This window comes from Poecile atricapillus, chromosome 10, assembly GCF_030490865.1.
Source record: "Poecile atricapillus isolate bPoeAtr1 chromosome 10, bPoeAtr1.hap1, whole genome shotgun sequence".
Taxonomy (NCBI): domain Eukaryota; kingdom Metazoa; phylum Chordata; class Aves; order Passeriformes; family Paridae; genus Poecile; species Poecile atricapillus.
In genome coordinates this window covers 10,932,117-11,483,371 of record NC_081258.1, presented here as the reverse complement: position 1 = coordinate 11,483,371, position 551,255 = coordinate 10,932,117, and the positions used below count along the sequence as shown (strand labels likewise).

Genomic DNA, 551,255 nt, shown 5'->3' with positions numbered 1-551,255 from the left:
AAGCAGAGGAAAGCCTCAACATGAAGAGCTGGTGGATTGAACAAGGTTTTCAAGGATACTGAGGCAGGAATTGAATGACAGCAGAAAAGGAGGTTAATCTTTAACACTCCTGTTCTAAATGGAAATATTTCCAATACTGGTGAACTCTTGCAATTTCCACATGTACATCTAAAACATTCCTTTGTGTGGACATGTTCTACGTGATGTCTTGGCAGAAACCAAGAGACACAGACTCTGATCTTAGCTCTGCCACTGACCCGCCCCGTGACCCCGGATAAATCATTCCACTGTTCTGTTTCTCTTCTTACTTTCGCCTGTCTTGCTTCTTTAGAGCACAAGTTCTTCGTACAAGAAGCCAACCCCTAGTTACCTTTTTGTCTGACACATTGAGGCCCTGATCTCAGATGAAGCCTCTAGGAACTTTTGAAAATAATAAAACTAGTGGTGAGGAGCGGATGGTGCTGACCTTCCCAGCCCTCATTCCATCCCAGGAGATGCATCAGCATCAGCACAACCACACCTAAAATACAGCTATAAGTTAGGGGTTAGAGAAACAGTCATGCCTTAGTGGAGCTGAAGGTGAGAAAATAGACCTCTGTAGTCTTTTCTACTCACTGCTGGAAATTTAACTTACATTGAATAATAGTTATTTTTCCATACTGCAAGATGAAGACCACAAACTCAGTTGGCCTAGAGAGACAAAACAAATTGTATCAACAATTCAGGCTAAATTAAGGTGAGCCATTCTTTGTCTTTCACTCCTTTCCCTGAAGACAAAGAAGAAAGTATGCTCACACTAGGATAAGACACAGCTGCTACTTAAGGCAGTCTCAAGATGTGGCATTTGCTTGGCTGGGAGGGTTCAACTTCACACCTCACCCACCTCAGAAAAGCACTCGAATGATCAGTGTATCTTATCCAAGACTGGACATATTTCTGTCTCCTCAAGGTTGTTTGTCTTGAAAGATTGACCCTGCTTTGCTGCTTTGGGCCCCAAGCTTGGGAGATACAAATCCTGCTCTGGTTCAGCATCTCTATTAGGCACACAGTCACTCAAGAGGGGCACAGCTCCAGCAGGGCTCCCTTTAGCACCCCTTAAATTCTCAGCATGCTGGCCTCTGTGACTGCTTCTCCCGATTGCCTCAGACGGCTGACTTGGCTGAATCCCTCTTCCACCCTTGTCTTACCAGGAGGACATGCTCAGGCATGGCCTTAGCAGAGGTGTTACACAGGGAACGAGGTGAGAAAGCCAATCCCATCCTCCATGGGAATGGCCACCTATGACACATGAGCTTCATGACATTGACAAGGAGATTATGCACAGCTCCTCGGCTAAAACACATCATGTCTGGCACCAGGACTGTGCTGCTGGAAAACCCTCCAGCTGATTCAGATCTTCAGCTGTGGGGTGCTCTAAGTCTGAAGGAACTGCTAAAAATGTTATTCCAGGAAGGACTACACTGGGATGCAGTTGTGTGATTATTCCAGCCCCAGTACAGAACTGAGCTCCCAGGTACCACCTCACGTCTCCAAGGTTCTGCCTCTGTCTCCAAGGCTGCCCAGTGCCTCTCAGGTGCTGGAAAACTTCGGTGTACAGCCTGTAAATTGGAGGAGGATTGGCCACATCCTCACTATCACCTCTGTCTCCACCAGCACTACCATGTGCCTCCATCAGCACAAGAGTTTTGGTGTCCTGGGAACTTTGGCAGATCTGTGAAAGGTACCAAAATGAATCCAGATAAAGGATACATACCCCAAATCCCTAGGATAAACATTCTGGGTAACTTTTGAGCCACATAAAATAGCAAAGAAAACTTGTAACAGTTTTAATAAACAGGCTTTGCTACTGCGGCCCCCAAAAAAACCCACTCAGAAATACAGAATAAAGGCAAGACTGCAGGATATAAGAAATTCATAGTTTTTATCCTTTCCGGCTTCTACCCTTCCTCCTTTTTTTAAAGTAAACTTGACCTACTGTGACTCCTAGAAGTTACCTGCTGGGCACATCAGATATATTTCAGTAACTAGAGAATGAGAAATATATATTAGGCTATGGAATAGAAACCAAAATAAAAGCTTTACCATTAGGAATATTAATGTTGGTACTGTCTGAGTTAAGACAGTTACAGACTGGAAAACTCAGTTGCTGCCTTTAGTTTGTGTAAGAAGGAATATCAGCAATTCATCCTGTGAAAAACAGTACTTCAGCTGGTAGAGTTGGAAGGGAAGAGTGAGAGAAATTGAGGCCTTTTGTCTTGGGTTACATGTCTAAGGGCTAGAAAAACCCTACTACCTTTTTTTTACCTCTGTAAAAAACAAATAAAATGAAACAGAAGGAAAGAAAAAAGCTCCACCAACAACACAGCAACATGACAGTGATGTGTATAATGATCTTTGGCAGCCTAAGATAAGATCACAGCCCGTGGGACTGTTGGAGCCTGGAGCTAACGGACCCCTGCTTTGGGGAAACACTAGAAGTGTACAGAAAAAAAAAAGTTCCATTCCCATATTAAAAAGAAAGGAGAGCTATGTTGCTAAATCTATTCCTTCTGAAGAAACCTTTGAAAATATAAATGTATGAAAACATCTGAGTCACTTCTGCATCCATGAGTGAGTGATCCCTTCTGCTCTCACCCATAATACCAGGAAGGGCTGCTCTGCTCCCTAGTTTGTCCCAGGAACTATGCTCTGCTTATTTAGTTCCATCAGTTTTTTCAATAAAAATCACCATGCAGGTGTCTTATTAAAGACCATTAAAGTCACTACAGGGGTTTTTAAAGTCACTATAAGGTTTGTTTGGTTTTTTTTTTTCCCCTAATGCAAACTTGTGCATAAATTTTAAATCCAGAATATAATGAATGGTGCTCATCTAAAAGACTGCTGTCACTATCCTATCTCCCTCTGATCTTGGGAACAAGCCTGTCCTTTCTGGAAGATTGTTTGAAATGTCTGTAATTGAATTAAAAAAATAAAAATCTGTTCTGTTCCAAGAAAAGATCCAGAGACTTCTCAAAGTCCACAAGCAACTTTGCTGTTTCTATTGATTTTAGATGGAAGGTGTGAAATACAACAACTAAATGGCAGTACTAGTGAAAAATCAAGTTATTTATGGTCCTCTTCAGTTGGATTAGTTTCTCTAAATAATTCCTTGTTTATCTGTGTTAGTGTTTGGACTAGTGCAGTGAGAGGAAACAGCAGGATGGGAAAAAGTTTCTTTTTTTGGATGCTATTTACGTGAATGTCAAACTGTGCCCTGGCTGCTGCTGAATACTGAGCTCTTATGAAAATCCAGCCCTTTCCTTGGGTGCTGAACAAAGGGAAGCCATGCTGCTGGTTAGCTTAAAGGACTGGTACCGGAAAAATCAGAGGGTTGGCAGACCTGTGCGTGTTTGAACAGAGGAAAATACACTATAAAGAAATGTTGAGTGGGTGGAAAGTGCAGGGAGCAGCAGCTCTGTGAATCACTTCCTCCCCCAAGGCCTTGCTGTCATTAGGAGTACAGGTGTGTGGTTTTAAAAACACATGTTGTCCATACTGATATTTTAACAAGCGTTAGTCAAAGCAGTAGCAGTTCTAACAGGCATTTACTGGTCAAGATAAACCCTAAGCTCCCCCCTCTGGGTTGTCACAGTCAGCTAACATGTTAAAACTGTTGCTGCCTAGTCCAAGAAAGGATTTTAACATGAGTTAAAAATAAAGTCCTTTTTGTACATGCATGGCTTAAGAGAGAAGAGTCCAAATCCCCTCTTCCAGCAAGAAGAATAGAAAGAAGCAGCAGAAAAATAGGATTAGAAGCAGCATATGTGCTCTGTCTTGCCTGTTTACTTCCCAAGATTTTGTTTTGCTTTGCTCCACTTACTGAGTGTGCCGCTGGATGCCGACCCAGTTAATTTCTGTATGACCTTTCAAATCAGGCCCACATACAGAACATGGTCAAGGCATGGATTTCTGGAGCCAAGTGCCCCCTGGTACATGAACAGGTAAATGTTTTGCAAAACAAACTCTTCTGAATATGGTAGTTTTCACCAACTCAAAATCTTTCATCTCCTTAAAAGCATTAGAAACAGGGGATGAGGCAGATGCTCTCACATCCAGCCAGCTCTGCCACTGGGAAACATCAGAAAAGCTCTCTGACATTTTCTGAGGTGTAAGACAAGGCAGAATTTGCCCCAATAGCATGAAAGCAAAGTTTATGTCCATTGCCATGCAACTGTATTACACTAATACTGAATTTGGAGCTCAGTGCCTGGTACTAATCACTCATTCTGAGTCAATTTGAACACACACTCTCTAGAGGCAGAAGTCTAAACTGAAACACTGTAGGAAATAAAATGTCATTTAACTGGAGAAAAGAAAGAGCCTAGTAAAAGTAAGAGAATTCAAGGGGCACTCCTTTCTGCTGTCATTTGTCATGTATGACACAGGAATGTTGACATCATCCTCTGATAAATGACACTGGCACCTGCATCAGAGAGATATTCTTCAGCAAAATGGAAGTCTGAAAATCCAGCAGCAGGGCACTACTAGTAGGTTCCAGGAGCTTGCAAGAAAGGAAAGATAGATGATGGTAATTTTCTTCCAAAGAGAAACATAAGACTTTTTAAGAACCATTCCCTTTTGCTTCCCCTTCTGCTCCCTCTGGGCTTTGGGAAATGATTCTGTTTTCTAAATCTAATAGTGTCTTAGACACAAGCTATATGTTATCCAAGAGCTAACTTGTGGCATTCATGCCACCACCCAGTTTAGGAGGATAAGTGTCAAGCAGAGAGTTCCAGAAGGCATTCCCATGACAGAGAGCTTCAAAGGGACCTTCTCTTGTCCTAGGCCAGTTACAGATGTCAATGAACAGACTATTTTAGCATCAATCCTTCCAAATCTCACCTTTGCATTCACAAGCTGTAATGCAGAGAATTTTTCCTTTCAGAAAGAGCAGGAGTACACATCTCCATCCCACCTGCATGCCATACAGCTGCAGGGCGGGTGTGTGGCAGAGGAATTCTCTTGGGAAACTTCTGCACAGCCACACAAAGCCTGCTGTGGTGTGGCTTGACATTAGCAGGCAAAGGTAACTAAAAAAATTTTTCTCATCTTAAGACAGGTACATCATCAGTTTTCTGTGTTGAAAAGACAAAGACCAGTGGATTAATTGTAATTGTGAGGGGAAACTCCTGCTACTCTTAAAAATTAAAAGCAAATAGATGTGTTTTCACTGTGAGATTTTTTTACTTGGTTGGCTCAGGGAATATATATGCAGCTTGATTTTTCTTCTAATTGTATAATTTATTTATGCCAGAAAAGAAGGGGAAAAATCTATTTAATTTGGAACAGCAGGTTGTGAAGGCAAGAACACAGACTCTGGGACCAAGGTAGCCTGGTTCATCATCAGGAAGTCTGCATCCCATGCCAAGGACCTGCCTAGCTACTGGCCAGTCCCAGTTTGTTCTAACTTGCTAACTACTGTCCAGTTCATTTTCCCTTGCCATCTCCAGGGAGCACCATGCAGTGATATGGACTAATAGCCTGATAGTTCTGGGCCAAGAAATATCCTTTTCATCCTGCACAGCCAGCACTGTCTTCCAGACCTCTGAGTGTATGAGGGGGGCTGGAATCTGGATGAAGAACAGCTGGCTTAAAACACACCCTAACAAGCCATTACTGGCTGAAAGGAGAAAACACTGGAAGAAAGCAGCAGTACATGGGCTAACCTTCATATACAGGGCTCCTTCTCCAGGGCTGTTAAAATATTATGCTGCTCTTGGCTCTTACTGAATCCATCTTTGGTACTGAGCACTGGAGCAGAAGCAATCGCTGTACTCCTGATTCTCCTGCTGGGATAACAACTCCACATTCATGTCTTCAATATTGTCAGGTTGGATTGTCATAAACTGAGCTATGTAACACATTCTCCAGGAAAATACACTTTCATCTTCTAGCTCAGAGAAGCAAAAGAGAGCATATCGAACTGATCTGCTCTTCAGACTGCTTTGGACTAGAAACTTGCTAATTAAGCTGCAGGCTTGTGACTGGTGAGTCCCAGCCAGCTGGGCTGGGTGCCTTCCCCTCAGGAAGCCCAAGACTTTTTGCAGCACAGTGAAAGGCAAACAGTAACTGCAGACACTGACCCCTTGGCTTGATGGGGTTTGCTCAGCCCCATTTGAAAAGGCTGCTTTGGCAAAAGGCAATTAATTTTATCTCATCATGTCACACATATATATCTATGGTCATCACAAAAGATAGTGATGCTGTTTTCATACTCAAGTAAATACAAATATTTAAGTGCTTAGGCTTGGCAAACAACTATCTTCAGCTTATTCTTCAGAAGAAAACGTAATTTCAGGGACTGATGGAAACTGAATTCTAGCAAAAGTGGGTGAGACAAGAGATTTGTTTCCTACTGTATGCATTTTTTTCAAAAAAAATATGGGCATTATTAGTCTTATAGTCTTGATACTTCTAACAGCTTTCCTGTAGCAAACTACTACTTCATCAGCTTCTAATGTTTCGAGCACAGCAATGATGATATAATTTTGTTGTAATGAAGATAAATACTGTCTCAGAATGTCAGAAAGCACCACATCACCCATTAAACATTATGATTTCGAAATACCCTAAAGAAAAGTCTTCTGGGCTGGTTGCAGGAAGATACACACACACACACGTCTGATTTTGATTAAAATACAAGTTATTGAAAGGTTCAGTTCAGTCCAAATCCAGAATCAACTTTTCAGCCCCATAGATTTAAATACAGGATAAGGGAAAAAAGCCCTCCTAGGACTCTCCATATTCTCCATGCATTGGCCAGACAATGATCTAATAACAGCAGTGACTTTGGGGATATTTGTTTATCTGCTCTGAGTCCAGTTCAGTGACTCAGAGGTAACGTGGCTTTGCATCGATGTTCTGTTGGACCATGTTGTGCTTGTAACTTTATCCTGAAGGAGGCAATTCATAGCAGGCATTCAGGAATGCTGCAGAAGGGGTAATTTGAAGATGGTTGCAAACACATTTGTGGATACAAATGAGGCAGCCGCAAGTCTTCATACCTTATCTCTGTAAAAGCAAGTATAAAATGGCAGGGCAGGAGAATTTCTCCCAGGGTTTCTCCCAGAGCAGTAATACCAGACTGATTCTTCATCCAGGCAACAGCAGGGGCCTCTTGATAGTTTTGATTATTGCACTCCTGACATCAATCAGGAGTGCAGAATCAGGCCCTTAGCACTGACAAAACTGTGCTCAATCTTCTCTGACCTCTCATTTGAAAGTATTCTTAGACACAAATGTAAGACACAGAAGATTAAAGAGATGGGGGCTAGGAGGAGGAAAGCTGAAGGAAAATATGCTATAAATATGAACTGAGTCATATAAAAAGGATTAAGCATAAAAGACAGCTTTCTTGTAATGCCCAGCTGTTTCTCCTAAATATTTCTAGCAAACCTACATATGAATAGTTTCAGAAATGTACCGAGAGGGAATACTAGCACTTCACTTAAAAAAACATTCTGTAGGATTGCTAGTGGTTCTGAAGCTGTAGTGCTGAGATCTGTCAGGATAGGACAGGAGTTATTTCAACAGAACTAAGTAGCTCTCCCACTGCTTTACTGTAGATTGATCAATTTTCACCCTTTCTTGCCTTTCTGCAGTCACATACAGATGTAAAACAGATTAAGTCTCTGTGGAAATAAAATAAAATAAATAAAAAAAAAGACACCTAGGACTTTTTTGACTTTTGCTGCAATAAAGTGCAGGGAGAGGTGAATAAAGCCACAAGACAGACAGTAACAAAATGACAAAGGTCTTGACTGACAGTTTGTTGAGATGACAACCCAGTGAGATTTTAGACATCTCTGGCATGAAGACTATTTTTGTCTTTTCACAAGTTAAAACCTATGTACAATCAGGACAACTGCCTGCCTATCAGTTGAAGCTTGTTTCTCCCTGTTACCTCTCTCTAACAGAGTCATACCTGACTGCAAAATAATCCTTCTTCTTTTTAATGTACTTTGGAACCAAAGTTTGACAATGCTTGAAAGGAAACCAAAGCAAAATAACAAACCATTATCAATATATTATTTATGCAGGATCCAAAAGCCGAGAAACATCACTAACAAGTCACTAAAATTTTCAGCCACAGATCTCAAGCATGGAAAACATCATTATAAATACCTGGCTGCTGGGAAAACAGTGCAATGGAACGACTGCCTGGTCTCAACGAGAAGAGTTTGATTGCTGCCTGTGCAGCACTTCTTACCAGTGCAAAAGGAAAGCAAGAGGCTTTCGTTTGCCTTGGCAGCATTTTGTTCTCCATTTCTTTTGGTGCAGAGCTCTGCACAAGCTCCAGACCGCAGAGCACTGATCTCTGGGCTCCAGCTCCCCGTTCAGTCCCTGACCTCTGGCACCAGGACTTTTGCCTCCCAGCTCAGAGTGCTGCTGACTGGACCTTGCTGCACGCGGCATCGAGGCTCTGGAATGCCTCAGATTTAGCTTCAGACACAATAAGGATTACAAATTATAGAGCACAGTGGGAATAAAAGAGATGGGTTTCCCACTCTGACTATCCATCACTGTTTCCCATGTCTCTGGGCAAAAGCAAAGCAAAGCTTTCTCAACAGCCCAAAGACAAAAATAGCTTGTACATATTTTTAAATGTTTTACTTTCCCACTCTTAGGCTAATAAACATCAGAAATAGAGAAGGCACTGATTTTATACTTTCTAAAGTTACTAGTGTAAGAGGGCCCCTATAATTTGTGTTTTCAAATGATAAAATTTTGAAGCAAAATAGTTGAGACATTTTTCAGTGCAGAGTGCCTTTTATGCAAATTTCACTCTTTTATCTACAGTATTTATATACAACAATATAAATACAACAATAAAGAAATTAAACAGGCTTCACATGACAAGGGAGAATCAGTGAGGTTATGTATTTGTTTTGAGGTTTAAAATGTGAAACTGAGTGAAAGTTGGATGGTTTTGGAATTAAGAGAATACTCACACCGAACCTGATCTTGTCAGATGATCTTAAGGTCTCAGAGTTGCTAAACAGAATTTAAAAAGAACAATTTCTGTGATGATAATGCCATAAGTCAGATGAATATTAGATATTTCTAGTTCTGGTTTGTGTCTTGTTGGCCGGCTCCAGGATTTTGTCAGGGACTGTTGAGTGCTGAAGGCACAACTGTCATTAGCTTGAGATAAAAGATCCTAAGGTGATGGCTGTAGATGGGGCAGAGAGAGAGCTGAGTTACAGATACATATGTCTGGTAGTTTATTATTATTAAATATGAGAAAAGCCCTGAATACATACACAGATTCCCACAGACACTAATGCACAAACCCATGTGTTTTAGAGCAAGGCTTCCCTGACAGCATTTGTTGTACTTTGATGTCAGTCTCAGGAAATATGTTGGCAGCTCCTCCACACAAAAATCTATTTTCCACAAACAGCATATTCTGCCAGTATAAAATTCATCATCCAGACATACAAAGGACACAGGGCCAAGGGCCTTGAGTGACACACCAAAAACCTCAAAACACATGTCTGAGCTGCCACATGACTTGTATAACACTATTCACATACAGCATGAAACTGGAGCGCTGTAAACCACATCTTCATATTTTGCAACATCCTGTAAACTCATTGCAGGGAAACAATAACAGATACTAAAATGGTTTGGTGATGACAGAGCCCAGATAATTAATTTTTTTTTTTTTCTCTAAACACGGGTGGAGGGTGAATGGATGGGAAGCCAGCCCTGCTGTTCAGTCAATGCTAAATACCCAAGCTGTGTATCCTGCTAAGGGATAAAGGTACATCGTATCTCAGCTGCTGTTCAGTTGAAATAAGGTATTGCTGAAGTCATTAATTGGTGACTTGAGGCCACAGGTCATCTCTGGAACTGAGATAATTCCAAAGGAAGCATTTTAATGATATAAGGAAAAAGGGCCACTGTGGGGCAATATCTTAATAAAGTGGGAGGAAAAGAGGCTTTCATGGAATATTGATTTAGTTAATTCTCCAAGATTCAAATGGAAAGATACATCTCATACCCGAGGCCAAATGGATTTGTGAACTAGATAAGAATCATCAACATAATCTATTCTCAGTTTCTTTTATTTTTGTCCCATTTTTCAACACTGGGAGAACAATTTAGACAGTGTTCATTAAATTAATGTTAATAAGCACTGAGATGCTTTGCTTTATCATTTGTCTTGATGGGTAATTGCTGAGAAGGAAGCAATTCCTGCAGGCTTTTTGTCCTGCAAATAAACCAGCAACAACCCAAAACCCAGGATCTAAAAACTACAGAAAAGGAGAACTCAGCTCTATTTTCAAGTCTCAGTTTAATAAATCTTTTTGGTGGTTTTATGACTAATGTAAGACTGAAAGTAGGCAAATTCCATCTGTGGTTCATCTGAGCAGGAGCAAACACACAGTAACAGTAATATATCATGAAAAAAGTGCTCGGCAATTTAACTCGAGTTCTATGATATTTTAAAGGCAGGCAGTATATTTGTGAAAATGCCCTTTTTCTTTAATCAGAAAAATCAATATATGTGGAACAAGGAGAATATTTATCTTTGAAATAAGAGCATGAGAGAGTTGCACAGAGCACTTGTGGCTCTCAAACACAGAGCTGCCTCACCTCCCAGCACAAAGGGATGTATTTATGCATGGCATGAGCAGCCTCCTTGCACAGCAGTTGTTTCTCCTTGTCCCAGGCCGAGTTATCTCAGCACACGTGTGCAGGAGGGTTTTGCAGGCTGAAACCATCAGTGCCCAGCCCAGCTCTTACTCCTCCCTGTGCTCCTGTTGGTCAGCCTCATACCTGAGCTACAGCCACACAACGAGCAACTTGCAGCATCCTGATTATATGAATTTGTCTCAGAAATTATTATTTGACTCCTGGGGACTGTGGGCAGTACTTTGCTCAAGGGGGGTTTATTCTCCTTACAGCATCCAACTCCAGGGCTCCTTCTTGAGGGAGTCTGTTATTGAGAGTTGCAGCAATTCCTGTGACAATATATCCGGGTGAATTCTCTTTTGATACTGTTGGAAAATCCTTGCCAAGCTGACACCACATATTAAAGGGTTCACAATAACAAAAGGTAGAAATCAAATTGAACAGGATATTAATACCTTGTAGTTGAGGAAATGATATTTCCTTTTGATTTAACTTTTTGCTTTGTGAATTAGCCAAAATCTGCAGCCCCGCACAAACTGATCCAGCTTTCCAGATTCTCCACAAAGCACCAGCAGTGGCCTTCCTCTCCCCTGGTATGTGGTGACAACAACCACCTCCAGTGACCCCCCCACTAAAAACTCTTCAGAAACCTGTCAAGTTTAAAATGAAGCAGGTCTGCTTCATCCTGCATCCCCTCCACACGTTCTGTTCATCCTATTATTTTCCAAAGCAGCAATTATTAGTTTGTGATTAGCGCATCTCAACAGCTTACAGATATGAAGAAAAGGTTTAAAACATGAAAAAGGTTTTCCACAGTGTAATTTCCTTCTGTTTCTGCTGCACACCCAGATATTTAATTTTCCTACTTTCTTTCATTGCTACAGAAAATATTTAAGTGCATAGATTCAAAAAACATGAACACTGCCTGGACTAAGACAACTGGATGGAGCCACACCTCTTCTGTCTGCTGTGTTTTGAAGGAAGCCAGACTGAAACAGCTTGGACTGTTAAACACCACAAATTTACTGACAACATTACTTCTGAAATGACTGAAAGTGTTTCTGTTGCATGAGATACTCTGGTGGGCTGAGGACACTTGGCTTACACAAGAAATCCTTGCTGAGCCACTGTGACTTGTTAGTGCTTCACACTCTGGGGTTTGGACTGGCATGTGGCTGCTGAGACTTGTACACAGAGGTTCACGTAGGGTAAAACATGTGGCTGTCTTCAAGAAAGGTTCCATCACTTTATTATGAGAGATATTGAGAAACCACCTATGTCAAGGTAGGAAGTAACTCTGTAAGAAATTTTCACAAATTGAAATGGTCTCTCTGTCTTCAAAGATAAGCGAAATTGATTACTGCAGCCAAAAGGTGCATGTTTGCAAACCTGCATTTGTAGAGCACTGTTCTGTACATGGCCCCTGGCTCCCCCAGCCTGCTCTGACTCCTGGGCTCCAGCAAGGCATCTTTCCATGGCTCCATCTTTCAGTGGCTCCGTGGGTGGGACATGGGTCCACTGCACACACCAGGCCATTCTTTTGTCTCTCTGCAGCACCTCCAGCAGAGGGTAAGGGCTGGCTGTGATCCCTTTGTCCAACAAGCCTGAGGAGGGCTGTTTTGGTTATGTCTAGGCAGCCCCATTACATAATGGAAGAACCACTTCAGGAATAATGTGCCAACATACGTCTGTTAACTGGATCCTCACTAAAATCCATATATTGGCATGCGAGGTGTGTGCACAGACACACGTATTGAACAGAAACCCATCTGTATGTATGATCTTCAGGGACTGACTTTTAAAAAGCATTAGGTTGCAGTATTTGTACATTATCCAGGCTCAATTTAATTCAGATTTCGGAGTGCTGGCATGGCACAAATTAGCTGGTCTCCATGCCAGCAGCCATCACTAGTGTAACAGCAGAGCCAAATTGGGGAAACATTAAGAAGCACTCTTTTTGTACATAATTGTGTGTTTACAAATGAGCCATTTGAATATTATATAGTTAGTCCTGTGCAACATGGAGATGGGAGTCATAAGAGTAAGAAAATTTGGCATCCTGGTTTGAAACTCTAGCCAAAACCATCATTTAATCCAGACAAAGAAAAAGATCGACCAATTATGCCAGTAAGTTTGAAACAGCACTATAAAAAGAAAAAGTGACATGGCATAAGTTTGTGGTTCCCAGCTAATGGAGCTAAAACCTAGCATCAGATGGTTAGTATTTTACATTATTGTCCAACAAAAATAAATCATCAAAAACATGGCATATTCAAGCCTAACTGGCAAGACATACCATTAAAAAAAACAGCTAGTGGTTGAAGTGAAAATTAAGAAGTGTTGTTCCTTCTCCCAGAAATGCTAGGGCTAACCAGAAGAACTAGTTCACCCTTACAGACTCTGCAGCTGACTCTCTTTTTTTACTGTAAGCAAAAGGCTGCAATGCCATAGTTGAGTTCTGCTCCAGAAAGATTTTGTTTCCTGATATTCAGAGATTAGCATATTAAGTGCATTATGTACTGTGTATACATAACTATTGTATTATGGCACAGTTAAAATTTTGTTGACATTTCTGTTGCAACCCCCAGTTTCACAGCCTGTAGTTGTGATTAGGCATTATGTCCAGATGACCATCTTTACAAGGGTCAGGGAAAGGGGAGGTTTTGTGTTTATTTTTAAAACATATTTCAGATTTCCAAAAGAAATAAAAGGCTGCCAAAGACACAGCAGTTTAATCAATATGTCAATACTGGCAGAGAACAAGTATTCTTCCAAGAGCAGCTGATCTTTCAAATATGAGAATTGACAGATGCTCAAATGTCTTTATTATTCTCCTTACATTGGCATCGACCCCAAACATTCACATAACATCACCTGGGCCCCAAAATTAGAAGCTTTCCTTAAAAATCACAGGACCTAAAAATTACAAATTTAGAGATCATTTTATATTCCTTTCTTTTTTTGAAGCTATCAACTTCAATATTATCTATCTTCTCTTGGCATTGTATGGGCTATACATTTCATAACCAAAGAATTCTCCATCCTTTGAATGCAGGAGATAGACCTACATAAGAATGAGTCATGATAAGGGCAAGAAAGTTTCCAGCCCTGTATTGCACTACATTCTAGTTTTCTATTCTATGGGGTTTTTTTATACCCATCAGAAGAATTAAAGTAGCCATTTCAAACATTTTCTAGTCTGTATTTCCAAACACTATGAATTTCTTTCCAGAAGCACTCCTGCCTGGCTGTGCTTTCCTTTGGGCCAGCATGACTTGTGAGGCAGCACTTGCAGTGCAGCCCTGGAGCTCTGGAAGCTTCTTGTCCCCCTGGCCCTGCAACAGCTGCTCCACTTTATCAGAATAAAACAATCCTTGGGTCATAGACTATGGATTTTCATCAGTTGGATGCATTTAGTTTCTACCACAGAAGGATCAGGAAACCAAGAAAACCTTCCAGGCAGGGTTTGCCCAGCCAAATTCTGTGCTAGCTTCTTTCATGGTCCTGGCATCACAAGCATCTCCCAGCCCTGAGCATCCCTGGTCCCTGCTCTCCTGGCCACTGCAGGATCACACAATGACTCCATGATTTCATCCCTTGCAGTGCATTTCCCTGCCTGCACTGAGGGCCCACTGTCACAGCAGCTCTACTGCTGAGTCTCCACCAGCAATTTCCTTGCAGCAACTGAAGCAGAGCATTGGCTTGAAGGGTTTGCATTAGATCTCCTCCCATCCTTGCTAGAGTCCTGATGGGGATTTAATGTAAATTTAAATAGCCACATCAAAAACTCCAACAAGCTTTACTTTAAATTGCTAGCACAGACAATGCCTTGCTCCAGCTGACTTGGCAGCTCACATTTTGAGCACAGGGCAACCAGACGTGACTCAGGGGCAGATTCCCAAATGTGGTCAGCTGTCTGGAAGAGCAGGGAAATGTCTGCATGCATTTGAAAAACAAATTAATCGACTATTTTAATCTTCAATTGTAGTGTATAGGATTCTAAATCGCAGTGACTCTCAGTGAGACTCAAGCTTTTCAGTGCCTTTGTTGCTTTATTGAGAATGATACTAACGACCAGGTTTTAAATGACATTTAGAGTCTTAATTCTCATCTGGCCCTAAGCCATGGAGGACCTTTGACATTTTTACCCACCTCCTTTTCTAACTAGAATGGAAAAATTAAGAGGTGACATATTTTATAATGAAAAATATGATTCTGCATAAATGGAAAAAGATTGTAAAGGAACATCGTGGTTGTCCTGCACCACAATCCTCTTCACATAGATCTCAGATTCCTACACACTCTCACTCAAAAAAATTACTAAATGAAGGCCTTATTCATAATTTTTCTATAAAAAGTTATTTCTTCAGAATACAAAGAATATCTTTCTACTCATAAACCTTGTGTCAAAACAGGTTTGGTTCAAAAAAAGAAAGAAAAAAGTTTTTTGGCTTATGTCACATCCTAGATCTTTGTCGCGAGGAAGTGTTTATGCATAAATTTTAAAGTTCTGAAAATAAGTGGTTATAGTAGGAATGAAAGCAATCCAGACCATACCTGTAATGGCAGACTGGGGCAGTGTCAACACATACACACACATTTCACATTTATTGACAGGTTGCAGCGTTTACCAATTTCTAATTTTCTGAAGTTGGAAAGTCTGCACCACATGTGGAGCCAAAGGCTAAGGACAATATTTCACCACTGAGGTAACTATCCTAACCCATGAATTTACCTGGCAGTAGATCATCTTAAGATATATCATGTGGTCAGACTGCATCAATGAGCAGTTCTTCCAATCCCCAAGATTACCATAAATTATACACGTTGCACTGTGCAGGCAGAGGCAGAAATCTGTAATATGCTGAAGCATCTCACCTTGCTAAAGTAAACACATGCCTTGTTTGGATTAACAAGAAAGTGATCCAACCAATTTAGAGAAAACTTGGCCATTCTCCACTCAACCAAACACTTATGAACCTTCAGTTAGTTTATCCTTCCAACAAATTATGGAAATATTAGTATTTGCCGCTCTGAAAAATACTTTTTTTGGCATCTTCATATCCCATCCGTATTCTAAGATAAACACTGACAGCTGATGGTATTCAGGAACATTGCCATATGTTCCCCTAGAAATAGAATTCTGAAATATGGCTGTTGTCCACCAATTGGCATATTTACTAATTAGTACAAAATTGCTCAAATACACTAATTTCTCCCCCAAGGGAGAATCCCTCTGAAGAATTCTCATCTGATGCATCAGAATCTCCTACTCACGACTTATGCACTCTCACAGTTTCTGATTTAATGGTTAACACAAAGAATCAAAAAGCTCTTCTAGGGAGCAAAGTCAAACTATGTATCTTCAATTCCTATTTTTTCCAGATGAGTAAGGCAAATGGCACTCACAGAGTTAATATTTGAATGCCTTTTCTAAAAAAGACCAGCTTCCATCTTTTTGGTCTTTTGTGCAAGTTTAATAAAATAAATTTTGAATATCAATGGAGTACATTCTATTTTTCTTGGCATTTCTCTGCCTTGCTATGTCCTTCTATTGCAGGAGTCATGCCATAGGGAGAGCACTTTTCCACAGTCCATTGAAGTTGTGCCATAAGGGCTGGAGATGATTTGCTAAAATGCTCCAAAGGTATTCAAATTTCTTTAAAGAAGAAATTCAATTTATGTGCATTTATATTGCAGTGTCTGTCAGGAAGAAAGGTTATAATCACCAGCATATTTTAGATTTACATTTTCTTCTATACATGAGGTAATGGTATTAGAGGTAAACTATGAAGTTTAAAGTTGAATTCGATGTATGGTACTATTTTCAGTGCTGCTAAAAGCATGTTTTTGAAGTTTTTGAGGAAAGCATATGTTAGCATATGTTACTGAAATATCAAGAACAGGATGCTGGGTGGCTTAGAGGATAAACCATTTGTCTTTCTTCTCTGCATTCTTATATAAAGTACGGCTGGATTTCATGAGCAAAACAGAGAGAGGATGCTCAGCTCACAGATTAGTTCCCATCACAAAGTTGCAGAGCAGTTTTGTTAAGTAGAGCTATCAGGCACATTTCTGAATTAACACACAAGCTAAATGTGCCTTTAGTTGTTGTACCACGGGAGGAAGGGAAAAAGAGGGCTTAGAATTCGTGATATCGCTTATGTAACCCTCAGAAGAACAAATACTCATCAAAAATTAAAAGGAAACCCTGTCTCAACCATATTGCTGTAGGAAGCATTTCGCCTCGTTTTTCTCTGAAAATTTACTGCATTTAAATTTCCTGTGACTCTATTAAATATTTAGATGTTGATATTTTCCCTGAGTAGAAAACATTATCACAATTCCTATCAAGTTGGAATCCTTTTAAGCATATCTTAAAGTTATTTGATAATTAAATTGCCATGCTTATCTCATTTAGGACCTCACTAATTATAGCTCAAGCACTTCAGTGGTGTATACTGCAACTGATTTTGGAATTGTAGCTCAATGTCCTCTTTTAAATAAACACTCAAAGTTGGCCTGTAGATTTATTTTATAATTTCACTGCTTCCCCTGAAATCTCTGTCAATAAGGAGGCATCAAAGGTATTATGATAGCTTTTGCACAGCAAGGTAATTGTATTTTAAGCCTACTTCCAAATGAATTCCCGATAGCTATCCAACTTTGCAAACAGTCATTTAAGCAGCGCTCTTTGGCGAAGCAGGCACACCCACACATTTGCTGTTTGCTTCATAAATTTCAACAGATAAAAATCCTGTTTCATTTCTCAGGGAGTGTTTATTTTTAATATGTTCTAACCAGATACTGGGCCAGATATGGTAACAAGAGATTTTTGCTGAGTACCTGACTGGCCCTGGCCAAGGCTGGGTGTTAGTCCTGCAGCCAGGTCCTTGAGCTCAGATGCTTCCCCATGACATTGTTGTGCAGAGTATCAAGATGCAGAAATACTTGAGGAAAAGAAAAAAAATCTCAAGAGAAGGGCTCTCTTATTTGTGCAATAGTTCATGGTCTATTTATGTCTAAGCCTAATTCACTGTATAATCTTATCCTTGCTCTTCCCTCACAGACTTTTCCTGATTATCAAATCTGACGCAAAACATTGCTGTAACACTGGATACTTTGGGATGCCCTTTTTGAGATCTCTTTGTGGACAGTTTTGCACAATATTTAATAGGACTTTGCATGAAACATGAATACACACTCAAAGACTTTCCCTTCGCAAAGTATTGGAACTTGTCTTGGATGCACAAAGGTCCAGGTCCAGTGCAGAAGCAAGCACCTTCTGAGCAGAGACAGCCCCTTATGTCCTCCCCAGAAAATGACTAATCAATTACTGGGGAGTTCTTCACTGGCATGGAGGGACCTGTCAGAGCCCATCCTTATACTTCCATACAGGAATGTACACACTTTATTTTATTAAACAGGCACAGTATTTCTAGAATTACCTCCTCCCTTAACACTGGCAGTGATATCTACAAGAAATATGATGTCTGAGAACTTTAGTTTATGTTTAAATTGGATCCCTTCCCATCTTATTGCAACATCTTGTATTAAAATTCCTCACAGGCTCCTCAGATGTGCTTTCTGATGCCCAGTTCCACCACTCTGAGCAGCAGTTTCTCTTATCCAGGGATAACCTCCTGCCCATGTGCTCAGACCTGCACTTGGCCAGGTCTCCAGACACAACACCAACCCACTTAGAGCAGCAGTGGAGAAACTCCTGCTTCTGAAAAGGCAATTTTGAGTGGGGAGGGGTTGCTCTTCCTCACATTTGCATTTTCAGCTGTGGTCCCCAGGACAGAATGCAGTTCCTTTGCAGTTTCAAAGCAAATGAGGACTTGAATTCATGGCAAAGCTGTATGCATAAGGATGTAGCCCTGTACTTCCACAAGGCTTTATGACACTTGAAGAGTCTTCCCACCCTAAACCTCTTGCAGGACACAGTCTGTAATCTCCTCTCAGACTGAGAGGAAACTGAAAAATAGGTAATAATAATGAACCTGTATTTTCTCTGCCATCCTAGAGGAAAAGACATACATCCCAATTACTGGCAAGTCTGCATGAAGTCAAAAACACAAGAAAAAATTTTAGGACCACCTGAGAATTTTCCAAAGTGAAGTCAGTTAAAAGAAAGGCACATCTGAAATTCAAAACAGTCCTATATGTCTGGGACTGCTGAAAGATATTACAAGAGAAATCACAACCCAGTCAGTTCAGTGAGTAGCACAGACACTTGTCTACACAGTTTTTCATTACATCTCTGCACATGGTACTTCAAAAAGTGTGGTAATTTGCAAAAGTAATTCTGTAAAAGTTTCCATACATCTCCTGTTAAGAGCAATTTGGCTAGTATCTGTTGCTAGCTGTGAGCATGCTTTTAGATATTAGATGGATGAGTGCAGACAAGCAGGAGGAAAAAAAATCTGAGAGGATAAATACTTGGCAGATCTCTAACAACTTTCACTTGAGGATCGCAAAGTGATTTACAAACATCAATTAATTAAGCCTCAAAAAGCCCCAATGAGATAGGTAAGCATCATTACTCTCATTTCACTAATGTGTAAACCGAGACACCGAGAGAATAAGTCTTTCACCCAAGGTCACACAGCAAGCAGCTGGCAGAGCCAGGGATAGAAACCAAGAATACTGACTTACCTTGCTTCTTACTTACTAGACCATTGTATTGCTCCTAAAACAGTTTAAAGTTTCTCTTGTGCTTGATATTGGCAAATGCAACATTCTGCAAACCCACTGAAGCTTCCTTCAACGTCTGAGATGACAAGACCTCCCTGGTACCAGGCCACACATAACTCCTGCTGAGTAATGTGTGAAGGTTCCTCAGTTTGTGTTCCCAGTATCTGTTTCCCAGTCCCAGACTGGTCATAGGGTTAAAAACTGGAGATAGAATGAGAAAAAACAACCAAACAACAACAGAAAAAAACAAAAAAAACCCCAAAACAACTCCAAAACAACCAAATGCCACAAAATCCCCAGCCTTCAATGCTGGAAGCAAGACTGGTACCAAAGATTTCTGTGCTCTGGCCCTGGAATGTGCTGCACTGGCTGTGGCAACACTCAGCCATGACCACAGATATCGCTTGTGTTTCACTGGAGCTCAGCTGAAGAAGAAATCAGAGCCACAGCACATTTCAGGCTAGGCAGGATAGACACACAGAATAAAAGTCAGAGTGGTTGTGTCAGGGGCACTAGGTAACACCATAGACTTGGAAAGCCACACATGTTTTTACTTTAAACCAGAGATATTTTAAAAAAAATAATTTGATGCCTAGGATTACTACTGAATATGTTATCAGAGATCAGTTTACAAGGATCTAGGGCATTACTTAAAAAATTGGAATAGTGTCTAGAAATAGATATTTGCAATATATATGCTCAACATGGCTGCACCAGGACAGAGGCACTATGTATAAAGTATTTTAGAAAACACCTGACCCCTGGTTTCAGCAGAAATAAGCTCCCAGCAAACAGCTCTGAATAGATTTTCTTCAGCTCTGAATGCATTTGCTTATATACATGCATATATTTATTGTACGTAGACAGTCAGCAATGACCCCTCACAGACAGACAAAGATAGAAAACCTTTGCACTATTGCCCAATAATCCTCATTTTGGATGGACTAATAGAAGAGACAAGTGACAAAGTCTGTGAACTATCCATAGCCATGTAAAAGTGTTCTGCTAAGTAATAAACTAAACCAGCTGACTGCTGAGATTTGGGAGCTGACGACAAAAAGAACAACAAAACAAAAAAAAATACAAACCCTGCACAACAGTTATGCAACTACCTGCAGGACAGTCATATGGTCAGGAAGTAATTTATTGTTCACAGAATGGATAGATAGATAGATAGATAGATAGATAGATAGATAGATAGATAGATGATAGATAGATAGATAGATAGATAGATAGATAGATAGATAGATAGATAGATGTAGAAAATGCCCTACATTGTCTACTTAGCTATTTAAAATGGAAACCCCACAATGGAAGAAAGAAAAATACTTGCACTTTGCCTACTCTGCCCTCCTACAGACAGAACTGCAAGGACTGTCAGAGGTGAAGTGTCCCTTTTACATGGATCCATCATTGCAACCAATTCCTCACCACAAAGTGCAATAATCTTTCCAGTGAGGGAAAGCAGATAACAGACCCTGTGATTTTGCAGCTGAAGGAGGGCCCCTCATGCAGCTGCTTTGGCATCTTTAGGTAATGCCTCTGAGAGCAGAAGCAAAAAGGTTGCAGGAGTTCAGTTCTCCCAAATCTTCTGCCCTGTGAGACCCTACAGAGGAATGGGACACGGTGCCCTTCTGTGCCGCTCCCTCATCCTGCAAGCTTTGCATTGGCCTAATGATTCAGTCTCACTGTATTGGTACAGTGAAAAACTAACCAAAATCTAGTCTTGGATACTCGTGGCTGAACTGTCAGGCTGTGGGTTGTAGCCAAGTGTTCTGCCAGGTCTGGGAGCCTACACTGCTCACTCCACTTGCTGCACACAAAATTTGTCCTCAGAGGCTAATTTACATAGGGTTTATAGTACAGGAGGCTTTACTTTGCATTTGCAAAGCCCTGCCCTGGCTCACAGATGACTAACAGAAGACAGATAGAAGGAAGCCAACATTTCCACTCTTCCCTCCATGCACTCATTTCTATTCCTTTCAGCCAACACCACATTCTAGCTGCAAACCCAGTCTGCTAGGCTAGCACATCTATAATGAGAGAAACATAAGAAACAACTAAAATTCAGGCAGACTACACATAAGACCATTTTTTACATTTATCCAGCTGTGTGCAAAGTAATATTAGCAAAACTGGTGCTTTTTTTAGAGCAAATGGCTAATATATTTATGTGCAAAGAAGGATATATGTGGTATGATCAGCTATTGCAAATAATTCTGGTGTGCCCCTAAAGAAAGAATTTCAATTTAAATTATTTATTCAACATTCCATACTAAATCATATAATAAAATACGATTTCTACACAGAAAATAGATTTATTGCATACAGATGTGCTAAAATCAAAACATCTGCACATGAAAAATCATCAATACCACAATATTTTATCTACTTTGTGCAGATAAAGCAACCAACTAATTGCTTTCTGAAAAATTCAGGGCAGAAATTTAGTGCACCAAATATTTATGGGTTAAAAAGAAATGCAGTAATTACAGAATCCTGTATCACTTCCATTTGTACATAGTATATTGGGTGTAGGCACATGCCATCAGACCTCAAGTAATGCTTTGTAGATTGATGAAGTCTGACTCAAACAATATGTCACAACAGGAGTCTGACAACTGAAAGGATGCTTAATGCAAACTTGCAAAGCCTTCCAAAAGAATGCTAGATTTTTAGCCACTTAATGATTTGAGCAGTAGGCTCTTTTTACTGCTACTGAAATGAAATACTTCAGTAAAGCTCTCGTCATTTACAGATGTCCTTCTATATCAAAATCATGCACCATTCTTGGTTCATTTACAAAATCAGATGAAACAGAGCTGGATCTTTTACTTTTTCCTGACTGGCTGCAATTAGTAGATAGATGTTATTGAACAGGACTACTGAATACGTTTCCCCCAGTCTAATCTCTTTTGCAGTATTCTGTGTCAAACTGTAACTCAACAACCTTTGCTAATATTTCCATTTATTATTTTTGATAGAAAGGTTCATAACATCTTGCAATGTGTGTGCTTTTTGTTTCTGCCTGGCTACTAGACACTGAAGTAATTTGGAACATTGCTTAAAATGTCTTCAGCTACTCTTCAGTGTGATGCTAATTCTGAATTTATGTTTCCATAGAACACTATGTGTAACACTAGAATAGCACTTTAGTGTTTTGTACTTTACCCACATATAAAATTTTTGGCTGTAAAAAATTCAAGCAATATAGAGTGGTTGAGTTGTGTTGAAAAAAACATCTTATAAAGGTAAAATATTGATTGAAGTTTGGGGAAAAGTATTCTTGCTTATTTTAAAATATAGATTTAAAGAGCAAGGATAGAGGTGGATAAATTTGATTATCCAATATCATTTTAAGTTTTCTTTCCTTTAGAAACTAAGCATCTAAAGGTTAGTTTGTAGATGTAGGATGGCTTTTGTATGGTGGGAAGAGATTTTAAAATTAAAGGATTGTGCTACATTTTATCCTAAGATGTTTTCTTAAATATTTGATGGATGCAGGTGCCTGACTCTACAGCTTACATGACACATCTGATCTTCTCAGATAACAATACTACCATCCTCATTTTTATTTAATAAATCTTCTGTCAAAAAAAAAAAAAAAAAAGAAAAAGGGTTTCTAAGTAGAGTGTGTATGATTTGCAAATCATGACACTTGGGCAGCTGTTGCTTTTCCTAAACAAGACACCACACCAAAGCTGCAGCTGTCTGAAAGAGGGATGGACACAAAGGGACTTACATTTGGTTTATGATCAATGTAGAAAAGACAATGGAAAAGAAGTGAATATACCAGGCATATCTGTTGTGCTGGAAATGAGTCTTACTGGACAAACTTCCCTAAGGAATATTTCACCTGGGCAAAGGAAGAGGTGAGGAGAGCTTTTTCTTTTCCACTGTATTTATGAAATGTATTTCAAGGCATTTAAAGGGGAGGTGGCCTTTCACATGAGGTATTGGAACTGTTATTGCAACAACCCAAATTATCAGCTCTTTAACTGTACTTTCTCCACATATGTTAATAAAAAAAAAAAAAAAAAAAGCCTTTTGAAAGAGCCTCATACCCGAAACTGTTAATTTGTCAGCTGTGTATTATCTGAGGCAGCTTCCACATGCCTCTCCAAGCCTTTGAAACTTCATGGCACATCTGGCCCCCCGTAACAGCATTTACAGATGTTCTTTTTCAGGCATGTGTAAGGTGTCTGGACTTACACTATTAGCATAGCAAACTCTTTAAAATCTTGCCTGGCCTCTAGAGAAGAGCTCATATGAAAGAAAAATTAATATTTTTTATCTTCCTTATTAAGAATCAAATGAACATATAAATACATTAGTATGAAAAATATATGTCAAATGCTCCTAAATTAGAAAATTGAGTAAAAAACAACATTAGTGCTTTTTTGTACTTAATTTAATAAAACCAATAGCTTAATAAACTCATTATTTTATTTTGTTGCATGGAACCATTAATGTCTTGATATTTTCAAGTGAGACAGTCTGTCAGTATTGCTGCCAATTAATAGTATTTGTTTAGTTTTGGAACCAGCTTTTATCACAGCTGAAATCAGCTGAGACCTTGAAAGAGAGAAAAAAGATAAAGGTGTAGTTTCCAGGTCTGCATGGGGATGCAATGCTCACTTGAGGACAGTGGAACAAGTGCAGCACCACAGGCCAGCTGGAGAAGGTTAACAGAAAATGGCTATAAACTGGTTATCAGGGGCTTGTTCAAGCTTTAAAAGCACCGACCCAGAGAAACATCTTGATTTGGGGATATAAATTGCCAGTTAGGATTAAGGATGGCAAAAGAGCGAAAAAATCTTTTCCAGGTTGTCTCCTGGAGCCTTGCTGTGTTCCAGCTTTTTTCTTCTTGGGAACCCAATGCCTTTCCTCCCTGGCAGTTTCCCACTTTGAGGAAAGGTTTTTGCTCTGCAGAGCTGCCCATACATACAATCCACACCTGTGTTTGCAGAGCTTTTGTGGATTCATAGGCTGTATTGTTGAAAACAGCTGAGTTACCTTTTCCTTTCCTCTTGCCCTTAGTTGTGGTTGTAACTGGTGGGAAGGGTTTGATGACAGGACGCAGATCCTTGGATAGCTGGGCAGTGGGTTTGAACAAACCTTGAGGAAGCTCTGGGAGAACTTCTTTATCACACTTCTTTGGAAAACCATTCTCAATGCTGACACATGCTCAATCAACTCCTATAACCCAAACTTACAGGATATAGGACTGGGGAATGCAAATAGCCCTATTCTTTAATATGAATTTTAAAAGAAACATTAACAATATTTGTTACCATGAGATTGTAAGAACCCCAGCCATATCTCCTGGCAGTAAAGCTGTTTTGTTGCAAACTGTGAACAAATATGAAGTCTTTTCATTTATCATTATTAATGGAACTGAAAAACATCATCTTTCAGTCACAGCCTGTGTTATCTGTTTTACATGTGTAGAGCTACACACACACATACATGTGAAGAAAACCAGCAAAAATAGGTGTAAGCATATAAATATTTTGTAATAAAGACAGATAAATTTCAGCAAGTCCTATCTTAACTGAAATAAACTTCCAGATCAAAAAATTCAATATGGGACTGCAGATCAGCCTCCTTTTTTTTTTTTTTTTTTGCTGTGTTCCAGGAATCTTTCCCTAGCAGCACAGTACCTGCTTTCCTGGTTTCCTTTTTTTGTCCATGTTCTCAAACTGGGCTAAGGCTTGTCAGTGGAAAGAGAATGATTTTATTTAATGTTGTTGATTAACATTCAAAAATATTTTTCTTTAAAACTCCTCTAGCTTCTATTTCAAGGTTATTACATTTCAATCATTTTAGGAAAATGGATGGAGGGAAAATAAGAAAAACATAAGAAATTGCTAAGTTCAGCAATGCAATTAATGCAGCCATCATTGGCAGTCTGAAAGAAGACAATCAATGGCTGGAAGGTGACCTGGCTTCAGAGTTTTCTGCCATAGCAATCAATATTATCCTTACTGCAGACAGACTACTCTAGATATGTGAGGTTTCATCTCAATGGTTTTTATTCTTGTATAAATACCTTAAATAAATAGCACAAGAAGAACACCTAGGGCTACTTTCAATTACATCCCTATCATGCAAAGGTGAAAGCAGTTCCACTTGGTAGAATTTGCCCTTCTGTTCAAGACAAGATACTTTCAAAAGGAAAAAGGAACTTAATGAAGTGTTATTTACACACTGTGCAAGTGATAATGTTTATATGATGCTATTCTCACATTAGCAGAAACCATTTCTAGTTGGAAAGAATTTAGCTTTTGTAAACAGGCAAATTTTTATGATTTCCTTTGTTTCCAACTGACACTTCATGGATCATTGATTTTTACTATTTACTATTTTAATAACAGTGACAACAGTCCCAAAGCAAGTACCATTTGTCCAGGACACGTTTGGGTTTTTTTCCTTCAGAAAATACTTTATCATTACATCAGAGATGATCTGAAAAACATAAAGAAAAAGCATAAAGAAAGCTTTATCCTCCATCACTTTTTAAAAAAAATCTGATATGCAAATACATTACAAAATTAGTGTGCAGTTGTTCTAAATTACAAAATAATACAGAACTATTGACAAACAATTGGTTTTAGTTGTTGTTGACCAGTAGTGTTATTCATGTTTGGACTAATTTATTCAGGACTGCACTGGGCAGATCATTTACAAAGAGAGTTCTCCAATGTTTTCCATGTATGCAAGGTTTCATCAGCATTAAGAATCTCTTTTTCATCTCTACACCCAGACTAGCTTCTACAGAAGCCTGTGGGAGCCTTTCCATCTCCAGACAAAGAACTGCAAGTTTCTTTCAAGTACACTTTGTCAATTTGAGACAGGCTAAGAAAATCCCTTACAACTCTGAAAAAAAGTTCCAGTGAGCTAGTAACTAATTTCTATCCCAGACACAATATTCTCCAGATAAGGCCCAACTAAAAGCAATAAGATGAAATTATTAAGATAGAATGTATTTGTAAGGAACAGTAACACACTGTTCAATTATATGGAATCAAATATTTGAATGGCAGTGGATGACCTCAGAATCAGAGCTTGAAAACGTACTTCTAGTTATCTGAACCAATGCATCTTAGTAGCTCCTTATGGTACACAGATTGTGAGAGAGTTGGGCACCTTCTCCAGAGCCCTGAGCATGGGGTGACCCTGACCACCACAAGGTTTGTCCCAAGGCAGAGCCCCACCCTGCTCACAGGTCTGAGAGGAGCAGCTCCTTGATTCCCCGTGAGCAGAGAACAAGTGGAAACACTAACAAGTGGCATGAGTTGTGATTTTCAGATTAGTTTTGTGTGACTGTGTTTGCAGCAAATACTGGAAATATTATACTAACTACAAAAAGCATGCCCATGGCCTGCAGGGACAGACAAGTACATTTTATACTGAAATTATTGCCTTAATTGTGCAAGCTATACACACTCACATCCTTACACAAGGGTATATGTAACACATGCTCAAGGATAAGTGCATCAGTAAGATTTTTTGTGTCTAGGATAAGAGGAGCAAAATAAGTAATTTGGATACACGGTATCTTTAGAAGGACAGCAAATCTCATCCAAAATAAAAAAAACCCTAGATAATAAGCTTCCAATTCTAACCAAATGCCTGTTTCAAATTATGACCCAACCCTGCATCAACACTTTCAATCTCAAAGAGCTTCAGTAACAAAAGAAAGATAGAAAAAAGTTAAAAGCCAAACTGAATGGAAGGATATACTCAGTAACAAAATTTGTGCTGTGCTAGTTAATGCTGTATTCCTTGGGTAAAGGAAAAAAAACAGTGGTCAAATTGCTTTGTTAATGAAAGATTATAAAGTATGTATTGAAAACACAGAACTATTTTGCCTCTGATAAATAGGATTTTTTAATTTTAATTTTCAAGGAGCTTGATCACCAAGTTTTCTTGCTGCTAGAGTCTATTAAAGAACCTCAAATCTTCTGAGCAAAGCACTTTTAACTGCCAATAAACACATACAAGAGTAATGTGGTTTTAAATGTACAGATGTAAGTTATCAAAAGTAAACTCATTTTGATGTCAGTGGTAATCTTTTCAACTTGATGCACATTTGATGTTTAACTTCTTGACTTAGGAAAAAGTTCTTCACTCAGAGGGCAGCTGGGTGCTGGAACAGGCTCCCCAGGTCACAGCCCCAAGCCTGGCAGAGTTCAAGAAATGTTTGGGCAAGGCTTTCAGGCACAGGGTGTGAGTCTTGGGGTGTCCTGACCAGGGCCAGGAGCTGGGCTTGATCCTTGTGGATCCCTTCCAGCTCAGCATATTCTGTGATTCTGTGACTTGTATTCCTAAGAGTGATAGCCTTTGACTCATGACGCTCAAAATTAAGAATGGCAACTATAGTTTCAGTTCATTTAAGCATGTCAGTAGTCTTACCAACTTTGATTAAACTACTTGCATGTTGAAAGTTGGGCAGACGCTTTAGCAATTATCTGGATTGGGCACAAAACCCAGTAAATGTAGTTAAATTTCTTCATGTTCCATTATATAGAAATCAAGGCATAAAAATTTTTTAATGAACATCAGAGAACTGTGTCAGCATTGTTCTAGGAGAACTACAGATTTGTACAGTTTAGATATATTCTAATTTAAAGATTTCCACAACAGGGAATTAAAAAGACCTGAATTATAATTCCTTTAATGGCAGATCACTTGATAATGCTGCCATCTCTAGCAGTTCTATTTTAAAATTCATGGTAGTGCAGACAAATACTTCTTGAAGGAAAAAGAACTTAACATTATCTTTTTACTTTGTCTAATTAGCTGAATAGTGTGTTTTTTCACCCTGCAGCTCTTAAAAAGCTGATCTAATTTCACAATGAACACTTAATGCCATTATATTTGGAAATAGTTGCATTTGCCAACTCTTGTGCAATCACCATTCATCCCACTGCACTCATCCCTTGCTTCTCTTTCCTATTTTCTGCCTAGATAAGCTCCTTTCATTAAAACAACTGTTTTGCTGATTCAAAAAAAAAAAAAGTTGGAAAAGTTTCTCTGTGGATGTATGCAGATACCCTCATGCCAACACATATTAGCTCCTTTCCAAAGTTTGCCCTCTTCATGTACATTCCATCCCTTCCATCCTTGGAAGCTCTTCAGCAGCGCTGAAATTCACATTCAGAGGAGGTTCCATGCTCACTGTAGGGCACTGAACCACAGAATCACCCAGGATAGATGGTGTGGGAAGAGACCTCTGTAAACCATCTCATCCCACCCCTGCTTCAGGGTGAGCTGAAGAGGGGTGTGCAGGACTGTGTCAAGTGGGCTTCTGAACATTTCTGAGGGTGAAGACTCCCCAGCCTCCCTGGGAAACTTGTCCCAGTGTTCAATCATCCTTACAGGAAAAGAGACCTTACTTTTAAACTGAACTTCTTTCAGTCCATGTCCCTTGTCTCCAGTCTTTTCACTGGGCACTTATGGGAAGATCCTGGCTGCCCATCTTCAGTCCCCTGCCATCAAGTATTTGTCCACAAGTATGAGGCCTCCCTGAGTCTTCTCTTCTCAAGACTGGAAAATCCCAGCCCTCTCAGCCTCTCCTCACACCACAAATGTTCCAAGCCTTTCATCATCTTTTCAGCCTTTTTCTGGGCTCACTCACACCCATCTCTCCTGTACTACTATTTCTGTACCCACATCAGGCCACATCACACAGTTGTTGTCTCACCACTGCTGAGCAGAGAGGGAACACGTCCTCACCACCATTTGTCAAATGAGTTTATCATCACAAAAGTCAGCAACCAGCCAGGTCCTGGACTGTGAGCACACATTTCCTCCCAAGGGCAGCTCCACTAGCAGGCAGATGACAAACCTTAAATGCCTGTGACCACTTCCCTTGTAGAGGAGACAGACACTTTATAGAGCTCAGGCAAAATAAAGAGGACTTATTTACACCATTTACATGAGTGGTGTATGCCCATCCAGCCATGCTCGCCTGACATGAACTAAGCTCCCTGGCAGACCAGCAAAGGAAGTAAAGCCTGACAGTGGACAGGGAATGGAAATCCATAGCAGTAGCTTCTCTCAGTGAAGCAGATAGATTTTGAAGGGGAGGTCTCTCCACAGCTTAATTCATTCACAGTTTTGAGTAGACTTTCTCAATAATGACAACTTTCATCTGATGATATGTTCTCGCAGCTCCAAAACTCGGAAAGCTGATTTTGGCAGCACTGGCAATGCTGCTGCACATCTCAGAAAATACATCTCTAGTGATACGCATGACTGGGACTGGCTGAGATGAAATACTAATACAATTGATTAATCATGACAGCTATTGAGCATTTCACCAGTTGGGAGGATAAATACATAATACAGTTAAAGGAGACATTGCCTCAACCTTTCTTTGACTCTATTACTGCAGAGGGAGAGCAGCTCTCCGCCAGGGGAAGGGGCCCTCAGCACCTATAAACTGCCCAAGACATGTCTGCATCCATTTTAGACAAACATTTCTTCGAAGACAGGCAGTTGTTTTTTCTTCCATTTTCATTTTCCATTTGCTTGCTCAACCTCTGCAGCCCCTTTGTTTCCTGGTAATAGGTGAGATAGGCAAATACAGGCTCTGGGCACTGGAACGAAAGGGCCTTTCATGTTGTCGGCACCTCAGAATGAGCAAGCAGTGTAAGCCCTCTCTGCAGTTTACATACTGTAGTGGCCTGCTATAGAAACTATGTAATTTGGTTTGCTTTGTTATTTGATAAATGGCAAGGAAAGCTTTGTAGCATGTTGACTGACCCTACTTGTAAGGTCATAGGCCAGCACTGGAGTGAGAGGACACAGCCGTCTGCATGGTCCCAGCATGCCTCAAGATTGCCTGGGAGAAAGCAGGCTTTATTAGAGGTACAAAGAGCTTGTGATGAAGAGCATCAGCTCTTAATCAGGAAAAAATATGGGGGGGTTTTCATCTAAAAGATACTGAGAAGACTTAACGTGTAACATAGCACATGACGCACAGTATAGAGCAGCAAGGCATATAAATAACACCACCTCTAAAAACCTTCACTTCAGCCCATCATGGGTTGCTCCCTTTTTGATCCAAACCTACACACTTTTTCACCCTGGAGAGGTCTGTTCCGAACATGAGATATAAAACAGTGTAAAACTATATTTGAGAAAAAGATATTTGAGTGAAAGTTGTGTTCACTTCACTAGACTGTTACATGTAGCAACATCTATGGAAGCATGAAAAACAAAGCATGGAGAAGATGTCAGTCAGCCTGTTCATATCAACTTTTACCTCCAAGAGCCACTTGTGACATTAATTTTTTAAAGAGGAGACTATGCCCAATACGGGCTCTGAACATGAGGCACTGCTGGACCCCAGCTGATTGAAACATATGGAGCCAGAAGAAAAAAGGAATTTAGTCAACAATTTCCATCACTTCTGTGATGGAAACCCCCACCCCCCCACTCCCCCCACTCTCCAGCACCTGTGAAATCACAAGCTGGATATTCCTTTAACAGGTCTGAATTGGCTGATATATATTAAATAAGTTTGTAAGACAGCAAGAAGGCTGTGCAGCACCTGTGTGCTGCAGCACAGCGAGCAGACTGGGTACAAGCAACATGAAACAGGACTGCCCACCTAGGACTACAGAAAGGCTTTCAATGGAGTACAATTAAAATACAGTGCAAAATCCTGTATTTCTGTGTATAGCAATTTTTCCCTGTGGAAGTGTCTGTCTTGCTGTAGTTCAAAGCCCTGTGTTTCATACATGCAGTTACATCTGTCCTGCCTCTGAGAACACACTGACACCATTGAGGACCTGACCCTGAAGACACTCCATGGAGATAGCACATGAATGGGAGTAGCTACTAAATTAGAAACATTTGACTCTCCAGTGCAGAATATACAGGGCAGAAATTCAGTTGTCATTTTATTAATGACTTCTAATAGATAATTAAATTAATATCCTGAGATGAGTACAGATTATTGATTTGGATCATCATTCAAAACATTGCAAGTCCAAAGTCCCTCCACAAAGAATGGAAATTTTCCAGAGAGACCAAAGCATCTGGAGGGACCCTGGGCCACAACAGCACCAACCAGCTGAGGAGACACTGAGCATATGCAGCTCCAGCTCAAGGAGTGGGCTCAGCACTTGAGATGAATCTGTTGCCAAATGACAGATGTGTGCAGAGAAATAACATCCAGTGTGCACATTAAAGCTGGAATTCAGACCTACCATTTTCATAGCAGATATGAGGCAGATGACACTTAAGACAAACTGAGATCCCTCTTCTGAATTATTTGGCTTGCTTCTTATTTATTTTGCTTTATTCTGTACCAGCTCAATTTTGTGAGTCAGGGAGAAGCACAAATTGGAAATTCCTTGCAAATCACTCGGTCAGAGCTGGGCTACAGAGAGAGTCTTACCATGAATCTCTGAAAACACAGAACAAGGGCTGAATTAGCCCAGGAAAGCTCACCTGGAAGCAAGCTGTTGCAAGGGGGGCATCAAGGTTTGACAGGCAAGGGATGAGACTTAATTAAAGCTAGAGGCGGGAAGAAAGGAAGAAATTAAATGCTATTTGGGAACACATGAAACAGAAATTACTCAAAATATGAAATATTTATAATTTTTAGCTGTGAGGGTTTTTTTGGAAATATTTTATTGCTCTTTTTCTGTCCCCTGTGTTTTTTCTAGGAAGGGAGGAAAAGTAGAATACTTCAAAGGATGTGAACCAGGAACTAGAGGAAAACTTGGTTTGTGTGCATGTGTGTTACTCATGTACTTCTGGTCTTCTTTCATTCTTGAACTTGTTCCATCTGAGACTTGGATCTTACTCAATTTAAAAAGCCAAAACACACATTTAAAAGTGATGGGCTTATTTTCACTTCAAGTGCTGTAAACTCATTATAGGGACACTGGATTTGGAGTAAAGCACTTTTCTCCTCTCGCTTTGAAAGCCCTCCCATTCTGGCCTGCAGAAGGGATGTGTTACCATCCCTCCTGTAGGAGGTGTGGATGCATCCTTATTCCCTCTTCAGGGGTCAGCCTGCTCACATCATAGTTGAGCTGTGATATCCTCTGAAAAGATGCAGTATATGTGCAGGTCAGCCCTCCTTTAGTTACTATGGAAAATGGATTCAGCCCATCCCTAGGCTCTCCAAGGTGTCAGGCTTACTGAATTATTGAACTTACTGGCTCCTTTGAGGATGCTTTCAAAATAGGTACTAGCTAGTCTTTAAGTGTATGGACATATGGATTCCCTATATTAAGCAATACTCATTGTAGTATCTGGGTTCTGTTGTTGTCAACGTTACTATCCTTCCTTTAATCATTGCCATAGGAAATTCTGAAAAAATAAAACCATCCTGGATCTTGTTCCCTGTTCTCCAATGTTAACTTTGTTAAACTTAAATTATTTTGTCATTTTCTCCATAACCAGGTAGGCTACAAATTTTTGTGTGTACTTCAAATGAAATCTCAAAGCTGGGGTCCAACAAACTTCATCTATCATAAGACATAGAGAAACTCATAGAAGTTGACAAAGCTGGAATCTTCATCCTAGAAACGCGTCGTAAAGGTTAAGTAATCACTGCAATATCCACTTCAGTAAATAGCATTATCTTCACATAGTGGGAAGGGCTCAATCCAGAAAGAGATGTGAGTACTACTGAGCCAAGTATGCAGTCTTCAATTCCTGCTGACTGCAGCCAGCCTGGAATTTCACTCCCTTGCAATGTTCTGCAGAGCAGAGTCCAACATAAATTCAGACCTGAACAAGTCATCAAACTGCTGTATAACTTCACACAGTGACACATTTGCTAAGGTGTTTAAAGTTTCTCTTCTATTAAATACCATAATTATTCATGCCAACCTGATTATTCACATAAATCAACCCTCCGTTTAAGCTTTCCTTCCCCTGAGAACACTAAACACTCTTATGTGACCGTATCTTTAAGTTAAATAAAGAATTGCAAATGCCTGTCTTCCAAAGGAAATGCTGTACCGATCCAGCACAGCCAGGGAACTACATTAACAGGATCCTGATAAAAGAGAGCAGCTTAAAGCAATACAGATAGGACAAAATGAGAAGGTAGTAAAAAGTCCCCTCTCCCTTCTCAAAAATCTTAAAAATTCTAAAGTGCATTTAAAAAGAAAATTCCCTTCGTCACCCTCAAGGTGAACAAACACTTTGAGAGTTTTGTTATGGGAACACCATACAAGTAAGGCCTCCAGCCAGTGATTTGAGGAATAAGGTAGTGCTGTAGCATTGTTCCAAACCACTCACAACTTCAGACAGCAGAAAAAAGAAAGCTAAAGGACAATGAAAAGATGAACATAGCCTACAATTTTTCTGTGATGGATGGTTTAACTACCGTGCTGCAGAGAGCTGAATCTCTTTAAATCCATCAAAATATGTGCATAAGCATCTCCACTGGAGGTAAAAGCAATGCTGGGTGTGCAAAGCTAGAACACACATCTGGGTGGATGCAGGTGGCTGGACTCAACACTGCTGAGCACAGGTGATGCACCCTCTGCACCCCAAACCAGACCAGCACAGAGGTGCTCCAGCCTGAAAGAAAGAAAATTCCTGCTTACTCCCCCCATGCTACTTCCAGATAATCTCAAAGAAGCCTGGGGGTTCCCTTCCACTGCTCACCTCCACCAAGCTCACCAGCTGCTTCCCTCATCTGCCCTGTCAGAGTCATTGACTTAGGAAAACAAAGTTAAAAGTTATAAAAATTAAATAAAAGTGGATAATCCTGACAAAGTACAACAGAGAAATGTGTACCCTTGTGCTGGGATATATGACAGAGAGTGACCTTTAGCAAGGCAAGAGTATGTGTGTGTGAAGTTCCTGATCTCCTAACCCCACTGAGCTCGCCCTGGGTGGCACAGCTGGCTCAGCCCAACTGTACCCCCAGTTTCACAACTTGGCTGAGTCCATCTTCCTATGCCAAGTGTGTCTGGTCAGTTATATCCCCACTGGAATACCTCACTGACTGGAACAGGTTATGTACCTCCTCATAAATAATCCCTTGAAATACAGGTAGATAATCTTTACAGGAACTAAAAGAAGTAATATAATCTGTAACATGAGTTCTGGTTTTGTCATTTCCCATATAAAACACTAGGCCAGCACTGAACAATTTTACAAACTTTCCAAGAGAACTGTCCATAAGCCAGTTCTTTTACCAGGTGTCAATACCAGAGCCAAATAAAATCTTTACACATTATATTGATCTGCATCTATCACATCTTGATCAAAGTTTCCTGCCTTCTGTTAAGGTGCTAATGATTTCCTAAGCAAAATCAAACACAGTTACTCAACTGTCTCAACAAGTTAGATGAAGTCACTTTAATTGCTGACTTTGATGCATCTTTTCTCGCATACTAATTTCAGCTAAGTAAGATGGTGCACGCACATTAAATGATGAAGCAAGGCAAAAGCAGAGCTAGCTACAGGTAAGTTGGTAAAAGTCTTGCTCATTTCTAAGTCTCAGTTTTGGGGACTGACTTTCTGTCTCTGCTAAGACAGACCTGCTGCTTCAGAACTCATTTTTCAAAGCCCAAATAATTAAGAAGATCCCAATGACAGTCACAATACTTCTAACAAATAAAATCACTCTTTTTAAATTTTTTTTCATACAATCACAAAATTATTGTTTTTCGCTCCTGCCTACTCACCTTTTGCTCAGATCAGAAGGGGAAATCTGAGGAATAAGATCAAAACTTAAAATTTATAGGTTAAAGTGTCTTTTTAAAACAGCTGTGGCACGTGCTTGCCCTGAGATTTCCCAATGCCTCAGTCCTCAGCAACATCTCCATTTGACATGGCTCCATCTTTGCCTCTTTAAAATTTCATATGGAGAAGTTCATGTTTTCTCTCTGTGCTTGCAACATGATGAAAAGGGAAAAAGTAAAGGGAATGGGATCCTTATAGTAACATATTTGTATTGTTATAGTTAAACATATGTCAAGAGCTCAGAACTTTTCATAGAAAAATTTGTACTTGGAGAAAATCTGGAAAGAAAGAGCTTAGCCTTAGAGGGAATTTCATAAAATACCAAATTAAGACATGTCAATTGGGTTCTTAAATTACACAAACCAAAGCAAATAACATACATCAGTGGCTTGAAGTGCTCTTTTGTAATCAAATGATTTGTGTTTCAAACCTGAAATTTGACAAGAAATTAATTTCTTCAGCAGATTTATTTTGTATGATTTTTTTTTTCATTTTTAGAAAAAGATAGATTGCATCATAATGTAGTAGGATATAAATTATTATGACCCAAGTTTTTTAGTCTGTCTGAATTCCTTTTTTCTTTTCCACATTGTACAATATATTTCTCCAATTTTACAATTAGCGTCTTACAAATTTTATCTCTGACATGTTTGCTTAATATTTGGATGACTGCCAGTGTGTGCACAAATTAGGCTGCCTCTTTTGATGTGCCAAGCCCCTTATCCATTACATTTCCCACTGCTTTCAACAACCATTCAAGCTGGAGCAGAAGGGTCCTTCCTTGCCCTGTGCAGGACGAGGCCATTGGGTGACATGTGCACCTCGAGGGGTTGGTGCAGCCTGCCCCTGTTCTCACCAATACTGCTCGTGGGCTTGCATGCCAGCCTTTGCACACAAGGATCATTTAAAGAATGGTTTTCAACTGCAGTATGAGGAGTTTAGTGCTCAGTACAAATCTGTCCCAGAAACACTTAGCATGGATTTTAAGCAGAGTGGATCAGCAGCTGGTGGCTTTCGAAAACACAGGGAAGCCTTTTCCAACAGGCACGTACGAGCAGTTATCATCTGGCAGGTACTCTTAATTCACTTTCCTCCTTTTCAACTCCATGCTTGAGTCACAATGTTTTGTACCTGCATTGCACAACCTAAAAGTACACACAGCACCTTTGTCCCAGTGCAGGTGAGTAAGAGATTGGTCATCTGCAAGCTACAGCTTCCATTGCGCAAATGGTGCCGCAGAGGATGCGTGTGGGATATTGTTCCAATGCACACAGCTACCTTTGGGAAAGCTCAAATGCACACTGTGTTACAACACCCATTTCTGCTGTGCTGTCATTTGATACTTCCAACTGACTCATGCTGATTGCCTCTGTTCTGCAGGTCCCCATCTCCCAGGCTGTGGAACAGCCCCGGCTGTTTCTGCAGTCTAAGGCAGGCAGGGAGCACTTCCCAGGGCAAGAGCAGCTTTGCCCAGATGTCCCTCAGTAGCAGAGATGGAGAAGACCGGGATGGAGGACTTTACCAGCTGCAGACAACACACAGGCACACCTTGGCAGCAAGGTGGACAATTACTGAAATTGTGCCTGTGAAAAGCCTGCTGCAGAGCCCCCTTTCTGGTCTCAGGCTCCTCCTTTCCAGGTACAAGTATCTGATGCTGAGGACAGAGAGACCATTGCCAAAACAGATCCTTGATCAGAGATCACTGAGAACTCCCCAAAGTTCTCATACATGCAGTGACGTACATGGTGCAAGAAAAGGGAAAACAAAACCATTTTCCAAGACCTAGGACTCTAAAATCTCATTTTCTTCAGCCGTATTGTTATTCTTATTAAGACAAGTATGTAAAACTATTACCATGAGTTTAACCTCGTCAAACTTACTATCAATGCATAATATTTATTTTCAGTGGAAGGAGCACATCCTTGCCTCAACAATGAGCATAAGAACTCTTTCAAGGAGAACAGAACAAGACATATTTTTATATACTACAGGCCAAATTACTTCCCTCACTGAAGGGTGTAAAAATTTCCTACAGAGGAATGAATATGTAATGTTTTATTTAAAAATGATTTGCTATTCTGACATATAATCTCAAAATCCTGAACCTTCATCATCAGAGTGAGACAAGCTGCATCCTTTTCCCTCCCTTTTTGTATATACTGTAGCCAGTGTTGTTACCATGCAAAAGGTAAATGTTTGTATTTCCCTCTATTCCATAACACTATTCATTGAGCTGTAACAACACAAGAGTCTACATAATCCAGGTTTGACTGAATGCATCGATTGTTCTTCATGCTCATGAGAGGCTTCACTTTTGAGGTTGAGAAATATTTCTACTGTAAACATCAGATCAAGGAGCACAAATTCAGCTTTCATTTCTCTCCATAGTGATTTTTGCATACATCTTATGACACAAAGGTGAGTCAATATGTAATACAGCAGCAACAAAATCTCTCAATAGAAAGAAATTCCATTTTGTTAATATTTCAGCTGCTTCTTTAAACAAAAGATATGCTGCTGTGCCTGTGAATGGCCAGTTCAGTTGTAAGGCTCACAATGTAACTGAACTGTCCTGAAGAGACACAGTCATGAAATTTCCTCTTGATAAACTTCTCTGAATAAGGTGACCAAGAAGACTTCAGTTTCAAAGCTGTAAACCCTTACATGCATGTGGATGTAAGTATTATGAAGCAGAAAGTGCAGCTCTGAGACAAAACCTAATATGCCTTGTTTACTTAATGTGCTTGGGTTTTTTTCCCCTGTGAAAAGGGGCTTGGTCATTCATTAGGACATTCATTCAATTAAGTGCTACTGAACAATCCTATGTATACGTCACTTGTAAAAATTACATATGTACACACTGGTTTTGTTGTTTTTTTTTTGTATAGATATTGTGCCTATCAAAGCCTTCTTAACAACCACATTGCAAGTTCTTACTATCTGCTTAAGATACTTGTTTTCAAAGTCTGATTTCCACTCTGATAAAGATACATACAATTCCCAGTTCTACCCACTCCTACCAGCATACCCATCTCAGTGCTGTGCATAACCAAAAGCCACTGAAATTTCACCTGAAATCCTTAATGAACCTCTTCACCTGACAGATGCTAGGATGCTCTCTTAAAGTAAGTGATCATTAGCTTAAAATAATGTAGGAGACTCAACAATCCATTTTTCTTCTTGCATGTTAAATCATTGCATTACATAGGTATAACAATAAAAAGTCTGATTTCCCTTCATCAGCCATAGGTCTAAATCACTAAGTTTTTCTATTAAAGAGTCTCCCTAGGTACACCTCTCTGTCACAGATCTGAACTCAAAATCATTTATTTAACATCTGTTTCACAATAATTTCTTAAAGATTTACTTCTTTCAAACACAACTGGGACACTTGATCCTCCATTGTTTCAATCTGCAATAGCCTTCAAAATAACAGTAAAAGATGTTATGAATACAAAACCAAAGCTGACACCAATAAATTTCAGTGACTCGTTTCTCTTGCATTATTCCTGCTTGGCTGCTCCTAAAAGGAGATGAACTGTAGAGACACTCAGAGGCAATTTAGCGGTATTACAGAAGGACCCATTCAGTCTGGACTGAAAAGATCCTCTCAAAATCACGGGAAAACTTGGGTTTTTTTTTTGGAGGGGGTGTGTAGTAAGTACAATTTCTCAAGTAAGAAACCCCAGATCACTGGTGGAGCTATGCTTAGAGTGGAACATGCACCAGTGTCTGGCCCACTGTGCCTTCAGAGCAGGTTATGCATTAATACAATCACTCTACGTGGTTACTTCAGGCTAAAAACCTGCTTTTCTTTCACACAGGAGGTCATCTTTGCAAAATTCATAGAGGGGAGTGGGCTGCCTCCATAAAACCAATAATAAATCAAGAGTATGAAGGTTTTCCAGGTGACAGACTTTTCTATGTCAAGCTACAATGGCATTGCTGTGGACTTGTCCTCTTTTTTCCCCCTGGAAATTTTGCCTGGACTGAATGTAAAATGTAAATGTAAATGAATGTAAAAACTCTGGACTCTTGTTCTAGGATTTCTGGCAACCCAGACATGACTAATTACTTCCAGACAGATGGACATGCAGAAATGCCAAACCAGTGGCTCCTGAACAAATATGGACCAAGTGTCCAGCAGGAGCACCCAGCAAAGGGCAGGTGCTGGAGGTACCGTGGATTTGCTGCAAATGCACAGAGCATCTGCATTTCACATCAGCACAGATTTCACTCCAGGAAATCCTCAACAGAAACAGGACTGCCTGAGCTTGCTGCTGCCCTCCCTCTCCACCAGCAGGCCTGCTCCAGGTTAAGCTGCCATCCCATCCCATCCCAGGCCTGGCTGTGTCAGTCCTTGCTGAGCCTGGAGGGCTGGGCTGCTCTGCCATCACCTTCACCCAAGCTCAGCATCCAGAGCAGGCCCTGCCCTGAACACACCGGGCTACATTTGCAAACAAAGAAATTAAGCTGGTGTTGCAAATGTTAACATTTTATCAAGGGTCTTGTAATGTTTATTGTTCTTGTACTTGAACTTCTAGAACCAGAGAATTGTGTGAGAATTGTAGCTTTTCATTTTTGATATAACATTTTCAGATTAGAACTCTGCAGCTGAAAAAGTGTAAGTTATCTGACAATCTGACTGGAGACTATTGCTTGTCCTAACACACAGAATAAAACAGCTTTTAAATGTGACCTTAGAGACTAGAAAAGCATAGATATATAAAAAGAATTTATATTTTCTTCCTTGTTAATAATTTTTAAGCCACTCCTAAAACCATCAATAACTTTGAAAGTCCTCATCTTGCTGATTTATGACAATTTTGTGTAGATGAAAGTTTGATTAATTTTTTGGGGGGGGGGGGGCTGGTGAGGTGGTGGTGTCTTTGAAGTGTTAATAGTAATTGATGCACAAAACATTTTCCTAGATGGAGGCATTGGGAAATCATCACAAGTTCTTGTGCTGAGATGTTTGCCACTGTGAGTGCCTGAGGTCCACTCCCTAAAGCTTGGAGTGTCCCTTCCAGCTGGCTGTTGGGTTGCCTCTGTGCCAGCCTGCTACAGTGCTTCAGCTGGGAGTGCTTTGGACTGAATCAGCATTCTCAGAGACCATGGACCCTCATAATTTGTGTCAAGAAACAAGGAGAGAGAATGGAGGAAGAAAGAAAAAAAATGGTAGTTTTCTTAGTCCTATAGTTTCATGCAAGTCTTTGTCAGAGATGAAAATTATATGTTTATTTTTGTCCTTAATAGCAGTGTTTGTGAGAAGAGTTGGATTTTTAAAAGATTAGATTTTTAAAAGATTAGATTTTTAAATGTGAAATAACTAGAAGTCTAAAAATGTTAAATATATTTATTTAAATTATTATATAAATTTAAGAACACAGTTTTTCAGGATTTATACAGACAATCTTTATAGGTGTTCCTTAAAATTATTCCAGATGTATCAGTTTACAGATTTCTCTTTTTCCAGTAGTAGAATTCAAAAGTAACTAACTGAAGTCGGTGGTGACACATCAGCATAAGAATGGAATGAGTAAATGGAAAATCCATCACAACTGGAGTAAGGAATTAAATCTGGTCTTTCCTCCCTCAACCACAGCACAGTCATAGAGCTCCAGCCAAGTTAAGGTACTTAAGCAGGGAAGTGAGACTCACTGTATAATGAAAGAGGTCTCGGGGATGCTGCACATGTCACTGGAATCCTGTTTCATTGATGACAGGCAGTGCTGGTGCTGCAGGAGGGCTCTGCCTCACCCAGCAGCTCTGCCCCTTGCAATGCCTCCACAAAGCTGCAGTGCTGCATCCCAACAGGAGCTCCATATCTCTCTTTATGCTCGGTGTCTGTACACAGGAACAGGCAACTGAAACGCTTTCAGCCATCTCAAATGCCATCATGACTTTATGAATCCTGTTTTCAGGGTGACTCACAGCTTCCCAAGATGTCTAACTTCAAAGAAGCTGGGCAGAGCCAGTAACCCTCTCTCTGTGTTATATATTTCTCTGGAGTTACTGTGCCATGATGCTTCACACAAAAACCTGATGAAAAGCTCTAAGGGCTCAAGCAGCTAGTGAGCAGTCAGACTGGTCCTGTGCACAGCTGTAACCCCCTGGGTAGAGCCCCAATTACCTGTGCCAGGAAGAATTGCAGGATTGAAACCTCTGAGTGTACTTAAATTACCATCAGTTATCATAGTTGCGTTGGTGTTTAAAGAGCCATCACTTCCCTAGAGTCAGCTCCTTACACCTGCAGAGCCAAAACTGAACTTGGCAGAGAAGCTGGGGCAGGGGCTGTAGGTGGCATTCCTCCTGCCCTATGTTTGCCAGCTGTCCTGCAGCTTGTCCTTCCTTTCCTGTCCCTTTGTCACCAAACCCTGGTGTGTAAGTCCCCACACCCCCAAACAAACTCATCAACCATGCAGCACTAAGCACTTCCCAAAAATTCCTCACCTACGGAACACAGCTGACCTTCAGAAGAACAAGATAACAGAGGTCTCCATGAAATTCCTTCTCAAACTTCTTTGCTGTTGCACCCATACAGAGTGTGACAACTCCTGGGTAGCTTAGATGTGCTAAAACCTCTATTTGCCACTCTGACCCTCAGTGGTGTTTGTGTGTTTCTGTTTTCCTGGCTCACAGGACTGATCTGCCTCTCAGCTCTGCTTGTACAGCACCAAGCACAATGATGTTCTCGAGCCCAGTGAAGCATTTGAGTCTGTAACTACAGCTCCTCAACACCAGAATGCTGTAAATAAGACATGATGACTTATCTCTACCTCTTTTACCAAAGAATCACTAAATATAATTCCTTTATTTTAAGAGAAGAAAGTGATCTTCATTTGAGTATATTTTTATCTTACGAGCATCCAAATTTGGTATGTTTCTGAGAGACATTCGATAGTGGATTCCCCCACAAATGTGAACGTACACACATTTTTGACTTCATGTACTCATCCTTTTTTTGCTGGCAATGGATGGTTTTAAATACTGTCAGCACAGGCAGCAATAGCTCCTGTGTGCTGCAAGAGGAGCTACATATTCCACTAACTGTCCTTAGCAAGTGGGTCACTAACTTCTCACTCCAATGGGAATCTGGAGCACAAGACCCCTACCATGCTGCCCCACTGCCTTTTTCTTGCTCCTCACTACCAGGATTATTACCCCAAGGTCCTGAAGGTGTTGGTAGCAGCAACGCTGTGCTTTCCCACAGCTTTTCTCAGCAGCCCTGGCCCTCCAAGGCTGACAGGGGGGCTGGGGGCTGGCTGGAGAGCTACTGGAGCTGCAGAACACCTCATCTGAATGTACCGAGGTTGCTGCTTGTATTTCAGACCTGAAAATTGAGCTTGCATGTCCATTTTTTATCTATTTCTCCATAAGTATGTCTAATATAACTCTAATGTCTATAACGCCTATAACTAATAAGAGATACTGAATCTTCCCTAAATATCTTGCCTCACTTTTATTCTAAGACTATCATGACTACACCACCACTACTAATACGAGCCCTTTACAATCACTAATGGATTAATCTTCACAGCACTGTTGTAGAGATAGAAGACAAAAGCAGTGATAAAGCAAATCGCTATTTAGGTCAGAGACACAGCACAAAATGGAAAAAACACCCCAGAATTTCCATTTCCTTGATGTTCATATGTCTGCATTGCAGCTCAGGCATTTTGCTATGACTTCTGGTTTAAATTTCTTAATAGATTTTTAATGTACCAGAACTGAAACTTTTCAATATTATTAAAAAAATAATTTTTAAATTACACAAAATGCTAAATTTCCACAGATAATCATAATACAATCTAAAATAAACTGGTTTAGTCAGCATTTTTCATATAACAATTTTGGTAACAGAGCTACCAAAGCAAAATATGCTTTTGCTGAAGGTTTCATTGAAGGAAATAATGACCTCTTCAGTAGAATCAACTTTACAACAAGCCTATTTATAGGCAAGAAATTATTTGTTATTTTACTGGCATAAAGATACTAAATAACTTGTGAGATTAGGATCAGATAGGAATCCAGGGCATGGTCATTGAATTCACACTAAACCCTCAACCTTCCCTAGGAGTGAGCTTTTGTGTGGTTGTTTTCATTTGTGAACAGGAAAAGGAGTCTGAATTTTCAGAATAATATTTTATTGCTAAATGGTTTAAACTGACTGGGATACATATACTTGAATACCAATGAGAAATATGTCCAAACATGTATACTTGTGGAGACACAATGAAGTTAATGTGACTACTCAGTATTTTTTTGTTCCCAGTCAAGCATATGAAAAAAAGAAATTTATTTATCTTAAAGCTATTGAAGCCCCCCAACTAGATCTGCTCTAGATTTCCAATTCCTTCACTTTTCTGTTTCAGCTATCCTATACAGATGCTTCATTCTTCAATGGGAAAGGCAGAAAATTAAAATCAATAACTTCATTATGTTTACAGTGGGGTTTTTTTTCACCTGAGTTTTCCCAGTCTTAATGTCCTACTATAACTTAAAAATAACTGCTTGTTTTTATTGAAATATTCCTTCCCTGTTCCTTTCATGCAAAAGGTTAGGAATATGACAGTGTATATCTTAATTTTTTATAATGTATATTCTGAAAGAACTAAAGTATAAATCTCTGTCTGCTTTCAAAAAATGTCCAACAGAATATAGTATAAACAAACATTTTTACAGCATCTTCTCCTGTATTGCAAAAATAATATTTTTTACTTTAAAATGGAACAATTACCATTGATCTTTTAAATTCATATTCTTTTTCTGACAAAAAAAATCCTCCTGCACAGTTCTTTTTGGTTTTTGCATATACAAAAAATAAATAATTGACATTTTGTACTATGTGAACTTCATGTATTATTAATTTGATGGAAATGAACACATGATGGAGCACCTTCTTTATCTTTGTGATTGTTTTCACAGATATGTCAGTAACACTGCTATTGAATTGTATGATGTGTCCTAGGGACTGCAACATTTCAACAAAATATCTCCAGAAATATATGTGCACCCACAATGTCATCTAACAAACTCACCTTTCATTAAAGTCATCTCCAGTAAACGTGAGCTTGAATTTGCAAGGCAAATCTAAAATGCTATGAAAGGCAAGCTGAAGATAAAAAATTATTAATATAGAAATAGAGCCTTAGAGATTATTTCTCCTATAATTCTAATGAAAAAATAAAAATAAAAATCCAGAGATTCAGCCTTGATGGTAACACAGAACTTTCTTCTCAGGAATATTTGGGTTCTTCATTAAATGATATACCATATGCTATTTCTATCTCATCTAAAATTCTGGCATCTCCTGACAATGTATTCTCCCAGTGATATGCACACGTGTAATCACTCATTTACATTAATGGGATTATGGGTTTTTTGTATCTAGGAAAGAATACATTTAAATTTTTTTTTCTCTAAGAGTGGTTGCTTACGATGCACTTGGCAACTGAGATGTATTACGGTTTCTCCCTAAACAGGAATTAAGTCTCTACTGTACTGTATGTGTCATACTTGCCTGAAAGCAAAAATGCTGCCTACTAAGCAATAGACACCCTAATTAAAGTTGCCCAGCATAATATCAGCCCATTAGTTTAAACTAAAGAGAATAATGGAGGTGGTATTAGGATACCACAAAACATAACCTAGGGTCAAACAAAGATTACTTGGCTTTGGGTAATTTTATTATTATTTTTTTTAATGTATACATTTTCAATGAATTTTCAGGAGCTTTCCAAAGCCAAATATAGATAATAAAATGCTTGTCAGATTTTAAGGCTCTGCCAAAACAAAAATGATACAAAACAGCAATAAACTAATTGTCAATCAGATGCTTTCACAGGAACATTTTGCAATAATGAGATATAATAAATATTCATCAAGACATAGTCTATAAAGGCACATAGGAGCATATTTTATGCCTGTGTGTAACATATTATGCTGGACAGTTACAGCTGATGGTGGAATGGTAGCAGACTTGTAAAGCTTTCTGGCATATTTACAGTCTCTTTATCACTTATACATAGTCTAGAAAATCTGAATGCTTGTAAATGGTGGGGAAAGGAGGAAGAAAATATTGTTCATTTTCAGCCCAGTCCTTCTCACAAGGCATTCTTTAAGGAGGATGGGAAAAGGTCCAGAAAATAAGCATTCCTATTTACAAACTTTGTTTCATCTGTAATCACATTTTTAATGTTACAATTTCAGACATTCCCTGATTAACTGTTTCAGATTTAAAATACCTGACAAACAGAAAAATTATGTATTAAGTATGAACAATCATAGTTGTTGTTGAACAATAATAATGCAGTTATAATGCTGAATTTTAACCTGCTAAAATAATTTTTATTTTTTTTTATAATTTTGATCCCAACAATTAACCAGGTAAACCAGTAAATAATCCAGGTTCATTCAAAATGCTTGTTTGGCACTTTAAGAAACAGCCATGTGTTTCAAAACACAGGAAAATCTTCCCAGAAGAGCTGATAAAGGAAGCAGCTGGCAGAGAATCTGGTTTTGTTTCATGACAGTATAAGCAGCACTTAAATTGTTTCTGCTGCATGTCTATCATACAGTCCTTTGAGATATTTATCACTGGACTCAGGAAAATAAGCATTAGGTGGAGTCACAGACACTCCTCAAATTAAGACAAAGAGCCAAATCCTGCCCACACAGACCACAGCCCTTTCTGGAGCCCAGGTTTTCCAGCAGATACCTCAATGAGGTCATTCCCAGCAATATTCTCTTGGGTTCCACAAAGTTAGCTCGAAATAAAAGTTTCAGCTGTTCCTTCTCTCTCCATCCTTGCCCAGGAGGACAGTCATTATGTCCCACATAGCAAAGGTGAATGTGCAAGGGTTTCTACAGCCTCAGGCTTCTCCCTCTTTCCCCTATAGCCCACAGGGCCTATGGAGAATATACCTTCATATGGGGGCTATCACAGAGGGGTGGAAGAAGGAAAAAATGACTTAGCAAACCAGACTCCCCCCTGTCTGCTCCAAGGGCAACACAGAGCTGCCAGCTCCTGGCACAGTCCAGCCCTTGATCAGTTCCCCTCACTCCTATAAAAAATCCAAGCACTTTGTTTTATAATTTAGATTTGACTGCAGGAATTTATAAAAACAGCTTATATTGTGACAAGGATTTCATCTCAGGCACATGAAATTATTTCGCATGTATATGAATATTTAGCTGTTCTCTAAGCAAACAATCACCATCAATGCTTCTACATCCAGCTCTTCCCCAGGCTTTTATTTATCTCCATTTAGAGAATGTGATTGGGTATGTTCACATTATAGGCTCATGGTCCAGATTTATTCTGAATTTCTTCTAGGAGATTCACTCCCAATGACCAAGTGTAAAGGGATGACATCAGTAAGGATATACTCAGAACCAGCCTGCATCTGGAACGCAGAGCTCTGACACTGTACTGGCTTTGAAAGAGCACCTGGAATTTAGACATGGCATGTCTGTCTATTAGCCAGTTATCTGCAAGTATTTGATAGTTACAAAATTGTCACTAGTAGGTTGTTTGGCTAGAAAAAAAAACAATAGCTGCAAGAAACATTTGAAATCTTTTGCCTGAGTGCCAGCTTTAGTGAAGGTCTGAGCTGTTCTCATTAAAAGTCAGCAGAGAGGATCCTACTGCTTTCAATGCTACAAGCTCAAATCCTGCAAGCATCATTGTGCAACTGAAAGTAGGTCTGTGTAAGAACAATTACATAGCACTGATCCCAGATACTTGAGCTCTCTTCAGCAGTGCAAGACTCCTGTTATCACATTTGGCAGTGGCACTCAAAATAAGGCTTTCACAGGTTTAAAATGGAGATGACAGAATATCTTGTAATGGGACCCTTTAGGTGAATGAATTCCTTTGCTCCTTGAGCAGTGTGATTAGATGGGCCTGACTGCAAAGCACAGAAAGAATGACCTATCTGTACCACAGATGGGAACAGGTTTTTGGAAAAGATGGGTTAGACCTCTTTTTGTGGATTATGATCCTACTAATCTTGCATGATTCCATAACAAGCTGGGCAGGAGCTGCTAAAATAACTACACATCAGGCAACAACTGTAACACTCCAGGTTTTCTCTAAGGAGAAATTAGAAAACTAAAGACTAAAACTCCCAAAGGTGACAAGTATGATGAGAAGCTTCCTGGCTCTATCTTTGCTATCACTTCTACCCAGGACTCTTCCACTGGTCCTGCAGGGTTCCAAGCCCTGACTGTGCCCTGATGCTCTGGTGAGTGTCCTTGGGAACAGCTGTAGCATGACCAAGGTGACACTGGCACACCTGATCCTCAGCCATAGTCCCACTGGCTCCCAGTGGGCTGGGTGCTTTAGCTGGGCCAGACCCACAGTCTGTTGGGTTTGATCATTGCTATATTTTATCAAGGCAGCCTTGGGCCAAAGTCCAGTAATTGCCAGGGTTTTCCAAATGCCAGGTTGAAAACAAACTCCCATCAAAACTGAGTGGCTCTGTCAAGTTCAAAAGGTGAAATAAATGAATCTTTACACATTATAAGAACAAAATCAACATTCTTCTGTGGCATAAAGTGCCTGAAAAACTAGCAAGTAAAAGCAGGTGTGATGTGCTCCCTGTCAGCTAACGACACTGATAAGCTTGCCATGCCTGGTTCTGCTTCATTTCAAACAGACTGCTGAAAAAAAGGGGGAAAAGCCAGAGCAGAAATAATTGCTGGAGCTTAGAGTTAGCTGAGAGAGCCTGCAGGCTAAGATCAACGCGACTGATTTCATCCTCTTCCTTTTATTTCTATAACCTTAAACGTTCTGCTATTATAAAAGTCATCATGTCAGCTTTCCCCCAAGCCTTAGCAGCGGCCTATTTTAAAATTGTATCAATTGGTAAAGCTCCTGGCTGGAGTATTTTCATCTTGATTTATGGTTTCTGAGCTTTAAAGATGAAGAAAACTGCACTGACCTGATCCGAGCGTGCATGTGCATTGTCCCACACATATGTTTATAATCAGACCCTACAGAAACAACACATATTAGGGAAGCTTTAAAATTCCAGTGAAAGCAGCAAATTGCAAGTGAACACTGTTTAGCCTGCATTTGTCTCCAAGAAAAAAAAAAAAACCAACAAAAAAAGCGCCCCACCTATTTTGATGCTAAATGTTTTCTTTCTCTGCTTAATATCAGGGATTTAGCACTTCCTGAGGCCATTGATAAGGTAAGGGTCTTCGAATTAAGAAACTCGTAAATCAGTGTAACAAATGTGGACATATAATACTGTGGCCTTGTTCTTGCTTCTAGATCAATGTAACTGATAAAAGAACTCTGGGCTGGTAAGGAAGGGGGCAAAGGGACTTCTGGTTTTTTTTCTTTTTGTTTTTTTTTTTTAAGCAGGGACTGATCAAAAGCAACCCCACAACTTCGACTATTCCGGCAGAGCAGCAGCCATCCAACGCTAACGCATATTGCTTCCTTTTAAACACTTGCAGCACGGACCCCAGAGAATGCATTATTAAAATGTTCAAGAGGATCATATTAGGGTTTCAGAATAAATACTAACTTCCCACAATAATCTTCACACATTTGTCCATAGGGAATGATGGAATAATGACCCTTTGAATTTGTAATACAAAGGAGAGGCTTTTCTTCTCCCCCTCTCCTTGCCAGCAGAGTGGTGGCATTGCACACTGAAGAGCCTGCTGCTAGAGGAGAGGTTAACCCAGGAGAGGAGGCACTTAGAGAAAGGAACTTAATAGAAAAAAAATGGTGGCTAAAACAGGCAGCTGAAGGTAAGGTTTCCTCACTGAACGGGGAAATACACATTGCAAAAAAACACACCAGTGCTGTGGGGTTCTGGAGGAGGGCTGAGCACTGGGATGCCCAGGAATTACCTGTTCACATCAGCCCAACACACGTGAAAAACACACCCCAACACAAAAAGGTTTGAGCATAAGTAGTACTTCTGAAGTTCTCTACCCACATGATTCGAATTTTTGGTATGAGAAATAACACAAATAATACCTTCAATAATCCCAGATAAATTAACTATCAAAAGCACTGTTTCTTGTAATGTGGGTAGAACATAAGCTCAATCCAAATCTGAGAAAATTCTCTCGGGACTAGGTTTGATGGTCCCCTAAAAATGATCTATACCTACTCTTCAGACAGATAGTAAGTCAGGAAATGCTGTTTTTCTTTCGAGGCGAGTTCGTCACCGTGCTTCTGAAACAATTCTTTTTCCCCTGTCTTTTTTCTCCTCTTTTGAGAAATGGCTCGACAGAGCTCACCTTACCGAGGGAGATGCTTGATAGATTGCACATGAAAAATCTGATCTATCCCTTTTCCCAGGACAGAATTGTTCCCCACAATATACTTCGTATCCATTATCAAAGGAATTAAAACATGCAAATAGGAGAAAGGTCTGCTAAGTTATCCTGTTGCTTTGAAAGAACCTAAAGGCACAATTTATGGCAAGTGGGAGTGTTTTAAAAAACAGCAACTGCTTTAGCTGAGCTGGGGGGAATAGAGGTTGTGCATGCAGTCAAAGCCATAAACGCTAGCCTTGGTCTGAAAAAAGGTAATTGTGCTGCGAATGCTGACAGGTCTGACAGAAGGTGTCTTCATTGAGAAATTGCATTTTGAAGTCCTTCCCGTTCCTTCAGAAATAAATGGACCAAAGCAACAGGGCTGGCTCTGACAGGAAGCGGGGATTCAGGACTTCAAATACAAACATTATGAAAAACAAGCAACATCTGCAAACAGTAAGTACTTATTTATATTTTATGGAGTGTGTGCTTGGGATTTTGACAGGTTTTTAAACAGAGCCTATATTAGGCCCATACAAAGGCGAGAATGTCCCTTTTTAAAAATACATTATGCTGCTGAAAAGCAGTCTAAATCTGCAGTCCAAGCCTCAGGTGAGCTCTGACCCCTCCTAACCTGGTCTAACAAAACACACATGTGGTGTTTGCAATAGAACAGTTTACTGCTACTTTCTCAAGGTCAGGACAAGACAGACACTTGAGGGTTAGCATTCAGCAAGCTTTTCCCTCAGCTGCCAGAGTGGCTTTGAACTTTTCCCTTTTGAACAAATAGGAAGTGAAACTGTGAGGAAACAAGTGCTTGAAATCAGAGGCACACATACCAAAAAGAGAAGGGAACCTCCCCAGAAACTATACAGATCTTTCTCAAGCAAACATAAAAAATCTGAACCAAAAAACAAACCCAGCCTGACATCCAATTTAAGGGTTTGAAATTATTCTGTGTGTAGTTTTGAAATTTTAACGCACACTCCTTTTCAGATGCTACCCCCGCTTTTTTTCATATAACAAATAATAACCAGTTGGCAGGTATGGTGCACTGTGCACTATAAAATATTTAGTAAGGCAATAACGACTCCCTGGGCAGCATAAGAAAACCGCGATTATATTCAGAGAGAAAGCCATGAACAAACAGAGGGGGAAAGAAATACAAAGAAAGATAAAGGAAGGCCTTTCATCAGGTCTTCCTGTCCAATAACACACTCAGGCTTGATCCATATGTTTTGAGAAAAATCAAAGTGTCACGACCAAAAATGTCAATAGCTCCAGTAAGGAATATTGTCTAACATTTTCTATTACACTGTTGAAGAATTTGCCTCCCAGCGCAATTTGGAAGAAAAGTCTTTTATTTCTAAAACACTAAAAAAAATGAACAAGGCACGCTTCTGTGCAATGTGTAATACAATAATGCTGTGGGCTTCCAAACTATCCTGGAAACTGATACTTTGATGAAAGTGAGTCCTTCTCCACACCTCTCATATTTTCTGTCCTCTGCACATAGACAGGGCTGCGAGGCACATCCTGGTCAGTGGGATCTAATAGCGCAATACACCGCTCACTGGGAAACTGGAGAAGGCAAACTTTCATCAGCCTTAATATTTTTATAATCCTGCATAATGACCCACAGGATTGGCTAACCCCTCAAAATGGAGGGGGTTGGAGCTGTCCAGGAAGGGAGCATTAATTGCACTTTGCTCCAAGCTGTGCCTCTGTGTGCTGTTTGCATCCCCGTGCATACCTTGCCTTTAAGGACATCCCATTTCTCCCTGTCATCTGTAAACAAACAATTTTATTGCTGTCTTGGCAAAATGTAAACAAAACTTAGCACCTTGCCCTGGGGAGAGCTGCAGCTAACATATGGTTTGTCTGTACCTTGGTGCACAATTTCTTTTGTATTTGTCTTTTCCAGTACCCTTCAAGTTCCAGAGGGAAAAAACACATCAGTGCTGCTGCGTCTTTATCCTGTGGAATCTAAACTAGAATTGAGCGTGTTGCAGGCAATCAATATTACTGTGAAAATTAGCCTTTATGACTGAGCCACTGTTTGCTCACGGGGGGAAAAGAAAACCTGGCATGAGTACAGTGCAGCTAGCGAACCATTGCTGTGAGCACACTGCAGCTCAGCTCGTGTCCCAGGGCTCTCTTCCAGAGGGTTTAGCACCCATCTGAGGGAGAAGTGGCACCAGAGGCAGAGAGCTACTCAGCACTGTGAAGGGCTTTGAATTAACCACTTGTGATTTGCCCTGGAGGCCATAGCCAGCCCCTTGGCTAGAGGGGTGAGCTCAGTGCCGAACAGGCAGGGGCAGAGGTGCTGCTGGGGGGCTCAGCAGGTGCTTGTGGCGCTTGACACACCCCGGAGCAGCAGGCACAGCGGCTCTCTGCTCTGCCCATCCACTGCCCAGCCCTGCCAGGCCAGAGGGCAGGAGCAGCAGACAGCTGGGGATGGAATGCTTGCCCTGCAAGGGCTGGCTTGGGGAGGGCACTCACCTGGCCTGAGGAAGAGAAGACCTTGGGGGACCAGCCAGTGGCACCCAGAACCTGTGAGGGATTAGCAAGGAGATGGAGCCAGAGCCAGGCCATGGTGGCACACGGTGGGAAAATGAGGCACTGCAGGCAAGAGGTGATATAAGGACTGGAAATGAGGAGAAACAAGCAAGGGCACAGCTTGCCCAGGGAGATTATACAATCTCCAGCCTTAAAGGTTTTCAAGAGTCAGCAAGGAAAAGGCCTGAATAACTACTTCAAAGCCCTCAACTGACCGCTTTCAGCAGGAGGTTGGACAAGAGACCTCCTGAGACCCTTTCCTACCCAAATTACAAACCCCTCATGAGTTACTCACAGGAAACCCTTTTACTTCAGTGAGACAGATTTTTGGAAAAAGATTCATGCTAAAGCATTTCAGAATCTGGCCTTTGGCATAGTCATTAAACTTCTGTACTCACTTAACATATTCCAGTACAGTATTTGCACACTCTTACAAGAACACACCTACTTACATCCAGAAGTAGATGGATTTGCTTTTTACAAAATCCAGCAAGGCTGCCCTGCCAATATTTGGTTTTATCGTACAATGCAAAGTTGTTTGTTTTCTACCTGTATATTATTAAAAGGGAGGCCTAACGCAGCAATTGACATTTTTAGTCAATAAACTAAGAATTGACACTCATCACATTAATTAGAAGACATTCAAAAGTGAAAATAAATCCTACCTGCATAACCAAATCATGCAGTTGGCAGAAGAAATGTCATAGAATTTATTTTGTAGGGAATAAACAGTAGAAAATAACTATTAATGAGATAAGTGCAATGAGCTAGTTACTAAAAAAATGTGACTCCATGTTTGCAAATTATCTTCAAATAGAGTGGGAGCTCTTGTATCTACTTGTTGTTTAGAATTACTCAGCAAATGGATCATGTCAGCAAACTGCTGCCAGGGCTTCGCTGTCAGGTTTCTTACCACAACTATTACTTTGAATATATGTCCTTTGGGCAATCAGCTACTTGTGCTCAGCACTTCCTCACCTGAGTCAGGCAGCATTTTCCCTCTCTCCCTGCTGTATGGGGTTAGCAGATTCCCATGACAGCAAGGAATGCACTAGACAACTACACACTATTTGACATCACTAATTTACAATAATAAGTTCTGTCTGCAAATTATTTTCATCCACAGAAAAGAGCTCATAATGTTCCCATGAAGTGAACAAAGATGGAGCAAATACTGCCAAAGTCACTTGCAGCTTTCACTTGAAATATTACAAAAATTTTTTTCAAGTATTCACACATGGCTAAAAATAACCCCTCTGAACTTCCTGATCTATTCATAAGCTATACTCTAAATAATAAATTTTAAAAGGATCATAGTATCCACAAAGGCTTCCTTCCTTTATAAATTTGATTTAGGGTTTTTTTGGCTATCATACAACCCAGACATTGCATATGAGTCTGGCATACAAAGGAAAAATAGCCAGAAAGGATAAGATTTGACCAACAATCCTAGCTTCATATTCCTCAATCCCTCATCCAAACACATACCAGGACAGGAGCCCTGTTCCTCCCAAGACCAGCTGCATTTCCAATGGTACGAGCAGGAATCTCTACTTTGTCACCAGCATTTTTATTCTCAGTTCCCTGCCACACAGCCTGGCTTTCCTGTGGGTCCATTAGCTGTGCTTGCAGTGCACATCCTGCAGCTGGAACACACAAAGACACAACGACACAATAAGCATTTCAACCACTTTTGCTGCCTACATTGTTTTTTGAAAAGAAGTCCAGCAAGAGATACCACAGCTAAGATATCAAGTATAATATAAAACCAGAGACATGACACTGTCTTATTCCTTCAGAGAAAAAATGGTCCCCAGATGACTGAAATTTCCCTCTAGTCAGTGTCAGTAAACAGCAACAGAAATAAAAAGTCACAAGGGTACAATTGTCATTAGTATGTAAATTTTAAAAGCTCAGTCAAAAATATCAATACTTTCCACTTAATTTATTACTATATAAAGATGGATGATAGTAAAATGAAACATTGATTTTCAGTGCCCTTTAAAAAATGGTGATGAAGACAATACTCAAGGACAACTACTTCAAAATACACAGACTTAAAATTAATTATTGTATTTTTTTACAAATGGTTGTTCAGTTCAATCCTATTTGATTGCTTCTGATTTGTTGTTTGTTTTTTTTTTTTTTAATGAAGTAAAGGAATAGACCATTTATGTAAAGAGCCATTTCAAAATTGATTAGATGTAAAGACAGGTTAGCATTTTTACAGTATTGACAGAAAACCATTAACCAAGCAGCCTATAGACACGGTCACTGAAAGTTAATCGAAGTGAATAGTAATTTGGTAGGGCTTTGCGTGACAGTCATACAAGCTCACTCCTTCTGTTCACAGATTTTGGTTGAAACTGATCTCTGAGATGCATTGAACTGTCTCATTTCAACGCCATGTATAATTACTTTTTGATTATAATCATTGAATTAAAGCATTTTTGGGAGTGTGTAACTGCTGTCACATGCTTGTTTCTAAAATTACCTGCAGCATCTCTACCCTTGCATAGACACTTGATTTAAAGAACTGTAAGCAGTCTTGGGTAATGGCTTTTCTTTGATTATTTACCTTTCAGATTGCTTGAGTCTACACTGTAAGATAAGGCTAATACTTTAAAGGAAACAATACTTGTGGGCATTTTAGGTCAATGGTTCTGAACAAATTCTGTACCACCTGACAAATATCACATGCTTGCAGCAAATGCATTCTTAATAGTGATAAGTTGCAATTAACCCCTTTTTCAAGTGGTAGAAGCAAAACACAGAGAGCAAACTAGATAAAGGGCCTGAATATAGGGACACTAAATTTAGTAACAGAGATAGCAAATAAGCACATTTCCTTATACATGTATGATCACACTGCAGATTATTAAAATCAGGACAATAAAATATTTTTTTTCCCTACTGCACACATATTACCTTAATGTTATCTTTGTTTCTGTTTAGCATTCTTAGTGCATTATTAAAAGAAAATAAACCCCAGACACTTTTTTTGTTTTCATTTTATTGAAAATATAGGCATCAGCTTCCATCTGAGTATATCAAAGGTCTGTCCTACCTTGTTGTCTTGGACCTTAAAGTTTCTTATCCAACTTGAAACATTTAATAAATTAGAAACCTTGTTTATATCTTTCTGGAATAGTTAGTTCTAAGTAATTGACATTCTGATAGTTTTATTTGATAGTATTTTAATGTCATTATCTTAAAACAGACAAGATGAAATCAGGTTTGAATTTTATTTGTATTTCCTACCCCTTGGCTTACATGCCCACTTGCAAGGTTTCAGCAGAAACACCACTGAGCTGGAGAACAGCATCCTTGTGAAACTTACTTGTTTCATCATCTTTTTCTCATTTCAGAACAACAAAGCCCCAAAGGGTGGAGCAGGCCCTCCAGGAGCCAACCCCTGTGCCTGTGTTGGGTTCAGATGGGAACCAACCACAGCAAAACCATCCAGAAGGATCGGCACAGAAAAGGTTTTATCTTGAGATAAAAACCTTTTTCACCTTGCACCTTTATCTGGAGGCAGCTTTTAATACAGCAGGAGGAGGCCAGTCAGCCTCTGTTCCCTCCTACGCTGACATTACCCAGTTGGTGGGGATATGCAAAGCCACCCTACGAAGAACCCTGGCAGCAGCTGTGGCTGAGGGGCTGCTGTGTTAATCCTCCACAGGAAAAGGCAGAGGCCATTTGCCATCACTGGTGCAAAGTGCTCCCAAAACATGCCTGGAATTTTTTGTTGAAAGTCACAGTTTGGCCCCGGGCAGTACAATTTTACAACCTGGTCCTTGGGCAGAACAGTAATAGGGAATTTATAACGACATCCAGTGGGAGAGACAAATGGTTAATTAGGACAAACATTAAACAAAAATCCATCCCAAAGCTTTGGGAGACACAGCTGACTCTGCTGACCAAAACAGCAGCAGGATTAATTTCTCGTGATTGGCTCTATCACACAAATGTTATGCAGAGCAACTGCTCAAGTGCTGTGGTCTGTAGCACACACCTGGCTGATGGGACCCTCCCAGCTCTCTGCTCTCAATGCATCTCAGCTGTAAGGGCATTTTGAAGAGAACAAAATGAGAAGTTGGATGATATTCCTTGTCAAACTGAGAAGTGGTTCAACCTGAGGTTTGAATATGTGGACTGTGCTAAAAGGCTTGGTGTGAAAAGACTGAAATTGTTTCCTTATTTGTCTTGAAAGGAAAACAGGAGATAAAAAAATAAAAAAGCAAAGATGCCAAAAGCTTGGAGGCATACAAACTCAGAAACACAAACCAAAGGCTGTCTCAACCTGCAGCTGTTACACAAAATATATTCAAAGCCCTCCCCAAGTAAATATCTTCCTTGCCTGCGTCTTTATTAGCAAATTCTATGAACCCTGACCCAGCTTAGAAAAATTTAATATTTTCCTCCTAAATACTTTTTAAAAAACATATTCAAGGGGCCTGGTGGAGTCAGAAAGTCTGGAGAGAGGTAATTTGACATCTGAATTATTTCAAGACCAATATGGAAAAGTATTCAAAGGCTTATTTGGACATACATCACTCAAAAGACCGCTTCTACCACAGAGATGGTGTTGGAAATGTAGATAGCTTTCAGAAAGCTATGAGATAGAGAGCAAGGGAATTATGGCAAATGTCACATCTCAATCTAAGATGTCTATGATTAAGAAAATTATCTTGGTAATAGGCCTATTTTCACACCTGTAAAAGCATTTAGAATTTATTAAGAATGATAAGCGTAAACAAGGAACATGGTGTAAAAGCTTCCCTCTGCTAATTTGGTTGCACTGATTAAGATTTTAAGTGATGCTTCTAAATTGGAATGTCAGCCCCACACTTTGTGGAGAAGCATCGCCAGTCAGGGCCTGCAGTGCTTTGGTTAAACGTGTGGCCTTCCAGGACTCTGCTCACTCTGAGACAAGGAACAGTAACCCATCATTTCTTTCATTTAGATAAAGCCTGGATGACTTAGCTATTCTTCATTCTCCATAACATGTGGCATAAAATAAAATGCTTCTGATTTTCCTTCTCTTAATGTATTTCTCTCCACAAAAAAAAACATCTAAACATCACTTATCCACTATTAAAATTTGAAAATGAATCATGGTTGTAATTATGCAAATTTGCAGCACCATTTTGCTAAGAGACACTCAGGTTGTGTCTGAAACATAATCAGCAGTGGAAAAGGAAAAATAAATTATTAATGTTCTTCTCTGAAAATTATTAGCAGTAGCACATGACTAACAGCTACTTATCAGGGAGAAAGGAGGTGCACAAATCCTGTACTTGCCTGTCTGAAGTGTCTTTTTGTGAACAACACAGACCAGTTACTCAGCCTTTTGGCTTGGTTATTTTTACAGGAATCCTGTCACAGGCACCTCTACCAGGCACCCACAGCAGCAGCAATGGGGTTTGTCAGCCCATACCCCAGTGCTGGGGCAGCGTGGGCAGCTGTGCCTGCCCAGGGAACAGCTCTGGCATGAGGTGCTTGGAAGCAGCTCGTTGTCATGACTCACTGCCACACATTACAGACATTTCAGACTTCTGCATGATGCACACACACATTTGATACGGGGCTGAGTCAGCAGAGCCAACCTCTGACTGAGCAAGGTTCTCAACACAGAGTACCCAGAAGCCCCCATGCATACACACACTTTAATTGCCCAGCAGCATGTACATGTTTAAAATGACATTTCTTATCTACTGATGTGGCTGCATTTGTGGCATTCATCACCTAATATTAATGAGAATATTAGACATTACTTAGCCTAAGGCCCTGCGCTGGCAGTCCCTCCCACAGGCAAGGAGCATTGCCTGGATCGGGTCTCCAGGTCTTAAACTCAGTTCTGTAGCTGCAATTTTTAAAACTTTATTTGAAATGAAGTTATTTTTATTGTTTTTTACCTTTTTTTTTTCCTCCCTGGATTTACACACACAAACCTACTACTTACTGATTTGTTCTTTAAATAAAAAAAGCAAACTCCATATTTTTTCTGCCATTGGCTTTTTCTTAGTACAAGCAGCTCTTTTTACCTTCTGCAGAATTTTCTATTTTATGGCTCCCTGGCTCAGATTCCAGCACACAATTTTACAGATATCAGAAATATCCCTTGTCCCAATACAGAGGTGAACTTTGAGGGTAAGAGCTAATCACACTCTGGCTAGTGGTGTCTCGATCCACCTCCTTGCCTGGATATTCCCCTACATGTCAGGTGAGGGATCCTGGGACAAAACCGAGCCATGGCAATACTGCCTGCCTCCTCCCAAGGAAAGAGAGCCTGGTATTAGAAATCTGCACTGTCAGCTGTAGAAACAGATTGGCTCCCTGCTGCAGCACCATTTATCATCAGAGGGGTGAAAAAGTTCCCACAGGTTGTGCCCTCTGTCCTCCAGTGCAGCCATCAGAAACTGTCTCTCTTTCCCAAGGCCTGCCACCATTTACATCTCAGCACAGCAAGAAGAGGCAGTCCCAGGCCTTTTCCCAGTGGTCAGCTTGGCTTTAGCCTCCTCTCTGTTGCCTGGGCTCAGTCCTACTATTATGCTTCACAAATATGTTATCCACCAGCAAATCTCTTGCTAAAGGCTCACTAATGCGGGGCTGATGGGAGATGGCTAATGCCTTGTTGCCAAGTGATTTCCACTTTAATTGCATTTTAAGTCTCTTTTAATTGGTCCTCTAAAAGTCTTCCATACTGTAAGCAGAATAAAGTTATACAGTGTGTGTCTTATTAGTGCTCTCACAAAGTGTGTTCTGTAGGGGATTTTGCTCTGGCATTCTGGCCCTTCTATTCATTAATTTGAAGGAAAAGATTAGCCAATGATTTGGATATTACTGCTTAACTGGTGGCTCTGAAATTAACAAATCTTTTCCTCCCATTAGAATTTTTTTAAATTCCACATATGAAATACAGTGCATGACACCATCCTAATCCTCACTAATAGTTTCTGACCTTTAGCTGCAGGCATATATTTTCCTGGGTTTTCAGGAATGAACCCCAACATTATGCTGCATTGCAAGCTATTTCATCTCTCTGTACACTCCCAAGTTTAAACTTTCTGCTCTCTCTCAGCATTCACAAAGCCCATCTATATTAAGACCATACTTCCATTGACTTCACTTTTAGTATTAAAACAGGCAGTACATGATACCTTCAGTATTGACTCTACCAAGTCCATTAATGACCCTTTTGGGGCTTCACTTTAATTTACGCTTTGAAGGAAAACTGCTGTATTATGAGTCAGGGGTGAAAGAGAATATTGCTATATTAAAGATCTGTATAAAAAGAATATCATCTTTGACCTACTGAGTCAAAGTTGAGCACTCAAAATAATTCCCACTGTAAGCACATGAAAAATATTATTATGGAATGCCCAGGCTTTCATCTGACAAGGAAGCTTTAAGGATTTCATTGTTTATGTACATAAGAGGAAAGGTCTTTAGATTTTTTGTTGCAGCCAAGCTACAATAGAGCCAGAGTTGCCCAAAGTCAGAATATATAACTCTTTTTCAAAATCCATGTAATTATACAAATCTGAAGTGCCACACAGGGTGTATTAAAAACATCAACTGTTCAGAGAGACCTCAAGAACTTCAACCTTACAGGTCACATTAAAGACAGAATTTCAAAACTTCCCCAGTCTTGCTGGTTTAAGTGAAACCCTTAATAATTCAGTACAGCTCTGGATGCGTGGATCAGACTCTGTGGTAGAGCTGTGCACATTGTAATGAGATAGGAGCAGATCTGCATTACAGTGAAGGATGACATGGGCTAATGGCTTTGGCTACAGCATAAAGTGTGAGATTTAAATTGACTAAAGCGAAATGTAAGGGTGAGATTTGCTTGAACACGGTCATCTGAGGCATATTCCTCCAGACTGCCCGAGGGAAGAAACAATTCAGAAAGGACACACAGGAGTCTGTCAAGGAGACTGAGCTCTGCAACCTGCTCTAAAGGGGAGCTGCTGGGGATGAACAGAGGAGCTCTGCCTGCCAGGGCTCCAGGTCCCAGGCTTTGCTGTTAAACCTTCCTTTAGCCGCTTGTCTGTAAGAAGCTTGAAGGCTCCTACTACATGCCAAAAAGGTGCTTGAGACATGGGGCAGACACAATAAAAAGGTAAAAGACTCATATGTCAATGGCACATCAGGAGATGCTAAAGGAATTTAAAGGCAGAGGACAGATTCAGAATGTGGTTCAAATCAATAAACTTCTAAGTGAGCAGGCACAGAAGGTGCCCTGCAAAAAGCTGATGAGCTGTACAGCTACTGCAGAAGCAATTTCTAATGTCGGTTTTAAAATAATAAAGACTTGTTATTTGGAATATTGCACTGAACTATAAAAAAAGACATTGCAAAAGGCTAAGGAACACTTGGAAAATTGTATTTTTAAAAACTTCTCCAAGTAGTGATTGGAAAGAATTGAAATAATAACAGTTTCTGGTCCAGTGAAACAGAACTGCATTGGATGACAGCTATAAAAGGTGCAATTATCACACTTTTCTCTTGAGCCTGACCAATTTCAGTACCATCTCTGCCAGTCTAACTTCAGTTGTGGACTACAACCTTGAATTAGAAAAAGACAAGAAAACTCATCTGAAAATGAATCTACTGGAAGGACAATATTTTTCTATAAAGATCAAAGGCACATATACATGTCTGTGTGTGTATAAACTGCATCTGGTGCACTGTTTCTTTTCATCTGGCTAACACTCAGTAACAAAATTATATTTAGATAAAAATGTGAAACATACCTTAGCATTTTCCAACAGAGTCCATGCTGTAAATTCTCAAGCAGCAATCCTCTCCCCATCCAGCCACTCACCTTCAAACCAACTCTTAACTTCCATTAACTGAGTCCTACCTCAGTCAGGAAATCAAAGCAAGGCTTTTTTTTAAGGTGAGCTAAGTCTGGACTCTTTCAGTCAAACAGCAATAACCAAGAAGTCTGCTACAGTTCTACTGACCCATTTCTAGCCAGCAGCTTCAATAACCAACATAAAACCTGTCAAGATGCAGCTGGAAAAATTTTCACTTAACATACTATTCTTTTTTCACATTTGTGAATGCCTTGTAAAAAGTCTTCAGTTAAAAACCAGTTGTGGATGAAATGGCTCAGTAGCCTGGAAGGAACAAGGCTACTTGTTAAGGGAGCAATGGAAGTTGTCTCGGTCTTCTCTGTAATTGCTCTACTGACTTGGACTGGTTTAGAGGAGAAACAGACTGGGATCAATTGGAGAGCAAACAACTCACCTTCCTAAGCCTGAGCTCAGTGATTCTTACAGTGAATAACATCAGTGAATTGCAGGGAACCAGTGCTTTGCCCTATAAATACTTAAACAGAGAATTGCACCCTTCTAACACCTCACAAAAGAAACTGTTAACTGAATCCCTTCCTATACGTCTGTGTTCTGTAGCCACGTCCCTGTGTGAGAATACTGAAGGCTGAGAAAGAGCAAAGCTGCTGAACTGAGCTCATGCTCAAACACTTTGTGTCACTCTGATAAACACTCCTGTCCTCTCAGCAGCTACTCTGCTCCCCTCTCCTGTGTGCTGGGAGACACAGCAGCCTGGCAGCAATGGCCCTACCAGTCTTCCTTCTGTGCAGGGCACAGACATCACATCTGAAGAGATTTCCCAGCACTGGTGAGGCAGCAGAGCCTGGGATCCCGTTACTCTCACTCCTCTCTTCAGTAGGTGATGCTGCCAATTCCTGTGGAGTGGGGGCACCCCAATTCCTGCAGGGCAGCCACAGCAGCCAGCATGAGTGGGATCCCCTGCAGGTACCTTTAATGCACCAGGATACGCCTGCCCTGGTGTGTGAGTACCTGTGGGGAGCTCACTGCTGGAGCAGAAAGCCACAGAACAAACTGGGATCCTCTCAGGTGAAACTAAACCTGATGTTCTCCACCTACCAGCACACACTTGGTGTATGGGCACAGCCCTGAGCTGACTTACAGTACTTACAGCTTCCCTGAAACACCCACAGTGTGGCCTTTGGGCCTTTAGCACCACATGCTTTGCTTTACAGGCCTGCTCTGACTTTCATCTGTGCAGGCTTTGTCCTGTGGAGCCAGGGACAGCAAAGGACAAGCACAGCAACTGGTGAGGAGAGCAAATCTGCTCAGTGGAAATGGTGCCAGGCAGAGTCTCTGCTGGGGACTGGGGTAGGGCTCTGCTATCACAGGCAGATAACATCAAGTGATGCTAGAAGTTAAATGGCCCATGTTCCTCCCTTTCTCATTGTGTAACCAGAAATCACATACCTTCCCTGACCCCCCCAGTATTTGGAATATATTCGGTCAAGATGTCATTGTTTTAAAACAGAGGGCTGAGTTGTGTTGCTCTTCCACAATAAATGCACAATTGCAGTAGGAATTTTTGCTGAATGAAAGACTGCAGACTACAGCCTATTAATTTTACAAATGTCTTGTCTTCAAATGCTACAGTAATTAGCTTAACTCCTTCACACTTTAAGATGCTTTAAAGTGTGCTGCAGGAATGTCTTAGATTTTAGGGCAAAGCTAATTTAAACTTCACTAGCAGTATGATCTCCTGGGATACTGCAGGCAATGTTGATTTTTATCCGCAAACTCTCCTCTTAACTGTTGCCAAGGTTTTAGATTTTATCATAATGTATTCACAAATATTTATGGAAACTATAACTCAAATATGCATTGGCTAAAATTAAACGTATTTTACACAAGGTAACATCAGTGCCGGTTTATATAAATAAGTGTTCTTAGCTGCTTCAGCAGGCTTATTTGTCATGTTTAGGAAAAAACACCTTTAAATCCTGACAAAGCTGTCTCATAAAAGAAATCTTAAATCTGTGGTTGTGGCTTACTTGCCAGCACACCTTTTCAGTGTGTGGTAGCTACAGCAGCAGTGGCCACGATGCTCAGAGCAGGGGTTGCCTGGCCTGGGGCAGCGCTGGGATGCAGGGGCTGCTCCATGGGAGAGCCAACAGCTCATGTGCTGCACAGAGCACAGCAGGGCAGGGATCAAACCCCCTGCCTCTGGATCCCATACGTTTCTAAGGAATGAAAATTTTCCCATGATTGATCTGACTATGGGAATACTTTGGACACCAAAATGATGCAGGTAAAATAATACTCATTGAAACTTGTTCAGAGAAAATAAGGAAATGCAATATGAGAATACGTCAACTTCTGTATGTTACAGATATGGAACTTGTTCAGTGTAATAAAAGAGTCATGGGAAAAGCAGAGGCAGAGGAAACAAAGCAAAGAAGGTACTCAACATTTCCATGGCATATAAACCTAAATTCAATATTTTAAGTGTGAATATTTACTGTTAGCCCTGCAACCTCAAAAATGCCTACAACATATGCATGTCATTCATGATTTTCTACAGTTATAATTCAGCATGCTGCTCAAGTTGTTGGGAGAAAATTTGCGGAGACAAAAGGCAACACTGAACAATGGCAAAATTAACTTTGCAGTAACCAAAGCTGGAATCCAACTCGGCTTCAGATAAACACAGATAAATGAATTTATATATTCTTTGCGCTTGAGTTCATATTTAATCCAAATTACACGAGTTAAGGGTTTCCCCCTACAAGGACAGTTACAATGTAAGAAATATTTGATCTCATTCTGCTTCTACTTTAGCTTAGCCTGATTAATCGTACCTGGCAAACATTCTCATTAATCCCATAGCACCTTCATTCCTATGTCATCAACTGGTTTTCTGCTCACTCTACATTTCTTGACAGGGAAAATGAGCTTATACAGAGGTTTGTGCTGCCACAGCTTGGATTTTAGGCCATGGTATCACTGAATGGCTGGGGCTGGAATCACCTAGTCCAAACCCTGGCCACCTGGAGCCAGTCACCCAGGAACAAATCCCAGTGCATGTACTGGACCTTCTAAAGTTCTTCAGCCAAAAGGAAGGTGAACTCATCTGAGCCTATTGGAAAGGGAATGGTTATCAGGCAGAGCAGATAAGCAGAATACATGAGTTACAAAAAGAACATATCTGATATGCACTTAAAATAAACATTTCCTCATCGATACAAGACAGTGACCACCTCACACTGCAGTCACCTTGATGTGTGAACAAACACAAGCCCTCAGCGATCAACAGAGCCCACTAAGCTTCAACAAAGCTTCAGACTTGTGGCTGCAGACATCTATGGGTGCTGAAAATGGTTTGTACTATGCTTTTCCTACTGCTTTGGACTAGGTTGTTACTCAGGGGAGGCCTTGTGCCATCACAAGTAATAGATAGGTGTGTCTGTCGCCTTTAAAGCTCTCAACTCATTTTAAAATCACTTCTTCTCCAGTTATTTTCTTGAATGGATTTTTGACTTTGACTCCAACAGAAATGAACAACTGTATGAGCTCAGTCATCAGCTTGGATTCTGCCTCCCCCATATACAGTGCAGGACTAAGCTGACTGATCTGTTATGCTGGTCAAATGAAAAACAGGAAAGGAAGAAAACCCATCTGTATTTGAAACACTTATTCCTTTCACGTGTTGTTTTCAGTTACATGTTGTGTTGCATGACCCTCTCTTTCCAGGCTTCTGGGATGTTTTCTGTTTCCACTCTGTATGCGATATAGCCACTGCTGGAACTAGGCTGCAGCCCACCAGGATTGAGAGCCAGGTACTGCTCATAATAGGAGGTCAAACTAAATGAAAGTCGGAGCCCCACCAGTTCTCACAGCTGAATTCCAACATTGGATATGACATGGCCAAGGGGAAAATATTGGATTTATTTTTATGAGTTAGTCATAACCCTAATGCCCTTAAGAGGTACTGTGAGAAGTGAATCCATTCATAAGGCCAACAAGGTCACTTTTAACTTGTAAAAATAAATCCAATATTTTTCACTATGTCTTATTAGGTTTGTACAATGCAGCAATCGCTGTGGTTTGTTTTTAAAACGTCACTTCCCCCAACGGCTCATATTGCTTTTTAGCATGATTCCCCTTTCCCATGCTCCTCAGCTCCCAAGGTCTGCATTGTCTCTTTCACTGCCTTTGTTTGTGCATCAAAACACATCCTGTTACTAAAAGTACTCCTGAGTTTTATGTTCAGCCCCTGCTCTGACACAACTCCACTGCCACAGTCTCTCTTTTCTGCCTGATGTGTTTAACACATCCCTGGCATTTCCCTCAGCTGATCCCACACAGCCTCAGCCCTCCCTGACCTCAGTCCCTCCTGCCAACTGAACTGCAACCATCCGAAATCCAGAGCAACACTTGGAATTTGTTTGTTAAACTGGTCTGGCAAATAGCCTAATAATAGCCTAAATTTGATAACTTCTTTTTCTTCCCTCCTTAAGGCTTCAATAGCTTAGAAGAGTTTAGAATAGCCGAGATGTGACCTGGAATACTTGTCTCAGCCCATGAAATTTGCCATTTCAGGCCATGAGAAGTCCTTCAGACCACAGAGCTGTCTCAATTTGAGCAGCTTTTCTCCCCACAGACAACAAGAGCCCATTACACATTTGCTTTTTCTCTGTGGTAACCATGCTGCAGTTCACAAACAGCAAGAAAGGGCAGGGGCTGTGGAAAGATAAAACCTTATAACCAAAGAAGGGAAGTTTCAAGTGACTATTGACACACACAGCAGTGGGAAGATTTGAGATGGCACAAGTCACACCTTCTTGTCTGCAGGAGAAAGGAGGGCAGCACATTTTGCCCAGTGCAGTTTGAAGAGCTGAGCCTCAGAAAGTCAAGAGGAGATTGAAAGAGTAGGACAGGAAGTGTCTCAGAGGTGGTGAAAGGAAGAATGAGACACTCATCCTTTCCAAACACAGGGGAAAAATATTATTTCAGGGATGATGCTAATACACCCAGAAACCAAAGGAAAGCAGTGGATCAAATAATATGGATAGAGCAGAACAGTTCGCTCTCAATATAATTCAAACTTTTGGCCAGCTTCCACTTCTGGGCAGAAGCTTTAGGGGCATTCATAAAAATCTAATTAGAAAATAACATCTCTCATGAATTATTAGCTCTCCTCATATCTGGTTGTAATAGATTAAATTAAAGTCACAAAACCAGCAAAATATACTAAATCAATTAAAAAGAAAATTCTTATGTCAATCACAGTCTATTGCTTCCTTTTAAAACACTGAAAAATAAACGGTTTATGCCACAAAGCCTCTCTAGAAAATATATGCTTTTTCCCTACAGGAGTGTTTTGAAGTTTCCAAAAGCTATGAAACTTGTATTTTCTCTTCCCCTTAGCACTGAGCAAAACAAACCAAGCAGTAACAGTTAAAGGAACTAAAAACCTGTCTCTTTCTTTGGTTTTGCCCATGAACCCATCTGTATGTTCCCATCCACATAAATATGATGAGCCCGTATTTTTACTGGTGAAGACAGAGCTGAGTTTGGCTTTTGTTGATCCAAATCTATACAACAATAATTTCCTCACCCTTTATCCAAATTCTGAACAATATTCCTTCCCAGTAACAATTTTCAGTCCCTTTGTGCTAATGTAAATGACTTCACCAGTGACTGCACAAGGTGCAAAGGAAAGGCAGACCTTGAGCTTGGTGAGGAAAGGCTCTGCAGGAGCACAGCAGCTCTCACTGCTCCCACACAGCTCCAAAAAAATGCCACGGCCATGTCTTTATCATTTCTAAGCTCCAGCTCCCTGCTCGAGTTGCAGTCCACATCATACAGTGCAATTTGAAATCTTGGCACTTGGCTTTCAATAATTCCCTGTTAGATTACTGTCTGTGGAAGAGCATATAACACAACTGCTACAAATGCTGGGAGCAAAATCTTCAATAACAACTTAGCGCATATGATAACTTTCCCAATTTCCTGCATCTACACCACCTATCTCTTTACTCTGGTCTGTAGCAGCTTGTTTCTTTATTGAACATCTGCCTTGGGATCCCCTGTCATAAAAAGTAATAAACACATCAATCCAAAAGAAAGAGTATTGCATGGCCCAAAACTACTTAACCAATCAAATTGGCAGCTGGTAGCATGAAACGAAAGGAATAAAACTCCAAGGTGCTTTTAATACAGTATATTTCTAATGATATTACACACCTGCTGCCATTTTGCACACCTAGCTGTCTGAGCGCTTCTAATAAGTTAATTATAGATTTCAACCTTTGTGGAAATACAAAGCAATGGGATTAATTTGTAAATCTGCTATCTCACTGATATTTGACAGCTATTGCTTTGATTCTTCTTCCTACAAAATACAGATGGATTGTCTTGGGAAAAAAAAGCATTCTTTAACCAAATAATAATAAAAGAGCACAATAAAAATGCCGTGTAGCTTATTATCTACAGACCCCACAACTTGTAACTGTGACTGTAATTATAGCTGTTCGAGTTTCCCCTGCAGGTTTTGCTAAACAAACAAATGAAAAAGATACCCAAAAGGAAAAACCAAATCAATTTGTGCTCTCCAGTTATCATAATATAAATATCCATAGATTACTTGCATAGAGAGAAGATCAGATCTAATCTTTCACCAGTTTCTTGTAAATTGCAAATTACATTTACTTCAGGTGTATACTGTTTGCCCAGTTAATATCCAGCTGTAAATTAGAGCAGTTTTGCCTTTTGGGAGAAAAACCTCACTTTTGAAATGTGTCTTATTGACTGTGTATAGATTACCAGCAGCTGATCCATGGAGTAGATTTGAAGGTAGAACTGCCTATAGGCAACTTTTTTTATTGATTGTAGATTGATATTCAGTTGATTTTTAAGAAGAGCAAAATAAAATAAAGCTGCAATGTAATTGCAAACTTTTTGTAGGAATAAGAGAAATAGGCTTTCCCAGAGAAGCAATGGAGTCATCATTCCTGTAGGTATTTAAAAGCTGTGTGGCTGTGGAACTTAATGACATGGGTTAGTGGTGGGCTTGATAGTACTGGGGATATTGGTAGGCTCAATCCTAAAAGTCTTTCCCACCCTAAGTAAGTCCATGATTCTTTGATTAGCTCAGACGATATTGCTGTTTGACAAGCTGTGTGTTCTTCATCCTAACACTCACATTAGCATGCCTGGGTCAACTTTCTCTCCAATGCTCCCCTTCATTCATTCATGAAGAAGGGAGGAAGGCTGTGGTCAGCTGGTACATGAGCCTTCAGTAACTGCAGAGCCACAGAGGTTCTTGGGATTCTTCTGGATAAAACTAAGGTCTGCATTAATGTGCAGCCTACCACACACATCCCTTAGCAAGGAAAAGATCCTCATTCTGGGTGAAACATTCTGAACAGTTGTTTTGAATACAGTGCTTGCTTTCAAAGCTTTGTCACAGTAAAAGCCACAATACCCACTTGCTATGGAGTTCAGGCTCATAATTTCACACCTGGGTAGGTGAGCTGATTTCTAGTAGGACTGAGTTCTCAAAACAGCCTTTTCCTTATAGGCATTAATAACACCTCTCTTCCATTCTCATAAAACCAGAAGAAACTTATTCTGTTATTCAATTCATTTTGGTTTAAATCAGTCCTTGTCTGAGCACATGGCACAATTGCAAGCACACTTCTTTAGGAAACCATGTGAAATGATTTATTCTTATGAAAAACCTCTGCTCAAAAAGTTACAAGACTGGGATACCAAGCACCAGCTTGGATCCAGCAAAGCCACATTTTCCCAACTGAAACTCATGCTATTTAAATCTAAGTATAAGTGCACTTGGTGGTTTGGGACTGAAAAGCTCAGTGCCCAATCCAATTCTACTCAGTGTCACACTGACTATTAAAATCAAACATGAGTTAAGAATGTGCATCCATTGTGGATAATTGCTGGAAGCTTATGGGAAACTTGTACAGCCAAAGCATTTTAAATAACATTAACCTAGTTTTATTAGTGTAAAACAGAGAAACCCCTGGTTTTCTCAGGCTTACCAGAAAGAGGTTGTGTTAACAGCAGAACTAATGAAGACTAATTTCCCATAAATTCAAATTCTTTGTCACCAAAATCCCACTCTTATGTCCTCACCACAAGAGTTCTGCTCTCTCCCTGTTGTTTAGTGTTTCCTCTACACAGGACAGAGCCCTTGCTGTGACTGACTGACCAGCTGGCTGCTCCAAAGGGACAGTGATGGGCACATCCTGCTGCTTCCTCCTCAGAAGGGACACTGCTGTCTGCCGCTCTTGTTTTGCCACATTCCAAACTTCAAAAAACAATTTCAGAACTTTGATCACTGAGACTTGCATTTTTATTTCATATTTGATTAAAGTTGCCATGAATTCAACAGCCTTTAAGACAAAGAATTAAAAAGCACTGGAGTAAACAGAGCTCCCTAGCCAAACCTGGTCCAAAGGGGTACAAAGCCTCGCTCCTACAGCTGGAGGAGTCCTGAGGCAAAGTGTGCTTGCCTGAATTTGATCCCTCTATTAACCACAGAACATATTCAAATATTTACTCTACCAAATGCAAGACTTTGTGCAAAACACCATCGTAAATTCAGGAGCATGGGAAAACACTCCCACTTACCTTTCTGCTTTCAGGCATGTCCACCAACTTCTTCTTCCAGGCTCCTTGAGTTCCTCCCCATCACAGTTCTAGCTCCCTTTCACGGACTCAAGCCATTCTCCTGGGCAGCTGGGAAACCAATGGAGTTTTTGCTCCCAGTTCCTGTCATCTCAGAGTAGCTCCAGCTGTGGATACATTCCACATCCATTGTGGCTTGGGCCCACAGAGGGGTGGCCTCTTGTGCATCAATGAATTGTAATTTTTCCTAACAAAGAAATCTGTTCCTGTGCATTTGATGCCATTATTTTGATTCCTAACTAAGCCAAACATATGATAACCACCTTCATGGCTTAGAAAACACAAACTGAGGACACAAGGAGACTACTAAAGGAAAAAAAGAAAAACCCAAAATACATTTATTACAGATATTTCCCAGATATCACTTAATTTTATCTGTAGAAGAAACTAATAAAGCCTGCTCACCACTTGTAGAGTGCATAATGTGATTAACTACTTCTCCCTACCTGGCACATCTCAGGTTTCCTGTAACAGCAATATTCAAATGAAAGTATTTAAGAGGAGAAATTGCTGTAGCAGCAAAAGATTATACACTGGCACACAGTTTGTGAGATGTCTATGTATTTTTCACTGCTGATTTTCACTTTTATCCCAAATTTTCAATTTTCACCTGTAAAAAAAGACCTTCTTATTCCTTGATACTGGTACTTCTTATACAGCTCTATAACATACACCCCAGTAAATACACAGCATTTGAAATATATATGAAGTATTTTATATCTCATGCCTCATGAAAATCCACTGGTAGATAACTGATAATTACAGCTGCTTCTGATTTGGGGCAGTTACTTTTATGTATGTACCCCTTCATTAGTGTTTGAGGGTTTTTTTCTCTCTGTGTTCTCTCTAAAACTGCTGGCAAAGCCACTTGCTTGAGGAGGGTGGAACTGAAGTGCAGCACTTCCTTTCAGAGTACATTATTTGGTGATGGGCAGGCAAAATTACTTCACTGGGTGTTTATCTGCCCTCCTAATGGATGTGAGGTCTAAACCCTTTTCCCTGTATGACTTTCCTATGTTTAAGTACCTGAGTTCCCTGAGCTAGAGTTTGTCTGCTTTTTAGCACTGGGCATGGCACAAAGATTTATGTTTTTCTGTGTGACCATACCAGTCATCCATCACTCTTAATTACAAAAAAATCTTTCTCCTTGTTTTTAAAAGCCCTTTGAATTAGCTTCCATTATGAAGCTCTATCACAAATGGTCAAATGCCGGTGAACAAAGAGAAGGTAAACAGGCTTGAAAACACTTTTGTGATCTGTCTAGCCTGCTATGTCAGGAAGAAAGTCAAGGGATTTAGGTGACTAAAGATGACTTTCCTGAGCCAAATTTAGCTGAAAGTTACACAAGCAAGTTACCTCATCTCTCTCCAGAGTCAATGGGAAGAGATAGACTTCTTCAGCGACAGTTCACGCTAACATGAAATAAATACCAAATCCAGGTGGAATGATTAACCCTCTGGAGATGCTTCTTGCAATTCATTCATTGTGGAAACCATCTCAGAATATGGAGCTAATCATTAAAAGATCTTTGCTTATGTAAGATGAATGCTCATTTTCCCAGTGGTTCTAAAATTGTGGCAAACTTGTATGTAAAAAAGGAATAGATAAAAATATCTGAGGAGAATTTATAAATATCTGAATGCAGTCATTCCACTTTAAAAACAAAAGTATTATTTTCTTCTACTGAAGATGAGGAAATCATACTAAGAGTGAACATGACAGATAGTTTTGTCTGCCAAAAAAGAAATAGCATGGGCTGCTTCTTCATCTAGAGAATTTCCTTTAAAGTAGTTACACCAAGGTAAAAAGATGTTACTTAATTTCTTTTCATAATAAGAACAAAAAAGTATATTTAAACGGTGCCAAGTTTCCTAATGAGGCATCTGTTTGTACATATTCTACATCTTTCTAACTACCAAACCCACCACCCATTCACCTTGTATTACTTTTATTTTTGTTCCAGCTGCCATGCCAAAGCTACATGCATACCACTACTGACATCACTAAATGCTATTAACAGGGCAGGCTGCAAAAATTGAGATACTAGGCTACTAACATTAGGTTTTAACTGATGTCAGTGTATTTGCCACTTAGTGTTTGAGTTTGCAGAGCTCACTTCTATTCCATTCAGCTGTAAACATGGAGTCCAAACACTTGCTTCTTACATGAAAATTAAAACAATGTTCTTACAGAATCCCTCATTTCCAGGGCTTGAGACTTTTAGTAAAACCCCAATATTGCATGCCTTCCAGCTGACCATTGGACATTAATATGATTTGATCACAGTGTTACTGCTAATCAAACCCCTATCATTTGACATGTTCCCTCTTCCTGGACTTGGAAAATCTACAAAGAATGGCCTTAACTCAGTCTTCTCATGGTACAGATTTATCAGAGCCCAGACTCTGCCTGGCCCCCAAGGGCAACTGGGATGCACATCATGGATCGAATCCCTTCTTTCACCCATGAGAGCAGACCTGTACCTCCTCCCCTGGCTGTAAAGCAGCTTCACTTGCTGGCAGATAAGCAAGGACAGCGAGGGGCAGGGCAGAGCTTGGGAAGGGGAGGCCCCAGGAGCCAGTTCTTGTGCAAAGGCTACAAGTCCTGAACAGGTGAGGGATCAGCTCCACTGGACAGACACAGACTGCCCTGGATGACAGAAAATTGCACACAATCAGCAGCATCTTGGCCACCTCTTTGGTAACAAGAACAGGCCAACACAGAAGTCTAAAAGGAATTTTTTTCAATTTTAAAGGAGTGAGGGCCCCCTCCCAGGTCCTGCAGAGTCCAGACACCACTCCCTGTGAGCAGGGCAAGAGCATTAGCACAGGTGTACTGGGATATGGCTGCAGTGTCAGACTGCTAGACTGACTCAGTTTTACACTCAGGTTCTGAACAAGGCTGCTCACCAGTCCTATGAACACATGGCTCTTGAAGGGGGGAAAAGCCCTCTCTTGACTTTGGCAGTGGCATACCCATAATGCCTCCACTTGAATTTCCCCGGTTTGATCTCGTTTATATTTCAAGGAAATTATCCTAAATGGCTATTTATTTATTGTTAAACCAAACATATTAGGTGTTTTAATGTTTCATCATGTGCTTTCAATGCCCCATTCCAGGAAGCCCCACTGTGGCAACAGCAGGATAATATGCCATATGCCAACATCAGCCCTCTGCATGGCTCTTGCTACTGTCTGACAGGGAAGGAGTTAAAATCCTAATTTTCCTATTGCACTTCACTTTAAAGATAACCCTCTTTTACTACAGCATGGCTCAAACCCTTGGCTTGCACTGACATTGCTCAGCAGAGCATTTGGTTTTCTCTTTACATCGCATTTTAGCGAATGTTGCGTTTTATAAGATAAAATGATAAATGGCCTGACTTAAATGACCGGAGGGTATCTACTTTCCTGCTACTCTATTTAAAAGGTTTCTGTGAACATTTTACACACCTTATTGTGTGACTGTGGCTGTCTAATAGCAAAGGAAACAATAGCCTCTGATGTCCACAGAGGCAGGGCATACCACACAGGTGCCATGTTTTACAACACCACTATATCTTGTCATTCAGAAGTGCTCCCTGAACAAATTGCCTGTCATATTTAAAGATAAAATCTGACAGTGCCAGAGCTGACAAGTAGTCCTCAACCCTGACATACAACACAGAGCTGAATTTTGCTAGATTCACTGTAGATGGATTTGTCTTTGGAGATTCACAGCAAAGCTAACTGCTGGCAGAGCAGCAGAAATTATTTCAAAACATTGCTAAGTGTCAGACTTTATTAAACGGTTGCTTTAAAAAGGGGGAATAGCTTCTGTGTTAGATTTAGAAAAGAACTATACAGAAATGTTTTTACATATTTTACTTCACCATAAAATAATGATTTACAATGTTTCTAAATAATAGAAAATCCTGCCGTACATTTCAGGGTTGCTCCTTAGCACTGGGATTTTTATTTACACTACAGGAACTTGTATTCTTTTATCTTTTGCCCTGTGAGGCTCTGAAAGATACATACAATAAATGAGAATTAGGAAGGAGTGACAGAGTGCTCACCACTGCTCAGGTGGTGATGGGGAGCAGTCAGAGGGCTGCCTTGGGAAGCAAACGCTGATGCTGCAGTGCTCTTTACCTCTGACAACACCAAAGAGAGCAGAGCAGGGAGGCTACAGAGCTACAACACAAGTGGCACTGGCAGATGGGCAGAGGTGGGGCAGGTACTCCACAGGTATGTTGAAACCCCAGACTGCAACTACTTTCAGATCAGCCCCTTTTTGTTCTCTTTTGGAGTTCTGAGGGGTAAAGAGCCACATAGACATTTGTTTGCTTGTGCAGCTCTTTGTAACCATTCTATGGCTCCATTAGATACCTGTACATTTAACTCCCTCCTTGGCCACAGAATACAAACTTTTGAATGTATAGCTGGAGAGATTTTTCTGTTCCTGTTTATTAGCCACTAACAAGGAGCAACATGGTTGTTCTCAAAGAGGAAAAAAAGGCATAAAATATTATGGCACATGACAAAACGTGCCACATTGTGTCAAACCATTTCACAAAGACAGCCTTGATGTTGAGATGTCTTTTCACACCTACTGCCAGCTGAGTGCTGAAGTGATGCAAAGGGGATGTGCTCTGGGTAACCTATTCCAGCGTCTCATCACTACCACTGAGTCATGTTTCTTCAAGGAAAGGGACCCCCATCACAGGGTCAAGGCCAGCAGCGAGTGCAAGTACCTATGAAAAACCTGGGAAAGAGACAAGGAGGGTAAGAGGGAGAGCTGTGCCGTCTCCCACACCGGGTGACAGCAAGAAGGTGGGAGCAGAGGGGCTGCAGCCACGATTCTGAAGGGGTTGAGGTGCTGCCATGCAGCTTGAACTTCTGACAAGCCAGTGCTGATGTAGGAGTCAGAAGTATTATGCAAGTGTCCAAAATGGATGATTGACACCAGTTAAATCAGGATCAATGACTGGAGAGCCTACTGCTGCATCTTGCATGTAAAACTGACATGTGCAGAAAGCTGTGGAATTACAAAATAGGAAATTAAGTGGTCAGAGACAGACAGAATCTCAGCTACTGCCCCCACCTCCAATTTATATTTCAGTCCCAGGCCTGCCATGAAAATCAGGATTTGAATTTAAGAATAATGGTTGAAAAATGCCTTTCTGTGAATCAGTAATATGGAATCAGAGGCGTAAACAAACTCACTCTGCTTTTGTTCAGATACACATGAGCTCAGTGGTGGCTCTAAAGCCTTCTAACTGCTGGGATCTCCCTTCCCTGTCACAGGATTACTGCACACCCATGGTGTCCTCCCTGTGCTGGTGACTCTGGGGCAGGTTTGCTGCTAGAGTGTGCACAGTCCTGCACAATGTGGAGAAATAATGTCTGAGTATGAGAGGGAGAAAGCTCAGACGTAGACACAGCTCACTGTCTCCAATGAGATCACCCCTGCCCAGCCCTACCCCAGACCCTCCATGGCTGAGACTTAAGCCATGGACACAGTGAAGGTATGAATTCATCCAGGTATGAATTCTAATTGCAGCTCTAACTTGATTTTGGCAGCCCCTTCTGAATGCCTCTTTTATTGTACATCTCAGCTGAGTCCCTGGACTTCAACCCCAGGAGTGGTTCTTGTGTTTTTCATCTGTTGGCTAAAAGTATCTGCTGGTGTCACCAGCTGCACTTAGTCCAAGAAGAAAATAACCCAGACTTTACTGAGGTGACCCATACAGGGACACTTCTCACTGTCTGCAACAGAGGAGCCACTTACATGAGTTTCATTTTCTCTCTCACAGAACTCTTCTATAACATGGACCTATCTACTAGTCACTACACTACAAAAATCTCCCCAAGTACCCCATCATCCTGTTTCCTTCAAAGCATGACTTTGCCATAGAAATAGTGTTAGCAAAAGATGTAATTGTCATTCTCCTGGGCTGCATCAAATCTTATTTAAGGATGGATCTCCTCTCAATTTCTCTTAGAGGCACTTTACCCTAGAGAGAACCAATCCATTATTGGAAGGAGAAGTTCTGACCCCATTAGCTGGGCAGATGTATTTTTGAACTACAGACCCCTGAGCATCCTCAATCCAAGATGAGCTGGCTCAGGCAATGATGTGGGGAAGGGATGCATCCTCAGAGATCCCTTTGCATCCTGCTCTGCACCAGGCAAGTGCTGAATGTGCACTGCAATAGGCACCTGAGAGATCACCCTGTCCAGCAGTTCATTGAAATGAGTCAATGGAAGGGTATGCAGACAAATACAAAATGCTGGGAAGTGTAACTTTGGATGTATGCTATTTAAAAAAAAACAAAACAAAAAACAACAAAACATTGAAGAGAAATTCCTTGTGATTTATAATTCTCATATTGGCATGTACAAAAAATCAGTGTGTTATATTGAACTTTTTAAAAAGACTGCTCTGTTCCAAGCCTGCTTCATGCATGTTTAACTCTGCCCCCCTGAGAATACCAGAAAATGCATAATACAAGAATTTGCAACCTTTAAAAGTGGAAATGTCATAAATTAGTCTTAGTTAGTCAGTTGTGGCCCTGACACTAATGAAAGTGCTGTTGTCCAATATGCTTTGCTCTACATTGATTTTTCTTATATCTGCTGGGAGTTCTAGTAAAAGAACAATAGATCTAATAATATCAGTAAAGCAAAAAAAGTAAGGAACAGCGAGCTCTTCAGTATATACAGGTCAAGCCACAATCAATTTCCAGATTTGAAATTATATTTTTAAAATGTATGTTTAATACAAGATCTTGTTCTAAGTCTATCAAGTCAAAGCTTGTATAGTTTCAAGTTCCTGAATGACTGCTTTATCAAGTAGCCCACACTTAGGCCCCAGAGGTTAAGCAATAAAGGAGAAACAAAAATAACTTAAAAGTTTCTGCAGCTAGTTGAATCCAGCAACAGCTTCTTAAAGCGCTTTTACATTCCTACAGTTTGACATACCATAAAGCCACAAGATACATTGAAAAGTTATGAATTTGTTAAGTAGGATTTCACTTCCTCGTGTTGTTAGAGGCCATTAAGTTTATTAGATGTTAGCAGAATACTTGTAAACAGAAAATATGAAGGCTTATGAAAAGTGTCCTTTATTTTCACCTTAATAATTAACATGCAACTAGGAACAGGATAGCAGAAACCTAATTAATGAAGTGCTGCTATTTTCAAATTCTTAGTGATAATTATGCAGCAAGTTTTATACAGACCAGATGAGAGGAAATATAATTGTGCAAAGACAGAATCATATAGATTAGATGACAACTTGCATGTATGTCTTTAGAAGATAAACTGATTCAGTTACAAACTCTAAAAGCATTCTCTGGACCCCCTGAAAAAGCAAGAATCCATAGTGATACAAACTTTTACAAACCTTGTGCCTGTGTCCCTCCAGCAAAGATTATTGCATCTTTTTCATTTATTTATTTTTTTGGAAGGTCACCACTGCCATGTGTTTAACCCATTTTTAGGAAAAGTTAAGGAAAAGTATGCTCTGAGAGTAAAAAAAAGGAACAGCTCAAGGCATTCTAGATCCCAGGGACATTCATCTTGGTCTTTCTAAGCACATGTATCACAATGCATTGTAAGAAATGTTTCAGACTAAAATTGGTTTTGCAAATGGGTCTCCATCCAGTTGCCTGGCTTTTATTTAAATCAATTAAACGTTTTCTAAAGCCAAGGAAACAATGTTCTAGGCTAAGAAATCAAATTTCTCACCTCTTGGATGCCTTGCTGACTCTGAGCTGGAGTGTGTGTTAATAATGATCTCTGTCAACTTTTTTACTTGGAGACTCTGTTCCATCCTGGCCAATATTAGTCACATTTCCATCATCTCTTGGCTGGAATTTACTAATGCAGAATAATTTGGGCACACAGCCTTTGGCCTTAAGGGAACCCCAGGAATTACAGAGCACTGCAGTGCACCTCAGCCACATGCCCATGTGCACATCTAATCACTCTCCTGATCTCTACAAGGGCTCTTGTCAGAGCATCACAGGAAATCTGCAGTTTCAGTCCTTGCCTTGCTCTCCCACTCGAATCTGGGATAGCATGGACACAGCTTTCCACAAGGAAAGAGACAGCTAAGGACGACTACTCCTCTGACATAGCAGAATCGTACACAAAATCTGATATGGGTGTGTATAAACCTGTGAAATCAAACTCTTTATGAATGGACATCACAAACCTCACTACCTCAGTCTATGTACAAGACACATTTCTTTGACATTGCCTCGTTTAACATGACTACACAAGTTTTAAATTGCAAGCTCTTACTGCAACAAACATGGAACAGTTTATACACTCAGGCTGATGCACTTTTGGTGGGCACTGAGTTCCTACTACTCCCATAACGTAACAGTTTGTGTCAGACATGGGAAGTGTAAGGTTGCACTCCAGAAGAACGTGTTCTAAACCTAGCAGAGACATCATTTTTTGCTGAAGGAAACACTCTTACAGGGAATAGAAGTCAGTCTTTCTCATTTATGATATGAGTCTTACCAGAGGCACAGAAATTATTCTTATTTCCTCACTAGAAGGTTTACAATATAATCAGTACTTAATTCTATCAATTCAAGAATCAAAACAAACCCTCCACCATCTATTTTTTCTGTTTACCATTATTAAATTGCCAGCATAGGCAGATGAGGGTGCTTGGATTTGACACACAGTTCAGGTTGTGAGCAATGTGCCACTGAAGAATAGACTCAGCATCTTTGAGTTTGGTGCTTTGACAAAGTTTCTCTCTCACTATTTGGCATATAGAGAGCTTACAGAAACCAATTTTGTCACCTATGCACCTGAACTTCCATGCACTGCAACACTGAGATATTGAAGACAAGAACTAACAGCCTCTGAAGGACAAATGACAGATAAACAGATTCTTGAAGCAGTTTATTTGATAAATGTCACCAAATTAGTAAATACATAATACAAACTTACATATCACTGTATATCTTGCAGAGTTCTATAAATAGATCTTAAGAAAAAGTAGCAGTACCAAATAAAAAAGGAATCAACCTAATAAATTGGTTTGAAAAGAAAAGTACTTCAGGTAATATCTGACACATAATTCTAAAGTTTTCTCACTTTAAGGTCACATCAGCCTAACAAAGAACAAAACTTGTTAATAACATTACTGTTAATATTGAGACAAAAGGGAAAGAAGGGGCATCAGTCAATAGAAAAGAAAAGCAATAGAAGAATTATGGAATTCTTTGACGTTGGATAATAATTTATTAGGATGTTCATCAAAATAGCTAGTAAAAGAGTGCTCTCAGTAAAGTACTACCAGACTACCAAATAAGTACCAGACCAAAGTGCTAACAGGTGCATAACCCGCATTCCAGTTTGCTTCAACAACTCACCTTCACCTTGGTAAAAATAGCACAAATACCAACAGGGTATTATTAGGTATGTCTTAGGAGTTTCCTAATACAGCAGTTGTACCACCTTCTGGGGCATACAGTGGAAATACTTAAAATAGATCTAGAAGAGTGGGGATAGTATTATTTTATATTGTATTATATACTGCATATTCTCCACAGAATCATTTCAACCCAATAAAATCTCTTTCCCATTGAGAGCTCAGGGACTTGGAATGTAACAAAAAGATTCATTGGAAAGTTTTAATCAAATCTTAGGAGGTCTGAAAGATCTCTATTATATGAGATATATTATTGTATGTTATGCAATTAAATATTGTGCTAAATATGACATGAGCAGGACAGACTCCAGCTCAACTTTCAGCTATAATTTTGGAGGACAACAAGTTCTGTGAGAGCATCTTTAATCTGTAAATTGAGCTGATTACTGGAAGTAACAGAGATATGCCAGCAACAGGGGGTTACATAACACTCCTTCCAGCGTTGGTACTCAGATCCCAGCTGCACTTTTCACCTCTGCCTCAGTTTCTCTGTGTAAAGCATCCTGATATCTTAAGATAAAGTGCCACTTTTAAAATATCAGTACAATTAGATACATTTTTCAGTGAAGCTGTTGAGGAAAGAGACCCTGGAAAATTTCTTCCTATTTCATATGTAACATCTTCAGGGTTACAATGAACTAGGAAAAGTTAAAAATTTATGACATTAAAGAGGTAATTTCACTGCATTTTCTATTTTCCTTTTTCATGCAGACATTCATCTTCCACAAGAAACAAAGCTTCTCAAGATATACTGGAGAGCAAAATGCTCAAGTCATACACACTTAGTTTCAAAGTTATGTTGCTACTCTGAGAGAGAAATCAATGTATACTATATTAAAAACAATCATCACAGCCCTTCAGATGATTGGAAAGCTTAACTTTGAATGCAATTCAACCTAATAGAGGCTTTAATGGCTTTTGACAGATTGTTCCACTGATCAAGGGACATGTATGAAAATAACTGCCTACCAAGCCCTGATTTGATTTTAAGAAAAGAAAACTGAAGGTTAATGGTAAACAGAAGTTGATTGTTCACATTTTCACTGAAATAACTCTATCTGACCTGTTCTTAGAAGCAGTGGAATAAAGGATAATGGGAATCTTATACACCTGACTTTTTACTTTAGCCTGTAATCAAGGGGACTAATCAGACCAAGATGTGTTGGCATGAAAGCAAGTATTTGACCATAGGGAGGGGGAGGAGAACAACTTTTGTAACCAAATTCTTGATCATCATGGACAAGCCCTGTAAAACCACTGGAGATTTAGAGGATGTAAACCATAGCATAATACATCCTTTAGGATTATGAATGTTATCTCTTAACCAACAAGAGAAATGATAGTTCCCATGACATGTGAAGTGTTCATGCCTAAATATCAACATTTTAATGTGCTAATTTTATCAGTTATTTCTTGGCTTTTATTTTACATGTTATTCAGCCAGTTCTGTAGCCTTTCTATGTACAGTCTTTTTGTAATTGTATATATTATCTTCTTTTGTTCAGTGAATGCCCTCAGGCTAAGATGAAGAGGACAGATGAATGTAAATGAAGGTGCAAGCCCAGCCATGTTGAAGAGTTAGTTTGGACAGGAAAGAGAGCAGTGGTTCTATTCAGGATTGCCTCTGCCTGTACAGGTGGTGTAGCCACAGCTCCTCATCACTCCCTAGCAGCTCCCACCCTCTAAAGGCAGGTTATTGTAGTCCTGAACTTTCTCCTCTTATGGGGAGTGCAATGGGTGTCTGCTTTTGATGAGGAACCTCATGAATTCTTGTCTGACCCTTCCCTGTGTCATATCACTGTCCTGGTGGGACAGGCCAGAAGATGAGCTGCAGCAACTTGAATCCCAAATGAGAAGCAGAATGTTTGTAAGTACTCAGTCCATGGAGCTGGGGATGAGAGTTTCTCATCCCCGTTGCTACAGTGGAACAACCACTCTTCCCAACTCTGTAACCTTGGTGTGAGCTGACAGTGTTCAGCTCCCAGCAGAAAGCTGAGGACTGGCTGTCAGGGGCAGGAAGGCATTTAGGGAGCCAACATTAACTTTGCACCAGGTGGTAACCATTAAGGGAGAGATCCTGACCTGCACTGTACGAGTTGGAGCTCAATGACTCCCATATGAGCCCAGTTAATGAAGTTGTGGCCTTGAGAAAGCACATCCTTGGGTCTTGTGTGCATCTCACCTTGTGTCTCTTGCCCTGCTCTCAGCCCAGCTTAGATGGAAGCCTAAGCCTGGCCTGGTTTAATAGCCAACAGCCCAAACTCCACTGCACTGGACTGATGGAACAGCACTGCTATAGCTGAGAAAGGAGCAATGCCAACTCTTAACACACTACAATATTTTTGTCACCTTTCATGAGGGATTTTAATTATCTTTTGATTTCTGTGCTGTTACATGAATGGAATCCCTAAATCTGCCCCACTGTATTAAGTAGACCAGCATGATTTTATAGTGTATGTTGTACCACTACAAGTGAACCTAAAACCATATTCAGATGATAATAGATAATAAGACAACAGATCAGGATATTTATTATGGTGCATGTTACCCATCCTGCACAGTTTTCAGTTTCTGATTACTCACTGCATTCTTATTTACCCTTAAAATAATCAGAACCTGCTGTAAAGCTTAGAACATAAATATTAGGCCTTTAAAATCTACTGTATTGAGATTAATTTTATTTATTTACATAACCTTTTCAGCAGAAGAAAGGACCTATGGGATAAAATATTTTCATATACAGGGATATGAACAAAGCATTATGAAAACATTTCTAATTACATTGCATAACACAGCAGTTTTCTATCAAATACTTAAAAATAGTCTGTATCTTTCATCCTCCAAATTACAGAAACAATAGAAGTTTTTCATTTTCTGCCAACATTTTCTTTCTATCAGTGTGAAACCAACTCTGTATCAGATTTATAAAAGAAAGCCCTTGCCTTGAGCATTTAATTTGTACTGGTTCCATGTTTAGTCAGTAGCTTTTGTAAAATTGATGAATATTGTCTAAAGGCAAGTGCAGACAGGCAAACAGATCTGTATCTTCTGCAATCCATTTAGCCTGACACACACGTGCAAGGAAACTATTTTACCTCAATTCAGTCCTGGCTGATGAAAAGTAAATGTAAGCAAAGCCGTGAACTTCACCATTTTAAAAGAACCACTGAATTTAATGTCAGAAGTTAATTTATGATTTCACCTCTTCCTTGAAAAAACCTGACCTTGGTCCTCATGCTTCTAAAGCATCCAGGCTTGACAAACAATTGCTATACACAGAACATTAATAAGAGGCTGTGTCCTCCAGCTCATCCAGAAAGGAAATGGGTTATCTAATGCTGGAATATAAATGGATTGCTAAAGAATCATTGAAACAAGCTAAATTATAACTACTTGAATAAAATAAGGAAATCTTCAACGTATTTGTCAGCTTCTAACACATAATCTAAACACAGCACTAATTTACACTTGATCTCTCAGGGTTTTTATATATATTTACCTTCGTGTTCTCCTTTTGGGGTATCCTTTGGCATTACTATGTGCTTCAAACAATTCCACCATCTTGCTCATGTTATTGCTATCAACTCCTGTGGGCTTTGGAGATATGAAATCTTCTCATACTTCTGCATTTCAACTGAACTCAATCAGGTTATACTGATTTAGATGATGCAAGACTGGAATGCAACACAGAGCCCTAAACCACTTGATTATTGGTATTTTTTCAGTGTTATTCATTCCAAAGGTGTTAATTTGTCCATGTCATTGCTATCCATGGCTTAGATAAGGGCTATCTGACTTCACTGAGACTAGTACTAGTTCAGCTAATTCACTACCTTAAATCTTCAAGCATAGGCAAGACCTGGGAACATGTATTCTAAAAAACCTATTATTACTGCCAGCAGTCTCCTAATAGGTTGTTTTGGTTTGGCTTTATTTTCACTGCTGCTGGAAATAATTATTTGCCAATCATTTTTTTAATAGCTTTGCATCCACTTCAGCTACAAACTACATCATTGATGTGCCTTCTCCACCCTTTGTGGTGGTCAGATTCCTTTCAATACTGTGATCCCCGTGGATTTTAGCAGCGCTTAATTAAACACAAAGTAATCATAAAGTAACAGCATAAATAAACAGTCCCCCTAAACACTGTGTTAACACTGTTATATCATCAGCTTGTCTAATTCATATTGCTCATTTCCAAAGCAATATCTGTTTCTGAGAATTGCCTTTTCAAAAGCAGAATTCCCACATCTTCAGCTAGCTTTTCTCAAAGGGATCTCCAAAGTAAACAGTGTTTAGTGTGGCACTAATCCAAATATGTGCTATTTGCCCACTGGTAAAACCAGCTTTAGCTACTGCAGGGAAGAGAAAGCTATGCCCATAGCAGTATTTCCAAATGTTATGAAATCTACGGCACAAGAGACAACAGATAAATGTGTGGATCAAGGTAATATTATCAAACCCAGTTTAAGTAATAACATTCTTCAGAGAGTCTTTATATTCTACATATAAAAAACTAAAAGTTTTTGCAGAAGGCTAGGACTACAATGGAAACACTTGATTCAGGTATTTATACTTTTTCTGGCACAGCTTTATTAAAAGTCTTATGAGGTATAATCTCTACTTGATATAATTGTCCTGGCAAAAGCTGGTAGGTGTGGACACAGTTTTATACCACTAAAACTGAATTTTTACTGGCACAGTTTCCTTAGCTCCAGGGAGGTCTGGCATATGTTATACTGTCAAAAGTACAATTTTTGGGAGCATAAGCCTTATCCACACACACAGCACTTTGCCAGTACAGAAAGCTGGTGTGCTCTGGGTGAGCCCTGCCTCAGCAGAGACTTTAAACACCACTTAACACACGAGGCAAATTCATTTCTTGGTTGCAACATCAAACTCTGAATCTCACTATCTTCTTTTGTAGTGGTAATACAGCCTGGGTACATTTTCACCATAATGATTTTCTGCTTTTTGTGGCAAAGCTGGACGCCAGTCCAACCAGTTCAGTTAAAATAGCAATTTACCAAATCAAAATTCTCTCATTCAGGTGCGCCCTGTATCATCCCACACAGAATTGCTCTTTTTATAGCATGTTACTACAAAACATCATAAACAGCTATATTTCTTACGGTTTTCTGGGTTTGTGCTCGTAGATCTCACTTGATGCTGCAATACCCAATATCACACAATCTAAATCTAGTTTCTCAGGGAAGCAAACAACCCAAATGGAAGATCTTACTTACTTAGGACCATCAGCTCTTTAGGCAATGCACTGGGACACCTGATCTCAGAATAGAATTCACAACATGCAGAAACAAAGCAATGATTAGGAACTGAATTCCAGGGAGCCCAGGAGGTATAGATTCACATCAGAAATCTCTCTTAGCAGTATTCACTTGCCATGAGGCAAAATGGTAAGAAAGTCTTGGCATCTATGTTAGAATGCTCCTACAGAATTCCTCATCTGGAAAAAATGATCAAAAAATGAGTCACTGCACAAAGGAATCTCCAGCATCTCCTGCCCCTCTGTGTTACTGGACAGAGAATTTCCAGCTCTGTTTTGAAGATGTCCAGCAGGCTCACCCCAAGCTGGCCTCTCATTAGGATACCCAGATAATGCAGTCTGCCTTGTCACAGGTGTGAGCTACACCTTGGGTTGCCCAAACCTGCCAGGCCAGAGACAGTTCGAGGCACTCATGGCAGCTGAAATTCAGATACCAAGGGAATGTGTCCAAACACTGGCAGAGTTGGGCCTGCTCAGCCTCAAGAAGAGATGGCTCAGAGGGGACATTACTGATGTCTGTCAGCATCTGCAGGAGGTGTCAGAGGATGGACCAGGCTCTGCTCCTGGTTCCCAGCAATGGGACAAGAGGAAGGGGCAGGAAGGATGCCCAGGAAGTTCCACCTGGACATGAGCAAGGACTTTGTGTGAGCACTGAACAGACTGGGCAGAGGATGTGGAGTCTCCCTCACTGGGGATATTCCAGAGCTGTCTGGACACAACCCAGTGCCCTGTGCTCTGGGTAATTCTGTTTGAGCAGGGAGGTTGGACCAGATGAACCAGAGGGACAACTAGTCCCTTCAAACCTGACCCATTCTGTCATTCTGTGAAACACAGATATCCCTGGGCTGTAGGGTCAATGGGAATTGGAGTGGAGGAGAAGCTGGTGTTCTGGACTTCAGGCCTTAAAAAACTCATGCTTCTGTAAATCTGGGGGCTGGTCTTTTTTATTATGAGACAGTAATGAAACTACTGTGTAAAGACTGGTAAAATCTGCATTGACACATAAAATAACACATTAAGGAATCATAATGCTGAAAAGATTTATGATAATGACAAATCTTCTCCCAAGATGACCAGCATCAATAATTCTGGGCTGGAAGGTCACTTGTTATTCTATCCATTGAACAAGATTTTGTAGATAAGCAATTACTTCTTCTAGATCATATGGCAGAGGCATATTACATTCATCATCATCTGTCCAGAAGGGATGGCATTCTGGTTTCTGGTCTTCTGGCAAGCTCTCTGCTGCATCTGACTGGCATCTGAAAAGAAAGGTAAGCAGATAAACCACTTAAGTAAAACTGTATCAAGAAACTGAATACTCAGCAAGGATACATTTGAGCATTAATTTAAAGAGAAAGATGATAATAAAAAAGAAATACGACATCTTCTGACACCAAATGGATTGCACATTTCCAGTGAAGTTGATTTCTGTTGTAGGCTTTGTATTTTCTATAGGGATTTCTCAAAAAGCCAATCACAGAGAAAACTCAGTTAGTGTTTCTTTATATGGTGAATTATTTTTTCATTATCTCAGCTGTTATTTAAAGTATGTGATTAAATCATTATCAGATTTAAATGTTTGCTGGTTTCCAATGTATTACTAGATTATTGAGAAAGATTAAACTGAATTTACTGCATTAAGGTCAGGGGGGATAGATTAAACAACATTAAAGAAGCCAGACTAGCTTTGTAGATGCTGGAGATTTACAAGTGTATCAACCTGCTTAGCACTGAAAAAGGCAATATAAAAAGAGAAAATTCTATAAAGAAAAATGGAAATGGAGGTTAATAACAACTTCCAATGATGAATGGGTGGGCAAAACTTCAATAAAATTAAATTAAGACGTTAGTGTATGTTAGTCCCCAGAGAAAATGTTTAAATTACAATGTTTTTTATTAAATGGATTATTCATCAATACTAGTGAAGTCTAATTATAATATTCAACTAAACTGCAGTCTGCAGAGGAAAGTTTTTATAAGTGTCAACCATCGCATCTCTAAAGATTAGACTGTAATACATGCTGCATCAAAAACATTATCACAGTTCAAGGAGGATTCCCCCCTGCTTTCCCTTCCCTCAAACAATTTGCACATTGCTGAATAATTAGTTAATATTTGCAGAGGGGAAAAACAAAGAAAAATGCTGAGAATTATCTTAATTTTGGTATATACTGCAGGTCTATATTGCTCTTTAAAATGGTAGCAACCAAATTGCAGAAATGAACTTTTATCTCTTGTATGACATTTTTTAAAATTTGTGGTCTATAAAGCACATAATTTTTGTAGGAACTTTAAAGTTGTTTAAAACATGTATGTGTCTTTCACCTCAGCAGAGTGAACTCTAAAAATACTGACACACAAAACTTCCTTGTCCACACCATTGACCTTCTGGAAGAGACTGTTGCCAAATTAAAGATGTCTTCTTCTCCTGGGAATTATTAATAGCAGTGTAATCCCCATGAGAAAACATACTTCAGCTTTACACCCATGTTGGTGGGTGGTTAATTGCTGCACCAGCATCCTGGGCACTCAATCCATCGTACATTACACTACAAGGACAGTATTAACACATAGCATTCCAATATATCTTCAGCTCTCCACATCAGCCCCTGATAATAGCATCTGTTAACATGCACTAAGTACTATTATGTAGCACATCACTTCATAAATAATAAGATTAGCCGACCTCAGGGCCCTGGGAAGAGTAATGTGTTTAAATGTTCTCATTATTTATTTAAAACAAGAATTAAAGGAACAGAAGCTACTTGTGACAATCCTCTTAGCATAAATATTAAACTGTTTGCATTGATAAGCTGCACTGTACAGAATAACAGAGGATTTGTTTTGCTGGCTGCTTTATAATAGTTGTTATAGCAAATGCAGTTTAGTGTGTGAGTTCTGAGAGGTACTTAACTGATTGTGCCATCATGTTCTGAAGACATCTTCCAAATTATATAAAGGAACAGGAGAAAATTAATATGCAGGGGAAGCTGAAACTAATTACAGCGTAACTATATAAGGCTTTTAAAAGCTTGCTTTATTTTCTGTCTTGGCACAAAATAATAGTCAGTTTGGTGTGTAGTATAAGACATTCCAGTTTAAGCATTTCCATCTAAAAGTGGACAAATTAACCATGTAGAGGTTATTGCAGATGACAAATCACAAAGCTCAGCCAGTAAAGACTACAGGCATGTTATGTGATCTGCAAAATTCAGATAATAATAATAATAATAATAATAATAATAATAATAATAATAATAATAATAATAATAATAATAATAATAATAATAATAATAATTCTCTCTCTCTCCCACATCTACTAACAGTATTCACTGACATAAAAGATATATCAATCTTTAGCTTCCTCAGCATTCCAGATCCCTTTTTTTACCTTTCATGTCTTTTTTTTCCCTCTCTCTCTCACACGAACAGATTGACCAGCTTTTCCGCCACGTGGGTGTCTGTGTTGCTGTAAATGTGGTAGCAGTCATGGTGACGCAGTGCCTGGGCAGCCCAAGAACCACTCCTTGCTACTTTCCCTTTTCTCTCTTTGCTGCCAGCAGAGCATCGCTGAGAGCTCTCCCCACAACCAGGCACGTGCCTGAACTTCCAGGCAATCACGCAATTGGGGAAGTTTTAGCCATTGCATATTCCATGGGTGTGATTAGAGGAATGCAAGTGCTGGGTCCTGAGACTTGCTGTAAGTCTGAGGACAGAAATGCATCATTGTGCTGGAAAAATATAAAAAAGGGAAAGCAGTGCCATAGGGCTCCAAGGTCAGTGATTCCATGGTGCTTTTGTCCTTCTGTTGGATTTCTACAGCTTTGCTCCATGCTTTGCTGCAAGAACAGCAGGGAATGATACATTTTTATAATTTGTCAATCATCTATTTTGATCAAAATTACAACCCCTGTGCTGGATCTGCTGACATCAAAGACAGCTTAAGCTTTTCCTATTCAAGGTATGGGGCTGGTTCTAGGCAGTCACCGCTGCACCTGGCAGTTCAATAAACAATTCACCTGAAAAGCTCCCACAATCTGGAACACTGTCAAAAAAGTGCTTTCTCACTCAGAATTAGGGTGCAAAAAACAGACCTTTCCAGATGAGTACATTTCTGATTAAAAAAAAAAAATTCTACAGGAGAAATTGTTCCTAAAATGATCTTTAATTTTTAGCAGTGGAACAGAAGATCTTGCCAAAAGCATAGCAACATTTTAAACCAAAGCAGAATAATCAAAGGCATCTAAATGATTGCAAAGAATTATTTAAAATTCTTTGTATCTGACAGTTAACATGAGTTAGCAACAACTCCTGATAAATAAAAATAAACAAAAAAAAGGCTGCAAACATCAAGCTGTGGTGGTAGTGGGAAAGTATGACGATTTACAATAATGTAAATTAATGAAAATATTCTGTGTCAATTACAAACTGTTATATGAGTTACTAGAGTCAAAACTCCAAAAGAAAATAGAACTAACCTGTGCATATTATATGTAAAAGTGTGTAAAGAGTGGAAATCACAAAAACTCTGAAATACAGAATAGATTTCAATACTCTATCTGCAGTAGGAGAACAGGAAAACTGCTGTGATATATTTCAGAGCAATTTAGCTGAACACCTTGACAGTAAGTGTTTAACAACATATTATGGAAAGAACTGTTTGTTTATAGAACACACAAAACTTCGTGGTCCCTTCTTTCTTACTAAAACAATCAAGACTTGTGACAGTTTCAATTAAAAAAGCCCATTTTTAGTTACTGTTGAAGAGCACACTGTCACTACCTCTACCCTCTAAAGCTCCCATACTTTTCATCACCTTTTTGTCTGTTTTTGACAAATGGACTTTGCTCATTAATATTTACCAATGTTCAGCTAAGTGATGACAAACATTTGTATGACTGTTTGACTATTTGCATAACAGCACATGATGCTTTCCTGGAAGGTGGCTGATATCCCCATGGGCAGGTGTGCATTCACTGAGAGACACTTGCCTGGTCACGGTTCCCTGGACTGCACTGAGTTTTGGTGATCAGGGTGTCACCTACATTAGAGGACACTGATCATGATGCTAAAATTAACCAAGCTAGCTAAAGTGTGTGTTAATTATGAGTATGCAAGCAGTCAATAAAAGGTTAATGCAAAAGTCAAAGGATAAATTTATTTCAGTATTGCATCACTCTACTGACTAAATGACTAACATTATGCTTTGTTTTTAATCAATATATTTTACAGTAATGCGTGAGTCATTGATTTGAAAAAACATCTTTTTTCTAATAGTTAAGTTTTGCAACTATTAAGTATCAAGTGTCAATATACTTCAAACACTTTCTTCAGAGTAAATACCTTCTTGTTCTGTTGTCAGGAACAGGAATGCATAGAAGGCAAGAGGGGGCCTCGGGTTCTGCTAATGAATGTGATTAATGCAAATAAGAATTATTACCTAGGAACCTAAATAAGGTACTGTGAATTAGAGCCCCTGGATTCTCTTGCACTGTTTGTCTACTCCACAGAAGCGTAGTCAAATCAGATCAATAGGGGTCAATCTGTGGCTCAGACTGCACAGGCATATTAAGAGTGAGGATACAGTCTTTATAAACCTGAGATGGTTCTAATTTAGTTGCCTATTCCCAGCAGTTCAAAGACCAATGGAGATGCCTTGGAAATTCATAGGGTAAGATAAAGAAAATGGGTCTGGCTGACTTCCCCATGCACTGGTATGGTCAGAAGGGAAGGATGGGGCATTTGCCCTTCAGGTACAAAAGCTCACACCTATACACGCTTACTCCAGCATTCCTGAAATTTTATGTTTTATATGGGGAGCTATTTTCTCCCTCCATTTATGCTGGAATAAAGGTGTTACTGTACTGTTACTAAAAATTTCAGGGTAACTCTTATAACAATGGCCCAGGCAAAAAAGCACATTTGGATCACTTTACTAAGACAAATGCATCCCAGAAACCCAGACTGACATCGCTTAAAATGGCACAGCTCTGCTGACATGGGGATGTGCTGTTCTGAGTAAGAGCAAGAGCAGCAACTTCTTTAGACACCATCTTTCACTCTGAAAACTCACAATGACTTTACACCTATGGGTCACATATTACACAAATATGGGTTATTAATGTTACAACACAGAGCTCTGCTGTGGAACACAAATCCTGCTGGTATAGGTAGCTGGGACATGGAGATTTGCTTGTAGGTTTGGATTTTTTCATATTCAAACTCAGCATGGAAATTATTATGTAAACTACGCATAGTTACTCTAATCTTAGTATTAGGATAACCTCATGTCATTTCAAGATGACACTCTAAGTTGCCAGAGCCTATACAGGAGGATCCAGTGGATTCTCAGCTATCTGAATCATGCAAAGCACAGAGAAAGTATGAGATTATATACATGAGGACAAATACCTTTACCTTGACTTTTCATTTTTATAAAGTGTATGTCACTGACAGGTATGAAAAATTTATTTCTGCTGCTGAAAGCAACACAGTTAAAACCTGAGACCACTTAAGTCACTGTTGAAACTCTCTGATGTCAACAAGGCCAAGATTTCAGTATAAACACATTTCCAGAAACTATTCACAATACACATGAGCTAAGAAGCATAATAATAAACACCATCCAAAAGAAACTATGGAAGGAATGAAAAAGGCTGGGTATAGTTTCTCAGAGTGAAATTTTGCAAGGGATACTCAATTATATAATTCAATTACAATGGTGGCTGCATTACTGGCATTGTAAGTCAGCTAATACAACATGGACTAACAAGATGTGATGTTCTGTAACTTTGAAGTTGCCACACAAAGGAAAAAATATTGTTTTATCAAACTGACTTGCTCAGTAAAGAATAGGAACACATTAAAGTAAAAACTCAAATTGACCAACAGTGCATGGTTCCAAGGAGGTATATGACAGCTCTCCATGTCCTTTGGGAGAATGGACACACTGTTCCCAAAGAACAGCAGGAACAAACACAGCTGAAGAAATGGCAACTCTTCCATTGGGAGCAAAATCCTCATCAGCCATCGTGTCCCTGGTGCCCTCATCCTGCACAGACACTACTCCAGCCTGATCACCTGCATCCAAGGGAAACCAGTCCTGTGCTCTCCCAGAGCTTTTTCTGGAGAACTAATTCAGGATATGAGATCTACATAGGGAGCTGGAGCTTAACTTGCTTATAGTAAAAAAATATTGAAAGCTTGACTTCTAATTTAGCTTATTTTAGAAGAAATAGCATATATAGAATCCGTTTTTCAGCTGGAACATCACCAAAGGTCTTTTGAAAGGTGTTTGGAAAATGGGTTGACTTATGCCTCATCATGACACAGGTTAGGGTGGAATACTTTCTGATGTCTTTGTTTAAACTCTGTAAAACATAAGGAAGCTAATAATTAAAAACCCTTCACTTGATATAAACTTTTTTAGTTTGCATCCTAAAGACTATTTATTGAAAAAACAGAAGATGGGGAAAATATGAATATACTGAAATACCATTTTTTAAATGGTTATATCACAAACAAAATTCTAATTTTTCACACCAAAACTGACATTTTGAAAGTTATTGAGTTAAATCTAGACTAAAGATTTTATTAGCCTTTTTATTTAACCAATCAGAAAATTGCCAACTTTGGATAAAGCATTTCTTTCAGTTGTTCCCTGCTTGTCCCTGCTGTGACACTGCACAAGTAAAACCTTCCCAGGTTTACTCTACCTTTTAAGGACAAAACAAATTAAATCAATATTTGATTTTGCAAACTAGATTTTAGAAGTACTGGTCCCAAATAAGCAGTGAAATGAAGTGGCCAGATGGAAAGAGAGCAGTGCTTCATTCTTTTGGACATCTAATCCCCAGTGCATTCCCAAGAAGTCTGTCCCATTTAAAATAAGTCATTGCTGATGTTCTTTCATGTGCTGTAACTACAGTGTGCCCAGCCATAAATAATGGCTGAGACCAGGACTGCATTTATAGAAGGGACAAAATGAGTTTGTTTCCAGATAAGAAACTTGAAAAGAGAGTGCCAGTTTTAAGAAACGGATAGAGGCAATATCAGTTAAATATTAATCGAAGGAAAAAAACATATCAGCTGCACAAAGACACAAGAACAAATACATTTGCTGGCATGTCAGATGATCTCTCTGTCTGCTCCTTTCAAAAGCTGATAATGGTTCATGTCACTGGTGCTTTTGGCCCTTACCACAGAAGCAAAGTTTACAGTCACTGACTCAAGAGCTTTATGCCTTCAAAATAAACCATTCCATTGGAAATGAGGACGCTGGCTGCAATATCCTGAGGCATCACTGGACAAAACAGGATAGCCTGAAAACAGCCAGCTTTGTGTGTACATTGACAAAGTGAATCTATAGCAGAATCCATCTTTAACACTGGCCTGCAGAGTGCATTTTGCTGTTCCACAGAGAGGCAGGGAAGAGATCAATGAACCTAACACTAAACAGGGTGAAACAACAGTTGCATCAGCTTGAGAATGTCAGAGTTTCTATTATTACTCAAATTGTAAACCAGGTAAATATGAGAAAAACCCTCCACATGTTGAAATAACAGCAACTGAAACACTGGTGGAGTCCAACCAAAGGAGTTTTCAAGTGGTGCACCAATGTGCTTCATATGCATTTGTAAAAATATATAAAACTCAAAATCATTTAAGAAAAAAAATGTTGCTTTGTCTTAATTGTAAATAACTTAAAATACTTTCCTCCTACAATATTAATTAAAATCTGTCAAAATGTATTTCAGTCTTTCTAAACTATTTAGCTCAGTAACTAAGGAAAAAGATAAAGGTTTGTTTAAGCTACAGAGTGGGGATTGTAAAGCCCTGAAACCTCAGAAACATTCCATCTCTGGGTGGAATGAAAGAAAAGAGGAAACAAGAATCTCCTTTCTTCGAGACAGTAATCTCTACTGAGAATTAATTAATAAACAAAAATCTACCTGACTTCTGATGAGTTTATCAGTGACCTTCCTCACCAGCTCTCCCCTAAAAAGGGCAATATCTAGGAGGTGGCTCTGCAGCAGTGAGAACAGTCCTGGCATCAGATGCACGAGGAGAATTTGGCTTCCCCAGACACAGTGTTCCCCCACCTTTGTGTCCAACACACCCAGAAACTGTCCATGAGAAAATCAGTGCACCTCCTATTCCCACAGGAGAACGTCTGTGTGGGGCAGCCTCAATTCCATGTTTGTTTGATTTTTTAATTAAGAAACATCACTACTCGCTATAAAGTGTAGGGGGTAGGGAAATCCCCCAGAGAAACACTGAATAAATAACATGGCATTTGCTGAAGGATGTAGTTTAATCCAATTTAACTTATAGGTCTAAATATTGTTCCCTTTCAGTCCTGTTTTCAGATGCTTTTGTTTCCTGTTTTTAGAATAATATGTGTTCAAGGAATGTATCCTGACTGTATGAGAAGCACGTTTATACATATTTATATGCACACCCCTTCACACCAATACTTGCAAAAAAATCCCATTAGTCCAAAAGAGACAGCATTTAGGAGGAAATTTTCAGCACCACAGACACAGATTTAGTTACATACTTTTCATGATCAGCAATGGGGAGTTATTCCCACCGTGTTAAGAATATTTGGCTTTGACTTCAAACAACGTACAAATATATCAACCTCAATATAATTTATATTCTCTCAAAAGGAACCTAAAATTCTCTAAGCCTTTGCTGAGACATCTGATGTTCCAGTCCCCTCTGTTGCACTGTATGATCGGCTGTTTTATTTCACTTGCAATCCTTGCTTTTCTATGATTTTTTCAGACAAAGAAACAAAATGTCTGCTATATGCTGAGTATAAACACAGCTGACTTGTTTTCCCCAAAGTATCGATTTTATGCACTTTTAAAATAACTATTTTCATTCTGTTTGCATAATCAGCTGGGGCATTGTTCCTCTACATTTGCAGAAACACAGATGGAATTGCTGATTTGGAGCCTTTGGAGAGATTTTATAGTATTCTCTAGAATCTAAGCTTCTATTAAAATAAGGTTTCAAGCACTTCTGGTTGTGAAGATAGCCTGGACAATGTAATTTGATGCATGGTTATCTTGTTGAGTCCACAACCAGACAGACAGACGCAATAGCACCAAGGGAGCTGTGAACTTCCCCCACTTATTTTATTGGGTGTTTACTTGGGGCCAGATGCTCCCCTCTGCTGTGCAGAACAGCGTTAAATGACTGAAAAAAAGAGAGGAAAAGGAAATGGAAATAAAAACCAACAAAGAGGAGAAAAGGAAATCCCCACAGCCCACTTCCCAGGGGGCTACAGATGCCCTCCCTTGCCAGTATTAGACTGTTGGAAGACCTGGGGCTGAGCCATGAATATTTTCAATTTTTTTGAAAGACACTCTATTTTCCAGAAGAATGTCATCTGAAAAGTTAATGATGCTTCCAGCATCATTTACTCTTTCGCTTTGTCTTTTCTACTCTTGTTTATGTGAAACTCATATAGGTAAGCAAAAATGTAAACATAGGATCATTTGAAATGACACAGCAAGAGGATGGCCCTCCCATTTAATGCCACCTCATTTAAAATTAGCAATCCCATTTTCCAAAGAACTTAGGGTCTGCCCTTCTGCAAGAAAGCTAAAACATTTTCCTTGTTGAGTGTATGTTTTTCCAGAAGGCACCTTTTCATGTTAATAAAAATCAACTGCTGTATGACAAATCCCTGTTACATAAGGAAAGTAAAATCAAAGGAAACATGACTGAATGCAACTAACAGCAACTGCATTACTTGATCCTTAAATCAGTCTGGAGAGAAAGGGTCTGTATCTTCCCAGCATCAAAGCAGTGTAATCCCTCCTGCACCACTCCTGCTGGCTGCAAACACAAACCACCCCCAAAATCCCCCAAATTCCATCAGGACCAAAGCAAGGGTGACCCAGAAGGGGCAGCACTTGGGAGTTGAATGGAACTGCAGACCTTAGACGTTTGTAGTAACCACTGTGCAAGGACCCCACGTGTGATTTTACACAGAACAGTCCCTTGTACATGCATGGCTCACAAGGGAGAGTGACACCAAATGGAGATCCTGCCCCAGAAACCATCTGGATCCTCTCAGATTCTTACTAAGATGCACCTCTTGCCTGCTTTGCTCCATTTCAGTGAATTTGCACGTTTCAATAGCCAAAAGGAGGCTATGATAGACAGATAGCAAGCACCACATGTGAGACGCTAACAACTCCAAGATTCTTTCAAGATTGAAATTAAAATCTTGTTTATCATTATAACTTGAGGCATAAATACATGTGTATACATACAGACATCTCTCTGTTTATACATATATACATATATGTACTCCCACATATAAGAGGAGCTTATACCACATCTTCTATCAAGAGCTATGGCCTTGAATGCCTAAGAGGCTTAGGAAACAAAGAAGCAAACAAAACTAAAGGTTTATTGTGCTGCAGAACGACATTGTCTTCCCTGTGTTGTGCACCTTGGCTGTAGCCTGCAACCAGAATGTTTATAACATATATTGGAACTCCTACTGTAAGAGCAATGCAATCCTGTGGGCTAAAACACAGTTTCTTTAAGGTCAACATGAGGTGAAACGAACACAGGAAGGAACAAATAATAGGGAAATGAGAAAACAGATACAAGAGAGGCCCAAGAAGAGGAAGCAGGAGTTAAGGAATAAAAAAAGAAAAGCCTCATGTAACTAATCACATTTCAAACACTGCAGAATTTCTCCATGGCTGCTGCTTTATTCAGTGATATGTTATGGATAAATCACTATAAAAATATACCACCAAAAAAAATTCCAGTGCTGGCAGAGAAATGGACTTGATATCCCAGGAAAAGCTAGAGTACATCCAGCCACAAAAAAAAAAAAAAATAATATGGCAACAATATGCTCAACAAGCTGCTTCTCTACAAGCGGAGTAAATCTTTCTGACTACCAAGCAAGACCTCAGATTTTTTTCTACTGCCCTTTGCATTTCAAATAACTGCAAACACTATATAGAGATTTGAAATGTCCTTTTCTACTTTCACTTGTAAATAATTTCCACTGCCCAAATACAATGTGAAGAAATATTTCTCACTTTCAAGTTCAGCATCACTATACTTAAAAATTTTTGAATTAAGGTAATTCTGCAACATATTTTAAAACCAATGAAAATTCCAGTACAGACTGGATGATGACTTAAAGTTACTAGACTAGAATATGTTTTAGTTTATGGAATATGATTGCATTCAATCCATTCAAACACAAGATGAAGTACATACACCTGATCCTGGCCTACAATCACAGCCATTGTTTTCAGAAGTACTTACAAAAAGTGCAAGATTCTGATCTATAGCATCCTATCAGTGGACTTGAATTCTCTCAGCACTGTGAACACTTATTCACCCTAATGAGCACCAAAATGCTACTAGCAGGCAAAACCTAAAACGTCTATTGCAACAAATGCACACAGCTCTTCATCATACTTCAGTGGTTAAAAGATCTTTCTGACTGCAATAGCAATGACTTTAAACCACAGACTAAGACTTTAGACCTTTTGGTGGTGCCAACTCACTTGTTTTATATGCTATGATATATAGTCCTGGCTTTGAGCTCCCTCTCTCACTACTGATGCTTTTGATGCTTTGTTCTCTTTTTACTTTAGGATGGAAAACAAAAAATAATGCTGAGTTCTCTTCTTACTCTTGAATTCTTCTGATGTCTATCTTCAGAACTCTTCTAACATCCAATTTATGTCATTCCTTTTCTTTCTTATGCTGTGAATTTGAAACGAAAGAAGGTAACATAATATCGTAAGATCTACGGACGACGAAATGGCCTTCAGAGTAAACTTCAGAGTTATTCGTAAAACTACCTTGCCTCCACAGAAAGTAAAAAATTGCTTTGCAATAGATAATGCAACTACTCCTGAAATTCTTCTGGAAGTTATTGCCACAGGGAACAGCCCAAACATAATAAAGTATATGGTGCTAATGCCTTACAAGTAGTTCAGCTGTGTTATTTTGTTAGCATTTGCAAGGCACAATTCAAATTCATTTACGTGCTTACTCTTGACTTATTCTTTACCATGAAATGGTGACAAAACCCGAAGATTTCTAACAAGAGAGGCTAACATCTGCTGTGCTGAGTGACCTGCAAGGCTACTGATGTTTATCATACAGTTCCTCCTAAAACACCACATCAGAATTCCAAAGACCTCCTATATTAGTTAATTAAGGACATGATTCAATCTTCTCTCAGTTCTGAGTGAAATGCATAGTCACACATTTAAATCTCACTTAGCTCAGTGGAACTTTCAAATATATTTTGGGTTCAGCACAGGTTGAAAAGCCCCACTGTGTAGGGCGCAGGAGGTGATCTTTGCATTGCTGCTAAAGCACAGCCACACACATATACATGATTATCTGAAACATCTCTTAAGGACCCGAGGCAGCCATCCTATCCCTACCCCAAACCCTCTCTCTGCATTTAGTCCCTAGTCCTTGTGCTGCACTGAACATTCTAACTCATGGGCAAAAATCTGCTGCAAGTTACCTGAAGAAATGCAGGTAAAATCAGTAACCTACCGGAGGAACTTCTCAGGGGTTTCTGTCAAGTAACCTACATTAATTACACTGTCACATTCAAACTCTCTGCATAATGGTGTAATTTTTTGATGTCAAGGAAACAAATATTTTGTTGTTGGGTGCCATTTACTGTCCATCCCTCCATATTTTGTGCAAATTCATGGAAAATCAAGATATACATCATGGAAAGTATCCATTTCGCTACACTCACAAGAGACCTACTGTTTTGTCATCCTTTGTTCTCTGTCTGCTAAAGAACAGTTATTTAAACTTTATAAAAAGTGGGTGATTTTAACCTTCTACATGTTTTATTTTGTCTAGGAATGTTTTATTTCAGACTCCATTTTTCCTAGTTTATAGGTTGCCAGCTGAGCTTCCTTACAATGAACTGCTGATGAAATTTTTTTTCTCTTCCTGTTAAAAGAAACACTGCTTCCCTGAGTATGCAACTGACCTAATATCCCTCCTACGTTGTTTGCTTTTTCAAATAATATTGTGATCATATCAATCTACAATGCAATGTGGTCACCTTTTTCTCTGCTGAATGCTATTACTCCAGCCTGTCATAATGCCAAGAAGTGAATGTAAACTTTAAGGGTTTTGGCAGTAGCTACATAATCCTCCTCTATTCAGTCCAAACAGCAGGTGTCCCTTTTTCTTTTTTCAATTCTAAAGTGCTCCTGAGGAGTTATTAATCTGTAGTTTGTATTTTCCAGATATGTGCAGCTCTACATGGAAATTTTACCCTCTATCCTGCTCACTGAAGTGCCAGTAGGAGTATCTAGGGGAGTTAATGACACTCCTCAGGAAGACGAGTTCTCTCAGACCTTCTCCTACAGAGTTTGTCCTTTGCACTTTCCCTTGAGCTTTTCCAGCATTTCACGACTGAGCAGAGAGGACACTGCTGCCTGCCCGAACACTGACAGGCCTGGAGTAGCTATTTCTGATAACAGCTATCGACTTCACCTCCCTTCTCCACAACATCATGACTTCCTCAGGTCCAGTTTACCTGATATTGGCTTGTCTGCATAGCCAGGGTGAAACACTGGTGAAATCACACTATAACCACCTGTTCTTCTCAGGCCCCTGAGGAATGCTCCATGCACTTCCTCCTCTTTTTCCAAGTTCCTCCTGACAAGACATTAGAAAAATATTGTTCATTTTTATTTGTCTCATGATTTAAACTAGGCACCAAGCTTCCTGATATATTTATAACCCTTCTAACTAGAAGGCTTTAAATACCTTCAAGAGAACACCTTTGCATTACGACAACTTCAGGCTCTAAATGGCAACAAAGTGTGTTCTTCTCCATTCCTGAATTTTAGGAATTAAATACTTTACTATCAATGTAAAAACCTCACTTGGCAGAAGTCAGCTAGGGCTGTGCCACCAAGCTTTTAGCAGTGTTCAAACCTGTTTTTTCTCAGCTTGTTCCAGAGTACATACACACAGACAACATCCACCTTTGCACACAGCCTCGTAGAGATATTGATGTCTGGCACTATGTTGGGAAATTAACTCAGAACAGACTGAAGAACTCGGTGGCCCAATAATGCTGATCTGAATTCTGGAAATTATAGACTGCTAGAGCATTGCTATCATGCCAAGGGAGATGGAGTGCTCCTGGGGTCTATAGGCTCTGTAGCAGATTACCAGGCAATAGAAAATCTGGTACAGGACTCATTTGACAGATAATGTGAATATATAAAGCATGACAATCAGTGCACTTTTTCTGGAAAACAAATATTGATGGACAAACAAAATGAGAATAAAATGGAATAGACTTGTTTCCAGCCTTTTAGAAGTAGGTTGAAGAAAACAGAGAAAAGAGACTGTGGAGACAGGTGAAAAACACAGGATAATGGTTTATTCAATTTGCCTCACTTATCAGATTTATAAATGATAAATTGAAGGGAACTATCTTGTATGGAAGAGCTCTCTTGTCTAGCAGTGGGGGCTGAAATTTGAAAAAGAATCCAGAGAAATTACAATATATGTGTTTTTTACAATCACATACTGCGAAAAACTGTTAAAGGAATAGAACATTTCTCATTTCTGACATCTTCAAATCAAGAAAAGATTCCTGCCTGGAAACTATGCAGTTACACAGCTAGCACAGGCATAAAGCAACAAAATTTAGTAGCTTGTGATAGAAGTCAAAACAACTGACATAAAAATCCAAAATACAGTGATGCTCAAACTTTTATATATCCATTCTTTAATGAGCTTACTTTGAATAAGACTTTCAAAGCTCCTTGTAATAGATCTTGCTGTAAAATTATACATTCTAAGTGGAAAAGATACTCCAGGAGAAGAAAAGAAGACAGAAGAGTTCTCTTTTCAAAGTCCCTAAAGAATCAGTTTAGCCTTTGAACTCAGCACCACGATGGAGAGAAAAACCCTTATGCGGGGAAAAAAAAAACTTTTAGGAAGATTCATATTCCCCATTCCCTTGCTGTTTTTATAGACAGGTATAAGTCTAATGTTTAATATACATAGGTTTAGCTGAAAAGAGAATTGGCCAGAAGGTATGTACACACACATAAATTTATTCAATATTACATTTTGTGATGTAATTTATGAATATATAACCAAAGAACATGTTTATACCTTCATTTACTTATTTCCTCTAAAGCCATCATGGAATCACCAAAAATACAAGGTCACATTGAATCAAAGGACATCATCTTGCTTGTTCAGAATATCATTATGGAAGAAACAGGAAAAGCAGCTGTATTACATGTTGCCTTTCCAGCTCTCAGAAACAAACTATTAATGGAGAAAGCAAGTCCTTTACGGTACATTACAGGACCAAGGTCACCTGGGAAGCCATAAAGCATCACTGGCTACCCACAAGACCAGCTTGATTAGTCCCAGTAACCTTCTGCCCTTGATGAGGGACTGATGGAAAAACCAGTTTTTCAGGAGGCTGCTGACTTGGTGGTCTCACTCTTTGGGTGCAGTTGCACAGATGAAGGGCCTGAGATTCACCTGGAGCACCAAGCCACACTCACTACTGCCTGCTGGAATTACCATGAGCATTATCATTACACTGATAATCACAAATTCTCTTAACATGAAGACAGTGTAAACTCAGAGTCCATGTCAAGACTTCTGCCAGCTAAAGAGGAGCATAACTTTGGCACAGTAACCAGGAAGGAAATGTTCTTGGAAATAACCTGTAAACACATGCCAGCCACTTGAAAGCACTGTCTTCACAATACAGACTAAACCCATGCTTTCAATTTGAGCCTATATTACAAACTCTGTGTGTTTTCCCTGCACTGAATCCTCCCTCATATTCCCACGAGAGTAAGCAGTTTGACTTATTAAAACATAATTAACTCACTACAAAACAAATTACATATATAATATGAACTGTATTAGAACCCAGTGCAGTTTCCCTCTATATTATGACTGAATAATCAACTGCATTAGAACGCTGGTGACCACTTCACTGCATCACAACTGGTTATTGTAAACTTGCAGACTGCCAGAACCTCATAAAATACGGTGATATGGAAAAGAGGGGGGGAATCTCTAGGTTGTAACTACTTCCACACCAATATTTGGTTTCAGATTCCCTTTATCACATCCCACGTACAAGTGAATAACAAAGTTCCTTCTGTATTTTCCATAAGCCCTTTGAAGATATTTTGTTTGTCATGAATCTATTAAAAGCCCTGTAAAGTTCTTCCTATGTTGGTCATGGTAAAAATATGGTATTTTCACCATAATTTTCCCAGTAGAATTCTACAAATTTAGGCACAAACAGTGAATAAATGGGTGTGGTTTATTCTATGATTTTTGGGGGCTTGTTTGTTTGTGAGAAAGAAGCAAATATTGAATAATGGTGAGAGATCATACAACTTTTACAGACTTTCTGTACAACTTCTGACTCTGTCCCCAAATTTGATCTGGGGAGCTCATTTAACTTTATGGTGCTGCAGTGTTCTGAGCCATAAAGAATAAACCATAGAAACCATAGTTCCATATCAATAACTGATTAAAGGATGTTAGTTATGTTTAATTGTTTGGCTTTCTGTTCTTTAAAGCAGTCTGCACTTTAAGGTGTTCACTGGATGTACCTCTAAAGATAAATCAGCTGTGAGTTCAGGCAATCAGAACCTATATGAGACAGACCTGAAATTGCCATTAATGTTACTTATGGAGTTTATAAATGTTTTATCAGCAATAGTTAAAGCTGTCACCTGAAAGGAAATGCAGTTTTGCACAGTCCTATAAAATTCTTTTATTTAAAGAGCTATACAATTAATTTAAAGTTCTAACTATATACAAACAGGGATACTTATTTCAGTTTTATTCTAAAACAGTGGAAAATTAGGACAGCTTTTAATTTTGGTAATTAAAAATGTTTATTTCTGAAAAGTAGTAATTTTGAGCATTTAAGTAAGCACATATGTCATTTATGAAATAATTCCTCATTTCATAATTACTATGGATATAAAAAGAGCTTTTCTTTGATAAAGGCTAGAATAACTGATGTAATACATATGATTTGCTCTAATTTTCTGCAAAGTTGAAGAGAAGCAATAGCTTTATAAATGTCTCTATGCCTTTTGAAAAAACTTTTTCTATTTCCAAAACAGCTTTTTTGCATTTTTCTCCAAAGTATTTAATTTAGTTTCAGTTGTAATAAGGGCGTATCAACTGCTCCAGTAGAGAGTATTTACCTGTAACCTCATCTCCTTCTAGGGCCTATTTAACTACTTTTTATGGCCTCATCACTGCTCTATCCAAACACCAAACCTCCTTCTGGTGTCACAGGAACATGTTCTCAATGCATGGGAAATCAGCACCTGAACTAGTCAAGAAAAAAAATAAACTCTAAAATCCTATGCACTCTATGCTTACTGAAAAAGCACTTATTTAGCTTATTTTAAATAATTTATAATGTTTCCACTTATCCACAATCTCTTCTGGTGAGAATGAGCACAGTGACACCACATTGTCTATCACAGCTACTCACAGGCACAGTTTCAGTTCATAGCATGATGCAAAGGATATTTACAGCAATTGCTCAATCACCTTAAATTCAAATTCACCAGTCTAAAGTATTAGAATTTATCACATAATATTTTATGTATATTAATCTCTGTTTAACATTTTCCATCATACTTTGTATTTGCATTGAAATTGTCTAATTTCTTCATTAGAAACAAAAACTACTGTGGTGTGATCATATTACAGGTAATATATAATCATATTTCATATTTAAATTTCCTAGAAGAGATGCACGGTCCAGATTTCATACTAGTTCTAGCCTGCCTCAATCAAACTGATTTATCTTCAAACTTTACATCAGTTTTACACTAGCACAATTGAACAGAGTTTAATGGTCAGTCTTATTTACAACTTAAGCAAGAATTGAGCTCACAGCATTCCTTTTCATGAGGCAAATACCTTGTCCAAAGATTCAGTACAAGTTCATGCTTCCAACTCCACGTGTGTTTATGCAGATGAATGACACACATATTTTAAAGAGTTATGCAAATTACAAGAACAGATGCCATTTAATCTGGGTTGAGTTTTTAACCCCTCAAAAGACAGGACATGTGGATTGTTTAATGCAGTCCCATCAGAGTACAGCATGAGCTCGACTTATAAGAAATTTCAATTAGTTATTCTTTGCTTTCAGGTACTGTAGCCACTATAGCAATTCCACTTTAATTCCATCTGACTTCAATTGTGTTCAAATTATAGTAAAAAGGAAGAAGACAACAAGCTGTAAATATGAAAAGAGACAGAAAATCATTGAGAATCATGCCTTTATGAATATTTGATGAAGAAAGGTTAGATCTACTGCTGGTAAATTACTAGAAATTATGTCCATCATGTGACTCTGTCAGCAAAGGTTAATACAAATAGGTTTGGATTTAGTTGAGATGACAAGGAGGATTAAAAAAGATTTGTCCTGTCCTTGCTGCAATTAGTTTTTCTCCCATTATTATTGTAACGGAGTTTATTGTTAGGATTACGGTAACAGAACCCCCGCTCAATGAAATCATTTTGTTTTTCATAATTCTGTGCCACTTTTGCAATAAATTTTTCATCTCTCCTAATCTACCTCTTTATTGCGCATTTGCTGAAGTGGAGATACAATCATTAACCCATTTCTTGCCGTATTAAGTCTCACTTTGACTAAAGGGGAATTGTGGATGCCTTCCCATGGGTTGCAGAAGGCTCCTGGGCTGCACTCCTGCCCTTCTCCACTGCAGAGCAAGGGAGGAGGTGGTGACAAGGTGGGACATCACACAAAACCCTCCGGACAAAACTGGTGACATCTGATCTTGTCTGCACTAACTGCTCTTCTGAGCTCGTGGTGACAGAGAATGGCAAACCTGGAAGCTGTTACTGTACATGACTGCACAAAAACAAGAAGGAAGAGGTCCTGAAAATCACATCCTTCCTCTTACATTGTAACTGCTCCAAAGCACAAGTTAAGTAGGTTGAAAATTTGATATTTTCTATAGAAAGAGTTGTTCATAAAACTATCAAGGAACTATGCAAAAGAAATCAGAAGCTTAAGCAAAAGTAAGTTTCCTTCCAAGATGCATTGCAAATTCTAGCATACATTCAAATATTACATTTGTTCCCGTCAGTTGTATTTATATTGCGTTAAATACAAAATTTTGCTCCTCTGGAGTTGAAAGCTTCTTTGTCCACTTTTCAGTTTGAATATACACTTTCTTATCCATGGGTAGCATAAATTTAATTCAGCATTTTCTATGTCTGATGAAAATAAAACTGTGTAATTGTTTTGATAAAAACAAACTAAAAGTCCTGAAGTACAAAGTATATTTGAAGGGGTACACAGAATTGCTAGGAAGTGTTAAAAGTGGCTAGTAAATGACTAATTGGAATTGGCATGTGCAGCACAATTGATGGCAAGCAGTCATCCTCTGGTGGTGTCCACTGAGAGTTACATATACTTCTTCCACACTTAACACCACGTGAAAGGAGGGAATTTAACACATCAGAAAGCTTGTTGGATTATCAGAACATCTGATCAATACCATTGACAACAATTCTGTCTAAAAGCATTGGGGCAACCCTAAGTCAGCTATGGGAAGAGGCATTCAGGGTCTCTGCCAATACATTCCCTTTGACCCAGCATTCCCACTTCATCCCCGAGAGGCAGCGTGGCTCCCCTTCCCCAGCTCTCCCACGTAACCACTTTCCAGCTGCCTGGTTTCATAAAACGCACCCTTCGCAGGAGCTTTGACCCAGCCACAACCAAAACAAATAAAAACCCAAAAACCCCACCAGTGCCACTCTGAAGCACGAGAAACAGGGATTGAGGTCACACGGATGCCGCCCTGCTGCAGCCACCCTTCTTATCAGCTGCAGAGATTGGAGCCACGTAAATCTCAGCAACGTTCTCAACATTATGGGACTCAGTGGGATACAAATGGCTTCTTCATGTACCAGGCTTGCTCAGAGAGATTTGAGTTACCTGTGGAGCAACTTTCCCACTCCCTGACATACACCTGGTGGTCCTGAAAGACATCATGACAAATATCCACTCGCCAGATTTAATGCTCTAAAAAGCACCCAGATTTTATTGCTCCAGTTGAAGTTAACTCTCAAAGACAGAAGACAGGGATGCATGTGTCTCGAAGTACCTCAGGTAGCATTAGGGAAATGAAGTGCAATGGAAAAAAAAACATTAAACTCATAGTATATGCAATATATCAAGTCAGACTGCTGTTCTCATGTACTGGTAATGGCCACCTATAAGAAAAAGAAAAAAGAAAAAAAAGAAAAAAGAAAAAAAAGAAAAAAGAAAAAGAAAAAGTGATCAGCCTGTTAGAAAAGAAAAAAGAAACATCTCAAAGAAGAAATGTACTATATAGGAGTCCTGGATCCCATATGTCTTAAAAACTTTGAGACATATTGACTGCTATTGAAAAATTCAGAAAGAAGTACAATAAAGAGAGTCACAGCTATAAGCTAAAATATGCACATAACCCCTAGAAAAAGAATTGTATGTCACTGGGCAGGAAAAATTTTTTTTTCATGTTATCACTGACTTAATTATGTGTTTAGCTCTGACACCAGGCAGCCTGTGAGAATAATTCTGTGTACCTTTGCAAGGCAGTCCAAAGACTGTGGGTTATTTTAAGGATATGATCCACATTCCAGAAATGCATCAGCCACTGAATTTTGTAACATTTAACTAAAGATGTGAATATTGCTTCATGATTGTCCAATTTGTCACTTTTTCAAAGACTACCAAATGATTCCTCAGAGACACAGTTCTTTAACTTTAGTCTATCTTTTTACAGTGGTATCAAAGTAAAAATAAAACATCCTGAGGTCCTTGGCTTTAAAGACAACATAATGAGATCAGAGATTCTGCCTGCAAAGAAATTAACTTATGGCTGATTAATGAAAGTAGCCTTAAATGGTAGGCATCCTGCCAAGAACAGGATACTATAACAAATGGGTAGGGAATAACAGGCACCTTCCAAGGGGCTAGGGCACAGCAGACTAGAAATTTGAGCAAGCTGCTTTCAAATTTGATCTCAGCAACCTGGAATGACCAAGTAAGTAATCTATTTTATAATGTCCTTCATAAATTTCCCCCTTCCATGTATTCTATAATGATGTAGATAATGGATTCAAATAGTTGTTGATGAAAAAAATATTACTATATGATAAAAATTTTGCATGTTGTTAGAGGAAAAAAAACAGAAATAATATTTAATAATAAAAAAAATCTGCTCAGCCCTATGAACCCTAAAGGTTTTCTGCTACACTCATGATTGCTCCATTTTACATCAGCAGTACATTTTGTCTATTGTTGTAATTCATGTTAAGTACCTTCAACTCAATTACCATTGCTCCTTGTTCTTTTTGTCTAGCATAAGATCAAGGTCCAAAAATATGAGCTTCCAAAAGACACTTCACTGGTCCTTCTGACCTTTTTTTGCTACTTCTTCTAGCCTCAAATGTGGTTGGTTCCATGTCCCTACAGTTGGTTCTTTACACATCTCCCTCAGGTGGTAATTACATTTTAGTACATCAGCCACTCCCTGGTCCAGCTAAAAAATGGGGTTAATATCTCATTCCACGGGACTGGTGAACTTCCTTTGCTACAAGTGTTGAGTCCTCAAACAGATGAAAAATTGTTTGTTTGTTTTCTATTTAATTAGCTTTGCCTATGTTCAGCTTGTTTTACCTTGGTAATTGAAACTAAACCTTCTCAGAAAATAAAAGTGAGAGGCAAACACTGTTCCTTGGTGCTGCACTTTCTTCTCCTTAAGCTGTTAGTAATTAATGTTTCTAGGTGCATAAACTATACAGCATGATTAGCTTGGTCATGCCACCTTTTAAAAGCTGACATTTTTTTCCCTTCAAAAAGAGTGAAAAACAATTGCAGAAATATTTTTTGATGGAAAATCCAAGATTAATATAAAATCTAGACATTTAGGATCTTGTCAACCTCAAACTGTTAACAATCCCACAATGTTTTGCATATCTGGTTCTGGAGTCATTTCACCACGCACTCACCGTCAGGCACGGGTCTCAACAGAACTCCTGATTCTTTTACACACAGCCAGGAATGTTTAGCAATTTGTGGAATGAAACATACATAATATAGCCATGAGCTTATACATAGAACTATTCAGCACTTCTACAGGAGGACAGAAGTTCTAGCTGCTGTCTGAAATCTGTAAAACTATCCATCACAACAGAAACTGCTAAAAGGTTATAGGTGACTAGAAATGGATTTTCCCAAAATAATTTAAATCATTTCAATATGGCCAGGTGAGGACAGTAATTTCACTTGTCTGAAGTGTTATTCTACAAATCAGCTGGCTTCACCAGTGGCTGTCAGAAGAACTCAAGAGTTTGATATTGTCAGAGGGGTTATATTCAGCTCTCAAAATTGCTCATGTGTGGCTTTGTGTTTTATAGTTGAAGAAGAAAGCAGGCAACCATACATGGCTTTTAATGTGCTTTCTTTAAACCTAATGCTGGGCACACAAATCCAATACAGCTTGTAATACTACAAACTTTACAATACATGCTGACAGTGAGCTTTTTCTCATCAATCTTATATTAGCTTCACTGTTTAATTTCCTGTATAAATGTATACTGTTCACTTTTGTAAGTGCATTCATTACATGCCTCATCCTATGAAAATTAGTGACTTAGTTGCATTTCACCTGTAAAGAACCTAAGACACTAAACAACCAAATGTTTTGTGCTTTTGACCAAAGGTAGGATTTATCTGACAGACACCTACAACTGCAGGAAAAAAACAAGGTCATCCCAAGTTGAATGGACACCTAGAATGGCAAAACAAAAATTACTCTGACAACTCAGGGCTCAGAGCCAAGATTAATGGTTTGCATTCCACCTGCATGACAAAAACCAACGAAGTACCATAGAGATTCATGCAAGGAAACATTGAAGAGCCAGGCTCTTCAGAGAAGACAAGGGGTAACATCAAAACTGAAACGAGATATTTTAACCAGATATAAAAAAAAAATAAAAATCATTCTTCCCATGAAGACAGCCAAGTAGCAGAACAGGTTACCCAAAGAAGTTGCACCATCTCCATCTCTGAAGTTTTCAAGCTCTGACTGGCTAAAGCCCTGAGCAATCTGATCTGATCTCATTGATAATAATGCTTGAGCAAGAGGTTAGTCTATACAATTCCTGAAATCCCTTTTAATTTCACTTATTCTATAAATCTGTGAACTAGTTTTTGACCGTTTTTCATTAAAGATATTTTAAATGCAGATTGTCTATTCCCAGAGATGCAATCTGTTTCCATAATAATATGCAACTGAAACATTCTTACGTTGAAGGTAAAAATGTTGACTTATTTCCAACTTCCCAAAAAAGAATGGGCAAGAAAGAAAGAAAATACCCAAACCTTTAGTGCCATAAACCAACACAGAGTGGCTTAAGTTTTCCCAAGTATTAACATTATAATTAGGGAACAAGAGGTTTTGTTCCAGCTTTGGGTTTCTCACAACAGCCTGCCTCAACAGGAACTCTTGGAATTTGTGACTACTTTAAGCACAAATTGTTCTTCCAAAGAGATGTTGACTTTTGTGGTCTATTAAACAAGCAATACAGAACTGTACAGTGACGCAAGTGCTTCAGGCTAAGCTGTACATAAAACAGCTCCTTTCCCCTAGGGACTCTCTAGAAGTATAGACAAGATTAAAACTAAACTTCAGTGTTTTAGCAATAAGTGGTCAGAAAGCAAAAGCAATTCATACAAGTTTGCTCATTGTTTCATTTCCAGGTGAGAAATTATCTGCCTACCTACAGAGAGATGAGTAATTGCCAAGGGGAAAATAGAAACAGTCCAGGCTTTTGGGGTGCATGAGAACCAACATGCAGTTATACACCTTTAGATCCTTCTTCCAAAGTATTTCCCATTTACAGGAGGTTGCTAGGGTAGCCCTGGCCAAAGGTACTGAAAAATCTACATTTCTGTCTGCAGGGGAAAAGGAACAGAACCACACGAGTGCACCAGCAATCACAGCAAGGATTGTTTTCGCTTGCTACAGCCTCCAAGAAATCCTAATGGACTTATATCTGGGCTCAGATGGGGGAAAAGAAGGGAAGTTAGAAAGAAATCTTCCCAACAGAGTTTTACGGAGCAGAAATTCCACTGAGGCTTTTGTTTATTTACTTTTAGATTGTGCTGTTGTGCCCTTTTTTCCTCATTGGTGTGGAATGACCTACCAAGCTCTCTGCTGGAAGGGCAAGTTCACCAATAGTATAAGCAAATACAAGCAAGTAACAAGAACCTATCCACACCAGTGAAAATTCTGTCTTACCTGTGGAAAAGTTTTCTATGTCATGTTTTGGCAAACATGCTAGGTACAAGGATAGTCACAGTCTGCATTTGAACTGTACAGGTTCTACAGGAAATCAAAGAATAGCTGAATAAGAAGTACTTATTTCTATTCTGTAGTATTCTATGTGAAAATTAATCTGGAAGTTGTTAATATACTGACAGCAACAAAGGGCTCAGAATAGGATGATGTCCCAAGTTCTTAGACATGCTTTGCACAATTATGTTTACTATCAGTCATCCCCATACATTGAGAAAGCTGTCTTGTATGTGTAGAGTGGATATAGTTAATACAAAAGATTTTTGAAGGTTTAATTTACTTTTTTCAAACATACAGTTTTCAGTTTGTAATGCCTCCTATTAATGTATATGATCTTATTCTGCTGTTCTCATTCAGACAAGAAACCCATTCACTTTGACAGAGTGTTCTGTTTTATATAGGAAGCGTGTTCAGAATTAATTTATCTTAAACGGTGAACAGTAATTTTGGGGAGAAATCCAGCAAGATTAATCCTATACATTTTCTTTCTCAAAAATGCTGGATTATCTTTGTGTTTTAATGTAGACCTCACCTCAAACTGTTCTTTTCTTTCTATTCAGATTTCAAAGTACTGCAGTCACTTGTGCCAGTTTCAGCAATTAAAAGTCAGCAAAGCTGTAAACTGGTAAAGACATTATACACCAAAATTTCAACTTTAAAATAAGTCCTTTCCACTGGAAGCTCACACTCAGTTTGACAATTCCTGAAATGCCATTTGGAGGTTATAATTGTTTAGTTGATCTCCACCTACGTTTCAGTAATCAAAACAGAAGCACTGAGTTTTTGACAACTACAATATAACATTAGATGTCTGTTGAAGTTAACTCTTGTAGGATTCAAAAGGGGAAAAATTACTTTTTTTTTAAGTCTTTGACAATTAAAAGTTTTTCTACAGAACAAAAATAACTCTGCTTATAATGTAACTTCCATGTTTCAGCCTCTATTTCTCCCAGCTCAAAGCACTTTATAACATTGGTCCAAATAGTTCATGCTTTATGCTTGGAAGCACTTTCATTAACTATTTATGTAGGTACAGAAAGCAAGATTTGGTCCATGATAAATAATAAATCTTCAATAGATTTAGCTGGGATCTTTACAATGAAACGTGTTTTTGCCAGAAAATCCTAATTTCTTGAAATCATAAAAGTTGATGGAACAGGTTAGTTCCAATTTATTAAATGTTTCAAAGATATTTTGGAAAGAGATTTCCAGTTGTAAAAATCTCATTTTAACATATTCAAAACAAATAACTTACATTTAGCTAAATATATCTAAAAGAACTCTCAAAAGCCATACATAATTTTGGAACACAAAAAACTTTCACTAACCTGCGCTAAAGCATCTTCTAAATTGAAGGTTACAGTAAATTTTTAAGAATTTGACTTTTTGTCCTTATAGAAACAGTCTCAAATGCTGACATTTTCCCCAGGACTCACAACTGCCCTTTGTATCAGTATTCCTTACTACTATTTACATTTTCCTGCAGAGATATAAATTAATTACTTAAGATTACAAAGTAGTTGGATTTTAGAAACAAAACCATTCTTTTTTCTGCAAAAATGCTGAACTTTTACTTCTATGAACATAAATGAATACAGCTTAATTCACAATCCAAACTGATCCATTTCCCTAAGAATCCCTGAGCCAGCCAGGATACCCCTACCAGTTTATCCAACATCGCCCAGTATGAAGAGTGTGTCTCTGATTTGGCAAAATAAATTGGACCCTCAACAAGGTGATGGGCATGGGGTAGTTGTGCTTCACCAAAACCTCCTGCAGCTCATTTAAAGGCATCAAGGGTACAAATATCTAAGATGAATTCTCTGATCAGCCCACCCACAGGTGAAACAAGAAGGGACACGTGGAGCTCCTCTCCCCTCATTTCAATCATTGGTAAGAGCTGGCCAGAGCCCGTTCTGGCTGAGCCTTCTCTAATCACAGTAAGTGCTCAGAACCTAAGAAAAGGAGCAGACTGCAGCTCAGCAAAACATCCAAGCCAAACATGGCACAGAAAGAGTATCATGGTGATGCCAAGCCCGTGCAGTTGAGAAAGGCCTGTCAGAGAAAGGAACAAGTCCCACCCTGTCCTATGTCCCCTGGATGCTGCCTCAGTCCTTCCACCTCCTGTGGGCCTGCCCAGCAAGTATTTGTGTTCCTTTCGATTCCCCACCAAATACAAGCTTCAGTTCTAGACCTGCTCTGAGACAGAGCCTCCTAGGACAGTACCAGCCACTACCAGAGATTGCCAGGATCTCCCACAGCTGCAACCCCAAAGTGATGCAGTCATTTGGGTTAAATAAATAGAAAAAGTTAATGATTCTGGACCAGAAGGGAAACAAAGATGATTTGTAACAAGGTAGTCCTTTCTACCCTGTCTTGCACAATTCCAGAACCTGACTAGCAATGTCTCATATGTGATACATATTACATATCTAAATCATAAATATTACAGTTATTTATGACAGCAAACAGAAGAACCTATTATTTGCACATAAATGGATTCTGAAAAAAAAGGGAAGAAAAAAGCCTGTACGACATTTTCTCAGAGATGGCTTAAAGAACGAGAACTTGAAGAACTTGTACTTTGTGATTTAATTTTAGCATTTATGCAGTTACAAATAACCTGAGGCACTAAAATATGCCATGGTAAGGTACCAAAAAAGCTGAGTCAGGACCAACTGCTGCCATCAAAGACCCTGAAAAGTAATCAGAACAGAGTAATCTGTCCACTGGATGTTGTTTCGGTTCTAGCTCATTTAATAGGGTGCAGGGAACCCAACAAAATCATTGACTCTGCCAAGGTAAAGTTGAGGGTTTGGCTTAAATTAACAAAGCATGCCAGCAGATATATAAACTTAACTAAACACAAAAGTCTCAATTGAGTTAGAATTTTAAAAGAGCTCAAGTAGAGAAGTTTTCATTTTATATAAAAAAGGGAGAAAAAAGTAGTGATTTTGTCATGGTGGGAGTCTCTGAGCCCCTCCTTCACAAGGGCAGCAAAGAACCTGCTGGCATTCGCTAGGAGACCACCCACAGTACCTATAGTATATTGGAAATGTCAAGAGTGAGCTGCATGTGAAAATAAAGAATATATGCCCTATTTCCTATGGAACACCTCAATATGGCATGCATAATGTCTTAAAATTTTCCACTGAAATATTGGCTGTTACCCTAGTCCAATCTGGATTGTCACTCAAATGTCAGGACAGAAAGAGAAAATGCTGGGCTGGGTTTTTTTCCCTTGCTTTTGACTTACCAATAATTTTACTGTCAGTCACCACCTTTTTCTTGCCACTAATGGTATTCCCTAAAAATCTGAGAGGTGGCATGAGCAATTCTGAGAGCATCACTCAGCCCACCCCAGGGTGGGCAAGCAGCTGAGGTCATTACACTCATGTGACCTTGTGGCAGCTGGTCCCCAGGTCGGAGTTGTCGGACTCTCAACACAGAAACTCATTTCTGGACTAGGAAAATAAGGTACTACATGCCACACTGCAATCACAATGGGATAAGGAAAGGATTCTTTAAAAAAAAAACCCAAACAAAGACAAAGAGCTGACAAGGGCACATGTGGCTGCACAAATGTAGCCAGACAGTACAATTCTTGGGCAGTCAGAATATTGCTGCTAAATAACTTCCCTCAGAAAAATCTTTGGAGAGGCAGTGGTGAGATGCTTTTATCACACATATGCACATATTAATAGTAGGTTATGCAGGACACTCCAAGAGGTGAAGCTGCAAGGCACAAATATGACATTGTTGTATAAGAAGACCTGGTTTACGTTATTTTCCAGTACAGAAAAAAACCAAACTACAAACCAAGAAAATGTGATATGCAGGTCATCTGTGTTAATTTGCTGCTCTGACTCAAACCTCTAGATTTTAACATAGAAATGCAAAGCACAACTTTCCAGCATTCCCCAGTAAGCAGCTGCTTTATGAATAACTGGAAGAAAACCTTTATGCTTGGTCACACCACCAGCAGGAGACAACTGGCTTTTCTCATGTAATACAGGGAACTGCAGCCAGTACTTCATTAAAACACAAGACACTTTGGCAGACATGGATGCTGAACATTGCTTACTGTTCACATCTGTGGGTAAATGACAGCAGGCTGAAACTGTTGCCTTCCACTAAAGAGCAAGTACATGATCCAGTGCAGTTAATCAATAAGATAATGGAATGAATCAATAGCAAAGATTTTTAGGAGGTCTTAATTAAACAAACACTTGCAGATACAAATGATGTCTTCAATCTATTGATGGTGCCAGGGTGAGGGGTTAAACATGAACAAAACCATCAACTTTATTTTACCAGCATCTATTTCTCTAAACTACCACACAGCATTTTGGCCTCTGCATTGGCCCATCACTGCAACCCTATTCATTTTTACCACCACATTACACAGGCAAATTAGCACATAAAAAAGAAAAATAAACAAACGGAAAAACTCCCTGAACAATTCAAGATGTGATGACAAAGTAGATAATTCACTGCTATTTCTTCTCTTTGAAACATGTGACTACCTAGCCAAAAGTCCTAATAAAGCCACTTTCCAGCTGCAAGGTGTACAATTAGAATAATTAAAGAATACCTAAATTGATAGACCCATTAATGCAGGAGATCTCCATGGGCCTCCTGCACAAACATGATAAGTCGATATTTTTGATTCTCCCAATGGTTCTGTGCCAGGCACTGTTTTAAAGAGACATCAATCTATGATGTCAGCATTTATCTAATGAACCTTCAAAAATCAATGTCAAGATGGCCTGCTACATGTCTGCACCCAATTTGTCCATTCCCCAAGGGACAATAGGTAAAACAAAAACATTGTGTTGCATTCTGCTATAAGGGGGGGTATTCTTTTTAACATTCTGCTGTATTGTGGGGGGGATTCTTTTTAACAGATTTCTTGGACGAAATCAAGCACAAACGAGGCAAACATTGTGTCTGAGAACCATTCATTGATAATGAAGGATATGTGTCTCTACTAGAGAGGAAGAGAAAACTAAGGGGAGAGGGGGAAAGAGGGACCGAGAGAGAATAAGAAAGACAGGGACAGAATCACCAGAATCCTGGGGTGCACTGTTGGCTCCCAACCTGCAGGTCAAGGATGCACTACAAGCTGTGGCAGCACAGTTTCTTCCCTGCCCCAGTCACTGAAAGGGTGTGTGCTCATGTTCATACTATGCTTCTCTGAGCTCGGTTTCTCACACATTTTGTCTGACATTCTAATACCACCTTCTCTCCATGGGGACACCATCCATTAGTTTTTTTGGGACTCCCTTCTGCCAGCCTTGTGAGCAAATCGACTGTCTTGTGAGTGGGTGGTCCCATCAACCCTGGCTGGAATGGGGGGAATCCTGGGTGACATCCTCAGACTAAACTGGGTGGTGAAGATCAGCAAGATGTAGGAGCAGCAATGCTGAGGTGCTGATGGGATTGCCATGGCATGTCTCTTCCAGCCTCAGTGTTCCAGGACTTGCAGGCTCTTTGGCTCTCTCAATCCTAACCCTAAACCTGAAGGCAGTTTGGCACTGGGATAGAGATCCTCACGGCCCCAGGTGGCACGGATTGAAGAGTTTTTCAGGGAAGCAGCAGGCTGCTGTGGGCAGTGGCAGGCAGGCTTGTGGAGCAGTGAAGCAGGGTACACAGAGCAGGTGCAGACAGGGAAGGCAAACAGGGACTAAGCAGGGGCTGCAGGAAGACAGAATGCAGGCAGGCAAGGACAGGAGCAAAAAGGGGATGAGCAAATAGACAAGTGAATCAAAAACTGGACTGGACCCAGTTATGACTCATTTGCCATGCCAAGGCTCCTCCCATAGTCCTATCCCTTGAGGATGACCATTGGTTAGTCAGGGGAATCGTCCCCTAGCAGCAGGAGTTTCCCCACCTCTCAGGGGAGTCACCTGCAGCTCAGTGGTGCAAGTTTTTTCTCCCCTGATGGCTGTCAGGTGAATTCTCCACAGAGTCAAGAGGAGAGCTTGCCTCCATTTTCCAAAGGGGTCCTGCTTAGAGACCATAATTTTGGCGGTCTCCACCCCCACCACACGTGCTAGCTGACCTCTACATGTGCCGTGCGTTAGGGCTCTCAGCACATGGTGTGCAGCTCCTCTGGCAAATTTCCATCTGCTGTCAGAAAATGGATTCTTAGCCCACAGTTTGAGAAATAAAATTGGACAGTGTTGAAGCATAAATAAAAATTAAATTGGCTCTTCACACATTGTAAGAGCAGTGAAAACTGCCTGTGACCACCCTACCTGGTCTTGACTGTGGTAATGGAAGGAGGGAAACTTCACCTGGCTGCAGACAAGAATAGGTTTCCAAAGACAATAGGTATTCCAATCCCTGCTATATTATATATTGAAAAACAATCGGTATTCCAAAGAGAAAAGGAAATTATGTGGCTTAAGACCCACTAAAATTGCCTTTGTCAGGCTTGCAGTACAACGACAACCAGGTGATTGTTTTTTAAATTACGATAATCAGGATTCTTAAGGATAAGATTGCCTTAGCTATTAATATAATTCTTATCCTTGTTTCCAGTAGTATATTCCTTGGCAGAATTCTTGTTTACACCTGAGAGCCAGGGTGTTCAGTCCCCTGCATTGCTATTAGCTAGGAGAGCCATTTAGCTCTGCCGAAGCAGTTCTTTTAGCTATTTTCTTGTTAGTGTTTAGACTCAACTTATCCTCACTATTCTGTCCACAAAATTCCCTGAAATGGATATTTTGACACTGTATCAGACAGAAAGTGGAAGTCTAAGTTAGCTTCTCCCTCTCTCCTGTTTGAATAATAAACTGGTCTCTCTAGTTGCTCCGAGGTAGGGCTGCCTCCAGCTTGTAACTGGAGGTGACAGGTACTCTCTAGCAGATGGGCTGTCTTGTAATCTTTTTCTTTATTCACAGCAACTCTGTCTCTTCCTTCTGTTCAGAGAATTTACTCTTGTTGGTAGCATGTAAACAGTTAGCTATGCCTTAGACAGTTCAAAGATGTTCTGTGTGGGTGAATTAGTTGTTGCAGGATGCCTGTCTGCCTTCATACACACACTTCTTTCAAACACTGCATTTTTCAGATTTCTGCCCAATTAACTGACGATGATGGAGCCCAGTCCTGAGCTCCTTGCCCAGAGGAAACCTCTCCTGAATTAAGGAAAAGCTCTCAGGAAGCAGAAAGCTGACAATCCCTCTGAAGATGCCACAGTTTCTCCACCCTAAAATGCTGCATTCCAATTATTTAGTACACTTGCAAGACATTTACATTCTTATCCAAAAACAAAGCTTGCAATTTAATTCCTTTCATAACACTTGTGTTTCTCAATGAGTTGGAATGAATTCAGGTTTTTTCACATATAAAAATTACACAGAAACCTCTCTTAAATACATGTATTCTAAACAACTAGGACAGCACTGACAAATGGGACAGCTTCTGCAAACTACTGATGTTTCATGACATGTTCACTAATATTTCATAATGGCTTTTTTCCTTGCCTGTCTGCTGTAGAAGAGCTGTTGATTTGTCTTTACTCACAAATAACACAGTGGGGCCAAGTTTTCTATTTGGTGCAATCACATGCATTTGATTTCTGATATCCTGGCACATGGGTTTTGTATTTTAATACCCCATGTAATGAAACTTCCCTCCACATAAATGCACAGTCTTGCATGTTTATGAAATGCTCCTTCTTAAATTTTTTTTTATTGCAAGTGAAGTTTTTGAATCTGCCAAATTGTACCAATCTTTACTTTTGGTACAAACCCTCATGAATCTTCCTAGGGATTCTGTTTTTAAGTGTATTTAATGTAACATGCTTCTTTTATTAAAATGAAACTCAGTTTTCAAAAACAAATATGCAAATTAATTTTAAAAGCTACTATTCAGCTCTTCAAAGTGATGTTCTATAGACATGTGAAGTTATATCAGCATGGGAACAGAGAATGTGCCATGCAATATGCACCACCAGTTAAATGTGTAATAAATCAGGAGCCATCTCAGACATTAGGGTCACAAGAGAAGAAATTTTCCTATGCTTTACAGCACCTACATTTACTCTGATTTTTTAGAAGGTTATGTCAAATTTCCAAATATTATCTAAACTTGCCATTCTGGTCTACTGTTGTTTGTTAATAAATAAATAAAAATTTAATAGATAAAAGCCACTAGACACATTATGCATGTTTGACTGGTTAACATTCTTAGGTGATATTTTAAGCTTCTCCTTCATCCTTGGGTATTTTCTAATAAAGTTCTTTTAATTTATATTTGGGATTTTCATTTCCTGGGGGATGCCACTAAAGGCCTGGGCCTCCATGGCAGTTTGGCAGGTCAACCTATTAATAAAGACTTACTTCTGTGGAAAGACTGAGTGGGACTTGGGCATAAGTCAAGTGAAATCACACATTCTTTAAAGAAACTCTTGCAGAAGGCATGTTGCACTCAACACTCATCCAGAGTAATTGCTGAATATATGATTTGCACAAAATTTCATTTTACAAATGGTAGGACATGCAGGCAACAAAATAACTCACTCTTAAATGTCTTTGTGAACCTATGCCTGAGCAATGACATATTTGTGCAAAACCAGATCAGCATTGACAGTACATCATCCCTAGTATTATGCCAGAATATCCATTAATAGCTCAGAATCCTTTAGGAAGCAGTAAGATACTCCTTCACAACCTATCAAGAACTGACTGGTCTCCATCTTTCTTGAGAGATCTTTGAAAAGCAAATCAAGACTTAAAGCCTTCTGGTGTTGCAATTTTAATAGGCTTGATTTACATTCTTGTTGAAAAGGTTGAACTAAAGCTATAGCCAGACTCAGCATGTGCACCATGGTCTCTGGAAGCATGTTATAAATGCAATCTAAAATCAATAGCAAGAAACAATTACAGCATCTGAATACCATTTGGGTGAAATAAGCTGATGCTGGTGAAGCAACCAGCAAATGTCTGTCAATACCTGTAACAAAGTGTTCCACAGCATTTGCACAAAGAGGGGTTGAGTAAATATCAATAAAGCAACTCTCACTACAAACAGTAAAAATGATAAAATCAATATTATAAAATAAAATAGTTAGCACACAGATGAACACTGTGATGTAGACAGTGCTGTGTTAGGAGTGCTGCTAAGTTCCTGCATCTCACTAAAGGAGCAGACAGTGACTGCATTTTTCCAGTGCTCTGATTAATCAAGAAATCAAAGTATACAACAAATGGTGTGCAAACATTAGGCCACAGGCATTCACATGAAAATGTATTTATGTCCTACAGCAGGACATATCAAGTGCACCTGCTAGTCCTGTGCACTGTGAAGAATCCATCTAACTAGTCCTCAACATGCTGCTGCTCTGCTACTTTGTCTGCTTAATGGGAAGACCCTCAAGGACTTCACATTTGTCCATAGAAAAGGCTTGAGTAAGAAAAAATAACCCATTATTGCAAAATATTTACATTAGAGCATCAAATCCCAGTAAATTCTTTAAAAACCCAGAAACCAAAAGGGTAAAACTGCAAGTGACAGCCCATGTGCAAGATGCTGTCTGTAGCTCTGACCTGCATTTAAAACAGGGCTGCCTAGCCTTTAGAGCACCTAAAGTTGGCTCTGTTGTTTGCATTTCATAGAAACTACTTTTGAAAGTAAACAAGAACCTTTAGTGAATTATTTAGCATACAAATAAACCAGCAAAGAAGCCTAAGTAGGCCAATATGAACTAACTCGATTGAAATATTCATCTGTAAATAACTTTTCAATCTGCTGCTTTCACGTACAAATACTACATGGAACATTAGACACAACTAGCTTCTAGGGATATTTAGGCTCACTGGAGAGCAATTTTTATGTCTACTGGCATCTGTGGGTAGTGATATGGACTGACTGTTAATATAACCAACATAAAATTTATGTGAACACTCACTGCAATAGCAACACACTGTCAGACAGCTGGTGGTTGATGCGTAGCACATGCGGATTTTATATGCACTGTGTAAACTAACCTTTGCAGAAAAGATTTAGCAGGTTTATTAGTTTAGGAAATCGCTATAATTAAGGATAATTCATAATGGCCGCTTATCCATTCTACAGCAATAGCTGCTTTAATTTAGACTCTGTTTCTTTGAGCCATAAATAAGTGTGCTGATATCTTCTGCACAGATGTGGCATTCAACCTGTTCAAGTTGGTTGAGTTCTGTTTGTGTTTTAATGTAAAAAACAGTAGATAAGCTCATAAAAGGCACTTTCATTGAAATAAATTAGCAAAAAATGCAGCTTGAAAGTTTTGAAACTCTACTAGTCGCTCCTTTTAGGGAGCAGAGGGTAAAACTCAGAAATTTTTCACAAGAAAAAGCAAACTAGATGGTCAGAGATCTGACCTGAGACAGAATACCAGATTTGCATAATTAATCATTGGAAAAAGAGATATGTCTGTGACCTACGTGTATTATTTACAATCTATTCAGTTTGTAATGGAGGGTTTGACCTCTGTGAGCCCTTCTCATAATACTGTGACTTTCCTGCTTCTGTGCACAACTCCAGCCTTCTCTGCAGTAGGACACGTGTGGTGTTTCCTAACTTCAGTTCCCACTAAAAAGTCCTGCAAAACTATTCCTTGTGTCCACATTGCTTATTTAGTGGAGAGCACTTTTCCTGAATTGTCAGCCATCCCACGTCCTACTGGCTTGGAAGCACCATGGGTCTCTCTGACCAAATCCCCACAAATCCAGCTTTCCTTTCATTCCCTGCCTTTGGACACAGGCATTCTTAGTAGAAACACTTTACAGATAACTCCTTTACTAATCAGGAACTATTGTAAGGCCCACAGTAACCACAAAGGCCTATAGTAGACAACTTATCAAATTTGTTGATTTTACAAAAAAAAAATAAAAAATCTGCTACACTTGTCACTTGTGACCCCCATTGGTATCATCTTTAGACAATGACTATAGACCCACCCAAATAAAAATTATGATCTGAGGTGTTTCTCAGAAAATACTTAAGATGTTTGGTAAAGGAGTTTCAAGTATCAAATGATTGTCAAGTTTAGAAACACACAATCCAGATTCTCCTGATTCCAATTTATGTTTCCTCCTTTCTGGAAGAACCCTAGATTGGCATGGACAGTAAAGAATTTGGATACTGAGCTTTGCAGCACATGACTAAACACAGTGGCTCAAGGTATCATTTCCTTGTGTATGAAAGGCAAAAATGTGGAGTGCTGTTGATATTAGCAGAGTGCTATGAAAACTATCTAGCCTTCTAAGTCTCCTGCCACAAAATTACTAACACATTGCCTTTCCAGGGAGAGTGCAACCTACAATTTTTTCCATTTAGATTTCATAGTAACCTTGAAAATGACATTAAATGACATAAATTCACATAGTGTCATGGCAGTCAGCAGAGCACAGTAAGCATGCCCTACATGGGATCAAGTCAGTCAAAGATGAGATGCTTATTCTGGGTTGTACTGCTTTCCCATCAGCTCAGTTTACACTGTGCCTGAAGAATGTGTACCAGCCAAAGCACTGGACCTAGGAGTTTAGCATGGATCTTTGCTAAAAAGAAGATATACCTTTTTTTAAAAGAAGAAAATACAAAAGTGTATGTAGTCTGCTTGCAATCACCAAGAAAATACAGAATAATCAGAGTTAACAAAGGGAGAGGTAGCAATCACCACACATACTGAATTTCAGGTTATCTAAGCCTACCATTTTCAATCTCTTGATGACAAATGACCACACCATTCTACTCATTTCCAATCCAGCCTGAAGAGGTATTCATTGTGAGATTCAGACTTGGCTAAGCAATATGTTTCCCATCCATTGAATTATTACATTAAATTTTTTCATGAGTGTATGAAATACAGTATAATAAAAAGTCTTCCAATACCTTCTGCAAATCCATGAGGCAGTAAAGCACAACTACTGCTTTAACACCATTCAAAACATAAACACTGCTGTGATTATGTACCTTCTGGGTAGAGGCACTACAAAAAGAAAACATAAAACAAACTTTTTTTTTAAGGAATTCTTAGGCAGGAACAGGAAACAACTGTATTTTCCTCACCCAAATCAGAGCTAAGATTAGAATGGAAACGGGAGAGATGATCTCCAAAGTTAGAAGTTTTGCTGTCAATGCAAGACACCTTTTGGCAGTATTCTCTTGCTCTCTGGGTTCTGACTAACATGTTTCAAATGAGATAAAAGCTCCTGCATTAGCATTCAGCTCAACCAACAAGAGCAATTGACTATAGAATGGAATTGCTTTGCCAATGGCATATTGCACATAAGCTGAGTGAAATGGCAAATCTCTGTGCCAGAGGAAATTTTGAAATTTCCATTGCCTCTTTATATACTGCATTTATTTTATCAAATAATGGCCAAATAATTCCAAATTACAAAACTCAATCTGATTCCTAGAACGGAGCTGAAACACTTGGTTTTTAGTCAGCAGAAGACTGGGCTGTTCTCTTTGTGGTGATGTTCAGCTCGATGGGACTTGTGGCAGGTGAGCCTGACGCTCACGTTCACGCTATAGCTGACATCCCTTGTGGGATGAGTTGACATCTCCCATCATTTATTCAGCAGTCATTTAACTCCTACAGGCCATTACACAGCTTCATCTTACAAAGTCCAAAAACCATCAAAGATATAATATTTTTGCCAAGAAGCTGAACAAACTGAACAAAGTTCAGGAGAGTTTGATCTACCCTTCTATAAGGCAATTGAAGTGCCACAAAAATAATTTTTTTTTTGAACAATCAAAAATTTGAACTTTAGAGCAAACTCAAAAATTAAACAGATTTTGTTTTAATGAAACAGATACATTTACCATGGGAAGCTTTAGCTTTGGAAAAAATTGCACTTTTCAGTGAAGAAGTATTTGACCTAAATTTTGATTAGCTCAAATGATTGTGACTCAGCAAAAATTTGGTAAAATGGGAAGTTAGATACTGCTGTGCTAATTTTTATCACAAAAATTTCAGAGTATTATTGCTGCATCTTTATTAAATAATTCCTATTCTTGAATAATATATGAATCTTGATTTCTTTAAAAAGGATTTACTGTTCAAGATTGCAATGGAAATATAAACCTTACCTTCTCAAAAACAGAAGCTGAAAATGTATTAGAAATGGTGTTAAAGAAGCTGAAAATACATATCTGGAGGTCAGGCTGGGCCTGAACAGGGAGGATGACACCATATCAGCAACAGCTGTGAGATAGACTAACGTCTGTTTAACCCAAATTTATAAATTCCTTTTTCTCCTGAGACATTCCTTACAGTAAAACTCTTTTCTAGGTACTCAAAGTTGCTTAACAACTAGAAAAAAAGTCTTACACTAGGCTAAAGTGGCTACACATGATTCTTAACAAAGGCAACACTTGTTATAGCCTTGGACAAGAAGGAAGCATGCAAAGAAAAAGAACCACTTGTCCAGGCTGGTAGTGCCCAGGAGAAGACCTGCAAGCCATGGAAGGCTTGTCTGAACAGGTACTCTACCACAGGGGGTGGGCAAGAGGAAAGAAAAGAACAACAGAAACATAAAAGGATAAAACAGTGCAGGAATGTAAAGGATAAGATCCAGTGGGGTAGAGATATTTTGACTTAAGCCTAAAAAGCATTCTGTGATGAGGAACTCCAGATGGGGCAGGGGGCAAGGGAGAAAATAGGTTTTTCCATTTTGGTTTATTAGGTTTATTTTATCTGTGCTTCAAATAAAATATAGCAATGAAGAAGCCAAGTAAGTGTTTGCTAAATTGTTTGAAAGTGCTGATAATGATGGCCAGTGTATCTTACTGCATGAAAGCTCATTATGTGACTTACACTACTGGGCCTGATTCCCGAGCTAACCCAAACCCTTATTCTGCAGGGTCTCCAAAGGAGGGCATTATCAAGAGAACAAAACACTCAAGCCAGAGCTACTCAAGAAAAGGGTGACTGGAGGAAAGTCAGCACTGATCATGTGCTGAGGAGGCCAGATGCACCAAACCCACCCCATCTAGCTCAAACCATCCAGGCAGCCTGTGCCCAACACTATGCCAAAGAGGCAAAGAATAAGAAAGAAACTGATAATGCATGAATGAAATGGTTCAGTGGAAGATGTGCATGTGATGTGTGGAAGTGCTCAGCAAGGAGGTGAGGGCTGGCACTCGGGACTGAGCGTCAGAGCCATCGCAGCCTGCTGAGCTCTGCACAGGACTGAAGGCAGCAGGCACCACCCCAGAGCTCTGCAGACTCTGCTCAAAGCTGCCAGCTCGGAAGGAACTGAGGACACAACGAGGAACTTGCAGATCGGAAGGAAAAAAGAAAACACATGGAAAAAGAAATAATCCTGAGCATGTGGGGTGTAAGGAAATGTATGGTTGACAGGTTTTTTTAGTCCCTCTTCCAGGGATCAAAATTACTTCAGAGACTGCGTACGAAGGGAAGTTCCTTAAACGTGGAAACCAGTGGCCAGACTGAGAAGAAAAGGAGAAAAGCAGAGATTATAAAGTAAACAAAATAGAAACTCAAGCACATAATCTGTCTCTGGTTGTAACTCACTTCTTTCCTGAGAAATAAACTTCAAATTATCAAAGATGAATAATGAAAGAAATCACAAAAGAATGACTGAATTCAGAAGTGGTCTTCAAGGTTAGATTACATCCCTTTGTTTTAAACAAACAAACCAAAAAAACAATAAAACTACCATTAGCTTTTTATAATTTATTTTTTAAACTGCAAATCACTTGTTTTTTTGGTTTTTTTACAAAAAGAAATGTATTTGAAGTAGGAGTTAGCATGGTTTTGAACATAACAAACAGCAAATAGTCTGGCAGTGATATTTAGCACTTATGGTTGACTGCAAAAGCTAAAGTACAGTATTTTTAAAAGCAGAATGTATTTCTTAAGTCACAAGTTTCTTCATTGGATTTGCAGATGGGGACCTCTATTGGTATAAAATAATTACTAAAAAAATGACACGTGGAAACAGACCCATTGGCACCCCCAAAAATCACACTGGCCAAAGTCTCATTTTTCATTACGCCAACGTTAACATATACCCATTTCAATTAAAATCGCAGGAATTAGCCCAATCAAACGCAGTTAATGTAAGAATTTGATCCAATTGTGAAAGACATCAAGTATTCTTAGGAAAAAAAAGCTACAAAGAAGAACTAATATGCTTTGAAGTTAACCTTCTCATACTTACGCCTGGGGGCCCTTCTGTGCATGTGCCTTATGTGTATTTTTACTACAAGCTCCGTGTAACCACGCAGCGTTCCGGCTTTGGACTGACATATCTCTGTGTTGGGCAGGATTTTCAATCCTTCATGACTATCTATTTGTCACTGCAGGTGAGTGGTAGCACTCAGGCTGATCCCCAGCCACTTTCACAGTTACTTATCTGTCTTTATGGATTCTTCCTGTGTGTCAAGTTGGTGCATAACAGCATTACTGTCAGGGTGACAAAATTGTCCCCAGAGTGTCACAAATGACTCCCCGGCCTTATGGCTGCAAGCAGGCAGTAACACATCGACACTGCCTTCCTCAGCTCATCTTTCTCCAGCCCTGCCACTCGCCTCTTATTCTGCACACACATTCCCCTCCCCAGATGTAAACCTGAGCTAAAAATCAAGACAATTCTAATTTTGGTACTTAAAAATTACCACCAAAAAAAAAAAAAAAAAAAAAAGAGAGCAGAGTTTGCTTTCAGGGTGTAATATGTTTCTCTGAAAAGTCTGTTCATTTGCCTTATTAAATAATAGACTTTTGGGGGAAGAATACGATGCAGAATTCCTGTTTTCTAAATGCGGAAATCATGATTACAAATTCAAAATAGTGGCTAAAAATCTGTACACACTGATTTTTGCTGAATTCTATATGCCATCCATGCTATTAATTTTTTCATGTGTTTTTGTATCAATGAAAGCCTGGGGTTTTTTTCCTATAATTCTGTTGCATTTTTTACTTAAATGCATTCTGCATGCAATAACAGCTATTTTAAAATGTGTTTTCCAGTTTAACATTGGGTGCTTATCTGTGATGAATTTAAAATCTCATTTGACAAGTGCTGGTTTAAAAACTTGTCCCCCCACCCCATAATGTAAAATCATTCGAAGGAGAAAAAAAAAAAAAAATCCATCAAGTTAAAACAGTTTATATATGATTTGAAGAAGGCTGAGAATCTTGATAAATACAGATTAAAAAAAAAAAAAAAGCTACAGCAGCAAAGCTTGTTCAAAAATCTAAAAATGATTTTATGGTCACATAGTCCAATCTAAGATTTTGGTGATTCTTACATGAACTGTGTTTTATGTAAATAAGCTGTGCTTTAAGTCCACTGCACTTCAGTTCTTCAAAACACTCTCAAGGTAACTGTTTACAGGCACTGACAGTGGACAGGACTCTGTCCTCTGTGAAGGAGAGTCCTCGTGTTTTTGTCCCTTCATCACTTTGCTGTATCAGCTCATCTCTCTGTGCCTCAGTTTCCCCAGCTGTCAACTGAATGTGACACTAAATTTTCCTATAAAAATGCCAAAAAAACTGCGGAGTAGTGAAACTAGTCAACATTAGAAGTACACTGAGATAAAACAAAAGCCTTTTTTTAGGAAGATAAACATTTAAAGAACGACTCAGGGTGTGTGTGTGTGTGTGTGAAACGCATGGCCAGGCACTGCTGCCTTGAGAAATGCAGCTGGACCAAGGGCAGCTGACCCTCGCTGACACTGGCACAGCCGAGGACAGCAGAGCTCCCACTAACACGTGTTTGGCTGTCCGTGCACACCCTCCCCACCCCTCGGACCACTTGTCCTTCACCTGACAAACACTCATTGTCTGAGTTCTCAGATAGGTTCAATATGATTTCTGACACTGGAAAAACAAAGCTAAAAGCAATTTAGAAATACCTGCCCATGAAGTCAAAAGGCAAAATATCTAAAGCTTCTCCTGGAATCTCTGACCTCAGAGGCTGACATGGTTTGATGGGAAATTTAATGTAATAGTCTGAGAAAGCCAAAAGGCCTATTGTCAGCAATGAAGTCTGAAAGTTAGCAGAATTAATATAACTGTACAATGGAAGTGCCCTCGAGGGACAAGGCTGCAGAACCAGGGCAGAGGGAAAAATGACTTTTGAAGTCATTTCACTATGACATTCTGTCATCACCGCTAAACGGAAATAAAAAATCATCTGAATCACCACATGCCTCAGTGTGTGTCCCTTCCTTATCTAATATAAAGTAATAACACTGACGTCCTGTGCCCCACCTAAGCTGGGAAGGGGGTCTGCAGGGACTCCGGCAGCTCCATTTTGAATTGCTAAATGCAATAAGAATAAATGCAAGTGGGAGTCTGTTTAGCAGAGAATGATGTCTGGTCTGTAGCCCATCAAAGCCCAATAAATCTCAATGCTTCAACAAGAGATGAAAATGGTTATCTCATCATTTCAGTGCCAGGGTGAAATTTTCTCTAAGCCAGAGTATTTTTAAAGATGATTTATGTCTGGGAAGGGTAGTTGTTTAACAAAATGGCAGATAATGATAAATAGAAAGCAAATAGAAACAGCAGCAAGGGAGTGGTTCTTAGTTGCAGCAGCGGAATAAACAATATACTTACATAAAGTATATGTCACATATAAGTGCCATTATTCTAAATCCTATGAGTTATATGTTACTTGGAACATCACATAAAAGAGCTGGTAATATGATTTACAGGATAGGAACTTTAACACGTATGCAAGGCAAATAAGTATCAAAATTCTTCTTTCTGTTACATTTCTGATAATCCCACTTCACTGAAATTATGGTGGATTTACAACTGTATAATAAACAAGAAGTGTCTATGTGTTCACTGGGTTTAATACATTATTATATTAAAAGGAGAAGGATCAGAAGATGGGCTAATTTTGATATTAAAAATTTATTTTTAACCACAATACCATATTGTGTGTGGGCTAAAATACAAATACTTTTACAGAAAAAGGAATGGCTGGTACATACGCTGTCTGGACATGTTTTTAATAAAGTCATCTGGAAACAAAACTTTTTTTTCCCTTAAGATTTGGATGACATGATAAAACAAATATTCATGGAGTTAATGATGAGAAGAAAATGCAGCACAAAGCAAACTGCCTGTTTGAGTTTTTTGAATTAGAGATACTGCAAACAATGTCAAATTGGAGATGGAGATTTGAGGTCAGGGTGCTCGGTTTCAGTTTCTTTTTCTGCATTTTTCCTGTGGCTGTACACAAAGAAAAAAAAAATCTAATTACAGTTTTAAATGCCCAAAATGCCATGTCCACCAAAAGCCCGATGCTCATTAGTACTAGTAATTAACTTTACAACTGTCAACACAAACACCACACAGGCTGACAGATAGATAGTAGCTCTGAGGGTGCTAATAAATCCGGAAATAACAACTTGACACGCAGATGCACAAAAGGATGCAGGTGATAAAGAAATGTTGACATCAAATCTAATTATCTTCGAAACGGCCAAGTACTGCACAATCCCCAGTAATGCACTGTTATTGCTGGTGATGAGCCCCACTGGAACGGCTCTTAACCACAGCCTACAACGCAGCTTTTACAGCCCCTTGTCATATCTAGTGAGGACAATATCAAAAAGGAAATTATGAGTGTCATGACCCCTCCAAGTCAAAAATCTAGTGATGAATATAGGCTCAGCAAGGCATAGCAGATTACCCCCTTACGAGTTTTAAAGCCGGGATGATATATGACATTTTTATCAGGCACTTTCTCAGGAATGTCACCAAGAGGGAAAATAAAGGCCCTGAAAAGAGACGACTAGGTGAATTATGCAACTGTAATTGCCGATCATAACCTGATATGAGCTGAAATTGCTCTGTTTTCATATTGAGATAGCATAAAATTGTCGGGAAATGCAATGGCTCCTTAATGTGGCCTAGATGAGTCTAATATTCTGATCATTTTTCACTCAGCTGCTAGGTAAATAGTGCTTCTTTAACACAACCACCGTGGCCCAGGGCAATCTGGGGGCCCAATTTTACACTTGAATTGAGAAAATATGTGTAAACTACAATTTTTCATATTTTCTGCATACATAAGAAGATGAAACATCTTTATCATGTGTATTGTCTGGCTGAGCTTATACAAAATATTAGTTTATCTCTCCTACTTTGGTTTATTCCATAAGCAAAACACATAGATCTAAAGGACAGGCAATATTCTATATACAAAATAGGTCCATCTTTTATGCAGCCTCGTATGAAGAATTCTACCATTTTTGTTTTTTAAAAGCTGGCAATTAGCAAGTGTAGATTTTGTCAAATAAATTAAAATATTCTAAAATGCTCACACTTTTCTGCAAATTGGCGTTTAAAAAAAAATGAATATAAAAGGCCACAGAAATATTTATCTGTACAACATGAGATACTAGTTTAAACAATAACCTCTAGGAGAAAAGGAAGGTGAAGGGCATTTCTTTATTACCATGCTATAAGATAAATTTATTTTATCATAAATCTGCTGCATTAAGTGGTTCATAAAACAGATTTGCTTAAAAATCAAATCTGAGTTAAAATAAAAAACCCTCAAATCAACCACAAAACCCAATGAAACAAAAAGCATGCTACTACCCATTCTCAGATAATAATCAGCAATAATACCTGGGGCAGAAAGGTCATAAACCATACTTCCAAGACAGGAATAATTCATTGTACTACTATGTGTTTAAGAATTAGTTTGATAGAGTCACTATCTAGACCGTGAGATATTGTCTATCAATCTGACCTTCTAAAAATGAGCCCAAAGACTCCCACTTAGATCAAAACCTCTGCTTTTATGATAAGCACTGTCTTTCCTACGATGAATTTTAGGACCAGGCTTATGATGAGTGCAGCACCATTTGCAAAATACAAAAGTGAAGCAATATAAGAAAAAAGGTCTTTCTAAATTTCTGGTCATATTTTTTCTGCAAAGGAACTGAAAAAAAGCGACCCCGTTTTGCCCGCTTGCTTAAGAGTCAGTTCAGAAATAAACAAGTACAAAGGAGGTTAAAAGATTGAAATTTCTTTATTTGCATTTATGTTATCTGTTCTTAGTTCCTATATATCCACCTTATCGAGGTGCTCCAACACTAATTGCAAAGCAGCACTGACTAGCAGCAATAACCAGCACTTGGAAAAATCCTGAGTGATGCTGGTGACTGCAGATAAGAGCCTCTTAACAAACTTGGGTGTATCTGCATCAACTTCCTTCCTACTCCCTTCTACATTTTATGCCTCCTAAAGGCTGATATTTTGTACCAAATATCCCAGCAAAGTGATACCTCACTCTACAGAGAGGCTTCAAGCACTGATGATTTCCAAAGGCTTCAGGGTGTGGGATATACGGAACTGGAAATAACGCTGAACACTGTGATACTTCAGTAATCACACAAGTCTTTGTAAAATATTTGACTGGAAACCAGAAGAGGATTGAAATATAGTTCCTAGCAATTAATACTGTGTGATCCTAAATGTAGAGTTGTTCAGATCTCAAAAGAATTTAAAACTGTAGACCCATCCATATTTATTACATTACCACTAACCCTATTATGAACAGTCTTTATGTAATTAACATACCAGCAGGGAATTTAAGAGGTACTTGGCATTAATTTTCAATCCCTATTCTCCATGAATTTGGTACTCAATTGTAGTGATAAATAGAAGACACATGGTTATGATTACGCATTTTCTGTAATGATTATGCACCACAGTAGAAAAGACCTCATAATGCAGCACAGGCTCACAGTTAGCAAGAAAACCCATTTACTGCTGGATTTTTATTCTCTTCCAGCAATTCAGAAAGTCAAGCGACCACTCTCCATTTTTTTCCTTTTTCACAGGACCTGTTTAGAGAAGACTTTTCCCACAGTCACTGGCACTTGGCAGAAAAATAACTTCCAACCTTCATCATTCCCTGCTGAAGGCAGCCCCGCTGAAGGTGTATTTATTCCATCTCCCTGTCTCTGTATCCCCCTTCCGGAGAGCGGGCGCAGGGGCTGCAGCCACTGTTGCTAAGCAACTCAGCCATAGCACTGCATCACCAAGTACAGATTGCTCCCATCATTTTCAGCCTCACAAATTTGGGAGCTGGTGTAATAATAGGAAGTAGTATGGATAACAAAACCATTATCCATAGACCGGTAAGTTAGCAGATGGATCATAAAAGCTAAAAAAAAAAAAAAAAAAAAAGCAAGCTACTGTTACAAGAACACTGAACAATTATTGGCAGTATTATTTATTATTTTCAACCTTTTATTTTAATCAGTACAGCCTCCACAAAGAAGTTTACATACTCACTATGTGTGAATGCAAAAGACTTTTGAATTGTGATGATTTTTTTGTGGGTCTTTCTGTGCAAGAGAACACCACAATACCGGTGCTGCTGAAAGCTAGCACAAGATCTATTAGTAATCAAATTTCAGCCCAGATTTTATGGTTAGTCTAACCGAGTTAATTTCTCTAATGTTAGCAATTCATGGAAGAGGTCTCTTGTGGCAGCACAAACCTGGGATCCACAGCAGCTGTCAGAAGAGACTCTGAGGAATTCCTTATTAGCCAGAATGCAACCAGGCAGAAAACTCATTACACAGTGCTAAATATACTTAATCACATCTATTAGAGAAAAATGAACTTGATAATTACAACAAATAACTAAAGAGCAAAAAGTGTTCACGGAAAAACCTACACCAGGATATGTAATAAGAGGGGCTGCATACTGACTGTGTGGGAGAAAGCCTCGCTGGAAACTTCTTATTCTGATGGAAAATGATTACATCACAATGTACAAATGATTTAGGTTTCCCTTGAAAGTGAAGCATTTACATTTAACAGCTTATATAAATGTAACATAAAAAGTAAATTAATTGCTTAGATTTTAAAAATTAATTTGGAAAGCTCTTCTGAGAGTTGAGACAACAATATCTTCTCAAAATGCTTTTTTGGGAAGAGGAAGTCTGCTACAGACATTCACCACAATAAAGGTGATTTCTCAGTAGCTGGTACTTCACTGCAGTACATAATACAAGTGCTCAAAGTCTTTCCTTGTTCTGTAGCCTTTATTTTGCTTCAAATGGGATTGGACTGTGGGGTGATTGGTGCACAATTTTGCCATCAAGCATCTGTAATCTGTATTTTAAAACTGATGGTTTTAAACTAAAGGTATCAGATAACGACCTCACGACATAATTATAGGCTGAAGTCAAATGAAGTAAGCATCTTTGTGGATCCACTCTTCGTAGATTCATCACATACCATACACAGGCACTCCAAATAGACCTGGATACCATCTGCCAAAACCTCCCTTGCTCTGTCATGCAGAAGTATCCAAAGTCAGTCTTACTTCTATCTGCACTTTGCCCAGTCAGTGCACATGAAGTGTGGGCACTGTAACTTTGCAGCAATTCCTGATGCACAGACACTTGGAGAACACAACAGAGCAGCAACTGAAGCTTCATATCTTTAGAACAAGCCTAATACCCAGAACTTCTCTCACTTCATACCAAACTCCTCTCACATCTTATGAAAAGCAGTTAACCTTTAAGCAGATCCATGAACTTGGTTTCCAGTCTTCTTGAGCCCAAACTTTGTTTAAATTTTTTTTCCCAACTATATATATATATATCCTTAATTCAACATCATTGAAATAAAGAAATCAGGCATCTTGAAATCATCAAATAAAATCTGAGAAGGGATACCCCAAGGTTTTCATGTAATTTTGCCTTTATTAGAAGAGGACAGTTAAATAATGCATGAAGCAAGCCATCTGGGTTTTCTTTTTCTATTCAGCCATAGAACATTTTCACCTTTATTTCTATTAAATACCATTAAAACACTGGATACCATCTAGCAAAAATAAGACAAATTCTTCAGAGTTGCATCCAAGTAAAAAGAGAATGCAATGGCCACAGAAAGTCCTTACCTAAAGGCTGTCAAAGACATACAAAACCTCAACACTTTGCAAGCCAAAGTGAGGGACTCAGGTAAGTGCCAAGTGAAAGGTCTACACTGCCAGCTTCCTCTCTTCACCTCATTCCTTTCCTCCAGCTGTCATGAAGAGAGGCAAGAAACTGAAGAATTCCATTTCCTAGGAACATAACTTAAAATGGTGGAAATTAGGAAACAGGATTTGATTCATTGTGTGGCCCAACAGCAGTGAAAGATCCAATGTCTGCATGACAGTAAATTAAGAGCAGATGGATGTGGCTTTGAACTGATAGAAAAAAAAATTTTTACTGCTCCTTTGCACTTGTTCTTCTTTGTTTTAGCTGATTCCTACTTTCTCTTGGTCATTTCTGCTGTCTCTGTATCATGTCAGAACCAGTATTTTAGAACTAAAACAAGGCACTAGCCACTTCTCAGAAGTTAAGAACCTCACATCCACCATTTTTAAATATGCTCCTTCCAAGTGAGTTACACTTAGGGGCTGATGTTATTTAAAGGAAAAATGTAAAAGGTATTCTAAAAGTTGAACATTTTATTTCTTCCAGTGAAAACATATCATCCCACATGGGTTCAGTACTTTGCTTAGCTGGGCTTTAGGATAACACAATGTAATCTTGGGGGGTTGGCAGTGATTCTGAAATTTTTTTGGTTCTAAAGTTTACAGATCAGGCAATACTTTTATGGAAAGAAGGAACGGAGCAAAAATTACTGATTTCATAAAGTCTATTTTTAACCTATAAATCTAAAGAGTGAATCTTACTACAGAGAATGTGTAGTATTCCTCTGTGTGAACAAAGGTATCACAGAACTTATATAATTGCTTCCTTGGTTCTGTACATCTATTAAATAATTTGGTTTTCTTTGTACAAACTGAAATTCTAATTTTAGGTTGTCAGTCATAACTTAGCATATACATCACACCATGCTGAAATCAGAATTAATACACATGCATCTGAATTAATTAATGGGTACAGAATGGTACATGAAATTTTAAGTTCCTTTTAGAAATTTCTACTGAATTTCAACATATTTTACTCCTACTTAGTTATACCAATACAATAAATGTCCAGTAAATTTGAGATGTGGAAAAACAGTTTTTGCCTTCAAGCATCCTCTCTCCATTCTTTGTCTACACTTTCATAAGGAGGCACAGTTCACACTGGATTGCTGAATTAGGTGAACCTTTCACCTGAATTTTCACAGCAGTTTCAATAATCTTATGACTAAGATACTCTTTAGCCTAGAAGGTTAAGTTGGCAAAACAAATAGGACGTTAACTGATATGAACAGAAAGAGAGCAGCGGTAAGACAGAAAAATGAAACAAGCAAATTTTAAAGGGCATAAAAGACCATGTTCTTTATGTGTACAGAAAATGGCTACAACTGCATCAGAATTTTGTTCAAAAAATAAAAATTACTGATTGCTCCTTTTAGAATATCAGCCTTCCTGTCCATGGTTAGGAGTTTGGACAATAAAAGCTGGTTCTGTAACATTTCTCATTTACAGAGTGCAAGCTCTGAGCATAGACAATCCACAAGTATAATTGTGGATTGCAGTGACAAAAAAAAGAGGTGTAATATCCTTATATAACAATCATGTTCAGGAAGGCTGAACACTATGAGAACATTATCAGACTGTCAGAATTCTGCTTTTAGTGTTTTGGGGATAAAGGTACATTGCAATCTTTTCTGTCCTGCCATTAAATAAATAACAATAAGCCTTCCTCACTTAAAACAGAAAATGTATCCAATTTAATATAGAAGTTCATTTGCATTTACTGAGAATTGAATAAATAGAAATGGAAAGCTTGCTTTAGAATTAGTGTGTTAATAGTATATGAACTGCAGATATTTCCTTTTAAATACAGGTAATTCTTTCAGGGATATAAATTCCCATTATTATTTAATTATCCGTTGGGGGCCTTATAGATTTTTTTTCCCCCAGGGAAGTTTTTTCCATTCTGAATATAAAAAAAAAGAAATCTGTGGAGATGCTGCTTGCAGATCAAGTTTATGTTGAGACTGAAGAGCAGTCTGCAAGGCAATGGAGAGTGATGAGCAGTGACAAACACAAGAACAGAGGAATCATTCCTTTTGCAGTCCTCATGGACAGTCCAACGATGCCACAGGCACAAACTTTTCTTAACCAAAGAATGTTGTGATAGCATCAAAGGCAGAAAATCTGATTAAAATGGCTAAAACAGAGCTTTGTTTTTACAAAGTGTGGAAAATCTCATAGCTCCAGATGTTTCCAACTTGGTTACGAAGCTTTCCTTTGTTTTTTCCTATTTTCCAACACAGGGTTGCACCAAACACCCTTGAAAAATACGGAAGAGTTAGGAACAACACTGACAAGCAGAGCAAGCAGAAGCAGCACAGTGTGGTGGCAGCTGCAGCAGCACGGGGCTGGCAGGGGATGGAGCACGTGGCTGGCACTTCTCAAACAACGGAGACAACCACCACAGACCACGGATGGGATCTCTCCGTGGGGTTCCACCACAAGAAGTGACAAGAAGAACTGTATCTATGACTTTCTCTAATGTTCATAACTCAAAACCTACGACCTTGATCACTTTAGCAGATGGTTTTGCTCTGCTGTAGTTGCAATTAAACAGAGTGTGCCAAAGTGAAGAGCAAATTACCCATGCTATCTATCCCAGTTTAAAAAACCTGCAGTCTTCCAGTATCTAGTGGGACAATATCCAAAATTTTCCAGCCCCAGCCCATGCTGGATTGCCATTATATTTTATGTCAGTCAGTACTTCAGAGAGTCCAAGACCCTTGGCATATGTTCTTAGTTAACAAAATGGAAAATTAAACTTTGTAGCAACCCCCTGCCACTCCCAAAATAAAAGAAAAATTCTATTTACATCAATGAGCAGGAAGTCTGATCTTCCTGTGCCAGCCAAAAAGCCTGCAATATAAGGATATTTGGCTGAAGAAAGGAATTTAAAGTAAGCAAACTAGCCTAAACTCACAATCCTGCATTTCAGGTGCTGAGGAGTATTAACAAGAACTACGAATTTTAAAATAACCTCTGATATTGACAGGCAAAAGTTTATTAATTTGACAGAGCTTTTATGCCAGCTCAAAAATGAACTGACTTTTTGAACACATTATCCTCATGGAAAAATTGCTCCTGAATTTCTTCAATACACAAAAAATACCACAATCATAAACCCAGTATATGAAGAAAGAATTAAAAACTTGTATTGCAAGGAAACAGGATGAGGTACCTAAAGACTGTGCCATTTTCACTAATTAATGACTGTGTATAAGACCCCATGAAGTCTAAAGGACTGAAAAAGACGACATCTGAATATGAGACCTAGTCTTTGGTTCCCAACTACCTGAACAAACTTTTCTCTGGGCTACACTGAAAAGGAAACATGAGCAGCATCTCCTCCTTGATTCTCCAGCACTGATGGATTTGGAATACCAATGCACAGTAGTTTTTACAAATTAAATGCAGGAAAACTGCAATGAGTAGACTGAAAAAAATGGTATTTGAGAGTAGATCTGAATATGAAGAAGATATGTAAATAAATTACCTCACTGGCAAACTCATGTTAGGTTTTTTACAGTCCAGATGGTATGGGGCAAACCAAAAGGGGGCATTCATGTCAGAGCCTGTACAACAGGAACAAGGATGCTGATATGGTTTCTTTTTTATATAGAGCTGGGTAAAGAGATCAGAGAACACTGGAACGTTAGCCAAAACAAGTTATCCAGCTGCACTGTGTTTCATCACATATCAATTTTTACTGAAAGAAAACCATACAAATTTAATCAGTTCTTCATATGGTAATATTTAACATTTTTTCCCAAGTTGTTTGATATTATTGTTTTAAAAGTTCTTTTTCCCCCGTCCTCAAAACGTGATGTGTGATAGTGGTGAACACAGGAAAAATATCTATCCCTGGCAAGGCTGAAAGCCTCATTTCCAGTAGACTCAGTAATAAATGCACTGGCGTCTGTGTCAATTGACTGTCTCAATGAAGAACAGGTCACCATAGGGAACAGCGCAGGCAGTGTCTACATTTGAACTCCCACATCCTCATCCCATGCATGTTTGTAGCATCAGTAGAAATTAAATTACCCTAATAAACCTTTCTGCCTTCCCCCTCCCCAAGAAACAGGATTATTTTCCTGATATCTTAAACCACAAGGGTTTTTCCTCTTTTTGGTTTTGGTTTTTTTTTTATTTTTCTGGAAGGTTATCATATAGCATTTGTGTAGCACTTTTAATTATTTGAAAATATATAATAGAGTGGAGACATGGATCCCACTTATATAAATGCCTATTAAAAGGCCATTTATTCTCTCAGTAACCATAAAACATAAAACACCTCTTAAAAGAATATAATTCCTTTGTTTCTAAGCCAAACACATATAATAAGACAGCTTGCTCCTTTTAAGTAAATAAAAATGATTTGTATTAAATAAAACGAAATATTGTATGCACTATATAATTTAACAATAAGACACATCAAAGTATGCATTACTGTGAGCTAACCCATGCCTCAGAGGTGTTGCAAGCCAAATACTTTAAATGATCCAAGAAACATGTTGTTACAGAAAAGCAAAAACCACAGCACGTCATAAACTATTGGTCAGATGAGATGTAAAACCAAGCTCCTAACCATTTGTGGTCACTAAAATCCCCTGGCAATTACTGTGCCCTTAGAATGTTGATTTTGCCCAAACTGGAATGTTTTTAATGCATGAGTTTTATGCTCTATTCCTGATTTCTGCAGGAAGAAGCTCCTGCTCAATCTGCTCTGCACTCTGGGTACTCTGTCTGGTCCTCAAATGCTTGCAAGGACTGTCCTGCATGTGAACACATTCATCTGGATCTCTACTGCTCTCAGTTACAGCCCACAAATACGGGTGAAACTAATGGGATTCCTTGGAGGTGCTTGATAGTGAAATTAGATCCATAGTTTGTAACACAGTTTCAAATACCTCAACTGTAATGCAAGTATAAATAGCATAATTATGCTGTATATAACTCTAAATAAGATGATTCAAAAATGTTTATTATTGAGAATATACTAAACTCGAGAGAACACAAAGTATTTTTAAAAACACAGCAAAAATAACCAGTACAGAAAAGCTTATTGTTTGTATCAGTTTCACATGGATTTACACCATCACACTGCATCCATATTCCCCATTTAGGAACTGCTCTGTAGTTTTGATTGCCCTATTTTAAAAACCTTTTCAGTGGAAGCACTGTAAGCTTCAGAAAGCTGATGAGTCTGTACAGTTTGCTAAAAAGGAATTTCCTCTCTAAGAGCAACATTAACAAGTAGTGCATCTAAGGTTCTAGCTGTGCCAACCGCCTTGTAGCAAAAAACCTCCCCTGACTCCAGCAATAGCAGTAATTTCTTCTAAAAAACACATCACAGGGCAAGGAAATGGACTGCAATCCTATTGATTTATATTACCTGTGAGGAGTGAGTGAATGGTGGCATAAAGTGAAATGTGAATCTGAAGCTGAGTTGTGAGTTAAGAGAACAGTTTACAAACACCGACACGATTCCATGAAGAGAAACCTCCCCAAAACACCACAGAACTAAACACCTGCTGCTGCACCCGAAGCCTTCAGTACTGCAGAATCAGCTGAGATAGTGGGGTCACACAGCTCCATGGGTCTGGAGCTGCAGATCCTGAGGAGATCAGTTGCTGGCACATCTGCTCTACCACTGGTCCCATGCACAAAGAACGAGCCGTGGGCGCAGGGCAGAGGTGCTGGTGATGGGAGACTCCCTGCTCATCCCAACAGCTGCACGTTCCACCCACAAAAGGTCCCACTAACAACCACAAGGATTTATTTTGTGATGCTTGACAAACTCTTTTTAATAATAAAACAACCCTAACTGAAAAGTAATGAGGCATAGTGGAGTTTTCCTGAACAACTGTGACCCCGAAATATTTTACTTTGTTCATCTAAATACACCTGCCGGGTGGGTAGGAAAACCAGACACCAGCACATCATCCCTTTCATTCTATGGCTACAGAAACAGCAGAACATTCATGCATTTCAAAAATTTCTATCAAAAAAAGCCATGTTAAATAATAAATTTGGGGTGATTTTGTCATACCATACTATCAACAAAAAAATGACTGTGCTTATGAAACTCTTTCTTGTAATGTTAATTAATAGTTCTGAACTTTTGCTGCTATCTTGCAAATTAATCGACACTTGCAGTTTCCTGTGGCTATAGACTTCACCACCAAAAATCATATGGTGCTACAAATAATATTTAATAAACACTTTTTATTAACCTGTCTTCCATCCACAGTATTATTACAGTCAATAAATGTTAAAACATCATTATTATGTGGCCTAAAAATTGTTATTAATTTGCATTTGATCGTCTCCATGTGTCCATAAGCCTTACAGGACTGCTCAGTGCTTCTAGCACAGAGCTGAAGCTCCTCTGAAGCAGATTCACACCCATTCGAAAACAAAAGGCTATGCCCATTGAACAAACAGCAGCCAAATCCTCCTTAATTTCATTGCTCTAGGCGTGCTGGTGAACTATTCACACTGATTGGCATCGTTCAGTTTTCAATAAAGGATTTGCTGAAGTGACAGATACTTGTGGAAATAAACTGCCAACAGATTTGCTATGTCAGTAATTAAGTATGTAAAGCTACAGATGTTGAACAATAGTGCCTTCCACCAAGATGTACACCATAATATCAAAAAGTAACCTGGCATCTGGTTTCTTTATTTAAGTACTTTTCTTAGGGTTTGGATCTTAATTTTTTACAGTTGACAGCAACGTTATTTGAGCCAGTCAGCGGCATCTGGTTGCTGGGGGGGTGGAAAATAAGGAAAAAAAAAAGGGGGGGAAAAAAAAGCAGCTCTGTGCACTTTAATTAATTGTGGAGAGATTACATGGTCTTCCAACCGTGTAGTTTGTCATCAGAGCACATTACAGATTTATATTAGATGTTTCTCCACAGTGTCAGGAATAATTAAAAAGGGATAGGAAATGATGCCAGCTAGCAATGCTTTACATCAGCAGTGAAAGTTTTATATTTATTACAGCCAAACAATTTTAAAAGAAGATGTCAATTTTGTAGTTATACTGTGCAAGGAATAAATATTAGGTGGGTAAAGCAGCCAATACATTTCAGCTGCTTGAATAATGAGAGGTTCATGTTTAATCTATCAGACCTACCAGAATTGGTGTGACATGTCAGTTATTAATGAAGCTGCATCCCCTTTTCTCATAAAAACATCCTCTCAATACAATAACTAACATATGTTTTTCTTTTCTTCCTAAAAGGAGCTCTGTCCAATTCCTCCTTTTGATTCATGTAAGAACAGACATGCCAACTGTACACAAATTCTTTTGCTCAATTAATTTACAATACCTTTGGTCTTGGGCTGTGCTAATAGAACGGTGCTTATGTGTACTCAAGCTCATCATAAAGATCCACATTTCTCTCCTCCCCTGTGCACAGACTCCTTTGTACTTGCAGATGAGAGAAGCATGGACCTAAAGGCAGTTTGCAGCCTAAGGAACAATCTCTATCCAAATACTACAGGTATCATTTCTGCCCTCGTATAGACTCATTCACAAACTGCATTTCCCAAATCCCATCAATGTATTTGTATTTATTTGATGCAGTTTTACTAATGTGGCTTCAGCTGCTTTAAGCATTCTGTTTTGAGAAACCAGTGCAAACAAGTCGCTTCCCTTTGCTATGAAATAGCTTTCAACCTCTGAGCTCAAATGGAGATTTTCTGTCACATGTCAATGCTGAAATGAATTATTAAAAACAGCTGCAAATTGTCCCCTTCACCCCTATTCTGCTGTTTTTTTCCCAAAGCACAATGAGAAAATAATTTCAGACAAATTACTACACGTAATGGTGATCAAATGACTTGGCCCTTACTGTTGTTTTTGTTGAGCCCAAAAGAGGAAACAAGCATTCATGAGTACAATGGCAGCTTTCCCATTTGGTTCATGTCTTTCATTGAGTAACACTTTACAGAGGTAAAAATGAAAGAATTCACATCATACATCTACAGCACCACTCAGTTATGGTCAGAGCTCATGAAGCAAAGAGGTGACCAGGAGGAAGCTGAAGTATCTCCCTATACAAGGTAGGCAGACAGAACCCTGGACAGAAATTCCAAAGAGTGATGGTTCTCCTTGGCATGCCCAAGAACTCACTAGATGGCCTTGAGTTAGTCTCTGTTTCAGACACTTGGGCATCTGTTCATCACCACACATTGTTACCCCAATTAGAGATTAAGTTCTATGTTATTATAATGTGCATAGATTTTGAAAAAATACAGTTAAACCCAGTTTTTCATTCTTTAATTGTTCTGACTTCATTTGGGATGTCTAACGGTGGAATACAGCATTAGTGGGTTAAGATACAACTTTTCTGCTTATTTAAGCTGCTGTGCCATGATTCAGAATTGCTCCCTAGAAATGGACACCACACCACCTGCTTTTGCTTGGTTTTGTTTTCTGCTGAATGATTACTTTATTTACACTAGAAAACATGGCAGTGACAATTCCATAATGTTTTGTATCTAGAATGAGTCCATTTGAAAAATGTAACCAATGTGCAATTTGCCTAAGTGTTGGTTCCCTAAACATTGCAAATCTTTGCAATGGAAATTTCTATTTACTGCTGTCTTTTAAACACCTTTTTAAATGTGTTTTTTCCTGGGTATTACCTAAACTTTTGGGAATTTACCTGTCTAGATGCCCTTCACCTATTTTTAATTTCCCCACAGTCACAACTGCTACAACCGCTCACAGAAGCCCCCAGGAGAACCAACACCAGTCAGTGAGTGAGATCTCTTTCTTTGAAGCTAGATTTTGGCTTTTTTTTTGGTGCTCCTCTCTCCCTAAGAGATGAGGAAATATTCTGGGCAAAGTCAGGTAATGGCTGTGGAGAATTCTCAAGGGAATTGCTCTGATTATTTTTAGGCTGATAAGGAATTTGATTGGATTGGAAGAGAGAAGATGGGAAGAAACTGTTGGTCTTATCAAATAGGATCAGATTTATTTTAAGATTATTTTGAGCACAGAGAGCAAGCTACAGTAAATAAAATATGAAGACAAAAAAAAGGAGGAGGAAATTGTTCACAGTGACCTACTGCATCACATACTGCATTTCACTTAGCTGATGTCTCGCAAGTGCCACTCAAAACAAAGTTCCAGCTTCTCTCAGATTTCTGTGCGTGACTACACGTGCCACTGACAATTCAAAGCCTTTTCAGTTTTCAGAGAACTAATAAACATATTCCAATGGATTTGAGAAGTGCTAAAGAGGCAACGAGTAGACATTTTTCCTTGTGCCTAGACTCAAATGTCCTTTTATTTTGAAATAAAGAATAAGTTCTCCAATTTCAGTACAACACCTTTGTCATGAGAGACCACCTGATGAAAACCCACCTCTAAGAGGAAAAGATTACATGTTTACAACTAACAAAGCTTCTGGTTCTTAATCAGTGTATGGCTAATTTCCATATAAATATCCAAACAGTACTTCCTGGAGAACTGAACCTGGACCTCGGCAGTTCTCCTGAACTAAAACTTCCATCTCAGTAACAGTAATACATCTAAAATTACTGCTTTATACTCCGACTTACCATTTCAGATTCAGGGACTCAAATATCATGAATGTGGCTGGGAAAATAATCTCCCCACCATGTTACATTGTCCTCTGAACTACTTTTCCCCTCCCTCTCTCTACAGCTCAGTGACAGGCAGACAGCAAGGGCCATTAGTAGGGATATGACAGGTACAGTAGCTCCTGCACACTTTGATGATCTGCTTTGATCATCTTGCATCATATTCATTAGAGAACTTTTACCCTTTCCATTCTGTAGAGGGTGGATATCTCCATTAAAAGTCCTCTTCTCTGATTACCATCAATACTGAGGAATTCATGGTGTGGCTTTCAGATCTCACACACAGATGACAATGTTCAAATTTAATGCTTCGACTGTATCAATATACAACTGCTTTAAATCAAATCAATCCACTGATTAACAATATTTTATCACTGACTTGAAATTTTGCCCATGCAGAGCACAAGGAAGTTATATTAATATATTTGCTCTGATTTATCCTACCATAATCAACACTCAGCTGTCACCTATTTTAACTATAGAATATTTAATAACTAGTATTAAAATAAAAGGGCATTATCAAAGTTTTGACATCTTCCAAAGCATATTAATTTCTTATGATACCCAACCAGCTTCTCTAAAAACATGAAGAAGCCATTAGTTTGCATGAAGCAAATGAGACAGATACAGCATAATCATGGACATTTCTTCAATTATTTCCCACAACAATGGCTGTCTTATGCCCACCTGCCCTTTGCCTTTGTAAGGAGAGTAATTCAGAAAAAAAAAGAATCACATCTTTAGGTTTCTAGTTGGGTTTATATTATATATAATGACATTAAAAAATTATTCCACTTCCTCTCTGCTAAACACTAGTCTTGGATAAAGGCTAATCATGATTTAAAACTACTTCTCTTTGGAGGGGATTTTGAGGAAGACACATTGGGTGTGGAAACACTCCCAAGCCACAAACATATTTAAAAGGGCCCTGTAAGAATGCCAACATAGTTTTGAGACTTAAGGTATAAAACATTTTGTAACTTGTGCTACAAAGGGATGGTGAATATTAGCAAGATGGTCAATGGGGTAAGAAACAAATTAACTCTGCTTTCTTTTACACTTCTGTGTTCTCTAAACAACAGATGAGTTCATTTATAAAAATATTCAACACTTAATTTAGACTGAAAAATATCTAAATGTAATCAATGTTGTTGACATTTTCACTGAAATGAAACAAATTAATCAGAGTATTTTAATTATAAAAAATTAAATTCATTCATGCAACTGCCAGAAAAATGAGGTTTCTTAACTAAAACCATTACATCAGAAATTAAAAGCCACTTTCACACAGATGTTTCTCAGGAGTTAAAAACATGCCTGGGCTGGCTACTGTTACTGGGTACCAAGTTTCTCAAAGCTAAGCTAAATCCACTGGACCTTCAGAAAGAGTATTTTTTACCTCTCTTCCAAGAAGTGGTTATTACAACAAATCAAGCCAAATAAATTTTTAATAATAACAATGCACTACATATTATCAGAGGTCTTCACCAAGACCATTTGTTCTTGATAAAGGATACTTTTTTCTAGAAAATAGTCTACACCACTGGTGTTACCATGGAGTGATCATGCCATCCCTACCTGCTCCCCATCTCCAGGTGCCAGCTGCACCTCTGTCCCAAACCCTGACCCTTCCCCAGATGCAGGAGCTAGACAGTGCAAATTTAGGTACACACAACTCAAACTGAGGTGATTTTAAAGTCTCCCTATGATCTGAAATCATAAGCACTATACTAATGATCCTGTAAAACTACAGATTTTGGGGGGAGGGGGAGAAAAGTGGAAAATGCTTTTCTTTTTGCCATATAAAATGGTAACATATCCTCAATTTTTTCTTGTGTACTCTCATCAAAATGAATAGGAAGACTTTAGTGGCATTTGACCTGGATGATTGTATCTTTTGCATCTATATTTTTAAAAATTATTTTCCTTCTTTTAAAGGCCATTGTGCTCTGTACCACAGTTGCCAATATTCTAGTGGTATGCTAGGTGATCCAACATATGTTAAGAATTTTCTAAAATACTTTGGGATCTTTGGGAATAAAAGGTGCTACATAAATTTATTTATTTGTATTTTTAAACAATAAAATTGTGTGTCCCCTATAACACATGTAAATCTAGACTTTTGCAGACAGCATTTTGTTGTTGCACATACCTTATCACTTTGTCTCCTCAAGGAAGGCACACTAAAAAGCCAATATTTCAGTAAAAAACCCTAAATGAAAAGTAAAAACATAATGCCACAACTCGCACATTTAGATTTCAGTCTGAAAACCTGATGGACCCATACTGCATTCCCAGTAAATCCTGCTCCTGACACTTATGAAGAAATGCATAGTACAAAGGTAAATGTTTATTATGCATTTTAATGTTTAAAGAGGATTTATGGTGGATTTCAAAATATGCACAAGCATTTCAGAAGTAAACAACTTTATACTGTATTCCTTGATTTCAAATAGTCTAAACATTTAAGCATTGATGTGCCTTTCCACTCACAGCCTTTGCAGTGCACCTCTTGACCTTTCAGCACTCAAGAGTGGGGCTGAGATAACTAAAATCTGGGAAAGGTAGTAAAACACCAAGCACATAATAAATTAAAGACTTGGAAAATTGTGGTAATAAGCCCTTTGGGGTAAGTCTCTTTTAAAGCAGTAGCACTGTTCAACACTACTGGAACAATTCTTGTTTTATTTAAAACTTGTGTTAAGGAGCTTCACCTACTGCTTAGATACAAAATGTGTTTCTGTTGCAGTGATGTAATTCTGTTCCAATGAGTTTCTGGCTTATTTCATGATGTCTTCAGATCTTTGTCTAAATAAAAAGACAACAGTTTGGTGAAACTTTTAGTCCCACATACACAAAAAAGACAAATTACTCCTTGCACTGAACACTTCCATTTTCAAGGCATGAGATTTAAGGAAGAAAACCATATGAATCAGTTGACTAAAATGAAAATTAACTTTGGCAAGGAGTCTTTTGGGATATCTTGTTTGTACAAAGCTATATATGAATGGGAACCACAGTTTTGGTCTAGATCTCACCTACAATAATTTTTAAAAGTGAATACTAGAGAGAAAACTGCTCTCAGAGAAAGGAAGAACAACCAGCACCTGGAATTGGATGATGGAACTGAGAATACTTACTCATGGTAATGAGAAAAACCCAGAAATTACAAGGAGTACCTGACTCTATTGAGAATATTTGCACGAAGCCCTTAGGGAATCTCAGTAAGTCATGAAAAAGACTGGTCTTTCCTGGAAATTTAGGAGTGCAGAAATGCTAGTCATATGCATGCACAAACTCTGGGGAATTCTGCTTTAAACTATGGAATTTGAGAAAAACTGAGGCACTGGAAACCTGAGACTATTCTTTAGGTCTTTGACATCTATTTGAGGGGAGGCAGGAGATGCACAGCTGAGTAAAAGACCCAGCCAAAAGCTCCAATACTGAAGCCATTGTTTACATGCATTTAACAGAAAAGTTGCAGCTACTGCAACAAACCTGCAGTGAGAGACACGGATAAGCAACCAGCAATTTCGCAACACACAAAAATCAGAAATTAATAATTGTTAAATAACGTATGAAAAACCAGTCCCAGGTGACTGTCTAGTCTATACTTCTGCAATGGGGCAGCACTGATGTAATTATCAGCATTCATGTTCTCAAAACAACTGATGTGAAAACATGCTAAAGGTGTCAGTTGACAAATGATAGCAAACATAGATCAAAATGAAGCAAGAAAATTGGCAGGAAAAATGAGTGACTGAATTGCCTGAGGGATCACACAGGTGTTAGATATATGACCATGTGAACAGAAATGCATACAAGTATTCACACAGAGCATCTTTTTACCAAGAACATTTTTTATCTCTTCACCATTATAAAACTGTCAGCTCATATACATTTATTAGCACTCTAAAGGAAAAATAGAGCAGAATGACTCATTGCTATTTATTAGTTTGATATGTTAACTAGCAAAAGAGAAAAAAAAATCCAGATATATTAACTATGTGGAGAGTGCCTACTCTTAATAACTCTAGCAAATCTTTGATCTATGTTAATCTCATGTTATTGTAGTAAGCATGAAGGACCATCATTCATCTCACATGAGCAAGGCACTCTTGCATATCATGATAGATTTTATCAAGAAGAAAATTAAGTCAAAGGTGGCTGCCAAAGCACTAGGGTTTTGAGTGAGTGGAGAACCTCAGAATGGGACTTTTAACTTGCAGAATTTGATGGAGGAAGGAAGGAAATTTAATTAACCACTTTATATAGATGGTACTTCATTGATCATCAAAAAGCTTTCTTAATCTAAATTTGCACAGAAAAAATCCTCACCCAGGTACTTTACCAGGTAGAGCGAACTTGCAAAGTAATCAATAGCAGTTCAGTGCACAAATGAAACAATGGGGTAGCTTGGTATTGGCAAAGACGTTCTTTCACTGTTCCTTTTAAATGTTATGGAGATGGGATTTGAGCACAGCAGTAAATGCAGGGCACGAGAATGTTGACAGGATATTAGAAGGAATCCTGTGGTGGCAAAGTCAATGTAATTCTCATCACTCCACAGAAACAGGCCTATGGTATTTTATGAGCAGTGAGTACAAATAATATTCACTTTGGCTTTTAGCACAGCAGTGACTGGCAAAAATACAAAAATTCTTTTTAAAATAAAAGTCATAAAATTGTATTTTTTTTATATTTTAATTTGGCAGGCTATGCTAAAAAGCACCCAAAATGTTAAAATTAGAGGTTCATTTTTCCTTGCACGTGAGTATCACTTTGGGTTTTTTTACTAGTCAGTGTTGCTATACAAGATGACACAGGAACGTTCTCTCTGACAAGCAGCAGATACTGAAGGCATTCCACTTGTGCTGAAGTTAACCAGAAAAGTATCTCATTGATCATTACAGAGAGGAGGTATTGTCCTCACTGTCTACCACAGATTCAATAAAGGCCAGGTGAGCATTAGACAGTGACTCAGTTCACTTGCCAGTACTCTTTAGTGCTGCTGGCAGCCTTTTCCCAGGACAGTTTCCAAGAAGTATTTGCACCAGGATTTCAGAAAGCAGCTGTGCAGGTATTCTGGAAGTTAGTGAACCTTTGGAGCTCACAGATTGCTCCAGGAAAGCAACTAAAGCAGGGCTGCAAAGATCTAGCATTCTGACTGCTTATTTAGCATCAAGAGAACACAAATATTTATACCAGTCCTCTGAACTCATCACTACACGACACTGATACCAAAATACCAGCAATGCAGTTACCCTGACACTGTACTAAACTCCTCCAACTGGAACAGTAAAGGCATTTGGACACTCATTTCTTCTATATAAAATGTTAAGACTGCACATTTCTGTGCAGAACTAGTACTTTTTAGCTTCTTTTACCTAATGTATCTCAAGATTTCAAATTATTAAAAGAGAAACATAGAAGAGCTGACATCCCATTGGTAAGGGACTGCTTTTAGCTCTGTGTCAAGCTTCAGGAGAATGTAATGGGCAGACAGTTCTCTGTACCTGCTGCACAAGAACAAGCTTCATCTCCAGCCACTGTCTCTATAGAGGACAGTGCACAGTGGGCTTCCACCACACCACCATGTACATGCTCTCCCCAAAGTCACAAGTACCAGAAGATTAGCATTAGAGAAAGAATGTGGGTTGAAATGATGATGAAACTAGAGGTCCACACATATATTGTGTTCACACTACTAACACATATCCCAGAACTACATTAGCTAGGAAAATAGGCCTATATTTAGCTGTGGATGCCCCAAGACTTTTTTTCCCTTCTTCTCCAGCCATGTTAAAAAAAAACCCAAACACATCAATTCTCCTCTTCATTTTCCCACACTAATGCATTATTGACTACAATGTACCAAACTTGCACTTGAAGTCTAACCCACTATTACAGCACCTTGTATCAGTGCTTTAAACATTGCTTAACAAGAAAAATATGTCAATATACAATGAAAGCCTTCATTTATGCTTTCAAACTGAGGAAAGCGCTCCAAGCTATGTTGTAAATTACCCCCAAGAATGTTTAACTGGGCAAAATAAAGAACAAATTTTAGTGACATCAGACGTGACTTGATTCATAATTAGCAACATTTAACAATATATTAACTTTATCTCTTTTCTATTCCAGTGACCCTTTCAGTCCTGAGCAATGTTTGCATATGCTACTATAAATCATGTCTCAGATTTGTCAACGAGCTTGGAGTAGTTTTGTTATTTGTGAAAATTACAAAGTGAACTCCTAGTTCAAAAATGTTTTGATAATGTGGAACAGGGTAGGTTTGAGCTGCCTGATCTCAGCTTCACTCCAGTCCCTCTCAAAACTGAAAAAGAACTATAATTAGTATCTATGCAGAAGCCCATCACTTCAGTAACTGATGCCACTGACTGGTGGGGCCACACCAAACTGATCCAAACCAGGTCCTAATGCCAAGTTAGCACTGTGCCTAAAGCAACTGTCAAGTAATGATAGATTGGACAAATCTGATTGTTCTATCAAAACATTCATCTTAAATCTTGATTAGCAAACCTATTGAATTATGATTAATTCACAAGAGTGCTGCTGACAGATAAGGTACTTTATCTGACAATGTGTAGTAGTTGCTTTGCCTGAAGCCAAAAAAGCTCTGAAGCTGCTGGTAAAATAAACAGTATCAACTACAACACCCTGCAAAGGATAATGAGGCTACATGCACCTTTTAATTTAATAAAGGCTGATCTATGAGAATTTCGCTTCAGCCACAAAAACAGAGGGAAGGGAGGATAAGGGTCAGGAAATGACCAAAGTGGCAGCAGAGGAGATAAAACTGCCAGTTTGAAAGTGTAGAGATGCATGGGATGGGCTACAGGGACTTTTGCAGCAGCTAAGGTGAGTCCCAAAATTCCTGGCTTTGAGAAAAATCTGATTCCAAAATTATGGGATATGGCCTTGGTTTTACTGTCTCCTAGGAGAGTGAGACACTTACATGAGATGTGACATCGCCTACTCTGCAGTTCCAATGAATAAAGCAAGTGGTTAAAAACTGAGAAGTGCATTAAGTACATTAAAGTAGGAGAGACTTGCTTCAGTGTTACTAAAACTATAATAAAATAATGTCTTGCATTATTTTTGATGTTTCATAAAATTAAATAAAAAAAGGAAACAAATATATTGTGTTTTTGCAACTTTTAAAGACCATCTACAACAGCATTTTTACAGTTAATGAAAATGAAATGTCATGGATTCATCAAGCTTCTTTCAATGCCACCTCTGCACACTCACTATGAATTTGTCCCAGGCTCAGTATATCACAACAGACGTTCCATTACAGGATAAAGTGAAAACCTACCAGTTTCAACTCAATTTCACCATCCTGATACCTGCATGTGCACAGGGGCAGATCATTAGAAAGCTCCACATTATCTGAATTTGTAGCACAGTCAGTGAAAAATAGGTATTGAAATATTTGGCTCTGACTTAATGAAGAATCCACCTTCTCCAAGTCACTTCCTAGCTTATCCTGACCTAATAATTTTACAAAAACCTTAATGCACTATAATTATGTTTCTCCCCAGCCAGTATTAACCTTTCTGTGACTCTTTCTTCTTTATTCTCTCTCACACATATTTATTTATTTTACCTAGCCTCTGTTAATCAATGTGAACTGCAGATGGGGTCAAGGAAAGCTACTTCCTCCTTTGATAGCCTCCAATGCTTTCACTCCTGGGGATAAAAATGCTTTAAATGGAGTTATATTCTAGGAAAATCAATATATGATTACTGCAAAGATTTGTATCGATTGCCCTGTTGCATTGCAAAAAGGCTAAAGAAAAATTGCATGGCACATTCCCTTCATTTTCTACTCCAGAGAACTTGCTGCAAATATCTTGAGAGAGTAAGAAGTATTGGAACTTTATTTAATAACCTAAACTTTTCTTTGTTTAACCCTGCTATTTGTGTGTTTACTTTGAAAAAAATATCCCCGATGACATCTCTTTTATAATGCCTAAAACCAGAGAGCTACTTGAGATCCTGAAACACAAATGCACTGCAGCAAACATCCAGCTTGCAATAACTTCACCCATTTTGCATATTTCATAATAACAAAAAAACCCCCTCCAAACCCCAAATTCCTATTTTCACTACTTTACCAGAATTGTTCATGCTTCTTCCTAGCACAGACACCACACCAAATATTCAGGCTGGATCATGTTTTCACAGATCATAGTGGTGGAGGAGCTGGGTTTCCTGACCTGGTTTCATTTGTCTTGATGTAACCAGAGTTATACTTGTTTTCCCCCACAGAAGTCCTAAGAACTGGAACTAGGTCCAAGTTCGAAGAAGATCTTATTAAAATTCCTTACAGGAATATAAAAATTTCTTTAACACATTTTAAATTTTTTTCAAATTGTTTTCAGACAACGGTCTCTGTAATCTTGTTTCTTTTAGTGTGTATTTTTCATTTCCATTATGTGGCACACTATCCAAATAGGATACTGGTTTGACTGTTTGAATGGATAATTAAAAGTTGTTAAATAAAGTAAAACAACAGAATATTTTAACGTCATTTTGAATGAGTTCTTTGTTCATCAGTTTCCTGAAATGTAACATTATTTACCTCTTAGTAAGATGTTCAGAGACCTACTGCCAGAGAGTAATATGGAAGGAGTAACATAATGATGTTTGCATCAGTGAACACAATGCAAATATAAAACTATAATTGAAGGTACTGAATTTTTACCAAAATGTGCAAGAATTTCCCTATGTGCATGCAATTTCTTAGAATCCTGCAAAGAAATACTAGGAACTTAAAAGTTATAACTATCAAATTTATTGCTTTTATTTCCCCATCTCCACTGGCAAATCAGTCTAGTTCTAGTACCCTAATATTTAAAAAGGAGTTTATAGTCTGAGTCTTCTGTTTTCTGTTCCTTGCCTTAACTCTAATATATTTCAGGTTTGAAGAAAGAAGAATATCATAGCAGATCCTTCTGTTACTTACATTTTTCTGTTTCAGAAATACTGTAAATTATTTCAAGTTCAATTACATTAAAAGGTATTTCATGGCATGCTCCATTACTTGTCTTGTAGAATCCTTCAGGCTTTTCCCATGTTGCTCATTTTCATTATTAATAAATTCCTGACGCTAAGTTTCTTTTTTTAACACTCTGCAACTTTTTCTCCTAAGTAGGTGCTAAACATGCTACAAATTAATGCTAAACATTCTCATTAATGGACAAAGTGACATCATTTACATAAAGAAAGGTCAATACTAAGCCACATCTGACTCACCAGACTAATTTTCAGGAATTTTCCTTCTATGGATATGCATGTGCAAAAACCAAATAAATTCTGTTCTGGGTGAAGAGTTTCTAACAGCTCAGTAATTTTGATGTCTGGCCATTTAACTGTTCTGGTGGGAGACAATAAAACCTAGGAATAAAGTTGGTTCCCAGATTATGATTTATGTTAATTTCTAGGTGAATGAAGGGTCCCTAGTAGTCTATTTCTATAATTGGACTTTTGACATTTCTCAAAGAGCGCCTGGGGAAGAAGACAGGCACACCTTTTTATGGAATGTACATATAAGGAGAGTAAATACATACATGGAAAGTGAACACCTGTGAAAACCTGTCTCCTTTAACCAGATTGTTAAATAGGTCTTAACTGCTGAGCTTTTCAGAAATTTGATTCCCTATTATTTCCAATTCTTTTTTCCTGCAAGGCAATCTTAGTCCAGTCCAGCCTGTGCTGCCCAGCCTCATGCACTGCTGCTATATCCCAGGGCTACCTTGCAGAGAGGGAAAGTCGCTGCTGCAGGACTCCACCACTGCCCCAGTGCAAGAGTTGGTCACTCCAAGGCTACTGCAGCACACACCTGGAACAGCTGCCCAGACACAGCACTGGGGACTTGGAATCAGGGATAAGAATCCCCTTCATTCATTCCTAGAGACTGAAAAAAATACCATTTGTACCTGCCCCATTCTTATTCCCTACTTATCTGCATGTGGCCACTCGTGGAGTTTGATGGATCCTTGCTCTGAACTTACAGCACTATTCCTGTGCTCATGCACCTGCCCATGCTGGCAGACAGATGTTCCAGTGCCAGGAGCAGTGATGTTACACATTGCCCTGTCCAACTTCCCTCTGCTCTTCAGTATAAAACAGGTTACAGACTAGACATACATTTTAGGATTAATTTGTTTGATTTTTTTTGGATAGGTGTTCTGCTAGAAGAATAATACATGGAAATGTGTACTTACAGTCACAAAGCTAAGGGGAAGAACTTAATTCCTATTGTGACATATAAAATGTATGTGTATATGCATGTGTATATATATACACACACATACAGGCAGCACCACATGACCTTTTCTGTGAAATGAATTACTATATAGTGTAATTTACACGTGCAGAAACTTGCTCCTGATAAAATGAAGTAAAATATAATTTTCTGTATTTCTGTATTTTTAATAATTCTATTCTATTACTATAAAAAAGTAAACAAAAATATTTTGAACTGGATAATGTACATCCAGAATGACTGGCTGTCAAAACATCCCTCAGACCTAGACATGACTTTTGCTAAAAGAAATAGAAAATTACATGTAACATTTTAAGCTTTGTTTCTCAAATTGCCTTTCCTGCCAATTTATGTCACTTTCAGTATGCTGTTATACAGGAGAAAATTAATTACCAGCAAAAAACCAGAGATTTTCTTATTTTCTATATAATTCTAAAAATTCCGGACAACTACTTAAAATCAAATTTAAAAGTGTGCTACTACATACCACTAGTTAACCTCCACATTAAAACTATAATGATCAAATAATTTAAGATTGCCTTTTAATAGGATATTAAATCTTTACTGAAATCAAACCCCTGCCTAATGCACACGTGTATGTTGTATAAGAGAGACAATATAAGGTACACATAAGACATTTAGTGAAGTCCTAGATTTCCTTGAGCAGAGACAAGCAAAGCTCCAAACTATCCATCTAAACAAGATTGTTAGTTCTGAATTACACACCTACCTACCTAACAAAAATAATGCCATACAGAAGAAAAAAAGCTTCAGTCCAGCTTTTCAGCTACTCCCCAAACTCCTGTTAGAATCAATCATCAGCTAGTGTTAAATGTCTTAGTTCCACTGAATTCAGTAAAACTAAAGCAGTTGACACTGGGTGAAACCCCAGACAAGAATTATATATGAACTAACTCTGCTTCCTCATAAGGACAAGATGGTTATGAAAAAGCAAGGTGGATGAACCCTCGGAATGAGGTGGGGATCTGTAAGGTGACAGCAAGTAAAAGGTCCCCCCCTCAACTCCCCTCCCTCTCAGTGTTTTTCCACATTCTAAAAAAGGTAGCAATTATTCAGTCAGGCAAATATAACTATGTCTTAATTTGGAGATTTTCAAACTTTGCCAACTATTGAAAATAGCAGCACTTTTACCCTGAGTTTTCAAACTGTATCGATGGTCACCCACCAGCACACAGCCAGTCCCGGAGAACAGCAGTCACTACGTGTTTGGAACATGACTCTGCAGATCAGGGAACTCTCTGTCATTTGATGACCACCAAGGACTGACCACAACACTCAGAGAATGGTAATGCTTGTTAAAGTAAATGTGAAATGCTGTAGCCCACAAAACAAAGTCAGCGGGTACACAGAAGCTCTCCCAGACAGGAGGGCACCACTGGATGGTCAGTAAATGCCAGATTATCATCTCCATCAGAAGGGGTGTTAGGCTCTCCCAAAATAAAGTTTCACTTTAATTAAAACCAATTAAAGATATCTCTCAAAATCTGGGGTAATTATGACCAGGCAACCTAGCAAAATACTCAGGGCACTACTAAACAATTCCAGAATAAAGGCCTAGATTTAAAAATTGCAGTAATATGTATGTATAAACACACACACACACACACACACACACTCCTTTTAGGACTGCCTCATAAAAGGATTAATTTAAAATTGAATATAGAATCAAATACATGAAAATCTAGACCCCCATTTGCTATATACATATGTAATTGCTATTCTTGTGTAATCTACGAGTAAAAATCTGGTTTTGTTACATTCAAAAACAGAATTTCTTCAATGTACAAAACTGCATAGTTTATTAAATAAACACAAACTGGGATATAATGGCATACATTTGTTTTCATTACAAGTAGTAATGCAATATTTCTCTGAGGCTTACTACATTAGCATTTCTCTCCATGTTCCAAATGCCTTTGAACTTTCTTAAAAGCTACATCTGTTAGCTCCCTTGTATACAGCCGAAACTTACCAAGTGAATTAACTTTAAATATAAATTGCTTTGTTCACTATTAAGATTGATGTTGGACACACTGTACTGTAAGTTGCAACTGCAATTACAATTCACTGCAATTATCTCTGGTTGTTAATAGCACAAGATAGCATGTCACTTTCTACCAAGTGTATAATTTATCATCTGGTTGGGGTTTTTTTTGGTTTTTCCCTTCATGAACTCTTGTGGTATTCCAAATGTATAATCTTGTTGTATTTATTTCCCAGTGGTCCAACAAAATGCACAGCAAGTGCTGACTAGAACAAACTAAAAGGCAGTGCTATTGACAAGCCGTCACTTGAGCAGTAATGAACACTCTGCCTTTACTTTCACCTCACCAAACTAACAGCTTTAATTTATGATAAAGCAAACGAGAGACAACCTCCAGTTTTATTATACCCTCAGTGCTGTTTCAAATCAAGTAATTAGAAGGTCAAGAGGCAGGTCTAGAAAGCCAAACACAAATGCAAGCCCTCTGCACTGACATTTTAAAAAAATCTTGACTGTTCAAAGAGCATTTTATCCATCCCTCTTCTGCAGAGCAGTGCGAGGCAGCTTTTACCACCGTAACCAATCTGAAACAGTGTAGTTCAATTCTTTGCTGAGTAATTCAGCCCATATGTTCAGAGAGATACCAAGCAGACAATATCCCTTCTCTGGGCTTCTCTTTAAAAGAAAGGTACAGGTGAGTTTTATAAACATGCTCTTCCAACAGAAACTTTCACTTCAAAGTGGCTTACTTTTCAAAATCTTTTTAGAAGTATTAGAAATTTCACAGGATACCATAAAAAAAAAGTAATGCATTTGAAGAAAATAAATAAGAAAAAATAAGTCTGTGTTAGAAAGGTGAACTTAAATTTTCTAGAAGTTTATTTATAACTTGACAAGTAAACTACTCCTAGAACTGCTGAAGAACTAGCTTTTCTTGAATGCTTAGAGCAACTGGAATAAAAGCACATAACTATATTTGGTCTTTGCAGTATTGTGATATAAATATTTACAACTAGAGAGATATAATTATGCTAATGCAGCATGTCTCCATTTTCATTATACGATATAATCTTGAATTTAAATTTCAATCAAAAGTAACTCATAATAACTTAGAAGCTATTGAAAATTGTTCCTCAGCTGTGTACAATGAAACCTACACAATTAGGCATTCTTATTAGGCAACTGTATGCCGTATGCTACATCAAAGGATACTCCAATGTATTATTATGGCTCTGTTATATGGTGATTGGAAAATTACTTCCCATTAAGGAACTGTTTTTGCTGAGCCTTTGATAAGTTGTCGTAGACTACCTTCACAACTTCAGATAAATCGCTGAACTCCAGCCAGGTCTGAATAAAAGGCAACAGCTGTTTAACACAAATCAACAGTTTTGGGAAAAGATAAATTGGGGTCCAAATAAAAAAGTGTGGGGAATGAGTCGAGCACCTATCTACATGGCCATTGGGACCAAGGTTCTTCTCTTCCGAGAGTGTTTGTGGAATATATGCTAGGAATCTTCACAATACCTCAAAGACAGAATTTTTTGTCTCAATCAAAATATTGTTCTTCCACCAGCACTGGAACAACAGCTCCCACTGACAATACCACAGCAGGGACAGAACGGAGAGCAGCACTTGCAGACCTGTGCCACACTAACTCTTGCACCGTGTTTTTCTTTAACTCAAGTCTTATAAAAGTATCAAGTTATTCAGATCATATTTCCTTAGCTAAATAGGATGATAAAATCCATACACAAAGGTTTAACTTCCTACATCCACAATTAGCGCTCTCAACAACCAGCATTATTTCTATGTAGCACAGACATCAGATGAGTTTAAGAACAAAAACTGAACCCAAATTAAGGCAAATGTTTCACAAGTGCTTCCATAAGAAAACAGTGAGATTTTGCAAATACTTATGCATCATAGGAGTTTTTAAGCCCCTAGTATATACTGTATTTTGGCAAGTATGTCTTACATATTTAATGTTTTTTCTACGATTCTGTCGTATTATTTTTCTAAAAGTAATTTTTGCTCTATCATTGCACATTCACATGGCAAGTGCAACTATACATAATGACATAAGTGGTGTAAATGTGTTATTATATAATTAGAACATGCAGTTATGCTGTGAAGGTCCTTGTGGAACTGAAGAATCCCCAGAAGATGCTGTACACAGACCTGAGACAATTAACAAAACTCACTGAATTGCACTTTAGTTTTTACAGACAACAGAAAAGGAATAATTTTAGAAGTTCTTTTTCTCTCGAAAGAGCTGCTCAAACAAGAATCCTTTACATGAACCATCATAAGTAACTTCCACCCTCCTTCTTCTACAGTTGTCAATATTTAAATTTAAATGTTTCTCGTACTGTCAGGAATGGAAAAGTCTTGAATGACTACAGTGAAAGCAGACATGGAGTTATATGGACATTCTGGTGAATAAGGACTTCCTTCTCTTTCCACATCTTAATTACCAGTCCTTCATAGCTGGTGCAGTCACGTGTAATTCGCTCTGAGTTCAATTTGGTCTAACTGTCCAAATGTATGTAGCCTGTATATTCAATTACATACAGCCAAGCAACATCATAGCAATACCTCTACAGTATTGCTGTGCAGCACTCAGAACTGTGAAGTTTTATGCTGGCTTGTATGAAAGCTCTGAAGCTATTTTACCTCAGTGAATCCCTTGTGACTGTGCTGTTTTGCCCTGACAATGGTTTTCAGAGTCTACTTCCTCAAGCTGGTGTTTAGAGCATAGAAGAAAGTTATTTCTTTCTATTCTGTGCACTCCCATCATACATTTTCCACCACACAGATAGTGAAAAGCCTTCTTCCTATTTTACTGGTCAATAGCACCTGCAAAGATCACTTTGTTTCTCATCTTTTCCGACAGGAAACTCCAACTCCAAAGCTTTCACTTTCCATTGCCCTCAGGGCAAGCATTTTATTTCCTAAGATGCAATTAAAACTGATGGCATACCTTTTGCTGTGTGCTCCCATCTAACATTTACTACCTCCCTTATTCAAGCAGAGTACGTACCAAATGGTACAAAAAAACTGTAAACCTTGCAGGGAAGCCTAAAAACTATGTGATATATGCACCCTAAAATTCAGAATGCAATGAAAGAACATCAGATGTCTCTGCTGCTCAGTGTATTTTTAGATTGACATAGTCTATGTGTAGCAGGCAAAATCTGATTCAAATTGAGAACTTTGACAGGTGGCAGTAGGTAAGTGTGCATATGTGTGTGTGAGAAAATAAGAGACTGAACACTTGACTTAAACATGTTAGGAACTTCCTTGTAGCATTACCTGCTGAAAATACCATCCAAACTCACAGGAGTCAAACCAGATAATATTCAGTGTTGAGCATCTCTCTAGCAAATCTTTGATGGATTCTCAAATGTATGACCTTTTGACAAATGGAGCTTATGAGGATCATTATGAGATTATGATTTAAAAAAAATAAAAATAAAAAATTCATTGCAGCCATTGCAAGGCAAAGCAGCATTTATCTTCAAACTACTGTTCAAAGATTGTTAAGCAGTAGAGGAAGTACTGAGGATATAAGGAAATCTGTGAATCAGTGAAAGATGTTGGTATGCAAGAGTGAAGATATACCAGCTGGGCCCTGCTTCAGCTGGTTACCAGAGGGCCAGGAAGAAATTAGTCTCAGCCATCAGTTGAAAGAACACCTGGACATTAACCTGGGGCACCAATTCCCTTATGAACAAGGTAATCTTTGTTTCCTCACCAATACCTCCAGAAACCAAATAATGACTATTTAAAAAAAATAAAAATTCTTAGTCCCAAGTGTCCTTAAATCACTTCAATAAAAAAAAAGTATTTATGAAAAGGGCAGGGGAAAAAACAGCAGGCTTTGCTCTCATTTTAAGATGCAAGTGAAACACTGCAGTAGCTTCTCTCACCTTCTCGACAAAGGCATGCAAACATGGGGCTGTACCTAATTTATTCTTTAATTATTCTTATTTAATTCTCTAATTAAGAGTTGATTCTTTCCTCAATGACTTGGCTCATTGGATGAAAATTAAGCTCAAGGTAATTAATTTATTTTTGGATAGACAGAACTTCTACACTGAAGATGACACAAGCCCTCAAAATAAAAGCTATGCTATAATTTGTACTTTGTCTTATTTGGAGATCTTAACTTAGGATGCAGAATGAAGACATAGTTTGTGTTTGCCTGTATAGATCCCCTCAAAAACATGAGTATTGCACATTTTCCATAGACATTTACAAAATCGCACATATGGCTAAGTAGAAAGTACTAGTGGTGTTTGAATCATATTATATTTGGCAGCACTGATATTCAGACTGCCAAATACCACCCAATTCCAAATACACCACTAAACCTCTGTTTTAATACTACAGCAGAATCTGCCCTTCAGAAACCTTCACAAGGAAAAACCAAAGATTGAAACAAAATCATTACCTCCCCCCAAAAGAAAGAGCTTTTGAAAAAAAGCTCCATGTATTTTACAGAAGAAAAATATTCTTGTAACAAGATATTTGACTGCTTTCTAATAAAAATGAAGAACATGTTATATTATTTATTTTATAAAAGAATTATATTTGTCTTTTGGTTTCTATTATCCTGTGTTGGAAGGAAAAAAACCAGAATTATTTCTACCGCCAAACTGGTACATACAGAGAAAAATGTATTTGCTACTCACACTGAAAACAAAGATGAGAAAAATTACTGTCTTTAATGATAAAATTCCTTACTTAAATTATTTTTTTTAAACTGTCAATACGTTTTGGAAGCAAATCCACACTCGACCACAAAGTTGGCATGAATCTGCTCACCACTAATTTTTTCTCTAGTATTTTTACCAGGAGCATGCATCACTTTTTCAATGTTTCAATCCTTCTCTCAGCAGCCAGCAGCATCCTGGTGGAGCATTTGATGATGGACGTTCTGTCTGCTCGGTTTTCATCAACAAATTATTGCAGCAAAACTTTACATCTCTGGTGACAGTAGCTTTGTACTAGAGAAGTAGGAAACCTAGAAAATGTTCACCAAGAAAAACTGGGGAAGGGAAGGCAGGAAGGAGACAAATCCCCTGCAAGCTGAAGAAGCTAGAAAAGCTCAGAGACATGAGCTGGCAGCTAGAAATGAGCTAAATGCTTCTTACTCGTTCTGTTAGACAGTGGTGCTTCTCCCTGGCCATGGAGCTTCCTGAATGAAATCTGGGTTACTAAAGTTGTAAAAATCTTTAGAATACTATCTTCTTCAGTAGCAATTCAAAATGCAGAATTACTTTTGCATAGTCACATTTTCAGTTAAATGATTTTTTCCTTCTACCACTGATGCATACAATAAAATGCACAGAGTATTTATTTACCAAGAAGAGACACTCGTCTCCTTGTTAATGTGAATACTAAGCTCAGTCTTTTTCATAATTCAAAACTACATAACAGAGAGTGCCAAAAGTTCATGGGGATCTCATAGATATATTGGGATGATATAAAATTTCATTACTATCCATACAATTACATGTCAATTACAGAAACATAATCAATTGATAACTGATTTCCACAGGTAGCCAGTGTCTTCTTAACGTGTGCTTGCACGCCAGTTTTCTTTGATGTTTTGCATCAGTGATAACCACTGTCCTTCAGATGACAAGGAACTGAACAGAAATATTGGCTTCTCCCACAACGGGGTTTTCTTACTCCAAATCCTACTCCAGCCAGATATCGGTGCCTTCCATTTTTGGGTCAGCCTTCATCTGCATTTTATAAACACACTAAAGATGTATATTTTATCTCTCAATCAGTTCATATAAGTACATGAAAGGCACATCCTAGAAATTCTTTGCTACAGCTTCTGATTCATGATGTATCTTACGGAAGACGTATTTTAGGTTGTCTGTCCTTTGATTTCCCACAGAAACTAATAAATAATCAACAAAAATATGATTAAAGATGTTGCTTGAACTCTCAGCCAAAATGAATACTAGCTAGTTGAAAATCTTTCTGATCCAAATCTGTTTATCTTAGAAACAGAATTCTAACTCAGATTTTAAAAAGCCTGATGAAGGGTAGAGCTAAGTTTTGACATGATCTTTTCATATACAAAATATCTCTTGAAATAAGAGGGAAAGGTTATGAAACTTGAAATTATAGAGGGATGAAATAGAGCTTAATAAGCAACAAAAATATTTATCTACAATTACAATCCTCTCTTTAGAAAACCAACTACAAAATCCTTTGAAATCCTAATCAACCAATAGTTGATGCATTCCTGTGAACACGGCTCTAAGTCTTTGTTTAGGTGACTAAAAATCACAGCCAAAAGTAGATATTAGATTTAATGTATCCTAAGTTATGCCTAACTTCCCGAATCAAAGAGGGAGGAATAACTAAAATTGAAACTGCAAACTGAGTATTCCCTGTAATTCAATTCTCTGTAAGTCCATCTGTTTATCCAAAAGTCTATCCCAAATTTCTCAAACATATTCAGCAAATTCAGCAGTGGGCTTAAACTGAATTTGAGAACATACATGAGACTTCTTCTCTGCCTCTACAAGTATAGGCAGAATAAAAAAGATCTGGCTAAAAACCATAATTTATCAAAACAAGTATGACCTCTAGCTTTTTTAAAGAAATATTTATTTTCAAATAGGCAAATCTGAGAAGCATTCATAAATCAATCACTGCTACCTGTAAATGCTCAAGATTTAATACACAAAGCTTATATTTTGCCATGAAAGAATAGTTTTAGAGGAACAACAAAGTAAATAGAAATGAAGGCACCAAAAGAAGGAATTTTTGGAAGAAGCCAAGGAGTGCTAAGGAGTGCTAGGAGTCTTTCATTTATTTTTTTACAAAAATACTGCTAATTGACAAGTAACTATTTGAAAAAAATTGTTTTACAACTCAATATGATTTAACTACTGTACTTGATAGAAATGCATTTTGCCAATTCTACATAATATATACTTATTTAGCCAATTTTATATATTTTACTACTTTGGAAATAATTACTAACTATTTAAACATTTAGTAAAAGTGGCAAGAAAATATCATTTAGGTCTACCTTTAAGAAAAAATAAAAATGTACAAGATGATAATTTCTTGAATATTTACTTTTTAATTAAAATAAAGCTTAGTGCATTGGATATATTATGAAAAAAGAAACCAAAACCAAATTATTTTATTTTTGTCTTTGAGCAAGCAAAGCATTTAAAACCTGCAGCTCAAGTCCTCTTATATATCAATATATATAAAGGTTAGAATAGGAAAAGAAGCTTTCCTGCATTTCCAACTCTCAATTGGTTTCTCAGCTTTGAATGCATTAGTCAGTGAACCATAATGAAGGGAAAACTCTCGCTGCACGCTGCCACTGCTGCCAAAAGCCAGCTTAGCAGTTTGGCAGCCTTGCTCCAGGTGTTTAACTCCTTCAGCCATCTGACTTTAACACTTGAGCTGTAAGTAAGTGTGCTGCTTCATTATTGGGTTTCATCAATCTTAAGATATCTGTACAGCCTCATGTTGGTTTTCACATATTTATTTTAAAGTAGAATGATGCAAATACAAATGTCAGTGTTTATTCATTTCCTTACACTGATTTTACTTACTCTAACTTCTACGTAACATATTTAAACTTGCCTTTATATTTATTAAGAACACCACAGACCCTTACTTCTCTACATAATTGTTTTTCTAGTACATTTTCAACAGGATCTGAAGAGGACAAACAAAAACAATACTTTCTTGTAGCTTTCTCAGCCAGTACTGCTCAGCCCTTTTAGCAGGTAGCTCTCACAATAAATTTTACAATCAAGGCGAAGAAGTCTCTTTAACTTCACAATTTCAATCACAAGCAAATTTCATTTCTTCAAAGCATCTGCAGTAATTATATAAGCACGAGCCCAAGCAGATCAACAAAATGCCTCTTTCTTCAAAGGCATGTAGATGCAGCATGGGAACACTTGTCCAAAGCATAGGAAACCCATGTGCAGCTACTTAGTTCTCCAGCAAGACAACTTTGTTCATGGTAATGAGCGTTAGCAGTTTAAGAATCTTGGTGATAAAAAGCAGATGCCCAGAAAAAGCTTAATTTGATTTAGAAGAGATGTATCTCTAGGAGATGACCTAACACAGGGACTGGGTCTGTTTTAACAGGAGCTGCCAAAGACTGACTCGCAGTCAGCGTTCTGTGGTAGCAAACCGGGAAGAGCTCGCAGTTTAGAGAACGTCCCCTGCGGTCCAGCTGTCCACACAAGACTTCAGATGGTAATAGCTGAGTGATACAGTTTGCACATAATCAGTAGGACCTACTCATCTTTCAACTCTTGTTTATTCTGATAGAAAATCAAACTACTAAAAGTTCACAAGCAAGGATAATGCAGTGCTCCCAAGAACTCCATTTTACCAACATTATTGCATTATTACCACCCTTTTCATCTGACTCAAAGCAACAATATTCTCAAAAAAACAGCTTTCAGAGCCAGTGTAGGCAGTGTCCAACACAACACAAAGATTAAATTGACCCTCGTGCAGGAAACCTCTCAATGTGCCACTCTAGTAGTATACTCTGAAATACACAGAGCAGATTTTTTTACAGAAAGGACATAAACATTTCTATTTATCACATAACTGAAATGCCCTTTTATCCCCCCACTTCTGTGTACCTTTTCTCTTTATAGTCTACAGACAATACACAAAATTATTTTACAGACTTTCAAAGAAATTTTGCAAGGGAAATAGGAGGATTCAAGTAAGCAGAGCAAATATACCTTTACAGTAAACAGTTGATACTCTCGACCTCTAGACACATTTTCCTTCATATGTAATTTCTGGGAATAACAGCACTGAAATACTGTCACAACATTATCTGCCCTAGCAAAGAATAAATAAAAAAAAAAATAAAAAAAACTATCATTACTGAAAGATGATCTGACATTTGGCCTTAACTGAAGGAACACAAAGAAGTTTAATATCTCCTGCTGAAAGAACGCTCATATTTGAGTATCTTATCCTAGACTCAATACACTAACACATCTCACTAAAAATCCTTTGGTTATCGGTGGTGTTTCCAGCATCCATTAAACATAATAAGTTAGTGTAGTGCAAACATACCATTTAGCTTGTAAGTAAATGTGATTTTAAATATACCTTATGCATGGAGGCTGGAGACATCCACTCTCCTGTCTGTACAAGCTGCTCTGCCCAGTTAGCTAACTAGTGCTTTCTCACATTTCATGAAGAGACTCCTACAAACTCACTGAGGGAATTCCTGAAAGGACTATGAAATTTCAGCCAGAGCCCCCAAACCAGAGCATGAACCACAGAAAGACTCAGCCCTTTTCAAGACATCAAACAGCTTCTAGTCTATAATTTAAAAAGCAATTAAAAATTACAGAAAACATAATGTCTGTGTATGCGATCTCAGCAACTGCTCTGTGGGTTGTTTCATCCCAAACCTGTGTAAACTAAATTTTAAGGAAGTATTTCTCTCTCTATGCAAGTCCTTAGTGCATATTTCATATCACTTATGGTATTTAAGAAGACAACATAAACAACATTAGGTGTCTCAGTAGAAGCAGTGCAGAACTGAGTGTCACACACACTAGCACATACAAGCACAAGGTAACTTCTGTCAATTACAAAGCAGCAAAACTATTTCCTAGCAGGGAACACAAAGACCTGAAATAAACTGATTAAAAAACATTTTTGTGCTTCTTCTATTCAACAATTAAATGGATAGGAAAATGTGTATTTTCAGTTTTCTATATAAAAGTATAGGTCTTTTATGAACCATTATTTTAATAACTAAGCTTTACCCCAAGTACTCTATACTTGCAAATATTGAAAATAGCATCCCACCACAGGTAACACTTGTAGGTAGAGATTTGAGTGGAAACACAGTAGGCTGAAAATAAAGCTGCTGCATATGTGCTGCACAGAGCTAATTGGAGATCTGTTGTACATAGAGGGAACTGAAGTCATGTCTTACTGTGCATCAGTGATGAATATCAATGATCAGTCCAATAAATCAAAATCAAACTAAGCTTCACTTACCTATTATCTGTTCATAAGGAGTAAAAAATATGTTTTCAGTACAGAATACCTCAGAGCAACAGAATTTAAAATACAGCTGAACTCAATGAATACACAAATATGTTTACTGATTCTACATAGTAACATCATGTCTGCTTATACTCTTCTATCTTCTTCTGTTATCCTGAAAAAATAATTCTGGGATACTATAATACTTACACATCAGAATATATAAAATATATTAAATGCCAAGAATGCAAAGTAGTGATGACAGATTTTGTTGACTAGCTTGTGAACAGCCACCTCATCAAATGTGCCATGAACACAATAATTAGCTGGTGTTGGCTAGGTATGTACATGAAGGGAAAACAATGAAACCAAGTATCTAGAACATGAATTCTGAACTTGAACAGTCCCAACACCCATTTCTATATAACTGATCTTTAGCATACATCTAATTTTCCCAAAGATTATTAGCCACTTACTCTGAGATGTGATACACACGCTCTCTATGATTCTGGATTGCATTTGAAGCTCTGCACCTGCTACAAGCAAAATCTCTGTAAAACTCTTGAATGAAATCCTGGCTCCTGCTGTTGTTAATAGCAATGTTCTCACAGACATCTATAGCCCTGAATTTCTTCATGTTAGAAAACTCAACTATCATGGAAATATTAATAAAATGTCAAATTCCAATGAAAACTAAAAAACAAGGCTAATCCCTGAATCCTACTGCCTGCTTTGAAGGTAAAAGGCTGAGCAGCAGATAATGAGAGTGAAAAAAAACACGGGAACTGCATCAACACAGATTCTCAAGCAAAGGCCCTGAATGGATTTATACATCTTAAATCTCATTATTATTCACTCTCAAGTCAATACTACTACTAAGACAACAAAGTATCCATTTTGTTTAATGCAATCCATGGTATTTCCACTGTACACTGTCCTTCAAAAATGTCTGAAGTGTTTTAAAACACTAAAGGTTAAAAAAAGACCAACTATTGCATTTATATAAACTATTTAATAACTATTTAGCAAAGAGGAAAAGACAGAAAAAGAAAAAAAGTGGTCGTCTGTGATGAGCAGTAACCATACAGTAATCACATACTCCCTTCAGCCACAGCCATCCCTGTCTCCAAATATGAACTATTTGTCTTCAAGAATTCTTAGCCTGTATGAGCACATTTGACTGTTTGACTTGCTCTGCAAGTTGTTTTTAATTGCTTTAATGTGAAAAAAACAGTGATAATTAAATTATCCTCCAGATCTCCCAACTGTGTTGACAGTTGCAATAAGAGAAAGATCACATGAACTTACATTTTCACCAACCACAGAAAAACTCTTGGAAACTGGCCACATTGACACTAGAAGTGAAAGCTGACTAGAACTATTACATTAATGCTTATAAATGGCTATAGAAAAATTACAATTATTATTCATTTCAATTCAGAGCCATGAAGAGAAACAAAAATATCTAGCATATAACCTTTGTAAACCAGTAACGTAATACATTCATGCTCCTGTGGTATGATGCCAAAGTAAATATTTTTCCTCAAATTTTACATCCCTGTGTGAATTGATGGGGATCATCCCATCACCTACATTAATGCCATTATACTCAGATTTGCTAGAGACAGAACTGAGTTCTTCATTGCCAAGTTACCTCAGATGGTGCAGCAGTGTAACAACCCCTGTGTTCCTACACAGCCCAGTGTTCCCTTGCCTCTTCTGGAGGTGGGTTTGGGGCAAATGGATTTGCACAGGTGGATTGCTGAGTCCCAGTGCAGTCTTTTTTCCCAGGATACTCCACCCTTTAGCTCCATTTGACTTTCTGTGGCACCTTTCAGAGCTGTCCTAGATGAGTTCAGAGCACAATCACTTTTAAAGAGATTACACATCAGATTCCTTGAATCTTCCTGATTTAGTCTAACATTTCTTTGCTACCTTTCTGAAGCAGGCTAAGCTAAGGAAATGCACATCCTCATTCTCTAGACTGAATCTCTGGATAACCCCACATCACGTTTTCTGAAAGACACAGACAGTGACTCTGATGTGCTGATTTTAAATGAAGGCTGCATTCCTATGGCTATGGCAACCACACAAGTTTTCAAAAGGCACATTTATTTCAGATCTTATCTTGAAGAATGAACAGAATTTTGACTGACTCAAGGCCTGTGCCAACAGCAGCTAGCACTGAGCATGGAGCTGAGGCCCTGGGGAGTGAAAGTCAAGCGGGTGGAACTCAAGGTGACTAACTGCCCACTTTGTACTGCCAGCCAGCACATTCCAAAAATAGGGCACTGCACTGGCTGGGGAAGGATCTTGTTACAGCAGACAGAGGATATCACTAGCACAGTGTATGTCAGCTACTATTTGTCCCTACCAAATAATACTTTGGGCCAAGCATTCAAATACAGTTAAGGCCACCCTTGGTTTTGGGCCAGAAGGTTTAACCCCAGAAGTCACTGCTACCCCACAATTTGTGGTGTAAACTAGAAGGCTGTCAAAACATTTGTGAATATGCTTACAAATCAAATAAATTGCTTCATTTGCAACTACACTTTAAGTGCAGAAGTGTAAGGCTACTGATTCTTATCTACTTCCACAGTTGTGGAAGCAGAATTTCCTGTAGAAGAAACTTCATTTAAAACCTGCCCTTCCTTAAGGCAGATGAAACAAAGAGCACAATAAGGCCAGTGATCATATCCTTACTACCCTTCAGAAGAATAAAGAGCCTCTTGTACACAAAAATACCCACTCCCCCCAAGTATATATGTATAAATTACACATGCAAATGCACACACATATGTACATAAACACTGTATACATATTTACTTGAAGACAAATTTAACATTAATGTGATTTTGATTGTTTTTTCAAATGTTGATATCAGCTATGAAATTTATCAGTTAGAATTTAGACTTAGCTAGTCTGAAGGAGCATATACTCCATTCTTTACAAGGCACATTTTATTTTGATCCAGCCTGTGCTAAATGCCAGCAGTCACCCTACGAGGAATATTGCTGTGGCCCTTCTCTCTTATACAGATGCCTTTTAAAGCTACACACAGGTCTGCTGTGGAAAAAGAGGTTTCACAGACCAAATGAGCTGCCTTTATTCAAACACTAACACATAATAATCAATTTCTTATTTGAGATACTTATATACTACTACAAAGTCTAGAATGTCTTGATGGCAAATTTACACTTCTTGCTTGCAAACACCATATTTAGTAACATGTAAATCCAAATTGAAGTTTTCTAAATGTGCCAAATGTAAGAACATCTCCACGTTTAACAGTGCTGATTCTATTTCCAGCCATATTAAACTCTGATCTTGAAGACTTCAAGTAATTAGAAGCTTAATGTAATAATCACAAAGAAACAATTATTATAGAATTAGAAAGACATGTGTCAACTGTGTTTATACCTTTTAAGAAACTATTTGTTAATTAAATGCTCTGCTTTGTGTTCAAACAATGCCCAGTAGATTATGTCTGTGTCCTTCAAATCCTGCATTTATAAGTACAATGCACAGCTTTTACATTTTATCACTCTTATAAAACATTCAACAAGATTTTCTTTCAAAGACAACACTTTTTGGAATGGAGTAACAGTAAAAAAAGGACACCTTTTTAGCTGACATCTTAGCACTACCTAAATAAAATGGATACCAAGGTTCACATTAACATGATAAACATTAGAAACACAGATTTTGATTATTTCAGGAGTCTTAAAAGGTTTTCTGAGGAGTGAGACATAAAATAAAAGAAATAGAAATGTAAAATAACCCTTTTCTGTTCTATAAATCACTGAGCTGCTTTTCCCAAATCCATTAATAAAAACAGTGATTGTATTTCATGTTAGAGTTATCTACAAAAGACCATTCTTAATTGCTCTTAAAGCATCATGTTTTATTTTAGCTAGGTTCACATTTTATTATAGAAGCCTAATGGGGCATAGACTCCTAGCAGAACTTATTTGGACCAGTCAACTATAAAGAGGGTATAAAAATAGTTATGGAGGCAAAATAAAAATTAAAAACTACAGCTAAGCTTTCAGATTTACAGGTCTAATAAAATGTGTCATAAACTTGTGCTTTCATTCCAAAGCTTTGTTGTAAGAACATGCAAAATTTTTCCCCATTTCAAAAGTGTATGTTCAAAAGTTAAATCTTTCTATTTCCATTTTTAGTTTATAGTCTTGCCTTGGTACATGTAATTTCTTAAAATTTATTGCTATTTCATTAAATATCCCTGCTGATCAGAATGCAAGAGTGATAAGGAGGAGAACCATTACAGGATAATAATAATAACTTAATGGCATTTCTTGTTAATGAGGTAATAACAAGAGGCCTTCAGGCTTTCTGCTTCAAAGTTTATTTAACCAAACTACTTTATTTTTATCTTATTAACCAGAACCCTCAAGTTGTCATTGCCTAATAACAATTCTAATACCTACTGGGTTCATTTATTAAATTAGTTTAAGGAATAAAATAATAAGCTAGACTTCATGATATTAGACTGAGATGAACTTGTCTGTATGTAACACTGATTTGAGACCATAGGTGTTGCTCTTCTGTTTGCAGAAAGATCTCCCAGGAAAGACTGAAATCCTAATCCTCTACCCTATGTAATTATTTTCTAGATTGAAGAAATTAGCACTTGTGTCCTTATGAATTCTAGCTCATTTATGTCATCCTGCCTACTTGCTTTTGCTTATTAGTTGCAGCTAGATACCATTCCATTCTTTTTCCAGACTTAACTGTAATGATGCAGCTGAGCTGCAACTCAATTACAAATCTCTTGATATGTGGGATATGATTAGAAAAAACCCCAGTATTCTTCAAAGAAAAAATCAAGTTGAACTTTACTGTCACAATGGAAAGCAATCTGAACAGACAGAAGTACCCCAGACTCGTGGGGCTGGCTTTCTTTACATGTTTCCTAATTTTTAATCTAATCTTGTCGTGTTTAAGGCCTACACTTAATTCCAGTGGTGGTTTGTTGTCATGGGAAAACCTCATCTTCAAATGGCTCACACATCTGACCTGCCAAAGAGCTGCAGGAATAACTCTACTGCCTGCCATGACAACAACTAATAAGGGAGGCAGTACAAGAATTTAACTTTTTTTTTTACCTACAAGTGTAAATGACTGCATATGAATATTTTGCAACAATCTGGTGGCAGAGGCAAAAGGATCTGACTGAAAGCCTAAGACTAGCAAGGTGCACAGTCACCAAAGGGGTTTTGCTTAACTATAAATGCCTTATAGCCATGGAAGCCCCAGCTCTTGTTTACAGAGTGGGCAGTTCTTTAGGACAGTGCCACAATACCCAGTTTCATGTATTATTTTGGCAGGTTGCATTCTTCTAAATATAACAAATTTTCAGGATGAAGGCACTATGAAAATCCATATCACACAAACTGAGTGTAGTTTCTCTAATTGTTCTGCTCCATTTCTGGCTGTATTAGAATTAACCAAAGCAAATTATTCATGTGGAAATATTCTCATTTCCTAGGTGAACAGCAAGTCCTCCACAGAGAAAACTGCTTCATTATGCACATAGGCAAACTGACGTGTGCAAAACTGCATGTGCAATAGATAGCTCTATTCCCCCAGATATCAGCAGCTAACAGGTTTAGTTCTAATTCCCCGTCATACTCGTCTGCCACAAACACTTTTAAATAGAAGAATCTTGAACTGGCTCAGGTTTGTTCCCAGCAGGCATACTTGTAAAGATAAAAAGACTAAGGATTTTTTTTTCTCCTGCTTATTCCCTATTTTGGTAGTTTCTGACAAGAAGGGCCAAGGAAGGAATGGAATGTTTAGCCCAGCATCATAGTCTGATCTTGCAGAAAAAAAACCCACAAGAGCAGTCAAGCAAAGTAACTGTTCCTATTTCTGGGTTTAAATTTCCATGCCAGGTTGTCTTTAATGTTTGGTTCTCAAAGTTTGCCTACTCTTAATCCTTCTTGCTAAAAAATTTGGGGTTGTTTTTTTTTTTTTTCATCCTACAGCTTCTGGCAGCAAGTGGTATGTAAATGTTCAGTAGCCCATCTGAACCCTGCTTCAGAACAAAACAATTTCAGTTTCTAAGTGTCTGAATTACTTTAACTAAATCTGAGGATTTACCTATTGAAGCTTGAGCAGCTTCCTTTCAACTCTGAATGAAGGAAGAATTACGAGACTGAAGTTATTCAATGAGAGCTATCTGTCCTGGCACTTAATCAAAGGGATTAGGATTTGGAAAGAAAAGCCTACAGGTGATCCTCCAGGAAGCATACCAAGCAGTTATCAAAAACATACAAGTTCAAAGCAGCTCAATTTTCATATGTTAAAAGTATTTGGATGAAGCCTCAGGCTTGTTTCTAGGTAAAGAATTGTGTTAAAGCTGTTTGTACTTGCATACTTAGTAGACAAGGGAATGAAATAGCATGTGGTGAAGCAGTGCTAGGTCCATCTAACCCTGATGTAACACAATAAATCAATCTTGTTCTGTTAGTGAAACATGATCTGATACTGAGTCCAAGTTTCAGTGCTCTTTTCCCACCCTGGCAGTTGTAACAGACACTCATGTACCTCTTCAGCACAGGAAGTTGTCACAGCATAAAGGAAAAGATGTCACATGCCACGTCAGGTGCTTTAATAATTATTATTAATCATGTAACTATGTTCTCACCCTCCACTCAATACATTTTACTTAAAATACATTCAGTATCTTTGTAAGACTATCTTTAAAATTTTAATAATCGGAGATCTGTCTTAGTCGACTTGAGGTGTCAGTAATCAAAGTTAACATTAACTCCCAACTACAGTGATTTTTATTTACCACAAGCATTACATCAGACTGGCATAAAAGGGCAGGTTAGGGACATGTTCTGTCTCACTGCCAAAAGAGGGAATGCTTGGGTAGCATGGCTGGACCAGCTGTGGATCCAGGAGAAAGTACTTAGCGTTTCTAAGCCTCCCCACCACATCTCTGAGATGGTTTTCCTTGCCAAGCACAGGCAGCTACTTCTTATATGGAATAAATGGAGGTACGGCTGTCCAGAAGGAGACAGAAACAGAAAGAATCCACTGTACATACCAAGTTCCTACTGAAAATCTCCATAAATCACACAGGCAGTCACCATGTGAGTTAACACTGAATCATTCTCTGTAGAGTTTACCCAGTCTGCAAATACCGTGAGAGGTGCAGAGGGCAGAGTTATCCCCAGCAGCAGCAGCTGACGGCCCTTGGCACCAGCAGTCTGCAAACCGAGACAGTTGCTACACTACTGAGAGCATGGCTTTGGGCCACATGAAATTCTTAAAACTCAAGAGGTTTTAAAATTGTGTATATATCTCCCTAGACAGATATTTATACATCTGTATATATACATCTCTCTATGTATATTCATACATCTATATACATATATTTCTATAAATCATTATCTCAACTCGAGGGCAAGTGCTTCACAGCCCAGTCCACAGGGAAGGAGAATGGCACTGAAAGGAAAAAAAAAATAAAATATTTCCATGCAGAAAGAAAGAGGAAGAGGAAATATGTGGACCATCTCAGCTTCCAGCCTTGACCTGACAAAACTTATAAAACTTCTTTGTGTTTCTTTTCTGTTCATATTACCATCCTCTGTACACACCATATGTATAATCACAGAATATTCTAAGTAGGAAGGCACCCACAAAGATCTTCGAGTCCAAATCTTAACTGCATAACAGACAAACAATTAACTGAAGTCTGCACATAGGAATTAAAGATTTCTGCATCCATCAATTTCTATGGCAGACTCATGAAGAAAATTGAGTAACTTATATATCAAAGTTAACTGGGCCAGCTCAGTTAATACAAAAGCAAAAGATAAATTCCATGAAATGATAAAACTTAGGAGTTACAGTGCGTACGTGGGAAAAGCATTTTAAAAGTAGATGTTTACTCTGTATGCTCACAAAAATCTGATCAATATTTACAAAACTACTTTGTAATAATTTTTAACCAAGACTTGGATTGTGGACATCTCATGAAGTCCCAGGCTTAGCTAATTAAAACAAATAAGGGAAAACAAATGAAGTGTTTGGAGAACATAATTTTGAGTGGATCATTACAGATTGTTTAGAATAAATGCATTACTCTCTCCTGAAATACCAACCTTGTAGTAAACAAACTGTAGCAGAGCTACAGGGCACAACTGAGAAACAATACCTTAATACTGACTCTGTGGCTTCCTATCAGCTTTTCATAGGCAATTTGTAAATTACCTGCTTAAATACTCTTCAGAGACAATCTTGAAGTCCTTACTTGGGCCAAATTCACACTTCAGAACAACAAGATTTAGTCTAAAAGCACTTAATAATGAGGAACTGGAATAAATCTAAATTTCTATTCTGATTCTGTATCCATAGTCTCACATGTTTATGCTCATGGCTGTAGAATCAGGGCCTTAAATGTTCATAGATAAAGAGTAAGAAGAAAAAGTGTGCAGCAGTTTTCTTATGTGTCCTTCACCAATTACCTTTTAAAAAGGCAGAGTTATCGAACAGGAACATCTATTGAAATAATAAAAGTCTGCTAAATACATCCTTGCTCCAAGTAAAATATACATGATTTATTTTGAACTTATGCTACATAAATGAAACTAAAGGAGTAAGAAGTCTTCCCTTGCTAACACAAGCTTCAAGTCTTTGCATCATGAAAAAGCTGTGTACTGTACTATGGAGCTAGCATAGTACTTATTATTTTTAGCCTGCTGATAGACAAAACAGCTATTCTAAATAAATTCCAAAGTCTTTAAAGATCCCAGTTATTTTAGAGAATTGTCAGGTACCCCAATTCATTCCTATATTTCACTTGGGACTCACACCTGTACCAATAGATACTACTCACAATCCCGACAATGTGCAAGACACCACAAAAACAAAGAATAGTAATCAGCTATGAAAAATCAAGAATCAAAAGAAAAAAAAAAAAGAGAGGACAAATAGGGCAGGAGGAAATCTGTGTTATGATTACAGCAGTATGGAGACATTGAGTACCTTCCCTAAGTACCTGTACAAAAGCAGAGAGAAAGCTGGAATTGAATCCATATCTTTTATCTCTCTTTCTATAGCATAGAAAACAACCCTATCAAAATCAACAACAGCTGAGGGCACTCAGCACTTTGTAAGATCAGCCAGCAAGAAGTTCATCTTTAAAATAAAACTACTGGAAGCTAAATATCAGTGTCATTCATAACTGTGTAGTCTCAGAAAGATTTCTTATTTCAGTGGGGATCCTTGGTGTGGAATTTGACTCTGGAAGGAGTCAGTTATTGAAACTGATAAGTTTGGTAAGGAATTTTAACTAACTTCAATGGAGTTCCTTTGGATTTACACCAGCATAACACTGTACTTGTCCTTGTACAGCTATACCAGTTAGCTCTCATAAAAATAGAAAGGGCTGTTACCATCACAACATAAACACTGGAATACATCTTGTGTACACTACTTTAAAAAAAAAAAAAAAAAAGATGTATTGCAAGATTGCTACAATTCTATTTTTATGTCTTTTTGCCAAAAAGAAAATATGGTTTTAATATAAGTTTACATCTGCGTGGTATTACATGCATGTAAAACAGATGTAACCCAATTACATTTTCATTTAAATTGCTAAATAGCTACTTAAGTAAAAAGCTAAAATAACATACAAACAACAGTTACTATAATAACAAGTGTTCTTAGAATTAAATGAAAGGGATCAAAGCTACAGCACACAAAATTTGAGCTGCTCTTTGAAAAAGATACAGTGACATAACAGCACTGTATTGATTTACTCAGTAATTTAATGTCTCTACAACTCAGCCAGAAGACACATCTCAGTTTAGCAGAGACACATGGAGGAAAATTCAGGGAGTTTATACAGAGACTTTCAGTCTCATAAAGATTAGCCATACTCTACTAGAGTTTATGCAGCAAAATCCCAAATTGGATATTAGAATACCAGTGCAATACATTCAACTTGATTATAGTTTTAGACAGACCTGTCTCAACTGGCTGGAAGCAGAAATCACATCCTAACATTTAACCTGAGTGTGCTTTTTTTTTTTTACTTTTAGCAGAGAATTGCAGTCCTCAGAATAGATACCATATTTACTTCTATTTCTATGTATGCAAACATAAATTTACTAGACATAAATCTGAGTGACTAATAATAATAATATGGTGAGTACAGTGGAAAGACTGGAATCAACTCTCCTTGATTATTTAATCAGGGGAAAATAGATCTAATTTTAATTCAAACTTATTTGCCAGAAAGGGCTAAAATCTCAAAGCCTGGACACAAAAGGGTGACTTGCATTGGTAAGGTACCTCTAAGCATATGAGACAGTCTGGGAAAGGAAACACAAATACAGCATTCTGTATTCCTACCATCACTCAGGAACTTCAGCTAGTGGTAATGTTTTGTATTAAAATATTTGCATTGCATGCAAATAGCTGTGACTTCTATTGGAGTACCACTTGAGGGGAAAAGCAATCATATATTTTTATCTGCAATAAAACCTATCTTTTAATTACCTTATTTGTTCACACTTTTATAGAGTTTGCCATCTGCATGCTTTTCCATCCGAGGTACTTGTACAAGCTTGTGTAGGTGGATAATAAGATTATGAAATTTATATCTACTGCCAAGATCCAACTCTTTTGTAGGTTTTGTGTGTACATCTACACCTTGCTAGAGACTATTCTTTGTATCTTATTACATTTCTATGTACTTGTTAGGCTGCATATGACTAATTAAAGTTCAACAAGCTGATGAGAAGAGCTTGGTAGGAACATGCAAAAGCAGGCCTTTTTTGTCCTAACAAATTATTTTTCTATTAAAGAAACAGTTAACAATAGTAATAAAATTATAGAATTACAGAGTGCTTTGGGTTAGAAGTGACCTTGAGGATCATCTTGTTCCAACCTGGAGCACCTCCAGGCACTGGGCAGCCACAGCTTCTCTGGGAATCTATTCCAGAGGCTCATCCCCCTCCCAGGGAAGAATCTCATTCCTAACATCTAATCTAAACACCCAAATGTCACCTGGGAAGTGCTTTTGTCTGTGAGCTGGCTCTGCTGACACTGCAAGCAGCAGCAATCTAACCAGACTGACTTGAGGTGGCCATTCCCTGCTAAACCACCCTCTCCTCCTCTTTGTTATTTTAGTCTTGAACTCCAGCAAACTCTAAGGAGTAACACAGCTGAACATGTGTTTCATCTGCCAGCAGTTTGAGTGCAGGACAAGGTAAGTAAAAGCACAAGGTATTCAACCTTCCAACTTACCCAAAACCATATGTAATTTGCAAGAGAAACTTGAGGGCTGTTAAAATGATAAGAGACATATTTGAAACAACTTCAGTTCCAAGGTCAACAGAAGTTCAGATTGCTCAGCATTTAATTACAGGTACTCAGTATGTGTTGAGCTCAGGACCCAAGTGAAATGCCCATTTAGGGTGCTCAAAATCTGTATTCTTTCATTCTATTTTATTAATACTCTTTTGCTTTTATGCAGCCAGACATGACACATACCAGAAGTTTAATATTTACATACAATTACTTAATGAATAATAAACATTTTGATTCTGTAAAAAAATGTGACCTTGAAACCAAAAGTTAAAACTAAAACATGTGCTTCAAGGCACAAACCAATTTTGGGGGAAAATCCAAAGCCAGGAAGCAGCTCAGAGGACTCCACATTGCTGTTGTTCATCAGAAGGAAATAGGACTACTGGAAAATCCTATTATTTATTATCAGTCTGTCTTAAAAAGACAGCTCAAATAATATCACCAAGCAGTTTTTTGAAGCAAAGGTTTGGTCTCCTGCATCCTTTGTGCTACCTAGAACAGAGAGGAGTCAGAGCTGATGACAGTGGGCTGAAGGAATTCCTGGCTTCCAAGTACCTCTCCTTTTGTGCACTGAGGCTGAGTACATACAGGCTGAAGTACATTTTTACATGCTTCTTATGAGATCTACATCATCTGGAAAAAGACACATTTATCTTGCAAAAGTACAGCTTATTCCATGCTATTTTAAATAAATTATCTTCATTAAAAGAAATGTGAATTAACTTGCCAGGCAAACGTTATTCTGGTGTTCTCTTCTGTGCGGCCTGGATAGAATAATTCAGCTTTTGAAAAACTTCCATTTTCACATAACATGAGGCCCTGTATTACTATTTATAGAAAACTTGTGATCTGAATGAAAAAAAGAACTGTGTGTTTTTTCCAGTGGAAAAAAATCAACAGTAATTACTTTATCATGAAAGGTTCAGTCTGTGTAGTCACAAGCATTAGAATACTGACACTTCTAAAAGAGGAATCAGCCTCTGACCCTATTTTGAAGTGCCAATACCACTTTAGTGCTTGCATTTTAAAATATTTATTTCCTTCATAGATATTTTATGTGGAGATTTCAGTCCCTCAGCAACAAACATTCTTATTTTCACACTAGCAGAAGCCCAAGACTAACATGATGCTTTAATATGAAAGACTTTCCTTCTTGGAAATCAGATTGTCTTCTGTCTTAAATGCATAAAATCATGTCTGTATTTGGTAATGGACAGATGTAGAATCATAAATATGAAAAAGCAAATTCTTCAGCAAAAAAGCTGAAGAAAAACATTTTTATATTCTTGTTTCTGGGAGGGAAATGTCCTTTGTTTTGAACTGTATTTATGCTGTGAGATAATTTCTATCACTTTCCAACTTTGCTCTATTTCCTCTACAAATATATGATTCTGCAACTTCTTTTTTTGGAGGGTGCCATGTAGAACACTGATTATCACAGTCAAGAAACTGACCCAGTGGAGAATTATTTTAAATTCTTTTTCAGTTTCCAAGTGAGTTTCACACTTTCAAGCGAGTTTCTGCCCCTCACAAACAATAACTGCATTTCTGAATGCTGCCAGAACTGAAGCCAACAGTCCTTCATAGAACTCTGGTAACCTTGCATCAGTAAGTGCCAGCATGGTGGAGCTGTAGGGTTTTTTCTCTAGTACCTCGTATACAACTAAAATCAATTCTGTCTGACAGGATAAATAACGACCAGGACAAACACTCCACCCCCTGACACAAGATGCCTTTCAGAACACAAAACAAGGTACCCTCAAGGTATGTATATGCTTTTGTTCATTAATGGTCAGTATACTCCAATAGTGCATCATTTTGATCATATTTTATGTCAACTAAAAATTATATGAACTTTCCTATCCTCTTCAATTATATAAATAATTATATGAACTTTCCTCTTCAATTGCTTTTTTCTTTCAGTGATCTATTCACTCCTTATCAGCAAAATCCTCCCAAAACACTAAGTTTCATTATCATGAGTAAAATGGTATTTTAGGTCTCAATTTCCTTTTCAGTGTTCACTTCCACTGCTATTCCTCTTATATACACTGAATATCCATTTACTACCTTTGTGTCAAGTTTCTATCAACTTCCTTTCTGGTCACCTCCACTTGGACCACCTTTGGTCCACAGAAATCACTTCCATTAAATGGTGTAATAATTGCCTTGAAAATTTTTAGAGCCTTTACTATTTCCATGTACCTTTATTCTCCTTTATTGCCCTTAATCCTGCTGGGCCCAAAATCCTAAAAATGTGTTTGTGTCTGAGCATTTAAAATTAATTTGATATTAATTTGATATTCTCTTCCACACTTTCATTTTATCATCTAGCAGGTCCTTGTCCCCCCATCCCATTCTTGGTCCACTCATCTGCCCAGGTGACCAGTTCCTTCATATGGAATGCATCAAACTTTTGCTTTCCAACATAATTAACACTTTGCTGTATCTTGATGTGACCCCACTGTCAAACTCATAACATGCCCCTGACAACTCTGCACATTTCTTATCAACTTAAAAACTTCAAATGACTGATCCATCTTCTACAATCCCTTGGGTCCCTGTTTTTCCATGTTGGGTTAGGTAATTCAGAAAATTACTTCAAGACACACAATAACATTTAGAAATATAAAATGTGTCACATGTAATCTTCACTAGTAATTTATTTGAGGGCATACTTATGAGCTGATCTGGCTGTTTCTAAGAAAATTAAGAAATTTGTCTCCCTTCTTGGTGAAATTTAATATTGCAAGAGATACTTGTACTCATGTTCATTAAGACAAAAGATGTTCACCACCTCTGTCTTTCATGTCCTTGCTTCATGTTTTATTTTGATATCCTGCAAGTCAGTTATTTTGATAAAGTAAAACATGTGGCTTTTTACCAAACTGATAAAAACTTACCCTATGCACTTACATCCTGCATAGAAAGTGGCTACCCCCAGGATAAAATGCTTCCAGAGAAATGCCAGACTGAAGCCAAGGAAGATGTAATACCATCTTTCTGAATTTTCCTCTATTTTATGAGATAGAGGACCAAACTAAGTTTATCTATTTTCATTTGGATTTCTTTGGAACTTATGGGGATGGAAGAGGAGTCCCAGGAATTCTTTGGCTGATTTGCATGTTACATCAAAGAAGCAGGTACTTATTTTTCCCCATGTACGACATAATGGAGAAGATAATCAAATACAAAACTTGTAAAATTTAGAATTCACTCATATAGATAAATATCACTTAATTCTTTGTATATAAGTCTATTGAAAAAACCTCCCCCTAAAAGGCTAAAAGAAATGCTATTTTATTAAGTAGCACACAGAAATAAGCCTAGTAATTTCAAAGACAATACAGAGAGACTAGCAGGGATAAAATGAAAAGAATTTAAGTATAAAGAGATCCTTCTGGGACCCTTAAAGTTTTATGAGAATAGCCCTAGTGAAAGATCTCTGAACATGTAAATGTAAATTAATTGAAGAAATTGAATCTTTACCTGCATAAATTTGTTAAATGTAACAATTAAAATCTATTTAAATGTTAATGATCTAAAATTTAAAATGTGCCCCCCATTAACAGCAATGAAACCCTTTACAGTTTAATCAATATTAATGAAAGAAAAATGTTAAGGCAACAAAACCTGGTGCATTAGAAGCTGTTGGGGAACAGGATTTTTTTAAAATTAAGTTTTCAATAATCATATGGATGATAGCATCAGATAGATGCATACTGTCTAAAAGAAAATCTGCAAGGAATGAATTTAAGAAGAGTCAAACAATCCTGTATATGCCCTGGAAGGTCATTCATCAATTAGGCACTGCCACTTCACATACACTAAAGCAAAACTTGATATCAGAAACTGAAAAAGTAACTTTTAAGGAGCTTAAGAACATAGATTAAATAAAGCCATTTATCACTACATGAAAATACATGTCCTGTATGCATATCATCAGCAGGAAGCTCCCTGCACCCAAAATTGCTAAGCAGGAATCCTCTATGGGAATGAAACAAGTAAAAGGTGGAATAGCAGGATCTGTATATAGCACACATTTGCCTAATATTATGCCATTAAGGACCATACAAAATATTTTATGTTCACATGAAGCAAAGTGATTACCCAAACATTTAGTAACTGACTACATATGGCAATCAGAGCAAATAAGAAAGCAATAATAAATGTTAACACATTTCCACGCTTTACAGATGATTAACATTTTGAATATATAATTTTTAAAAATTACTGAAAGAAAATCGTCAGTAACTAAAACTTAACAGTTGCTGTCTTAATAAAAGACTGGTTTGTGGCAGAAATGCACAGAACAGCTGCACAGAAGTTTTTAGGAGTCAGTATAAAATTTCTGATTGCTGATGGTCTGGCACTAAAATGAAATGAAAGTCACTGTATGCAAACAAGCCTCCTGAACTAAATATTAAGATAAAGTTCTACATAATTCTTCACTGGCCTGTTTATAAGTAGGAGTCCTGCTAGCACAGCTCCTGAATTTAACTTCTGCATTTTTTCTATATCCAAGGTATGCCAGACAGAATAACCTCAGTTTAGAACAGGTACTTGTGAACTTCCTTCACATGTACACTGATACATCAACACCAGTATTCTGCTCAGCAGAGAGATCATAAATGTCTTCATTCATTTACCTAAGGCAGGTAAATAAACTCTGACCTGACTTCAGTTCCACCTTGTATACTTAATGACACAATTTTAGATCTGAATAGCAGATACTAGACTTGTACTGTGTTGTGAAAACAATTATTAATCCTGTGTCTGACATTTCACTTCAAAGAAAATACAGAGCCTCTTTTAGACAAATTAGAAATAAAAAACACATTCAAACTAGGAAGAAAAAGGAAACACTTTATATGAATATGGTACAGTTTGGATATGATTAGGTGGCAAAACATGAAGAACTAAATAGGTTTGGTCCCTGCCTCAAAGCAAATACAATACAATTAAGAAAGATAAAAGTCTGATGCATAGAGGACTCTGTATGAAAATTACTTAATTTCATGAATGAACAAAAAAATACAATCCAACCCAAACCCCGAATTTTATCTAGGGAATTTAGTTTTTATTCTTTTCTTATAAAAGCAGCAAGCTATCAAAAGGAGATAGAACTTTTGGTTTGGAGGGATTTTTGGTTTTATGGAATTTTTGGTTTTGTTGGTTTGTGTTGGGTTTTGGGTGGGGGAGGGAGTGGGGTGGGCTGTGGTTATAATCTTTAGCATTTAGAGCCACAGCTCAGAAAAGATTAGCAAGGCTGTTAAAAGCCCACATAAATGAAAAGCTACTGCATAAATTCACTGAGAACAAATATCTATTCAGGCCCATTAAATATATCACCTTTGCATCAGAAATTCTGTTAGCCACAAGTTATTTGGGCTAGGTTAATATCCAGAGAGAAAATCACTTATTCCCATTTTTTTTCTTTCTTTTTCTTTTGCTGTGTGCTATTGTCCCTCACTGTGTGGCACTGAGCTAGAAAGGTTTCTGGTCTGACCTGGCTTGATGTTGCTCACCATGGGGGAAAGAGAGCAGCACAACAGATTATTACAGAAACTTCACAGAATTCTTCTTCCCCCACTCTTATTGACAGACAAATTCTTTACCTTATTGTCTTAAAGGCACAAATGGAGAGAATATTACAACAACAAACAAGGATGCTACGTAAAAATTATTAATTTTGACTTGCATGAGAGTGATATTCAGAAGAGAAGTACTTGGTATTCAGGCCATGTGTGCACCACCATGCTCTGAAAGGAGGGACTACTGGGAGCAACTATGGCCACTAATGAGCTATGGCTGAAGTGTAAAGATGCAGAATTATTCCTGGGCAAATCTGTGCTGGGGAAGGAAGTTCATACAATGAAGAAGATTCCTTTCCTGATGGGGGAAAGGTGGAGTCTCTAACTTGCAATTTATATGGAGGAAACATTCCCCAAATTAGTGTCTGGTTTATGTAAATCTCTCATTCTCAACCCATGGGTTTCCCTGCTCTCTACCACAAGACAGAGTTATCTGTAAAAGTAATTTATCTACAGCTCAACTGTATTCAGCGTTGCTAATGCCTTCCTTAAATCATACATGCACATGCTCAGATTAATAAACTATTTGATTTACTTGCCAATACTTATCAAAACTCTGTAATGAGAAAAAAGGACAGAGTAGAAAAGAGGAGCTTAAAGAACCTAAAAATTGTTCATAAGTTTTGTAACTGTAGGAAAGAATGGTTAATTCAGAATAAAGGACAAATGCTGTTCTTTTAATTATCAACATTTATCTCTGGGACAAGACCATCAGGTATATAATATAGAAGATTCTTTTAATATAGAGGACAGATGGCAACTTCACTCCTGGGACTTCCTTAGACTGACCCAGAAAAAAAGAAAACAACAACCAACAACCCAAAACAAAACCAACACCAAAACCCTCACAATTTTAAAAGGCTTTGAGTATTCCCAAAGGAATGATAGTCTGGATACAGGAAAGCTGAACTGTCTTGTTTGTGAAGCAAATGATAAAACATTTGAGGACTATACAGAGACTCCTAAGGATGCCAATTTACAAAATTCACTTGAAATAATATTCACTTTAAATAATACTTCCTTACCATCCAAGAATAAAAATTTAGAATTCACTCACACACTTTCAAATTTCACTTGGTTATTTATACATAAATATTTTGAATAAAACCTTTTGGAAAAAAGTATTATGTTAGCAGAATTTAAGATAGTATGACATATAAATACAGTCTGGAAGCTAGGAATGCTTAGGAAAGATGTTTCTTGTTTTGTAACATAAACTAACAAAACCAAAGCAGACTGCACTATTCTTTAAAAAAGCACTTCTGTCTGTCTAAAATCATACATGCATCCATATATGCATGTGACATTTCATAGGCATGTTTCATACTTCATTTACGGGGTGTTAATTTCGTAAGCTGCAAATTCACATTTTCTCCTTGAGTGTTAATACTCTTTATGTCCTGCTGTGTAAACAGCCAGAACCAAACTGGTGTTCTGAACTGCCCCCGACAATATTTAGCCTTCCTAGTCTTGGTTTTCAGCATAGTAAAACCATTTACTTCAGTGAATTTAAATTTCTCATTAAACAAACAAACAAACAAAAAAAAGGGAGTCTGAACAAAAGAAGAAATATCCTATTAGCTTAAGGAAACTGGAAACTGTCCTTTTGCAATGATGTTGATTGAATATCCTGCAATTGCAGCATAATGTGATTATTATTGAGGGTTTACACTTCCCTAAAAAAGATTGGAATCTACTTGGCTAAACCAGGCTCATCTCCATTTCTGGTGCTTTGGGCCACAAATGATAATTTCTGCCTCTCTCGTTTTTCTTTACTTTGGTTTAAAAACCACAAAGCAATAAGTTTCTTTTTTTCTTCTTAAGCTTTTATATGTAAAGAATGAAATAATGCAAATATTTTTACACCTTGATTTTAGACCAAAGTTTGAAAACAGCGGTATTTTATACTGCAAGAAGTGTCCTTTAAATAATTAAACCATTCAGCTCCTTCACCAAGTTAAAAAATATATAGAACAAGCACAGCCATCAATACCGGATTTGCCCCTCTCTGAATTAATCCAATTATTCAAATGTCAGTTATAACTGTCAGAGAGCAGTTCCTTGGGCTGGAACAAACTGTTAAAAATTAAAACTGTTTTACCTCGTTTAGTCTCTCTGCCTTTTTAATGTAAAATCCATGGTCTTGACAAAAAGTTGTGGGATTTGACACCCAATGCAACACAACCCTATTTCTGTCATACATGCATAATTCACTTTGGAAATTTGCACTTGCTTTAAAATATTACTAAAATATACATGTAACATATGCTAATTCAGCCACACTGGCTTGCAAGCTCCAGCCACTAGGTTATATGTAAACTTTGCCAAGTGCATACACTGTACATAAAGGGATTATAAATGAAAGAAAAGATCACTGTCCCTAGCTCTCAGTTTCCAGCCTTGGCCAAACTGACAGCCTCAAATCCCAGCAACATCTAACATGCCCTTCCTGTGGAGAAGACAGCCTGTTCTCAGAGTCTTAATTACATCCCAGCTGACTGCCCAGCGTTGCCAAAATCAGGCAACAAACGATGCACCTTCACTTGCAATATGGTCTGCTAAACAGACTCCCAGTCACACAGAAAGAAACTTTCACAACCAGGAGAAATAAAGGGACAAGCGAGAGAGCGAGGGAGAGGGCAAGCAGCAATCAGGAGACAGCAGAAGCCTCCTCCCAGACTCCTGAGGGAGCGGCGAGCAGCAGCAGGTAACAAACACGGCGATCCCTCGCTCACAACAAACCCGCAGCCCGAGCTGCCTCATGCCAAGGACTGCTGTTCTCCAAGATGGGCCACTGTACCTAAGACTCGCTAGATTAATGATTGTTAAGGAAGGCTAACCAACCCCTCACTGCTCAGGCCATTATAATTACAGAAGAACAGCATGCCGCATTCTGCAATCGCAAATGGTATCATATGTTTTCCTGGCCGCCTTGCACGAGGAGCTTTATTTACACAGATGAAGTGCGAGAGGACGCAGATTTAAAGCAGAAGAATTTTAAAATCAACAGAATTGCGTGCATTTGTGGGTACCCACCAAACAAAGTTGCACTGAGATCTGGTTTAGCTTGCAGAGCTACCAAGATCAAAGTCCCAGTGAGGGAAAATGCTCACCCATCCTTCCCAAATCTCATGCTTATGCAGAAAACATAGCACTGAAAATGTCCTATTCTCTTAATGAAATAAATTCAACCTTACAGAAGTGCTAATACAGCAGTTTCACTAAGACCACATGACTGTTTTAGTATCTATGAAAAGAAACTTCACCCTTATTAAATGTGCTATGGGAATTTAGAGATCATTTCCTACTAATACAATGAATATTAATACCAAAACTATGTCAATTAGATTCCAAAAGATTGACTTCATACTATTTTTCACAAAAGTTTACTATATGCAAATATGTAATTACATTCTAGAAATAAGACAGTTGCACTATGATTTTAATTAGTATAGAGCTAAATATACTAAATACTAAAAAATATCTTTTGGGTTACTCCAAGTGCCAAGGTATCTATTCCATTGATAAAGCCTGGTAGTTCTATTGAATACATATACTAATCTTTAAATTTGTACTGCTCTCAAATATGCATTTGAAGAGCCAGCATAATATGACATCTATATAAAAATTACATCCCAGCTGACTGCCCAGCATTGGATGGATCTACTCCATCAGTTTAATACTTCCTCAATCTAATCCTCCGTGTTTGAACGTGTATCTGGTGGACCATCTTTTTCCGATACTTTTGTGAACTGTGTTTTTAAACCTGCAAACCTGATCATGGCAACCTTTCTAAAGGAAGATGAAGTGAAAGAAACCCAAGAGGTATTCTTACACTGAGGTAAATGACCACATACAGGACTGCAAAAAAATTTGGTTTTTCAGTACAATAAATATCCACAAAATTTTTTCACTTAACAATCCTACACACAGAAGAGACAAGTATCCTTAGGTGGCCACACAGGGGATGGCACCTGTAGCCTTTACAGTGACATAGGAAACCCATTGTGCTCCTGAACCTTGCATTAAGCAGAGCTTTCTTTTACAGAGCCTGTGACACAGACTTTAAGAAATAACAGAGGGTGAGGCTTTTTGCTTGTTTTGATTGTTTAGCTTGGTCTTAAATATAGGCCTCTAGGAAATGAGAAAAAACCTGCTCTGTACCTTTTTCATTCTCATAAAATGCATTCCAACTACCTCAAGAAATTATTAAAGTGAAGGCCAACTGCTAAACAAAAACAACATACACACACACCACAATCCCCCCAAAATAGTGAATAAACCACTGTGTGCAAACTAACCTCCCAAAAGTGTACCTGTCATGGAAGGATGATTTTGCAAGCTCACATTTAAATCTTGACAATATACTACTGGACACATGTATCTTTTTTTTTTAAAAAAAAAAAAAAAGACATGGTATCACATACTTTTAACTCCAGACCCACTGCTCTTTACACAACAGAGTAAAATAATTCAACACACACAATCTTATTAAATCTTCTGAATGCCAAAATACCAGTTTTTTTTCCCCAGACTTCTCATGGCATAGAACACGAGCTGGTGAATGAGTCAGCCTCAGAATAAGGTGCTGTGGAAGCTTGGAACTGAATATTATCCATCGATCAACAGCTCCCACTGTTCACTTTGGCCCGCCAGGCTCAGGGGGAGCAGAGCACAAACAGTGCTCCAAGTGGGATGCAATGGCTGGTTTCCTGCAAACTTCCATCCTGACAGCTGTGGAAGGCACTTTTATTGGATAGCTGCACTGGCAAGAACAGCATGGGACTGGAATCCGCTATATATTGATACAGATTTTGTAAATGTGTTGGATGCTATGGAACGTGAGGGTAAAAACGAAAGTACCTCAAACACATAACTAATTTTCACAGAATTTATCTTGTAGATTACAATATATTATAATGGTATGAGTAAAAGGTCAAAATAGGAAAGGGAAGGCAAAGGAAGGATGTCATCATAGAAACATAATCACAACACAGTAATAAAATTAAGGAAATAAATGTAAATGTATAACTGGCAAGCGTTTACAGTATTCCATACTCCAATGCTATTGAAATATTTCTTGTATTCAGAGCAGACTGCTTACTATATAGACATTTGGATAGATACTATACAGAAGTTTGCAGATACATATTTTACTTAGATTTGTAAATGAAGATGCGTGCATTTTAATCCATCTTTGGCTGTTGTCACTGATGTTCAGTATTTTGGTGCTGCAAAAGCTGATTTGTTGAACATCCCTATTTCTCTGAACAGCCCTAAAGGCCTGGCTACCATGTGTGCTTAAAACAGAACAAATTCAAGTCAAAATATGATGGATTTTGCATTAACTAAACAAAAGAAACCAATCATTTATTTATTTGAAAAATAAACAGTAAGACTGGCTGAAGACCACTAAATTTACTGCACTGTCCCTTTGCAGCCAAACATCTCTCACCTGAAAACCACAGCTTAGGGAGGCACAATGGGGACACCAAAGCTGCGATGGGGATGCAAATTTACAGGCAGGAAAAGATGTGGGGAATTAAGAAATTATTATGACCAGGTAAAAGACTGTGAGACTTTCCTAGAGATGCCTGTCTCTTTTTCAGAATGTGTAGATAAGCAAACAGCTTTTTGCTGAGTCACTGTCAAATTCAGCATTAGTATCTACTGCAAAAATGTAACAGAAAATATGAGCTGTATCCAAGCTTTTTCTGGCATGAACAGAATTGACATTGGTCATGACCCATCTATTTCAAGAAATCCAATCCTATATGACCAAATCCTATTCCAAAAAGTAAACACAGTATTTTTGTTGGCTGCTGTTAGTTGTAAAGGACAGAGGGAAGATAACACCTAGCAATTAGCAGAAGATCTCTAGAGCTCTGTTTATATGTGGCAGAAACAGTATTTGTGAATGGAAAAACAATTAATAGTTTTTCAAAGCAAAATAAACTGTACCAGATACACTACCTGTCAAACAAAAAAATGTGGAAAGGTAGTTCATACTTATCCACTACTTCCAGGACTAAAGTAAATTGCAACAATGTTCCAGCCAGCAGATGCAAGAAGCCATTAAAAGTAACCTAAAAAATACTCTTTTCTACAAGAAAGTTTACAGTAAAGCTTTCAGGTATCAAAAGGAATCAAAAGCTTTATAAATTATCACCTGTTATGTATAAGATTTTGAAATGAACCACATAACTAGGTCATCTGAGAGTTCATAAAGACGAGGAAGAGAAAATTATTATTAGGAATAATAATTTTATTTTGCCTTGCTGTGCCCTTTTAGGTGATTAACAGTAAAGACCCCATAGAAAATTCACAGCACTGGAAATACAGGACTAAAAGTATGCAGCAGAAGGTGGGACAGAGCCTTGAGCTAACATGACGCAACCTCATCTACGACAGAAAAAGAACACCAAACAAATAGAGATGGAAAATAAACTACAAGTCTTCCTTTAAAGTGCTTGTTCCTTCAAATAGAACTGATTTTTACCGTGTAATCTGAGTCCTTCTAATTCTACCAATGGCATGCAATTTTTTTTGATGTGCTATTTGAAAATGTATTAAATTTTCAATCAAAGTATTTGCTTAAATTAAGAGTAGATAAAATCACAAAGGCAAAATTTATCTTCATTACTAAAGGTAGAGACTTTAAAATGGCATTCCTTTCAGATGAAGGAAATACATCCTCTCAGTACAGTTTTCTATTAGTGCAAACCTTGAATCCAGCTCTGAACATCCACTGAATGGTGCTTTTGAAGAATGCACAAGATGAATGTCATATTCACTCAGCATCCATAAATCAGCTTGAATAATTTAATACCTGTTGAAATTTTCTTCCAATTTATTACATGAAATAATAACATGAGAAGTAATTACAATAAAGAAAAAGTTCAGGTGCAACAGCGTTAGTTCAACATCTAGGATCAAGTGTCAGTGGAGATTAACAAATTTCATTCATTTTATCTCCAGCACTGGAGACACGCAGCTCCTAGCTTTAATAGTCAGGAATGTCTGTTAGTTAAATGACTTTGTAAAGGCAGTCAAGTGAGGGCAGACAGCGACAGTTTAATTAGGGAGCTTGCTATAACTCTATCTGGGAGCTGTAGGCACTCGACTAGAACAAGTGTAAAGCGGCTCTCAATACTGACTAGCAACCCCTGCCCCCCCAGCCAACAAAAAACCTCCAACACAAAAAAACCCCAAGAAGATACTTTTCATGGCAGGTTCTCTCATTTATTCTGGCGTCAGGTTGGCTACAGGTGAACAGGAGCAACGTAACCGCTGCAGCAGAAGAAAGGTGAGGTTAAGAGAGCAATCATTTATCTTGTATTGATTTCTGGACACTATGTCCTAGATACATTCCAAGATAGAATGACAGCTTTCTGTTTTGTGTCGGTAAGAGAAGAAAATGACTAGCACCAGTATCTATTGTTTTCCTATCATATTTCCTTTTAGAAACATGCCACACTTAGATTTTTATTCAGACAAGGAAATCCAAACAAGTTTATCACAGAAAAGGAGGGTTAGGGGATGGTTAATCAGCCATTTGTCTTTGCCGCTGGATAGTTGGGAGTCACAGGGTCAAAACCAAGCACAATTGGACCATTTGGTTTTATCTCAGGTAACCCTACATCTCTGGTAATTGAACCCATTTCACTCGGTCAGAGTTCCTGTCACTCATATTCAATGTCTGTCATTACTGAGAAATGCTTCATGACATATTACACTGACAGAACCACCACTGCAAGACTAGAAAGAATCCCCAGGCACCAGAAGTAGAAGACAATGGAAGCTTCTTTCAGGCCAGTGATGTTTAACATTTTATGTGCTGACATTGTGACTGTAACCACAAAATAACGAAAGCCTAGCAAATGGAAGATCAAAAAAAATCCATAGTTGATCTGCTTCAGGGACCAGCAGGCAACATCAGAAATAAAATGAACTGGCAGCTCCAAGGTTACTTGCACATAGCACTAAAATCCTTTGAAAAAGTTGTATGTATAAACACACATTTAATACTGGACCTCTATATGACTTTGGTTGTATTTTGGACAGGCTTTACAAATATTACTTAACTATGGGCATCTAAATCCTTCTCTCTCTCCTACAGTTTTTTTTTACTTATAAACTGTAAACAGTAACAGAAGCACACTTGCACACCTTCTGTTTCACTGAAGAAGACTGAAAACATCCAAGCTTTTCTAACCTTTGAAACACACCTGTACACAGAAATTCTAAATGCAAAAATGCCAGTTACTCTCTCTTCTCAGCTTTATAATCCTTACAAGTGATCCCCTAATTTATTTTTTCTGTAGAGGCACTCCTTCGCTTTGCTAGGTCATTGCTGCAGCGTTTGACAGGCACACCACTCACCTCTGCCACACTTGAATTCATCAGATGCATTCAAGCCAGCTTCTTTAGACCATACACATTATTTACAGGATCTTTCTCAGGCTTAAAATGCTACAATTGTATTAACTGAACATCAACATCCTATTAGCTCATTCATTAGAATTCAGGGGATGGAAAGTTGAGAGACTTGAATTGGGTGATTGGAGAACAAAAAAAAAAAAGGCAACAAAAGACATTGAAAATTTCCTTGTCATCTTGATGGGTTTAGCTCAATTTTACCTTCTCATAAGAATGTATATAAGAAACCATTTAACTGCATCTCTTCAAATAAAACTATTGTGAAAATTTAATTCACCATACTTAAAATTTCATTTTTAAAAACCACCTTTAAACTGAAAGTTACTAAATTTCACAGACCCTTTGCTAAGTACCCAGCCCACATGTTAAGACTGTATTAACTGCAATTGAGTATTTGTAGCAGTTTCTTATTCTGCTTAATGAAGTCCTGACCAACAAGCAGGGAGAAATAATTTCTTTCCATCCTGAGTGCCCTGAACAAAAAATAAACAGGATTAAATTCTGCTCCCAAATTTCATAGAAGCCCAGAATTTCAGCTGAGATTATTATATTAAACACTTATTGCTTCAAGGCTGAAGCAAAAACCAAAGGAACATCAATAATGTGAGCAGTTAGATTCCATCCTAAGATTATAATGAATTTCATACAGAATAATGGAAAAATATCCCTAAACTAGATCTTTCATATTTTATTAAATCAATTTTGATTAATTTATAGGATTAAACCAAATTTTTGCACTGCTCTGATGCAATATGTGAGTGAATATTTTAAATAAAGGATTGCTTGGAATTCTGAGATCAATAAGGAACTTTAGCATTATTCACTATCGGCTAAAGAAATTGGAATGGAAAAGATAAAGTAACCTTAAACTATGAAATTTCAATATGAAGAGCTGAGAAGATACTGTCTGAAGTTCATAAAAGTTCTAATATTGAGTGCATTACTACTAAAGCAACCATTATTTTCACTTCAAGAATGAACTGTATTTCATTGTGAAGTACATTCACATGCACAAAAAAAAATCTTAAATAGATTTAGAAACTACAGTTTGCAGCAGTAAAAGCAGTTAAGATGTCCAATAAGAAATATATAACAAACTGCAGCACAATAATTCAGCCATTAATAAATCTGGCACAATAACCATTATCTTGTCATAAAGTAAGATAATACATCACCAATCCCTCCATGCTGGACTTTATACTGTATTTATATGCTAAAAGCCTCCTTACAAGCAGATGCTTCAACTGAAAGCTCCAAAACCCCACTGATATGTACTGGTGCTATTCAGCTATTTCTCAATACTTCTGTACATAAAGCAGGGAGCAGGTTTGGAAGCACTGTGGCCAAAGAATCAAAATGAATGATATTCAGGTTATAGCTTAGCAGGAAAAAAAAGTGTTGCAACAATTTTTCTAATGCTGAAATACCATTTCACCAAATGTTCCTGTCAAGGCATGGTTTAATTACCTTGGCAGCCATGCCACTTATAATCACCTGTCATTAGCAACAACGCTTGCATCTGTTTACACGTCTGTCAGAAATGCCAGCCCAGCTCATGTCTAAGGAAAACACAACTTTTGCTTGACCCCAGATGTGGAAAGCTCACCATAAACTTACCTATGTCCAGGGCAAAACATTTCACAATTTTCAGCTGTAAAGAGTAGAGTACTATAATGTTTTTGCCATCATGCAACATCCCAGCATGGATTTTGTAAACATGAGGCTTCTCTCTTCTTCATTGTCATATGTATTGCCAATTTCATCTAGGAATTTCAAAATGCTATATAAGGTAGAATACATAGTTTAACCTATACTAAAAAGAACTTTTTGGAGGTACAGAGCAATTACACTGTTGCTCTAATTCTTAAGTTATTTATAATTCAGAAGGACAGGGCAAGACAGGACAAATTCTGAATGCTATTCTGGCAAACTCTCCTCACTAGAAGGACTCCTTGTGTATCAATTCCACACACATACCTGGAAGTCAGATGTGCATGCACACACATGTTGGGTGGTAGGTCAGTAACATACGAAAATGAGGGGCAGAGCCGATTTTGATAGCTTTTGTAATTCTAGGATTAAAACTCCTGAGGCAAAATTAATGTAGCTTCCATTTCTGTCACCCAATCAAAGTCATTCTAGCTAGTTGGCAAATACCTTTAAAACAAGTAAATCATAAAAGCAATGTTATGGCTCAGTCCTGCAAATACTCTCTGCTGCAGTACTTGCTCTTTAAAAGCCCAGCAAGTCAGCTGTGAATTCTGAAGTGCTCTGAAGTATCAAAACTCTTTATAGGTGTCTGCACTGCAGAGCAATGCCCCACACAGAAAGGATGCACAGCTGCCCTCTTCTTCCTCTAAGCACATGAACAGTGCCCCTGCTATCACTGCTTTCTCACTCCTGCTTGAAGGATTGCAGACAGCTTTTTATAGACACTATTTCTAGCAAGTTAAAAGACCGTAAATTGAGTTCGTCGGCTGGTGAAGTGAGAAATTTTAGTGTACAATATTTTCACATCTTTATAATGCTGAAAATAAAAGTTTGCAGATACTACAGAAACATGCAGCTATAGTGAATACTACAATTTAAATACACTTTTTATCTTTGTAAGACACATGAAACAAAGCCAAGAACTCTTTGGCTTTACATTCGAGTGAAATCCAAACTGTTCTGAATGATTATAAATGGTTACTGTTTGTCTTGGCTCCTACATATATCAGATTCAGACTGAAGAATCTCAGTGAATTAAAAAGGATAAAGTGGATATTTCTAAATTACAAGACTGCAATTCCAGTGGCTCAGTGTATCAGTTTTCTGTTTCATCTAAGTTTGCTGTGCAGAAAATTGTGGTATCTGACAACAAAGGATCGAAAACATTTACTTTCATGAGCCAAAGGCTTCTTGCCTTGATTATTTTGAAGATTAAACCCCCCCACCCTCTCCAACCAAACAGATGAAGATCAGTTACATTTTGTTAATGACTCAAAGGGACATAGGCTACCAACAGAATAGTTATAACAGAATTTAAAGTGCACCCAATCAGAAAGGAATATGATTTAAATTAATACAACGCTGAGTTTTAATCTTGGAGTCATGTCTGTGCTTTTCATATAACTTTTAGGTTTGTATCATTGAAATTTAAGGGAAAGTGAGCGCTGCCATTTCATCTCATGTTTGATGGGGAGACATAACACTTAGGACTAACAGTCTATCACCACTGAAATACAGCACCCTTTATTTACTTTGGGGTCTTTATGTGACATAAATAACTTCTCGGCCAGATAGCCAGGCCAGGTTAGTGACACGTTAGCACTGCTCACATCCAGAGCAGAAGGAGAATGCAGCATCTCTGAGTGCAGCACAGACCAGTCATGCCAGCTTGTGTTTCACCCAGGGTCAATCACCAGGGTTGGATTAACAAGTAGGAAGGACAATCAGTGCACATCAGAATTAAAATTCCTTCCTCTAGGTTTGTACCAAACTAGTAACTGAATAAGCAACACCATAACCACAACTTCAGTTGAAACGTAAAGGTCACAGTACCATTAAGACTGATTTCTTACAGTCACTACAGTTGGCTGAATGGTGAGAATAATAAAATTCACGTGTTTGACAAGCAGAAACCAGTTAGGGGTGTTTCAGAGACCAGGGTAACCAATGCTGAGGATCCATGCTACACAGAAACCCAAGCAAGTCAATCAAGATTGCTTCCCCTGCTCAGCAATAACCGATTTCCTAGAAAATCTGAGAATCAGAGTTCTTAGTATAGAACAGAACAGACAAGGATCATTTTAATACCTAAACTGCACCATAAATTCTATAGAATAGGGACCATATAGTGTTCTTCCAAATGCTCCCTCAATCAGCACATGATCAAAAAACTTGAACCACATCATTATTAATTTATAATAAATTACTCTTTACATTGTACCCCCTCATAATAAATGATGAATATGACCAGACAAGATTAATTAAAAATCCAAAAATGGAACAGGATGAGGACCAATGATGCATGGATTGCAAGGCAAGGAGGAAGAAGAGAATCAGAACTTCTGGGGGGAAAAGACCCAAGAACTTCCCCTTAGGATCTTTGTTGAAAGCACAGAAATCTATAAGAAAAATATGAAGAAGTTAAGCTGTTGGGTTTATTTTGGACTGAATGCCAAAGAGTTTTTGAGTAGCATGTCAGATATGACTGCTATTGTAACTGGTTAGACAGAGAAGCTCACTGACTACTCATCAAAGACAATGTAAGTTATTCCATTTCTAGAATGTCTTTGCCTGAATGTGCCTTAGTTCCAGGTACATAAACCTAGAGTTTCCTCCTTCCACTCCATGATTCAACAGCAATTACAGTTGGGATGTTATGTAAGAATCACCCAATATTCCCAAGCCCTAATTTATATTATAAGCCCTGATACACAGCTACGTGGAGCTTAAGGGTACTTCCTCCCATGAGATGTATTCAACCATACAGAAGAAAAACCCCTAACCTGTATTACTTGTAAAAGCTCATTATGATTAAGCTCTTCACTGTCTTATAATTAAAATAATTATTACAAATAATTGTCCCCTAAAAGTAAGCTCGTGGATACAGATTTCAATTGTGAACCATCTGGTTGTAGTTTTCCACCTTCCAGCACAGGTGATGAGAGTGGTCATACACTCTAAAATGAAGTTTTGAATAATTTTATCAATACACACAGCATTCGAGTAATGAACCCCAGAAGTCTCAGCTTCCTAAGATATTTCTGCATTAGAAAAGACAGATGACTCCTGAAAGGTAAGCTAGCATTTCTGCAGCAAACATTACCCCAGTCGAGCACAGGACATAAAACTTGCCATTTGCACCATTAGGTTTGCCAGGACAAATGAGAGGCTGGGGGTGATGTATGGCACAGGAAGGCAACCACAGCTGTTTGCTTCTGCAGAGGACGTAGGTGCTCTGCACCTGAGTCTGCAAATATTTATTAAGCCCTTAACAGTGAGGTTGTGATGTTCAGAACAGCCACTGCTGAAAACCATTATCTATGGATAATTAACTATGTCAGGACACTGAGGTCCTAACATGAGGTCCTCATAATTCCCCACTAAGGAAAAGACACTACAACATTATTATAATATATTAGTAATATTTAACAACAGGATCATATTATTTGTGTTTTAATAATGAAGGCTGAATACCATAGCCAGGTTTAAATTAATATTAGTTTCTGATAGTGCAGTTGAAGCCAAGCTTAGTAAATTCTCAGTTTGTGTTACTACTAAACAATGTGATACTGCAATAAACAATGACGACATCTAAATAGAAAATTATTTTACTTATAAATAAAGCATTTGTGTCCTTGCAGGTTTTAATTATTATTAATGGATTTTTCTATCATTTGCCAGAAGTCTAAACCTGTTGGGAGAAAAAGGGGAAAAAAAAAATTTAAAAAAATCCTGTTTTTAACTTGACCAAAATAATTCATGTGAACTTTGGAAGCCCTTGTATTTTTTTCAACTAATTTTTAGAAACAACTAGGAAAAAAATTTCATCACACAATAAAAAGGCTTTTTGACACATGAAGACAAAAGCTTCAGGCCGTTTATTAAGACTACTTCCTACTGTGTTGGGCTTTGTTTTATCTCATAATTAAAATCACACCTGAGCTGGGCCATCTGTGAGAGTGTATTAAGTTTCTTACAAAACATGAAAATCCTTTCATTTTTTCCATACAAATGCCAATAAATCTTGTAGGGTTATTTTTTTGTGTGTGACACAGAAAAATATTATGCTTAAATAAAGGCCAGGCGCTGAGCAAAAAAATGAGCAGGCAAACAAAATTATTTTTCTTTATTCATCTTCAACTGCCCCTCATAATAATTAATACATTTTTAAAAGTTGTATGCCTAATTTTTTCTTTTAAATATTTGACAGCATGTTGTTTTCTTACAGTTTCCTTCGTAGGAAAAAACCCTACGAAGTTACAAGTTACAAACCCTACGAACCCTACAAGAATTAGAAAAAAATCAAGGAAGACTTGTCCATATCAGTTAGTAGTTAAGAGTGTGCAGATAAAGTCAATACTTTTTAAGAACACCATCTATGTTAGCATAATGCATGTGCTAATAGGTTCCAGGGAGAAAAAAATAGAAGTTACATATTTCATAAACATTGGTACATTATAAAATTCAAGGGGGGGTTTGGTTTTATTTTGCTGGATTTTTTTGTTTGTTTTGGCCACTTTGTTTGTTTGTTTTAAAATACTCTGATGAGACACCAAGAGGATTTCCTTGTACAGACAATGTACAAAGTAAGAAATTCTAAGTATAGACCAACTCCATCAATGGAATGTCTTCAACAAAGTACTTCTGTGTGCAGTTACAAGACAACCTGAATTCATGCTAAAAGTCAGAGAAACACTTAGAACAGCTTGCCTTGAACATGTGCAAACTTACATGAATGATTCTATTTATATTATTTCAAGCTGTTTTCCTTCAGAGACTATCAGTGGTCTTTAATTGATCTTGTTTTATACTTCTGCTGAGTCAGGAACCAAATACATACCAACATTTTGTTTTTTAATTATGTAACTTATATTGCACAACTACATTTGCATAGTATTATGGCAGTCAAGCAATCCTACTTAAAGTTTTAGACTTCTCAGCCAAGGCCAATTATAGAATGGCTGTCTTGGAGAAAAAACAAGTCAGAAGGCCTTAAAATATCAGTGAAGAGCAGTGATTCTCCATCTCAGAGTAAAAACAAAGCCAGGTGTGGGAATATTTTGAAATAAAAGATGATAATATGTGTTTCACACCAAAACATCCTATTTGAGAGTACAACAAGAGAGAGGAATATTGATGGCTTGTTTTATGGGCAAACTGAATAAGTAAATGGTCAACACCATTCAGCACTCCAATGGTTTCAGTAGATTTAAACTGTACAAAGGCCTTCCCCACCCCAGGCTACTTGAGCTTAAAATTAACTATTAACAAGTAGAAAATTATAATCCCCATTGTCTATTACAGCAATATTAAAATCACAATTTATTTATATATTTTGAAGCATCAAGCTTCAACATTCAGCTACACAACCTATCACAGATTTAAATCCCTTTTATATTTATATATATTTGAGCTACAATTATTTTTATCCTTGGAAATACATTTGCCAGATAGTGCACTTAGCTGGCAAACATTTGAGTTTGAAGTCTTTTAAATTACTTATTTTACAACAAACAAAAGTCTAAATTCTGTGTCATAAATAAGAAAGTCACAAACCAATCCCTAAAATCCTTGTTTTCCAAGTGTTTTTTGCAATCTAATAACTAATACTGAGGTTATTATATAAGTTCTGTTTTTCTTGGGTTGATAATAGAACATAATGAGTCATGTCAAGCAAGAAATATTTTTTAAATGTGTCTACCTGTGAAAATAAGTGGTGTGGATCCAACTCTTAAGTTGTTATCTTTCCAATTATGTTACAGTTAATTCAATCCATTTTTGCAAAAAATAATTTTTAAATACTTCATAGTTGTCTTTCCAAATGCAGATTTTTCCTATCAAAGTTGGCCAAGAACTAAGAAATAAAGGTACTTTATTCTGGGGGAAAAAAAAAAAAAAAAAGCTTTGCTCATTTAATTGCATAAAAAAATTTCTTTTTTAAAGGGGAATTACTTTGGTAATGGCCATTTTATGTGTCAAATTAAAACCACAAAGATTTCTCAAATCAGATGCATCTCTTTCTGCAACAGGACCACAATCACAGTCTGAGATTCTGTCACCAGAAAATGTGAAGCATATTTACCAGGACCTGTGCTCTTATTCTGTTCTCAGTCCCACAAATTTGAATCAAGAGTAACTCTTAAACTCAGCAGTATTGCAACGGTGCAAAATCAAGCTGGGAAGAGACAATGATGACAGTAATCCAGATATTTTCACATGATTTTAAACAAAAAAAATGTTAAAGTTTTGGATACACAGCAGGCAAATTATCTCCTAAGAAACCATTGTGGACATCTGAATTCTCAGACCTCTCTTCCATCCCAGCCTTCTGTAGTGCACACACTCACCAGAATTACCCTGCAGCACACACCCCCAGGGGATGCAGAATCCTCACTGGGAGTACCCCACAAGAGAGGAGTTGCTTAGTCAGTATTTATGGATAATCTCTGATTACAGGCTTATTATCTCCTACAGTGTAGGAGACAGTAACACACAAAACCAGGTGAAGCAGCCTCACATTAAATGGGATATTCCACCAACACCTAGAACTTTCCCCCTTCTCTTCTGGGGGAGATAAGGAAAGGATGAGGCCAAAAAGAAACTTTGAGAAGCAACACCTCTGAGTCTGCTCTTGAGGAGATCCTCTCTGCACATCTCACTTGGCCCAAGGCTCTGCCTAATGCATACCTTCCCTCTAAACAAACTAAACAAATAGAAATAGGGTTCTGGTCAGTTGAAACATAATGGTTTCTTCTGGGAATAAACCAAAATATGTGCTGTTGACTCTGGGAAAAGGATAGAACTCTAAAAGATATCACAAGGCACATTTACTGTAAATTCCAGGGGAAAAGAAATAAAGAACATACATTACAACAATAACTACACATACAAGTGTTTTGATTTTCAGACTCTAATAAGCCTTTTTTTTCCCTTTTTAAACATATAAAAAGTCTAATTTACAATGTCAGCACTATCTTGAAAATGTTTTCTTCCCTGTGTAATGAATAACCAAAAATAATTAAAATTGAATGAAGACTGTCAAAACAAACAAACAATATATATTTAGATAAATTACCCTTACTGTGTTTCATTATTGTGTTTGTTCATTTTCTCCTCAATTGAATTCATAACATTTACTCATTCACAATGAGTCTGTACATCTACATCTGCACAGTGGTTGCCTATGGAAAAGTATCAGCTTTCAGCACTCCTTCTCATGTGCCCTCCCAGCTGTAAATGAGGTTAGGAAACAACACCATAAACACAGAAGGCCTTTCGAAAGGTAAAGAGTGGAAGAATAAAAAGCCTCTCAGGAAATTTGATTTGCACTTTGGTTTTATTCTTAAAGGAACACCCAAAGTTTAACAGCATTTAAAACTATTGAAATACAAAACATTAAAGGAAGAGACAGCAGAATAAGGCATTATATTCTATGGTAGTCTCGTGTTATTGATACAAAGAATAAGGCATTATAGTAAAAATAAAAGTATATTACTAAAATATAAATAGCACTGAATGCCAGTCTCATTGTTCTGAGCAATGGGCTGTTTTGTTTTTATTATTCCCCCTCACTTTTATTAAGAACAATATTTTGCAATTCCTTCAGCAAAAAAAACAGGACACACACACAGATGTCATAAATAATGCCCATATAAACCCATGCTAATTTATTTAAAGTGAAACTCCAACACAAATTACTTAGCAGTGAAATTACACCTCCTCTTATTGTGTATGTGAAATAAAGGCGAACAGATGTGCTCTTCCAGACCAAGCTATTGCTACAATTAAACCAACAGTCATTTTACAAATCAGCGAGCTATTTCATGTGTCTCTACAGTGCTAATCATCTTTTCTCCACCAGCCCAGCCCAACAGAACAGCGAGTTATTTATAGAGTTATCTATCTTGCACTTTGCAGATGATGCCTAACATTATGACAACAGTGAAAAGGTCTCCGTACCTGCCTACCTAAAACAAGTTTCTGTAAAGTAATGAATAGAGACAGCTTGGGGACTATCCACCTGCACTGCCTGCCTTTTACTGCCTGCAAAGTGAAACCACGAGGGACTGGCAGAAGGTACTTGTCTGACAGGGCCAGGACAGCCTTTCTCCTCAGTGACAGCCTGGGCCTCGCCTCTTAAACCTGACCCACCATAATTCCTTCACAATGCAGCAGCGAGGCAGCTGACAGTAGCAGCTGCACCTCCTAAGCGAGATGGATGGAATTTTCATAACTAGTTCCCCAAGTTACATTTTACCTTCAAGATAATTTATGAGCTGCTGTGGAGCCTTGAAGAGACAATATGCTTGCCATAAAATTAACTGTAACAGTCTTGTAGGTTATAATTAACACTGGGAGGGTAGCACCAACTGGATGAAACACATGGCATAATTGATGGTGAAACTGGAAATTAAGGAAGCTAACAATATCATTACTGTGCACATCACTTTAGTGAAACCTATGCTTTCCAGGGGTTAATTACAATCCCCTTCCAACGTACACACTCTGACGGGGAGTGGATGAGTGTCACAGCTAGGAGGAGGCAGGTTTGCTGGCAAGGCCACCTTGCACCTGGACTGATGTATATATTGTGTTTTTTTTGCCTGGAAGAGATATACATGTCAAAGCAGCAGCAGCAGCAGCACCTGAACATCTGGCAGCAGGCACACCGTAGCTTAGAGATAGATGATTGCTCAAGCCTCGTAGAATATTTCATTTTCACTGCAGCCAGCAGACTTAATGGCAAAGAAGAAAAAATCCTCTCTGAGATTTCACTTAATGACACACATTATTAATTTAAATTACTTGAGCAAAGAAAAACATTTTAACTTTATATTGCTGTAACTTAGCAGCAAATTAGGATTTTTTTTTCATCAGTGTATTATCATCTTGCTTTATTACATTAGTCTTTAGAAACATGCAGAGCAATCTTCTTAGAATCTCACCTTTCAAGGGATTACTGAAGATGCAATGCTAGTGAACTAGTTAATCAGAAAGAGTATTATAAACTGCTGCCATCTTTGGGAAGGTGAACACACAATTCATGTACCTGTTTAAGACTCTACTCTCTAGCCAAGGCTTAAAGAATCATTAGTGGAATGTATTTTTTTGAATCCCTCAAATTATTTCAATGAAACTTTTTTTTGTCCCTGGACAACATATGTGAAAATGTACAGATAAATGATGCAACAGTGTCACCTACAGGCAAGCGAAACAGTCAAAAACCTCCTCCAATATTGCACCCTCTTAACTCTCAAATCCTTCTCCTCCCCTGCTTTCCCCTCCTCCAGCCTCCCCTTCAATCCCTAATAATACACACCTGGATTTGGAGCTTATCCATATCTCCAAGTAGAAAAAGAAGGGCAAATACCTCAAGTGCTTTCAGGACAGTCTAATATAAAATACTTAGATCTTTTATGCAGTGCACTATGCCTTACAATAAACATGCTGTGCAGCCAGCAAGTCACCTACACTGGAGTGGGCACTTGGATTGCTTCACCTCTCCTGAGCACTTGCTCAAATTCATGTTAGCTAAGTGGTCAAAAATAATTCTGGTAAAAATATTTTTATATCTCAGGAAGACCAAATGTTCACATTATTAAATATGTGAAAATAAAAATGAGAAAATGTTGGCTTGCCTAAAAACAACTGGCAAAAATTTTGGATAAGTATTGTCCAAACTTGTACAAAAAAACATCCTTCAGCATAATTTGGCACTAAATCTAACTCCATATCATGCGGATAACTTATGGATCCATTCAGCTTACCCTTGCAGAAAAAGTAGAACACCCTCTTATTGGTAGCTCTGAGAATTCTCAGAACTCTCATTTTCTAACAGAATACTCTTTTCCCCTAGCATTACTGCTCTCACTTTAACACTCAATATACATTTCTTGGCTTCTCCCAGCAAACTGCATTTTGAGACCCTGTTTCTCAATCTTTTTGATACTGTTCAAGATACCTTGTTTCAATTATTTCTTATATACTTGCATAGTTATTATACCTGCATATCTCTGAAAGAGTTCTCAGTTGGCCAAGTTACTCAAGCAAGTTATAATAGGATTTTCTTCTATTATTATTACACATGCTCTAAGCACTGTTCCCATTTGGGGCTGCTGTCATTTACCAAAATAAAACAAATACCATGATAGCAACTTATGCTCTGTAATAGGTCCCTTAAGCTTAAGAAATTCCAACTTCCCTTTTTGGCTATATTAAAACATCAGCATACTTTATAATTTCATAATTCCACAACAATGGAATTAAATTTCAATTAAGTATTGAAAATTAATACAAAATAAATGGAACAAATAATAGAAGCCAAATCAAACTCTTCAAATGCCCAAAAGGTCTCATTAGTAGTGAAAATAAGCAAGTAAATCACATCCTATTTTCTGGTTCGTCTTAGTCTCTCAGATTAGTTGATACATCTCCAAGCCATTCTTTGACCTCCTTGTGGACTGCACTTCCCTCTCACCAATCCTGCTCAGATTTCCCAGGAATTCGCCCTCTCTCCCAGCACATGATTATCTGCATGTGCTGCCATAACTTTAATGCAAGCAAACTGTAGAGGGATGCAACAGACTGATCCTCTTTCTTACCCTCAGTAATCCATGACATTCTTTGGCTTATCACCACCTCACCACCACGGCCTAGACTGCTCAGAGCACTGACAGCACCTTGCTCAGTTTCAACATCCATTTAATTTTTGGCTGCTCCAGAAGTGCCAGCAAGGGTACCAATTAGTGTCAGCTGCAGCAGTTGCTTTATGTGATATACACACCTGCCTACCAGGGCTGGAGAGCCGATGCATTTTACATAGGCCATCAAACACAGATACCCCATGGGAATAATCTTTGGCACTACCTACCTGAACCATATTTAAACTGCTGACCTGAAAACAAAAGGCTTTGTATTTCATTGCCAATCCCTGGAGCCATCAAGTTCTATGTATGTGGAAAAACTTTAATAACACAAGGCTGACTGCCTTTAAGACTTAAGTCATGAACTTATGTAAAAATCTGCTCACTTACACTCATGGTATGACCTGATCAGCACCATTTGGCTGGGTAAACTCTTTAAGTTACCCCTCTGTTTTGTCACCATTGGTAATGTCTAAGGATTATTTAACACACCTCCAAATTAAACATTTAATTCTGCTTTACGATAGATAAAGCTGTGACCATAATGGTACTAAAATCATTATAGTCCTGTTTGGATAAGGCTTCTATTTTTTTACAGAAGAGAGAATTCTGTCTTCAGACACTTAATTTTAAATGTCTAATTTTAGACAAAGTTTGAGCTCACAGTAAGTTTGCCAGTAGTTTAATGGATGTTACATACCATGACATTAGCACATTTTGCTGAAGGCAAAGGAAAGAATGGATTGATACTGCAGAAGAAATAGACTTCAGTGGATAAATAAAATATATCTATGATAATTTTTCATTCACTGGAACACTCACACCTTATTCCCAGTTTGTAACACCACATCTTTATCTAATGTGGGCAGCTACAGGGCACAGTAAAACACACTGAACTCTCCCAGCCTTTCTCCTTTTCCCCTGCCTCTGGTAGACACCATTCTCCTACAGAAAGGATGACAGCAGATGCTAATGCTACTTTGTGGTTCAACTGTCTGATGATGTGGCTAACACTTGGTCTCCACAGATTATAAATTTGTCACCCCTGTGATCTAGTCAATCTCCAGTATCCTGTACCCTGGAAGTGCAATAATCTCCATTTCCAGCATTCAGGTCTCCCAATGGTAGTGAGCAAATCATTGTCAAGCCACTGGAAAAACAACACTATCTATCTTTCTTGTACTGCAATTATGAAAGCTTACATAAATAAGGAAATTTCACCCATGCTGACTTTAAAAGCCTGTCCAAGTAAAACCAAACATGAAGATCATAAATAACAGAATAATCTCTGATAGAGTGCAAAAATTCTTTATCACATTTTTTGGAAGCTTTAATTGCACTATATATAAGGACTACATTTGTATAATTTTCCAGTTTTGGAAGTGCCACTGAATTATTTGAAAAACTCATCTAGCACAAGAAGAATAAATCATGAAATCAAAAAAGAAAAATGTCAAAGAAGTTTCATTTGGTAGTTACTCAGGTATAGGATGATGCATCTGTCTATGGATTTCAGAACTGAACCATTAAAATTAAACCAAAATAATAAAGCAAATACTCAGATTAAACAATCCCTATGAAGCACCTTAATGACAGAGTCTGACACAAACAAAAGCCACACACAGAGACACAGAGCTGAAGTTCTGCAGCTTTTCTTATCCTGCCCTATAATACCTTTTGGTTTAGGTTGCTACACAACTTTTTCTGCACAGTATTTCTGTGTATATAGTGACATCACAAGGTAAGAGGCAGGATTTTCTGTAAGTAGCCACAGCTTGTAAACACATAGTCTTTCCAAGGGTAAAGGGTCAAGACAGTTTCAAAGGAACAGCTAAACAGCAGCATTTAATCAAGCTGCATTTCCATTGTTCTGAAGAGTACTTGTACCTATTGATCCCAAGCTTGGCTGCTTCAAAGACTCCTCCATACAAGGAACACAGGTGAAAGACAGAGGCAGTAAAACAGGAAGGGTCATGAGGAGCAAAAGAAATCTGGCAACAAGCAACTGGAGGAAAGTCAAAGGTCAATCAAGGCAGCTGAAGCCTAAGCATAACTACGGCAGGAGACCTGACAACTTCATCGACATTGCAGTGTTTTCTCCATTCATTTGAAAGCTGCAAGGCTGGTTTTCAGTCTGACTCAAAGCATCTTCTTCATTAACATGAAGTATTCAGGATTACTCAGCCACAATTTACTTTCTGTGCATTGTCTAAATATATTTATGTTCTGAAAACTTGGTTTAGCTTACATGATGGTGCTGAACAGTTTCATTTTCTTCTTTTAAAGACTAGTCACAAACATATATCTAAAGTACAAATGTGAAAGAATTCAAATGTAACTTTCACTTTTTTTCCCTGTGATTTCCAAAACGGTGAATCAAAATATTGGTGTATGCTCATTGCTAACTTACTGAGACCCACTGCTCAGAGAGAACGACTCTTACCAAAAAACACACTAGAGATCACAGACCTGTATGTACTGAGATCCTTAATAATATCAGAAACATGGATACTGGATTCCACAACATGGAAAAAAAAAGTAAAAATCTGTCATTCTCATGTTACACAGAACAACCACATGTTTTAAACAATGCAAATACTTACCATTCCCCCCCACCCCCCTGACAAACTTCGATACCTCTGTAGTTTGTAAAATCTTGGGAACTGCTGTAGCTCCTATTAGAGTATTTTCTGAAGAGTTCACAGTGTTTCATATACTTATCATCTTGCCAGGTCTGTGAGAGTTAAAAAAAATTTCAGTATTTTTCAACCAGTTTTTGAACCGGTATTGTCACACTTCAATTGAAAAACACCATTCATGAGCTCCTGAAACTCAAACACAAAGCTTGTGACAGAAAGGGAAAAAAACCCCTCTGATTTTCCCAAAGCCCATGTTAACTTCTTAACCCATCAACATTCCTCTGCTACAGAGAAACATGGTCCTTCCTTACATTGACACCACTTTCTCCTACCAGAGCTAAAAAGAATAAAATCTACCTCAATTACCTCTTTAACTGTGATCTGAAATTCCAAGGTATAAGGAGGTTAGGTGTAAGAAGAAAAAAATGAACTTTTTCTTCAAAACAGAAAATAAAATATATAAAATGCTCCACTTTGTATCTTATTTAACTCACACACTATTTTAGGCTTCCCCTCTAGGATTCTTCATTTTTTTTATTATTTATTTATTATATTGAAGAGTGTCATCCAGATTAGCACTCAATTTTCTCACTGGGTACTTATAATTTACATTCCTATATAAATACCGACATAAAAATCCAGATTTCACTGTTGAGAGCTAAGACTGCGTCTGTAGTTTAAGTGTTCATTTTAACTAAAAGAAACCCCACATACCTTTAAATTGTTATGTCAAAACTGTGAGATCTAAGAAGGGGTTTGGCAAAGGCAAAAAATGCTGAGGAATTATAGCTCACATCTGACTTGAAAACTGAAACTAACATGATTTGTCATAAGTAAGATGTTCTTTCTTCCATTGCCATGCAAAAATATAAAAAGTCTAGAAATACAGTGACCAAGTCTACAAAATATCTACAATATTATGGGTTATAGAATGACCCCCATAAAAAGAGATTTTATTGTGTTATTTTAATAATGCAAGGTTATAAGTTATTGATTTTTACAGGATATAATCAATTAACACTTTTCTGCTGTTTATCTCATGATCCAGAAGAATTTTGTGTTTACTTTGGTACAAATTACTTACTGAATGTTTATTCTATTTTCACTATGTCAATTTGTCATTAGGTGATGATTTAGAGAGAAGTTAAGATTTCAGAATTCGGATAAGAAGCACACCTGTGAAAATTCAACCATCATAAATAATTTTATCAAACTTTCCACTTCATTATGTTTTTCTCCAAAATTATGTTTTTTCTCCAAAACTTTTCCAGTATCCAGTCAAATTCTCCCTATGAGAAATGATACAATTTCACTGAGGGAAATGGCAAAATGGACATCAGAGTCTGTGTTATAATAAAACCATTTCGGACTAACACAATTTTTCCATTTGAAAACACCATATTTTAGTAATGTTTTAACTAACCATAATTTTTCCTAGCAGTCAAAGCAGTTAAACACTACCCTTTAAATTAATCTTCCTGTTGATTTACTGATGACAAATTAGTTTGGTAGTAAACGTATGTCTATGAAAAACACCACAAAAACTTACTAGCAATTAAGTGCAGTATGTCATGCAAGCATTAAAGACTATTATGTCTTTAGCATGTTATAATGCTATTATAACATGATAGAAGTTCTATTAGGAAAAATAAGAGCTGGAGTTTTATTTAACCATAGCCCAGCTCTCTCAGGCACTTGCTGATCAGGAAAAGTGCAACATTCTCTCTTGAAATTCAAGTACTTTTTCTTTTTCCCCTGTTTCTTTGTGATATAACAACTTTTCTGTTCCAGTTACAAAGCAAAATAAAAAACGTCAATAACATCATCAACAGGGAAAAATATTAAGGCCTTTTAAAAAAATGAATCAGGTGCAGATATTGAACTGTACTTTCTCATCCTTTGTCTCACTTTTCAAATGATAATTTCTTCCACAGTCACCATTAAATCTTGATCTATTCCAGCTCTCTGTATGGGTCATTGATTCTAGATGTACCATGGTTATTTTTAAATGTTTCCCTTTCGTAGAGAAAAAGAGGGCTGTCTAGAGCCAGATGGGTAACTTCACACTTCATTTATCAAACCAAATGCATTAGACTCCACCCTCTCTTTCCCACTATTGCTGTTAAATTTCCATATAATTTGGTAACAATTTTCATTATCATACAGTGACCCTAAAAAAGTCTATCCAGGTTTGCATGGTTAGTCCAAAAATCACAGCTGTTCCCTTCACCCTCTATTTGTTACAGTAGAGTCTGAGGTTCCCCTCACTTTATAAGCTGAACAGTGACCTTCTGTAAGCAGAGGTCAAGAAGGGGTCAGTTCAAAGGGCTAGAGCAGCTCTTTAACAGCAATAACAACCTGTCCATCAGGCAATATCACGCAGTATAAACAAATCTGGGGCTTTGGAAACTCTGGACCATTTCTGTTAACACTCAGAGGACATTCACTAAGTCCTACATGAAGTATTGTGGATCACTACCACTCAGAGAACTTGAATCCCTGGAAGACCTGCTCAGGTACTTAAGATACTGATGACATCTTTGCATCACAAGTCTATGAAATGACTATGAATGTGAGTGCAACAGTAAGCACACTGCCACGTGTTTTGGGCTGTGGAGCTGAAATACAATCTTAAAGAGTCATTTCAGCTCATTAATATGCAGAAACACTGGTACAACTTAAAGCAACTAACACAAGAATATGCTTTAACTGAGTAAGTACATACCAAAACAGTTCATATACCTTTCTAGGGAAAGGCTAAATTTCCAAAAGTTCAGTCAGTTTGTGTTACTAGTTCCCAACATGGATGTTTTTGGGTTTTTTTTATTTCAGCTGTTAATGACAAAAATCAAATATGAGAAAGAAGAGAAATACTACATAACTCTACAAAGACCAAGCACAGAGTGAAGTTTTCTGCCAGCTGCCCTCCCTTCATTGACCTAAATTTCTTGAAGTTGTACTGTTCATAATCTGCTCTCTAATGCACAATGTAAGGTAATTAGAGTCATCTGTATTTAACTTCCACAGGAAAAAAAATTCTATTATCTAATCTAGCTGATCCCCTGATAGCCTGTTGAAAGTAAAGTACTGTAACCTATTGCCTGCCCTTTGACAAGTGCTAATTATTTCCTGTCCAAGCACATTTTTCTCATGTAATTCCAAAGTACACAATAGACTGATCTCTAAAACATGGGCAGCCCTGCTCGTACCACGGTGGACGTTTTATAACTTTCAGCACCGTGTGCTCCATGGCTGCCACAGGCAGTGTTTCATTCCAGACACCGAGCTGAGGCTTTGATGGAGCCCAGCGAGGTGTACGGTAACAGTCTCTTTATGCAGATCATATGGATGAGACTCCCAGATAGGTCACTGGCATGGGAAACATCAAATGGAAAGAAAAAGGATTATGGATATTTAATACTCAAAGGACACTTTCTTTCAGAACTTTCAAGGCACAATGCTCTTGAAATTTTCTTTCAGGTGTTTGGTTTTAAGAAGGCCTGCACTTCATCTGCCTGTGCCTCTCCCCACCCCCCAGGAGCTGCAGCTTTGCTGTGTCAGAGCCTGGGCTACATCTCCAACTGCAGCCCTGGCTCCAGCCCCGGAGCTCCCCGAGAGCAGCAAGCGAGGCCAGGCACACTGAAACCCACAGGCATTCTAAATCACTCATTAGTGCCATGATCTCTGATGACTTCCTATATTAGGAAATCTTTGTTAGACAAAATGAACTCTAAAAAGGTATCACACTCATTAAAAGCTTTCTATTCTGTTTCACAACAAAGATGCACATATCCCACAGAAAAGCTTTAAGTGTTTTCCTCTGCTTCTGACATAGCTAAAACATTTGCATTATTTTGTAAGCATGGTGATGGAAGGCAACAAACCAAAAAAAAACCAAACCAAAAAAACCCCAACCAATTGAAAAAAATTAAATAAAACAAACAAAAAAAAAAAACACAAACCAAAAAAACTTATAAAAAGCCCTTAAATTGTTCAAGAAGAAAAATGCAAAACCCACATGACAAAATGGAAAATATTTTAGAGCCAGCTTACTTCTGAAATCTTAAACGAGTACCATAAAAAGAAACATTCCATACTCATTGGAACACAAACTTATAAAACACTACCTGTAATTTGTAAAGTAATTATGGGTAATTATGTTAAATTTTTATCTAAAGTTTCTAAAATGTTTCAGCTTCATTTGCTGTAATTATTTGCAGCAGAAAAGATACTCAAGTGTCAGACCCAAAATCTACGGATAACATTTTAAAAGCAATCTCAGAGTCTTCAGGAACTACACCAGTAAAATAAAAGGCATCTCCCTTAACTTTAATTAGCACAGGTAAAACAATCGTGCCAGTTAAATGCTAAATTTCAATAACAAAAATCTGATTTAAAAATACTTTTGACTAAAAACTGTATTTAATTGTAAGTAAGGAACATCTCTTGGTTTTAAATAAAAGTTTTATATTTGGCAGAAAAAATTCACAGACTGCTAGATATTTTATGTCAATATCAAATAAGAAAATAGTAAGAGATTACAAAATTAATATAAACCTATAGCTTTTAGACATAGATGTGAGAAAAGGTGACAACTCCTTTAGGAACCCAAGGACAAGGTGGAACACGGTGGAAATCCTCTTTCATTTGCCTGTTTCTGATCAAACTAAAAGTATGGTGTATCTGGTGCTTCTGAAATGCACTCAGCTGGGCCAGTACCACAAACCTTACCAAGTACAAAACCAATTTTTAAACACTGTTAGTAGCATCTCCTGATCTCTGGCAGTGAGCAGTACCTACACTCATGCCCATCTCAGCCAGCACCAGTTAACACCAGTAGCACAGCCCAGGGAAATGGGAGGAGCACGAGGGAAGCAGCCAAGTGTAGCTCTAGCAGAGCATTCCAGCGAAGAGCAGGGCTCACACTGTCAGCAATCTGTGGAAAACCTGAGGGCACTTTAGGTGGCACCACTCCTCACATCTGAGCACTGCCTACCAAGCTGTTAGCAGTAGCCTGTGTCAGTAATATCTGTAGTGTATGAGTAAGGGAGCAGCCTACCCCACACAAACATGGAATTACTATTTGAGCAGTGAAAATTTAGAATTTTTTTTTTAAAGTCACTTTTCCCCACTCAAGGGGATTTATAGGAGTATTTCTCACCTTGCTGTCCATTCTTTACGCAGCTTTTGTCTCTCCTTAAGAAGGAGCAGGAAGCAGCTGATGGTCTCATTCCTTTGTTCCTCAATTTGCTGCTCTTTTCTAACTTCAGAGAGGACCAGACTTGTCTTAAAGGGAGGAAACACATAAAAATTATAATCTAGAAATAGGAAACAATGTGTAAAATTAATAAAAAGCCCATAAGCAAATAAGGACAGTAAATCAATAGCTTTTTTTATTACAGTTCCACTGCTGACAAATCAATACAGTAAATGATGGCTAGAAATGGCCACCATATATTTGGTATTTAATCAATATACATGGCATATAAGGTAAACCTTAAAATCTCATTGCCTTAAGTATCACACTAAGATACTGAGCATTCTAGTCCACATTTTCTTGAGGCATAGTTATTTTCTAAATATTATCTTGTATCAAATAATATCAGAAGTATTTTCCTCAGTGTAGCATTTGTTTGGGGGATTTCACCCTCCCCTTTGCTTCTTAGTAAAGGCATTAAAGAAAATAATTCTTTGTATTGTATCCATTGAATGGAATTTCTGCTGATGTCCACATGTTCTCTTTATCATTAAATACTTCAAATAAACAAGTAATGAAGTCTTTTCACATATGGAATAAATTAAAAAATGCTAAAAAATATGCATGCACATATATACATGCAATGGATTGAAATAATCTGTGAAGCAGGATGACACTCAGTCTCTGCAGATCAAGAGTTACTGGCCTTCCCAAACGTGCTGACAGTTAATGTTGATGTAAGAGAACTGGGGATGTTTTTAACACCCTTCATCCTCCCACCAAGCTAACCCCAGGCTCCCTCACTCCATCTTTGCTTACTGACTCCCGTACCATTTTCTCCTCTTTTTTCTCTGCACTTCCCCATGTCTGCCAAGCTAGGAAGGAAATGGTTGATGGTGAGCTACCAGTCATTCCTATATCCACCAATGTCCATGTGCTCCATGATGTGCAGCAGTTTCTCCATGGCAGAAACTGAGAGTCTTTTCCTTAAGTGTAGCTATTATATGGCCTTTTTCACCTTACACAGCCTCCACTATACGTGGAATTATTTTTGATATTCCCACTTTCAGTCACATGTTCTGCAAATGTATCAAAGCATCTCAATGCTTTTGGGAAGGATGACAAGAACAGATGGAATTGTTGCACAAACCTATTTTCTTTTCACAGAAAAGGAGACAAAAAAATAAGCTTCTAACCGGGCAAGTTGTGCATGTGAGTTTGAAAACACCATCAAATATAACCAAAAGCTGCCATGCCTATTCCCAGCATTACCTCCCTGACTTGAACAACGTGACAAAACACATGGCATCCTGCCTCCTCCTCAACATCACATATACATTACATTCTGCCCTGCCCAACTAAAACTTCTCTGGGAATTCTGTGAAAGAAATTATCATTATTATCTTCAGTTTGTGAAAACAGAGATATCTATCCTCATTCTGATAGCGTTGGGGTTTTTTTCCACAAGAAACAATAACATGCAGATTATACACTTTTTAAACTATGTAAAGCAGGAGTAGCATTGTTACTGCTATAGTCATGCCAAGAGAGAAGCATGACAGGGTTCACAGAGACAGAAAATAACTTTATTGCACCAACATCACATGAAAAGAACAAAAAGCATCTTTCTCCCCACCTCCCAGCTCTATCAGTTGGCCTACCAAAAGGCATTACCCCATCATATGGGACTTAAACATCAAAAAGAACATTTTCTTGTAAAAACCCCAAACGTTCAAAACTCTGTCTATACAGATCACATTCTTGACCCTGCTTTGACATTACAAAGCAAACAAAAAGCCAGAGAGCATTTTCAGATAAGGATTCCCTGACATGGGTTTCCCTTGCACTGACCTACAACATCTTTTCCACAAGCTCTAATATCCGCCAACTTCAACAGTCCTGACCTTAAAGCCTCACTTTGAGCAGCTGCACAGTTTAAAGCAGGATTTGATAGAGGACTTCAGCAAGTGAAACACACTCACATGAGCTGGTGTGCATTCTTTAATGGTGAAAATTAACACTCCTTGTCATTCACAATAAATATACCTACCAAAGCTTTATCATCTATATTTATCATGTACAAGACTTGACAGCACTACAACCAGAGTTTACCTCTGTATTATAGGATGATCAGACTGCAGCCACACAGCTAGGCCACAGTCCACCAAGATTTCCCTTTTAGAATGTTTGGATGGCCATTTTATTGACAGAGGGACAGGAAAATCCATTGGCTATGGTGAGATGTCTGCTTTTCCCCAAGACTTCAGCAAAGTCCCAAGTTTAATAATGCCATGCCTCATAAAGCCAGAAGTACAGTTATTTGCTGCAACAAACATCAAGATTCCCTAAATAAATGATTCAGAAAGTGCAGAGTGTGGAGAACCAGGAGTTGCTAAAGAATTTTCAGTTAAAATCTGATGAAAAGATAATGTCCATAGTGTATTATCAGTTGGAGATGGGTGATCACTTCTCCAAGTATTCACAATCACATTGCATGTGACATGGTACGAATTCTGTTGACCTGGTCAAATTGCAAGTTTGGTCCCAACTTTCATTCAGTCCCCTCCATCTACAGAAACATCATAATTCCGAAAACTGAACATAATTTATTTTTTACCGAGAGAACAATTGCTCCAGCCTTCTGTTAACACCTTTCATTTATGTGGTGATGCACATGGCTCAAGTCAAATGCATAGTTTGACACTGACATCATAAACGCTTCTTTATTGAGCCCTGTGAGTACAGTCACAGCTACCTGGAGGGTGAAATAGTATTATTAAGCAACATACAACAACAATACATAGCAATTTAACTGATTTACTTGTTTTCTAAGAGTGCTGAAAGGGCAGTAAGGTCACCTGGAATGCCAGTGCAGGGCTTGATGTGTAGCTTTTATAGAGGCATTTCTTAATAACTTGCTATTCTTAAAATCGCAATAAAAATCTCAAATTGAACAAATAAAGCAGCATTCAGGGTAAAGTAATATTATGAAGCATGTTCCTTTGAAAGTTGTCTTTTCCATGTAACTTGTTTTGGGATTTATTTTTAACAAGAGGATTTGATATATACCTTGACTGATAAAGGTCAAAGATTCAAGAAACTCGGTCAAAGATGTTATCAGCTGGGAAAGCCATTTCCTCACATCAACACTGATAAAAATCCATCAGAAACCCGGCTGATACCACCCTTGCTCTAAAGAGGAAGGAATGACCTTCTTTTGAACATCACTATAGTAGCACATCCCATCAAAGAAAATCTGATCTTGTGTCTCAATTCTTTTAATGACAGATAATTGCCTGCAGAGGCCCCCTTTGCCCAATGCTGAGTGAAGCCTTCACAATTCTGAACTGGACTCAGCACTGACTCAGGGCTTTTCAGCACACTTGGGATTTCAGGACAGTAGAATAAATAAACAATGCAACCAGCCCTACAGCCTGCCTTATCTCATCCTTGTGTTCACAGAGATTCTTGAAGGTGGTAATGTTTACAAACTGTTGAAACTTTCTTTCTTCTGCTTCCTGAGCTGGCAAAAACATATCCTGGACAACCTGAGCAACAGATTACACAAATTGCTTATCACTTGTGGGAAGCAACTCCCTGTCTCATTGGCCAGCATACCTCTTTAATAAGCAGTACTCCAGTATTTTCAGTAAATCTTACCCAATTCTCCTTACAGATCTATTAGTGTATTTAGGGCTTTCCTTGTAAAGAAGTGGCACAAGCGTTAAAAACAAACACACAACTCAACTCTCAAAAAGCCCAAATCTGTGTACACACACATACGTGTATATATGTATATGTGTATGTAAACATGTATCAGGAGTAAATCCAACCTTTTATGTTAAATATAGGATTTAGGAAACTGTACTCTTCACCTTCCTCCTGGTACAGCAGCAGAACTAAATTTAGGCATAACAGGCACGAGCCATCATCTTCATCCATTTTCTCTCATTACGTAAGAAAGGGAGGTTCTAAGATTAGATTTCAAGAGACCAACACCCTATTTCTCTCATTATCACCAACAAAATATATCAGTGACACAGGAGTGAATAGAAACTGTTATAACCAAGTCTTTCTATTCAGCCAGGATATACCCACAAAATTAGATACCTAACAAAGCTAATCTAGGTATTGTAACAGGATTACAATAATATTTTTTCCTTTGATACACAGCAGAAGAAACTCTGTTTTAACATCCATAGGCCACTACCCTGCTGAACTGTGTGTCCTGGGTGAATATCACAACATGCCTACAAACAAGCACGAAAAACCAACATCTAAACACTCCAAACCCCACACTGGTACATTTTAAATCTTACCAAGCTGGACTTTTTTCCTTCTTTCAATACAGACCTCTTGAGGAGTCAGACATAAGGTTAGAAACACTGTATAACTGGAGACATGAAGCTTAGTGTTCTGTCAAAAAAATTAGCCTTCAGTCTGAACTAAAGTGGCACTTGGGACAGTTTGCCTCTTGGTCCTACTTTATTGGGTCAACAAATCAGACTTTTCACTCTAAGTTAAGATATAATTTGCTCACCACCAGTTTAAATAGGATAAGCTTCTGAATCTTTACCAACCACTTCTACTTTAACATAGCAATCATCTCTAAAAAATCAATAACTAATACAGAAAGAAAAAGCAAAGTGTAAAATCTGTAACCAATGTTATTCTGTATTTTCCCTGTTATTCTTCTCATTTTACGTGCTTTCAGTGAAAGAAGTACCCTGATGAAATTCTATGAAACTAAAACACGGTCCCTTTTTAGAGGGGAGGAAAAAGAAAGAACCTGAAATCTATTAAGCCATGTTAATTTAACATGCTGTAACTACTCCATGATAAAAAGAGCTAGTAATTGATTACAAAACCCTGCTCATTTCTTCTTTACTTTTAAAATTTCTACTTAAAATATGAGCAAATGCACCCATTTTCATTGATACGATGGAAACAGACAGTATGGTTTAAGTTATCACCCAGTAATTTGGGCACATTAAACCCAATTCTCTGCCTTTTGTTTATTAATCCACTATGCCAGATATCACAGTTTCACTCAGCAACCCTCATGTTCTGGATGATATTGAAAAATGAGTCATGTTTGTCAAAGAAAGTTAAAAAAAAAGGTAAAGAGGAAAAAAGTGTTGTTTATAGAAGCCAGCTGCTCTGGCTTCGGCGCCAGCAGCTCTTCATCCTGCTATTTTACGCTTGCAACCCCCACTGCCCCCACTGGCACAGGTACAACTAAATGTTGACTTCAATGCTTCAGAGAGCACTCAACTGATTCTGTACATGATTAATTGCCAAAGACATGGCTGACCATATGGAACAGAGAAAGCATCAAGTAATTCATACTTCTGTATATGATCATTTGGCCCCTGTTGTTTTAATGTACAGGAAAGAGCTAGTATAGCACAGACCTGGTGTCTTGCCCTTGACAGCCCATTAAGAAATCTCAAAGCACCTAGTTGAAGTTATGCTGTTGGCTTTTCAATAGCAGCCTAATAAAACAGAAGCAAAGCTTTCCAACTAGTCTTAAATCTTTCACATACAGTACATTAACCACTGCTGCTAAAACAACTGGTTTCTTATGATAGGAAATGGGATTTGATTTCTAGCCTCTGCATACTTACTGAAAGCCTTTTTCTGACCTTTGGAGGGTTTACAAAATCATTGTTCGTTTTTCCTGCCATTTTCCCGGTTTCTTGCCATGGTGATCCTAATAGATTTGTTTAAGGTTCAGTACATTCTATTCTTACTAGCTGTTATAGGCAAACTGTGCAATGAAGGTAGGCTCATGGGAACTGAAAGGAAAGAAATTATTATTAACTATTTTCTTTCTCAGATTCAGAGAAGTCACTGCAGCATCCAAAACATAATTTATTTTTAAGGAGCCTATAAAACAAAAAAAAAATTCCTCAAAAGAAGCAATACACTAGCATGTGCTTTCTTTTATCAGAATGGAGACAAACCATCAAATTTCATTTGAGAAGGAAGGACAGTTTATTTTCAAGCTGTAGTATTCTCAAGGATTTCTGACACAGACCTCAAGAAAAGAAAAAGGTGCAGACTTGGAATATATGTCAGTATCATTAACTGCTTTATATTAGTTTTATCTACCGTTAACATCTATTCAGTCATATGCAGTCAAAGAAAAAGCATTTAAATAATGTTTCCCTGTCAAAGCTCCTAAGATGACAGTGCTAAAAAGTTAATCCCCATCATCACAGATCTTCTGGCAGTTTTGACATATGTTGGCAAGGATGCATTTGCTGGCACCTTCCAATAGAAAATATTTACATGGAGTATTCTTGTCAGAGGATTTTCTAGTTGAGTAAATGATCCTCATGGTCTAAAGGGCCTTATATGGGAAATTCTAATCATTGAAAATTCATCAGTGGTAATTTCCCAGGCTGAGAATACAGATAACACTATAAAAACTCAAAAAAACCCACATTAATAATCTGCAAGTCAACATAGAACTCCCTAAGTGTTCTGATTATTGATTAAGACCTTTCAACATAAAATCTGGGGTTTTAAGACAAACATTATATATCATATATTATAATATATATATTTACATATATTTTTATATATATAAAGATATTATATATATTATATTTTTAAACAAAATAAAAATAATAGAGAATTTTATTAAAGAAATGTCATAAAAGCATAAAAGGAATGGAAACTCAAGTTGCTGGTGTGAAACCATCGCTACAAAGATTATACATTCTCCCCTACTAATATATTCAATGGTGCACATCAAAACTAAACATGTACATACCCCAATTATAGAGCAGAATGCTTAAAGTCAGACATATGCTTAAGCTCTAGATACAAGTCTACATGCATTAAAATGTGGGCAGCCCTGAGGTATTCACTGCTGACAACAAAGGATGAATACCTGACTTGATAGATGAGTAGTTTGACCTAGAAAAACCTACAGCGAGTAGATCACTTCGACATTTCCAAAGAAACTGTAGGTCTTGTCTGCACTGCAAAGTTGTTCCATTTATCTATACCTGTGGAGCTAAAGCAGTACATTTTCTAGCTATACGAGTTTAAAAGTCATAAATTAAACCAGGTTGAGCTTATTTGGAAATAAGCATTACCTTTATGCCTATATAAGAATATTTATACCAGGGTCTTGAACCATATATTTAGGAAAAAGGAGTCCAAACATAAGTAATGCCCAAGTAACTTTTGGTTACTCTGGCATGCCACAACTGAATGAATTTCCAATTGAGAAAAAAAACAACTTTTTACTGGATGATTTAAACAGTTATGATGAGTCTCCGTAAGACTTTCAATCTGTAGTTATAAACTAAAAAATGTAAAAAGATCAACACTTTAAAAATACTTCTGCTGTACTAATCGGTTTGGCAGCGTTCTAAAGGTGAAGTATAACCCACCTCATCATGAAAGAGCAACCAAACCACCTAAGATATTTGGAATAAGAGTGGCTTAGCATCTTCAGATGTATGGGTGACTGAAAGGTTACCCTTCAGCCACATTCTCCCAGAGCATGGCCCCTCCACCTCTGAATCATCAATAGCACAAAGACCAAGGCAGGCCTAGCACGCATAGTGGATTATATGAAGTGTAAAACATTGTGGGGAAAAAGCTTTTGAAAGAAGTCAGGAAAAAGAAATCACGCTTGCAAGAAGATCCAGCTGACAGGCCAGTCCCTAACAAGTGAATATGTTTGAAAACACTGTGAATGCAAGAAAAGAACACGCCTTTTGTTTCCAAACCTACAGTGTGTCTTTACCCCAACTGTTGCCTGCATGGCTGAACATATGTTTTCTGAACAAGAACTGAAGCAGAAAGTGTTCTTTGTTATAATTCACTCCTTTGTATACACCTCCCTTTTTCCATTTTGGTCACATGCAAACAGTAGTTACGCTGAACACTTAAGTTCTGAAGGACTGCACAGCAGTGTATGCTTCAGTGATTATCTACTATTGCTGAAATCAGTTGAGCTAAGATGCACTACAAGACTCACTTGGCTAATCTGCACTCTGGACAGCTTAGATGTTGCAGTGCTGAATCACACTGAGTACAACCTGCACATGCTCACCAGCCAGCAGTCTGAATTTTCATCATCAACAACTATGCGCAGTTCTAATAAGCACTGAAGAATTATACAACAAATGACTTCATGCATTCAAAAGAACTTGAAAGAGTACCCTGTAATTTTCTTAGCATCTCAAAATTAACATCATCAACTATTATGAATAATTTAGCAGAGGAGAGAGGAAAGGAAAAAATGATGGGCTTCAAAGCCAGAAGTAGGTAATACTATCTCACAGACATTGAAATGAACTGTAGTTCAAATTAAATATTCATATAATTTTACTGATTCTAATGAAATAATTCAAGATGGGACGCAGTGCTTTGACTCATCTAACTCATACTGAAGCCCTAGTACTCTAAGCTATATACAAGCTTCTCTTAACATATTTAGAGATGCAAACTTGTAACCAAAATCTCTAAACTAAATCACTGCTCTTCGTAGCACTCAAAATGCAAACTGGAATCTCAAAAGGTAATAGTCACCAAAAAATTGCTTAAACCATCCACAAGCTACAAAGAAAAATGGAAAACAGTGAATGATAGATTCTGGATTTATGATTATATTTTTATTTTTTATGATTCTTTAGTGTTTAATTACATGTCACATTACTGGTTTTCTTGAACAGCACATCTCTGCATCTATTTAGGATGGAAAAACCTAGAATATCAGCATTTTCCTCCCATCACCGAAGCCACCACCTGTTGCCATGAAGCTACTTACTGCCTTAGTCACAACACACTGTCTACTAAAATATAGTTGTGCAGAAATTTAAAGTGTACTTTCAGTGTCATTAGTTTTGTTGAAATAATTTAAAACAGAAAGCCAAGTTACAGAATGGGTTAAACACTGCAGAATGAAGAAGCTGCAAGCCACAATCAAATGAAACAGCAAGCCACATGTCCAGAAGTGCCTGTGGGCATGCTTTGTGTAAGACACATGCCATAGCAGAATAGCAATTTAGTACATATGCAAGATAACCACATACAGCTGAATCATATCTTCCAATGACATAAGGGGTTCAATGCCTTTATCATCCTCACAGCACTAAAGGCACCAGGACTATGGATATCCCTGTGAGAATGGGATTCTCACCATGTGTTTTCAAAAATGAAGTTTTGTCACACTTGGCTCAAGGAACAACTTCATTACCCCCAGTGACACCACGGCACACCGTTGTGAAGATTTAAAATTCATAATCATATAAGTGCAGTAGTGATACCAGCTGTCATGGAAAAACAGACAGAGAATTGAGAGCACACTGCTGGGAAGAACATAGGAAATAAAAGCAAAACAGAGCCTGCTACACTACATGTATTTAATATATGGGGAATAGGACATTGTCAAGCAGGAAGGAGAACACCACCAGACACTGCCAGCAGTTGGTGACAACAGCATTAGGAAATGCACGTTTTTGGAAGCTATGATCCTTGTTCCTCAACAGAAAACTAGACTGATTTCAGTGTCTTACACTCCTCCAGTTTTGCTACAGTAAATAACTATATTTTACATTAAACCATGGGCTAGGTACTCCCCATATGGGCATGAAAATGCTGATGATGTGCAGTTTAAAGTGTACAACAAAATGCAATGTACTAGCAAATTTTAAAAATGGGGGAGCTGACAAAGGAGAACAAACAGAAAAGCCTACTGATTTAATTTACTTCAAAGAGTGGCCCAAAATATGTACCATCACTAGTTTGGATTCAATACTTACAGTAAATATGGATTCCTTCTGAAAGAGCAAGGCAAGTACGTACTCTTAGTTCTCTTGCATTCAGAGCATGTTCAGGAATAAAGTTTTGCACATGTCATTCTGACTTATTAGATCATAAAACTACATAAACCTGTAATAAATATATGCCACTTATATATGGACACTAATTTTCTATTACAAGTTAAAAGGGGAATATATCTTACTAGTATAAAAAGATAACACAAATGTTACAAGAAAAAGGATAATTGCAAAATGACAATGCTGAACTATAGTTAATATGTCTGATCAAACTTTACATCCTGTAGGCTCAAAAGAAAACTACACTTTTTTTTTTTCCAGAATAAAAAAAGAAATAAAAATTCCACTTAATTTCAGGGCAGCATCAAGGACCTGGAGCATTAATCCAAAGAACATGCAGGCACACCTCCACCCCTTCCAAGGACACATCCATTCCCACAGTTCTCATCCTCTTGACTCAGTTGCCAACTTCCATTCTGCCAGGAACCCAGTAACATATATTGCTATTTATTTTTCTTCTGAATGCAATGTATCTGTAAAACCTACACTTTATAAGGCTGTTAACACCAATGTAGGCAGCTACTGATTAGTCTGATTGAGCTGTGTCCCAGTAAAACACCTTGCTACAACACTGAAGAAGACTGAATGTCCAACTATTTGAAAATTTCACTATATATAAAAAAAAAAAATATATACAATTTTTATTAATATGACAGCATTGAGTCAGGGAAAATAAACTTTAATCATCTGATTCACATGTCTAAGAAGGAAAACAAAGTGTGATCACCAGATCAAACATACACAAATACGCATACTGATTTCTCTCTGAAACAAAAATCATGTGCTGCAGATTCTGGCAACTCAACAGAGATAACATTTACATGATGTGCTCACAAATTATGACAATACAATTTGGAAAACAGCTCAGCTGCCCCATAACAGTGCATTCTGTTATCCTACACCACATTTCCAGCTCCTGCCTCACCACTCACCAACGCTTCCTTCTAGAGGCACATGAAACAAGATACGGGTTCTCAAGTTCAGCTGCCAAGTCCAACTTAAGAGAGAGGTCAGAGGTGGCTGACTAATCACCTCTGCACTCTTCCAGAAGGAACTGTTAATCCACTGGTAAAACAGCAGTGTCAAGGATGCATTAACACAAACTGGCTGAGCATCCTTAACTGACACGTACTGAGTATGTGACACAAAGGAGATGTTCTCCACTAGCCCAAAAAAGCTTTTGTATCTCCTGGGCTGCTGCAGAAATGAAAAATAGAAGTTTGTGGAGAAGGGTTTGACCTGTGTTCTCTCATACAAAAACCTCTGCCATTAAAGATACATCATGGCAAGCTGTGCCAGAGCTCTAAAAATCTCCATGTACTGTTACTGCCTACCTGCTTCAGCTTCTGCTTCACCATGATACTACAGGGCACATCACACTTCACAGCATTCAGAGCCCACACACAAGAGGTACAGCCTAGTTAAACAATCACCCAAACTACTAATGTTGTTTATAACATTATTTCTCCTTATTTCTCCTCTTGGAGAGGAAAACATGCCATTTGATAAACTGGTGTCTCTCCTCAGCATTTAAATTCTGGAGTCCGTGGTTTGGGGTTTTTTTCCATTTTTAAATATTTTATTTAGGATGCCATTATGCAATCTTTTTATGTGCACAAAATCAATCTTCAGGGATAACTACATTCCTCTAGGGAAAAAAAAAAAAGCAAAAACGTTTTCATTAGGCTACGGACTGCTTTTTAACAATATTTGTCTCTTTTTTCCTATTCAGTAACAAATCTGTCAAGACTGCATGCTGAAAGACTCATATTTAGTGCTGTCTTAAAAGCTATACATTTTTTTTGTTTCACAAAAATTTTTCTTAAATATCAAACTACCACTATGATCTTGAGTAATAAATAATTTTTTAATGTTGGCAGATTTCAACCTGTTTACAACCAGTCAAATCAGTTATGGACATACTAGAGAGATCACTAGATATAGTAAGTTGCTCTTACTAGAGATGAAGTGTAAGAAAATTAAAACCCAAGATAAAATGTTTGCCCATAGCCCAAGAGCATAGCAGTTATTAGGAGGAAAAGAAGTACTTTGAAAAGCATTTATGAAAACTGCTCACAATATTTCCATTTAAAATAGAGCAACCAATTACTATGAACTTAAGTTCATATTGAAGAGTTTGCATCCTGGGAAAGAAGTGAAAGATCCCCTCCAAATGGCTCCATTTTTGACACTGCAGCATTTAAAAGCATGACTTCAACTTTTTTGAAGTTATTTTGACCTATAAAACCAACTAAAAGTGCCAGCCAAAAATTACCATCAGCACTGAGTTTGAAATCATCTAAAATCTTGGGACTCAGGGCAAATTCTAGACAATAAAAACAATCTGTAATATTCCAATATATTCCTTCCTTCATACACCAGTGACAGGCAGAAAAAAGATTTCAAACTCCAGAAGCTATTTCAAAAGGCTACACTTTGTTAATTTTTAACTGATTAAAAGAATACTATTTTAATTTGACATTTTTAGAAAGTCTTAATTTTAAACCTATTCATCAACACAGAAACAGTAGCTGGCAAATTGTTATGTAAAGGGTTTGGGGTGGAAAAGAGCAGTTCCAGCTTTGTTTACTACTTTTTAGGCTATCAGGAACAGAAGGAGAAAAAGGCTTCTTCATTTTGTATTATTTGAGGTGAATCCATTAGCTCGGTTAAAAAAAAAAAGAAAGAAAAAAGTATCACAGGTCAAAAGAACAAAATGACACACAAAAATCCATTGCCAAACCGGCTGTCGGTTGGATGCACAAGAGTAATGCTAAACAACTGTGGTATGGAGACAAAATATGCTTTCTTTAAGACACTTTTACAATAAGTTATTTAAGCCTTGTGAACAGCCCTGCCTTGCACCCACCCCTCACACATTAATGAAAACAAAGGGGGCCCATTTACATTGTAACCCCGCAGTGGGGTTAAGCATGTGACCTTAAAGTATGGTGCTCTTGTGCTCAGTGGAAAGGTTCTTGACAATATAAACAAGAATTACTGCTGTTAGAGAAAGGGAAGACAATTAAAAACAATCTAGGATGCATGTTGTACAGCTGTTCAAGTTACAGCTACGTCTGACCCCTAAAGATGCTACAGGTTTCACTTCAGAAACTTAGGACATTCTAGTTTTATTAAAGTAATCCTTCAACAAAAACTACATTCGTACGACAAACATGAGGTTTTATATGAGTAACACAATGAAAATTATGTATTGCTGGCAAAACATGCCAGCACTGCAGTTAAAAAGACATTGTGGTCTGCACATCTCTTTCCAATACTTAAGCTTGCCAACAGTTGAGCAAAAAGGAAATCTCTGTAATGAACACTAAGAGAACCTGTTGAAAAAAAAAAACACTCCTCTTGAAACAAATGAGACTTTGACAGGAAAAATGACAATCAAATTTGTTTGACAGACCTTTGTACCCAGGTGAAAAAAAAACCCAACTGGGTGATTTCACCAAAACTCTACAGGCACAGTGGCCCAAAATAGATCAAATTGCAGGAGCAAACAGCCACAACGTTTTTTTTTTAACCTTAATTTTGGATACCATTGATTCCAAATGCAATAAAGACAGACTGCAATTATGGTCAGTAGTTTCTTTCAATATGCCTACAAATTTTCTGATAACCAAGAAAATAGTTGAATTTTAAAGAGAAAATGATAGAACAATCTTTTTTTCCATCAGTCGCTAAAACTAATTGTCCTAATATTGTCCTTAAAAAATAGGGTTAGAGAAGAAAAATTTCTGAGAAAAAAACAAAGATCTTGGCTAAGTTTCATAAAACCACAATTTTCCTGCCTGTTTGATCTTTGTACAGTCAGCATAAGCCACTGAAACTCCTCCACAAATGAAAGGCATTCATGGGAAGCCATCAGAAAGCATTGCTTGTCCTCTGGGACCCAGGACAATAAAAGAAAAGTTTGTGTCTGCCACGTGGGCCTACAATTCAGCTTAAATGAACAAACCATTGCAATATCCTTCGGCTTTGTGAAAACGATACTTCCTACTTTTTCTGGAAGAAAGGAAGTCATATATAAACAGAACAAAGGGAAGAGGCAACACAAGTAGAGCCTCTCATAATAAATATTACAGTGAAAGTTTTGCTCATCAAACCAGGATTAAAAACATATTTTAATCTCCTAAGTTTTATGCCTTTGATGTATGTTCAAGAGGAAAGCTTATATATTTTGTAAGATTTACAACATTTCTAGTGGGAATAGCTTCACATTTCAGTTTTTTCCCCTCTTTCTGAAATTGAGAATGTATGGGGTTGATTCTATCCCTTAATGCTGTGTCATATCAAACATTTCTGTAGAGAACACAAGTTAGGATGTTCTTTGGACATTCTTCCCCCACAAACAGGCTAGTGTTCTACTGAACAAAGCACTGGAAAGTCATTATAATGCTGTAACGGTAATCTATGCAACTATTAAATACTTCTTAAAATGCCAGCTTTCCTAGACCACAGGAAAGATCAAACATTTGCACTAAACTCCACAGCATAGAGAACCACTAAACTGCATTTCCTTGTGGTGCTAAAATTAGGAGAAGGTTATATAGATTCAGTAGAAAGAGTAGCAATTTGTTATCTGTAATTTCACCACTACATGCCCACAACAGCCTGACATGACACACGAAGCATTAATTTTCAGAATTGCAACACACAAAGCATAAACCTTATACATCAGGGGCTCCCTTTGTAACATCTTCAGTTCTGCACAATTTTCTTGACCACCCATATGACCTCTCTGGGCAGCTTTTCTTGTTCTTTCTTGATGTGGCACCCACTGCTATGACAAAAAGAGCTGCTCTTAAAATAACATTTTCTTGCTGCAAAACAAATACCTGCTCATTTCCATGGCCTTACATGAAGGCAAAGCCAAATTCATTAATGATCCCCTCAGATGGTATAAGGTGAAAATAGGTGAAGGTTTCAGTGTAAGTAACAATGGAAGAGTGGGTAAGCAAGCTGTCCCTGGTCTTGCAACACTCTTTTGGCTTTGGTTTTATCTACCAGCCATTAACTTTGGGTGACATCATCAAAAATTCTCAAATATAGTTTCACAAACACGAAGTTGGAAGAGCAAAGGTGAAACTTGCCAGAACTGTCATTTTAAACAACTATTACAGTGAAGATAACTGTACTGTAGATCGGTAAGACTTAGTTTAACAATATTTAAGGAAGATCTGTTAACTTCCGAGAAATTGTTACAAATGAAGAAAACACTGGGTGCTACACAAATGTGTACTCAGGAGGTGGAGTGGAGAAAATGGGTGAGGGACAGGTGACAGAACCTTCCCAGAGCTGTGCCAGCCCCCAGAGAGCTGACAGACTCTTCTCCTCCATTTCAAAGGTACATGGAACACATAGCTGTCCTTCCAGAAGTCAAATCCTTTCCACATCTTTCCAAGCACCCCCAATCAGTCCATTTGATTCCAAAGATACATAAAAGGGAGATGCAGAAAGTTACCCAGAAATTACAACTTGCAGATAAAGAAAAAAAGGAGGAGGCAGAGATTTCAAGGACAGCAAGGAGCCACCATAGCATACTGTCTTTCTTAAGGAAAATAACTGAAGTGCTGTAAGAGAAGAAAGGGATATCCTACCAGAAAATTAATATAGATTTTAACTTAGGAACAGTCAATAAGAGATTATTTCAACACTATTAGAAAAACAACAATTAATTTATAATCAGAAGTGCCAAAGCTGGAATTACACCAAAGAAACTTCAAGGAGCCTGACAGAGAAGACAGGTGTCTTGTCAATAAATACTGTGCCAGAAGAAGGTTCAGGCACAACTTCTTAAGTCATTTGCCCAAAGCAAACAGCAAGCAAATGAAAGTGTGAGGAATAATAGGATTTTTGTCTCCTCCTCTCTATTTCCCTTCATGTTGCCATATGGTATCCATATCTGGGAGGATAAGCAGTACTTTGTACCCTGGTGTTTCAGTTTTCATGACACTTTACAAGTCTCATTGCTCATTTCACCGCTTTCCACAAGCTACTCCTTAATGACACCCAGCCATTGCTTCCTTTGCTTTCCCGTAAAAACAACATACTCAGGAAATAATGAATGTATATTTGTCTCTTTCAAGTAACTGCAGCTCCGTTTTAACCATTTGCTTTGTAATAAACTTTTTAAAGAGAGATGCTTTTCTTTCCCCACCTAAAAAAAAAAAAGTGCCTGTATATCTTAAGGGTCACAATACACTAATTTTAAAAGAAATATACAAATAAAGCCCCACAGTCTCATTTCTGAGCTACAACCTACATTAACTCCTCCACCTCAGCAAAGAAAAAAATAAAATCACTGTGCAACAACTGAGCACTCCATAGTTCATTTTGACTTCTCAGCCCAAACAGAAATATCCAGTGACTGGTATAGTTCACAAAAAGGACTATGAAATTGCTTCTAATGGTGAGTTTCTACAAAGCATATTTTGCTAGAGGGAGTTACTTAAGCAGTTGTAGAAACAAGAAAGAATTGGCCCAGAGAAGAGGAGTGTAAGCGTATTAACAACAGCACTCAGGCCCCAGCTGGAAGAAGCACCTGAAAAGGCAGAACTTTTTTATCTCCTGTGAGTGCAAACAGTGGACTCAGACCACTGGTCAAGGCTGAGCAGTTTCCCTGGAAGGGAAAAGAAATCCTCCAGAACTACAGAGGCCAGGACCACCTCAGATAGAAAACAAACCTGTGATGAAAATGACTCCAAGGGTTACTGTTTGGCAGGGAAATCTCTCTTCTCATTCTTTCTCAGTGCCCAACCTGCTGCAGAGCCTATATGAGAAAACTCTGCATTTTTCTGCAGAACAGTAGCCTCTGAAGGAGGTATCAAAACTTACGTTTAAGAAACAGAATTGTAGACTCAAAATTTTAAGATACTTTAAGGCAAGATAAGGCAAAGCTTCTGATAACAAAACATTGGTCATAATGAATTAGGAGAAAGGAAATTCCTGGGAAATTTTGTTTTTCACCTCTTCCCAAACCCCAGACTTTCACAGAATTTTTAAGTCTATTCCATTCACAAACCATTGCAACTCTCTGGAAACTATCCTAAAGGCTAACTTTTCCCTGTGGTTAGAAAAGTGTTTGTAATGTGTGCTACAACACAGTCTAGGAGAGATATTTTAAATTTTTTATCTCAGTATGATAAACTTGAATATGAAAAACACACACAGAAATCCAAGTTAGATTTTTTTTTCCTAATAATACAATAAAATTAATATAGCAAAGGGAAACGATTCATCACTGTTCATAAGAATTCATTCACCCAGGGTATTTTTTCATCTGTCCTCTCCTTTACTTAGCTAGACAGAAAATAGATTTTGCTGGCTATGTTTAATTTCCACAGCTGTCACTGTGATCTAAAACATTTATATTGGAGCAATCACATTTATCCTCAGGAAACCAGGAACTGGAATACCAGTTCAAACTATGGATAGTCTGTCTGCTGTCTTCTGACCCCAGTGGTGTCTTGGATTTAGAAGATGTACAGTGCAAATAAGCAGTAAAATATTTTTTGATTACATTTTAGGTGAAAAACACTAATAGCAAAAATGCAATGAAACAGCAAAAGTTGACATGGTTTATATATGCTTATTGACTGGGTTAGTATAAATATAAGACAAAAGTACATGTAAAATGAAAACAGGATATAAACAACATTTCTGATGTAAATATCTAAGCATATTTTAATGTCTAGTAACGTAACATATATTAACATCTTGAATTTGAATGTCTAATAATGAATTAAATTATATAAATTCTGATTATGGAAGAAGTCACCAAAAAAGAGCATCATAGGCAACAGATTCAGAGCCTTACTTGCAAGTCATGTTATTACTTAAGCCCATTATGCAAATTTTCAAATCATTGTTTTTAAAAAAAGATTACAGTACTTCTACAAGTATTTATGGTTCAGCCCAAGAAAATTAAATGGTTGTTTGTAATAAATGTAAGAAGGAATCCAAAATATTTCATCAGACTTTGAAACAGAACTAGAAAAATTCTAATATACCATATATTATAGAACATAATCTTCAATATGAAAACAGCTAAGTACATTGTTCTAGCTATACCAGCTAAATCAGCAAACAACTTTCCCCATCTTTCATGAAGGAAACCTTATTTAGTAAGCTGGTTATTATTCTCAACTTTAGTTGTATGTTCTTTCAGTCTTTCTTGCTACCCACTAATTTACTTCCCTCCCCCATGCCTCGTTTTCTTTTTTAATATTAAAAATGGATTTACACAAAACCAATAACAATTTTCAGTAAAAACATATTATGGTTTTAATCAGGCAGTTCATCACTTAAAATTTCACACATAGAATATTTGCAGTAGTGTGTATCTGCAGACTTTCAAGCTTAATGTTCTGCTGCTGTGAGGCCACAATGTAACCACTCCTTCAAGAAAGCTGATTTAGAACTATATCAGCAGACAAAAAACTATTTTGACATATAAAGTGAAATTATGCATTCACGCAGAACTCACATTTCTAACTAATTGTATAATTTATATTAGTAGTTTACATATTTATTATCCTCAGAACAAGACCCTATCAAATGCTGCAGCCAAGTTTAAGAGATGAAAATGCAGATGATCATATTAATACCTTCAGTTCTTTTAACCCTAGAATCCTTTGCACTTCCAAGACTCTTTATACTTCCATTATATTTATTACTATTTCTCTCACTTGGTTATTGTTACTCCCTCTTTTCTGCAACTTATTTCCTCCAGTTTCTTGCTCTGCTCACAAAATCACTTTGACCTTTAATTGTCTCCTACCAAACTACTTTCAATTCATTTTGAAGCATTTCAATGCTTTCAAGACATTTTGTGGTGCCAGACTACTCCCAGAAGTAGAAAAAAACCCGTTTCTAAGCGTAAATGAAACTATTAAAATGGAAGTGAAACATTAAAGGCACACAGAAGGAAGGCAGTGTAGTATTTAGTATCTGCACTAACCACAGGCCAGCAGTTGAATGGCAGTCAGCACTTAAGCAATTGTAGGCAGAGAAATCACGGAGGAAGCCACAGTGCAGTGTGCAGCATTCCCCTGGAGCATGTACAGGAAAAAAGTACCCCTACAATTTTAGCATGTCTGCTTTTTATCCCACAACATAGGGACTAATTGCCCTCAGTGTCTGAGCTGGATTCCTTGCATGCTGGAGCAGAACAAATACTACTTTTTCACCTATCCGTCACAGCAAACATGAAAGATTATGACAAAAGCAAGCCAGCACTAATCTTAGCACCTCACTGAGCTCAGAGCAAAACACCAGACAGCAAAGCAGAGAGAAACCCAGCACACAGAGACAGTGGAACACAATCATCAAATGAGTGGCCAGACAGGAGCAACTGGCCTTTGTGCTTCCATTTACTTAACCATCAACCTATCTGCTGTAGAGCAACATTAAAACACCCACAGATTTGGTACACAGATTAAATGTTTAACAATTACTACAATATGCTTCAATTTTCTGGCAGACTGAAGGACTTCATGTAGCAGTTCAGGCATTAAGCCCATTCTGCTAACAGAGCTTTTATACCCCAGTGAACTCATGTCCCAACTCTGCAAAAGAGACACTATTAACATTTCTTCATCTATTCTGATGCTGAATTTTCTTAAAGCAGCAGGTGAGGAGCAGTTATGCCTCTACTGGAAAATGCAGAGAGGGGCTTACCATACCCTGTTACAGCTTCCAAGGTTGGCATCATTTGAGCTGAGGAACAATCTACAAGCTCTAAATCTACTGCCCTCACCAGACAAGCCACTCTCCTTCTGGTTTTGGCTTCCTAACTTTATTTAGTGTTTCCTTTGCTCTTTGACCATCTCCTTTGTTTACATGCAAGTCTGCAGAGGGCTAGGCTGCCTCAACATCATTCCCCTCTAACTGGCTTGTTGCAGTTTCAGGTACTACCAGAGAGGTTCTGGAGTAGAAAAACACCAGTGAAGGAACTCTTGCAGGTCTTCCATCATGCCCACACTCCTCCAGATTCGGAGTAGATGGAATGAAGTATTCATGAAGTAATCTCCAGGTGGAACATGTACCTCAGATTGCAGTCAAGGAACATGTTATGGTCACCTTTACAGAAGGGAGCAAAGCCAGTGTCACAGCATTTCCATGTACTCTGGCCATTGCTGTAGGCCACTGTAAAGGCTTTGCAGGTGGACACAGCAACTCAGCAAACCTGGACACATAACTGAGTTCTCCTGGAGCTGCAGGAATGGTTACACAATCCCAGAAACGTGTGAAAAACAAGACAGCAAAAATCCTCTGGTGCTTCCCACTCAGTCAGCTACAGCACTTTAAAGAACACAGCTGAGAAAAATACAAAAAACCCTACAGTATTTTGAGAAAGGACTGAAATATTAGGGCAAGGGTAACTTCTGCACAGCCATAGCCTTTGAAACACCTGAAAGCTTTCACTACAGCTCCTCAGTTCTGAAACCACAGTGACTGGGATACAGCTGGCAGCTGGACAAGAATCTCTGCAATATTTCCACATCACCTGAGATGACAGCCAAGTATATTTATACCTTATAAAGTGTGTGTTTATATGTATACACACACAAGTATATATATATATACACACACATATTTAATCTTTAATAAATATTTCCAAAAAGTAACGAGACACAGCTAAGTATCTACTTTTCCACAGGCTTAAGTAGGGAATACCTTCTTCCATGTGCTTTCTACTATGATTCTTCTGGTTATGAGAGTTTCATTATTTTTAAATGGAGGATTTCTGGAGATGTTCAGTGCAAAGAGAACTTGCATTCTAATGCCTACTGCTCCAATAGACTTGGGGTCCTGAGGAAGAAGCATGCTCCTCTCCTCACCCTAACTTGTTTCAAAATGATCTTCAGATAAAACAGAGAATGAAACAACCTTTAGAAAAAACAAATCAAAGGAAAAAAAACACTGAAAAAACCCAAACTCCAAATAAAAGAATGTACCTTTGACCTCTGGTAATTCAAATAGAGTGTTAATCACCAAAGGATTAACACCCTCTGTATTATAAATAATATAACCAGTCATCAGGAAATTATAACACCCCATATAATCAAGAAACACTGAAGTCTGTAATAGAACTATGCCCAAGCAGTGGAATAAGAAGTACTAATATGAGAAACTTAACACATTGCATCAGTTCAGACAGATTCTGCAACTTCAAGCATTATGGAGAGTAGCTCACTACTCAAACAGGAAAATCTTTTTTCCCCTCCATGTGTGCACATGGCTGTATACATATATATGCCTCCATGTGCTATATAAACAAAAAAAATTCACAAGACTTAACCATTATATGCATTTTTTAAATTTAAAAAAAATCTATGCATATATAAACTAATTTTTTTCTGAATAATTTTATGTTTGTGGAATCGAAAGCATATATTTTCCAACATACTTTAAATAGTTTTCTGCATTCAACATAATTATTTTTTGCTTAAACAAAGATTATTTCTCCCTTATTTGATTCTGTAAGATAAAGCCAGCAGCATATTAAACATACTATTATTACAGCACAGAGGTATCAATTAAGAGAATTCTATCAAAACACTGAATTTATAAAGGGATGGGAAAAAAAGAAATCAAAGAAGTCGCTACCCACGATATTTGGCTTTGAAGGAGACACGCAGCTACACCCTTATCTTCTGCCATCTTCTCCATAACCACTTCCCACTTATACAGCATCTCCATCCTATTTTCTCTAGAACCACACCACTCCTTTTTGCCTGAGAGCCTTTGCCATCCTTTCCTACTTTTTCTCAACCTCCGAAACTTTTCCTGCCAAGCTTGTTTTCTATTCCCACTGTACCCAAAGGTCCATTCCACCCCCACACCCAGCTTCAAGTTTTCAAGCACTTCTGTGCTGATTCCAGAGCTGCTGTCCCAGGAGTCCTCACTCACCTTGCCTTCAGTCCCATCACTCTGCCAACAGAAGGGCTCCCAAACCTCTCCCTGTGCTTCCACTGGCTCCTGGCACCTGCTGCCACTCTCCCCTTGGCCAGCTGCAGCTGCTGCCCTGACTGCTCCTTCCCCCAGCCCTTACTCCTTCAGAAACCTGTAAGGTAAATAACTAACATTAACAAGCCAGATGAAGCAAATAAGAAGGTAAGCAGAACCCACTCAGCACTTACACCTTCCAGCTGTGCCTTGCTAATCAATCTCCTTTATCCACACAGGAGTGTTCCACTAGGACCAGGATCCCAGCATTTGTCCAAGAGTAAAATCAAACCTTTTCCTCAACATGGAGGACCTCATGAAGAATATAAAGAAGAACTAATCTCAAGAAAGAACAGCTGAGTTCAAATTAATTTGTGATAGTATTTGCTGTTGAGACTCAAAGATCAGTGGGGAAAAGATGCACATTCTCACAATCACACTGCCTTAGTTTACATTCTTTTATTGCTCTTTGGAAAAAGTAGAGTCATGTAGAATCTGGTGACACATCTACAAGCAGGCAAGCCAAGGTTGGGATGAAAATGGACAGCTCTTGCCACATATAAAAATCTTAAACTTAGATGGGGATAAAAAGAAGAGTAGACTGTCTCAGTTTGAGAAGACTTTACAACGTAAACTGCATTAGAATTTCCCCTTTAAATCTTCAGTAAAAAGGACACACTCCTTTAGTTGACTTCCTCCCACTGCAGAACAACTAGCAAATCTTATCTTTATCAAGCCCACTATAAAAATCCCACAGAATTTCTCCAACCTTGTGTCATTCCACAACTATGAAATACAGTTTCTAAATGAGATATACTTTAAAGCTGTACCACAAGAAAAAAGCACAGCTTAATTAAGTTAACTAAGCTGATTAAGCCATGCACTTTCACCTACTACAGGAAGTATTTAGCCCTGGAGCCATCCTAAAGGCACCTCGCACAGCATATGACATGTTTTCCAGAGATACTGTACATATTTAGTCACTGTGGAAGGGGAAAAAGCAAACACCCTATATGTCAGCATGCAAACAAAAGAACAGAGGAAGTATCAGCTGATAAAGCAGCTGTTTACATCTCATTCTTGTCTGGAAGGTAGGTATTACATTACAAGGGAATAGACAAAGTTAAGAGAACAGTACCCCACCACCTCAGATTTGTTATAAAATAATTTAAGTAGGAACACACTCTCCAAAAATCCTGATCACTGATATTATTACTGGGATCTTTGTAAGTTCACAAACAACTCAGACAAACTAAAAATTGAATAGATTACTAAATAATCTAATTACTAGATTATTAAAATAATTAAGAATAATCTTTCTCCTTTGTTGTATTTAAATGCATTTATATCATTAAAAGAATTCTTTAAAATTTTCAATCCTTTTAAAATCTAAAAAAGTAATATCTAAAATAAAGACATAGCAGTATTCTTATCTTAGTTTTTCCTGGTACAAGGCTGCTGCTCTGTGTCTTATAAAGATTTCTGGCAGAGTCAGAAAACCTGGTCAGTATCAGAGTCTTCCCTGGGACCTGTCTGCAGCGTCGACAAGCAGCTAAGCTGAATATTAATACATTCTCCATCATCAAAAGCTGTTGCATACCCAAAGGATGAAAAATATTTTAATCAGCTTTCAGCTTGTCTAGTAGAAGTCAGTTTATTCCTTTGGGATTATACATCTATGTGCTAAATTTTTGTCTTTGCGCTCTCTCTCCTTACATATTACTTTTGAAACTAGCAGCAACGAGCCTAAATCTGCTGTTTTGTTGGGAAAAGCCAGCTAATGCTGTGATTCAATTACAGTATTTTACATTTAAGAAGAAAATGTAGAAGATGAAAAGCAAAGACAAAACTTGAGAAAACAGCCCTGTTACCAAGTTTTTTAACAGTAGGATTTCTTAAAGAAACTAGTGAGACTTTTTTTTGTTTTGTTCAACATCTCCACAAATTCATGACTGGGTCATCTGTTGTCTTACCCATTTTTTCTTCTCCCCAGTAGATTCCTAATTATTGAAAATCCACAATTCCTTTAGCATAAGAACCACCAGTGGAACTGACCCATGAATGTATAAATATTTTATAAATATGTGTATCAAGTATGTCCTACATGAAAACCAACAAAATATCAGTAATGGAAAATGTTTTGAAGAGCCTTGACTGTAGAAGTGCACCAGCATGGCAACCTCTCCTTTCTCTGCTGTCTTTCCTCTGAGGGACAATGTCAGTCCCTGTAAGGTTGCATTAATGAAGATAACACAGGAGAAGACTTTTGAAAGTGAGAAATATTAATAATCTTAATTCTGTTTATTTTTAATCCTTTCAAAAAGCATCACGACATTTTGTACTAGGACCTAGTCAGGACTTGTACTGGTCCTTGCTTTGAGCACCTACATAAATGCAATACAGAACTAATTTCATCTTGCCTCAGCCCTGCTTCCAGGGGATAGATGTATTATCATTGGACATGCAACACCATCGTGCTCTTTCCTCTAGCCCATAAGAGAACACATGAAGAAATGTAAGGCTCTGTTGATTTTCAGATTTTCTATCACCTCACAGAAGCCTGAAAAGTACAATCTCTGTGTGGTACTACACAGCACCAGTGTAAACTGGTTTGTACAAACTAAGCTTAAAATAATTACTATCGTCCATCAGCAATATAACCAATCATTATTTTTGAGTAAAAAAAGTGAATTCTGTGGTCCTACTAGTGCAAATGATTTCAGCACAAAACCTTCTATTTTATGAAATGGAAGCATGATATTGGACAGAAGGATACCAAAAGGATCACAATGAGTTAACTTACTCTGCCATGTAAAAAAGTCTTATAATTCAGTTATCCAAGCTGAGTCCCACCACAACATCACAAAACAATTGACCTTCTAGCTAGCCGGTGAAGCTCTAATCCATTAGCATGTAGCACACAGCTTGAAGATCGAGCTAAAATGTAATTATTAGCAGTGTATATATGCATACATATATACACAGACACATAAAAATAATCACTTCAGTTTATTACACAATGATATTGATCCCTAGGCAGCTAGACACCATGAACTGATGCACTATTCCCAGCTATTAACAGTGCACTTTGTGGATCACTGCATGCTAAGCACAGAGCTGGATTCATCTCGAGCACAGCTCCACTGCTGCCATTCCTGTCCCACAGCAACAATCCAGCCTGTTCTCACCATCCCCTTAATTGTTCTGCTCTATTATGGAAATTCAAAATGAATCCTACCAAAACTAGTCTGATTGTGATAAACAATGACATTATTTTACTGGAATCATTTAAAAGATTTCTACATTTAAACTTTATATTGGTGCCTCTGTTGTGAGAATTATATAGAGTTCAGATTGACTAGCAGTCCAAGGAAAACTGCCAAAATCTGGTGTTCACTTGTAACATTTGAGAAAAGCCAGTAATTATCTTCCTACTGCAGAATTGCAAACATTATAAACATTATTATATCTACAGCTTCAGGATCATTAAGCAGAAGCATGTGTAGTGACAAACAGAAAGTGCAAAAAAAGATTCATGCAAAAGCTCCTGAGAATGAGAGCTGAGAACGGACAGGAGACAATCAGGGTCAGCCAAAACACAGTCAGCTCTTTCTGAAGCAGACAAAATTTGCCCATCTGACAAAAAAAAAAAAAAAAAAAAAAAAAAAAAAAGAGAAAAAGAAAAAAGAGCAAAGCTCCTATGTGTCTCAATCTTATGGGGTGGTAAAAATTTGTTGGTTTCCTTAAAATGCAGGATGTTCTCTCCCTAGTACATAGCCAATAAGTAATTGTCAGATAAAGAAAAAATCATAGCCTCACTTAATTGAGAATTTTAAGTTCAGAAATTGTCTGCAATCTAAAACCAAAGTAAGACCTCAATGTTTTGATTGCCAGACTGATTTTGAAAACCACACCTAAGTTACTTGCAGGAGTTAAACAGAGGGTCAGTAAAAGAATTAGCACTTAATTCATCAGGGCATAATGTTCTCCATAGCAACTTCTGAAGCCAAGTTATATTTCTTTATGTATAAAATGAAAGCTGCAATTTTGGCCAAAGATTAAATAACTGCTAAAGAACACATTACAAAAATGCTATTCACCCATGATCTTGTTAGGAATTAGAAGGATCAGATAGGAAAGAAAGGGTATCAATGAAGCAACAGCAGCTTTCCAAAAGACGTCACCTCCTTCGCCTACCAAAGCCACTTGGAAAGTAAAGCAGCTGTGTTCTATTTCATAGTGGTTACAGAGCCACTAAAATACAATAGCAATAAAACCACATTTAGCAACACTAGCTGTATTAAAAAAAAATACAGCAATGTAGATGGTGACATTTTAGTCATACTGTCATTTGCTTTCATTTTCATTCAAAATCACAACTTACCCTAGTTTATAACAATCACATTACAAATTATTCCTGCCAAACCACTGTAATTCACAGTTTTAACACTAAACCAAATCCTTCTTTTCTGTGTGGCATGTCCATAAACATATATACACAGATACAAATCCATAAGCTCTCTATCTGATCACTTCTAGGACTGAGTAAATAAGAACTAAAAATTATTTTACATATTGGTAATAACTGATCAATGTCTATGTAGCATATAACATAAACTCTGAAGATACTGATTACTTTCTTTTCAAGAAATACTATTCCCAGTCTTCAAATATGGTCTTCTAGTAAGTTTTTGTACAAGGAAATAGATTTCTGAGAACATTAAAGCATATCACAGAATCTTCTGGGTTGGAAGATACCTTAAAGACAATATAGTTCCAACCCCCCCTACCATGGGCAGGGACACCTTCCACAATCCCTGTTTGCTCCAAGCCCTATCCAACTTGGCCCTGAACACTTCCAGGGATGGAACAGCCACAGCTTCTCTGGGCAACCTGTGCCAGGGCCTTGACAGACTCTCAGTCAACAATTTCTTCCTAATACCCAAACTAAACCTGCCCTCCATCCATTTAAAACTGTTCCCCCTCATCCTGTCGCTCCACGCCCTTGTGAAAGACTTTGCAAAGAATAGTGAGGCTGATAAAACAATAGCTCGATGTTACAACATCATTATTTCCACAGCAAATAATAAGCCTCAATAAACACACTTGATAAAATGCTCTTTTGTTATTCTAGTGTATATCCATCCAAGGTTTTGGGAGAACAAATTTGATTTCTGCTGATTGTGGTACATGCATTTATGCCTTAAACACTAGCACAGAACCCATTGCATTTTACGTGCAAGTGCAGGTATTTAGAACACACAATTGCATACATCCAAGAGTATAAAAATAGTGAGGATCACAGAAAGAAGCCCTGTTACAGTAAGAAGAAAGCACAAGACAAGACAACAGAATTCTAGTAAACCAAATCTGCAGCTCCCCAAGGTCCAGCTGTGTGCACAAGAACACCTACAGATGTCAAACCTGTAGCTCAGGTGCACACCCACCTGAGGGAAGGCAGAGGCAGGACCCCACCACGGGCACAGCTCCACAGCCCACCCATGGTGCTCCCACCTGGGCCATCAGAGATGCACCTCACTGTCCCACGGGACACAAACAGCCCTAAAATTCTCCTGGCTTGAGCCAGCGTACATTACAACCCTAACGCTGCCAGTGGGATTTTCCCAGAATGCTGTCGGAGTGGGAAGGCTGCCCTTGGAACAATTCCAGTTCATAACAGAAATGTTATAGGGGTTCATAACAACGCAGCTCAGATCTCAGCCAGCTCACGTAAGGGTTAAAAATAGAAAGTGCTATCCACTGGTTTGCTCTGATGTTCCTGTAGATATTGTCACTGGATGTATCCTCAGAAGAATTCTATTCAACACCTCTGTCTTTAAGTACAAAGCTGTAGGCTGTAGCAGCTTTAGGAAACATAAGTATCCTTTTTTCTGCTGCACAGTATCTGTGTGTGAAATTCTCTAAAGGGGTTTAAGTATTTACCCTGAACACTATCAGACAGTTTCTAAAATTTTCCTTATCCTGTTGCAGAAACACTTCAAAGAGAATCATAAACACAGTCTTTTGTGCTTTCAGCACACATGTTGTTTTGGAAGCTTAAGTCTGAATTCCCTCAGAATTGTAAATATTTTTTTTCCTCAAAGATGTGCAATACAACTTTACTTCTTTTTTTTTCTTTTTGCAGTTTCATTATGATTCTACTACAGACAATGCTAAATCCTTTCTCCCATTTCTGACAGCTAAAAATATTGGGGTCAAAGAAATTATTGCCAGGAGGAAAAAAAAAAAAAAAAAGTGAGAGTCTCCAGGATCAGGTTTTGTTGTTGTTGTTTAAGATAAAAGATACATTTCCAAAATCATCTGACTTCCAGTGTATGTAAAATTCATTTGACAAAAATACATTTAAAGTCTCTGGCCTAAACAGACAAGGAGAGCCCCAAAAGACAATAAATATGGGTAAAATCTGGGTCTTTGAGCTGCCTTGTTGTACCTACATTTCACAGCACATTAGGCAAATCCCATCACCCATTGCCACATGGCCCTCCAATAAAGTGTGACACTGCAATATCTGAGCACAACGGGAAAACCAGAAGAGAAATTAAAATAATGCCTCAGAGTTCCTGGAATTTTGGCTGACAAGGTCAAACCAATTCAAGTGTCAGTTAAGTTGCTATGCAATTTCTGAAAGAAGCTAACCAACCAACCAGCTTGTTTGTGATCCCATTATCTATTTTTTTAAAAAATAATTGGTTAGTTGTTTATAGCGCCAAAGTCTACAAAAGCTAGGAGAATTCCTTGTAAAAGCATATTTTTTTCTTAGAGCTTTTCATGATTATCCAGGAACTGAAATGCTCTTGATTTAAATACATATTTAAACCCCTGCTTTAATTTGGGGAAAAAAATGGCTCTGGGCTGAGATTTTGTAGCTCAAGTTTCAGCGTAGACTCAATTCTAACTGTCAGGCTGTAAGCCCCTGACAATAGTGGCTTATAGCTGAAACTATGACATACTTCATATATAGCAATAGGAGCAAACAATGAAACAGACCTCAAAAAGGAAAGAAAAATAATTTTAGAATAAAATAGGCTTGCTCTCTGATTTCAATTCAGTTGAGTAAACTGATAAAAAGCCTGTTATTGAGAATAACAGTAATAACAAGACTCAAGATAGTTTTAAAAAAGTTTTACAAATCAAGACAGAAGTTGTGCAGGAAGATACCAGTCTGCATGAAATGCCACTTTGATCCTTCCACTTAACCGAGTGTGCACGCTTCTGCTCCTGCACTACTACAAATTAAAAGGTATGCTGCATTTCATTATCATCAGCTCTCTTTTAAGACACCAAAAAAATGAAACAAATGGTGTAACAACTACTTGTGTTTCAGTTATCCCATTAAGAAATTACTTCTTCAAGATCTATGTTTCATTTCTTTAAGTAGTGCCTTCACTGCAGGCAAACAGTTGTGCTGTTAAATGTAACTCCAAGTCACTCACACTTTTCTCTACATTTCAGTTCCACGCTTTCTCTCGTCTTGCCAAATTCCTGCATAAATAGGTGGGATTAAATGGAGCCTAGCCTACCTAACATAATTATATATGTTGTGATTTTATACTGCAATGAAATTGATACATTTTAATAATGCCAGTCTTGGCTCTTTCCCACTAAAGTCAATAAAGGTTATTAAGGCCAACTGCCATATAAATACATTGCTACATTGCTAAATGGACTGTCAAAGCAGGAAATACAATTCACACCATATAGCACTGTAAAGGTGGTTTTTTGGTTTTTTTTAAGGAACACTAGATATGTTTTTAAAAGCCTTCTAAAATTCAACATGTAAGTGTAGCCATATATGTTTACTTTTCACTCCACATACAAAAATAATTTTATTGATTTATATTTTACTTTTCTCATGTGAATCAATCTAAAACAAAATAACCAAAAGAAGACTGTTGGACTTCTGCAGTTCTTACAGATTTGGTGTGGTGGTTACAGATTTTCATAGCTAAAATAAATGTCAGATTGCAAGGTTTGCATGATATCAGACCCTGAGAGACAAATTGTCTCTGTGCTGAATCTCAGAACAGCTACAGCAAGACTTGCTCACATCACATGAGATTTCAGCTTTTCAGACTTCTCTTTACCCAGAAAGCAAAGCCTGTATGGTCTTTTTTCAAATGGTAACTCTCCCTTTGAATTCTGCAAGCATTTATCCTGATGTTGCAGGCGATAATGTGTTAATCTTGGATGACTTTTAAAAAAAACCCTCCAACATATGAATAGCCTTCATATTTTCAAGGGAGGGGGAGAAAAAAAGGAAGATTGGTTAAACTGCTTCGGATTTAATGGCTCATGAATTCATGAGGTAATATTGTGGGAAATGTGATGTTTTATCAGAATGTCATTCAAATGAAAGGTTTAACATTTACATCACAAGAGTGAGCTCTAAGTAAAACTATCCTCAGGGAAAGAAATGCCAGGAATAAACATTATGATAAAATTGTGTGCTTGCTATAATGTACAAAAATATTAAATAAAGCCCACAGGTTTGAAGACACTGGGCTAAACTTCCTGCAATATCATACTCTGCCGTGACAGAAGAGTAACTGCAATTAGTAGAATCAGAGATCGTTTTTGAAACTTTCTTTTCTTCTTTATAGCTGCTTTATTAAACAAGGGGAAAACCTAAAAAAACCACACAGAAGGTCCCCGAGACTGACTTTTGTATCACTCTAGATACATGTACAAAAACACTACATCAACAGTCGTTCAGCTCACACACAAAGGAAAAATACATTGCTTAAATATTTTCTTTTAAGATCTTCCAAAACAAGACTAACAATTCTAAGACATTTTTACTTTTAGCATTTTACATTACTTTCTCTCTTCCTTTTTTTTAAAAAAAAGAATCACCCAGCTAAAATTATAAATTTGGAGGGAAAAAAACCCATCAACTGCAAACTACTGGGTACCTTCAAAAACACCCTTTTGATTTAACTTAGCTGTGGAAGCTAAGCATGACCAAAACACCGAACTTTTTATGTTAAATGCTGCTGGATTTGTCAACCCGCAATAGATTTCCTGTGTTTTGGAATCTCAGAGACCAGGGCTAGCTGGGAAGGATGGCGGGATGATTCCCCTGGCCAGGCATGGCTCCCGACGGTCACATCGGGTTTCCAGGGATGAATCCCAATGGTAACACCGCGTTCCCAGGGATAAATCCCGACGGTAACACCGAGTTCCCAGGGATAAATCCCAGCGGTAACACCGCATTCCCAGGGATGAATCCCAATGGTAACGCTGCATTTCCAGGGATGAATCCCAATGGTAACACCGCGTTCCCAGGGATGAATCCCGACAGTAACACCGCGCTCCCAGGGATGAATCCCAATGGTAACACCGCGTTCCCAGGGATGAATCCCAATGGTAACACCGCGTTCCCAGGGATGAATCCCGACGGTAACACCGCGCTCCCAGGGACGTCTCCCGATGGTAACACCACATTTCCAGGGATGAATCCCAATGGTAACACCACATTTCCAGGGATGAATCCCAACGGTAACACCACGTTCCCAGGGATGAATCCCGATGGTAACACCACGTTCCCAGGGATGAATCCTGACGGTAACGCCGCGTTCCCAGGGATGTCTCCCGATGGTAACGCTGCATTTCCAGGGATGAATCCCGATGGTAACGCTGCATTTCCAGGGATGTCTCCCGATGGTAACGCTGCATTTCCAGGGATGAATCCCGATGGTAACGCTGCATTTCCAGGGATGTCTCCCGATGGTAACGCTGCATTTCCAGGGATGAATCCCGATGGTAACGCTGCATTTCCACGGCCACATCAGCCGGGCCACATTACAGCCGCAGCTCAACATTGCCCCCCAGCGGCCCCTGCGAGCGCCGCAGCTCAAAACGCGGGGTCTGTCCCCAAAACCAGCGCCAGGGCTGAACACAGCGAGCACCAAATTTACCTAGAGACTCAGCAAAACAGGCATTCTCAATTAACATTCTCTTCTGTCTCCTCCAATAGCTGAAATTAATTGTGATTAATATGTTATAAGTCATAAAACATTAAAGCGATTCTTAAAATATAAATTAGAAGCAGCTTCTGTCTTGGCCCAAGCTTCGGTTTGCTGATAAATATCATCCCCAGGCCTGTTGAAAGGAGATACACTGACGCCACCATGTTTCTAATTAGAGACACATGGCAATGTCACACCGATTGCAGAAAACCTAACCCTTGAGAGTTCCAGTTTGCTGTTTTTCCATGTTTTCAACACACAATGGATATGAAATATCAAACATTCTTGTCTCTACCTCATCTAAGCCTGTGTTACAAGAGAGTAAGTTGTCATTTGAAAGAAAAACAAACTGAAAGATTTTTTTTAAATTATAAGGGTCATTCAAGAATGTGAGCACACAAGAACACAAAAATGAGGGGAAAAAACCCCAAACACATAAGTAAGTTATATTTTCTCTCCTTTCGTAGGAAAATTCCATATTCGCTGATTTCTTGTGGCAACTAATTCCACAATTGAAATGCGCACTTTTCCAGGAGTGTTTTCCAAGTCTGAAACCAGCCACTGCTGGGGAAGCTCACAAATCGTTTGAGCAGCTGAGTCCCAATATTTCCTCTGAGACCCAAGAGCACGTTCTCGTTGCACCACATCTCCAGAGCCTCAAACACACCCCTGGTACAAACCGTACTCAGCACCCTCAGCTACAGCACCAACTCTTCCAAGCCAGCACAGGCAAACTGAGGCTCATTTATGCTGTGGCCAGCAGGAACGACCAAGAAGCAGCTTCTGATGCAGATGGATGGAGAGGAGAGCAATGGGTTTGCCAGCACAGCCCCTTCAGAGTGCAAATCCAGAAACAGGCACCCTAGCAACTGCTCTGAAACTCTGACAGCACAGGCTCTCACCTGAGACTCTACATATCCAGCAACAGGATAACAGTGTTTGGCACCGGATCCCTTTTCAAGGAATGCACAATGTACTTTGAAGTACCCAGAAATCATTATTACATTTACCCTTGAGATAATCCCCTCTTGCAGGTTCTGGCTATGGTTTAAGTGTGCAGGTGGACCACAGACAGTTGTACTTCCAGATGACCAATTTTGTTCTCGACTTTCCTCAGACACGTGCACCACTGCTGTCATTAGCAGAACTGTCTGTCTGGGTGTTGTACAAAAAAGCTGACAACACATAGCATTTGTGTGGTGTAATATATGGCTGTCATCTTGTGAGGCTTGAAAAGGCTCATATGAGGCTTTTATGAGGCTTTCAAACTTTAAAAACAAGCAAAGTCAAGAACTAACTAAAATCCTGGGGTTTTGGATCTGATTGTCCTCACATTTTTTCTGGCTACTGGGGGATAAAAGTAAGAGGAGACAGTGAAAGGCTGACATTGATTCTGCTTCTCATATGTTCTGAATAAAGTCTAAAACCCATTACTACAGTACAATTAAAAACATAATTGTGACTGCTCTCAGAATTAAGCCCTAGAGGCTTTAGACTTTAAAACTAGTACTTACCATAATCTCCAGTTTTCTCCAAAATTCTTCCAGTTTAGCCATAGGCTTAAGCCACCAATCAGTGCACTTCAAATACCTCTTGCCTTGGAACCAAAACTGCCTAAGCCACTCAAATTCAACCTGCAAGATAAAAGTATATGGCACCATAAACATCCACAGTCCTTATCTGGGGCAGGAATGGGGTAATGCAAGAATCCAGCTACACCTGAACAGTCCCTGAACAATAGAAAAGGAGACAGTTACTAAAGCAGGTCATTTCAAAACACACCCTTACACCCAGCTGTTTATTTATATTCCACATCCATCTGTGACCTGAGATACTCTATTCAAACATAGAGAGGTGCAAAACTCTCTTTTTCCCCCATTTTTTACATAGTGTACATGTACAACAAACATTAAAAATTCCAGTCAAATATGTGCCAACTCTGCTTATTGCGATTAACACTGTGGATTTCAAATAGTTTCAGTCACAGAAGATTGAAAAAAGCTTGCAGTAGTAATATAGCCCAGTTGCTATGGAATGAGAGGGTGGCACACAAGGAATCACAGCCTCTCATCCTTCACCAGACAGCCCTGTTACCAGAGATGTGCTTTTCTTTAAGATTAATCCATAGTTCTGGTCTTTAGAACTCTGTATCTAACTTTGTTGTGGAAGTTATGTTTCACACTGAGTTCAAAGCTGCTTTAATCATTATTTGTACCACAAAGAAGATTTGTTTAGCCCTGCTCAACTCTGAAGATGCAAACAAAGACAACCTACCAAGGTGAAAGAATAAAGAGAACTGCCCAAAGCTGTCAACTAACACTCCCTTTCCTGCAAGAGAAAACTGAACAGTACAGACATCTGAACGTGGTCCAGTTAATATTAACTAAATGTTTGGTCAATACATTTAAGATTACAATAAAAAAAATATAGTATAAAAAGAATGTTAAAGCAAATTTGTTAGTAAAATATGACATTAGTTGGCAGATACAGATCTTAAAATGCTTAAAAAATCCTGACTGCTAGCCAGTGACTTTTTAGCAGAGAAGTTTGATGACATCCTTCCTAAAAAAAAAAAAAGCTGAAGGAAACTTTGCTTCCTCTATAATATTAACGAGCATGAAAGACCCAGTTATGGTTTGGTAAAAAAAAAAAATCAGTATATGCAGCTTTCGGATAGCTGAGCATATCATTCAATTCATATCATTTAATTAGAATTCTAAGAACTTTTTTTTTCCTTCACTACTTTTTCAGCTTTTTGGCCTCTACCCTGTGATGTCTGACAAACTGCTTCCATGACATTAATCATGGGGCCATTAATCAATGAAAAAAAATTATTTTTATTAAAATCAATGTTAAAATATGACTCATCATAGATCTATTTCAGTCAATCTGACTTTTACCTAATCATATTGATTTGTTGCAATAATCTATGTAATTTCACTCTAATTGCAGTCTGGCATATTGGCCAAGATTAAAATCCCATATAAAATATATATAATTTGACATAAAAGAGTTGCTTTTTAGGTCTAAGACAAAGTTTCACAACAAGCTAATTCATTTTCTGCAGGATTAGCTGGTCTTTTCAGAGGTCAGTGTGCACCTAATTGCAACAAGAGGCTGTTTAATGATGTGGATTGGTGTCTCACACAGCTATCAAACTCTGCTCTGCATTCATTTCACAGCATCTCTGTTTAGCTCTAACCTGGGTAAATAAATTGGTCTTGGGGACAAAAACAATGTTTCACCCTCCAAGGTGGCCACCAAGCTGCTTGACAAGTGTCTGCTCTGAACTATGACCTCTGAACAGATAACTGAGATTCTGATTCTGAGAAAAAAATACCTTGATGAAGCAAGGGTGACATGATTTCTCTTCTGTAGTAACTTTTTTCTGTAGCAGGAACTTGGTCCTCCTGGCTTGTCTCCTTCCATGCACAGGAGAAGCTGTGCCAGTAAAAAACCTCAACACTAAATACTGGAGAGACACAAAAAGCTCATTTCTACCCTTATTGGAATGGAAGTTAGAGAACATTCATCTTCTCTGACAAAAATCTCAAGTTAGCAGCTCTTGCTTATAATTTTGTCAGTTTTAATTTGGAGACTCTCATACATGAGAACTAACTTTAGTTAGCATTGGAAAATATTTTACATGACTGAAGAGGACACAGCTTAAACATATTTACATATAAAAATATATAGGCTGAGTGTCTGAGGAAAAATTTTCATCTTATAATTGATTTTCACTTATGACTTACATCTGTGCAAGTAAGTTCAGAATCAGGTCTCATATGTTTAATCTCAACATGTTTTCAAGTTGTCTTTTAAGCAATGATTAAAGGCCATTTTTAGGTTACTGCCAATACTGGGTAGTAAAAGGCCAACAGTAGCATTTGACATTTTGTGAGGCAATGCTCCTCAGCCAATTATTTAAAAGTACTGGTTACTGAATGCCACACATGAAGGTGATCTATATTTTCTCTCTGCCATACTAGCCAGCCACCAACCATGCTGTCAGCTCACTGTAATGTGCTAAAACATATTAACCTTCCTTTGGCTGCCTACACCTCTCCCTTTCCCATCCGTGACCTCAGTGCCTAACACCACATCCCTTCAACTCAGCTAGCCCAGCCTTTCTACCTCCCCAGGCATTCTCCAAGCTCAATTTATCTACTGCTGCCATAAAGACATTTGCTGTAGGCAAAAGTGACTGTACCTCACAAGCAACAGGGCACCTGATTCAGTCTCTAGCTTTAATTATGGTAATCAGGATCTGATTATCACAGCTGAGCAAATACCCTGATGTGAACAAACCCCTACCTTTCAAACTTCAGGACTTAGTTTGAAACCTGCCATATTTTCAACACAATCCCATGACTTCCTCTGGTGTTTTACTACACTGAGAACATCTGAATATTAGTTGGGTACTGGCAAATACAGAAGCCTTGAAAGGACCTCACACAACATGAACTATTAGCAGATTTTGCATATAGTCAGAGTAAGAAAATTTTTTTTGAAATGTGAGGAACTGGCTGGTGAAGATCTTTTCTGCCGATTTATTTTTATATGCATGAGTATTTACATGATCTGTCCAGCAGTATTTAGTTTCTTTAAAAAGAATTCAGTTGCCAGTGATTTTCCCCAGGTGCCCTGTAGCTCTGTTCGGGATGTACTCAGCAGCTGTGTATGTTTAGGAAAGCCAAGCAGGAGAAAAGTAGTAGTAGGAGCAAGACATTTCCATTCAGAGAACTGTGCAAGATAATTTCTTTTGGGATAAATTATTCCTGACCAAACAACAATCTGATTGTGACTGTGTGCGAGTATAGTCGATTGTACTTGCACAGGATATTGTACAGGCTATTGTACTCCAGAGCTGCCAGGTAACTACATCTGTTCACCATTCTACACCTCTGCCACCGAAGGATTTGTTCAGACTGCAAGACCATCAGCTACACAGACCAACTGCCTGTGAACACCCTTAATTAAGGTTATCTTTACTTACAACTACAAAGTACACACTGGTAGTGAAGTGACTCACACATCTAACACACAGCACACACCTTGCAATTACTCAGATATTCCTTTGAAGGCTGTTTTAGTGAGGGAGACCATGACAACAAAGCTAGGTTTAAAGAAATATTAAACTTCCACCTGGCTGCCCACTAAAGATGCTTAAATCCTCCTCAGGTTAGCATCTTACTTTTTAAACAGGAATATCTCTGTATAGACATCCAATTCAGGGTCCTGACAAATGAACTCTGGGAAATCTAGTAAAGACACCCCCCCAGATACTCTTTTAGAGATTTCTCTGCTCACCACAAAACTGGAAAAAAATGAAGTCTCCACCTATGCTTCAGATCCTCAGTTCAAACACACTTTATCAGCAAAGCAAGTCAATTTTCCTGCCCAGGAGTACAAAAGTGAAGGCACAGAATCATTCCTCATTCTTTCAGACCCGCTCTTAGGCTTTTTCCCTTGAGCAGACACAGATAATTCATCCAGGCCTCATTTGGCAGAGCAGTTAATTCCAGCACAGACTGCAATCTGCGAAACTAGTATATTTTAGCTTGGTACTGTGATGGTTCTGTTCTGGTTAATGTTCTCTGATGATCACTTTGGAGGTAGCAGTAAGGGGGTAAAAAGAATGAACCTGTAGCATTTCAGGAAGGTGAAGAACCAAGAAGAATGGCTGCATCTAGTTCTAAGAGTTAAAACTGAAGAACTTCAGTTATGACAATATTTAAAAATAAAATACAACATCATCACCTCTAGATACTATATCATTTCAAGCTCATGATCTCTGGTTGAGAAGAAGAGGAAAAAAATTGCAAGGAGCTTTATGAATAGCACAGAAAGCTGTTTATCAGAAATACACAGGCAAAACTGGGAAACTGGGTGACAGCTCTCCATCAATCCTATAGAGATTTGTATTTTAGTTACTATTTTGATTTTGCATTAAAAATTGCTACTAAACTAAGAGTGAAATGAAAGGCTCATTTTCATCAATAAGCAGTTTGATTCTTTAAAGAAACAAAACAGTCTCTTGCTCTTCCACCTGCTTGATAAAGTTTGAACCTAAAACCTGTATTAGTGCCTGAAAGGACAAAGATTTCTCATACAGTAAGGTAGGAAGCTTTTATATGCAAGAAAAGCTGCATTAGCTTCACAGGTCTTTATATTTTCAGCTCAGTGATGTTTGAAAAAGAAATAGGCATTTACCATGGGAATAAGCCTCTAGAAATATGTCTACTTGTGCAGCAATAAATGAAAGTTAAGTAGCACTCTAATAGCAAGCTAAGATTTGACCTTGGGATAAAAAAAATTAAGAAAAAAAAATAAAAGAATAGTAAAATAGGTGGATGGGTAGTCTCTTTTCAAAGTAAATATAGATCAGTGTGTCTACTAAGTGCACAATATGTACAAGTTAAACAAGGGCTGCTGTTACAGTATATCCCATATGTGTAACAGGAAACATCCCTGTATGTCACATTGCAAAATTATTCAGGTGACTGCAAACACCAGGGGCTACTCTCTCACCTGATGTAAACAGCACATGGCTTTGATGTTAAAGGACCCGTGCAAATTTACACCAGCTGTGCCTGTGGCCCTTGCTGTGCAAACCACATATGCGTGTAGTTTTATGGACTGAGCCTGATTAATGTTTTGTAAACCCCTGCATGCATCAGACTTCTTTAAATTGCCCTAGGAGCTGTTTTGGTAAAAGTCAAGGGCACAAATCTTTCACCAACACTATGCTCCATTTTACCAGCTGTAAACATAATACAGATAAAAATGCATTCTACAAAGTTTTAGTAGCACTACACAATATTATACTGCTCAGCAGATAGCAATTTAAACATTTTACATGAATTCTAATTTGAAGGCAAATGACCTATGTACTTCTAATTTATCTTAGTAGAAATACAGCACAGCTCCAAGCAAGAAAGCACTGCCAGGATTCAGTGGAATCCTGTCAAAGTGCATTTATACACTTGCATCTTTTGTAGCACTAAACGACCTGCTTAAATATGTTCTTCACAATTATTTCCACTGTATTTTCTTCAGAACATACTTTAGAGCCCACAATCACAATTGTGCCACCCATGGCGTTATGTAAAACCTGGTTCAACAAAAAACAGGGATTAATGACTGAAAAAATTTACCTGCTCCTTTCCCCCTAATCCTCTAATCCCTTCTCTCTCTTCCTTTTTGTTAGAGAAGTGCTAGAGTAGTCTGTTTGACCACCACACTGTCAGTTCTGGTGTAGTATTTTGTGAAACCTCTCCTACTTTACCAGCAGAGGGATCTTAAGAAGGAAAAATGAAAACTTGCACAATAATCCCAATTCCTGTACCCAAGTAAAAAAGTCATAAAAGCCACATTGCAAACTCGTACAAAGCAATGCCTCATAAGCAGCTGAACACAATTGCCATTAACTCCAAGAGGAGACTGCACTGCTCAGACCTGGCTGAAGTACTGCCAGTGCAGATCATCTCACCTCATTATGTATTTCTTCTACTTGCTTCACCACTGCAGCTTCCAGTGATTTCAAAGACCAAGCCACTGAATCAGAATCAGTCTGTAAATTCTGGAGTGCCAGTTCACACTGTCCAAGTATGTATTCCAATGTTCCTCTTGAAGACTACAAAGATACAATAAAAACTTAAATATAGCCACTTCAGAAAATCTGTGTTTCTCAACTACATTTCATCAGCAATCCACGAGGTGTGACACAGCACATTCTCAATTCACATCTGATAAGCCTACCTGGGAGTTAAGGCCAACTACCAATACAGAACCAAGTGCACCTCCATCAAAAATAAACAGCAGTTGTTAATGAAAAGAGTTTGATCACAATCATAACATGAACCACAATTCTGGTAAGACACCATGGTGCTGCATATATGGCACCAGGATATTGGTTTTACCAGAGACCAAACAGTGAAACGTTTTCGATACTTACATCTGCCACCCTGTGAGTTGAGCTGAACCGAGGTGATAAACCAGCCAGAACACAGTGCTGATGTGTCATATTGAGATCATCTAGGGACAGATTAGAAAACCTTAAGTACAGGGAAAAATTATACTTAATAAAAGTTAATCTGGTTGAATATTAATTGAGTACACTACTGTTCTTGCTTTAATGCTTAGAGAATCCATTCACATAGTTTCAATGTTTTGCAGGAGCAAAACACTATCCTGGAGTCAGGAATATTTCTACTTACACTAGTTTTCTCCTATACAGTTAGAAGTGCCATTTTCCCACCTCTTATAGGGAAAGTTCAACAAAACAAATTAATTCCTCCAAAGCTTGAGGAGACTACTGAGTCTAGACTACTGGGGAGACTAAACAGACAACTTGGAGGTTACAATCTCTTTCCTTAAAATCACTAAAAAATACTGGAAGTTCTCAAAAAAATGCTACAAAACAAACAAACAAAAAAAGAATTTAAGAAAAAACTATTTCCCATTGACATATATGAGGTAAATTCCACCCCAGTCTTGCAAGGGCCATAGAATACTATCATCTCTGGACATCACAATATTTAAATACCACAATCACTTTCAAGAATTGTGTCAGAAAACAAACATAAACATTTCCACTACCCCTTTCAGTGTCCATTCTTTGTGGTTGTATGTAGCAAACATAGAGTTAGATTTAGTACATTTTGATTTGCACCTTTATTCAAACCCTTGGCAAATCTTTCATTGTAGAGCTCCACCTTGGATTTGCTTCCAACTGTCTCTAATCTTTCATGAATCCCAGAAAGAAGCCTGTAATTTTAAGAGTTTACAATTAATCTAAAACTCTAATTGCACAAAAATAACTGAAGCTTCATTGACTGCATGCCCCAAAGCATATTAAAAAATACATTTTTGGTCTTAAAAGATTGTGGCAAAGATATGCTTTCTTTTTCACCTAAATATATATTAACTGAAAAGAAAAATCACTCTTTGTTAAATTGGCTGTTGTCCATCTGGCATTAAAAGCTTTTATTCGGATACAGAACATTACACCCAGAATACTATTTTGGTTTTAGAGCCAAACCAAAGGTGTTTCATTCCTTGGTCACCCATGTTGGAAGTACCATAATGCTCTTGTGGGGTTCAGTAAAAAACAACTCTTAAGGAGTCAGCCTCAGTTTTACATGACTAAGCACTGACCCGTGAGGTTTGCAAAACCAAAACAGAGACTCTTCAGTATAGAACATAGGCTACTATCCACTATATGGGACACTCCCATCAGTAAAACTTCTCAGTGATTTTCCTGTTACTTACAGATAGCAAATACATTTTGGAATCTGCATGTTGCATATTCATTTTTAATTGTGGAAACAAGTTCACATGAGAGCTCTGTCTCTCCCTGCACTGTACTGATATCTGGGGTTTATATGTCTCTTATTTTCCAAAAAGACATCCCTCCAGCACAGAACTTCAGCACAGTCCTCTCATCTCCTTCAAATTACTGACAGTTCCTCCCTTCTCTCTGATCCTGTTCTCAGTCCCTGCCCCTGCTCTGTCCACTCTGGGCTTTCTTCTGACAGCTGAATTGCCTGGGATCCACCAGCAGCACTGATAGCCCTGTGCTTATACAGCCTTTATCAAAAAAACAGACTAAGGGACATGTCTATGTACAAACGCTGAAATAAAATACATACAGTATTCTCATACTACTGAATTGTACTACTGAATTGTATGTGAATGAAATGTACATACTATACAATTCTCATTCTACTACTGAACTAATTATCAGTGAGCTGAGGAGCCAAGCTCTTTGAGAACAATGACTCTACATCCATGTCCCTGCAGAATATTGCAACATAACAAATAAAAGGTAGAAAGATGAGAAATTCTTAGCCAATCCTTAAAAGAGTGGGGGCTAAAGGCCCTAAACTTACTATTTGGAGGTAAAGTATTTCCCAGGAAAACACAAACCACAACAAAAAATGGCTCCCAGAATTATCAAGAAATTTATATAGTCTGTTCTATCTTCTCTAAAGTGTTCCTCCTGAACTTTTTAGACAGTTGTCTTTTATCTATTTCAAGAGGCAAATAAAAGGAACAGTGGTGTTTAAAGCACGGGCAAAATCTTCCATATTCTAACCACCACAAGAATCTGTAAACTGAAGTGAAATGGACTTTTGCTATTAATTTTCTTAACTACCATAAACAAGAAAACCATGCACAAATAGAACAGAATTAATTAAAAGTCCAAAAACTAAAAATAATGAATTTAGAAGAAATATGTCAGAGTTATCAAACTTCATGATCAAAGTTTGGTAATGACTAATACATTTCTGGACTTCTAAGTCTTAATAGTAGGGAATATACCATTTGGATTAAATGTGGACTCAAAAAAAAGGAGGGGTTAAAAAGCTCCAACACATTCAAGATGCTAAAGAGCAAAGAGGGTTCAAGTTAGTTTGTGAAAATAGAAGCAGATTAAATATTTAGAAAGAGTTTAATGAGTCACTATATACATGTGGAAGTGTTTCCATTAAGTACTTATCTTTTACCACAAGCCAACCTCTGCAATGTGTGCAACCTACTTCTGGTTGGTTATGAAAATAATTTTTTGATGCTTCTCAAATTGTAATTTGCTGGGGGTGGGGAGTGGTGTAAGATCCAAAGTTCATCCTCATGCTGTTTTAAAACCCTAACCTTCAAGCAAGAGCTTGATCTATGGGAAACAGCTGCAGAAAAGTAAATCTGCCTTTGAAAGAGTCCAGAATGTATTTTTGTTAAGTATGTTTTGAAGTCATGGTAGGAAAATTAGTGAAAATTGTAAATCTGCTTGCAAATCTGGTCATGTCTAACTCAAAGATTAGGGGAAAAATTCCAATTTAATAGTAGGACCATGACAAGCCTAGTTAAGCATGCTCTAGGACAGAGCAGATGGGGCCCTTTGCTCACCTCCACGCGCTTTGGATTTATTGCATGCACCCAACACGTTTCATATTAGACACCCCTTGACTGTGTACTTGAGGCAGCAGAGTTCAGTGTGCACTTCCTCTGCAGACCAATATATTATTCTAAATTGAGCTAAAGTGTTTCCGTTTCATGAGTGATATAAAGTTTAGATTTGAATTTTCAGGCTGCAGACTTGCAGCCATTCACCAGACTTTTTTCTTCATATTAAGAAAAGCCAAAAAAATTATTTAAAAAAATCTGTCTTACTGAAAGTAATTTTGAGTTTTTGTTGGTTTTTCTTAAAAAAATACATTCATATTATTGTAATAGCTTAAAAGAAGAATGGATGTGATCACCTTATGTTTAGTATTAACATATATCTAAATTATGGCTCATGATTTCATCTGAAGAGGGCCGCTGAGAAGGAAGATGTAAATTTAAACAATAAGACATTTTACTAAATTCCTCCCCAGAATAACCAAAAACATTTATAAAGCCAATGAAGAGAGGAACAGAAACATTACTTATTCTTGTTACTTTGCTATACCCATTGATCTTGATTTACAAGTTACTGTAATTGCACATTACTGTACGAAATATCCAGTTACCACACTTTCTTATATAGATTTGTGTGTACCACAGGAAATACTAGTGGTATTACAGGTACAGGAATTGATAGGACCTGACTTTTATAAATTATAAGCAACATATTGAATGTGATGTTTCAGCATTTTCAACATTCTGTAAAGCAGTAACACTACACCATTCCAAAAAACTGGAAGAGCAGAGCTACAGAGACGCTGACTTTTGTGCTAGAGTGGATGAGTCAGCGGTGGTCACAACCAATCCTCCCAGTACAGTGAACCAGCTGCAGGACTCTTCCATGCTCCATTTTCTAGATGTCTTGCATTCTGCCACTGCTTCTAACATAATCCCAGTAAGAGAACTCTGCTTACTGAAATGAGTTTCTGAAATACAGCATGTACAAAAGCATACAAGAAATTAATTTATTTTTTTTATTATTATTATTGCCAAGTTTCTTTTTTCGCAGTGTTTTCATACTTTGTCTTTTAGATGGCAAACTCAAGACGCCCCCTCTTAAAAGTTAGTGCAAAAAATCTGAGCAGTAAAAAATACACTAAAACTATGTATATTTCCTTATATTGTCTTTTACCCTAACTCAAAATTATAAAGGCAGTTCTGCTACACAAAGAAACCTAATAAAAGGGCCATTTTGAGAATGCCGTCTAAGACTATTTAGAAAAGTCTTTTTTTTTTTCCAAGTAATTGAAAAGAAATACAAAGACTATGAAAATGCAGAAGAGATTAAAAAAACACCTGGCCTACAGAGCTCAAATCTGTAGCTCTTCAAAAGTATTAATAAGAAAATGATTTACACATCATCTTCAAAAGAATGTTTAATATATCCTTTGTTTCCATCTAAACATGCTCATGATGTTACTCATTAAATAAACTAACTTTCTGATCTACCCTTCATATAGAATCTCTGAAAATACTTTAGTTACTATATAAATTCCACTAGGGAATAAAAAACACCCTTATGATCTGGTAACTCAATCAACTACAACCTACAGTATTTTGCAATAAAAATACTAAAGTTAGTCCCCTTCTTTTATTAAATACCTTCTGAATCTGTTGGCCAGTATTGCTTTATATGCTTAAAATTTCCAGTCAGGAAGGATTAGATAAGAAGTTTACTTGATGCCCTAACTGCTATTGCACAAAAACAGATTATAACAGGAATTTCTAGGAATGTTTAGCTGTCACTTAAACTTTATTTTCACCATCCCTCTTTCCCTCTAGGCTTCTACTTTATACCCTAACAAAAAAGGGAGGCACATCCAGACCACGATGCCAAGGGATCTCACATCCTAACACCTGATCTTTCCATGTCTGAACATACTTCAGAGCAGTTAGTCCAGTACATTTACATGACACTTCCCTGATGACAGTGCAGAAGATCTGATGAGATAACTAAGAACAGGGAATGGTACATGGTTTTTATGATGGCTTATAAAGGTATTGTTTTTAGTTTATAAACTGTAAAAGGTAAAGTTCAAGACTGCCCATAAAGTTGGGAGTGTGACAAGTCATTCTAAGGACATTCCACAGAACATGCCTTCCACACCATAAACACATAAGGAGGGAGCTCTGCAAGCGCTCTCAGTCTTCAGAGATGATGTCTGTCAAGCCAAGACACTAAACATGATGCTGTCAGAAGCTTAGTTCTTATTTTTGTGAGATTTAATACTAAATTTATTTTAACAAAAAATGATAACCAAGAGAAACAGAAGCCAAAAAAGAAAGAAACAGATTTTGTGCCAACAAACCTTAGCAACAGTTCTCGCTTCGTTTCTTTCACTGGATAAACCTTAGCACATGAGCTCAGCTGCTCAAGCAAATTAACTCAATTTAATTTTCTTTTTTTAATCCTCTACGCTTGAGACATTGAGACTCATTCTTGGAGTAAGACAGCTGTGTTCATTATGATCTTAGTATAATCCCACTACTAGAAAACAGCATGTTTGAATATACACATAGTAGCAGAAGGAGAGAAGTGTCATGTGTAAAACTGGTGACTAATGAAATATCTGCAGATTGGCACAACGATTGAAACCTCAAGAACCATGGTACCAGAAAACTTTATGACATTCATTCACATCTTACATACAATAATAAGTACACTTAGTAAGTCAAGCTGAAGAACACAAATTTACTTGTTGAACATAAGAGATGCTCAGAAAAACTGCATTAAGAATACAAAAAGAATCTGGAAACAATAGGATGGGACAGATAACAGCATAACTTCTGGCAAGATCTGGGGAAAATCTAGTTATGGCCTGAAGCCTAACTTGGACTAGTAATTCTGACTGCACAACAGACAGGAAAGCTGAAAAAAGACTATTTCTTTCTTAGCTGTAAGGTAAAAGAAATATTAAGAAAAAAAAGTTTCCCAGAACACTCTGGAATTAGGCAGAGTATGAGGAATTTACTATATACTCCAAACAGATTTCATGCTTTCCTAACTAAGAAAAGTCCCAGCTATAGCTAGAACTATAGGAAAGTATGGCAAGTTATTTTAACGTAAGCGTAATTTTCTCTCTTTTCAACAGAAAGTCCAACTTCTTAGTCCTTGAAACTTACCAAGCATCAAGTAGATGTCTCCTTGGTGAAGTGGTACTGCCAATCCAGGTGTCTCTATGTCCCACGCTACCTTCAAGCCTACGTGCCAAACAGCTGGGTCTCTTCCCTTCAGTCCTTGCTCATTGCTTTCTTGTACAGCTGAATCTTGAGAGAGAGAAAGAGACCACAAAAATGAGAGAACAGTGAAGAATCATAAACACAAAGTCCAGTTTAGACTAAAAGATACCCCATATTGGTACAATCTTAATAGGCTTAAAGAGTCCATAGTCTCCATCTGCTACAATCATCACCTCCAAATTCAAAAGTATGCGATAGGTAAAAGGGGAAAAAAAGCCATATGAGATCAAGAATTTTTTTGCAACCAATTTTACCAAGATGAAAACTTTAACTTAACTACCAAATGAAGGCTGATCAAGTCAAGGCTGGTAATGAACTCAAGGTTTTCTGAAATTCTTAAGCACATGTAAGGGGAGTTTTAGTTAAACATCACTAATTTTTTTTCATTACTAAAACTACAAGCATGGAAATAAAAAATAAAAAAATGCAGCAACACTGATATGATAGATAACTTCAGAAAGAATTTCAAGTCATAAAATGCCAAAGCATTTTATGAACAATTTCACTTGTTTATATACTTGTAATTTCACCAAATCATAAACTGAGACAAAGTAAGGTGAAATAATGGCTACAAAACACAGTCTAGACCAACAAAACAAATCTCTCTGTCATTCTTTTCTCAAAATTACTAGTCAAACATGCTAGATAACATGTGCAAGAGCCAATGAAGCTTCAATACATTTGTCACAACACTTTTCTTATCATTATGCAACATGAACATGTTGGGCTTGGGGAAAAATAATCCACTGCATAGAAATAGTATTTAGAGCTTAATCCCTCAGAACTATTTTCATAAGCTTACTTCACTGCAGTATAAATTGAAAGATACAGTCAGCATTTATAACAAGGTATTTGGGAGCTATGGTGTAACAGTTTTACAGCTAAAGTAACAGTGCATTTTGACAAAGGAGGGATGAAGTTTTAATAAGTAGTTGGCATAGAACAGCAGTGAACAGTTTGAAACTATGCACCATGCCCAATTCTTGCTTACAACTTAGTAATTGTGTCCATTTCACTGTCCACTTGAAATGTCCTTTCATGTAGTAATTTTAAAACTTTTGTCTTAATTCTAGAAGAAAAATATTAAAGTTGTATAGCTCTTATTATAAGAGGCACACACAAAGTGTGACTACAAACTCATACTTTTAAAATATTCATGTAATTTATCTCACCTGGTTACTGCAGGCTGTTTAGCTGGGGGCAGCCTTTAGAAAATTAAGACAATTTATTAACTATTATGTCAATGAAATGTTGTCAAAATTCAGGAAGCAGAGAGACAAAGCCTATTAAAGAGCCAATCTAAAGGTTCTTAAGTGAAAATTCTTACAGTCCCCAAGTTCCCACCCTTCACTGCTGCAGTTCTCATCCAACTGAAGCTCTGGCTCAGCAGCAGCTCTAGGCCCTTCCATCAAGGAGCACAAAAATGAGAAAACAAGAGCTAGCAAACACTCAGAAAAATCAATACTAAACTCTTCAAGGGGCTTTCATATTTTCTACCCTGCTCAGATAAATCGTAACTTAATTTAAGAAAAATGTTTTCTGAAAACTGCAAATAGGATGGCTTTCAAGGCATTTTTAATGCAATACATCATGGATATTATAAAAAGAAGTAACCTTTTGGGTTAACTCTCTCTGTTATGCTGCCTTCCCATTCACTTTGGCAGCAGCACTGTTCACAATATGGCACCAATAAAATATAGAACTACAATCAGAGACAGCAATTTCAATCAAAGTTTCCTGGGGTCTCCTCATAAATCCAGCACCTTTGGAATGTGCTCGTTAAAATGACTTATTTTTTGCAGTTTGATAAATTTTTTATTGCTTAAGTACTGAGTTCAAATACAGCTCACAGTCTCCTTTTCTCTATATTCTCAATTATTTCACCTTATAATTATCAGCAGCAATTGAAACTGATTGCTCCTACCATGTTATTTTGGTAACAAATGGAAGCAAGCTGCTACTTGCTTTTAAATGCAAGCTACCCTGAAACTGAGAACAAGGGAAAAATAGACACCTTAACATTTGTGGTATATCCACAAGTAGCACAGACAAACTTTTACATAAAAAGAAGTCATTATTAAATTCTCTATGACACCTCAAGAATGACTGGATGCTGTATATTTATTGATATAATTACAGTTGCCACTTAAGTGAAAACATTTGGATGCATCTAAATCATAAGTATTGGAGAATAAATCATGTGAATAAGTCATGGAACACATACCCATCACCTTAAGAACACAAACTTATTTTGTAGTAAGCCATATAGAAATAGTCAAACATAAAAGTATTTCATGCAAGTATAACAAAACTATGTGCAGATTTGAATTCTGGTCAGCAGAGGTTTACAGACTTGGGCCTGAAAGAAACCTTGATGCTGGAATCCCAAATAAAATGCTGCAATGAAGTAAAAAGCTTCCCACAACATAACAATACCTCATCAAACCTGTAATTATGGTAGAACCATGAAAGAGAGAATGTAGCTGCAGAAAATTGGCCACAGCCTTATGCTCTTAACTAGACAGCTCAAATTTCCAGAGATGTTCCAGCACTTAGATCTGATCTTATCAGCTTTGGGTCAGAGTTAGGTTCAGAACAATATGAAACTCGTTTTCCTGGAACTACTTTGGTTATTGCTCCAGAGCACAGAAAGTAAAAGTAGCTTTGAAAGGTTTCTTTGCTATTTGGCTCCAAAATCTTCCAGAGTTTGAGGCTTTTTTTGATACACTGAAACCTAAATGACTTGTATTGAATTCAAACTGCAATGCCAAATTATATCCTAAATGTAACCTTACACACCATTTCTTAAGACAACAGAATCACTGCCAACACATTGCTAAGAACAAGGACTGTAAGCATTTACTTCAACATTAAATCCAACTGATCACTGTTATATTATTTTTTTACAGATTGATGTTTTTCCCAGAACGTAAAATAATTTGGCACATGTTCCTCAATTAAACAAACACACAAATTATCAGTGTCTTTCAATAGCAATTTATATGTTACACACAAGAAGTGCAAGAAGCAGAGCATGCTTTGCTTCTCAGCACCTGATGGGAAAGAAGAAGCATTTACCCAAAGTTATTTCCTCTACTTCACTGCTGAAAAGCCATAGTGTCAGAGGTTAAATTCTATTACCATTTAAATTTTTCTTGCAACTGACATTCACAAAACCCAAAAATCATAACATTTTGCCAACAATGCTCTTATCGATTCATGATTGGCATGCTGTATCCAGACATATCAGGAAGAAAAGCACTAAAATAAGAACAAACAATATTCTGTTATCCCTTCATTTCTGAAGGAGAGGCTGTATTTGATCAGTGAGAACATGTCTAAAAGAAACACCATAACCCACAAAGGTTTATTCAAGCGATGATTTCTTTTTAGACAACAGGGATTCTAATCTATTACTGTGAAAGCTGGTGGATCACTAAAAATTTGTGACTCTTAGAACATAAATCTAACTGGTTAGACCCTACAAGTTAGAGCTGTGGCCATTTCATGAACTTATTTCTTTAAAAGTAATATAACATTTTCTACATACCATTTCTGTTATTTCAACAACTAATAATTCTGTTATATTATTGACATTAGAAATTATTCAAATCCTGCAAAAAACATCTACTCCATGACTTTTATCCATTAAGCAGTACATAAAGAAGGATAGTGGTCAGCTACAAAGTTAGACTGACTTCAGTGCTGAACAACTTTTGTAGTTTCAGGATTTGTTTAATATGGTGGGGAAACATACATCTGTAGTCCATCTCAATTATTTTTATTCCAAATTAAATGAAACAGCCATCATTAGGCTACGTGCCAGGATTTTGCTTCTAACTTCACAGAGTAAAAACATATACACAGCATTTTACAAAAGAAACAAGCACAAAAGGCCCTTGAAGATAACTTATCAGTGCAACTAACAGTAAGTTTCTTAAACTTTTTTACATCATCTTGTCAGCAGACATCCAGCTGTGTAGAAGTTCAAGAGTTAAACAGCGAGTATGCCTTACAGCAAGAGAACAAACTAGATAAAGAACAAACCAGGTAAAGAATCTAGAGAAAACTACTTATTTATCTCTTTCTCTGTGGGAAATCCAGGTAAGAGAAAGATGGACACACTTCAAGTGTTTACATTTTTTTCCAACTCCTTTAAGTTCATAACTGAAACAAGTCTCGATTTCAAAGAACATCTTTTGATTTAGAACCAACTTGTGCTCTGCTAACTAATGAAACTTCCTACAAAACACACTGACCTGACGGAAAACTAGTCATTAGGAACTTTTCATGAATAAAATGCAATTTTTGAAAATGTTCTTATTCTACTGAATTGCAATTCACTTTTATTACTGCAGAAGGAAATAAATATGGGTTATTAGCTTACTGTATTAAAATCCTGAACAATTTTTTTACCTTCATGCTCTCAGGTGATAGGATACTTGTAAGATAATGTGTTATTAAAATGTTGAATTGGTCAAACTTTGAAATTCCTGTTCGTTGATAAATTCTGAAAAGTAAATTAATTCCAAATACTGTTAATGGCAGTATAACTGAACACACATTCTGTAACCTCAGTTCTGCACATGCACCCTGATTACCACTCATGCACTTCCATGCAGAATACACACTAAAAGAAAACCTCTCCAATTTTTGAGGCCCCATTTTCATCACTTGACAGCCTACTCTTAACCTAATGTAACGTAAGTAAAAGCATCAAGCAAAATGTTTACCTTCATTTGAAGTTCCTTTGAAAGAGTTTTACACTGGAAACAAGAAAATAAACACTGATACCAATTAGAATATCAGCTTGTTCCAATATCTTTATGTTGATGTTTAAATTTATTTTCTGGCATATTGAAAACTGCTTCTACTCCAATTAATACTGATCAAAGTTTCAAACATGAAATTTTCATTATGGCATCAAACAATGAACAAATGAACAAGAAAAGAAGTTGTTACAATTACAGTAGTATCTGTTTTAATGCAATTTAATCCAGTAAGCAGGTACAAAATAAATACTGATATAAAGATGCAAATGAAAGTAAAAACAAAACCATATAAAATGAGTTGTGCATGCCTAAACCGTCTGACAGAGCTCAGTTAGACTGCTTGACTCCAAGGGCTCCTGCTGCTCAAACTCTCCCAACCTGGGGATTCTGCATTTGCAGCAGGGTAGATCAGGACCAGCCATGCAGCCCTGGACGCCTGAGCTTCCACATGCAAAGACCCCCAGTGGCTGGAGAACCTCAGAGACCAGTGAGGATCTGAGGAATTGAGAGCTGGCAAAATAAACGGGCAAGACCTGGCAGAAAAGGCAATCAAGCCAGTCCCAACAAAAATCAACATGCTTAATTTGTGTTTGCATTTCCCACAGAATCAGTGTTTTCTCCGAGAAAATTACTAATCCAGCTCATCTACATCTTCTAAGGAAAAAAACCTCCAACAAAAAAATTCTGACCACATCTACTCTTTTTATTCTGTATTCTGTAATGATTTTGTGACAGTCTTTTTACACCACACTGAGAATTCAATGCTAATTCAGTACTAAATGAATTAATAGAGTAATTAATAATATAAAATGTCGGCATAAAAACTAAACACTTATGGAAAATAAGAAGAGAAGTCAAGACATGATTCTACAATGATATAACAATATTCTTCAAAAAGATATTGAGATCCTCATATTGAGATCTTTCACAGTTATGGAGACCTGGTAATATAGGATATATTGAAAGTCTTTGTAATCTGCAGAAACCATCAAAACAATGACATTATATAGAACTGGAAAGAATAATATTATAAACATTGATGAGCTTATAATCACCAGCATTGAAAGGCTGTAAACAGAAAATCAGAAAAGCAAAAAGACAATCTACTTCTCTAAAATCAAATCCTCTTGGATGCACTGGGTACAAAACTTTAATACAAACAAATATTTACTGACACTTCAGGTACAAAACCATAATCCTAAACTATAAATAGGATCCATTTCCTCCAATTTATGAATAAGCTTTAGGGATATACAAGGTCATTGCTTTAGGAATATACAATGATAAGCACACCCTGAACACAGATGGGAGTGAACTGCTGGCACAGAGAGCTGGACTACAGGACATCTCCCCAGGATGCTCCACAGCCATGGTAGGCACCTGAAACTCCCTCTAAAGCTCAATAACCTGACCTGAGCAATGCAAAACCTGAAAAATTTCAAGTAGTGACTTTTAGGTTTTTTTCCTTTAAATGATAGAACAATCAATTTATTTACTAGAAAGAGCCTGCATTTTTTGTTTTCATGTCTATTTCCAAACTTTTCAGAAAGAAAAATACAAACTTTTAATTGTAAGTGTGTTTATGCAAAAACCCTTGTATTTGGCAAAAACATTAATTGTACATAGATATCAAAATAGTTTTTAGCCTAAATATATAAAATATTTCTTTCTACCCACATCAATCAAATCTTCTAGACAACTTACAGTGTTTTTAAAGCACCATAATTTTTACTTACTTAATTTGCTGAATAAAAGAAACAAAATCAACTGACAAGTTATGAATAAACATAGCAGCTTTCATTTTTGTTAATTTATAGCTTTCTGAACTTAAAGAAACTCCCTTTTTTCCCCTTTCATAAGCAAACTTTATATTAAAGTAAAAAAATTTTAGCATACTACAATAAATCTTCATACACAGTATTATTACTTCTAGTTCATGTTTAGGTTTCTTTAACTTAAAATCCTACTGAAAAAATATTTCTCTACAGTACTAATGGAAAAAAAAAACTCTACACGTCTTACTTGACCTTGACACCATTGACAAAGAGGACAGAAAGAAGTTCATGAAGAAAATTACACTTTTACCAGTCAGGAAATCTCTTCTATTCAACTTGCTAAGCCAGTTGATGTTTTATATCCAGGAAAATGTAGATAATATGACTTCAGTTGTACTTAAGTAACAGTGACACAGAGTTTCAAAACTAATAACAAAACCAGCAAGAGAATGCATTTGGGAGTATAAACTATTACTTTTAGATCACAGTCTTTAGCTGAAGCCTACTGAAATCAATGTAAATTCTTCCCCTGTTTTAAGCAAACATCACAGGATTTTTGGAAGAATCAAAAATTAATTGTGAATGATGAAACAGAACATTTGCAAATTCAAATAAAGTGTCTAAATTCTAATCTTACGTTTACAAAACTAAGTCATTAAAAAAATAGCCAAGCCTTTGTTCAAGCATTGTTAAGAAAGAAAACAAACAAAAAATCCTCATGTCTGCTCTTAAATAAAGATAAAAAATGAGACAGGCACTTTAAACTAAAAATGAAATATTTAATGATGCTTCAACTGCACTTTTACCACCACCACCCCAAAGATACAGTATGAAATTGGTTTTAAAATAGGCAAGAGCCTACAAAGCCTGTCAGACAACAGTTGTGTTAATGCAAAGTGTCCCTCCTTCCCAGCTAGAGAAATGTTGGCAAGTCCTCCATAAGACACACATTAACTCTACAGCATGCCCAGACAAAATTAATATATTTCTAAGTAAATACAGTAATACTTCTATCCAAAACCAACTGAAAATGATCTTTCCAAAGAAAGAGTAGTAAAATCAGCACAAAGCAAAGCAAGTCTGTGTATGATAAATAACACTATAAAAATGGTGATCCCAACCACACTGAAACATTTTACAAGATAGAAAACATGCACATGCAATAACCCAAGAAAGGTATTTGACAGATTTTGATATCCTGGCTCTTAGGGAGTTAATTACACCGATTTTTAAATCTAGTTAGAGAACAACTGCTAAGCCAGCTGCAATAAACACAGGTATTTTGTACACGTTTTAGTGGAAATAAAGATAAGGCTTAAATACAAAAGGCACCCCAATGCATTCAGAAGCACAAGACAAGTCTAGACCAGAATTAGGTGTGCTTGTGTACATACACACAATGGAACACAGGAGAGCTTCAGGAATCTCAGATATTTTTGTGACTGGTCAAGTCCCATCACTCACCTTCACAGCTGTAACTGTACACAGCCACCGTTGACCTTTCCACCAGATTCTCATCATGGTGCCAGCTCACTGCCATGTTCCCCATTCCAAAGTAAGGTTCTTGTTTCAAGTACATCATTTGTAGTGGATCCATATAATTCAATAAAGTCAAGTTATAAGATGTTCTGTTCTTTAGACTTCTGTCATCCTCTGGTACACAAACACTTCTCTGATCTTTAGAAACAGACCCTTGCTCCGTAAGAGAAGTAGCAAAACTTTGCTCCCTATCTATTACAGTAGCATCTTTAATTTCTTTGGTCTCAAACAAATTCTGTCCTTGTAATGCCTTGACTGCTTCAATATGCAAGTAGTCATTAAGTCTCATTAATGCTTTACAAGCATCATGCATTTGAGGACTGCAATATTTTATATCATAACCTTCTGCAGGCCAAGGAACTGTAAATAATCTTGTGTTCAAGTACTTATAAGTGCATCCTGGGTTTCCAATTAATATTCGAGACACTGGAGTAAGAAAGTCTTTTCCTTTGATCCTTACAAGATCTTGAAAGAAGCAGTTGTGTTCTCGCAAGGTCAGAAAACTTTCTTGTACCATTTGATGGAGTTCTGCAGGTACTGTATCAGATTTCCTGAAAATCAGCTTGGAATACTTCATCTTCCACTAAAGGAGAAAAAACACAAAAAGAAGAAAATAATTATTCTTTTTACACGCAGCAAGTTATTTCAAGACAAGGCAAAGCAGTCAAGTTCACAAGAATGAGTCTAGAATGTGGTGAAGATATAGATGCCAGCACTTGTTACTGTATTTTCACATTTCAGTATATTGCACAAAGTGGATATGTACCAGCAGCTTCAACCAGGAAAAATCTTCAAATAAATAAATAAGAAGACTCTAGAAAAGTTCAGTAGAACATACAGCTCATCTGATGTATCTGCAGATAATGCCACCTTTAAGTATATAAACAACAGAATATCAAGCAGTCATAAATTGATTCCTCTTTTTGCAAAGACCTTCTGTTTCATTCTGATGCACAGAAATCTAGAGGGCAACATGATAAACACAAATAGTTTTATATAATAACACTTTTCAGTGGAAAAATAACAAAATCAAAACATACATTTTTTTAAAAAAAAATGCACTGCTAATATTCTGGTGCTTTTTATTTTCAGATTCCACAGTGCATGCCAGTTATCTCTCATTTTATATAAAAGCTCTCTTTTGATAACAGAAAATGTCCAAACTTATTTTCCTCCCCAGCTCCCTACCTGTAGTGCTCTTTTTCCTCATATCCTCTTATGACCACACCAGTTCTGGTATCAGCTGGAGTTCAGAGTCCAGCAGTGTGTGGAGGCAGCAACTCCCAGCAAGGTATAACACTGCTAATCAGCAGATTCTTGCTTTGTATGCACAATACTGCTTCCCACTCCAGGAAGGCTTGGATAATTTTATTTTGTTAATCTGGTTTTCTAAGGAAGTGAGTATCACATAATCACACCTTTTATTGGTTGCCTGTAAATCTGCTTTAACTACTGCTGAGACTGTTTGGCAAACTAGACAAAGGCTAGAGAATAAGTTCTTTAAAAGAGTGAGTTCTTATGTATTTTATTAAAATTAATAGATAAATAAAAGAAACAGATGCACCCTAGTGCTCTCCTAAGGGAAGGGCTGTAATGTGAGTGTAGCAGGCATCAATTAGCACTTGTGAAGCTCCTAAGGACTCACCACACCTATTTCCTTTTGTCCAGAAATTAATTGGTAGTTTGGAGAAAAGGCAGGTACTGATGGTGGTGTGGAGAGACATATTAAGGTAAACTGAAATTTGAAGGCATTAGGCAATGGGGAAACAGCACATGGATGTACAAAATCGATCTGCCAAAACTTTTGTTAGTCTAATAGCTTATGTTCAAAGTGCTTTTAAAAGGACAAATAAAAGTCACTGGCACAAAACACCACACTGACCTACAATCCATCTGTAAGCTCCTTCTGGTACAACTCAAACCCACTTTACTAGTACTATCTACTTCCAAGTCTCATTTGAACCTGCCTTTCAGGAAATTAATTTTAAAATCCAAAGAACGTGCCCTTAAAAAACACAAACCAGGCAGTAAGTATGCACATTTTCCACTGCATGAAAACAGACTTTTGCAATGTAATGCACTGTTATCCTACAACACTGAAGAGCTGGCTTTACAAGATCATTTGTTTCTACTAAAAAAGAGAACATAAAAGGAAGCCTATTATAAAAACAATGATTACATATAATAAATCTTGGTTTATCTATAAACCTCAACACTATTCCTTGTGAAATTTTTACATTGAAGCTAACTCCTTTTCTTTATACATTCTTATGGTTCCAAACATTAGCTTCCTAGAGAGAGAAAAAAAAACAACCCTATAACAGCACCTACAGATAATAATTTCTGACAATTGTTTTTACATGCTTAGTTTCAAACACCAAAGCTTGAAAACAGTCCCAGATCTGTGTGAAGGTCCCTCTACAACTCCAGAACACAGGATCACAGCTTTCATTCAAAGAAGTGAATCCAAACTTGATCAGCTACATTCATCTGAGCTTGTCAGAAGCCTGAAATGATTCCTTCAGAGATCCTGAACTGCTTCTTTTGTTTCCATCAGTGCTGTGTATCTCCAGCCTTTGAATAGTACAGTGAAAAAAAATCCTTAAAAACAACTAGTGAAATCAGTAACTGTAAATTTAAGACTTGGAGCTGTAGGCTGCAGTCAGATGTGAAGGTACAGGCTGATGGGAATCATAAATATTCTTTCATAATCTTCAGAATGCCAGAATATTTTATGTTGTGACATATAAAGATGATTATGTCATTATTTCTTTTACTATGCAAATGCCCTGTATGAAAGAAAGAGCTCTAACAGTTCTAAAGCAGTACTCCAGTATTTCTTTAAATAATTCTGTATACTGGACATACCACATTACATATTCTATTATGGTATATTTAAACAGTCACTAATACCATATATTTTTAAACCATTTATATGAAAATATAGAAACACTGAATTTCTGACATTATTCACACACACAAAATTCCAAACAGTTGTTAGAAACAGGAGGGAAATAACAATATGACGTAAAGCAATTAAATCCCTGAAAACATGCTCTAGAAGGGAAGAACACAGATTTTACAAAGGTAACAACACTGTATTCCCCTCCTGAACTGCACAGGTAATGCCTTGCACATTTTGCTGCCAGCCAAGTCAGAGGCCTGTTACCTTTGGGTTGTGCTTTAAGATCACATGCTTAAGAACTATTTTATCATTAAGGTATCCCAAAAGAAATCAGGAAGTGGAAACACATTTCCGACACATCACATGAAAACTGCCTGGTCTTCTTTAAATCCCCAAGCAGTGCCTGTGCTGTGCCCTCCATAAGGAAAGAATTACAGGATCAGAACATGGGGTGACTGCTGGGTTCACACTGGACACCCTGTTGTTTTGGGGGATGGGGAAGGGCAGTAATCATGTACTCTGTGTTGTAACTCTGACAGCCAGTATTAAAGGTCAACTCACTGCTCACTCTGAAAGAAGTGGCAGCATTACAGGCAACTACAGCACAGAAAAAACCCCAACACATTCGATGCTCAAATCTTCTTATGAATGTTTCACACAAGATTTTAAATATGCTTTCACTTCTTATGATGATACTCAACACAGAGAATCACCCTATGGACTTGAGTGACAGAATAAAGTTAGGAATCAGCAATAAGGACCCTTGATTAGCAAACTGTCATGTGCATCATGAAATGATAGTCTGTACTTCAAATATTTGTGAACTACCTCGTTACAGCCTCTTTCTTTTTCCCTACTGGCTTTAAACATTACATTGTTTCAGCTTATGGCTTAGCGCCCATTTCCAAAATCCTTTATCAGGAAAAACACATTGAAAGAGGATGTCAGTGGAAGTCTTGCTTGTGATGGAATTTCTCACTTCTGTGCAGGCTGTACATACCCAACAGGATAAGACAGTTTTTTTAGCTGCATCCTACCTAACTTTTCCAACATGTTCCAAGAATACTATTTTGTAAGAGGTAGATCCTTCAAGGAGTAGGGCAAGTCTGTCCAGGAAAGACAGACTATAAAACTAAACTGGATGTGATATTTTACTTTGCTGATTTGTTGTCTTCAAGCTCTCACCCTTCTTTTTCTCTCCAGCTGTACTGCATTTAAGCATCATGGAACTTGCAATTTCTACAGCTGTGATTCCAGTAACATTTCATAACCACCACAGACTTCAAAAGGTGTTTGTGATGTTTATGATTAACATATATACTTTAAAATATCTATCATGCACACACACACTACATGAAAAGTATAATTCTATATTTGCAAAAAGAATGCATCAAAACTTTATTAAGGATTGAACAGGTGTGATTTTACTTCTTATCTTATTCCGATTGCCTTCTGTATTTATGACTTACTGACCCTGAGCAAATGAGATGCCACTTGGGCAACTTTGCTTCCACCTTCTCTTTTCACATCAGCTGCATGAGAAGCTGAATTTACAAAGATGTGAAAAAGAAAAAAGATGCTGGGCACGGCAGCTCCTGGCAGCATCAGAGGTGGAAGAGAACAGGAGGGGATGTAACAGGACTTGGAAGGAGAAAATCCAGCTTCCCAACTCTTCAGAGGGGGAAGAGTTTCTTCATGAGCATTAAGTTTAAGACTGAAAAGAACATGTTTGTGTAAAGAAATAATAAAATCCATCTGTATCGCTCTAATGAATTCTCCCAGCTCTTCTACACTTGCCCATCTTAGAGCCATAAATCAGCACAAGGCAGGCACCACTCCTGTGTCCTGTAATGTGAGCATGGTCACTGGAGCTGTTCAAACAACCAGGTTATTCCTTATGCTTCTTCTCTTACCATGATCCAATTTGAACTAATTGAACCTACCCTGAGTTATGCAGTTGGTCTAGAAAGATCCAACCAAGATAGATACAGAAAATTCTTTTTATTCATTACGTTCTTGCATACACTCACTCTGTTTACTACTCACATGGCTACTGGGACTGACATTACTTCTGCTTGGTTTCATTTGAAACATTCCAGTTTCCACAGTTTGTTTTGTGAGGTATTAACAATTACTTATTGTTGGAAAGTAGAATTAAGCCTCCCAAACTTTAAATTTCTATGCTAATATTGCCCCTATTTTGCCAAGCGTGAGCTATAAAGGTCTCTTCACCACTCAGAAAGAATAAATTAAAATAATGGTGACGTATATTTTGCTTCAACAAAGCATAAAAAACTGTGATTAACTGTTATACATTACTTGTAGTGAGGGCACACATATAAAAATAAAGTTCACCAAGTTCTCATTTGTGAATATCCCAGTTCTAAAGATCTTATTTCATACCACCTGGAAGTGCATTATCAGCTATCAGGACACCTTTTTCATATCAGATTTCACAGTGTCTCTTTGAAGGAAGATTTATTTGTTGTTCAGTGCAAACAGCCATTTTAGTTTAAAAAGATTTAAAAAAAGTACGTTACCAGCTGGTGGAAATCAGCATCGGCTGGTGTCAGGTATGGAAGTCTATTCTCCCCAAGTTCTTCAAGAAGTTTTTTCTTCTGTTTTGGAGGGGTAAAATTGAAACAGAAAATTTGATTAAAAACCAAGATATAAACAGAGAAGTATAAAACTAGCTGCATTTAAATGACAAAACCAGGTCCAATTACTTCTCTTACTACCTTCATTTCTGGAAAACTAAATGAGGAAAAACAAATATAAAAAATAATCAGGGGAACTTCTCTGCTTATGAAGCAGTAATTCAGTTTAGTTAGTTTTAGAGCTCCTAAGTACTTTTACTCCCAAGTTCTTTTTTAGATAACCAGTCCTTGTTACACTGATCAAAATTCATCTCAGCCTATGCCTACTTTATAACTACACATTAATTTCTTGTTTCCTTTCCATTTTCTTTTTTAGTTCAATTTGTGCAGCCAATGGGTACAAAGCTCATATTTTATCAAATGGCCCAATAACACACTCCATTAAAACAATGGGCCCTGATGTTGGGGGCACTCTAAAATATTTCCTGAAATAGTTGCTGAAAGAAAAGCACAATCTACTGTACCCCAAAGCCCCCACAGCCTGACAATATTTCAAATGTCATCCTCAAGACCTGCCATCCCTGAGACAGCCATAAATCCAGTTTGATGTTGGGAGTGCACAACCAACCAGCTGCCTGTAGAAACAGCTTTTCTCTGTCCCCTTGTTCTCTTAACTCCATTTTTACTCCTGGTTTAGACTGAGAGCATCTTTACCAATAGTCAATGTGATCACTAATAAATTGCTAAGATGAAAGCCTGCTGTGTCTCCAAAATGTATTTTTCAGGTTTTTATTAATCAAAACAGATTTTTTGTGGTACTATACAATTAATTGTGTTAATGATTTGCCAAGTGACAAGAAATGTGTGAAACATGACATCAGAATTTTTGGAATTAAATACTCCTGATCCATGACAGGTTCATTCACACCTATCACAGACTAACTCAACACTAACCCAGTATAAGTACAGATTAACCACAGTGTAAAAATTATTACAGTGGAAGTTCTGGCCTAGAAAATTAATAAACTCCTATTTCTTTCTTTCAGCTTGCAAGAATTGCTTTTTACAAACTTTTCTCATTAACAAATTTCAACTTACTTGCAACTCAAAGATAATAAAACTGTATCTGCCATAATGCTAAAATATATAACAGGATTCACATTCTTATTTTTATTGCAATATTTTCAACTACATAAATACTAGCACAATAAACAATATTTTTATGTTCTAAGAGAAAGACCAGATGGAAATGGAATAATGTTTTTAAAAGAATATTTAGGGTCACAAAACCAGGTTCAAAACAAGGTCAAACAGATCTTTGTTATTTTGGTACTATTATTGAAAAAAGGAAGAGAAAACATCCCATGTATTAACTAACTCCTGGCTTATAGCAAACACATGAACAAGGAAAGCTGAACTATGGAGTATAAATGTGCATTCTGTGACAATGAATTCCATCTATTCAAACTTAAGCATCGAGAAAGACGACAGGTCTTAAAGTCAGGTGGAAGTGTGGAGGATTTTAAGGTTCATGGATCAGTCAAGCTACAGTAAGAGCAGGTGGCTCTCATTTCCACACTCACAATGTGCTGAGCACCAATTCTGAAGCAGCCTGAGAAGAGCAGCACTGACATTTCTGAACCAGTAGTATAATTTCTTTGTCCTCAGTTTTCTTTGGGGACAGGTTGTTGGTATGTTGACATGAAGTCACTGGTGAAACTCAGCAGATTGTAATTTTACACTGATTTCCTGCATTGTCTAAAACTCCTCTATTAATACACTCCTCTATTACCAAAAGCTTGCCAGAAGTTTATTACATGAAACTGCTGAAAACATTAGACTGGCTTTGTTATCTTTCAGATAAACCATATTAAACTGCAAGGAAAAAAAAAAAAATTTAACATGAACTCACATCTCTGGAAAGAAAAAAAAAAATTGGGAAGAAGAGAGATTCTGACAATTTCTTTGTCAAGTATCAGGCTCCTGGCAAAAAGCACACAACATTAAAATGCACTCTTGTGTATAGGTAGTAGTAGTTCACATTTGATTGTCAGATCTGGCTAAGTGCTGCTCTTCAGCTTGATGTGCAGACTAATACACACAGCTGGGTGGTAGTACATGCTGCTCATCTCTTATGCAAGAAGCTGTCACACAGATGTCAAAAACATCAAGCTACTCACAAATACCTCAAAAAAGTAAAAAAAAAAACAACAAAAAAAAAACCAAAACCCTGAGTATCTGGCTTTACCAGCTGGCTGATGTGTAAGTCTAAGCAGTGTTACATAAGCATTGTTTATTGGCTCTTCAAACACATAACCCCCTAAGTAAAAACTAAATAAAATCCCTTCACTTGAAGGTATCATGCTTCTTAGAAAGCATTTTTTTAACTCTGACTCTTTAAATTTTAAGAATTATCAACAGTGTAACAGTTTGTTCAGATACCGAGATTATGTTTCTTATTATTTAAAAAACAATGTGATTTTTACAGATACTAGTGATGCCAATACATAAAAAACAATCTAATGTGCACCATCCCCATTACTACGCACTGCACTTCCTTTGAAACTGTTAAGTGTTCATCTTGGGCCTTCAGAAAGACAAAAAACCTCTGCAAATACTTATTATGTGGGCTGCTATGAATGTTACTGGAGATATTTTAAGTGACTCTGCAACGAAGATCAGAAACAAAAAATGCCAATGAACATTCTGCAGACACTAATCTCTGCTCATTTATTAATAATAAATGGGATTATTAATGAGACGGTTGTAAAATTCAGCAAGTGGAGTATTAAAAATTGGAATCTCTCAATCACTATAAATGTAATTATTTATTTTTCCTGCAAACAGAAGTGGTGCCTTGTACGTCACAGAGCAAGAGAAGTAACATAAACACTGCTAAGAGGTGAGGGTGCAGAGAGGATGGTGTAGCAACTTTGGAACATCATCTCCATTCCTACATTCCTCCATTCCAGCCTACAACAGCCCCTCTGCCTCAACTCCTTTCATCAGAAGTTCTTAAAATATTCCCCCTTTTTTTTCGTCTTAAAAAGTTTCCTAACTGCCTGCTGCATCTTTTACACTTCTGAGACTACTTGGGACCAGAACTAATAAAACACTTGATTTTTTTTGGTTTTAATGCAATCTACTCTTTTTGCAGAAATTTCAGAGATAAACCTTAAAAAAAGAGCCATTATTCAACGCATAATAAAGTATCATCTCCTCCAACAGTTTTTCCCAATAGCCTTTTGTTTGCCAAAAGGTTACCAGGTTTAGAATGCCTGAGAAAGCCCACTGTCATGAAAGAAAGATCTGAATCACAGTTCAGATGCAAACCTTTGGTTTCTCTTTGGTTTACCTTTTTTACCCACATAACAATGTCCATTAGGGCCTGTGTTTCCCTTACATTCTTTTTTTTAAATCAACTCTAATAAAACATGGATTTCTTTCAAATCCTGCATGAAGCAAAGGGCGAGTGCACTTAAATGCTTAATAAACAATTTTATAAAGGAGGAAGATTAAACATATAGCAAAAACTTTGTGACAGAGTACTAAGACCCCATCAAGAAAAAAGCCACCATTTTACATGAACTTCCAAAACATTACCTCCTAACAGCCTGTCACGTGTTAGGGTTTTTTATAAAAAATAAAATTGGGATAGTTTCTTAAGGAAGGAATGTGATTTTGAAGTTGATATTTGCTTAAACTACAAGGCTTTCCAAGTGTTAGCTATTAAAACTTCATAGCTACCGAGATCATTCAAGTGTTCACTAAAACAAGTAATGTCAGAAATGAACCTAGAGTAATAAAAAGTACATCCTAAATGTACCATTACAGCTTTTATTTCTCCATTATCACATATATTAGATTTCAGAATTTTTTTTTTCTTTAAATTATTTCTGTAAATTCTACTCATCAAAAGATCTTAAGGGACCAGCCAATTTTACAGCACCATTTACTGACATGAAAATGTTACATTGCCAGTCGACTCTTCATTACACTCATGACTTACCAAAACCTTTTGTGCCACATACTAGAATGCAGCCTCCCAAAAATACCAGTAGACATATGACGATACTGTACCACATTTTTCCCCCTAATATAAGTAAAAATATTTTTCTATTCAGGGCAAAAATATGCATTATTATTACTATTATTCTATGAAATCTCATACTAAAAATATCTACGATGGTCTAGCAATATTTCATGCCTCCTTCATATCCACTTGCTAATTATACTACAGTGAATTATACTTGCTATTTAATATAACCACAGTGAATCCTGTTATTCTACTGAACAAATGGGCCCAGCTACAGAACCAACAAAATGCAGTTCAAGTGACCTGGGCATGAAAAAAATTACGTAATGAACAACCCACTGCCATGCAAAGACCTCAGGTCTTACATCAGCATCTGTGAGTAGCTGTCTCAAAGACTGTTTGATGTTCTCTGCTGCTAAGGTACTGTTTGGCTTTGCTTACTAATTTCAACCTCTCTTACCCTTTCTCATAAATCAACAGGCGCAGGTTTTGGTTCACACACTCACAGACCAGTCATGCATATGCACAACACACTCAACTGATGTAACTGAACTAAGAGTTAATTCATGCACTGAAGCAACTTAGCAATGTGTGAAAAATGTCTGTTTCTAGTATCCCCTCCTTACCCACCTTGAAGTGTTAAGGGCCCCTTAATTGCTGTTTTAACCTACAGGAACATTGTTCCTTTGGCCAGCGGCCTTTAATGGAACAGAACTGGCAATTTCCTTACCCAGCTGAGTGCAGATTTGCTACAGATGGATTAGCACTGTAAGTAATCATAATAAAAATATGAAGCAATGAATAGTTGAAACACAGACATTTTGAGCAGACAAAATACCCCTAAGGTCCCTCTGTATAATTCTGAATAAACTTCTTCTACCATCACCGCAAGCACCTTGGTAACATCATCCACGTCTTGTTCCCTCCTAGCATGTGTGCATCCTCTTGCAGCAGGTTTATTTTATTTACTAACTTAACCAGTTAGTAAATGGGTCAGCTTTATATATTAGGGGAGGAGTAAGAACCTTCAAACTTTGAAATTATCAAATTTTAATCAGACCTCCAGTTTTTAGTTTCTTCTTATGCATATGGACACATGATCACACATGTATTTAAGAAAACACTTAAGACAGTGTTCAGTTCAACATGGCTGTGAATCCTCATGAATAGATAAGGACACTGAGGCATGTCTGCATGTCATTCTTTGCATAGTTTCTAAAAAATAGCCAATAGATTCTGAGACCAGATTTCTTAACCAAGCAAGTCTTAACCAGCTCACCTCCAAAGAATCAGCAGCCAGAAACCTTCCTGACCGTTACTAATAACTGATTCTGCAAAAACACCCTACACACCCAGTCCCAAGAAACCAACGGGACTTGACTAGTACCTAAAATACTAAGCAACTCTATTTGACAGACAAAAAGTTCATTAAAGATTAAAGACAGATAAAATGACAACTTTAACAAGGGTTAATGTTGAAACAATGATACATTTGGTGTTGCTGTTCATCTCACACTCTAATGACACAAAGATATTGATGGTTCCTAACTTCCATGGAAATCTATTACCAGGACATATAGCACCAGATCTCTGTAGCCTTAGGAGCTGCATATTAGGGTCAAGAATGGAAAATAATGCTGACATGGCGCTTCTCCCTTCCCTCAAGGGAAGGATGCTTCTTCCCTTCCCTTCTCTCCTTCTCCCTGAAGGCCTCAAGGAAACAAAAAGAAACGTTAGGAATCTCCACATTATTTTGGGAAATATTGCATATCTGCACTGTGAAGTTGTACAAACATCACTGGGATTCAGTATCTAATTAATGTAGCAAAGTAAAAGCAAACACACTGTCCAACAACCATGGCACAGACCAAGGATCTCCAGACAGAAACCCGAGGGCTGACAGCTTGAAATGCAGATTCAGAACCTTTGCAACAGGCTCACAACTTCTGTAGATATAGACAAAGACCTTTCCAACACAAACACTGGCAGGTCACACTAATACAGTTTTTCAAAACTACCAGCAAAATAAAAAATAAAATAAATTTTCTTCCAGCTTTTCATCATTTCCAGAAAACAACAAGCCTGGCAGGATTGCTCGTCTCTATATGTAAGTAATGGTAGAAACAACCAATGTCTAATAAGAACACTTGAAAAAAGGGAAAAAACTCAAAGTGTTAAAATATCACCCAGAAGATAAAGTAGTCAAAAGTGACGTAAAAAGGATATGAAAAAAATATAGATATTTACTTAAATACTTCAGCTTAGCATCAAATGCAGCTTCTAACGTGCCCTTGGTGAGGCTGCAGAAGATAGTGTTAATGTAGAAAGAGCAGGTGTTAAGTGCAAATGCATGTGCCATGCAAACAGCTACAAGGAAGATCAATAAGGAGCTAGAGCATTAAATTTCACATACTGTAACTGTCATGCCCATTACACAGTATTTGAACATCTTTGCAGGCCATTACAAAATTGTTGATTCTTGGTATTTTTTACAGAACCAAATTATTTTCCAGAGATTTTATTAGTGCTATGAAAGTCTAGAAGCACTTACAAACTCAGTGAAATCTGAAGACCTTTACAGTCTTCCAAGACATCGTATGTAGATATTTGCAGAATGCATAACTGTATTCTTCACTGCAGAATGAAAAGACAGGAAGATGGTTTAAAGCCTTACAGATAAAAGGAAATGTATTCCAGGAATACTTTTCTTTTGTTAGTCACATTTCACCAGGCACATAGCTGATGTATTTTAAAGGAGGCATTTACAAGATAATTCTTGAGAGTATGTGCCACAATTAACAAAATCACTGCCAAAAGAATGCACCAAAGGAAGGGATGTGCCAGCTCCCTGGGCTTCAGCTGTAGAAGCAGCACTGGACTTCTTGCCTCGTGCTTCTTGCCTCTGCTCCTTCATCTTTGTTCTTTGCCCTTTTCAAGGACATGATAAACTCAATTTTTTTTTCCAACATTTCTCCCTAGAGGAGGCCCTGAGCAGAAGCTTTGTGGAATTCTCCCTCCTCCCCCCAAAACAATTTAAAAGTAACCATCACTGATGTGTAATGATGAATGATTACACAATGAATTCACTCTCAACATCTTTCCAAAGCAACACAACCGAGATGTCATTTTTGAAGATACACAGGAGAACGGTGTTAATACAGTTGCATCACTTAACAATGTATTTTAAGGGACATAAAAATTAGAGATCACATTGTGCACATAAATTTAACAAAACAAAATTTGTACGAGTGTATTCAGTGAGGTGAAGTGCAATTTGTAACATTTTACACAACTGGACCAGACAATTTTGAAATCCCCTTCCAACCTGGGATTTTATGATTCTACAATTTATAAGAGTGACCTGTGTAATAAATGCAGACACTGGTTTGTATTTATTACATACTAATTTCCTAACTTCACATTCACTACACCATCAGTCAAATCATGGAAACACTCACTCAGAAAACCTAAATACTACAGCTGTTAACTCAACTTTATAATAAGACAACTATTAATGAAATACCGTTGGATTGAATTTTGGCATATGAATTAAAGAAATATAGTGCCATATGGTTTGCTGAAAAAAGGCAGTTTTTTTCAACAAAAGTCATTTAAAGAAACACCTGATAATGAATAATTCAGACTTGGTTAATTTTGAAGCTTGAAGGTTTTGTTTTGTTCACAGTCTCTGAAATAAGCTACACAGGCAACAGAAAGCTCACATCTAAATGTTAAGTTGGCAGGCAACAATTAACAAAATTCAGGGTCTGAAATGTTGGACAAGTTCAGACCAGAAACAGGGAGCACAATTGAAAAGAAAGGATAATTAGGCATTGGAGGAGACACCTCTGTGAAACCTGAATCCTCCATCGTGGGAATTTTTTCTTATATCAAGTTTGGAAGTTTTTCTAAATGAGTGGTTCCCAAACTGTTTAGACCATCAGACTTCAAAGAATCATTCACATTTCTTTAAGGGGTTCTGCACATACAGCCTAAGCAAACAAACTGGAAGCAGCAAAGCCACGCTCACTGAAAGTTTGATGTATCTTGTTCCTCAGTTTGGTTTTGATTAACCACTTTTCCAGTCACCAGCGGCCAGTGAACCAGGACACCTTGGTGTTAGAAATTCTCTTCTGCCTCACAATCCAAAACCACAGGAGTTAGCTGGGATCTGTATTTCACAGTACTATCATAAGGTTAAAGAACCACAGCTAAAAGAAAGGTTACTCACATTTTATTCTTCAGCCGTCTTTGCACAATATAAATAATGTTAAGGTATACCAAAAGGTAAAATACAAGAGAACAGTGGTGTGCTGTGAAAAACTAAATCTCTGTTAAGCCATTTTCTTTGCGCCAAACCCAGGCAAATTTCATAATGCAAATCAACGTTTTGCTTAAGAATACATTGTTGAGCAAACTTAAGAACTCCCACATTTTCAAATAATGCTGTTTTAATAAAACTACTCTGACTTATGAAAAGGCCAATACTTAATTTCCAGTTTTCATTTCTATTATTTGCATATGCAGACCTTATTTCTCGTTAACTTTTCTTCTCATTTGCAATGTTCTCCTATAATTTTGCAGAGCAGCACTACTCAACTAAAATGGAAATGCATGAAAATTATTTCTTAAGTCATCCTTGTACATTTGTTCAGGGGAAACTCTTGTCTGTCCTTTCTTCCTATACATTTACACTCCTAGCTGATCTAAGATTCTAAATAGTCCTGCTGCTACCTCTTCCTGTGTCCTCAGAATATGTAGTACAGAAATAACAAATCTTTTCAAAATGATCTCTTCCCTTCTCCATGCTATTTTTAAATACAGGCTGGATTTCTGGAGGTATAAAAGAGAGAGGCTGGCACACAGAAGGCCATTCGAGATTTCAGCCACTTCAACTTTCCTTTGCCCTACTTGCTCCCTTCTGTTGACAAAATATAGACTAGACTCACACTACTGCATGCTTTTTCTGCCAAACTTAATACACAGTTCCTACCAAGAGTACTAACTCACTCTGGAATGGCTTGGATTGGTTGTCTACACAAAAGAAGAGGGGCAGCCATAGTGATCCACAACATACTAAAGCTGTAGCAGGGTGATAGGATAGTACAGACATGTTTAATGAAATGTGTGATGACAATCAAAATTGGATCCATGAAATAACCCATAAAGAAAAAGCACTAAATAACTTCTGATTGTATTTTTAAGTAAATATCTGTATATGATGTATAAGAACATTATCAAAAAGCCACAGTAAATTAATACAAGTGAAGGAACAGGTGGAAAACATAAAACCCCTTTATATAAAGAGATACAAGCACACAAACAATAATCCTAATGTGGAAGTACAACTTGACAAAGACAAGGATTGTTCTGAACTATCATAAATTTAAAGGTGCACAGGAAAGTCTCCATCAACTGAAAGTACTGCAGACACTTTAAAATCTAAACTCTCCTGCTTCCTTAGAGGATATGTCAAAGACAATAAATAAATTTCACTTCCTTCAGAATGTCTACAAGGACTGTAAATAGAGTCAACCATTTTATAATTTGATACAGTGGTTTTGTATGTTGGGGTATTCTTAACCTGAAAATTCAAAAATCTAGGCCACTCTTTCAGGCACATAGCCTGCACGTCTGTGTTAAAACCATCTGAGTGACAGCAGCTCAGCTGCGTTAATAAGGGAGGCTGAGGGCAAGAAACTGACATTAAGAGAAAGCTGCCAGACCCACCTTTGTTCTTATTTGCTGGCTTAACATGCTGTATTACTCCCCCTCCTACAATGGAATTGCTTTAGCAGTACCTAGAATTGAAGAAGGCTGAATGAAAAAAAAAAAAAAAAAAAAAGAGCAACGTAGGATTTAAAAAAAAATATTCAAAGGAAGGATTTTAAAATTAAAAAACAGACAACTGCAAGAGCTTTTGACCCACATTTGGCACTACATATGCTGCAATTCCCAACTAAACTAGTGACAAAGGCTTGATAGTCTCCATGCAGAGTTGAACTTCCATATGAAATATGCCTCAAACAACTGTCAGTTGAGCTAGTTCATTATATAATAATTCCATTAAATTTTTACTTAAGAGTTTAAGTGACAAAAGAGTCAGTTAAAACTTAACAGTTACAACCTTACAGTTACTTAATAATTTTTGGAACCCTTAACTTTATCAGCCCTTGCATTTGGAAAGAACCATTATGAGGATAACTACCCGCAGCATTTATTCAGGAACCTTTTGTTTTTATTTCCATCACAAGAATTTTAATTCAAATAATTGCCAACTAGGAAAGTGAAAAAAAACCCAAGTACTGTTTAACTCAGAATTCCTACCTCTATTTTCATACCAAGCAGACCAACTTTGAACATCAGGACAGCAGAGAGATCACCTTTAACATGCATATGAGAATTGTTCCTCTAGAACAAAGTACAGTGATCTGCACCAAACCTCATGAAGCACTAGAACAGGCTCCTAAAGCCTGCCATTGGTAAAAGATACTGTACTCTGATTTCTGTAGTTCCTCATTCCATTTCTCTTTTTATGTTCTTTAAGCTGACAAGTGTTCTGTGCTTACAAGTTTTCAATAGCTTATTACAAAACTACTGGAATTGGTTTGCATTACACACCACGGGGATTAAAAAGGAGTTAATATATATCTATTCAGAACTATTGTGCAGAAAATAGCAGTGTTGTACAGGGCTTAGGCTGTGACCCGCTTAACTTTATTCACAGAATGCACAATCCATCACGTACAAAAACAGAGGAAAATGCGAGGTGTTGGTAAGTACCGCTGTTAGCGAGAAATTCAGCTAATTATTACACCAAATAAGCATAGTCAACAGGCCAGAGCTGTGAGAGGGCATGTTTCAGGGCATTAAATGGCTGCCTGGAATGGAGATGAATATATTACACCGTGCCCTTTGGCAATAAAACAATTTCCCCGACGCGGGGCAGCGCGGGAGCGGCGGGACCGCAGCGCCCCCCGGTGGCAGGCCCGGTGCGGCAGGCGCGGCTCGCCCGGAACCGAGCCCAGCGCTCGGTTTATTTATTAATTTATTATTTATTTATTTATTTATTAAAAATAAAATATTTTTATTTTTTCCCTTAGGGCCCGGACACGCTCGGGGCTGCCCCACAGCCACCCCCAACCAACAGCGGGCAACGCCCCACACACGGCTGACTGCAGCCTGCTCACAGCCAAGCCACCGGGCCCTAAGGGAAAAAATAAAAATATATATGTATGTGTATATATATGTGTGTGTGTGTGTTTATATATGTGTATATATATGTATATAGATGTGTATATATGTGTGTATATATACGTGTATACTTATATTTATATATATTTATATAATACATATATATTCATATTGATATATACATATATTTTATATACATATATTTATATATACATATATTTATATATATACATATATTTTCTATATACTTATATATTTTATATACATATATTTGTATTTATATATACATATAATGTATACATTTTATATATACAAATATATATATTTCTTATCTATATCTCTAGTTATATAATAATTATATATCGATATATATAATTATATATGTAACATATATTATACATTATATTAAATAGGTATTATATAGATATTATAGATTATATTTATAATATCTATATAATACATCTATATATATTTATATATTACATATATTTTAATATGTAATATATATTACATCTATGTAATATATATATTTATATTATAAAAATGTACATTAAATCTATATTGTTTATTTTAACATAGATACATTATATAATTAATTATATTAATTCTTATAATTATATAATTAACAGCAAAAAACAAGTGTAACCCCGTTTACCACAGAAATGAACAAAAGAGTCCCAAATCTGACGATCACTGAAGTATTACTGTTCAAGCTTTTAAGAAACTGCTGTTTTATTGTTTTTACAAGAATACTTCCTTATTTCTAACAGAGAGGCTGTGTTAGAGAGAAAACTGATTTAAACTAGAGTAACTCCTGACCAGCACGTTAGAAGTTTTAATCCAAAAAGATCCCAAACTAGTCATTGCCTAGAAAAACACACTTAGATCCTCTACTCCAAAACAGGTACCGTTTCTTAAAGATCCTGAGATGTGCTGCCCTCTGAAAGCCAGGGGCATGATCCAGTACAAGATTCCACATTCAGTCTGAAATTTAAATGCTGTTTAATTTCCAATTCTTGATATTCAAGAAACACGCAAGGAATATGGTTCAAGTTTTAGACAGTGAAATGAACCCACTTGGGTTTATCTTCAGTGCAGTCCCCACTCAGCTCACATCCACTGGCATCAAGTTATCAACATTCTAGCTCTGTAGCCCACATCAATTTTACAGCCACAGAGGAATCCTCCTCAGAACAGCTATCACCTGCAAAAGTTTTTCCCTCAAAGAAAAACTCCTCCAAGAAGAGAACACATCACATTAAATTTCTGTCACATTCCTGTTGCAAAGCATATCGTTCACATGTTTGTAGGAACATAATGGTTTTTTCCCTCTTACAATGTACCAGCCCTTTCCTCCACAGGATTAAGAGTCTTTCCTTAAAAGCTGTGAAAATGCATTTGCCCTTATAGCTCAAGAAACACTTGACTGACCAAAGCTCAACTGGTCATGTGCCTTAGATATTCATAGTTATTCACATTCTCAAATGATGCAGGTTACTCATGGACACTGATTGCATACCCACACCAAAGTCACTGCTAAGAAATTGCCAAGCATCTTTTCAACAAGAAGTTTCCCTTATCCACTTCCAAAGAACTATCTTTGTCATAAAATACTGAAACAAAACAAAAAAAAACAACCTTACTGATGATTTAAAGCAACAAATCCAAGAATTGTGGTCCATGTTCTCCATTGCTGTGCCAAGAATATATGAAAAAGTGGCTTGATAGCACTCAATTTTAGTTAATTTTCAATATTTATTTGTTTTAATGATGTGACAGGACTGATCATTAAATGCAAGCAGGCTCACCATAGTAATACAAGCTTCATACAGTATTTAAAAAAATTAAGTTTACTGTCACCATTGTTTTCTTCCTTTCTTTCCTATAAGTGAAAGGTTTTTGAAATGCATTCAGAAGGATAAAATTCTCTAACAAAATTCATATGTTCCTCAGTATAAAAATTGTTATCCTGTGCTTCTGATAAAGTCATTTCCCTTTAAAATTATGTGTGAATCAAGCATTACCTATTTTAACAAGTCCAGGGCAAGGAATACCAACTATTCTACAATCATAATTTGCAGGTTCCTTCAAAGAACAAAACAAGGGACATAAACACCTAGCACTTCAAGAATTCCAGAATCAGTAAAATGGATTTACTCCTATGAAACTGCTCAGCAGTGGAGAGGGCAGGAGGACTTCTTGCTTTCATCAACTCTTTCAGGCACAGCCACAGTACAGGTAAGGCAAAGCAGAGTGAATCTCGGCTTTTGGTAACAGTTTAAAATTTACTTTGGTTAATAATAAGCAATTATTGATTATCCAATTATTAATTCTTATTTCTGAACTCATAAATAGTTTTTGCATTATGATAGGTATGGAGTGATATTGGTACCTGGAGATTACACCAATAGAGTCTTGAAAATTGTCTTGTGTGACAGTAGATATCTGTCTTACAGAGAAACACTGCTAGTTATTAATAAAAAAGCTGTCCTATAGAAAGGTGTACTATATCACACTGGGGTTTACCCACCTTACTGCAGAGACAGTCAGTCTCTTTTTTGCTGTCAAAATGCTTTTGCTATATGTAAATATTTAATGTTATTACCATCATTCACTCGGTGCTCGTATTGTCAGTTCAAGCATCTATTACTGTCTGCTGGATATACTCGAGGATAGCACTTATTCATGTCTGCTGCTCAGTCACATGCAGGGCCCACTTCTCCAAGATTCTTCTAAGTTCCATCATTTATTAAACACTGCACAAAGGCCTGTAGTGTTTGCAGGATTTTACTTGTGCAAGTATAAGCACTGAATCTATCCAAAAGGCTAAAGCAGTTTATACTACACCAAGACTGAACTCTTATGCAGGGTTCTGTAAACAATTAAATTATACAAATAAATTCTACATTTCCTGAACTCTCATGTAAGAACCACAGATCTTAACAGTGCATTTTCGTTAATTTAATTTTCTGAAAGGAAATAAACATCAGTGGTCAGTTTCACACCTAGTTGTAGCTACATGCAGCACAATTTTTTTTTGTATTTACCTAAATTCATAGCACTGCATGCAATGTGTATATATATCACACATGTAATACAAGATTTCACCACCAATATTACCCCTTGATATACCTTCCAGCAAAATACCACAGAAATCAGTTTTTTAAATCACAGAAGTCCTGTTAAGACAGACAAAAAGAACCACCAGAGTCCTCAAGCAGGACAGCCTTTCTAGTGGTTTGAAAAAAGGATTTGTTTCAAATCTCACTTTTAGTTTAGACAAAATATTTTTTTCATTTTACTTTTGTTTGTTGTATTTTGTTAGGAAACAGGAAGCATCGCAAACAGACCATCCTGAAAAGTACAAGAGTGCACAATTATTCCTTTTATCCCAGTGGACCCTGACACTTTATAGGAGAAGATCTAACTGTTCATCAATGAAAGTAAAAGGAAACGAAAATGTTGAATTCAAAAGATCTGCCTTTCAGTTAACATTCTTAATGTAAATTAGGGTTAAATGTGAATAAAATTAATATTTAATCACTTCAAAAACTTCTATTCCTTTCTTCTCTTTAAACACTAAAACTTAATTATAAAATAATGTAAAACAAGTGTAAATTTAAAAGAATCATTTTGAAGATTTGCATTAATAGTTCAAAACCTATTGACACAGATGAAAAGAAGGGGAATCCCAACATTATGTTGCAGTGTGATTCTATTCCTTGCCAAGAGACAGCAGAAGGCCAGGCACAGGAGAGTGCTGTGGGAGGAAGGGAGAGAGCGGGATGGAGAGGCATCGCAGGAGCAGCACAGCAAGGCTGACCTCTGCTAAAAAGCCAAGTGCAGCTGCACAAGCTACAGGGATGTGCTGGGCAGAAGGAAAGGAAACCCAGTGTTCAAACTGCTACAGCAGGGCCTCAGTAGATTGCTTCACATATCACCATGGAATAAAAAGTTCCTATCATACAGGGACACAATCCAATATTTAGTTAAGATGCAGCATGATCCAATCCAAACCAATCTAAAATTGGGGGAAAAAACCTTCTGACATCAGCACAATACCTCTTCAAAGTATTGCAGCTCTTATGCAATCTAACCTGCAGCCTTCCTAAACTTTCATTCACAAGGTGAATGGGCCTTACAGTTTTTCACAGTGGTTACTGTCACACAAAAAGATATAAAAGCTCAGACTTTGATAATCTGTATCTTCATGAAAGATAATCTGGCTGTAAAGAACAAAGGAGGCTCATTCCACCACTCTTCTCTACGCAAACTTTGAACTAAACTCAGGTTAGAAGTTGTTTCCACAAAAAGTAATGAAATTCAAAATTCCTGATGTGTTTCCCATTCCTTTCTTGAACATAACCAAAGCACTTTGTCACTTGCAAACAACATACATAAATGAAAGACAAGAGTGAGGTTCATGGCAAGCACAAGTCACACAGGGTAAGAATTTTAATGCTGAAAACCCAAAACCAAGAACTTCTTTCAAATCAGCTTTGGACTACTCCAAGTTGACAACTTTACCTTTGTCAGACTCTAAAACCTCCCCAGGTACCTCCTAAACTTCTTTTGACTCAAATTCTCTTTAAGTTTTAACCTATCTCAAAAAAAAATTGGCTTCTATGAGAAAGTGCATAAAATTTTTCATAAAATTGGTTATGTAAGTCATGTAATGAATTCCAGTATTAACAACATTCAACAAAAATCCAGTAGGATCATTTTTAAAGCATACCACTAATGGACACCACTGCTCAATCTCATGAACATAAGGCAACTTTGCCTTCTAAAGGGAAAAATTAAACCCAGTTGGATATTATGGTTAACTGTTCCAAATACAGACAAGTTCTCCCTGGAACAAGCACAGGTGGTCATTTCATTTCTGTCCTCCTCAAGTCAATGAGAGAGAGAGAGCTGTTTATAGCAAACAACATCAAAATAAGAGGAAATTAATCATCTGCAAAGTATTTTACTCAGTACAAAGAACTCACCACTCTGCCAAAATTATAAAGGCTTATTAAACTTGAGAATCACATTGCTTGTACTTTGTTAAATTCCCTTTTCTAGCTATTTAACTTCTAGTTGAACTTTAAATGAAAAAAAATGGTCTTATTTTCCCCTCAAATAATGTTTTCTCATCCCTTTCTGCAATCGTATTCTTTACATGGACTTTGTTGACTCTACTCTACCACACAACATTTTAAAACCTGAATCCCAATCAGGGCTACCCTCATTAAAAATGTGACCTTTCACCTTCAATGAAGCACTGCTAACATAAATTACATTTTGTTGTAGCCCAAAGGTGATAGAGATGAGAGAAGGATAAACAAGGTATAATACAGAAGCCAGTTGGGTCAGCCTTTCATTACAGCCCTTTCAAAAGCTATTAATCTTGCTTGTAGTCAGTAGGCTGAAAATAACTTCTTCTACCCTACACTATACTCAAAAGTAGCCATAAGGACAGGTCATCCAAGATGCAAATAATTGCTGGTCCTCAGAAAACCCCTTCAGTTGGTATTGGGTGAACATCCTGATATGTTACTTCAAATCTCACTGATCAGAGGAAATTCAACAATATCAATATGGCCAAAATATACCACAAAAAAAACAGATATTAATTAATCATGTTGAATTCAAAGAAGCTATAAAATAGTTCTTTAGATTTTAAAATGTGAATAGAAAATACTATTCATGTTCAGCTTAATTTGTGTTTCAAGTCCACATTAAAAAATAACAGAAAAAAAAAGAAAATTAGGCATTACTATATTTCAAAGAACATGGCACAAGCCAAGTACAAGCCAGTCCCTAAGAAATACCATGACAGATTTTAGTAGTAAGCAACAATGATTTTGTCTACCTGGATCCTTCTTTTGGTACTTCATGGCCAATTACAGTAAAAGTTGCTCAACAGGATACACACATAAGAAAATTCCTGTCACTGAGCAGATGCAAATTTAATTACTTTAAGTTAAACCTTCCATCTTGTCTAGAGGTCCTTCAAAAATGCAACTGTAAACAAGCACTACATTGCAATCAGGTGTCAAGGGCTTATTTGATCTCTTACAAAATATGTCACAAATCACTGGCAGAAAGTGGGTCGAGAGGGAGAACAAAGGAAAAAACTGTCAATGGACTAGGTAGCTCATGTGAGCGTGCCTATTAGTGCACTGGATCTTTCTGCTCCTGTCTAATGCTGTCCATATAAAACCTTCTTAGTTTGACAGTGTTCTGTTATCCTGCATTTGATGTAATTTTTCAGTAGTAAGCAAAACAGAAAAAAAATCTGTGAAAAGAACTGATGGAGTAACCAGAGAAAACATTGAAGGTACCAAAACTATTTATTCTGCTAAAATATCAATTTTGTGCTATTTTTCCTGTGTGATATGTTACAGAACTTCTAGAAAGCTCTGCATTTTTGAGAAAATAATCACATACAAGATGGAAGCAAATTACTTTACATTGCAATAGAATTATAGATGGCCTCAAAAAAGTAACACATAACACATTCTTGTAAGGAAGAAAATCACAACACTGTACAACTGGTCAGAAGAAAATCGTGTGTATGCAAGGCACACATTTTACCTTCTCTGAAACACCAAGTATTTTTTGGGAACTAGTGTTAAAATACCAGACAGCTCTCTGCAGTCCTCTGGTGCTCCTGCATTGGACAAGGCCTCACTTTGCTTACTATAGAGGCTGCTATTTTTGCTATTTAATCAGTTGCATGCCATATCTACCACATAGGTAAATTCAGTTAATTCTGTTCAATACACGTCTCATATACATTTCCTTGCTACTGAGCAAAGAAACCAAATTGTTAGTTTTCCAGCCCAGTTCTCCTTATTAGCAGAATAACCCCCATTAAGAACAAAGTTGAGCAGCTGACACACTTATTATAAAAAGAAAAATTTCCTCTTGGTTCAAATCCCACCCCCCCAAAAAAGAGCTTTAAGTCTAAACTATTTTATTTATATATTAGATAACAGACTAGTTGCAATCACTTTACTTAGAATTGACTTTTTTTAATCCCCCAGATGACTCTAACATCGCATTTACGAACAAAAATGCACTGGATCTATTTATCTCATTCCAATAAAATTTAAATAGTGCAACACATTATTCATCTATCCATATTATAAACTGTTGTGTACATTAAGTGGATAATATTATTAACACTAATGTTTCTGTAGGCTATTCATTAAATAAATGGTAGACATAGTAATTCCATCTATTACACATGGAGCTCAATAACAGCTGTAAATGAGAAAATTGCAATAGACATACTGAGTAATAATCAGAACTAAAACGACAACTGTAACAATATATCCATTGTGTAAATGTTCTGATTATAGAGACACAGACTAATCTGTAATTTTTCATCATTGATAAACATTGGTAACCAGCCAGGATTTAAATTATATTTTTTCCAGTTACTAAAACACAGCTACAAAATCTACTTGATTTATTAATTTAATGAGATACAAGTATTTTGTTTCCTATGATACAGAAATATGTGCAGCATGACATCAAATCACCATACCTGCCTAAAAACTACAGCTAGCAAAATGCACTATACCTTTCCAGCTATGTAGATACAAACATGACATACAGAGTTTTGCCAGCATAATGTCATAAAGCTACACTGCTTGTCAGTAGAAGTTCTCTAAGGCTTCTTGTTAACATTTACAGGCACCACGTAATCCCAGCTTAGAGCCTGCAAGAGCAACTGCTCATGTCAAAAAAGATAGTGAGGTAACTTTCTAGTCTGAGAGCTTTGGTGATCCTAGTTAAAAATCTTAACATTTTTGCTACTACTGTTTATGGAATAATCCCAGAAATTATCTGTAGAAACATAAAAAAAAAAGTGTGGCATGCTACAAACACAATTGACTAACACTGTAAGGTTACCCAAGAGAAGTCTGGATCACTCCTAAGAATAAATGAAACCAAAGGCCTAATATTCGGGATATGAGGCGCTACATCACCTGACACAAAATTGCTTCGGTCAAACACCTAGCATGATTTTCTGCAAACAGTGCAATTCATTAATAGGAAAAGACTCAATAACCCAGGGGTTATTAGATAAAAGCTCCTTAAGAAAACGCCAGCTTTCTTCTATTTTCTGCCACTCTACCAAGAGTCACAAACTTGCCAGCACGTGATGGAAGAGGTTGAGGTGTGGTCCACCTTCCTGATACTGACCAGATGGGGAAGATGGTGCCTTGGCATAAAGCCAAAGGAGAAAGAAATCTGTGGGGACCTGGAGGGAGACAAACATATTTGACAAGAGCAAGACAAGAGCTCTCCCCCAGACATCATCCATAGGGATCCTTCATTCTCCTTTGCTTATATTGTCACTGCATATGCATAGATGACTGAATATATTATGCACGGGAATTAATCACACCACTGGCACTGTCAAGAAGTCACTGAGCTTTTATTACACATGTGAACCTCTGCAATTTTGCACACACAGATGAAATTTGGAATTCTCAAAGAACTTCAAAACTAAATTAGAAACGAGAGATTAGGCCCAGGACCACAACAGGAGAGAAGACTCCATATGCAAAGGAGATTTTCGACGAATAGTAAAACCATTCTAAGCAGTTCAGACTATTTCAGCAAGGTACCTCTCTAAAGGACCCAATGGCCAAGGTCCAGCAGGTACTTATGCATGAGCAGGTCACATATTCTGCACAACTATTTGTTTGGCCTTTTTTTCATTTTTATTACTTGTAGCAATGCTAACATTCCATGCTTTGAAAAAACCCTCCATTTTTTTCTTCACTATCAATTAATTACTCTCCCCCACTACTCCTCACAAAACAAGAATTAGCCCTAAAGATGCCCAAGTGAAAAATACCTTGGCTTGAAAAAAATTACATTGCTAAACAGCCTCTCTTAAACAGCACCAACCATACATGTAAGTTCACTTATATATACAGTATGTAACAGTCACTCATTACATTTCAAATAAACGCTAGAATATTACACAGGAATTCACTAGATGTCTGGCTTTGTAACTCACTTTTTATTGATTTTCATTCAATTCTGTGTTAATTTTCTCCTTATCTAATCTTTCTCCCAAAATATCACATTGCCTTAATATTTTATCATCTTTCAGCATGTCTCTCCTCCTTCAGTTATTTTGTTCCTTCACTGGTCATTGCCCAGCTTCACTACTGACTTAACTCCATAATTTTTCTGTAGGAACTTTATTATATCCTTGGAATAAAAATATTTACAAGAAAACAACAGCAAATCCCCCACTAATTATGAAACAAACAAAAAAGATGAAAAATAAATGGGCTTGTTAATGCAAATTTCTAAACACTTTTTAATCACAAACACAGGTAAAATCATGGGCAGTTAAGTATGAGCCAATATAATACTGAATTCTTTAAACACTTAAAAATTGAAAGAGGGAAGTTCTGTAAAGCAATAAGCTTTTACTTTATAAGTAGCTACTAGACTTATAAAAATTTCTAAACAATTAGGAAATACAATGTTAATTATTTACGCTTCAGAAGAATATAATGTCAGAATTTTCAGGATCTAACAAGACACACTTCACTGACCTGATTTAAATAACTTAATATTGATTTTCTAAATTTCATCTTCTATTGACATTAAACCCAATACCAACAACATATTTATACGTTTTTCATGTATACTTAGAGCTTTAGGCCAAAAATAACTTTTTGAGCTTGACCTGCAAAGAGCCAAACCTAGACCAAAGTTATGGGGTTTACACTTGTTTAGAAAGGCTCCCATGCCTTTTAAAGAAACCTTTTCAGTGTCTCTCATGAATGTTCACTTATGATTTCACTCATTTTGGGTACATTTTGGGCATAGATTTCAGTTTTTAAACAGTGTAAAAACCAGTATCTGTCTGGCAACAGGAAGTCAAACAGAACTCCCTTGGAGTCTCATACCTGTAACATCAAAACTTGTAAAATTTATTTCTGCAAATGGGAGACAAGATTATTATACAAGGAAATCACATATGAGACATCTAAATTTCATTGTCATTGTGCAAAACATGATGAAATGCTGAAGTCAAATCTACTCAAATATTGATGAAGAGTGCAACAGAAATCTTTTCTTCATCCTTAAGTCCAGTTTCTGATTAGTAGGAAGCGCACCCTCCTTTACAGAATTGCAAAGAAGTATTAATTAAAGCTTAAAGTACATTTAACTGTTTGAGATGTTCCAGCTCTACAATTTAAATCAACTCTCTTAAGTTATATATATCTCATTACAGCAATAGGCAATGGCTAACAACAACTTCCAAATTAACTGTTATGAATCATAAATGCTCTGGAATGCTACCGACTAAAGGTCTTGAATGTGACACCAATTATTTCTAGAATACAATAAATATTGTTATTTGTATCAACTAAGTCCATAATTAAATTCTCTAAGTACCACAGTCCACTGGTACATCAGAATTTCAAGATGTGACTCAAGACATGTCAGCCTTTTGTGTACCAAAAGGCCCTGGACAAGTGGAGAGAGCAGGGTTAAATGCACAACTTGAACCGTGAGTGTCTGAAGTGGTCAGAAGGAATCTCTTGATACGTATCATATGTCCTGTGATACCAAGGGTTCACACAATAAACAATCTCTGCCTTTCTTCATAACCTTGTTTAGTATTGTAAACCAGCTTCTTCTTTCTACCCCTGAGTGTATTTTATCAGTAGCTAGAAATGTCAAATATTTCTGTGGTAAACAGAACTATCCTGGCCTTTTTTATTTTCTTACACACCAGTACTAAAGAAGGTGACACTGTAATCTGCCCCAGGCAACTCTATCACCATCCACAGCAGACAGGTCATTTTCCTTTTTATCAAAGAGGACAGTAGGTCATCACATTTTAGTACATGTTGACACCCCTGCTAGTAAAAAGAGATAAGAATTCAGTGCCCTTAAGGTGCCTTAACCTCTATTTTACCTAATACAGATATTTCACAGCTCTTACCTTAAAGCCAGAAGACAGATTTGTTCCCTGAAAGAATGCACTACAAAGGTCTCAACCTTTGTGACAAGCTGATATTTGTATTGCAGAGGGTATAGGTGACAACAAAGCACTTCCCTTAAGGTATCTACCTCTTTTATTTTGGGTAATAGGATTTATTTTGTTCCTGTAACACCACAGAGCATCATGGATGTTTAACCTCTCAAATACGTTTATGCAGCTTTTGAACACTTTTGGAAGTTGAAATAAAAAATACATGGACACCCCCTCCTGCCATCCTGAGAATCCTTTCAGAAGTTTCTTTGCTTGATTAAAACATTTTGCTTTCAGCCAGGATATTCTTAATTCAGAACACAAAATAAAATAATGACACTTAATGGCTGTCATCTTTATTCACTGTGCTTTTACTTTCAAATTCTAATGTCTAAAGAAAGTTAGAAAACACTTTCATAGTGCTTCTTTTATCTTTTAAGGCAATGGGAGAAGACACCAGCTCCTAATAGTTAACAAGAGCTTACTTTTTATTGCATTTTATGTTAATAAACAGGTTTCTCCATATCCTTTTTAAAACAGTGATAAGATAAAAAAGATCTGCAGGGCAAGAGCAAAAACATTGCACACTCTTATTTATGACACAGACTGGACAGAATTCACAGGAGTACTTCCGTTTGGAAAAATATAAAGATATGAACACACTTGCAATAAACTGCATAATGATACCTAGTTTATTCTATACAAGTGCAAAACGTTACTTCAAAAGAGGAAAAAAAAACCAGCCTCTGGTAAGAGGAGGAACACGTATTCCATACTTCAAGTGAAAAAATAAATTTGTGCTTGAAGAAGACTAAATTTGTGCTTTCTCCCTCAGTAACACAACTAAAAAGAGTATTATTACCTCCCAATAGCAATTAAACCTTCATTTGTACAGTGAAAGAAAGAGCAACATTTTTCTGAAATGAAAAATAACATTCCTTCATTTGAAAATGATCAGGTCAGTTTTTCTGTAATTTTGGTAGCATTTTTTTAAACTGTGGAGGCTGAAAAGGAATTCTGAATTCAGAGACCATATAAACCAACAAAATGGCTCATTATTTAAATGCTCATTATTTGTCTACTTAAATGTACTTAAATGATTGCATGTTTGCATACTTACACACTTCAAAAATTTAGTCCTTCTTCACAAAAGCATCTTTCATATATATACATTGCTCCAGAGAGGGGAAACTTAAACCAAAACTTACAGCAACTTCATGGGCAGGATAAAGAGTTTACAAGATGAAAGTTTTAACATCTTAATAACAGACCACTTCATTCACCAAAGAATTTTGCACATATATGACACCCATGTACACATATGCACACAAACACCTGCATGCATGCACTTTGTACTCTATTTCAGAGTAGCCACATGTCAACACACTGGCAAAGACTAAAAGAGTTGGGCTATTAAACAGCAACAGCATTTATCATTAAGAGCAAGAGGACCAAAAATATCTCCATGACACAATCTAGTATTTTAGATCATTGCTACTGAACTGATGTCTCTTGCAAATGATACTGTGAGCAGAAAAAATAAAATCTGGGTCAGAAAAAACATTGAGGGCAAAATGATTATGAAAATAATACGTTTTTGTTTCTAAACAATCTAACCAATAACCACTACTATGATTCTACTGTTTTTACTTTATTAGCATGAAGATATTTTGAAACTAAGGGAAAAAAAAAAGTAATTTTATAGCGAGTTTGCAAGATAATGCTACTTTTCTAGTTTGGAAAGAAGTCATTATGAGCAAGCTCTAGTGAATCTCTGGTTTTCTTGAGATTATATTTTGTGATGTCATTTTAATATACCATTTCAATTACAAAGGAACTGATATATTTTGAGAGAAAACAGACAAGTTTTAAATCCAATAAAATAAACTTCAGTTACAGGTAGATGTTGCCCAAGTGAATAGCAAATATTCCGCTAAAGTGGGATATGACATTTCCAAGCAGAAAGCAATTCAAAGAATTTGCTGATATATGATAGATTGCATAAGTGATTTACCTATACACCAAGTTTATATTCACAATTAACCCACAGGTACAATTCCCGTTCATTAAATTAAGCACGAGGTTCATCCCAAATCTCTTTGGAATTCACACAGGTACCTGCCTGTTAAATATTTTCAACTTCAAGCATTTATTACTTAGTGAATATCAGCGTGGCTCCTCATGTTGCATTTTGATGCTCTTTTATGCACTGTATTCCGTACTTGAGAGAAAAAAATGACCATTTCATATTGCCTTTGGTTTTTTGTATGATGAATTCTATTTTCTCATCAACTCTTTTAGATGGAAAAAAAAGTACCTGAAATAAACATTTCAGTCATTTTAAGTTTGCACGACTGCTTTACAAATCACACAGCCTGACCTCCTTCTATGATATTACATTACAGCAAGATCCAAAATAACATTCCAGTTTGACAGCTAACCTCAGGCACCACTGGTCTGGTATCTCACTGCTTATACTGCTGGCTGAAAAGCTGATAGGATACGCAAGACAAGCTGAGAGTTTAACTGGCAGAGCTGTTCAAATCTAAATTGTGCTATTTGAAACTTAGACCACAGGAGACAACAGTTCACTTTTTACCATGGCAGCAGAATCAACCTCTTGGCCCTGTGAAACTCATATGAATACATTTAGCACACACAAAAAATATCTCCCTATATTATGATCAAAGACATATTCAACACACATTTTTTATGCACGTTTGATCGTCCTGTTGACAGTCTTGGAAGTTAAGTAATATGGACTGCTGCACATAGGTTTCAAACCTTGATGGAGCCCAATGGCAGGCTACTTTTGACAGTCAAATAATGACAAGCACGTTGCAGGCCAATGCCCGTCATTCACGAACATCTTGGCCTGCTCCAACCGTTGCGCGGCAACAAAGTGGGCGGTCAAAGGTTAAGTTCGAAGAAGACAGCGATGAAGGGCAACTGTCATGCACCACTGAGTACTGTGAGGCAGCAAGGAGTGGTTGTCTTCTCAAGAACATGCAAAATGTTCTCTTTCTGTCCAGGCAGACACATATTTGAAGGTCCTAAATGAGACCACTGCCAATTCACGAAGAGCCAAACTGACAGCGTGCCATTCAAACTGTCTCAAATTTGGCTTTTTTATATTTTTTTTTTATTTCAAATCACAAATGCATGCAAAGTATAAGATTAAACAGAACTCCCAGCAGCTCTTTCAAGCAAGCCGCACTTGGCACAGTAGGAAGAGTGAGGGGAAAGACATCTAAACTTTTTCCCCTCCTGTTCTTTAAATATTTAGAAGTTCAATTATTTCACAAGAAATTCTTCCATTTTCTTGTATGCCTGCATTTATTTCCAAAATTACATCTGCTGTAATCCTTATTCTAAACACTGGTGTTTCTTCCAGTATTAAAAAACAGAGTCTAACACCTTACAATTAGGTCTAATACCTGGAATTTTAATTTTGCATTTGTATATTAATATCACTACAGAAGCATACATTAAAGCATACAAAATAAATACTTTGCATCAGTCTCTAAATATTCTAAGCATTTCTGTTATAAATGGCCCAATAACGGTATATTCTATTTGTTTAAAAGCATTGTTTTGTGTGGAGTTATGGCTTGAACAGCATGATTAACAATGAAATTGCATTATTTTGCATAAAACATATACATCTTACTTTTAAACCATTGCCAGTAAAGATGTATATTTTTTACTTACACATTTAAATTATGTGATCATGGTCACGTTTACCTCTATTAACATATAAAAGACTTCAGGAAAAATAGAAATACTTTTTTGTATTAGATAAACAGTGATGTGTCTCATCTTTCATATGAATGAACGCTTGACACTAAATTTAATCAGGCTGACAAAGGATCATTTGGGTTAGCTCTCTGTGCCCCTTTCATGAGCAGTCCATCTCTCCTGCACTTACAGGGCCAAACACTGCCCTGTCACACAAGAGATCAACATGCAAAGTGCTTGTTTCTTTCACTGGGTCACTGGCATCCTCCTGTCTCTGACATTACTGCTTTGACCACTTTCTGTCGTGACACCAAGCCTTTAAAGATCCTAATCACAAACTGTGTTCTGCAAACTGAAGAGAAAATGAATTGTCATTATTTATGAGGAATATGTTTGGATCATAAAGCATAAACCCAAGTGTCTGTCACGTACACAGACACGCACAGAGCACAAACTCCTTTTTGTAGGCATTACATTCCTATGTTCTATTGCACAAGTCATAGTATCAACACTTACCAAATCACAGAAAATACAGATAATGACCAATCTACTGTCCTGATCACACTGAACTACTTTCAGGTAGCCAGAACCATAAAGCGAAAAAGTTCGCTTTTTGGACTGAATAAGAAATTTCAAAGCTTTTCTACATAGGCAAGATGGTCCTGTCTAAAGCAGAAATTGTAAATCTGGGTTAAGATCATCAGTGTGACACCATCACCTTGTCAACTAGATCATAGCACTAAGTGCCAAAGACAGCCTTTTCTTAAACACCTCCAGGGATGGCAACTCCACCACCTTCAATGCCCAATCACTCTTTCTGTGAAGAAATACTTCACTAACGTAAGGCATGCTTAAAACAGTTCAGGGAAGGCTGAGTAGTATCTACAGTTCATTAGTAAAGTTTAAGCTATAACACCACTAAGAACTTTGCTATATACTCTCATCAAGTACAACAAGTGATTATGACAAGTTTTCTAAAGTACCAGTTCCCATGGTCTGAAAATTTCCTACAAGTCATAACTCTTTACAACAAGACTGGAGAAAAGCTTATGGAATCTAACTTGAAAATATGAATATCAAGAATGCAAACAAACTCAGAAGAAGAGAGTCTTTTGAAAAAAATTCCCCATGGCACATTCAAGCAAAATAGACACCCAGGAATATGAGCTTCTACTAATGCAAGTAAAAGATTTTTGAAGTCTTTTTTAAAATGGAATACAAGACTGTGAAATAAAAACATTAGCTGTACTCATAATCTGCTTTCATTTCATTTCATTTATGTCTATTTATAAATGCTTTCCATAAACACTTCCTATTGAACCAAGATTGATAGTGTCCATATGAACATATCACGGACTGTTTTCCCGGACAGCAGCAACAGAGGCTCAAGAAATGACACCCAGCACATACCAGATGCCTCCCAAGTTTGACAATAGAGAAGCTTAATGGCTTCTGGTTTAAAGAATGGGAGAAGTCCACACAAAGCAACAGTTGTTCCTGTAGTTTTCCTGAACTACCATCTTCTGTAGGAAGTTTAAAAAGAAACAAACCACCAATATGGTACACATTTTACATTTCATGTGCCAGAGGAGAAAAAGCAGAGCAAAGAACATCCATAAAAGACAACTGACTACTGAACTAATCATCACAGTAAAACATGCAAACCAAAAGAGTTTCCCTTCCCCATTACCACAGATGCAAAGAACCACAAAACTGATTCAACCCATTGTATTCTAAATAACTGACATGGGAATGGCTGGAAAGCGGGGAATAGAACTTCCTTTTGATCTTACCTTCTGTCAAGTCAGTTACATTATACTCAACAAATACAGTATCTGAAAAAACAAATTTAGTAAAAAGTTAGTTTTTGGCTCCTACCTGGGTACACAGAATTGGATTTTTTACAAGTCCATAACAGCTGCAGTACATTAAAAAAAAAGTCTTTTACATTTTAAAAAACATCCAAGCTTACAGAAACAGTTCCAAACTAATCAGAGCTTTGATATAATTTCTGGTGGTTTTATAGTATATACTAAAGTATGGCACTTACATGGTCTCAGAATACACAGTGGAATATTTTACTTGAAATTAATCTAATTGGAACACCTTTCCACAATTTTTTTTTGCATATATGTCTTGCAAAGGTGATATGTTTGACAAATTCTCGTTTTTTTAAAAACATTTAAGAATTTCTGTTTAGACTCTGACTCTAAATAAGATTTCCAACTCAGAAAATGGTCATTTTCCTGATTTTTATATGTATTGTTCACAATGAAAGCCTGGAAAAAAAATTCTCCTACCTAGCATCATTAGACTAAATAGTTTGTTCTGGTTTTATCCAGTGATAACATACATACATACACATCATAGCTCGGTTCAGTATTTTATTAACTGCAGTTTTTTGCCATCACATGATTTAGATATCAGATAATGAAGTATTTCCTTTAAGCACAAGAGCATCATTGCTTGCTGCACTGACATAATTTAAACTAGAAGTAAACACAGAATAGAATCTGAAGATTTTTCAGATCTTGAGAGCACATTCAAAATCAGTAGAGACTGGGCTTTCTAAAGCTTTAACTGCTTGCAAAAATCCTACCTATTTCCATGAGAGTAAAAAAACCCCGAACTATTAAGTGTGCATTTGAACATGTATTTTAACAGTTCAAATCATATCTGAGTGTATGGGTTTACATGGCAGTAACAGCAATGCTTTCCAATCCAAAAGCTGCTTAAACTTACTGCTCACTTACTGGAGGTGAAAACCTTTATTTGATCTTTACCTCCTTTTTTTTCCTCCCCTAAGCATATACAGGGCATATACAATCATGATTTACCACTGGCAAGATCCAGTGCATGAAATTTCTGCACTCAGAGGACAGAACATCCATGAGATGTGGGAGATTTTAAGTAAAATCCTAAGCCAGTGAAGAATTGTATCTCTTAATATTATGAGGTGTTTGATTTCAATACAGTTTTAAACCCTAGAACAGAATCAACGTATTTTAATCAGGTACCTTTTCCAGTATTCACTGCATGAAGGACCAACTGCCTGAGGGTTATGAAATAATACTAAAAACTTTATAATCATTCATTGATTTAGTTTTGAGCATAGTATATCATTTGAATCCAATGGGAACATAAAGAGCTATTTGTGAGGTCAACCACAGTACAGACAGAGGCTGACATGATATCGATGGCAAGGTGGAAAGAAATTGCCAAATACAGCAGATCAATACCTCGTTTCACTGTTACACCCTTCTGGAGACATAAAATATATATCTTTACAGCTACGAAAATAATAATAATGAAAGTGGGAGATAAATGCTTCCCTCAAGGTAAACTATTTGATTAGCTGAGGGCAAAGGTGACAAGAGCAGTTACACTAACTTTACAGTCTTAAATAAAAATGGTGGGAAGAGCAGCAGATAAAAGGGCAAAATGAAGCTGAACAATTTCTAGGAGATAAAGTTGTAATTCTTTCAGAAATTGGGGTAGCATGTATACAGAGGCAAAAAACTGCTAAGCTAAATAAGGTAGAGCAGAGTTTCCTCCCATAATCAGACTCAGGTAAATAATCATGTTTCAAGTGTTTTGAAATTACAGCACTGTAATTTTCTATCCAGAAGGCTTCAAATATATGTTTAATCTGTGCCATACATTAAATGCCAATAAATGCTCATAACCATGTTTTGCACTTCACTAGTGAACCTAACAGAATACAGTAAAACACTACGGTGCTTTTCAGCCTCCGCTCGAGGAAAGAGAATCATCTGATATTCTGAATGCTCTTGGTCATTACAGGTAATTAAGTAATTGTAGAAATGGATGAATTATTAGAAGCATGACAGCCCAATCCTGCTTAGGCTGAAGGCTGCATAAGATCATCAACTGCAAGGAAATAGAAACAAGCTTTAACCAGAAGACTAAAGGTTATGGGTGACTACCTAGCTTTCTGAAACTGAATAATCTGCTAACAAGTTTTGCAAGATTTATCTTCAGAAAGATAATAATTCAAATCCCAAAATTCAATACACATGAAGTTTTATTTTTCTACAGAAAACTGGAAGGATTTATAAAACTTACTTTCCCCTCATTTCTGAGGGCAAATATAATTTTCCTGAATCCTACAAGCTATAGAAACATTTGAAAAACAGTGTAAAGAATTATCCCCACCTTTTAAGAAATTCATGTCTAACACTGGATTTGTAAATGACTGTTTTCTTTGTCTCAGTGTTGCTGTTTGAGAACATACTCATGTTTAATAACAGTCTAGAAGCAATTGACTAAGACAACAGAAAACTTTAAAGTTCACCCTACATTTGGTAGCACAGCTTTCAGCTGAATAAGTGAACTCCTCCATACCACATTATTACACAAAATGCTTTGCTCTACAAATTTCTGGTCTACAGCTTGAAAACCACAGTAAAGAGGCTGCTCACCGAGGAAAGTGGAATTTAGCAAGAATCATATACTGTGTTCATATTCCTCCTTAGAACAGAGGGGAAAATTTGAGGCAGACAAGGAACCAAAATCCCTCTAAAGGTATTGATACTCCAATACTTTTTAGGAACTGTGGAGTCTCTCCAAATCTAGAATTGGTTAAAGTGTAATGAAGAAATACAGCAGAGTATTAGATAGATAAAAATACTGTTTTACCAAAGCAAAAATCTAACTTAGCCAACAACAAAAATTTTCTAAAATGCATGGCTTACCAGGGTCTTTAAAATAAACAACCAGTGGGGCAGCTTGTCCCACTTCTAGGATGCTCCTTGCCCACCATGAGCTGGCCAAATACTCATGGCTGTCACCTGGAAGGAGCCCAGAGCAGTGAGTCCAATGGAAGGTCAGGCTTCACGGAACCATCTCCCACACTCAGGTCCTACAGGGTATTGTGCAGCCAGAACAGCCACTGCACTGAGGCTGTACAAGTTAGAGATGTGAGCCCCCATTTTAAACATACAAGACTATGAAAATATAGACAAAACAGAATGGAAAAACAAAACAAAAAAAAAAGAAGAAAAGAAGGCTTCCCATATTCAGAACTAGGACATGTACAGCTTGCCATGCAACTGTCTCATGTAGTGAACCACCAGGACAGAAGTAAACTGAAGACCTTTAGATCCCTGGCATTGAACTTCCCTTACACTACACCCATACAAAAGAGCCTCCCAGGCTACCAGCCACAAAACCCAAATTCGTGTTTTGAGCAGCCATTTTCCTCACATCCTTAGCTCCAAGATTTTTGTAGATTCCAATATGTGAATCACAGATCTGTCCTAATTTACAGCAAAAAAATAAGTGACTGAATGTAAAACAACGTTTAATAAATCTACAGAGCCTAAAGTACCAATATAATTCCAAACAGAAAGATAGACATGCACTTCTTAATTAAGTGGGTGATGGTCTAGTTAAAACAAAAAGACAACCCTGGGCCATAGCTAAGATTAAGCACATGCTCTTGCAAAGGAAGCTTTGACTATTATCGATGTAAAGGCTTTAAATCACAAAAAATAAACCATCTAATAGTCTGTATTCAATAGTAAGTAGAAAGTCAGGACACAGACTGATTTGGATTAACACATTTTCAGTTATAACAAGTAATTTTACAGAGGATTAGTATCTTGATGGTCTGATCAATACTAGGCACTGCTGCTATTACAGATGAAGAGAAAATTACCCCTCCAGTAATAAAGTGTGTGTCTCGGTTCTCCTTCATTTGCCAAGTCCATTACTGTAATGGTTCCAGCATTAGCAGCTGAGGCAATTTAAACAGCAGGAATGTGATGAATTTAAAAGCAAGAAACATTTGCCACTCATTCTTTCTTGTATTTTATTCTGCATATGCAAGGCTTCTACCTGACCATTTCCAATATACAAACCATGTGTTATGTGACTATCAACACTATTTCTTAATTATTGTCTCATTAATAATGGGAAGGTCCAATAATGTGATTACCACAAAAATTGCTACTGGCATATTGCTTGCTGATTCTGCTAAAACTTGCACACCATTTACCTAAGCAGAAGTATGACATGACAAGAAGCTTATTTAACTGCATCTAAGCTGTTTCTTTAATTTTCCTAAATAAAACTTCTAAAAGAATCTAATCTGTCAAATAGAAAATTTTGTTTCGTTTGTGTCTTCTTAATAATGTTTTTTATCTTAAGAGACAGAACAATAATCGGAAACAATAAATCATTGTAATATTAGAACAAACCGTGGTAACAGTGTTAAAGTTTTTAAACTTCATTGTATGGTACAGGCACCATCTTTCAGCATTAATTCTGAAACCAAACTCTTAGTCATGCTTTGAAGTGCTTTGAGAATACTTTCCTAATTTTCCTTGAGCATTAGTATGTTGAAGCAACCTGTTTTACCGTGTATAGATATATTATTTTGCAGGCAGCAAAAATGAGGATGATACAGGAAATAAGCCCTTCAGTGGCATCTCAGCCAAAACACAGTATACTCCCATTTTCTCCTTGTAAATAAAATACATACAAAGCTTTGTGTTATTTAAAGCTTTGTATTTCCTTGGCACTTTGTCCAACATGTCTCACAAATGTGATACTGCATATGAATATCTTTGTAAAAGCCTTTGTGAATATTCAGATATGTGCACATTGATGCATTTATTATTTGTACAGCAATAACTTTATTGGATTGGGGTCCCAGCTGTGCTGGGAGCTGTACAAACATAACAGTAGTGTCTGTGGAATACATTCTCTGCAGTCAGTATTCACAGTAATGTGAATTAGCATAAACAGCTACAAAAGGTAATTGTGAACTGGGTTTAGACCCATCAAGGTAATACCTTTACTTTAAAAGAAAATAATACTCCAGACTAGCTGAGTATCTTCTCTTTCACCTGGTAATGGCACAGGGTGTTAACATGCAAACAGTGACAAAGGAAGCATATACAGGAAATAACTAGAACTTGGCCTCTGTCATACTGAAACTTTAAAAAAATCCACTTTGAATAAGTAAGTCTCAAGAACATTAAGTCTTACATTAAATATTAAATTTTTAAACTTATCAATCAAGATAATAAACATTCTAAAAGCAAAAAACTTTCTTCCCAAGTCTAAAAGGAGGAAATAGCCTACTTAGATTACCAAATAGGAAGTTTGATTTTACTTTGTATGGTACGTTTCTACACCCAGTGAAAAAGATGTGACCAACTCTGACCAACAGTGTAAAGAAAAAAGCATCAAAATAACTATAAAATGTATTAATTAAAATGGAATTCTACGCTAAAAGAAATAATCATAAACAACCCTGCAAATGACTGTTTCTATGCCTTTTCAGCTAATGAGCAACATCAACTCTAACAGCTCTGGTTTTATACAGAGAATATTTGCTATGGGGAAGACCAGGGTAGCTGATGGCTTGCAACAGCTCCAAAGGTATCTTCAGGAACCTCAGAATAGTTGTGTTTTGCGGACCACTTAAGACTCAGAGAAATATTCAACAGAACATTAGCATGCCCAATATGGTGTTTAGAACAGATGAGTAGTTAACTTCTGGCTATGGTTTTCCTACTTTTTTTTCAGACCCTCTTCCCAAGGATGAATTTGCATCATCCTCCTCTTGACTTGGAACACCAAATAATAGCACAAACAATTTCATTTCTGCTACATATTTAATCTTACTCAACCCAACCGAGTGATCTGCAAAGTGGAAATTGTTGTATGACAGCACTGCACACCAGAGAACTTCCACCACATGTACTTGGAATAGAAATGTTCTTCTATAACAGCATAAATCAAAATTTGCTATATACAAAAAGATTTGAGCCAGAGAAAAGTTTATCACATATAAGAAACATACTACATAATTACAAAGTAAAAACCAATCAGTGGGATTCTGATAGACAGCATTTAACTGTACACAATTATAGCAGAACAAGACCTTTTATACAGGATTTAATTCTGGAAAACAAGAGACATTGCCAGGAGACACATAATCCAAACCAGCTTCTCTACCCAACCACTTCCCTCTCAGTAGTAGGCCTCATAAATCTTACTCTCCAGAAGAGGCTGGGTTAGCCTCACTAATATTTGGTTTGCTAAAAAAATATTTTAATCAGTACCTAAATGGAAGTCTTGGCAGTACTAATATAATAAAGACACTGTTCTTTGTCTTCAGCATTTCTCAGGTGGTCAACATAAACTAGGTATAGCTAAACCCATGGATTGAAGGGTGACTTGGCACACTGCCATGAGCCAAGAGATTACATCTCCAATTAATTTGCAGAAAATAATCAGTATGATGATGCTTCCAAGGGGGGAAAAAAAGTGTATGTTCCTTCTAGCATATCCCACTGCTGCTTTCTCCTTTGGCAGCCTTTATTCTAAGACATTCTACAGGCTCATTTTGCTTCACTTTCAGTATAGTCAGCTTCTCAAGTACTACCTAGCTTGCCACAACCCCCAAAGGCCTTCTATAAGTACTGACACCTTTAAATTCTCTTTAAGAATCTTTTATCTTTCATCCTTTTTTGTCTGTGCGCACACAACAGCGAGTTGTGTCTACAGCAGTACTCTCACACTTTACCTCAAGTTTTTCTCATACATTGTTCTTGACACCTCTTCAAGTGCCTTTCCTCCTACAGCCTTTGCCAATGTAGTTCACAGCATCATCCTTTTATCCCTCACAGGTATTCCTGTGTGATTATCTTATGAAGGGCCATTATTCTCCTATGCACATGATTCCCAAATACATTCAAGACCCATTAAAAAGACAAAGGCCCTTGAATGGACAGCACAAATGTACAGGCTAAAAAAAGTACAGGTTGAGGTTTTATCTCCAAGGTATTGGATAGGATATCTGCATATGTTTTGACATATATGGAAAGAGCAGAACACAAATGTAACGACTGAAATTGCTGTCCTTCAGCAACTTGGGACAGGAGAAAAACAAATTACAAAATGATCAGGTAGTCCTTAAGTCGCTATGAAACTTACTAGGGCAAAGAGGCTCTAAAGCTCTCTAGTAAAATACTTACATCAGACAATTTCCCCGCCTCTGCAGGGAAGAGTACATTTAACATTGAATAGTAAATTAATAGCAATACCAAAACCAGCATGTTCCCTGTTCAGGTGTATGAGATTACCATTTTCAAAGGCATTTTCTAAATTTATAATTGAATTAGCCTTCCTTTCATTAACACCACTAATACCAGCACTATGCTTTCAAACAAGTCACTTACTGGTTCTGTTTTGTAAACAAAATCAGTATTAGTACAACAACGATCAAGAGCTGAAGTAAAATATTGTGGAAGGTAGTAAAAGAAGCGCCTGAAACAGCAAACATTCAGCACTCCTGTTTGCTTCCAGAGACAGTGAAATATCATCTTCAGTGTAAGCATTGCATCTAAACACGTGAACAAGAAAAGAAACATTATAAACTTCGGGCGGTATAAGAGACTTAAAAATATTTATTTAGGTCAGGCTTAGTGTAAAGTACTTTTAAATTTAATAATTAGGCGCAGTTACACAGTGCATCATCTCACTGTGAATATTTCCACAAAAAAATACACACAGTCCTTGCGTCATTTTTCATATACCAGAGAACTCTCTTTTAAATGGAAGCATCTTGCCCAGATGGCACACGGCTTTACCACTAGCCCCTGCTAACGCTGAACGTGTGCCCCTCGTTCAGGGGAGCGGGGATCCGACATTCCCCGGCTAAGCAGAGCCCCCCGCGCGGCCAGCCCCGGCGGAGCCCTGAGGGCGCGGGGCGGCGCTGGGCACACGCGGCCGTGCGGAGCTCACCCCGGCTCTGTGCCCGCGGCTCGGGGCCGGGGACCTTCCTTTCCTTCCTTCTCACAATGAACTTCACGGCAGCCTCGGAGTCCCCTCACTCGGGGCTCCAGCACTGGAGCTACCGAGCCCCGGCGGGCTCTGCCCTGCACAGCCCCACGAGAGAGAGAGCTGGCCAGAGGCACACTCCTCGGGGCTGCGGGGAGCAGGAAGCAAACGGAAGGTACCTTCAGTTCTTTCTCCCGCTCCCCTGCTCTCCTCTTCATGGTGCCGCCTTAGCCGTCCGCCCGGAGCGGAGCAGCACCGCGGGAACCCCGCACAGCTCCCGCCGGCAGCGGCAGGAGCGCGGCTCCGCGGGCCGTGCGCGGCCCCGCCCCGAACTCCAAGTCCCGGCAGGCCCATGGCGGCCCGGAAGGGGAAGGGCCCGGTCAACAGCGGCAGCTGCTCACGGAGCGCTGAGCGGAGCGTGGGACCGGCGGGGGCCGTGAGTACGGGGGAGCTTCTCCTCCTCTGGGCACGGCGCGGGAGCTGCCCGGGGCTGTGGCACCGTGTCCTAGAGCGGGCGGTTCCCGGCCGGAGAGGCGAGGAGCGGGCCTGGAGGGTCCCGCGCTGCGGGCGGCGGTTCCAGACCCGAGAGAATCCTCGCTCGGTGCCTGTGGGAAAAGGCTGGGAGCCGCAGCGTTTGGTTAAAAGTAGCCGTGTAGGCCTGTGGTTTGTACCTGGAAAAACTGCTGGGCTGAAGCGGGAGCTCAGCTCCTGTGCCCGAGGGCGGGACAGCCCGGGCAGTGTAGGCGTTCCTTCATGAGGCAAACGCTGCTTTCCCTGCGACCCTGCCTCTTCCAGCCCTGCCAGTCACCGCCAGGACTGGCGCGGCTGAATCAAAACTGGGAAGCTTTGTGAAACGTGTTGAAGGCAAGATACGGTTGTTCTGTGTTGAAGTGGGACTTATAGGTCTGAGAGATGTTTCTCTCCTCAGGCAACAGCAGAATGTTGTGATCCCGTTTCCTAATATCTTCCATATCTTCTGGGTTTTTTTCCTGTCCACCTCCCAAAACACACAGGGCTGCAACACATGATATTTGAAAGATGATATGTGTGTATTTCTACCAGGCAATAAATGATATTATTTTAGGTTACAAGACCAATAAAGTGCAAACATACATATTTTAAGGACTCAATAGAGGGAGAACGTAGGCTGGAAATACATTGTGATAAGCTAAGATAGGTGGGTGGTCTCTCCCACTTCCTTTTTAAAATTCCCTCTAGAAGTGAACTGGAGTAGGATTTTGTAATAAAAGGATCAGTTTCTTTAACTTTAGTAGTTATATCGAAAATTCTTGCTTATACCTAACTTGAAGTTCTTATACATTAATCCCAGAGATGGGGTGAATATTCCTCTCTTTGTACATTAGGTTCTTTTCTCTAGTTTTGAGGAACAATCTGTGCTGAAGTGATTGTAGGGTATCCTTTCTTGGAAATAAAGCCTGCTTTAAGGTTTTGACATTGAGGAGGGTATGTGGATCTGTCCAGATGCAAATACAAATTTATATCTCTCTCACTTTGTTGTGCTTTCTTTTAGGAAATGCTGCACTTTTTAAAGTACTATAACTTTTGTAGCAGTGTTGCTGTACAGTTTTGTAAGATGTAATCACTTTGGAAATGCTTTCAAAAGTAATATGGAATGTCACGGACATATCTCATACGCTTTTAGAAATAACGCTGGAACTGGACCGCAAGGAAAAGTAATTTCGCTTAAGTGTTTGTGATTGACACTGAGATAATATTCAATGAGGAATTGTAACATATGTAACACGTGCTTTGATGTTTAAAGTGTCCTCTCTCAAAGCAGCAGCATAACTGGTGGCTATTAGTGATTATTAAAGACATGGATATGTTACTAATCAGGCAACTAAGTTGCCAGGCCAAATTCTAAATCTGTAATTATATTGGGCCTCCTTAAAACCAGGAGGCATGCTTGTACTATTTCTGTCTAAAATCACTGTATCTGATAAAACCAATTAATATGGTTATTTTTCTTAATTTTCTTTTTCTGTGGCCCAGGACAGAAAAAAGCCGAATGCTTAATTTTTGACGCTTTATTATGCAAATGAAACAATTCTTCCATTTTCTTTTGAAAATTTCACCTTCTAAGTTTTCAGGACAGTTTTAGATTTGAAGTTGCTTTATTTTGTCACTTCAAGTCATGTCATGTTGCCAGTAAAAACTGGCTTTGTGTGCATGTCTGCTATATTAGTTTGCTTACAGCTCAGGTATTTCTGTGGTTTTGCTGCAGCCAATAATGGATTACGACTGACAAGAGCTGTTTATTTGAGTGACAAGCGTGTGTTGTTTTGTCTCTGTTTTTAAATGAGTAGATTTTTCTCATACTGAAAATAACAGGTAGCTATCCATAGTAAAGTTTCTTTAGCAAATAGTGAAAACCAGTAACGTTTGTCTGTGCCTGTTCTGGAGTTTTTGAAGCCTGATTTTGATAGATCACAAACATTGTGAAATCATGCTGATAAAATACTTGTTTAGCGTGATGTCTCTTGAAACTTGCCCAGAAAAAGCCTTTGTCATTTTTGATTTGTGAAAGCAAGGACAACCACATTCTTGAAAGACGTATAATAGTAGCATCTCCTTGCTACCATCATGAACCAAATTTAGATGATGCTCTGGAGGTAAAATGTTTCCATTTCCCTTTGATCTCAGTTGCTGTAGCCATACTGGTGCAGCGACATATAATAGTAACCACAATAATGAACCTAGACCTGAGTGAAGCTGACTGCAGACAGCTAATTTAACAATTACAAAAAAGTTTTGAGGATTTTGTAAGAGCAATGCAAAAAGAGCTGAGGATAGAAAGGAGCTGGATAGCAGTGGGTATTGTATTTGTCATTGGTTGCCAGTTATGCCATTAGCTGAGTGGTGTGGACATCAACATCACAGAGTAGTATTCTCTGTCACTGACAACACTGAAACTGCAACCATATTGCAAGTCTACAACTGTAGTTCAGTTCACTTCAATGGTCATGATAAGGAAACATTTTTTCCACATGGAAGAAAAATGTGTTCCTGTTTATTCATAAACAGTGAAGTCTGGAAATAATATTTTATCATAAATTTTAGTGATTAAAAAAAAAAAAGATTAAAAGCAAGACTGACTTGTTGGGAACTAAATTTCCATTAATCCTTTTTGTTTCTTTAGAACAAAGCCATAAGGAGACTTATTTATGATGGAAGAAAGAGTTTAGGCGGCACTTTTGATTATGGTCAAATGAACAGATATTCATGGGATGTCTGTTGATTGTACCATGTTGCTTCTGCCCTCTGATGCAAGTCTCTAGTAGCATCACTGTTAATTTCACAATGCTCTCCTAGATGGTTTTGGATTGACTAAGGATTTATATAATCTGAAGAGTATAACAATGGTTTTGGGGGTAAGACTGTCAAAAGGACTTCATGTCTCTCCTTTTCCTATTGTTTCAGCATTACTTGATTCTGTGACCAACATGTAATTTTCTGCACCGGAAAACAAGAAAGAAACAGCAGTTGTTGACAAGTATGTTCATATATTACACCAAAATAAATGTCGCACTTTTTCACATTAATACTTTCCTAATCTCACTTTGTCATGTAACTAAGCTTTCTGTTGCCACAAGATAGAATCATGTTCAGATTTATGAGAATCATTCATAGGAGACTCTCTGTCTTTAAAAGTCATTTTTTATATGACAATGATTGAAAGAAGGCTAAGTGAACGTCAGGCAGCCCTGGAATGACTTCATAACCCTCAGCACCCGTTTCAAAGAATTCCGGTCAAAACATGGAAGATGGCGTTACTCATCTACCAGTCGATGCCTTAAGCTTTTACGTCTCTTAAAATTAAATAACAATTTAAAAAAATCCAACTGAACAAAAAACCTGCAGGTCCCCTTCCCACATCCACTTGGAAATACAGCCGTAGCCCAAAGATCCCTGAAAACAGCAGAACTAGAACGTCAGAAAGCTAATTGTACATATATTAAATGGAATTTAAGCTATTGTACATCCTTGTGAATGGATTAAAACTGGCATAAAATTAAACTGGGGAGTTTAAGAGTTTAGATTGTCCTCTGTACAATCTAGTTGAGATAGGAGCATTCAGAAATCTCATTTCAGTGAATCTGCCATAACTTTTGCCTTCATTTCATATGGTGTATTGTTCGTTCTAGTCTCAGTTTAAATAACAGATGAAGAGGAATTTCATTTGAATTTTGTTATCCCTAGATAAGCCATGCCTGCTGCAGCTGATGTAACTGCGGGGGACCTGCCTGTAAGACATACAGGTCTAACTCCAGCTGGAATTGAAGGATTACAAGGTTTGTACCAGCTGTTATTTATTACAGCTACAGACTTTGATCAGTGGCTTCTTTAGTTTCTTTCTAAAAATGTTTCTGATGTTGCCACTCACAAAATTAAGTTCAAATACCAGTCAAAATCTGGGTTAAATTGTGAAAGATTCTGTGACCCATTCTATGTTCAAGTTGCTTGTTATAAGAGGGGAGTGTCTGTGAGATGCTAAAAACTGGAAATGTCATTGAGCTGTAACATTCATCCTTCCAAAAGAAACGAGGACTTTCTTGCTGAATTGAGGACAAGGCCAGATCCATTTGACTACATGGGAACTAAAAGTATTATGCAATTGTGCTATGTTACTCTGCTGCTATTAGAATGGAACAACTGGGCTTAGTCTTGTACTTGAGTAAATTTACTGAATTATGAGTTAACATTTTCAAGCTTCAGGATAATATGTTAACTTTGGAACAGCTTAGAAAGAATCCCTTTGGTGATGCTTATTTTTAGATAGTATCTTTGGCAGAACCTGGTTACTTGGTAAACTGTTACCTTTGTGTTGTATGTAAACAGGTTGCTGTATCATTTTAATTGCTTTTGTTTTTAAATCTGTAAGAGGAAGGAAAAAGGAAGTGATTAAAATGACAATAAATCCAAAACAAATAACAAACTCATGTGAGTGTAAAATATAAAATTACTTGAGAAATTGTGGGGAATTCAGTATTTCAAAATGAGTTTTGACTTTGAGCTATATATGTTGTTGGATGTATTGAAGGTAGTTTAAAGTTGTCTTGGTTTTGGGTAGAATCATCAACTGCACAGAATATAAAAGCTCAACAAGCTAGGTAACAAATCAGTCAAGAGGAACTGGAGGACAGATTTCTTCATGTATATGATGGTCACATCTTACTCAAGCAGCATGCAAATGAGCAGGAGGAGAAAACTAAAAGGTATGGGGGTTAATACTTTTATTTTAGCTTACAGTAATACTTTTTCCCTTTAAAACATCAATAAATTAAAAATTATTTCTCTCAGAGTACTTTTTAAAGCAATAGCAAAAATTACTCTTTGGAATTAATTTTTTTGTTTCTGGTTACATCTGTGTATGTATGTCTTTGTGGTGGACTGTATTAGATCTCCAACAGTGCTGTCTGTTGCTTTGGAGCTGGTTTGGAGATATGCTGTCAGAGTGTTCTGGGAACTGGAGAAGAGGCTGTAGAAGCCTAATAATTCATCAGGAATTTCATTCTAGAACCAAAAGTGTCTATACAGTGAGATTCCACCCCTATTATTAAATTTGGTGCTATGTTGGCACACCAGTATGGGTCAGCAGAGCTGTTCATGGTATTACTGCATTGCAAGAGGGCTGATTAATCCAAAAGCACTGTGACTCTGTGCTCACATTGTGCTGTACTTAATAAAGTCACACTGCATCCAAGTAAGGTGTGGTCAGAAGCTAACAGATTCATAAAAGGGCAGCTGAAAATATTGCTTCTGTAGATGGGACTATGTCATAACTTTTTTAAGTCCAAAGCATTCTTTCCTTTTGATTCAGCATTCAGTGAATCAGGAACAAATTGGCCAGCATGACATAACTTCCATTTTTTCTGTCAGACTGTTGTCAAATCCAAGATGGTGGAACAAGTGAATTCTTTGCTTAATCCACAGGGCATTTCCTGTGTTTCTGTTAGATGCTTACCAAATGCACTCATAATCCATTTAAGTAGAATTACACAGAATGTCTAAATTGGAATACCTGAATTAATACTTTATGGCACAGAAAATAAAAAATATGGTGTTTGCCAGAGAAAAAACTTAACTCCTCAAGTCAAATTTCTTTTCCAGCATTCCTCGCCAAAACCCTTTTAATTAGAAGTTTGGAATGGATTTGCAGGAGAGCATTGAAAAAACTCCACGTAAACAAAAAACCTGCTTACAGGCAAGTAACATTCTGTGACATCCTGAAGTTATTAGGGATTTTTTTTTTGTTTCACTTTTGTTCTTTTAAGTAGAAGCTTCTGTCCACAAGTATACAAAAAATAAAACAACCCCCTTAAACAAATGAAGTGTGTCCTTATTTTCAGTTTTCTTTCTGGGCCTTCAAAAATAGATTTCCTGTAAACTAGATACAGGTCTCAAAGATGTGCAATCTACTTTGTAAAGTCTTGAACTTGTCTCTTTCATCAAAGCCACCTTTTCTTTCTTTTTATGCCAAGTTTTTTTCATTCACTTCTGGGTATATTTTCTGTTCATGCATTTTGCATCACCCCCATGTGCCCTCTCTGCCTTTTGTTCTAGCTTACCAATGTTTATCAAAACTAAGGGAAATCAAAAGTACAACACTTGAGATACCAAAATCAAAATTTGTATACTTCTAAAGACAGGTGACAACCATACCCTTAACCTCTGTATCTAATTATATTCTGCAGCTAACCATTCCTTCTCCAAAACACACTGGAAATATTTGCCAAGTATAAAATTGAGTATGGTAATGAGAACTGTTATGTCTCTTTTTCCAGAGTACCTTCTTAAATATCTCCACTTACGTATTTTAGCCACTTACGACAAGAAATATATATTTAAATCCCAAAATACTAGAAATTGTATATAATTGGAATGTTGCATATTATTAGCATTCTTTTAATAATTGAATGTTCTGTGGAATTGTAGCTTTTATAGTTTGCCCCACCACATCCCAAATCTGTAACTTTACTTAACAGCATGCCGCGGTTCCTACATAAGGTCATGCGTTAAAAATTACATTTAGGCACCATATGGAGTAAATATGTGTCCTCCCTTTACTAACCTTAAATGATAAGCCTTAGGAAACTGTTATTTGTCAGTGCTATAAAGCAGATTGCTGCACAGTGGTTTCAATTATCTTCAAAGAGTTCTTCACAGGCAGTAATAGTTATATCAAAACCTGAAATTTATTATTCAGGTTCTATGCTGAAGTCTTCACAGTGATTATGTTCCTTTCAACAGAATGCTTTTTATGCTGACTTTTCACATTCTTTTTCATCTTTTTTATTATTTTCCCCCGAATGACCACCAAGTTAATACAGCTTGTAAATGATAAAAAAAAAAGTCTGAACAGGTTGGTGGCGGCCCCAAGTGGCTGGGTCAGGCCTGGAGCTGGAAGAAAGGATTGAGCATTGACAAGAAAAAGTTCATGAGTTTGAGAAACAAAATGAGAGCCTCCCCAGAAAACTCCTTTCAGCTGACCAGCAGCTCCACATTCCAGGCCATAGAGCTTGTCTATACAGCTGTGTTCAATCTTTTATTAGCAGTGGTCTCAGAAAAGTGAGCAGCGGCTGCTGCTATGTCAAGGCACATGAGGAAAGGTATAATTCACATTTATTAAAAACAATGGTTTATATCAGTATTCCTAATAATTGCTTTGCTGTAGGAAGTCCATGCTCTTTTTTTGTTCATCAGTGGGCAATAATAGTACCTGGAAGCAGAAAGATTGTTCTTTCCCCTTGTTCTTGTATTTATTTATAGCAGTCATGATAACTTGCTTGCCTTTGAAGTCCTTATTATGAGAATCCACAGTAGTTGGGGTTAAAGAAAAGTACAGATTTGAGAAGACAGTAGCTATCAGGCAAGTTTTCTAATAGTTAAAATCATTGGACTTCCTTAGTATAACTTCTCTACATGTTAAAGGGTTATAAAAGTAGTATATGAAAAAGTTTAGTGTTTTCATGTTATAACAAAATTTCACATCTGTAGTTTGTTTGCACATGTTTTTCCTTTTTTAATTTCAAGGTTTGTTCTAGTCTCTTGATACATGTGTGCACAGCACTGCAGACTTGAAAAATCTATCACACGTGTGGACTTTGAAAAGCAAATACTACAATGCAGCCATCTATAATGGTGCTTTTTACTGTCGAGACTTACTGCTTAAGGCAGTCTCCCTCTCAGTCCTTCACTTACTGTACTCACATTTGGAAATCACACTTTAAAACTTTCATGTTTTCATAGAAACATTTGTAGAAGTAGTTGTACTCAGTTAACCTATACACTGAACGGATAATGTTTTTAAAAAAGCCCAACAAACAGCTACAACCCTGATTCAAACCTGAGTCAGCAGAATTGTCTCCTTAACTTCCAGGAGGTATGGGTTAGGCTAGTGGCCAGTTACACCCTCACATCAGTCTTCATTTTTATTACATTGATTCAGGTATATGAGAACAGCAACAATTCTCATGTTTTTAGACAGATGAAAGAACGTGTTTGTCTCTACCAATTTGCCTCTCTAATTTATATGTAGTTTTGACATTTTCAATTTTCAATTCACCTATGTTTTTACTCTTCATATCATTAATTGGGAAGTCTTATTCCTGAAATCAGTTTGTTTGGTTTTTATCTTACCACTGTAAAACACAGGGTAGAAATATAGTAAATGTACTCAGGTCCAGTGCTACCATATAGAAGAGGGCAACTGGACAACTTTGTTCTGGGAATAGAGATCAAATGTTGATATGACAGAATGGGAGGATTTAACTTGGCATAAAAACAGATCCAGATCTAAGATGTCATATGCAGAACTAGAACCATATTAAGGCAAAGATTCTTAAACTGAAGAAAATGTGAGTAATTAAAAAAAAAAAAAAAAAAAGGAAGAGTTGTCCATAGAAGGTCCAGCTCAGATAACAATGTTCAGGAATTTTGAAGATGTTTTAGTGTACCTGTCTGCTTTGTCCAAACCAGAGGGGATTCTGATAATCTGAAGCTTTGAATATGCAATTTCTTAATCATATTTTCCTAAAGTGAAGACTTTCTAGAAATCTGGTAACCAGTACTCAGAACTTTAACACAGTAGTATTGTCTTCCGTAAGGTCAGCAAATACTTGAATACTTTCTACAATATTCATTAAGCATAGACTAGCTCATGTTTTTGTCTTGCATATGTCCTTGTCCTGCCCTTTTGATCAATGATGATAAACCCAACTGACTGGTGTTGGGTATGTGTCCTCTTTTTTAAAGAACTCAACTCTTAGATTGCTCAGTCAAACCTTGAGTCTGAATCTCAAATCATTTTTAGACAGAAAAGACATGCAGGACACTTATGCAAAAATAAAATTCCTGGAAAAATTCAGGAGAGCTTAGCTGTCTCTAGGATATGAAGAGACAAAAAAAATCCACAAAGAATAAATATACCTTACTGTATCTGCATTGTGTTTGGCTGCTTTAAAAATACCATAACCAATTGATCCAAAACATCTTCCATGTAATTTTTGCAAAATTTTAGGTAATTTTAGCAAGCAATTTAATGTTCATTTCTACCCATGAATAATTTGGAATCTAGAAATAGTAGAAAACTATTGGCCTTATAGAAGGATAGAGTGGCAAATGAGGTGTAGCTGTGCGGTGCAGCAAAGTCAGGCAGACATGCATGCAGAATGTGTTCATAATAAAGCCTCTATTAGTTAAAACTTTTTTCTTCTCTTTTTTACTTTTTAAAAAAAAATACATGAAATACTCTACAGCTTTGCATGTATTTTCCCCTTTTTAACTGTTTCAATTCCAGACTGTTACCTTTAGTTGTAGTAAGGATCTAATATGGCATGATCCTGCAGTTCTTACTCGTTTGATTTCAGTGGAAGTTCTCTTTGGATGAAAAATATATCGTCAGTTCTTTAACGGCCTTTCAAGGGAGGGACCCCGTTATTATGTGTGAGCATTCTTTTGTGCATCAGTGGTGCTACATAAATAATACATCATAATGTTTGTTATTAAATTATTCACAGCCATAAGTCTCCCCTATTCAGAATTTCCTTTATATAGTTTAAATAGGTTAAAGAAGTTGTGATAAATAATTTCTTAGTCTGTGCCTACAGTGAATTCAGAAAATATTTAAAATATTTTTTCATTATTTGAAAGTAATCTGTTTTGAAGAACTTCTCTGCTTCATTTTTGTATAAACACTCTTTTTCAAGTACAGCAGACAGAAACTGAAGATAACATCTAAATTCAATGTCAACTACTATATTTATGTGAAAACTTTTAAGGAGTTTGAAAGTAAAGATGCACTTCAAATTCAGCTAAAAAAAATCGTTAAATAAAGCTAGGTTCTAAAAGGTAGTGCAGATATTTATTTATGTTTATCAAATTACTTGTATTCAGACCATGTTGCTTGACCTAAGTTACTGTGAGTTAAGTTCTGAAAGTATTTCATTTATAGTCTATTTCTAGTTTGAAATCTGATAGAGGATACGTTAGTCTTTGAGAGTTGCTGTGTTTATCTAAAAATACTAGGACATAAGTTTGAAAAATGTCCACCAGTACACATGTAGAATAGTGTGTGTTCTATAATTTTGCCACCAGAACACTTCATGGAAGATTCTTAATTCCCATGTTTTCCAAGTCATGTATTTTTTATGCTGCATGAACAGAGCCAGAACTTAAAGGCATACATGAACATTATATTTAGGAGACTTTCATTAGTTTACTTTCTTGGGAGTCATGTAACTGCTATCTAGAACAGTCTATGAGTTGTTTTATTGCACAAATAATCTTACAGGTTCTGTGTAATTCTTATTTTTAATCTTTGTATCATCAAAGAGGAAACTTTCAATTGTGGAATACTGGAGAAAAACATGGACATTTGGGTGACCAATGAGGTCATCTTAGTTCATATTTGTAGCTTAAGTCTTCGAAATTTTGTATTATCAACAGCTTTTTCTTGTGTTTTATAAGAAAACACATGGCTGTCATCCTGCGACGTAACCACGTAAAGACAATGTTGAAATTCTTTAGGTGCCGAAAGGACTGGGCTCCCACCAATCTCTTTGCTGTAGCACCGTTTGATGTCAGCCTGCTGTTAGATTACTGCCAACCTTTAGGAAAACATTCTTTATTTTGCTACATGTTTAAGAAGTTCTTGTGATTGAAAGAATTGTAGTTACCAAATAGAGAAGCAGCCACAGTTAATCATTAGTCCATCATCAGTAAGGAAGGGATGTACTGGTTATCCTATATCCATAAAAAATCCAGTAATATTTTAAAGCTGCCTTGGCGTATTCACTGCAGTTTCTGTCTGACACAAGAGTTGCATAAGAGAGCTGAGTCCACATGCAGCACTCCTTGGGTTGATTATTGTAATGTGGCTGCAGTCAATGTTTTTTCCCATATTTAATTGGAGTTTGTTTGGGGATTCTTTCAGGAATGTATAAATTTACCCTAAGAGTTAAACTTGGCCTATGGATTATTAGACTAAACACATTTTAATACAAAATTTGTCTACAATTAGCTTGACTGTTCATAATTAAAAGATGGCCAAAACCACAGCCTTGTGATTTGATGTCTATGGTACACAGTGTGCAAGGTAAAACATTAATTCTAAATAAGATCATTTGCCAAGCAGGTATCTTCATATTACTTAATAACTCATAGTATTTTCCAAAAATATTTTTAAAGCCATCCCAGACTTCATTTGTGAAACAGTTATTTGCATGTTTTTGCTTTTTTTTGTATGTGTTTTGTTTAGTTGATTTTTTAATGAAAAAAGTTTATTTGCTTGTCAGTTTTTAATTCCTTTGGCATTTTTTGCTGCATTGTGACTCTGGATTTAAATCTATTAGCTGTGTTACTTAACTCAATTAGATGTATGTAGATCTGTCAGATAGTACTACACGTTCACATTCTGTTCTCTGCTTGGGACTCTGTGTCTTGGCCATTGGTGTATTTGTGCTTGAGAACAATTAGCCAAAAAGCCTGTTGCTTATTTTGCCAGAGGGCAAGTGACCCTGAGAAGTTTGGTGGTGATCTGTATTTTACTTGCTTGGTTTTCCAGTTTTGAATATGAATGGGTAAAGTTTTTGAGCCACTAATCCAGTTAATACAATAGTCAGGACTCCTTTAAGAGTAGTCTCAGTATTGTATCCATGTCTTGCTCATATGGAAACAAAGACGAGATGCAAGGGATGTGGTTTAATTAGACCTCAATTTTATTAGCTTAGCCATCTGGGATTTACTGGCATAAATTTGTACAGTGGAGGTCAAGATCCTTTCTTTAATCATTTCCTTCTGGTGTAAGTTGCTATCAGTGCCCCATTCCCACACAGCTGGTCCCCAGCCTGTTATTGAGAATCAACTCTATATGCTTTTAATCCAAATGATAAGAGGTCTGGAAAAGAGATTGTCTCTTTGGTGTACTTCAGACATTAACCCCAAAAATAATTCTTAGCTTTTTGAGGAGTCACTTTCTCCTAACTTCATTTTCCATTTCAGACTTTTAAAGCCAGCACAAAGATGAGGTTTAAAGGAGGGATAGAGTTCATGTTCCTTATTTCTGCAGTTGTGGTAGAAGGCATAGAACTAAATCAGTTTGCCCATTAGTTCGTGTTATTGCCTCCAAAGGGATATTAGTTCCATTTCTTATTCTAATTTCTGTTCAGCCCTACCTCCATTTGTCCAGGTTCTGTGGCAATTTTTTTTTTTCTTACTTTTTGGGCACTAAAGAAAATATCTCTTGGGCTATCTCAGTACAAGTTTAGCCTTATACATTACTTAGAGGGAAATATTTAAGTGAAAAATACTAGATAATTTCTATTACATCTGTATGTAACCCCTAATATAAGTAATATCAGAATACCTGGGCAGATGTTCAGGGAGCAGACTATACCTACCTGGGAAAGAGAAGCCTGTTTAGATCATCATTTTGTATTCTACTGGTTTGTGACTTCATTTCTGGAAAAATGATCCCTCCCAACAGAGTCTTCCTCAATTAACTGTGCCTTGCCCACAAAATCTGAAAAGATCTCATTGTTCAACAGCAAGCTCTTTTTCATATACCTGGATTCAATGGACATTTCTTAGGCATATTTTATCTAAATAAATAAAGAAGTTGTGATCAATGTAATGCACTAATAAGTAATTAATTGCACATGGTTTCTCTAGCTCTTACAATTGCAAGCATTGAAATTATCCAAATAAAAAGTAATTTTTCACTTCTGAATTTGAATAATTTGCTCCATAATATTAGTATCTAAAACCTGTTTAAATCAAATGCTGTTTCATTCACTGTTGAAAAAATAGTTAATGTTGACTGTCAGAAGCTATGGAGTTTACATCTGTACATCATAAATTTCACTATCATCTGCTCCTTTTTCTACTTAAAAAGAAAAAAAACAACAAAACCCTGCTTAAAAAAGAAAGGGAAAAAAGGGGTCTTTGAAGGCATCATACCCTTTTGTTTGATGTGTGGAACAAGATTAATAAAAACGTGCCACTACATTAGCTTTTAAATAGCTAGCATGAGACAGTGCTGCTGTCTATACTCACCACAATTTTAATGTATGTAGATAACATATTTTAGACACATGATAATTTTAGCATTGAGTTAGGCCTATTTCTTGGGGAAGATCTCAGATTTGTGACTGTTTGTCTTTTGTGTAAGGATAATTAACTGGGCAATGCCAAAACACTGTGGCATTTGATATTTTGAAGAGTAAAAGGAAAATATTTCATGTACTCAGCTGAGTTACAGATGTGTAAGCTTTGTAGTCCATTCTCTTGCTCCAGCGTGGCATTGTGACAGTATGTCCAATATGTCTAAAACTGATAAATATTGGGAGAGAAAACACCTTTTCAAATGTTAAGGATTTATTTGACTTTATAATAATTTATATTAATACAAATTATCTTCAGATCTTGTAATCTTAAAATTATATCTACATAGATATTATTTTCATGTAAATAAGACACACCTGCAGCATGTTTGAGTACAAGCCTTCAGGTGTTACAAGTTGCTAAGACCCTTTTATTAGCAGAATTTTATATGTTTAAACTATAAGAGGAAATTCCATAAAATGATATTCTGCTGCCACCAAGTAATACTTCAGAGGTGGAAAAGTGAATGGAGAACAAATAATCTCTTGAAGTATAGTATGGAGGCTTTTTTCTATCATGTCCTGTTTTATACAATAATCAAAGGTGTTGATGCATTGTTTAAAGCTGCTGTATCATCATGTTTATTTACCTACATTCTGTAATGTGAATTGTAGAAGAAGAAATCAATTTGGGCATTACACAGTAAATCTCACAAATTTTTGGAATTGAAAAAGCTATTGTAGAAAGCTGATTTGCAAAAAGAGTTCAACTTCTCAAAATAAAACTGATATGAATTCATTTTGTATTTTTAAGCTCATGATTTATTTATTTTTAAATTTGAAGACTAAATATTTGGAACAGTGTGGAAATTATCAAGGTCTGTAAATGGCTGGTTGAGAAAAGCGATGCTCTTTCAGCAGTGGAAGGCAAATGTCTCCAGTTTCAAGAGATATTTGGAATTTAGTCAGTACATTTCTCTACTCTCATCACATAAGCTGATGTAAATGTGAAAAAAAATATACACAGTTCATGATTTTGAGTCAATACTGAGTACATGAAAATATGCCACTTATTACACTTCTCTCAAGGTGTTTCAAATGGAGGAAGGATTTTTAGACTTAAATTTTGGGTTTTTTTTCAGAAGAGTCTAGGAGGTATTAGTGCTTTTATCTGCAAAGTCATCCCAGGCAGACTGGGAAGAATTAACTCAGTTGTTTGGCTACTGAAAGAGACTCCTGATGATTTAAAGAGAGCTTTGACTTAAATATACTAATTTACCAAAAACAGAGGTAAATGTTTTTTACCAGACCCCCGTAGCTTTATTAGTCTTTGATAAAGTTAGGGAGGTTTGGCTGTTTTGTTCTCAAATTCAGTTTTAACTTGTGTTCTTATGTTCATGGAAATTATTTTAGAGGGCTACTATAAATAATAATTTTCTTTATAAAAAGAAAAGTTTTATGAAAATATCATCAGAACATACAATTACATGGTAGATTCTCTGTAGGTTTTAGTTATACACCTTTTGCCTGCTTTTTTCCATATGTATTTGAAGAACTGCATGTGCATGTGGAAATGGTATGACTGGCAGCTTGGAAATGGGAGAGTTCCTGTAAGTAAGGGAATCCTTACTGCAGTAGAGCTCTGTAGCATATCCTAGCCTTATGAGCTGGAAGCACCAGGTATCCCTGTAAACTCTTACTGCTTTTACTCTTTAGCTTTCTAAACCACACTTCTGCCATTTAGATTTTTGTTTCATTCCTTTTTTCCTCATGTTGTTTTATTTCTACTTCTGCTGTGCTTTGCCTTCTTCCCCTCTTTGGTGTAATCTCCTTTCTGCCAAAGCAGCTCTACTGTTAGCCACACTCAAATTTAGTTTTTCCTAGGGTGAGCTATGTAAATTCCAGGGGAGACGGGTTTCACATGGCTTTTTGGGTTTTTAAATAGAAAGTGATAAGTAACTGATAACTGTTCCATTTTAAATCATATGCAACTTCCTGTAATTTACAACAAACATCAAGTGCTTTTGCCTCTTTCTGGGCAGCAGCTGAATGGAAACACGTGCATAGGACTCAAATTGATATTTGAAGACATTGTTTCTAATATTCACAGAGAAAGGTACATTTCGGAGAAGGAGGAGTGTTTTCTGTGGCTCTTTATTTTTATAAAAGAATGAATCCAATGGTTTTCCCATTTCAAAAAATTTTAATGTTTGAGACATGTCTACTAAATGTGGATAACTGTAAAACCCAAAATTTCTGGTTTAGATGGCACATAACATACTTACCAACACAGCATGTTTTAGTATTTCTTGGCTTTGCCTTGGCTTTTCCAAGGTGGCTACTTGTTTGTTTTTCTTCCTATATTATGTGTTAAAATGGAAGAGAATTTCATGTAAAAAATTGAAGCTGAGAGATGAGAATGAAAAAATGAGTTCACTTGCACAGTTGGAAGGGTTAGAGACTTTAAGGACTGTGATATTGATAAGAAAGAAAATAAAATATGGAGTGATATGAAGACTGTCAAAAACATTTCTAAGGTGTAATTTACTGAAGCTATTGCAATAGAGTTCACAGGTACAGGACAGAGCAGGACAGGACTGAAGAAAGATTGTTGATGACCAAGACACTTTATTAACTCTGTGATATACAACTAACTGCTAATATTGTTTATTCTACCTTATATTTTCTAACTCAGAAATGAGATATGAAAGGCTGAAGATTAAGTTGGTGATTGGTATTCAATGGGGTTTAATTTGCTTCTTGTATGGTGAGACACAAGTGAACCTAAACAATTTGTACAGGATTCAGATTCAGCCTCTATTCAACTACTTTGTAGGAAGTAGTATACTACTACTATAAAAAACTGAAAACTATACTATGAAAAAACTGAAGCTAACTTTATTCTGTCTGCAATCATTAAGCACTGTTTATACACATACATGTATTTAGTATAAATTTTCATACACTCTTTTTATAAGAACAGAAGATTGGCTTTTGTGCTCTGTTGTTTCAAGTTGTACTTTGAATATGATTTACATTGAAATTCTTAATGAATGAGGCTTTATTAAAGCATTTGTGGAATGTAGCCACTATAGTATTAACTAATATTCTGAAAATAGAGGTTCTATCAGCACTCTTCATTTAATATTAAAATTAGTTAAATGTGGCTTAATGTCATCCGTTGAAATAAATGAAAATGTAAAAGAAATCAGAAGTCCATTTTTAAAGTACTACTAGTAGGAAAACAGAACTGAGTGTATTAAGATTATGAAACAATTATATAGCTGCAATTAAGGGTTAACAGAGCTGTGGCAAGCTCTGTGATTACCATAACTGTGGTCAACATTCATTTTTGCTTGCTGCTGCAGTGTTTTTTGGTCAGCATGTCTAACCACCATAACCACAGCAAAATCTTTTAATTGTTGAACAGATGTATTTCTTGGTCGTTTTCATCATGACTGAACTGAGGGTTTAATGTTCATGAGAGCACCAAGAGTGCCACCTTCCCTCAGCCATGCGTTCAGTTACTTGGATCACGAGTGTCTCCTGTTGGCCACATTGAGAATATATACACTAAATACTGCCTGGGGAAACCACTGCTGGAATATGCTGTGTTGTAACATTCTGCTAGGTGTGATTTTTTTTTTTTTTTTCTGGATATTCCCTCCCTTTCACAGAGCCTGAAGAACTTAAAGACCAACCATGATGCCTCATTAGCAAAAAGTGATGAATTGAGTGAACAGCTTAAAGAGGGGCAGTTAAAATGGTTCCATCTTCAAAATAAATTGAAATCAGTAACTATTTCCACCAGTGGGACAGAGGAGATGAGGTTGTGGGCAAGAGCTAGAATCTTTTACTTTAGGTAGTGCATACAGATAAGAGAAAAATAAATGTTGGAATACATTTCAATGGAGGAGATGTAAATAAACCTTTCTAATATATTTACAAGACTGACATGGTACTATATATATTTTTTCCTATTCAAAAGGAACACTTATGACCAAAATGCTGTTTGTATTTCATAGAATTGTGAACCACAGATGATCCCTGTGCCCTATTGTCCAAACACCAGTGTTGGGACAATATTTTAAATTAAAGCATAAAATATCATGTCAATTCTGATTCTAAACAAGTGGTTTATTAATAGAAAAGAAAATCATAATGCTTAGTTTATTGATCATGTATTTCCAGTTTTTGGTATTCTTTGAACCTGATTTAATTATAGTGTAACATCTTACTCAGCAGTTGAAATCAGTCACTTCTGTTTCAGTCTAGTGACTCTGAGAGACTTCTGTCATCACTGACAAGTTGTCCAGATACATCAAATAATTTCTTCCCAATTTTCTTCAATGGATGAGGAATAAGAGTGTGGAAACCTACTTGATTTTTCTTGCATTTTGTAGCAACTCAAATTTAGTTTTACCACCTGCTTTACCTACTATAAATGTATTTTATGTGAACCAAATTTACCTCACAGATATTTTCACCAAACCTTTAAAGTGTTGTAATGCATGGAGAGCAGATATTCTCGGTTTAAGTATCTCATGTCTTTAACCATATCCTGCTGTAGTGAGTGTCATGGGAGCAAGGGTGTGTTGTTTCTATAATGTCAATAAAAATATTTTCTATGCAAAAGCTGTGCCCTAGCTAATACTGATATTCACTTGCTAAAAGGGAATTCAAAAATATTATGCTCCAGGTTTTTATATTGTTTTGCATAAGACAGAATATGATACTGTTGATCAGCTGCAACATGCTACTCTCAGCTTCATCTTAGCAGCATGAAAAAGACTTTGGGCCTAATGTAAATCCATGTTGGATTTATGTTCTTTTGAAGCTTCTAAGAAACAGTTGTATTAAAAGAACAAATAATAGCAGTGCCTAAAAATGATTTGCTATTTCTCTTGCCACATTCATTGTATTTTCCTTTTGTGCTGTGCATTACTTGAAACCTCTCTTTGTTTTAATTACAGGAAAGATTAAACAATCCAGAAAAAGAGAATGAACTCCTGAAGAAAAACTATCATAAGCTGCGTAAGGTAAGTTAGGGTTTCTGGATACAGAAAATTTTATTCTGATCCTTTTAAATAGATCTTAATATACTGTGTGCTGTAATGTGTCTATACATGTTTTGTGCTTTTGCACACGTGTAACTGTGTTGATATTATTCTTACAATATTTGGCATACTTTTTTATATGGTTTACGGTGAACTTAAAAATTATAGTAGTAAAAAACTGTGAGAACAAATGGCTTAAAACTTTTTTTTTATTATTTAGGAGGTGCAACAGTTGTATAATCACAATATTTAGAGTTTTGCATGGAGAAGTTGGTCACTTGTCTCTCACTTAAGTTGATTGCTGGAGATTTCTCCAAAACTTGATCATGTCATAAATATTTCTGATGATATTTTTGTTTATTTTCTACCATTTATTCAGAGAAATAATTCTTACTAATAAATCAATGTAACAGTCTTGGCTTGAAATTTTCTGTTATACTTAAAAACATAATGGGATGACTTTAAAAGATATTTAACAAGAGAAATTGAAAATAATCTTCCCTTATAGCACAGCAATCTCTACTGTGGTGTTTCTTTTACTAAAATGATCTGTCTTTTCATATACTCTCATATAAACATTGCTTCATTATTCACCATTCCATGTTAGTGTATAGGTATCAATAAAAGAAAGAGAAGGATTATATAACCACCATTTAATGGCCAGCTCTTTTCATTGCCTATTTGGACAATGCAACTTTACTTGAGCTTACCTGTGCCAGCAGTAGATAGGCCAGTGTCTACAGGTGCCACTAAATAATATTTTTTTTCATTTTTTTTAAATGGAGGAAAAGGTGCGTAAACACATTCTTTGCTAATGTTATTTTTGGGAAATTTATTTGATGTTGATGGGAATTTTGCCAAAGCCAATACTGCAGAACTGGATCTGAAAAGTTTGCAAAGAACAAGTATGAATTTGTCAGTTGACTCTTATTATTAAGTTAGTATCCAAGAAAACAATTCATTTGTATTAAAGGTTTGGAGGAATTGTTTTCATATGACCTTGTAATGCAAATCTAGCAATGCTTAAAGTCTCTCCAAAGGAAATGGTGCCAGATGTGGTTGACCATTATAGTTACACAGATGGCTCCAACTCCAGTGAAATACAGTAAATATGAAAGAAATTCCACATGAATTCAAATAAATGTAATCTTAAAATTCAAAAGAAGAAAGCAACACACGTGGACTCAATTCAAACTGACATAAACATTAGCATTATATGGGTTCAGATAAAACCTGTCTTCTAAAATGTTCTTCATTTAAACATCAGAATTCTTAACTACCATCATAATAATGCTTAATGATTTTTCTGCCAGCACAGTCTTCTAAAAAACTGAACTAGTACTTGGCTGCATCCGTATGTGAAGTGATTGTACCTAAAGCTGATGAACTCACATATAACTGGGTATTGTGGTCATTTAAACTTGAGAACATTTTTAGAAGCCTGAAAACTGACAGTATTTCTTTTGTTTTGAAGACAGTTATGCTTCCCTTATGGAAGCCAATCAAACTCTAAGCAAATAGAGAACACACTGTCTCTTCTGTACCTTTGCAAGACTGTGGAATAATAGAAGGTTCATTGTATTATATTGCCTGCATATTACCTTCAAAATTATGGGAGAGTGATGCATGAATTACTGCAGGACTTAGAAACTTTGCTTAAATTCATGCATGCTGTGAAAACAGTCATACTATAAAATGCTCTATACCTAGAAAACTGTGTACATGGGTTAGATATAATATCAGAAAAAGACAAAATACAGGGATATGCAACTTTTTAATGAAAAATACATACCAGGAATATAAACCCTGTATACTTTAGGGTTTACAATTTATGCTATAATATTTTATTTCTTTCATCTTAAAGTCATTCTTCAAATATATGAGATATAAATACAGGTAATAAAATATATAAATACAGGTACTCAGAACTCTCAGTTAACATATAGAGTCTATTAACCTGTGTGGGCTGTCCCTTCTGCAGCGTTTCTTTCTCCTCTCTTTTTGTGGTCAAGGCTTGTTAACATAGATCTCTTGAAGAGATAGGTGGATAAATAAAAAGATATCAGAAGATTTTTAATACATTGATGTATGTAAAATATAAAATTTTTTTAGCTGATGTGCTTCACCAAAGAATTGAGGAAATTACTTTCTTTGTTTACAAAACCCTACAATTACTAATTTTTCACAGAGTACTAAAGTGAATAAACTGGTTTGTGCTTGGTGAAGATTGACATTTTTCCAGTAAATAAGAATGCAAATATAGTAATATGAAGACTATACTACTCACTGTTTAATTTATATGAAAAATTATTGCATAGCTTTGTCTTTTTGCCTACTAAGAATTACACTGTAAATTATATAATGTACTTAATTTAGTTTTAATCTGAATAATACTTTTTGTTGTGGTTTCAGCAGTTCTAGTTCTGTGTCCATGCAATCCTCATTGCACATAGATTGATAGTTTACAAGTAAATAATGTGTTACAGGCAAAATAGTTATTCTAATTTCTTGGCCCACCTCTGTTTTTTATTTCTTAAAGTAGGAGAAAGATTACTCTAAATGTGCTTCTTAATCAGTATCAGAATTGTTGTTTTACAGTATGAGAAAACTGTTGTCACTTTGTGGTCAACATTTTTCTTTGAACAGGCAACTGACTTTATGCTCTGCATGTTTCACAGATTTAAAAGAAATCAGGTGGATGATCCCAGTTCTCTACATTAAGAGGTTTTGTATGCGGAAAGAATGGTTTTGTTAGTTGTCAGTTGCTGAGGTTTGGAATTGTGGATTACTCTGGGATATGCATCTGAATTCCTTTTCTAGTCCCACAAATGTTGCATGCTGCCAACTTTTTTACTTTGGAGCTCTAAATTAAGGCCAGTTCCTTTGCTCATCCCACAAACTCTTTCATGTTTTTTAACCGCAGCCTGAGAAAGGCGCCTTGGTTTCAACAGCAGCAGACCAGCATGTGTTTACTTAATTCCTAAGACATGATGACAGTGGTCTCTGTGCCACTAAAAGCTTTTTTCTTTATTATTTTCTGTTGAAGCTGATTTCCAAAGGTTTTTCACATGCCATATGTTTTATTACAGTGTCTTCTGTATGACCCATGGGCAGCAATGGAAATCAAAGGAACAGCAAATGAAACTGCAAATTGCTAAACTAGAGATGGCTATCAAATCTGATTTAGCAGACAAAAATGCAATCCTTGACAAGATCAAAGTAGAAAGAGGTATTTTTCTGAAAAAATCTAATATTTTCTCAAGATGTGAGGTCATACCTATGTTGAAGTTCGGAATATTGCCCAGAAAAGTGTAGTTTCTATTGCTGGTGATTTCAAAGCTGCCTTTTAAGTGAACATTTGTACAATATGCTAAAGTTATGACTAGCTTTTAAGTACAAAAATTGACCAAATACAGATTATATGCTGAATGAGGCTCATATTTTTTCAGCTGCACTTATTATTCTTCTGTTGGGTTAGTACTTACTCTTTATTCAGTGTTTCTTCTCTCCTCTACATTGAAAGCTGTTATGGAAAAGAGGCCCATCTGAGAGTCTCCCTCAAATTTTAAGCCACTATTCTATCCGTACAAAGTTACATGAAGCCTGTATGGGCCCTTGGCTATGTTTAATAGTCTTTCAACTTCGTTAATTCAGAAATTTTTAGTATTTTCAGTGTACACTGATTTTTATTTACAGCTGTGTGCATGTACAATAATACATTTTTCTTCTAATCTGTGAACAATCTCATGGAATGAAGTGGACCAACTTGTTGTGAATAATTCTTCTTATGAGTATGCTCCAGTTCATCATGTGCTTACCATTAAGATTCTGAGTAGCTTTATGGACATCTAATACTAAATTGAACATTTAAACATTTCTTTGACCGCAGTAAGTGTTTGCAAAATTTGCCTTAAGTGATAACTAAAATAAATAAAGATACCTTAGGCTACATTAATATGAAGTTAGTACATATTGGCAGTTGTTACTGACAGCTCGATTATGTAAAGCTAAATTTAAAATGATATTCAGAGCATGAAAATAACATGGGCTGTACTATCATTTGTTTAAGCTGAATGTGGAAAATTAGGCAAGGCTTTCAGTCCTCTGTTTTTTCTAAGGGCATAATGTTTAAGTGGCAGTCTTTGCCTTCCCCAGATTGCCACTTCACAGCTTCTTGTACTCCTAACTATATCGCCAAGGTACTGCACTTTCAATTGCTACTAAGTTCTTGCAGCTTGCATAGATATTTTAATACCCTTTAAGCCTTATGTATCTAGGATTTGATTACAGCTTTTATCATTGCAACTGCAGAGGTATTCACAGACTCATAGAGTGGTTAAGGTTGGAAGGCATCGCAGGGGGATCATCTCACAGAATTGCAGAACTGTAGAACCTACGGAGTTGGAAGGCACCCACAAGGATCGTGAAAGTCCAGCTTCTGACCCTGCACATTTTGCTCTTGTTTGGATGGAGTTTGTTTTGCCTTCCTTCTAAAACTTACCAATATATAGCAGAGGGAAATAATGAATAAATGGAGTGACTTCAGCATATAGTTAAAAAGGTATTGTGAACAAGTGGTTTGGCCACTTAGAGAAACGCTATCAAAGGTTTTGGCAAAAGCAGGGTTTAATATGAATTTGTGGAAACATGACTTTACAGAGTTTGTTGGCAAGGCTCAGTTACTACACAGATTAAAGCATACAAAGGAAGATGAAATTAGAAGCAATTTGGAATGATTAGAGTCAGGAATGCAAAGGGGGGTAAGCATGCCGAGATATGGCTGTGCAGATAAGGGTGCAAAAGAGTTTAACAGCACTTAATCATTGAGTATTTTAGCATTTACCGAGCAATTCCATAGGGTTCACTACAATTATAACAATGACTTGGCTGTAGATGTGAGATAGTAACATTCATACCATAATCAATTCCCATACACAGGTAAAGTGATGTGTGCACCTATATCTCTGTGTGTACAGGTGCCTACCAACCTAAGAGGTTCAATGAGTAAATCACATCAAATCCCTTTGTGTTTCCTAACAAGAAGCATTTAGACCTCGAAGATGCTGGAAATGAGTGGGTGTCTGCGATGGTCTTTCTAGTGTGGCACATTGGAGGGTGTGTGAGCCCTGGGAGGTGCCCCATGCAGAGGGAGGTGCTGGCACTGCTACTGTGCTCCTGGAGAGCACAAAGGGCCTCACTTCTGGAGGGTTTAGCATGATTGACTTCACTATGTCATCACTAAGTTTCCATCCTGGACATAACCCTGCAATGTTGCTGTATGTTATTGAACTCAAAGGGAACCGATAGAGTAAGATTACATTGGAATAAGTTATGGACTAAAGATATTTTACCTTAGCGAACGTTTGTTCTGTGTGACAAGGCTGGTTCTTTTTTATGTGATATTAGTTTGCTTCTGAAACAGAAAATATTGTATAATTTAGTTGTAAAATTGCTAACTGAATAAGATAGTAATGGAGTGGGATTTTTTGGTTTTGGTTTGATTTTTTTTTTTCTTAACTGAGTCTTCTAGAACTGAAAGAGCTGAAATATAAATGAATCTGGAAATCTAAGAGGCTGTATATATGTTGACAGGTACCAAATGATTATAATAGTTATGTGTTCACAAATATACATCGTTAGAGTATTTCTTTTTACTGAATCAATTATTTGTTACTGCAGTTGACAACTTCTCATTGTTTCCTGTGCTGCATAAGCAATACCATTGTTTAAAGGCTTTGCATAATGAATATAGGCCATAACTCTTCCAGTTTTGAACTTATTAAAGTTTTGCTATTCAAGGGGTGTTATAAAGACTGTAAGTTTATCTTTTCATGTAGCATACGGGACAGAAGGTTAAACAAGAAAGGCTAGCAGACGATAAGGTGGAGATGGCTGAAGAAATTTAACAGGAGACAGAAAAGCTCTCACATCTGTCAGAGGAGCAGTTAGCTGACCAAACATCAATTACTTCTGGAAATGAGAGAGAAATAACTGAAGAATTGGAACCAGAAGGTAGAATTCATTTTTATGAATAAGTAACTGTACTTTGTTAATAAATCTATGTCTCTTTCCATTTTCTTAAGCATTTCTTACTAGCAGTGGGAGCTGCCTCATTATGAGAAGCTCCATGACAGAAATTATATTCTGGTGTACTTTATAGCTGAAGCTGGGTAGTGGATATGGTGGTGTTATTTTCTTCCCAAATGGAAACTATATTGTAATTGAATGCAAAAATCTGGTATCTGACCTAGATTCATAAAATATTAAAGGAAACCTGGCTTCTATTTTAAATGTCTTTATATTCTCCCTTAGAACTATGCTGTTCTAAAGACTATTTTAATGAAAATGCTTCTTTTGTCTGCAGATAACAGCCAATGCTGCTATTGGAAATCCTTTCAGACAGAGAGAGGGGTAGTATGTCTTATCATATTTGTGACTTAAAGTTGTTAGAGGCAGGTTTATTTAAAGATTATAAAAGACAGGTCATCCTGTTCCACCTCTGAGCTTAAATGGTTTATCATTGAAATAAACCAAGTCCATGATACCAAGTTTACAGTAAAAGTACAAACAGAATGCTTAAATTTCATGTTCTTTTGTTTGCAGCTTCTGTGTAAGAATACATTAGAAAAATTGGGAAAACATTATGTTGAATCCCTGTTGTGTTTATAAGTAATTTGCTTCAGAGAAAAAAGCCCCAAAATGCTCTGAAATAATCCACCTGCATGCAGAACTGTTTTTTTATTTAAAAAAAAAAAGGTATGTGTGCATAGTGTTAAACACAGTCAGAGGAAATCCACAAATTCAGGCCATATTCCTGCATAAAGCTAACGGTTGTTCATACTTCAATTCATCACAGGACTTACAGCAATCCAGACCTCAAATTTCATCTAGGAAACACTACTTTTTTTTTTTTTTTCCAAACCAGAAGAAAAATACTGTTTAGATGACTCTAAAGGTCATTGATTTGCAGGGTTAACCTTCTGCAAGGAAGAGAATATTTGCCTGGCACTTATTCTTCATTTGTTAGTAAAGCCACCTATATTGCTATCAGGTTCCTCAGCAAAAGTCAGATGGACTACAATAACAGGATTTAACTACATTGATTCTTCTAATGTTTTTCAGATCCAGGTGATGATGCTCTTGAAGCAATAAAAACCGACAGCAATGATTGTATTATTTCAAGTCCATTATCCACGAATATTAAACAGATGAGTCAGAATGTTCATGGCAATTATTTAGCCAGACTAAAAAAAAAAATTTAAACTTAATGCCCTCTAAGAGTAGCTTTTCTATATCTGCCATCAGTTTTCAAAAAGTTAAATATATACACTATCAAATCACTTCAGTGTACTTCATTTTCTATTATTAGTTGTGGTCAAGTGCACTAATCATGTTCTCTTGACTTATTATGAAAACCAGCAATTAATTACCATGAAGACATATATAAAAATAAGACAACATAATAAAAATTTGGAAAACTTACTTTGAACAGTATTTCAGTAGGATAGTTCTGTTAAAAAAAAATAAACTCATACTTATTAATCTAACCTTGATTGAACAATGTATAAAAATATAAAACTAGTACTTAAAATTGATGACAGTACTTCTAACAGTTAATACTTTTCTGATCTGTCTTAGCCTTCTTTTAAAGGACCAGAGCTGTACTGCTAGATCCTATCAGACTTCACGGTTTTTAATGTTCTGCAATGTGATATCCTAGAGGTAGCTTGATTTTTTTAAAATGCTCCTTTCAAGGCTGTGAAGCATCCTACAAAGCAACTAGCAACAAGAAGCAATTTGTTGTATGAGAAATATAGCTGTTATTTTTTTAAGCTGTAGAAGAGGTTAAGAAATGCTATCACTCATATATTCGTCAGAAAGATGCAGAAGGTACTTTTGAAGATGGAATTACATTGTGTGTATAATGTTAAAAAATTATCATCTGTAATTTTGAAAACTAAAATTACTGCTACTCATCTCTATTAAGTCAAAATATAGTACACTTTTTCTGTAATTTTCTAGTCATCATTTATTTTATCACTTTTATTTATTTCTTTTTTATTTCTTTTATCACTTCATTTATTTTATCACTTCTTATTTAAGAAGACTTCTGTGAGAATTTTGTGTGTAGATTCATTTCAGGTTAATCAATTTCTACCTTTCTCCATTGATCTGTTCCTATGGCAACAAAAATGCATGTTCATGAAGGGTAGATAAAACAATAAAACCTCTGAACTATTAGGACAATAGTGTATTTGATACAGATTGGATTTTAAAAATGTGCATTGGTTGATATAAATTCTTGGGTTAATTGTAGAATACAGCATGTCAGAATTGTTACTGAATTTGTATTTTTTTTAAGATTAAAAATCACTGCCTTTTATCTTTTGAGATAAATATCCTGCTGGTAATCAAACACTGTAAATAAAACTTGTGATTTTTAGAGATCGTTATGCTATTTATCCTCTAAATCTGAGTTGTATGCCAAACTGTTTAAGCCAATTTAAGATCATACTGAGGTTTTTTTGCATGTTGCAAATTAGACAGTTCATGGTTATTTCTTAGATATGTTGATCATAAAGGGTATCTAACAGATTTTCCAGTACTTAACTGTACCACTTGCTTCTTTCTCTTTTCTTCTTGTCTATGATGTATGATTAATCATAGATTACTTCATTTTGTTTCATTTCATTTACAACATTTATGAGCTTCACTTTGTCGGTATGAAATGCTTGTCCCCTTCTTTCCTTTCCAAAGTGGCATAATTAGTGTTAGCATCTTTTTTAACAGGCTACATAAAGTTTAGTGGCTGGATTAAATCAAGTCATTAACATAATGTGCTATACAATTTGCCCCTATCTCTTTTCGTTTCCAGTACATCAAAGTGCCACAGAGTGCCAGTGTAATTGGGCCTTGCTAGCTTGTCAGGTTCAGTCAGGCTGATGGCTGCTGCTTTTACTAAAAAGCTTCCAGGCATGATAATTAATAGAGAAAAGAAGTCTGAGAAATGTAAAAGTTTGGACAGTTCTCTATGAATATTTCATACATTTGAATAATCAGAAGTTAACATTATCAATTTGATGTATAATACATTGATTAAAAGCCTTGTTTCAGATCCTCAAAATAGACATCAAAACTGGGAATTTGCATTTTCTTTGGCATGGTCTTTATATTAAAAAAAAATAAATTAAAAAAGTATTTTCTCTTCCATCCCCTGCTCCTTTGCACTCCCACGTCTGCACCATATCCTTACAGGAAAATATATAGCATTCAATTGTCACAATAAAATTTACTGCTATCAACTTCCAAATTGTCTTAAAATGTTCCATAAGACAATTATTGGCAAACCAAATTTGTTTTGGTAGCAGTTCTGTTTTTTCCTGTTTTTTTTTTTCTTGCAGATACCATAAGTGCATCCTCTTGCTCTAACAGCAGTTTACTGATAGCAGCCATTACCTGTACCTGTAAGTTAAGATCTCAAGTTGTAACTAATTTTGACATGAAAATCTTTCTTAAACAGCAAAAAACCAATGCAAATTGCTCATGGTTCTCCAGGTGAGGGGAACACACTTGTCAGGTGAGAAGTTGTAAAGCTTGAAGCTTATGTAAAGCAAGGCAATAAAAACTATTCATTTTATTATGTTTTTTTTTTTTATTTTCAATTACTTTAATAGTGTCTTTCTGTCTATGTGCTAGCTGTGTTCATCGAAAAAAGGAAATTGTTTGGATATTGCAGTTTGAAATTTTGGCTCATATGATATCCCTTTAAACTTATTTTCTGCAGGACTTGAATGTCTTTGGTGTACTTCAGGGAGATGCTTGAGTGTTCAGTTTTTTTTCTCTCAACCTGGCTTGTATTGTAAATATCTAATATGACTTTTAGAGAGCTAAATTTTAGGGTTTTAGTATTACCCTGTGTTACTGAGTTGGCCCAACTGTACCAGAAATACTAATCCTTTGTATTCTCCTATTCCTGTCTAGAACTAACCTCTGTTGCTTTGTGTTTTTCTTCTGTAAGAAATTAGGGAAGTAAAAGTGCTGTACCAGCATATTTAATAAAACAAGAAATAAAATTTATGAAACAGAACCATCTTATCAGATTATGATAAAAGTAACTTGTGTTAAACTTTGTAGTCAGTACATACAAAGACTACTGATTGGTCTAAGAATTAAAAGAGCCATTTGCTATTCTCCATTTTTAAGGTGATTGTTTGCTGTGCAGGTCACTATAATCCAGAAACTAAAGTAAAAGAAAGATTAAAGAATCCAGGAAATACCTTAGCTGTGTTTTGCAACTGATAAAGTGTGAGTTGACAGAAGTTTGAGTAGATGCTATGCTGAAATGATGGATTTAGAACTTCTATCTAGCCCTTGTCAAATATACTTTGAAGTTGTAATTGAAAGCATGTACTGCAAGTCATTCTTTGTGATAGAAGAAATGAAAGAAGAGGGACAAATAATACCGAAAACCACCAAACACCAGCTTTTAAAATGATTGAAAACTACAGAATCTTAAGTCATTGCCCATTATTTTTTAGGTAACAAATTAAACTAATTAGTCAGAATGTGAAATTAAATAGAAGGCCAGATTTAAGGCTGAATGTGTTAAGCCCCAGGAAAAGAATCAGCCGGAGTCATTCTCAACCTGGCTGTAAATTTTTTTTGAGGTTATGAATTCAAATTCTCCTCAGTTGCTTACTGAAGAGTCTATTTATCAGAGCTTGTGGACATGGAAGTAAGTTATGGTGACTTTACAAACAGAATTTATTTTTCTAACTGGAGATATAAAAAGCAAAGGATGGGATTTGAAACTGAGTTTGAGTTTGATTAGTTGTGATAAATATCACCACCATTTTTTCACAATATGCATATTATAAGAATTAAGTTCTATTCATCTATGAAGGTCTGTATTGTTTTCACAAAATTTTGTAATGACAAGAGGAGGATACAGTATCAAATACTAAGTATTAAAACTCTAGGTAAGAAAACCAACCACATTAAAAATGTGCAGTTAGGTACAGTTTTTCACTACAGATGCACTCCTAGCAAATGAAGATGCCATACAGATACTTCTGCTTTCTTCCCATACTAAGAGATATTTTATTCCTAAGTGGATTAACTTCAAATACAAATTTTTGAAATTTAATTTTTTTCTTAAATCAAGACAGAAGTCTGTGAGCTACATATAAAAAAAATACATGTATAGCTGTATAGACAAAGACAGAAATCCTATTATATTTGCCCTGGACTAGATTTTTACGTAATATTGTTACTTATTTAATCTTATTTCTGTAACTTCAATGTACCAAAAATGTACAGATACCTATTTTCCTCAAGGAATTTTCTGCTTTTCATGCCTTTTTAACTTAAGAATTATGCCTCCCTTTGAAATGAAAGGTTGTTGTAAGTTTACACAACCTTTGAATTTCTTAATTGTGTGACTGCTTGGTACTTGCGTAGCTAACTGGCTTTGAGATTCGATAGAGTTGGTGTTTGGTTTTTATTTTTGCTGATTGAGCAATCAAACATGAGTGATTATACATTTCAAAAATGAAATGTTCTCTTTGAGACAGTCTGCAGGAGTAGGTGTTCAGGACAGTAACAATATTGCTTATGTAGTTTCCTGCTTTTTGGGGAGAAGATAATTATGCAAGTTTGTATCTCACCAATCAAACAGGTCCAGATATATTTATATTTTGTATTTAATCATCCCTTGAAACAATTTATCTTTAAAATCTGTTAGTTGAGGCAGTGCCACAGGCAAAGAGCAAAACCAGATCTTCAAAATTAATTCCACTTGAGAAACGTTGACCAATTACATGCTTTTTCTTCAGAAAGGGTGCGAGGCAAGCTGAAGAGAAAGCAAGCACTATGCAAGTGATCAAAATTTCTATTATGAGGAAAGTGCAAATGTGACTTCATGATCAGATGTGTAGTTGTCATGGTTGTGGTAGGAAAGTTAACACTTCCCTCAAGAATCTTCTATTTTCTAAAATGTTTGGCGCTCTATACTGAATTAGAAATTTCCATTTGGGAAAGTTAAAGAGTGCATAGCTGGTTAATTACAGATTTGCTTAGAAAGCCAGTACCTAATCATGGAATTGGCTCAAGCTGTAGCAAGTAATTCATTCCTTTGATGATATTAAAGATGAATTTACACTGGTCAGAAAAATGGTGCCTTTGGACTCTGCAGTAGATAAAATGGCAACAGCCAGATTCCTTCATTATCACAAATAGGTCTTTTTGTTCAGTGTGTTCTTAATTCTAGTCAGAGCTGAAGAGATCATCATGTGCTAATCTCAGACTCTTTCGTTCTTCTCCTGGCCCATGGCAAGCAGTGATGCTGGGGAAGATGATTTGTGCCTTTCAGTCCTTCAGTAGGGATCCAGCTCCACAGGAGATATTCACCAAGGAGAGATCTCTTTGCCCCAGGCCTTAGGGAGAGTCTATGGTGTATGCACATCATTAAAGTCCCATCCATGTGGAGAAGGAACAGGGAGCATTTCTGTATCGCTCTTCCTGTTCTCATGTCTACACCAGTGTGGGAGGAAAGGTGAAAATAGAGGATGGGATTCTTCACATGAAAAGTCACTGCATACAGGACTGGAGTAATTTTTTTTCAATATGTATTTTTATGTGTATATAATTCTGTGTTGCCCTGTTAATCGTAATTACTTAATGAGAAATGTTAGTGTCTCTGTACACTTGAATTACATTGACATTCCTGTAATTGCATTCTTTGTGGCTCTGTTCTGACATTGTTAATAAATTGATCAGAGGAATCAGCACTTGATAGAGAAAGAGGATTATTTCTCATTCAGTAATATATTTGTTAATCAATATTCATGGTGATTGAAATATGGATAGCAAATGGATGATTACTTGTGATTATTGAAGAATAGCTTATAGTTTATCTTATGTGCTCTTTACTTGAAATAGAAGTGAACTGTCCAAATAAATATATAAAATGCTAAGGAGTAAGTAGATACAGGATTCCAGTTGATCTTACAGTTTAGAAGTTCCCTTTATTTTGAGTTGTTGAAGGCAACATATTAGTTAAAACTGTGGATGTAAAAAATAGGAATGTTGATCCTACAAGCAAGGTATTTTCAACTCAGCTGTTCTGTGCTGAGAAATTACAAACTTATTTTTTAAAATACTTCTGCAGGATACTGTTGAGCATTTGGGACAGTTGAAATTCTATTTTTCATATCAAAGTATTAGCTTTTTATTGTGACCAAAAAGGAAGTCAAAATATGGAGTAATCAGGTGCTTGAAGATAGCAGTCAAGACTAATTACAGAGTTAAACCAAGGGTTTTTTTAATCTCAGAAATCAGAAACATGAGAAAAGTTGAGATTTCAATTTCAGATGTATGTCAATGTATTTAGTACTTACCCTAATCCTAAAGCTTTTTGAAGGAGTTCAGTGATTCTTCCAAATCTCTGGGTAGCATTAATTACGAAGAGTCAGTGTTAAATGGTAGAGAAAGCATTTTGACATATACTAAGTTCCATACCCATGTTTTGGTTTTTTCGTCACCTGAAGTGAAAGCAGTTTCTCTGAGACATTTTTGAAAGCGTTTATGATTCTTTATTTTAATATCTGCCCATTCTGTGTTAGGTGAAATTTTGTATTATATTTAGTTTTAAATACTAGATTTAAAGACTAATTTTATTCCCATTAAATAGAATTATTTGTGGGCAGTAGTTGACAAACTATCTATTGTCCTCTTGAACAGTAACTAATAGATGAGACAAGGCTTAAAAGAAAATCAGCTTAGGAATAGATTTAAATAACATACTTCACTCCGCATCATAGAAATATAAATGATTGTTTAAAAATTAAATCCTATCATATATTGTATGCTACATATATTTTCAGCTTGGCTACATAATGTGAGTGCTTTTGCATTAATGATGAAATATGATAGCTAATGCTGTTCTAAGCAGTATTTTTTATTCATAAATATGTTTTGGAATCAGCTTATGTTCTGCTTTGTATATTCTGTATTTATGTTTAATATCAATTAAACTGGGACTCAAAATAGTCTTGACACTTAGGCTCCAAGATAATTTGTTATTTTTTCTTATAATTATCTAATAGATTTTTGCTTTGGTTTAAGTTAGAAAGCAGAGTGCCTGGATTTACCCTACTAGCCTTGAAAAAGTGTAATATTCTTTGCCTACTGTATGCAATTACAAGTGTTAAATATGTCAAACAAATTTTAAGATATGTAAAAGGAACACTTTATAATACAGGATATTGTATTTGGACTTGATTCATAAGCTACTGTCTGTGTACAAACTAGTCTGACATAGCTGCTAAATACTTTGGGGCGAACAAAACCACTCAGCATATCCCTTTAAATACAGATGCTAATACATCTGTTCAGTGCAAGAAGAAAAGAGTTGTTTCTGAAGTAAAATTAGACAATAGAGCCAATTTCATTTTTTATGCATGTGAATGTAGAGTGCTTGAGGTTATTAGTTGAAACTGAGTAACCTTTCCAGGCTTTCATCTCTTTCTTTTCAAATTTGAATATGAAAAGCATATTCAAGTCAGAGACCATCACTTTAATGACATTTGGCAGTCATTTGATTTATTAGATTTTAGAAAAAAAAATTCCTTTTAAATATTTCATCATTCTATGCTAATCCCAGTAATATTGCCAGCTGAAGCCGTGTACCTGTATTAGTGGAGACAGAATGGTGTAGAATTTTTTCTGTCATCCTAGTAAAATTTCCATGAATCTACTGAATAATAAAACAACCTTATTGAAATATTCAGATTTGGGTTTTTAGTTAAAGTGTCTTAGGATACATAATAAAAGGAAATGTCTTTTGAAAGGAGGGGGTAAAATTACTTCATCAAATATTGAAAGGATTTGACAGCAATGGAAATTGTTCTATATGATGGATATTTTTACAATAGGATACACCTGCTTTTCAGTTTGATTAATCATATAATTTGCTTGGGGAAATGTAAGCTATCTCCATAATAAATTAGAATATTGACTTGCAGTTCGAACACTGAATCTAGAAAGCTAATCTTCTGCATATGATTAATATGTCAAGTGATTTAAGTTTAAAATCAAAAATTGTCAAAATACTTCCACGTAGGGGAAATATTTTTAATAAAGGTATGAACTTGAAAGAAATGAAAGAAGTAAAAAGAATTTTTTTTGACATTTCTGTACTCCAACATGTTGTGTTTGCTCTTTGAAGAATGTTGTCTTTGAGTGCTCACCTACTTACTCCACTTTGGAAACCAGAGTGGCTTTTCTTTCTTCAAATTACCTAGGGAAGTACTTTTGACTTTCTGTTGAGTCTGACATTCACACTTAAATACAGAAACCTTATCACAATGTATCTGTATACAAAACCATAGACCTTGCTGAATAGTGTGAGATGGAAAACAAAAGTGTAATTTTACTTAAAAGAGAATACTAAAAGTCTGATGAGGAACAGTTGTGTTTAGATTTATGATATTATTAATTTTAACTCTTAAAGGTATGTTTGATTTAACTAGTCCAGTTCAGTATATGATGTTGAATTCCATTTAAATGCAGTTGTACTTTACATGTCTAACAACTTTTTGACTTGGTGGATTTTTAATGAATGTGGTACAATCTGCAGTAGGCACTAGCAATTCTCTTCCATTTGGAAAATTTTGGTGCCTGCTATTACTGAAACTGTTTCCGACAGTTACGGGATCACTTTGCTGTGTAGCTAAAAATAATGGCAGCTGAAATTAATGGTTCAGCTCATAAATTCAGTTCATAAAGATAATCATAACCTAATCTTCTCCAGTAGAATGTGACTATTGCAAAAATATTTTAAGTATCAAATGTCTGTTGCAACAGTATTCTTAACTGCAGACCACAGGGTAGATTCTTACTGGGTCTGTGTCAAATCAATCCATCAGTGTTAATTCTACAAATTACCCAATGGTTCACGTGTATGTTTGGTTTGTGTTAACACTTTGAGAAACACTAAATAATTTTTTTTTGTTTGTGCTTTGTTTTTAAATAGGAAGTTGAAAAATCTGGATTAAAATTACATCACTTGGTTTTATAAAGTCATGAATTACATCAGATGAAATAATACAGCAGCTGAGTGTAGAATGCAGATGAAACAATTTCCCTGCAGAGGACACTCCACTGTCACTTCCAAACCCAACAGGTAACTAAAGCACTGGTGAGTGGGACCTATGCCTGAGCAAGTGTGTTCCTTCCCTAAAATTCTGTCTTATGAAAATGCCTGCAACAAAGCCTATTTCCTATACATTGTATTTTCATTTATCTCTGTACTGGTTTTATTTGTCATTCTTCCAACTATTTTGGGAAATGCTGAAGATGTTTTTTGAGAACTGAGATAAAGATGCAATTATTAAGTATAGACTACAATACAAAAGTAGGCTTGTGTAAGAAATTGAAACTGCAGTATATTTAAATATGCTTGTAGTGCATACATTTTAAAATTAGGCTTTACATAATTAAATTTTCTCTTTTGAAAGAGCACAACAAACTAATTTTTCTATTGATACATGATACAGCAAAAGGAAAACATTTTGTCCAACCACGTACAACTGAAATACATTTACAGAAAATACGTAATGGACGTGATCTTCACTTATGAATACTCAGAGTACCTTTAATAAGACATTTTTAAAAGGGAAATTACTCAACTGTATTTAATACTAATAAATTGCTATTTACTTCTAGCTTATGCTAGACTCTAATAAATTAACATCTGAAAGTAGTTGCTCTCAATCCACCATGCAATTGTTAACTTTTGTGACTCCAAGAAGGACATTGATCTTTGTAAGGCCTACGGACAGAAAAAGAAACCATCAAAAAACCACTAATTCTGCGAAGTCCTGAATTCACTGAGGCTTCCTTCCCATCAGACAAATGGGATTTCTGGCATCATATGCTAAATAAGACAATGCATAAATAAGAACTCTTTTTATGAGCTGGACAATTTCATCTTGTTAACTTCTGTAGGCACTTCTCCAGATGTTCTAGTTAGGCAGACATAAATGAAATCTTTTTCAAAACCTGTTGAAATACCATAAGCCAATGAAAGCTTCTTAAGGCTTTTGATTTCTCTTGCTTTTTGAATTCTCATTGCTTTGAATATAGCAAGCATTCAGAAGGTATAAAAGTCTTACACAATATTCTGATTCCTGGGTATGCTAGTTATGGTCTAAGCATAGTTGTATTTTAGGTATTTGCTCTGCAAAGTTTAACTAAAAATGCAGGAAAATTATGATGAATACAGAATAAAATTTTTCAGAATGTTAAGGTAATTATGAAACTTCAATACATTTCAAGCTGTGATATTTGAAAATAGCATCATGCTTTGGAAAGACTGTAATTCATAAGGATTTCCAATGTAGTGGTGTTGTATTTTATTATTTCTGTTAATCATAACCTGGCTGTACAACTTTAATTTTTCTATTTACTGCTTGGTTATGGATTATAAAACTGTTTGAATTTCAAAATTAATATTAAAAGATGGGGTTTGGTCCTAATTGCTTCAGGACTGTATTCTGCAGCTTTATACTAATGTGGTTGTTATTTGTAGAGGTTTGCTTAGATAATTGGATGTCTAATTTCTACTCAAGATTAGCTTTGCATATAGGGGGAAAAACCTAATGAGTCTGCTTTTTGATAATACCAGTTGAGAAGCCAGTAAGATAATAGTAATGAAATCTGCATGTGTGTTTACTATAGCTTTGCTGCATCTCTTATTCATGTCTAATTAGATTTGAGTATGCTGAATATTTGAGGTTAATTGAATATTTAATAAAAATGAGATTTGCATGGGTAGAAAGAAATTTACTTTGAGCTTAGAAGGAAAGTAATAGTCTTTTAGATTTTTGCATGGAAAAAATTGGAGTAAGGCTATAAGTAATCTTAAAAAATCACTAATTCTTACAATAAATAAAGCATTTTCTATTATCTATAACTGGAACAGATTGACTGTTTTAAAAACATCTTAACTGTTGCAGAAGGCTTCATGATATTCATTGCTTAAAAAGCATTTGAAGTTTTTCCCATACCTTTTGCACATTGTTCACTGTCATTGTTTGGCATGTGAGATACAGAAGATTAACAGAACCTTGTTGAAAACAGTATAGTAGAGTTCCAGTGATCTGGACATACAAGATCCCATGAGTTTCCATTTTCACAGGTGGTTCAAGCATGTAACTTGGCATTAATTGGGTTTTTTCAACTATGACTTTTTCACTAAGAATATTTAGAGGATCATTTTATTTATTCCAGAGTCTTGGAATAGAAACTTGGATGGGGAAGTTTAGACAGTGCAGGATTATGGTGCAGACCTCTTGATTGCCCATGACATTGTGTTGTACCTCCTGATGATCATAGTGACTGAGAGGAGCTGTTGTGTTTGTTACCACTGAAAAGAGTTATTAGAATATCTGAGAATGCTTCCAAACACTACAGGCCCATACATTCAGAGAACAGTGAAACTTGCCAAATGATAATAGTGGTTCTAGAGAGCAGACAGCTGAAATAGAAGAAAGAGTTATGAAATCTGGCAAAGGTTTTACATGAAATTTAATTGGGAAGCTTTCTTTCCTCAAAACCTTTTCTCTTTTAGATGAACATGTGACTATTTGAACAACTTGAAGTCCAAGTGGAAGTAGAGAGGAGAGGTGTGGGAAAGATGGGATGTACTTTTTATTAAAAATAAACTTCTGAAGATCCCTATTCTAAAAGTGGATTCCTCAAATGTTAAGCCTTTGCATCAGGAAACATTGTTATAATTCTGTGTGTTTATTCCTTTTCTAAAATAAGCTCAAGACTGTAGAGCATTTTTTTCTTCGTTTGATGAAAATCTGCTTCATCAGGTAGTTGTTTAGTTTTTTTTAGAATGTAAGCTATGAAAAAAACTGAACTACAGCAGAACAGCAATATTTTGAATTGCAGAGATTTCTAACAAGGTTCCAGGGTCATTGTAATCTTTAGTTTTCAGTACTTCTTTAGGACTAACTTGAAAATTATAATTTTAGAGGCAAACTGTCACAAGTTAATTTTGAATTATTTTTGCAATTAATTGGATAGAAATATGAGATGTTCCATGCCTTGCAGCAATGTTAATAAGTTCTAAGTTCAGACAGTACTAAGGGGTGCTATGAAAGCATGTTATTCATCAGGATCTAAAAATATATTTTGACTCTGGTTAATCATTTTCTCCAGACTTGAATAAAGTTCTTGTGCTGAATGTTTTACTTACTATTCTGAATTTTTCCATTGAGTGAAATTAATTTGAACTCTTTAGGTTTATTAATAATTTGCATTTAAAATTGTTATAGATACAGTATTAGTAAACTTAGGAAATTCCATTTGGGATGCTTATGGGAAGGGGAAGAATCTGTTGATGTGGCATTTCCTTTGAAGTTCTCTGGCTGTCCATCTGTCTCCCTGCTGCCTCCCCATCACTTCCTGTGGTGGCCTCAGGAGCACTTGGTCATGAGAGTAGCACATGTGGAAAGTCATCCACATGTCCAAAAGAACAGCAGATGACAACAGTTTCTTTTAACCCAAGAAAGTAAAAAATTGTGAGTGGAAACCAAGGATTCAAAGACAGAATGCCAGTGCTCTGCTGTTAGTAGAGAAAAAGGTGGCAAATTGCAGATTCATTTGACTGAATGATTCAGCAACTGGACTGGCTGTTTTGTGAAAGCAAGCCATTCCTAACAGCAGTTCTACTGCTGTAAGGGCTGGGGAGCAGCTTTGGAGAAAACTGAAAAATCAGTAGCTCTGGGAAATGGGCTTTGTAGGACTAATAGAGATATGTCCTTCAATAAATCCCTCTACAAGGAATTTAGGCCTTCTTATCTCCCCATGTTGCTGTATTCCAGTGCTCTCAGCTCCATAGCAGGGTTGATACTTTCTGTTATAAAGTAAGTTTATTTTGGGTAAGAGAAGACAGTACGAGATATGTTAAAGATTTCTGTCTGCACAGGAGAAAAGGAAACCTTACTCTGATGTGGAGAGTCAAAAAAGAATTGTAATGAGTACAGTGGCACAGTAACTAGAAGAAAGTGAATATTAAAAATGTTGGAGTTTACTGACAGACAAATTTCTAGCTCCACCTTCTCCCCTAAGAAACAAATGAAAACTCTTCTGAAGAGCTTTGTTTGATTCTTAGGGAGCTATATATTCATTCTAGTTCTGTCCTAGCAAAACCTTTCCAGTTCCATTTCTTTATTTAATGTTTTTAAATTTCCTTTAACACCTTTTCAGTTTCAATAATCTTTCACAGTAGTTTGCTGTTATTTTCAGACTGATACCATTTGCAGGCATGTAGCTACTTTGTCTAATAGAAGACACCCAGAAACTTCTTAAAGAATTTCTTAAACCCTGCTTCTCATTCTTCTAGTATGTTGTCCAAACCAAGGCTAACTTTCTCTCTAGGTCATATTAATAGTACAAAAATTAAAAGCTGATCCCTGTGTTTGTATTTTAAATTAAAACAATGAAAAGCTTTCAGAGCACTCACTCACACTCCCCAGGCTGTGGATTTTCTCCAGTCCATTGGTCTAGAGGTTTCTCTTATTGAAATATTGTGGCAGGAAAGGAGGATTAAATTACTGAGGCTGTCAAAAAGGACAAGCACTCTGCCATACATTATCATTATCACTGGCTTCCTCAGTGGAAGAAAATGCAGTAAATCACTTCAAATACAAAGCAATAAAGACCACTGGCTTTTAAAATCATGAGTGCTATTGCCATTAACAGAAAGTGACAGCTGTGTGGCATGCTTAGATGCTACTTGTATCTTTTTTGACAGTGTGCACATAAACCTGCCAGTGACACAGCATTCGGTCACATGACCTTTCAGATTTGATTCTGGCATTGTTGCTTTTCTTTAGGAAAAAAGAAAGAAATATTTATTTTTCTTTCTTCTTTTCCTCATGCACTTCTAAAAGGTGAAAAACATTTGATACTAATAGTAATTCTGATTTGCTTTGCAATGATAAATGTGGTTAAGGCAGATAATTGTGCAGAAAGAGGTCTCAGGTCTGTTCTAAAGCCAGATCTGCACACTGACAGGTACATGTTAGTGCTGGGAAACTCTGTTGTGGGTCTTAGTAAATAATGCTTGTGGTTCACCTTGTTGTTTGTCTCTTTTAAGGAAATTTGACTGAGGAGTTAATACCTAACTAACTAACTAGAAAAACTTCTGTTTCAGCTAGGAGTGATAACTGCATTCTGATGGGACAATTGCTCTTATTTCTTCCAAGTGTAAGTTCATGTGGCATGGAATACTGCAGCCTTACCTAGTGCTGGTTTAGTGCTGTAGTTTGGGGTTTGGTTTGGGAGGTTGTTTGGCTGGTTAGTTTTTAACAAATGTGTTCAGCAAAAAAGAGAATCTATCACCAGTATTCTACCACTAATGAATCTGAAAAACACTTACCTGCCCAGTGTAGTGTGGTACATTTGTTGCTTTCTGAATTCAGAATACTACTTAAGAGTCTTAGAGCTGTAGAAAGTGTTCCTTAGCCCTAGAATTTCCAGAGATAGATAGATAGATAGATAGATAGATAGATAGACAGACAGACAGCTATTATGTGAGTGGATATGAGAAAGAATATAAATTGTTCTTGTCCAATTTCATAATAATAATAAATTTGTTTTTCAGTTTTTTGATTATGATAGTATGTACATTACTTATGATGATTTAGAATGACTTAGAATGACTTAGACATCCTTTGATTACCTTTTCTCTTGAAGATCAATCATTAAAATGGAGTAATCACTAATTTAAAGATACATTTGATTTGAGGAAGAATAGGATACCTGCTGATTGTATTTGAAGTGTTAGAGTTACTTGTAAATCTTTTAAACATGTATTTATTCACAAATCACTGATTGACTCCACAGTAAGGAGGAGTGATCTCTCTTCATTTCATTTCTAGATCTGAGTTTCATGTCTTGGCCAGAAAACAGGTTTTACTGGAATGGAGCAGGGAACACCATGAAATGATTACTTGTTGGGATGGAAGTATCATACCAAAACAATTCTTAGATTTGGAGATTTAAAAAAAATCCTAAAACATACTTCACTTAATAAGCAAGCAGATGACTTATTCTATCACATCGAATAGGAAAATGGATAATGTTCTATTAAAATTCGACAATACTGAGGATAAAATACTCCTTTCTTTTCTTATTTTTCCCCTGACAGATAAATTAGCAAAGGAAAATAACTAGCCAGTGTGTTGATATTTCTCCTATAAATATTTGGATTATTTTTAATAATTATTTTACCAGCCTAAGGTGAAAGTAAGGTAAGATTACAGCAGTGAGCTTTTTCTCTGAACAGAAGCATTCATCTTCTATGTGTTGCTACCATGGTACTGTCCTCCATGTTTGTAGCTTGTTTTCTGCAGTCACTGATGTGTCTGGCTTGGCTCCTGTTGAAATTTCAGCTCTGCATTGACTAAATAGGAAGACAGGAAGTTCATCAGTAGTCCAGTTCCCCACTTGATCCTAGTAAGAGGACCACCAAGAAACAAAATTTATGGAAAGATTGTGCCCATACACTGAAAGTTTCCAACTCTGTGCATTTTAAACCTGGCCTAGTTATATCTTCAACACATGTTTTCTATCACAAGCCTTACAAACTAGTATCAGAGCTTTTTTAGCTGAAACAGGAACTGAACTAAACTAATGCTTTAAAGCTCAGGAAACCAAATTATCAAGGATATAAATATCATTGAAAATTGCCTGCAGATGGTTCAGCCTGACACTTTATTAGTGTTTGTGCTAGGCCAAATTATAGCAGCATAGGCAGTGTATTATGTGTATTAAGTAGTGTATTAATTTCTTTTTTTCTTGTCACAATGAATGTTGCTGGAAATGATACTCATAATGATTGGATCCATATTAGAACATAAATAAATGGATAAATCACATGCTATTTTTGTCTTCTAAAAGAAGAATCACTTCAATGAACAGCTCTAGAAAAAGATATACTGTTGTAACACATAAAATTATTGCTAAGCCAAAGTTGCAACTATAAGCTAATTCTGTAGTTGAAACTGAACCAATTTGGCCCTGAAAATTTCACAGCTTTATACCCTTTTACTTTATGCTTACAAATAAATAAATGTTTGTTGATGTGGAATTTATATAGAAAATATGTATTTTTTGGAGTCCTATTTAGGTTGAAGAACTTTCAGGTCATTGAGTTCAACTGTTAACCCAGCACTGCACTTTTAAATATCTCCCGGGATGGTGACTCCACCAGTTCCCTGAGCAGCCTGTTCCAGGGCCTGACAACTTGTTCAGTGATTAATTTCTTCTTAATATCCAGTCTAAAATGTGTTTAGAGTGGAATTCGCTGTTCATGAACATAAGATTTCAAAATGAAGTTGATTTTTCTCTTCTTGCAATTTCATTTATTGATACAAAATAATTTTTAAAGTTTATTAGAAATGTTGATTTTGGTTCCGCATTTGAATTAATGAATGGCTTTACTTGCAGAAAATGCAAAAATAATCAGTATCAAAAAAATCAAGAAAAATATGCTGTTAAATAGAATGATGTAACAACTTACATGAGCATGAGGTAGTAGGAGACTAGGAAGACTGAAATCCATTTTAGGTTAGTAATTGTTGCAAACCACAGAGATGATTCTCTCCTTTTGACAAGCATATTTTCTTTTTGTTTTCAGACAGTCATTGTCTCTGTCATTAATATGAAGATTTTGTCAGTATATTTGCTTTTCTTATCCTTGTACTGTGTGGCATGGCCTTTTTGTTTTGTTTCTTTTTCTATGTAATAGGGATTCAGATTCCTGATTAATTTTAGGAAGCTATACTTGCTAATATTTGTAAAACTTTGCACTAAAATGGGATAAAGAATTATTATTTCATCATCTGAACTCCATCAATATTTACTTACATGTTCACGTCTCTAAATCAGTTAACAGGACACATTTCTGGCTGTCCATTTAACTTTTTGTAGCTATGTCACAGTTATTTTTTTATTCTTCCACTGTTGCCTTTCAGCATTTTAAGAGTGTAGAAATTTCAGTCGTGTAGTGAAACTTCCCTGATTCCTCATGCCAGACTGTAGTTGAAGTGTTGAGACCTGGAGGTAGAGAGTGTGCTCTTCTGACAAGTGTCAGGAGAGACATATGTGAAGAATGGAGGAATCCGTTCTTCTAACAGTCACCCTGCTGTGATAACAAGAGTGAACAGCTTTATGCAAGAGGTTTCCAGGCTGATCCTGACAGGTGCATCATTTCTTGGTGGGAAATGATTGTTATTCCAAGGAACAGACTATATGAAGTCGTTGTTCCTCAAAGTAACAAAATCTCTGCCTCCATGTTATAGAACAGAGCATGCGTACAGTGTAAGCTTCACATTAATATACTGAATTCATGCACAAAGTTTTCTGCTTGCTGCTTAAAAACTCTGATCTCTGGAATAAAAAAAATTGGATCAAATTTGCCTACATAAGAGTTTCTGTCCAGTTGCTCTAAATTACCTGCTGGTGTTAATGCCTTTAAGTGCTATTCTAAAAACAAAAATAAATAATCATTCAGGCTTTCATTGTAGAACATTTTAAGCTTAAAGCACTTACTGTTTTTTCATTCTTTTTTTGACAAACAAGTTTCATTTAGTTCTCTATTCTTTCCTGTACTGCCTAGCAATTATCTTCTCACATGATGCTTTTTAACAGGATGTTAAAATTTCTTCCTATAAGGTTTGGAATCCCTCCAAGGAAGTGTGTACTTTTAACTGGTGTTACGGAAAAGCAATGTGGAAATCAGCTAGAGAGAAAGTCTGGGATCCCAGAGAGAAATATAGGAGAGTAATGCTAATCATAGCTTTATTCATGTATTCATATTTTGTGTAAGATATCCTTTCCTATATCTCTAGATGTAACATAACTTGATGTTACCCATTTAAAATTATGCCTGTTGTAACATTTTTAGGTTGTAAAGCTCACAAACATTCACAGTTTGAACATTGTTGCCAAGACATACCGAATGTTAGCTCTAAATTCCTGTCATTTTGTCAGTCTCGGTGTTTTTGGCCCCAGCACAAGCCACTAACTCAAGCCAGCTCCAACACAATACTGAAATTATGTGTTTGAAAGGAAAGCCATACTTGGAGGCAACGGGTGTAATTTAAGTTCACAGAGGAAACACATATATTTTGTGTCATTGTTTGTATAGCCATATAAACAAGAATTGTACCATGGGGTGGTGGGAAGGGGAACAAAAACGAGACGTTTCTGTAAGCCTGTGGACCTATAGCTACAACTTTCTCCTTCTAGTATAGCTAAATAACACTAAAGAAGAAGGGAAAACTTAAAAGAGAGGGTCTTTGAGTATTCTTGTCATGGAAAAATGTTGAATTTAATTGATAAAGAGTTCTAGTTTATGTACCAGAAGAATTAAACACAAAATATGGTTTTGACTTTTTTCCATTTCTTAAGTTGATTTTTAATCCTTTTTGAATTTTTTCTTTCATTTTTACCCTAAAATTTACAGTGCTCAGTGACACCCCAGAAGATGAGCAGGAACTTGAATGTAAAGATACTGATTTTGTTGAATCTGTTTGAAAAAGATATTCCAGAAGCAAAGAAATACCATTGAACAAGACATTGATGGTGAGTTTTAGAGACCACTTTCTTGTAAGCTTTTGTAGCTTTAAAATTATTTGTTGAATGTCTACATTTCTGTGAAAGTAGTTGTTTGACACTGTGTCAAGAAGAAATTCTTTAATATAAACTGAAGGCTTCTACATTTGTTTGCAAAAGTCTGCAGAAACTATTACTGTCATTCCTTAAAATATATTTAAAAAAACCAAAACCAAACAGTATCCCCAGCTTGTAGTAATTAGTTTATAAAACTTAGGACATGTCTGCTTCCTGTAATTCTCTATTTTGTACAACATACTTCATTGTAATAGGACTATAAATATATATATATATATTAAAATTTATGTCAGTAATCCTGTATTGTTGATGTTTGTATGTTATTTAAAGTTACTGTATAACCCCAGAGTAGCTCCAGCTTTTGTGTCCTCCATAAGAAAGTGTATCCAAGACAGTGTGAAATACTGGGGCTCAGTTTAGCGTGAGCACCCCTCTGAGAAAGCAATGACTCACCAAAGCAAGGTGAGGTGAGTAGGAGCTGTGGAATCTTCCCTTCCCTAGGCCATTGGAGAGTGTGTTTGTAGTGCTCTTAAGAAGACTCAAGAAGGTTACTCAGTCCTCTCACAGACAGTGAAGGAAAGTATTCTCCTTGCTTAGAGTTTCCTGTTGCCTGTGGTAGCAGGGTCATGGGTACCAATAGTGCATTTTTCTCCTCTCTCTTCATTTCAATCCTCTTTCCTATTGTGGTGAAGCCCAGAGAAGAAGCTGAGAGTATCTTTGTGATAAAGCAGTCCCTCTGTGGGTGCATGAACGAGCCCCAAGCCTGGACACAGAGTACACAAGGTACCCATTTCAGAGTAGGAATTCCAGTTAGCCCTACTGGAATGCCAGGCCAGTGTTATTTTGCTACTTCTACTCTTGGGGGTAATTACCATACCTTGAGCTGTGGGCAGCTGAGTATTGAGGGAAAGAAATAGGCTTTCTTACCATTTCCATTATCATGTACAATTTATGTCCATGCAGTAGCTAAAATACTCAAAGAAGAGTATAAATACTCAAAGTTCCAGGAACACAATAAGGAAAAAGCAAAGAATCAAATCTCCATACCCTAGGAAAGTAATACACAGATTTGATGCACTTCTTAATGTGGCTGAACACTTAAGCTTTTCTGCACCGATAATTTTTCTCCAAGTAGTTGTACTAAAGCACATCTCCTCCAAAAAGGTATTTCTCTCACTGGAAGACTGTTTTTGTTCTGTATTTTAAGGCCATAATGGCCATTGTCGTAATTCCTATTTGACAAAACTTATTAGTGATATAATTATTTACCCTTGAAAGTCACCTTTCACAAAACTTCAAAATTCTAATCATCATCTGACAGAATTATTATGACAGGAAGGACTGGTTTTTGTTACTAGTTATTGTTCTGTCAAAAGCTAATCATTATTATGTAATGACAGCTACTTCAGTATTGAGGAGCATTTCTTCCCCTAATCATAAGACATTTGAACTAATTTTTACTTTATGTGCTTTATATCTGTTAAAGTGATAGTAGTAGCTAAAAATGCTTTTATTCTTTTTATCTACACTTCTGCCCTTCTCTGCAGATGCTATGCAGTTACGTTTTTCTGTTGCATCCTTAACATATAACACTGCATATTTTCTGAAAATTTAGGACTTTCAGACAGTTGAAATGAATTTTGCAATAATATATATTCTTCATTGCAGAAGAGCATGTTACTGTATTTTCTTGGACAAATTTATTGGAAAAGGATGCGTTCTCAAGATCTGGACATCTACTTCAATTAAATGTAATGGCATGATAAATAGAATTCCTGAGTAATATGTACACATTCTCTGAGATGGATATTGGTTTGAGGGAAAAGAAATAAACTTCGACACAGAAAAATTCATAGGACAGGACCACATGGAGATGTAGTCATTCTCAGATACCATGAGCTTCATTCACTTTATTTGAGGACTGCAACCATGGGTCTTTTTCATGTCTTGTTCCTTTCATTGCTGATTGTATGGAAGTGGCCTCTATGAAATTTGAAGCAACTAAATGCATGACTAAGCAACAGGATGTCAAGACATCTAACAACAGGCCTCAGAGATAATATGACAATATGAAAACTGATAAAATAATGTTTTGATATCATTAATTATAGCTATCCTGCTGTTCTTACAGTAAAAACAATACTGTCCTCTGAAGTCTGCACTGAAGTTGATATCTCACTGAATTACTTGTTCAGAATATACAAAATGCTTTGGATCTCTAAGAATAGCATCCAGTCTGTCCTATAGTAGGTCTTTCAGCAGGGTAAGTGATGGAAGGTTTATCCCATATTTTCCCTTCTCTAAACCACTTCTGTGTGTCCCGGCAGCGTAGAAGTTGCAACATGAAGCATCATTGCATGTCCCAAAGTACTTATCCTGATTAAAAACGTAAATACATAACCTTGCTATTTGTCAGCTGTGTAATTTGCTTTGAAAAGATATGCTGTCAAGATTATTTGTTTTTATTCAAATTCCTTCTATAGTCATGTTCAGCAGCCTCATTGCTTTTTGTGCAGGACTGGGAAAGAGTCTCATTTTTGACTTAGCAGCATGTTTTAATCACAGCAGCAGAGATTCTGGCCCTCTGGGCTTACTTAGATATTGTAAAGGAGTGCAATTTTAAATCATGTCAGCTAATTTCTGTAACATAGAAATTTTAAATACTACTTTAAAACCCACATACACAAAGATGAAGGTACTTAGTTTAGTCTAGGGAAATTATCTTCTTTGCTCATGCTTCACTATTTTACAATACACAGAAGCTTGGAATTTAAATAATTTTGCATTGCACATACTGGAAAGAACAACTTGCTATTTATGTACTAATAATTGTCCAGGCTGACTTGGATCCATCATGTACACAGTATGGAAAATGCATTAATTGGTATATATTTTACTTAAAATTATTTCTGCCTATGCATAAATGTTTTCAATGTAACTTTGAACACCTTTATTTACACATTGGGAAAAACTATTAATTTATATAGGCAATTATTATACAAATAATTTTCTTAATTTCAGAGTTAATTCCAGCCCTGATACTTTCATTAATCTACATTCTAGTTCTTAGAGTGCTCAGTTTCCAGTAGGCTGAGTACCTGAAAAGCAAGATTTCTTTTTTTCTTTATTATTTATTTACCTCTCCCCCCCCGCTTTTTTTTTAACATATACTAGGAGCCTTTTAATCTGTCCAAATACTAAAGAAGATTATGAGAACAAAAGTGAAACCTTAAATGAAATTGCTAATGCTGTTTTGTAATGTCTCCTCTCTAGTTTTTGATTCACAAGATGATAGTGCAGTAATTGGAAAGCTCAAAGGAGCAGTGGAAGCCCTCCATGCGCTGCCCTCAGTTGAGAGGGGAATGCAAAGATGACTACGAGGCATGAAAGGAAGTTTGCCTACAGAAGATCCTTCTCCCAGTGTAAATACATGCTTGATAGTGCATCAAAGATGAGATCTTTGTAATTCCTACAGTATATTTAATGTATAATTTATATGAAAAGGACGCTTGATTTGTAGTTGTAAAGTTTTGTATACTTTTCAGTCTGTTTGTTTTTATATTCCCCCCCTAAGGCTAAGAATATCTCCACAATGGACAACGCCTTGTAAATAATTAATACCTACATGATTGAACGATGTGCTTTATTTGCATTTTTAAGATTTTTTCCTACATAAAACAGTAATAAAAATGCAAGTCAAAATTTTAATTTTTAATAAAAAAACCATAAGCCTTAGAAAACTGATTAAAAATACTTTTATGTTATCCCTAATCACCCCACTAAATGGAATGCCTGTGATTAGCCTCATTAAGAATTTTATACTGTGAAGATTTTATTAAAAGCAATATATGAAAATTACTTGGATTAATGTGTTAATCTGCCTCTTTAAAATGCTAATATCCATTTTATGCACATTAAATCTCAGTATGTGTTTTCTTTGATGCATGCAGTTCCTATCAATTAAATATAAAAAATTAGGCTAGTTGCAGGACTTATTAAATTACTGCAACCTTTTTTTAAATAACTTTTACCCTTCTACTAACATTATAATCAGCTGTTTATGGTTACCATAATTTGAAGTAGGGGGAGGGCAGGCACAATCATTTTCTGTACAGTACTTGATTTACTTGCAGCCAGCATCTGTCAAAGCACAAAAAGAAGCCATAGAGTATCAGATTTTGCTTCACCTACTTTGGGCTTTAGGGATGGGCAACTGTTTTCATTTGGGTTTTGTCACGTTTAGAACTTACATCAAACACATACAATAAATTGTTGTATCTGAATAACTACTGTCTAGTGTGGAAAGTTAATTTTACAGCTTTTAACCAATCTCAGTGAAGGATTTAATTGATATTTTTAATGGAGCTGTGAATCAATGCTGCAAAAGGATTGTCTCTTGAGAACGAGGATATAATACATTTCATTTTTTAATTTACTTTTTTATTTGTCATTTTCTTCAAAGGATTTTATAGACTGTGGATTTCTACTGTTTGCAAACAGGCTATGTTTCTTCATAAGCATATGTAAAGTATTCAGAGAGATAAGTAATTTATTAAAATCTACCTAATTTGCCGTGATATATTAAATCTCTGCTTCAGTGATCACAGACCATTTCATTTAGAGAATTAGGCATTCCCTCTTTGTGTGATTAAAGCTCTGGAAAATGAGTTCTTTGCTCCTATTTGTGAACATTCAAAGCCTGCTAATGGCAAGAAGATGGAATAGATTATGAGACAATTCATTACAGTTCAACAGAAAAAAAACTCTGCTATAATGCAGAAATGCAAGTATGAATATCTGCATATAGTTTGAACCATCTGTGCTCTAATGGCTTCAGTAATGGCTGTTCATCTTCAGTAGGCTTTGAAATGACATCCATACAATATTAATTTGTTGATGTACATTATGAGGCCAATGGAATGAATATATTCTGACCACAGAAATCTCTGAATTCCAGCATGGTCTGCTGGTTGACTCCATTTTAGGACCTACCATCTTCAGTAGTACTCCTCATCCACACTTTGCCAATCCTTACAGCGTTTCATTCCTCTGGAACTTTAGGAGACCACAGACAGCTGCATTCCTAAACCCCTCCATTCTTCAGTTAATGGCCATATGTTTGTTGTCATTTGGGCTGGCACTTAGTTCATCATTTTGGCCACTATTTCTAGCTTTTTTTGGCTCTGTGCATCTATATTGTCAATAAGACTGTTATTATACATTACAATAATTTGAAACAGCCAGATCCAACACTGAGATTAACTGAGTGGCTTTTTAGAAATTTAGTTGTGGTATTCTGTCAGGAGGTTCTTATTATTCTTCTAATACTTTGCAAACCAAACTAAATATCCTGCACATAAACAAAGAAGCGAATTATATTGAGTTTTTGTGTGTGACTGTTTACTGACTTGCAGGAGAACTATGTTAACTGGTGCTTGTTTTCTTCTGAAATAAACCATGTGGTAAAATTAGAAAATCAGTGATGTTCATCTCAGTTAAACATTTACAGTAACACCCTTAACACTTAATCTTCACCATCTGAAGTTAGAAATTTAGAAACCAAGCGTTCATATATTCATTAAACACAGATCTCTTCACTAAGTTACTGCAAAATATTCCAGTTAACATTTGGTTACATTGTGTTAACTGTTCTCAGTGACTCCACCATTAACATGTATAATTTACCTCAGGTTCCCAAACATATTTCTTCATAAGGCTCACTGTTACCTCAGTTTTGGATTTTAAAAAAATAATCCTGATTTCTATTCATGTTTATTTATGCTAAAACAGATATAATATTCAGCAAGGATTTTCCCAACAGATGGATTGTATTATCTTATGCAACATAAACATGCGATCATACCAGAAAATTTTGTTCTTGCATTAAGTACTCTGTATTTCCAAAATGATCTTAAATCTTAATTCTAGATGCTACATTGTGCAGGGAAAGTGGAAAATGTAACCTAATACTATTTTGTCTAAATTTTAGCAATGAATAGCTTGAAGAAAACTTACATCTATGTAATCTCTAGGCTAAGGTGCAAAGGAGCCATATTAAAGTTGGGTACTACCATGTTTTAAAATGTTACTCAATTAACATTCAATTTTTGTGGAATAGATGAATTTTTACTATGGTGTAACTTAGTCACCACAGTGATTCTGCATAAGATGAAATGACAGTGTCAAGTAATCAGTTTTGTTATTATATCTTTTCCCATTTATTGTTACAATTTATTATGATATTTTCTGGTGTGATATGATAACTGCTGTTGTCCTGGTTCCCAGCAGTGTTGATCAAGATGGAAATTTTTTTAGCTCAAATAAACTTTATCTGTTTTAAATGTTGCTTTTACCTTTTGTAGCTTTAACCTAGGAACAGAAGTTATGAAAGTAAATACATCATGAACCAGGTAGCAGCTCCGTGAAGTCAATCAATCTTGCTGTAGAGTAAGTCAAAGCTTATTTCGTTATATAAGAGTAGATATAACATGACAAAATGTATTACTTATTTCATAGATCAATATTAAAATTAATAATAATATTGTTTTAAAATGCTTTTTATTGTTTCAAGGCATAGTGAGACATAATTATAGTTCAAGAAGTCTCCAAACATATCAAGACTAACTGCTAAATTTAATTTTGTTGTTTTGTGTTGTAACTGAGAAACAAATTAAAATGCAGGTTTAAAATTGTGCTACAAACCATATTTCATATTTCAGAGCCAGATAAATATTACCTGTTTTAATTACAGACAGGTCTTTTTACAGTGACTTGCCCATCAGTTTTTTGAGATATTCCAGAAGATTACAAATATTTTTATACGACTTCACCTACATTACTGTTTATGTTATAGCTCTTAGCAATTGGACTGGATCCCAATCCTTCAACTGATACTGAATTGGAAGAAATAAATGTACGAAATTAACTGCAGAATACAAGTTCAGGTTATTACCTTAGGATGCACATGATAAAAATTTGCTTTTGGCACAGTAAGCCCCATGTGTACTGCTTTTGCTTTTTGTTTCTTTTTGTTATTTATGACAAATTTTAGTTCTTTTTCCATCTTTTAAAATGAAACGAGGCAACTTCTGAGGAACTTGAATCATGCATCTGTGGGGTTTAGAAGCATTATAAAGGTTTTTTTTTTTATTTTTAAGGTCCTTGCTGAATCATACTTCAAACTCTCAGCATCTGGTAGCATCAAAGTTTAGCTCAGTCCTAGCAAAATTTCATCTCCAGCAAGAGCTGCTTGTAACTGATCAGGTACCAGCTGAGGATATTTTGTCTGTGGAAGTAATTGATTACAAACCTTCAAACAGAAATGATTATGGATCTCAACAGTAGAAGTTCTGTCACAATACTGTGTCAGGATAGGATCGTTCAGGTTAGGGGGACGTCAGGTGGTCTCTAGTCCAGCCTCCTGCAGGGTTAGGGGTCTCCAATCTGGGATCAGGGAACAGTTTCTGTCTGTGTGCCCTTTTGTGAGCTAGCACAGACTGGATACAGCCCTGAGCAATGGGGTCTAACATCAACAACTGACCATTATTGGTGTCAAAATAAGTCTTACTTCAGTAGTCCAATATCTGCAACTGTGCAAGACAGGTCTTAAGTATGATAAAGCAATGATTTGTTTGTGGATTTGGAAAGTAATCTGTTTCCTAGTTAGACAAAATGTCATTCTTGTTGGATGCAAAGGTTATTTCCTACACATTCAAGCAGCGAGAACTGAAGGGTCCTTGAAAAACCATTGGAAAAAATGAAGTCTTTCTATTATTACAACAATTACAAAAAAATCAGTTAAGTCAAGTTTCTTTTTCTTGAAGAACTGTTATCAACCAGTGATTATTTTGATTACCTATTCATAAGTAGCTACGGTAGCTGATAGTCTTTGACTTCAATGATAATGAAAAACAGATGATGTTCTACCATATACAGGGCAATTTTCCTAGAGAAATGAAAGGAGGAGACACCAATCAGCATCTGATTCCAAACACAAAGTACACAAACAATAAAGAGACCACAGCAAACTTAAGAAAATATCAGAAAATCTTTACAGAAAATCTTTCCACATTTTAAAAATATTCCTTAACCTTTCCTATGTAATAAGCAGTTATTTTAGTAAAATTAGACCAAAATCTGACCCATTTGGAAACTTTCCAATTGGTATTGTCAGTGGTATAATTTACATCTTAGATGAAATACACAAAAATGGATCTATTTATAAAACAGAAGCAGTTGTGTATCAGCATACAGCAGATACAACCTCACCAACAATATATATTGGCAGGCCTATCTATAGTTAAGGCAAACAAGTCAGTGTAACTTGTCATTTATTTTAAAGTGGAATTTACAGTGATTGCCTCAAAGTCTGTAGTAACAGAGCTTTTTTCAGACATTTATGAAAGTTATGTAGGATTATATTTCCACTCACAACATCAGATAGACATGACAGGAGCCTGTAGCAGAGGGCTGTACAGCTGTTGATGGATCCTACAGCAGCACGTGTTGTGGGGAGCACCGAGTGCCAGAGCTTTGGTGAATGTCCTCTGAATCTTCTCTTTTGAGCTGACCTGTTTAGTCAGAGCACAGAATCTGTCTGTAAGGAAGCATGTGACACGTTTTTTCAGAACAGAAGCCTGTTTCTGCATTTTCATCCTTCTATGAAGGACAATCTCCCTACAGCAGGGAAATGGGAGGCAGATTTTCTGCTGATGGTGAGTTTTTGTTTTCACCAGAAGGGCTCTGGGGAAAGTTGACAAGAACTTCCTAGATGCTACAAATCAAAATACTTTTCATGTTTCACTTGCACTGCAGTAAGTGGGAAGTCCAAATTCAACCAGGCCAATAACCTTAATTTCTTTACTTGGTCCATTGTAAATTTTGGTGAATTTTGGCAAATTGCAGTGATGACAGAAAAAAAACAAAATGCAGAAAGATGTAACAAAAAGAGATTAAAGAGATTAAGCTCTAAGAATTTGTTTATTAGTTTTAGTTAAGAGGGCAACAGATTGGCTTGACAATCCAACAGAATTGTTTCCTCCTAACAGAAACAGTCCTTGAAAAGGCCCAAATAAAAGCATCCGTGATGTTGCTGAGAGAAAATCTTTTATTCAAATAAGAGTTGAAATTATTTAGGCATTTACTGGAAGCTTCCTTACATCTTTATTCTTGCCATGTGAGAAATGAGGCTTTACAATTAATGAAGGAAGAAGCATAACTACTTGTGACTGTTCTGCTGTATTTAAGCTAATTCCTACACATAAGTGCCCATCATCTGGGATGAAACAGAAAGGACTGGAAATCTTTTCATAACGTTTCTCACTTCTGCTGAGGCACATTGAGGAAAATCCCTGTAAGCACAGACCAGCAGGGTACAGCCTGGCTGCTGCAGGAACACCTGGTGGAGGAGAAAGCAGAGGTGGGACCTGAGATCTGTTATGTCTACCCGAGAGTAACTTCAGTAGCTGCAAAGGATTTGGTGATTTTTGAGTGCCTTCAATGAATATGGGCTCCTTCTTGGGGTTGCTGTATGTCAGTGGGGAAAGGGATGGGAAAGGTGGGTCTAGGGGTGAAGAACTGACATGGGATATATTCTGGGAGACAAGGAACAAGAAAAAATAAGATGAGGAAATGAAAAGGAAGATGGAGAGAGAAGTTAACATTGTACAGAAGTGGGTGTCCTATCCAAAGTGAACTTTCCCACTGAGCTTCTCCTCAGCATCTGTAACAGGCCTGGGTTTGGATGCAAAGGGAAGGGAAGGGAAGGCCTAGGTGGGGATCCTGGAGGCATGTGGGGGGATGGTGTGAATATGGTTTTGTCTTTGCTCTTTTGCCTGTTTTAGTGTTGAGCCTGATTTCTTGAAGCTTTAACATTAGAGAAAAAGGAGGTTGCCATAAATATCTGGAGGATTTTTGCCTTGGAAGCATATTTGCCAGGACTTTACTAGCAGGTCTGTCACATAAAGGTTATTTTGTACAAAGGGAAGATGCAGGACATAACTGAAATTCACAGTCTGTGTGGTTGTCCCTCCAGGATGGCTGTCCTCAGCCCCATCATCCACTGTCCATGTGAAACCAGATCTGGATACAAGTGCATAGGCAAATGAACTGAAGTTGAGCCCTGGCACACAGCTCATGAAAGGCCACACAGACAGAAAAACATTAGGGGGAGACAAAGAGGGTGCTGGAAAGCAGCTGTTTGATTTCACCTGGAATTCAGTCCTATCAAAGCACATCAACAAGACAGCATGATGCTTCTTAGACTTAGTTAAAAGACAAAAAAAAAAAAAAAAACAAAAAAAAAAAAAACCACAAATAAGCAAAAAAACATAAAGAAAAATGCAAAAAGAAAAAATGAACCAACACAAAAAAATGAAACTCAAAAAAACCCACCCAGTAATTTTTAAACATCAGAAATTATGGGATCATGAGGTAATCTCTTGTGGTAAAATGTCTGGTCTGCTTTTTTTTTTACTATGCTTTTAATGATCAATTTTTCATGTAAAGTAGTACTGTTGATACCAGGTACACACATGCTCTCTGAGTGTTAATATGAAAATGTAAGTAAGTTTTGGGAACTGCTGGAGGGTGGATGCTATTCACATCTTGTAATCTTTGTTTATGTTATGCTCTGTCTATTAAGTAAAATAGTTTAAGTGCACTAAGTGAAATGGGAGATTTGTCTTTTAAGGTGGGGTTATGTTTAGAGAAATAATTGTTACCTGCATCACTGAGAAAAGCAAATATCTAGTTAATTTTCTTTGGGTTTAAAGCCAGACAAGACATTTGTTATAAATTATTCTGATTCCCTAACAAAGGCTCTTGAATTTAGTTACCTGCCTGAATTACTGAAGGATCTGAGGCCACTTTAGGAGGAAGGTCTGCAGTCACTTTCTCACTTTGTCACTGCAGTTTGACATCCAGGGTGTTTTACTCTCAAGCTAGGAGCTTAAATGGAGCGTGACAGTTTGTCTGATTTGGTTCCCATTATTTGACATCCTTCACTTGAAGTCATGGTTCTATCCAAATTTGCTAAAAACTCACCTGAGGTCTGACCACTTCATTGTGTGAACCTCACAGCCAGACTAGTCCTAGTTTTGGGGGCTTGTTACAAGTGTTATTGCTCTACTTGACAGGGTTTGCTATAAAAATATTTTCAGTGCTACTCCTTTACTTTCACTGATCACTGAAAAATTAAACATAACTTTGAAAGGTAAATCAGTTCTTTGCATATTAAATGATATAAATTATATAATTTTTTGATTAAAAATGATAGTTGTATAATATGGTGAGGCACATTTGGAAAATAGTATTTTTTGTCTGACTTCTTTTTCCTTTGTTAGCATGCCTCATTTTAGCATTTGCTGTCAGGGGAAATGTATGGCAAAAATTTCATTTTTCAGCTGATTCTAACTTGATACACAATATAGAACATCTCTTTATTCTTACATATGAATTCATTGTTAAACACAATCTCATTATGCATGTTAAAATCACTAGTAAATATTTTGCTATTTATGTCAACTTCTATATTAATCCATGTTCTCATTTTTAGAGTGTTAAATTATTGCTTTTAAAAATTGCTTTTTCAGGGAAGAATTATTTATCAAAATGTGAGTGTGAAAAAATAATCTTTTTTGAGATTGGTCTCTCAGAAATCCTTTGACAGCAAACTAGAGGAATATGATTGTCCTTCTCTTTCATTTTTCAACTGCTTTGAGAGTAGTTTGTTATTTTGTCTTGCAGCATTTTTCTGGTATATACAGCAGATATTTCCTCAGCACACTGCCTGGAGAAGAAAATGGGAATTTAAAAATGGAACCTTCCATTTTAGAGAATTGATATAGACCACACAGTCAACTTAGGTAAGTGTTGAAAGTATCCATTCATGTCATGATATTATAGAGCAGAATGAACAAGGTGCCACTTGTGGATGAAAGTTGCCCCCTACTGTCTGATGTGACATTTGCATACTGAATTGTTATGCACAACTTTTGAGGTTAATTTGTCTACTGTTTCTTAAAAAAACATGGTTTAATTCCAAATTTTAGAATTTCATATGGATATACGGAACATAGAAGATCAGACATTACAGGAAGGAAATATGCTGAAAGATGGCTCTAGTAAAAGCCTAGTTCTTGCATTTGCTAACCTTTATTGAGATAATAATGATTGGTGTTTCATTTGTAGTTTTGAGGGACTCTCTATTCTTAACAGTATTACGAACTTTTAAAGCAAATTTGTTCAGAATATTAATTTTCAGGGTCTATTTAGTTGCTGCAGACTACCCCTTTGTGAGCTCGTATTTCAATTGTGCAGTAATTTCAGAGTATCGTTCCATAATGTACCAACTGCACACACTTACTCTGAGAAATATTTTTCTTTCAAATTGTTGTAGACATTAAAAAAGAAATATACAGCTTTCAAGTTTTTAAAAAATCTTAAATACTAGTAGTTAGTACAGCTTCACTACCTATGGAGACTTTCTGAGAATTTGTCAGCAGTGCAAATTAGCAGGTCAAAATCCTTACATGCATAGATAATTTAAGGACTGAGAAGAAATAAATCACAATTGCCAAACCTCTGGGAAGCTTGTAAAGCATTGTCCCAGTCACAATGTAAATATGTTTTATTTACACTGCTACTTACACCCTACTTACACTGCACAAATGGTACTTGAAAACAGCTACAGTGGTAACAAAACAATTGCCAATGTTTTTGCTTTCAAATTATGTCTGTCAGAACAAGTTGCCTGTACAGATCTTAAATGATTCAGTAATAAATGCCAAATATAACTTTGCAGCAGATGATGACTGGTATCATGTTGATATTATTATCTCTTTTTACATTGTTATTAAATTTTAGATACCATTTTTGTTGGATACTGCACATAGAAATTACTTTGAAAAGAGAAACAGAAAAAACCCCTTCCTCAAGGGAGTTGGTGAGAGTTGAGGATCTGTCAATGGCAAAGTGGCAACACAGCCATGCAAGGACTGAGATTGCAGAGCTAATGGTCTATTTTTGAAGGCACACACTCTTTCCTCTCAGTCCCAGTACCTGTTGCTCCTGTTGGTACTACTGAACTTCTGTAGAAAACCCGTTTCACTTTTTGAGGATTTATTGGTGCTGTCAGAGAGATGTCAAGCAGGAGGCAGCTTCTCCTTGGATGTTGCACTAAATGTTAAGCTTTGTATGCCTACAGGGGACAACAGAGAAGCTTAAGGAACAGAAATCCATGGAGGCTGACTGAATGCTTAGAAGTATAAGAAAGAACTTGTGGCTCAGAAATGCCCCGAGCTGAAAAAGGGTAGAGGGTGAGAGAATGTTAGGAGGATGTGTTATATGTTCTTCCCCCGCTGTTGTTATTTAGGCACTCCTAGTGACTTCACCGTACCAGAACATGAAATTAAGCCTTGTCCTGGTTGTTAGGCTTCCTACTTCATTATGAAAAAAACTTTTCAGTAGCATATACTGCATTCTGCATAGTCCTGCTTGGGACAGCAGTAGAGCAGAGAATTTTAAACTGGAAAAAGAGTAAAAAGAAATTAGGAACTGACATTGGGAACACTGAAGCACGATACAGGTCATGTATTCTAAAAGCTCGGGTTCTTTGTTCTTGAATTCCTTTCAGTCCACAGGTCATGAACTGTACACAGTTTTCAGTTTGGGGTCACAATGGGACTTAACTATTCTGTAACCCAGTAATTAAATTATCACTCAGTGGTTTGCAGACTTGCCACTCTCGCTGTTCTTTAGCCACTGTTACAATTCTAAGAATTTTACATTTACTGCATATGCTTTGAATTTTTTAGTATATGCAAAAATACATACTTGAACAAGCAACCACTGTGTTGCACAAGTTGGAACTTCCTCTCATCCAAACTGATGTGGTCCCAAAATATTCAGTTTAGCAAGGTTTCACTGTGTCCCAACAGACTGTAAATTTATCTGTGTTAAATTTAACAACAAAAACAGCAACATAACAATCATATTTATAAAGATCCACAAACAGGGTCAGACCAAGTAACAGATCTGATTCAGTATTTCTGAAAGAATGCAGACTGATCAACCTAAAAAACAGGCATCCTGCAGTACTGCAGATGTCTTTCTCAGAGAAAGAACAATAAAAAGAAGTACTTTTATCTTAGAAACTTAAGGGAAGATTGACCTGATATTTGAAGAGGAATTTTTCCAAATTTCCCAGGATTTGCTTCTTGACACTTTCTGTTGTAGTTCACTTTAATCGCATGTGCAAATGTTGAGTCACTCTTCCTTACTGTCAAGTAATAACAAGGTCCTTTTTAAAGAAATAAGTTTCTAGTAGTGTCAATACATTTACCATAGTTTCCCATTAAACCTTGTTGCAATTTATTTTCTTCTTCACTAGATGCAAGATAGTTAACTGAAAAGTAGTTGTAATAATGTGAAGTTTTCTGGAAAGTCATGAATACCTTATGTGTGTGGAAATGTGTTCAGTTGCCTGTTGCTCCACAGCCATTAATCTGATGAATAAAGAGTTTGCACATGGGTTCACTCAGAGAGTTAACATCTGATTTTACGTGGAAATATTTGAAAGAAAAAGTACAGCATAGCCTGAAGCCTGTTAGATTTTTAGAGATTTATTTAATACAGTTTCTTGCTTTGGTTTCTATTGTCTACTTAGAAAAGAATGTTGTTTTGAAATTTAAAATGAAATAAGAGGAAACAATTCAAACAGCATTTCTACTGGACAAAAAAAATCCTTTACTTCAAACACATACAAAACCTGTCAGTTTTCATTACTCATCTGTTGTTCTACTATTTTATTATCTTCTACATTAAATCAGATGATTCCCCACCTTTACACTGGTGCTTTGGAGATAAAATAAAGGGCCAGGAACTATCTTCATTTATCAGTCTGAAATAACATCAGCATTTGTACTGAGATAATATTTCTGTCAATAATTCATTTTTAGAACAAAGAACGAATAGAATTAGTAGTTATTGTTTCTCTCTGTGGAGATAAATGCTTAATGTAGGAACTACTAGTCTTAAGTTATAGGGCAATACTGAATCTCATCTTGTTCTAAAAGGGATTTGAGTTTCCTGGTGAATTGAGGAAATTTTCAAACAGAACATTTGCTGCTTCTGTTATTGTTTTTTAATTTATTGACTCTGGGATTATTAGTGTTGGAGAAAATGCAAAATAGGTGAGACATCTGTATGAATTAGCTGGATATGTTGAATGACCTGTTATTGATAAGATTGTAAACACTTGGCCTCAAACAGCTTCCTCACTCTGACTTGTCTTCTAAGGAGCTTCCATAGCAAGGCTTCCTTTTCTTGCCAAATCTTCGTGTGTTGGAGCAAAGCTTGTCTCAGAGCAGGCTTTGCCTTCATTTAGCTTCCTTACAAACTTTGGAAGGTTCCAAAAAGATACAGATACCAGCTCTGCAAAAAGGGGACTTTGTTGGCCTGCTGAGGGGTGAAAAATAGAGTAAGAGTGGAGAGTAAAATAAAATTGTGAAAAAAAAAAATTTGTGGAGGAAAGATCTTTACCACTAAACTGCAGCCACATATTGTAGTGCAATCTTTTATAAGATGACGTCTCCAAAAGCAAGTTATTCCAAATGACTTATCATCGAATTCAGATGAGATTACTCCTATTGTATTTCTTTACCTGGTGTCTGAGAGATATAACTATAGGTCCATATGCTCAGCATGTATTTTTTAAATTGAATATTGACAGCTATCAGCTCCTTGAGAAAGATTCTGCTCCCTTGATTCATAGGAAAATATGCTGTTCACAGATTATATCCTGTTCTATTATGAAATTAAATGTATTTAAACTTGGCTTTCAAGAAGAATTCAAATGCTCCTGAATGGATAAAACCAGTGTGTTTAAGGAGCACTTCGATGAAGTAAATTCTTTAGCACACAAATGTATATTGTCCAGAACAATAGAGGCCCTGGAGTTAATGCTTGGATGTGTGTGGCAGATGCAAGGCCTACATATGGATGTTAAAATCCACATCAAGGCTTGTATCAACTCAGTATGATACAGCAATTGAGAATGGCTGTTTGTAGAGCTCTGGTCAGCATTAGCAAAAAAAAAAAAAAAAGCAAAAAGGGTTTGCATTCCACAGTGGTGTTGTAAGTCAGCCTCTGTAAACCCTCCTTCATGTGGGTGCACATCATTCTTCAGGCACATCTTTGGTTTAGACTAACTCTGACTCCCATCAGTGATGTGTTAATCTGACAGCTAATCTTGCTAAAAAAATGGATTAACTACTGTGTTCACGACAGAAAGTATCTATCAAAAGGCATGATTTTGCTTTTCAAATGCTCTGTTCCAGTGGGCTCCTCCTTTGTTCAAGGGGACTGTGCTCATCAAAATGGGTTATACTTGATTCTGCTTCTTGAAGAAAGGTTTCTCCTTTTTGCCATTTAACCTCAGAAAACTTTCTGAGGTTTTTTTCCCCGTGTTGTCTTGCCATTTTCATATAATCAGAATTAACCATACTGCCCACAAAACCATTGAGGATGCAAAACCATCTGTGAACTATGCCCTGCAGTTAAACATTTCCAAAATTAGGATTAACAGCCTCTGTTTTGTTTTCTTGTTTACTTTTCCCCTAATAAACAAAAATGCTTATGTCCTTAAAGAGAGGATGGATTTCTGATTAACTGAAAATTATTAGGCTTGTCTGTAATGAAATGTGAAAATAATTGAATCTTGCTTTCAGAAAACAGTAACTTCTGCAGTATATTCCTCCTAATGGGGTCTGAAATAAATTATCAAGAGTCTCACAAAATACATTGTAAAATAGGAGCGGGATAAAGGTCATTCCACCTGTTGTGGCAATACTAAAACTGGCCTTGTGGACCTATCTGAAATATATTAAAAAATGAGTTTAGAACAAAAACTTGAAAACAATGCTGAGGTAGAGTATTCACTTTTTATTCCTGGAGGCATCAGTATGTTTAATTGCAAACAGTCACCCAAAAGAATGAATAGAATTAAAAAGATTTCATTGACACCCAAAGATTCATCTTCATGACTAACATTCAAAACTGCCATCTTCTAGAGCTATCAGAAAAAAAGAAAAAGTTCTCAAGGTGTTTCTTATGGATAATTATAAAACTCAGAATCCATTATACATAGTATTGGAGGTAGCTATTGCAGTGCTGTTATTTTATTGCAGTTGCTTCTGTTGCAGTAGTTTCTGAAGTGAAAATAAATCCCAATTATTTATTTGTTGTTATCTTTCCCAGTACATACTGTAGTTTATTGGTTTGCATTTTGACTATCAGAAGCTTTCTTGCACAAGACTGTGCATACCCATGTGTTAGGAAATTTGCTTAAGTATTCACTGCCAAGCAGGGTTTTGCATCTTTCAGAGTGATCAGATATTAGTTTGACTGTGTGTGGAAATGTGCAGTAAATCAGTGATGGATTTTTCCATATGTCTTGCATAAAATCCAAAAGTGGTTATCTAATATAAGCCAGAATACCAGAAAAAGATTTATACTGCCATATATTTAAAAAGGCCTTAGCAGAGTTATGAAATAAATAAATAGCATGTTGATCTTAATAAAATGAATTGTTCTAACTGTTTTAGTTAGAGGATTCTTTCACTTGGCTAATGAATTTCTTTGAAATAGGAGATTATCTTGTTACACCTAATTATGTAATGTATTTGCTGCAGAGTTTAAAAGCTGAAGATAAATGATTCAGTCTGGGGTCAACAGGCACCCAAAGATGCTGCAGGTAAATCCTTACAGTTTCCTTACTTCCCATATGTGATCCACATAATGAAGCAAAAGCTCAAATAACTGCTCAGAAACACTGGAGCTCTTAGGGGAGTTCTCTGAACTATGTTGTGCTGGTTTAAATATATTGATTCTGTCACCATAGGACAGATCTAACCTATTGTCTTCACTTTCTCTCTGCTCATTTCTGTATTTATCTTTATAAAGAGTGAGAGTTAAATAGATCTCTTGATGTTAAACAGTATGTCCTTCTATTAGACACTATTGTATAAGTGATTACAGATGAAAACAACAAATAGCTCACACAGGAGTATACTGGGCATCTTTTGGACAGGTTAGTTCTTAAAAGCAACTTAATTTTATTTTGATCAAGTAGAATCTGAGAAATTTTGCTTAAATAGAACACACGGGCATCTTTGATATTTCATACAGTATAGCTTGGAGCACAGCTCAGCATCTGGACAGACTAAATTTAATATCACTTTTCTGTACAGGCTGCTTTTCCTTGACTTAAAAAAATTATACGTAAAAATTACCAGATACCTCTGTCTTACAATTAAATAAAGAAATTAAAAAATCTGAGGATTGTCATTATCAGTCATTTAGGCAAATTTTTTGAGTGATAAGAAAATAACTTTTAACTCCTTGGTTAAAAAAATAAACATCTCCCTATAGACAACTTTGTCTTTATAAATTACTACAAAGTATTTGGTTCCAAAGTAAGGCAAATTAACAAAATTAAGCTGCAAATCTGTATAGTACATTTAAGTACTTAGGTACATTTGTTGTCCAAGTACAACTGAAAGAAACTATAATTAATTGGATATATCATACTTATTGTCTGAGAATCCATTAGCATGCAATAAACCTAGATATTCCCAAGAGCTTTTAATATTAACATAACATGTTAATTGAATCAGCAAATAATTTTCAGTCTGAAAATCATCTTCATGGCAATTACTGATATTAAATATACAATTTATATAAAATGCATAGCAAGTGTAATTGACCTAACTAAACACTAGTTTGAATTCTAGTTTAAATTCAGCTTTTGTGTCTATATTCAGTGTCTGTGTATTGAAGCTGGAAGTACTGCCTGGTTCAAACTGAGATACCGGTTCCATCATTATATAATGTAACACAAGCTGATAATTGTACAGCTTTACTGCACAATTAGCAATTTCATTTCATGGACATGTACAAAAAAATAGTGTTTTGACGATTCTGCATGTGGAATTGTGAGTTTCACACATGCTTACCAGAAGTTAACCTCAGTCTCAAAATAAACTCTTGTATCTATTCATTTCACATAACTTAAGGAATATAAAATATTTGCAGTTGATAGTTGTCTTTTAAGTCACCTGTGGTTCACATGTGTTTGAGGGTTGGTTGAGCAGCTATGCCATGGCAATATAGAAGGCAATGGGCTCGTGATTTCCTTAAACTGTGATCTTCAGAGGGAGTGAAGTGACCCAGTCCCATCCCACAGTGCACCCCATATCTGCTTTCTACCTGTGACTGTGCTGGTTCTTCCTTTTTCTCCCTCTGACTCTCGAGAGTGGCCTTTGGCCATGTGAACTGTTTGATGTGCAGCTTTTAGAACCAGTGAGATTTGCCAACCATGATATAAAATGAAGGTTTTTCACTAGCTTTTAAAAATAAAATAATAATAAAGAAATAGTACTATTCTAAAACTGTCTGTGGTTGTTACAACTCTGTTTTCAGTCCTAGATGCCAAATAGCAATCCAATGTCTTGCTTACCTGTTTGTCTTCCAGAACATTTGTACAACACCAATTGTTTCTTAAAGTGTAAAACAGACAAAATGTCTTGAGTACTATGAAAGAATATATTGTTTTGATATTTCTGCTTATTCGTTTTGTGAAAGTTTTTGTTTGTTTTGCTTCAAGGAATCATAAGATACTTTGTTTTTTGAACAAGTGAATTATAAGAAGGAAAGGATTAATTATACTGGTGAACCCTGTATTGTTAGCCACAGTAATAACTGTAGACATATTTTACTCCTATAAATAGCTCCTCTTTCATCTAACATCTTTCAGTCAGATGGTGCTGAGACCCCTCCTTCTTCACCAAGAAACTTACAGTCATATTTCAGCAGTATGTTTTATATGTAATACAATAAAATCCACAGAATGTGCTGTTGCCTTGCCTTTTAGTACAGTAGCATAAAATTATAAAAGGAATAATGGGTGCAGGGGATGAATAAGACTAGCCAGGTTTGGATTTCATTTTCTAAATGAATTCAGCTGGTCTGACAACCCTAGAGGTGCCCTTAAGCAGAGGAATTGTTAGAGAAGGTTAGATTAGGTGATAATTGCAGGACAGAATAAAAGTTGAACAACTGCTTTTCTTTCTTCCTGGATTTTTGAGGAGAGCTGAATCAGTTTGGCATATTGAGAAACCAGAAAAACAGTGGGCCTCTCACATTGTTTGTTCTGAAAATTAAAATCTCAATAAGTAAAAATGCCGAAAAGCCTCAATATAGTCTATGAAATTCCAAACTTGTATTGCCAGGAGAGTATTTGCTTATGTTAGGGCTCCATCTACAGTCATGAGGAAGAAAATCTTACCATGGATGGTAGCAATCTCAGCTTCTGGGGCACTGATTCACCATGTTTACCATAATAAGCTCCTTTTATTTGGGTCAGCACACTTCAGGCTGCTTTGCAGCCACAGTTAAAGTATCTGATCTCTAATTATTTCCAGTAAAGCAGCAGGCAAGGTTACATTGACTATATATGCCAGTATTCTGGTAGGGGTGGCTTAAATTTCAAGTAATTTTATTATCAAAAGGTTAACAGGCACAGAGAATGTTATCATATAATCCCACTCACACATTCCATTTTTAAAATAGTTAAGATTTTTGCCTCCTCACTATTTCAGTTTGAGAGGCTCTTCAAGAACATCATTCCTCAGATGATGAGCACCATTCCAGTACTGACAGTCTAACTGTATTTAAGGGACTTCTTGTATCCTTTTGATTTTAAGCCACTATTGACCTTGAGTTAAAATAGATTGGACATAATCCTCAGCCTCCATTTCCAATAACATTTAGAAACAGTTATGGCACTATAACTAAATAACTGAAATAGTCCTCTCATATTTGGTACTTTTTCCTGTCAACATATGAATTGGAATTTGACTTAGGTCTTCCATTTCTTTGAAACAATCAAGAAGAATTGAAGACAGCCGCTTGTGAGGAGGGTGGAAATTGAGCAATATGTAAGTGCAAGCGTGTTTATTTTGTTACTATGTCTCTATGTTAAACTATTGAATAATTAAACTTGTGTAAGTGAAAATAAAGAAACAAAAATACCCAAATCTTGTTCTTCACACGTGTAACAAATAGAAGGAGGTAATTTATCAGGGGAAATATTTAAATATCAAAAATAGCAATAAGAAGGGCTAAATATGGGACAATACAAAGCATTGACATAATTTACTGGAAGCCTCACACTTAAGCAAATAGATATATGAAGTGGGTGGGACAAGGCTTCAAGGTACAGAGATAACTCCTGCATTTTTTATATAAAATTAATCTGTACTAATGACAGTTTAGTTGCCACTTCATAATAGTAGATAAGAAAGGCATTTGCTTGGGCATGGCCAAGAATGTTTAAAAATCTAAAAGGAGTGTTGGTAAAACATGGGACTGTGTAGTAAGGTTACCACTGAACTTTCTAATTTAAAAAGAAAGATTAAGTAATTGAAATAATAGATGAACAGAAGATAATTTAGGGGGTTTTTATTGGTTAATAAGTTTTTTTTAAAATAGCACACAAAAAAATACAGTTCTTAGTTTTCTTCTAAAACAAAGCTCACACTAAGTAAATTTTTTCTTAACATCCCTTTGCAGCAGTTCCCCAAGCAGTTGCAAGGGTCTCAGCAGTAGCTGTCCACTGAGGGCAAATTTCAGTTCTCACTGCAGTGAGGTGCACAACCTTCCTATTTACTTGAGGGTAGTTCCCAGCAAGAGAGAATTGCCAATGATCATGTGGAACAGGTGATGGAACCCTCGGTAACTTGTGTGTCAGAACAACTATTTGCTGATTTTTTTGGGATATGAAGCCAGAAGAGGTGTGTGTCTGTTTCCTTACTGCTTGTGAGTAGGAAATACAAAGGAAAGAAATAAGAACTGCAAAATGATAACAAGCATCTCTAGCAGGTACTGCAATAGGTAAGTGTTGTAAAGGAAAGAGTGATGGATGTTGGCACAAAAATATTTCTCTAGACCAGTTTCATTGCAGTGCTCTCCCCTTAAATGAGGAACAGAAAACTTATTCAAGAATCTATTCTGTTAAAAATCAGGACTAGTGCTCCAAATCAACAAGATCAAGCTAATGGGAGTTTGAAAATATGGGAGAAATAGTTGTTTCTCCGTTATCTCAGCATTTTCCAGTAGGGGGAAGGGTAATATCTTTTCAAATCAGTGAGGCATTAAAAGCACCACAGTTCAGCCGAAGAAAAATCTTGCAGTACTGGGTCTTTGGTGAACTAAAGGGAGTTTAGAAAAATAACTTTGAAGGAGTTTTCTGTTGGCTTTTGGGTTTGTTTTTTTCAAACTCATGAGCGGATAATACCCTTAACTCTGTGCCAGCTTTCTCCTGCTCATCTGGAGTGAATAAAAAAGATGACAGCAAATAGAAGAAAAGGTGGAAGACAAGAAAAAGCCTGCTTACAGAGAAGGTCTGGTCTCTGGTCATTTAAAGTGATGGCTTTTTTGTTGTTGTTGTTACTGCATTGTTGTGTCACCACATTTTGCAAGCTTATAGAACATCGTTGTACTCTTTTTTTCCAGCCTATCTAAAATGTATTTTGAGGCATGGAAAATTTTGATGAGCAGAAACCAATGCATTTATAAACACAGTAACATTACAGTATGAATTTAAAATTCAATGTGAAGAAATGTGAATAGATTTTAAAACAAATAAATTATTTCTAGCATACAATCAGTGAAGAGAAACTTTCACAAAAAAAGGAAAGCTGAGGCTGTTCGAAACTCACCAACTCTTTCGATACTCACGTATGCTCGGAGTTTTTAGGCCTCCTATTACAAAAAGTTCATTTGTAGGTTGGCCAGAACAGCAAAACCACTACATAAGTTGGGTACAGAAAGGAACCTGTTCTAGTGATCAGCAGTGTGTGATTTAGCATTTTGAGAGTCAAAGAGGCTCTTGTGATTGCTCCTGTTTTAGGCTGTGCATTTCAAGCCCCCTTTCATATTGTGCACAGCTGCTAACAGTTACAGTTTGGGGGTAGTGTTGACACAGGAACACAATGGGGTTGAGATATTGCTCACTTATTACCAGGGTGGGAGGTCAGGGGGAGGACATGTGGGGTAGGAGTTTTCCAAAGCAAAATCATTGCAAAACTAACTCATGTCTATGGCTAAGGAATATTTTCTTCATTGCAAATTTATGATCAGGGTAGACCATGCCTCTCATTCAATGGTTCTGTAGGTTCAAGTATTCTCAGGGAAACTTGCCAAGCAGTTGCAAATCTACCACACTTTGCCACAAACTGGAGCACAATCATGGCAATGATACTTTTGTATTCATGTAGGATTTGGATTGCTAGTTGCAAGTATTTCCATGGGCAAGAATTAGTGAACTTGATATTAAAAAAAAACAAACCTTTTCTATTTTAGACCCAGGAGCTGCTGAAACTGGAAGTATGATGTTGAAATTTGTGCTGCCTATGAAGAAGTAGTTGTTAAACTGTTTACTTGGAAAAGTATCTTTTTGAGCTATAGCAATAAAAGCTTAATGTGAGATATGAAGTATTCTACAGGAGATGAAAACCAGATGCTGATGACCAGGACAGGGCACTGGTGTGCAGAATAGGGTTGGAATGCCATATCACAGGACATACAGAAACATGAGCAGGATGTGCCCCTCTAAGTGTGGGCTCACTTTAATTATGCTGCTTAGGCCTCTCCAGTGGGTACCTGAAACATCAGACTGTACTTAATTTGGGGGAAATAAAGAGATAACGTGATTTTTAAGCTGCTGGACTGCAGGAACTTCAGCATTTTTCACATTATGCTTGGATCTGGGAGAGGTTCTCACAGCCTTGCACCTCTTTACATTTTTACCAAATAGCCCATAAGAAGGCAAGGTGAAGCTGGTTGCACTTGTGCTCTGGTGAAAGACATATTGTTTTAGTAAGTTTACTGGACTCTCTAGAGAAAGACAGGTTGTTTGCAAAATTACTCAGATCAGTAATTTAACCAAACCCTGAAGGACCACCTTTTCAGTGGAATCATTTGCTAGAGAGAGAAAATCTAGAGAGCCTAGACATAACCTTTGCAAATACCCTCAAGGAATTTCATGCAGTGTTTGGTAGTGACTGAAAAAATACTATTCTTATGGATAAAGTTCCTAAAAAGAAAAGAAAATAATTTGGTTTATATGTAAAACCTGCAGAAAAAAAAAATCAGGTTTATTTCTGCAAAAATTAAAGCACTCCAGCAGATAAGGACTCTTAGCTGTACTGTGTAATGCTTCCAAGCGTGGCTTGACAATCCTAAGAGAAAGAAAAGCAGATCTCCTTTGAGGAGCCCAATAAAATGCTGATACACACATATAAGAAGTAGTGGACGGGATACCTTGAGTCCCTAGACTTTATTAGGAGTAGTTCATAAGGAATAGATGATGTGATAACAAGGATTTCAGTAAAATTGCCTCAATATAATGATTGTATGATGTGCTGACTAAGAAAGACTTTGAAGCAAGAAGCAAAGAAATAATTTCCATCTGTTCAAACTGTTGAACAGTCTTTATAAATACAGGATTAAAGGAAAAAAACACCTGATTTCAGCATCTGTTTCGTTAAAAATGGAAAAAAAATAGAGGTTAGTAAACTTTTGGTTGTTGGAGTGGTTTTGGTGGGGGTTTCTTGGTTGTATATTTTTTCAAAACTGAGGTAAAAAAAGGCGGAGGGGCAATAGTATGTCCAGTAGTAAGTAACAGCTTAGAGTTGTGTCCATAGAGAAAGAATTTGAATTCCTATCCTATCCTAGCTTGTGTTTTCCTGTCAAAGTCAGAAGATGTGAAAAATGCCTCAAAACTTCCAAGCTAAAGAAATGTACAAAATGAACAAGTTGGTGTTCTTCAACTGGCAAGCAGAGAGTTGTCTGCAGCCTCCAGGTGATTCTCACAGTGTGTGACAGTCACTGCATAGAGCTGCACTTTCACCTGATCACTCACACAGGTGAGATCTTCACAAATTCTTTCTCCTCCAGCTTTATTTCTTTGCAAATTCTGTATGCCATAAGCTGTTGTTAACATTTAGCTTGTGGTAACTCTGATATTAATGCCATTAAATTAGCTAATTTTACGCCTTGCTGAAAATTGAGAGGCTGGAGTTGAAAAAGTAGGAACACTTTTCTTTACTTGAGGTATCTTGCTGATTCTAATCACCATCAGAATTCCCACTTTAACCAGCAGGACTCAAAACAGCCTACATTGTCACTGTCAGAGTGCAAATCATCCATCTGAAGATGTTTGAGGCCTTGACATGTAAAGTGTTTGACTGGACTTTCTCTCCATTCTGCAAAGCATCCGGGGAAATGCTGCCGTATAAATGGATTCATAAAAGTCTCGTGAGCAAGGCCAGTCCTTGACTTTGTCTCTTCTTTCATTTCTTCTCATGACCTGTTGTCTTGAAGTGCTAACCTCTCAAGTTCGATTCAAGTTGTTTGCAGCTTAGATGTTTACTAGATAAGCTGTTACTTGCCAGCATTGGCTTTTGTCCTCTGCAAGGAAATGAAACAGAAACTGAGAGAGATGGGGAAACACAGCTTTAAAACATTGCAGAGCAAAGGTGTTATGATGTGGAGATGTCAACCAGAATTAAAGTAGTTGCATGTTTGAGCTTGATATTGTTACTTTGAATTTACATTGATGTTGTAGTGGAAGCATAATTTTAGCATTATTATATACTTCTCCCTCATTTCCAGTCAAGTGTATTACAGAAGTTTGACTGTAATTGATCTTTTCTGGTTAAATGCATATACAGAAAGTAGAGGAGACAAAGGCTGGCAATGGCTGAAGCCACAAGCCACTTGTGTCTGTGGCAAATAGCGATACTGTAAATTGTGTGTGTTTTCAACCATGCCTATTAGCAAACAAAAATAAGTTCTGATTTTCATAGTAACAAGTGACAGAAAGAAGATCACACTTATGAAAGACAAGAAACTTGGTAATGGTGAGATGGGTAAGGTTGTAGATTAATTTCACATATTGGGTGTTACATGTTGGGGGTCCTCACTGCTTCAGGGTTTTTGATTCATATTCTCAAGCATAATCTGGAACAGACAAAGCTGAACAGTGAGTGACTAAAGCTCCTGTCTAATGTCTTAATATCCACAGTATGACTTTTAATAATCAGTGATATAAACAATTTTGAGCAACTGTGACAATTTTTAAAAAATCTCTGTTGTGATTCAAAAGAGTTTGTTGCTTTTTACATGGGACAAATCAACAGGAGTCGTTGTAATGTTCCCTTAATTTTCTAGAGATTCATTTGTGTACTCCAAAAAATGTCAGTATTGAGTTTTAGGGCATGAGGAGGAGATGCTGCTCTGCACTCTGAAGGTGTATGAATGGTTTTAGTTCTTGGCAAATGGAGGTAATCAGACTGCAGTGCGGGGGCCTGAGATGTGGTAACTACTCTCATAGAAGTTCATGCCCAAGTTTACTAAGTGGTGGTTTCCTTGTGCAAGGATCTGGCTTTCATTGTTGTACTCCATCTAAGCAGATGACAAGTTGTATTAAATAGCTATTTTTGGCAATTGTCATTTTTTAACTTGGAATACCTTGATTTTTAAAAGTAAAAATGTTTTGCTTAGTATTAAAATTTTACAATTGTACTTCAGTACACGGCATAGTTTTCTTTGTAAAATTACATTGAGTGCTATCAAGCACTTGTATTACCATTGAGTAGAATGATAGCTTTAGAAGTATTTGACTTTTTCTGTACTTTGACAATTGCAAATTTAATGACATCTGACATTATCTATCCAACAATTTTGCATCTTCATTTGGATAATCATTTGTACAATTAATAAAGTCCCGTGATAATTTCAGTGAAGTTGCATTGAAGCTGTACTAAGCTGGAACTGCCATTTTTCATGAGAAAGCTTAGCTATAAAATATAATATGACTTGCCTGAAGCCACACAGCAGCAAGTCTTTAAGAAAGCCAGAGCAGGTTTGTATTTATTCTTTCTATCTTTTGTTTTAAATATAAGATATATTTCTTCTTCCAAATAAGGTAAGACATGCGGGGAGAAATTATTGTGGTTGTATACCCAGAAAGAAATAGATTATGCACTAGTGTACATTAGCATATATGTTTGCACTTGCAGGTTAAGATCAGTCATCAAAAATTTCATCTTAAATGAAAATTTTAATAAGTATGTGCATTTGAACAACTATACAGCTTTATTATCTGAACTGTGGCTTTCTCTAAAAATGCATAAATATGCATCTATTTGAAGGATTTCTAATATTGATATATTAAAATTCTTACTATCAATAAAAAAAATCTGTAGAGCAACAAATGATTTTTCCATATGCAAAAATCTTTAGAAATGTGTGGTCTGAAAATGAGACATTTCCAAATAAAATTGAGCTATGCAGAGGAAATTGAGGGAAAAGTCCTTAAGGTGACTTTTAAATGAAAATGAAATGTCTTTTAGTAAGTTTCAGAGGTACAACATTACAGACTAGTAGAATTGTATCTCATTAATTTCAAACACAGATTTTATGTGAGGCTATTTGATTATAATTTGATTATCTGACCCTGTAATTAAAGTTTATTGCCAATTTCAAAGCTTATGTGTAAAATGAACTGGTTTTCTTCAAAGCAATATACAATCCATTGGACTCATTGACTTCTAGTTTTGCATTTAAATCGAAAAGTCTGTTATAACATGACAAACAGGTTCAGTTTTTGATCATTAATCCTGCTAAGCAATATTCATAAATTCAATTTTGAATCAGTTGGAATACTTTTCTTTTATTAGTTTCTGTGTTATTAAATGAGATTGTCTCTGACTAATATATTTCTGGACTCAAACTGTAGCTCCAAGCTGTTATTCAAATCAAATAACATGCCCCTTACTTGTGCCTAGCACTAATAAATGCCAACTTGTGATACATTTGCTGGAGACTGTCACGAATATTAAAGGAGGCAATAATGCCACTAATGTCTCATAAGTAAGCTTATTTTTCTAAAGGGCTGAAATCAGTCATCCTACTGAGGGGGGCAAAGGGGGAAGAGCCTTTAAGACGTAAAGCCTAAAGCATTATTTTACTCAGCTAAACATTATTACTGAGGAGGTAAATGACCAAGAAATTACCACTGCAGAGGATGAAAAATACAACATGTAACTTCTGGTGCCACCCTGAGCAACAGAAATGCATCCACTGGCTAAGCATATGCTGGGCTTAGTAGACTTGCATGTTCATTGGTTTGGAGGAATGTTTTCCTCCTTCTGAGGGTTTGAATTAAAAAGGAAGAAAAAAAATCCAACACTCTTTTACTGTTATTGTCAGCCACCTACTTCAGTTCTTTTGAGATATTACTGGCAGTAGTTAAGGGGGTTTGATACAGAACATGAGTTTAATATGTTGACATGGAATTATCTAAACAGGATTTACTTGTCTAAGTTGTCATCCCACAAGCTGGGCAATTTGTGAAGGAGTTTATTGGGCGGAGCAGGGAGTATGACTGTGCCTGAGAGATGTAGTATGGATCCTACCTATGTCCCAAATGGATACAGGGCAATGCTGAGATTCAGACACAATCATTTTGATTTCTCCTATATCAGAATACTCCCCCCTGCTTTTTTTTTTTTTTTATCCTGGGGGTAGAATATTGGTAATGAATGTCCATTCTAGGACCCTATGTACTTTTTAATGAAACTTTGAGCCACATATTTGTCCCTTTGTTCTCTAGTTTTTTTCCCAAATATTTACAATTTAATTTAAAAAAAGGCAGTTGTAGTTTCTATTTTGTGAAGCCAAGTTCTTAGCTTTCCTACTGTATCAAAAGTTCTGTGTAATAACCTTGTATTTTCTTTTCAAAAATAATAATATAGAAAACTGTCACGCCTATTAAAGTTCAATAGTGTCAGTATTACAGAATGTACCAAAATAAATGATAGGTTCTAGGAGAGTGACTAATGTATTTGGTTATGGTCGAGGGGGTTTTCTTTAAATGACGATTCTTGCATTACAGGTATTTATTTTAATTGGATGGATGAAGAATTGAGAGACAATCTGATGTTTTGCTTCATGATTGCCTTTAGTTGTACAAACTGTTGTGTGTTGTGCAGGATGTATTGCAGTTGGATTTGATTTACAGGTGGTCTGTGAGCTGTGTCAGCTGTTTCAGCACGGCTCTCCTCGGCCCTGCTGGGATTTGTAGGCAGGGGCTGTTCTTGCTGCCTTTCCTGGGGCAGGGATCCTGGCACAGCTCACAGCTCACACTGCAGGAGGGGACCACGGGTACCCAGAAGGCGACATCACTTTACCCCCTGAGCTAACGGGGAACCCCTGACCCAGCGCTTCCCTTTTTTTCCAGTTTTTCATGGAAAACAGAAACTCATCATGACTTACCATCATTAGAGATATTGCTGAACTCTCTGGAGCTCAGGCAGAGCTAGCAGAACAGATGAACACTCCTTGCCTAAAGTGTAATTTAACTTGTTTTTGTTTAGTGTTTTTATTTTAAATCTAAATTGTTGCCTACTTTAACAAATACTGTGATCCTCCCCACAGAGGGATTCATGTCAGTGCCTCCTCTGTCTAATATCTCATTTCTCAAGTGCAGTGGAAGAATTGGTATGAATGCTTCTATGTTATTTTTTCAGTGGCAATTTTTTTGTTATTATAGATATAATTCTTAGTTCTCACAATGAATACAGCAAGGTGACAGACTGTCATAATAATCCAGATTATGACTGATAGCGTATGATCCTAAGCTTGGATAGTATGATGCATAAATGACTTGAAATGTATTTATATTTCCATCTTCTTGTGACCAAGATTAGTCCACAAACTGTGAGTGAGAATAGCCTCAGCCTGCATGGTAAGAAAGGTCATTCAAAAATGACTTTGCTATCTAATTATCTTATCTAGAGAACAGCAGCCAAGTTCTCCCATCTCCTGTCAGAACCCTGTCATATGCTGCCCTGCTTTGGTATTACCAGAGAAGCTGAATCCAGGCCAGGATTCAGTGGCCAGGTCCAGTTCAACATGTAGCTTTCTCTAACAATAATTTAGTACTTCTTTTCTGACTACACTTTCTTTCAGACCTTTTTATTAAAATTAGGTTATTTTGAATGCAACCTAGCACAGTGAATTTTATTAACAGCAATGGCAAAGGCCAGTAACAGTGCACCAATTGCTTGGGATTGCTCAAGAAACTTTGTAAGAGCTCCTGAACAATGAAAGGTTTTGCCTAATTAAAATATTAGGGGTCTGGGGCCAGATACATTGGCAAATTGTGGTTGGCTTTTGCTGTATTTTTACTGAGTTGTGGAGGGATCTGGGATTTTTATCTCTAGAGCCATGAATTAGATTATAAAAATGTATAGCAAATAACATTTTGGTTTAATAACAATAATATATTGTAAATTATAAAATACAAATTAATAACACCTTGATTGCTCACATCCTCCAGGTTTTCTGGAAGAACAGACATTTGAATTTGCACTTAGAACATGCCTACTCTTCAACATGTACATAAATGCTTCCTTAACTAATTGTGGGAATACTAAGTGTGAAAAATAACAGAAGTGTTAGTGTTTTCTTAAGGTAAGTGTCTACTCATCATTACTTATTGAGCAAATCAATTTAATTTCTCAGGAAAAAAATTAATCATCTGAAGATGTGTTTGACATTTAATAAAAAGTTAAGCTTGGCATGACTATTTAAACATTGCATAGGTTGCATTCTGGTTTGAAGAATTATTTTAGGGAAACATTATTATAGTTGTGATTATAACATCTGGTTATCTTCCTCAAAGGATCCCTGAAAATAATTAAGAGGTAATACTTTTAGAAAATAAATGTAAAATATTTTTCTTATTAATATTTCAGCTTTGTAAATATTTTTTTTCCAGCCCTAGGAAATTTTTGTTCCGGATAAATTTTGTGCTAAAATAGTAACATAAATGAGATTGTAATGATGCAAAGACAGGTCAGTGAACGCTACTGGCTGCACACTTCAAGGGCTTGAGTATCTCAGATTATGGTCTAAATTTTGTCTTCTGTTTGTTTGATTGATTTTTTTTTCCTTTTCTTTCTGTCCAGGATGGTCAACCTTACCACACCTGAGAATAAATTCTGGCTCCACAAAAGCAAGGAATGAAGACTGTATCCCCAAAGGACTACCTGACATTTGCATACCCTAAAAGCAGGTGTGCAAAGTGAGTCAACTTTTTAAACAACACAGGAGTCATGACGGGATTAATGTCTGGTTTTGCTTAATTGACCCACTTGCCTATCCATACTTATTTTGCATAGAATATACAGATATATGATTTTTTGAAATAAAATTAAATTGTTTTCTCACAGTGAATAATTTGTATTGCCTTCTGCAAAATGTTCAGCTTTCCACTGTAATCACAGATATTCTCCTTTTTTATCATAATATTTTTACGAAGAGGTAAGGCTTGCATAGAAGTCATTCATCCTCTCGGTTCTGTTTTTCTGTCTGTAAAAACTTTAGGAACTTTCCCTTTCTAAATTTTCAGAAAAATGAGGGTGTTGTGTGTGCTTTACTTAAATCTTCAGTGGAAGATGTGCACACCCAGCATTTCACTGACAATCTTAAAGATGCCTGAAGGCTAAGGAGGGCCATGTGCAGATCCAGTCATACACTAAAAGTGGAAGGTGAACAAACAGGGTTCTATCAGAGGTGTGATGGAAGTGACAAAATATAAACACCAAAACCTTCTATTTTATACTAATCTGTTTTTTTGCAATGACTGGCAAAACCTTGAAACTCTTTTGTACTCCAGCTTGATATCTCTCCACACTGTGGGGGTAACAGGAGAATGTATTAGTATGATGTTTTAATAAATTTCCATGCTTTAATATTTTACAATAACTTTAAGTTTTTTTTCGCATGCAATTAGCAGCATCCCAGTAAAATGAACAGAAATTAACACTGTGTTCTCAAATCCACTCTCTGTAGCAAAAGTCATTGTGTCAGTTAACTTTGAATACATGATTAATGTATTTTTTTCAAATGGTTTTAGCTTCTACGTTGTCTCTTAAAAGATATTTTTCTCTTTAAAGAAATTTTGCACTTTGCAACATAACATGCACTATTTTGGAAGTGACAGCAGTGATATGACTATAATTTATACCAGAAGGCTCAAAGGTAATTTAGGATAAATCCTGTAATTGTTTTATGTAGTTAATATTTAGTTTATATATCAAATACTTTACTTCATATTTAAAACCTAGACTCTAAAAATAAATTTCATTATAAAATCTCAGACTTCATTCTATAGGAAAAGTTTAGTTTTAGGATTAAATGGTTTAGACTTCAATAAACTTATTTAGATACTTGTTTAACTGCTTTGTGGTAACAAAGCTGCATATCAGGGATTAGGTTTTGAAGATTATCCAAATGTGGTAACCAAAGTATTTACTTTCACATTTAAAGACGAGAGTGCATCTAACTGGTTACTAATTTAAAGACTATCAGGCATTCTGAAATTGCTAGGTTGTAATATTTGTTAAGCATATTTATCAAAAAGAAAAAAAAAAGTCAAAAATTATATTCAAAGTATTAAACCAGGCCGAACCCAAAAATAACAATGTTAAAGCATAAGAAATTCTTATGACAGTTTTCTCCTGGTGTGTAGATAGTATTGTCTATCCTTTTTTGCATTTTACTTCAAACTAGTGAAAATCCCTCAACTGTATGAAATTTGCTTCTAATTTTCATATGAACAAAAAATTACTAAATAATTTCCAATAACTGGACTAGGTTGGTAACTTGTTTTACTGAATACTTTAGCTCCTTTTTGTAGAAGTAAGGTCATCTGTTGCTTTAAAGCAATAAATTATAGCATGTTTTTAAGTAACTTTTTTATTATAACATATGGATTATACCACAAATTATAACAAATACTAGAGCAAATGGATTTGGTACTTAATATTTTATTCTACTCTTTTTTTTATTATTATTATTTTGCTCAGTTCATACCCCTTGGAAGCTCACTAGAGTTAGAGGGCTCACATCCTGGAAAATGTAAGTAAGTATAGAGACTTTTAAGTCTTTTTTTAATCAGGCTTCAGTTATTCTGAGCATGTCAGCTCTTGAATGCTGAAGTTACTTCACAGTTAAAGCACAGCAAAAATCAGCTCAGGCTATGCAGAACCTTGCAAAGCTGATCTCTTTGAAATATGTCCAAATAGATATTCAAATCACTATTACAACATAAATCAAAAATGCTTTCCACATTTTACAGTGTACTTCATATGACAAGAACATTTCCTCTCAGTTATGATTCTTTTTCAGAGTGGAAATCTTCAACTTGATGGTACTTGATGGCAAAAGAATGTTCACTGAAGTGTGGCATAACGCTGTGGCTTGTTCACATTCAAATTTTAAGTAATAAAAAATATGAGGGAGTGGAGGAAAGAGATCTATTTATCAGATGATTTATCCACTAAAACAATTTAAACTTGTAAGCCCAAATTTATTCATGATGTTAGTGCCATTGCAGCACAGGAGATTTTATCCCTGCTGCTTTTCTTCCATGGGTGTTGCTGTCAAAGCTTCCCAGTCGCCTTGGTTAATTCATTCCGTGTGCCAAAAGTAATTATCCCAAGTTCCACGCTGCCTGCAATGATGTGAAACTTTGGACTGTGTGCAGCTATGATGTCATAAGGCAGTCATTAATGTGAGTGAGAGTGGCTCACCTGGAGGCCTGAAGGCCCATGCCAATGAATCACATTGCCATATGAAAGGTATTGATTTAATCATTCTGATTGCAGGCCTGTCAGAAATGTAATTGTCCACTGGAAGTACAAATGTGTAAATGGACATCCCAGCAAAAGGCAGCAATCTTTCTAAGTAACATTTTACATTTATTCAGATCATTCCACTTGTTTTCCTCCTCCTCGTGCCCCCAGCCCGAGTCTGTTATTGATATAAAGGTTGAAGCTCAGGCAGCTTAACTGTTATGTGGAATGACCTTTACTTTTAATATTAATATATTATCGTAAAGTCTATGAGACTCATAAATGCAATTTTAGAATTCATATGAAATGCCATGTGCTGAACCTATTGCAACTTTTCCTCTAGTCCTGTGGCAGGTTGCAAACTATGCGAATTAATATGCATCATATTCTTTCCCCTTTATTTACTTAGAGAGGTTTGCAGAGCAACTTTATCAAGAGTAACATTATCAAGAGCTTTCCTGCAAGCTTCTTTATCATATTCACATCCGTGTCTGCTCGACACTTGTCACTGTCAATCAAATCGCAATAATACGCAGATGATTTGCTCATTTGGTTTAATAAAATCTCTCTGCTTATTTGCACTGCAGTCATTATGCCACATAATTGCTCCGCCGCCGAGGTGAAAGGCAGCCAGTTGCCTGGGGGATAAGAAGAGACTATTGCTATATGAAGGATTTGTTTCTTTGCCTCTGTCTCTCCCTAGTCACTCATATCCCTAAAATTAATATTGTATTTGAATCCAGTCCTGCTATTCTTATGCAGGCTAACATTGTTATTACTTATTATTTGGATGTGAAGTCATTTATTTTTAGTTTTGATGTCCAGGCTGTCAAGCTAAATTTCATTGTGTACTGCCACATACGATTTTTAACTGCCATTTAAACTTGATTCAAAATCCAAATTATGAAGAGAACACGTTCAAAGGAATGGTCTGACAGGAAGTATAGCTACAATTTTTATTTCCCAGGAAATCAAAGTATAGATCTTGTTATTGTTCTGTGGTGGAGATATGTGCGGCTTTCATACCTCATAATCTTTTTTGTATTGGCTGGACACTGTGATTCAGAAACAGAAAAAGGGGGGCTATTTATGCATATGAGCAGCCCTTAGGGTGCAAAACAAAGGCATTCACTTCCAGAAATGATATAGCACAGAACTAGCTCAACTGACTGTTGTAAATTCCTGAATGATTTGTACTCCATTTTCCAGTAGATTCTACTATGACGGATGGTGGAAGCAAAAATGAGGAATCTATCCCTGTAACACAAACCTTGCTCCTTCGCTGCACAGTTAATAAATCAGTCACTGCCATGTGATAATAATTACCAGCCCATACTTTTGGGGTGATTCCACCTCAGTGGCATACTCGTTAGGAGCCTGAAATACTTCATATTTAAATGTATTCCAAAAAAGTGCCTAGTGTTTCTTTTAAAGAAAATTAAAAAACTAGGCTAAAATTCCATATGAGAGACTATGTCTGTGTTCAGCTTTCCTATTTTTATTCAAAGTCCTGCATTGAGCTTAACTGGGACTCTGTTGGCAGGCCAGAGGAAGTGCTAATACTTTAAAGCTGTTGAACTTAGCATACATTTTTATTTGTATAAAGTCAATCTAATAGTATTCAGATATAGAAAGAGAGAGTGATGAGCTGTAATATTACATAGGGACAGTAAATGGGGAGCCCATTAATTCACAGAAGTCCCAAAAAGGGGTAATAAGTCACCTCCAGCCTTTCTGGTAGGCCATTGCAGTTCATCCAGTCAATGTGATACTGACCCCAACAGCAAGATTTAAAAAAAAAGTATTATACTGTGAGATTTTCAAGCTCACTTTGTAGAAATCAAGAGATTCAGTAGCTGAAGTGGTTAATCACTCTCACTATTAAAATATTTACTGAATGTCTTATTCAAAATTAGTTCTTGTTATGGTTTTCCACACTAGATGACAGAGATTTATCTCCCAGAATTTTTGCTCTTTTTTTATTGTCGTCTAAATGAGTTCTTTCTCAGTAGTATTTAGCAAAATCATAGATCCCTTAACATAACCCTGGTCTCTCCTCCACCTTTCTCTGTGTACAGTGCTCCTTGCTTTTCTCACAGGTAAGTAATGACATCATTTATCAAAGCAGTGTTTTGTATAAAGTGAACCTCTCTTCCAGGGGACAAGGAGGCGTAGCTGTTGTAAGGAACAGGTAATACTGAGATTTTTTAGTTCTGTTTCACTTGGGTTTTTTAATTATAAGAAAGGACTGCATTTCTTTTTTTTCATTTAGTATTTAGTTTGTATTTTTTGAGCATATCTGTGAAGCAGTTGTGATCATCCTTTAGCTACATATCTTGATTATTATTTACCACTTTGAACGGATTAAACATTTCTGTTATCCAAGTATGCTTTTAAGTTATTTCTTAGGGGAAAAAATGTATTAGGTCTGTTAGCAACCCATGATATAAAACATTCTAGATGTGACAGTGTGTGCAGTGGAGTTCAGCTGGGCTGTGTGTTCAGACCCCAGCCATGCCATGTGGGCTGTGGGTATCAGAAGGTGCCACAACATGGCTTGCCTAGGCTGCTTCTGCTTCATGGATCAGCTTGCATGCTCCCCTTGTGCATTCTACAAACAGTACAGATTTATTCTAACTCAGGACTCTGATTATCCTTCCTGAGTAACAAAATGTTCAGCAAAGGAAACTGGTAAAAGCACATACTTTTCCTTTGGGTAGTTAAACACCCATTGCTGGAGATTGAGTGAGCAGGAAAGGGAGATGAGAGTTTTTTTCCTTTAAGCTTGAGACAACTAAGTCAGCAGTCTGCATAGCTGTTACAGTTTACACAATATTTTTTTCTGTAGAAAACAGTTTCCCATCCTGTCCTCTTCCATAATTTACTTTTGCTTTCATACTGTGTTCTGCCCCAAATAGCTGTTCAGTGCAGACCTGCTGCTGCTGCTGCTTGTACACGGTAGCCTGTATAGACAGGTCTTGAAGCTTGAGGTCTTGTGAAGGAGATCAAGTAGTGAACAGGTTTATCTGAAAGCTTTTAGCATCTCTCCATCTTTGGAGATATTGAAATCACAGTTGGATGTGGTCCTGAGCAGTCTGCTTCAAGTGGTCCTGCTACTGAGGAGGGGGATTGGATCAGACAATCTCCAAAGGACTATTCCAAACTCATCCTTTCTGTAATTCAAGGATGCAGAAGTGCCATATGACTTGGAAAAGCTTTTTATATGAAGGGTATAAACATATAAAATTATCTATTGTCATTATTTGGTAGGAAATATCTTAAATAATAAATATCTTAATTTTAAATATGTTTATTTTGTCACGGTGGCTGATTTGGCTCCATAAATGCAATGAGTGTTAGGAAGAAATGTTGACTATTGTGTGGGTGATGGTTTTCCCACATGGAAGTACAGCTGCTCTGTTTCTATTGTCTGGATGTTGGCTCGTGTTCTCCTTTCTGTACACAGCCCACTGCATGTTCCTTTCCAAGAGCATCCTTATGCAATTTACAGCAGGAAGTAGCAGCAGTTTTAAAACAAAAATGTCGGCTGTATTTTTTGTAGAGATATCTTAGTTTCAGACAAGCTAGCATATTGAATTATGCATTGCACTAGGAAAAATAATATTAGTTTATCTAAGAATACAGGGCTTGGCTAGGTGTGCAGCTGCCATAATTACTTAAGAAAGATGTGTTTGAATTAGCACTCGGTGCATTTTATACACAGACTTGTGTATACACAGACATACACACTGAAGCTGTCATAAATTAAAGAAAATGGGGAGTTTCTGTCCAGCTCAAACACTCAAACCACTTGTCTGTGTTCAAAACTTTGGAGAGCAGGATTTCAGAAGGACTGAAAATAATAAATTAATTTATAATTACACAGTATATAATTAAATAATGAAAATTAATTAAATTGTGACAGTAGTTCTTTGCTTGACTATTGAATAAGTTACTTGACATTTTTCAGCAATATTCTTGGCTTTAAATTTGAACCAATATATAAAATAACACAGAAAATACTACACTAGGGAACATTCTATCCAGGATTTTCATAAAAGAGAGAAATCTAATATATACCTTAGTATTAATTAACATTAGATTTACTATCTGAAAGAAGGTATTTAAAATGCTGCAGAATGAGACGTTTATCTTTTTATAGTCTCTTTCTCATAATCTTCATTTTCCAAAGGCATTAAGGGACCTCATGTTTGCAAAGTGGAAATTATTAAGGATAATTAAGATGAAAGTTTTATTTGACAGAAGAATTCTCATGATGTTTGGAGAGACTCAGTTTAAATCTAATCTCAGTTCACACTGTTGCTTTTTAGAATGAAATGCTGTGTAATAAAACCACAAACAGCCAAGCCAGATTTCAAAACTGCAGAGACATTACTTGTGTTCCTTAAAAACGAAGAAAAATTAGACCTCCCAACCTCTTGTGGATTTAGCTGACAAATGTATAGAAGATAAAAATGAATTAAATTATTACTTTGAAGAAACAGATAGAACTGAATGGGAGATGCAAAATAACACTAACTTACAAAGACAAAGTTGTAGATGGCATAGAAAATATACCAAAACTCAGGTAGAAAATAAACCACTTGAAACAGATGGGGACAGAGATGTTCTATTGAAGATTTTTTTGCCAGCCTAAGTTCTTATTCAAAAATTAAATTTCTCAACTGAAATCTTGTTGAAGTTAACAGAAATTTTGTTGATTTTTTAAATTAGTCTTTAATGTCCCTAAAGCATTAATTTGTGACTAGTCAGACTGGTTGTGAATAATCCAAACTGGGAGGCAGACTGAGGTTTCTATATGCTGGATATGATGCAGTAACCTCATTTGACTTGAAATTGCTTCTTACTGAGCAAATATTTGATTTTCCGTCTACCAGTGTTCATTTTTCAGAGGTTCTTCAGCTATAACTGGATAGCCAGATCCCGAGTGCAATTGCATTTCCAAGATAGTTATCTGAGTCAGTGTTCTTGCTCCTCTCCTGCTCAGTGAAGGGATCCATTTGCGGTGGAGCTCAAATGTTATTTTGTTTTCCTGAACTACCCAGCTTGTGTTCAGCTTGTGTTGCCTAAAAATTCGAAAACAAATCTGAGACATAACCAGCTCCTATCTACCTGTTTCCAGTGAAAGAATGACCCTACCACATTGACATCTGCCCCAGGTGTGCAGCCTGTGGGAAGACGCTGAGCTGCTGGTCTTTCTTTTTCCTTCGTGTGTTCAGTCTAGCTCTAGAAAGACCTAATGTAGTAAATGTTTTCTTTATATGCAATCTTCTAAATATATGCTATCTACTACACTGTTTAGTATGAGCTGGAAATGTATATACAGAATATAGAACTGGGGGAAAAAAAAATTATATATGAGCTTGTTTCTGAGGTTCCATTCAGCCCTTTATATTTGCCAACATAACTTCTCTGCTCACAGTTAAAACTATAAAGCTATAGTTTCTGTTTGGAGTGTTGAAGGGAAGAGAAAGTCTTTCTCACAAGCTTTGCCTTTATTGGAATACTGAGGTCCCCAAGGTTAGAGTGCACGGCAGGGCAGCTGGGAATGGCTGGATCAGCGTGGGTGGAGCAGCCCTAGAGACAGGATGCTATGGCAGCGCTGCGCAGGGTGGGCTATAAGGCGCTGCTCAGTGGCAGCCTTTCATTTAAGCCCAACATCATCTCTGCTTGGAACTTTATTAACTCAGCTACAACCCTCGGTACCTGTTTGTAGCTGTTCCCCATTGAATGTGAAAGCCTCCTTTGCATATTCACTCTCTCTCTCCCCCCAGTCTTTACTCTTCATATTCAGTTCTTTGATCAGTCATCCACTAAGTTTTTTAAATATTCAGCTTTTTTAAATTACCAACCACTTACATACCTGCTTAATATGTCACTTTACCAGGAAATGAATAAGAAGATGAAAGGAGGAAAGTGACTTTTGTGTAGAAATATGGCTCAAGGTGTGAGTGGAGAAAAGAATAGTCCTACTTTATTATGTCTTATCATCTCTGAAATTATGTAGTTATTTTTCAGTCAACAAATTAACTGTGATTTTCCATCTGAAAATTATGAATTGGTTTTTGTCTGCCTTTCACTCATCTTATCATACCATTACAGCAAAAACTGGAGTTCATAATGATATTGTGGAAACTGCTGATCAAAGCTTGTTTACATGGACTGTGTTCACTGATTTGCCAAAGATGTCTCATACAGATGCATTTTAATAACTATTCTCTGCAAAACTGATTTTTCAAAAAGATTCTTTATTCTGATTACTCTGTAATCTTAGTTATCCTTGAGAGTGTGTGACTACATATATTTTTTGTTTAAAAGTTTGATCTACACTATTATGATTCAAAACGTTCCATGAAAGGAAGATACTGAAAAAAACCCCACCTTATTCATAAGGAAATATTAATTACAGCTGCAAGTCTTGCTAGTCTGATTAACAACTTATAAAAAGTTCTCAATGAATGGCTGTGAAAATTCTAAAAAGAGGAATTTTAATTCATCAATAGACATTCAAAGGCAGGAATTAAATAGGAATAGGAGTTAAAAGCCTTTTATCCTGACAATGTTTCTATTACAAGTAAGTTGTATGGATACATAGTTTTAAGATTAATTTTACATTTTAGCATTTACAAACAGGATTTGTATAATTTTGATAGCTAAGGAACATATTTTAAAAATGTGTGACTAACAAATGAGTGCTTCTCATCTACCTATCTTTCCTGAGATGTTTTACCTAGAAGCAAGTATTCCCATAAGTAGAAAACCGGTGCAATTGGGATCTAAGTCTTCCTTTGGGATTTATTCTGACATTATAAGCCTCTAGTCAGATTCAAGTGTTCAACTTCTTAAAAAAAAATAGTGATAAAATTGTCCTTTCTCTCTTTATAATAGGAAATTACTATCAAAATCATACCGTGCAGAACCAAAATTCATCTTAGAACTGTAATTCTCACCATTCAAATAAGAGCTGTTAGGAAAGGAAATACAAAGGAATAAAAGAGTACAGTAAGTCAATTTTTACAAGCTTCATGGTTCTGAATTCTGCACAGTTGGACTCACAGTAACTGAGGTTTCTAGTTCATAAATTAAGGAATCTTAAATACATTCAGATTTAAATGTTTAATGTATTTTTTCCTCAGTGTGAGACATGTTGAAGAAAGTGTAGTTTGAAGTCTATGATATGATCTTTAATTAGTCATTGATAGGAGCTTCTGCTATTCAGGAACCATTAATACAGTCAATCTCTCACGTTGTGAAACACACTGACAGCCACTCAAATACAAAAGTGTCTGAATATTATACATAAATGTATTCTTTTTATATTAAGTAAGTCTAGGAAGACAGGAGGCTTTCTATGGGGAATAAATAAATTTAATATTTTGTCCTTGTTATAATAGTTTGCTGCTGAGTGAGCAGAGACCAACAGTAGGTCCTGTGATTCTACCCTAAGAGCTAAATGACAAATTTTGATGATGCAGTTAGTGCTGTTCCATCTTACCTCTTCCTCAGGGAAAATAGATACACAGTAAAAAGCATTTTTATATTGGTGCAGCTATAGCTGCATCCATTCTAGCAATTCCATTGTAATAAAAAAAAAAGAAAATAGGAAAAATGACTACATCATCTTGAATCAACACTACTAGTAGAAAAAGTTTCCATCTTTATGCTTGCTTATAAGAAAATAGCAAACTACCCCACTGTTAAGTGTAAACCAGAAGAGGGGTTTGTGTTTGATTTGCTGTTAGTTTCCAATAGTGTTCCTAAAAAAAAATTGCTTTAATTAATTAATTAATTAATTAAATTAGCTAACTAATGTTTTCTTCTTACAGTTTGTTAACTTAATTTCAAATCCAAATAGAGCAGTGTACCAAAGCAGCTGAAGCCCCAGCACAGGTAGCAGGAATCTGGACAGCATTTTCTGTCAAGCCTTGAAGATCTGTCTGGGAACTCACATTTCAGGCAATGATTTTCAGGAAAGCCTTCCCAAAGCAAGAGCCTCTCTGGCCTGTATCTGGCATTGCCATTGAAGGGTCAGAGCCATGCAATAGCTCCAGCCTTACCAGCAGGTATCTATTCCAAAGAGTTTGTTTAATTATTGTTTGTACTATTTTGTACTGTTTGTACTATTGTCCTTCAGAATGAGAGAACTGTGACCTGATGTCTTCTTCCTTATGGATAACTTGCACTGCTGTGCATTCAAATCACCTTCTTCCATCCGCTGCTTCATAGATACATTTAAATTGAAAACACATCTTTTTAGTAACTTTTTGTAGGTTTTTCAACATATTTTAGAGATCTGATAATTTCTTTCTCCTTGTTTACTGAAAGAATATGTCTTATTATTAGCAATTATTGAAATAGAGACGAGTATGGAGAAATTTAAAACAATCTCTTTATGAAACAACACACCTTTTTCACCAAGGTGAAAAAGGAAACAAAAATCTAAGCTGTTTACTTGGCTGCTTTTACTTTTACTTAGATTGCTTTATAAAGTGCTGATAGTATGTTCTTGTAGTATATAAATCACAAAGGAATTGCACATGAAAGTACCAAAAAAAGAAAAAAAAAAAAAAGATCAGGGTTCAGGGTTTTAAGTATGTTTGTAATTCTGCTTTTTAGATTTGAAAAAAAAGAAAATCTGTCACCTTTGCATTGTAGGAATAAAAAGTCATGTTAATGTCAGTGATTATCAAGTAAGGTTATGTAGTTTTGTGTGGTTATGTAGGTTATTTGTCAAAATTCTCTCAGCCTCGCTACAGAACCACTGGGGACTTCAGTGAGAGGTGAGCAGGAGCACTGAGCCTGATCACTTGTCTGTCCTGCAGCACACGTTGTGCTCCTGCCAAGGAGGTGTTTCTGTCCCTTTACCTGCCCAAGGAGTGCGGTGTGTGACTAGAGCAGCTGCAGGACACCATCTAGTGGTGCCGAGCCCGAGATAATTACAGACTTACTGGAGCTTTCCTCACCTCTTTTTAGCTCGGCTTTCTGCTCAAACCACAGCCACCACAAGGGGAAATTCTGGTCCCTTCAGAGTTATCCAGAGTGTTCACACACTGAACAGTTAAGCATCACATTGACCATGCCTTAAACGATACGGCCATAGCACCCTTCATTCTTCCACAAAGGCACAGGAAGGTGCTTGGCAATCTGGGGGTTTGGATTGTGGGTACCTATGGTTTTGGGGTATGAACATAGGTATTGTGGAAAAATTCCTTTATTAGTATTTAGGATGCTGGGTGAAACAGATACAGGGTATCTAAAAGTAGCACAAGGGGTATCTAAAGGTTATTTAGACATACAATGTTTGCTACAGGTACCACCTGTAGTGAAAGAAATCTTTCATGAGATAAGTAATATAAAAAAAGCATTCTAGGCCTGAATAATTTCTCGTACTGGTCAAAATACAAAGATTTGTTAAGTAGAATTATTTCATGTTTGGTGTGACTAGGAAGGGAATCTAAAAAGCATTTAAGAAAATTTATTAGACAAAGGCTTTTTTCTTGTCAGAATATTATTCCTCTAGTTAGCAAAATAGGAAACTTTGGACTATAGTAGGGTTTGGAGAATTAACAATGTTGTGTTCAAAGGCCTGATAAAGTGTTCCTCACAATCTTTCACACCAAAGTCAAAATGTTATTTCCATTGTAATATAGTTTTGCAACATCCTGAACATGTACAGTCAACACCAAAATGTTGTTCAAGCCATAGAGTTTTGCAAGATAAGATCTATGACATCTTCAAAGCATGTAAGTGAGGATTTCATTATCACCTTTCCTTCCTCGGCAAGCACCTGATACAGGCAAGACCCTTTGAGGAATGGTTGGGTCTGAAAAGCCCACTGATGGAGGTAACCACATAAACGATTTCTGGATACACAACTTTTAAAGGAGAGTTGGTGGGGAGAGATTAAGAGCAGGAAAAAGAAAATAGATAGTAGGAAAGACATTGAGAAAAAAGGAGGTAACGTGATTGCTACTAGTGCATGTAGCAGTGGAAGGCAGATAATACAGGATATGAGCCTAAAGGGAAGTTGTGCAGCACTTCAGTGGTGCAGGCAAAGAGCTTGCATTTGAAACACTGAAGAACAGGAAATTGCCAAAGGGTTTTAAAAACTTCAGACAGTGGTTTAGTTGGAATAATAACATTATTAACTGACTGAAGACTTTAAAGTGGCATTTTGAGGACGGGGGACAGGAGAAGGTTGCAGTAATTGAGACAAAGTGATAACCTTAGCATGGTATTGTTGCTCATAGCTTAGGAACAAAAATAAATCCACCCTACATGCATTGCTTTTTAAAATTCTCTGTAATTTTTATACTTGAGATAGCATGGATTTTGTTATCACATTCCAAACCTTGACAGATTATGTCTGTTTTGGTATAGCACTTCTGTAATTGTTCTACTGGACTCAGAAAAAATCTAATTACAAATAAAAACTAACTCCTATGGTTCATTCTTTTTTCCTCCTTTTCTTCAGCAAATTTTAGAGTTATATTTTGTATGTATATCTGTGGTTTTTATATTGTTAATATAAATTTACAGTGTGTGTGTATGTACCTGCTCAGCAATAGTAGAAGAAGCCGGTATTATTCATTTTAAAAGGGAGGTTGGACCAGGCGACCCACTATGGTCCCTTCCAACCTGACCCATTCTGCGATTCTGAGGAAAAGAAAAAAGCCAGTTGAAAATGTTTTTTGAATGTCCATTTTTAGTAGCCTGCGAGAAGGAGCGACCAAAGTCCATGACTGATTACATCACCTCTAGTAGGAGGTTGGAGTTCTTGGCTCATACAGTCAGCGTTAACTGCAAAAGTTTGCCGAGGCTGAGTGGAAACACAGCCACGGTGTTCACCGAGCTGCAGAGCTGTGCCACTGTTCTACTGCCCCTCGCTGTCCGGTGCAGGAACGTGTCCCCACGGCTGTCACGGATGGCATCGCCACAGCTCGGCGTTTCCTGCGGCTCCCCGGGCTCTCCCAGGCAGCCCGGTTATCGCTACGCCGCTCCCTCAGCCCGGTTATCGCTACGCCGCTCCCTCAGCCCGGCCCCGCTCCCTCAGCCCGGCCCCGCTCCCCCAGCGGCCCGGACAGTGCGCTCGGACACCGGGAGGGGCCGGATGGGACCTAAGCCCCGCCCCAGGCGGTCTCTCGGGCCTGCCGACCAATGGCGTGCGTCCCCGCGCGCCCCGCTGGCCAATGAGAGCCGCTCATTTCTCTAAACTCCACCCGTTCAGCCAGCTGAGAGAGTGACAGGTGCACCCGCCCGATCCCATTGGTCCGCCTGCCACGAGATAGACAAGCCCTCGGACCAATCTCTGTGCGCGGGGCGGGGCCCACGGGGTGACGGACCCGGAGCGGCCCCGGCGCGTCAGTCCCGTCCCGAGCCATGAGTGGCGGCCGCGGCAGCACCGCCCGCCTTGCGGGGCGGTACCGGGAGTGGCGGGAGCCGATTGGCCCCGAAGGGCGGCCCGGATGTGCGGCCCGAGGGGCGGGCGGTAAATGGGGCTGTGCCGGGGGTAGCGGGAGCGGCGGCGGCGTCGGCGGGGCCTGGGCCGCGCGGGGGAGCGGCGGAGCCTCGGTGGGTGAGCGAGAGCGGCCACAGCGCCCGGCCCTGCCCGGGCTGAGCCTCCTGGGCGGAACGGAGGCGGTGGGCGCGGGGTTCTCGTCCCCGCGGTACGGGAGGGCGGCGGGGCTGTTTTGTCCCCCAGGGGTTGCGGGGTGTCTGCGCCCACGGGGCCGTCACCTGCCGCCGGGAGGGGCCGGACTGGCGCGGCCCGTTGTGCCCGTTGGGGCTGCCCCGCGCGGGGTGCGAGGGGCACCGCGGGCTCGGGCAGCGCCGGGCGCGGGGCGGCTGCCAGCGGGGCCCGGCCCGGCGGCTTCCACCCTTCTGTCCGCCGCTCCCCGCCCTGCGAGCGGCTCCGCGCTGCGGCGCGGCCGCGGCCTCGGCGGGTGACACCGCGGGGCCTGGCCAGGCTTCGCAGGACCGCTCTTAACCTCTCGTGAAGCCCGGCCGACAGGTCCCTCCGGAGCGCCCGGTGCTGGGGGACTCGGCCGGCCAACTCCCCGTGTCCCTTAGGCTGCTGTATGCATTTAAGAGCAGGTCTCATTGGCGTAGATTGCAGTTTTCTAGAGGACTGAACTCGTAGCAGCAGGTGTTGATATGGAACGTGTAAGCCGCCTGTGGAAGAAGAGTTGGCGAACAGGCTTGACTGGTCAGTGTTCCTGTTCACCGCCAGCAGCGTGTCCGGCAGGTTAAGGTGTGGGTGAACGAGCGCCTTGGGTCCAGAGGAGGTCAGGAGTGGCTGTGCTGGGGAGAAATAAGTTCCACTATGAACTGACAGCTACAGTTTCTGGGCAAGCACGTAGTAGTGTGTATGCAGCATGCACTGGTGCTCTGCTGAAGTAGTTCAGTTTGCTCTCAGATGTTGGAGTGCTCCCCTTTGATTTGTTGCTGTTTCCAGAAAATCTTTAGAAGAGTGCTCTGTTCCAGGCAGATAAAAGTTTTCTTCACATTGCTTTAGTGTTGTGTTTGATCAAATAACTCTGTAGGTGAGAGGAGAAAAATATGACACATACTGTGACAGTGGGTAAAATGAAACTTTTTTGGATGAGAATACCTAATGTAGAGCAGGAGAAGGTGCAAAAGTGAAGAACTTAAATGTTACGGTTTTGCTAGTGATAACTTTAGTTTTTTGGAATCTTTTAAAGTACTGATAAAGTATCAGATCGCTTTACACTTGCTCAGACTGCTGGCATGTATTGTGTACCTGGAGAATGTGGACATGAAGTTATGCCTGGCAGGAGGTGGCTTTTGGTCCCGCTGTGGTGCTGTGGATAAGTTAAAAGCCCTTTCCAAGAAGCAGTATTTGAAGTAATGTTTGTGTAGAAGTTTGTGTTTATCTTTGTTTAGTTGCTGTTTTACTAAAAGAAAATCAGTAGAGAAGGCAGCCATGGGAGGAGGACAGCTCAGGAGGGTTGCTGTTCCTTGCTATTCTTAAAGCAGGAGAGATCACTAGAATGTACAATGAGTGGCACACTGTCAAGCCTCTTCTGAGTGAGGCACTGTGAGTGTTGCCAGTGCTGGAGGAGAGAGAGGGGTTTTGAATGTTTTTATTTCCTTTCCATAAAACGAGGAGAGAATATTGGGTTATTTTGGGAAGCTGATGGTTTTAGTAGTTACAGCGCTGGAAGATGGTGGGTGCCTTGGGGTAGACACTGAGCCCTGTGTAGGGGTGAATGCCTAAACTGCCTAGAAATTCTACTTAATGATATCAGGCCTTGGCTGTCCTTTGCCTTCTGCAGACATAGTGAGAAATAAGATAGGCAGTCTAATATAAATTTGATGTTACTTGGTTATTGTTTTTAATACTGATTTTAATTGTTTCTATGATTATTGATGGGTAGTGAATTGCAAGGTGAAGGTACTAGAGAGCGTAAGCACTTGTGGATAAGTTTCCTTTAGAGCTACAGCTTTCTACTTCCGTGCTGCATGGGAGTGAATGTGATTAGAAATAAAGTCTTAAAACATCTTGAAAAGCTTCTTAAATGGCCCTCCTCTGGGAAACTTGTACTCTGAGCTTCTGAGTTCTCCACTGTAAACAGTATTTTAACAGATGTATGAGACTGGAGGCAGTTTAACAATACATTTAGGATGATACTGTGTATGATTTATAACTAGCAAACAACTGGATGAAAGATGTCTGTGCCAGACAACCTGTGGAAGTTATTCTTTAGCTTAACTAGAGCTAAAATAATGTTTTATTTGCTCTTAATAGCGTGTAAGTAGGCAAAGCTGGAAGTGTACTGTGATACACAGCTGCTTTCTGAAGGGTGGATCTGGTGTCTGAACTGCATTTAACATCAGTTACCAAGCTTCTAGAAAAGTCCCCTGTTTCCCTGGGAATGGTTTGGGCTGGTTTTTACCTACATATGTCATTCTTTATCCTGCTGACTCCTTTTCTCCTATCTCTGATTCCGGGATAATGCAGTTTGTATTACCTAGTCGTAAAAAAACACCAGCCCAAAACAAACAAACGAATCCTGCCCCAATCCCATAATCACTCCAAATTCCACCTAAGTGTCTTCCAACCTGTACCCGACTTCCAGCACTTTTCTCTCTTGTCAGAGCTGGAGCACTCAGGTGCTCTTTGTGCGTCAGTTCCTCCACCCTCTGGTTACACCAGAGTTTCCCGAGGAAATGTCTCGTACCTTCCTGGCCCAGTGTCTTCCTGTCTTACTTAGTCTGGCTGGTTTGATGGAAAAGGCCTGTGGCACAGGCCTCTGGCATCACTCTGCTTTCCAGACAAGAGATGGGGAAAAGTGAAAACATCTCCCTGCTCTCACAAGGCAGTAGCTGTGCTTTGACTTTCTCTCTTCAGAAAGATGTGAAATCTTCATATCATTCTCTCAACGTGAAACTCTGGCTGCTGAAGAGGAAAACGTACCTGGAGGAACCTGTTGTATTCTGGAATGTTTGAGATGTTTTTGGATGGGGAAATTAATTACTTTTCATCACTTTTCTGAAAGCTGCTTGCATTTTTTGAATGCTTGGCTGCTGCTTAGCCTAGAAGGCTATTATTTGATATTGATGTTTCTTTTAAATATTTGGAATTCCTAGACTTCCTTTGGATAAATTGTCTGGCTTTTTTTTAGTTCTTTCTTTTTTCAATAAGATTGTAATTTATTTTAATTTTAGGAAGATTTTGGTCATAATGTTTCCATTTTCTCTGTAAACCAATCAAATCAATGGTGAACATATGCTGCCTTCCTTACTGTAGTAAAAATGTAGTGTTGACCACTCTAGAAATCTGTGCCACTGGCTCTGCACCTCTCACATCATGTTAGCTGTCTTGATCCATGTTGTGCAAGTTTCTATTAAAGAAACTGATTAAAGTGCCTCAAAACCTTAAGTGACAAAGCTAAAAATGGGAGGGTGAGGTAAGGAAGTAAAATAGGAGAACTGGAGAGGAAAAAAGAGTGGAGGGAATTGGCTGTGCCAGACAAGAGGTGCTATGGATCAGAGTTCTCGAACAAGCAATCGCAAGACTTAAATAAAAAAGAGGGAGAGGAAAGTAAGGACATACGCAGCAGATGACACTGAAACTCCAAATACTGCTGAAGTCCTTATTATAGGGCTGGTGATCTAAAGAGCACTAAGCTGTATGCTCATAATGAAACCATTAAATAAGCCACAGAGAAACTTCTGTGTTCTATGGCTTTGTCTGTTCCTGGTGGTGTTCCAATGCAGATGAAAACAAAATGACACATACATGATGCAAACTCAGTGAAAGGTTCATCTCTGTCTCTGGGAATGACAGAATTTCTCAAACTGGGACACTTCAGAAATGTGCAAAGTCAACAGTGTCTGTGAGGGACAGCACTTAGCAGGGCCATAGTTCTGTCTGGTGCTGGACTGAAATGGGTGATAACTTTAGTATTTGCGCATGTAGAAGATCTTCCTAAACTGTGCTGAGCCAAAAGATGATCCTTTTCTTCTCACTGGCAAAATGAACAAGGGATGCAGAATGGAGAGTCTTTTTCTAGCAGAAAGAAGGCAGAGTTTCACATGAAAAAATAGATGTGTTATTCTTCTGGAGCATATAATAGAGCTTTGGCATTTTTAACTATTGTTGGTCTTGCGTACGTAAAGTTTTCTTCTGAAGTTACGGAAAGATAATGCTGATTGCAGAATTAGATCTGAATCCTATTTATATATCGAGTCCTGCTTATCTGTTAAATAAATGCTCATTCTGTGTACTTTTAAATCCAAAGGGCCTGAGGACACTCTGAAGACACCGAGAACTTGCAGCTCTTTATTTGGAATACACGTTATGAACCCTTTCTGGAGCATGTCTACAGGTTCTGTGCGCAAGGTATTTAATGCATGGATGCCAGAAAGTGGTGTCATGCTTGGGAGGGGTGGTAGCAGTGCTGGAAAAAACATCAGGTGATCTGCAAATAGTGTTTTACTGTGCATTTATCCCGAGGGTTGTGATCACCTTCAGTAAAAGTGTAAACTAGCTTTGAGCTGTGTTAACTGGAATGTGCCTGTGCATAGAGTCTACTCCAGAATTTGTTGACTTTTTTATCTGAGGCATCTGTAAATAGGAAACATGAAATAAAGTTGTTCAAGTGGTGGAAACACTTTTTTCTCAGGACATTTTAGTGTCTTTTATAGAGCTTAGCCATAGCGCTTGCAATGAGCTTTGACAAAACTATGCCTCCATAGTGCTGTTGCTGCTTGAGGTTGTAGCAGTAGTAAAAGCATGGGAGTTGAGGGTTAATCACTTCCCAGGTGTTCTGTACGAGGGCAAATTATGTAACATTGGTCATGAGGTATTGTTGCTCATCCAGGTCTTGGGCACTTCAAAACACCATAGCTTTAAATGCTGCCTTTAGTTACCACACGTAGCCTAAGAGTATACTGGTCTGTAACCTGCACGTTTGTCTTGGCAATCTATAGAACGATTTTGGGGTCTGTGAGTAGTACAGTGTTTATTGGCTGTGGTTTGTTTTTTTCTTCCAAGAAAAGGCAGCAAAGGCATAAAAAGGTTCCTATAGTAAAGCTACTTAAACTTGATACAACTGCCAAGTGGTGATTCTTTCACTGTGGGAGTGAGCTATAGGAGCAGTTCCAAGTGGAATGTTGATGTCTTAAGCACAGGCAGAAAGTGAAATGCATAAAACTTTGTTTTTTCATCTCAGTTTTACTACACTACTTCTAAAGAGTCTTTGAAGTCTACAGTATAAGGATGCTTGTCAGTAGAAATGATTTATCTTTGTGCACTGCGTGCTAGAAATAGATTGACTTGTAAGCTGATGTTGTATACTGTTAGGTTTCAGGTTCTAAATAAATGTAAGCCTCCTTAAGCATTTGTCCTAATCTGCAGATTTCCTATCCAGCATTAAATACTTTTGTACTTGTAGGTTGTGTTTAGTTGAACAACAATATTTATTTATATATATATATAATTTTTGGAAAATAAAATGCAAAGGGACACCCCTCCATGCCCTTCCTCAAGCAATAGAACACCAAAATCCAAGATATGTTTCATTGGCCTAACTTGTAATTACCATAATTTGGTTAAAATATGTTCATATGTTAAATTTGTCTGAAATATGGCCTATGATCTCATGATTCTCCTTTGATTTGACAGAGATCTGACACAGAAGAGAAAACATTGAGTGGAGACCTTCGATCCAGTCCCCTGCGAGCCTCTACAAAGAAACAGTTGCCTTCTATCCCAAAGAATGCAGTGCCAATAACCAAGCCTGCTTCACCTGCCACCTCCTCCCAGTCCACAAATGGAACACATGCTTCTTATGGGCCTTTTTATTTGGAGTACTCACTACTTGCAGAATTGTAAGTTTTCACTTTTTTCATCTTTTTTAGGTCACTGGGCTTATGCAGGGGCCTACTTCTTGTATGGTGTCTCTGTCATAGTCCTTGAAGGCAGTAAAAAACATTGTCTGCAGAGTTGTTTTTCTGGAGCAGCAGTCTTGATCTCTTGTGACAGAAAGGAAGAAGAAAGATGAGATTTTAAGGGGCATTTTTAGATGTTTTTCTCCGAATTATTACTTTTCTTAATCTTGAAGTTAAACGCTTTGTGAGTTTAGGTATCCTGACCAGTTATCCTAATGGCTTTTTGGTCAGAAATACCAAATACTTGAAACAATTATTGAAATAGAAGCAAGCAGATGTCGAGTGGGAAGATGCTTATGAATATATGGTGCTATGTAACGGAGTTAGGATGTGGGAGCTTCCGTCAGTTGTCACATGGAACACTTGAACACTGCCTGATACAGTTGATCAAGTGGATGTTGGGAAGTCTGTATTAATTTCTGTGATATTTAACATGAAACTTGAGGGAGGAGTTGCATTTCACCCAGTCTAGTGACTAGATTTGTAGGCTGCTGTGGGAGCATAAAAATCTGTCCTCAAAACTTTCTAGTTATATAACTGATTAGTGTCACAAAGCTGAAGGGACTTCCTCTGTAATAGACATACTGGATTCCCAAGTATGTAGTGCCTTTTGGAATGAAATCCCTGGAGTCCTTATGCAACACTGAGTCTCAGTTCTTGTATTCAACTGTTAAATTGAAAGTGAGAACTCTCAAAACATTTATCTCTTTTTCAGGGAATTGACCCTGACTTTTTAATTCAAGAAAGATTTTATTTATTTCTTTTTTCTTCTGAGTAAATAAATTGGTACTATAATGCAAATTCGTTATTGGGGAGCTAATAACAAGCACTAGGGAAATGGTAAGCAGAGAACTGTATTAATGTTTTGCTTTAAGATTCTTGTTTATTTGTGCAAGCATGTAGAGTTCAAATTAATGGACCTATATGCCAAGTAACTGGAAAACCTGTGAAGTTAATAATTTGGTTTTTGGTTTGTTTTGGCCATTGCCAGTGTAATTTCTGCTTGATCTGCAGCATAGTGTAATCTAAAACTGAAAAACCACTTATGTAAAATTGAGGTTGAAGTTTGGTCATATTTCAGCTGTGAATTCACAATTGGCTGTGAATCTGTGTTCCAAGTTACTTAATTGAATTTATTTTTTCTTCCTTACTTTAAAACTAGGGATTCAGTAGAAAATTGTTCATTTCTGTACTGACATACATTAAATGCATCTACTGAGGGAAGAGTTTATCTGCTTCTCTACTTAGTTTTATGAAGAGGAATAATGTTCTCTGCTTTAGTAAGTCTTTGAGTGGTGTGAAAAGCAGGAAGGAAGGAGTGTGATTTCAACTATATTTGTCACCCCCTTCAGTGAGCAGCCTTGGGAATTGGGAGTGAGTTTGTGGAGGAAGGCCCTGTGGGGCTGTGGGTGGCACATTCTGGATTTGCTGTGTCAGTGTGGTTGTGGAGCTCTCTGAATGCTGACTCTGATTGCAGTACCTTGGTGGTGAAGCAGAAGTTGCCAGGTGTCTACGTGCAGCCCTCGTACCGATCAGCTTTAAGTAAGTTTAAACTTACCTTTCATACTGTTTCATGTACATAGTTTTTTTTTTAGTTCATTCACTCAAGCAGTCTTTCTCACTTGCAGTGTGGTTTGGTGTAATATTCATAAGACATGGGCTCTACCAGGATGGCGTGTTTAAGTTCACTGTCTATATTCCTGATAACTACCCGGATGGAGACTGCCCGGTAAGTGGTTGTGTCTTGGCTTTTTCTTCTTTCCTGGTGGAGTGAGTATGGCTTTTTGTTAAAGCTGATACACCAATTAGTGTCCCTTTTCCTTGAATTCGTTTTGTTCACTTGTCTGGGCTCATTTGCTATGTCTTGTACACATTAGCAAGCCACTGTGGAGGAATTACATTACTCTCATTACTGAGACTGGTGTGGAGTGAACTTCCCGAGGTCAGATGTATTAGGGTGTTAAGTAATCAACCAGTTCTTTCCCTCCTCTCTTGACTTGCTACTTCCTCAGCAGGAACTTAAAATTGAAGCCCTTAAAGAGGTATCAGAATTCTTGGGTAGTGACATAATGGAATGTAAAATCCAGATACCTTTGCTGTGCTTACTATAATACTGCAGGATTTCTTGATTGTCTCTTCTAAATTACATTGAAACAAAGAACTGAAAATTTGAAGAGAACATGGTGAAGCAAAGGGAGAAGGAGGTGTTATGGTGTTATCTTCTCTCTCTGCTTTCTCCTCTTTAAGTTTCCAAGTTATTAGACGAATTTAAAAATAAAAAAATACCTTATGGAAGTCAGACTTTGCAGAGCAGCTTACCCTCTTGGGCACACTTCTTTAAGAGAAAGATTTGAGGGCAGGTGCCCACAGCTGCTGTGTTGGGTAGTTGCCTGCTTGGTGTCAAGTTTTATGTAAAGCTATCATCTTTAAAAGAAGAGAACTAGGAGGAAACAATATCTTTTAAAGGTTAGACTAGTATCTCTTAGCCAGACAACATTCTTTTGCTAGGAGAGGGCTTTAGAACCTTCCTCTTGAAACTCAGTTTTCTTTTGGAAGAATGTGTGGACACTGGAGAAAACATGCTGTACAGAGCTGAGGACACCAAGGTGTCACTGCACAGTTTCCTTTAGTGTATAGGGTACAAAAAAAATATTGATTGTAGCTGAAGTACGTAAAAAGCTTTCAGTCACAAATAGCTAAACCAGAAAAACTCCTTTAATCTGTTCTTATCTGATATTATTACCTGTGTTGGCACTAGTGCCTGTGCGGTTAACTGGATTAGTTTCCTGATTTGGTGATAGCATGTGAGAGAGGACAAGACCCTGCATGTTACACAGGTGTGTTGGGTTACAGTTTCACAGCTGGTAGAAATCACTTGCTGTTGCTTTCTTTTAACACAGTAACAATTAGTTTTAGTATTTGGAAGCAACATTTGACTAACCTTCACCCAGTGGTGTCAGCATTAGGATTGAAGTTGTCATAATGAATTTTTTTTTCTAACACAGCGCTTGGTTTTTGACCTGCCTGTCTTCCACCCGCTAGTGGACCCTTTATCTGGTGAACTGGATGTGAAAAGAGCATTTGCAAAATGGAGGTTAGTGCTGACAAATTGATGAATAATTTGAAAAGTTTATTCCATTCTTCATTGTGCTTTGTTCTTTTTAGGAGAAATCATAATCACATATGGCAAGTGCTAATGTACGCTCGCAGAGTCTTCTACAAAATTGATACAACCAGTCCTCTGAACCCTGAGGCTGCAGTGCTGTGAGTATCTTCCATGTGTATGGGCATGGCCTTTTAAGAGGTTTTGGCATAGACTTGCAGAAATGAGATTTGTAAAATTCTGTCCACTCATGGTCTCTGCCTCCAGACTTGGTTGTGTTAGGAACTCAGGTTGAGGTTTGCTAGGACTGTGCTTCTAGAGCAAACTTGTGGCTCCTTGCAGTTACTTAACACAACTTACTTTTGTCTTGCAGGTATGAAAAGGATGTCCAGCTGTTCAAAAGTAAAGTGGTAGACAGTGTCAAACTATGCAGTAGTCATTTATTTGATCAGCCCAAAATAGAGGACCCCTATGCAATCATGTGAGTACTCTGAGCAGATTCACACTGTTCAAATGGTTTGAGAGGAAGTTTTGGTGTAGTTGCTGATGGCAGCCTCTCTCTGTCAGGCTGACCGACCTGCTTTTGTTTTAGAAAAAAATCTCAAAACAATAACCAAACAAGCCTCAGAACAAGTGAAAAGGCCTGAAGCACCCACCTCCCTCAGGCAGAAATGCCCATGAATTAATATTGCTTTCTGGCTTTTCTGAGCTCAGTTTGCATGACTGTAGCTTTGGTCAGAGTCTTAAAATCCTTCTAAAGCTTCCCTGCATGGGGGATGGAGCAGTCAGCTTCATGGTGAATATGAATGGTTTTTCATGTCACATGTGCTGAATTGCCAGTTCTTAGGAATGAAAACCTAAACATTTATTGTTGAAAAGATCCGTGACAATATGTATTTAGATCTTAACTGTGTGTTTTAACACCACTTATAATTTACTTAAAATTCAACAAACTAAACAAAGGAAAATCACTGCTTTCTGCTCTCTCTGTGCTGTAGTTGGCAAAAATGCCAAGTAAGAGTTAACTATACTTTTTCCATAGTTTTTCTCCATGGAATCCAGCTATACATGATGAAGCTAGAGAGAAGATGTTGACTCAGAAGGTACGTGGAAAATTCACATTTTCACTCTAGGGAGGGTTTATTGCCTGATACAGGAAGAAAGATCCTCTGTGTACTAGAGAGACCTTTTCCCACCCCTGTTTTGGCTCAGTAGGAATGGTGGAACTGCTGTGGTCTCCTAACAAAGCAGTTATGTCACTGCTCTAACTTCAGTATGTAAAGCAATTAGTCACTTAGCCAGAAAGCTTTGTTTGTACAACTCTTGGCACACAGCAGATTTTTTTGTTTGTTTGTGGATGGAAGAGATGAAGAGATTCACTGGCAGCCTGTTAGCTTGTCCTGCACTTGTCATGGCTGTTACTATTTCTGCATTACCTGGCAGTCCCCAGCTTCTTCGTTTTCTTCTCTTGAGAGATCTTTCATTACTGAATAAAAGCTTCAGCACTTTCTTCTCCTTGCAAGGTTTCTGAACCAGCACAAGCACAGTCCCTTGCTCACTTCTCTAATGTTGCTGATTTCTGATGAGACAACGTAAGTTCACCAAAAGGTGCTGAGAGTTCCTTCCATCACAGAGTGCTTTTACTGACAGAGCAAGAACATGTTGGCTCATACAGCTTTCACCTGATGGGTGATGGGATGGGATTTGGGATTCGGACTGTTCGTGTTTTGTTTTGTTTTTTTAATTAGTGCTTTCCACTTGACAAGAGCTGGCACACAGCAATTCTGAGTCTGCTGAGTGGCCTGACAAGTCAATCCACTTGTAGTACAAAGGGATTCTGAAACAGTGGCTGCTGTCATAGCTGGACTGGCAAGGAAATGCACTCTAAATGTTTTGGTTACTGACTTGGCCTAAAGCTGTGTTATGTTTTGCTGGGGTTTTGTATAATGAAATTTTTTTTTTGTCAGTTTGAATTTGTCTTCTGCACTGCAAGCTTTACCTCATGCTCTTGCATGTCTTCTGGCATGAATGAGGTTTTTAAATTGATCTTAATACGATACACTGCCTGAGCTCAGTGTGGCAGTGCTCCCAACTGCCAGTCACGTTAGAGCCTTAGAACACATAGGAAAATATTTTGGCCAGATTGAATTCTTGATGTTCTTACAAAACTGAAGAAATACTTTTAGTATTTCTTTTGCTCATCCTTTTCTCCTTCATTCTTCATCTCCTTCTTAGCCTTTGAGTCAAGGAAAAATAATAGGTTAGAGTGCTTGAAATGGAAAGGGTCTGATGTTGTCTCAGAGACTGATAGCCAGCAGTGACCTTTCTTTTGTCCTTTCTTCATTGGGAGATGCCTGTTAATTTCTTTTTAGGTGAAAACAAACATCTTCTAGCTTTCTCTAACTATTGCATGGTACTTGGTTGCTCCAGTCATTTGTTGATAGTAATGGCCCAATTTCTGTGCTATAGGAGGTGTGTCCCAAAATGTCAGTGTAGCTGAGAACATTCCCTGTAAAAACAAGTTCCCAAATCTTCCTACAGCCGTATATGCTTGTTTATAACCCCTGAATTCCTGTTCCTTGGGAAACAGCTAGGCCATTCAGGAAGGGCAGTGCTGTCCCAGTTCCCTGCTGAGCACTTGGCTTTTGCAAGGTGTGGTTCCTGTGTGCAGCATGGGAGAGGCAGCTGCCACTGCCAGGCTCAGGCTTAACTCATCCCTTCTGTTTGCTGTTGTCCAACGTGTTATGGCAGGTCTGTCACACACTGTCACCTTTGGCACAAAGCATGGGAGGGACAGACGTGCAGGTTCTCTTTTCCTGCTGCCTTAATTTCCTTTGTCAAGTAAAAGACTTTCCATGTTACAACCAAGTCTTATGCAATTATCACTGTCTAGAGCTCGGCACACCATTCCAGGTTTGATGTAGTTGTTGTACACTTCCTGGTATCAAAATAACCCTGCAAGCTCTTCTGCTGCTTTTGCCAGCTGGAGTAGATGTCTAATTTACCAATCTCTAACTACTTGAAATCTATAGGTGCTCCAAGTTGTATCTTTCTTCTTCAATTTGAAGCCTTTTTTTTGTCTTTTAAATTGCAATAGTCAGTTCAGAATCTTTGTTGCACTGTTGAGTAATAGTAACTGTTCAAGCATTTAACTTGAAAATGTTCAGGAAGGGAAGGACCATCCTTGGAAAGCATTAGGAAACTCCCATGTTTAGCAAAGGCATTAATTGCTACTTTGGTGCATTAATTTGGGTTTCCAGCCACCTGTGGGGTGTAGTGCTCCTCCCCAGCACACCCTGCATTGCTGGGCAGAGCTACAGTGATGGGGGAGGGCTTGGATTGACACCTCTTCCTGTAGAACCAAGAAATGTGGTGAAGAGCAGTGCAGCAATGCTGGGCTGGGCCTCCAAGCAAAAGGAGTATCCTTGAGTCTTTATGGTGGGATAGGGCAGCTGTATCTGAGTTAAGTCCTGAAAACTCCTGTATTGTCAGGGTAGTTCTGCAGATGCCAGAAATTAAACCAATGGCCATCTTACTGTTCCTCTTTGAGGAGAGGAAATGGTGCCAGCTTCTTTCGTGCTTGTATGTGCTAAATGTAAAATGGATGGAGGAGGACTTGAGAGGGTTTGGGTATCTAAAAATTGTAACTGTGACTTTGTTCTCCCCAGAAGAAACCAGAAGATCAGCACTGCAAAAGCACGCACGTCTCTGGCCTGTCGTGGGTGAAGCCTGGCTCAGTCCAGCCCTTCAGCAAAGAAGAGAAGACGATGCCCACTTAGCTGTCCTGGACACCGGTGCACAAAACACTTTCTGGGGGTGGAGGGAATGTAACGGAGGGAGAAACAGCAAAGCAGCAGTTTCCTTCTTGACTACGGATTAGTAAAACCCAAATGGTAGCAGCGACTCCAGTAAACCTGTTCAATGGACTCAATTTACTGACTCTTAATGTTTTACATATGCATTAGGTTTTAAAGGCTTGCCTGGAGTTTGGAAGTCTCTCTTGAACACTACAGTACTTCTACCTGAAGACTGTCTAGGGTGGGTAATTCCTCAGGGCTCTGAAATGCCTGGAGGTTTTGGGTTGGTTTTTAAGCTTTTATTTTTATTCCCTCCAGGAATAGCAATTTTTTAAGAAGAATCTTAAATTACTGGCGGAAATATTAGTATTGGAAATACGATGCCAGAGTTAAGCTGTGTTCATGTAAACTAATATAGCAGAGTTAAACACTATATTTAATGGTTTTAAATACTTTTGGTTTCTATTGTAAATATGTTAGGATTTGAAATTGTAAATAGATGGTTCATTGACTCCATTTAGCACTTTCCAGAAGTAAAGCTGGGGATGATGTATGATGTATTATTGATTTGTAAATGGATACTGTCACTAAAGCGCACATTAGTCTGACAGGGTGAAAGCAGAATGTCAGGCTTGTTAGACTTTATAGTATAGAAACACTAAAATCAAAGCTTTTAATGGTGGTCTCTTGAGCTAATAAAATCTTAGATGGTTTTAGATTCCCTAGGTGTCCAGGGGATTTCTTAGGATAGCTTGACTAATGTGTGTTAAGAGTGACATCTTAAAATAAAAAGAAACTGTGCTCTAGCTTTTGTCCCTATTAGTCTGTGCTGTGGACATTTTGAGTCCAGTGGGAGCACCTGGCTCCCCAGGTCTGTGTAGGTGTTTGGGATGCTCATGGGATGCCAGGAGCAGCTCTGTACAGAAGGGACTCGTGTTCCACACACAGGAGAACCTCTCCAAAGCTCAAGTGAATTTGGACACACTTTTACTTTTCCTAATGCCACAGCCTGTCTGGTATGATGCCTTTTCTTGCCTCCCGGGAGTGTTGTGTCAAAACCTGTAGTGTTAACCCCTTGGAGCTGGGCTGCTTTTCCTTTGACTTCCTTTGCCTGTACTGGTGACATCAGTGACAGCCAACTGCTGTGGAACAGCCTGTAGTGACTTGTGTTTCAGGAGGGTGGGCAGTGATGTGGGGTTTGTGTTGAGTTTTCTTGTTTTGTTTTTCTCTGACACCTTAAATTCACTTGTCATTTGCAACCTGTTCTCTTTGCGAACAACTTCATGCCTTCTAAGGAAATAGACAAAGAATTTCCCAGTAGTGTCATACACTCTGACAGGAAAACCAGATGGCTTTGTGGCACTTGCCTCTGTCAGTGCTCTGTGTGGCATTTGTGTCCCAATAGCCTCAGTATTCTGGACACCCTGCAGATTATAAGGAATTGAAAGTGCCTCAGAATTGCCATGTGCCTGATCAGATTTGCAGCAGAGGACAGGAATGGAAGAACTGATTTGAAGGTGAGTGTTTTATTGCCTGGAAAAGTGCTGCTGTGTGCCTTTCAATGAAAGGATGTGGGAAAAGTTTGAAGGTGCATGTACTGGCCTGGAGTGTTGCTACTAAAATACTGTGAAATGAGTTCTGTTACTGCTGTTCTCTTTTTCTGGGAAGGCTGAAACTGAAATTGAAATGCTTCAGATTTATCATGGGTCAGGTTTTAAAGGACTTCTGGTATGAAGCAGTTGATGGGTCTGACCTTGTACTGAGTGCATGACCTGCTTGGACAGGGCAGGCCTGGAGCTAAACCAGACTGACAGTTCCTCTGTATTCAGTTTTATGATTATTCAGAAGCCTCTGTTACAGATCACTGACTTGCACGTTTCCTAAAACTCTTAGGTGAAGGACTGGCATCGAAGTTAAATCTCTTCTAATCCTGGGCCACTCCTTGGTCTGTGCTGAGTGCAGCCCAGCTGCCAGTGTTGCTGTTGGCCAGGAAACACCACAGTCAGCAAGAACAATGCCCAGGAGGAATCAATGGCAGAATAATTCTGTGAAAGTGATGGTTATTGGAGTAAGTTGTTTCTCTCTGAGCTGTCACAGACCCCTGCAAGGCTGGTCACTAGGTTGGATTGCTCTAAGTTAAATCCTAAGTTAAAGCTAACAGCAGTTTGTTGAGAATAATTTTATTTATTTAGAGAATGTAGAGTTTTGTTTGGCTTAGAATGAATAATCTGAAAAATTATTCATTAGACTGGGAAAGGGAAGAGAATGCTGTATATTTTTGTAATCAAATTTGTGTATTATAAGAAGCTGTTCCAGGAACAAGGTAGGTGAATCAGTACTGTAACAGTGCCATTGAAATCTTTTCTCCTGGATTGAGATGTTTTTCCTAGAACAGGAACATAATTTGATTGAAGAGTAAAGTCTGGCCAATACTTTGATAAGGGGATGCTTTTGAATATCATCTTTGAAATTCTTAACTCTCTGAAGTTTTACAAGGGATCTGTAAGTTATACCAGTGGAGTTTCCTACTGAGGCTGCAGTTGGATTCCAACCAAACTTTTCTAAGTCATGAAAGAAAATATTTGAAGCCACTTCAGATTTTTCTTTTCTAATATCAAGTTTATATGCCTTTTTTTTTTTTTCCTTTGGAATGCCTGTTGAAGTTTGTTGTTTGTTTTTTGTTAGCATTTTTTTTGAATTAGAAACAGCAACTTCTATCTTTGTTATTAGTTACAGCTGAGGGTAACTTAACTTGTTTTCAGAAAGGGACAGGGCCAGCAGCTGATGAAATAGTCTCAGGCCCCCTAGGTAAAAAGGCAGGGGAAAACCCATGCATCCTTTGCTGTACAAATACAGCACTGGCCCAGTGGTGGTCAGAGCTGTTCTCAACTACTTAAGAATGTTTAGAAATTTCCCTCAGTTGAAATGTGAGCAGCCAGCGCACAGGAAATAATTCTGCTGTCACTGTGTGTGAAATCTTGTGTTAGAAAGCCCCTGCAGGGATGGCAGATTGTTCTGAAGCCCTCCTGTGCTGTGCAGTGAGGCAGCCATCCTCCTCCTCTGCCAAGAGAGCAGCAGCTGGAGCTGGGGCATTCCCTGGCCCTGCCTGGTGCCTTCTGATGGAGCAGCAGGAGAGGACGTGCCTGGAACAACCATGGTGACTAAACCAGGCAGGAGTAAATCCTTTCCCTTGTGGTGTGACTAAGATGTGATTATTTTTAAACCTTTAATTGCAGTGTGGGACTGAAGTCCTTGCTGCAGACTTTCTAGCTTTGCACATACAGTGCTTTTTCACACACTAACATGAAACTGTAAGTTTATAAAGTCTTTATTGAAAAATACAATTGCAATATTTTCATACAAAGTGAAGTAAATGGACATAGTAACAAGAAGAATTGTCTGACACTTCCATAAATATTTTTACAGAAACATCTACACAACTTTTGGACTCCAGCTCTCTGTTACGCAGGTAAGAAAAACCATGTTTTTATTTTACTTTAGTTGAATTTATAGTGGAATTAAGCCTTAAATATTCCTATTATTCAGAAGGACAGGAATGACTGAAAACAGGCCTGTTAGCTTTTGCTTCCTCAATAAGCCTTCTGGAACCTGAGTGTGTACCACATTTTGCAATGAGCACCCCCTCCCCAGCAGAGGCCTGACATCCTGTACTGGGGGAGAGGGTTGATGCTTTCCTAACAAGTCTGCTATTTTGGACCTATTTTAAATGAAAACAAGTGGTAAGTGTAATGTGCACCACCTGCTGATCCTGGTAGGAGGGGAGGGATTTCTCCCAGGCAGCCTGGTTTAGGCCTTTTTACAAAAACCAAAGCAAAACACAAAATCAAACTCCCAAGCCCTGTCCTTTAAACACAAAATATCGAAATATGTTTTAGGAGATGGGCACCACCTTCCTGCTGCTGAGTGAGCAAGGGCTACAGTGCCTGACTATCAAGAAAAGCAACAAGCATATAAAATTCCTTGAAAAAAGCACACATCCCTGGCTTCCTGCATTCATTGCTGCTATACATCGAGTTACAATGAATTCTTAATGCCATTTACTGACAAGAGGAGCAATGGGATGTCTACTGAAATAAATACAAAAGTCAAATTGTTTCAGTACAGGAAGACAGCTGAAGTTGCCCTTTGCAAAAAATATTCACATTTAGAAAGTGCCATTGCAAATATACAGCAAAATTCTTCTGCCTTAACCATGATGCTTCACAGCCCCATGCCAAGTGTCACCTTGGGACAATGAGTTCACTTTCAAACAGTGCACAGCTCAAACCACTCAACACAATCACCTCCCTTGGTACAGCAAAGGGCCACACATTGTGATCACACCGTGATGCTTCTCAAGAGCATGTGGAACATCCTGAATATGGAAAGAGTCCATATCTTTATAGTCCATCTATCCATCCAGCTTCCATCAGGGCTCAAAACCCTCCCCATGTCTCTTTGCAAGCAGAACTGGACTGTGTGAGAGTGTTACTCCAAAGCTGTTAGTTTGTGAGGGGGTTAGTGAGGAACCCTGACACTCTCTGTGAGTACCTTGGTGCAGGGCTCTGTGCTGAGGCCCCTGGACCTGTCTGAAGCACTGACTAGAGCAAAGCAAAGCTGTAAATACCTGCTGCAAGGTCCACAGCTGTGTTAGGGATGTGTTCTCCAGGCAAGGCTGAAGTCACTTGCCTTGTGAAGAGCTTAAGCAGGGCCAGGGTTTGTGTTGGGGGTCTGAGGTGGCTCCTTGCTGGCCCCAGCAGTCTCTCCCTGGCCCAGGCTCGGTGCAGTTGGGGAGGGAGGAGCTGTGCAGGCTCAGTGAGACCCTCGGTCATTCGCCACGTCCTGGAGTCTTCTTAATAGAGCTGTGTGATTCTCCTGGCAGATGCGCTTGGCAGGGGCTTCAGTTCCATCTTCCAAGAGGATGCCTCTCTTCTTTGTGGGTGTTTCTCCAGTTCTAACCATGCTGTTGATTTCCTTTAGCCTCTGGAGGGAGGAGGGGGGCAAAAGGATTAGTGCTCTCTCTCTTTGTGACTGCCCCAGTGTGCTCTGAACCGTTGTTAGATGCATTGCAGTGGGACTGGACAGGCTCTTTTGTGGAAATCTGTACTGTACCAAGATATTTTCTTCATCACTGTACTGGTTCATTCCCTTACCAGAGTAAATCTTAAACTCAAGGAAGTTTGGTGTGTGTCTGCATGCAGAGCTCAAAGGCTTATCCAGCCCTTCGGCTGTGGCAGCTGCACTGGCAGTTTGATGAGCCTTAGGTGAACAAAACCTTGTCTCATGCTGCAGAGTCTGCTCTAATTCCACTACCAAAACCAAAAAAAAAAGAGTTAAGGAGTTAAAAGATCAAACTGAAACACGTTAGTCTCACCTTTGAGGGGCTGCTGCTGAAGTAGTAGAATATTTTCTCCTGGGGAGAGAGGGCAGACTCGTTTCTGTGTGGTGAGATGTACAGGGGGTGGTGCTGGGAGAGCTGCACTCTGCGGGGGGAGCCGAGGCGCACGAAGGGGTACGGCGAGAGTGGGGGCGAGTCTGTCTGCTCAGAGAGAAGAGAGGCCCTCAGCAGCTGCAGCCTGAGCTCAGGGCTCAGTGCAGCGAGGCTTTGCCACGCAGATGATCGTACAGGTGTACAACAAACACAAGTTCTGTTGTGTTATTATGCCAATTAGTATTTTTCAATTTAAGGAAATTTCACTGCATGATCAGAAGATCAAGCTCTGTTTATTAAGAAGCACAGACTGTAACTTACTGCATTTGAAGTGTACTTGAGGGCAAAGTCCTTGATCTGCTCGATGTAGACGTTGTTGTAGAACTGGATGAGGTCCCCACGCTCCTCCTCCTCGCTGTCGCTGTTGGGGCCGCTGAGGCGGGTGGGGGTCGGGGGTGCGCTGGAGGGCTGGGGCACGGGCAGGGTGCTGCTGGAGCGCATCACCGGGCTGGAGTCACGGCTGCCTGCAGGGCACAGCCACAGCCTCAGGCACTCCTGCACACACACAGCCAGCCACCCTCGGCAAACGGCACCGCTGCCTGCTGCCGCCAGCACTCATGCCGGTTTTGATCCCTGAGCACTGTCCCTTACACAAAAGCTGTGTTGATTTCTGGATAAACTGCAAGGGATTTGCTGTAGGACCAGGGTTGCATGACAGTGTAACAAGAGCTGAAACTCCATTTTTCAGCATTTGTGTTACACTTTTAGCAGGAGCTCTTTCTTGTTGCCACTTGGCACCATTTCAAGTAAAGAATGGTAGTCTTTTTCTGTCAGTAGAAATACTTGTCTTGGCCATACTTCCTGCTAATTTCATGTGGGAAGTTGCAAAATATATGTAATTTTTTGCCTTCCCTCCCTGCCATTTCTCTGTGACAGAAAATATTAATACCTACTGCTTATACCATCATCTATTGAATACCTTGAAAACTGCCAGTAGGAATACTTTACTTCTTCAGTTTCCTTTATAAAAGTTAATTCAAGGAAAATATGTCAGTTCACATACCAAGGGAGAATCCCCAGAGCTGTCAGCTATGCTGAAATCAATGCTGTGGGTGGTGTTCCCATCTCTGCAGACAGACAGTGCTACAAAAGAAACTGCAGCAGTTCTGTGGTTGTGATAAGATTAACTGTGAACCTGGCTAGCCCAGATTTCCTCATTCTGCAAAGACTTCAAAGTTCTTTGGTGTGTGAGCTGAACTCAGAGCTCAGGCCAGCACAGCAAATTCCCAAGGTAAGTTCATGTGGGGAGGGATTGAAACTGAGTGGGTGCAATAAAAACCTTGAATTAGAGCAACTCTCAAATGTTATCAATATATTCTTAATATTATCTAAGTTTACCAAAGGAGGAAATGTTTGGGCTGAAACAACACAAAATCCGACTCTTAGTTTATGCACACAGTTTTGGAAATGGAATTAAACCCGAACACCTGACATTTGGAATCACTCACTTTTTTCTTTGTTCCTGTCTTTGCTCCTGTCTGTGGGTGAGTTCTGCTGGCTGCTGCTGTCACTGCTGCCCGAGTGGCGGCGGCGGCGGCCCTTGATGAGGACACTGCGATAGACCTGCAGGGACAGGAGCAGCGTGAGCAGGGGAGGGTGGAGCAGCCCCCAGTCAGGGAACAACTGCCTGCACGATATGTCTGCTGCCACAACTTCACTGTGCTACCAAACTGCTTCCTGCAGAGCAAAATACAGCCTCCTAAGAGGAATAATAGCCCACAGGCACTGCCTCCTTAGGTTTTAAGTAAAAAACACTTTCTAGTTTACGTACAGTTTAACAAAAAAGCTTTCAGTAGTGCAGGATTTTGGATACGACCCTTCTCTTTTGAGAACAGTTCACAGACTTCATCCCCTTCATACTAAACGTTGTTTTGCCAAGTGATCTGTTCCCAAAATAGAATGAAGGTATTTAATAAACAAATAGTGACTGTGCTCACGTGACTCTTGGCTTGCGGCTGTGTCCGGTAGCAGCGCATGATGTTCTGGAATGATCTGTCTTCATTAGTAACCTGAGGGACAGAAAAGGTTCTGTTTTTCTGCAGGTTTTTGGGTATTTTGTTTGGCTTGGGGTGGTTCTGTGTGTTTGTTGGTTTGAGTTTTTTTAAGAAGTACTATTGGGAATATTAAGTATTAAAGGAGTTTTTTGTTTGCTTTTTCTTTGTTCCCACTTTACCTTAGTCATGACATAGATGGCGCACATCAGCAGCTGATCCAGGTGTCTGTCCATCATGATTTCAGGGCAGTGCACCAAGGAATACTCAAAACACGTCCAGATCTTTTTGCGCAGCTCATCAGACACATCAAGTTTGGCACAGAGGTCCCTCAGACGAACGCTGGCCAAGTGATACACCTGTGACATTGGACATTGTGCTCAGGGCCACAGCAACACTGCTCTTCTGACCCAACAAGAGAGTTAACTCAGACTTGCACACCTGTAGAGCTTGTGCAAATGTGAAGCCAAGAGAAGAATAACTAAAATAAAATTTAACTTTTTTGCTTACAAGGCACAGACATTCTCAGTACTGGTGTCAGTGCTAAAAAAAATTAGTTTGAAGCTTAAATTCCAAGCTGTCCTGAGCAGAGAAAGGGCACTGTATTGCCCACAGCAACCCCTGTACTGAATAAACCAGAAAGTCTCAAAAGTGAACCTCTTCCTTTGGAAGAGCCTTTAAGAACCAGCTGGCCAAGTACAGAATCTATTTCCATGTCCTGATGTGCCAGCACAGTCCTTTGCTAGTGAGAAGTGGGCTGCAGGAGAAAATGACTCTTCAACTGTGTATGAGTAAATATAGATTAAATGTAATATGCCCTCATTATTACAATCAATAAGTGTGTATTTTTAAAATTACTGTACATTTACCAAAATAAGAACTAAGCAAAGCAAACAGATCAAAAATTACCTTTCTGAAGAAGAGTGCAAGTGAGCCCATTTTGCGAGGCCTGGCAGCAGTGGCACTCAACTGCTGGGTCTGTCTCTGCTCTCCAGGGGAGATCTGCTGCACTGTTAACTGGCCTGGCAGCTGCAGCGCTGCCCCAGCCATCTGAGGGGCCAGGGTGCCAGCCAGAGTCTGGGCACTCAGAGGCTGCATGGGCCCAGACACAGCCTGGGGCTGGGCACCTACATTTACTTGGACTGGAAAGAAAGTTATTCCTCCATTTTCATTGGCAATACCTGTAATGTAACAAAAAGAGCCTGAAACAAGAGCACACTGGGTGGGGGATGTGTGTGTGGTTTTCTTTTGAGTTTTTAAAAATAATTCAGTACTTCTTTTATTAGCTACTTAGAACTAAACATTTAGTATATTATATGTGAAATTGTTTAATCAAAATACTTTGGAAACTTCATTATGAGACAAGAAGATAATGAAGTCAGGTTGTCATACTAATGCAGTCCTCCCTGGCTGCGTTCCCTGATGGGAACAAGCCTGAATGGTTGTGCAGCAGCTTTTCCCTCACCTTGCACAGGTATTGTCACCGTCTGCCCGTTGTTGGCTGTCACGGTGGCCGTTGCCACTGTCACCAGGGTCTGGCCAGGCACCGGGGTCACGGACACGGCCTCGGGGCTCACGTTCTGCACAGGCACCGTGCTCACCACGGGCTGCGGGGGCACCCTGACCGCGGGGCCACCCTCGGGGGCACCGTCATTGTCAGCGAACAGGCGCCGCCGCGTGGGGTTGGCTGTGGGGGAGCTGTACCTGTCATACAGCGTGGCTGGAGGGGAGGAGAGGCCTGGGGAAGAAAAACACACACACAGATTATATTTAACTCTTGTTTTATAATCCCTTGTTTTAAAAATAGGTGATGCAAAGCTCTTAAGGAAAAAAATTTTAAAAATACTGAGTGCTGATAGAGATTACTTTATCTTCAATAATTCTGTGTTTAATATTTTTCTAAATTCATGTATCATATTTTTTCTAGTGGAAACATTTTGAGATGTTACATAATATATAGTGGAGTTCCTTTTCTAGTATAACAATAAAGCCAACCAATCAGAGTGTAAGCTGCATGTGTGTGCATGTATAAATACTGTTTAACATATACATACACACACACTCTTCATCTCCATCACCTGAGAACACCCTATCAAAGCAGTATTGTTCACACTGACAGGATGAATCCATCAGTCTTAGACTTCTGATGCAACTCTGAGCTGCAATACAAATACCCTTTACAAATGTGTTTGCAGCTAACTGTACACTGGCATTAAGACAGCTTCCTCCCTTACATAATTTAATCTAAGTTAGCAATGTACAACATGTTCTGCTTTAAAAAAATCTCACCTTTTCCCAATCCTCCACTTTCAGCACGAACCTCGTTTATTCGCCGTGGTGTCAATGGTGAACCTACAACACTGTTCCCAGCAGATCTCTCAAAGTACTGAGGTGGCATTACCTAAAATATTTATCCTTTTATTAGAGCAGCTGTATCACATTAACTACATAGCAAATTTTTAATAGCTACTGCACTACACATTTTGAACAGCAAAACTTTGTGGAAAAATAACAAGAAAAGTGACAAACTTACCCTAAGCCCAAGAAAACCAGAAGTGAGTAGTGACTTTGGTGCTCTGGAAGATACACACTGTAATAGTCTCTCTGTGGCTACTGTGTGTAGTTTTTACCACATCTATTGTCTAATAATCTTTCCAAGTGTTACTGGTCCAAACCTTCCCTTCTTGACCATTTTGTTCACTGTTCTGCTACACCATTAAAATACTGGATAAAATACTGGGTGAGAATCACCTCTGCTGCCTGTCTCTGTTGCAGATGTCTCCACAGAGGTGACCCTGACCAGGCCAGAGCACGCTGCACTTGCTGCTTTCCCTGCACTGCTGGGCTGGTGGAACTGCTACCGAGACACGTAAGTCCTCTCCTTCAGGATACAAAGTCCTCTGCCTGCCATCCTGTCTGATTATGAAAGCTATGCAACACACAGAGATGTGCTCACCTCTTCACAAGTGGGAACTTTGTTTTCATTCTCTCTGATCCTGTCCCACAGTACGGATTCCCGTTTCCATGCCATACTTTCCAAGATCTGTTCTTCAATGTGGTTCAGGTGTTTTACCACTTCCCGACACAGGCCGTCCTCTGCTCTAATGAAAACCTCAATCACCTGTGCAGTGGGTAAGTATGATCAACATAACGTACTTGTTTCATAGATTCAATCTTAAACAAAGATCTAATTCCAGTACTTGATTTTCAAGGAAGAAGAGACTATTAGAAATATGAAGGCTGCACTACAATGACTCAATCCTAGGCTGTCATACAGGTCAATGAGCACTCATGACTTTGTAAGCATTTCTAGCTATCAAACACATTACCTTGTAAAAATGATAAACTGGAATGTCAAATATTTCAGTGATGAATGGGAAGTTTCCAGGTGGGTTGTATGTAAAGGTAATGATCTCCAGGCAACACGCCAGCAGAGACCTGTGAAACACATCTTGCTCCAGTATTGCCTGCAAGAGTTGCAAATTTTAAAGTTTATTTTACAGTGTAACTAGAGAAAAAATAAAACACTTTTTATTGTCTCAACAGCAAGATTCTCAAGCTTACAAAAAGTGAAGCTATTTTTTAAGGGACAGAACAGAGTTCAAAATGAGCCATCTTTACTCATTAAAAATTTACTCTGTGTTTGCAAACACAATTTCTTGAACCCTTGTTCTTCCATTCAGGTGTATTTACAGGGTTCCTCTCAGAGATTTACCCTCATTTTAAATAGCTGACAATTCTGCTCTACATTTGTGTTCTTTTTTTTGCAGGTCCAATTTTAAAAATGAGGTACCCTTTGATTAGTTTTCCTTACAGATAAGTCAGTGTCTCTCAGTCTCTTCCTCTCTTGCTCAATGACCGACTCCAAGACCTTGTAGTAGAGCATCTCAGCACGACGAAAATGTTTACTAGCAACATCTGCAGGAAGTTTAAATAGAAGCAATATTGTAAAATGCAAGAAAAAAGTATTATAATCTTCAGATACAGAAATGCAACAGTAGCTTGTGTGGATTTCTGTGCTGCTGTGGATACAATACTTGCAGGACTAAACCAGTTAATTTCAAGTTAAGGTAGGAATCCTTCTCCTACACTGCCCTGATCTGTGAATGCAGAGCAGAATAACTTGCTACCAAACCCAGATTATGGTGACAGGGCCATGTGTAAGAACAGCCCTTAACATTGCTATAACAGACACAATTGAAATTGAGAAAATGCACCTGTATGGATCCACCTTGCACTGTGCAACAAAAAGCACTGAAGCTACTCAGCTGGCATGAACAAAGGAAGGCCTTATTAAGAAACAAGGTTAAGAGCATCTTCCTTATATTCAATCCATCTTCAGGCACTTCAGATATCAAGACAACTTTGCAAATCATGTTTTTGTGCTTGTACTGGCAGGATTTTAATACCTGTACTAATCCATCTTCATAGGTAAGCCCAAGTTGCTGTTGGGTTTTTAAAGACTACAGTTACTCAGATTTTCTTTACCAGCACAGAAATCCATGTCGTCACTTATATTCTTATATTTGAGAGAAGAAGTGGTACACTTCAAAGTCCTTTTCATTGCACTTCTCTAGTGATGAAAGTGTGATCAAATTCCAGTGATTCAAGCTAAGGCTGATTATAAAATTTTACACAACGTTGAAATTTTCTGTATCTTAAGAACACAGGAAAAGGCAAAAGAAGTAGAAAAGACACTAGTGCTAAAGCAAAACCTGTATGTAAAACTTAATTATAAGAGATGGGTGTATTTACAGGCATTTTATGGATAAGCAAAATGTTTCTCACCTTTGGAAAAATTACTGAATTCTCCTTCAGACTGAGTGCTCTGACAGTACACTTCATGCATTTCTTTTAGTCTGTTTGCAATGGATTGAGAAGGATCTCTGGAGCATGACCTGAAAATAAAAACTAAACATTTTCAATATACTATTCCTACTAAGACCAAAATCACCCTATATTTTATATGCTGAAAGCATAGAAAATGCAAATATATTGCATAGCAATACAAACAGACCCAAATGTAACTAACTGCAAAACAGTTTATGCACATGGAGAATAAAGTTTGGTTTGCATCTCCTACAGTATGGGGTTATTTCCTAGGTAGTGCCATTAGTTAAGCAAGAAGAAAATTTTATACTGGCAACTTGTGGTTAGAGAAGCTCGTAACTGCTGAGTTTTAAATAGTGGGTGTTCATCAATCTCGAAGGACAGATGAATCTAAATAAAGAGAACAGTCCTTCAAAATGTAAATGTCTCTCTGGATTCCATTTTACTCCAGTAGTAAAAGACTGGTTCACATTTTAAATTACACTGTTCAGCATTAATGTTTGCTATTAAAACTAGAAAAGAAAATAGGATTATTTGGCTAAACACCAAATTTACCTGAGTATTTGCTCCAGATTTTCACTGGGGGCATTTTTCAGCCCTGCCAGCATCGTGTGCAGGCGGCTCAGGCTGTAGGTTGCTATGGAAACAGGTGTCACATATGGGTTGCTCTCTTTAATGTACCTGCGGCCAGTAAGGGGGGTTGTGATCCTGAGTGATTTGGACTGAAAATAAAAAAATAACCACATAAACAAATGTACTCTGTCATAAACTTTGATAAAGGTCATAACCTAGAAACATCAATCTGCAGAATTCTTATTCTGTGTTATGGAAAAAAAAATTACTCCTAATCAAACAGTCCAAACCAGACCATGACTCAGGTAAGAGCCAGCAATGAAGAATTTTTCTGTGTCGCTCAGATGTTTGTATCAAACAGTTCTGTATAAACAGAGGGGACTGAAGTGTGAAACACTTAGACCAATCTCAAAAAATCCCCCCCAAACCACAGTATCCCTTCCCAGCCTGAGTACCAAAGGCAAGCTCACAGCAAAAGTGAACTGAGCCAGGGTTTCCTTTAATTTTCTTAAAAGAAATGAAAATTCCTTTAATTCCTTGGAAATTAAACCTTTCCAAGGTTCAGCCTTTAACCTAATAAGTCCTTCTGATCAGTATTTTAGTTTATTTGCATCACATCAAGCCATCACATTAAAACAATCAACTTTCAATTAGCACATAGCAAAATCAATACATCTTCTAATTAACAAATCACAAAGTAACTTCTAACAAATTCGTTACATTCCTCATGAAGTCCAGCTCCCAATACTCTGCCCATTTTCTCCCCACACTCCGAGGTGTGTTTTATTTCTGTCTCCATAGGCAGCCGGGGAGGGTGGCATATAAAAACAGCAACATAGACCATGCCATACTCACCCTGTCAAAATGCTGCTGCAAATTATGCTTCACTTGTACCCTTTCAGTTGTTTCCATTCCTGAAGGTGTGTTCAAGCACCTTGTGAGAGTTCCAATTTCTTCATCTGCATCCTCGCCAAGGAATATTCGCTCATCGAGATTTCCCACTGACAGAACATACTCCTCATAGGCTTTGTTGATGGCTTTGCTACAGCAGAAAGGAAGGACAAACAACCCCCCTTTTGCTTTGTTCACACACTGAACACAGTTCTGGCCTGGGGGAAGTCTACTTCAAATTTCTTTTGACCCTCACTGAAGCTCCTTTAAGATCTACAGTACCTTAAACATGACAGTGGCAAGGACATTATTTTCCCTATGTATCTGATGCCCTGCTATTTATCCAGCCACAGGAAGAACACAGTAAAATACTCAGAACTCCTATTTCCTGGACCTCTACATTTACACAGCATTGTATCATAAGCTATACTGAATCATTTTTATATCATTAAAAGAAAGTAAGTCCTAGCCATAAACATCTCTAAACACCACCAAACCCATTTTTTTGCCTCCCACTTCCTACTCAGTCTCCCACAGCTTTTTCATAATAACTCTGAGTTACACACACAAAAAGAAAAATCCAGGAAAGAGAAGCATAAGAATAAAAGCAAACATCAGGTAGCACCATCCTGACACACCAGTCCTCTTTCAAGCAGGCCTCAGCCCCCAGCACTGCCAGGAACAGGAAGGCAGTGCTGGATGTCCATTACTGAACACACAAGGCATGGCTGCCACCAGTGCTCAGATCAGGTAACAAGTGCAGCTGGGCCACAGAGGGACACTCATGCAAACCAAACCACAAACAGGGACTTACACGCTATCTCCAAAGTTCCCAGGATCCAGAAATCCTGTCAGATTTTCATCTTTTCCTTTCAAAAGCTGTAAGACATTTAAGAACAAAGGATGGAAATTTCATTTCTTATAAAGGTTTTGAAGGTAACAAGTAAGGAGAGATTTTTCTACATTACAAATTTACTGACCAACCTTTTTGTCAAAAAGCTTCCGAATATATGGCTTCCAAAAATGTTCCTTTATACCTTTTGCTTCTAAAACTAATCCATAATGTAAAGAACACAGTTTTTCAATGATGCAGGGAGGATCAGATGATACTTTATAATCCTTACTATGGAAGTCTTCAGGCAGACCTACAATTCAGAATATTGTATAATTAAATTTTGCAAATCCATATCCTGCTTTCTTATTAATTTAAATTCTATGCTGTGTAGTCAAGGTAGTATGAAATTAAAACAGCAAACTAATTAGTTCCCTTGAAAGAACTACTAATTACATAATGCCCACTCAACTGGGTAATGTTATCAAAAACAAATTTTGAGTTAGATATTCAAAACCATTAGGTACTGAGTGATAAAAACTACATATATCAATTCTAATAGGAAAAAAATCAAACACTGGTGAACTACAATATTTATTTGAGATAATGGTCCCAGGTCACATCTGAAGCACTACAAGTGAAGGCCAATCCTGTACAGCACTGAAAATCTAAGTGCAAGCCTGGGAAGAGTTACATCAGAAATTCAATGACAACTTCTCACCATTCACTTGAATTTGTGGCTATCAAGTCAGTCTACACTTCCATTCTCTTCAAAAAGAGAACAGCAGCAATCCAGGAATGAGACAGAAACAAATCTCCTATTTGAGTCCTGGGTCTTCATGTATTTCAAATCAACTTCTTTTTTTCAACATACCCTTAAAATTAGGATTCAGGAGTTCTTTACGGTTAGGACACTGCAGAGCATTTCCATACACAAGATCCAAAGCACATAACAAGAGGTGGTAGGAATTGACCAAGTCATCACTGATCATAGGAAAATTTCCTGCAATATAAGAAAGCCATAAGATAAAATCAGCAAAGATTTAAGAATTTTTTTAATAAGAGACTTCTGATGTTTATATTACAATCAATAATGGAATCTTAGAAACACAGACTTGGGTAACTCTTAAGTACCTGGATAGCAACACAGGCAGTAAAGCAGACTCACAATAACATGTAACAAATACAAAAGTTAAATATTTTTTTCAGAAACAACAGCAATTGTGAAGGAACTCAAGTACATTTTGCTGTTTTGAAATCAAACCTTACCAAAATGTTGATAAATATGCTGTTACTGCTCCCTCATTCAGAGTAATCTCATTAACCAGGGCATAAATAACTTGAAGCAGCACAAACTGTACAATGCAAACAGCCTCAAGGAAGAAAAATGTGCTTCTGCAACTCTGGCAGCACCAGCCCCACTGCCTGGCAGAGTCACGTCCTTCACTGGATTCCCACCTGCCCGAAGCTGGCCTGCTCTGGAGGCCAAGGAGCTACAATGGGTTCTGAGACTCAACTCTTCCCCTTTTCCCCTTTGCATTGCTGAAAACAGCCTCAAATAACTTTAACTTTGGCAAGGGTAGACCAAGGTTTTCAGATGGCCTAGAAACTGCTCCCTCCTTCAGCCCTTGCCCCTCACTCCCAGAACAAACCTGTACCTAACTCAAAGTCAGATTTTTTTTAACAATCTATTTTCTTGCAAAAAATTTGCTGGGACATACTCATTATAAACACTAATAAATATAACTTAATTTCTCTTGTGCTTTACAGAAGACCTAAAATGTGCCTCTGACTTGGCTTATTATTATTTTTTATCTATCACTTTCCTGCAGAAAAGAGTCCTTGTAACCTGTTCACAATCACAAACATTACAATCAGAGTTGTACATTACTGAACTCATTTATGTTTACTGATATTCCTCTAGAGAAGTGACCATAGCTGAAAACAGTCTGGTAAAAGATACAATTAATCAATAACATAAATCACTATTCTGTAACTTTTTATGCACACCATGATGTTTTTATTACTCCTTAAATACTAATAACTCTTCCACTATTTCCACCCTCCCTTTTTTCTCAATGAAGCTCCAAATCACTAAGCTGATCCCACTCTGAAGAACACATTTAAATTCTTGAAGAAATCTGTATCATATAGTAATAAACTCACATAGAACACACTGAAATGGATATATGATTAGAAAATTTTTCTCAATTATGCTGTTATTTTTTTTTGTAACATACCAGGTTGTTCAAATTTGTTATTTTCTGTTTCCATGTTTGTTAGAAGAAAAATAATTTCAATGCAGATAATTTAAACTGTTTAAAATAATGAACCCTAGATGAAATTTTAATTAACTTTACCCACTTATCAGTTATTTCAAAATCATTAAAGGTTCACAGCAAAGTAATTAAAATCCTAAATACTATTAGCAAATCTTTAATCAATAAAATTCTCAAAGTAACTGTCATAACACAGGTTCAATTCCACAACCATGACAACTACCATGGCAATCCTTAGTGTCAGCACAAAAGTTAATAAAATTTCACAGTATCAGTAGTTCCACAGCAATTTTTTGTTGCTGACATTTCAAACAAGGTTCCCTTCCACATCGTACCAAATAATAAAAAACCAGAGATTTTTCCCCATCAATTTTAAAGAAAGAAATAAAAGAGCTGGAAGAGCAATTCTTACGAACAGTATGCTGAAGTGCAGTCCCAGTGAGCAAGGGGCTCCCTCTGTGCAGTGCATGAACTGAAGGCGATGGGCTGCAGGAGCAGACAAGCCTGGGCCTGCCACTGATGTGTGGTTGCTGTGATAAGGATTTACTGCCCAGCCCCAAACCACACAGCACAAAACCTCACACCAACACCTAATGTCTTAATAGTCAACACTCAGTTTCCATTTCTGTGCTGCCACACTTTACTAATCATTTGGTAATTTTACAGCTTCTCTGCACTATAATTTTTTTCTTTTCCTTATAAAATGCAATCAAATGTGTTATCAACACGTACTTGTATCAACTATGTGTATCAGCTAACACCATAGGGTTAGTTACCGTACCTGAAACTGTGTGTAATTAACATGTAGTCAATGATGCAGTTACTCAAACACATCAGTCAATAACTTAGAAACAGAAAGACCCATGAAGTCCTTCTGCACCTTGTCAACCATCCCATCTTCCCAAAGAAGTGAGGACTTTACAGAAGGGAAAAGGAAAACCTGTGATTTTCCAGACTGACCTACTTAATCTCTCACCTGCCTACCTGTGCTAAGGAAGTGAAGTCCTGACTGACTGGAAATAAGAACAGTACCAACTCTGCTGTGTTTCAGGCTGAAAGCACCACACTTGTTTAGAAAAGACTTCTCTTGCCCAATAAGGTGGAATTTGAAGTCTTAAAAAAAGGCATCTTCCTCACAGGATGGAGTGCTCAATGCAGTATTTGTGCCCCACTACACCCTTCCTGACCTCTGTGCAGGGATATGTGTGAGGGTCCAGCACTGCTGCCAGGAACCCTCTGCAGTGAGGCACAGTACAGAAAGAAAGGCTTTGTAAACAAAGTTCTGAACAAAATTAGAGCCAGGACATTCAATATTGACCCAGTCCTAGCCTCAAAATCATCCAGTTCAGGAAATCATAGCACACTGTAGGAATCTTAACACTGATTCACTTTTAAATTTGAAAAAACACATCCCACCACACAGGAATATCAATCCTGACACTTTCCCCAGAGCATTACCTTACTTATACATCACTCACAGTGAACACTCATCAAAGCAGGACTTGAAACAAGGCCTAGAGATGTGGAAACTCTTTAAGACAGATTTGATGAGGAGAGATTTTAGACTATACATGCTATTACTGAACAACTGAAGCCTAAAATGCGGATTTCATCCTGTTCCTTCCTTTTTCTCCCAACAGTCACTACCAAGAAAAAAAACATCTGAAATTCTCTACTGTTCTTATAAGCTTTAAGGATGCTCTTACAATAAAGATTACATGTGCACTGCACCACTGGGTACTTTAAGGACTGATATAAAATAATGACCAGTAAAACAATGTCTGCCGTATTTAATCCCTTTCAGATCTCTTACCTTTTGCATGAACAAACAGCACCCAACAAAACTGGAAAACTTCGGTCACAGTACATGGTTGTCGTCTTTTGGAGGAAAATACAGCAAGAAGACTCAATGAATAAAAACTGATAAAACATCATACATGAATCACTAATTCAAAGAGAAAATTAAGCTTTACTACAGTGTGGCCAAAATCTTACACTATTCCCACAAAACCCTGACTAAAGGAAATACAGAGATACACAAAACCTGAAAGAAGTTTAGTGTAGGCACAACTGGAGCCCCAGACTCAGTCTGCAAATTCAATTCCATAGCACCCCAAATACAAACAGTAACAAAGAAACAAAGTTCTATTATTAAGCAAATACCCACAAGCTCTGCAGCTATGAAGTAATCCATGGGAGTTAGTGGGCAGTGAAACAGACTAAGCAGTACTATGAGTATTAAAGCCATGTAGATCATAAAAGAATCAAATTCTTCCTATCTTCCCTATCCCTCCAGCACCAGTGCTTCCCTTGCCTACAGGCTGATTGAAATCTCTCCCTTCTCCCCCATCCCTCAAATAATCAGAAACTCAGCAGCTTTGAGATTTCCTGCCCCTGTCAGATCTGAAACTGAAAAAGAGATTAAAAATTTACTGCAAGCAAGGACAAATCAACTCTGATATTATAAACAACAACTGTGAAAATACAGTCAAAATACTATTAAAACAATCAAGCAATTTCATGGCTTTCAAGCAATATTTTCACTACAGCAATGGTCTAAAATCAGTCTGGAAATAACAGAAACACACCTCTGTTTTCTTCCTCTCTGTTGACGAGGCTGATCTTCTTGAGGATACCTGAAAATGTCCTGAAAAATGGGCTCATACTTCTTAAAAATGACTGCAGAAACGGTGAAGTTTCTCTCTAATCTCTCAGTTCGCTCTCTGAACTGGGATGGTAGATTTGCCATGTCTTCCCACTTCTTCATCTTGTTAAAAAACTCGATCAAGCTGGAAATACCAAACGGGTTAGATCAGAAAGGCTGTTTGTTTTTCCTGCAGAAATAAACTCAACATTTTCAATGAAAGTGCAATTTCTACTGCCCAGATAACTGATGAAACGATGACATTGCAAACATGACAGCCAACTCAGAGCTAGTCCTTTACCCATAAACATGGATGAGCTCAGACAGCTTGAGAAATATTTTTAGGTCCTTGGCTGATAACCATGTTAACTATGTACTCACAGGTCTGGCATCTTCTCACAAAGAGAAAATCAACTCCAACATTTAGATTATTCTGAAATCAGACATGCCCCCTTTTTCTGAAAAATTTATTAATTTAAATAAAAGAACCTGTGAGATCTACAATGCTAAGAATATTTTACAAAGTATGAAAAACCTCTTAAGTTTTAGTAAATTGCACTTTGCAAATTGGACTTTAATTCCTTTTCTACTTCTTTATCTACACCTTCTTTTTCCGTGTTATTAGTCTTGATAGCCCAGATGACAGAAACAATTTATCAACATTCAATTCCATGAATTTCTGATTTTGAAAACAAAAGCTTATAGAGGAACACTTTTGCATTGCTCAAATCAACAGCAATGCTTCAACAGTAGAGGAAATGGGATAAAAAGTACATAAGAACATTCTTTTTTTTTTTGTGACAGTCTGTGGAATTTTTAGAAAACAATGAGATTGCTAATAAATAAAGTCAATTGTTTCAGAAGCTTTTCTTTATTACTTAATGGACATAAACATTTGACACAAATTTGTTCATCAGATTCTGACCTCATTTAGTGACTTCAGCAAGAACATGTGAAAAGTGAAGTTTTCTTATGCAAAAATTGAAATAAATCTTGTGAACATTTTCACAGCGAACTACAAATGCTTTCTCATGTAATAAGTTCAGACTTTGCATGTCCCAAAAATTGACTGTTCTTCAGTGACTGGCTTCTTTCTCCTTCGAGTGGAGGAAGTCAATCTCTTATTTTGAAAACCAGTATTTTTATGAACATAGTACTGAGCCAAAGGAACTGCCCTACTTCTGTGACAGTGAGCTATAACACAAGCATTCCAGGGATATAAAGTCTATCTTCAAAAGCAGGAAACAAGAAACACATTTAACTTTTATTCTCTATTTCCAATTTCACAAGGTAAAAAGCACTCTTTGAGATTTTGTGTCTAAAATCAGCAGAATAAAAGTTACCTTTGGTCTGAACAGCGCAGAATTCTGGTTAAGGATACGTAATTTCCTTCCGCTGTTCCTCTGCTCACAGTTGGAATTGCTTTCCTGCAAGCCACGTACAAGGCACAAGCCAGCCAATGCATGTCATTTCCCTGTGAATCAAAACATCAGGCATCTAAAAAACTTCACTGAAAAGAAAAACATGCTTTTCAGCTACCCCAACATCAGGGAAAAGCATGTGTCCAAACAGATGAAGTTCAATCAGTGAGAAAGTTGATTTGCTGTTTCAAACTTTTGTTGTGCTTTGGGTTTTTGACTGCAACAAAACAGGTGCTTAATAGACACTGAACTGCATCAAAACTAAACTCATTAGTTACCATTATAAATTTCACATTTGACTCGAAGTGTGAAATATATTTTGAGTATATGAAAATATATTCTTAGTGTTGTTCTTCTGTAGCATTTTGTACTGCTTAAAAAGAAAACGGCAAATGAAAAAAAAGACTACAGTTCTTGCAACCAAAACATTCTTCTGCCCTGAACGAACAGTAGGAAAAGAAAAACACCACTTCCATTTTACTCTGTATTACACAGCAGAACAATTATTCAATCGGGTACCTAAAGACAGAAATTAATTCTAATGAGCACTTGAAATTTTGTTTTCTTTCATTAAATAGTAACACTTGAGTGGAAAAATGGACTGGTAAAACACGGGGCCAAACTGAATTCGATGCTATGGTTTTGTCGGGCTCCGTGATGTCACGGGCCCGGGTGAGCACACACCTTCGGGGGCAAGGCAAGGCTCGTTCCCGAGCATCGCTGCCCGTCTGGATGTGACAGAGGCGCTGCCGGAGCGGAGCTGCTCCTTCCCGCAGCACCGAGCCCTGCCCGGTCCGAGCCGCCCGGTCACCGGGAGGGCAGCGCTGCGGGGACCCGGGGACTGCCGAGGGTTATCACAAGCGCCACCTTTGCCATAGGAAGGCACCGATAAAAGGCGCTTCCGAAGCTCCCGGGCGCGTCACCGCGTGTTCATGTTTTCCAGAATGACGCGACCAACCCTTTACCTTTTACCCTTCACCTCTTACCTTCTACCCCCGGCCCGGGCTGTGCAGCGGCCGCGCAAGCCCCCAGAAATGATTAACAAATGTGATCACACCTGCGCCGGGCATCTCCGCGGGCCCCGCGCGGCTGCGGAGCGGCGCTGCCCGAGGCCACTGTGCCGCTCCCCGGCCGCACCGCTGGGAGCCGAAGGACCATAGCGACGAGAGCTCTTCCATTTTTAACACCTTTCCGCCGCTATGACTCCCAATTGCGATGGTTATTGCCGGCCGCCCGGGCGGTGCGAGGGAGAGGCCGCCGCGCCTCCACCGCCGTCCCTTCTCTCCACACTTCACCCCCTCTCCCGCCGCGCTCCCCCCGGCCCGGCCGAGGCCCTGTCGCCCCTCCCTCACCTCCAGGGTGTAGTTGCGCCTCATGCTCTGGTAGCTCTGCCAGGCCTCGGCACGGGCGCGCTCGTCCATGTTGAGGCTCCTGCAGAGCTCCTCGTAGCGCTGCCGGGTCTCGCTGTCCTCGCCCGGCGGGGACGGGGCTGCGGCCGCGCCCCCCGCGGGACCCGGCTCGGCCCCGGCCGCGTCCTCGCCCGCCATGCCGCGCCCCGCCGCTGGGGGGCAGCGCCGCGCTCCGCGCACCGCGCCTGCGCCACCGCCCCGCGCGTTCGAATCCAAACACCGCGGGACGGGCCCCGCCCCCGCCGCGCGCCGCGCCCGCTCATTGGCCCGCGGGGCGACCGCCCGCCCCGCCGCGCGCAGGCGCACGCCGCGCGCTCCTACCGCGCACCGCGAGACGCGCCCCCGGCGCGCGCACGGCACCGAGCGGGAGCGCGCCCGGCGCGCGGGGCCCTGGGCGGGGCCGGGCCGTGAGGGGAGCCCGGAACGGGCCGAGAGCGGTCAGTGCCGGGAAAGCCGTACACAAATACATACACAAATATATACAAATATATACACAGAGTGCGGGCTACGGCCTGTAAACACACACAGACTGCAGAGTAGGGGCTGTACAGAAATTGGTACACAAATACATACACCCAGTGCGGGATATATACACAAATATGTACACATACATACAGTGCAGGGCATGAGCTGTATATAGGCAGTGGGGGGTAGGAAAGAGAGGCAGAAATATCTCCCCTGGGTCAAGTTCTAACCGAGCAGAGGAGGCTGCCAAAAATTAGATTTAAGTCCTAGAGCAGGTACATGTCAATGATCAATAAAACAGGCTGCAATTGATTAAAAGAGATTTATTGACTCTGTCGGCTTGATTTTGTGTTACTGGTATTTCACCAATGCTGAAAGCTTCAGAGGAAAAAAAAAAAGAAAACGTCAAGAAAAGATGATTTGACTGACCTGAGATGTGATCCAGGACACAAACACACACTGGTACCCAGCATTGAGAACAGCAGAGAGCTCGAACTGGCACGGTAAGTTGGTTCTACCAGCAGGGTACCCCCCATACCTGCAACCCCCAGACTACCAGAACAGCTTACAACTTTAAAAACTAGTGATTAGGTTATATTTAATGACTTACATCTTTTTTCTTTATAACACAGAGGAGCTGTGAACTTTGCAGCGAGGCCAAGTCCTACTCTGAGCTATGCAGAGCATTGATGGGAAGCTCTCTGCCACCCAGAAGACTATACAAATGATGCAGGGCTTTTCTGTTTAGCTAAATTTACAGTATCTACTAAAACACAAAGCAGCAATAACTTATTACAGCATTTAATTTATACTGAGAAATATTCATCTACGCTGTAAAAATCTTTCATATTAAAAAAAGAGGAACAAACCCTCACAATATTGAAATATAAAGCTGAGGTTAAAGGGAAGGTTATTATGCTGTGATTATACCTGTGTACTTCCCTGTGGTTTCATGCTTCCAGACTTCGTAAATAAATGGGTTAACTTGACTGCTTTTTTGTAGATAACTTTTTTTTTTAAGTTTTCATTTAATGGTGTACTGAAAATTCAGGTAAGAAACATTTTAGTGAAATCTTTTTTATCCCTGAGGACGTAGCTTCACTTGTTTCTCCACTTCTCCCCTTTTTCCCTATGGCATGTTAATTATTTGAATAATTTCGACTACTGGACTCTATGATAGATCTACCAGTATGACAACAGCCACAAACTCTCAGCCTGAGTCCCTCACAGCTGCTTGGCTACCCCCAATAACATACATTTTTTTACTGTCTCGTAGTCTCAGAAATTTTCCCCATGAACATGCTCATGTCCCCTGCTTTGAGCTGCTACACTCAGGTCACTGTCAAGCAGAGGATCTGACATGGCAGTTCCCAAATCAAATGCTTTTATCATCCGAGAGCAGAAAAAAAGTGTGAGGACTATTACCAGTTTTGGTGAGCACTAGAGAGTGTACTCTCATCTCTCTAGATGATGAAACTGTATCTGACATTAGGATCCCAAGAACTTCCCAAGCCAGCCTCCCTTTTATTCGTGAGACCTTACCTGGAACGCTAATGAGAATTGTGCACTGTCAGGTCTCGTTCACACTGGAACACAGGAGGCAGAGCAATCAAGTCCTCATTTTCCAGTTTAACTTCATGAAGGATCTTGGGCATTGCATTTTCCCTCCTTCCTTGCATGAAAGAACCTGAAAGGAGGCAGCATTCAATAAAAAAATCATAAAAAGAACTTGGAAAGCTGTTATCTTTATTTCCTTTTCCTCTAAATGTAACAAAGAAATTATATTGCCTGTTTGTGTAACATTAGGGACACTTAGATAAGCCAGGGCAGTTATTTTGTAAACTCCTGTGGCTACACCAGTACAATTAGTCTGCTCTACAGACAACACCACCAGCCCAAGGTCCCAACAACGTACAAATGTAAAATTTTCAGTGTTGGTCAGCTACAGCAGTGTACACTGCACTGAAACAGCCTGCTCATGTGGAAGGTGATTATAGGTGTAAAAGAACTAGATCAGAAACTGCTTATAAAACTAGCTGTTAGTAACTTTGCACATCACAAATATGTTAATATAACACTACTGTGTACATCTCTTTATATTAGCCTTGAATAGCAGGCACATTTCATCTCACTACAGCTTGAATTACATCTTCATCAAGCCTCATTTTAATGGGTGATCAACACTGTCACACTGAGCAATCCATGAAAAATGTATTACTAAATAACATGGCACAAATAATTTTCTCAGAAACAAAACAAATAGGACAGGACTTTGCTCTGGACACCTTGTTTAGAGTCTTATCTAATTATCATATCCCAACATATTGTTCAGAAAAATTTCAAAGTGCCAGAAACTAACCACCAATATAGTGCCTAGACCACCTGTCCCTCGGGAATAGTTCCATTGAAAAATAGATCCTTGTATTTTAATTTATAGACCAAGAAGACTGGATTCTAAAACTGATTTTAAAAAATACTGTTAAAGAGATTTTGCAGGACTTTCAAGGAGAAAAGAATCAGAGAGGTTGAGAACAGAGCTCATGTGTATGTGAACTTTTATCACCTGTGTACAGATCTGCAGAAGAAGCTCAAAAAGGATGATGAGGATATGAAGACAAAATTCAGGCTGAAATAAATAAGGATACCATTGAATCATTCAAATGCAATGCCAGGTTAAAACAAGGTGGCACCAGACAACCAGGAGACAACTCAGATTCAGGAGAAACATCTGTGCCCTGTGTGAAATACATGCAATAGTTAAGTGCTGTGTGCACAATTAGAAGCTTTAATAAAGATGTGGAAAGTAATGCAAAGTTTTTTTAAAAGAAGACTGAAAAGGTACTTACTTCACTGCCAAGATGCTTATTTAAATTAAGGTAACTTTTGGACCAGAACCTAGACCATACATTATTTTCTAACCATAAGTAGGGTGGTAAAAACAGCTGGTTTTGATTGTAAGACAAGAGAATTAGAGGCAATTGATTCCCAGTAAAATTCTGTAAGAGTAAACCATGGTCTTGGGCAGTAGGTGTGAGTGTTATGTCCTTTGCTTGTTTGCAGGGTTTTAAAGGTCTTAAGAATAATTTCAGTTTTAAAACTTAGCACCGAAACTTGAGTTTTGCTGCTGGAAGATCCATGTTTAATCCTTACACAGCATTACTTTCACATACTGAGGCAGACATCACGGGTAGTCAAAGAATATGTTTAATAAAAAATAATTAAACTTCCATTTGCTCTATAGAACATCATAGAAAGTAATTCAATAAATTACAAATGACTTTTTAAGACGCTTGTTCAACTACAGAAAGCAAATTCAGACTACACAGAACACAACTGGCAAATATTGCAAATGTCCAAAAAAAACCTGGACTAAGACTTGGATCATGAAGCCTGAAACAAGGGATAGAAATACAAGGCAATAACAGCTAAGGTTTTTTTTTAGTAACTACCAACACACACTTTATCATCACCTTGGATATCCTTTTCATTTTAACTTCAGTATTAGTGTAATTCTACTGAGGTTTCCTTATAACCCTTAACTTTATACAACCACATTTGCATATAGTTTAGCTGATAGTGGGACACTTTTTCCCCCTCTGGATCAAACTGATGAAAAATAACCCAAATATAATTATGTTCAAGTCTACACCAGCCTTCATTACTTGAAACTGTAATTGCCTTATTACATAGAAAGAATCACTAGAACAGTAACCAAACTTACTTGACCATAATAGGAAAATACTTTATTTCATAAATCTGATATAAATTAGGTTTTAGCCACAAGATTTAGGACTTGTTTTGTGGGGGAAGGGTGGGAAGTGATGGTATTGTTGACATACTCCATCAGCAAACGAAGTTAATAACTGCTTGTAAAACTTTGGCTATTTCATAGATGCATCCTAGTTAAATAAAAGTGCTATATTACAAAGGGCAAAATATTGAATATGAAATACTTTTTATTTTAATGATGAAGAATTGGCTACCCCCTTCTCTTGGCAGTTTTTGATTTTCACTATTGCTAAGACACTGCATGAAGGGCCAAAAATCAGAATACTATCTGGGAAAATACGTAACCAGCACAATCCAAATGGTACTTGTATAATTGTGTAATTACATCTAATACTGCTTCTAATCATGGGGCTATTTAATTTGCACATAGAAACTTATATTTCATTGGTAAAGTTCTTGATAAAAAACAACACAGTTGTTTTACTGTACAAGCAAGCAACAGAACTATATCAAAATATACAGTTTTTGTTTTTTATTTTTAAATTTATCCCTTTGTAAAGCTTTTTCCATGACTTTCACTAGTACCTGTATCTATTTTCTCTTAACACTTGCCTATTCTTGGACCGCAAATGATGTAACCAAGGTCAACTGAAGTCTCAGTCAGTTCAGAAGTTCTGTAAATGTGAATCTGGGCCTCGACCGTGTCAGAGTAATAGCAGCTTAAGAAGAAGGAGGAATCATATCACACATCAAATCTTAGACAGATTTTATATAGTAAAGGGTTCTAAGGATTTGGACTTAAAACAGATGCATTATGCCCTGTTACTGTGGTTTCTAGGAATAATTTGTCTTCCTTACTATTCAAAGTGCTTTTTTCTTTAGTGGGTAACTCAGCATAATATATGAAGTGATATCCCAATAATGATTTTGGATAATAAATTTAATATTTAGTCAGATTTAAATCTGCAGAGAAGTTTAAACTCAAAAGGAGTTCAAAACTATCTGTACTCTATTTACCATTATTAACTGGGAACTCCAGGAGGTTTATGACATAAAACACAAATAGAAATCTACACAAACAAAGCAAACAAACAATTTTTACATGAATTATGCAGTGTTGAAAGGTCTTTTCAGTGGCACTTTATGACAGTTTGCCTCTTCTGAGTTTTGAGGAAACTACTCCTCATTTTGGGACTTTTAATTCTGCAGAGGGAGCCCAAAACTTTGCAAGGTGTAAACTAAATAGACCTACATGGTGCCAGGTAGCATGAGATAAGACAGTTTTTGCTTTAATTTCCCCTTCCTGCTGTCAAAGAGAACAGCTGCAATAAGGGGGAAAGAAAACCCCAACATTCTTATCTCAAGTAACTCAGATTTTAACATGCTATACAGGATGTCTTTAAAAAACAAAACAAAACCTGAAAACAAGTAATAGAAACCAATGTAAACTTCCTAAACTAACTCAGCTGAGGTAACAGGTAGCCAGTTTAATTGGCTGATTGGGAAAAATTTATCTTCTTTTAAACACACTTGTACCTGAATTGGAAACAGCAGTGCATCACAACACTAGAGCATTTTCATGTAATTAAAGCAATGGATGGTGATGTAGATTCTACAGCTTTCATGACATTCATTAGCTGCCCAAATTATTGCTGAGTTTTGATCTGTAAATTATAAGTGTCAAGGAGGCTGTAAAACTATATTCAAATTAAATCAATAATATGCATAAAGTATTCTGTGTTCACTGCAAATATATTAAATATACAGCTCTTACTTGAGCATTATTTTCATAAAATTAACCCCCCAACAAAATTATAATGCCTTTTGTTGTAATTTTACACCATTGTGTATTTGATAGTACATACAAGTTCAGAAACTTATGAACTTCAAGAAATATTACATGCAAAACGTCTCTGAAAGCAGTTTGCACTTCTAAACAAATACTGAAATGTTCGGTCAGTAAATCATTGATGCACTCAACACTGGGTTATTTACAATGAAATAATTAAAGAATAAATTCAAAATCAGTTTATAATTTAAGTGCAGAGTCTGGGGTCAGTCTTCATCGCTCGAATCCGAATCCTCAGATGAAGATGATGTACTGTCAGATCCAGATGAAGCATCTGCTTTCTCTGAACCCTCATCTGTGCTGTTTTCGTTGTGAGAGCTTGGCTCTGTTCCCCCTTTGTCTTCCTGATCTCTAACCCTAGAATTTTCCTCCTTTTCTTCTGTGGGCTTGGCTGAGCCTGTGTCATTGCTTTCACTGTTCTGTACATCAAAAATATTAGACTGAGACAAAGCTGGGATATGAAGATTAAGGCCTGGAGTGAGAAGCATCCCTGGGTAAAGTATGTTGGACAAAAGTAAAGGGTTAAGAGAGAGAGGATTGGCAGCTGCAGCGGCAGAGGATGTTGAAGGAGAACTCGAAACAGAGTTTTCACCACCAGTATCCGTATTTTGGTCTTCTGTCCTTTCTTTCTTTGTATCCGCGTCCTTTGACTCGTTTCCCTTTTTCTCCTCCGAAACGGTTTCTGTCGACTTTGTCAGGAGTCCTCCCATGCCCAGCAGGTTTGGTAATCCAGCCATCCCTGACAGCAGCATGGGGAACATGGCAGCCACGTTCTTGGCCTCTCCTCCGGCAGCTAGGCCGGCCGGCATTCCCATCAATCCCGCCGTCACCTGCAGCGACTGCAGGTTCTGCAGGTTCTGCTGCAAGGCCTGCAGGCTGGGCAGGTCCACGCCCGGGAGCAGCCCGTTGGCGAGCAGGGGGCTGACGGGCACGCTGGCGGCAGAGGCGGCCGCCGCAGCCGCCGTGGCCTTGGCGATCTCGCTCTTGGGGCGCCTCCCCCTCCGGCTCACCTCTTCCCGCACCACCGGGCCCGTCAGGATGCGGTCAAACATTCCCTCGGGGAGGAAGCCCTGCGAGAGACACAGGGGCGCTTTAGTGTATTTTGGGAGCTCGAAAGGAAAAGCAAACAGGACTCAAGTGTACGGAACAGTGTCAAAGGCCTGAGCTCCAGACAACTCCCTGGCATCCGTGGTGACTTTGCGCTACCACATCCCAAACATCTAAAGGCCCATCTCCACTGTGAGGGCTACACACGGATCTTCTCACACCCTCTGCTAACTCACCCTTCATGGCTTCCTGGCACATCAAGCAAAATATAGCTAATTATAGGAGTAAGCTCAGTCTAAGATCTAAACCAGCATTGCTTTGAAATATTATCACACAGCAATCACTTGACAGTTTAATTAGTTTTCAATTTAAAGTTAAATGTGTGTGATTGCACACAGACCAACTATCTCTGAGCCCTTTTTATTTTTGCTAGTGTCTCTTTAATGTCCTCATATTTCATCTCATCCATAAACTGAAGAATAAAGACTCAACTTGAATTTAAATTGAATTCACAGTACTTCTATTTCGGATTTGTACAGTATTATTCCCCCACTTTAAGACCTCCTAGCTAACAAAAAAAGAATTGCAACAAATACCAAGATTCCCTTCAAAATGCATAGTTTTGAAATTTCCTTTTTAAAATGGCAATGATAAGATCAAATATTACTCAACACCATAGTACAGCTGCCTTTTTCCCCCAGCAAGTAACTCTAATTTATATTAGCTTAGTACAACTAGAGGAATTCAGAACTCAAGTTCTGCTCTTCTCTATGTACATAACTACTACTTTCTCAAAGTAATTCTGCTATTATTTATTCCTCTATTCACAGGTATACACTATACAACACAACTTTTTGAAGTTCAAAATATGTCCTTATCTTCAAGGCAAGACTAACTGATAGTATCCTCACTAGCCTAATTTCTCAAAGGTGCACATTAAAAGTAAAGTAAATATTTCAAAGTAACCATTTCTTTCACAACTGGAACTTTAGAGAAAATATTCTCATTCTTAAATGATTTCTTGACTAATACCTTTCGTAAAAGCCACTGGGCTATATTTAAGACATGAAAAGTCACAGTATTACAGCATCTTCAATAAAATCTCTAGTTTGTGGTTGTCAGTCACTGTTCCACCCCTACTCCAGGTGTGCCAGCAAAGCATTTACTGAACTAAGCTGGCAGAAAGCTGACACTGAACTATGTTTGCTATTAATGTAACACTAGAAATGAAAATCACTCCCCTTGGCATGCATTTTTTTTCTGTTTGCCTTGTTTCCCTTCAGATACATTTCATGTCATGCTTATCTTATTCTGCAAATACTCACAGACTGTTTTACAACTTCTCCCCACTCAGGAGCCACTCCATACTCTGGATTTTCTTTCAAGAACCTGCACAAATCCTTCAGAGGGGGAGCAAATGCACCCCCAACCTGAGAAGCAGAAGATAGAAGTCAGTGAATACATGACAGCTGATAAGAAAAAAAGCAACATTAATACCTGATATTGTTTCATTTTTACCTTTTAAATAACAGTACAAATAAAGCCTCACTTCAAATTATCATGGAGCATGGTGCAGCTTTTGGCTGACTGCTAGTGATAGATGTGTACATGATTTGTTCTAAATCTACTAAACTCAAACTCATCTATCGAACTCAGTTTGAGACTTCAATATTTTACACTCCCACTAATGTTTAATATTTAATTTTTATTTAGATATGCAATGAACGGAAGAACAACCACATAAACAGAGAAAGTGGTCCACATACTACCAAGAAAGTGGTAAGTACAACCCTGTTAAACTTTTCCTTTATTCAATACATAAATCCTATTCGCTCCTCTCAGTCAACTTCTAAAAATACCTTTAAGAGGCTCTGCCATCATGAAGTTCTTGAGGTTTTTTTTCATGCAAAAAAGGTCAAGTTAAAATTACTAAACAGCATATCCTAATAAAAGCATATAAGTAGGAAAGTAAGCTATTAAATTAATGACAGGAATTATTCAGATCCAGAAAGAAAAAAGAATTTACAGTTTCTGCTTAACTTTCTATATAAACTGCAACTTGAACTCGTATTTTCTAGACTACTTTTGGTCCTTCACTGCCTGCTACTCAAAGTACTACAGAACTAAAAAAGAAATTGAAAAAAACTAGTTTGGTGATACAGAGAAATTTGTGACAGCTTATACATGGAAAAACTGAGATTAACAAAGCATCCAAGTACAAACTATGGAAGGGAAATTTGAGGGGAAAAAAAGCCATCACAAAAACACAGGTTTTCACAGTAAACAGAGACCAGATCTCTCACTCCTTGATCCTCAACTTTGACAAGACCCCTCAGGGCACAGCTTTTGAAGAGCAGCCATGGATCCCAGTTTCAAGAGACTCACAACCATTCTGCTTCTCCTTCGGAGCAGCTGTCTCAATACACTGAAGAGATTAAAGACTCAAATTCTGCCTCGCTCTCCTGTACAGATGGACAAAGCTCCTGACCTTAACACAGCAGCATACGAAAAAACACATCCTGCTTCCCTTGTAGCTGCTCTAACAAAAAGAGAAGCTGGCAGTGCCACAAGAGAAAGGGAAAATGCTCCATACAGGGACACAGCTCAAGGATTCCCCCTGGACTGCTGCTCTGGCGCTACACTGACATTCAAAGACACCATCACACACATCTGGCCAGATCTGTTCAATAGACACCAGTAATGTTCTGCATGCTTTTCTTGAAAACTGCCTTTAGCTTCCCCCAGAGCCTATTCAAATGTGCTGTGCTGTTCCCAAACTTTGACCGCCTGTACAAAAATTCAATTAAATTCAAATTCTCTCACATCTTCTACTGCCGCCTTTTCACACAAGAATTCCCCTTCTCCTTTTTCCTCCTGTTCCCCTAACATTCCACCTAGAAATGTGACTGACATACCTACTGGTGGATCCATACAGAGCAAATGCCAGACATTAGTGAAAAAAGCAAAATAATCCAGTACACAGGATTTCCTCAGTTCCAAAGGATAAATTTCTATGCCAGATACACTACCAATACAATTTTAATTGTGTCAAAAATAGTAATGAGAAGATTACAAAAAATTTCAAAACTTTTGAAGTTGACACTTTGATCATATAATTTGAACATGCATTTTAGTGGCCTTGCCTCTGTCTGAGTCAATGGCACAAACACTGCAGCATACCAAGTGTTCTATAAACCATGGCTAAGTTTCTATGTGTACCTTACATATTTTCACAGTTGCAAAAAATTTACTGTAAGATTTTAATTGACTTTAAAACTTTAAAAAACTGCCAAAACTTAAAAACAGAAACCTTTTATTTGTATACTGGGAAAATTTTAGCCAGTGTAGTATATCAAGTTCTTCATCTGGAATAACTTTTCATTTGGGGACTAGCAGAATGGGAACAGTATCATGAATACCTTTCTTGCATTTCTTCTATTTATGAGCTGAACACGTTCTTCACCAGTTAAACTGTTAACATCCAGTTTATTGGGGTTTCGACAACGGTGTCTTTTTTGTTTGGGCCTCCCATCGTGCAGCTGCATCCTCTGTTATAAAGGAATTAAAAAGCCAATTATCTTTCTGATATAACTGCTTTAAAAACAGGAAGATCTCTGTGCATTCTCTTGAGTCAGGCATTAATTCAAAACCAACTTCAACTTCAGAAATAGTTTAATAACAGTACCTATTTACTAATCACAGCCATTTAATAAGCATCCCAGTAAACAGCACTACATCATCTCTCTGATGCCTCTGCCCATTGCTTTACAAATTTTTCAGGTTTTAACAGTGCATTAACTGTCTGGAAGATTGCTGCTGTTTTCTATTATCTTCATGGAGAAGTAAGGTTGTTACTCTACATATCACACAAATGATTTTCTTAGGTTCTGCTAAACATTAACTCAATGTAAAATTGCCAATTCAGAAGCAACAGTATGAGAAGATCATACACCACTACCACAACACTGTACTGTAGGTATGAGACACATTCCACAGTAAGTTCTTTAATCCTCTTGAACATCACCAAATATGCTGTTGCACATTCTCAGCTCCATCATTATCATAGTAATATGAGTTTTCTTACCCAAGATAATGTTTTAAATTGTAAGTGAAATAATACAAAAATCAAATGTCTTGATTTAGTATTGCTTTTCTTAGCAATTATATTTGTGAGACAAAAGGAGGGCTTGCAGACCTCACACTGTTAAAAGAAATGGACATTTTCCTTTTCCTATGTGGAACAGAAGAACAAGGAAATAATTCCCTGTAACATAGAATACAAACCCAAATACATCATCTGTGAAGTATTTTACGATTTAGCTAGGGAGAGGTGAAAGAAATACTCACAGGAATACAAGCTCCTGAATCTTCAACATATCCAGGATGTTCTTTAAGCCACCTTTCTAAGTCTTTTCTTTTAGGGGCGTCATCACCTGCAAGCCTTGTTCCATCTTTTAGGTTAATAACAGGAACTGGGCTCTCTGCATCAAGCATGCCTTGGGACTGTGTGTAAGTGAGTGCTGGGTTTATTCCTGCAGCAACCTGGCAGGAGTTAATACCTGGATTAACCTGGAGAAATTAAAAACATCTGATTTACTGCATTGAAAACAAACCATTACAATTATTTCATGTATAGGTCCAATGAAAGCCACAGTTCTGCAGATCACACTCAAGGACTTGAGGACTGCTCATGCCACAGAAATCCCTCAAATCACTGCCATATTAGGCCCCATAACAGATGTTAAAGGAAGGCATGTTCAAGTGTTGTTATGTTAAGCCACAAATTTTTAATAATACATGGTTAAATTTCACCAGAATTAAAGTTACATTTTAAAAGCAGTTATTGATATTATATATATCTCATATTTAATGACACTCCACCACTTGTCATCTGTGTAATCATAAACTACCAGCAAAAAATATCCCAAACCCAAAAGTTTTGACAACAAGCTTTTGTGAAACAGGGATAGCTGGTTATGCTCAGTTAGGGCACTAATAATAATAATTTTGATCTTATTTTTTTGTATACAAAATCAAGTTTACTTACATGGTTAGGCTGTTTATTTCTATTCATAAAGAGGACATCAACCCCCTCCACATTCTTCCTTCTTCCTCGTCTCTTTTTGACTACAGGCTGACTGTCAACTATGACTCCATTGGCACTGGCTGTTAAGTGACTGGAAGTACCTAATAAATGATGCAATAAAACCTGTGTTAAATGCTTGTTTCTAAAGAGAAACATGTCTGAATAAAAAAAGGAAATAAAATTATTTGAATTAGTGTGAGTGCATGTAATTTCTACATGCAACACCTAAGATAAATTGCCCTTTGTTTTATGACTTTTTAAAGCATCATGAATATCAGGCTCCGAAAGACACTTTACTATGAAAATTTCATTACTGCCCCTCCACACCCCCCCAAATTAATCTGTACAGGGATGATAGCCACTGAAAACTGCTGATATCATATACACAAAGAGGCAGACATTCCTAAATAAATGTTTAGCAATACCATAACGGTTTGCAAAATTTAAGCTAAAAGTTTGCAAACTGCAAAATTTAAGCAGAGGCTGGCCTAAATTAAGCACCCATTTCTAATAATTTCTAATATTTTAATCCAAATGTTAACTCCTTACTTTAGGCTCATTTTTATTTCTCAGAGCATACCTACTGTTACTTTTTATGAAACAAGCTGTAAGTTTCTGGCTATAAATCAAAAATTGATTCTAGATTATTGTCCTCCACTGCCACTTTATATGAAGATTATGAATAGTCCAAATTGGCAGAGGCATAAATCTGGAACTCTTCATATTTACTTACAAAGTGGCCATATTAAGTTCTGAGTGATTACTGTCAATGTACAGTGATTCACTTCAGAATTATTAATTATTAAAATCTTCTTTCGAGGGGGTTTACAGTGTCTAATAGCATCATTCTAATAAATTAACATTACAGTAATTGACACTGTGAAAAAGTATCAGGTGCTCCAAACTGCAGAATGTCTCTACACTAGAGAGATTTATCCAGACTGCAATTTAGAATAACATTGCAAACATCTCTTTTCCACTGCCAATTCATGGACATCAACACAAGAACCCAGAAGATTTAATACTAGACCACCCTTCTGCTGTCTGATATTTTATGTACCTGATTTGGGAAGTGATTTTGGGAAGTTGACAAGGCTGGTTTCTGAAGCATTCTGGAGTTCACGTAGCCGAGCCAGATATTGCTGCTGACCCAATGCACCCTCCTCGCTTTCAAATGGCCTTTTCTGAGACAGTCCCTGCTTCTGAAAAGTCAATTTCAAACCACCTTCCTGTTAAATAAATGCCAGGGTTAGAAGAGCTTCTGCTGAAGCAGAAAGAACTACCTCATAATCAGGATTTTCACATACAGTTATTCCAGCAGAATTGAGAAAGAATGAAAACATTGTGTTAGACCTTATACATCTTGCTCTTCCATGTAAAACCAGAATTTGAACAGAAATGTCATCTGAACTGAAAAATCCAGACACTAGTAAGGTGTTTACCTCCTGAATCCAGTCCTAGACCCAGCTACAAGAGTAAAGAATCACTTATTTTATGTGCTACAAACAGGTCTCAAACTACAGATAAACAATATGTTTGAAGCTTCTAGTCTGCATTTAAACCAGGAAATTTTCCTGCAATCCTCTAAAAGACCATGAAATAGTAAAGTACTTGTTGAGATGTTTAAAAAAAGTTGAACAGCAGAAATACCTCTTTATACTAACCAGATTTGTTAGAAACAGCATAAAAAAAGCTGTCTGAGGAAGTATCAGTATGGCAAAAATTGAATTCAGAGAAAGAAAATAATGATTCCTTCCAGTGGCTTATGCAAATTAGGAGGAAAAAAATCCGAAAAAATCCAAACAAAAACCAAACAAAAACAATAAAACAAAACCACAGAAGAACCCCCTCCCCAAAAAACCAAACCCAAACCCCAAACACTCAGTGCCCAGAAGCAGCAGACCCAAATACCCACAAACAAGTGTGTGAAGAAGTGAGAGTGAGAGCAGGCAGCCACTTGCAGGTAAAGCATGCCGCACACCGCAATCGCAACCAGGTCCTAGGGCAATAAAAATAAACATACGTCATTGATTTTCACTGTAAACTCCTTTTCTCGTACATGCTTCTTCACCTTTGACAGCTGGGGTGATTGGTCATATTCTTCTTTTACAGCTGCCAGAGGGGGTGTGGGTGCACTGGGCTCACTGTACTCGGCAGCTGCCCCTGAGCTGTCCAGCAGTTTGGTGGTGTAGAACGATGCCACTGCCGTGCTGTCGTAGCTCCTTCGGGCTGAAGGCCATTTACCCTTCAACACTGTCTGACAAATGCTGTCCAGCCTGTTAATCATAACTCGATCCTAAAAAAGAGAGGAAATTGTTTAGTAAGATCAATGCTTACCAACACTTACATTTATGTATTAGCTCTTAATTCTACAAAGAGAATTGACAATATTTTTATCACTGGACTTGGACTTGAAAATTTTCAAGTTCCTGCATTTGTTTGATTCGCTGTAAATCTCCGAAAGCACTTCTGCACTTAATGTCACTATGTACCTCGTAATGAGTATACAATTTCTCTCATCTGTATAGGGTCTAGCAAATGACTAAAATAAACTATCTCCCTGATTTTTAAAGGAAAGATAAAGTAATTACCAAAGCAGTATTTGTATGTTGGCTTTGACTCACTACTAACAGGATCTGAACCTGTAAGCAGCAGCATAACATACAGCAAATAGCATTTATAAAACTAAATCTACAGACTATTATTCATGTCTCCTTTTGGCTTCCAAAACCATGTAACTCCTCATTCCCATCCTTTGGACACCAAACACAGATAACACTTTACACCCCTTCATAAGACACAGTTCTCAAGTCCAAGTAAACTCAGCTTAATACATGAGGACTACAGAAAATTGTTTTTTCTGATCCTTTCACAGTTATTTGTCAAATAAAACTTGTGACTGATAAAATTACAAGTTCTGTAAGCAAACACTTTATTTCTGAGTTCAAGATTCTCCCATATATTTGATATAAACCAACCTTTTACACTTTGAATGCCATTTTTCACAAAGTGCCAAGTACCTGTGACATTAAAGTTATGCTCACCTTCAAAAATTATGGAAAGTCATATCTAGATTTAAATGCATGTTTCAGGAGTCAACGTAATAATATCTAAAAGGTCCTGAAGCTCAAATCCTACAGCTATTTCCCCTGCTTCTTGGTTCTAACATATTTAACAGAACATTCATATTAAGAGTCTGCCTTCGACTGCTATTTTGGTTTTCAAAGTTGCATTATGAACTTGCCTTTGGCCAGTAGGATGCAGCCAACATGTATCCACCTTGTAGGAGATAACCGGAATTTGGTGTCCCATTGTTCATCTGGAAACTGTCTTGTGTCTCATCTTGTGTGGTGCTCAGAGAAGCCACACTCTCTTCATCATAGGCTTTTATATGTGGAGTTCCCTCTGCTAAATAAAACCATCAAAATCATTATGCTGTAAAGGGAATTAAACACTCACTGTAAGAGGTTCAGGTGAACAAAACACACACAGTGATGTTCAGAGAAAGTCCAAACACAAAATTAAACCGAAGAACTAATCCCTTAGGTTTTTCAGGCTGATCCTCTTCTAGGGATGTAAATTCCATATGTATTCTTCTGTTAGTATTTTGAAGCTTAAGAGGTCAAACATTTAGCTATTTGGAAACAGACATACTTAAGAGTAATCTAACAGAAAGTCTTAACATATTTCCTTTGTAAGACAACATTCACTAAAGTGTAGAATTAAATTGAAATCAAAGGTGTCTATCACCAGCACATGGCAAGTCCATTGGTATAGTACTTAAAAGAACAGCCCATTTAATTTACTGCATTGGATCTTCCATGCCTTGAACATGTGTGCCTGTGTAACTCAATTGCTCAATTTTTAATTACTGAGGTTTTTTCCTATTATCTTTCCAGTGTGTCCTCTGACTTTCTTATATTTCATCATTAGTATTTTACTTTTGCCTCCATCCATACAGCAACAGAAGTTTTACTATGACACCGGGAAACAGTCTGAAACAACAACAAAAAAAGTGTTGCCTGAAAATGTAACTACTACATCAGCACAAGGAGTAAGAGGGGAAGCTCTTCAGAAATTAAATTTGTCCTTAACAATAGCTCTGTCCTGAGTCATCTGATAGAATCCAGCACTCCCTTCAGAGATGCTTCAATTGTGGAAAGTATGCCAAAGTGTCATTGCCACTGTGCAACCAGTGAAAAAAACCTGGGCTTAAAACTAAAATACAGATCAAGTTAAGTGAACTTTCCAGCATTTACCAACCTCTTAAAACCAACAGCAAAATCACCAAAAATAACCCTAAACAAAAAGGCCAACTGCTTTATGTGACTCTGCAGTCTGAGGAAGGCACGATTACTTGCCTAAACAGACCGAGCTGGCACTAAACAAGCCTAATACTTGGACTTGTAACACACTTATGATATCCACAATCTCTGAGTATTTATATCTGCATACAACTGTTTCCTCTAAAAATGTCCTTTCTCTGCTACAGGCAGCAGCATATTAATAATTTTCTGTAAGTGGCATTTTACTTGTCCAGTAACCACTTTCCCAGTAAATTAACCCTGTGGTTTCCATTTTTCATTTCCATGGACAAGAAAATCCATCTGATTAAGACAATGCTTTTTTCCCATAAGTATTGGAAAAAAAATAGGTTTTTAATTCCACTGCCTACCTCCACTCTCTTCCCTTCTCTATTGCCATTTGTATTACACAAAGAAATCTTTCCACATTCTAAATTTCAGTGGGGGAAGTAGAGGTCACTTCACAGCAGCAAAGTAAGGAGTGTACTTAATAATGAATGGTTGGGTTATTAAAAACTCAATCACTTTATCAGAGGTTTTTGCTTCTAGTTTGAAGCTTTCACTGTGTCTCTGTCATGTGGTCTTATGTGCTGCAGTCACCTTATTCTTGCCTAAGGAGTTTTTTTTAAGTGGATTTTTTGAAACGTTTTTAAGTGTTTGAAAACTTTCAGTGTAAAAACATTGTTTGGGCACCTCCAGTTCAAAAAATAAAGCAGCTGACATGACTCGAGTTTGGACAGAAGGAAGCTTGCAGGTTTCATGAAAGAACAATGAGGAATCTACACAGACAGGTGAGCAAGAGTGGGAAAAACAAACAGGAAAACCTAAAGGATCTGTTTAGGAAGAAAAAGAACCCATAGTAGGGAATGCACACACATAGTATATTTCCAGAAAATCTGTCCATTCCGCTCTCCCATGCATGAACCACATGCACAGCAACCTTGCTTAGGGAGCCAATCAACACATCCTAAGAACCTCACCCAAGGCACTGATATGAAGCAAACAAAAAGCAGTATTCCTGAAATTCTTCCAACTCACTTGGAAGAATCAAGCAAATATTTACATTTACTTAATGTTTAATAAAGTTAACTTCTGTGGGATTTCATAGCCTTTTTTAGACATTTTTTCATTAAGAATAAGCTAGTTCAGTTAAGAGTTATACTGCAGAAGTAAGACTACACACATACCACGTTTTTGTGCCTCCTCTTCATCACTATCACTCTCTTCAGACGATGATGATGACGACGACGATGATGATGAGGACGATGAGGAGGAGGATGAAGATGCTGAAGAACAAGATGAAGATGATGAAGAGCTAGAGCCAGATCGAGACTGGGAACAAGATGAGGAAGACGAAGAGGATGAAGATGATGACCTGGAAGAACAGGATGATCTATCTGAGTCAGAGTCTGAGTCAGAGCTAGAGTCAGACCCCCTTTTGCTGACTCTCTGTTTTTTGGAAGCTGGGTTTGGAGTTAGAGGCTCTGTCCTTGCTGCCACCATGCGCCTGTCTGTCTCAGCCTTCACACTAGGTCTGTGGTCTGTAATTTGTATTGGGGTGCCATTTTTGGGACTCAAAGTTTCAGATTTCAGTATTGTCTGTGTCTCCTCTGTAGACATGGATTCCTCTTCAGAAGACTGAGGGTCCTCTTTCAGATTTTCATTTTTAGCTTTTGCGTCCTCAAAAGCATTCACTTTAGCATCTGACAGTCTTGACTGAGGTGTAAGAGGAGAAGCAGATAATGCCATCTGGTACTGGTGCAAGAGTGGAGTAGAAGTCCTTGAGAGAGCCACTTTGTTTTGATTATAGTTCCTCTGGGCAGACATAAATGAGAGTTCAGGATCACGAAGAATATGATAATCTGTCCTGCTAACTCCATGCTTAGCAGCTCCAATAAGTAAATCCCTGTCGTGAGTCCCACATTCCCACCAGACAGGTAGGTCTGGGTTTGGCTGGCACAGCTTTAGTCGCTCAAACAACTGGGGGTGTCTGAGAGCCTGTTCTCGCACTTTCCGCAGGAGCTCGATGCGGTACAAAGTCCGGGAAGCACGTTCCTCTGTGATGGGCTGGATAAAAATGTTTGGGTCCACGAGTTCTGTATTAAAACAAAACAAATGAGAATCTGCCAAAACCAATATATCGGTACTTTAAGTAGATGACTCTAATCAGTTAATGCATGTCTCCCCATTATAAGCTTTCAATTTTACTCTCAACTTGTTTCCTTAATTCTTCCTCCCCCATTTTTATCTTCCAACACATGAAAGAAAAACCTTTTCAAGCTAAGCACTGACAACACAAATTTAAAAAGTAAAAACATACACACCCACCTTCTTTTGAGGGGAGCCGACAGACCCTCCTGCACATTGACATAAACGCATACAGGTACTTCTCCAAGCTCTCATCAGTTTTCTTGTGCAGCCGAGCCATCGCTCGGAACTTGGTCCAGTCAAACCGTCCCCTTTCAGGGTCAAACACCACTCCAAATGTGGACACAACTCTGTAGAAGTCAGCCTCTTCTCTTCTTGTCCATCTTGACCAGCAAGAAAAAATATGTGAAATTCTGTCAATTTCTTCACTGTTTCACATGTTAAGTCTTTACCATTTTTTACATAAGGGCAGATTAAAACAGTACATTTGCATGCTGCACATACCTTTGCTGTCTTTCAATCTTAGCAGCCATCTTTGGATTTAGTGCAGCTTCTTCATATGGAAGCTGCATCATACTGGTTTGTACTGGGAATGTTGGCTGCATCTGCTGGGCCTGCCTGTTTTTACTTGTTCGTTGGTAAGCTGTTATCAGGCGGCGCAGACGCGTTGTTAAGGCAGACTGAGTGGGCCAATAGATTTTGTCCCCTTCCATCATTTGTCCATCTATATGAAAACCAAGTCATGGGAAAAATAAATTTGATCATTGCTGGTGTCCATGGTTCTACACAAGGTAATCTATGTTTTAGCTACGAATCACAAGATTTAAACAATTCAAAACAAAAGCAACTGGCTCAGATTTGAAGTCTTATGGACTTACCTCCATCTGCTATTACGAGATCACCTGGGGACGAAACATCGTCCTGTAATAAAACAAAAGCAAAGCACAATTTAAAATACAGCCCTCTCCAGAGATTTAGATCAAACATACACCTTACATCAATTTCTGAATATGACAAAGAACAGAAGTAACAAATAGTTTGGCTAAATGGCTAACAGGGCATACAACAGAACCATGCAACAATTCCCTACCATTCCCATCCACCCAGACAACTTCAGAAACACATGGAGCAAACTTTATTGATTTAAAGAAATACAGAAAAAAAAGTAGTAATTTGCTCAACCAAAAGGTAGAAGTATTACATTTAAAATGACTGTGTGTTGAAGTGTCTAAGTGAGTGAGTGTTAAAAGGAGATGTGAATTGGTGCCTACTATACCTCTATGTCATCTTTAAACAGTGCTGGTGCTGGTTTATATTCTGGATCTTCTACATCCCTGTTAAAATTTCAACACAAAGAAGCCATTTTAGTAACATTTTACACTACTAACTGCAAAGTTCTTACAATTTTTAAAATTAAGCAAAACTGATTTAAATTTAAAAGATACTATACTTAATTTTCTGTTTGAAATGAAGACAGTATTTCATGGCAGCTTTGGCTTGAATCCTACTTCCCCCAATTCACTGTATCATTCAAAGGTATTCTCTGGAACCACAACTAAGAACCTCAGTGATGAGGAAATGAATAAAGGCAGTTCTCTCTTTCAGCAGTTATCAGTAATTCTCACATTGATCTACTGGGGTCACTGGTCAGCTACACAAGACTAAGACATCAAAAGCTGACCTGAAATCAAGTTAAACAGGTCTGTAGCACTTCACCTCTGAATGCTTTTGCACTTCAGTGTCTAAGTAGTATTTTTAATAAATCAACACACGGTAGAATCCTTGTTAATAAGTTGCTGCATTTTTCCCTTAACTGTGAACTCCCAAACTTCAGTAGTTGTTATATCATTCCTCTCTTCCACCCTATGGGAGTAAAATCAAAGTTGTATTCCTTACAACAATGACACCAAACTCATGTAAAACCAGTTAGGAAGAGAATAAAGTACAGCATGTTAATTCAAATCTGTTTGCTTTAAGGCCCCAAAACATTCCCTTCCATACCCGTCCATATAATCATTTGCTCTCTGTTCGGCAGCAACTGCTTTCTCATCTGGCTTTCCAACTCTTTCCAAGAAGCAAAGAGCTGGGTCTGCTCTGATAGTGTTGTATTTCTCATAACCTACAAAGGAAAAAGAGTGGCAAAAATTCAGCTTCCAGAGTAAACAAACAAACAAAAATATTGAGTGTAGGCTGTTTTTATATTGGGATGTGGGAAAGTGCACACACAGTCACCCTCATTACTCACCATGTTTAAAAACTCCAATTAGGAGAGATTTATCTGCATCTGCATCCCACCACTCAGCAGGAACTTCAGAGTGGTCTGGCTCAGGAACCCAAACATCAATTTCACTAAAGAGAATCACCAAGAGTATACCAACATCAGTAGAATTCAGAGGAAAAAATAATTTTATATTTTCTTAGTACACTTCTATTTTATGTGGGATTTTAAACTTCTCTCTTCAAGCACACAAATAAAACCCTAAAACCAGCAATACAAAACACCCAGACAGTTTGGTATTTTGTATTTGAGACCACTAACAGGGAAAGAATACCAAAGCAAAACCAGTATACAACATTCTTCCTCCCTCAGTGAGCTTCACCAGCTCCTAGCAGCCTGTGCTTGCACAATTTTGCAAACCAAGGATTATCTTGTATTAGTATTTAATAGCATGAGAGGGACTGCTCACTAGTATTTCTGAATCAAATTACAACTTTCTATCTGCCACAAGCTCACGTAGCAGTGACTTCAAGAATTTCAAAACAGCAATACTTGCATTAAAAAAAAAATAAGCAAAAAAAAAAAATTAAAGGCATTAATGGAATACACAGCACATAATCAAAAGCATGGGAAAACCTGCCAATTATCATGTCAAGTACATAATTTATCTTTCATTCACTTCTTCAGTCTATTTGACTCATATTATTTTACTTTATATAGCTAGACTCATAAAGAGGAATAAGAACTTCCACATGTCAAGCTGATGAAGTGTTTAGTAAACAAAAAGAAAACAAAAACATGTTCCTCACAGCCTAAGGATAAACACATTTAGTTTTAACATTTCTTATTTAGGTCTAGGCAGATTCTTGAATTTTCATCTGACATTTGAAATAAACAAGTAAAAAAACTCTATAGTTCACCTGGCATCAGTTCCATCAAAGACCTTTTGGAATTCATTACCAATGACTTCTTGTTTTAAGTAATACAGCATTCTTACTCGAAGTAAGACCCTAAATAAAGAAAAAAGAGAAACACAAATATTTGAACTCTAAAAGCTTTCAATAATTGTGGATGGTTTTGATTCGTCTTTTGTAATATCACAGAGATTTCAAGTAATTTTCCTAAAAAATACTGCCTTCTGTTTTAACATCCAGCTCAGGTGACCTAAGACTTTCTATTGCCATCACATTTACAAATTGTTTCATTGCAAAATTTCTTTCAAATCCTGAAGACCAGGGTCAACAGAAAACTCTTCACTTGCTTCACAAAATATTGCTAAGAACAAACTGCTATTTCCCTTTTCCTGCTTAGAACATGCCCTTAGAGAGGATTAAGTGGGCTGACAGTGAACATCCCCCCCCTTAACCTTTCTATTCCTTCTCACTCAGTTTGATGTGTGACCCCAATGACTTCTCCATGCTTTACCTCAATTCTTGACTACAGCTGAACGAATTGCCCAAGCAGAATATGTGAAGTTCTGCTACAGAAAAGTAATTTATCTAAACCAAGCTCACTGCCATGAATGACTAAGCTTTCACAAGCTAGTAGCTCAGATTCTCTGAAGACTAGAAAATGTGCCAGGGAAACAGCATGTAAGACTGAGGGGCAACAACTTCAGTGCTTTCAGTCTCTTTGATAAGCACTCCCACTCTTTAGTCCTTTGGCTGCTGCAAGGCATCCCATGCATGTTAGCAAATCTCTTCACAGACAAAACCAGTTCAAAAATTATTTTACATGCGAAATCATCTGTTCATCTCCAAATACATCACATATTCTCTATTTATTCTAATCAAATTAATACCATTAAAAACATCTTTCTTCCTACTGCCACAACTATTTTAAAGTCTAAGAAAATGAGAAACTAGAAGAAATATATCAAGGACATTCACACTTCAGCTACTGCTTACTTGTTGCAATGGTGTTTTATGTGCTTTTTGTATCCTTCATCTTGCAACAGATGTTCTGGGTTGTATTTTCGAAGCCACTCAGCTTTGTGTATATCAAAAGTGCTAGCCTGGGTCTTCACTTTTTTTCCTTTTCTTCCTCTAGGCACAGGGGCTGATAAGCCTATATAATGTAAAATATTGAAGGTATAGATATAGATAGCCACAATACTTACAGTTCCTATATCCTATACTTGTGACCTGCAGTGCAGGAACAACACTCACATCAGTCACTGTGAGTGAGTCTTTTTTGTGTCATCTCTGGAGTACACATCACCAGTAAGGACAAACAGGAGGGGGGGAAATGAGGACTGTGCTGTCACATACAGTGAAACAGAATAGGCTCTTATCAACTGAAATGAAAGCTCTCACCAAAGCACCATTTGGGTAAGCCATCAAATCCAACGCAAAGCAGCTATGACACTTCTTTGCCCATCAGTTGAATTGTGTGCTTGAAATAAATCTCATTTATTTCAAGTAGGATGCATTCAGAGAGGGTTTTTAGCTGTTTTTATCCCAGTACCACAGGCACACATATATGAAGCTGTTTAAGTGCAGAAACACATTAAATCCTTACCGAGGTGGTTCTGTAACTCTCGTGTTTGCCCATCCTCTGTTGGGGTGATGAGATCCCATATAAAACTCTTTATTTTCTCATCCCCTCTGTAGTGAACAAGACAATAGGCTAACAGGGCTCGGCAAATTATCTCCACATCCTGCTCATTTAGCTGCCTCTTGAAGCGACCATGAGACAGAATTTCTCTCCATCGACCCCACCTAGTCCAAAGTGAAACACAAATCAGCACCTGGAAATGAAACACTGGGGTAGCTACAGACCTCTACAAAAAAGTTTTTCACTAAAAATACTTAGCTTTTAACGTTTTTCCTTCAGCTTAAGCTACTGAATAGAAATAATGAAGTAACATTTGCAACACAACTCCACCTGATTAAAACAGACTTCTAAACAAAAAGTGCCTCTTTACAAAAAATATGGATTATTGTTTTAAACTTCAGACACAAAACTGATGGGAACTCATTCTGGCACGAATGCTTTTATTTTTCTTGTAAGATGGGTGAGGAAGACCTAATATTTGATTTCCAAATCAACTTATCTGATTTCAGTATGCTTAAAATAACTGGTTAGATTCTCAGTTCCTATTTGTGCCTCACAGAAGTGCAAGATGTTCTACAATTATGAAAATCAAGTTACCAACAAAGGCTTTATTTCAGACATTTTTTAAGGAGTCTTGAGCCTGCCTGCAGCACTTACAGTAATGACTTTAAGAGAGACTCCTGTAGTGCCCATGTTAAATGCTATAATCTCATTTGAAGAAAGATCTTCACCCTTCTTTCTTAATGTTTCTTTAATTGCAAATTGTCAGGAAGATTTATTACAGGGTACAAGATAAATTCCTGTTCTAAATACATTCTCTGCACACACACCAGGTTATTGACGATATAGAGTTAAGTTATTCCACAAATAAAATTTACTACATGGACAAAGCTGTATTGTTAAACCACTTCACAGAATGAAGAAGGATGCACACAATACCCATAGACCAGCAAGTTCTTCTCCACACGGAAGCACTCTGTCCTTCCATAGCCATTGGAACGGTCACACGGCCGGCGGAGCTTTGGTTTCTCATCACACTCACTCTCCACCTCGGACAACTCTGCCAGCTCATCCTTTGTAGCACTGAAGGGACGTGTTTGTTTCCTGATTCTTGGGGTATCAATAACAAGGCTGTTCTGCAAAATGGCAAACAAACCTCATGAGAGAAACACTTGGCAAATTTTTCTTTAGTACGTGGCTTTAGTTCAGAAATAATTCCTATCTCTTGTCATTCACAGCTATTTCACAAAGACACTGAATACCCATGGAGCAAGTAAAACATTTTGTGGTATTTAAGGCATCAAAAAATGAGTTTCATATGTTAATGCCAGTACATTAGTTGCAAAAACACAGAGTATCTCATCTGAGCTAAACACACAGACTACTCTGCAGTATTTGTGAGAGAAAAGGGCACTAAAACTTTTTTGAATCAAATGCATGGGGAATGTCTTCAAGTATAGGACAGAGATTTCAGTATTACAAAATTTACACAGGTCTTAGTCACTTATTTTGCAGATTCCAGTCCAAGATTTACAGACAGAGAAATGGGGCAATCAGAATAATTCCACACTTTCAATCATTTTCAGGTCTTTGACAAAAGTCAGAAATGTCCTAACTTTTTTTCTGGACAGCAGGGAAATAGGAAATACTACAGCTGTCAGCAGGCTGCCTGGTCTTGCACAAATAAGCCAGCACAAAAAAGCCTGATTTGTTGAAATAGTAATCAAAAAGCAACATAAATCCCATACCTGCAATTTCAGAACTCAACAGCAAGAACATACTTGAAAAAACACACATTAAAAAAGTACTTACTCTACCACTGATAGCATCAATATCTATTTCTGCTTTTTTGGCCCATTTCTGCCAGAAGTTGGGATCATCTAGTGAAATATCAGTCCTGTTTCCAGATGCAACAAAACTAGCCTGTAATAAATAAAACTAAAGCTTACTAACATCATACATCAAAAGTTTGTAGTTTGCCTTACTGCTGTGAAGATTGCCTGACCTTATTTCATCAAAAATCTCCCAAGCAGCTATTAAGACTTTAGAAGTTACTTACTGCAAAGCAACTCAAAAGTTCTCCTCCCCCTTAATTTTTAAAAATCAGATCCATAATGTATCAGAAAAATCTAATGAACTTTTATGCACCATCAGGAGAGAAGAACATTAAGCAGCAAGATTTTTCTGCTTCTAAGTCTGAATCTAAATTACTCGAATGGCAGAAAAAAAGAATCTTTTGAAGAGGGTTATCAGCATTTGGGGATTTCATCTCATACAGAAGCACTCGCTTGAGGGAAATTTCAAAGGGGCGTTTAAGCTGCCAACAATCAAAGCCTGAGTGCATGGAATAGGCTTAATTTCAGAAGGCATTTAAAAAACCCTGATACACTGCATTTGGGAAAAGAGTAAATACATATAAAAATTTCTAACTCTTCTAATAAAAAGACAGTGATGATGATCTTTAAAAATCTACTTCTCATTTAAGCCATAATCAGCAAGATATAAGAAAACTTAATTGAACATATAAATAAATATTTTTAAATATTGCTATTTAAGAATATAAATATACATTTACACTATTTTAATTTTTGCTTTGCCTTTTTAATTCTTTTGGAATTCTCACAATTGCATTCATGAAATGCTCACACCCCAAGCTCAGTTTTACTGCTTGATATTTTACATTCTCAGCCCCCTTCCCATGTACATATATGTACCTCCACTCACTGCTATTTTAGGAGGTTTCTTATTTTGCATCTTCAATTCTTACCAAAAAGCTCAAGGTTCAAAATATACTGTTTATGCATTTTTAGAATAGGCCTGACAATTTTTAACCTTATTAATTATTGTCATCTATATTTTCCCCTTAATGCCCTTAATGTATCTAAATACAAATGGATCTATAAACAATTTTTAAAAAAATATTCTTGGTTAATGCAGCTCATTACACAACCCCAAGCCTTTTCCAAAGCAGCACAGATTCATTACTCATCTTTGCTCAAGCATGCTCCTTACACCTGGTGTTTACAGAACTTGTGGCAATCTGATTTTTTATGAGCACGTTAACATAAGCATCCAGATGCAAGAACACAAAATATGCACCTCACACACACACCCACTAAACACAAGTAAACATAACTTAAAAATAAGGCCTAAGCTCTGCAACACCTAGTGACATTTACAGCTCTTTATTGTCCCAGAACACCCTGCTGTTCTGCACCTTGGCAAACGTGGAGCCTCTTCCCTCGGATTCAATTGTGATGGTTTTAGTCCGACGCTGCAGAATCTGGTCAATGTCTTCCTCACAGAACTTGGAGCCTTCATCCTCTTCATCCATAATGGCACCATAGGCACCTCTTCGAAGCAAGTCTTCTATTTCTTTTTTGGAGAGTTGTTGGATCTAAGCAAATAAAATCGGGTTTAGACAGTCAAGAAAAAAACAACCCTGAACTCTGCCACTTTCCCATCTTTCCACAACCTAACTGTGCCTTATGATTTATAAGCCTAAATCTGGAGTATTAAAAGCTGAGAGAAAAGTCTAGCTGACAGCTGCAATAATAAATTAGGTGCTTACAGTACACATTTTTACAAGTATGCCTCTCTATTTTTTTTGGTTATTCTCAACACCATGATGTACATGTTTAAAAAAATTACCTGTCCATACTTAAAGTAACATATTACCTTAATATGAGAAGATACAAGGAAACAAAGAGAAACTTCTCCTTGTTTTAACTTTTGACATTATCTACCTTGAATGTTATGAAGCAAAAAATAGTAATAACTGACAAGATTTAAAATTATATCAACTATATTGCTAGTCCACATCAGAAAACAGAATGGAAACGCAAATGACAGAAAAAGAGAAAAGTGGCAGCTTCTGTAATTTAAAGTAATTCCCACATGATTACAAAAGCAAAAGGAAGGTTATTTCAGGAAATGAATCTACATACACCACCAACACTGTTTTCTCTTCCACTCATACTCTGCAAGACAGCCTTATCCAGTCCCAGTTTCAGACTTGCTCTGTCAAACATCTCTCTCTCGTAGGAATTACGTGTGATCAGTCTGTAGACCTTCACTGCTTTGTTCTGACCAATCCTGTGGCATCGGGCTTGAGCCTTTGGAAGGAAGGGAGGAGGACAGTTAGAATTTAGACTTAGCTAGGAATAACATACTGATCTTTTAAAAACTGTTTCTGCTGTAGCCCAATCCAAAAATAAGAGCATGAACTCAAAAGAAGTCAGCACACATATAAGTAAACAGAACCTATCAGACATTTTCCACATTGTGAACAGTTTTCTAAACACAGTATAGCAAAAAACTGCAGAAGAATGACCTGTGCTGAATGCTCCTGACTGGTACTTGCCTTGCAGTAACACCAGATACAAAGACCTGCTAGCTCCTAAGTTAGCTGATCTCCTGATATAAACAGAAAAGGAGCTGCAACTTGAGAATTATTTCAATGTCAGCATCCAATTCCTAGATTTGATTAATTCACTTTTTCTTAATGCATATTAATCCTTTTCTGTATACTCCATATATATGTATATTCAGTATATTATGTTCCAACTGTGTTAGTCAGTACATGCAAAATATAGCTCCTGGTTTCACAGTGTCATCAACTCTTAAGGGCTTTACCAAATCACTGACTTTACCTGTGCTGTGTTCTTCAAAAGTAACTGATTTGAAAGAGAAGTTCCCACCCAAATGAAATCTATTCCGAATTAAAGACATCAAAAACTTTAAACACATGCCTTAAAAAAATGAACATTTTAAAATTATGTGTGCTCAAACAGAGACAACATTCAAAGCGGTGAAATTTTTATCCATCGGGTTTAATTAGGGCTCTCTACCACGCTCAAAGGAATTTACCTGCAGGTCATTTTGGGGATTCCAGTCAGAGTCAAAAATGATGCAGGTATCTGCGGCAGTCAGGTTGATGCCCAGGCCCCCAGCCCTGGTGCAGAGGAGGAAGACGAAGCGATCCGAGTCTGGTTTGCTGAAGCGGTCGATGGCAGCTTGCCTGAGGTTCCCTCGCACGCGCCCATCGATTCTCTCGTACAGATACCTGCAAATGGCCACACACACCACACACAGAGCATTACAAACGGCTTTGTGATTTAGAGTCCTTTGAACAGGTCTACTATTTACATATTTGCTCTTTACAGCGACTGAAAGTGATAAAGACTAACGCTGATTAGCAGTGGGTAACACAACAAGGAGTCATGTCAGAACTTGCAGAGCTGTAGTACCAATTCACATCAGCAGGTCCAAACACTGAGCATTCTAAGACAAGTTCTTCTGCATTTTGTCCACTAAGCAACTGCCTGATTATACCTGTATTACTTAGTTGCATTAAAACACACCCTAACCTGAAGTCCTATGTGGACTCAAGTTTTTCACATATTATCCTCAGATCCCTGTCTAGGGTCACAGAAGCAGGACAGTGGACTCTTGTATTATATACCAAATTGCCTGAACACATTAAGGATAGCCAAGCAATCAGCAGAAACCATAACTTGGTGAGCTGTCATTGGACAAACTGCATATTGATTCTGTAAAGATTAAGAGAAATGGAACAAAAATTACATTACAGCTCCTTAAACAGTATCAAGGTCTCCTAGACGAAACCCTGCAAATTTTCAAGTCTAAAATAAAACTGTCATTTGTTACCTTTGACAATTACAAAGACTGCTTTGAAACTTCTGAAATCAGGCAAAACGCTCAAAAAGGGAGCAAATACTTCCACACTTGTAAACTGAGTAAGATGCTGAATGTGTATTTAGTAGTTAAAAAGCCTCACAACCATTTTTCATCTCATCAGCTATAAAATGGCACAGCAGATAATCCACAGGACCACAGGCATTCTGGCAGGCAGCCATCTATCTCCTACGGGCCTGAATTCTGTTAAGTGCTAAGTCTGATCATGTGTGCACTCCAACATTTCTAATCAAATGGCAGCACACAGCAAATTTCAGCTTCTATGGATTTCAAAAGATTCCAGCTGTAGATATGATTCACTGGTCTAAATGAACGTTGCAGAAAAAGGAACATTTTCCATACTGAATTATAAGTACTACTATGAAGTTAAAATTAATCTTTTAAAATAAAACATAGAAACTGTTGTACTTCCAGTTCTAACAGACAGCTTTCATATAAAACTATCACTAAAACAGGTATTAAAATAATCTACTATCCAGTATTCCAGCATCCACTGCAGGAAGGCTTAACATTAATAATCTTTGGTTTTCAAGATGTTAACTCGGTATTACTATGATGTAGTAGTACAATTACACACCTCAAAGCAGTATGTACATTGCAACAAAACCACTGGTAAAACAACAAGAACTATGCCTTTTCATACATTTTAAGGTTGATACAGCAACTACTAATTGTAACCAGGTTTAAGGTTTTATGCATTTATATAGTCACATGCTCAAATCAGCATTTAGTTTCCATGGAGTCAATAGTCTGCAATCATCAGAGGGTGCAATTACATGTGATGGCAAAAACCAGCCTAAGGAGCAGGTTTATGGCTGGCAGTTCAGCTCTGCTGCAAAATTCAAAGCAGGCAATTTAGAAGAGATAGGAAGAACATTTGCACTTTTACATTAATAACAAACACATCCCCAGTTGTTTATCACTTTGTGTTTATATTCCTTTGGAAGTAAGAAACTGTATCTTGGACCTATCTGGTCCCAGTTCAATACCATCTAAGTAAAGAACATGTTTGGTGCTTCCTGGGCTTTGGACAATGATAAGCTTGAACTTACCAGGTTGTCATAACCTGGTTTCTGACAGAAGATGTAAAAACAGTATATACATAATTGAATGTTTAATGGAAAAAGCAACAGACTGAAGGCACATGGTTTACTCAAATTGGACAACCTCTCTTTTAGTTTTTCTCTGAAGTTTTTAATTAGTTGTTAACAAACGATCACAGAAGACAAAGTTACACCCTGATTAGCAAACAAAGAAAACAGAACTCCCAGCTGCAGTGGGCTGCTGTAATTAATCCTGCACTACCATTCACACAGAACGATATACTATAGGATATAGAACATGAATCTTACCTTTTATGTATAAGGTAATCCTCCAAAATATCAAGGCAGCGCACCATTTGTGAGAAGATAAGGACCTTGTGGCCTCCTGCTTTCATTTTTGGAAGAAGCTTGTCAATAAGAACCAATTTACCAGCAGACTGGATCATTGCTTGCAGGTGGAAGTCAGGAGCACTTGGACTATATGTTTCTTTAAACTCTCCAAGGATCTTCTCTTCAGCACCTATCAAAGAATACAAATCCATATCTACGGATGTATCTACATATACATTCAAATCTGAGTTACCAAAATCAGTGCTGTACTCTAAATATCCCCCTTTAGGCACTGATGGAGACAGAAGAGAGTTCTGCATGGATCTGAAGTCTAAGGAAGAACATCTACTTTCATTAGCTTTGAAAATATGTCTTAAGATTTTAAGCAGAACACCATAGAAAAAACACCCTGAATGAGGTGAATCCCCCCCTCCAAATTTCAAAAACTGAAATACATATTATATTCTCAAGTATTGTATGTTAAAAAACCTACTAAAAAAAAGTTCTTTTGTCTTTGTGATATTTTAAATGGGTCTTTGCAAAAAAACAGTGGTTTGAATACTACTTCTGAAACCACGGCCAAAACTTCTGGACCGTTAAAGTGTATTTTCTTTCAAGTCAGGAAAAACACTTGTTTTAATAAGTGAGAAAAACAATGAAGACTGACAGAGATCATATCACTAGAAGGAAACATTCATTTTAAAACTTAGACCTAAAAGTTCTTGTTCATACTGCTTTTAAAGAGCTGTACCATTTCCACGAGATAATTGCTTCTAAATGTTCTGTGAAATCCTACAGAACAAGTTCAACCTTCAGGCCTAAAATATGCAAATGTCTCACAACTTTGTCTTGAATCTATCAAAAAAATGTTTCCACTTAATCCAATCCTTGGAAAATCTGAAGAAAACATCGAAGAATTGTTACAGAATTCTTACTATTTTAAATATGAGTAAAAAAATAAGTCAAAACAAAAATCAGTCCTTATCCTGTATTTACCTTTGATGAGATAAGGGTGATTACAACACTTTCTGAGTTCCATCATAGTGTTAACCAGATTGGGTACATTTGCCTGCCCTGCTCCTTTGGATAAGAAAGCAAAATTCTTCTCCAAAATCGCTCGGTAATATTTCTTCTGAATATTCGTTAGTTCTACTTCAATTATGGTTTCCTCCTTAGGAGCCAGCTTTTTTTCTACATCTTCTTTTAATCTCCTGAGCATCATGGGTTTCAGGATAGCTTGTAGTTTCTGAACCTAAAGGAAGCACAACTGGTTGTTGGAACATGAAAAGCTCAATGAAAAGGCACTCCCTCCTAAACTCTAAAGCTCAGATGAACTCATACCTGTTCCTCTGTTTTAAGGTCTCCAAACTCCTGCATGAATGTAGATTCAGCAGGAAAACGCAATGGCTCCAGAAAATGAAGGAGGCTAAATAATTCTTCTACTGTGTTCTGCAGTGGGGTACCTGTTAACAGCACTTTATGCTCCTAGAAAAGGCAAAAAAAAAACCTTATATAACCTTATCTGCACACATTTGCAAAAATGTTTCTGTAAAGTCTGAGCATCAAAACCTGAAAACACCAGTTTTGTGTGTCACTAAGTACACAGGTAATACAGATAAGCAGATTTATTAAAAAAACACCAGCAAGTGTTTTCTAGTAGCTTTCCTTTTCTTACATCTGTAATGAAGGAATGAGTGAACACTTCAACTTTTCCTGTAATATTCACAGATTTATAATCCTCCCTCTCCATAATGCAAATAATATACACTGAGCATATATAAGAAAGCAACTCAGAGGACTTCTGAGAGCACACAGGAAAGTAATAATGAAGCAATAAAAAAAATGCAAAACTAGTCATGGTGCATCTGATACATGGTAATATCTGCTTTTAAAACTCTTTAGCTGTACAAAATAAAATCTTAACTACTGGACTAGACAGTCTGTTTAAAATTCTACTACTTGCGTGCTTTTATTGTTAAATAACTTGCTTAAAATACTTTCTAAATTTTAACACATTGCACAAAAACTGAAGCAAATTTTAAATGACACTTTCATCCTAATCAAAACAAAAACTATACAACAGTATCATCAGAAATAGATTGTGCTTACAGTGAAAACTTGCCACATTTTGTTTAATCACAAATATACAATCATAAGCTATCAAAACCACATATGTTTGAAGAGTATCAGGAATAGTTATCTCTCAAGAAACACTGCTTGAGAGGTCTTTTTTGGCATGTAAAGCAGATTTTTAATTTCTTATCATACCATACTGAACTAAAATCAACCCCAAAAAGTGAACTATAGTTACTCACAAGGTTCATTAATTTTAGTCCTTCCAAAAGTTTGCAGTTTTTGTTCTTCAGTCTGTGAGCTTCATCAATAATAACACACCGCCACTCAATTGCATTTAATTCTGGACACCCACCAAGAATCATTTCAAAAGTTGTGATAATGGCCTGGAACCTGTAGGTACCTCGAACAATACGGCCCTAGAAATTTATCAACACACACAATTTGTTAAATTCCCTCCCATCTACTCAATTTACACATTTTGTTGTTGAAATTTTGCCAGGAGCCAGACACTGGATTTCACATTCTAAATTGCTTTGTCATCACATTTAATAATCTTTGTAACTCTCTAACTAATACTAACGAGTAATTATTCATGGATCCAAATCCAGTATTATCTGAGCAAGAGAAAAAAACTGAATCCCTTTTAAAACACAGACATCTAATAGAACTGTTTCAAAAGGTGCATGTAGATAAAACCCCATTTTTTTAACACTGAGAAAATCTGAAGTGTGACAGGAAAAATTCTACAGTTGATCAATCAAAATATGATGTTAATACATTTGGCAGTCATACAGTTAAGTAATCACAGCATCACCTGATAGCTAAATGAAAACTTTTAATCCAGTTTACTCCATTGGTCTGACAAAGAGAACATGTAAGGCCTACAGCAAGACCGTACAGAATAACTCACTAGGCAAACACGATGTCATTTTGATATTTAGCATTAATTAATAAAAACTTGTCAGCCGTATAAATTTTGAAGAAATACCATGGCAATAAAAAATTATTTATGAAAAATATATAAAAAAGGGAAAAAACCTTTTAAAATACTCAGGTTTCAAGTTTTACTCATGTCATTTAATGGCGTGTATTTCAGACAAGCAAGTTCAGCCTGTACACAGTTAACAGCAGCAAAAGGAAATCAGCTACATAAAGGTAGCAGAGCTTAATCAGTATTATTTTTTTTCTCCCTGCTCTTCAAATTCAGGACCCAACTGCAACCATCTGTGTACACTTTAATCTCCACAAGAGTACCAGCGTCACTGCTATTCAATTGCAAAATTACTCAGCACACTGAAACAACACACACATCTTGCTGCAAACACTGCCACTAAATTTACCCAGTAAGCATTTGTTGACGATGCTCATATATAACATCCTGGAACGTGAAGTGACTTTTGCCCAGATAAACACACAGATAATGTCAAGCACCCTTGTCATTGCTGCCACCTGAGCCATGTTTTGGGTGAGTTATTGCACACAAGTGATGTTACAATACCTGGGAGTCCCTGAAGTACATCTCATACTGCTGAATCATTTGCCTGCTGATCATACTTCCATGGTACACCACAACGTTCAGGTCAGTCCACGTGCGGAATTCCCTCTCCCAGTTTGTTATAGTGGAAAGTGGAGCTATGATCAGGAAAGGGCCTCTTATACCAGTCAGGAGGATTTCATACAGGAATGTAATGGACTGAATGGTTTTGCCAAGGCCCATTTCATCTGCTAAAATACAATTTCGCCTGAAAGCAAAAAATATTTATTTGTTACTATCATCAAAGAAAGTACAGACCCTAAAGCCATTACTAAAATGAACAATTTACAGAAACGAAGCTCAAATATACCAGTTTACAACAACAGTCAAAACTGAGGCACTGCAAAAAGATCCTTGAAAGCATTCCCTGGTTAAGATGAAAGAATGTGCACAAAACCTTTGTGTAAAACTTTACATTAGGTTTAGCACAGTCAAAACCTGAGAATGCAATGTTCCATGAAGTTCTACAAAAATATTCCAGAAGTATTCTTTTGGGACTACCTTTGCCCTAATTAAATGAATTTAAATTAAGTAGGTTTCCTACATGCACATTCACCTTGACAAAACTGCTAGAAATTAATGAAGATTCCCTGGAAGTCACACATGGGAAGTATCCCAGCTACACTCACATAAAAAGAGTGCATTAGAGCATCATTAACAAATTTCCCTTTTTGATTCCAGATCTAGACAGATGCCTATAACTAAATTACTGCATGAAGCATCACTCCATGTTCACCCTCCGCCATACATTGCAGCCCTTCACTCTGTTTGCAAATGTCACACAGCTCTGCATTGCTTGAATGAGAATTAAAATCAGTTTTCCTTCTGCAGATCAATAACATGCATGGCAAAACGCTACACCTGCTGCCGTCATCTCTATAAGGGGCATGCAACTGGTACTTTGGAAATACAGTAAGCAGGAAGATTCATTAACTGAAAATCAATTTATAAACAGAGAAAATAGGTCATTCTGGAAAAGACCTTCCAAGTGAATATATTTCTGTTCATAACACATAGCATTAATGCTTAAAATACAGATAAATGCTATTATTCACTAGCCTTACATTTGAAGAGAGGTAACTTTATTATACTATTTCTAGCAATCACTTTGAAAGATGAAAGTGTTTACCAGTTTCAAAAATTGTGAAAGCTTGCATTTTGGTGGTTTTTGCTTTAATTTCCTCATAGCCATTGAAAATTTATTTTCAGTTATGTTATTTGCATTATTTTAATATTTTGTTAATTTTTGTTGATAAAAATCCTTGCACACCCAAAGGGAGAGAAATTTGTTCCAGTTACATCCTTTTAGCAATAAGCAGAGAAGCTGCAATAAATTTAGTCAAAACAGTATTCATCCCCAATAAAAGTGGATTCACTCCATAGTGTTTAAAATCAACATTAAAAAATATTCCATGCATATACCTATTGTACCAGTTGAATAGGAGCCAGTTAAGTCCTTCCAGTTGATATTCCCTGAGCTGATTGCCATTTTTATATTCCCTGGACTGTTCTATCTTCTTCCAGGAGTTTGGAGGTGGTCGGTCCTTTAAGGGAAAGATTAATATATGTACAGATTGATATATGCTTTATTTTTCCAAAATATCTAACCCCACTATTTTGTGAGTGTATCACTTTAGATTTAGAATGTTATTATTCAACCTTAGAAGTGAAGTGTCACTGTTAACATCACTTAATTATTAACAGTCTGCAGAAATCTGAAACTTGTATTTATTTTTCTCTATGAATTGCTATTTTAAAAATTAATTTAAGTCCATATGATAATTAAATTAAGCAACTGGTTTCTAAAAAAATAGAATACAAATACTTTGGCAGGAATAATATAGCACACAGATTCATTTATATATGAAATTTCAAGTCTACACGAAGTTTCACTTTGGCAGCTCTAGGATCAGGCAGCTGACCTACAAGAGAGCCAACTGAGTATTGGGGTTAACAACATCCCTGAAGTGTTGAGGAGATCTGGCAGCTGATACTGAAACAGTCTGGGCACCTACACAATTACTTTGATCTTGCCCTCTCCCTCCTGCACCTGCCCTGATGATCACCCTGTCCCACTGCCAATGCAGGAAGCCAGGACCACTACAAGAAAGTAAACTTTGGAGAGGTTCAGTGTCCTGAACAGATTTCCCCAAGGGATCAGATCAAAACAGCATCAGCATCGGCAGGGCCACGATACAAAGGCCATGACAAAACAGAGTATCAAGGTGCATCACCTTCAGGGGCCTTGCAAGCTAAGGAAAGCTGAGAGGCTACAAATAAAATATTTATGTATATAGACACACAAACACACGAGTTCCCAAGCCTGGAACAGCCTGGCCTCTAGCTTATCAGGCAACTTAAGAGATGAAATCATGCAGTTTTTGACTGATACTAGGTAGGATTCCATCAGAAAACTCTTCTGATAGCTCCTGCATCCCAATGCGAACAAACTCACACATTCAAGTGAAGTAATTTTAGTAGGAGCTTTTCTCACCAGCTGTACTTTCCCCCTCTCCCTCCCCATTTCTCAGCATTTATAAAAGCTTGCATTCACTTGAGACTCATGTGGCTTTATGCGGCAGCTCTGAATTTTCCATGTGGATTTTCTCTCTCTGCACTGCCAGCGTCAGCATCACCTGAGCCCAGGTCTGCGCGCAGCAGGAGCTGTCCCTCCCCAGCAGCTGTGGCTTCCTCCCCTCTCCCACCAGCTGCCATCTGTCCACTCCCCCACTCCCGGAGCAGCCACGCTCCCGCTTGCAGGGCTGCAGTCAGCAAATAATTTCTTGTAGCTGCTGGAGCCTGAAGCAAAAATACTTGTTGCTGATGCTGAGATGACTGTCAGTTGTACAGTTGCGCTTTAATCATCTTTTTCTCTCACAGCCAAATATGGTAACAGAGGTATAAAAGCTCTTCTTCCCACATGCCAAAATGTCAGGATTTTAAATAAATACTACAAAAATGAACTCAAATATAATACGAAGATGTTAATCGTGACTACTGTCATTATCTGTAGATGGAAAAACCATTAAAATAAATTCCAAAGCCTCCGAATTAAAACACTGTGCATATTTAGTTATGTAAAAGAAGTTAGAACAAGTGTTGTACTACACCACGCAGGACACATGTCCTACTCTGACAATGACATACAGGACTTGAAATAGAACTATTTTGCTTCCTCCTGCTCTAGGAGACAGAAGATTGATAATTTCAAGATAAAACACATTTCCTTATTACACATATTTTTCTTCCTTTCAGCTAGCTCTTTAATGACAAGAAGAAAAATAAAAGCAGAAAAAAATTACAGAACCTGTTTGACAGATCTCATTTGCCAATTCCCTTCAGTGTTGAAGCACAAAATTTAACTCTCTTCTCTATAAACAGGTGTTTATAGAGAATAGGTCATCCTGGATTCTGCTCATTTTAAAGGTGCTCAGTTCTGTGATAGCCAGTTTCAATGTGTGGCTCATTGTTCAGCTGGAAACCCAGAGTCACAGTACTTCAATTTTTTTCCTAAATAAAAAGCTTAGTTTTTTTGAGTAACGACTAAGATAAGAGTATTTATCTATGCCTACCTGAGTATTTTATTATTTCTAGGTTTCAAGGCACACAGATGCTTTACACAAAATGTCAATAAGCCTTATGTTTTAATACGGGAGTTTAAAGTTGGGAAAACCAAGTCAGATTTACCAAGACAGACAAGTAAATTAGATATAATTTTACCAATCTCCTTGAGTCAGGCCTGGAAGCTTGCAATTGTTCAAATTCTTCTATTTTTGCTTGATCTACATCTTCTTTCAGCTCCCACGTACTGTCTTCATATGGCAACGAACACCATTTTACTAAATAGTAAATAACAGGCTGCAGAAGAAAATTCTGAATGTTATCAGTTTTTAATTTAGTATACAGACTGTTAATATGCCTTACTATTAGAGTAGCTTGCTTACACAAGAGCTGGAATCAAAAGCACATTTCTGACAATTTTTTAAATGTTCATAAGAGATTCCTGTTATTTACCTACTTATCCTTGGCTCCCCATACCCTGCCACTTTCTGTAAACCTGTGGAGTGCTTTTCAGTCCCAGTTACCCACAAGCAAATCGCGTTTTAGTCTCAGGAAAGATAAATTAGAGTATTTGTGATATTTGTAGAAATGGGGCAGGGCAGCAGAACTAACTGCAGAAGTGCTACCCAGGACATTTCCTCCACTGCCCAAATGAGGCTACCTAGGTCTAAACCAGAGCTTCAGAGCTCCTAAACCAGAGGTCTTACCAACAAAACTTTGATAAAGCTTTACAGGTTTGATGAACAACATACAGAAAAAATGGAACCAAAGCAGATTATCTTATTTAGATTCAGTACATAAATATTTTAAAACCAAATAAAGAGCCATCATTCCAGAAGCTGAGGGGAAAGTCTTATGACAACACATTTTTTTCTAAAAGTTTAATGACAAATCTGCTGCATACAATGAAAAGTCATCCTAAGTCTCAACCCCGCTTTAGCAAGATTAATGCAGAAATCACTGGGTAAAAGTCTGCTCATTTTGCTATCCACACAAGCAGAATAAGCATTATAGATATTCCAACAGCCTTAATCAACAACTTTCTTCTCAGTCTTTGATCTCCACTTGTCTCAGACTCTTTCTGAATTTTGGCAATTTAATTGCTTGACTTGCTTTCTTGTTTTCTTTTTTTTAATCTCAGAATGTTTTTGTTCTGTAATTGCTTTCCAGGAGAGGTACTTTAAATTAAAAACAAGAATTTTGATAAATACAGAGGGAAAGGTTCACTGGTGGCTATCAAAGCACTTCAAATCACTGTTTGCCTAAAGCTTTTATTACCAGTGACCCCATGCCACTATCGGAGAGACAGGACAGTAGATGGGATCAGCCTTTTGATGGAACTCACAAGACAATTATTGAACCTCACATTTATGTCAGTCAATACCTAAGCTTTGCCTACTATGACCTACTAATACTAATAAAAATATAAGCTATTAAATTATGATTTCTCTTTCAAATCCAGAGCTAGTACAGGAAAGGACAAGAATTTCATGTCTTATTAAAAATATTATTGAAGTTTTAAAATCAATAAAGCATTACTCTGAGATCTGATAAAATTACAATTGTCAAACACAATTTGGAGCCTGTATCTTCCTGACTTGCTTTAAGACATATTTACCTCACCAGTGTCTTTATCTTCACAAAGAGACACTTCTAATACCCGATCCACCTCAACATAGTCAGGATTAAAAGGTTCCTCTTCCATCTGCAGTGAAAGATTAATAAAATCAGTAGAGAAGCAAAAATAGTTGATATTTGCTAAGACTTGGTCTTGTCATAGACAAAATGAATTTGGTAGTTGGAAATTATTGAGATTTTTGCACAAACCTTAAATTCCACACTAGCCCTCTGCACACACCCCCTTGGTTCTCTTGGGCAACACTCACTCCAGAGGGATTAGACAACAGATCCACTCAATCTGGGATGAAGTGCTGTCTTGTGGAAGTCCTAAAGAAACTAGCCACACTGACATAATCCTTCCCTCCTTACCACTTCTAAGTAGTTACTCAACCAATTCCACTTTTAGACCATGTAAGTCAGTTTAATTCAGTGACTCCAGAAGACTTGCTCTTTAAATTACATTAAATAACCCACCCCCTGCTGCTACCAACACCAATGGCTCATTTTTAGTTCCTAACAATCAGCTCCTTTATATAAAAGCAAACTACTAATCACAATTTTACAAGGAAAAAAAAGGCTTATTTAATTTTTATTTCATACTCACATCTGCAAAAAAGTGAGCTCTTTGTGCTTTCCTTACTTTGAATCGCTTTATTTTCTGCTGGATTCTTTTATCCTTTAAAAGCTGTTGTTCTGTGGCCCACTCACAGTGGAGATATGAGCTAAAATCACAGAGATTGACATTAACACATCGGTGAAAGCAAAAGCTTACTATCTATTTTTAATATACAGTTAAAATAACAGAATCCACCATAAAGATCAAAGATTTCTCCCTCCAAATAATCATCATGCAGCACCCAGTTAATGCAGAGTTTTTGAGCTGGAATCTGTAAAACTCTATAGATTCCCAAATTATTTTCATGTGTCCTAAGAAGAGAAACAAGCTTATTTCAAGTGAGCTTAAACAAGTCAAGTTTAAAATCTGACACCTCTATCAGAAAGTACCTGGAGATATAAATTACTTCCTATATTAGATCTGATTTTCCCATGTACCTCCTGTGACCATCTCTCCACAGGCACTGCTGGATCACAAAGCTCAGCCCATGGAAAGCTCAGGAGGAGCAGCAGAGCCCTGGCAGAGAGGTACCTGCCCTGGACTGGGCTGGGAGAGAAGCTCTGAGTCAGAGGAGGAACCAGCAGCACCAGTACCTGCCCCCCAGGAGAGCCTTTCTGAATGTACATTACAGAAGTACACATATTTCTTCTTCCTCACACCCCTTTCCAGTATAGTTTCATCATTTTTTAAGCTTTCGAAAGATATACTAGAAAGAAAGTACAGCTGGGGATTACTCATTCTCAGATGAAAAGACAGATTTTACCCTTTCAGAAAAACACAAGGTAAATGGTTTCCAATAACATGTGGAATCAGAGTCTCAAAAAAACCCCAACATTTATTTTAGCAAAAATCTGATTAAATTATTTACATATGTAAAATTTAAAATAAGCTTGGATTTTCAGCATCAAGAACTGATTAGTGAAAGGAAAATAGTTTTGAAATTTAAAATAAAATATGGCAAAAGTTCTTTTTCTTCATTTTTTTTTAACTTCATGCTCTTGATGTAAAATCATTTCTACCACAAGTTTTTTCTTTCTTTCTGAAACAATAAGTCCAACTACTACATCAGCATCTCCTAAACTCATGACACTGTAAATCTAATCTAGGTTCACAAAACACTTCTGATTTAAATTAATGAAATTAAAATTTACCTCAGGCATGTAGTCCCTGCTGAATTTAATAAATATATCTTCTAATTTAATAAATACCTTCTCAAAAAAATTCTGTTCTATAGCAAATAAAGGATGCCAGTTTATTGGGCAGCACTGGTTTCATAATACGCATAGTTTTAAAATTATTACTACCATATTACAGATTCTTAGAAATTTAAAGATTAAACTGGTAAAGAAAAATGTCAACAGATGACAAAAATAACCTTCAAACAATACAAAACTTGAGTATATAAATACGACACTAAACAGTTTAATCAAAACATCCAATGAAACAACTTTTTAATACTTACTAGTTCTTGTATTTTACAAAAAACTCTTCTGTGTCTACTGTCATCCCAGCAGATACCTGGAAAATGAAGTTCAGGGGAAATGTAAAATGATAGATGCAAATCCCTTTTTCAAATAAGCAATTTTGTCCCATGACAAACACTTACTTCTTTCTTTATTACCCTGGAGGATAAGATTTTGTCTACAATTGCTGCATCTTCTTCACTTGGATTTTCCTATAAACACAGGAAAACAATGATATTATAAAACTGCCCTCTCTCTCAGGCTTAAAACCTTCAACCACATGTGGCTTGTCAGAAGATGAGCAATAAAGGTAAACCTCCACCAGCAGCATTCCCTAACAGGCTGGGAGTAAAATTTAAAATCCATGTCTGTACCAGAAAGGTTTATGCGCAAAAGTACAGCAAGTCTGGCACTTCCAAGCAGCATCAGCTGCAGTGCTCACCTGCCAAACACACTTAGTGCAAGCACTGGGGATTCTGATGCTTGCCAGACACTCTGAATCCCCTGCTGAGTTTAACTGATGCACTGGACATACACAGAATTTAGTTATACACAACTGAAGAAGAGCTCTGACAGACAGGTGGAAAAAGAGGAAAGAAACCCAGCATGTGACAAATTCAGTCTGATCCATCTACCCTGCACACAGGTAACAAACATGCTGTGGAATCAGAGGGGAGGTCGTGGCTGAGAATTTCAGCAGCGCTTAGATGAGGCACAGATGGGATTACATGGCTCTGTCACAACTGGGGCTGCGGTTCCAGAGACAGAGATGATCTGTACAAGTTGCTTGAAACAGTCAGTCACTTTCCCTCTTGTCTGATTTGTTCCCAATTATACCATCATTCTCCTTCCTTTCCTTCCAACAGCTGGCATTCTTTCAAGCATCTCATAAACACTCTTTTCTATTTCTTCCCTGCCACTCTGTTTACCTTGAGTAGCTTGACAGTAAGTTTGAACAGTCGAGTGTAAGCCTAAAAGGTTTGTGGGGAGAGGAGTGTCCTTTTTCAATACCTCAGTATGCAGAGATCCCCCAAATAATCTGAGGCTTTTGTAAGTCATAGTAACATTAGAATAGAGCTTTTTCATATGCCTATGACACATAAAAAATTACTTGAGATATACCCATCCTTAGTCTTATTCTTTACTTCAATCAAGTCAGCAGATGTTTGTAACACAAAAAAACAGTAACAAGTAATTTCTTCCAGTTTTTAAGATCTCAGCAAAACATCACACTAAACTGTGGCTTAGAAATAATAATGTATTCCAAGTTAGGAGCTTTATTCACTGAACTGCTTCAGACAAACAAAGTTCTTACAGACCAAGCCAATTTTTACGTACCACAAATAATTGTAAAGGCTGTTCAGCAGGTAAAGGGGCAGAATTCTTTTTGATTTTAATAGAAACTTTTGCTGCTTCCTCTTCTGATTGTTTCCCTTCCCCTTCTTCAGCATATTTTTTCCTTTTAACTTGACGATTTGATCTTCTCTTCTGCCATGCAGGGGAAAGAAAAGATAGAGGTTTTACCCAAAATTTCCCCTAACAAGAGCTGTATGTTCTGGGACACTCTAATCAATACTTCGGCTGTACCTAAAACCAAAGGACAACATTTGATAACAAATGAACATGAAATAATGTACCTCTCTTATCCACTTATGTTTAATTAATTAAACTGTTACTTTCTCTTTCATGTAAGCATATGATACTTTTATTTTTAGAGTTCAAAAGCAAACATGAAACACTTTTTCCAGGGTATGGGAGCAAGCAAAGCTGATGCATAACAGATCTCCTATGAGCATCAGTATTTCAAGAGCAACTTCCTAATGCAGTGTAACAGCAGTGTTACTGTCCAACTCCAGAATCAGAGGGAAAGATACAAAATACACTGATGTGTCTCTACTAAATGGTGCCATGCAAAAAATTATGAAGATTTTCACTAGATCGTACTGGTTAGATAGATGATTAAGTCTGATCTGATAGCTGGTAAAGTCTGTTGTTTTGCTAATGTCTGTATTTTCTCTTCCCCTTAATCAAGGCTTGTTTAACATTATTTGACTTGCTTTGCAGCTTCTCTCTCTAACCTTTCACTCTGGCTTCTGCAAGAATCTGAGGACAACATATTCCAGCTGAAGAAATAATGTTCAGTCAAAGAAAATAATTCCTTCTCACTCACAGTTTCAAATACTTAAGATTATTAGGATATTGCATAACACTTCCGTCCCCTCGTTACCAATATACGAGACGCTGCCTATTTAAACACAAGATTAATTTGCAAATTGGATTCACTGGATAAAAACAGTATCAAACTAGTCAGCTAACATTTGAAAACACTATAATCTGCTTTAGAGAACTGATCATCACAAAAATAAAAAAAGCAAAACAAAACAGTCTCTATGAAATAAATTTATTATATTGAGCTACACCGAAAAGGGTATTTTTTGTGCAGGAAAATCCATTGCAGGTTGCAATGTTGTGTAACATTGAAGTACTCAGCTGGGAGAACAAGCTGTGAATACGACAAAACCCAAAATCCTGTGGTCACACTGGCTCCTGCAGAGCAAGTAACAGTGAGGTTGCAGCACAGGAACTTTTCTCCCTGACTGTTAATTTAGCCCATGGTCTGGCTGGTATCTGGTACAAGACATAGCTGTACTTCAACAACTCCATTACAAGTACAGAGCAGTAACCTACAGGTATAGTACAAGTCAAAAAATGGGTTTGACCATGCCTCCAGAGAAGCTGCAAAAATGAAACTCCTTCATGAGCTTTCCAGTTACACAGATTAGCTGGTCTTCCATAAAGTGTCTTTGGCATTGGCTGTTACTGCCAGAAGGAAATTCTAATGCAAAGACACACTAATGTCACATACTTAAATCAATAATAGTTTGCTGACAGCAGTAGGTTTAAAAAAAAACAAACAACCAGGTAACATGAGCAATGCATGATTATATAACTGGCATTTTCAATTCTTCTCACTGTGTCTTTTCTTAAAGTATGAAGTGATTAGCAAAACATCAACATATGTTCTCCAACACATTAATATATAATCTGAGCTGTTTGGAAAAAAAACTTTTGTATTTCTCTGAGCTGAGAACTATGGCCATAAATAAATGGCTCTAAGACATAAAATAAAGTAGCACCACAAATTAAAAAAAAAAAAAATTAAATTAAAAAATAAAATTAAAAGTCCAACTATTGAAGGAAGACATTTCATGTGAAACTAAGCATGCAAAATGAATTAGGGGGAAAAAAAGGCCTAAAACTGCCCCCCAGAGCTTTGAAACAGCTATTTGCAACAGAAATCAGAAACAGCCTTTTGAAAATAAAATAATGAACATGTCTGAAAACTAAAGAGAAAATTAATTAAATGAAGTAAAGCAATTGATGTCTTTCTTGCTTCTCTCCAGTTGCTTCAAAGAGAGCAGGGAAATGCTGTGACATTCTGCAGTAAGTTATTTCTCTCTCACACCATCCCTGATTATCTCTACCTTCTTTTCCCTTCACACCACAAGCAGGTGATTTCATGATAAGCCCAGGAAAGAACAGATATTCAGTCTTTTATACTACATTTGTTGGCCTATAAATTTATGTCTATCTGATAACAGAACATGATTGAAAAGTTACAGATCCTTTCAGGTAACCTTTACCTAAGACCAGCTATCACTTCAGTTAATGAGAAGTCATTCTGCGAAATGGCTTCTGATCCCTTTTCCCCTCCAGCATTATTATCTGTGAAACACCAGAGGGCAATTCAGTATCTCATAATTGTTTTTTGACAACTATCATCAACTAATGCAATTAATTTTTACTCAACAGCACCTTATTTTGAATACTGATTTTGCCTCTGTAAATGAAATTGCCACAGGATAAAAACCTGTGCATTTTCAGCACATAAACTTACTTAACTGGAGATTGCCCTAAGCAAGAAATTATAATTCTGTTACTAATACACACATAAATAGAATATACTCTCTTATCAACAGTTCATGCTTCTTTGTGCACAAGTTTTAGAGATAATTAGCTATACTACTATTATCCTAAAGTAATCTAAGAAAAAACTGCAGAAAGTAAGTTACAAGAGAACTATTCCTCAAGGGAGTGACTTGACCGCTTCAATTTTTCATCTGGCACTTCCTTCAGAAGTATTCCACAAGCAGCTAGAGCCTATCAGCATAGTGATCATTGCTGCCTTCAGATCCAGCAATGCAAGAGATCTGTTCTTTCCGTTTCTACAGAAGCAGAGCTCAGAAGAAAACAACATTAAAACTTGAAACAACCCCTTTAAAAAGTTCTCAGGGAGCCAGCTTCAATGATAAATGTCCTGTCTGTTAGGCAATCTCTGCGTTCTCACACTCAGTCAAGTAAGGCTCAGGTCTAACAGCCAGCTCAGTGTAAGTACTTACAGTCTCAAATCTATGGGCTTCTGTATTGAAATTAAATCAATACAAGCAGGGCACTGATGTCCCATTATGGAAAAGGGATTCTACCCTGTAAGATTTTCTGATTTTCAACTGAGAAAAGTGGCTGATGATGAAAAATTCTACCTATGAGATGCACAGAAGTATGAGAGCAGCTGTCATTGTATTCAAGGAAGTGTAAATTTCTGGAGGGGAAAAAAAGATCTGTAGACATAACACATAGAAATTTATACAGGAAGAATACAAACTACTTACCTGTGAGTCTTCATCTTTCAGTGGCCGCTGTGGAGTCTGCTTAGCATCAGACAATTCATCTGAAGACTCGTTTTTCCTTTTCTGCTTTTTGCCCAGTGTGATGATCAGCTTTCTGTCAGAAACAAAATCCCAGCCCCTGAGTGACTGCTGTACACCAGAGTGTTTAACTTCAGGATCAAATCACTAGCAATTCCCATATTCTCAATATAAAATTCAGATAGCACCACTGTCTGAAAAATGAGTAATGTGTCAAATACCTTACAGCAGACAGTATTGTTCACTAGTGTTACTGAGCTTCTTTACAGTTACCATGCTATCAAAATTCCTGATTATCATACACATTTCAAATCTTTACATGACAAACAGAAATACAAAATCCAACATTTAAATCAACTGACAATGGTAAACTACACAAAGTTAGCAGAGATACCATCTGCAGATGACAACACTAAATGATTTATCATAAAAATTTTACCATTGCCAAATACAGCTTCTCTTCTTTTTACTCAAAAAAATTAACTGTGGAGAACAACCTAAAAATCACTCAAATCTGTCTGACATGCAGAATTTTATGCTTAAGTAAGTCATTTAATGGTAAAAATAAGGCAACGAAACAAGTCTCTCTTTGCCCTAACAAAAAAAAAAAAAAAAAAAAAAAAAAAAAAGAAAGAAAGAAAAAAAACCAAAAACAGCTATATCCAAAGTCTGGTAGTTTCATCTGTAAGTAATCTTAGAACCTATCAGAACCACCACTGTTAAAAACCACCACTGAATAAATTCACAACTGAATAAATTAGTTAAACTCTAATGAAAAAGAACCAATTATTTCTTTGTTTAGATTTAAAGATTACACTGTAAATCATGATAACAATTAATAAGATTTGTTTCTAACTAAAGGGTGCAAAAATATTTTTCCATATTTGAAATGTGTCAAATACACTTATTTAAATGTGCTTACAGTGACATAATTGTAGAATAATGACAAACAATTCAAGAAAATCACAGAGCTGTCCTAAGATATATATTCCATATAGTCTCTTATGATCAGATCTGTAGCAGAAAATGAGGAAAGTGTTCCAGCATAGGAGTGCTTCTGCCATGTAACAAACAAAGCCCAAGATTTTAGTCTTTATGCAGACAACACAAATTATTTTACAGCAATGTAACATCTAATATAATGGCCACTTGAGGAGAATACTATTGGTAAGAATGTACTGATTTAAACACAACTCATTTACTTCTCTTGGCAAGTGTTCAAACAAGAGAAGACGTATTTACTATGTCCAGACTAACAGTTCACATGGAACACAAGCACCTTAAATTACTAAAACACTACGGAAAGTGTAAGCAACATGGGTTACAAATGATTGCAGGTATATCTTCAAAAGCAATGACTATTTTCATTGCTTTTCAATATTTAATCACTATGTTTGTCCAGTGGAAAGGCTAAAAAACCCCAAAATCACAATAGATTTTCCACTCTAATATTTTTTTTTACTTTTAGCACAAAGTGAACAGCACTGATGGATGCAGGTTGAAATGAAGCTGTAGTCAGCATAATCACAGAGCTGCTTGTTCACAAGTAAATTCAGGTCCTTTGCCTTTCATTAGACGTTCTCAGTTTAATTATTACTTAGAAAACATGTTTCATAATCTCAGGAAATAATTTCAGCAATGAACACACTGGTTTTCCTACTGACTTCAAGGTTAGTTTGAACATTTTTTCCCCTCATTTTTCAAGCTTTGATTAGGAATCATCTTTCTTTTTTTTTCTTGGTTTCTATTTTAAGACTTATATTCTCGGGTATTTGTCCAATATGACACTTTGTAGTGATGGACTTGGAAAATATTTTTTTCCATTTTTATCTCACTTTGTTTCATAAAATTTAAGGGTTACATTAGCACTTGTCACAAATATGTCAAATCAGCTAATATATTCCAAAATGATGCAGACAAGGCACATTGTGACTGATCTTCTGAAATTGCTGTTAAATGGAATTCTAGATGCTAAAATTTAACATGCATTTAAAGGGAAACCTGGTAAACTTATGAGTATTTCCTAGAAGATCATTCATGAAACAATATCCACCCCACCAAGCTCCTGGTTTGTACCTTTAGGGTTTGGAAAAACGGTAAGAAGTATCAATGTATGTTTTCCCTGCTCTTAAATTCTTTTGAAGAAAAAGGATAATGGAATGTTCTTTAATCAAGCAAGTATTAAGATTTAAGTCAAGATGGAAGAGGTCTCAGGAAGACTGGTGGTCTCTACTGAAGACAACTTCAGAGTTCTTTTATGTTGCTCAGCCCAGTTAAGTTCCACTTATTTCCAAGGCTGACAGCTGGTAGGTACCTGGGCAATCTGTTCCAAATTTTGATCCTCTTTTGTGAAATGGTAGATTAAAACAATCCCTAAAAGCACGTTGCTATGTTAAGTATTTATATCTGTGCAACCACAGCCCATTCTCACTTCATGCACTACTGTTTACTATTTTAGGCTCAAGGATCCTTTAATATTCAAGTAGTACAATATTAAGGGATATGGGGTTTACTGTGGCTTCTAGTGGTATCCATTGAACAGCTGAGGATTTTAAGGACCTTCTGTTTTAGAACATGGGGTATTTTGTGATTAGACTGCTCTAACTATGTCTTTCCTTGCACATTTGTTCCTCCTCTTTTCTTAGTTTTAGCTCCTCCTTGGGTTCACCTCCTGCTCTGCTTCTGCAGCCTTACACACAATATTCCATTTGTCAGCTTTTGTGTCTTGCTTTGAGCATTCCCTACCCTCAGTACTTCACAAGCATCTCCCTGAAACCTTCTGAACATCTCTGCATGCTGTAGATCAGAATGTTTCTTCCTCTACATGGATATGGTGCCAATGAGAGGAATAAATGCAGTTTCACTTCCTTCTGATCCCGTGCCCAGAATCACAATAATCCTTGCTATCAAAAGTTGCTGAACAACAGTATGGTGCTAAAGTCATACATTTCTATCAGTAAAAATGCAATCTGCTCATATTTTGGCCAAAAACTTCTAAAAAAATCTGCTATGTGAAAACAATGATTTTCAGAAGCTTGTAAACTGGATCAATTCTGTGAAAAATTTTCATTGAGTGAACAAGTTTTCTTGCCAGTTTATAAATTTCTGCATGAAAGCATAAAGATCCTTGGCTAAAATCCCTTTTTCCACCCTGAAACAAACTGTTCTGAACAGAAACTATCTATTCTGTTTCTATGAAAAGTTAACAGCACACTGTAGACATGGAATAAATAATATCACCAGACTCCACTCCAATTTCACTTTCTCTTGCCTTTTAAATTTTATATTTATCCTATTACATAACATCTATAAATATTGCAACAATTAGACATTGTAGATTTCTTCAATACATATTTTCTTCTTCTATAATTACAAACTAAAGATGCTGAGAAATTTACACCACAAAAAAGTTTAAAAAGAAAATTTCTCATGAGCCAATACTAGTTCTGATCCTTAGCATAAGATTCCAACCATGGTTTAGAGCTACTAAGAGCCACTAGTTGAAGAGCATTGCAACTTCTTTCCTATAAATGAAAACCAGTATCAATGTGCTCCATTCCCCTTCTGCTTCATAGCAGAGAATGTGATGGAAACACAGTCAGTACTCTGAATAGCTTTAAAGTGATAAACACTTTTCAAAGCCTTCCAAAGAGCAGAAAAGGAAATATTAATGAGGATAGAAAGAAAAAGGCAGCAAATATGTATTACATGTCAGGAATAGGAAGTATAGCTGGCCTTTAATGCATCATTTTACTTCAATTTTCCCAAAACAAAAAACACCAAGTAACTAATTATTAGTGTCCAAAGTCACCTCACAGATATTATCATTTGTAGCCAAAGCACTTTGTTAAATTACTAACAATAAAACTCCTACGTTATCAACAGTATTAGCAATTCTTTATCACTAGAAACTTCGCTAAAAATATAAAATAGAAGTTTCCTTGACAAGACACTGTATCCTCTTGAATGAGTGCTAATTTGCTGGTATAAAACCATTTTCTCTTATACTTTTACCATATGTTTAATAAATAATACTAACACAGAAATATTAACCACTGTCTCCAGTTGTATTTCAAATTAATAACTTCTGGATTGTGCACAGCTCTTTAAACATTCCTAATACTCTTTTTGGAACCATCCATCAGTTCAAGCTCTTCTATATTGAAATAGTACTCCCAAATAACGAACAAATGTTTAGTTATTTATTTGATAAGGCCACACCACTTTGTATTCATACAGTTTGCAGTAGAAACATTAGATGATGCCACTTAGACCCAACTTATGCATCAAAACTACAACCTGAGAGCAGAGAAAACTTCGCCATGTCACAGCTCAGCACGTGCAATGATATCCCAGAAGGATGATCAAAATTGCCATTTTAATCATGACACAAGATAATGACCTTAACAGAGCTAACAGAACTCAAGATTCAGCAAGCCCCTCTTCTTTCTGACCACAGACCTGTTCACCTGCACTTGGCCTCACTGGCATGAAACATGAAGATAACTGCCAGCATCTGCCTCCCAGGAGATCCAAGCTGTAGGTACTTACACTTAATACAGCATCAGTGTGACAGGTGAACCACCTCCTCTCCACATGTCTCCTGAGTTGCTACCTGAGTTTCTAAGGGTTTCAGAGACCATCTTAACACTATCAAATATAGCAAAGATTATCTGTGAGGGTCCTGGGTACTAAAGCTGCTTGTAAACAGTGTTTGTGAGACTTACTTCGAGGCTCAAGGCAACAAGGACAGTTACTCATTTGAGCAGTGCACAGGATCACATCCCACTTGCTGGATTCATTGCGACATAATTCAAGGATTAATGAATAAAATCCACCATTGCTCTTTTAGCACATGAAATAATACAGCCATTTCTGGTAGCAGTTATGAACTGAAGGACTACCACTCTGACTCAAACATTTGTAAATTGAGTTCTTAGAATTTGGGGGACTTATTTATTTAAACTATGCAGTGATTAAGAAAAAAAGATTACCTAAATGTATTCAATTGATATTGTCCTTTACACCACCAGTGCAGAGCTGTTGCTTTTCATCAGGGCTGTGATATTTAATTTTATGTTTGAGTAGGTGGGAATACGTTGAGAGCTATAAAACCTAAATGCCAATCTACTTTTTTGAACAAGAGAATGTTCACAAATTCATAATTCTTCACATCAAGTGGTAAGAAGTAGACTTTTTAGATTAAATATGCATCACCTTAGATGGAAGAAGTAGAATCAATTAGAAAAAGCTTATAAAGGGAAACAAGTTCTATGCAAAAATATGAAAGGGTTTAAAATAGATTCCTAAATGTCAACACACCTCAGTAAATAGCCAGGATATGAAAAGTGGTTCTGCTGTCTCCAGAGAAATTGTAAAGCAAATTTTTAAGAATTAACTTAATCAGTAATCAATGCATAGAGAAAATTGGCTAGCTTAATTTGGTAATACTAAATATATTATACATATATTCTTCTAATAATTTCTGTCATACTCTTACAATGTTCTTGGTAATAATATATTTTAGTCATTTATCTTCACCAATACTTATGGCACAGAAACTTTAGTAACCACAGAATCCAGTTCTAATAGACTTGACTAAAATTAATAAGTATTATTTCTCTGTCTTCACAGCTCAGAGATATAAAACCTTAACCCTCACCTTTAGAAAGAAAACTATAGACTGACTAGGAAGTAACTGGTAGCAACTTTTAACTAGCAATGATAAATTAGAATGAATCATGCTATAAATTTTTCCTGTACATGTATAGATCTCAGAGCATCACTATGGAAAATATAAACAGTTAACATGAAGCCACCACCAAACAAAAACTGATTGTCTGAGCAGCCACAAACAGGAACTGCTGAAAAATCATCCTGCCCCCTAAATCTAGACACAGTAGTTAAAACTCATCTTGATCCCAGATGAGGGGTACTCAATTTCAGTAAAAGCTGTTCTGTATTACAATTTAAAGCTTTATTTTTTTTTAAACTGATGGCTACCAGGAAATTTTATCAAAGTCTATCTAGCAATTAGTGTTCCAGCTCTATAGGAGCAGCATTTACAATTCAACTGTAACTCTGAAAATCCTCCTCCAGAGCTACACAGACAAAAGCCCTGTAAGAGGTCAAAGTCCATGATCACAATCTAAATAAGAGTTTGCTGTTTTTCAGTGCTGGGCTACAAGGGTACAACTGTAATTGTATTAAAGAGGCTGTGTTTGTTGCAAGCAGAGATGAAAGATCAGATCAAAACTGTTCCTCAAACATTTCTCAAAAGGAAACAAAAGAAAAAAAATCAACATATTTGTTGTTGTTTGTTAACAGGAACACTGTTATTGTTATATATTGAGCAGATCGCAGCAATCTGCTCAATATATAACAAGATTTTGTTGGCCTGCAAAAATGAAACAGAAATCACCCAAAACACATATGACTTCAGATGTTCTCAAACACACACAACTCTGCATCAACTCCTGCACTGCTCTGCACTCCAAATCCAAACAGAATCAAAGGATTTAACAGCTCCTGTAAATTAAATGAGTTTACTATAGAAAACCCTGACTGAAAAAAAATGTATTCATCTGGGATGGACATATCGCAGTAGAACTCCTTCTAAAATGGAACAGCAGATGCACCCAAACAAATTCTCCACTACTGTTAAAAAGATATATTGATCTTATTTTTTTTTTTTATTGTAAACCTTTACTGGCTTCAAGATTTCACTCATGACTATACTGCTTGCAGAAAAATTAGTTCATAATAGCTTCTAACAGTAGGAAATTGTTTATTTATCTTTTTAAAACATGAGGGGACTTCAGGTTTTGTCTTGTGATTAAATACAAGGAATGCCATATATACAAATATGTATATATATTTATAATACAGTTTTTCTCATTATTGATTGAAAAACAATTTAAATTCTTTTTTAGCCCATTTTAAACTTATCTCCAAAATCTTTCCTTCCAAAATAAAAAAAAACTTTAATTGAACTGAGATCTTCCCTTCCCTTCCTGACGTACAAAGCACTTGTCTTTTACAGGTATTATTTTAGCATAGTAAAATTTTCTCCCAAGATTCAGTCAAAGTTAATTTTAAGGTAACAAGAAAATCAATGGAGCAACCCACACGCTTAAAAACCATTTTGACTTAACAATAATTCCAAGAATGTGCTTAGGTTCATTAAGAAATGGTTTTTAAGAAAGGAAGATAGGATAAAACCTTTACAAGAGCTGCTTAGTCTTCTAAACTCCTTATTAACTTTGATTTTCTCTGAATAAAACAAATTTTATTAATCATAAAATTTTTTTAACCATGGTTGAAACGACAAGTATAGTGATTTTGTAGTAATTATTCTGCCATAATATCAGCAGTTACATTTGCATAGAAAGCAAAAAAAGTTTGGTATGACTACACTTTTACAAAATCAAGGCCTTACTGCAACTGCTACTCTGCAAAATCCCCGGTGTGTATTCTTTGCTAAACAGTTACTATGTTATGTATTTATCTCAATAATATGCAATAGTGCTAATTCAACAAAAGACATGAATCTGTTTAACATATTAATCTGTTTGGGTAAAAAATTTAAACATCTGGATGTCTCAAAGCATTTTATTTGCTGTTGTCCATCTAAATAAAATGGAACTCTGTGAATATGAATGAAAATTTGTACTGGGTGGTTCTAGAAGCCTCTTCACAGCTCCTTGCCAGGACCTGACTGCTACATCTTTAGGTATGTAACCTACGTAAGGAAAGCAATACCTGGCAGCATAATTAAGTTAGCAGAGTGCTACTGGGGCATTAGTTGATTAAACTGGTAAATAATGGGGACGCAAACCTTCACAGCTCAATGCAAAATGATGAAACATTGACCATAATTAAATGGGAGCTCTTCTAGCAGCTTGCATGTACTTTGCATCAAATACCATGGTTAAAAACACAGTTTGAGAAATGTCTCTTTCTCAGCTGACGCCATCTGATGAAATCCTGAAAACTGATCCTAAGGGATGTGCACAGCAAAGCCAAGACAAACCTGAATGCAGAATCGTAAGTTGTAGGTAACAGTTTACTTTGTTTGTTGTTTTTGTTTTGTTAATTTAAAAACAGTAAAAATATTATGGCAACTTTGTAGTATATCATAACAATGATATTTTGGCAGGTTTTGTCAATTACCCAGAAGAATGAATAAAAAGCACACTAAAGACAAACCACAAGGTTTCATGAAACTGACACCATGTAAACAAGTATTTCCTGATTAGACAGACCCAAACAATATTTGCTATAGAACATGAGTAAATTCAGAAACACGAAAGTGAAATCAACTTTGGAAGTACACATCCAAAATCCCACGTTAAACTAGATGGAGAAAAAAAGGAAGCACTACTCAGTGCACTTACAAGCAGCATCATACACATGAACAGAACAGAAAGAAATTAACACCATGAAAGTTCACTTAAGGAATGAAGCTGGGTATAGAGCAGTAATCTTCATACAGGATAACTAATCAAAATTGTTTACTTCAAACACGTAAGAAAAGCACTGATCTCCAGAAGAAAAAAAGAAAACACAGAGATAGAGGCTGATTAAAAGAACATTCATTTCTGCTCCATACATTAAAATATACATATGTATATGAGACATTTAAATTTGAGAGACATGCCAGTTAATATTTCTGCTACTGCAAAAAGAGCATGGATAAAAAAATAAGAATCTGACTGTAGCTAAGATTTCCATTTCTAGTTCTTACTGACGTACTTAACATTGGGAATCACACGCTCTGCTTTAAAAGCAAACAGGCAGCATAGGTTAGCTCTGGAGTTCCAAGATGAGCCAGCTCCTGAAATCCCTGGAGCATTCTAACACCTAAAGCCTTCCGAAAGCTCCTCACCCCAAGGTATCCACCCAGCTTGACCCAACTGAGTCTGCAAATTTTTTAAGACTGCAGATTAAACTGATATGAATGACGACTACAAAGCTCTCAGAATTTAATCTTTTCAGTATGTGCTTTGCTTTTGCTACACATAATATCTGTAAGAATATTCTCTTGCTTACAAGTTCATTAAACTTCCAATTTCTCCCTGTGCAGTTTATCAAGTGCAAGTATTGAAACTACATGCCAAAATTGATAAAGACAGCATTTATAATCCAGAAAAACTTCACTTGCAGTCAGAATGGATTACAAAACTAGATAAAAGATATTTGGGTCTATGCTTCAAAGTGAGTACAGATTATTTTAGAATATGTATTTAAAATAATTCCTTTCAAAAGGACACTCCCACAGTGATTTTATCTAAAGAGAAAACAGAGCATTCTTGTTCCTGAATGAGAGAGTCCACACATGGACTTAATCATGAAGAATTTTGTGTAGGCAGTGGAGGAGAACATTTTATTATCAGTAAGCAGTTTCCATTTTAATCAAGGATTTCCAGTCTGAAGAGAAGACAATGTTTTAATCTACTTACCCAATTTTTGTCTTCTCTTTAATTTTGGATGAGGAACCAGTTTTCGGCTTTTTGCTCTCCTTATCCTTTGGTTTGGATTTAACTTTTCTACCCTTCTTTTCCTCTTTTCCTTCAGCTGAAACACTGGGGAAGTTTTCAGGGCTCATTACTCGTGGAATGTTTCTCTCTCCTCTCTCTTTTGCCTTTGCAATTGCTTCAGATATTATGCGATTTGCCTTCTCTTGTTTACTTTCTGAGTCCGTTTTTTTCTTCTGCTTCTTTTCAGACATTGCCCTCACCTGGGTATTCTGCAACTTAGTATATGATCCTGAACCATCAGTCTTCTTGGAAGGAGGCTGTAACAGGAAACAAAAAGTAAATTAAATCCTCTTATTTTAAAAATATAAAGAAAAAATGCGAATGTTTTAGATAGTGTTATGCATTTTTAAAAAATCTAACTGCCAGGGACTTATGCGGACACAAAAAATGAGGAATTGAGTTTATGCCACAGAATGGCGTGGGTTTCAAAATAACTACATCAGTTGTTGGTTTTAAACAACCAATCCAAGTACTCAAAGTCAGTAAAAAATATCCTGAAATTCTGTCAGCCTTCTCTCCACCTCTGTAATTAAAGAAACCAATCTTTAACCTTTGCAGCATTCCCATACATTCAACACACACGTCCAACACCTCCAGTAAAATATGAAAAGCTAGGAGCTTCGGAAGGTAACAGCATCAGTGTTTTGCCTTTGGTAGGATACCAGGATCACAGTTACCTTAAAGCAGATGAATGATCTACAGGGCTAACTCGGTGACGAACACAACAGATGCTCGAACAACAACAAGATTAAAAAACAGACAAAAGATAAAATAAAACTAAAATTACACAGCTCTATATCCATAAACGGATCAGAAAGCAGCGTTTCTTTTATTTAGATCGACATACGCTCCATGCCGTGGATAAAAGACGCAACTTGTTTTTATCTTCGGGTTTTTAATGCCCGTTTCATGGACGCAGAATTGTTTACGGGGCTGATGAGCTTCTCCTGCAGCCAGCCAGAAGACATGTTTTTGCTTTCCTCCCCTCCCCCTTTGAGGAATGGAAAGAATTTCCTATTCAAACACAAAACCCCAGCAGATAACAGTTATGTTACGTTCTCACCCGTAAACGCGCCTCTGCCTAGAGCAGGAAGAAAAGCCACCAGGAATTTCCAAACACATTTTCTGGGCAAAGCCCGTGCACTTCCCGGGATACATGTCCTATAGGTGCCTCATGGGCGGCGGGGGCGGGAGGCAGGGCTGGGGCCGCTCCCGATGCCACCTTAAAGCCCCGGGGCTGGAACAAACAGCCGGACCCAGCTCGGGAACAGCTCAAGATGGCGATGCGGCTCCCGCAGCAGCAGCCAGTAATAAGGAAGGTTATTCAATCCCATTAGCCTTTTAGCCCAAAGAACCCCTCCTCCTCCCACTCATTCAGGCTCTCACTTACCCTTCCTCTCGGCCTCTTCACTGAAGACATTTTTGGCGTCAGACAAAGACTTGCCCTCCGCTTTTCCAGCACCCCCGGCAGTGCTCAGGAGAAAAGCATGGGGAGAAGACTGCTAAATGGCCTATTTAGCGAGCGGCAGCCGGGCCGCGCACAGCCCTCCCCGAGCGCTCGTTCGCTTCAGCAGCATCCCCGCGCCCTGCCCGGCGCGCACCCGCCGCCCCCGGCCCGGCCCGGCCCCGCCGTGCGCGGACCGCCGGATCCCAACAAAGCGCGGAAAGAAACGCACAAAGCATCAAAAGGCATCAGCGCCAATATTAGCGCTGGTTAGACCCGCTCCCCGCGGAACTAGGCCAGCAGATGGTGCTACCCGTCATTATTCCATTAGGCTCCACGTTTAACCCCCGCGGGGATCGGCTTTAACCCTTCCCGCTCCCCGCCCGCAGCGCCGCCCACAGCGGCTGCTCGCTCCCTTGGAAAACCGTGGGAACCGGGCGCTGTGCCGGGCTGGACCTCGCTGCACCGCAACCCTGCGGCTCCAGCCCCGGGGGAGGGCACGGAGGGACAGCGGCCGAATCCCAGCCTGTGGCCTCACAAACAGAATTTGCTCTCCAATATACTTTTTGATTTTTTTTTCTTTAATTATTATTTTTCTTGCATTTACTTCATTACTATAAGATGATGTCAGTGACTATAATAATTTGCTGACAAGCTTCCCTGCTTCCTACAGAAAATGGAAGAACTGCTCGGTTTTATCCCTCTGCCCCTGCCCAGACCTGCGGGACCCTGCGGTGGAGACCTCCTTGGGACACAGCTCTCTGGTAAGCGCCTCTTCATTCCCAGGTTGGGTTAAAGTGCTATTTTGAAAGAATCAGACAAGTTTTAAAATACGTATTGTGAAGATATCAAATAAAACCAAAAAGAAGACTGGGTTTTTTGCAAGGTTATTTAAAAAAACGAGAAGCTTTTGACAGCATAGCTGTATCCTAGCAGTACCCTTGATTCTCAAAAGCCCACTCAAGAAGAACGAAGAAAGATCAGGACTTGATTTCTATTTTGTTCAATATATACATATAACTTTATTTTCCAGGATAGATGTTTTTCCATAGAAAATTTAAAATATGGAAAGGATTTTGAGATTGTTAAGATTGGTCAGTACTCTAAAAAATAATTTCACTTCTATTTAAGATTCATTTCAAAATTAATCTCCTTGTCCAGTAGAAACACTAGTGGTACCAATACTTTAAACTGATTCTTTTCTTCACATAAATTCAAGGATATTCCTGTAAATATGCAGCAGCATCACAAGGACAATTACTACATTTTAATTTTACTTCTGAGAACTCTAGCCAAGATGTTTCTACATTATGTGTACAGTAACTATAGTAAATTACAGGGATTTATAATTTAGGGTTATTATTTCATATCTTAGTAAAAATGGTAAATAATCAACCATTTTATATTTTGAAATATAACAAAAACCAAAAAATATTCCTAATGTACCCTTGGTATAATTTCAGCTCTAAAAACCAAATGCTACTAAAGCCAGTACTGTTAAATTGGTCTGCTCTTGAACATTCCTGGGCCAGAAGAAAACAAACAAAAATTCTTAATAATTAAGTAGGTAATCCAGAAATTACGGGTTTTTTTTTGTGAATCCTTTTACAGTCTCTTTCTAGATATTTTATTATTTTAAAACAAAGTTTCTTTGCTGCATTTTCTCAGAGCTCAAAGCTACTTCCCAATTTATTCCTCAACAACATTTACTACACTCTTACTGTAGAACTGTGAGTATGCTGGACGAGGCTTCTCTATGTTAAAATTCCTCTGCGTCTTGCTCTGTACTATTCCTTCTGAGTTCTGTCTCCTGCACTGCACAAACATTGAGCTATTTGTTAGAAATCCCAGACCATGGGCTTTTTTAAATTTTGCTATGACATTTTTAACCATATGGAAATGACACTCATGAAGATGCAGGAAGACACCAGACAGCCATTCTAAGCCAAATAAATCTGTAATGAAACCTTCATAAAGAAAGTCACTATTGTCACAAAAACCAAAACTGGAAAGCAACACAAGTGTTTTGAGATTATGAGATTAGAATGTGAAACACACTTGTACTACAGAGGACAGGATCTATGTGTACTTAGCAACAAAAGCCATTTAATCCAACAGAGCTCTTTTATTCTGGTAATAATTTCATGATTCGAAAATATGCACAGCTATAAAATGATTGAACAGTTGTAAATCATCACGCACAATGAAAACCATTTCAAAGGTTCTCCAGCATCTATGAAAAAAACAGCAAAGCCTATTGCAGGCTGAAAATACCGCTCCCCCTCAGTGAGATGGAACGCAGATAAAACATCCTAAAGGAATATATCCTCTCAGTAATGGCTTACAAACCTATTCCATCTAGAATAAGAAATAAATTTTTAACTGACAAACATATAGGAGAAGGTGGAAAGGAAACCCTGAGGCCACTACATATTTAAAACCTGAAGATTTTATTTGGAAAAATGGGTTTGTACTTTTCACAATTGCAAAGATAACCATCTATATATGAGCGAATGCAAAGCAATGCAATGTTGTCTTGAGTCTGCACAGAGGGAGCTCCAGGGTATCTGCTGCTGCTAATGGCTTTGCCAAGCAGCAGCCGAGTGCAGGGAACAAGCCTCCTGTCAGTTCCCTGCTGCTCCACGCAATCCTGTGGGCAGCAGGGAAATTGGCAGGAATCACCTCAAATTCTCACTACTGCTGCTGCCTGCAAAAGCCATTAGCAGCAGCAGCAGGTATGGACCCTGGTGGTGCTCACACCGCAGAGCTGGCCCAGAAGAATACACAGGGAACAGATCAGAACAACAGCTGTAGAATTCCTCACACATGCCCTGACCCACAGCCAGGGGAGCATCTTTTTGGCACTATTAAAGGGAATTTGACATGCTGTCTCACAGGAGTAGAAGGTGCCCTACACAGATATGAATGATTTCTTAGTTAAACAATGGAAAAACAGTCAAGTGACCAGGCAATATCAAGAAGCAGAATCACGACAGCATCTTTCCAATAGCCAGCAGTACTCTGCTAAATAGGCTTTTCATAGAAAGGCATTTCCTCCAACACTTTGTTGTGTTTGCATAGGACATGTGTTTGAAGACCTTCACTGGCATAACAGTCCTTCTCCCAGCAAGGACAAACCACCATCCTCAACTTACAGACATTAGGTTTTTCTGCTCTAAAGCCTAAACCCATTTTCATTTGCTACATAACAAATAATTCCTTCACATCCTCTGCATATCACTACAAAAGAAGCCCCAAGGAGAAGGTGAATTTAACACTGAAACTACTTCTACCTCCTAGAAAACCCTCCCAAATCCTGCCTTATCTGTTCCAATAGTAAAACATGGCACTGTAAGAACACCTTTCCTACAGTAGGTATGGCCATTCACAATAGAATAGCGTCACTTTCAGTTCTGTGTGTGCACAAAACCTTTCAGCGTCTCCAAAGTTGCACCCATTCTTGATATATTCTGGGAACTGACAATGCTTTTCTCTGAAATTTTAACAAGTCACACATTGTGATTGAATTATACAAGGCACTTTATTCAAATAATGTTTTTCATTCGTGGGTCTACTGACCACTTAGATTAGCTACCACTAAGAGCTAAATTATGACCCTAAGGAGTGTAACAACAGAAAGCTAAGGTTTACATCTGCAATGCCTTGAGTGATTCTTTCACTCCTGCTGGAAGCAGTACACACCTGCAGGAAGATGTTCAGACCAAGTACTGTCTGCCTTGAGAGCCTAACAAGTTCTTGACAGTGTACCAGGTCCTCAGGAAATCAACATGACCTTGATATCAACTGCACTAAAAGCAGCTACAATTAGCCACCTGGACACTTGATCTTCATGCATTACGACATCACCATTGTTCATGTTCATTACTAAACAAGGCATCTCTTTGTGCATGTCAAGTCACCAAAACAGTATTAATAATCAGAACCATAGTACAAATAAATAAATTGCATGACTTAAAATAATAGTTTGGGGACTTCGTTCAAATTGGCTTCTCATTTTTTCACATTATAGTCACATGAAAACTGGAAAACTGCAGTTGCTTTTAACTCACTACAGTGAAAAATCTTAAAGGTAAATCCATTCATCATTTGAATTATAAAATTGTATTTAGGAATGCAACTCTAAAAATCCCCAAAGCATGAACTCAACTCAGTGATGCCTGAATTTCATACTATTCTGAACTTCTTTCCTGTAGAATAGTCTGCAAAAATAAGTCTCTGATGACTTTTAATGGTGGATTTGTAATTAAAAAGTTTATCTATTTAAAAAATCCAAAATCTCACAGCCTTGACAGAGTCTATCTGTAGAAGACTACTTACAGTATCTATGTGTCACCTCACATGCATGGAGAAAGGCATCTCCTTTGCTGCATGGCAGTCCCGGCAAAAGATGTAGTTTTCTTTAGACAGTAAACTAAAATGAGATTTTCAGTTAATCAGGCTACTTTTACACATATAATGGGAAGATCACCTAAATATGCAACAGGGTTTCTTTTCTCCAGAGACAACTCCCTCCAGAGTTCATTCTGAACTGCTTTTTATTTTCTTGTTCAAGTCCCACACCATCTGCTGGGATTGCTTCACAAAGCCAAGAGCACTGGCAAATGAAGATCTGTGGGGTTCTATCATTTTTCCAATCTCTTTAGTGCATATATGGGACTATTAAGACAGCCAATGAAGTATTCCAGATTGTGGTTCTTTCAATATACTGATAATGCGCTTCCTTCTATTTCTGGCTTATTATAACTACTAATGAATTTCTCAGTATTTAATGGATACAGAATTTCAAGACACATATTTATGAAACCTAACCCAAATTAAAATAGGCATGCTACAGATAGATAATGGAAAAAAAAAAAAGGAAACAAGATACCAGGTGAGAGTCTATCTTTTTCATCTTCCATATTTGTTGTCTATTTGTAAATGAATGGCTGACAATTACAGCACTGTGGCCAGACAGCAGTTTTTATCTGTGTAACAGTCACTTCAGAACATACATCTGTGATTTGGGATGTGAATGTGGTTTATGCCTCACTAGGCATTTACCACCATGCTTATAACCAAATTTTAAATTTCTGTGCAAATGAAAACACTAATGGAAAAGTCAGCAACCTTAAACTAGTCATGTTTCAACAATGAAACATGCACCTGTTGGCACGTCACACTCTCTACATAGGATGTTGTTTCACATCTCAGTGCTACAGAACCCAGTAATAATATCACTAATCATGTTTTGCCACTAATACAGTGAAGATACCATAGTTGTCATTAGTAGCAGCTTCTTAACCAGTGACCTGCCTTATCATTCATAGGGGCAAGATCAAGCCATGTCCATGTAAGCAGCTGCTAACCTGGGTGTGCTGCAGAGGCAGCATCAGAAGTTACAGAATGAGCCTGTGGCATACATTTTGCTTCCATTTGGAAGAGATTGTTTGAAGAAAGTATTTTGGGGCTCAGTGCCAACTATAGTTTTCTGAATATTTAGTAGTGGTATGAAAACTGTGTGTAATTTGCATGGTAACTCTTAAAGGAGGCACTATGTAATGGAGCATACTAAATTGCCAGGAAATGAAAGAAATTGAGAACTTCATCCCGCTTGCTCTGCCAAGCTGCTGCATTTAATGTGTTTCAGTTTTCAGTGGTTTGGTGTTCTGTGCCCATCATGTACCCAACTTCTCTTGGGTTCCCATCTGTAATGTAACAGCTATTTGAAAAATGGCAGACAATGCCAACAAAACCCACTGCCTCAGCAAAACTTCTCAGTGCTCTTCTACATGCAGGGCCAGAACACCCAGAACTTGCACTGGTCTAAGCCTGATGCAGGGCACACTTTGTGGTGCATTATGGCAGTATCACCACACTTACCATAAGACAACCATGGGCTCCTGTCTATGAAAAAAATGTTATTATCATATCCAAGGCACTTGGTGGATGCACCACTGAGTTTAGGCTCAGACCAAATTCACAGTCATGCCATACTTCTACTTTAAGATTTTCTTCTTTAGTCTAAGGGTCAAAACGTTCCAGCAGAAAACTTCCGTTTCTTTCTCACATTCTTGCCTAATCTTAACCTTACAAATTTTGCAATTACTTGATTCCTTGAAAAACAGGAATGACTAAAGTCTCTACTCTATAAAAGGCAACTCAGGTTTCAGTTCAGTTTGAAACAAGTCTTATGTGGACATCTGGAAATAAATCTGTAAAATACTTCACCAAGTAGTTACAGAAAAGAAAAATCACACATGTATTTCTGTTTTAAAAAGAGTAGTCATTAGGGTTCAAAATCCCCAGGTAAAGCTCTGAAATATATTGATCCACTGAAATCTAACATCATCCAACACCTTCTTGGATGGTACAGATAAGAACTTGCTTCTCCTGGAACACATGCACATACATATGCCTGATTTTACAATTGGAAAAGTTTGTTTAACATGTAAAGCTGGATAGTTTCTATCCCCAGTGCTTTTTTTAATGACCTTTTAAACTCCAGAAAAAAATAACGACTGAAACTGCTCTAATTTAAGGTGACAGAATAATTTTAAATGTTTTAAAGTCATTTTAAAATGATTTAAAGGTAAAATACTGAAGAATTGACTGCAGAAGTCTTCAGAACAGAAAACAAAATTGCAACAAACTTAAAATTCAACTGAATTTTCACAAGTTGCCATTTACCCACCCATGTTCTATATGACCACCACTTTTATGTGCCACTGAGAAAGTTATTTTCTCTTTTTTTCCTTTATCAACCAGAGAAGAAGGCCAGAAGACAAAAAGCCTACCGAAACTACCTTCAAAAAGAACATCACATGAAGTTTTCTTTCCTCTTAATTCTAATATCCAAGGTAGCTTCAGCATGTGTGTCCCAATCCCACTAAAAACCAGCACAGCATCCATCTCTGAGCAAGAAAAAGCAACAGGACCTTAATGGTTGTTGGTTCTTGTCAAAATTTCAGTTACAGTGTTTCCTCTACATCACTCATGGAAATGGCCTTGTAAGAACACATTTTTATGATTGAAACAAAACCCACTTTCATCCTTAAAAGTTTACTGCTGTCAGTATTTCCTTCCACTATCCCCCAGTTCTTCCACTCTCTCAGTTTGTTATCAGCCCAGATTCAAAGACATTCCAGGTGTAAAGGGCTGTAAACTGCACAACCCTCCATGGTCTATTCTTGGTACTCTTCTGCTACTTGGAGGAGTCACTGAACCTGCTGAAGGGATGAAAGGAAGGGCAAGTGGGCAAGAACTCCTCAGAACCAGCAGGAAGCTGCCCACCTTTTGTCTCAGTGCCTCACTTCTGCAAATACCTACAGAAAAGGAAGTCAGGCTAGGTCAGAGAAACAACCACACATGAACAAAACACAGAGGTAGCTTTTCTTCCACAGCATGCTTTAACAGCCTAATTTACCAGATTCTGCTCACATTTTATAATATATTGAGTGCAATGGTAAAAGCCAATTCAATTACAAGTTAAGTGAACCAGCTTATTCAAAGTATAAAGGCTACTGGAAAAACATGCTGCAATGGATCATTTCTTGGTAAGTCCCCTGGAAATGACCCTATGATAATATTGGCAGCCTTCTTTTTAATTTTTGCTCTTTTTAAAGTAAGCATTTTCAGTGCTTGTTTTTAGCAGAACAATGAAGTTTTGTTGACAAGATGACAGATGTGAAAAATAGGTATCATTTGATTAAGAGGGAAATACCAATCATGAAGGACCTTTAAATCAAAACAGATTGCTTATTCAGAAAGGCTACCATGTAACATCTCTCTCTACAATAATTTTATTCCCTAGAAGCAGTTAAGTTTAAAAGTTTACATAATCTCTGAACATGTTTGGTTTTTTCTCATAGTATTGCTCAGTACTTTACAGAGTATCCAAAATGTTTTCAACATTCATAATTTCAGTGAGATTAAAAACACCCAGCACTTAATGTTAAACCCAGCACTTAACACTAAAATATATAAGACAGAAATTGGGAAAATTATTTTTAACATCAACAGCTGGGGAGTCACTAATATCAGTACTGACTGCACAGCATATTTCCATTTTAATCAAAGAGGGGGCATATTTCTTCCACTTCAATTCAAAACAACTTGCATATTTTTTGTTTCAGCTTCAATGAACTACTTTAGCAGCTTTATATGCCAGAATCTTCAGTTCAAAAGAGTCCTTTAGCATATATGCTAACCTAATGAAACTACTTCCCTTGAATCTAGTTTTCTCAATTAAATATTCATGAACAAAATCCTTGCCCTTAGTTAAGGAGTAAAACAAGATGCCTAAAGAAAAGGAATTTATCAAAAAGGGTGATGGTTCAAAAATAAGAAGTCCCAAGTAGAGGATACTACTGGGGAACAATAGTTTGGTTTCAGGCAAATGAAACCCAGAAAGCAAAAAAAAAAAAAAAACAACACAACTATTTTTTTCCCCAGAAGCCACCTATAAAATTGCTAGAGAAAGAATATAGCATCCAAGAGCTTCACAGTAATAGCCATAAAATAACTTTTGGTAGGGATCAAACAGAAAAAACCAAAAACATTGCAAGATAGGTTTTGAAAAATTACTGCTATGGTTGTTTCTAACCTCAACTGAGTCTGGCTACTAGCAAAAGTGGCAGGACTAGACTCACTGTAAAGGCAAAGAAAAGAGAAATTCTTATCTTTAACAGAGATGAAGTCAGCAAAAACTGTCACCAACATAGAGCAGAGTGACATCCTGGTTAGAGACCACAGTGTGCTTCTAAGGGCATCCCCAAGTACGGTCATGAACAGGACCATGAGCCCTCTGTACCTCTGTCCCCAGTAAGCAAGGCTGGGTCACCATGTCTGAAATCTAAAATCACTCAAAGCCTGCACACATTTGCAGTTAAACCACAGTAAGTCAGAAAGCACACTGGGCTGGCACCAGAAAACACATCTCTCGTGTGGTGTCGGGAGTTGATCAGATTTCAAACAGTACATGATTGCACGTCAAAGAATCCTCCAAAGGATGATATAAATAGGAGCTACAATACACACACATCAAAATATATTTGCCTAATCTATTTTAAAAATTGTTCTTACTGAACTCAAAGACAGTAAGACACATGTCTGGTTTTGTCACTCAGATGTTCCTTAAATAATTTACCTGCCTTCCCCTGTGACAGCTTAGGTTCTCTAACAGCTGGTTTCTGCTTTTAAGAGTTTCAAGGACCAAAGTTCCTGCTACAACAGAGTTTACACATCAGGCTGAGCCTTACCTAGGCCTCATGGACAACAGCTGCAATGACTTAAAGATAAAAAATGCAAATATACTGCATCTTCTTATCCTTCTGAGGACTACAAACAGGTACTGGAAGCCCATAGCATGTTGCAAGTCTCAAAAAGCACAAGAGCTATGCTTTTCTTGTGAGTTTGCTTTAAACACTATTAAAGAAATCTCTGTATTGTGGTGCTCATTAAAAAAATAAGATACAGTGAAACAATTCCTTTTGAGATTACTTAAGATTATTTTAAAAACTTATTGGAACTTATTGGTAGGACTCTAGTTTTGAAACAGTGTTTCAAACTCCAAGAAAATACACACAAATCTCAGAACCACAATATTTGCAATGGCTTCTTTAAGGCTAACTTCTCTTTTCTTTCCAAGATATAAACTAAAACTAAATTGTGAGGTCATGAATATCTCTTAAAAGAGCCCTTCCTGTCAATCTATGAAACTAATTCTGCTTTGCAATTCAATATGCTGCTCAACAGCATAATGTACACATATATGATATGCTACTAATATTGAAATTATTTTCAAATATGGGCTAACTCCTGAGCAGGCAGTGTGTAAAAGATAGGAACAATTTCAGGAGATGTAAGTTAAAATGCTTGCCTCCACAGTAAGATATCAAGGGAACAAAAAACTCAAGTGAGTACAAATAAAAGCCAAATAATCCACACAAAAGGAAACCTGCCACATTTATGAAAGAAAAATCCATCTCTGCTACAAATTACACAGCTTTCAAAAACGTAAGACTTGTCATCTTTTCTAGCCTAAAGCTACATTCCTAGCTTCATTTATCATGCTTACTGAAATCAGCATTAGAATTCTCGCTCTCATCATCCTAAGAAACCCACTAATTTATATTTATTAGCCTTAAGAGTTCCCAAAATCAATCCACTCAACATCTGATGATAAACACTCTCTTAGAAATTTGTGTAACCAGGAAATTGAGCAAATTTTTTTAACCTGATAATAAACAAAGAAAACAATATCTCTCCAGATGTAGGAGGCTCTTTGGGGGACAAAGTTGAAAATTATTTTGATCTATCTGTATATTTAGAAATAATATAATAGCCAAAAGAAATTGCAAAACCTGAGTGCACAAAACACACAGACATCTGGACAAAAGCCATATGAATTCTAAATATATCAGATTCTCTGGCTTCAAAATTACACTACTGGTTAACATCTTTACAAGTTCTGCTGCTCTTTCAGTAATAACACTTCACTAACACTTCATAAAGTGTTGATTTTCTGCAAAATGTCTCAAGATAAAATGCTGCTCTGGAAGTTTTACAGGCAATGATATATTTGAAGCCACTCAAAAATGCAGAGTCTAGATAACAGTGTTAGTTAAAGCAGGTTAGTGGTTACTGGAGCCAATGGACAGTCCCACAGAGTCCACTTGCACTCTCTTTGTATTTATTGCAGGTCCACACACAATTATTTTGCCTGTACTGCAGAAAATATTGCTTCCCACTCCTTCCTCTCTCACAGAATGGCTGAGGTTGGAAGGGACCTCTGGAGAGCATGTAGTCCAGCCCTCTAGGACAGGCTGCAAAGGATGGTGTTCAGACAGTTCTTGAGCAGGAGGAGACTCCAGAAGCTCTCCGGGCAGCCTGATCCAGAGCTCTGTCACCCTCACAGTAAAGCAGTTTTTGCTCATTTAGATGGAAGCTCCTGTGTTTCAGCTTGTGCCCCTTGTCCTGTAACTGGGCACCACTGGAATGAGCCGGGCCCCAAGCCTGCAGGTGTTCGTGTGCATTGAAAAGCTCCCCTGCACTGTGTCTGTGGAACATGATCCTGTGCAACTGAGAGAACTAAACCAGGAACTTGTATTCTGGAAAAACACCCTTGACAAGAAAAGTGCAAAGCTTCTCTGTACCTAAAGGAGTTTCCCAGTTCAGTTCATAGCCAAAACATTGCATTAATGCCAGACAAAATCAAAGAATAGGAGCTTTTTTCTTCAACTTGTTTTTTCCTTGATAATTTATTATAGTTTAGGCATATATTGAACAACAGTTCTAACAGCCCATAGAATGGGTTGCTGTCTTTAAAAGACAATTTAACATGGATTTTTCTCTTTTCTCTGTAATTAGGTACCACTTTTTCCAGACACCAAGACTGCACAATTATATCAGTACTCGCACATTAATGAATTGCTTTATAGTTTTTCTGTGTTAACAAGACACCTATTTCCAAATAGTTATTCAGGTTATTCAACCACAGTTACCCTGCATTGTTATTAAAAAAATAATATCAATTTAACTTATTTTTATCAACTAGTTTCACCTTGCTATTTTACTCCTGCAATTTGACCCAGCCAGAAGCTTTCTTCCTATGCCTGCCATCTGTTAACTACTTTTTACAAAAATGCTTCTCTTCTGGCACATTTCAAAGACAATTATAGTAGTTATTTAATGGGTGTGCAATTATCTCAGGAAAAAAATATATTATTATATTATGACAATCATTTAAACAGCAAGTGTTTAATTTTGAAGAGGAAACATACACAAAGAATTGGACAGCCTAATTATTTGACAAGTGATGAAGGTTGAGAGAGACTTTCTCTAGAAAGGTTTAAGAAAAGCTTTTGTGATAGCAAAAAGATCAAAAAAAATTGCAAAAAAATTTAATTCTACTCAACAGAAATTACTAAGAAACTCATAAAGCATTTAAAACTGTAAAAGAGATACTCTGGAACATTTTCAGTGCTCTGAAAATCCCAGCAATTTTTGTCTTTCCCTTACCACACAGTTTTATTTTGAAAGCCAAAACACGGGAAATGAAAATGGAGACAATAAAAATTATACCCATCAGTAAATGTGTTACAAATTTATCTCACAAGCATGTACTTTCTTTCCTCAACCTATGCAATTTGCAATTTTAAAAAATAAAATGTATAAAAGGTTTATCTAAAACATATATAATATATACAAAAGCAAGTGCTTCATACACATTCAACTATAAATAAAGCTATCAAAACAGCTCTTTTAGTGATTAATATGTTACTGGCAAAAAGCCATCAATTAATAATGAACACATTATATTATATACAGCTATAATTTAGAACTTCATTCCAGGAACTGCATTACTAAGGCTCAGAGATGCTGCCCTACTCTTCTGATTAACTCTGGGCATTTGCCTTGCCATAGTCACTGCCACCTGTTTGTGCAAGTCTTTCTCAAATCACAGAAATAAAGCAAAAACCCTGCAAATTATTGCACAAATGTGGTCAGTGGAGGGATTGTTTTCATTACTTCAGTATAGATGATAAACTTACTAGGTGCTGGGAATTCTGCTGCCTCACTGTGGTGCAGGACTTAAGTTCCTGTGAAGAAGGTAAAAAATGTTCTTGAGGCACAGAGAACTAAATCCAGTGCATACAACTTGTAGAAATGCTTAAAAAGAAACTTCAGACAAAGGTTTACACTTGTAAATATGATGTCACATATAAAATTTGCCCTCAAGGAACACAGTGGATGTGCTTAACGGGAGGTATACCAGCACTATTCAGCGCTTTAGGAAGAATAAACCATGTTAAGGGTACGGAGGTTTTTTACATTATCAAAATTACAAGGTATGATTTGTAATGAATCCAAATGCTTACTGGAAGAGATGTTAAGATTTCCAATCATAGAATCATTAAGGTTGGAAAAGACTCCCAAAATCATCAAGTCTGACTTTTGACTTGATGCAAATATATGAGAAGATGCAAAGCAGGACAGATTTTGAGAAGTATATTTTGTTATTCTCAGTCTCACTGAATATTGCACTGCTTCCCAAGCCACATGCATTTAGCAGCACCATAATTTTAAAATCTTGTATGGAACCTATACTTAGGAGCCATAACCTATAAACTATTATGCAAAATAGCCAGTTGCTTCTACAAAGAACTTCTATATAGTATGATCAATTCCTTAATTTAACATATTCCTTGTTATAGGCTTACTAAAAATTAAATCATAAAGAATATAAGAAATACACCCTAATACTATACTATATCTATACAGTATAATGTATCTTATATATACATGCAAATCCTATAAATTTGATAAATTTCCATAACTGCTTATATATCAAGTAGCTGTCTGGTATTAGATCTCACAAGTAGCCAAGAAAGCACGTCACTTCTTACTATGTGCTTCTCTCATAAAAACTTCACAGTCCATGACTGTATATACAAGTAGAATAGCAACCAATAGTAGGATAAGAGTTTTCCAACTAGGGTAATCCAAGGGATACATGTCTACAATTAATTTATTATTGTTATAAATGTGCCATCTGATACCACAGTCAGATATGAACAGCCTGTGACGATTCAGAACATCTCAGGAGCACATAAATCTGGACTTGGATCTGTTGAGAGTTAATTCCCTCTCTGATGATAAGCTCCTGTATGAGGTTATTCCACTCTGATATATACAGATGTCCTGGGGTACACCACCATCCAAGCAATCATCTACGAGGTTCAGACTTTGCCAAACTTTCAACAAGGGCAAGACAAATCCTTTCAAAAACATTAGTGTCATCTATTTCTATAAAAGAAGTGGTAGACAGCTCAGGCTTGCAGGCATAGAAACACTTGCATGTTTCAAGTCAGTTTTTACACAAATCCATGAATACACTGAATTGTCACGTTAGGTGCCAAACTTTTAGTCACCAAAAGGAAAAAAAAATTAATTGCGTGATTTAAGAACTAAGACTACCACCTCATCCTATAGCACTTCATATTATTAATGAAATGTTATTTTTCATCAGTAATTTTTCATCTTCATAGTATTTTTAACCTTAATTCCTCTGCTTTCATGTGTGCAGCCAGAAGACATTAGAACACTTCTTACAAAATTACATACACAGTGAGACAGCTGTAATCTTCTCTAAGGACAGTTTATACTTAAGATTATCTTTCCAAAAGTTTATACTTCACATTATCTTTTCTACTTCCTTTTTCTTATAAAGATGTAAAACAATGTTGAAGCCTTTTTTATCCTTCTGGAAAACAAATAGATTATTTAGCCTTAGCAAACTCAAACCAGTTTTAAGTGGAGTCAAAAGATCAGAAGTCTTGTATTAGTCAAAGCTAAGGCTACAGGAGTCTTCAGCATTTCTCCACTTTACTTTCTGTTCTCAAACTAACTCTGATGAAAAATGCATGATGTAAAATTAAGGGTGCAATTTATTTACAATTCTGATCTAATTACGGCAGAAAGCATATTAGCACCATAAGACAGTCTTTTTAATTCTGCAGCATTATTACACCGAACAGATTGTATTAATTGTTAAATTAATTTCCATCAAAAGAATAACCATACAAGTAAAAATGTTATGAGTATGCTTGCTCTCAAATACTGAAACAAGTATTTAATGTTATTCCTTAATTTAAATAACTTCAGTCTAACGACAGTTAAAGAACTTTGGTTGTCTAATATTGGATCTATTCCAATATCTATAGTTCATTAACTATTTCATAAAATATTCTGAGAAAACGTCAATCATTATCCAACTCAAACTGTTGAAAAAAACCCCTAAATTCACTAGTAATTGTTTCCTCAATATGTACTAAAGCCAGTATGAAACACTGTATTGTTAAAAAATTAAAAGCTCACCTTAACTACTACATATGAAACTTGTCAAAAATCTCTTCCCAACTGACTCCTACCTAAAGCCAGCCAGCTTCAGGAAGATCAAAATTCCTTCTCCCTTTACCCTACACCATTTTCTCTTTGGTTAAACGGAACACATTTGTAAAAGCTCTAATAGAACCAACTCATCTTGAACTTGAAATTCTAAAATGAGATCAAAGAATAGAAGTGAGAATTACAACTAAAGCCTCTGTTAGAATTGTAGTCAGTCAAGAGACAGATCTGTAACACTTCAGTAATTGCCGTACTTTTCCATTACTATTCATACTACATACTCCACTGATTTAGAGGCTTCTACATTGTTGCTTCTGTCAATCCCCCATCTGTACATTCCTCAAGAATTTGATAGCTACCAGTTCACAACTAGTTTCTGAAGGGAACATTAAACATCTGTCTGACCAGATAAACTCAAGGTTAGAATCCAATTTATACAATTGATTGCATACCCCAAAATAATAAAAACAAAACCAAGCAGTTTAGAACTGTCTGGTTTCTGGCAGTTTCATTTCAAAGAGGAAAAACATTAAAATTTTAAATACTGCAAAGTTGCTTTGTTTTCACACCACAATAAAAACAAAACCAAACCCCTAAACTTTAAAGGCACTCTGCAGATCTCAGAACTTTCCCTCTACTCCTTGTTACAAAGCGAAGTGCTAAAACTCATGTCAATGAGATTGAAGCAAGTCTGAAAAGGTTCTGACAAATACAACACAAAAGTCACAGCACCAGAAAGTTTTATTAGACCTGCTTTTCATTGCCCGGCTTATATCCCACATGCTCCTCAAAAATGATACTAATCCCTGGGTTTCTCACCACCCCCAGGTTTCCTGGAATCCATTTCCTCTTCACCCTTCACCCCAAGTATGCTCAGGGAGCCCAAGAGCCTCCACACCCCCGTTCCCAACCCTTCGTGCTGGTCCCACGGCAGGACTGCTCACACACCCCAACGGGACCACCTTCCCCTGAGAGCTGCTGGACCCTGGAGGCTACAGACACCTCTGACAAGAGTGGCTACTTGGGTGCACCCTCTTTTTTTTGAGGCAGGGAAGGGGAAAGAAAGGAAATGTTTATCAAAAGCAACAGATTGCATCTACTGTATCATTCGCTTAATCAAGCTCATCTCAACCGCACTGCTGGATATCCGTGTCCCATGAACATCACACCACAGTTCATAGAAGGAGTTTCACTGGTAGGAATTGACAATTACACGCTCCATAAACATAAGCAGAAGTTGTAATGGAGAAGCAATCTACTGAACCAAGACGAAAGATTAAGCGTGTTAAGCCCTTATCTGTACACTAATGATCTAAAATTAACGGGGTTAAAGAAAAATGCTACATTGGTTCCTTCACAGGCCTGTGTCATACAAACTAAATAGAAGCAATAGTCAGTAGATAAGGTACTTGCCTTTCCCATAGTTTGTTTTTTTTTTTTCCCAGAAAGACAGCATTCTATATTCACAGGTAGAGAGAATATTGGTAGCAAGAATACAGAAGTAACAGTTAGTAAAACCTTTTTAAAGCCATCTGCTTTAAATGTACATGTTTGATGTCAGAGTTGCTTGTTTTGAAATGCACAGATTGAAAATCAGAAAACAATTTTTATGTCATCTTGTCCACCTCATGGAGGACTCAAATACTTGCAGTAGATGTGCACATTGTACTAAAACAACTGCTGAGTGTTTTGGTTTAGCCAAAAGTAACAAAATCCAACATACACACAGCTTTTTATATGTTTCCTATTATTATTGATCACATCAAAAACAAGAATAATAAGTGTGTATTTTTAGGCAATGAGCATGAGCACAAAGACACAAAGCAAAGGACAGAGCAGCAATATAACCACTGCAATTCTTGCAGGAAATCAGCCACACAAACCTTACCATAAGTCTTAAAAACATGTTTCTCTAAGTACTTTTCAAGACAACAAGCCATTACATTTGCACCAAAATCATAAATCAATAAATATTTTCTGCTGTACTTCAGAAATACAAGCAGCAGAAGGAGCAAAACAATTTAATCTGAATAAGAATATGTAGTCTTGCTTTCTGCAGTGGTAGGAAAACAACAGGAGAATGCAATGTCCGCATCAACTGGACTTTTTTCCTCCTAAACTAGACTTCTTCAGGGTCAAATAACAGCTCAGAGACTTCAGTTATCATGCTTTGACTCAAGCACCAGTCATTATTAATTTCACTTCACGATCAACCAAATCAGACAGTTCAAAGCCCCCCTCCCCAGATCCCTACATACCTGTCCTTGTAAGGTTGCACGACTTCTGCCTTGCAGGTGCTGATTAGAAACTGAAGAATGCCAAGCATGGATCTGAGTTTGAGCCGGTGCCCGAACAAGTTCAGATGACGGTGTCACTTGCTGTGGGGTTATGTGGTGTTCTAGGTCATGCTCTAAAACATGGCTTGTGCTATCCTGAACAAATGTAGAGTCATCGAACTGTGGCAGAAGGTCTTCCTGCAGGAGGTCATCCGGGTCAAGTCCTGTGAATGGTTCACTGTGAGTCTCCACTTGATGAAGTAAGTTATCATCTAAAGATGTAAAACCATTGCTTTCAATAGGGTCGGTGAAATGGCTTATCTGAGAAGCAGAACTAGTGGAAGCTGAAAAATTAATATTCACAGGAGAGAGTTTTGAACTACTAAAGTTGCCCTGAGGATGCGCAGAATGCAACATTTGAAAAGTACTTGAATTCAAAGGTGTATTAGGATTCAACATGTGCTCAGTTGTTTCTTGCTTGGTCCCTGTTTGAGATGTAAAGGCATCGCTTCCAGTGAAATCAGAGATAGAGTGTGTCTGCTGGCTAGTAGAAAGAGCTGTTGTAGGCTGAAGAAGGCTGGTAGGAGAAATGCGGTTATTAGAGTAGGAATACGGAGATGAAAATTGTTGACTATTACTGACAGAACATGGAGTAATAGTTGGGGACTGTCCATCAAAATTTCCTTCTTGATTCCCACAAAAATGTATTGAAGCACTTGCATTTTGAGAAAACTGTTGAACGGACAGAGGCTGCTGTGAAGTCGATGGATTAGAAACTGAAGGTGGGTGGTTAACACTGACTCTGAGGGAAGTAGACACGTTAACTTCCATGAAGTCTTTTGGCTGACTCAGAGCATCCTGCCCCGTGTTGTTCCTGCTCTGCTGCGGCCGTAGTGAGGCACACTGATGCTGTGGTTCATTAGCCTGAAATAAGGCAAAGTCATGGTGTGCTACAAAGCTTTTGTTTTGCTGCATAGACTGAGAATGTCCTTGGTGAAAAGGGGACCCATTTTGATTTGAAACAGTTGTGGCAGTTTGATGACCCCACATAGGACTACCATCAGCCACATCTGGAAACATCCCATTGGACTGGTTTTGCGGATGAACTGGTGAACAATTGAATTGAGAGTGTGGTGATAAGACATTGTCAGCTGAGCTATTAAAAGACTGATTTACTGAGTGAAGCTTCAGTGAATCATACTGATTCAGCTGATCAAACTCACTCATCTTTTGTTGATTTTGAGCATCTTGCACATGGTTCAGTGAGTCTATGTGCAAAGGTTCAAATTCTGCACCCAAATTCAATTCATCAACAAGTGAAACAGGTCCAGGTTGAACAAAGGCATCATCTGACAAACCTTCTAAGGTCTCACTAAAAAGATTGGCATCATCAAAAAAATCCATCATAGGATCAGTCATCTTGAGAGGTCTGTTCTGCTTTTGCTCTCAACTCCAAATGGAGTCAATTTTGTCTCTCTGCAGTGAACAGAAACAAATGACATCCAGCGGTCACCACCTTATCCAAGGCATGCCAACAGCCATTAGTGCTTCTGACGAAACATTTGTCTTCAGGTGTTAAAGCATCCTGAAGGAGAGGAGTGAGGGGTGGGAAAAAAAAAAGGAAAATTTTAATTTAATGACTGTCCTCATCCTTCTTTCCCAACATTTCTAAGGGTATTTGATACTTCGTTCATAACTTTAGCTAAACCACAAATCAAGTAAGTTATTTTTGCTTATACTCAATGCCCTGTGCAGGGTTTATAATTTTTGTCCCTTATAAAAATATATTTTAAATGTAATGGTTTCATTTGTTTTATTCACTCAGAGCACAATTATAGATTCTCCTTGGTCATATTCATTAAAACTACAAATTGCACCAGTTTTAGTGCTTGCAGTTTTTTAGTGGGTTTTAGTGCTCCAGGATTAGGATTTGTTTATAGCAATAAAAATCATATACCATGTAAGATGTATGTAATAATTCTGTATGTTTACACAAAAAAGCTTGAAAAGGTATTTCATTTAAGTCAAAAGTTGAATTTCATTAGGAAAAACTGAGATCCTTTGTTTCTTCTATTTAAATTGCATTATGCAAGTTCCTGAGAAAATGTTTTATCGCACTTATGAGGTAAGACTTCTTAGAAGGAATGAATACAATGATACAAAGAAAACACAAAAAGAACAAGCTTTGGTTCAAAGAAGTTTGCACATCTAGTTTTGAAACATTTGAAACTATTTATTCATAGTATCATTGAGTGATCACCAATTAATTGATTTTCAGTGAGGGATTTAAGGAGAGTTGAAAAGCATGGTTAATTTAACTTTAGCCTAAAAACTTCCACATTTTTACTGTAATCAAACAGAATGGGAAATGACTTAAAATGTGTGTCTGTCATAATGTACCTCCCCAAATAACTGGTAACCCTGTAGAATAGGGAAGCAGTCACTTTAAATTAGCACCTTCACAGAATAATCATTCCTTTATCCTGTCAATACATATGTCTAATTAAAGGAGAAAAAAAAAAAAAAAGAAAAAAAGAAAAGGGAAGAAAAACAGCCAGAAGTTGTAATTCCTGACACTCCTATTAAAGCTCACCTTCAATTGCAATTTCTCATTAATTAATTTTCCTAAGAATGAGTAGAGGGCCCTTCCAGGAATGAACCCCCTGTAAATCCAAAACATTCTCTGATGGAAGAGGTTCATGCTGAACCTACTAAGCCCGAAGTACTTCTTGGCAAGCTGATAAAAAACCCATCCTATATATACTCCTAGGCCACTGGGGGTGGTGTGACCATAGTCAGAATAAAGCCAGACTTAAATTCACAAACCTCCTTTAGGATTTGAGTATATGAGACTTCTGGTGTGTATAGAGAAAGGACAGATGGATCCTGTATCATCCTGAGAGACACTGGTCGGGTATGTATTGGTGTGAGTGTCGGTGAGGAGAACAAGCATGATAAAAAACAAGTGACAAAAGCTTAGGGAGATGACAACTTAGCAAAGCTACTCTGGATCCCAGATTATACATGTGTAAATTACTGCTTAAAGCTGGGATTCCTAAAGTCCCAATAAATCATTAATATAAATTAGACCTCATTATCTTCTAACACTGATTACGTTGTCTACTTACGATTAGAAAGAACTAATGATGGCTTTCCCAGTATGGAACTCCCTCCAATAGATGACAAACAACCACAGAATCCAGGTAGGTTTGGCATGGGTTATAACATAGCTAATATAATGATATCTCATTCTAGTTTATCTCAACACAAAAGATAAGTCAGGAGAGAGCTATTTTAGCTCAGAAGAAAACCAATTCAGATTAAGTACAAGGAAAAAACATCGTAGACACAGAACAATGTAATTCAAGAAACCCCACCTGAGGAAAGATAAAATGGAAATTATGGTAGCCATGGGTAAAATGTTATGTTCCAGGCTACCAAAGATTACTGATAAAAATCTCAAATTTGAAGCTGTATCAGTAAGTTTACATACTGAGTCTGATCAATTTTTGCTAACTCAAAAAAACAGAGGGGAAAAAAAGAGCTATTTCTTCCATCTTTAGCAATATAGATCCCAAGGATGTACAGTCATTAACTAGTATGCATGTTCTTTACTACAGAAGCCTAGAACTACTCAACAGGACTAAAAGAACCCTATATTAAAAGCCACATACACCACACAATCTCTTCATGTTTTACTGACTGTGTCCCTTTACAGTAAGGAAATTGAGAAAAGACTGCAGAACAGCTGGAATTACAGCAGCACACTCAGAGCTGGCCTCACAGAAATTTACTTATTGGCTTAAAAAGAAACCAAGAAACACTTACCATCTTTTTTTTTCCTACTTCTTTTCAATATAAGGAAAACAAGAGGAAGTAATGAACAAATAACATGAACTGTCCTTTTAAAATGGAAAAGTTTTATAACAAAAATAAATCTTAGCAGGTATAAATAGGAAATATAACCTGACAATGTCAGCTTCACTTCAAGGATCCAAGCAAGCTGGATAGCATAGATGAATTTCCAAACTGAGAAATCTGAAGGCTGGATACACAAGAAACCTCTCCCAGCTAATTAGACCAACATAAATTTATTATGAAGAAAGCTTCTATGTAAAGTGGAGATTGTGAAGTGATGAAAAAAAAACCCAAAATAACCCCACCAACCAACCACCCAAACCTCTTTTGGAAAGAATATCACTATAAATAGCTTGAACACAGGTCTGTTGAAAAGAGAATTTGAATTTTGACCAGGGAAGTACTTCTACCTATAGTCTTCAAGGAAACTTCATGTCTTTCTTATACCAGAAGAAAAGGAAAACAAGATCTATTTTGCAGAATACATCAAAATCCTGAACTCATACAAAAACATAAGGGAACAGATATCAAATTTCTCTCTGAAAACATGTAGTGGGGGTAGCAGTAAAAGGAATATAAAAAAAATTCTGATGTGTTTTATTTCATTCTATATTTATTTCATGGCATTTTTGACTACTTTTGCTGAAGTGACAACAGAAAACAACCTACTCTAGTTATAAGCAAATAAATCCAGTGGAGCTTAAGCACATTACCATGATATCCACACTTTCAAACTTTGATACACGAGGTAGCACTGCTTCACATGACTGATGTGTGACAATATCAAAGGTAAGAGAAATCAGTGACTTTGGTGGCCATTTTTCTCAAAAGAAGTTGAAACCATGGCTATTCAAAAAAATAACAGAAGCCAGCTCAGAGAGAAGCTAGGCACAAGTTATCAACCACAAGGAATTAAGTCATAAAAGCATAGCATAACAGAAATCCAGACTATGGCAAAAGGACTCAAAGAGTCATAGTTAGGGAAGAGTTTCACATTATATATTTGTAAAGGGTTTCGTTTTGGGGATTTTTTAGGGAAGCAATGCAACCAGGCATAACAAACAAGAAGTCTGCTAGAGACTGAAAAAAATTATATTTTGCTGAATTCTATGTAACATGCAACGGCATGAGAGCTTTGTGGCTTGCTGTGATTTGCCCATCTATTAGCAGATGGAATACGACATCAAAAGAGGTGCATGGTAAAACCCAGATACTCAAAAAACTGATCACTTCTGCACAATATTTAGAAATGAGACATTCCATTCCCAATTTAAAAGACAATTACACTATCATTACTTGTCAGATTTTAACTAAAGCTTTGGCTAAGTTCAAAAAAGCTGAGTTAATTAAATAACACAGAAGTTACTTCCTGCTGATGTGCCAATATAAATTATATTCTATCATAGATTTAAAGATCAATGTACATGTAAAATTTAAAAGGCATAGAGGGGCATCATTTCCTCAAAATCCCAGTAATATAGAAGACTCAAAAAGAACATTTAGTAGATAGAAACTCTTTTATTCCCTAACAGAAAGGACTGTTTGTACTAGAGTACCATGGTATCTTTAGCCAAATCTGGATTGAAAAGGTGCATTTTCTTATTGTTATCACTAAAATTTGGATAAAACTTGGTTGGGTAACCCAAATAAAAACCCCTACATCCAATTATATATATACATATGCGTTAGATTAAAATTACTTTTAACTGGTGTGCATTTCTAATTATTTTTGAGTAATGAGCTATCCCTTTAGTAAAATCATACCCTCAACATACTGGTTTTGTTTAGAATTCTCTTTCTGCTACAGAGTTCACAGACATCTGCTAAATACTCAAAAGATCACTCAAGTACCTTGAATTTTAATTTGAAGACTATGAAGATTTGAAACATATGGGCTTAAACTAAATTCTCAGAACTGAGTTCTAGTCCATGGCTACAGTTCCAGCTCCAAGTAAGAGCAAAGAACTGGAGCACAGTGGCCTGTGTGTGCTTGTCAGGCTGATGACAGCAGTCTGTTACCATACCTACACTGATCCTGCTTGCACCAAACACCCCATGTAACTGTTTCCCCTCCTCTACTCCCTAGATATGCCAAACTCCCTTCCTCCACCTCTCCTCCTTTCGTGCAAATAGCCTCTGGGAAATAATATAACACATGTGAATAAGAAAAAAAAAAGGACATCAGTAGCTATCTATTTGTTGAGGTTGATCGTGGAACTTCAAGTCAGCCAACAATACAAACAAGATTTTATTTGGGAAGAAAATCCATCTTCCAGTGAAACTGAAGGCAAATTTCTACTATTCTCAACCTTGTCTGCCTTCACTGTGAATGAGACAACTTCCTTAATAAGAACAGCTTTTCTTAAGCTGAATAGAGCAAAACCAGCCCAAAGAGAAAGAATATCACAGAACTCTGGATAAAACAACATGGTATCAAAAAGCCCCACAGCAATACTTAGACTACTTCATTAAGAGATCCATGTTAACATTAATTTTTAACTCAGGATAAATTTATGAAGCCTCAAAATGATATTTCAGCAACCTGTACTTAATATATGGAGAGAAGACATAATAACTATTTCTGTAATGTATGAAGTAGACATAGCTTAAACTCGCTGTTTTCTTCAGAGACCTACAAAAATTAAAAATACCAGTAGCTTTTTGAAAAATCATATTTTCTATAGAAGCTTTTTTGGTTGGTTTTTTTTTCCCCTATCATTTTGAAGTGCAGGTGTGTGTAATACCACAAAGTTTCTTCAGACTAAGTAAGGTTTATGTTATTGAGAAGAAGTGTTGTTGTTTGTTTTGCACAAAATTCAGACCCTTTGCTTTGGTTGCATTCCAAGCTAGAATCACTTTCTTTCCAAAACTCCAAATTCAAAAGATATATGGCAAAATGCACAGTTAAAGCCCATAGAACTGTATAGGTATCAGAAAATTACTTTCCAATCACAGACCAATTTATACATTCTTTACCTATATACCACTGTTTCTCTGTCTGTAATACGAAGAGTTAGTGATTTAATTATAGCATTAACATTTAGACATTTGAATTCCAAAGTTTATTAGCAAAGTTAAGAGCAAGCACAGGCACCAAATGAATCCTACACTGTAAAAGTGTCTGATAAACCTTTAAGACAAAAAATAAGTTGCTGAAATCTTTTAAATTAAAAATATATCACAAGATAATTAAGAAAATGGCCCAAGTGAAAACAAAAAATATTCTTACCCATGAATATAGAACACATCTCTTTAATGAAGAATTAAGAAGCTCAGAGATGTGCTTTAAATCCAGATGGATACCTCATCATCAGAGACCTGAAAATTAAGCATGTTAAATAAGTCACACAATAACCAGCTTCAGGAGTGTACATTCAAATGCAATACCTGAATCTCAAAAACTCTCTAGATACCACAAAACCAAGAACACCAGAATTAAAACACAATCAGTAGTAGCTATAATTTTTTAAGTATCTGATAAATAGGTACATATTCATTTTGTAGGACTACTAAAAATAACCCGTCTACAAACCCCACAGGATGAAGGGTAGTTTGTGCCACAATACCAAGAGGTTGAGGTTAACTTTAAGACAGGATGCAAGTACCCAAAAAACAAAAAAGCAAAGTCTGGAGTTAGGTTTTAAACCTGTCAGTCTGAGAAGCCCTGAACATATCTTTTAACAGCAGTGAGCTGTTTCACACTGACAGTGGACTTCAATGGGAACTGACACTGCCTTTCGGGGACAGAATACCTGCATGACAGTTTTATCCTGTTCCTTGCCTTGGCAGTAGGTGAGGAGCTCAATTTCAAGAGGTTCTCTTTTAATTTAAGACAGGCTTCAAAACATTACAAACTTTAAGGGAAAATGTACATGGGGGGTTCTAGGGCCACTGTGTAAAAGCCTCAAAGCACACAAAACTACCTTCTAACATTGAAAGACAAAGTTTGTATATGAACTGATATTCTACACCAGTGTGTTTTTCCATTTCAAAAATATGATAATTGTGTCCAAGGCACTCCAATTCCGACACAAAGATTCCTCTCTTCCAAATACAGTTTGGGGATGCCAAACTTAAACACTTCTGCAGAACTGTTAATGCAGTTAACAGTTATTAGTACAGTTCTTCTCCTTCTATTATTCAGTAACTTCCCAAGACTTTTTCTAAGGTTGCTAAACTAAAATGTCTCTGTTCTGCAATAATATGGACACTTAAAGCAGAGAGGTATTTTTCTAAAATTCATATGAGATAAGCATGTACCCAACACATACCATGGGGAAAGCTGCTAAAATATCTTTATCTTTGTTTACCATTTATGTGAGCTGATATTAATTTTGTATCAAAACAGACAGAAAATTTGCTCTAGATGTTTCCTTTTTCTGTACTGGAAATCTCATCATACAAATAGAGCTCCTGTCATTCACAAGTCCTTTTCACATCCAGAAATTAAAATGGAGTTTGAAACTATTTAACTGTTAGGTCCTATATAACATTATTTTTTTTTTGTCAATCTCTGCTTATTTGAAAGTCCCTTGTTGGCTAAATAAAGTTAAAGTATAAATATTTTACAATATATAACATACTAATTGAATAATGGCATTCAAAAATTTATTATTTGAAAAAATCAATAATCAAGTAATTTATTCTACCTGTAAGAGTTCAAGAGTAAAAAACGAAACCTAATTCACCTGTATCTACCATATAACACTAATGCTATCTTAACTTCTTGACTATCCAAAAGAGCTGTGTATCCTTCCTCTACTGGATTGTTCTTGAATCCTCAAAATAAAGAGAAAAAAAGATGTTTCTTACTCTTTAGAACAGTGTCCACTTGCTTGAACAGCTTCCAATATGGAGACAATTTTGGAATACTTAAAAGTTTGAAAAACCCTACATTGAAAGGAAGAACAAAAACATAACTTGATATACATTCACCTGGTCTGCGATACATTTTTCTAAATGTGAAATACAAAAAATACTTTTGACAGCAGAAGATTCACTGAGGATTATGTGAAGTGCCAAACAGAAATCCACACAAAAGGAACACAGACCTTTTTTTAACCTCCAACATGGGATCTACCTCCACAGATTTTCACATAAGCTATACTGAATGTGAAATTTTAAACACATATATATATGAATATATGTATCTGGTAAGTGGGATATGTTAAAAAAATTATTCTGTAAAGATCCATTATTTGGGAGAAGGTCTTAATCCTTGCTTTCAAATCTTGAATTAGTAAAATTAACTCATATACAGTAAAAGTTACATTTTATTAAGTAGAACCAGAACTACATTTGTTTTAAGCATGCCTAGATCCATACTCAACTTAGAAAGTTCAAAAACAAATATCTTTCACAGTCCAACTAATACAGTATCTTCAAAAGATATTAAAAATATACATTTCCCTAAGTACACACAATTTCCTTGGGTTTCTTGATGAATTTCTAAAGTATTACTCTTATTCGCAAAAAAAAAGTAAAGACAGTATTTTGGCTGTTTCTCTGAATATCTGCAGGAGGTGTCAGAGGATGGACCAGGCTCTGCTCCTGGTACCCAGCAATGGGACAAGAGGAAGGGGCAGGAAGGATGCCCAGGAAGCTCCACCTGGACATGAGCAAGGACTTTGCTGTGAGCACTGAACAGACTGGGCAGAGGATGTGGAGTCTCCCTCACTGGGGACATTCCAGAGCTGTCTGGACACAACCCAGTGCCCTGTGCTCTGGGTAATTCTGTTTGAGCAGGGAGGTTGGACCAGGTGACCCGCTATGGTCCCTTCCAACCTGACCCATTCTGCGATTCTGTGGTTCTTATTTTGGACACTAAACCACAGATTTTTATATGCATTTTCTAACAGGAAACAACTTCAACTGGATGAGAATAGCTACCCAAATTTTTAATTTTAAAACATCATGTAAATTTTAATAAAACAGTTTAGTTTTGCACAGCATCCTTGTGTGCTTTTATCTCTTCAGGCTTGGGAAATATCTTTAGAAAATTTAACAGCACCAATTGAAGACATTATTATTTTCAACTACCTTCTTCACCTTTCTGCCAAAGGTTATTGCCCTCAAAGCACACCTGCACGACAAAACATGTAGGTGTGCATCTGCTGCTTCAGCATAGAGTCTCTCAATTTAGTTTTAACCCCTCCTCTTGTTTGTTTAACAAACACATTAGACTTTGCATTAAAACAGCAGAAGTGTAAGTATACCTTCTATTTTGTCATTTATATCCTGCAGACGTTAATTGCAAAAAAGGGACAATAATAATACAGAGAATGGCAACATGTCAATCTGCTGCTATTGATAGAAATCTGGAAAGATACCAGGAGTTTGGAATACGTTACTGCAAAGAACAAAGTTTATCCCCAAGTCAGTTTATTTTAGTGAAAATAGCTGTTAAGAAGTTAATGCATTTGGCCACCAGACTACTGAAGGAATCCATATAAGTAACCAGTACTTCTATTAAATAATGCAATTTTGTTTCACTGAAGTGTGTGTACCTGTGGATATTCTCATAAATTTCAGGACTTCAGTGATTTCCTTCTGTTTCTAAAACTGAAAACAAAAACTTTCCATGTTTTATTATTTGAATACCACTATACCCAACTTCTTTTCTTTTTAGTGTATCTGTACAAAATACAAATGCCTCTTTTAGAAGTTTAGTTGTCAAAAGATAGTAACATACTCAGTGTAATGCACTCATAGTTTGTAGTTTACTTCTCATCACTAGAAAGAGCTACACAAACTTCCTTTTAAGTTTAAAAAGAAAATCCTCTGGTGCTGCTGAGATTTCAGATGTAAGCATTACAGCTTTTTGTTGTACTGTCATTGATTTCAGCATTACACCTTAAATTAGATCTACAAAATATGTTTCTGAAGTCTGGTATTTTTCCTCAGAAACATTTAGGCCATTTTAAGATTTAGAGAAACATTTGCATTAAAAATCAGAAAAAAACCCTTTTCACTTTCACATGTGGCCTTAAGAAAACATCAGAGACAGAAGACTTCAGAGCACAGCCCTCTCTCAGTTCACAATCTGATAATACAATATCTTCCAATAATTCCCATGTTCTACCCTGACAGACATTTTTGTGAACTACTGCAAGTTTATAACCTGGAAGTACCAACTAGAACAATGCAAAAGATTGTGCCTGTTTTACAGATGCCTATGGATCTGACTGATGAGTACAGACAGCTGTGAAGGCTTGACATTGACAGAAATCTACGCTAGGAAAAAAAAAGAGCACAATTTCAAGTCTTGACACTGCCAGATTAGGATATGCCAGTATTTCACTGAACAAAACAGGTTCTGACGTCCCACTCCACATTACATTTACCAGCATATGAAGTTTCATCTTTATCATAGGTCTGCCCCATTCTGAGGGAGGCTGCATACAAGTTTTTTTGTTTTGTTTTGTGGGGTTTCTTTTTTTAAAGTATTTCTAAGGAGATTTGATATGAAAGTTTCCCAAAGAGTTCCTCCCAGGCACATGTTAAGCAAGACACTCTGAAATTCACAATTTGTTCAGTATACTGTTCTTAAATTAGGAGATCAATTAAAACTAATAACTCAAGCAAAGTATCATTTCTCATCTTGTCTCATGGTTTGCAGCAGTCAGGACATCTTCCTGAATTCACCTGCAACAGAGAGAGACTTCAGACAACTTTTACTGTGCCATCAATACTCTGTCACAGGAGTCTGACAGTTAAAATGGACTTTTAAAAAACTTCCACCATTGAATAGGAAAATACACATCTCTTTGTCAAGAGTATTTATGAATTAATTCTTATAAACTTCCTAAAAATCTGTCTCTGAAGCTAAATTTAGGTTTAGCAAAGAAATAATTTGAAGAACTACATGTTGAAACCAGCAACATATTACGTGGACTCAAGCCCACTGTCTTATCCAACACTGGTTTTCATGTAGGTGGAAGCCATAACTATAGTAGCTTTCCTACAGGGTAATTGAAAACACAAATGTATTGTATTGAATTCTTGGATTTCTGATAACATATGGAATATCAGATGGGCTGACTTTCATTGCATTACACAAATAAAGTCTTTCTGAAGCTTAGAAGTTTCTTCACTAGGGTGTTTAGTATCAAGTGTAATAAAACCATTTCTCTTCAAAGGCCATTTACAGAACAGATTTTGGAGGAATTCCTGAATTTCAGTGACCAGGATAAAAGACCAAACAAACCTTTTAGTACTGCTCATGAGGCACAGGGAAAAGTGCCCAAGAAAACACTGCAGACGGAAACAATTTGGTAACCAGAGTTACATTTTCTAATATGACTCAGATAAAGAACAAAGTCAAAATTGCTATTTGTCTCCAGAAAAATGATGGGAACATTTTTCCTTCTTCCTGCAAATTTTAGCTGTTGATTTACGATTTAAACAAAAATATATCACTTACAAAGAGAACAATGCATGTACACTGCCAGCCTAAAGACATTAATATTTGGCAGTGCCTAGATAATCTGTATGAATGAAGTTGAACATTTCAACACATCTGCTCGCTGACAGATGCCATATATTACCAATGAATTTCTGCTGAATTCTGACTTCTAAAAAAATTCTTCCTACCTTGTAACATTTTTCTTGCAGCTTAGAAAATGAATGTAATGTCAAGTCAGTACTGAAAGTGGAACTTGGATCCAAGGTGTGTCCTAAAGTAGCCTTTTACTTGATCACTACAGCTCAACTCTAAGACGTAATAGAGTATACATCTGAATTCTACTACATACACATTTTGAAAGTACTCCTAAGGTCCTCTTGTTTCTGAAGTCAAGATAAATCTTCATTACTCACACTGTTAAAAATTTTTTAGAATTGGTCTTCTGAAAATTTTCAACATTGCACTTACTCAAAAACATGGTCATTGTAAATCACATTATACTTTTTTCTTATTGCACTTCTAGAAAAAAAATACTGCTTAAAAACAATCTCTCCTCCCTGCACTACCCTAAATATGAAAGTTGTGTTTCAGCTCACTCTCACGTTTATGAACTGGTCAGATTAAATATGGGAATCTTACTGCTCCTTCAGCCAAAGCAAAAGCTGCAAATATTTTTCAGTTGCTGTTTTATCAGCAAAATAATCACTTCTTAGCACATCAATTTTTTTTGCTGAAGGAGAAAGAGAATACTTCAACAATATAATAATGTTAACTATCAGTTCTTGAAGTTTGACTAAATAAACAGCTGGTTTCTCGATCACCAAGTCCCGTGTACTCGGATACTCCACATTCCTGAGGCGCCACTTCTGACTACAGGAAGAGCACTGGGAAATTGAATGGGAGCCCAAGTAAGTGTGAGATTTCAAAGTCTTCATTAAGCTCACAGCTCCATGGTTTGATAGAGCCAAGATCATTAAAAGAACAACTCTAGATAGGTCAGTGGAAGAATATAAAGTATTGACAAAATCAGGGTTAGGAAAGAATCTGTGTGTGATGGGCTACCAGACTTCAGTTAAACACACACGTTTCAGCTGGATGATATACAAACACAAGTACCAGGCATTACTGAGAATTCTGTTCATATATAATGGTGGAAAGAAAGAGAATACTGCAATCCAGAGATGAATAGGATATGCCATTTGACACCAACCTAAACTGCATGAAAATTATTAAAGAAATATGATGATGCGGGTATTTGTGCAATTCTTTCTACAAGACTGATATAGAAGAAAAAAATGCACTGTAAGGAATCTGAACCCATAAAATATATAATTGTCCAGCTTATTTTTGAAGTGTCTGAAGGATACATATATCATAAATCTAGGAAATATTTTTATTGTAAAATACATTTAAAAAAAAAAAAAACCTTAGAAATAACCCTATAAACCAAGTGAGAACAAATGTGCATGTACTTACTTAACAGGTTTCAAAAAAAGGCAATTTTAAAGCAGTATACCAATCTTTTGGGTTTAATCTGCCTGCATCATTAACTTATCTCACTCACAAAAGGAAACTAATGAAAATTGTCTGGTTTGGGGGCTCTGGAGTCTCTCGGTAGTGGTTCATGTCATACATCTATTAGATAACACCACTATAAGAATACTTTTTAAAAACTACACTCTACTTTCATCAATATTTTTGCATAACTGAATTCTTGGACTTATCTTCAGGAGCATTTAGCATGAGCAGCTCATGTGAAATGGTAAGGTGCTGAGACTCCTCAAAATTCTTGAAGTACCCTAAAACTTCAAATTCCACTTCCTTTTACAGTAAAAATGATAGCTTTATTCTGAGTGTTATGCATTAGTATAGTTTCACCATGAAATGCAGCACAAAGTTGTATAAATAGAACAATTTGGTTAAATACAAATAAGCTAGTTAGCACAAAGTAAACCAGCACAGATGCACTGTAACTACTTTGGTGCCTGCCCTTGTCATCTTATAAATGCAAAGTAAATTGATGCAGCTTACTCACTAACAGGGAAAGAAAAAAGCTCCTTCACATTTACTTTAAGGTTAGAGAGTCTACAATGGCCCTTAACCACAGAGCTGCTGACACCTGAAGTTCACATCCTACCTTGCTTCCCACCAACTTCTCCATGTGCCCATGAGTTATGGGCAAAGGGCCTGGTACACTGATCCCTGAATTGGTTAACAACAAAAAAAAATTATATTAAATTTTGCTCTTCCATTTACACAGTCTGGGCATTGAAGTCCAAGGCATTTTGGAAGCCTCATCTGACAGATGCAGGAAGAATTAAAAAGTCATTATCAGTTATAGGTTTGAGGTGTTGAGGCTGTGTAGAAACTAGTAAACCCAAAAGCTATTAATTTCTACTGTTTCTTTAACGGTTCACGAAGTCTAAGATAGGAATAATTATTAACTGTAAAATATTTACCTTGTGAAACTAACAAAAAGTTGATCTGTGCAACAATTAAAATTCAGAGACAGGATAAAAATCCAGATTTTGCTCAAAAGTGACTTAATATTCTGCTTTGAATTATAAACATATGTATAACTGCACACAAATGATTACATATAAAACAAGGTGAAATAATTATTTTTACCTCACACCTGCCAACTGGGAACTCCATGGTGTCGACTGATCCAGGTTTAAAAACAGTTGCAATGAGCTCTCAGGAGGAGCCTAGTTCTCCAGAGAAAGGAGGGTTATTTTTTAAGGCTACTTCTTAAAGTCTCAAAAAATACACAAGAGAACTAGAAACCCTATCCGGTCACACAAATTGTTACTTTGTCCCCCATGAGCACGGATTGTAACACTGAAGGGTTCAGCTCTCTTCTACATAATGGAGGGGGAGACCAAGCTGCTGCATTTTCTCACATTGATGAAGTTAAATGGCTTTCACGAACTGAGGGAAGTTCTCAGCTGCTAAAGATTCAAGGCACTTAGGATGAAACAGTGAGGAGAGCAAACCATTTCTTACAAATTGAAAGTGTGTGCATCAACCTTGTTGTCAAAGCTATCCAGCCAAAATGAGAGCATTCAGAATCCTTTCCACCTAGTTTTTGTCCTCGTTCACAAAAATCTGTATGTAAAGAAGGAATGAAAAGGCTTTAACCTTTCAGTGTGTTAAGCGTCAGTGGGAAATGTGATAATTTCTCCACTTCACTGGAATAAAGATGCATGCCATCTATCCAACCAGTGCCATCTACCTCAAAATCCTCTCCTTGTCATCCCCGAAGGAGGTCAGCTTGCAGCGCCTACCTGGAAAACACCAGTCTATCCATTCTAACCCTGCACTTTGACAGCTAAATCCCCTTTTATGTCTCCACCCATGCAGTGGGAACCTGTGGCCATGCACCATCAGCTCTCCTCACCACAGAAGGACAGCAGACTGCATGCCCATCTCCATCTCCCAGACACGCCTCACCCAGCGTCAACCCTCCCCTGTCACCTTTTCCCCTGCTTCCACGGATCCTGCTGTGGTCAATCCAAGCCAGTGGGCTGCCAAACTCAGCTCCTATTTTTCTTACTACTTCGCTTGCCCTGGGAAATTATTTTAATTCCTCCCACTACCCACCTCTATTATCTTGTATGCTGAGAAGCCAGGTCTGCCATGCCCACTGTTCTGCCTGGGAGTCTCTGCATCCCCTCCCTGCCTCACACTCCCTTCCTAAACGACACAAGGTGGCCGGGGACATTCTTGCCCTCCCTACCTTCCTCCACCCAACCCTTTTCTCCCACTGCCATCTCGTTGGTGGGGGAGAGGGACATGCAGCCTTTTCCTCTGACTTCCCTAAGGAGACCAGCCCTCTTCCCCTCGCCCTGCCATCTTCTTACCTGTAGGAGGGCAGGACGTTCACAGGATCTCCCCCACCCCGCGACCCCGAGAAGGCCCAAACTTCGCCCCCACCCCCGGCCACCCCTGGGCACCGTGGTGGGGCCGCGGGTGGCGAGGACCACATCCCTGGGCGCCCCCGCCGCCTCCATCCTGCCCGCTCCACCCGCGCCGCCCCCGGGAAAAGCCTCGCCTCGCCGCCGCCCCCCTTCCTCCTCCCACCTCCGCCAAGCGAGGTGCGAGGGGCCGGCGTGGAGCCCCGCGCCCGGCGGTGTCGGCGAGGGGCGGAAGCGGGCGGGGGCGGCGGCGGGGAGAGCCCGGGTGCCGAGCAGGCCGCGCCGCCCCGACCCCGGCGGCAGCAGGGGCGGGCAGGGCCGGCGGGGCCGGCCGGTGTCTCCGGCACCTGGAGCGCGGCCTGCCCGTCCCTCTGCACGTACTCACCGCCCGGTGCGCCATTACGGAGCCGCCGCCGCTGCCCGGCAGGAGGCGGCGATGCCCCGCGCCTGTGACAGCTCCGCGCCGGGGCGGCCGCGGGCGGGCGCGGCGGCTTCCCCTCCCCCCCGCGGGGATTCCCCCCGTGTCCCCCCCCCCCGGGAGCCGGCGGACGAGGGCGGCACTCACCGTGCGGTGTCGCAGGCCGGCGGGCGGTGCGGGCGGCGCGGGCGGTGCTCGGCGCTGGCCCCGCGCCGCTCCCCGCTCCTCCCCGCGGGCGCTGCGCGGGAGGGGCCCCGCGCGGGGGGAGCAGGGGGGCGAAGTTTCACTCGCTCCGCGCCGCGACCCCAGCGGCCCCAGCGAACCCGCGGGGACGGGCTGGGGGGCGCATTTGCATATTTGTCACCCCCGCGCTGATTGGCCGCCCGCGCGGGGGCCGCCGCCGCGCGCTGACACGGCGGCTCGGCTCGGGAGGGAGCGGCGTGAGGGGAGGAAGAGGCGGGCGGAGCGGGGACGGGGCGCGGGAAGGGGCGTGCGCGGGGCGGGGATGCGCGGGGGGCGGAGAGGGGACCCGGGAGCGTGCGAATTTCCTTCCCGAGACACCTTCGCCCTCCCGCCGCAGCCCCCGCGGGAGGGGCGGCCCTGGCGGGGCGGGGGCGGGCGGCGCGGAGCCGATGGAGCGGCGCGTGCGGCGGGCTGGGCACATCCAATATGGCCCCTGCGCCGGGAGAAGCCAATCCCGGGCGCGGTTACTCCGGAGGCTCCGGCGGAGGCCGGACCGGGATGCGGGGCAGGCCCCGGGCGGCGGCGGGAGGTGGGGGGAGCGGGGATTTTCCCTGGGAAAGGGAAACTTTGGCGCTCCGGTGCGTTTTGGCGAGGCGCTCACGCAGCCGCTCTGGGCGCCCCGGCCGTGCCTCCGGAGGAGCGCTCCCAGCAGCGGGAATGCCGCCTTCGCCCTAGGAAATCACGGGGGCGCGTTTGACACCGGCGCTGGAAATAACGCTTGTTAGCCAAGGCTCTCCCTCCCTCCCTCTCTCTCTCCAGGCAGAGCCCGTGGGCTGGCAGCTCAGTTCGTCTGACCCAGCGGTGGCATCACCACGTCTTCTATTGAAAGCCAAGGGCTTGCTGGGAGAGCAAGGGGAATTCCCACCTGTTAAAGGCAAAGGTGGATACCAGGCAGGACGAGTATAGCCTCAGGTACACTGTTATCAAGCCACTTTGGAATACACTTCTTGAACATGCTAACAGGGCACATACGTTCCAACAAAGTTAACTATAAACCTTTTCTTTTACATAATATTTTTTCAAACATATTAAAATGAAATGCTTTAAACCACAAGTATTGACTTCAAGATCAAAATTTAGACGTAACCATTGCCAAAGACATTAAAAATGGCAATATAATATTGGCTTTTGCATTTATGTATTGGCATTTACATGTTGCTATTGATCATAAGTATTTGGATATGGTACAATTTGTAACTCCTTTTAGCTGCTTATTAGTGTAGCACAATCTATTAGTTTTGTACCATATAGCTTGTCAAAATAGTAATGTGATGAATATATTATATCTGTGTATGAACCATAAAGCTTGTAGATGAGTGGTGTGATTAATGTATTATATCATAGGCCTTAGCAAAACAGGAAGTATTAAAATGCTCCTGTGTAACTAAGGGAATGGTGTAAGGCAATTATGTTCCCTCCACATTTGCTGACCAACCTCTCTAAGTGATAGGATAACAGTGGCACAAACCAGAGCACTGGAGAAGAATTTAACTCCTTATCAGGGAGTGTGAAACAATAGGATGGAAACATAGGAAGAAATAAAATATATTGACCTAACCCACAGGATGTTGTGCAAATAAATCAGAGTGCAAAACCAAGCAAAAGAGTTCCTGAAACATCAAAAAGCTCACAAGAATGTTTGAATAATGTATGAAACACATGAATATGCATGCACCTCAGTAATGTAGCAGTACATAAATAACACTGTCTTAATCTGCCGGTGTGTTCTTATAGCCAGAAACACCCCAGTGCTGGACATTGTCCCTTTTTATCCCCTTATTAAACTTTTAAAAATTCCAGAAAGTCAACTTGGTTTTTCACAAACACTTCAATATTATCTGAAAGAACTTCTTTTTTTTGCAGTGTCAATCTACAAAGTTGTTACAGGACTCATTTCCCTATAGCAGGACAGCAGAGCAAAAAGCTCAAGGAGGGAGTTTCTAGCAGGGCTGAAATGAGAAACCTTGTCTTGCCTACAGCTTTATCAACTGTGACAAATAAGTAGAGAAAAAAAAAAAAGAAAAAAACACTTTAGGTGAGCAGTTACGTAACTCTTGTGAGCTGACCTAAAGACTAAATTAAGAATTCCAGGAATACAAGAAAATTCCCAGTCAGAGTTATTGGGTATAGTGCTGTGAGGACTACAGGCACAGAGCCAGTCAGAAATCTCACCCTAAGTCTTCCATTCCTTGCTAGCAGGGAACTAGGGATATACTACTGATTCTCTCCAACCTGTTGCTTCTATGGTTAGGATAGCATTTAAGGCAGATTTTGTTATTATATTGTCAGATTTGTCATGTATCTTATATGCTTAATTATATACTATAATTCATTAATTGATTTCAGAATTTCTAGTTTCTCTACTGAGATTCTGTAGCTACAAGCATAAGGTAGGTTTTTACTCAGCATTAGTTTAGAAGACAGGCCTTTAAGCAAGCTACATCAATGTTTTAACTTTACAGTACCTTTGTCTTGGTTTGAAAAGACAGATGTCTGCTAAGGAAGGCAGAAACCTCCCTTGAAATGGAAAAATGTAAACCCCACCCCCCTCTGAATTATTATAATCTTGAAATCAAGGGGCTCTCAGGAAAAGATATGGGAATAGGAATAACATTTCTTTACTAGGAAAATTGCAAATGCAGTAGTATGAATAAACCCTCTGACGGAGCCAGAGACCTGACACACACTGTTGGTCAGGGTGTTGGTAGCAGTCCAATTAAGTGGTGGCTGCGGTCCTCCTGGAGTGACAGACATGATTTTGTTGAAGCAATGAACCTGTAGAAGGGTGTAGTTTTCCTCTGAAGGTCCAGTGGTGGTGTAGAACAGTCTGGTCCTCCTGTGGGAATCCAGAGGACAAAGGCTGCCTGTGGTGTTCCAAGTTTCAGATTATATCCAGGTAGGAATGCTTGTCTCCTCCCCTGGGTGGAGCATCTCCCAATGGGATGATGTAATTTTATCAGTCTTGCAGTGAGACTCAGTGGCCCATTAACAGAAGATATCCCCCTGGAGTTATGAGGCATGGGAGAGAGATAAAGAAAACTGCCCCACCTGGTTTCATCAGCTAGTACTAGAATATGTACTTTTGGTTACATCTTGCATTGCAACCCAAGACAGTCTTTCTCCCTATCTCTCAATTTCTTCATCACAAGAAATTCAGTCTTCCTCTCAGATTATTCAGAAGACTATTGTTAATATTTATGCTGAACTTACTGTGTTTACTTACTTCTTTTAGCCAGCCCTATAGATTTTTTCTTCCTAATTTCCTTTTCTCCCACTAGCAATTGAGTAAAACTTTAAAAAATATATATAGCTGCTGTGTTGGGTTTTTTTTTAAATCCTAATGGCTTCTAAATCAAAACCTTTATGTCTCTGCTCCACTAGCCCCCATAAAGAAATAAGCGAGCACTTAAATGAAAAAAAAGTTGGCCTTCACCCTTTTATTAGAATTAGCCAGCCAGTGGTAGTACTTCCTTAATAAAGCTCTCAACACCAGTGTAACACTGTGAAGTGCTCTCAGCTCTGGGTAGTGTGAATGGCAGTGTCATACGTTGAGAGCACAAGCTTAGAATCATAAATCACGTGAATGACCAAAAATAGGATCATGTGATTGGTTATTCTGCTGCTCAAAAGGACATTGAAACTCATAAGCACTTAATGTTTAGATGAATCCTTTTAGAATTTAGAAAACAAATAGGTTACATAAATATACAGAATTAAATGGTGATTTTTATTTTAGGCTTCATTTTCTTAAACATGTCAGTGTCTCATCAGTGTTGGAGATGGCTTTTACACAGTGATAATTTTTATTTCCATCAAAACTTCTGATATTTTACATCACCATCCTGAAATCCTGTTTTTTCAAGCAATCCTAATTTTAACAGGTTTTATACATTTTATAGTATCTTTATTTTCTCAGCAGCATTGCTTCACAAGATAATTATAAACAAGGACACTCATCCTTTATTCTTCTGTAAGCATGGAATAAAATTTTGCAAGAACAGCTCTAACAGAGGAAATCAGTTGCTGTGCTTTTCTGTACTTTTGTTGTCCATGGAACTTACTGAAGAGGTATTGAGGTATCCAGGGCTCAAATGACACATTGAATCATTTAGGTAGGAAGTGACCCCTAGAATCATTGAGTCCAACCATTCCCCCAGCACTGCCAAGCCCACCACCAGCCCATGCTCCTCTATGCCACATCTACATGTCTTAAATCTCTCCAGGGATGGTGACTCCACCACTTCCCTGGGAAGCCTGTTCCAATGCTTTATAACACTCAAACTTTTCCTAATCTCCAATCTAAACCTTCTCTGGCACAACTTGAGGCCATTTTCTCTTGTCCTATCACTTGTTACTGAGGAGAGACCTCCCCCGCCTGACTACAACCTTCAGGTAGCTGGAGAGAGCAATCAAGTTCTCATTCAACTGAATGTGCTGCTGAGATTCTGCTGTTGCCACAGTGACTGCTTTGATCCTTCTCAGTAGCCATTCTGTGTAACTTGGGAAAGCAGAGAGCAGCTGAGTGCACAGATCGCTGTGTTGGACCAGCTCTCCCTGTCTTTGCTGATGTGCTCTAAAAGCCTGGTCTGGATCTGGGATGCAGGAGAAGACCTGCAGTGCCACACAAATCAAGCCCTTGCTGAGATGTTCGGCTGCTCAGTGAATGCCTCTGCAGCCTGCAGCGCAAACAGGGAACACAACACTTTCTCCAGATAGCTTCTGGAGCTGTTAAGAGCTCTGCAGGGCAAGGAGCTCTGCTCACATTTTGCCTCTGAATATATTCAAAGTCACATGTTCCCATACGGTTCAAACTGGGGAGCTCTGCTTGTTTCGCTGTGCTGCCGTGTGGCAGTTTGTGGGTTTGTGTGGGCTGGAATGGACACTGGAACTCCTGCAGGGAGCAGCTATGCTGTGCACCTGCACATCTGAAACACTGCAGATGCAAAGGAAGTACCCAGAACCAGATGGTTTCTCTCATGTCCTAGCAGAGGCAGATGTAAACCAGGATATCATTATAAATCTTGTTAGATTAGGACAAAATTTAATTATTTGACAGTGCTTGAGAACAATTGCATTGAAGGATATATGGATCAGAAAGAGAAGCTAGAATTCTGAATATAAACATTTCATATTGTGATAACTACAAATAAAGATGTGATTGCTAATTAAATGTGCAAATTCTGCTTTGTAAAATGGAAAGCAGCTAGAATGTTCTGCTTGTATTATATCCTAAAAGTTTACCTGGCAGCTGGGTACTACTGATGTAAATTCAATAAACCTGCAGTTAAGGCATCAAAATGCTGGTTTCTGAAACTATTTTCATTGCTGTTTCCTCAAACACCTAAATCTGTGTCTGCTTACCACAATGACAGCCACAAGTACACTGTTAATTGATGAAACCCTAATGATAGTACTGAAATCTGTCATGAAATAAGAGGCATGAAAGGAGAGCATTTTAAAATTGAGCTTACTGAAAAATTATTTTTTACTGCATCACGTTGTCCATTAAGAAACTTATAAAGCATAATTTTAGGGTAACTCCTGGCAGTGCCCAATTTTAGGTTTATCCAAAGTTTGCTTCATTGTCTTTAGAAAGGACAGAAGTTTGTATCTTGATAGGCTAAGTTCAGTTTATTAATGTAGGTGCAGAGATTTGTGATTTGGGGTTTAAAGTGCAGTCTGAAAGATCGTTTTCAGAGAAGAAGGGTGATACAGGACTTCCTCCAGACTCTTGTGTTAGGAAGAAAATAGCCATTTAAGCCCAGCTGCAGGTTTTGATGACTACATGGAGCTCACATCACCTGATTCTCTCTGGTCTTCATAAGGCAGCACTGAGGCCTCACTGCAGTTTTCTGTGGTTTTAGTAAGGGGGAGTTTTCAGGAGAGAATGACATCAATTATAGCTGTACAAACATGTTTTTTTGACTGTTTCTGCAGTCTTTGAGAAGGAAGATGTGTGCTAATCTCTTTACAAACAGTTTGATGGGTGCATGTACGGGTGTTCAGCCTTTGAAATGGGTCTTAATATCTCTGCTAAATTCAAGCAGCATGTTCCTTGTAGAACCCAACCAGCCTGGCTCCTTAAATAGACAAGTTGGTCTGCACAAGCCTGAACTTCTGAACTTTGGGGTAAAGTGACAGGTTCAAGGGGGGAATATGGGGTAGGCAGTTTGGAAAGGCTGTACCTTCCTGGTACCTCAGCCAGTGGGGAAAGGAAAACGGCATCGTGCGGCCGGGAGTTTGGGATGAAAGGAGGGTGAGCCTTCTGAAACCTCAAGAGAGAAAACCCCGCAGGCATGTGCCCTGGTGGACTCTCTCCCTTTATTCATATAAAGTTGCAGGACTCCTCTGTCTCGTTTGTGGACACTGGCTTTTCATCAGTAAAAGTTTGGTGAGGAGTGGAAAAAATCAATGTATTAACTAATTATGAATACTGGATATCACAACATTTCAGAATAATTGAAAAGAGGTTTAGAAACGCTCTAGGGAGTCTGAATGTACAAAACAGAAGTAAGTTATTCATTTGTCAGTTGTACTGTACTAGAGACAGCATTCTCCTCAAGGAAAAGCAACTTAGATAGTCAAGAGTAATTGTAAACCATAAACAACAGACTTTGAGGGATTGCCCATGTATCTCTACTAAACTTGTTGAGTTTGTAGCTTGGGGACTGCTTTCAGTCCACAGCTGGCTGTAAAACTAGGCAATATTGGGATCCCTTAAACTTGAGGGAAAACATAGAACATCCCCTTGGTTATTAGAGTTCATTTAAGCACTGTGAAAATTGAGCTGGAAATGCTGTCTTGCATAAAGCAGGCATCCATATATCAGTTGTGAGCAGCTTATGAGGGAAATCCCTAAAACATTCTGTTTTAGTTCAGTACTTGCGTGTGACAGGGAGGCAGAGCACGGCCGAGCAGTGACTGTGCCCGGTGCGACCAGCCACTCGTTGTTCCTCCGTGCAGAAAGGTCCTGCTGCCCTCCTGTGGTCCTGCCCATTGACACGGGCTTGCTCTGAAGCTGCTGGAACATTAATTTTCTTTTAAAGCTGGATTTCTAGCTGCCTGTAAAGTGAAAGATGCCTTTATTCTGTAGGAAATAGCTAGTTACAGGATATGGAATGCTTTTTTTGTAGTGAAATTACCTTTGTGGATGACAGGAGAGCAGCAGATGTCACTTATCTCAGATTTTGTAAAGCTTTTCAACACATGTCCTGCAGTATTCATCTGTCCAAGTTAGGATTTCATGCCCTGAATGGATAAATAATCAGATGAATGGAAAACTGGATGAACAGGCATGAGAGAGTGTTTAATACTCTATACAAATACTGGTAACAGAAAAAATACCCCAGGGATCCATACTGAGACTAGTTCTGTTTAACAGCTCTATTAGCTGCTTAGAGAGGTTTGCAGGTGACAGGAAAATGGAGTAGGGCCAGGTGACATGCTGGATGACAAGGCTGCCACTCAGATCTAGACAGGGCTGGCAGGGACATGCTTTCCTGAAGATTGTTTTCTAATATCTGAACCCATTCTAGGAATCTGGTATCTCTTGTGTTATCTTGAACATATTGAGATTTTTTTTTTTTTTTTGTAAATCTAAATAATGAAATATGCCAAGCAAACTGGTTAACTCTTTGCTGAAAAATGTGGATTGTAATTTGGTGCTTTACAAAATTCGTAGTGAAACTATAAACCCATGATTCAGTCTCTTATCACTGTTGGCTTCAATAAGTAAAACTCAAATTTCCTTTGAGGTAATAGCCAAAGAATCATGAAACTGAAAATGAGTTCATGAGTTCAATTTTTTATAATTCTCTTCTGTTAACTGAGACTAAAACTCACCTGGTAAATTTGAAAAAAAAAAAAAAATCTTTTTTTGGTGCCAGTAATACTAATCATTTCTAAAGTTAACCTTCTTCCCTTTGCTTTTAGCTGAATACGTGTAGATGAAAGGTTGTGTCAGTGCTTGTGTAAGAGAAATGTATTGCTGTGTAAACTTGGTCAGTACCATACAGCTTGTGCAAAAGGTTGTCTTGTGAGTTTCTGAGGTATGATGGAGGAATTGCTAATGTGATTGAATTCTGTAAATGGTGTATCTGAGCACTTGATTACTGCAGCACATGTATTTCCACTTGCATCATATGCTCTAGACCAGGAATTTCGCTTGTCTGTGCAGTGCCTCTCCAGAGTGGCTCTGTGGGACTTCTGTGCCTGCCATAGGATTTGCAGTAGGATACTGATTTTAAGACTTCTAAACCAAAGAATTTTTGTGTGTATGTGCCCCAAAGTATCTTCTCCTGAGGTCTGATTTGAGGTGAGCTCTGTGGGATTCAAGCAGCCATTTGGCTAAAGCGCTTTTGGCAATCTTGAATACTGTAAGAGCCACACAAACAGGCTGTGGCTGTTCTGCCCATCTGCAGGACTGACACTGTCCAGGAGGGAGTGAAGGCAGAACAGAGATATGTCTGTCTGCCAGGGATTTTAGGAAGCCGCAGGAGAGATGTATTGTTTTGTTGGTGTTTTGCGGTGATTTGGACTTGTCTGCCTAAATTCAGTTGAAATAATTCTTTGAATCTGAGCCTAAACAAATGAAGTTCCTTTGGACCTTGACTCTCTGGGTTGAAGTCAAATATTTAATATCTGCTTGCAAGTGATTAGTTAATGCGATAAGATGAACTTTTAAAGAGTTGAAAATGTTCTGACTTGCATTTCTAGTTCAGCTTCACTTCTGTAAAAGTTCTTTACCAGTCACAAACTGGAAGAATATGGTGAAATGAAAGTTAAAGGCCTTCATAATTGTTACCTGTGGAAACATCACTGAAGCAGTAATGTGCAGGCTAAGTGTGTATGTATGTAGTGGTTGTCTGCTCAATGATTGAGGATTACTGCATAAAGTAAACTAGATCTGTGCAAAGGAAATGAGAAATTTGAGTCTTAGCAAAACATTTCCTGGCAGATAACACACCATTACTTTTTAGAAAATGAATTCTAATGTGATTCCTGGACAACAGAATCAACTGTGGGGTACTGTTTCTGTGTCACTTGTTTACTTTTCTATTGCTGCTATAAACTTTAGTAATTTTTCAGATATTTGTAACTGATCTTATATTTTGTAATGTTTTGTGATACTAAAATTGACCTTAATATGAGACTTAACTGCTGACATTTAGTGAACTTCTGTTATTCACAAAAAATGAGATCTTCATTGTTTATTCTACCTAGCTAGGTATGCAAAACCTGTACTTTCATCACCATCTTCTAATGGCTCCCCACAGACATATAGGAATGAGGATTGCATTTTGGCTATACTGTTTTGATTGTTTAGCTGCTTTATTGTTTTCACTCTCCCTACTATTGTTTTACTTTTTTTTTTTTTTTTGTTTAATTCCTGTAATAGTTACTTTTTCCTCCAGTCCTTGTCAATTGAGTTATTTAATGCCTAAATTGGAAGGCTGCTTGAATTGTGTATGTGTGCACATGCATGGGGGTTTTTGGGTGTTGTTTTCTTTTTAAATTTTTTGTTGGGTTTTTGTTTGTTTGTTTGTTTGTTTTCAGTAGTGCTTAATAAGAAGGTGCCCCTTGATTATGGCTCTGAAGGGACTGGTTTTTGACTTCTTCTATTTGGAAGTTAGGAATGAAGAAATAACCTAAATGCTACCGAACTTAATAAAAAGGACAATACTTGTCTTTCACTTTTTCCTGTGAGCCTCTTTTATCAATTTCAGAACAGTTAGATGTGTAAGTATGTATAAAGTGTATGCATATGGTGCCAGGCCTTCAGAAGAGACAGTTTGTAGTGCAAGTTCTTCCAAACTTCATGACATCATTATATCTACTTCTGCAAAAATGAGATTTGACTGCTCACAAGAGGGCACTGCAGCTTTACTTTTGTGCATATTATTGTGAGCCATGAGATCTAGCAACAGAAAAGAAAATAGTATTGTCATTTTCCAGTGTAATTTTAAAACAAAGCTCTTACTGGTATAGATTGCCAGTTTGGTTTGGGGGCTTTTTTTTGTGGGTTTTTTTGGGTTTTTTTTGGGTTTTTTTAGCAAAGTTTAAGATATTTGAAATAATACAGAAATTAGAGTTTGGAGCTTTGCATGAAATGTCCTTTTGTCAGCTTCAGGGTCAGAGTATTATAGTTCGTGATGACTGAGTGAGAGAAGTAAGATAAAGAAAGCTGTGATCTCATTCAAAAAAAAGGGAAGTCTGTCTGACCATAAAAAACTAATTTATTTACTTATCAAAGCCTTAAGTGTCATTAGACAGCACAGTAGGCAAGTCATCATGAGAGGAGTGTTCACTTAGTAAAGATTAATTATAGCCTCCAGCATATCAAGTTTATTATGTCCAATAAGTATGTCAAACAGCTGGAAGAACATGTTTGTCTTTACACTTGATAGCATTCTCTTGCCTCAAGGTCTGACTCCTGAAAGAATAATTAGTTGATGTGGGTGAATTGTTTCTAATTCTGCAAACTGCTTTTTGGCGTGTATTTAATTCTGTGCTTTGAGTAAAACAAAATTAAGTATTGGATTGGATGCTGAAGTTGTGAATACATAACTTTAGTAGTGCATGGACTGTAAAGCACAGTGGGGGTTTGTTTGTTTGTTTGTTTGTTTGGTTGGTTTTTTTTTTTTTGTATTGGTTACCTTTAATCCATGCATTTATTGTATTTAAGAAAAATTGTTGAATAATTTTTGTTTTAGGATGTTTTTCCTCAGAGTAAATATGAAAGACTGGCAACTCACAAATTGTTGGGCTTTTAGTGTCTACCTGCTGAATAAATTCTTACAACAAGCTGGCTTTACAATTTTCCATAGTGGTTCTTTCTCTTCTGAAATTACTTCTCATTAAATGGCATAAACACTCACAAACTCAGTAATGTAAAAGTCTGTGTCACTGAATAGACAAGGCAGATTTGGAGCCACATTGCAAATAGCTGAAGGGTGCATAAAAAGCTATGGAAGAAAAAGTGTACTTAGATGTAAGTTATTATATGCTTTTGAAAAACACATATACTATAGGATTATGAAGGGGGTGCAGGGAGCTGATAAAAGCTATAGGAAACACCCAAATGTACAATGAGGAAAAAAAGGTTGCTACAAGAAATGAGTAAGAAATGGTGTGTGGTGTTTCAGTAGAGTAAGGAAAGCTTCTGAAAACGGAATGAATTTAGGATCTCTAGGACAGAATTTGGCTTAAAAAATTAAAATTGTTTTTTATACAGTGCTCTGCAGCTGATGTCAAAAAGGAAGATAATTTTTATTTTAAATAAGAAGTTTAGATTGGTGAAAGGTAGGCACACTTTTGAATTTTGAGCAGCTAGAGCTATTAGGACAGACTTGCCATGGTGTCATTTTGAAACAGAGGGAGAGAAATAATTCTTAAATAGGAATGTCTAGATAAATAGTTCTTCAAGAACAGATAATAATTGTGTTCCTATCTGAGTCTTCTTGTCAGTGTTGTATGAATGCTGTCCATGGCAAAAGAGTGTGACTTACTGAATTTGATGTGATCCTATGTGGGAAGGAGTAAATTGCTCCAGTGTGTTGCAGTTCCCTTACTAATCTAGGCAGTGACACTGCTGTGGTCTATGTTGAGAGCCAAGCAGCCTGAATACCTTACTCCTGAACTTAGTCTGTGTGAAGAGTTGCCCAGGTACATGAGCTATGTGTGAAGAGCTGTAGTCATTTGTGTGAGGACTAAAGTGTTAATTTCAGCTAATGAGCCTAGTTTACAAACAGAGGCTTATGCTCTAGATTTCCAAGTTCTACTTCAGCAGCTTATCCCATGGTACTGTTACACTCTAGTTCTGCCTTTTCAGTTTTCCCTTTTCAGTCGTTGATTCACCTCTGTTTCAGGAGCACCTCTGCAGCTCTTAAAAATGATACAAAATGAATTGTCAAGTCATTCTGCTTGGCTCAAAGAGCAAATAGACATGAAGAGATTGTCTGCCAAAATCAGGTTTCTGTGCTTTTTGGGATGAACATTTTGACCATGGTGTATTTTCTTAGTGAGTGTGTCACAGTTTGTACCGTACTATCAGTCTACTCATATATTATATGGCTTGTTTGGTCTATAGTAGCTGCTACTTTAACATTAGTAGAAGAGATTGAGAACAAAGATCAAGAACATTCTCTGAAGGTGTTTCATTGAGAGCAGCCTGTGTACTGAAACTTCAATTTTCTGGTTTCTATTCACAAGTTTGTATATGGGACTCCATCTCATTAAGGAATAGGTGGATTTGGAACAGGTGAATCAACCACTGATGGAGCTGACTTTGAATTTATGGGGTTTTTTTCAGAGTTAGTCTAATTCTGCATAGCTGAAAGGACTGAATCACTGTGTCAACAGCCTACTATAAAGTCTATTGGTCACATTATGTCCAAACTCTCTACAAGATGCAGAATAATAAGGTCTTCTCTGGTTAAAGGAAAACCATAACTTTCTAGCAGTACTGTGGAATCACTGCTTTGTGACTCAGAGCATCTGCAGCTTTGTCCCAAAAATGACTAAAGTATTATGATCTCTGATGGAATCGTGACTGTGGTGATAGACATTCCGTGTATTGTTCAAAAGCTACTGTGGACATTTTGGTTTTGAACTTGTAGCTGGAATGCCTGGCTTGATTTATTTTCAACAATTCCTGATGCTTCATAAGTGAAGCCCCTTCCATTCTGGAATACTCTGTTTATTGCAGTTGTGATCTGTCCCACTGGGGGCTTGGCAGGGCACTACACTATTTTTCTGTGTGTTTATCTGACACCTGGAGCATGCCACTAAAACACTGATTTTTTCCCTGAACTTGTCATGGTCTCAGACTGGAAGCACTTCTTATGTGACTTCTACCATCCAAATCAGGCATTTTTCAGCACCTTTATTTGCAAAATTTTGTTACATTTTATCTGTGGCTAAAATATGCCAATGTCCAAAATCACTCAGCAAGAGAAACAAACCACAAACAACAAAAACCCAAATAAAAAACAAACAGCAAAAACTTCAGGTCAATCTTTCTTTTAAAGTAAGTGATAAGATATGATTATATACTGTTATAAAAGTAAAACTTTAGGCTGCAGTAAACCTGCAGTGGCTTTTCATCTGGCTTTCTCCTTGTTTTGCTCTGCAGTTTCTGATTCCTGAGATACTGGATCAAGCTGTTGTTACTGTCTGTCATATCTTGCTGGAATGTGTAGAACTTTTATTCTCTCTTGTCATAATGGGATTCTTGTGAGATTTATAATGTGTATTAAGCAGAGGGTTTTTGTTTAGTCTTCAAGAGAATGATTTATTAAGTGTGAGCTGACCAAGTGTGTATACATACAGCAAGCAATGTCACTAATTAGGTAACGTCTTAGTTATTTTAGTTTGGCAAATAGACAAAAACGTAAGACTCTCAGGATCTTTAGCATGTCATATTGTAGGCTTGCTATTTCTTTCTCCTTCACCTGGCAAATGGTAGAAATTTTGCATTTAACAATTCAGTGCAATAGAGCTCTTACTGATGTTGAAAAAGTATGCACACAAATCTTAGAGGAACAACTCTTAGGAATTCTAAAAGCTTAGTTCTTAAACTTAGTTCAGTGGAATTTTCAAGTACTGTAACATATTTACTTTCTGTTTTTTCTTTCATCCAGCCAAACACAGATTGTGTTTTTAAAGAGAGAACAGATTGTCGTGGTTCCTTCTCCTTAGTGTACAGAAACACAGGCGTATTTGACAGCAGCAGAACAGCACGTTAGGATGGAGGCACAAAGATAGCTTGACAGAACATTCATCAGTATATGCTTTTTTATTCTTTTGAGTTAATAAATAGCAAGGAGACATTCCTTTAAGAGCATGCTGCTAAATTAATCCTTTATATCTAAATGAAAAATAATTAGGAAATAGTATCTTTTCCTATTGCTATTCGGAGCTTAAAAACTATGTACTTGACATGAATTTCATTGAAAAGTCTTTTAAGATTACTTAGCTGAGATAGGCCAATAGCTTCTTAAAGGAGCATAATAGACAATATTACAAGTCTTATTTAGCCACTGAAATTTAAAAAACCTGATAAATACAGGGGTGAAAGTATATACTTTATGTGCCACTGGAAGTTTTAACACGTCCTTTGTATTTTCATTGAAAATGCAGAACACAGTGCTGGGGAAGGAAGTAATATATTGAGTATACTCAAAAATCAAGTATCTTGATTGTCTATCTGCAAAGTAACTACAGTTTCTTTTTCCTGCCTGGAAATGCTTGACCAGTGGATCTGCCTGCTGGCTATCAAACTCTAGTCACTAGGAGGTAACACACATAAAAACATGAGCTGAATGCATGCTAGAAGGTGAATCTCCAGATTATGTCAATGGGCCTTGTCATCAGTGTGCAGTGCTGAGTAAACATTGTCATTGGAGCAGAGGACAGGTCTTATTTTATCTTATGGAAATCTCTTCTAGATGTGCTAAGCAAACAGTGTCCATATCCTGCTTGCTGTGGGAAGATGTGGCTGTTTGTATTACAAAATCTTTCCATGTAGGGGTTCAAACTGAAGATTGATGGATTTTCTGTAAGTTGAGTTTTTCTGCTCAAAACCAGTTGTAGGCCTAATATCTTACTATGTACTGTAGTCATGGCATGAAGTCAATAATGTATTCCTGTATGATTCATTGAAGTATCCTGAAATGTTTAAACATTGTATTTTGCTTTCCACTAGACCTGTATTTTTAGGGGTCACATCTGCAAAAGCTTCTGCTTTGTTACCTGTGCTAATGAGGAAAAACTCTTTCAGTTTAGCTGTTTGATTAGATAGTGTGGAGGCTTGCTTTGTATATTAGATAATTTTGTTTGAACAAGTATTTTTTTATCTTTTCAGTTACTGTAAGTGCTAAAGCAATTTCATGTTTTAGCTAGGTATGATAAATGCTAGACTGAGGACCTTGTATGTGAGTGAATTCACCTCTTTATAAAAAGACTCTGGAGGAATGTTTCTATTTTATTCAGGAATGCTACCTGAATAAACATGTACTTCTTTAATGAATAAATAGGAAGAAATCTTTAGAAATATCAAAGTTTGTGTAAATTTCTCACTGTAAAAAATATACAATTGATTACAACAAATTCCCATCAGAAGTTGGGATGAAGATAGAAACGATCTAGAGAAACCATGAACAGGGTAATATAAATCATTTTATGGCCACTTGAAATGGAATCTAGCTAAAGTTGTGAAGAGTTGTACCAGAAGAGCTGTGCTAGGTGATTTGGGAATGCTCAGATTCATGTGCTTATATGACTTCTTAGGCTGGTCTCGCTTGCTTCTTGTAACTTTTCTCAGTCTATCCTAAGTAAATTTGGACCCAAACCCCTTTGTTCTCTCTTGTCTTGACAGTAAAATTATTCAGCTAGATTCAAGGCATTGTTTGTATAATTATCACTTAAGTTATAATTTATTCAAGTGTTGGGATGTTTTTCACAAATTGTGTTGGAAAATTCCTTTCAAGAGGTTGGGATGCTTCTTCAATTACTGGTTTCAATATCTGTAATTTATGTAGCTGACTCTTCATGGCTAACTGGCTTAGTAATCACTGTGCTGTGGCTTCTTCAAACCCTAGAGCTCCTCTGCTGGACCAATCTGCCATGTTTGTGACCTGCATGGTTTAGTAGTTCACTTGGTTTTCATCTTTAGACTCTGCATGGAACTTGCTAGAAAAGGTTTGAGAGGTTTTCTTCTGGTTTTAGGGGAGATAGGTGAAAGCTCATCCATTCAAACAGGGAGAAGCAAAGTCAAACAGACTGCTTTGTAGATGGTGTCTACTAGGCAGCCTTGAAATATTGGAGATGATGGACTAGTTATGAGATTAATTAGATGATCTCCCTTGCTTGTCAGGAGAAATAAAGGATACAAAACCACTTAATTAGAACAGCACAATATAATGACTAATGTGTTTCAGTGAAGCCTTTTTTTTTCTGCTTCCAGCATGCTTCTGTAAAAGTACTTGGCAAGTAATAATCTGTCTAATAAGTAGACAAAGGAAATAAGTTGTCTTTTAGTTCATTTACAAAAAGTGTCTTAGTTAATTTATTAAAAATTAGTGCAGTGGCCTACTGCATGGTTAAGCTTGGAATACTTTCTCATTTGTCTGGCTGTTATACACTTCCAGTCCTGACAGGAAATAAGGGATGAAAAAACTAGTATTGTTGCTATGGGAACAATAACTTGGTGCAATGGAATAGAAGTTGTTGCTGTTGGAGTTTGTAATACATCAGTACCTGGACTGTTGCCCAGGTGCCTAACCAGTGTGTAGCCAGACAGTAGTGGAGGGAGGTCAGAAACTCAGAGAATGGGGTGTAAGTATAATCAATAACAGCTTAAGCCATTTTCAAATACACTTATGTTAAGTGCTTCTGCGTTTATTGTCAGTGGCTACTAATACAAACAGGGCATTAGTACTTCAGTTGAATGATTTCCTAATTTGTAGCAATCCATTTTGAAAATTTTCATCATTTTCAGGGATGTAATGAAGAATCTTTCAGAAAAAAAAGCATTGTCTTTCAACAGATAAGGGAAGTAAATGTGTTAAATAGATGTTTGAAAGAAATGCTGGACCCTGAAGGCTGGAAAACATGGTTGGAATAGTGGGCAAACACAAAACTGAACTAAAAGCAGAATGCTGTGAGACCACAGTAGTCTTAAGTAGCAGAATAGTGTAATTACAAAGGCATCTCTTATCTGTAAATATTTAAGACAGTGTCATCTCTGAGCATGTCTTATATTTAACCTAAGATACTGTGATTAATCCTGCAAAAACATAGACACCAGGTGCGGATCTTGTGGCTATCACAGGCTGTATAATATTGCATCATCAACATAGTATTCAGCTACCATCTAGTGGAGGATTTGAGATAGCGTTCTGAAAATGCAATCCAGTAAAAACCCCAGAATAATTAGTACTTGTCCAGTTATTGCACTTTGGGGAACTGTTGAGGTTTTTGTTTGACTGTAGTCCTTATAAGTAAGACCATAATGGCTATTAAAGCCAACCTGAATTAAAAGGAGGAAGGATACTGAGGTGGATGAAGCATACAAATGGTGAAACACAGAAATATAGAATTGTATTCCTGGAGTTTTCTTCTAAAACCAAAAACTACCTATGTACTTTTATAGTTTGAATGCCTCCATCATCCAGTCTTGTATTTTTAAAATGGATATGCTGGGTTAAGTCAGTTCAGCAGATGAAAATCCTGAAGGCTCCATTTGTGATTGTGTGGACCTCATTATTTGTCAACAGGAAAGACATGCCAGTAGCCCAGGTATTTTCCTAAAGAAGATGTCACGAAACACTGATTTTGTGACTTAAATGAGTAAGTTGGATTTTGTAAGTGAATTGACCAAACTATTTATCCCTCATGGATGGGTCATGGAGTTCTATTAAAACTTGCATTGAACTTCGAAAGACTTGGACTCAAAGCCATTAAAACAAAAGAAACAAAACTATGAAGGTGTTAATGTTTATTTAAAATAGCTGGTGATTATACAGCAGTATCAATTATAATTCTGAAGATGTTTACAAGGTTGTACAGGCTTGCTAATTTGACAACATGCATTTTCCTCTTTTCCAGACACTGTTTCCTAGCACTGAGCTTTAGGATGTTTAAAATTTAGAACAGGCTTTCTTGGACAAGAGAATTGTGAGTTACTCTGTTGGGAAAAAAATATTAATGAAGAACAGTTTCGTAGTCTCAAAACTTTCCTTTTGTAACTTGCAGTAAACCATGGCTCTTAAACAGCTGGTGTTTGAGTGGCAGGATTAGTGAGTTGTTACAAAAACTAGAGATACTTGATCTTAACAGTTCAGTAGTGAAAGCTGTTTAGCTTGGAGTTCCTTTCCTTGTTCTTCATTCCTGCAATGCAGGGGGCCTTCTGTAGGCATCTACAAAAGAAGATAAATCTTTTCATTTACTGCTTAAGACCAAATGGGCTGCAATACCAGTAAGAGCACAAGAGTTATGGAATCTGTCCAGAAGCCTGGAGGACAGCCTGAGGAAGAAAAAAATAATTAAGACCCTGGCACAGAAACAACTGCTGATGCTATAAAGGACAGTGCATGTGACTGAACAGGCTGAAATTGGATATTGATGTGCTCCAAATACCCACTGTAACTATGAAGTAAGCAACTTGTTTATTGGCATTTTGTGCTTGAAAGGATTGATCTTTGTGTAACTGACACTGGAGCTAAAGGCAGGTTTCATATTGGATCTTAAGGAAATCTGCATTGACAGACACTGGTGTGAGATCTGCTATCTCTGCTGATGAATTCACCACAAGAATACTGAAGGAAGCCTATGTAAGTTGCATAAGAAGCCTTGCCATCAACATATCTTCCTGGGAATTTGTGCTGTGCTGAATCTGAAGTCATCTCACAGAAATCAATGAGGCCCTAAATTTTGGACATTACTGGTTTTACAACAAAACCTAAAATATTCATTTATTTTTATATTTTAATTCTCTGACTCTGAAACAGTTTCTTTTGAAATGACTTTTAAGTATAAAATGGCAGTTGAAATCTGAAATTGGCAGCAAGATCCATGTGGTGGGCTTTTTTGGAATTAAGTTCTCTCCATCTTCACTTAAAAATACTTTTCATAATTAATTGAAATTCCAAGAAAGGTGGGTTTGATGAAGTGAAATTTTATGTCCATATCCTTCTTCTCTCCTAGCCTAGGACACTTAGTGCCTACAAACATACTTGGTGAGTCCTATTACATTTTTCTAGAAGTCCTAATGACACTGAGATGAGCTCAGTTGGTTTGAGTGTGGTGCTAATGGTGCCAAGGTTGTGGGTTCCATCCCCATATGGGCCCTTCATAGACCTGATGATCCAACTGGGTCCCGTCCAGCTCAGACTGTTCTGTGATTCTGTAAATCTCTGGAGCAAAGGAATTTAGCTACTGGTTAAGAAACTCTCTGCAGGCAAAACCCACTGGAGGGCAGTGTTGTAAAAGGAATTGCAGGACTGAAAGCTGTCCCACCTTAGGTAATCCTTGCTGAGGGCCAGCAGGGAAAAAAGAATGCAGAACACTAACCTTCCATAGCTCCCTTAAAATATGTAGCCTTTCAGATTGGTAGATTCAACTGTCAAGGCTTTGATTTAACTTTTTGCCATTGTTCTGAATTGAAGGTTTTATAAGTCTTTCACCCAGTGTTAATATTTCATAATGCATTTTCTGTGGTCATTGCTGTTGTGGAAGCAGGGCCTATTGGGCACATTTGGGCATCTGTAGCATTGTCATGGGGACTATTCTGAGGCAGATTTTTTTTTTCTGTGACTCCAATATGTTGAGCTCTTTTGAATTGCTTTTGGTGTTGTGTCAATTATGACTCTAAAAGGGTACAGATTACTTCTAAATTTGGAGCTAAGCAGTAGTGAAAGATAAGGTCAGTGGCACAGTGGAGATTCCTGTTGGGAGACCTTTGAGGAAACACATGATGCCTCTAAACTACAGTTACTCTGGAGCTTACCATTTCCTTTGTTGTTCAGTGCATGGGAAAAAAAACCTACTTTTGATTTACAGAAATATGATGGTGGCACTCTGGGGAAAGTTGAGAATAATGCTTGGAGATGTAAGACTTTTATTATAGTAAATGTTTCAAACTGCTGTGTATTTAAATGTGAGAAGAAGATATTCTTTTTCTACAGTTAAATTGTGATGAGTTTAGGCTTGCTGTCTTTAGATGATGATTCTTAATAAAATGGAAACAGATAAGTTTGGCTGTATCATGGAAAATACTAGAATTAAAATCTATTCTAATTCAAACATATTTCAGTCTCTTACATTGAAATAAGAAAAGGAATTACTTTTCAATGAACAGAGGTATGGTATAGCTAGATGATACCATTAAGAAACTAAAGTCTTCAAATGAAATACTTAGATCAGTAGAAAATTAATTATGTTTTATTCATGAGTTTATGCATGTAGCTTGAGAATGCTTGAAACATAATAAATTCTGTAATGAGATTTCTAACTGAAAGCTATTTCCTGTATTTATCATGCAGTTCTGCAGTTAGTGGAAGTGATCTCAAATTAAAAAGCATATTTGTTTGTTGTCTGCAAAGTATACGTAAAAGTCTATTTAAAGGCTGTCATAGTAAATGTTACTCTCTTACACCCTTGATTCTTTGATCAATTTAGCTTCTGTAGCCTCTGTCACAACAAAATTACTGCCTTCTGATGATTTTACCCTAGATTATCCACCAAAAATGTCTTAGATAAATACTATAAATACTTATTGTTTCTGTGGTTAAATTCTAGGCCCTGTCATGATGGGAAATTGTATTTCTAGACTGATCCTTCAAGAGAAGCATATAAAAATAAGACTGATACTATGTCTCAGTTGCACACATACTCTACATTAAGACTGTGCATTAACACCTTAATTCCTGACATCATTTTTTGTCTCCGTAGTTATGTACTGGTTTCCGGTTTGTTATGGAGTCAGCTTCCAAGCCCTGCTAACTTTTATTTAAACTTTCCAGAGCTTGTGCTGTCTCTCCCTCATTATCTATCAGACTCCTTACCCAATGTTTATCAGAAGAATGCAATTTCTTGGTTTGCAAGTTTTTCACTGGTTTGTTCTGGGATGGCTGCTGTCTAGAGTGCTCACATCAGATCCCATCTGGACAGGCTTCAATCATCTGGTAGAATCAATGTTAGAACTTGGCATTATTTGCTTGTTTAATTTTAATGTTTTCACTAAAGCTAGTTGTGTGCTATGAAGTATTTATTTTGGTAAGAAAATTTTAGAAAACTGCTAGATAATGAGTACTTTGAATTGCTGCAAGCTGGATTCTGTTATTGATGACTGTCAAAAGTCTTTAATATAGTAGTCTTGGAGCCACATTGACCAACAGTAAACAGTTGGTACAAATGGAGAAGTCCAAGAGAAATAATTCTGATGCTTTTGTGTCTTTTATAAAGTTTAAGATTTCCAGCCAACAGAATGAAAGTTTAACAGAAGTTAGAGAGCTTTTTGAGTGATTTTTGAATTCTGCTAAGCTAATCATATGGAAGCTAATCACCAGTTGGAGAAAAGTAGTATTGGGAAATAATTACTATGCAAACAGAAACTATTATAATTCAAAACAGGTGAACATGAAACCATAATTTTCCAGAAGATCAGTGTAAAACACTTTATTAGAAAATAAAATAAGTTTTTAACTGTAGATGCAGTAAGGAAAAATACTCCTTCAGTTTCATTGAAATTGATTGGTGCACCTGCAGAGAAAAGCAGTTTTATCATCTCATTATCAGTCAATTAATATTCAGGTTTAAATATGAATACTGTGACCATTAACTGTAAATGAATTATTTCATTGAAGTCTTAATAGATGAGGGAAAGTAGTCTTCTGCTCTGCCAAATGAGGTCATCTGGGGGAAAAAAATAAAAATTAGTAATTCTGTTAGGAATTTAAAAATCTTTCCACTGTTTCTGAACCTTTAAATGGATATTTTTTTAAAGCAAACTTTCATTTTGATCATATTGAAATTTACTTTATGAGTTGTGCTACTGCTGGTACTGGTAAGCCTCTGCATTTAGACTTTCTAATATTCAGAATGCAGAAAGACTTTTCTGGAAGTCAGAAGAGATTTCCATACAAAATGCTCAGACTGAGAGGAAATATGGGCTCAGAGGTTCCTTTGCTCTGAGTCCTTCCTCAGAGACACCAGCTCCAATTCTTATTTTGTTATTTGGTTATTGCACCAAGATTAAACTATTTAAAGGGTTAGTATGTCTGAGGCTCTGCTCTGGGAATCCTGGGATCAAACTGGTGAGGAAACCTGGTCTGACCATGTGAAAGTGGGTGGTGTAGCTGCCAGGAGCTTCAATCCCAACAAGTGTGACTGCCAGAGTGAGTTCTGGCTGGTTGGACATTGAAGTTTCCTTAACGTTAGTTCAGTGCTTTCAAGTGGGTGATGAGCTGGAAAGCCTCCACAGACACTGTGATGAACTTGTCACCTAACTTCATACATTCTTCCTGGAGAACAAAACATCCTGGCCATATGCTCAAAACCACAGTCTTGCATTTCATGTGTAGAAGACACTTACCAACTGCTGCAGCTGACAAAAAGAATTTACAAGGAAAGACTTTTGTGACCCTATAGCAACTCACTGACTTGAAGGGAATATGTTTTGGTGTGTGATACTCTTGAGCTGTTACAGCTTATAAATGTAACTGTTTGTTTCTCTAGAGTGTTCTTATTGTTCAGAAATATATATCATTCTAGTCAAGCATCAGTTTTACTGTCCATTATTTGAGCAGATACCTGATATCTGCCAAGCTGTATGCACTGGAGTTAGTTATGTTTCTTGTGTATGAGAAGTGTAAAATTTGAGGTGAAGGCAAATCGCCCATTGATATTTGATCATTCACAACTATACAACTGCAGATGTAAATTGGGTAGAACTGAAATGTACAGAAGAGGAATAAATAGAAAACTGGTTCAATGTCTGCTTTAATCACTAGCAAGCTTTTCCCCATGATGCTTAATTATCTCATTTATCTAATCTAGTGAGGCATAAGACACTAACTGCTGCAAAAGGACCAAACAATCATTAGTAGCCTACCCCTATGGATAGGCTAGGTGGAGTAAGAGTAAACTCATTACAGTCCTTCTTAGAGATGACCTCTGTAGGCAACTGCTTAGGGAGACTATTACTGCTGATGCTTTCCCCAGCTTCTTTATTTTTAAATTGCTGTAGCAAATCCAGTTATTGATCTGAATTCCTCACACTCTGTAGCTCTATTGAATGTTCATCAGAGGGAGCTAAATCTTCTGCAAAAGATTTGTCATACTCTTTTTTTCTCTCCAGCCTAAGGCTTCATTATCTTTGTACTGCATTTGATCTGACTTCTGATGCCTGAATCTGTTGAGGAGAAGAAAAATGAAGTATCCTGTAGGTGACTGATTTGTGCATAGAATGTTTATGCCTCTTTTCAAATTTCTGTTTCCTGCCGTGTGTCTTAAAATTGTGGCTAGATCAGGTGACTATGCCTATCTTGAAATAGCTGAATACTTGAAAATTACAGCTAAATATTCCAAGTTACTCCACAATTGTGAAAATTAGCTGAGTAGGGTGTTCTGAACAAGACTATTGCTCCTTTACATAAGAATTTAAAGCGATTTTTGAAATAACAGTATTAAATATTAATATCTGATCATATTTAGATTTGAATGTATAGATTTCTTTCTCTTTTCTACTCTATGTTATCCCTCTTTCAAAATATTAATTCTAAATTCCTCTACCTTAAGTGTATTAAGGGTCTATCAGTGTCATTTTGTGGAATCTGACACTAAAACAAGAGACAAAAACAAAATCATTATTATTTGTGTACTTATTAAAAGCTCTCTCTTTAATAAGGCAGCAGTGAGAGAGCTTGTTTATACTTATTTGATTGCATAGTTCTTGAGGTAGTTTATATTTTCACTTGAGTGCAAAGGAAATATCCTTGTCAGTATATTGCTGAGCATCTCTTTGTAATTCATAGTGATGTTCCAGTAATTTCCCAACTATTACCTGGAGAATTAAATAAATAGTGAATAGGTTCTCTTGACAGCAGGAACCTGGGGACATAATAGCACATCTGCCCCTGACCCCAGTCAATTAAATGTTCCAAACAAGTAAATTACACAAAGCCAACTTTTCCCTTTTTGAGAATTTCTAATATCTTTCAGCTGGGGATGGGAAGCCCAAAACACAGACTCTGAAGATAAACATTACACTGCAGAAACTGCAGATAGCACTTTTCCTTCTATGTTTTATATATGGATTTATTTTTTGGTGGTTGGGGAGACAGAATTATTTCCAGTATTACCCATTTTCTGATGCTGAGCAAGCTTTCTTGTATATGCACGCTGAAAATGTAATCCAGGCAGCCAAACCAACAGGCCACTGGATCATTGAATAACTCAGTACCACATCCATATACTTCTGTGTTTGCCTGTGCCTTCTGTTCAGCCAGTCATGGGATAAGCTAAGAGATAGGCAGCTGCTTGGTATCATTGTTTTTTCAGTATGGCCAGAAAATCCTTTGATCTAATGATCTCTGATCTGTAATCATATGTGCATTAAAGCTGTGAATGTGAAACTTTAGGAGCCCTTCAGGAATTCTGAAATCCCTTTCTGCTTTCTGTCCTGTTCCACACTGTCGCCTTTCTGTTCTTGCTGTTGTCTTGCAAACTTATATAAAAATACCTTTTTAGATGTGGTGGTTGACAGTTTGTGCTGTGACACGTCATAGCAGAGCTCATAAGCTGTCTTGTGTAATGTTAGATTTGCCAAAATGTGATGTGCTAAAGGGGAAAAAGAAACCCAAAAATGTGCAGTATTATGAAAATTAATCAGGAGAGACTTCTGTGATACTGAATATCTTCTCTCGAGTTTCTAACTAGTAATGTAATGTGCATATTCTCCTTTGGAGCTTTGTATTAAATGTTATACAAGCAGTGTTTCTGCTGCAGAATCAAACTGTAGTGAATATTGCAGCTGGGCCTTGACCTGCTGCAACTCAATAAGGATTTTCCTGGCTTTGACACATTGGCTGATGTGTCCATGGATTTTTAACTGATACTGGCAAAACTCTTGCAGTTGACCCTTGGACAGTTAGAGCAGCATGTAAAACATTTGTCTCTACTCATGGTCATGATTTTATAAGTATAAAACTGGTGACAGGAATTAACTGAAGTCTGAATTTTGGGATCCAGCAACTGGAACTATCTTGAGCTTTTATTAAAAAATATAAAGGTTCACTTTAAAAAAAAAAAGTTTATGTGTATAAAATGTTTTATGTATAATATATTAGAATACATACTGTATGCATTTATAAATGATGCGTATTATGTAAAGATCCCCTCTCTATTAATCCTTTAAAGTAGAAAGAAGGAGGAGGATGAGAAATAATACAGGAAGCAGCATCTATTCTTTGTTCAATTAATCTCATTTAACATAAATTGCTGATATAAGGTAGATGGTAGGTATTGAATAGTGATGATAAACATGCCTGAGTTAGGTAAGTCTTAGGGTGTGCCAGCACAATTAAATACAAATCAACAGATCTCTGGGACTTGTAGATGAGTTTCATAAAGGGAAATGATATAAATTCAGTTTTCCCCTCTACCTGGGAATTGTGTATTGTGTTGGTGCTTCAGATGTGCTGTAAAAATTATTGATTTTAAAAGGCTCCTGTAGAGGAAGAAAAACAATTGCTATACTTCATGTATGAAAGTTGAAAGCCTATTTTGGAGAAAAGCTTGAAAAATTGTCATTTCAAGTTACTATCTTTTTCAGATATTTCCTTTTTATGGCTAATATGCTTTATTTTCTTCTTTTCTCTCATCTCTTCACCTTTTTTTTTTTTTCCTGTTCTCAGCCTAGCAGCTTAGACAAATATGTGTTTTATATTTCACATTACCATAGTGGGTTCTTAAACTGCTATAAATGTAATAATGTAATTTCTGCTTGCATTTAGGAAGTACTAAAGCCTAATTCTCCCTACTAAATACCTTTTTTTTTTTTAAATGGAATAACCTAAACTTTGGTTTTATTTTTTAAGTTGGTCCAAATTTTCTCCATTCTTTCCTAGTTAACAGACTCTCAGCTGTTAAAGGACACAGAAAAAAAGATTTGTTCATGTCATCTTGGATTCTCAATGCCCTCGTTTTTCCTTCTTTTCAGTAATTTTGATATTGCAGATGATATATGCCTTTCTGTAAGGCTAGATTACTAAGGAAGCAGATGTTGCGATAAATTTAGTGGTTTTGTTATTGACTAAGAATCTGCTTTTAAACAGCTGAAACCTTGCAGTTCACTCTCCTACCAGCTCTGTGTCTGAGATGATCAGGCCTCAGAATTTGTTTTTCATGTGAATAGATCAGAAGCCAGTTTAGCTGAAAAGACATGAAGGTGATACTGTCTTTGAATTCATTGGAATTCATTTCCCTCTTAAAATACTGGATATTTGTTGCTTTTAATGAAGTATCTGTGTAAGAATTAAAGAGTGCTGTACCTCAAGGAATGAGAGCAATGAGTATGTAGTATAGCAAAACTTTGTTGCTATATTCTCATGTCATGTGAGAAATGTGAAGGGTATCTAGCCTATTCCTTAGTCTAACTGAATGTTTTGGTGCAACAATATTGCTGTTTGTGTTACTACAGAAGGTGAACAAATGTAAGTAACCCAGCATTCTTCTGGTATGTGTGCATACATTTGCACGTGAGTATTTGTGCTGAAATACAAACCAAATACAATATTTACTTCTTGCTTAAAAAGAACAGTTGGTAAATCTTGGCAAGTGTCAGTGAATAAACCAGCAAAGTAGGTGGTAACTGTCACCCATCCTCCCATTATATGGCAATTTATGTGTCTACAACAAGGGAACTGATCAGCTGCCTGTAGTTACATCTGACACTGGGATATGACAGGGATCCTAAACAAGGCTGCTTTGTTATATTGATTTTGCTCTTTGTTACATGTTCAGAGGGCTGGAGTACCTCTCCTTTGCACATAGGCTGGGAGAGTTGGGCCTATTCAGCCAGGAGAAGAGAAATCTCTGGGGAGACCTTATTATAAACCTTCTCCAAGAGAGCTGGGGAGGGACTTTCCACAAGGGCAAGTAGTGATAGTGCTCAGGGGAATGCTCTTTAAATGAGAGAGAGTAGGCTTAGGTTAGATATTAGGAAAAAATCCTGTATTGTGAGCATGGTGAGACACTCCTACAGATTGCCCAGAGAAGCTGTGGATGCTCCATCCCTGGAAGTGCTCAAGGCCATGAGGGAACTTCGAGGAATCTGGTGGAAGGTGTCCCTGCCCGGAGCAGGGTGGCTGGAAATAACCAGTTGATCTTTAAAATTGTGCAACCCAGTATTTTGAAAACAGCTTCATACACCAAATTTTCTGGGGCTCAGGAAGTGTTTGGGCAATACCCCTACACATTGTGGGATTCTCAAGCTGTCCTGTGCAGAGTCAAGAGTCAGAGTTCCATGACCTGTGTGGGTACCTCCCAGCTTGGGATAGTCTGTGATTCTAAACAGTTTTAAACTGATCATTTTTAGATTCTGTTTGGAAATTAGCATTCATATGCAATTGACATATGGTGGATATTGATATATTTAATTATAATTTCCCTTGTATTTCTCTCACATTCCATGTTCTATAATACTACCTGTATCATCCTGATGGTTTATAAATCCTAGCTGGAAAATAATTCCTGATCATTGAAAATTACATGGCTCAGGAATAGCAGGAATTTATTTTCCCCTACCCGTGGCAGATGTAATGTTTTGTTAAACTAATGTTGTACCTGTGTGTTGTTTATCTGTAGAAATTCTTTCAAATCGGGACAGGATATATGAAATTCCTGTGAGAACAGAAACTAAACCTATCCAGTTGCTCTGTATGTTACAGCTATGTGTCTCATCACAAGGCACTGAACATCAGCATCTTCATGGTTTTTTAAATTTTATTTGAGTGGAGGGAATGTGAGATGTAGGGTAAAATAACTTGAATCCACTTACAGTTCCCTTCCCTGTGGATAAGACATCCACTCTTAAGTGATTTAGTTTTTTATCCCAAACTAATGCTCCAACTTGACCCTAATCTTCCTTGATTTGAATGCAAGTTGTGTGTGCTCAGAACTTTGCAGCATCGAGCTCTTGTAGAACCAAATCTTGATTAACAGTTTTCAGCTTGAGTTTTGTACACACTTTGTTTTACTCCAAATTGAGGTTTTGGAAGAGAAAAATCTTACTTTTCTTTCTTGTGGTATTTCTGACTGTTGTATGACAGATTCATGCTATATTTTTCATCAGTATTAATGCTACAGGTATATCAACAACCTAAGGTATCATCTATTATCTTCATGTCTGAGAACAAGTCATTTCAAAGATGTGACTGAAGTACACTTTAACCATAAGATGACTGTAGATGAATGGCATAATATGAGACTTAATTTAAACAATATGCAAACAATGCTAGTTTATAGGAATTGTTGTTGTAAAGATATAATAAATTTGTACTCACACTGAGGAAAAAAATAGATCTGGGTACTGTATGGTTTTGTAAACGTAAATACTGTGGATCTTGGCTCTGATCTTATGTTTTATAGTAATATAAAACTAATCTTAACAGTTGAGTTAATTGGAAAGAAAAATGACATCAAGCCCAGGAATAAGCCTAATGAAATCCATTAAGTAACTTAATGATTACATAATTATGTCCATTTAAATTCAGGAATGGATCACTCCAAGATTAATTTTTGCTGTCTTTGTGCACTTGAAACATTTATTGTTGAAGTGGGGGGTTACTTTTATTTGATTGGCATTTTGTCTTTTATTGTTGTTATAAAAAGCCTATCATGTTTTTGAGTAAACTTATATGACCATTATTAACATTTTAAGGAAAAGTCTGTTCAATGAGGAGATTGCTGTATTTGACTGGACTTAACAATAGTGGCCTAACCAAAACCAAAAATAGAATGAATCAAAATGTATGGATAGAAGGCCTTAGAGTGCTTCCATTTGAATACTTGAAGACAGATTTTTGGACGACATGCAACTGTTAAGCATAGAGATTTTTTTCTTTACGTGTAATAGCAGGCATAATCCTGTCATTCATACCTTGATTATAATTCTACTTCCATTCTGTAGTTTTGTCATGAGTAACATTTTTCTACTCCTTTCCTAAGTTGAGATGAGAGGGATGTCTTTAAAGTTTATTTATTTGTTGAGCTGCTTTTACACTTCTTTGCCAGAGCACTTTTGAGCAGATTTACAAAAAAACAGTGTTGAGTATCTTGAAATATTGTTAGATTTCTAGTCTATGTGTTCCTGTCATTGTTCAGGTAGCTTTTTGCAGGAAGGGAATTTCCTAGCACAGGTATAATTGAGTACTAGTATGTTAAACCTCTGTGAAAAAATCCAAGCTAGAACTGTGAAATATTACAAACATTTTTAGCATGGCAGCATACTGTATTCTCTCAGTATCCTGTTAGCTTACAACGGTGCATATATTATTGTCTCATTGTGGTATAGGGAAAAGATTAAATCCTTCTGCCATAACAGTGTTGCGTCATAACAGCACTGTGACAATAGCACCATTTTAAGGAATGCAAAGATTGAACAGACTCTGATGTGATTCCATTACCACTCCATTTGTGGTTCATATTACAATACAATTCAAAACAATTTCAGGTCACCTGTGTGGAGCGTGGAAGTTGTGGTATTGTCAATTTGATTAATTACAACTGTTATTAACAGTTCTGGAATTACTTTGATGTAATCTTATGATCAACTAATTATATCTCTCCAATTACAGGTGTGGTCACAGTGACAAATAGACTAAACTGAAGTGCTAATGCCCTTCTAATGCAAGCCCGTGTAATACCACAATTTCTCATTTGGATGATGACATAATAGTCATAATAGAAGATAATTTCTACTTTATCGGTGGCCCTAAGGAGCTGGTTTAATACAGGAAATCAGAGCATCATATAAAGGTGACTATTGGTGATGTTTTTTAAACTCTTAAAGTTGGTTTAGGAAACTTAATGTTTGGGGTTTTTTTTCCTGAATAACAGATTAAATAAAATGGATACATTTTTATTTCACAAAACTGCATTTGTATTATGTTTTGTCCTGCATAAAGACACTAAAAGAAAATGCTACGTGGCACTCTGTTTTTCTAGAAGTAG

At 37.6% G+C, this 551,255-nt stretch overlaps 4 protein-coding genes and 1 long non-coding RNA gene across 24 annotated transcripts; 2 read left to right on the top strand and 3 right to left on the bottom strand.

The window, feature by feature from the left end:
* Nucleotides 1–78,377: 78,377 nt before the first annotated feature.
* On the bottom strand, nucleotides 78,378–305,924 carry FTO (FTO alpha-ketoglutarate dependent dioxygenase). 8 transcript variants are annotated; one of them, XM_058845644.1, is made up of 10 exons: nucleotides 305,768–305,894; nucleotides 297,566–297,607; nucleotides 269,737–269,814; nucleotides 264,217–264,874; nucleotides 256,089–256,232; nucleotides 249,976–250,055; nucleotides 249,511–249,654; nucleotides 243,533–243,652; nucleotides 210,164–210,288; nucleotides 78,378–85,463 (listed from the first exon to the last, which is right to left on the bottom strand). In XM_058845644.1, exons 4-10 carry the CDS (start codon nucleotides 264,866–264,868, stop codon nucleotides 85,310–85,312), a joined length of 1,419 nt encoding a protein of 472 aa, XP_058701627.1. In that variant the 5' UTR covers nucleotides 264,869–264,874; nucleotides 269,737–269,814; nucleotides 297,566–297,607; nucleotides 305,768–305,894; the 3' UTR covers nucleotides 78,378–85,309. The 8 variants fall into 8 exon arrangements, with proteins under 8 accessions (XP_058701627.1, XP_058701620.1, XP_058701624.1 ...); XM_058845637.1 differs by lacking the exon at nucleotides 297,566–297,607 and having other exon boundaries at nucleotides 305,768–305,924; XM_058845641.1 differs by lacking the exons at nucleotides 78,378–85,463; nucleotides 297,566–297,607 and adding an exon at nucleotides 105,374–105,528 and having other exon boundaries at nucleotides 305,768–305,924.
* A 1,367-nt stretch (nucleotides 305,925–307,291) lies between these two features.
* LOC131582443 (uncharacterized) lies at nucleotides 307,292–356,278 on the top strand. 4 transcript variants are annotated; one of them, XR_009278343.1, is made up of 9 exons: nucleotides 307,292–309,102; nucleotides 309,810–309,901; nucleotides 324,184–324,249; nucleotides 327,357–327,496; nucleotides 330,105–330,279; nucleotides 340,301–340,450; nucleotides 346,493–346,595; nucleotides 349,814–349,932; nucleotides 351,649–356,278. It is a non-coding gene; the product is annotated as an uncharacterized LOC131582443 (long non-coding RNA). The 4 variants fall into 4 exon arrangements; XR_009278344.1 differs by lacking the exon at nucleotides 327,357–327,496 and having other exon boundaries at nucleotides 352,112–356,278; XR_009278342.1 differs by lacking the exons at nucleotides 327,357–327,496; nucleotides 346,493–346,595 and having other exon boundaries at nucleotides 340,301–340,465; nucleotides 349,832–349,932.
* A 38,910-nt stretch (nucleotides 356,279–395,188) lies between these two features.
* On the top strand, nucleotides 395,189–408,889 carry AKTIP (AKT interacting protein). 2 transcript variants are annotated; one of them, XM_058845648.1, is made up of 10 exons: nucleotides 395,189–395,339; nucleotides 399,533–399,633; nucleotides 400,918–401,123; nucleotides 402,661–402,725; nucleotides 402,812–402,912; nucleotides 404,189–404,277; nucleotides 404,349–404,447; nucleotides 404,660–404,767; nucleotides 405,329–405,389; nucleotides 407,958–408,889. In XM_058845648.1, exons 2-10 carry the CDS (start codon nucleotides 399,592–399,594, stop codon nucleotides 408,063–408,065), a joined length of 879 nt encoding a protein of 292 aa, XP_058701631.1. In that variant the 5' UTR covers nucleotides 395,189–395,339; nucleotides 399,533–399,591; the 3' UTR covers nucleotides 408,066–408,889. The 2 variants fall into 2 exon arrangements, with proteins under 2 accessions (XP_058701631.1, XP_058701630.1); XM_058845647.1 differs by having other exon boundaries at nucleotides 407,955–408,889.
* Nucleotides 408,890–411,393: 2,504 nt separating this feature from the next.
* On the bottom strand, nucleotides 411,394–430,654 carry RBL2 (RB transcriptional corepressor like 2). 2 transcript variants are annotated; one of them, XM_058845802.1, is made up of 22 exons: nucleotides 430,388–430,654; nucleotides 428,958–429,088; nucleotides 427,559–427,759; nucleotides 426,784–426,848; nucleotides 423,566–423,694; nucleotides 422,844–423,004; nucleotides 422,674–422,738; nucleotides 421,824–422,010; nucleotides 420,951–421,117; nucleotides 420,354–420,463; nucleotides 419,380–419,483; nucleotides 418,895–419,032; nucleotides 418,522–418,686; nucleotides 417,855–417,966; nucleotides 417,031–417,303; nucleotides 416,475–416,746; nucleotides 415,748–415,924; nucleotides 415,512–415,583; nucleotides 415,023–415,137; nucleotides 413,836–414,038; nucleotides 413,458–413,625; nucleotides 411,394–413,066 (listed from the first exon to the last, which is right to left on the bottom strand). In XM_058845802.1, the coding sequence occupies exons 1-22, from the start codon at nucleotides 430,580–430,582 to the stop codon at nucleotides 412,896–412,898; spliced, it is 3,381 nt and encodes a 1,126-aa protein (XP_058701785.1). In that variant the 5' UTR covers nucleotides 430,583–430,654; the 3' UTR covers nucleotides 411,394–412,895. The 2 variants fall into 2 exon arrangements, with proteins under 2 accessions (XP_058701785.1, XP_058701786.1); XM_058845803.1 differs by having other exon boundaries at nucleotides 413,458–413,622; nucleotides 430,388–430,653.
* Nucleotides 430,655–434,095: 3,441 nt separating this feature from the next.
* On the bottom strand, nucleotides 434,096–521,687 carry CHD9 (chromodomain helicase DNA binding protein 9). 8 transcript variants are annotated; one of them, XM_058845714.1, is made up of 42 exons: nucleotides 521,427–521,687; nucleotides 519,573–519,652; nucleotides 513,353–513,430; nucleotides 511,770–511,858; nucleotides 504,665–506,267; nucleotides 485,975–486,309; nucleotides 476,478–476,589; nucleotides 473,146–473,295; nucleotides 471,951–472,019; nucleotides 471,807–471,862; nucleotides 470,333–470,450; nucleotides 469,727–469,813; nucleotides 468,268–468,405; nucleotides 465,970–466,091; nucleotides 464,512–464,755; nucleotides 463,253–463,429; nucleotides 462,279–462,422; nucleotides 461,934–462,189; nucleotides 460,917–461,127; nucleotides 458,716–458,911; nucleotides 457,794–457,961; nucleotides 457,064–457,243; nucleotides 455,659–455,769; nucleotides 454,786–454,982; nucleotides 453,811–454,010; nucleotides 453,198–453,357; nucleotides 452,211–452,300; nucleotides 451,318–451,421; nucleotides 451,074–451,191; nucleotides 450,349–450,406; nucleotides 449,951–449,993; nucleotides 449,577–449,796; nucleotides 449,253–449,455; nucleotides 448,112–449,020; nucleotides 445,865–446,028; nucleotides 444,644–444,916; nucleotides 443,681–443,822; nucleotides 442,582–442,721; nucleotides 441,882–442,103; nucleotides 440,954–441,082; nucleotides 438,860–438,964; nucleotides 434,096–437,557 (listed from the first exon to the last, which is right to left on the bottom strand). In XM_058845714.1, exons 5-42 carry the CDS (start codon nucleotides 506,099–506,101, stop codon nucleotides 436,694–436,696), a joined length of 8,652 nt encoding a protein of 2,883 aa, XP_058701697.1. In that variant the 5' UTR covers nucleotides 506,102–506,267; nucleotides 511,770–511,858; nucleotides 513,353–513,430; nucleotides 519,573–519,652; nucleotides 521,427–521,687; the 3' UTR covers nucleotides 434,096–436,693. The 8 variants fall into 8 exon arrangements, with proteins under 8 accessions (XP_058701697.1, XP_058701695.1, XP_058701691.1 ...); XM_058845712.1 differs by having other exon boundaries at nucleotides 443,681–443,849; nucleotides 445,865–446,025; XM_058845708.1 differs by having other exon boundaries at nucleotides 443,681–443,849; nucleotides 521,427–521,686.
* Between the last annotated feature and the right edge of the window lie 29,568 nt (nucleotides 521,688–551,255).

Excerpts from the sequence above, each read along its gene's own strand:
- FTO (XM_058845637.1), bottom strand. The coding sequence starts at position 305,806 with ATGAAGAGGAGAGCAGGGGAGCGGGAGAAAGAACTGAAG. Across the intron at positions 269,815-305,767 it reads AGCGGGAGAAAGAACTGAAG|AAGAAAAAACTTCTTGAAGA; the intron begins GTACCTTCCGTT and ends CCTCCAAAACAG. Across the intron at positions 210,289-243,532 it reads GGAGAAAACTGGAGATTATG|ACAAGTCTGGTCCTCTCTGA; the intron begins GTAAGTACTAGT and ends CCTCCCTTTAAG.
- AKTIP (XM_058845647.1), top strand. The coding sequence starts at position 399,592 with ATGAACCCTTTCTGGAGCATGTCTACAGGTTCTGTGCGCAAG. Across the intron at positions 404,448-404,659 it reads AACCCTGAGGCTGCAGTGCT|GTATGAAAAGGATGTCCAGC; the intron begins GTGAGTATCTTC and ends TTTGTCTTGCAG. Across the intron at positions 404,768-405,328 it reads GAGGACCCCTATGCAATCAT|TTTTTCTCCATGGAATCCAG; the intron begins GTGAGTACTCTG and ends CTTTTTCCATAG.
- RBL2 (XM_058845802.1), bottom strand. The coding sequence starts at position 430,582 with ATGGCGGGCGAGGACGCGGCCGGGGCCGAGCCGGGTCCCGCGGGGGGC. Across the intron at positions 419,033-419,379 it reads TGAGAGACACTGACTTATCT|GCAATACTGGAGCAAGATGT; the intron begins GTAAGGAAAACT and ends CAACTCTTGCAG. Across the intron at positions 415,925-416,474 it reads TTGCACTCTTCTTCAGAAAG|GTGTATCACTTGGCCAGCGT; the intron begins GTAATTTTTGAT and ends CCAATGTCACAG.
- CHD9 (XM_058845708.1), bottom strand. The coding sequence starts at position 506,101 with ATGACTGATCCTATGATGGATTTTTTTGATGATGCCAATCTTTTTAGT. Across the intron at positions 471,863-471,950 it reads CCAGGGTAATAAAGAAAGAA|GTATCTGCTGGGATGACAGT; the intron begins GTAAGTGTTTGT and ends TTCATTTTCCAG. Across the intron at positions 462,190-462,278 it reads ACCTTAAAACAGAGGAACAG|GTTCAGAAACTACAAGCTAT; the intron begins GTATGAGTTCAT and ends TGCTTCCTTTAG.